Source organism: Falco peregrinus, chromosome 8, assembly GCF_023634155.1.
Source record: "Falco peregrinus isolate bFalPer1 chromosome 8, bFalPer1.pri, whole genome shotgun sequence".
Taxonomy (NCBI): domain Eukaryota; kingdom Metazoa; phylum Chordata; class Aves; order Falconiformes; family Falconidae; genus Falco; species Falco peregrinus.
In genome coordinates, this window is record NC_073728.1 from 55,440,514 (window position 1) to 55,924,254 (window position 483,741).

At 52.2% G+C, this 483,741-nt stretch overlaps 31 protein-coding genes and 1 long non-coding RNA gene across 88 annotated transcripts; 14 read left to right on the forward strand and 18 right to left on the reverse strand.

Annotated features, from left to right (window-relative positions):
* Positions 1–112,167: 112,167 nt before the first annotated feature.
* DRD1 (dopamine receptor D1) lies at positions 112,168–117,138 on the reverse strand. Of its 3 annotated transcripts, none has more exons than XM_027778783.2 (2): positions 116,041–117,138; positions 112,168–115,321 (listed from the first exon to the last, which is right to left on the reverse strand). In XM_027778783.2, exon 2 carries the CDS (start codon positions 115,311–115,313, stop codon positions 113,958–113,960), a length of 1,356 nt encoding a protein of 451 aa, XP_027634584.1. In that variant the 5' UTR covers positions 115,314–115,321; positions 116,041–117,138; the 3' UTR covers positions 112,168–113,957. The 3 variants fall into 3 exon arrangements, with proteins under 3 accessions (XP_027634584.1, XP_027634582.1, XP_027634583.1); XM_027778781.2 differs by having other exon boundaries at positions 112,168–115,932; XM_027778782.2 differs by having other exon boundaries at positions 115,624–117,138.
* Positions 117,139–117,142: 4 nt separating this feature from the next.
* SFXN1 (sideroflexin 1) lies at positions 117,143–164,455 on the forward strand. Of its 10 annotated transcripts, XR_008748448.1 has the most exons (13): positions 136,679–136,696; positions 141,989–142,163; positions 142,811–142,981; positions 145,622–145,720; positions 146,782–146,857; positions 147,963–148,048; positions 149,299–149,426; positions 149,946–149,995; positions 151,596–152,862; positions 154,700–154,840; positions 155,327–155,376; positions 156,252–156,299; positions 157,532–157,648. XR_008748448.1 is itself a non-coding variant. In XM_055812452.1 (11 exons), the coding sequence occupies exons 2-11, from the start codon at positions 142,000–142,002 to the stop codon at positions 157,626–157,628; spliced, it is 969 nt and encodes a 322-aa protein (XP_055668427.1). In that variant the 5' UTR covers positions 117,143–117,160; positions 141,989–141,999; the 3' UTR covers positions 157,629–157,648. The 10 variants fall into 10 exon arrangements, 7 of the variants coding, with proteins under 7 accessions (XP_055668427.1, XP_055668429.1, XP_055668428.1 ...); XR_003552056.2 differs by lacking the exon at positions 154,700–154,840; XR_008748449.1 differs by lacking the exon at positions 151,596–152,862 and having other exon boundaries at positions 153,295–154,840.
* Positions 157,597–168,054, reverse strand: KIF20A (kinesin family member 20A). Of its 3 annotated transcripts, XM_005231763.4 has the most exons (19): positions 167,966–168,054; positions 166,839–167,005; positions 166,295–166,384; positions 166,044–166,163; positions 164,870–165,008; positions 164,593–164,780; positions 164,364–164,508; positions 163,466–163,666; positions 163,108–163,219; positions 162,932–163,000; positions 162,207–162,350; positions 161,960–162,125; positions 161,546–161,713; positions 160,723–160,862; positions 160,528–160,630; positions 159,659–159,866; positions 159,191–159,282; positions 158,769–158,906; positions 157,597–158,249 (listed from the first exon to the last, which is right to left on the reverse strand). In XM_005231763.4, exons 2-19 carry the CDS (start codon positions 166,998–167,000, stop codon positions 157,986–157,988), a joined length of 2,649 nt encoding a protein of 882 aa, XP_005231820.1. In that variant the 5' UTR covers positions 167,001–167,005; positions 167,966–168,054; the 3' UTR covers positions 157,597–157,985. The 3 variants fall into 3 exon arrangements, with proteins under 3 accessions (XP_005231820.1, XP_027634580.1, XP_027634581.1); XM_027778779.2 differs by having other exon boundaries at positions 164,364–164,780; XM_027778780.2 differs by lacking the exon at positions 167,966–168,054 and having other exon boundaries at positions 164,364–164,780; positions 166,839–167,236.
* Positions 168,055–168,192: 138 nt separating this feature from the next.
* On the forward strand, positions 168,193–184,263 carry BRD8 (bromodomain containing 8). 9 transcript variants are annotated; one of them, XR_008748447.1, is made up of 23 exons: positions 168,193–168,306; positions 168,530–168,626; positions 169,236–169,305; positions 170,307–170,356; positions 171,539–171,661; positions 171,798–171,878; positions 172,351–172,415; positions 173,035–173,171; positions 173,606–173,821; positions 175,075–175,219; positions 176,359–176,568; positions 176,982–177,262; positions 177,733–178,188; positions 178,547–178,640; positions 178,849–178,895; positions 179,261–179,475; positions 179,784–179,876; positions 180,069–180,137; positions 180,899–181,076; positions 181,709–181,813; positions 182,661–182,705; positions 183,311–183,487; positions 183,851–183,988. XR_008748447.1 is itself a non-coding variant. In XM_055812440.1 (22 exons), exons 1-22 carry the CDS (start codon positions 168,288–168,290, stop codon positions 183,422–183,424), a joined length of 2,910 nt encoding a protein of 969 aa, XP_055668415.1. In that variant the 5' UTR covers positions 168,193–168,287; the 3' UTR covers positions 183,425–183,993. The 9 variants fall into 9 exon arrangements, 8 of the variants coding, with proteins under 8 accessions (XP_055668415.1, XP_055668418.1, XP_055668419.1 ...); XM_055812440.1 differs by having other exon boundaries at positions 183,311–183,993; XM_055812441.1 differs by lacking the exon at positions 183,311–183,487 and having other exon boundaries at positions 168,194–168,306; positions 183,851–184,263.
* A 100-nt stretch (positions 184,264–184,363) lies between these two features.
* On the forward strand, positions 184,364–193,265 carry LOC106112109 (bromodomain-containing protein 8-like). Of its 2 annotated transcripts, XM_055812455.1 has the most exons (7): positions 184,364–187,358; positions 188,450–188,731; positions 189,123–189,326; positions 190,643–190,788; positions 191,462–191,548; positions 191,986–192,054; positions 193,003–193,265. In XM_055812455.1, the coding sequence occupies exons 3-7, from the start codon at positions 189,132–189,134 to the stop codon at positions 193,235–193,237; spliced, it is 732 nt and encodes a 243-aa protein (XP_055668430.1). In that variant the 5' UTR covers positions 184,364–187,358; positions 188,450–188,731; positions 189,123–189,131; the 3' UTR covers positions 193,238–193,265. The 2 variants fall into 2 exon arrangements, with proteins under 2 accessions (XP_055668430.1, XP_013150144.2); XM_013294690.3 differs by lacking the exon at positions 184,364–187,358 and having other exon boundaries at positions 187,379–188,731.
* Positions 193,266–193,771: 506 nt separating this feature from the next.
* Positions 193,772–195,219, forward strand: NHP2 (NHP2 ribonucleoprotein). Of its 2 annotated transcripts, none has more exons than XM_055812457.1 (4): positions 193,772–193,952; positions 194,034–194,103; positions 194,180–194,285; positions 194,981–195,219. In XM_055812457.1, the coding sequence occupies exons 1-4, from the start codon at positions 193,802–193,804 to the stop codon at positions 195,095–195,097; spliced, it is 444 nt and encodes a 147-aa protein (XP_055668432.1). In that variant the 5' UTR covers positions 193,772–193,801; the 3' UTR covers positions 195,098–195,219. The 2 variants fall into 2 exon arrangements, with proteins under 2 accessions (XP_055668432.1, XP_013150143.2); XM_013294689.3 differs by having other exon boundaries at positions 193,774–193,952; positions 195,012–195,219.
* A 398-nt stretch (positions 195,220–195,617) lies between these two features.
* On the reverse strand, positions 195,618–200,854 carry N4BP3 (NEDD4 binding protein 3). Of its 2 annotated transcripts, none has more exons than XM_055813050.1 (5): positions 200,699–200,854; positions 198,509–198,952; positions 197,743–198,297; positions 197,252–197,509; positions 195,618–197,025 (listed from the first exon to the last, which is right to left on the reverse strand). In XM_055813050.1, the coding sequence occupies exons 2-5, from the start codon at positions 198,920–198,922 to the stop codon at positions 196,453–196,455; spliced, it is 1,800 nt and encodes a 599-aa protein (XP_055669025.1). In that variant the 5' UTR covers positions 198,923–198,952; positions 200,699–200,854; the 3' UTR covers positions 195,618–196,452. The 2 variants fall into 2 exon arrangements, with proteins under 2 accessions (XP_055669025.1, XP_055669026.1); XM_055813051.1 differs by having other exon boundaries at positions 198,509–198,955.
* A 4,547-nt stretch (positions 200,855–205,401) lies between these two features.
* B4GALT7 (beta-1,4-galactosyltransferase 7) lies at positions 205,402–208,109 on the reverse strand. The gene is made up of 6 exons (XM_055813091.1): positions 207,994–208,109; positions 207,547–207,906; positions 206,691–206,916; positions 206,339–206,422; positions 206,048–206,152; positions 205,402–205,867 (listed from the first exon to the last, which is right to left on the reverse strand). The coding sequence occupies exons 1-6, from the start codon at positions 208,038–208,040 to the stop codon at positions 205,712–205,714; spliced, it is 978 nt and encodes a 325-aa protein (XP_055669066.1). The 5' UTR covers positions 208,041–208,109; the 3' UTR covers positions 205,402–205,711.
* A 592-nt stretch (positions 208,110–208,701) lies between these two features.
* On the reverse strand, positions 208,702–212,394 carry LMAN2 (lectin, mannose binding 2). The gene is made up of 8 exons (XM_055812993.1): positions 212,226–212,394; positions 212,024–212,142; positions 211,781–211,898; positions 211,401–211,480; positions 210,127–210,288; positions 209,799–209,913; positions 209,355–209,474; positions 208,702–209,204 (listed from the first exon to the last, which is right to left on the reverse strand). The coding sequence occupies exons 1-8, from the start codon at positions 212,368–212,370 to the stop codon at positions 209,044–209,046; spliced, it is 1,020 nt and encodes a 339-aa protein (XP_055668968.1). The 5' UTR covers positions 212,371–212,394; the 3' UTR covers positions 208,702–209,043.
* A 350-nt stretch (positions 212,395–212,744) lies between these two features.
* LOC101912139 (ADP-ribosylation factor-like protein 3) lies at positions 212,745–216,004 on the reverse strand. 5 transcript variants are annotated; one of them, XM_027778773.2, is made up of 6 exons: positions 215,868–216,001; positions 215,370–215,537; positions 215,165–215,281; positions 214,946–214,996; positions 213,986–214,171; positions 212,745–213,888 (listed from the first exon to the last, which is right to left on the reverse strand). In XM_027778773.2, the coding sequence occupies exons 1-6, from the start codon at positions 215,883–215,885 to the stop codon at positions 213,841–213,843; spliced, it is 588 nt and encodes a 195-aa protein (XP_027634574.1). In that variant the 5' UTR covers positions 215,886–216,001; the 3' UTR covers positions 212,745–213,840. The 5 variants fall into 5 exon arrangements, with proteins under 5 accessions (XP_027634574.1, XP_005231815.1, XP_027634572.1 ...); XM_005231758.3 differs by having other exon boundaries at positions 215,370–215,513; positions 215,868–215,993; XM_027778771.2 differs by having other exon boundaries at positions 215,370–215,739; positions 215,868–215,987.
* Positions 216,005–217,930: 1,926 nt separating this feature from the next.
* RGS14 (regulator of G protein signaling 14) lies at positions 217,931–226,788 on the forward strand. The gene is made up of 15 exons (XM_055812915.1): positions 217,931–218,127; positions 220,020–220,041; positions 221,250–221,404; positions 221,511–221,603; positions 222,187–222,330; positions 222,496–222,645; positions 222,836–222,956; positions 223,045–223,169; positions 223,246–223,449; positions 223,554–223,630; positions 223,796–223,922; positions 224,291–224,372; positions 224,553–224,611; positions 224,828–224,942; positions 225,180–226,788. Exons 1-15 carry the CDS (start codon positions 218,083–218,085, stop codon positions 225,413–225,415), a joined length of 1,755 nt encoding a protein of 584 aa, XP_055668890.1. The 5' UTR covers positions 217,931–218,082; the 3' UTR covers positions 225,416–226,788.
* Positions 226,789–228,295: 1,507 nt separating this feature from the next.
* Positions 228,296–232,953, forward strand: SLC34A1 (solute carrier family 34 member 1). Its single transcript, XM_005231781.3, has 13 exons — positions 228,296–228,438; positions 228,651–228,767; positions 228,917–229,093; positions 229,554–229,682; positions 229,756–229,899; positions 229,994–230,105; positions 230,178–230,373; positions 230,700–230,795; positions 230,911–231,010; positions 231,258–231,425; positions 231,792–231,908; positions 232,075–232,199; positions 232,305–232,953. Exons 2-13 carry the CDS (start codon positions 228,665–228,667, stop codon positions 232,857–232,859), a joined length of 2,022 nt encoding a protein of 673 aa, XP_005231838.1. The 5' UTR covers positions 228,296–228,438; positions 228,651–228,664; the 3' UTR covers positions 232,860–232,953.
* Positions 232,954–233,554: 601 nt separating this feature from the next.
* LOC101915995 (alpha-2C adrenergic receptor-like) lies at positions 233,555–234,975 on the forward strand. Its single transcript, XM_005231780.4, has one exon. The coding sequence runs from the start codon at positions 233,823–233,825 to the stop codon at positions 234,849–234,851; it is 1,029 nt and encodes a 342-aa protein (XP_005231837.1). The 5' UTR covers positions 233,555–233,822; the 3' UTR covers positions 234,852–234,975.
* Positions 234,976–238,854: 3,879 nt separating this feature from the next.
* Positions 238,855–255,480, forward strand: GRK6 (G protein-coupled receptor kinase 6). Its single transcript, XM_055812810.1, is given in 22 exon segments — positions 238,855–238,982; positions 242,571–242,666; positions 245,520–245,632; positions 245,964–245,990; positions 245,992–246,042; positions 246,319–246,336; positions 246,339–246,421; positions 247,723–247,815; positions 248,135–248,159; positions 248,161–248,199; positions 248,853–248,966; positions 248,968–248,994; positions 249,699–249,725; positions 249,727–249,890; positions 250,694–250,731; positions 250,885–250,974; positions 251,068–251,276; positions 251,553–251,690; positions 251,941–251,982; positions 251,984–252,079; positions 252,240–252,374; positions 253,170–255,480. Coding segments are annotated over 22 exon segments (1,683 nt in total). The 5' UTR covers positions 238,855–238,930; the 3' UTR covers positions 253,176–255,480.
* A 2,590-nt stretch (positions 255,481–258,070) lies between these two features.
* Positions 258,071–261,586, forward strand: PRR7 (proline rich 7, synaptic). The gene is given in 4 exon segments (XM_055813049.1): positions 258,071–258,416; positions 260,176–260,712; positions 260,714–260,810; positions 260,944–261,586. Coding segments are annotated over 3 exon segments (687 nt in total). The 5' UTR covers positions 258,071–258,416; positions 260,176–260,511; the 3' UTR covers positions 261,333–261,586.
* Positions 261,587–261,703: 117 nt separating this feature from the next.
* DBN1 (drebrin 1) lies at positions 261,704–273,023 on the reverse strand. Of its 3 annotated transcripts, XM_055813046.1 has the most exons (15): positions 272,828–273,023; positions 268,594–268,649; positions 268,383–268,495; positions 268,121–268,195; positions 267,897–268,043; positions 267,646–267,723; positions 267,399–267,550; positions 267,180–267,243; positions 266,984–267,043; positions 266,714–266,828; positions 265,457–265,594; positions 264,346–264,477; positions 262,755–263,305; positions 262,556–262,658; positions 261,704–262,457 (listed from the first exon to the last, which is right to left on the reverse strand). In XM_055813046.1, the coding sequence occupies exons 1-15, from the start codon at positions 272,911–272,913 to the stop codon at positions 262,387–262,389; spliced, it is 1,941 nt and encodes a 646-aa protein (XP_055669021.1). In that variant the 5' UTR covers positions 272,914–273,023; the 3' UTR covers positions 261,704–262,386. The 3 variants fall into 3 exon arrangements, with proteins under 3 accessions (XP_055669021.1, XP_055669022.1, XP_055669023.1); XM_055813047.1 differs by lacking the exon at positions 265,457–265,594 and having other exon boundaries at positions 272,828–273,021; XM_055813048.1 differs by lacking the exons at positions 264,346–264,477; positions 265,457–265,594 and having other exon boundaries at positions 272,828–273,022.
* Positions 273,024–275,678: 2,655 nt separating this feature from the next.
* PDLIM7 (PDZ and LIM domain 7) lies at positions 275,679–291,579 on the reverse strand. The gene is given in 22 exon segments (XM_055811781.1): positions 275,679–276,654; positions 276,926–277,041; positions 277,525–277,645; positions 277,832–278,012; positions 278,090–278,324; positions 278,463–278,521; positions 279,580–279,616; positions 279,991–280,141; positions 280,264–280,306; positions 280,944–280,975; positions 281,071–281,074; positions 281,330–281,491; positions 281,614–281,652; positions 282,346–282,382; positions 282,747–282,888; positions 283,027–283,070; positions 283,758–283,793; positions 284,150–284,291; positions 284,937–284,957; positions 286,624–286,654; positions 286,968–287,119; positions 290,699–291,579. Coding segments are annotated over 22 exon segments (2,019 nt in total). The 5' UTR covers positions 290,846–291,579; the 3' UTR covers positions 275,679–276,567.
* Positions 291,580–292,419: 840 nt separating this feature from the next.
* On the reverse strand, positions 292,420–296,083 carry DOK3 (docking protein 3). Of its 2 annotated transcripts, none has more exons than XM_055811780.1 (5): positions 295,975–296,083; positions 293,737–294,027; positions 293,531–293,624; positions 293,273–293,445; positions 292,420–293,190 (listed from the first exon to the last, which is right to left on the reverse strand). In XM_055811780.1, the coding sequence occupies exons 1-5, from the start codon at positions 296,059–296,061 to the stop codon at positions 292,477–292,479; spliced, it is 1,359 nt and encodes a 452-aa protein (XP_055667755.1). In that variant the 5' UTR covers positions 296,062–296,083; the 3' UTR covers positions 292,420–292,476. The 2 variants fall into 2 exon arrangements, with proteins under 2 accessions (XP_055667755.1, XP_027634569.2); XM_027778768.2 differs by lacking the exon at positions 295,975–296,083 and adding an exon at positions 295,408–295,549.
* On the reverse strand, positions 295,123–301,655 carry DDX41 (DEAD-box helicase 41). Its single transcript, XM_055811779.1, has 17 exons — positions 301,491–301,655; positions 301,295–301,393; positions 301,046–301,205; positions 300,888–300,962; positions 300,472–300,532; positions 299,712–299,848; positions 299,385–299,457; positions 299,055–299,208; positions 298,805–298,941; positions 298,449–298,611; positions 298,217–298,348; positions 297,976–298,047; positions 297,626–297,722; positions 297,118–297,267; positions 296,896–296,967; positions 296,595–296,705; positions 295,123–296,351 (listed from the first exon to the last, which is right to left on the reverse strand). Exons 1-17 carry the CDS (start codon positions 301,512–301,514, stop codon positions 296,215–296,217), a joined length of 1,854 nt encoding a protein of 617 aa, XP_055667754.1. The 5' UTR covers positions 301,515–301,655; the 3' UTR covers positions 295,123–296,214.
* Positions 301,656–301,698: 43 nt separating this feature from the next.
* On the reverse strand, positions 301,699–310,309 carry FAM193B (family with sequence similarity 193 member B). The gene is given in 12 exon segments (XM_055811777.1): positions 301,699–302,082; positions 302,181–302,256; positions 302,392–303,418; positions 303,911–304,147; positions 304,554–304,749; positions 305,741–306,155; positions 306,452–306,661; positions 306,859–307,081; positions 307,804–308,043; positions 309,971–310,198; positions 310,200–310,262; positions 310,265–310,309. Coding segments are annotated over 12 exon segments (3,057 nt in total). The 3' UTR covers positions 301,699–301,985.
* Positions 310,310–312,403: 2,094 nt separating this feature from the next.
* On the forward strand, positions 312,404–316,599 carry LOC101915134 (lateral signaling target protein 2 homolog). Of its 2 annotated transcripts, none has more exons than XM_055813188.1 (13): positions 312,404–312,507; positions 313,169–313,309; positions 313,386–313,523; positions 313,656–313,891; positions 313,981–314,070; positions 314,179–314,268; positions 314,405–314,506; positions 314,599–314,847; positions 314,953–315,077; positions 315,156–315,269; positions 315,408–315,506; positions 315,769–315,881; positions 315,964–316,599. In XM_055813188.1, the coding sequence occupies exons 1-13, from the start codon at positions 312,466–312,468 to the stop codon at positions 316,093–316,095; spliced, it is 1,671 nt and encodes a 556-aa protein (XP_055669163.1). In that variant the 5' UTR covers positions 312,404–312,465; the 3' UTR covers positions 316,096–316,599. The 2 variants fall into 2 exon arrangements, with proteins under 2 accessions (XP_055669163.1, XP_055669164.1); XM_055813189.1 differs by having other exon boundaries at positions 313,689–313,891; positions 315,766–315,881.
* A 353-nt stretch (positions 316,600–316,952) lies between these two features.
* MXD3 (MAX dimerization protein 3) lies at positions 316,953–318,444 on the forward strand. Of its 2 annotated transcripts, XM_055812493.1 has the most exons (5): positions 316,956–317,173; positions 317,256–317,285; positions 317,393–317,507; positions 317,614–317,779; positions 317,856–318,444. In XM_055812493.1, the coding sequence occupies exons 1-5, from the start codon at positions 316,962–316,964 to the stop codon at positions 317,963–317,965; spliced, it is 633 nt and encodes a 210-aa protein (XP_055668468.1). In that variant the 5' UTR covers positions 316,956–316,961; the 3' UTR covers positions 317,966–318,444. The 2 variants fall into 2 exon arrangements, with proteins under 2 accessions (XP_055668469.1, XP_055668468.1); XM_055812494.1 differs by lacking the exon at positions 317,256–317,285 and having other exon boundaries at positions 316,953–317,173.
* A 102-nt stretch (positions 318,445–318,546) lies between these two features.
* On the reverse strand, positions 318,547–320,520 carry PRELID1 (PRELI domain containing 1). Its single transcript, XM_055812492.1, has 5 exons — positions 320,308–320,520; positions 319,793–320,018; positions 319,603–319,716; positions 319,265–319,343; positions 318,547–318,828 (listed from the first exon to the last, which is right to left on the reverse strand). Exons 1-5 carry the CDS (start codon positions 320,397–320,399, stop codon positions 318,692–318,694), a joined length of 648 nt encoding a protein of 215 aa, XP_055668467.1. The 5' UTR covers positions 320,400–320,520; the 3' UTR covers positions 318,547–318,691.
* Positions 320,521–320,546: 26 nt separating this feature from the next.
* RAB24 (RAB24, member RAS oncogene family) lies at positions 320,547–323,415 on the forward strand. Its single transcript, XM_055812491.1, has 8 exons — positions 320,547–320,730; positions 321,089–321,157; positions 321,275–321,353; positions 321,504–321,571; positions 321,722–321,821; positions 322,244–322,294; positions 322,401–322,463; positions 322,976–323,415. Exons 1-8 carry the CDS (start codon positions 320,614–320,616, stop codon positions 323,038–323,040), a joined length of 612 nt encoding a protein of 203 aa, XP_055668466.1. The 5' UTR covers positions 320,547–320,613; the 3' UTR covers positions 323,041–323,415.
* Positions 323,416–323,542: 127 nt separating this feature from the next.
* LOC106112111 (uncharacterized) lies at positions 323,543–324,695 on the reverse strand. The gene has a single exon (XM_013294698.3). The coding sequence runs from the start codon at positions 324,693–324,695 to the stop codon at positions 323,655–323,657; it is 1,041 nt and encodes a 346-aa protein (XP_013150152.1). The 3' UTR covers positions 323,543–323,654.
* On the reverse strand, positions 323,543–390,302 carry NSD1 (nuclear receptor binding SET domain protein 1). 6 transcript variants are annotated; one of them, XM_055812485.1, is made up of 23 exons: positions 390,281–390,302; positions 388,437–389,137; positions 372,107–372,242; positions 368,917–369,089; positions 363,899–366,479; positions 360,309–360,430; positions 359,896–360,178; positions 357,996–358,123; positions 356,856–356,925; positions 355,986–356,104; positions 351,030–351,173; positions 350,511–350,634; positions 349,725–349,925; positions 348,134–348,313; positions 347,646–347,802; positions 347,144–347,349; positions 346,434–346,546; positions 343,545–343,814; positions 342,115–342,231; positions 340,581–340,722; positions 340,040–340,146; positions 336,622–336,826; positions 323,543–332,517 (listed from the first exon to the last, which is right to left on the reverse strand). In XM_055812485.1, the coding sequence occupies exons 2-23, from the start codon at positions 389,115–389,117 to the stop codon at positions 330,188–330,190; spliced, it is 8,589 nt and encodes a 2,862-aa protein (XP_055668460.1). In that variant the 5' UTR covers positions 389,118–389,137; positions 390,281–390,302; the 3' UTR covers positions 323,543–330,187. The 6 variants fall into 6 exon arrangements, with proteins under 6 accessions (XP_055668460.1, XP_055668463.1, XP_055668462.1 ...); XM_055812488.1 differs by lacking the exon at positions 390,281–390,302 and adding an exon at positions 389,350–389,504 and having other exon boundaries at positions 364,538–366,479; XM_055812487.1 differs by lacking the exon at positions 390,281–390,302 and adding an exon at positions 389,350–389,504 and having other exon boundaries at positions 364,268–366,479.
* LOC129785033 (uncharacterized) lies at positions 352,820–355,250 on the reverse strand. Its single transcript, XR_008748453.1, has 2 exons — positions 354,155–355,250; positions 352,820–353,343 (listed from the first exon to the last, which is right to left on the reverse strand). It is a non-coding gene; the product is annotated as an uncharacterized LOC129785033 (long non-coding RNA).
* Positions 390,303–398,335: 8,033 nt separating the features above from the next.
* Positions 398,336–404,590, reverse strand: FGFR4 (fibroblast growth factor receptor 4). Its single transcript, XM_055812495.1, has 17 exons — positions 404,500–404,590; positions 403,264–403,533; positions 403,064–403,156; positions 402,750–402,916; positions 402,537–402,660; positions 402,064–402,254; positions 401,813–401,951; positions 401,535–401,728; positions 401,152–401,297; positions 400,771–400,892; positions 400,560–400,670; positions 400,223–400,413; positions 399,694–399,816; positions 399,544–399,614; positions 399,161–399,298; positions 398,983–399,088; positions 398,336–398,896 (listed from the first exon to the last, which is right to left on the reverse strand). The coding sequence occupies exons 1-17, from the start codon at positions 404,570–404,572 to the stop codon at positions 398,750–398,752; spliced, it is 2,406 nt and encodes an 801-aa protein (XP_055668470.1). The 5' UTR covers positions 404,573–404,590; the 3' UTR covers positions 398,336–398,749.
* Positions 404,591–410,147: 5,557 nt separating this feature from the next.
* ZNF346 (zinc finger protein 346) lies at positions 410,148–419,914 on the reverse strand. 4 transcript variants are annotated; one of them, XR_008748332.1, is made up of 8 exons: positions 419,821–419,914; positions 419,608–419,711; positions 419,423–419,518; positions 418,224–418,374; positions 416,456–416,695; positions 413,855–413,948; positions 411,546–412,546; positions 410,148–410,459 (listed from the first exon to the last, which is right to left on the reverse strand). XR_008748332.1 is itself a non-coding variant. In XM_055811640.1 (7 exons), the coding sequence occupies exons 1-7, from the start codon at positions 419,879–419,881 to the stop codon at positions 412,441–412,443; spliced, it is 852 nt and encodes a 283-aa protein (XP_055667615.1). In that variant the 5' UTR covers positions 419,882–419,914; the 3' UTR covers positions 410,148–412,440. The 4 variants fall into 4 exon arrangements, 1 of the variants encoding a protein (XP_055667615.1); XR_008748331.1 differs by having other exon boundaries at positions 410,148–410,542; XR_008748330.1 differs by having other exon boundaries at positions 410,148–410,547.
* A 117-nt stretch (positions 419,915–420,031) lies between these two features.
* Positions 420,032–459,524, forward strand: UIMC1 (ubiquitin interaction motif containing 1). Of its 15 annotated transcripts, XM_055811627.1 has the most exons (14): positions 420,425–420,589; positions 423,460–423,580; positions 424,730–424,887; positions 431,923–432,013; positions 437,216–437,340; positions 437,688–438,845; positions 442,378–442,442; positions 444,974–445,062; positions 445,984–446,063; positions 449,334–449,502; positions 455,028–455,106; positions 456,645–456,765; positions 458,516–458,579; positions 459,021–459,524. In XM_055811627.1, exons 3-14 carry the CDS (start codon positions 424,738–424,740, stop codon positions 459,275–459,277), a joined length of 2,448 nt encoding a protein of 815 aa, XP_055667602.1. In that variant the 5' UTR covers positions 420,425–420,589; positions 423,460–423,580; positions 424,730–424,737; the 3' UTR covers positions 459,278–459,524. The 15 variants fall into 15 exon arrangements, with proteins under 15 accessions (XP_055667603.1, XP_055667604.1, XP_055667602.1 ...); XM_055811628.1 differs by lacking the exons at positions 420,425–420,589; positions 423,460–423,580 and adding an exon at positions 420,032–420,168; XM_055811629.1 differs by lacking the exons at positions 420,425–420,589; positions 423,460–423,580 and adding an exon at positions 420,219–420,418.
* A 1,246-nt stretch (positions 459,525–460,770) lies between these two features.
* HK3 (hexokinase 3) lies at positions 460,771–465,709 on the forward strand. 2 transcript variants are annotated; one of them, XM_027778895.2, is made up of 17 exons: positions 460,771–460,839; positions 460,917–461,079; positions 461,406–461,554; positions 461,714–461,833; positions 461,951–462,046; positions 462,131–462,230; positions 462,316–462,499; positions 462,670–462,825; positions 462,942–463,175; positions 463,261–463,565; positions 463,643–463,782; positions 463,929–464,048; positions 464,136–464,231; positions 464,355–464,454; positions 464,589–464,772; positions 464,849–465,004; positions 465,177–465,496. In XM_027778895.2, the coding sequence occupies exons 2-17, from the start codon at positions 460,956–460,958 to the stop codon at positions 465,412–465,414; spliced, it is 2,502 nt and encodes an 833-aa protein (XP_027634696.2). In that variant the 5' UTR covers positions 460,771–460,839; positions 460,917–460,955; the 3' UTR covers positions 465,415–465,496. The 2 variants fall into 2 exon arrangements, with proteins under 2 accessions (XP_027634696.2, XP_055669018.1); XM_055813043.1 differs by lacking the exons at positions 460,771–460,839; positions 460,917–461,079; positions 461,406–461,554; ... (9 more) ...; positions 464,136–464,231; positions 464,355–464,454 and adding an exon at positions 465,531–465,709 and having other exon boundaries at positions 464,485–464,772; positions 465,177–465,410.
* A 68-nt stretch (positions 465,710–465,777) lies between these two features.
* Positions 465,778–479,448, reverse strand: UNC5A (unc-5 netrin receptor A). The gene is made up of 16 exons (XM_055813042.1): positions 479,149–479,448; positions 470,706–470,927; positions 470,421–470,564; positions 470,242–470,345; positions 469,934–470,114; positions 469,653–469,820; positions 469,297–469,461; positions 469,023–469,211; positions 468,116–468,415; positions 467,933–468,020; positions 467,687–467,855; positions 467,372–467,605; positions 467,112–467,261; positions 466,864–467,028; positions 466,600–466,778; positions 465,778–466,374 (listed from the first exon to the last, which is right to left on the reverse strand). The coding sequence occupies exons 1-16, from the start codon at positions 479,255–479,257 to the stop codon at positions 466,209–466,211; spliced, it is 2,733 nt and encodes a 910-aa protein (XP_055669017.1). The 5' UTR covers positions 479,258–479,448; the 3' UTR covers positions 465,778–466,208.
* Between the last annotated feature and the right edge of the window lie 4,293 nt (positions 479,449–483,741).

Sequence of the window (483,741 nt, forward strand, 5' to 3'; positions counted from 1 at the left end):
TGGTTGTTTGAAAAGAAAGATCAGTCCTTATCTCCTGTAATTATCTCCTCCCAGACAAGAGAGGAAGGTGTCTCCTTTGATGAAAAAAGTACACTCTGAGGGGCTGGGGAAAGAAACAGAGTTGTGTCACCAAGTGCTGCTCCTTAATATTGAAATGATGGAGCTCAAGCTTAAAAAAATATATAAATAAATAATAAAAGGAGCTTAAAACCCCAGTTTTTTTGTTTTAAAAAAATTTAGAAGTTGAAAGGAGGGATGAAAGTTTGCTCTAAGAATGTGTGCACACCTGTGGATATACACAGGTGAAAATGCACAAGAATGACACCTATTTTTGTTCAATTTCACTAGAAATCCTTACAGTTTTGCTAATACAACTTTGTGAGAAAATCTTGTGTTTGGATTTTGGGTCTTTTGACTTGAGTTTGAAATCAATTAAATTATTTGTAAAGCAATACTGTTGGATTAGATTTTCTATTCATTTGACTTTTCATATTTGTTTGTCTTAGTTATCTCTTTAGCTCAAGCTAGCTCATTTTCACATTCTCCTGCAGACAACCCATTAGCACAGAAGTCAAAATGAGCATGACAATCTCATAAAAAGCAGATGTAATATAAAACTAATTAATGTGTCTCCATAATAAACTGATAACACCACCAGAGAAAATAATGAGAGAAAAGGGAGCCCTGATGGTGCGGGTGGTGAGGAAAACACTTGCTGCACCTGGACCATTCTGAGATGGGAAACCAGCCCCATCCTCCTCAACACTCATTTTCTGCAGTGCTCACACAAATATGAAAAGTGAAAAAAGTTTCTGAAGACTGAAAAGCACTGTTTTAACTTGGTTTAAAATAAAGGGGCTGTGGGCTGCTTCTGCCCTAGAAGAAAATATCTTTCATGATTTAGACTTAAACAAAGTTTCTTGAACTCTAAATTTGAAACAGCACATTTAAAGGCAAGTGGGTGGATGGGTGTGGAGGTGGGAAAGCGAAAAGACAAAGGGAAGAGAGCAGGGGAGAGCTCTTGGGAATCTGTTCACGGAGAGCTCTCAGAAATTTTTGAAGTTGAGGAGATATTATGTTAATATAAGTTCTAATTGCTAGGCAATAAACAACACCCACCTGCTGACTAAATGTCAGGACCAAACTTATCTCCAGATCTGCTTTGAAACAATGTCAGTCAGCGCTATTATCACAAACAGATTGAACCCTTTCTTCCAGCGTTATAATAAAATAACCCAGGATTTTTAATTACCTGAAGTTAGAGACTTCAGGTATTAGAAAAAACAAACAAAACCCCAACCAATCTGGTGGTAGGAGGCGAGAGCTGCGGTTAGTTGTGACTGTTTGTGAGCCAATTAAATAAAAAAAACCAAACTGAGAACCACCTCTTGGCACTGGGAAGGGGTGCACGGCACTGCAGGGACCAGGTGAGACCAGCAGCACGCTGGGGTGGGTGACAAAATGGTGAGGTCTCCCCCGAACAGTATTTCCCACCCAGAAAGCAGGAGAGAGGAAGGGAGGTGCTGCTGGCAGCCCAGGCACCCTCCAGGTGGGCAGGAGTTTGCATCTCCATCCACAGGATGCCTGGTGCACGGGAAGTTTCGACCAGGCGGTAACTGCCTCCACATTTTGTGCAGCTCGGGCATTGCATGAAGCCTCCAGGATCTGGCAACTGCTAATATCGCTAATGCTGATACGCAAAACAGAATCGCACATTAATGGCAATATTTTAAAGGAATAATAGGGATAACCATTAGTAACATATCAGGCTGAAAAAGTTTTGAGGGGTTTTAAAGCGTCTTGCCTGCAAGCAGGACAGTCTCTACGCAAAAGAATATACTGCTAACCAAAATGCTCACAGTAACTATGGAAAGGTAAAGGGGAAAAAACCAAAATACACCACCAAAAAAACACCAACCAACAACTGTGGGGAAACCCCTCTTGATGTAGTCAGCCTTTGCCTTCCTCTGACAACTGGCCTGTGACAGGAAGGCTTTTACTCACATGTTTTATACACATTATGGACCCTAAGCCAGGAAACATTAAATCATAACCAAGACATGGAAGAAATTCTGAGCAGAAACAAGGTAAAGCAACCTTGGTTTCAAATAAAAGAGATTACTTGAGACTCACCTTTTCACTGCATTAAACCAGAAGTATTAAGAGAAGTCTTCAGAGTTTACAAAATGCAGTGGCATTTTGAAAATTCAGTTTGGTGAACTGACATTCAACCCCTACCCTCACCTTTGCTTAAGGGGCTGTCAGCCCTCTGGAAGATGCAGCAAAACAGGACACCTTTGCTCTAGAGATCAGATCCTGGACAGCAAGACGAAAAGAGTCTTGAACCCTCTGCTTGCTTAAAGTAAGGCAAATAGATAGATGAATCAACATATAATTACAACTCCATCTAATTCTAATTATCAGTGAAATGCTATAGAGTTTTGACTTCATCCATTATTGAGTTGGAAGGGCAGCGTTTAATCTCAATACGGGTTTTGGCAGTCAGTTTTATCTCTATTCAGAAAACAGACTTTGTGCCTTTATTTGAAGAATCCTCTTTCTATGCAAACACAACTCCTCTTAGAAGGAGAAAGCACAGGGAACAGAAGCTGATTTAAAACAGGCTGTTCAATATTTTCCTAAAACAGCAATCACAAAAAGTTGTTTAAATAAGATTCTCAAAGTTATTTAAAGTCCATGGGACATACGTACCCAAGTACATCAAACCTCTAAGAATCCAAATCAAAATACATCACTGAGCTTTTCTCTAACTTCACTGAATGAGAACATGAATTAATATAAACGTCAAAACCCCACGGCCAGTCACTGTCAGGAAATAACAACTTTAGAAGACCATCAGTGGTGTTGTGCAGCTGAGTCACACCTGTCTGGAGGATAAATGGAATTATGATTTAGCAGACAGGATTAGGAGCTACAGGCTTTTCACAGATAAAAGGATGACCCAGCAGTGACGAAGCCGTCTTTGGACTTGGGAAAATGGAACGCATCTCTCTGCTCTACTCCAGCCCTCTTGCAGAGCCTTGGGAAAGCCACCAAGAGATCCCCTTCCTCTTAGGAGTATAAATACATTATAAACCCAGAGGCACTCTAGTAGTGCTGCAGAGGGGACCAGAAAAGTACACATGTTCTTGCCGTTATGGAAAGGAGCTTGAAAAGCTATCTCTTACCTAATTCTCAACGTGGACAACATTTCACAGCAAGAATACATTTATGCACATTTTCTTAGCCAATTTTTGAAGTGGATTAAGTGAAACCTGCGTGCAGGATGACAGCATCCTCGTGGGAAGCTAATGTGAAATAGTCACTTAGCTTTAAATTCATTGTTCTAGCTTGCTGTGCAATAGCATTCCTGTGTAGAAAAACCATGAGAGAAAGAAATGGGCAATATCTATTAAGTAATTTTTGTAATAACCAGTTTAGCCATTATCCATCATCGAACTGGGAGTTACCTTTAAAAAGCCTGCATCCTATTAGGATAAACAAAAAGGAATCAGGTGGTTAAAATAATTACCACAAAAGGCAATCAATTGACAGATGGAGGGAAAACACACTTACAACAACGTATTTGAGAAAGATCATGGAAGTATACACTTCTGTCTCATTTTGGACAGCGAAGCGTAATCTATTTGGGCTCCCACCGGACACAAGTATCATCTAGCAGAAGGGCTAAAATGGGGTTTGTGGAGAAAAGTAGGTAGTCAGAGAAAGCAGATACTAAACTGAGATCTGGAATATTCTGAGCCACCAATCTAGTAGAGAAAGAAATATAACTCGTGGAAAATCATACAGCTGAAGCAGGAACAATTGAAAAAGCAATGACAATTATGTGCTCCCAGAGCAGCAGAAGGTAAAAGTACAAAAGTACTTGTGAAGCTATAAGCTAGTAATAGTAGTAAAGGTTGTTAGAAACAGCATGGTTATTTCCTTCAATTTCAGTCCCAGCTGAAGTTATTTTTCTATTTATAAGAGATACTTGGTTTGCTATAATGAGACATTTCTTGTGTTTATAGATCTCTCATTAGGAGCTGAAGAGTTTGAGGTTCTATGAGAAATGCATATAACCTTGGAGCCTTCAAGAAAACTGTCTTTATAATATATCCATTAGGGATGAACTTATGCACTTACAACCACTAGGTGCCTAAAGGTGCAGGCAGAGGTTTCCCGATTGCTCACATTGATTCTAATACACTAGGCAGCTGTCAGCAGTGTTGGCTACCTCATTGCTTGTATAAATTTGACCCAGCTACTTGGGATTGCTTTTTAAAACATGAAAGGCTCTTCTTATGCTGAAAATAATTCTCACTCAAAGAACTTGCTGCTTTTCTCAGCATGTAAGGGGAAGATTCCTTACCTCCTATGCCATTCTAGTTCTAAGAGACAGGAGCAGCATTATAAAAGGAATATTGCTGGAGTGTCTATCAAACAGCCGTGGAGCTGCTAATTCCAGCTGCGCAGTGGGACTTGAAAGCTGGCAGGGAGCATCTTTGACTTTCCAAAGCAGAATACATGTTTTCACACACACAGCAATGCAGTTACTCCTGCAAGCACAGCCCCAAGAGCTATGAACTTCCACTCTTTATCGTTAGACATGCCAAAAATATTAAAGACTTTCAATCTGAAAACTTTATTTGGATGCATATAGGCTTGTCCCTTACTGTACCTTTAGTTGTACCCTTACAAGTACCTGTCCTGCTGCTTGGTTAGTAGAGTATGCCATGATATTTATTGCAGGTGGACGACCAAGAGCTAGTTACACAACCAGAACACTCCACCTCTGTAGTCTGTTCCTGCTTCAGTCTACCTGATAACTTATTTCTGTATGCCATATGAAATGAACAGGTCAGGACTAGTTCCCAGAGTTTGCATAGCAGCCCCAGTTCACCTGCTGGAAACAACAAAGACCAGCTACTACTGGAAAAATACAAGTCGATGTCTTCGCTTGCTTGTGGTGGAGGTGCTGTGGAGCTACCACAGGGAGAGTTCATTAAGGAAATCAGTGCAGAAGCCCCAAAGCATTTGAAGTTTATAGATCTGAGCTCAAGCTAGCAGCATTCCCTGCTTCTCAAAGTGAGCGCATGAATCCTGGGACACGGAGCAAAGCCTCTGAGATTTGCTTGGCATGTTCCTTGTTAACAGACTAATGGGTCCACGGCTGCAAGATCAGGGAGCTGCTCTGGGATATTTCCAAGAGTACTTTCCAAATCATCTGTCAGGCACTTGTTAGAAATCTTCCCTTACATCACCCTTCCCCACCTCACACCTGTGCTTTCCAGCAGCCAGCTACAATCCGGCCCCTAAACACATCATTACCCCCAGGGTGGTCTCAAGGGCTGGATCCGAAGGACAGTTTGAAACGTTGCTTTTCAGCCTGTAAACTTCCTGTAATTAAACAGATTTCTTGTTCTTGTGCTGTTAGTCTTCCACAATCACTAACCACAAATTAGAAGACTAAAGTGGATGGAAGAAGAGAAGAGCATGTCGTCCATCGTAACATCAGGGACATTACAGCCATCTGCACTTGGGGGGGTGGGGGGGGCAGTCAGCAGGGGGGTGGCAGCTCCTCTTGCTCTCTCTGTGCTACACTGCTATGACACCTCAACTATTCCCATCTATACTGGGCAGAGATAAATAAATGGTAGTATCACATCACATCTAATTCAGAAGCCAGCACTTCTCCAAACATGAATCTTTCCTTTTTAAATAGTTTATTACTGTTCTCTTGTCTTCCCTCAGTTGCATGGGTTCATTTACTAGCCTTCCCGCAGATACATCAGAAGACTGAAAGAAAGTTTGCTGACACTTGATCAGCCACCTTCCTACCTAACTGTCATGTCCTCTGGCACAGTGATGACTTCAAAGTCAAAGCACAGCTGAGAACAGTGTGATGATCTACAGAGAGGAGTGCAAACAGTGTGCAGTCTTAGCTTCTTGAGTGAATAAAGTGTCCCACGTACACATCAGTTTACAGGACTGGACTTTTGTAAGGGGGTTGCATCAAGTTCTGTCTTGCAGATCTAATCCTCCCTGCTTCAGGGTTTTCTTCAAATCCTTTCCTTAAAATCTTGCTGCTGTTTTACATTAATTGAAAATACGAAGACTAGTGTCCTTAGCATACACTTGATATTTATTAAAGTCATTAAATGATGAGCAGGAAGGTACCAAAATGTCTAGCCAATCTATCTATTCTGTTTGCAGCATCTGCTATTTCAATATTATAAAATAATAACAGTAGAGGCATGTTTCAGCAATTGCTCTTTGGAACTCACAATTGCAAGCTGCTATGGAGGCACACAGCTTACTTAGGCTTAAAATAGGATGACACATTTCTATGACTAAGAATAGTACCATCAATCATAATAGCCAAGATTAAGATACAATGACTCTTGGTCCTCGCAGTCCAGTTCATCGGCTACTCCCTGAATGGGTAAAGGATTTTTTTTTCCTTATTTTTTTTTTTTTAACCATTAATACACACTCAAAATTCTGGCTAGTGTACCAAGCTGTAGCTTCTGGCTTCCATTAGACATAACTAGTCTCAGTGTTTATGCCATAATAGTTCAAAGTATATCTTTATGCCAATTTTCATCGCCAGCTCATTTTTACTTTCTTTTCAGCTACTCTGTGAAAAAGATGAAGATATTTTGTAATGAGAAAGCAGGATTTCAGAATATGAAGCTCCTGTACAGCCCAGCTTCAAAACAACCTCCCACCACAGTGCACCAGCAAGAAGCCCTCAGAGGCTCAGTTTGGGAATGCGGAGGGGGGGGGGAAATAAAATGTAGCGGGGAGCTGAAACCACACAAGCTTGTAGGAAGAAGTAAGTTCAGATCTATTTAGTAAGTCATTAGAAACAGGCTTTTCTGGTCCCAGTTAAACCAGAAGTCTGGAGTAACTCTACCAGTTTAGCATTGGCACCCTTTCAAACAGTGGAAAGGAACACAGGAGAAACAGAAGAAGGTTCAGAGCTATGTGAGCCGATACACAGGAACTGCTTTACACACCTTTCACACTCACATTTCCAAATTCTGATAGTTGTGACCAGGAATCCCTAAAACTGACTATTTCTCTTCCACTAACCTTTGCTGGAAGCATTAAGCACTTGCATTTCCAAGCTGATGCCTGTTTTTTTGTTATTATCATTAATTATGACTTGGCATGGAGCTTATGTTAATTTTTTTGATTGCAGATTTTTGCATTTACAGATTATCTAACTGTACTTGCATCATGGTGATTACCGGTTGGAAGAGGGCCCTGACTGTTCTCCCAGGGGCTGAAGCTGCCCCGCAGGCAAGTACTCCCTGCAATTTGTCCCTTAGGATGCTGCTGGGGTACACAGCTGCTCCCTCCCTGCCCATACCCCCCACATCCACCACAAGGCCACTTTTAATCCATATTATCTTAACTACAGCACTTTACTCTCAAGGTTAAAAAAAAATAAATAGTGATAACAAATGAAAAGGGAGTACATAAATAACCAACATTAAAATACTGGGGGGGGGGGGGGGGGGAATCTCAGTATATCTTGTTTTTTTTAACTTAACTCCCTTTTCTCCATTAAACACCAACCAACCAACACCACAGAAAAACCCCTCAATTTTTCCATATGCTTGTTCAAATGAGCTATTTTGTGTTTTAGTTTCTTCCCTATATTTCTTTCCTTCCCCACGTTATTTCGAGAAAACTTCTGGGAAGCATTTAAATCAAGGTTTTAACTGCTTACATGTGCCCATCGTTAATACTGTCTCCAGTAAACCTGCATTTCTTTAAAAGGTCTTAAAAAGACTGTACTAAAACCATTTAATGTAAATTACAGTCATTTTCTTGTTAAAATCCTGGGCTGAAGAGAGAAATTATTTTAGGAATCGAGAAAAGAAACAGGCAGCAAGAAAATGATAGACTATAATGCCATGCCTATTCTTTCCATCTTACTTTGCTTTATGTCTTCTGTTTACATTTGTATGGACAGGTAGACTAGTTGCAATGCTCAGAGCTAATAAGTTAAGGACCAATAGAGAAAATTAAAATACCCACTCTGAAATAACTCGAGTTTAGTATTAGAATACACAATTTAAGTGAACCAGAATCTCTCTACAGCAGGTCAGCTCATAGACTGCTGTGAATGCTTCTGCCTAGGTAGGAAGAGCAGCTTTCCTCATCTGTAAGAGCTCATACCTCAGAGAGCAGAGCCAAAGGCTTTCTATGATCACACCAAAATTAATAATTCCTTTCTCTTACCTCCAATAACACAAAACTAGTTAAGGCTTCAACCAAACCAACACTTCCAGATAGCTTCTGAGGTTTGACATTTGTTTGCTATTCAAGAAAAAAAAAGCACACGTGGGATATTTACTTGCAAGCAAACTGAAACGTTTAGAAAGAGGTTAGAGAAATGATTCAGGTTTATAACATAACTGACCTGATTAATGATCATCTCTCCTATACGCCCATCTCATTCAGCTTGCTGTTACTGCTCATTAGGCAATCGAGTTTCTGAAGCCAAAAAAAGTATATTCTTAAGTAAGAGCAAGCACAGAAATCACTTCTATACGCTTCAGAACACTGAATTTATTAGAGGAGAGGTCTCCTTTAAGTCCTCCTTCTTACAGACAGAGCTTTACTTTCACTTAGTGCCCAGGTGTTTTAATTATTAGGTAAGTAAAGACAGACAAAGCAAGTAGCCCAGCTGCGTTTAAAGACCCCTTCAGTTGTTAAACCACTTCTGCAGTGTGCCGGGGGTACGCAGCTTTGATGTTTTGACTGAATCTTGGGGCTGAATGCAATGCCTGTTAACTTCAAAGAGTCCTCTGTTGAAGAGTGGGAAAAAAAAAAAAAAAAAAAGAGTAAAAATGTTCCCAACTGATTTTATATTCCAAAAGTGTCTTTAATGGTTGGAAACGTGGGCTACGTGCATGAGGGAAGGTGTTGCAGGTTCTGTCAGTGCTCTCAGGTGCAGTGTCCAGCTTTGCCGGGTCAAAACGTGACAGCAACTGTATCAAGGTCACAACCATCTATGTTCTGTCAACCCAAGGCACAAATAGGCAAAGGAAGGCATTATGTGAAGAGGGGCCATTCCTACTCTGATCCTAGCTATCCTTTTAAAGAACATCAGTTGCACAGCAGGAAGCTGCAGGCTTGATTATGTGTGTGTTTGCTTGTCCCAGTGTATTGCATAAATATTTAGAAATGCTTTCTGACTGCTGTGTGCTGCTGTAAATTTTAGCTGGGCATGTGATGCAGTCCCAAAACAGCTCAATGAGTCCCTGAAATAGATTCTCCAGTAGAATCAACCGATATTGACCTGCCAGCATCACAGGGTTTTCAGCCCAGTGCTCACTAACACAATATCAGCATAATTAATTCTGAGCTTTGTAAAGGATGGCTGCAAACGTGAAAGACAGGCTGCAGGAGAGGGGAGAGCCAGTCTCCAGATCAACAGATGGAGACAGTTAATGAAAATGAAGTGAGCCTGATTATCATTAAGACTTAAGAAAATGATTCATGTAGAATCACTCTGTCCCCAAAACGAGCCTCTCCATGGGCAGGAAGGGTGTATTGTAGCTGGTGGCCACGACTGCATAGGATGTAATCTTGCAGCCATTTAAACAAAAAGCTGTGGGGCTTGGTTTATGATGGTTGAGCTCTGTTGGGCTGGTTGTTGTTGGGTTTTTTGGTCCAGTCTGTGGTCTGGCAGGAAGGAGAGTTTCTCACCTGGGCAGTTGCTCTGAAGAGAGTGCAGACTTGTTGCCCACGCGTTGGTCACCACGAAGGATGCGGTTTAGCCTTGTTCCTGGGCTGACTCTGCACAGTCCCCAGGAGCCACTTTACGTCCTTGTGCCTCAGTCATCACACTGTTTCAGAGTGATAATCACACAGACCTCTCCATAACACTCTTTGAGATTAAGTGAATGAGAAGTGATAAGTAGAAACCATTTATCGTTTATAACTCTACAGAGCAACCTGTTGTAAAAAGAAGTTTTATTTTCCTGTTTTCTCTTTAGTTTCATTAACTGCAAACTTAGTATCCCATGCTTACATCCTTTTCAAACCAAAAGCTGATTAATTTCTTTAGATCTGTCAGAACCGAGTTAAAAGAACAGGGCAGAGGTTGTTAGATGCTCTAAATTTGAAAATCAAGCCTCTGTATTGTTGCTTTCCAGGGAAATCCTAGGAAAACTAATTTCAGACAAATCTTAGGATTGTTTCCAAAATCTTGAAACCCTCCAGGGAAATAACTTTCACCCTGGAGTGTGTTGATGTTTCACTACCTTAATGTCCTTGTGAAATTCATGTTTTCAACACCTCATTTAGAAAAGCAAGCCTGTGAAATGCAAATGCGAAGTTGCTTCTTCATCCTCTTCAGTTACTGGTACTCAAATTCAAGCTACAATTTTTATTGAAGGCTGATCCTCTGGACTTTGTGCCTTGGAAAGCATCCTGATCACATCAGAGACATTCCTCTTACTTCATTCACTTGTCCTTTCCCTCTGTGACACAGTTCCTTTTAACGTCTATTGACCATGGACAAAAAGAAGGCAAATCCAGAAGTAAACCATACTCTAAACTTTGAGGACTGGGGGATTAATTCCTGGATTCAGACCTCATTCTGATGCCAAGCAAATGATCCATTCAGTTATTTCCCCCGTGCCTGAGCAGCCCAGGCAATCTCCAGTTCTCAGATGGGAACCTCAAGGATCCTGACAGGTTCCCTCTCAAGTTTGCCTGTTACTTTTCTGGGTTAGGTGGATCCTAAACAGGATTTCATAGCTTTGATAGATACACATTTGAGAAGTGAAGATAAAAAGGCAATAATAACAGACTCTATAAAGCACCTTGTGATGACTGAGTAAAAATGACACTTTCTATTATCTTATGTGACATTGCTAAGTAACCCAGAAATTCTCCAGTGCAAGTGTGTGATAGTTCAGCGTAATTCCTGCTGTCATTGAATTCAAATGCATTAAATTCCAGCTACAACAAGTAGATATTACAAGTAAACAGAAAATAGATTGTTTACACCTCTTGCTCAGTCCCTGGCTGTCAGCATCTGCTGTGCTTTCTATCCCAAGGAGCTCTGCAGCCTGACTGCAAACAAGGAAGGAGACAACTTTGTGCATCACCTTTCAGAGAACTTGATAGAAACAGTTTCCTAGCAGCTTCCTTAGGAAAAAGTTTAAAACTACAAGTCATAGCTGGCCATGTATGCTCCAAAATACTCACAGCTTGAGCTGAAGTTCATTCTGCTGATACATCAACTGCAGCTTTATCTGTTGATTGTGGGCAGGTGCAAGTGGTGGTTATTATATCCTGGTAAGTGGCAAGGGGACAGGAGAGAGCATAAATCTGCTGGCTAGGCTATAAAACAAATACCAACAGCAGTCAAGGAAAACGTGCTCCTTAGAGCTGTATAGAGACCAGGTTTTGGTAAGGAGCTGTGCCCTTCTTGTTGCTTTTATAAAGAACTGGGACTTCAGGGTTTATTCTTGAGTAAACAGGCAGAGACAAAGAAATAATCCACCAAAGTAAAGCTACTGCCAGGTGCAGCTCTGGGAGGAGAGGAGAAAGAGTTTGGGTTATAGCTTGCTGGAGATGGTTTTTAATGACTGGTTTTGCTAAACTGGAATGACCCTGCCTATCACCTGCTCTCATTGCAGGAAGATATTTATTGCATTTTCATTTCAGTCTTTTCTTTTAGCTGAGGCTTTTCTATCAGGCTCTCTAGACAGACACAGAACACATACTGCAAGCTTAGGCACGTATCATCTTTGTAAGGATGCAAAAATGTATTATGCAGTAGCGCGCTTGATATATCTGTCTAAGAATATCACAGCGCGGTGCTCCATCATTATGGTAGATGGAAAGAGACAAGAGTTGTAGTTTTTATGGATTGATACAGGAGCAAATTGTGGCACTTCCTCCTCCATTCATTTAGTCTGTATTCATCATCCCTACTTCTCGTTCCATGCTTTTCCCTGGTGCATCATTGCTGGGGAAATGTCATTAGTGAGGATATTGTTCAATGTAAGTCATTAAAAGAGGAAAAAAAAATGGAGAGAGACAACTGCAGCCTATACAAATCAGCCTCAGGGAAGTCTTTGGGGGGAAAACTGATACTGCTGAGTAGTTTAGAAAGTTAATGTTGTCATTCGGAATAAGATTTAACACTAAGGATCAAATATGAAAAAAATAATGAGGGAGAGTTGATGGAGGCAGCTAGGGAAATCTTAAATGGGGAGAAGGCCTATAAATTTTATTTACCTGACTATCAGTGTAGCTAAGCATGAATAACATTCCCTTCTCCTTTCACCTTCCTGCCAAGGTTAAGCAAACCTAAAATAATTTAAAAGGACAAATATAATTCTGCTTTTTCAGAAATAAACTCCACACTTGGGGCATTATGAAAATCTTTTTGTAATGTTAAACAAAGTACATCTTTTAAAACTTGTGTGAGGCGAATATGACATGAAAACCAAAGTGATGCCTGTGTCACTACTCTCTCGGAAACTGCTTGTTTCCAGTATTTTTGAAGAGACCTGTGGATGGCTGGTAAAAGACATTTATAGGGGCGTTTGCAGGAATATTGAAAGTTGTTGTCATGCTACTGGAATGAGTCCAGATGAGATTGGCTAGATAGGATTTTATAAAAATAAAACTACAAACTCATTTTTAAAAGACACCTGTGATTGGCACCTCTGAAGCCACAGGTTATTACAGCCAGAGGCCACCTCTAGGCATGTATCATAAAAATTGACATAGCACATCTTATGTATCTTTCCTTACAGACCTGCTCTTGTTCAACTTGTCCATAACTTCTCTGAATACCCCCCCTTCTCACCCCCCTCCAGGCTGACCAGAGATGTGCTGCTGAGGGGAAAGGAAAGCTGGGGCAGGGACAAACCTCAGAAATTCAACAACTGCGTTATCAGAAAACAACTGCCTGTATGCATTCACTTGCTAATCTAAATTGATGTCCATGTGTATGGATGTCTATGCACACATACATTAAGCGTATATATTATTTGCCTCCCGTTTCCAAAATCTTGAGTATCTTGTTAGGCTTAATGGGACTATTCGGCACATGTAAAGAAAAGCAGGGTGCAAGTCTTTGCAGGAGCCCAGTCAGAGGCTGTATGCTCTCTGGGGAATGGAGCACCGCACCACTGAACGGGTGTTTGTAAAGCACAAAATGAAAAGGTGCTCGTCTCCTGACTGAAGAGTGGGACATCTTTTACTAGAAATATAAATGATACAAATAGAATAACAATTTTAGTCCAAATCACCAGCTATCCAGAGATAAATTTCGCCCATCCACTGAGATAGAGAACTTATGCCAAGCTCACCAGAAGCTTACGCAGTATGTATGTGTAAGATACACATATACTCATACATGCTATATTCTTTACAGACAGATAGCAGTGATTCACTAGTAAACAAGACCCTTGACCTCCGTAAAGCCTGGAGATACTTAATCACTGCCAGCATCAACTGTGAAAAACTTATCTTCTGTGTGTTCCACGAACAAATGAGTTTTTCCAAGAGTTTTTCTTAAAGGTGGAACAACTTGTTCCAATAATAATCTTCCTTTTATTAGTTGAAAGCTTTTAACACCTGTACCAAATCCATAACTAAAACCAGGTAGTCACCAGACAAATTGTGAGGATTAAAACAGCAAACTGCTGCGAAGCTCCATCTCTCTTCAAAGAGACCAAGTTCATGAGCCAGCAGCAACAGCAAACCTTCAACATCAGCCAGACCCTGCTTGCCTGACTCACTAATCCAATTCCGTTCAATGTAAACTGAAAGTTAAATGCTCTTTTATGTTAAGAGTGAATATCCACCCCGGCACCCTCCCTTAGGCAGGGGAACTGTAATGATTTGGGAGTGGATCACTGCAGAGATGGGTGGTTTTCAGCTTCTCATCGCAGCATCAGTTCAGAGCTCCACCCGGGTACAAGGAAGATGACAAACACTGCATGCTGCCAGGCAGGGCCTTTTGCTTTTTTATACACCTCATCTCGATTGCAGGATGTGTGATCAACAAAGCAGGAGGTGTGACAGCCTGTGTTTTTAGGTCTGACATCTCCAGGCAAGTTAATAAACCGCACGTAAGGCAGCCGCTGCGCCCCTCGTGCAGGCTGCCTGCGAAGCAGCCCCTGACAGACCATCGCCAGCACCCAGGTTTTCCAGCACAGCACCCAAACTGCTTTTTCCTCCACATACCTCCTGCCTCTCATCACCCTGTGGCGAAAGTCAGCAATTTTCTATTTTTTACCATTGCACACAGTTATATTGGGAAGGATTTTTGCCAAGGTTTAAGCTGTTAAGAAGGCAAGATCAGCTTTACATAGCTGACAAAGATGACAAATACAGTAAGAGTTCTGAGTAATCTTGAGTGGTTTTAATAACCAGATATTTTAATGTGAATTTTTAATGGACAGACTGCTGCGGGAGTGGTTCTTTCTTTTGCTGTTCCAGTTCTTTAATTCCTAATTAAATTCCTTCAGGAAAACACATTTTCAGAGCTCTGAAGCACCAAGTAGTTTGTAGAGTCAGAAATTTCAGTGCTGTTTCATCAGTGCTGCCAGTAGCACAGATTAAAGCCCACTAAATTAGACTCTCAAAAACATTAATATCCTGGTTGTTACCTCTCAGATACTTTGCTTCATGTGTCAGATAATCAGCATATTATAAAACATAAAAGTCAGTCTATGTTTTCAAATGTGTTTTCCTCAGGTGACATTTTCCCCTGCACCCCCCTGCAGTGAAGCATCCATGATTTTCATGGAAGCTTCAGCCCTGATGTTATTTGAGGCATCAAGAATCTGACTCATTTTCTACAGTGCTGTTTTTAATTTCAATAAAAATTAAAGCTAAAATTTAATATAAACTATCTTCTGATGAAGCTCGAAGACTGTGTTTAAATTGTGTCCAGACATGGGGCCAACTTCATAAAGGAATGATCAAAGCAATGTGTTTGAAACTCATTCATCTTTCCAACGTTGCACAGTGACCATGTCCCATTCCAGTGTAAAATGTTGGGGAAACCCCCATCCCGATGGAGACAGGGGGCACATCCTAATGGCTGAGAAGAAATTAGAGGGAACCAGTGCTCTGAGATCAGACTGCATGAGTTTAAGGTCATTTGCAGGAGTAAGATAAATCCTGGGTACCACTTGCACCCCTGGGAATATCCCAAACACCCCCAGCCCTCCCAGCTCCCCTCCCACACCTCAGCCGTTCCCAAAACCCTCCCCTGGCCCTGCCTGGTGTTCATCCCCAATATCCTGAAGTTCTGTCCAGAGAGAAATGTGCATCAGCGTAAGAGAGTTTTGATAAAATAGTCACACTGGATGTTCAGGATTTTAGGTGGCAAGAAGAGGACAGCAAGTGTATGAAATGGGCCTTGGATGCACTTTTAAGAACAAAACATCTATTTTCGTTATCCCTGGGATGCAGAAGATGAGTGTGTTATGAGTCTGTTTTATATTCATACAGCTCTCTGTAGGACCAGTAATGGATGCACTTACTGTACCCTGGCATCAAAAATTGTTTTAGTACTGTTGGTGTTATTTTACATTTAGTCTCAGACGATAAATGAATTGAGATTGGCAGGAATCCTGATTTGCATGTTTAGAATAAGGTACAAGGCTGTCTGAAGTGTGATGACTGAGAGAACATGCTTGTAATGAGAAGTTATGCAAAAAGCAGTACTGCATTTTCTTACCCGAGATCTTAAAGCACCATATAACTTCAAATTCATTAGACCCAATTTATGTACACCCTTACTGAATTATAAAGAAATGATATCTCAGTCAGATATAGTTCCCTATAGTAAAAAAATCAGGCCTTCTATATATAAAATAAATACACATGAAGTCTTACCTGTATTTAGGTATAGTATTTATAATAAAGCATTCCAACAGGCTGCATATGTTAATTCTACAATGTCTGTAACACGGCATTTGTATTGGAAATGTGCTTTCCAGCATGTATAATATTGTAGGTTTCAGGCTACACATGATTTTTCAATATACTGCAAGTCAATGAGATAGCTGCTCTGTTAACAACAGAAGCCAGCAGCAGTGCTATTTGGCTTCACCTTTATTTTTGTCATCCTATTTCTTTTCATGAAAAAAGGATTGCTGGCATACCTAAATACTATCAGGCAGGAGGTACAGCAGGGAAGCTATAGAGGCAGGCTCCCTGCCCCATTACACACGCTATGTCTTGAAAGCACTTGTGAAAAATTTCTAAATTCTCTTGACCTAGTTCTTGAATCTTTTGCACGGGTATGACTGCATGTAAGTAAGCCGTGCTACTCTTGATCTGTAAGAGTACCTGGAAACCGCTTGGGCCTGAGATGTGTAGGGAGGCGAAACCAAAGAGAAAATTACATTTAGTCAACTCAACTTCTCCCATGTTTGTTGGAATAAAATAAAAGTATTTCTGTATCATTCAGTTGATCTAAGTGCAGTGACATACTCAGATGTAGACAACAACCTTAATAAAAATGTTGTTCTACTGATTTGTATTTTCTATGCTAACAAAATTTTAAATTATGAGGTTTAGAAATAATCATGACTGATGTCAAGACTTGCTGGATTTAATGTGCTTTAGATCTGGACTAAGTCGTAAGGACAAAGTCAAGATGTTTCTACAGTCAGTGAGGGGTCATATCAGACTAATTTATAAATTCTTCATAAACTGCCCCAACTGCTGCAGGCACCATTTAAATCTGCTTGCTTTAAGCAACTTGCCTGAATTCCTTTGAGCAAACAAAGATTTCTATCAGATGTTAACAACGGCAAGTTAGATGCACATCACAGAAACTGAGGAAAATATCAGTGAAGCATAACATACACATCATGTTAAGATAGCTACCAGAGAGACTACATCACAAAAATCATAGAAAAATCAGAGAAAAATAGGTCTGAAAGGATACAAAAGAGCTCATCTTGCTGTGCCAGAGTAGCGAGTACCCTCTTTACCGTTGATTATTTATATTTTATAAATGTAAGTATAAATATAAATGTATCAACCTTGATTCAGTTTATCACGTAAAAATATAAGGTATATATTTTTAAGGGTAAAATATTAATATGCAAGGAAGTATCAATATTTATATACTGAAATAGAGTAATCTCGGTATTTTTTGTAAAAACCTGTCTCCCAGGCAAACTTCACCATCCTTCTGTTTAGAAAGACTGTGTAATGCCTGTCCTTCGTCTTCCTTCCTGTGACATAAGCCCATTACTTCTTAAATCGCCTGCAGAAATTAAGGACTATAATTCATTCCACTCCTCCTTGTCTCATGTATAAAAGGTCTTACAATAGGTGATGGGAATGGCAAAGGCTGGGGGTAGAACAGCCAGAGACAGGGTCCTGGGGTCTCATTGTGCTGACAGAACCGACCCCAAATCTGCTACAACATGTTTTGGTCTTTCCTCCTGGGTCATGTCTTTTATTCACTCCATGTCATCTTTCCTGGATCCTCTCCAGTGGATGTGTATTAGTGAAACATCACGCCCCAAACTGAACACTCCACCTGTGCAGAATTACTTCAGTTCAAAGGTCTCAGGGTGGTGCTGAGCTTTTTTCACAGCCAAACAATATTATTCACTCCAGTCTAGCCTGTGATTAATACCCAAGATCCCTTTCTGAAGAACAGCCCTATAGATCACACACATCATTTTGCTGCTCATGCCTGTGTGTAGAGCCTTGCACTGCTCCCTCCTGAGTCGCATCCTGCTTTTTGCTGAGCGTCTCCCATTTAACGCAGTCTGTTTCAGTCCTAGGGCAATTGCTCTTCTATCTGCCATCCTCCCCAGCTCCAGTGTCAGTCCGAATCCCCAGGTTCACACACTTTTTTAAGAGCTGCTTTGGTTGATGGGCTTCTGGAAAGTAACTTCCCAGCAGGGTCAGACTGGGGCTGCCATCCGTGTGCTGTCGGGGGGCGGTGGGGAGGGATTTTGATCATGTGCACAAAAGTGGTGGCGATGATGAAATTTAAATAGACCAGCGCAGTCTATGGACAAAGAGAATAATCCAGAATGGCATGATCCGCGTTAGATCAGCTTGCACACGATTTGAATTTCTGTGGCTACAGCTCCCAACGATGACAATTTTTTTATAGTTTTTTGTACTGTTCAGCTGCAAAAGGCAAATACCATTTTCCCCCAGGACACTTGGGAGCGAGTATTTAACAGCATAATCCACTTAATCCATGTTGGTCAAAAGGCTGCAATTATCGACGACCGGACCCTGGGTAAAAACCCCATTAGCAAGTTCCACGCGTCGATGGGTGACCACCCCAGCTGAATGGGAGCTGGTAATGGCATTGTGTGTGCTCACAGGCTCATGTGTTTCAACAAAGGTCCTGGCTGTAAGGTTAGGGTAGAGTTCTGCATGTTGAAACACCCGATAATTGCATTGACATCGCGGATACCCTATTTTTAGATTAATCAGTGAGGTCTTCCAGCTCTAGAGTTATTGCCCTAGATAATGGCTGAGAGAGAATGAACAAGAGCTGTGTTGTGTAAAACACGGTGCACATACGTTACCCTACAATGGTGGACACTACCACTCTGACATTGCCTTTATTGGTACGACTGAATTTTTTAACCTTGCCATAGTTCATTAAAATACTTCAGTGAAAACAAATATTGAAAATACATGTAAGTAAATAAATATTGACAATACATGTAAATACACCACACAAAGCTAGCAGCAGCAGCACCAGTAGTCTCCAGCACTCCTCTTTTTCCTCTTCTTATTATAGTTTATACAGTGTCACAGCAGAGTCTTTGAATTTTGTGTGTAGAAGAGTGATACTTGGGTGAAATTTAGCTGATTAGTGTATCCTCTTTATTCCTATTAGATTACCAACAGGTTTGGCTTAGCCCAGCTCTCCGAATGCTGTGCGCTGAGGTAGCACAGGGCTCGTCATAAAACCTGCTGTATAGACTAGAGCTTAGGTACATCCCATAAATCACAGCTAACAAAAATGAGCTGCATTACATTTTTCTGTAATTTTATACTGACAGACTTTGTTGAGTGTTTTTGCATGATCTAGTTACTGAGATACTGGTTTTGTTTGTTTTTGTTTTGCTATGACTATTTTAAAAGAAGTAATATAAGAAAATAAAAATTTGAAGCACTGAAATATTAAATGTAATGTATGAAAATTTGAAATTGCATGGGATTAGTATATTAATATCCAGCCACAGTCTTAGGAGGCTGTTAGATGTCAGTTAGCATCACTAAACAGTGACAACTGGCCTCAAAAAGGAGCTCCAAGTTTGCCTGATCTGAAATGCTTTGTTCACTGGTGCTCCAAGTTAAAGCATCGGAGGGTGCTGCAGAGAAAATGTCTGAGTACTTGTGCAGCTGAGTAGGTAAAGCCCCTGTAAAACTGATATTTTTTTCAGTAATCTTTTTGAAATTTTTTATCATTTTGTTCTAGACCTTTATTACGATCCAGAAAATATTTGACATTCACAATGCTGCCTATTTCAAAGTGAGTTTATTTGAAAAATTATGAAGGTAGTCGCAACACAGTTTGTATTTTTATATACCATCTTTTGATTAAAATAATTATTAACAACTGAAATGGCTTTGTCCTCCTTAAGAATGGCATAATATAAGAAATAAACATAGAAAAAGCTACACAGAAGCCCTTGGAAACTGTGGTTACAGCTTCCTTCGGTGAAGATGCCGATATGTCGCTTGCTTTGGCCCTTTCACACTCTAGCTGGCATGAAACTGCCTTTCACATGTCCGCTGTTAAAGCAGGAAAAGAGTAGTTCTGAAATAAAGGTCATGGAAACAGTGCAAAAAGAATAAAACTAGAGAAAAAATTGCCTGTTCGGGCTGTGCATTTTTTCTGAGCCCAGGGCATAGCTCAGAGTACTTATGGTTTCCATACATATTGCAACAGATTTTGGCTGGGACTACAGGGTGAGCTGCTTCACACTCATCAGGATGAGGGGCAGGTTTTGAGAGAGCCGGAGAAGGAAAGGTGTTTTGCTTAAAATCCTTTGCTGCCTTCATTTTTCTCCAGGTCCCACCTCCCCCTCGGAGGATGCCCTCTAAGCAGTGTTGCCGGGCCACTGCACGCGGAGGAGCAGGCACAAAAAGCCGGTGGAAATCTCCTTAGTGGAAGCCAGGCTTGCACTACGTCTTTCTCCAACGTTGCATCCGATCCTGAACCCTGCACTAGCATTTAACTCAGATCCGTTTTTATCAGAGAAGAGATTTTTCAGCAAACATGAAGTGCATGGCCCCGGTGTAAAATTCTGTGCTGTGTCCATGTGCACACTGGAGATGATTTGATGAACATCATTTCCTTCTCTCCTGCCAATTTATTGCGCTGCTCAGTGAAATGAATTTCTCACTGATAGTTCTGTACAGATTAGGAAGCCCACTGCAAAGAAAAGTAAATATGAAGAATTACTCGTGTCTCCATATTTTATGGCAATATGGTTCTTGACCCTTGATGTATTTAAAAAAGGAAACCACAAATGGTGTATAATTAGGTATAGATTTTTTAAGATTTCAAATTCTGCAATTCTTTCTCAAGGGCTTTACCTGAATTAATCCTGCCAGCTCTCTGTCTAGAGATTAGGAGCAAGGTTCTGTTTAAAAGTACCAGTGCATACCTTGGGTCCCAAGCAGAAAAGAAGAAAATAAAATTGAATAGCTGCTAGACAGAAATACACAGAGGGAAAAAAATCTCTTTTTCCTTTTCCACTCTCCACTCTCCTAATTCTTTTACAAAAGTGCAAGTTCTGACATAGTTATACTTTTTTTAAAAAAACTAAGAAAAAAACATTGAACATTTATTAAAAATGATGAAAATTCCAGTCAATGATTTTTCTTGATGTTCCCTACTGATCCTACACCATTGCATCATAATGAATACAAATTATTCAAAGTCCATCCAGATCTTGAGGAGTATGAGTAAAGGAAGGGAATGAATAAATCTCCAGGAAAAAAATAATCAAGGTGCTATACCCATTAGACCTCTTAATTACTGCACAGCTTTATAACCAAAATTAATTCAAAGCAATATACCAATGTCAGAGTAGAAGCATTTATTCCAAGGTAAATATTACACAAAACCAGGTAAGTCTCTAACTGTGATGGATTTACTCTTTCTGGCTTGTAATCATTTGAGATTAAAACTCTGATTTACAGTGTTTCTGAGAGTTCCTTCATACTTTTAATGGAAGTTGCACAAGCTTCAGAGCTGAGATGCTGAAATGGCAAAGGTGTAAAGCAAACCGGGTAAATAAACTCATATGTAACTGGTACATGAAAACAGCTAGAATTTGTTTGCATCCAGGCTGAATAAATCCACAGCGGAGGAGTGCCGGGCTCGGTGCCCAAGCCGGAGCTCTCTGCCCCACAGGCAGAGCTGCAGATTCAGGGTAGTCACCGATAAGCCACTGAATCAGACCTTGCACTTACAGCTCAGCCTGCTCGGACACGAAGAGCTAACCCTGCTCCACGAGAGGCATCTGACAGCTCTGGTGCTCCTAATAGCCTAAGAGGAGGAGAGTGGCAGTCAGGGAAAAAAGATAAAAGCAGCCATCAGTGAGGAATTTCCCACTCAGCACTGAAGTACATGCCCATATATCATAAGCGCATGGGGAAGGTTCATGTCTCCCAGCACGGAAAGGTACAAGACAGAAATGTAAGCAGCCCCTTACCCCTTTTCTGTCTCTGCTTCATGAATCTGCAGGGTTAAGAGTTGTTTTTTTTTCTCATTGTAAATACATGTAATGGGCCAAATGCATCCTTTCTGTACATACAGCGGTCAACAGAGATACATTTGGGTCTCCACACCTTAAAAACAAGAACAGGATGGAGAAGACACACTTTGAAGTCTTTTGGTTGAGGAACAAATGAAATAAAATTGATGATGATGATATGGACCACTGCAGAGAAAAAAAATCTTCTCAAATTCTCTTGCAATCTCCCCCTCTTTCTTTCTCTTTTTATTTGTTACGGACACTCACTGGTTCCAGAAAGAGGCATTTGTACCTGTGCAGATTAAGAGTGTCACCCTGATACAAAGCCCCATTGGTTTGTATTGGAAAAATCTGCCTTCACGGGCAAAAGCGTGTGAGCAAGTAAAGCTGCACCCCCAGATTAAAAGAAAGTGACCTGTTGTTCCCACATTGTGGATCCAATAGAAGCTACAATGTGCTGCCTTAATTCCACCAGTCAGCTCCAGAAATTCCAAACGTGTGCAAGGTTTTCTCTAAGTCATAAGCCATTTCAGGAAAGGGGTATGGAAGCGGTTGAGGGGGAGGAGCAGAAACCGTTATAAATGGAAAAAACCTAACCCTTTCAAGAAACTCCAGAAGAGCATTTGACATTTGATGTCTATATCATGCAGGGGATCATGGTTGTCTCAGAAGTTAAAACCTCTAGCAGGGAGGAGCGTGCTTCAGAAAGGGGCATTTCTAGGGAAAAATAATTTCTAATTCTGTCTCCTCTAGATCTCAAGGTGGTTTGCTTCACTCAACAGCTTCTCCCTGGTATTTCTTCATATACTGTTCTTAATCTGTTCAACTCCTTTTCGGCTGGGATGTCTGCACAGTGCTGTAGAGATCAAATGAGTGTGGCCAGTTGTCAGAGACCTTCGTCACTGCCAGGGCAGCGGGTGCTTGTCTGAGAAAACAGCCTTCTCCACAGACTGCCACCTCCCATGGAGCAAGAGAGGGATGACATTAGTATTAGGGCATTTAAGCTGCTGATAACCAAACTCCCATCCTCTCTTTTTCAGGCAGTCCAGTAAATATTGTTTTAAAAAATAATAAAAATAATTAAAAAAATTGAGTTAGTCCTGAAAATGGGACATTCATTTGCATTAAGAGTATCTTGAACAAAGCAAAAAGAGGGGCTGAGACTTTTACCATGAGACTTCATCTAAGAGATGCTGGGGGGGGGGATACAACATATGATCCTGTAGCGCACATAAATGGGCCTAAATTGTCTCTGAAGTGCAAACAATACACGCTTTACATTTTAGACTAGTTTTTTTCCGTACCATTTTTTCTTAACTAAACCATTTGATTTTAGCAGTGTTATTGTTGCCACTACGGCACTAAGCAACAGAACAACCACTGTGATGATACTTCACTGTGCAACTCCTAGCTAAGGCAAGAAACTCTGGGAAAGCACCCAAAGCCATTAGTGTACAAGTAATGTCGCTACAGTTACCTGTAAAAATGATTTTTTAATCTTAATTTCTCAGCATTTCATTATACAAATGTCTACAAAGACAGAGAGTACATTGGTCTGAATCTGAGGATATGCAAAGCTAACTTTCAGCAACTGTGTTCGGAGTGAGTTAGCTGGTATCATTTAATTTCATCTCCATCTGCCTTCTGAACAGTTTGGCATGTGTTTCTGAATACCCATCTGTGTCTGTGGGCTGGGTCAAATGATTGTACTCACAGCCGTCATTTGGGATTCTTCTGGTTTGGGGCATTCATGGAAACCAGCGATGCATTGGCACAGCACTCTTTAGTCATTCTGGACTCTTCCCACATTGTGCTTGTCAGCTATGATGTTTCCCTTGCACCTTTGTCCCAGGCTGGTTTGTGCAGTTGTTCATGCTACTGAAAGTGTAAAGCCAGATCTCAGAATCATGGAACGTAGCCTTACACGGTCTGGCCAAAAAAAATATATTTACAACTGCAAATCTGATACAAAACATAAATCTGATTTCAGGTTGAAAGTCCAAGAGCTCCAAGGGTTTTTCCAGAGACCTATGCATACTGCCATAATTTTGTACTAATGACATAGATTGTGCGTACCTGTCAGTGCAGACTTCCAAAGTCCCAAGGAATACAAGGTGCATTTTAAGGATACTGTGGAGTAGGACAAGTTTGAAGAGAAGCTTTGGGGTTAGGAGACAATCCAGCTGTGCTGTCTGCTGGAATACATGGTTACATCTGTGCAAACAGCAGTGATCAAGTGAAATGCTACCCTGCAGATTCAAGCCAGGGTTTTGGCTGGCTGGCCAGGGAATGCTTCTCAAAATCATGGTGCCATTTTTATGTCATGGCGATTTTTATGGGACCTTCCAGGATGTCTCTGAGCACAGATTTATTGCCCTAGTGTTACAGACACTTACTGCACATTTCCCAGTATCAATCCCACTCGATCAACTAAAGGGAAAAAGGCTAAAATCATGCAGTCTTCTTCTTCCTGGTGGTTCGTGTCTATTCCTTTTTCGGTGAAGCTGACTATTGTTCCCTTAACTCAGAAAAGTTCAGGTCCAGCAGTAATTCCTAGAAGTTGCTAGGAAAGTGTCCTCCAAAAGTCCATCTTTGGGCATTTCAATGTGTACTGAGGCTGAGGGCAAATGCCGCGCTCTGTTCTCATGGGCCCCAATTTACAGGCTTTCACGGTCCATATTCCTGCATTCCTGAGCAAGTATTCCTAACTTGCTATGCTGTCATTTCTTCTTTTAAAGAAACCGGATCGCAAAGGGTGTTTTCTAACGGTAAAGCTGACAGTGCTGCTCAGCAGACATTGGGGCTTAGGGAGTGCTGGTTCCACGCTGAAAGGTAAAGCAAGGACTGGCTGAAAAAGCAACTTGCTGATTTAACTCTAGTGCACTGGAAAGTGAGCACTGCAGCCTGGCTTCTTTTCTTCCAGGTCTTTAGCATAAATTGGCTTGAAAACAAAAAGCTGCTGCAAAGAGTTCTGCTGCAAAAGCTTTCAGCCTTGCATTCTTTTTGTCAATATGCTAATAACTGGTGAGCAGATTTTTCATCCTCAGAGTGTGGTCATCCTAATCTTTGGCAAAAACAGAAATTTCACCTTATTTTGATGAAATGAAGAGATATAAAGATGGTGATAAATATCTTCCTTCCCCCATAATAATTAAGGCTTAATAGCTTCCTCTCGCCTTGAAAGAAAACCTTGTACCCTCTTCACCAAACCCTTAAGCAGAGGAGTGGCCAAGACCTCTTGCAGCACTATCTGCTTGGTGTCTTCACTGCCTCTCCCCCCGTGACAAGTGGCACAAGCTAATGCATGACTGCAGCACAGTTTAACCTCAGCACTGTCAGTCCCTGCTAACTCTTCTGTCTCGCCCCAGTGGTTCAAAACGCGAGTACAGCAGGTTGTTCTGCCATTTGCTGCTCAGACCACATGGCACCCGCAGAGCAGTGACCCACACAGAGCAATCCTCACGCCCAGTTTTCTCCTCCATTCGAGAACCTACATTTGGCATTCTTAGCAATGCATTTGGCTCAAAGCAGACCTCAGCTGCAAGGGTCTTTGCATTGGCTATTCTCGCAGCATCCTTTACCTAATGAACTTGCAAAGCAGTGAAGCATGGCTGCTCCAAGCTGCTCCGGAGGCCCCCCCGGGCTTGTTCGCCTTCGCAGTGGCAGCAAATAACTTCCTGCTTGCATCCACGCTCACCAAAATACATTCTGCTAACGCTCTACTGCAAAGTTTTTTTTGGTAGCCACACACAGTGCTGGCTTTGGGAGGATTTGCACTGCAGGCTCCAAAGCAGTTGGACTGCAGTTTTTCCTCCCTCCACCTCCCTCTTTTTTCCCAGCTCATTTTCCCTGACACTTTTTTTCGGAACACTGACTTTCCAGCTCCAGGCGAAACAGCCGCTGCTATTTTTCTCTTGATTTTCAAGGATCACCTCAAGTGAAACTTTGTGGCATTTTAAGAACAAGAGCATTTATCTGTGCTATTTATATAAACCTCCTCCATTAACCCCTGGATTTCTGTTTGGGTTAAAAACGAGATTGCCAAGAGTGTGAGGGTATCCGCATCTCACTCTCGCCTCCTCCTCCTGCTTTATAGCAAAAAGATGTTGCTTAGTCATGTTTGAATTACACTGTGGGAGCTTGCTTCAGAAAGGGTTATCACACTGTCTTTCAGGATGGATACAGCACCCTTTGTATACCGAATAACAGAATAACTACAAAACCCGATTTATAAATGCCTGGAGTGCAACTAAAAATATGTAAACAGTCTGTAATTACTTTACCAACTTTATGGATATATTTTCCTAAACACTTCTGAAAAATGTGAATCCCTTATTATAGTGTGAAATCTTACTCTTGTAAGCCACAGCATCCTGGACCTCTAAAGATGTGAAATCTGGCCCAGCAAATTTTAGTGTACAGCTTGTTTTCTTTACTTAATACTTCCTGATGTCCTAAAAGTAGTCCACAGACTCCCATGGGACTGCAAGCTGCCAGTTAAAAACCCTGTAATAAGCTAACCACATTTCACATTTAAGTAAGTCTAACAATTATTGTACTGTTCCTGGCACAATATAAATTATTACAACCTTAGCATCAGGTTTGCCTGTCAAGATGCTGTTTCAATACAACCTAAATGCTCCAACATATAAAGGATCACTTCAGTAACCAGCCAGGTTATTAAGAGGGAAAAACACACTTGTAGATCAACATAATCATTTTTTTCTTAATCATGCAAAGTAATTACTTCCTCTAGCTAGCCCTTGCTAGGAACATGGGCTTAAAACTTCCTTGGTTGTTTTTCTGTCATTCCAAACTGACGATACTGCCAGGAGGAGGGTTTACCATAAGCTCCTCATGGGTGACTGCTTCTCAGTTTAGGGCTTCCTACGTGCTCTAAATGCAAGGTGCTGCTGTTCTCTGCTGGTGCACTTCCCATGTGCAGACTGAACGGGGATGTTTGTAATGCTGCTGTGGGTCGGGCCGTGTGAGCAGTACCTACAGCCCTGGCGGGGCTGCCTGAAGCAGCGAGTCGCCATGGGATGCAGTTTCTCAGGCACGTCCTGATGAGGAGCTGAGCCCAGCTCGTGCCAGCCACGCACACCGAGGCACGCCGCCTCCAGAGTCACCCACCAGTCCAAACCATGCATCAGGCTAAAGTGACATTAAACCACTTCTTTTCTAGTTCGTTCTGGCCAAGCAGATTGGATTCGGCTAATACATTTCTGTAAACACTCCAGGGCCTGTGAAAATATTGTCTTCCACTAGCACAATGAGAATAAATTAGGACAAATTACAACAGCAATGAACAATAGAAACACACCAGACTTCCCAGTAATGTTTTCTGGAAAATATTTTTTTATCTGGGGACTCAATAAAATTATGTCCTCAGTGCACACGCTCATCAGCACAGGCCAAATTCATTTCATGCAGCAAAAGTCAGTGGGCGATTTTGGTCCAGTCACTTCAGAACATCCTGCACAGTGCTACAATATAAAGATGTCATTTAAAGTGATGCAGCAAATTAATTAGATTTTTTTTTTTCATCTTTAAATTTGTAGGAGTTCTTTGCAAAACATCTGTGCTCCCCTCCCAGCTAATTGCAAGCACATAGGAAAAAAAAATGCAAGCATGATGTCTGATGCCTCCTCCCAGAGACCTGTTTACACTCGTCAATGCAAACACAGCTTGCTGCAAAACTTGCCAACACTCTGGGCTTCTTACACCATCCGATTTCTGCTCGCTGGCCAGTAGAGAAACGTTGTGATTGAAACTGCCAGTCAAGTATGTATTAAAGCCCCGGATGCCTCATCAAGTAAATTGCATTGTTGTGACACAAACTGACAAACCAGTTGAGGCTTGTGCTCTTTCCTGAGCTCAAGAAAAAGAGATTTGAAAAGACCTGACTGCAGAGGGACGGCTGGAATGTCTGTCTTAATTTTGCAAACTGCTCAATGGTCTTGAGGTATGCAGTCGTCCTTTTACATTACCGAGTTCAGCTCTGCGTGGGGCTGTACGGGACCACTGCTCCTTCTGGTTTCAGATTTTCCTTGAACTACTGATCTAACCAGAAGGACCAAGTCCAACAGACACTGATCTTGAGACATGCTCGCAGCATGCTCTCTGCTGCAGGTGCAAATGAAGATGCTCCTAGCACGCAGAACAGTTATTTTACCTCAAATGCTTTGCCTCGGAGAGTAAACAGCACCAAAGCAGGGGGCTTTTGCCTATTTTGTGTGGGTTTTATCTAGCTGATGTTTGCGTAGTAGACTTTTAAAAGTCTTCTACATGTAGAGACGTAAAAAATAAAAATTCCTCACTTCTTGATAAAAGGGAAGAAGGGCAGATAAGTGCAGTGACCTTTGCAAGCTGTGGAGTTTCTCCTGACAAGAAGATAAAACTTCTCTGGCATGTTCATGGAGCTATTTATTTTAGTGATGTGAGAGGGCATCCTTTTTCAATGCATTGCCAAACGTGCATGGCAGTGACATTATCTGAGCAGGAAATAATGCTAATGAAAGAGGAAAAGCTGAGTCAAAGTGAGTGCAATAGAGAACAACACAAGTCTCAAAGGGAGAGATCTGCAGACCTCTTACAGGTGCTGAATGCTTTTGCAGAGCTGATGACTGGTATCGCTTGCTATTTACGTTGCTCCCACTGAACTCTTGGCAACTGCTATGCTGTTGTCTACGTAGATTCACTGATGTTTTTACGCACAATTTTTTCATCATTACAAAAAGGTACATCACCTCAAGTTCTTTGCCATTATTCATTGGCAGTTTTTTCCAACCCTTCTGCAAAAACCTACTCAATTAAAAGTCTGAATATCTATCTGGGAGGAGTTCTCCACAAAAGCACAGTCTTACATGAAAAAAAACCAAAACCAAAAGATTAGCCAAGGGGTATATGGGGCAAAACAAAGGAATGATTTGTTCAGCACCATGACCTATAAGAGGCCGTGTCTTGATTCTGTCAGCTTTCCAAGTATCTTGGAAAGAACAGAGAAGATATTTGAGTTCCCCTATTAGTTTCCTTTACTTTATAAGCAGACTGATAGATACTGCCCTTCTCCTTTGATAGCTCCATTAAAAACCAAAGCTGTCAGTCACCGGCGATCACGTATCACGATTTTAGTTGCTATTTCACACTATTATGGGAGCTATGAAATGAAATATTAGTACAGCCAGCCTTATTTACAGGCTGTAGTAATAATAAAGATTATTTGTAATAACATTTTGTAAGAATACAACCTTATTATAAAGTAGATCGTAAATAAAGCAAAAATTAAATGAAAGTCAGATTAATTTATATGCATTTATCCCTGGAGCTAAATGCCTGTGAGATGCCAGTAGCAAACCATACATCTGAGGGGCTTTGATTTCTGCAGCACTGTATGGCATTCCAGAAGAGAGACTTTGGATGAAGAGCTACCATTAACAGTGTGCAGGGTGACCATGCACAGGGCCTGGGACGGCTGACACTCTGGGAAGCTTTGCTTTGGGAACAATGGCAGAGAAAGGACAGGAGCCAGGGAGCAGGCATGTGCTGGGCTCGGTGCAGCAGAGGCTGTGATGGGGCATAGATGGCAGCTGAGCCACTGCCAGCCCTGGGTACCAGCCGCTCTCCTTCTCTGCCATCCTCCCCAGCTGCTTCCCTGCTGGGGTAGAAGCAGCATGTCCAGTCTCACCCCATCCCTCCTCCCTCTCCAGCACAGCCACAGTCCCAACTCCATCCCCTCCAACAGGAAGGGTTCCCTGCAGAAAGCCGTATCCATACATCCACCCACAGGGGTGTGGAAATGGTGTAAATAGTGCGATTTCAAGGCTGCCCATCTCTGAGCAACAGGCGAGCAGGGGCAGACCCTGGCTATACAAACAGCCCTGTTCAGCCCCAGGAGATGGCTGGGTAATGTGTCCTCCAACCTGTGAAGAATGAGACTGTTAGTACTAGGAGCAATCTCTCTATCAGTATTGATAATGCTGTATTTGTCAGCTCCCCAGCATTTGTTTTTGTTTTGCTATTATCATCCCCTATGTGCCATCTATCAACATTTCTCTAGCATAAGCTGCCTCAGGGGAAAAACAGAGATGAACAACAGCAAGAAATTACTCTCAATATTCAACAGAAAGGAAAAAAAAAAAAGTATATTTGAAAATAAAATATTTTAACTTTCCTTTGCAATAATTAGAATTTGTTCTTTCAGTGCAGTGGTCCTCTGCAATTACTTTTCAGACCTTCCATCATAGTGTGGGTGAGAAGCAGGAATATGAAAACGAGATGAGCTTAATTAAAACTGGTTAATTTCTCTCATTTCTTTTAAGGAGCAAAACAGCTACCCTGATTGAAAAAATTAAATACATAGCAGGCAGTTTTCCCATTCTATTAAACAGAAATATAGTTCTAGAAACCTTAATTTGAAATATAGTTCCAGAAATCTTCATTTTTTGCTTTGTTATCCTTTATTTTTAACAGTTCACTTTCTGCATGACAATTTCTGTGGTCAACCATAATAAAAAGAAAAAGCAGCCTTACAATCTAACCTGTGAAACAAAGAATTCATTATTAGTAAAGCAACTTTACTGAGCACTGAGATTTTTGGGTGGCACACATAGCTGGGAAACAAGTGAAAGTTTCAGAAATTATATGCCCTGAAACCAATTTAATTTTCCCTTCTTAAGGACCCCATCCAGTGGGGCTTAACTGGGAAAGAGAATTGTATTTTACGGTCTTATTAAAGTAGAGCTGTGTTACTTGGGAGTGTCAGTGTAGTTCTGGAATTGTTCCACTGAAGTCATGAGCATTATTTGAATGTCACAGCTGACGTGAGATGAGAATGAAGGTGATGATTAATGCCACGACTAAATTAAAATATTTATTATTATAATTAGGTATTATTAGCAAATCTGAAGAAAAATAAATTATACCAGAAATACTCAGTTGCATTTGTGTTCATCAGAGTTCTTCTTTTTTTTGCCTGTATGTGAATTAATCTGGAACCAGAACCAACTATTACCAACAATCACAGGTTTTTCTGCAGCTCATCTGGCAAATGTCACCTAATTAAAAAGAAGCAAATAAATTAAAATCTTAATGTCACTTGGTCTAACATAATAATCACAATGTGAAAATTACATTTGTGACAGATCCAGATGTCTGTCGATGTTCAGGCTTGATTCCGCAAACCCTTTCACAGGCAGGTAGCCCCAGAAAAAACTGGATTGCTTCCGTGAGCAACGTTACTCATGTGAGCAACAGCTTGTGGGCATTTAGTGCTGCATGTGATATACGCTACTGCATAAAAGTGACTTTGCTGCCACTGTGATTACTGATTCTATGTGTACAGTATTGTATTGCTGTTTCTTTTTTTCTTTTTTAATTATACTTGATTAGAGAAACCGCATCACAGCAGGAGACAGGCAGGATCAAATTTGCTTAACCCTTGCATACTTCTATTACGTGATTGTATGTTACTGAAAATATTTGAAGGTCATGCTGTTCCTCTACCAACTATTCCTTTTTTCAGGTGATAGAAAATTTAGGAAGGTGCAGTGCTGACAGCTGGAGAGTTATTATGAAACAAACTTTAGGGCAACTTTTAATTCCATCACTGACTTAATCAGAAATGCTGTAAATGTTATCCATTTGTCTGTTTGGGAGTTGTATATTTTAAACTGCCTGTGGCTGTCAACAGCAGTGCAGGCTGCTGCTCTAAAGCAGCCACCCAAGGTGTTCTCCATCCTTTATTCACAGTGTCTGAAGTCCTGTCCTGCCGACGCCGATGCCAATGATGTGCAGCCAACCCAGGGCTGGATGCAAAATGCATTCCTTGGGTCAACTGCGGGTTCCCCAGGGTGCTGGCAAGACAGAAACCCAGATGATGGGAAAGGGGAGCCCCAGCACAGCTGTATGAGCTGGATTGTGTCTAGTCAGCAGGTCCAGTGCCAAATATTGCTGTTCAGGAATATTTATGCTCTTCTACCTAAAGAACCTATTCAGCTTGATCCTCCTCTCCCAGCCTTTTATACAAGTGAACAGTGAAATGAACCTAGGTTACTAAGCAGTACTTTGGGAGATAAACTCAAGGACTTTTGCATAACTCAGTGACTACCAGCACAATTATGTCATGTAGCTAAAGGGAGAGATGAGATCTTTTGCCCCTTTTCCTCAGGTCATGTAGAAGTAAGTTTGATACTCCTGAAGGGAAAAAGTTCGACCTGCACTAGAGCAGGGTTTTGTCATAATATTTTTACAATTATATCAGAGTTTCAATGGAAACATGCTGCTGCATGTGCCATCTCAATGGGTACCCTGGAGCTGATAGGTATAAGCCATGGCAGAAGTACCATATATGTATATGTTATGCTATAAGTATTAAGGAAGTGTACTTCTAGACATACATATTCATATGTCATATTACACATACAGAAAAGAGACAGAGCTTTTGCATCCTTTTTTCTTAAGGAAAGGTTAGTTGATTGCTACAGTTCTCCAAAGTCTCCCCCAAGCAGTTCTGATTTACTTACCTATTATCACTAATGAAGAGGATAGGATGTGGGACTCGAGCATTCAAATACTGCAAAGTCTGTATATAGTACACATTTACATTGCGTAGCTATACAGTATAATGTTGAAGCTACATTTGTCAGTTTTGAAACTAATGATGCTTTCTTAATATACTGAAGAAGTTTTCTTGGTTTGGTATTAGGGAGTCAAAGGTAAAGCAGCTGAATTTCACAGTTCTTGTATGACTTGGGATCTCAGCATGAGTGATCAACATGCAGTTTCATCTGCTCTGATTTCACTTTCACATTGCCTTTATAAGCAGAATTGTGTGTAACAGGTTGCATTGGATAACACTGAATATTACTATGTGCTCAAACCGTCTCCCTACTCAGCCTGCTTGTATTTGGAGGCAGTTCTGCTCATACTGGTTTTAAATACTCCTGACTGAGAGTGTGATGGAAGAAGAAAGGCAAACTTCAATTTGAAACTCAACAAGACAGCATTTCTGACTACATTTCCTTGTGGAGTGAACAAAAAGCCTAAGCTGAAATCCTACAACCACGCAGGGAGGTTATTGAAGGTCTCATGGCTCCAGCTAATCTCTTATTAAAAAGTACATGAGGTTTTCGGAAGAGTTTTAAGTGCTGCAACACATACAGGACAGTAAACAACAGTAGCAATAAACAGTGGTAATATAAAATAGTTTATTAAAACAGAAGAAAACATTCCCTTTTTTTTTTTTTTGGCTTACAATGCAAAGCCAAATTGTTTGCATTTTAAGTAGTTTTTTTGTGCTATGTGCGGAGATGGATGGTAGTTTTAGGTTTTCCATAAGCTCATCTATTCAGAAACTCATAATTTGTGAGACATTCCTTTAGAAGTCAGTTCATGCAAAACTGCTTTCTTCTTACACCTTTTGTAACTTCTCTAGTGGAAAAATCTCTCTTCCCTTTGTGCAGATTCTTGAGTTTCTGGCTCGGAAAGACTGCTCTTATTTATGAGAGCATTTGCGGCTGCAACAACAAAGCACGGAAAACAGCAGGCTTTATATCCAGAGTTTTCAGAGAGGTAATGGGTCCTGAGAGCCAGAAGTGGCTACAGTAAGCAGCATCACCACGGACCAGAAATCAGAGTTGGACTGGGTCTAAGGGATCTGCTGCATGTGGATCTACCCAGTGTCTGAACTATGAGCCAGAGGTGTGCAACTGCAGCAAGGGTCAGACCCTTTACCCTGGCTGTAGTAGAAACAGGACAAAACGCTGCTCCCTTCTCTGAATGGATAACGGGCCCAGTTAAGGTGGTGCAAGGAGACGGTGAAGCCAATAGCCATCTGTGGGGCATACAGTCATTTTGGCAGCTAATTTAGTAAATTCTTTTAGAATATCCCAGCAACTGAAGGACTTTGAAACAGTGATGAAGTTGTGTAGAAGTTGGTGAACTCTTCCGAAGCATGAAGAGCCACATGGGAGGGAACAGGGAAGTACTTGACTGAAAATCTGATGTGATCTAGTGAGACAGACACTGCAGCCTGAGGGACAGCAGGAGCTGATTTCTGGTTGAAATGACAAATGAAAGACAAAGAGGGGATAAGAAATGTGAAAATGAAGGCAACTTACTCAAGACTGATACCAGTTAAGGGTGGTGGGATGTAAGAGAAGCAAAGCAGCAATCATCAAAACCATTGAAAGGAGTTCAGGGGGTTTCATTGTTTTGTCTGCTTAGTGCAACTAGTCAGAGATCTGCCTGTCAGAGCTTAGGTCCCCGAGCAAATGGTTGCATTTGAAAAATACTGAATGTTGAAGCGGAGTCATCCAGGTCCATGAGGTGCAGGTGCAACATGCTGGAGCCTCCCAGACTGTGGATGCCTGTGATTTTCTAGTTACCTAGTCAGGGTGCTCAGCAGCAGCATTGAAAGGGAGGTAGGTGGCTAACTCTGCTTTTGAACAAGAATGGAGACTTCCCAGTCACACCACGATCCCCACACCCAGAGCACTGTACCATGCACTTTCCTGCTGTGACAGATCCAGGGACCCCGGTGTCATTCATTCATCAGGAGTGAGGCAGGTACCTGCAGTAATAGTTCACTCTGTGTGGCATGTAAATCCTTCTTACAGCAGGAGCAATAAGGCTAAAGCATAAATTAAAGCCTGCCAAAATGAAAACGCTCTTCCAAAAAGTATTCATTTGTGTGAAGATCATGGCTGGCAATTTACATTGATTTTAGTTATGAAATTACCATAGCAACTTTGTTAGTACTATAGAGTCACCCTGGTGATTCTTAAATATACCTCTGTATAAAGACAAATGTTTATTCTTGCACCAGAAGGAAGATTTTTTTTGTGGTTAAGATGCTTGATTAAGGCCTTGGAGAGCCGGCTCCCAATTTTGATGCAGTCACTGTGTGGGACGTTGGGTTAGAGACTGATTTGAGCACTCTTTGCAGGATATTCAGAAGATGTAAGTTTAATGAACTTTTCAGCTTGCTGTGGTCAGGAAGAAACTAGATAGCTAGATACTGTCTGGTTATGGAGCTCCTGTAACAGGCTCTGCTCCAACAGTGTTTGGGTTGAGTGGATTATTGTTGGTTCAGGTGCCCCTACCCAGAAATTGCCCTATTCTGGAACAGTTTATGCAATTTAAATGTTGAGATTAAAAACCAAAACAACGGGAAAAAAAAGAAATTAAAAAAAAAAAAAAAAGGAAAAAGGAAAAAAGCAGCTAAGTAATTCAAAAGCAGAGTTACATGAAAGACTCCCTCTGCCCCATGATGCCTTCACCTTTCCCCATGACCTTCCCCTTCTCTCTCTGCCTGTCTTTTTCTGCCCTAGCAGCACGCCCACTCCTGTCACGATACACGACAAGCATTTGAATTTCCCCAAGCTGAGGAGTGCACCAACCTTCTGGGGAGCCCCATCTCCCATGTAAGTACTCCACTGTAGTACCTAGAACAGCGGCTCTGGAGTGCACACGTTCTTAAAAGAAAGCAGGGTCATAAAACACCAGGGTAGTTTTTTCTGAGAGATTATGGGTCTTTAAAGGACAGATTACACCATCACCTTTTTGAGATGGTGTATGTAAGCTTTGTCCTGCCATAATTTTTATTTTCCAAAGAGATGACCAAGAGGACCTGTTATTACATCCCTTTCAGCCTTCTTTTCCACTCTAACTACTTCTGTGAAGAGCCTGATCGTGTCAGTGTGTATGAGAAGCATTTATTGCATTAGACTGGGGGCCCCTACCTTGTCCCAGCTTCATGACCTCTGACTCCTTTAGTGAGGGCTAAATTTTTACTATTCCGTTCTAGAGACATGCACAAGGGGAAACACATGCATTTAGCTCAAAATGCACTTGTAATTCAAAAACTGGGCAACAAGTGACTTTGCATACCTTGGGGTTTATTATTCTCAAACAGATACTCTGATCAAACTTGTTTAGCTTTGAGAGGCTCTGAGTTTAACTTTCCATGATGACCTTATTTCTGATATTTCAGTGTAATAGCTAATCATAGACAACAAGACAGGGTGTCATACTATTTTTCTAGCTGCTGTTCAACCGATAACTCAGAATCTACTAAATTCCATCTTCACTGATCTAGTATTTGGCCAAACCTTGAATAATTAGATTACCTGTAGGCTTCCACTTCGGTTCATAGCATTTGCTGTGGCCTCTTTTATTGTCTTTCTGCATACAAACAAGAACCATATGACTTCATTAACAAGTGACTTTTCTTCCATCTTAATAGAAAAACTAGCATGAGAAAAACGAATCTCCCTGGGAGACAGAACAGTATGTCTCCTCCTTAACACTGCATTAGCTCCCACTCATACAAGCACCTAAAAGCACCTTCCCAGGGCTGTAGACATATGAAGGCAAAGGCAAGTCTGATTCCTGGTGAACATATGGGCCGTGTTCAAGTGTTGAATCTGGTCAAGATGCTTGACTTTGCTCCCAGTTATCCATTTGTGAAGTAGGGCCAATTCTCTCGCGTTTTCCCTGAACTCCTGTTGCTGTATATCGTTGAGGAGTGGAGCTGTCTTACCACTAATGTAGGTAATACTTTGCTCACCAGTCTCCCGGGCATGTTTGGGTTTGGTGAGGAGGTTACCCTGCTGCCCAGGAGCAGCAGACAGTACAACACACACCTTATCTCAGTTTTGCAAACCCGTTGCCTGTCTCCTCCATTTAAAGCTACATTCACTCAACTGCAAGCACTATGTATAATGATATTATTCTCGATGTAAAATAACCATAGACTGGTAACCCTCATAACCTTGGCCAAACCCTGCTTACAAAATGCACCCTTTCTTACAAAACAAGTCACTTTCAGCTAACAAGTCATCAAATACTCAGGTTTGGTGGTGGAGATTGCCTTTGTTTTTCTTTTCTCCATCTCCTCGTGAAGATGCGTAAGAAGCAGTTGACAAAGCACGGCTTTATTCTGGCTCAGGAACCTCTGCATGGCTGTATTCCCTGGGGCTGTCCCATTCACAACAGCGATGTGGTGCAGGAGGCGGCAGGCAAAGGCAGACCTGTTACCCCGAATTTCCAGAGCTCAGGCCTAAAATAGACTTGTCTGTCTGCATCTGTCTGTGTGGTCACTGGCTGCATGCTCCTCGCCTGCGTAATCGCAGGATGCTGCTTGCCTACCGCTATCTCGGCTGCGCGTGGGTGTTGTGATATATTTTGCTACGTTCACTTTGGGTTTTTCATTTCAGTCTTCTCTGATTACTCTCCCCTCAATCTTTCAGACCAAATAAGATGTTAATTAATGATGAGCTGTCAGTGACAAATCACTACCTTTTATTTCCAACAGTGCCTCTGTTTGTTAGGTTCACTTTCCAAAACCAACTAAATCAATGGAAAATAAAAATGTATATTTAGCAATACAAAGCCTTTTTTTTTTTTTTGGGGGGGGGGGGGTGGAATTTTGAAAAGAAAATAATTTGTTGCTTGTTAAAGCAAGCTTCATTCTCTCTCATGTAACTTCATATTTAGAAGCCACTTTTCCCAGTCTGGCTACTTTCTGCCATCCTAAAAAGATTTGTAACCACAGGAGCTCAGCTTGAGTGGATATAAACACCACGTTGTAAGGATGAACTGCCTTGATGAAAAGTAAAAGACTTAGATTAACAACAGGCAAGCAAAGAGAGATCTATATTGCAATGAAAAATATATCCGAATTGTACCAAAAGCCTAAGTGTTACCACCAAACACTATCAAAATGAAGGTCATCATCATAGTTGGCTTTTCAGTTCCTGAAGCATTTTCCTGTGATGGGTTCTTGAGGACACCTATTATCCATAATAATCTTTCCTATAGCTTTCTGAGAACACAGCATGTGTCAGAAAAGGAAGAAAAACTCATTCCCTAAATTATGTGAAAAGCTGGAAGCTAGGGAGAAAAAAATTCACTGCCATTAAAGTTGTATTGTACACCAAGGTGAGCAAAATAATCCTTTAAGATGCTATTTATAATGTTCAAGCTGCTTCCCTCCATCCCCCACCATTAATAAATACAGTAGAATTGTAGTAATGAAATGGGAGTCCCAAATTAAGATCACCTTCTTCCTAATCCTATGAACAGCACAGTATTAAGCCTTCAGGGAAAAATAATTCTGAAAGAGAAACTATTCATTAAAAACTTTAGGGATGAAAAAAAAAGGGAAAAAATATGAAAGGAAGGAGCAATAAACTGCGTGTCCATATGTATTACCGGGAAATAAAATGCCACAGCTGTATAATATTCCTGAGTGAAATTGCTGACAATTCATCTTTTGGCACCTAAGCAGTAGCCATGAAGGACTGTCATTGACACTGGGCTTGCACTAAAGTCGGTGAGAGACAGATTTTCCCTGGTCGCAGCCTGCCCAGCAGTGTGGGGAGCAAGTCGCGGCTCCTGGCTCCGCTAGCGTGCACCAGTGGGTCTCCTCAATGCTGCCCAGGCTTGGCACCCCTGGGGTGATGTGTCTGTAGTATCCACACTGCACATCGCTCGGAGCACATTATGGCTCAGCGTCCACGTGTCCTTTGTGTCTGTCCATGACCACACGACCAGGTCTGCAGCACCTGCTCTGTGCAAGGCACGTGGCCAGGCCAGCACAAGAGGAGCTGCCAACAATTCACATCAGCAACTTCATTTTAGTACCCGTTAAAATTATCCTGCTGCTTACGATGCTTTGACTGATTGTATCTGATAGACTTTTCCTTGCACTGTTGGAAACCCATCACCCATCCCAGTTTCCTCTCACGTGGTCAGACCTGGCAAACTGCCACCCTGGGTTACATGTTCCCAGGGAGGGTGGTGGGTGAAATTTTGCCTTTGATTTAGGTGAACGCTGCAGGACCTAGAATGTCCATAGCAAGGGCTATCCCACTGTTATACTCCCAAAAGTGAGAGAAGATTTTTAGGCTAGGATCCTGATGGGATCCTGCAGTGTGAGTAACTGGGATGAACACCAGTATATCCAGAATTTTCAGGTGGAGAGAGCCTGAGGGTGAGCAGTGTAAGTGCAAGGCAGAGGGTCACCTCTTGTGGAGTAATGGTCCTAAGCACCCATGCTGAGATATTTGAGCTTCTTCCATGCCTTCTGCTACAAAATAAACATTTTTCAGCTCACATTGACATGTGGGAGTGCTTGCGGAGACCCTGAAGCCCCTTCTCAGGTTGAGCTCCTAATTTTGCACTGTGAAAGTGCTGAAGTGTCACTGACCCAGAAACACATTTGCTCTGGTCACACACATGCTGCTTACAGAACTAACACCACCAAACCCTGCCAGTTAAATCTGTCTTTGGCTCATTGAGGATAAAAATTGAGTATTACTAAATATATTAATGACAGGACATATACATCCTAATATCACTCCTGGAGAGGAGAGGGGAGGGGAGAGGAGAAGGACACACTTGTGAGTTCCATGATGAATATAAAAATGTTGGTGTTGATGGCTTAAAAACAGAGATCTGAGAAAATGAATAGGGATTTATTAATGCAGTAAGTGCATAATTTTTGTGTTCTTTAAACCTAATGTCTCAAAATTGAGTCTACCCATCAAAGGTATTCAATAAGATACCCAAGCGTAAATATTCACAAGAAAATGCTGTGTTGATTTCAGCTGAAAGCTTGCAAAATGAAGTATGCTCTTACACGCAGAAAATAACCTGGAAGAAGAAGGTGGCCTACAGGAGGGGTTAAAAGAATTAATATTTGTGCATTTGGTAGGGTATTATTCTTCTATGGACACTGGTACAGTGATTTATGTCCTTCTTTTGTCACAGAGGGATGAAATCTCTGACAGCACTGCAGACTAAATTAAATTATCGTCTACTTATGGTAACAATGCATCCTAGTCAAAAATACTTAAACATTGACAAACACATGGAGAATCAGCATTCATGACCACATTGTATAGTATATAGAAATGTCTGAGCTGAGTGCACTGGTTTTGACATAAAGACAGGCTATTATGAAAATCAACATGGCAAAATAACCTTCTAAATCCTTTAGATCCCAAAGTACTTTACATATTTTTACCTAGAACAGAAATATATTATGTCAGTATGTCCTTCAGATAATACTAATGAATTAAACTTATTTGTAAACGTTTGGAGGAAACGCTTGCTTACCTGTACTGATGTGTTTACTTGTATATGAATTTTTTAATCTGTGTTAACAATCAAAACTAGTCACTCAGTGAGGGGCAACAAAAAATCCATCAGCTTCCCACTGCTCTACAGGTTGTGTATTGACTGAGCAGTGTTATTCCGCATAATAAATAACTCAGGAATGCATAAACTGAAATGTGTTTGCTTAGGGTTAGCGTAGTTGCAGCTAACAAACATCTTTATTGGTTTGCTGGGTTTTTTTCATAAATTCAACCTAGGAGGAAAAAAGGCCAAGCTTATTAGAGAATTATTCCTTATAAGAGTTTCAGGCAGATCTTAAATTATGTTCTGCACCGAAGCTATTTTTTGTGTGCAAAATTAGAGTTAAGATACTTTGAAATCTCTCATTCACCTCTTAGTCACCTCTCCTGAGATGTGTATCGAATAACAATGGAATAAAAGTCATTGTGCTTAGTATTTTTTTAGCCACTGACTTGAGCTTGCAAGTTCTGTATAATAACAGCAGAAGTATGTACAGCTGACAGACTGACAAGGGGCTATTTATGGATCAACCTCTGAAGGTTTTCATATTTTAAAAGTTCAGAAGGTAAAAGTTCCTGTGTTCCTTGCGTGTGTCAGTCTGTGAGGGTCTCTAGCACAGAAGCAGACCCTGCTTTTGCACAATGTTTTTTGTTTTCCCATTCCTACAAGAGCCTTGCTAAGGGAAGAGCTAGGGAGGTCAGTGAAGCTTGCTTTATGATAAGGCCTGACAACCAAATCTCTGGGTGAGTTGTCTGGAGTGCACAGGGCTGGGGCTAGGCAGAAGTGTCCATGGATGGGAAGGAAAATATATTGGGATATGGCTCTCCAGAAAGAGAACCCATCACAGGATGATTTACATTATGGGAAAGCTTAAAATAAGCTATGTCCTTTGTGATTTGCATAGCCCCTGAGCCAAAGCAGTGATGTTTTGGCATCTTTTCAGTGTTTGTCTAAAAATAATAATTCAGAGAAGCTGGTGTCGGCTGGCCCAGTTCCACAGAAGGCACTACTGGGTGAAGAAATCACCTATGTCTTGTGGTGCCCTGCAACTGTCCCTGCTCCAGACAATGCCCGCAGTCAGTGGTGCTTGAGGAAACTGTGTTCTTCAGAAACAAAACTCCCTCCCCTTTTTTATTCTCAAAGAGCTGCAGCTGAATTGAATCCAACGCTTCTCCTTCCTTTTGCTGCTGCAAGGTGTGAGCAGCTGAAAACTGTATGCAGGTACTATATATAGAACAAGGCATCTTCCAAGGGACTGGCTGTCAAAGAGCTGCAAGCATCTGCCTCTTCCCTCCCCCTCTGTTTCTGTCTGTGTCTGTGGAATGAAGAGGGCATTGGGCATGTTTACCACTCCAGACTGCTCAGTATGACGTAGCCTTTCCACATGAGTGGTAGCAGGACATTTCACAGATTACAAAAATGTAAAAACTCAAGCCCAGGAGATGTTCAGGATGGGAGCAAAGTACTGCTTGCACTGATGCAGCCCAGGTAGCATAAAGCTATCGAGCTTCATAGCTTTCATAGAAATCCTTCAATACATGACTGACAAATGGCTGGCTATCTGTTTGCTTCCTCGTTCGCAGCAGGAGCACATTCTCCTGCCATTACTGAATCCTCTCTCTTGGCTGCAAAGAATTGTCATGCCATTAGGGGTTATACTGCCAGAAAAACCTAGGATGTAAATATCATGTAGTTTGTGTTCCACTCCTTGAAATGTCACTGTTAATGCACGTTTCACCATAAAACTGTGAAACCACAGCACCACTGTTCATCATTTGTTGAACACACTGCGAGGTAAATGCTCTTTTTTCCTCATGCGCCTTGCACAAGGTGGATTTTATTTCCCTTTTGTTCCAAGTACCATCCAGGTACTCAGTGTTTGATATTTAAACTCAGATGGGCTCAAGCTGAGTAAATAAATTGTTCATATTCCTATTTCCTTTAATGGCAAAGAGAAAGGACTGCATGATGCCATTAAGCAGGGAGAAAGTTTGGACTTCTGGTTCAGGCACTAAATTCAGACTGGGAGAAGCCAGGATAAATTCCTGTATGATCTAACACAAGTCACAAGATCAGTTTGTGCTCAAACAAGCCATTTTAAAAGTGCTTTTATCTTTGGGCACCTTCCCCAACAGTCATGAAGAAAAATGAGAAAGAGAATGACTGTATCAACAATTAGCTGTGCCTGAGCTCTGTATAGAAATTTAAAAAAAAGTTATGCTTTCCTTTGCTACTCTAACATTCAGCATTTAGCCATGTCTTTGCAGCTGCAGATCTTGCAATCATTTTTAGATGACTGAATGCACTTGTATAATTCCCAGGTTCTCCTTGCCAGATAGTCTTCTTCACTTAACAAAAAAAACGCCAAAAAAAACCAAACCAACAAAGATAGAAATACAGGTTTTAAGAGTAGAAGTCACTATTATGACCATCTATTTCAAGTTTTTGCATAGCACAGGTAAAACATCTTTCCTGGTAATTTCAGCTTTTCACAATGAATTCTGATTCATCTAAGGCATAGTTTTATGAGGTGTTTTACATGAAGAGGATCTCTCTGTATCCCTGGCTACATTGTTCCAATGCTTTATTACTTTAAAGCATTCAACTATCGATTTTTCTCCTGCTAAATTAAAGTGTTATTTACTGTAAGAATTATCTTTCCCAAACAGGCTGTACAGTCATCTACTCCCTTTTTTGTCACCATCTGCATAACCGAGTAGATATGCCCTCAGTCTCTTACTACACGGTGCATTTCCCAGAGCTCCATATATTCCTTCTAAGCCCTCTTCTGTACTTTTTCATGTTTTCAGCCACAAACCCAGACCACAAAGCACTCCAAAGAGCTCTATAAACCTGTGCTCTCTCATCTTCTGTACTATCACACTCACCCCCATCCAGGCAAAAAAACATGAGTGAAACTCAACAGGTTACAAGAGCTGAAAGCCAGGAATGCTGAAGAACATTTCTACCAGGCTTTGCCCAGCTAGAACATCACAGCTTGTTCAGAGGCTTGTTCATATCAAATATCCTGCAGTTCAACGTTGTGCCCCTGGAAGAGGCTATATACTGTTAAATTTTGTTGCTGTGTTTGAACAGCTTCCAATGAAGGCATCTCTTCCCCTTTCCCACCCTACAAAGGGAGATTGACTCTTCCCACCCAGCCTGCATCATCAGCTAATATTGCCCCCACCCTGTTATATTTCAATTTTCGATTTGTATTGTTTTCCCACCAGCCAAAAGCAGACAGGAGACAGTGTTGCATCTGCCTGGATGTGAAGGCATCAGGAATTCATGGGTACACAGGCAAAGAGGGGTGTCATAAGGTCTGTCCTCTGGATCAGCACCGCTCAGCACTACAGCGAGGAACCAGTGCAAGAGGCCACCTGAGATGATCCCAGCAGGGAGGTTAAGGGTGCTGTGAAACACTGAGCTCTCACCCCCCAGGGAATCTGTTCAGGAGGGTATCTGGGTGTTTTAGGCACATTGTGAAATAGCCATTGCAGCTGCCGTCTTCCTGGGGTTCCTCTTCCTTGGAAAGAACAGAACTCTTTGAGCTATGGAAGCCTAAGAAGCTATTTGATCACTCAGGGGCATCTCTCCTCCAGTCAGAACAGATTTGTTTCATATATGAGTGTTTTTCTTTGAATTAAATGAGCTTTTCTGATATTACAGATGCAAGATTTTTTTTCATGGACAAATAATGTGCTTTTTATCTTCCCTCTCTTTAAACGTAATTTCTGCAAATCTACTTCCAAGGTGCTACGGGGTGTTTCCCCAGTGTTCTTAGTGCTATGCAAATTAAAAAATAGCTCCTGAAAGAAAGCATTCTTACTGAAATTCAAGCTTACCGTAAGTAAAATCACATTAGAAGTACATTTTTTTAAAAAATGTTAGTAAAATGTATGGGTAAATGTCTTTTACCAGTTGCACTCTACTGTCCAACCAACAGTCAAAATCATCCCTGACCAGGTTTGGCCAAACACCTAACCTATCACTATTCTTGGACAGGACTTTCCCTTTTGATTTCTTCACATTTCCATTAAAGACTGTGACCCTTTTGCAAGTCAGAAACCTTTCATGAGAAGGCTGTGAGAAGCCTCTCAATGCAGTGACTCGGTGGCCTTAATCTGCTGCAAGCAATCTTTTTGAGGGTAATGATTTTACTCTGTATTTTATCCAGATAATTACTCCACCCTATCAGACAATTTTTCATCAGCCTTTTTGCCATTGAGACCACTTTTCATTTGCAGCTTTGATACTCTTGACTCTTTCAATCCAAAACCTTCACTGACACAATTATAACTTTAGAAATATGGATTTCTAGTTCAAGGAAGCAGATGGAAATCTCCTTTTCTGAAAAGACTCTGATCTATCACTATTTTAATCCTGAGCAATGAGGTTTTGAATTCTTATAGAGGAAAAAAAAAATGGGAAAATAATAAGATACTCAATAACTGGAATTAAGATAGCCTTGGGAAAACACTGCCAAGTGCCATCAGTAATAGAGGCATTGCTTATTGTATAGGGGAGCTTCCACAAGATAAGCAACCCTAGGGAACTGCTTCTCCACCTTCTGTAAGAGCACCTGAAGATAAGGATTATACAGAGACCTCAGACACGGAGATCAATTTATTTTAAAAATCGTAAAACTCAGTGAATGTCCCTCATGCAGACAAATAAGTATCATAATTTATACTAATCCTACCTCTCTTTGCCATCCTTTGGCTTTTCCTTTACTTAAGATGTATCCTGTTACCACATTCTCTCAGTAAAATAACTGATGGGTGCATCTGTATGATTTTAGCCTTCAAAAGAGAATGAACTCTGCTCTGGGCAAAACACAATTCTTATTGTAGCCCTGAAACCTCAGATTCCATTACAAGCAAATACTTAGGAAAATAATTCTGATATATATATATAATAATTATTATATTATATTGTATTCCATTATCCTAGAAGAAGAGTTCTTCCCATCCTTTTTCCTTTTCTAACTTCTTTAATGAAATCTCTTAGACTCTGCTTCCAAAATTCCAGGGCGATCTCATCTGTTTCCCTTTGTTCATTTAACCTTTAGAGACTTAATTCATTGAATATCACTTACTTGGAAGATGGTGGAAAACCCCTGATGTCAACAGATCCGAAAAATTTAAAAATTTACTTTAATATCACTTAACAGTGTTCATTTTCATTTTTCATTGCTGCCCTTAATACAGCAATTTGCCTTTTATTTACCCTGCCAGAGTGATGGAATATTAAAAAATGCAGTAAGAGACTGTTCAGACTGGCTGCAGGTTCAGTTGGAGTCGACGAATTGCTTTCATAATTAATGACAGTAGGTGATCAGATTGCCGCATAATGCTATTGACACATGTATCCAAGCTGTTTCTGTTAGCTTTTAACAAAAATATGGTGGATATTTGAACATGATACTTAATCTAACAATATTGACATTATTTTGAGCAAAGCTACATTAAGAAGTGTTGTTTTCACAAGGTCTCAGATGCGTGGAAAACAAAACCGGCTTTTGGATACGCCTCTCCTCACCCTTAATTCTCAAGGTCCTGATGTCCTGAGGCTCTGAATGTGTTACAACACTAGCCTATGAACTAAAAATGTTCCAACCAGCTCCTTTAAAAATTAAAAGAACAAAAGAGAGAAATAGAAAATTGCTATGACTCAGAAGCCTGCAACTTCCTATTCAGAATCAGCTACACATAAAAGCAATGGTAAATGATCCTCTCCGGTAACTTCTGGTCCATTTGAAGAGGTAAGATTGGAGTTTTCCCAAAAGATGACAGTTTTCCTGAGTTTTCCAAGCCAATGAACCTAACCATTCCAAGGTAAATTAGGGAAAACTGCAAAACCAGATTCCATTAGACTATAATTCCAGTAGAATTACATTAGGTCGTGCCAAGGGAGGTTCTCCAGCACTTCCTTTGGTTTTGTTAGTACTGGTTTTCATTTTTTTAATCTCATCAGACAATGAAATCTACTCTTGCAGGATTAAAATTCCCTGGAATAATCTGTGTATTTTGGTGAGTGCCAGACTACTTTTAGTACATTCGTGACCTGGTTAACATGCATTCATGACCTGTGTCCATCATAAGAGTATGAAAAGTGTTTTATTGCTATCTTTATGTTGTAAAGCTGCCTGTAACCCTGGGGCTTCTTACAGTGTGTTGTTAAAGATACTTTGCAATCAGTAGGCTGCTTACAACATATTCATTGGTTGTAAACGCTGGCCTGGTTCTTGCTGGTTGGATTTTTTTCATCTGATCACTCATCATGAATCTTAGAGATTCAGAGAGGTGTTACCTGGACTTTCCTTAAATGGATTGCAGGTAGTTTAGTGTATATTGTACTCAATAATATAGATTGACATGAAAAAATATTTGGCTAAATTAACATGTACTTTTCCAACTCTGTTCTGAGATACAATAACTGACAGCCTGCAGGCATCCTATTGGCTATTATTATTATTATTATTACTATTAATATTACTATTACTAATTAGTATTAGTATTATTTAGTCTTGTTGTTTTCATTTGATGGATTATATTTTATCTTGTATCACTTGTTTTAACATCACTCACTTTCTTTTTAATGCTCAATATTCATGCCACTACCAAGTACAATTATATATCCCAGCCTCTGTATGCCCAGAGCCCTAGTAAATATTGATTGAGATTAATTTAATAAAAAGAATTTTAAAATAGTCTCTGTCCATTGTGCAAATGAGCAAAATCTAGACCAGAGGGTGGAAAACAACAAAATATTTAATTAAACCGTTACAAGATTTTGGCAGCAATTTTCAACCCTTTCAGGTGGTTTTTTTTTTTTTATCATGAAGGCGTTAGCTGTGCTTCCAACTGGGAGATAATATTTGTTTTTTACTATTATATGTGTGTAAAGCAAGAACTGGGACTGCTACATCATGCAGTTATTTTCTCACAGCCTTTCAGACAGCTGAGCAAGACAGCTTCGAGTACATCTGTCTAATATAAACTGTGGCTCTCTAGCAGTCACTTCAGATTATCTTTTTCAGACAAAGTATCATCAGCCACAAGTAAGTTCAGCTAAAAGGACCAGGCACACAGGAGAAGCAAATTTCTGCTTCAAATAAGTTTCTATATAAAAGAGAGATTTTATCTGGTTCTTACACTTACTGAATGTCTCCTCCTCTTTCGTGCTGTAGCTTCTCACATCCTCATCCTCACCTCAGTCCTACATCCTAAAAATGCCACTAGTCTTTTCACTTACAAAATCTAGCCCTGCCACAGTGCTTCTCATTCAGCAGCAATTTTGCAGATCACAATTTCATTCAGAAACCAAACAGAAATGAAAAATACTCCAAGAGCAGGGGAACCCCATTTTTTCCCATTTTGTTGCTGAAATAGATGAGAACTGAACTGCATGTGCTATTCTGCTCTAGCACAAAAGCATCTTTGTCTCTGCTTCCCCGATACAGTTCTGTCACTCGGCAAAAACAATGCTGTAAATTATTCCACGCTGATTTAATAAAGTGACCTGGCTTATAGCCCAGAAAGCAGATGGCATTAGAGATTATAGGCTAATGCTTTGAAGGAGACCCAATAAAGAAAGATCTTCAAAAAAGAATTCAAAAGAAGAAAAAAGGCTGCACCCACTGTCTGTAATACCTGTCGTAGCTGGCAGGGTTGATAGAGTCACAACAGAAAATGATTACATGTCTCAAACAGCAAAATATTAAATGCCATTGTAAAACACCTTGCACGCCAGGAGAATGTATTCCCCCAGGATGTAAAGCCTGAAGTTCCTGAGCCATTTCTGAAAGCAAGCAGTATCCCCATGGAGGAGGCAGCATGCTCACCATGGGGTGCTGGTCACAGCAGGGCAGCTGAGGCACGCTTCTGACCTCGCCGTGGGAGACACGGATTTAAGCTGCACAAGGAAAACCATCACGAGCATTTTATCTTGTAGGATCTTTGGGTCTGCAGGTTCTTTTCCCAACTGCACCAGGACCGAGTTTTTTTCCACTGTTTCATGGCTTAGTTCACTTGTGTTAGTAGCCTGGATTTATGACCATATTGATATTGCAAATAGGAATCTCATTGTCTACTGCTTTTGTGCACACCTCCTTAATCTGATGGCAGTATCTACCTTTTGCACTACTTTAAGAGATTCAAAACATGGAGGAAGAGTGCCATGTTGCTCGCTGACACCACAAGTGAGCTGTATTCTCACATCCTAACAAACAACAAGGGGCTGGAGGGTCTGTAGCTCCTCAAAGTGGGTCAGAACTTTGGTCCTACATCTCATCAGAAATCAGGAAGCACAAGCACTGAGCTGCTGTGACCTCTTAAGTGATTACAATCATAATCCATTGTGTACTTGTTTGTAACAGATCCATTTCTGTAAGCAGTTGAATTTAATTGGGCCGCAGCTGGTGTTGGCTAAGTACATGGGAAGCAGGGGGGTGAGGGGAATAGGTTTATTGACTCAACAGCTGTCTTTAAAGTGAGGTTTCCCTGTTTGATGATACCTGCCTTATTTCTTTTAGCTCATGAATGTTTACACAGGGCTGCTGGCCTTCAGAACAGGAATTACAGTGTGGGACTCATTATATATATATCTCCATGGCAGTCTGGGAAAAGTCACGTCTTCCCACCGCTGGGATTGGGGTTTCCAGTCCAACTATGTGGCCCTTTGGCACAAATCCTTGTACAGATCCCTCCCCAGCTTTGAACCACAAGTCTGTCGCTGCCTAATGGTTCTTCCCTAGCAAGTAACCCTATTTCAGGCTGTGTCTGTGCAGCTGGTTAAAAAACAGACCCCCTGCTTTTTTGGTGGTGGCTGAAGAAGTGATGGCATGTCTAGATTTTGTGATTAGGACCAGCTTCATCATCTTCTGCCTCCAAATCTGGACAGGGAAGACTCCACACAGACACACAATGTTCTTTGCAACCTCCATCCATGAACTTGAAAGAAGCACAGAGGGGCAGAGCCTGAAGTTTTCACAGCAGTTTATTCAAGGACTGTGGTAAACTGCTGATGACTTCAAAAATCTTTCAGTGGGGTTTTGTATTTTATTTTATGCTACCTGCCTGGTGCAGTTTGGTGTGGGAGTTTAACTGAGAGAGATACTGTCCCATCTAAGAGCTCAAAACCATCACCTCAGCAAAGGTAAGGACACTGAACAAGAGAGAAGTCAGGCTGCAATTTTTAACTGCTTCTCCTTCTTTTCTTCTTTCCCCTGTAATGTGATTATTTTCTGCTATCAACAGAAGCTAGACTTTATCCTTGGGTCTTTCCTTCCCTGCAGCTCATACATGTCGCTCTCAAGGTTCACAACTGCAACCACCAGTGCCCAAGAAGAGTCGGGGCGTGCACAATTGCACAGAAAACATCTATAAGGACATGTTCCTACCCCTCCATTCACATCCTTTGGCAAGGAAATTCTCAGCTGAACTCAAAGAAATTATACGCTATTGCAGCAAACATGCTACTTTATGTCTGTTGTCTCACAGGGTGTGCATGGGGACACGAGGAGGGGGAAGAAATGCTACATAAGCAGAAGGAAAAACCAGCAGAGAGCATGGCCCCATCCCCAATACGCTGTGATGAATTCCAGTCTTCATAATACCACTCTGTGAATTTGGTGTTGTTTCATTTCTGTGATATATTTTGGCAAAGCTTAGCCTGCAGATCAATCAGTATGAGCATCTTCATCACTGTTACACACTGAGCCTAAATTAGGGCTTATAGATCACAGTGAAGATCTCAATTATAGCTACATACATGGCTCCCCTCTGCAGCAATTCACTTGACAGTGATTTTTTGCCTTTTGTGGCTGATTTTCTGAGAAAGACTCTGCAGGTGGTGATTTCAGACCTCCTGTAGTGGCAAATCCTTTGCCATGCTGATTTTCAGCTGTGGATCGGGTGGGCAGTGTCTGCAGTGGTGGCAGCAGCGAGGGGAGCATACCTCCATAGCTCAGAAATGACCCTACAGAGGATGTCAGCAAGCCAAAGGTGTGGGAGATAGCTGCCTGCCAAGGTTTTATCTGATGATTCATTTGTCAGACACTAAAAATTGATCTGCTGAGGTAATAAAACCCCACAGCAAAAGCTTTTACATTGGTGATTGCTTGCTTACACGCAGGTGCCCATCAGGACCACTCATGTAGGTGCCTGACAGCCTTTGGTGTGCTCATAGGGTACCAAGTTAAAATCCAGGTATTTCTTCTCTCTCCCTGGTAAAGCTGGTTGATGAATATGAAAAACAATTTCTCTGACTTCTGCAGCTCTGAAGCACTTTTGGGAAAGTGCTGGCGATGGGAAGGGGGAAAGCAAGGGCCCCTTGCTTTGTAACAGCCTCCATCTGCCAGGACCAGGACCGATCCATGGCACTCAGCACCCTGTAAGCATCGGCAGCACATGGGTGTCTGACACCTTTGTGTATCCTTTGAAATCTCAGATGAGTCATCCAAGGAGATACAAAAGGTTATACATTCATTTTCAAGACAGAGAAACCAGGGCCTGAGGGACTCATCCTTGCCTTCAGCTTCAGACTGCCCCCCGCGCCACCCCCATGGCTGAGGAACCATCCAGCTTTGTGGAGCGCTCAGCCATGTTGCCAAAGGAACAGCCCACCCCAGGGTCATGGTAGGAACTGTTTGAAGAGGTAGAAAGAGGAGAATGTCTGTGTCTGACCCAGGAGAGGCAGGGGAGCCAGCCGCTGGCTGAACTGAGGACCGGGGTGAATCCCCCAGATTCGGGGCAGCAAAGCAGGGCTGCGTTTGGTGACTGGCCAGCCCAGAAATCCGCTGTGTGAGAGCCTCAGAGCAAGCTGTCACCCTCTCATAGCTCTGTATTAGGTAGGACAGCAAGAAAAATAATCTGAACTCTTCATAGTTTCAGTTAGCATCTCATGCAGCTACCACTTAAAATAAAAACTTTTTTTTTTTTTTCCTCCAGTGAAAGTCTGTTATAGTACTAAGATGCTGTGGAAATTGGAGACAATTTTGAATCTACCACTGGCTTAAATGCTCTGATTTCCAGCATCAGGAATGTCGTCGCAAGCACTTCATCTGCTGTTAAGGATGTGTGATACATCACTGCTGTAATGTAAACGGTGAGGAAATAAACATAGTTCAAGGGCTTACACTGGGAACAGTTAAATTATTAAAACATGCTAGAGCTATTATGCCACAAACAACCATTGATGTGTCTAAAGGAGACATCTTACTGGTGTGATCTGCGCTCAAGACTTCTGAAATAAATCTTATTTGGAGCATGTCATAATAGCAGCGGTTTGTAATACAACGTAGCGCTCTGTGTGTGCATGCCTGTATTCTCATTTCCTTAAGTGTCACTGTTGTACGTAAGGATAAAATTTATTTGTTAACACTTATGAATATTTATAAGAAAATTTTCTATGACTATTTCACAAAGGGAGAGTTGCTCATAGTCTCATTAATTAAGAAAAAGAATAATGTTGCTCTCTGAATGCTTTTTGAAAGTCAGTGCAGTGGGTTTAATTCTGCCCTTGCGTACAAAGCTGTGGGTGGAAAAAGTGAGTCCCATTGGGCCAAACAATTACTTAAATGATGTCATATCACATCCAATACAAATGAGTCAGATAATAAACCAAACTCAGATCTCACCGAAGGCAGTGGGAGCAAGGGGAGAGTAGTGAGACTCATATTAGTATTGCATTCAGTGGGTGTAACTGGGGAGGCGGGAGAAGAGAATCGACTCCCACTGTGTCTTTCACCTTAATTTATACCTTCCTGGTACTTCCTTTATTATGTGCTTCAGGAGGTCATTTTATAGAACATCTGAAAAAAAAAATCTTAGTTCTCCTATAATTAAATTACACAGTGGCTGCAGATGCTGGTCTCTCTTCTAGCAATGAAAAGAAAGCAGTTTTTACAAAATTTAATGATTTTGCATGGCTTAAAAGTATGCAAGAGATGAAAATTAATCTTGGTATTTTGAAGAAAGTTCAAGCAGTTATACACTCAAAACAAAGTCGGAGCGTAGGAATTATGTTGTTTCTCATTTTGTTTTAGCTTAGGCCAGGCTCCCGTAAGGTTCAGCACATGGGTCTCACACTTGCAGGAGGCAGGTTAGAGGGCACAGCGGGCCAGGTGCTGGAGGAAAGTGGACCCTTCCTTCAGTGACAGTGCTGCTTTTGTCCAGTTTAACCTAATCGAGAAAATCCCTGGGGAAATTATTTCTGATAGCTTATGAATAGTAGAAATGGAAGCAGTAATAAGAGTTCTCTCGGTTCTCTTAATCTTTCCTCATAGATGTCAAAGTAGTAGTAAAGAAGTTTCTTCCTGTGTTTTTCTATAGCTCCAGTGCATGCTGGAGTCCCCAGAGTCCTCTTGAATATTTTAGGCAGTTCAATAACAACGGGTAACACACCATGCCATTTTAATTAAACTTGATGTGCATTGACCTTGAAATTGGATCAGAATGTCTATTTACTGACACTGTTGTAGCTAAATTCAACAATTGATTTTCACTAGTTAAACTGGAAATGCCACTGAGCAACTCCATGTAATTTCAGTTGGTCGCTAGAGATAGTGGGACCCTTCAGGGAGCAATAAATGCACTTCTCTTAAGTGGGGAAAGATTTTCAAATATTTCTGTTTAACTAGCACAGGGAGGGAAAACTTTGGTATCATGATGTTGCATGCAGAGAATGTCAACAAAAAAAATCTATTTTTAGTGTCTATCATCTGGACATAAATCATTTCAAGGGTATTGAGTTTCTTGGTGGCAATGTGGCACTCACAAAAGTCTTATCTCCAGTTTACTCCTGGGAAAATTGAGGCACCAAGTAATCGCATAACTTGTCAAGATCAAATGGAAAGACTGTCATGTTGCAGAATATTGAAGGCTTTCAGTTTTTCTCTTTGACATGTCAGATAGGAGATTTTATGACCAAATAGTCCTCTCAGCCATTGTAAATACAGGTTAAGGCCATTGATATCTGTGAGAGTCATCAGTTTAAATCTTGGGCAAACGAGATCCCAGTCAACCTTTAATCTCTTGGTTCTTTAACATAATACAGAGTATATTTATGTAGTGTATCTTTTTCTTCATCTCATCTGGGATATTATAAAAAACAATAAGTGCTATTCCCTTTTCAAATGGACATTAGTTGTTTTGACTGAGTGATTTTATCTTACTCCTATTATATGTTATGCTACACTGCTTTCGGGAAGAACAGAAGGTAGAAAGAAGCAATTCTTCCTTGTTTCAATCCCATTTCAGAGTAAAAACTACCAGGAATAGAAATCCATAAACACTTCCTTTTTCTCCCAGTTAAGCTCTTCTTGCAGTAGTTGCACTGTTGTCAGTGGAGCTGCTCTTTGATGTACAGCAGTCTGAGCAGCAAGGAGCCCCAGCCCGGACATTAAAAGGCTATTTATTTAATATCTACTCATGGAGTGTTTCTCATATTCCTCTTCAGTTCTCAGCTGGGTCTTCACCTTTGCTGTAAGTACACCTCAGCAGCATTATAGCTTTATGGTATATGTGTGAGTGCTTCAGTTCAGGAAATAGAGCGATCTGGAGTTGCTATAAATCAGGTAGAAGGTTCATGGGCAGATCTCTGTGGGACAAGATATTATACAGAGTATGACAAATCAGTGCCTTACAGTGCTGTAAACTCAATTTGAGGCCCAATCTCCTTTGTTAGCATCAGGGGTCAGAGACTTTGATTTGACAGCATGTTATTCTTTTGCTGTTTACACATCTGTGATTCCTTTTATATTCACTATTTCTCACAATCTCTCTGGTATATTTCAGGAGGTGAAGGCCTTAATGATTCATCATCACCTAGAGAGAGACATTATGATAACACCTGTGCGTGACCATCCTGTCTTCTTTAGCCAGAAGTGACAAGAGACGAAGACCACGGTCTTGTAGCCACTGTTTAGGTAAATTAGTATTTTAAGCAGTTTTCATCTTTCACCTTCCCCCTGCAGATCACTCGCTTCTTTCACTTGTATTCTCTGGGGCAAGGAACTCTGTCTCTTCCCTATATTCTTGCTGGCCTGAGGAGGATAAATGTTGGGAAAGCAGAACTCACTTCCCAGCTGCTTGCTGTTTGGCCATACCTGATTAGCCTTTTGTATGGTAATAATGTTAAGGATCTGTAATAAAGAAAACAAAATAATAGGGGGGTGAACCTTGTCATTAATGAGTGCGTGCATTTTCAGCTGAGAATCTTAGGTTTTGCTGTGGGATTACTAACACAAACGCAGCTCCATTTCATCTATAAAGCTTTCCTTCTATGTGTCTGTTCAGCATGTCAACAAGAGATTCTGGCTTTGAGAATCAATAAATGCCAGCAATGAACAGGAAAAGAAGTTACAAGACCAAGCCAACAATGCTTTAAAACCGAATACAGTCTGATTTCATGAGGTTTGAACTAGATTTCATTTTTTCCCTTGAAAAAGTGATTTCTCTTCCTTTGTCTCCCCAGCGCATGTTTCCTGCAGCTGTGTTTCCTTACAGTTGCTGAGATGATGCTGCAGTTATGTCAGAACCAGGACAATTGCATAATCTATCAAATTGAATGTAAACTGTCCCTCCGTGACAGCTGCCCAGTAATAACATTTCCCTCAGAAGCCAGGAGAATAATCCAACCTTTATTATCAGTGGCAATAAGGAAAAGCATGGCTCAGCTCTGCAAGTCTGGGTCACCAAATTAGAAGGAAAGATTTCAAGCATCTCCCCAAAATAAAAATTCCCTGCTAATACAAGTGCAGAGACTGCAGTCCTTGTCATCCATTCACACCGGGGTTTTTTCACTTATGAAATAACTTTAACGCTCAATAGACTTGACCTGTGTGAACTGTGTTAAAAATTTCTGAAGTGCAGTGGAAGACAGGCATCCAGACTGAAAAACAGTTGTTCTTTTAAGCGGGATCTTCAGTGCACTTTATTGACTTTTAAGCCCCACACAACCTTACAACTTCCAAGATTCAATTACCTCCAGTATATACTCGTGTTAGTGATATATTTGGAAAGAAAAGCTAAGTTAAAACTAGTGCTATCTCTGTGCACCTCAGTTTTATGAAAATGTGCAATTATACAGACACAGTTCAATCCAGTGGATTTATAAATAATATTGGCCTGATTTGAAAAACACCGAAATCTTAGCTGCTTCCACTGCAGCTTCACCTAGTCATTTGGTTGTGGTAAAACTGGGGGTCATTGCTAGAGCCTTAGCATTCCTGAGAAAATGGGTAGATTTAACTGATGTAAACACACAGTTGTGGCACTGGATTCCGTAAATCTTGACCCAGCTTTGCACATACAAAGCAGTATTTGGCATAGAGGCACACTCAAGTTTCAGTAGCTTTAGCAAATCACTGCACGTGGGCTTAGTCACGGGAGTCATTTATGTGCAAGCTATTAGCCCCCAGCTACAGCAATCTGATCTGAGCTTATCCATCTTTCATTGCTAAACCAAATCAAACTGCCTCCCATTCACCGCAGGCTTTGAGCACAGATGACTCTGGGGTCAGCAGGCGGGTGGTAATGCATTAGGTGTGCAAGCCAGTAGATGTCTTCCCGTGTCTCTGCTGCAGCTGGGGTGAGGAACACGGCTCTCACACAGGTATGCCAGGATGGCTTCTCAGTGCAGGCTGCTCTCCATGCATTGATCCCCTTTGGCAACGCAAGGCGATTGCTCTCATGTTGGGGTGCACTTTTGCGATTAAATCTGTAATAGTTAGAGACCACAAGCCTTTTATTTTGCAGAAGTATTTTAATCAAGACATTTGCTCTGAAATAAAATGAGCACTTTGTGTTGCTCTGCATTCCCTTGCCACTGGCAAGGATGAAATTCTCTGTTTGACAATCACGCACTCGTCTGCATCGCCCTTGTCCCTGCGATGAAGACTTGAGCCAAGGAGAGCCAGGAACCCTGAGCCGCCGGGCAGCACCTTTCCAGGGAGCATCCCTCCCAGTTGATGCCAATACTGGCCTCAAGCTGCCCTCAGAAGTAGCTCCGAGTTTAAAGGGTCAAGCACATTTTTTAGCACAGTAGCCATGACCAGAGCTTCATGCTGCTTAGCACCAGCCATTCACACCAGGAAAAATTGTTCAAAAGAATATTCAGCATAGCTGGATGAGGCAGAAGAATAGGAAAAAAGCCAGCAGCCGGTAGTGGCAAAGAAAGGTGGAATGACTTGCCCAAGATCAAGCAGCAGATCAATAGCAGAGCTCAAAACAGAGCTCACATTTTCTGTTAATTTACAGCACAAGTACTCAATCTCTTGATTTCTAGGTGTACCTGTGTTCATGAGACAGACTGTAATCTTTAGCAAAATAAGCATGCAGGTGGTTAATTAAAAAGCTAATATCTTTCCCCTTACATTTTAGCATTTCTGTACTCTCACATCTTCATTATTGTGAGGTTAATTTAAAAGATTAAGTAGAGATTCTGAAGAAAAAAGCCCAATATTTGAACAAGATCAGAGGATAATTTTAAGAGTGCCTGTTTTCTCAACTTTTCATCTGACCTTCAGCATTTCTTCAGATCTTTAGAAACACAATCTTCTTTTTATATGTCTGTATTAAAGCCAGAGATGTTCCTTGAATCCAGCACACATGCAGGTATTTAATACCAGATCGCAGATAAACCTGCTCTCCAGACCTGTCTTGCTATTTATTAAAATGTTAGCTCAGTTACAATATCATTGAAATTTTGAAATTAAATCATTACAACTGTGTGAGCACCCTAATTAGGAACCCAACTTCAGTGCTGTTACTTGAAAACTACCAGTATTCAAAAAGAAGGGATTCCTTCTCCCAAGTCTTTGCACAGTGCGTGCTCTCACTTAGCATCCTCTCGACGTACTTCTTCCCTAGAGCCTCCATGCACTGTGAATATCACATAATATCACTTTTTCCCCTGTGCTGCTCCTCAAGCTACTGTCTTAGTTTCTATGCAGCAATAGGATTGTTTTCAATACATATTTGTTTTGCATAGCTTCTCTGGACCTGTTTCCACCAGCTTTCAATATGAGAATTAGCCTTATGCCCCACTGTATGCAGTCCCCAGAGCAAAGCTTAGCTGGCTTCATCAGAGACCAGAAGATTGCCAACAGCACAAGCTCAGTGTGTGGTATAACAAACAGATGGTTCCTTTCCAGCCTGGAGTCAGAAGACATCATGAGGATGCATTACTCCCGTGTCAGAAAACCTGCTGACTTCTTCACGGCAAAGACTAGGAGGACCAACACTGTGCTGCTCTTGCCTGTTCTCCCCCTTTACAGACAAAGCAGGGCTTTTGCAAGGGGAGAGGATGGAGGGCAGTAAGGACAAAGAGGTGCTTTCCTAGGTTCACAGCACTCCTGCAGGCTTTTAGCTACTTTTATCTGGTTATTAGTTGCAGTCGGTATTCAATAAAGTTTTGTCCTGTTTCTTCTGCTGATATGCAGAATGATCTGAAATGATATGCAGAATGATACTGGCCAGATCCAGTAAATAAATGTAGATGGTTTACTGCTTAAATGTTAGGTACCCTAGGGGTAATAGGCACATGGTGTATAGGGAATGTATGGTTCAACAACAAGCAGTCAGCATCAGCCTAGTGCTGTCAACAGGGAAATTCAAGGAACAGGGATTAATCTGAGATAATTTTCTTCCTTTCACAGGGACTGACTGAAATGCAGTCACTGCAGAACGAGAAGTTGACAGTAATCCTGCCTTACACAATACCCAGTGGCTAGAAGCAGCACCAAAGGAGTGGGGTGGTACACTCCATCCCTCCTCCATCAGCAGGAATTCCTCCTTGATGCAGACTGATACAAAATTCAGGACTTATTTTCTTAGCAAAGTGCCCTGGCCACCAGGCAGAGCACTGCTGTGAATCTTTAACTCTTTACACATGCAGTGCAGCTTTCCAGCACAGGTGGAAAACACCTTCCTCCTCCACTGCCTGCTCTCAAATGCACCTTGTCCTGAGTAACCCAGAGCCTGGAAATTGGGGGCTGGATTCAATTCCTTTGGGCAAAGGGAGGGCTGACCCTGCATCATTCCCTGAGAAGTTTTGGTTGCCTAAGATGCGTCTAACTCAAATGTCTCTTGTCCTCTGCTTTTCTGTGCCATGTCTCGCCTGTCTAGATGGAAAGCTCTCTAGGGCATTATCCCTCACCCTGTGCTTGTCTAATGACTAATGGTTTTCAGGCAGCAGTCTGTTTTAGAGTCTGACAAAGGAAATAATAAAAACAAAGTTTCTGTACTCTTTTAAATTTCCTCTGTCAGCATCTAGAGATCTGAAAGCTTTGAAAATTATCCACCCAATTTTTGGATCATTAGGCTAGACACTTTCAAAACAAAACAATTACATTTTTACCAGAAAAGTGTTTTGGAGATGTCCACATTTAAAGTTATTTCCCTTGCTTTGGCCCAATGCTAGGCAGAATGAAACTATTCTATAGAGATAGAATTTTCTGGAAAAAAACAGCTTTGAAAAGTACTTAAACAGTTTTACGTAGTGTATTACCAGTTTCTCGCACAGTGGAGAAATCAGTACATTCATCTGCATTTCACAAGTGGGAGATGCACCCCTCTGTATTTTAATCTTTTCATTTGAAACAGGAGATCTGTTCAAACAAGGATGTCATTCTATGTCACATAGAAAAATCCTGATCTTTAAATTATAAGCTCCCTGGAAGCCAAAAAGGAATTTAGAACAAATGCATCTACAAGTAGGAAAGTCAGAATTGCTAAAAAATAATCTTGTTTTCCCAAATAAGTATACATTAGACCACAAAAAAAGAGAGTTCAAAGAAATTGCATTTAATTATGTCTTGCATTGAAATAACCCACTTTATCTCAAAGAAGGTGACCTGTTTACGGTTTGCCCATCATCTTCAATATTCCTCCAATGCTCAACTGAACCTAATGAATGTGTCATTTGTTTGAACAGCACAGCGTGGAATACTGTCTGGGTAAAATGGAGAAAATCACCATTTGCATTTCTTTCTTGTATTTTGTCATGGAGAGAGAGATAACATGGGGATGACAGGAAAAGGCAAAAGGAGATAAATACAAAGATTAACACTGGGAACCAATTATTTATTTGAAAGAAGATAAGGCAATGAGTCCAAGTGAAAATTGAAGTATGGAGAATTTCTTAGGCAAAAAAAATTTCTAGCTGTAAGATGCGCTAATGTAACCATCCTTTATGGAAACTGAACAATAGAACAGGACAGAGAACCTGACACTTTCATAGTTCCTGCCCTATTGCTTTACTGAATGTCTTTATTCTCAGCAGATTTTTAAGAAAATCACTCTCTCTGTGCCATGGTTATGAGTTTACTGTCCAAACATGAACAGCACCAAATGCCTAGCAACAATTATTGTGGAGCCTTCAGATGTTTAAATCAAAGTCCGGTCAAACCTCATTAAGAAAAATCTTATGCCAAAAGAGTGAATTGAAATGAGCCAAGCAGCAGTGAGAAAAGCAATTTTCCAGCACTTGGAACTGTCTGATACTGCTTTTTATAGTTACATTTGAAAAGGTTTTATTCTCAGTGATATTTTGTTTACTTCCCTCCTGCATAAATCATCCAGGCATTTCATTGTCTGTTTGGATGCATTTCTGCGGTAAGTTGTCAGACAAGTGTGGGTGCAAAATGATGGCCCAGGAGAGAGGCTCTGCTTGGAAATGTCAAAGCCAGCCACACAAGGAGATGGTATTACTTGGCATTTCATTCATCAGAGTTGCTATGCATGGAGATTTCCAAATCCCAAATGTTAAGCAAGCATCTATTTGGAGGTGGAACTGGTGGTCCATCCTTAAACGGGTCAATCATGTTTTTTCAAATGATGTGTTTGTTATCGTTATGGTGATTCCAATGGTTCATGTGACTCAGATGTCCAATTAGCTCAGGAACATGCCGTGCTATCTTTGAAGAAGGGTTCAACTGCAGAAAAGATATTGTACTAAGCTGCAGTTTGGGAAGGAGGTAGGCAGCTCCCTCTCCACCTCCTTCTCTTACTCACCATTTGGGGAAACAACCTTCCACTGATTTCTTCAATGACTGCCAACTGCTTTGTTTTACACACCCTGCAGTGCCTAAAATGTGGCCAACGTGCTACTGTAGTCAACGACGAAATCAACAGTGGGACGGGAGTAAAAATTTCACTCTCATTCTCACTCTTTTTTATACACAGACATACAATTTGAATTCATTTCATCCAGTCTTCAGTCAGAATGTAGGGCCCGGGTGAGCAAAAGTGAATTTCAGTCGCATTTATTCCTCCTCGATCCCAGCCTGGCTTTAGGCCAGTCCAATCATATTCCAGTCGCTATTTTTAGGCTCTGCACCAGCTCCCGTCTTGAAGCGGTTGACATGATATGACAAACATTTTTAAGATCTATCAGTAGAAAGCTCCACACATCCTTTGCTAAGGAAGAGCATACAAACCCAACAGCCCAATAAAGGACTTTCAGAAAGTAATTTTCACAGTGTCTGTAGAGGGATTTGTGAAGGGGAGCTGGTAAAATTATAAGGACTGTTGACAGAATATGGATTTTTCTGCTCTGAACTGCTTGTCCTCATGTGAACATGCAAGCTGTGGCAGAACCAACATGTGTGGTTAGGCACTAGACAGTAAAAGATGTTAGTCTACTAATAAAAAATTAGATAAAACCACAGGGAAGCATTTTTTAATGAACTGTCAATAAGCTGCTATTGATCACAAGATGAGGGAACGACTACTGTTATTCGGCAGCCAGCAGGCATATTTGCAAGTAGTTTTATCTTTATGCTGTGTTTTGCATCTCATCCCCACAGACAGTAATTAATTCAAGGTTGTTTTGGGAAAGCGAAGCAAATCAACACTCTGGTACTTCTTCTCTCTGTACTACAGGAAGGCGCTACGAAGGAGCTGTGGAGGCACAGCTGGGTATCTCAAAATGCTGGTGTAAGTAGACGGACACAAACATGGAAGCTGAAGCTGTGTACAAACTCCCAGTCAGATGACTTCTGATGCCTCTCAAAACACAGACTCTGCTGAACACCACCTGCTGCCTTGCTAACTAAACAAAGGAATCTGGTTTTTTACCACTAAAAATCAGCTTCCCAGGGGCCAAGATCTCATTTATGTCACAGAAAAAAGCAAGGTGGAGATTTGATACATATGCTTCATAGCACACAGAAAGAGCTCAATGTACATTTCTAATCAGCATCCACTTTTCCCACTGAACTGAACATCTTCATCTGTTGTCAATGCCAGGTACCTCCTTCCCAGCATATCACTATCTCACATTATAAAGACACACTAGTTTTAATTCGCAGCACTTGCAAAAGAGCTCTCTGCCTGCCTTGGGGCAGCAGTGCTAATGTGTTAGGGTCTCACTAGGAAGCTGTCAGCTTGTCATCATCTTTGAAGATGACAGTTTATACAGCGTGTTGCAGAGATGAAGACCCCTTGCAGCTCTTGGAGAAGTCTTCTTCCAATCAGTAAAATCTGTGTGTATGAAAGAATCAAGGGCTTGAGTAACCTATGCAATTTTTTAGATAAAGCTTTTGGTTTAGGAAGGTGTTGAGGTATTGACTTCAGGTGTATGCAACCATTGCCTGTGATTTCTGATATGTGTAAAATTAGGCACAGTGCTACATCACCTTAGGAACTGGAGCTAGAACATATCTGACTGCTTTTCCAGAAGACAGAGAGAGTCGGGTGTTTCCAGTACAGAATTTTGCCACTGGCTCCCTGCTATATTAAGGCCAAGTTGATGGAAGCCCATGCATCAGAAGCCTCCTCCAACTGAGCCAGGCTTTCTGACAGCTAGCAAACGAAGCAAAATTATGCAGATTCAGAAGACTTCACAAAACCAAAAGGTGGGCACAAAAGCAGAGGGTGGACATCAAGACAGATACATTTTAGGTGATACATCTAGGATGAGGCTGAACACAAAACAGGCACAGACACCTATGGAAAGATAAATAATTATAAAGAGAACTTGGAGTCACCAGTGACAGTTCTCAGAAATCATCAGGACATTGTGCAGCAGGAGCCAAGACAGTATCATTTTGCAGCTATATAAAAGTTCATCATGCTCATGTCTGGGTACTGTGGATGTCCCAGTTTCCACAGCTCAAGAAGGAAGTAGTGGAGGCAGGGAAGAGAAAAAGGACAGTTAAAATGATCACAGGGAAGAAGTTGTTTATAGAAGATTACAATAAAATGTCTTCAGTTTTGAAAGAAGGCAACTGAGGCAGACAAAATTCATGAAGAGGGTGAGTAAAGCGAATACAGAGCTGCAGCACTAAATCAAAGGAGTTACACAGCAACAAACAACTTGAACTGGCTGCCACAGGCACTAAACACGACCTGCACTAGCAGGATGATAAAGGGGTAAGACAAATTCCTGCACAGCAAGTGTCTGAATGGATACCTGGAGGACTAGGTAGGGACATGCCCTACCCTAAATACAGCAACTGGGAGTGCCGGGGATACAGGGGGAATGGACCGGAGCATGTGGCCATTTTTCTGTGTTCCTCCAAAACAGCAGCTCCTGCTGCCTCTGACAGGTAGAAAGTCCTGGGCTATTGGTCTCGTCCAGCAGGACATTTCCTCCACTTCTTACACTATTGCTTGTATTTGGAAATGGGACATTCAGACCAATATGGCCACAAAAAATTTCAAATCATTAAATGACTGGCTGCACTTTTTCAATTCTTCAGATAAGTAATGGTACCAGAAGGAAACTGTTTCACTTAATGATTTGTTTATTCTTATGTACATCTGGCCAGTATTGTGACAGCTTTCAGTTCTATATTGCAGTTTCCATCTTATTCCTGACTGATTTATTCATCTTTGCCAGTATATAAAGAATAGATTTGCAAAGCTGCTCATTTTTTCCAGCTTGTCAGGTGTCAGTCCAGCACTAACAGTCTGATTCAAAGCACAGTGCAGTCAATTGACATTAGAAGCTAATTAATACTGCTGTAGTAGAGAAGCTGAAAATGTGAATTGCTGCTCTCAGCTTCTCTGTTCCAGCCTACAAACACTGTTAGGAGCAACACTTTGAAAAGCTGCTTTGCTTCCAAACTCCTTGCTCTCATCTTTTCCAGTATGATTTTTTCATTGGTTAGTCTGAACAAAACCTCACAGTCTTATCAGCAAAGTGGTGCCTCTGGCTATACCTGGAGTCCGGTGCTCAGAGTGCAAAGTCAGGGACCATAAGCAGCTTTTAGGTGGGCAGCTGCCTTCTAATCACCCGCAAAGCTGCATCAGGAGACAGTGCCTTCCACGGGGTAGGGCACTGCCAAGGGACAGCTGCCCAGTGACTGTCCCCACTGTCCGTGACTCACCCTGGGCTTTGGGGATGTGGCTGGCTGGCAAACCACAGCCCCACATGTGTGGCTGGCCAGCTGATGGCCTGGCCATGTGGCCGGCTGCTTTTAGCCCTCTGTTCAGTCCTTGCAGGAGCCCAGCAGGAGCCCTTTGGCACCATCTCACCCAGAAGAAAGAATCCAGCTTTCCTGCAGACAGTAAGGCACAGGGACTGCTGCGAACCTGCAGTGCTGTGGGAGCAGGAACACGTCGCTCAGCTGCTCAGTGAGATCTCCAAGCTCCCAGCTCCCCTGGGTTCAGAGCCCTGCTGCAATTATCTGCCTGCTTTAAGTACTCTCTGATTGTGATATTTTCTCATTCCAATTTTGCTTTTTATTAGTGTATGTGTTGTCTGCAGTGGCTTACCTAGAAGTGCAAACATTTAGTCTCAAACAACAGCAGGTTTCTAGGGCTATACATGAAAAACAGGGGCAGCTATTTTGATTGGCATGAATAAACAGCATTTGTATCATAGCTTCACATTAAGATTCATCAAGGCTTGAGCCAAAGATCTCTTCCTCTAGCACTCTTATTCTGATTTCTGATGCATCACATCTTTCTCACAATTTCTTTGAGTTGTTTTCATTCCATCGATGCTTCAGCTTGGCTTTCTTTAAGCAAGAAAAACCTGTGTGCTTTTCCAGGGATTTGTATAGGTTTTAATGGGTTTTCTAAACAAGACAAAAGCCATCCTCCAGGAGTATGAATCTCAATTAACTTCTGTTAAAATTTCTACATCTGGTTATTTACTCCTGGCAATGAGCTGTTACAACAGAGTTATATCTCTTAAGTCCAGTAAGCCCAGCTGCAGCAAAATTGCCTGAAGCACAGTGTCTGCAGTATAATTTTCTGGGATAAGAATGGGAGAACCATTGGATTTTCTATCCCAGAGGAGATAAGAGCCTGAAGCTCCTGAGGCTTCATGCCTGAGAGCCCAGAAAGTAGATGAGAAGTGCTGTCAGCTCTGCATTGCCACAGTTGTCTTTGAAAAATGAAGGCAACCCCAAAGCCCCAGTACACCCATCAGAAATACGTGTGTGCCAGTTCCCCTGTAACACAAAATCCAATTTGAGAGCTTTCTCATAACCACTCAGGCCATTATCCCAGCCTCACCTACCTTGTGCTGTCCTAGCAGCTGGAGAGCTATGTGGAAGAGCATTTTTTTGTGGACTGTTGGAGTTTGATAGTAAGTCACTGAATTTGTGTTACAAGACACACACATTTGTCAAGCATTTGTTGCTGTACAGTCACAGGCACTGTTGAGCAATTCCTCTACACTTGCTGGCTCCCAGACAGCAGGGGTCTACCATGTCAAGGAACAAAGGTCTTAAAATTAAGTCCTCAGCAGAGGTGAGGACAGCATGGACTGACACAGAACCAAACAGTTCTGACTCCATCCATGTGTGGTCTCATTTGTAGAGTAGTTGAAATGGATCATCGTTATTTCTCCTTCTCACAGACTTCTGTCGTGTTTGTTCCCATGACAAAAAATCTTTAAAAAATGATGTGGCAGATGTAGTCTGTCTGAGATTTGATAGCTCTTGAACACAAACGTATTCACGAATCTCCAGACAGGATTGCACTGAAGAGCTGCCTCAGAAAACTGTCCTTCTCAGTCTGTAATGAATTCACATCCAGTAATCCTCAGATTGTTATGAATTAATATTCTATAAATGATGCTGTTAGAAGATAAATCACAAGCCATCTGCCTGGCAAGGCAAACTAGAGGGCTATGATGTACAGATAAGTTCCCATCACACTCCAGAGAGGAACGGTCAGGCAACTGGTAATTCAACAGCCGCCAAGATTGGGACAGACTACTGCCAGAGGCTGAGCTGAGAGGTCTACTACACAAAGCCAGTGGCATGAGCTTTGCCTGAACCTAAGATCAATTGTAATTATCAGTATAGGAATAGCCTGGAAGGTAACTTTGATAGGCAGAGGAAGAGATCTGTTTTTTGGGATTCCCATGTTCACCAGGCAGAGCATCCTTTTTCTCTCACGTTCTCCTTCTTGCCCATTGTTTGTTTCTGACTCCTTAAGATTCCTGTGAAGCAACATGTCCCATATCAAACTGAAAGGTACTTTCTAAGAAACACATTCTTTAAATCCATGGTGAAATTTCCCCTATTCACTGCACAAAGACTCCTGCCTGTCATTTCAGTTCCTGGACAAAATACAGCGGCGTGCATGGAGCTGTTTATTGCAAGAGCCCAAACCTCTCACCATTTGTAATATCTCTTGGAAATACAACACTCAGATGGGGTGCAAAATCTGGCTAAACCCCATGCTGCAAAATAAACAGTGACTCAAAAAAACAAAAAATAATAATAAAAAAAACAACAACACCCAACAGCTAAATCCAGAAAGATGGAAATAGATTCTTACTCAGAGCTTTATTACAAGGCTATATGCTGCCATGCACAATGCATTCTTTGAAAAGGCAGGAGTCAGCAGCAAGATGCTTAGTGAACTATCCCATTCACCATATATGCTTTTTTCCAATTTTATATTTCTATCATTTTTGTAATGTGCATTTGCACAGCAAGGTCCCTCTCTTTCCAGATGGCATCTTGCCTGCTTCACTCTGGCTTCCATCTGGAAGAATTGTTTTGCACCTGCCTCCAAAACTACAGCCAACTCTGCTCCAGTTTTCAGTCAGTAACATGAAGCAGTGAGATAGTTCATGCCCTCTTAGATGAGAATCATTGTGATGACCTCCCAGCTTTCAAAAGGATTAGCCTTCAAGCTAAAAGCTCTGCTATCTCCTTTTCTTAACAGAGCTGCTTGGAGCAAACCACTGGCCTAGCTTTGCTGATATTCATGGACCAGAGCTCGATGGAACCAATGCAAGAAAAAGGTATTAACTGGATGTGTGACATTAAGGACTGGACTTTTGATTCCAGACACCTGGAACTAAAACCTGACAGAGTTAGGGTGTAAGTGATAGACAATATTGCAACGTGCTTCTACACCGAAGGATTCCTCTCAGCTAAGCTTGAAAAGGGAAGGTTTAATCAAAATTAGTCATCTAGTCAGAGAAGAGAGACAATTCTTATGGCTTATCTTACCTTAGGATGGGGTGAACCACTGACAATCATGCTAAACTGACTGTCAAGCCTGGCTAAAATCAGATTATATGAATCCCAGACCAAGATAGATCTTGATCACAATTCAAAGCAGGCTGAAGGAGTTAAAAGACTGATTTTCTAGACCTTAGAGTCCTTCTATGACAGTGCTGGAGACGACAGATGTCATCAAGGTGTGTTCACACCAACTACCCATTTTAGTTGAGGTATTACAAGAGTTTCAAATGCAAGTGTTCAGCTACCTGTTACAGAGTTAAAAGTTACAAAGTCGATATCTTCCATGGGATACATGAAAATAATTGTGTTAACCTTGTCCTTGGAATACCACAGGGAAAAGTCTCTCCTTGCAGTCATTTGTAGCCACCTCCTTAAAGCTCCCCTCCCACTCTTCTGACATGGATGATGGCATATCTAGAGGAAATCTTGCTGACATGTGTGGGACTACTGTCTGCTAAACACACTGGTTGTGTTCAGTGTAAGGATAAACTTTGACTAATTAAGGCTTGTAAACTATCAGCCACAGATGGTACCAGTTTTAATGTCTCTTTGCATGAGTCTGCATATGGCTGGGAGAACAGGAGCCAAACACCACCAGTAAACTTTCATTAACAATTAGCCAGGACCTAAAGCAGGTCTTTAGAAAAGGTTGAGTTTCATTCTGATTTTCTGAACTCCCCATGAATTTAAAAGATGGATCATCTGTAACTTTTTGGGTTCTGGCATTTCCTTTCCTGTTTATCACTTCTAAATAATCCCATAGCAAATCTTCTACATTAACACACAGGTAGGAAGTTAAATTTAGCCAGACTATTCCACTTTGATTTTGACCTACTGATAGCAGGTGACCCCCACTGATGTTCAGTTGTGGGTAGCTGTTTATCTTCTGCTTATACTTTGAAAAGTTTCTCTGTGCTCTTTATTTTTGCTGTCACAAATTATGAAGTATCATTTAATGTAGTCCTCAAGGCTTGTCTCAGTGGGAGTTTCTACTGTTCACCTCCATCCTAGCATCTCACCTCGCTGGTATGTATGGTTTTGAGTTGACATACAGGTACTAATTTAATAAGTGAAGGCAATCTGGTTTGGAGCATGACTGTGGCACAAAAAGTAAATGGCACAGCTTCCCCAGCAGAAGCACTTACTCTTTCTGCACAGCCTTTTCCCCGGGAGTAAAACGAGAGGCTCACAGCTTCCACAGGCAGGACAGAGAGGATCCATTTAAGCAGCCTCCAAAGCACACTGTGATTTTTGCGTGAGCTAAGCTATATTAACACCAACATTGTGTTCCTACTTCAGCATTTCTAATCGTGTCTGCCACCCAAAAGAGCCACGGGATATGAAATGGGACCAAAAACTGAGATCTCAAATAATAGCTTCAGCAAACAGAAACCTTCTGGGTCAGAAGTAACTCCTTTTTTGGTTCTTCAGTGGACTACTATCACTATCCTACAGTCTATGTCATTTGCTGACATACTAAGTATTTTGCAATCAAAAGGCTGACAAACAGAATAGTGAAATGGAAAAGAATGATAAAGGAATAGTCGTTGCTTCCTCAAAAGTTTATCCCACTTAAATAAAATGGGAACCATTTTTGCTTATGCATTCAATACAGTTGTAACCCCTACATTCATGTTACACTGGGCTTTTTCTAGGTGGTTATTGATGTCACCAGCAGAACCTTTCCATCTGGTTAACTGACAGTATTTCTTAGCTCTCAGTTTATTTGTCATGCTATTTTTGGTATCAACATCTTACCTGGTGATGCTTTTTACTCTTCCTGCAAGATACAAGTTGCCTTTTGCACTTAGGAAAAATGTTTGTACTGGATTAATCCTCAGGTACCAGTAAATAAGAAACTGGACCAAATTCTGCTAGGCTGCAAATGCAGATGCACAGTGAAAACACTGATTGTTAAAAAAATGGCAGAGGAGGAATCCTGCAAACTCACCTTAACAAAATCAATAAAGAGGAATTACAAAATATGCTTCTGTCCATAGTCCCATATTTATATCCATCCACTCTTTAACACAGTGATGCCTCAATAATATCTGTGTATTGGATTCCTGCCTCTGGTAGATATAAAGCACAGAACTGAGATATAGATAGGACTTATCTCCTCCAGGCAGCTGGAGTGGAATAAAAAAGCTTTTTCAGTTCTGTGCATGTCTGTACAGAAAACAGCCACATTTGAAATGACAGCATGATTGTATTTTAATGGGGCAAATTCAGGATTAACCAGCACTGAACAGGTGTCAACCCCAAAGTGCACTACAGTTGTCACAGCCTCTGAGCATTAATACAAACTGAGCGTTCGGCCTATTGCTGCAAGAATCTGGTCCATCAAAGCTGTCAGTCGTGAGCAAACTTTACCCAGTAAAACTAATGCTGTTACCCAGCAGCTGAGTTATCCACACTGGTGAGCAAGGGCAAACTTATGACCACACCAAAAGGATTCTGCCCCCACATCAGCACCATCCAACGTACCCTATGCTACAGCTCACACAAGAATTCAATGTCTGTGCTACCCCTCGGGTGCTCTCCTCTACCACCCAGCACCAGCAGAGTGTTCAGGACCTTGCTCTAAGCCAAAGGCAAAAGGCATGCCCCAAACCACAGCCCCCAGTTTTCCAGCCAGCCTCTGGTACAGCTTGGCAACACGCAGGAAATTAAACACAGCGGTGTAGCTCTCTTTCTGTAGTGCACAGCCACCTGCCGTAGCACAGTTTAGTTTGCACAGTAAATGTGCTACGGGAACGCTCACAAGAGTCCCCCGTGGAGAAGAGAGGTAGCTATTGCGGCTGGATGGATGGAGCAAGGAGACCACTTAAAGAGATGTGTAGAAAAAACATCCGTAAGATGCGAGGTTCACGTCACTTCACTTGGCTTCCTCTTTTCAACGATTCAATGTACTGAAAACATGTCTTCCTTCAACTTCAGGGAATTTTATATCATACCTTATGTTTTTTTCATCTGAAATGAATAAAATATAACATCTCTATTAATAACTGAACAACTTCAGCTTGTCTTCTTCCAAAACTTTTAGAGCATCAGTAATAGAGTAATAGCAGTGGCTGGTAACAGGCCTGCTCCACCCACTCCTCCTAAATAATGGAGTAATATTTTCAGTACAGTGCTTTAAAGCTGGATTTGCCAACAGAGATTGTTTCTCATCGTGTGCTACGGTTAGGATAGTGCAGCTTTGCATTTTCCTCTGGAGTTCTAGTCCTGAAGCCCAGCGGTAGGGAAGCTGCTGCATTAGCTATTGTCACCGCGCCAGGGAAATGGTTGTGACAGTGGTCCTTGCGAGTAGTACGGCAATCAGATGTAACCGGACATGAAGGAACGCTTGAAGCGTGCCACAGCTTATTTTTAACTCACTACCCTGCCCTACTTACTCATTATTTTTGATGCAAAGTACTTTTAATTCCATGTGAATAAATGAACAAAAGGAAGCAGGAGGCACAGCGTGTCCCCAAGTGAGCGTGAGACCAGTGGGCTCAGCCTCTGCAGAGGGGGATGCTCCAAGCGCCTGGGAAAGGGGGCTTCCAGAGCCCCCAGGGAAAGGCTGCCCGAGTCATGGCACATATCCACCAAAGGCAAGAAATGGGGCTGGACATAAAGAAGCCACTTTGTATTTTTGAAGGGATGTAAAGAAGCTGAAGGTACTTTCATCAGGCAGTGGTACCTGATGCGTCAAATTTCTGTTGATCCAGACATCAGTACAGTGGTGATTGTATCGAACAACATCATCAGCACAAGAATAGATCTGGACCCAAAATGGCAGGAAAATAAATGTGTGGGAATGAGAAGTCATAGTATCAAGGGAATAACACAGATTATCTGAATAACAGGGGGAATTCTGGAAGTTCTATCACCAAGCACAGTCTTCCTTAAGCAGAGACAACCAAAAGCAGAACTATTCAAAAGATGGCAATGTCCAGATTACACTCCAAAAAGCAGTCTTCTGCTCCTCATCACACTGTTATTTGCTTAACAGGAGACTGGTGATTCCCTGCAGCCAGAATTTCCATTGCTTTATCTCTGAGTGAATCCCATGGATGTTTGGAGACAGATGCTCAGTTATCCCCAGGCTCAAATCCTTACTGCAGGGAGGCTTCAGGGCAGCTCTGCTCTTCCACTGCTGCACTGGAGTTTCTCCATCCACATTACAGCTTTTCTACTAGAATTAGATGTTCGTTACCTTGATGAACTGTGTGGCCCTTGATGTCTGTAACTGGTGAACTGGAGCAACCTGATGTTTCCATTATAGAGACAAGATTTATTAAAACCCTAAAAAATTATTAAACTATATATTAGACACATTTTTATTTAACTTTACTAAAATTGCCTATTCTTTCTTATATTGGATTGCTTTTTTCAAACAAAAATTGTTCATTTCATTGTGTCATTCCATCACAGACACCACCACACTCTATGACATGCTGAATACCTCACCACTGAAATCCGGTACAGGTTTGATGGTTCTGAAATCACAAATACCAAAATCATTCGTTCATGAATACGGCCTTGTATTATCAGAGGACAGACCTAGCAATTATTTCTATAACTACATGTCTTCCTCCTCTTCCTTTTATTTATTGTATTTAACATACATAGTAAAAATATTCTAAAAATATTTAAACACTTACTCAAAGAGAAACAAATAGTACAATTCTATTTGTCAAGTAAACAGTGATTCTGGAGGCCAGAGAAGTCTGGCCATATGTGTGCTTTTTAAATTGATCTATGCTCTGTTCCCACTTTGATTATTTAGGCAGAGAAGCCTTGCTGGATTTTCCTTTCCATGTTATAAATTTTCACTGCATGAATTAAACTTACTGTGCTTTCATTCTCACTGCTCAACATTACATTCAACACGCTTACTGTTCATTGAATCTGTGCATATTGTACATAAACTGATAAATGAATTGAGGTCATTCATCCCATATATTTTCTCTGACCTCTCAGGTCTTTAATTAAAGTATTTCCTTCCAGCCTGCATGTACAATGCAAATAAATATTTTTATGCTCAAGCCATTCCTTTCTCATTAAAACAGCAAAGCTATTGGGTTGACCAGAGAGTGAACAAGCTTAGGGAGCTGGAAAAAAACTACTAAAGGGAGCAAAGGCAGGCATGTTAGCAGGACATCAAAGCTGCTCGGTCATCAAATAGCTGTTCGCAGCTCACAAGTGAAAGATCCACCAAGATCAGAAGCGGTACAAGATACATTTCCCACACTTTGATTCACCAACCCACTGAAATTCAAAATGTCATTGGAAAAATACCAATTAAACCTTTCCAATATTAGCTGAGCACAGAGATGGTTCACACACATCCAGCTTGGGACTGTTCAACACCAGCCAGTGCTCAAGCTCTCCGGACCAACCGGTGTGACTATGAACACATCTTCTCCATACCAGGTCCCACCTGGTGAACCAGACCCTCGACCACCAGGGTGCTGGGTGCTCCCTCTGAGCCATGTTAAGCCTTCGGTCCAGTTCAGGGTCAGCTGGTAGCAAGGCAGTGACAAGTCACCTCTGATATGGCTATGACTGCACCCTCAGTCTCAGCTGCTGGAGACCTTACTTCATTGTGATGCACGTTCTATGTCACAACAACATGAAGAAGAACAGAAATATATATAGAGATGATTCATGTCCTGAAACCCAGCACTCTGCCTCAGTGATACCTGGTCGGGGGTGTATCAACCACAGGAATCTCTGCTGCTCATCAGGCTGAGGGGGCTGATTTACTTCATGTCACTACAACCACAGAAGGCCATCAAGGCTGTGAAGAAAGAGGAGAAAAAGGAAAGAAAACTCTGACTAGCATGTTTTCAGCTTGAATAAGATCGCTTTAGCAGAATACTTTAGTGCCCTCACATCTTCACACAATCAATGCACAGAGCAAATCAAGGGCCCAGTGTTATCACCTTTGGAAAGCTTTCTGCTCATCAGTATAAACCCAATATAAACTTCAATATTTATAGAAAAAGAATGGCCCATAAGGCAGGTTACTGGTGTGTGAAAATTTGCTACCTAATGCAAGCCCACTTTACATTCAATACAGATGGAAATAGAGGGAGAGATTGACTTTAAAAAAAAAAAAATCCTGCTAGCTTCCTTAAATTCTAGTTCTATAAAATGTTTCACAGCTACCCAAATTGGAAAGTTGGAAACTTTACGGAAAGTTCAGGAAAAAACAGCTAATATGCCAGTTTTCAAATGAAACAATATTTGAGTTAATTTCCCTTTTTTAGAAAACAAGTCTTTTCTATTGAAAATATAGCCATTTTTGTAACTGAAAAATACATACTAAGCTTAGAAAAGAGAGAACAAAATGAAAGGTAAAAATATTGCTAAATCAAAAAAGTCAGTTTGCCAGCTCCTAGTATGGATATGTAGATTATCCACATGGAGGGACTAAAATGTCTGATTTGATTCTCCCATTAATTATCCGCAAAAGAGAGATTTACTGATGATAACCCCTGAGTTTAATCTAGTACACTGTAATCCACTCCTTCCTAGATGTCTTAGTCCTGACTTACACCCCACTGCAACAAAGACTGACACAGGAGATCTGCAGAATAAATCAACCAAGATCAGACCATCGTTAAAAAATACCCCACTGATCTCAACCTCCAGAAGAAGCAGAAACCTTAAAATGAATTATCTTGGCCTCATAACTGCCACGCTGTATTGGTGAAAACACACACGAGAAGACTCAGCCAGAGAAGCTGCTAGCTGAGAAGACCATTGGTTCCACAGATACTTTTTTTAAAATCTTGTGTTCAAACTCATTTGCTCCATTCCAAACCTCTGTCCAATAAAAAGAAGCAATTCCGAGTTGCCCACCCTCCTCATTCCCACTTCCTTCAGGAATCCCAGTACAATTCCCACAGCCTGGAAAGCCTGAGCACTGGGATACAAACTTTGCTGCCAACGCTTCAAGCCCAAGGTCCCTCAGCTCATTACAAATCCCCCAGACCTGCAGTTCACCCATCCAACTGGGATGGCCATCGATGGGACCGAAGTGTGCCAGCAGTTCCCCCGAGCCTTAAACCCAGATGTTTGCCTTCTGCCCTGGTTACCAACATCACCTTTTTGCAGGTCTCACCCCCACAGTACTGACATCTAATAGCTTCCTGCGGTGTCTTTGCCTCGTCAAGGTTAATTCAGAACACCAGTGGTTTGGACCATTCTTTCTCCAGGTGAGCCCCAGCTCAACTAAGCATCTGAAATGGGAAAGGTGTCAGGATCTGAAGATGTTCGACTGTGAAATTCTCTCTCTTCTTCATCCAGCAAACCAGATGAAGTTTGTTCTGTCTTTATGGTTGTTGCCTTCAAACCACAAAACAAGTAACTTCTTTGTAGTGGATCTATCATTAATTTTTAAATCTCCCACTAAAGCTGTATCTATTTGGTAAAATACCAGTATAAAAATCAGTCCTAAATATCATAAATGAATACAATCTCAAAACATCTGGGCACAAACACTTCTAGTGGTTCTGTAAGATGCAATAAAAACATCCATACTACATAAAAATGGTCCTACCTACTCTATTAGAACAACCCAAGTTTCTGGGGACGCTCAGCATGTGAAAACTGTGCAACTGGTTGGAGAATGTTTAAAACAGTTCTGATAAAAGGTGATTAAAAGGTTGTTTTCACATAAATTCTCCAGTGGGAGCATGTGCTTTCTGTAAAAATGACCATTTAATTAAAACAGGAAAAGCAAGAAACTTTTCAATTTAAAAAAAAAATAAGAAAAGGAAAAAAAAAAGAAAGAAAAGAAACCCAGAAAACAAACAAACCAGAATTGTAGTGAGTAATTCATAAATGTCCCTTCTCAGTCATGATAATCAGATATGTGCATGGTTTCTAGGAGGAAGATGAGCTTTTCCTGAAGATCAGAAGTGCTGTATTCATAATTACTGATAAACTGACTGATTAATTAAGTACTAGAGAGATATATTAATTCACCTAGTGCCTGATCCAATTCTCATTTAGAACTCCCATTAGTAACATTAATGTGAACTGCAATAGGTATCTCATCCATTTCACCCTTTTCAGCCATTATGCCCTGGCTGATTGAATGCTGCAAGGAGAGTGAGTGCATCTTGGCAAATATTAATTTGCTTTTTGAAATGAATTTACTGTGACTGTTCTAGTTTGCCAGCTGGAATACCCATCAGAACAGGGAATTTTAAGCAGAGATTGGACATCATTCAACAAAAGTAAAATTAGGATGGTATGATATTCCTTGGGAAAGCTTTTCTGCATGTTTATAAATCCATTCAAATAAGAAAAATATACTATATTACTATAATGTGCAATAAAAGGAGTAATGTTTTGCCACCTGATACCATACATCACTTAAGGATTATTAACTACTTATAGCATGTCACAAAGCAAGCACTATACACAGAAATCATTCGATTAGTGTAGTCAAAGAGCAAACACCCACAGATCTGGGGTGATCTGGTTGGCAGTTTGCAGCCACTAAAAGACAAAAATCACTGAAATACCTTTTCTTTTCAAAGACTCCTTAGATAACTTGAAAACCTCAGAGGAGACCCCCAGTATTCAGAATGAGGTAGAAAACAAGCTGTACATCAGCTGTCACGGTGGAAAAGGGTGGAGTAATCTCTCTGAATCAATTCACCTGCCTCATTCTAACACTGTAATAGCCCCAAAGCTGAACTATCACGTCAAAATTCCCACATCTTCCCTGTGGACCCAGGCTCACTGAAAAAATGGGAATAAATTTCTAAGAGAAAATTCCTTCTGTAGTCAGTGGTTGGAGAACAGGAGGAAAAGTTCCAAAACATTACAACATATTGGTTGACACCTGTCAACAGAAACATCCATGGGACATTCCCCATGATAAAGCAATTCACCTGTCAGCCTGCACACTCCTTTTGTTTAGCTCACTGTTCCCTAGTTTATCCCATAATAAAACACAAGGGCTAGTCAACTCCACGTCTTTGTTTCAGTCTTCTGAGCACATGTAAACAGTTTCACCCGCTCAATATTATTCAACAATTGCATTGTATAAAAGAGATGCTCAGCTGACTGGAAGCAACATTGATTGTATTTCTATATATCTCTAAGCCAGGACTAAGAACTAAGTATGGTTAGGGGCACTGCATTCGTAACTCAGTTTCCCAATGGAAAGCAAAGCGGATGTGTTTGCACAGCAGGGTATCCTTAAGGATAAAGGAAAATTTTCTAGACATGATAAAAGGCTGGATTTTCATCTACATTTTTGGAAACCTGGAAAATAGGGATCTGAGAGGGACCTCTAATAAGCGTGGCAAGACTTTGCTGCTGTGCCTGCAGGCACACACGCTTCTACTGCCTGGCTCTGCCTTGCTCTATAGAGGCTTTTAGCTCTCCAGTGCAATTAATTGTTTTCTAACCAGAAATATGTGAAGCAATGCTAAGAATCGCTGAGGACTCCTACATCCCTGTCATCCCTGCGGGAACAGCGGTTTTGCTGCAGCAATGGTAGGGGTCAGACAGGGAGAGGACTTCACAGCAGCTGAACTGCTACATGGACAGAAGAAAAAGGGACATCAATAATTTTCATCTTCATGTCCTACAGTGCCCAGTTCCTGTTCTCTTAAAACACAGTGAAATAAACACGTTAAAACGATATTTTAGCAAATCTTCGAGCTCAAACTCAGCTGGGTGGCATAACCCAGTGTGCTAAGGGCCAGGACCAGTAATTAACTGATCAGTTGGGAAACACCGGGAAATGGTAGAGCTGCCTGTTACAAAGATGACATTCACTCTGGAGAACTGAAAGTAAGAGTGTGCAAACAACAAACACAGCTCAACTTATTGACATACGAATCATGGGCAAAGTTTAAAAAAATGAGAATATAAAACCCAATTCATGGTATTTAAAGACTCAGAACACTGCACATTTAAATGCTTTTTATACAGAGCAGCTAGCAAATAGCTTAATGTTTCTTTTAAAGTCTTCTATTTTCTGCTTCTCAAATTTTGGACACCTCCAGACTCAGGAGAGCAAAGATGGAATTTACATGAAAATTAAAAAGCATTTTACATGTTCGATCCATGTCACTTTTTAAAAGTTACTTTCATGAGGGTGGAGGATGCTGGATTGACAGCTCTGGAGACTGACGTCTCTATTTATAGCCAAGGAGCAAGGAGAGCAAGGGCAGGAGCAGGGCAGGCTCCTGCCCAGGTGCCCTCTTGTTTCCTTCATGCACTGCCCCCTCTCTGTCTTGCCTGCCTGGCATCCCTCGGGGACCCGCGGACGTTGGGTCTCCTGCTCTCCCTGCAGAGATGCCCAGAAGAGGTGATGACGGCTGCCAGCCACCAGCCAAACTGGGGCAGATGCCATCACCCTGCACGTTTGGGTGCTTGCAACCCAAGGGTGATCAACCAACGAGCAGCCAACAATATGAAGAGGGTGGGGAATGTAACGGAGAGGCTCAGGACTATTTTTCCAGCATAACACCCATCAAAACAGTCTGGGTTGGGCTGTCTCCAGGCTAGAAGTAGAAAGGTGTAGAAATCAGGTTACTGCCATTTAATGCACAGGACTGGAGAGTGAGGGTGCAACAGTAGTACAATTAATGATAAAGCAATTAGCGTGGGGCAGGAGTACTATGTAACAGAGCAACAGGTTTGTCGTCAATTCACTTGAAGCCAGGGATCAAGGGGAAATATTCAGGTAAGACTGAAAAGTTTCTCAAGCCTGGACCAGCACAGCCTACATAGACCTGCGATTTCATCTCTACAGCAACATTTATGGGAGAAGAACTTTGCATGCTTGCAAGACCGTGAACAGTTGATTCAATTGTCAGCTCTGAATATCTTACATCTCATTTTGGAGAGGCTTTTGCTTTGTTTTTAAAATATTTTTACATTTCAAGAGCAGACAAATTGAGACAAGGCTGTCCTTTAATTTACAAATTGAAGCGAGGTAACAAATGGAAAAGGCCTGGGGCAGTGGCTAACATAAGTTGGTTAAAGACCAACAGTGGTTGTTAGATCAGAGATTATTCATGCAGGACATCTGAAGGATCTTGAAAAGGAGTTAATAACAATGTCAATAAAAATGCTGAAACTGAAAACTTGTACTTGAGATCTGGAGCCTTCTTCTGAAGGGCAAGGCTTTGATTACAGAAATTTTTAAGTAATGATTTTGACTTAGTTTAAATGGAAATTGATTGAAAATACAAAAAGATAAAATAATAGAACTAGGAAAAAAACACAATGAGTTACGAACAAAACTGAATAGCTATTTACAGGAGAACATTTCCTGTTCAATTCAGTGATGTTACCTGGTTAATGAATAAAAGGAAAAAAATAGATGATAGAGTTCATCTGTGGTTTCCTTGAAGAAGGTCCACCAAAAAACACTATTAATGAAGTATTTCTAGATGCAAGGTGATAGTATTATCATGGTTGAAAACAGTTGAAGAACCCAGTTCTAAAACCACTGAAGTGAAAGAAGTCACCTCAGCAAACCTGGAATCAGACTTGAAAGAAGGCAGAAAGCCAAGATCAGTAATTCATCTCTCCTGCATAACCATGATTTTAGCTGAAGCACCTTGAAAACCTGCAGGCTTAAATTTAAAGTTGGAAAAGTGAATGGACATTGGTTTCACAAACCTCCAAACGTAGCTGGAGATCAGCCACAAAATCCTGGGAAAGCCACGCAACCCTTTACCCAAAGAGTTGGTCATACTTTCCCGTGCTTTGCACACTTCGACTGGTTCATGCTTTATTCCCAAGCAGGGTCACTGTACCCACCTTTAAAGATGTGGTTTTGACAGTGTTTTATCCTGATCCAACACCGGTAGGAAATCTCTCATGGCTTTGGGATTTGCTTTTGGGTCTTTTTAAAGCAACCTGTTTAAGAGAGGGGAAAAGAGGCAAACTGCCACGCGGAAACCTCTCCATTCGGCTGTTCCACAGTGCTTGCACAAGGCTGCAGAGGAACCGGAGGAACAGGAGGAAGGAAAACGCTTACAACTTGCCCAGTGGCAACCAGACCCCATGTTAGGATGGGGGGAGCTCCTCCCTAGGCTTGAAGCAGAGGTGCTGTCTCAACACTAGCCTTGCTCCCTAGGCAGATGGCTTCCTAAGGAGACAAGATAAATAAAAGGTGATCTGTCAGACTGTGCTTTCTCCCCAAAGATTTGAAAGGAAGCCTTTTAAAGTTGTGCTGAAGGAAGCGACTCCACCACTTGGTGAGTAAGATGTGTAACATCAGCGTGAAAACTGAAGCCGCAGAGGGGAACAGGAAAGAGAACGTGAATGAGTCAGAACAGTGATTGCGGGGGTGTATCCCCAGGCTTCAACTGACTCTTATCTAATGGCACAAAATAGGTTTTTATTTTTTTTTTTAGCACTAATCAGGAAATCTGTCTGACAACAATGAGAGCCTGTTGATTCAAACCTTGTGCTCTGCAGAGCTGCACCAGGCTCTGAAGTTTATTCCCTGATAACTCTGTGCTATTGCCTGTATATGCCAAAACAGAAACGTTTGCTAACAGCTTCCTTAAAAGCCAAATCACTTTGCTTTTTCAGCCTACAATGACTTGCTTGGATTTTACCTAATCTGCTATCCTGCAATTAAGGCAAAAGAAATAATGAAATTAGCTAGATTAATAAAACATTTGTTTTCCAGATCCCAATAGCTCTTTCAATTTCATAGTTGAAAGAATCGGAGTTCGCTGAATCTGTTGCTAAGCAATTGAAGCCATCAAAGTTTAAAACTTGAATTGTTACCCTTTATGGTCTGAAAATACGATGCAAGAGAATGACTCAAAATGTGAGCTGACATGTTCTAGTTCAACTCCCAAGGGCTTCTCCCAGTCAAATTTCCCCATGATCCATGTGGCATAGGAGTAAGCTTGTTTTTAAAAGAGCCAAATTTTCTTCTTGTTAAGCTATCCCTTCCAAAATAGCATTTGTTAAAGAGATTTTTGAGGGCATGGAAGCAACTTTGAATTATGAAATGTATAAATGTATCATCAAGAACATTAAATGCTTATAACGCAGCACTTAGCTTACAGGGAGGCACTTTAAAGAGTGGAGAAAACAGCACTTAATGGAACAGTCAGTTTCTCACATCCAACAATTATCTTGTCCCGCAAATGAACGTCTTTTGCTTACAACAGCTCATGATATACTGTGCTCTGGTTGTGTTCAGAGTTGTGCTTTGTTTCCTAAATACTTATAATTCTGTTTATTACCCACAGACATTTAATCACCCCTGGCTTAACTTTCAAAGCACATTATCATCACTCGTTCACTTAATCGCTTGTTTCAGACTGGGTTTTCAGCAGGAAATTGTCCTCAGGCAGAATGGTAAGTTTGGATAGCTGCTGATGGAAGCCAGTTTGGGAATTATTGATTGCTGATATTTTCACACTGTGCATACTTTTATTTCAGGTTGGGAGGGATGTGGGATTCTGTGTTCTCTCGTGTGGTCTGAAAAGATTTCTACTGATAAGAATTACTATTATTGGAAAAAGCAAAGTTAACAGGAACAGCACTCTGTATCATGTTTCTGCTTTGATCTAGGTACTGGCTTTTCAAATGTAGTTCTTGATTATAGAGATACTTATGATAAATAAATTTGGAGTTTATTTTTGTTTCCTTTTAATGCTTCTGATGATTTCAGATAGTTATGTAAAAATCTTTAATGTCACATATAAAAAATATACAGCATGAGACACATAGTTCTTTATTCTTGCAAAATCTTGCGGTGTTATAAAATAATTGTTCAGTGGAAGATACAGGTACAGTATAAGGTATAGAATATATCCTGGAAAAGATTCATGCCAACCTTTGGGTTTTTAAAATGGGATAAACCTCTGTGTTTGGATACCCTGGGACAGCTGCAGGAAGCTGATGTTTCTACACTTAAGTGAAACCATCCTGGAAAAGGCTGAGAATTTGGCCTTGCATGAATTCATATATCTTGGGCTTTTGCAGATACATGAGACCAACAGAGTATTAAAAACTGTCCCATTAATCAGTTACGAATGTGTGCACAGTAACGGTCATTCCCAAGAGCTATCAAGGAAGTAACGTGATACAAATGAATTTTCTCTACTAGCTACATTTTCCATCTGTTCATCCAGCAAGGGACAGGACTCCTTTTCCTATAGAAATTTTCTCTTTTAGACTTAGGGTAAATACTCCAGTGATGTGACAGCCTCTTATTCTTCCTTTCTGTCCATTCACTGGCAACACATCAGGGTCCCAAACCCTTCAGAGCAGCAAAAGGTGAGATTAAACACAGGTTCAGAAGTTAGTTTCTTCTCACTTATAGATCAAGGGAATTTGTGTTTATTGCTGATGCGCAAAAGATAAGGAACTGGGCAACTCAGGAAATATCTTATAAACAAAAGCTGTAGGTCACAAACATAAAAATAAAAAATCCACCAAAGACTGCATCTTTTTAACAGAGATTTTTCTCTGTTCAGTATTTCATAAAGTACGCACACACAGCTGGGAGAGCAGCGTTTCCTTCCAGCACAATGCTGGGCACATCAATTCATGAAGGCCAAGATAAGCACCTTTAGGACTGTCTCCCCTGACATCCTCGTAGGCAAGCTCAGGAAGCACGGGTTGGACAAACGGACAGTGAGGTGGATGGAGAACTGGCAGAATGGCAGGGCTTGGAGGCTGTGATCAGCAGCACGGAGCCTGGCTGGGGGTCCGTAGCTCGCGATGCTCCCCAAGGGTCAGTACTGGGTCCAGACCTGTTCAACTCATTCATCAATGTCCTGGATGAAGGCACTGCACATCCCCTCAGCACATCTGCAGATGATACAAACTGGGAGGAGCAGCTGATACCCCAGGAGGCTGTGCTGCCATTCAGCGAGACCTGGGCAGGGTGGGGAGTTGGGTGGAGAAGGATCTAATGAAATTTAGTAAGGGCAAGTGTAGGGTCCTGCGCCCAGGGAGGAACAGCCCCAGGCACCAGCACAGACTGGTGACCTGCTGGGGGGCAGCTCTGCGGAGAAGGACCTGGGAGGTCTGGTGGGCAGCCAGTTGCCCGTGAGCCAGCCATGTGCCTGGGTGGCCAAGGCCAGTGGTGTCCCGGGGTCGTTAGGAGCAGCGAGGCCGGCAGGGGCAGGGAGGTGATCCTCCCCCTCTGCTCTGCCCTGGTGAGGCCATGTCTGGAGTGCTGTGTCCAGTGCTGGGCTCCCCAGTTCCAGAGACAGGGAACTGCTGGAGAGGGGCCAGCAGAGGCTACAAGGATGATCAGGGGACTGGAGCATCTCCCTTGTGGGGAAAGGCTGGGAGAGCTGGGCCTGTGTAGCCTGGAGTAGAGAAGACCAAGAGGGGACCTTATCAATGCATGCAAATACCTTAAGGGCAAGTGTCAAGAGGATGGGGACAGACTCTTTTCAGTGGTGCCCAGTGACAGGACCAGGGGCAATGGGCACAAACTGAAACACAAGAAGTTCCATCTGAATGTGAGAAAGAACTTCTTTACCTTGAGGGTGACAGAGCACAGGAACAGGCTGCCCAGGGAGGCTGTGGGGTCGTCTTCTCCGGAGACATTCAAAACCCACCTGGACACAACCCTGTGCAGCCTGCCCTAGGTGACCCTGCTTGAGCAGGGGGTTGGACTGGATGACCTCCAGAGGTCCTTTCCAACCCCAACCAGTCTGTGATACTGTGACTGTTTCAGGAAACTGTTGTTTCTCTTCCCCTTCTGACAACTCTTCTCTCTGGCTCTCTGGCTGGTTTTAGCCCTTCCACCCTCTGACCCACATGATGCATGGTGGTACCTCTGTAGGTCTGCACATGCTGCTGGCAGTCCCCCCCTCTGTCCATAACCACCCATCAGGAGAGGGCAGCACACTCTGATGTGGCTCGTGGGAACTGGTTCTTGTTGAATTGACCAAAAGTATGGTAGGAGTCACCTAAATGCAGATATGATTAAATACTTCTTTAAAAATTGACTGTTCAGTGTGAAAGCATTGCTGGGTTGAATCCAGCTGATCAGATGTATCAATCGATAGCAATGCTGCCTGTCAGAACGACGAGGCACCACTCTAATTACCATCGCTGCGTAGGTACAGGCTGCCTACCTACTCACTGCAATAACATTTCTCAACAGGACCCTTATTTAAAAAAAAAAACAATTAAAAAATTGAGGCTTTTCTGTGGAGGCATTCTCATACATTCCTATAATAATAGTATACATAATACATGTGCTCTGTTGCTTCATTTTCTTTCCTTTTACTTTTGATAAGGTAGATTTACTAAAATCTGAAATTTAAATATTTATACTGTAGGCTTTTTGATTAGCATATTTTGAAGCTAATCATAATAGGGCTTAGATCACTTAGTAGATGTGTCAGTAAAATGAATAATGAATTCAGTGACAGGGATGAAGAGGAAAGAATGAAAAAGAAATAATTTGAAACTGTGAAAAGAATAATTCCTGTTACATGGGGACAGACCTACTCAGAAGGGTAAAAAGGAGATTGCTCCTGCTCCCTAACTCAAGGAACAATCTTTCAGAGAATACATTTTTTGAATGTTAAATGTCTTAATCAAAAGTTAAAAACTTCCACTAAATTAGTTTCCAAAGCTTCCCTTAACTTTAATGGGAAAGGATATATACTCTTTGAATATATGGTACAAAGCTGATCACCAAAAGCACTTAAATCATGGTTTGAAACTTTACAAATGGACACCATTGTTGAGAGGTCTAATACCAGCCTTCTGCAAGTCCAAAACAGATCAATAGAATTGTACTGTTATCATCTATACATATATATTTTATATTTATATGATCCTGATCTTTTGGACGTCTTGTTTGTTTATTCTATGCAGCCATGAAGGTCAGAGTATTATTAGGAAGCCAAAACTGATCCATTCACATGATTGAAAGTACTGAGCTGTGAAAGAAATGCCTGGCATCATGTAATTTGTCACCAAAAAAAAAAAAAAAAGGTGATAAAATTGACAACCAAAATCTAAAATCATGCAGCACTTTTGCTACTGTGTTTAAGAAAAAGATAATAATATTTGGGAAAGTGCAGTAGATGTTGTGGACCTCAGTATCATTTTGGAGATAGCGTGATGATGTTGGACCTTGAGCTTGCTACAGCATGAAGTGAAAAATTTCAGGCATGTTCTGTAGCGTGACTGGCATTCACTACAGCCTGCTTGGACTTACGCCCCTTGCAGGTACCAGGAAAAGCCAAGGCCATGTATGAACTATATTTAGTTCATATATCAGCAGTTAATGGGAGGTGGTCAAGCTTGGGGACACCGTAAATGTTTCACTGCCATACAAGATCCTTGGCTTTCCACTTTGCAGGATTTAATATGTGGCTTCTGTCAAGTCATTCTGGCACAGACAAATAAACCTTTAGAGTTTGGTTTCTCAGTGAAGTATCTTTTTCATTAAAAATATTGAAGTAGGTCTTGGGTTCCCTCTCATTTTTCCTTTATTCCATCACTTATTTGCTGTCCAAATGAAGTTTAAAATTCTGCTAGCACAAATTCAAAGTCCTTTATGCTTCTTAGGTGGGGTTACAACAAAAGTTGACTTGCAAAGACTTTCCAAATTACCTCAAAACTTACTAGTGTTCTTTAGAGGAAATTACATGTGGGAACTTGGAAGGTGAAAGTATGTACTAATGAACTAGTAACTAATGGCCTAACCCAGCAGATGAAGACCACGTTGTGCAAGATTTGCGCTCAGCATTACAGCAAGTCAAAGAAAAAATCCACCATTTACATCAACCAAAACCATTCGAAAGTATGACAGGCAAACTCATTTACTTGGTTTGGCTAAGAAAGCCAGAAACAGAAATTTTAAAACTAGGGAAATAAATGTTTCTGACATTTTCCTAATGAAAATCCCAGAGGTTTTTTTCTGTGAAAAACATTGCATTTAGAGATTAACTTAAACACATTTTTAAAGGAAGGAATCATCCCGAAATGAAGCAAATGCATGAGTGCATTGTTAAAGGGTCAAAAGGAATGCAATTTTTCAATCCAAACCTAATTTTTATTTGGCTTTTCTTCCATCCAAATCGTATTTGTAACATAATTAATGAATGAATTTAACCAGGCTGATGAGCCAGCACAGTGGCAAGCTCCATTCGGAAAGCCAGTTCATTTCTTTTGGCAAGTTCAGGCTCAGGAGCAAACTGTAGGCATGATTCTGCCAATTTTATGCCTATACAAGAACAGATTTTTGTATTGGTGTGATGACCTGACCTGTGGTTGGCTTTCACCAGATCCATTGCTTGTCATCACCCTTCTTGCAGAACTTGCTTTTTTACCAGCTGGTTGCCCACATGTCATTCCCTCACCTATTTCGCAAGCCAAGCAGCTCAGATCTATGTTGGACCCTGGACCCACTGCAGCCCCTCTGCATTTCAGCTGAGCTTCAGGTCCGTTGAGAAATCCTGGACAAACGTAAAAATCCATAAATTCTTCCTAAACAGAATTTGCAGTCAGGAACAGAGGCGGTGTTGCCCTGCCATGTTTCATGAAGCCCTTCACTGGAAACCAGAAGTACAATTGATCTTCCCAATGAGGAGGAAATCAAATGATCCTGTATTCTTAAGAGATGCAAAACATTAATTTCTAAACACTTCTTTCTGTAACAATATTCAGAACATAGCTTGGATCTACTTAGGAGACCAAGGTGATGAGATGATTATGAAGTTTAATGGAATCTGGGCACCTAATTCCCTGAGGCTTCTTTGACAACTGCATTCCAAGTCATTTCCCAAAGAGATGATCTTTTTAAAGCACTTTATCTAGTCTATACTCTGTATCTTTCTTCTTTCCTTTTTTTGAGGTGGTTGTTATAAATATTCAGTGATTGTTATGAGTCTCAGCAGACCAAAAATGATCTTCAAAGAACTAGCTTAGATGTATTCATATATTTAAAAAACCCTAGGACTTTCTTTAAAAGAAATATTATATGTATTTCTGAATGTCTGTAGCTAGTGAAAATAAATGTTTTACAGCAAATAGTACTTCCACTGAAGAACAAAGGAGCAGAAGAAAGGATGGGGAGACTGAAGTAGTGATATATGTTCAAAGAAATCTTATTATGGAACTCTTAAGAAATACTTGTCTATCCCAACACAAAATGTTATTAAACTAGATTTGTTCAAGGGTTGATTGTGCAAGATAATGAGAGAACTAAGACTCCACTGAGACAAATCAGAGGCTGGGTGTTCTCTATCCTATCTATCATATGTCATCAATAAAGGGAAAAGCCAAGCAGAACTGTTACAACAACCCTGAAACATTGTGGTTGTACTCACACCTCCGAAGGTGAATTATCTGATGGGCATTTCGCTTAGTGCATTTCCAGCCTGCTGAAAGCAGGAGAAAAAAAAGCTCTTTAAAAAATGGCAGGTGTCAAATGGAACGATTCCAGGACAAAGTCAGAAGTGTAGGAGACAAAATCAAAGTATGGGTTTAGCTATAACAAAAAAAAAAAACACCAAACCAAAAAACACACATTATAAGATTATCCTTCCTGTATTTTGTGTGTGCTTATCATCAGAACTGTCGCCACACAGAACCTGGGTTATCCTGATCCACACACTGCCCATCACCAGCAAAAGCCAACACAAAGGTCCCAAGACAAAGACCTTCCCCATTACAGGGTCACCAGCAGCAACAGCTTTTCCAGACCCCTCAAGGAACAGCTCAAATATTTTCTGGTATCTTTTCCATATCCTTCGTGTGTGCAAAGACAAACATTTCTCTCCTGAAGCATAGGAATCCTAGCATGTATTTCAGTCTGGCTTTTCAACCTATCACTTGCACAACTGTTGTGAAATGCATGCAAGAAGTAACTTCGACAGTATGTGGTGTGTACATTTCAAATCAGAAACACAAGAGTTAATAGTTCTACTGCAAAACTGTCAGGAGTTCTCAAACTCTTCAATCTGAAAAAGCATAGATTTAGAAACCACTGTGTGCAGCTCAGCGTGCTGTGTTAGCGAGGAAGACCAAGTGGGTGCTGAACTCTGTCTTAAGTCTGTATAATAACGATCGGTTTACTCAGTTTTGCCTCATGGTAGGAAAAAAGTGGAACACGCCACTTGAGCAATACCCACAGGGTAATCAATCACTGTAGGAGAAGATTGAAAACAATCTGGCCTCCCACAGTAGGTTCAAAGCCACCAGCACTGTTTATGGCACATTTTATGCATCTGCTATTCCATAGTGGGAAGCCATTCAACAGATGGTTTCATTTTCACTTACATTAGGTATATCATCAAGCTGTGGGCTTGTTTGTAACAAGCAATAATCAAGTTTCAGCTATAAAAAAAAAAAAAGTGTATTTATGCCACCCAAGTTTTCATTACAAGTTTGCTGCTACTTTAATGAGATATAAGGTTTCAAATATGCAAGGACCCGTGCTGGTAGGGACACAGGAGGATCCACCCTCCAAGCCAAGGCCAGGACTCCAGTTCCTTGTGGTTTAGCTCTGGTGACAGTAAAAGCAGGCTGGGATGCCCAGAGTACCTCCTGATCCAATATTTCAAGTATTTCCAGAAGCTTACTGTTAATTTTTTTTCTCCTGGTTATTCACCAGGGTCAGTTAGAACACTTAGGAGGTGTAGCGACTGGAAGTGAGGACCATCACCTGTGAGTGTAAGTGGAGAAAGTGTTCAGCATATCTTAATTGTGTTTATTTAGTGTTTGAAAAAATTATTTCAAAATTATTTGAGAATTGAAGGAATTAAAAATGCTTCCACTAGGTATTCAAGGAGATGGTATAAACACTAAAATGTCATCATTATGGACAGTTTGGATTAGTATTGTGTTTCATGCTGGATTTGTAAGGTCACGTTAACAATGTTAACACTTCTTCATGTCATACTTCGTCACTGAAACAGTGGGAACAATGTAATGAGACCAATACAAAAATAGAGAACTACAGACAACTCTAACCAGACCTGAAGCACAATTCTTGAACAAAAAATGTTTACAGAACACACTTTTCATATTTTCTGTTTATCCCCCCACCAAAAAAAAAATTGTTTTCATTCCAAAGTGCACAATAACACACCACAAAATTTCAGCACTTCTTTTCTTCAGGACATTTTGCATTTTAGCCAGCCCTGTCTCCATGGTACAGTTTGCCCTTGCTCTTCCTCTGTCCCTTTATTATTTGAGGCACATCCCAGTGTTATTTGAGGAGTGCTTGGGTCCTTAATTCTTCCTCAGCGAGAGACAGAAGTAGATTGACAGCAGAAAATTGAGTGTGAGAATTTAAACCTATGAATGAGCTTTAGGGATAATGCTAATAATTTTTTCCCTTTTCATAATGAGACAGAAGATCCATCCTTCTTCTTCAAGATGGCAACATCACAGACACAGGAGGGCAAGGTCTCACGCACCTCCCTAGCAACTCTACCTCTGTGTTTCTGTTTTGGGGACAATAAAGTTCCATCTCCACAACCTGCCCAGCAGATCCCCTTCTCACCCGAGCTACCAGCTGGGTGGGCAGCTATGGAGCAGGTTTCCTTCCACATCCAGATGTGACCACTGAGGACAGAAATGAAAGCGCTGATCTACTGAAGTGACCGTTAATCAGCAATTTAAACAAAAAGGGCTTTCAGACAGCACTTACCTGGGTTTAGTGTCAATTTATGACTAAGGCAGTGGCTTAGTATTTGAGAACCATTAGCTAGGTCATAAGCAATTAAATGCATACAGCTGAACAACTTTACCAAAATTCTAATTATAATCATTAATGAAAACGGAATATTCTTGGTATTCCTATAAACCCCAAATTCCTTTGGAATTCTTGCCAAAATTCTTGTTCTCGATGACAGTTGCTTAAGGGAATCTTTTGGGAAATTATTCCCTACTGCCAGCAGCTTCCCACCTACAGCATCCCTCTGTTCACGTAGCACGACACACTGAGAAGTTTCCAATCCACTGCTCACTGATCAGGTGTTGCTTGGTTCCTTTCCATCATGTTAATTTCTTCCCAAAATAAAGAATCCATATATAAATTCCGGGAAAAGAGTTCTAACTCTGATGAAAAAAAGTTATTTTATGTTAACATTTTAAGCAAGTAAATGATTTGCACATAATAGACGAGATGACAGAGCTGAGCTGAAGCAGTTTCTGAATGCAGATGTTTCAAAAGCGAATGTAAAATAATCTTGGAGTGAATTTGTGGTGGCTTTGGGGAAAAAAGTGAAACATTTCTGACAGTGATGGTGTCAGTATTTTTCCTGCATTGTTTTCTCTTTTTCTTCTTGCCATTAGCAAGTTTCACCCAAGGTAATGATTTTCACTGCCTGAAGAAACTGACAGATAGGCACTAGCGAAAAAACGTGAAAGATGCACAGATATGGGGACATGGCATTAAAAGGGACCTCCAGAGTGGTGGAGCCCAGCTGCTGCTGCAGGCAGAAGCATCATGCAGCCACTTCCAGGACCTGATAGAGCTGCTGAGATGCACTCAGAGCTCTCATGTGCATCTCACCCACATCACACCTCAGGAGCAGATGAGCTCTCCCAGAGCCACACCATCCTGAGGGTGAGACCTGTAATGTCCTGCTGAACTTCTCACATCCATGACCTCTGTGTACCAGCTTCTTCATGAGCTGCTCTTTTCAAATAAACTGCTTCCCCCCCTACCCCCTCTCCAGGTTAATGCATCCCTTAATGCGTGTGTAGACATCTATCCCACCTCCCCTCAGCACTCATGGGGGAGTGGAAGCACACTGGCTTTCAGCAGGCTTGCTCTTCTCTCTTGACCAACCTGGTGGACCTTCTCTGCACCTCTCCCAGCTGGCCTCCCACCCCCTCAAACCATCTCACCTGACAGTTTTCACTGGGTCAAGAATTCTCCCTTTGGAGCAAGTCACTCTGGTAAGCTTCCCGGCATGTTGGGTTTGGGAGATTTTTTGGCAACGTTGCCTGAAATGTTCAGTTCTGTTGGAAAAACTGTTGGTGTTCTTCTATGATGTTTCCTGGGCTGCTTGCCTGGAAGGCTCTTCTCAATCTCACACTCTGCCGGTGGGGAAGGAGGGGAGCTGACAAGCCCTGGGGAGGCAGAGGAGCTGGCAGCGGGAGCAGGGTGGGTGGAGGAATGCTGCAGCGGGGTGCGAGGGAGGAGGAGGAGGGTCTGCCATCAGCCCCCAGCAGCCAGCCTCGTAGGCGCCTGCCAGCCTCACCAGGAGCAAAGGCCTTTATGAAAACCTTCTAACCACTTGGCTGGCATGTCAAAGGAGAAGAAATAGGCAAAGAAACCTATTTTGGTGTCTCCAAAGCAGTCAGAGACTCACTCAGTACTGCTGATGCAGAAGATGACAGCTTTTTTATCTGGAGCAATCTTCCACTAGACATTTTCCTCCATCTCCAACCAAAACTCATTGCATCAATGCCCTCTTCCCTCTCCTCACATTTCACCACTCTCCATTTCCTCATCTCATCTTCATGTTCTCATCTTGTACTAAAACACCTCTCCTCTCTTGCCTGCTGGTAAAGCAGGTTATTTTTATTTCTCCCAAAGGTGCACATCATAGGAAATCACAGTCCAAAGCATCCTTTCTCCTGCCTTGTTGGCTTCTCCAACCACAGTTCAAGCAGCTCTAGGGGAACAGCCTCCAGACCCCGCAGTCTGACCTGTGCTGTTACCTGAGTGTATCCTCCGGATTTATTGCTCATGGACACACTGTAAGCACCTTCTGCTGTCTCAGGCAATGCTTCCATATCACTGACAGCACATTTCTGTGCTGCTGGATCACCCAGCCATGTAACATGCTTTGGATGAGACAGGGACATCCAAATGCTTTGGACAAGGTGCTAAGTTTCTCAAAGCCCAGGAAATCACATTTTCCCAGTCTTGTAGCTGTGTGCTTTCTCTGCATCTCTCTTTCCTCTCTCCTTCACAGGGCCAGATTTTAAAAATAGTGGTTTGATTTGCATTTTTTTTCTTGCCAAGAACATTGTCACTGAGACAAGGGCTGGAGATTTCCTTCTTCCTGGCTATAAACTGACTAACATGTTTCAGGACCAACACATTTCTAACCTGTGCTTTCTCACAGATTTCTGTAGCCATCTCTTCCAGCCGTATGTGCAGAAGGAAAAGCTGCACTTAAGAGAAACTATGCATTTGGAAAACAACTTGCATTATTCCCTGCTTCTTGGCTCAGGATCCAAGGGCTTGGCTCATCACTGCACTGGCTGCAGGGTCAAGGAGGGGACCGAGCAGCCTGTGACAATAACAGCAGGGCAACACCCCCAGCTAGGGATGCAGCCCCCCAGTACCTGGGCAAGAGCTGAGCGGGTCCAAGCGGCCACAGCCAGGGTCAGCCACAGTCCAGAGCCCCGGGCAAGTGCATAGTGATGGGGCAACTGCAAATCAAGCCATAAAGTCAAGGGACAGGTTTGGGTATAAGACCCCTGCAGCACAGCACAGGCAAAGACCGAGGGGCTGAGCCAAAACGAGCTCTGTGGCCAGCACAGGGCATGTGGATGGGGGCCCAGCTGGGGCTGCCCAGGGCACCAGCGCCTGCTGGCATCCTCATGGCCCTGGCTGGAAGGGACTGTAGAGCAACATGATGATTCCCTTGTCCTGCAGCCCACAGCACCCTGACTGCACTGTTGAGCATCACCACGAGCACTTACCCCAGAGCAGCTCCCAGGAGCTGCTTTGCCCCAGCCAGCTGGATCCTTTGTAGCAGAAACATTTCATTCTTGAAACATTTTTGGCTACACTTTGCCTTAAAAATAAAATGTACAAAATCAATCTGTGTTGCAATATTGAAATCTGACAGCATCCCTCCGCACAGGGCAGCCTGGTTATTAACACAACCACTTATGGCAATTATACCACCTATCTCTAGAAGCAGTGCCATAGCCATCGATACAAGGTGAGATAAAGGAACACGAGCAAGTTTTCTCCTTAATTCATGTGGGACACATGGTAAGCAAGTTTCTGCAAAGAAATGGGTGCACTCAATGCCTTTGCAAATACATCTTCTGTGGAGCTGCAGGTAGTGAGTATGAGGCCCCCTCTGTCAGCTAATGTTAGAAGAGGTATGCAAAGCAAAAGATTTCTGTTTCAGGGCAAGGAAATCATTAGCAGACTTCCAGCGACACAGTGGTATAAAGCAGAGGTGAATCAACCTTGCAATATAAATTCAGAGAATGACCAAGCATGTCAGGCTAGTAACAGGAAAGTGGCAATTCATGACTATCTGGGCAGTCCTGTGTAGCCAAGATGCCTTCAGCGTGTGGACCACTGCCTGGGGATGAGGCACACCAGTCATCCATCTCATGGCTCTGTCACAAGTGTGCTGTTGGCAATCATCAGACACGAAATGCTTATGGGATGGCGTCGTTCTACATGATGACTCTGTTACTGAACTGTTATTTCCCTGCAAAGCACCTGTCCCGACATGCCTGTTGACATATTAATTCATGGTTTCATTTGTGTGTTGACCTAGGAGAACTTTCTGAGAAATGACATCCTGAAAGACTTCACAGGAAGAGCTAGGGGACTGCAGGCAAGAGAGTACATGTTATTTTATTTAGTGGAAAAAATAAAATATGCATCAAAGCAACTTCATGAAAGTTGTTAGGATGCAGCTTAGCTTTAATTTGTATGTGTAAGATCGCAGGACGCATTTCTACACTGTCACTTCAGTCACATCATTCCATCATTGTCATCACTCATTATTGGCAGCTTTGAATATTTGATTACAACCTCACACATACATGTAGGCCTACCAGCAGGCTCTGATGTCTTGGTATTGTCACAGCTTAAGCAAGATCCTTCTCGACCTGTCATGGATCCTAGACCTTTAAAGAAAACTCATGTAGTTGCAGTTTGAAAAGGGTAAATTGTCTGCTGTCAGCTCACTGCTTAAATCAGTGGCAATCATGTACTTTATCTTAGTGGCAAATTTTGTTAGGTTTCTTTATATAAGCAAAATAGAAAAGCAAAGATCCGGCTCTCATTGCTTAGCAAAGATCCAATTAGTATGGAGGATTTCTCCCGTTCTGCTGAATTTCTGTATGAGCAGTTAACTGCCTTCTACCTCAAATTCTCCTTCAAAGGTAACAGATACAGAATATTTTCTCCTTTTTCTTGCCTTAAGCTGGTTTGCACTGAATGATGTACATTGTAAAAAGACTGTTATTTCAGCCCAGGAGGGGCTGAGGGGAGCTGGTGGATGAAAGGATAAATTTTTAGACATTTCCTTAGAAAACTGTGCTGAAAAGGACAATAAAAAAGGTATGTTACAAAGAAATTTGTCCTCAAGATGTTCTGAGTTCTGATAAAAACTAGGTTTTGCGTATGTTGTTGTTCAGTTAAAATGGACAAAATCGCACTCGATATATTCAGGAATCACTGCAACTGATTTTTGTTAGAAATGAATTAGCCCTGACAGGGCTGTATCTTGCCCAGATTTTAGTGATCTATGCTGCTAAAAGCCCTGTTCTTTGTCTGAGCTGAATCGTCCTCAACAAATACTTTAATCAACCTGGGAATATAAACCAAGAAGTGATGGGGATGTGACTGGATGCTGTTCTGTATCCTCACTGAACCGAGCAGCCCATCACACTGTTCTGGCCACTCTATGGGCTTGGTAACATGATTAAAGCAAAACCTGGGCATTAATTTAGTGGGTGATATCGGTGTGTGGGGAGAGGTCAGAGATGCATGCACGCTGAGCCCAGCTGCTGCAGAGGACCCCGAGTTCAACAGCAGCTGCTCAGTCCCAGAGAGGGAGTGATCCTCTGTGATAGCTACAGCTGACAACGGGAATTTCCAGGGCAAATGTCAGGGCAAACTGCCCCTGTTAGCACGCTGAGCACAACAGCAGAGCTGCCTTGTGGTAACGGAACATACAGATGTTTTAAGTCTCCGTTGCAGGGGAGGGGGGAGGAGGGGGGGAGCTCCGTGCATGCACAGCAGAGGAAGAGCAGCTGATGAGGAACAGAGCTTTGGGGAGAGAAAAGCAAAGGTGGTCTTTGCAAGCTCTGTGGACCCTCCTTCATCTGGCTGATAAACCTTGATGCAGTCGGGCAACATAAGCAAAGGAGCTGAACTGGGGAAATGCTGTTAGTCAGGACCGGACTGAACAAAACCCTCACTAACAAGCCTTCAGGTTACCTCTAAAATAGCCCACTTTTCATATCTGATGTATTCATAACGTAGATATTACCTAAAGTGATAGCTCACTTTAATCTTATGTTACTCTGAAACTGCAAAATTTTCTTTCTTTTACTTTTCAATTTTGGCTCTTTCCCTTTATTTTTAAATATATATTAAATTTATGGAGGTTTTACTTTTGCTTGATACAGCTTTGAATTTGCACTTGGGGCAAATAACGATGCTGACACTTAAACAGGTCAGAAAATGTCCTGTGAAAACATTGTTTGGAGAATATCACCTTCCAGCTGAACATCTCAGAAAACCAGCCCCACTCTATATTTTCAGGGACATTCAAAAATACTCAGATTTCAGGTATTTTGTATTTTGCTGCATGCATTCCACATGTTTTCCATGACACACTTAAAAGATACTCCTGAACCTTTTGAATGAGTTAATGCTCTGTCTTCTTTTTGTGAGAGACCTTCATTTTGTAAGACAAAAGGTTTTAAAATTCTCTTTTCTATTTCAGGACAATAGTCACACTAAATAAGAACTCGTGCTTTTATAACCAAATGATTTATCTTTGTATTTTCTGTGGGAGGAGAACTTCTTCATCCAGACTCAGAGCCTGGAATCTCATAAAAATTTCCAAAGAAGTAAGGGCAGCATACATAGGAAATGATGCTTTTTATGGTGGTTTTGCATGTATAGGAGGAAAAACGTCAATGGCTGAGACCACCCCTAGCCCATCCAGCTGTGTTTAATGCATCCTTATTAGAGGGGACTTTGACAGAAGGAAGGAGCAGATGTGGAAGGAGCAGAAAATGCTTCAACTCCTACAGCACTAGGGGTTTGGGGTTCAGAGCCCAAGAGAGAGCACCTATCGCTATTAGTAGCCTAGATTTCAGGGCCACATCTACTTCCCAGCCCAGGGATCGCCTGATTCAGAGCCACCTCTACCCAGCCCCAGCTCACCAGCATAGCTTTGCCTGGTGGCTTTTAATATTTGAAAAAATAGCAGGAGTTATGTAACATAGCATATTCTCTTTGAAACACTCAGAGAAAAGAACAAAACAAAAACAAAAAAGAGAAAAAGAGGGGGAAACTTTTACTTTAAAAGGCCTTTGATACTGGGGGGGAATTTTGAAAGGGGTTAGGGTTGAAGCATTTGCTTCACGTTAACAAGTCTTCTCTGTGGGTCGGGGTTAAGATGGCGGTGATTTTGCTTGGACCTAATGCCTCTGGAGAAGGGGAAGAGCAAGTTGCTGCCCTCAGCAGTGCGGCTGGACCTCTTGTGGGCCGGCAAGCACAGAACCTGCCAGGGCTTCCCTGGACCACCAGCACTGAGCTCCCGGAGCAAAGGGTAGGCTGGGACAGAGACCTTCATTTCATTTAAAGCCCTTGCAGAGTTCTCTCTGTTCAGCCTCCCAGTATGGGAGGTCTAATACAGCCAGGGAGAGAGGCACGTTCCCTGCTGCACCCCGGTGCACTGCGTTAAAGACTTTGTCCCCTCGAAATAGCAGGGGACATTTCTAAACCTTCCTGGGGAGCCACAGGCCTGGCTCCTTACCGCTGGAGCCCTCCTTGTAACCCCGTCCCCATGTGCGCAGAGAGGTGTCCGGCCTGCTGGGAGGTGAAGGCTGCGAGAGCCTTGCTGCCGCTGCCCCGGGATGCTGCTCGGGAAATTTCTCCCGTTGTGTCACCTCACAGCCAGTCCCTCCTGCCTGGAGCGCAGGATTGTGACATCCCCAGTGCCAAATCTGAACAAGCCACAAAGTAAATCAGCTCTGAAGTCAATGTAAAAGATCCGGAGCAAAGCTAGCATGGGTCAAGTAATAAAAGAATACAAGAATGCTCTGGGTTTTTTTATTTACAAGCTAGACTAAATTACACTGTAGTAAGGCCAGAGCAACCAGCCTTACATCTGGATGAGAATTTTATCTCAGCCCTCCTAATGAGAACATGGTGGGGGCTGGAGCAGTTAGAAATCTACCCTCAGGCACCCCTCCACACTCCCCCTGGCTAGCAGCCCTGGGCTGAGGACTCCGGTGCTCCACACAGCCGCCCAGCTCGCCTGCTGGCTCTCTTCTCCCGCTGCAAATTTTCCAGTTCCTCTCTGGAATGAGCATCATCAAATGTCTGTTTGCCTGACTCATTCCCGCCTGGAGAGGATGACTGAAAATCTGAGCTCACTTTCTACCTCTCGGGCTTGCAACTGAGTTCCTGTGACTCACGCGTTACAGTCTCGGTCTCCTTTGCATTCAGGACACTTCCTAATTTCTCTCCACAATACTGTAAAGATACACTGTCCATGACCCTTTTTTGAAAATGCATTTATATTTTTGTCTTAATCCACTTCTCTCTTTCTGCTGAATGCCTTCACTGTATGTTGCTCTTTCCTGCACCTTAAGCACACAGTCTGAGCCCCATCATACGTCTACATACGTGAAAGGCATCTCTCAGGTATTATTTAAGCTTTCCTCTCTTTTAGCCTGCTTTCCAGGATAAAGTGGACTTCACTGCAAATAGTAAATCATTCCAGGGACAAATTGCTGCTTTTGTTGGGCATATTTTCCAGCAGACATCCTATTTAGCTTTTCAAGCTCTTGGTCCTGTCTGAAGACAGTCATCCGTCAGACGTGCCTGCCTCACCAGCTGAGGAAAAGGCTTCAGAAGAGAGTGTCCTGTGAAAAAATAAGCCCATGGCCCTGCCTGAGCTCCTCATCTCCTGGCAGGCTGTGTTAAATACATCTTAGAGTAGAGATCCTGGACTATCCCATGTTGGAATATTCCTTTCTGTGGTTATTTGAGCATTCAGCCAATGCCTTACCCAACCCCCAGGTTGAATTACAGTGTATGTGAAGGGCAGAAGTGCATCAGAGGAAATAGGATGCTAAACTTGAAATTTGTTTTATTGCTTGTGCTTAACCACAAACTGCTCACCTTTTTCTTTAGATGTTTACCATAGTCTACTTATGCTACAATCACATTTATATTTCAAATCTGAATTTTCTTGAAGAAAACAAACAACAAGCAACAGATTCCAATCAGACAATTTGTTTTTCTTCATTTTTTTTAAAGCTTCTGAAGGGTTATCTATTGCTATCTGGATAAACATGGTAAGGTGAAAGATAGTTCAAACTAAATTCAGAGGTGCACACAACATCTTGTTAGGCAAGCTTAGGGAACTTGGGCATGCAAAAGTATAACAAGGAAAGTGAAAAAGAGAGACTGAAATTCTGAATACAGTGCTGCCCATGCAACCTTGCTGGAGTAAGCGAGAACAACCCTTCACATTACCTTCTCCCTGAAAACAAGTGCAGAGAGAGGTGCTGCTTCATGCTGGAAGCAAGATACTGAGCACAGACAGGCATTAGACAACCACTCATGACCCTGCAGGATGAAACCTGTTCTCTCCCTGATGGTCTGATATTCCTCCTGAGCATCCCCTGGGCCAGGGCAGAAACAGGAGAGCAGCAGAGCTATGGCAGCTCCTGCACAGAGGTAGCAGAGCCAGTTTCTGAGATCTAAGCTGGCACCTTCTCCTCATTTGCACCACACGCTGTAGCAATGCTGTTAAAAGGATAAAAGACAATAAAATCAGATGATGGATAATACAATATGGAAGAGAAGATAACGCTGTCTGGGCAATGGAGCAAGCCCTCGGCAGATCTTCCCTTTTTTAGGAAAATAAGTGAAGAGTGACAGGAGATGTGGTAGCAGGCCAATATTCATGGGCCTCAGCAAAAAGTTTCAATTTTGCAAGTTCTCAATAGTCATACCCATCATTCATTCCGAAGAGTTCCAGTATGAGGTGCTAGTTGTAAGTGCAGTGCTATTAAAGCTGGTGGAGCTGTGACAATTTATACTTAATTCACTGTGACTGTACAAAACACTGGTGAAAAATGGGCATGCAGTATGCACTAATAAATTCTGCTTTTGCAACTATTATTTCAAGGGGGTACTTGCTTTTCATGTTCATTTCTTCCTTCACTGGAGCCTGACATTAAACTGAAATTATTTCCTCTCATTTAGAGAGCAATGTATCTGGACACAGTAAAATGCACATCAGCTTTATTATTATCTCACAGAGAAAACAGTGGTTAACTGACAGCAGAATGAAGAGGGATAAAACAATGACATTAGTGTCTGCTTGACAGACGGGGTGGTGCTATATAACCACGAGTCCATTATAGGGGATTTCTCAGATGCTAAGAAGGCTAAATGGCTGAATGACTTACCCAAAAGTGATTGCTTTTCTGATCCCAGGTCCCTCATGTTACAGCAGCATTATCTTATTACTTTCAAAATCACTCATGTGGCTTTTTTTAATTATAATTTGACTCTTCTGTAAGGTACCATGCCAACCATCTGGAGCCTGTCAGCTCTGCCCGAGGTATGTAAAGTCGCATGCACCAACACAGGGAGGACAGGAAGGCACAAACAACCCCAACGCTGTGCCCACTGAGGCAGGGACCAGGGAGAGGCTGAAGGTTTTGTGTTTTACCCATGTCACCCAGAAGCAGAATCTTCTGTAGCTGTCACAGCCTTGCTCAGCTGCCCGCAGGTCAGGCTGGGACTTGGCCATTCACTCAAGCTGATGGGAAATGCTGTTTTTGATTAAGTATGAGGCCACCCATACGTAAATGAACGCATCCCATTGCTCCCTGCAGGAAACGGCCAGGGCTCTGCTTGCTCTGGCTGACAGGGAATATTCCCGGTCTGTATTAGGGAACCAGGTGAGTGGGTGGTTCAGAGCAGAAAGAAATAATGTAGGTGCTGAAAATGAGTGAGGGGATGAGACCTGGAGGAAAATGAAGGCTGTTTTTGTCCTCTCCCTCCTTTTCCTCTCTCCCTTTGAGACTGCAGCTTTTCCATCAGCCTAGATGGTTTCTTTCTCTTTGCCCAAGCTTTCCATGAGCTTTAGGGGAAAACAAGCAAACCAACACTAGCCATTAGCCCAGGCAAGGAGGAGCTGGTTGCTGCAGTTGTTAGTAGTGGGCTGGGGGAGTAGTCTTGGAGCCCAGCACCAAGGAATGCTTTCTGAGTGCCTAAAGAAGAAATAATGTATGGGGTGGTGGGACCATTATGCGAGGTCACCCTGTGACATGTGGCAGTGGAGATTTTTCAGGCTTTCTCCCCTCTAGAAATCTTCAAACACTGGAGAAACTGGTCTGGAAAACAGTGAGGATGTCAATGAAATAAAATAAATACTTTTAGGAGCTAGAGACAAAAGCATTGAGATGTCCGGCCCACCTGAGATGCTCCAGAAAATGAAAACTGTAGCTTGATTCATTGCTGAATTCTTTCAGACAAACTCAGATCCTCTATCTAAGCAATTCTTGTCCTGCTCCCTTCCAATCAGAAGACCTGGATACTTGAAATGGAAATAAATCATGCAAAGGAACTCTGGATTTATCCTTCAGTTCTGGTAATAAAAATCTTCCTTTGATCCTGTAAGTATCCCGTAAGATGTCACACTCGTTGCCTGAGCGTGTCAGTAAAACCAAATTACGGACCCGCCATGTTCTTGCTGCCTCTCAATTCCCATGAAGCAAGAATTGTGAGGGATTCTGCTTCTTTAGGCTCAGATAAATATCAGCCATTTAGTTGCTTTTCTTAAGCTTGTGTTCAGAAAGTTGGTGGGAGCACCAAGAAAACAGGGTCATTAAGTAGTTTTTTCAGTCAGCTAAGAAAAAAAGTAACTATGATGCCTATAGGCATAAAAATTAAAATTTAAACAATTATTCCCCCTCTCTGGACTCATTTTAATACCTCAAAAAGGCCACATTTGGAACACAAAGCCAGAATGCAGCTTGCTTTTATTTCAGACCACTTCATACACTCCTTAGCATCAAAACTTCTGTTCAGAGAGACTAGTAACATACAGAGGATGGGGGCTTTTTAATATCATAGATTATTTTAAATGTACAACATTTTGCAAGCAAATGCAACCCTGCAAAGCTGCTGCAAGCAATTCCTGCTTCGAAGATGTGATGCCTGAAGCCAGACCACAGAAACTCTCTGCATGGTGGGCTGCAAACACCAATTGGATATGTTGTTAGTATAAGGCAAAATTGGTGTGAATTCCTGCAATGCAGGCTGACAGCCTTGTCAGGCTGTTTCCCCCAAAGCTTCTGCCCAAAGAAGCCTTCTGGAGTTAGGTTTGGGCATCACGGCTGGGAGCAGCGACTCGCAAGCACTGATCTTTGCTGCCAGCAGCATGTGAGTGGGACACTACTCCTCTTTCTCAGATTCACCAAATCTTTCAAGTTTCTCTACCATCTTTTGCCTCAATGTGAATGGAAGCTCCAGACGTTCATTTTCCTTTTTAGTTTTGTTTTTTAAGTCCTCTCAAGCTGTGTCAGCTTTAATAGGAAAGACTTTTGCTGGTTTCATTTCCTGGATGGCGATGCTGGAACCACCCTGGGCACACAACACACGCATAGAAGCGAGAGATCAGCAGTATCTTCCCATTCTGACACTCTGTTGTATCCTTTTATTAAAGACAAAAAAAAATGCAAATAAAACCTCTCCCTCTTTGTTCTTGTTTAATAACAGATCCTTAATATTGGAGGGGAAAACCCAGCTTTGCAGCCAACACAGTGGGGCTGGAAGTGGAGGGTCCTGGATTCCCAGCTTCCACCCTCACCACTGGTCCCCACCTGCCTGTAGCTTTTCTGTACCATTCACCAGGAGGTCCCTTGTCTAGTTGAACAGCCTCCCCTGGGCAGGGAGCCTTCTTAGCCCTGTTCTTCCACCTTTTTCTGGTAACAACTGAAAAACACCTTAACTCATTTCTGTTAAACTACTCATGCAGCAAGGTGATGCTGCTGCAGGAGCAGCACTTTTCGTCTCTCATGTTTAAACTGAAATGTCTCAGATCAGCAGGTGCAGACCTCCCTGGGAGCATCAAAATGGTTTTTTGAAGGCACAGGATGGACACTGCTGCTCCTCTCACCTGTGATACCACCATAGTCAAGGCAGGGAAAATCCTCTGCCTCTGCAGGCCTTGTCTTAGGTCATGTTCAAAACCTCGGTGGAGGTGAGCCCAGTTCCAGGGGCAAGGAGGAGGAGCGTGCTTGGTGGGGATGTATCATCAGAGGTGCTCAACACACTCCCAAGCGCAGCAAAGTTAGGTGGTTCCAGAAACACCTAAACTGCTGAAGTTCAGGTGTATTTTTCCTGGGTAGAATAGCAGAATCCAGCAGAAGGTGCTGCCAGCACCAGCCACCCGCAGAACTGTCTGCCCTCGCTCCAAAGCACAGCAGCCTTTGAGCTTCTCCTCACAACAGCCATAAATTTTCATGTGGGAAATGCAGCTTTCTGTTTCCCCTATTCTCTTATGCTGTATTGACTTCACTGTTGTGACTGACACTTTAAAGTTTGTAGATTTGCCTGAGGCACGTATCCAGCATAGAAAAATCTCTATCCAAACGGCTGAGGCTCAGCAAAGGGATAAGCAACAACTGAGAAAGGGTCTTCTGAGGGAAACATCAGGCAGTCTTAAGGTGGTCTGGAATTCCATCGGAATCGCATTGTGCTAATCAACAGGGGACCTGTGCATGCAGAACTTTGTGATCTCATATATGCCAGGATAAATCTAATGCAAATCCCAGGGAATAAATTATATCACTGTGATTTCATTCAGCCGTAATAGATAAACATTTGTCCATGAGTGACTCCAGCATTTCTTCCCTGTGTGTTGAAGTCTCTTCCCTGCTAATGCATCCCCACAGGAGGGAACGTTTCTTCCGCTAAGCAGGAAACAGAGCAAGAAACCAATCGCATTTTGCTCGATGGGAGAATTTAAAGTACACAGCTGCTCTAAGACAGGGCCTCCTGTGCCAAATGACTGCAGATATGTAACCATGCCCCCACATGGAAAAAAGCGATAAACTCAAGATTCTGAAGATCTGAAACAGAAATTCCTCAAAGCTCAAGAGGATTTATACCTCTGCATATCTCTCCTGAAAACACCTTTCACATTAATCCAGAAAGAGACCAGTTGTCCAGTTCCTTGTAAGCACGTACCCTGCTTTCTGCGTGCTTTAGGATGCATCAGATATTAAGTAGCTGCTCATCTGGCACCGTCTCTTTCCCTAAACGTGCTGATTAGAAAGTGCTCCCAGGCAGAGCGGGGATTGCCTGAGCCTTGTTTCTAATCTTGTTCCAAATGACACAGATAGTCAAGTTAACCAGATGCACTCCGCACGGATCCCACACGGCAGAGCTGCTCCCAGCCCTCGCAGTGAAACAGGAGCGAGATAACAGCTTCAGTGCACGTGGTGACACTGACACGAGGGGTCTGGCTCCCTCCTGCTGCACTTGGCTGAAGAGAACAGCAGGAGCAATACAGTGAACACTTGATCGCTCAGATTTTGCTTAACTCATTGTTTTCCAGTAAACATCATCATATGTGACTGTAGTTCAGGTGACTCGCGAATTCCTTGCAATGACTCAACTTTCTGCGTGTTGGCCAGGTAGCTTTTGCAATTGGAAAATCTGTGGGTCAGGAAACCTTTCTCACCAGGGTGACTTGGTGAGAAACTGCCACCCAGACTGAGTGCAAAGCAGCAGGCTGCACCGGGAGCTGCTGACCAGGACCTAACATCACCACCACGTTTTTGCTCTCCCTTCTCATGCAAACACCCCACCACCTTTGATCCCTGCTCCCAGTTCATGCAGAGAAAGCAAAGGTAAGTAAAACACTCCACACGCTTCCTAATGACTCTGCATAAGGGTTGGCAACTGCCCATAACCCAGAAAGGTTTATTTTGTGGGGTAACCCAAGGCAAGAATTTCTCTCCCATCTAGAGCACAGTGGATATTCCTGCAGGAAAATCATCTTTAATCCTCTTTTGCAACTTTTTTTCAATTATTCTTTTATCTTCATAGGGATGACTGAAAGGAATCACAGATGCCCAAGAATGAAATGTGATTCTTTCCACCACACAGCAAGTTCTTTATTCATGGGGAGGATGTTTGGGATTTTTTTGGGGGTAGTTTTCAGTATTAAATCTGTTCTGCCCAGATGAGAATTCAGATTCATGAAGCCTACTCATTTAATCAAAAATCTTTTCTGCAATTAGGCAGAAGTTCACAGCATGACCAGGATGAAAGAAAAAAGAAAAATTATTCTAAATGTTTCTCAACTTTAGCTGAAGGTTGGTGCCCGTGTCGAGACACATACATTTTCCTGCAGTAGTAAACATCGGGTTTGATTTTTTGCTCCAGTTCTAGCTTCACAAGATAGAATTACTACTTGGGAGCTGAGATCGGAGAAAGGTCAGAGGCTGGCCAGTTAAAAGTAATATTTTTAAGTTTTAATGAAAAAATATTATTTGTTGTATTTTTCTCTGTCCTCCTTGGAAGCAAATGTTGTTTTACTGCAAGGCACTAACGGAATTTGTGCATCACATGGGAGTCCAATGGTAGAGAACAGCACTTACAGCATTAAAAATGCATTCTCCACGTATCAAACCAAAAAAGTGTGCCTCTTGGCAGCACTGGTGGCCTAATTTTGGCTGCAGAATGAATAAAATCAAGGCTTCCACTGGAATTCCAGCATCAGCTCCTGCTGTAGCTCCCGTGCTGCAGACAGGGAGATAACACAGGGAGGCAACCTAAGCAGCCTTTGGGGAGCCCGGGCTGCAGGTGTCCCCTCCATCATCCACACGGAACACACCGTGCTTCACCAGCACTTGCTGAGCATCCCAAGGGCTCCATGTCCTGTTGCAGTGAGTCTGAGGGATTGGATCAGTAAACATTTGTCTCCTGAAATTGCCATGTTTTTCTAAAGCAAAACCACCCCAGCCAGCCCAGGCTGTCTCCGCCTGCCAGAGAAGCACTTGCTTTCCTGGGTAGCCCCAATAACGCAGCAGCAGCGGTCACAGCAGTGATTTCTTGCCAATGATGGAAAGATGCCCCTTGAGCTCCGCTGATGGCAGGCACCCCAGGACCACAGAGCAGTTGCTTTGGTAGCACCCACACTGTCAGTCATCACGTGCCAGCTGCATGGGTGGGGATGTCTCCATCTCCTTGAAATGGAGCGTTCGGAGTTAGCTGACCCTGCCCCCAAAAACTGCTTGTTAAGGGACTGTACAGGTGATTCTTTTTTTTTTTTTTTTCATGGGAGAGGCTGATGTCAAAAAGGAACAGAGGAAGCGCAAGTCCTTTGGGATGCCAGCATGGGGCACAATGTGACAGCTGTAATGTCACGGAGCATTACAACAATGCCCTTGTAGCAAATCTAACAGCAGCGTCCCCCGAACCCCCACGCTCAAGACTGCATTGGTAACAGGAGCAACGGTTCCTCCAAGACTGACAAAGGATAATGACACAAAAGTAGCACTAAAACCTCCTCCTGCATGTTTCTCCCATCTCAGCTTCCCACTGAGACAGAAGTGATGGATTGGAACAAGCTGGAATTAAAGTATGGAATGGCGTTACACCCTGAGCCTGTGGTAACAAACAGTAAATGTGTCGTCCCTGACATCCAAAGTGAAAGATGATATATTCATCACAGGATGCTGGCTTGAGTAACAGCCACAGAAATCATAATAGTTAAATGTCTTAGTACTGCGAATATCCCCAGATATGTGGTGAACAGGCCTGTGCACCACGTGGCCTAATAATTTGTCCATTTTTCCTGTACAGTTTTTCCATGCACTGTGCAAACAAGTGACAGCCCATGCTGTGACGGTGCATCATTGCAGACTGTAGCTCACATGCCTGAGAGAGAACTTCAAGATTGAGAAACTACTTGGCAGCGTTACATGTCATTCCTTTATTTTCCCTAAGGAATGCAAATATAAGGGGCATTTTGATTGACTTTGTTGAAACAATTGCAGTCTGTTTAGTGCGCCTGGGTTATGGACACAACTAAACATCAGCTTGCTGCTATCAAAAGAAGCAACATTACGAGACAATGCTAAATTTCCCAGTTCCAGCTGGTTGAGTATGGAGGGGGAAAACCCAGCTATATGCTGCAAATAAGGGATTCCTTCACAATAAATGAGTCCTTCAGCCCAAGGAAGGGATATTCTCACTTCAGACGCCAGAAAGCGCTTATCGGCAAGGAAGGTCCTCCTTCCTACCAGCACCCTCCTCTTCAGCTCAGTGTCTCCAGGTTTGTTCATGGCATTTCTAGGACACCATTTCTGGACCACCTGGAGCAGAGCATAACAAGCAAGCTGATGCCTTTGTTACAGGTTTAAAATATTACATAAAGCGCATGGGAAAGTAGCATTCAGGAACGATTTTCTGCCAGTCATGGGCAAGGGAAAGAGGTAAAATAAAATAAATAGAATAAAATAGCACAGAAGCCCTTCCATTTTAAGGAAGAGTGTGTTTTCTCCTCAGCCATCCCACCCCACACATCCCCCTCTGCAGCAGTGCGGCTGTTCTATAAACCCCAGAGGCTTTTACCGATGAATCTTCCCTACGTTGAATTTTGAGCATGGCGAGCAAATAGGGGTGGAGAGGAATCACCAGTCCTTTTGCAAAAAGAAAGTGACTGAAATATTGAACACCCCATTGATTGCAGCCGGTGACATGTAAAGCGTTTCCTTTATTGTGTTGGTTTGGGAGGGGAAATGCACGGGGACCATGGACCAGACCGCAGCACCCTCGCAGGGTGGGACCCCACTCAGGCTCCTTGCAGGCACCGTGTCAGGTCGGCACAGTTTTGATGCGGTTGCCCTGATTTACACCCATGTCAAGGGTGGGGAAAAAACCACCCTTCGCTGATGGGTGTTTTTTCCTGGGTGTCAGGATTGATAGCTATACTTTATATTCTATTTGCTTTTATCGGGCAGCTGGGTCTTTACTTAAATTACATGTAGGAGATAGGTGTGTTTGCGCATTAGAGCTGAGTAAATACTGCAAAATAAGATCAGTCGCTGAAAATGTTTTTTGAGATGAGAAGGGCAGATGCTTGGCAACACTGGAAGAGCACTGTTTCAGGGGTTCAGTGTACTGTCCTGACAAAAGGGTATGAGCTCATTGATTTTTTATCCTTTCTTTGAGAATGCCTCAGTCAATACGCTGACTGGGACTCTCCCCTTCCCACTTCGTGATGTGCATCACTCACCTCAGGGCTGTGAGCGTGGAGATCCTGACAACCAGGCTCCCTGGGACACTGCATCTGTGCATGTGCGTGTGTGCAGGGGATGTCAAAAGGATCAGGATAAATAAAGCTTAGACCATGGCTGCCTTACACCAGGACTGGCTGAGTCACAGACAGGATCTTGTGCTGTTATAGTAAAAAAATGTTTACCGTATCCGTTCAAATCACATTCCTACAATTTACTTTATCCTAACAAGTAAAGGAAAAAGAGTCACAATGGAGAGAACATGCATAAAAGATGGGGAAGAGAGAAGAAGAGGTTTGCTTCTGCCGAAAGGCAGCAAGATGGACACAGAGAGCAGGAATTCATATGCTACAGCCCAAGCATGAAAATGCCACATAGAGAGGTAAAAATCCCTTTAAGTCCAGGCCAGGACTCCATCCTTGCATGGTCTACTGAAAGTCCCAGCAAAAGGCCAATTAATGATGCTTATTGTGATGGAAGTTACCTTCACATACTTTTTTTTTTGTTTAAATATAATCAATATTGTACAATGAGGGGGATTAAATAGCACAAGTGGAATTACTAAATGTCGAAATGTTCCTGTTTACACTTGGCTAGGAAATGTTTTCGCTAATGCTACATGCTATCACCAAGCTACCCCTATCCCAATATTCCATCCTTTCAAGCAAGAGAGAAATATGACTGGAAGTTTCTGCATTAAACTATTCTCATCAGAACCTGATATTTTTATTTTGAAGAATGTTACAGGTGAACAAAATGCATTGAAAATGCTCTACCTTATAAGGATTGTAATGTTACTTAATCAAAATATTTCTGAAATGTTAATGTTAATATCTTTCTCACTTAGAAAGTACTGGTGCTCTCTAAGATGCAAGTCTTGCTTTTTAGAAAATTAGCTCAAACTGTTTGCAAATAAACCATGAAAAATATGAAATTGGATTAGGTTTAGGACCTACAAAATAGACACCAAGTTGAAAAGTGAATTTTTTGCTCAAAAATAATTTCCCACTGTTCAAAAGTAGCCATTTCCAGGGGCTCCTTTTGCTGTTGTCCCACATCCCAATGGACCTGGTGGGATCCAGGGTTTCAGCAGGCATCAGCAGGACAGAGGAGCTGCTGGAGCAGAGTTTGTTCAGCTGAAAACACAAATCAATATCAAAGTCTAATACAACTACAGAAGAGCAAAGAGGATTAAATTAGATGGTGCCATTTACAACTTCACAATTATGGAAATAGTTACAAAAGCCTTAGAAAACTAGAAAGTGAAATGGAACATAACAGCATCATTAAGTCTTTTTTTTTTTTTTTCCTAATTTAACACACCTTTTACAGAGTAATTTCAAAGTGTATGTTTTAACAGTTTCCCAAACATTTCATCTCCTGGGCACACACATGCTCCTGAACAGGCAGAGCACGACCAGCTCCACCTGCACATCACGAAGTGCCGACTCCCAGCCTCAGCCCGGTCCCAGTGCCGTGTGGCTGAAACGTGCTTCCAAGCACAAGGTCACGCACAAAGGACTGCTGGCAGTAACGATCGATGAGTCCTGACAGGTCTGTCCTTTTAACACAGGCGATACAGGCCTGCTTCATCTCCTGTGGTCTGCTTCTGTAGCAAAGAAATATATTAATTTAAATTCACTTCTCATCACTTCCACACACTCTGTGAATCTGCTAATTGAGAGCTGTATATGTGTACCTGCATGCACATGGAAGAAAAATTATTGTTACTGGCACAGAATGGCATCCAAATGATTAGGAAAAGTAGCACCATCAGAAACTCCTTTATTAACAGAGAAACAAAATAAAAACAATCTGTAATTCTTTCTCTGAAATTAAGAAACTTTGCAATGGTAGTTTAGTTCAGTGAAACCTTTGGCTTCTCACATCAGTGGAACGAAAATCTAGGAAGCAAATATTTCTCTCATTCTGTGTCTACTTTCAAGATTTCAAAACATCTCCTTGTCTTAGAAAAATGTGAAAATAATAATTTAATCATCTGAAAATCAAGGGATGGGAGCAGGTAAAAGTTTAGAACAATCAAATTGTTTAATGGAAGCCACATTAAACTATTTCATTTTATTTTTAATATTTAACTTCTTTGTCAGTATTTTCAAACCAGAGATCTGATCTGAGTTTTAAAAATCTAACACTGCAAACTGACAACTTAAGTAAATTAAAAATACAGAAATTAATTCTGAAAATACCAGAACATCCTCCAATGATATATTCAAACAACACTGTTTTATTTTGTTTTGTTATTTGAAATATCCCACAATCAGTTTTTGTTCTGTTGGGTGGAAACTATTCAAACAGGAAAAAATCCAACTGATTTAAAGGGAAACTACTGACATAACAAATACAGGACATCCAAGAAAAACAAACATATGAGTTACCTGGAGCAAAGCAAAGTGTAAGTTAGCTGTACAAATCCCCTACTGCATAATTACAGTAATACATAATTACAAATTTAATTTCTTTCTGAGTCAAATCACAGCCTGAAGCCAGACCTGATCCCGGACTAGATCCTCTGCTGAGCATCCCACAGCGGTACTGAGCACCCCATGGCAGTACCGAGCATCCCACCACAATGCTGAGCATCCCACCAGAGTGCTGTGCATCCCCCCACAGTGCTGAGCATCCCACAGCAGTGCCAAGCATCCCACCGCAGCGCTGAGCGCTCTCAGGCTGGACTGAGCCCAGCTGGCGTCGGGGCAGTGCAGGCTGTACCCACCTGGCCCCAAAGCAAAGCCACATTCCCCGCGGAGCCAGCCCCGTGGTGATGCAGGGACTGGCAGGTGGTTTGCTCCTTGGGGCTGGCTGGGACAGAGCTGGACCTGGGACAGAGCTGGACCTGAGCCTTTCCTTCACCCATGCCCTCCGGCTGCCTGGGATCGCGGCGCAGGAACTGGAGCACAGGGTTCCCCCCAGTGCCATCATCCCCAGAACTGCTCCCCTGCAGCCAGCCCTGGAGCCCTTTGCCACTTGCTCTTTTGTGCCTCTTGTACTCCAAATCATCCATCCCACCATATCCACAGGGCGATGATGAACAAGGGCCAGGATATCCCTCTAATCCCCATGTTGCCTTCCTGGGTGAAACCAGCCCATCCAGAGGGACAGAAACTAAAGCAATTCTGTTGACACAAATCCTGTTATTTCAGTGCAGAACCTGGAGCCTGGGTCTGTTGTTGCTGCTCCTCGTGACTGGTAACAGGATTTGCACCACGCTGCCAGCACCATCCATCACCACTGCCCACACAGGCCTGAGGAAACTCCTTCACCAAAGAACAGCCATGAACGTCCCTCCTGGAAAGGGGAAGGAACAGCCTGGTGGGACCGAAAGGGAAACGCAGTCAAATTAGAAAAGCAATGGCCACCAGCACAGCAAGGCCAACAGCCTTCTCCTGTATCATTGTCCAGAGTTTTTTTATAGAAATAGAATAAAAACAGGCATGACAGCAAATTGTCATTTCATTCCGACCATAACTGTAAAGACAGCTCACATGAAAATAGCCATCGTATACTCAATTTACATGTTCAGCCTCAAAACTGCATGTGTAGAAACATGCTTCCAACGGTGCTCTGGAAAAACCTGTGCCTGGCTGGGGAGGTGGGAGCTCACAAGCGCATCCCCAGCTTTGGGATCTGGGGCTGGAAAGGTCAGCACCGTGCAAACCCCGCAGCCGGCCACGGGCTCCAGGAGGCAGTCGGACAGCCCGGACCCACTCGCAAAGGGGCATCACCACCCACCTGATCCGAGGCTCATGGCTGGAGCCCAAAGCTCAGCTCAGCGCACAGCCCACCTGTACTGCAACAGCACACTGCAAGAACATTTTGGCTATGTGTTTCAGTCTTTTAAAAGCTGCAAAATAGGTAGCACTGTTTTCCTTATTCTTTCAGTCACATTCATTGTGTGGCTACATAAGTGGTATCACTACAACTTATTCTACTATCATTATATCAAAACCCAAAAATATTTACTGGAATAATCTGTCTCTCAAGGTACTAATCAAAGCAGGTTTTTGAGATTTCAGTCAGATTTGGGTGCTTCTGAAAACTATTGATTTCAAAATATCCAGGACTGGCTCCCAATAACTGTTATTAAAACTACATCAGCAAAAAGCATTTCCTCTTTCATCTTCTATCTTTTGTCCGCTTTGTTAAGTTAGAAACCCAAATCAGCATAAAATGCTTGCCAAGAGAAGGGAGAAATACATTCAGATTTAATCTAGTGATTATGGTTCATTTGTTGCAAACAGCTCCTTCAACAAGGCCATCAGGTGAATGATTAAACTCTTCCATCCACAAACAGAAGAATACCTTCAGTCACAAGGAAGCAATGCAGAAAAAAAGGTTTCCAGGTTTCCCAGGTTATTTGCAGGCACATCAGAAAGGTACACAGCAGGACTCACTCTGCAGGAGAAAATACTGCTGGGGCTGGGGGGGGGGGGGGGGGGGGGGGGGAAGGCAGGGAGAAAAGCACCTGATGCTCATGGGGTAGACAAGGTGGCCATCCTGGTGGGAGCAGTGACAGTGACATCCTGGTGTCCTGGCACCTCCCTGCTTCTCGGTGGCTCTGCTTCTGCCCAGCCACATATTGCAACACATGGTGGGAAAAATATTCCTGGGGAAGCATTTCACTTAAGTGGCTGTTATCCCAAAGGTGACGTTATTGCAAATGAACTTCTGCTGCTCTGTCCTCCAGAACAGCAGAGGCTGCGGCTGCCTGCTAGCAGGGAACAGTAAGCCCTCCTCACAGGCTGCTCGCAGGGTTACTATGGCCAAACCGTATCTGTTAATTCCCTACTATCAGCTCTGGCATGTCTCCAGCCCCTGGGGTGCACTGTGACATTGGTGTGACCAGCAGTTTCCGCAGACCACTGGTTTCAAGCAGCTGGGCAGCAGGCACAGAACAGGTAATACAGCTCCCGAGCAATTAACTCAGCACATAAATAGAGTAGCAGTTAGCAGGTACATGCTGTTGTCCCTTCTAGTCGCCCCTGACACTGGTCTCCAGGCTCTGCAACAGGTAAGAGAGGCATTTCTGGGTGCAGGCTGGGACTCTTGGCTATGCTGGAGGGTAGGATTTTAATTTGGACTTTCTCTCAAGCAAAGGGTTACTGGGGCTGATAAAGCCAAACAGGGTGACAGAATGGCTCTGGCAGCGGTGGGAGGAAAGGAGGAGAGGTAAAGAAACCCACATTGGGAAGGCTGGAAAATAAAGGGGTAAATGGGGTACGTTGGTAAATGCGGATCAAGGCGAATTCATGGTATTCTAAGATGAATGTAAGGGAAAGGGGTAGAAGCAAAAAACAGTTTAAATAGGACAAGAGATAAAACAATTAAATCAACTCGGCAGATGGACTCCCCTGCCCTGCCTTTAGCAGGGCGCCTGTCCCCCCACAGGGAAGCACCCAGCAGCAGGAACAGGTCGCACTTCTCCACTGACCTCTGCAGAGCCCCTCAGAAACTCCAGTCCATCCACAAGGAGGGAGGTCCTGGGATGGCTCCTGGTCACACTAGAGCAACCGTTTGTTTCAGAACACAAATCATCCCCATATAAATTAGTACAAAAACAGCATCTTGCTTTACATGATCTCCTTCAATGGTATTTTGTATTTTGCTATTATATCAGACTGCTGGGAGTTTTGAGAATAAAAGCTTTTGAAGGCACATGTATTTAACTAAGCAACCACAGAACTTCATCTTTGGCCTGTATAATTTTTAAGAATTCCTCAAAAGTAAAAAAAAAAAAAAAAAAAAAAATTTTGGCATCAGCACCCATGCCAGGAAATTTTACCCAAGGAGCTAAGGAAGCCTGGGGGCAGGCGTGCCTCCCTGCTGCCGTCAGTGCCCCAGGGAAGCCGGCACCAAGGGGAGCTGGACACCTCCACAGCTCCTACGCCAGCTCAGATCCCAGCTGCTGAACGCATGGGTCACTCCAGTAATCCTTGAGGCAGAAGTGACCATGGTTGTTCGTTTCTTCATTTCAAAACGAATCTGCTGACAGAGGCAGAAACAAAGTCGAGGGCTGCCACGACCAGAGGGACAGTGCTGTGCTTCAGCTGTACCCACCACCACCTCGCTCCTGAAATGACTCTTCTTGTTCCAAAACACAGACGCTAGCAGCAGGGCTGTACCAGGCTCTGAAAAGCAGTGCCCAACTTGGGGGGAAAAAAAAAGCAGAAAAAAAAAAAGCAACAATAAAAGCATGCAATAAACCAAACTCACTACTCATACACCAAGGCAAAAAAAAAAGAAAAATCATTTAAGTAAGAGTTACCAGCAGATTGAGCTTTACACATTTTAACTAGTTACATTAAAACAGAATGTGGTTGTTTCCAAACCGTGTTTACTGCTTTCAGATCCTAGTTTAGAGCAAAGGTTCAGAGGTCTCTCAGCAGAGAGGGCTTTCTCCTGCTTGTAATAAAAATTCCCATCTGCCTCACAGGTGTGATCCCAAATGAGGGCAAATGGAAAAAGAGGAAACGTCCTCGCCTTTAACACACGATACAACTGCCAAAACCCAGCGTGTATTTAATAAATGCAATGTAGATTGCTTCATTTGACCTCCTGTTCACAAAATAATTTTATTATATGTATGAAAGCAGCATACAGGCAATAAAATTATGAAAACATTCACAATACATAAATACACAGACCTGATGCAGGATGTATATAGTTCATAAGACTTTAAAATTTTTTTCCTCTCAGTTCTCTTTTCCTGACAACACATTTTGTTGATATACGTTATGAAAAAAGTTGCTCCAAAGGGTATTTTCTGCCGTTCAGAAAACAAAAAGCTTTCTTTGAATGCTGCTGAGTATCAACACCCAATGTTCCTGTTGCTAATGTTCACTGATTGCTTTAGCATGACAAAGGGAAAGCAGCAGGGAAGGACAACGGAAAAGTAGCAGGTTTTTTTAATTAAACATTGGCAACTTTTTTTGGAGCTCACAGGAAGTTTCTGATGTGGGGGCTGCAGTTCCATCCATATTTAGAAATGTCTTAATCCAAAATGGTAATGAGGCACTATTCCTTATTTGAATGGACTATCGACATGGCAATTACTAAAATGTAACATCCTCCCAGTTTCCAAAGTAAAGCACTAGGTACCTCACTTTTTAATTCTGACTGTGATACAGCAGCAGACATACAGCATGATCCTGGTGGTACTGCAATAATACAGACGGTAACGAGGTTTGGCATGTTTACTACCATTATAACCAATTGTGTTTGTTCAGAAAAGATATCCAAGACTTGAAATAAGAAAAGTCTGAGAAAGCTGTTTATCTTACATAAATACAAAACGTTATCTACTAAGAATTGTTATCTAAGAAGCTTTTCTTCTCAAATTGGAGTCTTCTTAAGGTTGTAGTCATATTTAAGGTATTTACAGACCCACAAACTTGACATTCTAGCAAAGTCTTTGTAACATGAAACTTTTTAAAAATAAATAGCAGCAATTTCTTTTATTTCTATAAGGGAAGATAATTCACAACTCAGTCAACGCTGGTCCTATCTTTTGAAAGAAATCCCACTTTAAAAAAAAAAAAAGCCCACAAGCAAATGAACTCCACACAGCATCAGGTTTGTAGATTCCTTCATTTCTTGCTGAGCTTCTTAACATTCCTTCACTCCCCTCACCAGCTCTCCAGACTATCAGAGCTTGTAATAAAGTGCTGACTGGTTGACTGGTCAAAATGCAGTTATGACACTCCAAAAATATCCCATTATTTAAACATCTTAAATAATATAAATAAAGCTAGATCTGTTATAACATATGAAAAATATCAATTTAAAACAATAAAGAAATAAAACCAGTATCAACATATTACCTCCCAAAGCTTTAAAAATAACCATTCTCATTATAAGGCTCAATTATTTGTCAGAAATAATTTTAAGAAGGCATCTACCTACCTTTACAATCCCTCAGTCTTTAATTAGGACCTGTTAACACCCACTACCACAAGACACAGCAATCTTTTAACTTCTAGTAAACATTAATCTTTAAATACTTAACATTTATCTTTTGCCTCATTTTCAGCTAGAAATTGGTTTCTCTGTGTAAAGAAGCAGTATTTTGTCACTGCACTGTATCTAAATTTGTATATTTTCCTCAGTATGAACAGTACAGTTTAATATCCTTTTTTTTAACCAATTTTCAGTATCTTTTCTGTTTATTGTTTAAAATATTAAATTTGCTTTGAATGCCAGGAAAATTAATTCTGGGCTTGGTGTAAATGTGTATTTCTCCCTAGAGCTTAGTTTCTTACCAAAAAAAAAATCTTGTGTATCTTTTTTTTTTTTTTAAAGACTATTACAATACACACTATTGGGTCTTGCTGAGTAAACCTTACTGTTCAGGTTTTATGCTGCCCATTTTGTGTAATGGGGTTGATCTTTTCCAAAGAAACATCAGCTTCATAATCCAAGATACCCGACAGTGCTGGAGACATTTTCTCCAAGGTCTTAGATAGCTCCCCCTCTTCTTCCTTTTTGAGAGGTTCTTCTTCTGGACAGATAATTGCATGTGGAATCAGATAAACCAGATTAGACTCTTTGGGGCTGGACCCTTTGGGCTCATGTTGGCTCGAAAAAACAACTGCTCCGTTATTGTTAATACTAACAGTCTCTATAGCATTGCCGGACATAGGGCAGAGCCTGTAGCATCCCAGCAGGGTTGAAAATGCCTTGCGGAAATCAGCATTGAAGGCATAAATGATGGGGTTGAGGGAAGAATTAGCCCATCCAAACCAAACAAAAACATCAAAGGTGGTGGAATTAATGCAGAAAGCTTCTGCTCCCTTGGATGGCTGGGTAGGCTCGCAAAAGGGAATCATGCAGTTCAATACAAAAAATGGCAACCAGCAGCACACAAACACCCCCATGATCACCGACAAAGTCTTTAAAACCTTCGTTTCCCTCTTGAAGGACATTTTGAAGTTGCTCTCTGGTTGCTGGCAGTCCATACTGCTTCTGTTGCCACTCGTGTTCTGGCAGTTCTTGGCATGCACTGCTGCTCTCTCCAAAGCTGAGATGCGTCGTATTTGCTTCTGAGCAATCCGGTATATCCTCGTGTAAGTTACTATCATGATGGCCACAGGTATATAGAAGCTAATTAGAGAAGAGGAGATGGCATACATCCTGTTTAGGCTAGAATCACAGTTGTCCATGCTTATACCTTGTAAACTGGCATTTAGGTCCAAAAAGCTTGTGGTTGTAGCCTTGTGCCAGTTCAGCTGCACAGGGATGAAGGAAATCAACACAGACAAAGTCCACGCCACGCTGATCATGATGAAGGCTGCCTTTGGGGTCATCTTCCTCTCATACCTAAACGGGCTGGAGATGGCCCAGTATCTGTCCACACTAATGACGCAGAGGTTTAGGATGGAAGCTGTTGAGCACATAATATCAAAGGCCACCCAGATGTTGCAAAATGAACCAAAAGGCCAGAAACCAGCGATCTCAGCCACGGCTTTCCAAGGCATGACCAAAACTGCCACTAAGAGATCTGACACGGCCAAGGAGATGACAAAGAAGTTGGTCACCTTGGACCTGAGGTGGCGAAACCTAATGACAGCTGCACAGACCAGCGTGTTTCCCAGCAGCGTGGAAAGGATGAGGAGCGAGAGGAAGCAGCCTGTGAGGATCCGAAAGGAAGAGTCCCTTTCCACCAGCAACCCTTCCCCATCCATAGTGGTGTCGTTCCAAGTCATAGTTTCTCCTGAGGGAAAATCATATCATGATTTTCATGATGACATCAGCTCCTTTCCTTGCAGAGATCACAGACATCAGACGTCCATTAATTACTCATCACCAAATAGACCAAAAGGTCCTTTCTTACAGTCCCTTCGCCCCCAGAAGGACTTCACCAACTTTGAATCATCCTGAACAACACTGAAAGCTCTACAAGCAAGAACTGAAAATGCACTAATCCAGTCTACCCTACAGACTGTTTTTTAAGCAATCCCTTCAGAAACACACTGCACCACCCCAGCATGAAGTAGCCTAATTCAGACAGCTCACCTGCAAATGTTCTGCTGCTGTCCTCTGCAAATATACCCCACAGACAGGGAAGCAATCACTTTTCCATGCTTGCATATATTCCCACTTAAATAGGCTATTGATCGAGTGTTTCCAGCGTCCACTGCACTAGCCCTTCATATTTACTGAAGCATGCTATACGAGGGGCTTTTCCTCTAGTTTCCTAAATGTCTCACTGATGAAACACTCCATCCTTCCTCCTCGGTACACTCCTGTTACAAAATGCATCAGTTCTCTGTTTCCGGGCAGCGTCAGAAAGCAAATCTTCACTTCGTTTCAAACTGATTTACACTTCCAAGACAAAGAAAATACACATACAGTAAGTGTGTTTTAAAGGTTTTCAGTAAGAAGTAGCTCAGGTTATTTAGCTTTATTTAAATGAGAAATGCTGGCTCCTACCTTTCACCTCTGATTCTCTGTTTGCTCTGGGATGCAGGGCCGTCTCTCCTCCTCTTTTAGTTTTGGAATTGCATAGCAAATCTTACATACAAAACCAACACTGAAACACTGCATTGCATCAGGTGTGTGTGTGTTTTCCCTGAAAGTGCAAATTGGCAGGGGAGAAGTAAAAACCAGGAGAGTTTGACCATCAGGAATTAGTTTTCAGGGGAGCAGCAGATCGGTGCTGTCGGCCTGCATGTGACGGACCCCACCGGCGTGTGCCCAGCTGCCTCCATCCCACAGCCCCTGCCCGTCATTCCACAAACTTTGTTGGCCGGAGCAGTCCCAGCCGCGCTTTGTACATCCCGTCGAAACGGCACATCAGGGTAGGTCATCCCAGTCAAAAGGCACGGTATTCCCAACACTGGCAAGAGCCGAGCACCGGTTCTTTCTTCTGTCGTTCACTCTTAGGAGAAAGAGGGGCGAGAGGAGGAGGAGGGGGGGGGATGCTGAGCCACCCCACCTCGGCCAGGGCGCGGCTGCGGTGCCCGCGGCGGGTTCCTCGTCCAGCGGGGCCAAGTCGCTTTAACGCTGCGCTGCCAGGTTATAGCTCCTCATAACTGCCCCGGAATAATCCCACCTCCCGCTCAGCGGGGCTGCGCTCCAGGGATCGGGCCCAGCTTTCACCATGCTTTTTCCCTCTCAGGAAAGCGCCGGCGGAGGCAGCTCCTCACGCTCTCCCGCAGCCCGCCCCGGGCCGCGCATCTCCGGTGCCGGGGGGTCCCGGCGGCGAGGGCTTCCTCCTGCCCGGGGCAGGGCTCGGCAGCATCGCCCCTCCAGGAAAGCTCTGCCTGCTCGGCGTCTCCTTCCTAAAGGATTAAGACAAGGGAAAGACAGGCATGGAGGCACGCAGCAGGCAAAAAGCAACCCCTCTTCGCCTCCTCTAACATCTTCGGTCGGGCGCAGCTTCTTCTGGGCAGCCTCTCCCCGGTTTTAACGCCTTCCTGGGGAATGACGGCCCGGCAGGCTGCCGGGGCGAGCGGCAAAGCCGGGCTCCTGGAGCGGCGAAATTACTTTGCCCCGTCCCGAGCTGCGGCCGCCCGGGGTGCCGGCTGAGCGCGATGAACTGGTGCGGAAAGTAAGTACCGGCGCCCGGCTCGGGGCTGGCGACGCTGCGGAGGCACCCGCGGCTCCCCCGACCGCCGGCGGAGGGGGGCGGGCGGCCGGGACGCCCTCCCGACACAGCGGGGCCGGGGCGGCAAGCGCGGCGGTACCCAGCGGCCGGGCCGGCGGCGGGCGGCACCGGGTCACCGCTCGGCTCCGCGCCGCCTCCGCCGCCTGGCGCAGCCCCTCGCCCCCGCCGCTCCCGGCGCAGCCGCGGCCGCCGGGCTCCCTCTCCTGGGCGGCCGCGGCCCCGCGCCCAGCCGCGCCGCCCCGCGGAGGCGGCCGCCAGCCCAGCCGGGCCTCAGGGCAGCCCCGAGGGGCCGGGCTGCTCCGCGCCCCCCCGCCCCGGCCAGCCCCAGCCGCCGGCGGGCGAGCGCCAGCCCTGGGCAAGTAAGGCGGGCGAAGGGCATCGCTGTCCCTGCGCGGGGGCGGGACACCCCCAGCCCGGGTTCCAGGGGCGTGCGGCTGCCCGAGGACCCGCTCCCGACCACCCCCTCCGAGGTGAGGCAGGGGACGGCGGCGCCACACGGGGCTGCGGCTCTCGGCCCCCCCGCGCCGCAGAGCGGCCCCCCCCGACGGCAGATGCGGAGCTCGTGTCCGCAAAGAGAGCCGGTGCCGTGAGCTGCCGTCCTGCCGCGCTCTTCACACCGTGTTTTCTCCTTTGCAAAAAATCCCTCCGGCTCGGCAGAGAGCACCAAAACACGGCAGTTATGTCTCAAACCCCTTCTTGCTTCCAAAAGGATTTTTCCTTTCTTACCTTAGCCGCAACAGCCAGCGGAAGATGAACATGCTGATTTGCAAGTTGCTACCTTTGCACAGGAACCTAAGTCCAAAAAAAATCGGAGAACGAAGATAAAAGGCATCCCAGGGAGGTTAAACCCCCCCTAGAAGAACAAGTAAGCGCACTAAGTTGTCAAGATAAATTTTGTGGGGTACAGTATTAGCGAAGTTGCTTTTGTGCCAGCTGTAATTTTTCATCATGTCAGTTAAAGCAGATACAGTGCTAAGCTGACCTTGACAAGCTAACTAAACACTTGTTTTCCTTTCCCCCTCTCTTTTTTTCTCTTATAACTGCTTCTCAGCAAGTTCTCATTCCCCCTTCTTACTATCTTGCCCTTTAATCATCATTCATCCTCAGAGGAGGATGAAAAAAGACAAAAAAATTAATCCTGTGCTGTTTGGTAATAGAGATCTCTAATGAAACTCACTGTGAGTTTTCTTTTTTCAAGATTGTTTTCCTTTTTTTCTCCTGTTCTTAGAGCACAACACAGGTGAGGTTTACTGCGTGATACCTATTTTCTGAAAACGTTTTTCAGTAGAAACCCTAGGCTGAGGGAAACTTTGCGTGCACTGAGCACATTTGGTTTTATTTGTAACAACTTCCAGAGGCTCCCCCAGGATGGCTTTCTACCACAGCTGTCCTGGATTATTCCAGGAGAAATCACAACTCCAAAGTATACAAACAGCACAATTTTCAAGGCACACTGGAGAAAAATGCTGAGGTACATGCTGCACAGGAGGGAGCAGTCTGCTCTTGATCATTTCCTTACCAGCTCATCAAGCAAACTCTTCAGTTCATTTTTGCTAGGGAGCAGCCTTTTCTGGGGAAGAGGCTGAATTCAGCGTTGGAAGACCCTAACGCTGTTCATATGAGTGAGGGTTTACAACTTTCATTTTAACCTGACATTAAAAAACTAGCCTTTTTGCTTCCTACTCAGCAGCCTATAAGAACCTCACGGTCCTTACTTGTTTGGCAATTCAACATCTGTTGCAGAAGTCCGAGCCTCCCTCCTGCCGGGTGTCGGTGTGACCAGCTCAGGGACAGATACGGGGTCTGGCTCAGCCAAGCCTGTACAAACGCAGTGAAGCCCCTTCGGTGCCTACGCAGGTTTCAAACAACAGCATTTCACGCAGGGCACCCTGCTGTACTCATTCGTCTTTTCAGCTAATTTGTAAGCTTTTTAAAACTTTCGTGACTTAGTAGTCATACCCAGGTGAGGAGCAGAAGTGAAATCCATTAAACCGCTTTATTATTTAGGTAAATTTAGTGGTGGGATTAGGCAGCCAATTGACAGGACTCTGGGAGCCAGTTTAAAGTGTGGGGTGAATTTTCCTTTTGCTGCTCCCTGCCTAACCTGCTTCCAGCCAGCGCAAGAAGGATCAGCTCTTATCCAGGTCAGGAGTTGCCTAAAACTGCCAGCAACAGAACAACAGTGCAGGTGTTTCTCGGAAATTCAGAAACAAGCACACAGCCTGTTTAATTTTCCCTGGGTACCCACATAAAACAGCCACTTAATTTTATTTAATGCTTTTCAATCACTACTGACTGATGCTAGAATCAAAGCAATGCCCAGCAAAGGAAAGCTTTTGTATCTGTTACCACCCTGTGAGGCACCTGCTTCTCCCAGAAGACTGTGGTTGGAGAAAGTCCTATTTGGTCCATATGAAGATATAAAAAATATAAATACTGAGTAGCACCTTGATCCAAATAATCTTCATCCAAACAGTAATTAGCTACTGGAAGACCAAGTCAGACTTGAACAAAGTCCAGCTTTTGCATTCAGAGATAAACATGCTTTCATCTGCAAAACAGCGCACATGCTAGAGCTGGAGAAAGGCAGCTTAATTTACAAAATAATACTACGGTATGTGGAAACACATTGTACTCACATCACTCTGAGGATGACTTTTTGAGTCTGCATGCATGGGATTTATGAAACATGAAATCAGCTGAGGCATGTTAGCAGAAACAATGTCCAAAGGAACTGTCAGGTCTCTAAATGAATGGGTTATACTAATAAGCCAAGATAACTTTAGCCTCAATGTAACCTTCTCAGAAAAATCAAGGGTTCCTAGAAATCGAACAGCAGCTATGAACTCTCTTAAAGATCAGTGAAGCACACTGGTTAAATTGATATTATCGTGTTGGGCATTCCACAGGGAAAACCACAGTAGTGAGTACAAAAGCACAGAGCGAAGAGTAGCAGCAGAAAAAACCCATTACTTTGCTGCTATAAAAAAATATAACTGTCTCCAAGGATCTCGAGCTCATTCTTGAATGACAAAGATCCACCAGCAGGGAGAAAGGATCAGCAAGAGAAATGATTTCTAGCCCTCAAACACCGACGACGAGGCTTAAATATTCAGTATTGAGTATAGACTTTTTTTTTTTTTTTTTTTTTTTTTTTACTGTAGATTATAGGCAAGGCTGCACCTTGGAGTCTGGGGGATTCAGTAGGACTGATCTCAAAAAGCACATCAGTGCCCTTGTGAATGTTGGCTTTTGAACTATTTCCAGTGGCAACCAGCGCACAAACCATCCCTGGGTACCAGGTCACTGGTGAAGTATGTGCAAAAGTCCGGACACTGACAGGGAAAAGGAAAATGAAAAAAGCCCAAGCAGAAACACCCTGTGTGGAAATCTGGATTTAAATGACTTGTTGAGACAGCTAATCCAGGCAGTGGCAGAGCTGGACGCAAGGGGTGATGCAAGGAGGGTATAAATGGGAAGGATTTGTTGGGCAGTGCTACTGGTTCCAGGGATCTGGAGCTCATGCACCAGACTCTCAAAAAGCAGCCTTGAGTCTGCAGGGCTCTGCACACGTGAGCTTTAGGAGTGGTGGAAAACTATAATCTGGTCGTTTGTAAAGGGAAAGGAGTGGTGTTCCCCTCCCGTCCCTGCTCCTACTCCGAGCCCGTTCCAGCTCTGCTCCCCTTTCTCTCCCTCCCCGGTAATCCCTCCCTACATTTGCAGTGCAAGCCCAGAGCAAAGCTGGTTGGTTTCAGCTGTAACACCCCAGATTTTATAACAAAACCTCTCTTTTTGGAAAGAGGTGGAAGACAAAGAAAGAAAGAGAAATATAAACCCGCGACCAGGGATCTGAGCAGAAGCTGTCATCTAAACAGTCCCCAGCCTCCTGCCACGCAGGAGCCACGTGTAATTTAAGCTCAGTGCGATGCTGCCAATAACGGTGTTATTTAATCAGCAGAGCTTATGCAGTGACTTTTTATGGGTTTTTTCCAGTTCCACCCACTCACTCCCACAGGACCAGAGACAGAAATGTTTTCTACAATGAACACTTGGAGTGACCATTCCTCTCGCAATTTGACTGGCTCCATCAAACCAAAGGCCATTACTGGATCTTCAATCACCCTGGAAATGGCTCAAACAGGGAAGCCTAATATTTCCCCCCTTCTCATTCTGGGATTTCCATCTGCCACAGATACGGGTAGGAGAGGGATTACTGCCCTGCCAACACTTCTCTCCGGAGTGGGTAGAGAGCCAAACTGCAGAGGATGCTGAGAATAAATTATAGCTGAGAGAAGAGGAGAGGAGAGCTCTAAGGAAAGAAAAATGCTTCCTCTGGCTGCCTGGGCCCTGCAGCAAGGCAGGACAGTGCCAGGAAATCCACAGCAAACCACTAAGACCCCTTCTTCAAAACCTAATCTAAACCAACAAACACAAAATATCTCAAAATTCCTGACCATTTCACCAGTGAATATAGACACTTGATGTACTGCTGAATTTTATATTCTCATCCATGCATATAAAACCCCTACACAGCTGATTGCTGAGGACCTGCTATAGGAAGTACCATGTAAACTAGTAAGAAGTACAAAAATACAGACTGGGCCATTGACTCCCAATTTATTCTTTATTTGCATATTCATATTTCTTCCAATACTGTATAGCTTGCATTTTTTCTTTCACTCCACACTGGACAGACATTTTAGGCTCTCAGAAAAATTGAAGTTGAATATATGAATCAAAAGAAATGTCACAGAAAAAATGACAGCACTTTTAATGTTAAAGATGGCTTTGACATATTAATTAGTATTTCAGAAATTGAATAAAGCCAGTGATACAGAATGATTCATTAGAATGAAATTAATCTGAGAAATAATTAATTCTGACTGGATCGATAAAAAGAATATAAATAGATATATTAGCAGCAAAACTCTTCACAAATGAGTGTGACAGTGATTTCTAGCAGCAGTGGATGAGACTGCAGATAATACAATTCTCTTAGCAGATGGCTTGGTAGGTGGCACTCTCCCCTCCTAAACTGGTGATACAGATTTAGTCTTGAGCTTTGCACTAGCTTAAAATGGATCCTTCCCCACGTTCCAGCTCAGTCCCTGACTGGATGGAGAAGAACTGTTTAAGTTCTACCAGCACACTGTTGTGGTTTTCTGGTGCAGGACGTGTGATGACGAAGAATGTGCTTGGGACCTACAGGAGCCCATTGCCTCTAAAGGTTAGTGGAGCAATAATAGGAGTGTAGTGCAATAGTTTTCACTGCAGTTGATAATTAAGTCCACATTATTGCACATCCAGTATGGTCAGGCTCCACAGCCCTTTCCATTGGCAGGCTACAAATCTATGAATTAAAGATAATTAAACTAATACTTACCGAAAAAAAATAGGAGCCAATACTGCACAGAGCATCACTTCTTGCTCGCAGTGAAGACCAAGAGAAGCATTTTGCACCTGCACCACAGGGAGTGGCAGGAGGAGGCAGCTCCTGCCAGGGACACCCAGCCAGGGCTCTTTGCTAGGAGGGCAGCCCCACCGTGCCCACACAGGAGAGCGGCAGGTCCAGCTGCAGCAGACAGGGTCAATCAGCAGCCCAGCAATGACCAGACCACCCCAAATGTCCCAGTCCTGGAGCTCTGATGTCTCAGACAGCATTTTCCGTTCTGCAGCCCCCCAGACAATGCTGCTGTTGTTGCGATGTTGCAGCTGCACCAACCCAGGGTCCCACCTTCAGATTCTGGGATTAAATTGTTCTTGGAGGCAAGATGTTGGTTGTCAAAGTCCTTACCAAATCACACAGTCTGGGCTTGATGGCAGTCAGAAAAGTTCCACCAAGTTCAATAAAACATTAGAATAATATTCCAAACAAGAATCCACACAAAGGTCTAAACTTTGGGCTGCTTCACTCCTCCTACCATAATCTTCATTCAAACTCTTGAAAAACCAGTGACCTGACTGGATTGCCTCAGCTATAAAATAACCCCAAATCCACTTTTACCCTAGCTCATCTGGATCTGTTTTTCTGTTCCAGCCTTTGTGCCTGTCCCACCACATCAGGCAGGACCGTTTCATCCCAGCAATACAGGCGATGTCTCCCTCTTTGCAGCATGCCTCAATGCCCTTGGCTTTTCCCTGCCCTGTGTTGCAAAAAGTTGTTGCTATGACAGTCTTTAACAGACAGTACTTTCCCAGGCTGGACATGTTCCCCGAGTTTCATCATTCATTTGTCAAAATCTGTCTCGAGGTCAGGGGCCTTCCAAGTCAGTAAGATGCCCCTGCTCCCCTCCCCCCGCAGAGGTCAGCCGCTCAGGGCTGGCCTTAGCACATGTTAGGGCTCAGCTCCACCAGCACCACCATTCTATGTCCCTTCTTCAGCCCATCAAACCAGTCCTCTCCACTCAAAAGAGGTTAAAATAGGGATGTCTTCTAGGTTACATTTCAGGAAAGGCGATGGGATCTAATCATCTAATCCTATCTACTTTCTGGTTTCACTTTTTTCCCCACTCTTTACAGGGTTTGATTTTCTTCTGGGCTTTTCTCAGCATCACTTTCTGAGAGTTTCCCCCAGGTCTTTAGGAACTACAGGATGTACAGGCTGGCCATGATTTTTCCATTGCTTTCCTGCATTTTTCTGCATCCAGCACTGGCAGGATCAGCAGCGGAGCACTCCAGCGCAGTGCACAGGGGGCTTCCCAAACTGGGGGAACCTCCAGCAGAGCTTTCCAGCTGTTTTCAAGAAATCCCTAATGCTTTTCTAGAAATTTCCCTGATGCTTTCTAGTAGTTGTGGACTATTTTTTAGAAATTCCTTTCTGCTTTCCAGGAGTTCCCTTCTGCTCTTTAGAAATTTCCCACAGCTTTCCAGGAACTGTGCCTTGCTTTCTAGGGTTCCTCCATTACTTTATAGCAATTCTTCTGTACTTCATAAGAAATTCCTTCTAGCTTTCTAGGAATTTGTAGCCAACTTTCTCGGAATTCACATTTTGCTTTCCTGGAGTCGGTCCCCCCCCCCCAGCTTTCTAGGAATTCAGATCTGCTTTCTAAGAATTCTCCATAATTTTCCAGGCGTTCCCTGTAGCTTTTTAGGAATTTCCCATAGTTTTCTATACCTTTTCCATAACTTCCTAGGAATTTCCTGCTGCTATGAATCTCTCACTGCTCTCTAGGCATTTCTATCAGCTTTCCAGGTATATCTATCATACTGTGGCATGGTGTCAAGTGTTGTTCCACACTGTTTGTGCTGTTGCGTGCTATTTCATGCTGTGACATGTTGTATGCTATTCTGAGTTGTCCTGTGGTGTCTTATTTTGTCATATGTTGTGCTGCCACGTCTTGTTCTCACCAGTTTGCTCATGTTGCTGCCTGCCTTCCCATGTTGCTGTGGCATGTTCTTGTGTGTCATCTGCTTCTGTGTGCTGTCAGAGGTTATCGAGTGCCATCCTATGTTGCTACAGGAATAAACATTTGAGAGTGCATATTTTTAATTGCTGTTTTCGAAAGCCATTGGAAAGACTCAGGAAGTGAAAGTATTAGGAATCAGCAATATCTGGTCCCTAGAGGATGATGAAAAAAATTTGTCAGGCCTGGCTGAAGCAGTTGTGAGATCCTGTGGATGTTCCCTGTGCCCTACGGGATGGTGCTGCACCTCCTCTTGTTCCCATACTGCATCCACAGCTGCATATTGACATCCCAGACCAGCCTGCCTGGCCAAGTGTCTTGTTGCTGACAGCAGCTGGCATAGATGCTTCACAGTCTGAACAATTCCAGAAGAGATGTTTTTAAAATAGCCACGTCATGGAGGATATAGCTTCCTAATTCCCTTGAAAGAATGGTTTATCCCTTTAAACGTAGCTCTGTGTCCCCTCTAAACACAGATTGGCTTTTCCTCCTCATTCCCTTCCCATCTTATCTGACATAACAATGCATCTAGATAAATAGGAAACTTGGGTATGCATCAGTTTAGCTTGGCACAGTATAGCGTGAGTAACCTAAAACTGGGTTCTAATATTGCAGATACGAGCCAAAACCTTTAACTGATTTTGTAAGTAATCCTTTATCAGCTTATGTAAGGGTTTCATTACAATTTGTACTGCCAAAAAGTGTAGCATTACTTGTCTGTTTGACCAGATTTCCCTAGATAATAGTTTATTCATTATCAGCTCAGTCTGGGAAAACAGGATGGTGGGTTTTGATACACTAGCACAGACTCACAGAAACCCCTAGCTCATTTACAGAAACAGTCTTTGAATTTATCGGCACTCAGACTGCACTGACGTACCTTCCACTCTGGGGTTTGGATTTTTTACATAAAATTAAAGTACAGTAAGTCAGTAGACCATAGGAAAAGCTGTATATCTGTGGTTCATCTGGCCCGGTGTTCCACTCCTGGTAGCAAACCCCAGTGCAAAGCCTTCACAGGCACCTGCCATCAAGTGCTAATTAATAGTTCCCAGAAACGTTGCTAGTTTCTTCTGGCAAAGGCCTGATAACAGCCAGCTTGGTGCCAAGGCCAGTTCCTAACACCATCTTCCAGCACCAGCAGCTGAACACACTCCATCCAGCTCCTTGCACTGTCACCGCACATCATTCCCCACCTGCTCCACAGCCGCTTTTTTCATGGAGCAGAAAAGTCTTGCCGTATCCCACGCTTGCCTTTACACTCGTTGACAGCACTGCGGTGAGCCAGGGCTGCAGAAAACCTTGTCCTGCAGTGCCACTTACTGGGTATCCACGTTAACAAAAGCGATGTGCGGCAGCTCCCTGTTTTTCTCAGCTGATTTGAAATGGGAAAAAGCACCAAAATCTAATGCCCAATGTAAATATTATAAATACAGGAAAGCTTGAGGAAAGCAAATACAATGAAGCTTATTTTTTAGATGAGGCAGTAAGTGTAGAGGAACAGAAATCGTCCTTTTCTGCTCAGCATAGGGAAGAATTTGTCCTGTAATAGTCCAGGAATTCTTCCAGATGGAAACACACAGGGTTAAATTCATCCCTAGTTCAACAAATGCAAAGGACTGAATATACCTCTGGAGGTTTGTAGGAGTCTTATTAATATATTCCTTGAGAAAGGAATTTCAACTGAAAGGAATGTTTCAACAGGAGCTGAGGTAGGGCTTACTTAATTAATCAGGTTGTTGTCTCTAGGCATATGCTTTCTGTATGTACCCTTAGTATTTCCACTGTAATTTAACCAGCAAGATACTACACTCTTGCATGAACCTGTAAGAAAACACACGCTTGAGCTTACAAATGGGGCACTGACCAAGCTACATGGACTGATCGCATGGGACTGTCTGTGGAGGAGTCTTTTCGAGGGACCAGGACTTTTGAAGCACAAATCTGCAATATTCAGCTGCAGATCAATATGCTCAAAGCCACGTTCTGGGGTCAGTCTCTCCCGATCCTCCAAGGCAGAAAGTTGGCTGGAAACCATGGCAGCCCCTCCAGCCCACCCCCCTGACCTTCCTGCTCACAGATGGCACCGACGGGATCGGTACACCAGGTCCCTCAGAATGGAAGCAGGATCAGGCCAAAACACACATCGGGATCTGGGAGCTGGCACATCCTCCTGGATCCTGCATTTTTGTAATACGGCCAAAAACATTTCAATAAGAAAGTTAGCGCAGACAAAGAAACACATGTAGCCAGGGGCTAGATGTTCTTTGTGACTACCCATATTTGCCCATTGGCCTTCCAGTTTTGTGGCTCATGAGCAATTGTTGTTGGTTAGGCAGAGCCATCTCAAGACTCTTCAGGATTCACAGCAAAAAATCAGATTTGTTTCTCAGCAATGGGAGAAATGACTAGTCTAGTGAAAGAGAAGTTAAGTAGCTGTTCAAAACCATCTGCACCGAGTATAGAGCAAATGATTAACTTGAGGAATGAATGTAGCTTTCCATGTAGTGACTCACAGAAAGAATTTAGGTATTTACATTAAAGAGTCTGCAAGCAGAGTTTCTATTATGCAGAAAAGACCATGTGTGGTTTTTAAGCAGACTAGTTAGCATCTTTTGCATGTAAGAAAATTATTGGAAGCAGGCATTAGTCCTCAGAATGCAAACCATATACCCCAGTATAACTAATTTCTTTCTCTGCACGACATCCAGCTGTCTCCATTTTCTGAATGAGACGTCTTTCCTGCTTAGTCATTGCAATGGGTTTAGCAACAAGTGATAGGGCCAGGTGCCATGAAAGATATATTCAGTGTTGAATTTGTCAGTGGTTATGGAGACTGGGATCTGCCTGACAAGATTAGAAAGAACTAAAGACACTAATAACGTACATAAATTGTGAACAAATTTTGTTGCACAAGAAAAATGCAACGCAGGAGTATCAGTTCCAGTTTTTACTCTTTCATGATGGAATCTCACCTGGTATATTTACACTTGCAACTGTCACACACACATATATGTATATACACATATATATATGTAAGACCTAAGTTGTGGAGCCACAGGGGAAACAGATAGGTGAACATCTGAGATTTGGTGTGTCTGTGTCAGAATGAAAGTTGAATCGTAACTTTTCCTTGAAAATCATAAACTGAGTAGGCTAGGTAAAAGCTGAAAACAAACGCCAGCCTACTCATTTATGTTTTTTGGGGGAGGGATCCAATTTTTAATAGAAGTTGAGTCTTAACAGTGAAGATTTCACCAGTAAGTGTTTCCTCACAAATTTAATACCTGGGGAGAGTTCTGGCCTTTTAATATAAAATTGCCATTTAGCATCCTGCAACAAGCAGTGATAGGGAGGTCAAAGCTCACCAGCCCCATATTCAAAGTGTTTTATTAATAAGAGCATGCCGCCCCTTCAGGGGGGAGACCTGTGGGCAGAGCGGTGTTGTTATAAAGGGAATTTTAACAGAAGACCTTCGAGGAGCTGGGCTGGATATATATTTATATACACAATGGTAATTGCAATTGGCCTCTGTGTGTTGGCTTGTTATTCTGGTCCACAAAAGAGATAAACTGGGACTGTCCGCAGGCTGTAAATGGGATGCAGTACTGCCATATCCGGACATGTTTTCCCCCATTCCCAGATGATTCAGCATCAGTTATGGGATAAGAGCAGCTCGTGTGCGGCTGCCTTGTAACACTACCCAGGCTTAGACATTAAGGTGCTGACTCTGGAACCTGCAGGGATCTGCTGGGCTGCAGAAAGAATAGAAACAGTGCCACTGACGACCCATACTATTTTTATTAAATCTCAAATGACTGCACAAGTAATCCCAAACGCAGAAGCTATTGGATGCTCTAACACGTGGGTTGGCCATAATTACTAGAAGGAAGGAAATGCTCCGAAAGCAAGCCGTTCGCAGCCTTCCAACAACAAGGACCCGTGTTTATTTGACATTTTTAAAGGCACCGTGCACAAGCAAGTTCTCCTTAGCTGGAAAGGACTTCAGAGGAATGCATCGCTTTATTACTTTTATTCCCTTTTCAGGATTAGGTCCTAAGAGTCGGTTATTTTTCTAAGGGCCCTTTCCCTGTGGTTTCCCAGGGACGGCCGCCGGCTGTCCCTGCCCTGGGGGGGGCGGCGGGGGCGGTAACGGGGGAGCCAGCAGCGACCCCGCCCGGGCTGCCGGGGCCGCTCCCCCGCCCGCTGCCCCCAGCCCCAGCCCCCCCCCCCCCCCCCCCCGACCCGGGGATCTTCCCGACAGATTTTCTTCCATTAACTAGAAAAGTAATTCCAGGGCTCGAACTGCGCCCGCGCTGCCCGGGGCGCTCGGCGCAGGCACCGCCGCGCCGGGGCGGGGAGAGGGCCCGGGCTGTGGGGCTGCCGGGTCACACCGGGCGCCCTTCAGGGCCTCGGGGGGCCGGGGGGCGGCAGGCGGCCCCCGGCCGGCTCCAGCGGCACCGCGGCCCCCCGCTGGGCGGCCCGGCCCTGCCCCGCCGGGGCGGAGCGAAGCGGAGCGGGGCGGCCCGAGCGCCTGCCCCGGCCCCTCGCCCGCGGCGCCGAGCGAGCCTCTTCCGGGCAGCGGGGCCAGGGGCGGCGGAGCCGGCGGCGCGGTGAGTACCGGGGTCGCGGCCGGGGTCCCCGCGGGGCTGGGGAGCGGGCGGGGGAGCCAGCTCCCGTGTCACCGCCGGCGCCGTAGCGGCCTAGCCCCGCGGGTCACCTCCCGCCGACCCCCGCAGGCCCGCCCCGCGGGTCACCCCGGCCCCTCGGCAGGGGCCCGCAGCCCTCTGCCACCTGTCCCCCCGCAGAGGCCCTGACCCGCGTGTCCCCCGGCCCCTCCGCGGCGCCCCAGCCCCTGTGTCTCCCCAGCTCCCAGCGGGTGTCCCCTCGCCCGGCCACCGGCAGTGCCAGGCCCCGCCGCCCAGCCCCGGGGGGAGCACCCCGGGTGCCGCGGGGGCAGGCACCTGGTAGCCAGAGGCAGGGGTTTGGAATTGTTGTGAGTGTTGATTATTGATTTTAATTCATCGCATTGCGAATGATTTATTGTGATTGCAATGGGTGTTAGGAGAGCGGGTGAGGGGGCGGAAGGCTGGCTTTGTACCGATGTGCAATTAAAAAATCACCGGTATGCATCCTGTCAGGAAAAGATATAGGGAATACTGAGAAACTACAGAGGAGGGCCATGGACATGCCTGGGAAGAGCCAGATACTTCAGTTTACCAAGGGAGAGTTAAAAAATAAGGAGCAGAGACAAGCTTGCAGCAGTCAGGACTGAAATAAAACATGGGCGCGCACTAACCCTTTTTAGCAAAGTGGCTTTATTTTCCTAATGAAGGGACAAAGTGAACAGGTGACGTGTGTCTGTGATATACACCTCGTGCGATGGGACAAGAGGTGGTGGTGGGAAGGTGACATGGCTGAGCTGGCTGCAGCAACCTTGAACATCTGGAGGTAGCGAACATCTGGAGGTAGCGTTGGTGGGGAATGGTGAAATCCCTGGCCAAGTGACACGCCAAAGATGGCTGCGGTGCTGAGGAGAGAGCCCCAGCAGCAGGCTCTATCCCTTGGACACAGACTGCTGCTGTTGTTGCTAGGCTACAAGTGGGACGTACATTTATAAGCAAAAAAAAAAAAAAAAGTATCATGTATATCATGTAGTGTTGCCACGATTTGCCTTTTCCAGCATTCAGTTTCTTTTTATGATTGCATATAGAAAAATCATAGTGCAGACAAAGATTATTTTTTTCTTTGTGATTTAAATAGATATTTGCTGGTAGAAGCTGCTTTTGGGAAAGAAAACTTGGCAGTGGCTTCGTTAACATTTGCTACGTTGCATCATACTTCTCCCAGTCATCAGCTGGGCTGCTTCTTTCAAACTGTGATAGCAAATGTAGTGCAGATAGAGGAATACCATTGCTTACTGACCCCGGTGGGTCTGATATGTGCTCTTCTGCCATCACACAAAAATGCTTTCTTCCTGTAAAAAACTATCAGTGCTTCTCATTTGAATTAATTATACTGCCATGATTGACATCCCTGAAGTATTGTGTTCTTGTCTTTGCCAGAGCAATTAAAATATGGGTAGTTGCTGGCTTCGCCTTTCTGTTCTTGCTTTGCCAACATGTTGTAATTATAAAGTACAATAGGTAACCTTTTACTAATCAGAGCATAATTGATTTCCTGTCTTTTCTCCTAAGCCAGCAGAGCAGCTGCTGTCGTGGGCATTGCTTGTGGAAAAGAAAAATCTGAGTTCGTTCAGGCAAAGGAGCTCCAAAAAGGGCCAGTGTGTTATTTGAGAATAAAGAGACCTACCAGGATCCCTAAGCATGTCTCTTTCAAAGCAGCTTGGGAAGTGCTTCAAAAGAACTCAGCTCTGTAAAAACAAATAAGTAGCCTTGGTTTATAAACATGTCAGAGGAAGAAGAGAAACTGTTCTTCTCCCCCGTCTTAAAGCAGCAGGTACTTTTCCCAGCCTCAGGATTTTCCAGCCTGCATCTCTCTTTTCCCAGAACAGGGCACTGACAGCTGGACATCAGGCTGTTAGGGGGCTGCTGTGAAGAATGGAGATCTGGGGCCCAGGTGTGTCAAATCTTTTTTCTCTCTCCCAGTGGATCTGCACATGAAAGGTTCTCAGCAGCACCTGGCTCTAACTTTTGAACTATTCCTATTCTTAGGATTCTGGTAAGAAAGAGGTACTGCTGTTACCTTCTATTTTTGCTGGGCTTTCAGAGGAAAGGCTTGCTCTCATTTTTCAAAAAAGTAACTTTTAGTTGTCTCTAGGAGATTTTGTGAATCATGATCTGACCTGAGCACCTTTACATCACCTGAAGTTGGGGATCTAAGCTCTGGTAAAAGACACTGTACAGGTTACACCTTTCTTTGAGCATTTTAGAGCTCCTGTATGCAGGCTGATTTGAATTCCCTCTTAACCTTGAGTACCCAGTGTGGCCCATGCTTTGTCACGGAGGACTGGAGGTTGTGGTTTGGAAATTGGGCGCCAAGAAGTGAGGTGTTGTAATGTTCATTATCACAATTATGTCTGCACTGCTTTTGAACATGGACTGCTCTTCAGACTTCTCCCTCCCCCAGCTCAGTTCTTGCTGACCTTCTGAAATTGCATGCAAGAGAGGTGAAAGGTTGCTTCTCATTAATAGAGTCCACTTTGGTAGGGGAAGGTGCAAGAGGCTATAATCTGGCCTCCAGCCCCTATAAAACCAAAAAGCAACAGAAAATTCTGTATAGAGGGTTAGGCGATACCCTATCTGGCACCCAGTCTAAGGAAGTTTGCCGAAGGATCCTCACTCCAGAGAACTTAGGTGTTTGTATCTGTTGAGGAAAGCCTGCTTCTCAGGGAGTTCTCAGCCAAATTTCTTTCACAAATACTTTCTCTGATAATGTCTCACTCCTGGCAACCTAAATATCTCTTGAGGAAATGGACGCTTTGCCATTTGGGGTGCTTCTTGATGCGGAACAGTGACTAGCTTTAAACATGTGTATTGAGATCAGACATAGAGGATTGGGTTCACAATTAACACCATCAAGAAATTTCTTTTTCTGTTGCTTTGTTCCCAGTTTTAGCTTAAGATACTGGGAAAATTAATGACATACCTGATTAAGTTTCTTAGTGGTGGGGTGGATTTTTTTCAAGACCTGGGTTAAAACATAAGTTGTCAGTAACGTAAGAAAATATAAATGGTTCCAAGGAAGGTAGCAAAGCTGCTTTTCATCATTCGTGCACTGTGGCATGGGTTTAAGTTGCCCAGGATTTCCCAGATCATGTGCTTATCTGGATAATTCAGTCATGCAACAGCATTTAAAATAAGTGATCTGGGTTGTTCAAAATTGCATGGTACATTACTGTCTGAAATAAATTAAACAGTCATTGCCGCTCTTTTGGCTACTGCTTTGGTTTGAAAAGTGGTTATATGACCTTCAATGTGATGTTTAAAACATGAACTTTGAAAAGAAACAGCAGAGTTGAACTCCTGACAACTCCTGAATCTGCATTTTGTAGAATTGCTGCAACTGCTGTTGTTGACCTTTGAACAAGGTTTAAGGTCTTCTGCTATTGCTGATTCTATGGCAAATCTAAAGGTAGCCTTTGCACTAAAACTGTTGATCAGACTTTGTGCTGGTTTTTATGTAGCTATTTTCTAAGAGGCCACTCTTGCTTGTTCTTAAGCCCTCTTTTTTCCTTCCAGTTAATGTTAGTATTAAAGACTAGAGGTCATGGACTGGCAGATGATTCCATCTTATCAGAGAGGGCAAGAAATTTCAGTGTGCTTGGTACTGGGGCTTCCAGCTGAGTTCGATATCACTTTTGGACTGAAAGTACACAAGATGAAAAAGTTAGTCAAAGAATTACGGATTTAAAATAAAAACTTTTGTAGGTGGTTATTAAAAATTGGGAGTTGAGAGTTTTTCTTCAGATAAACAAAGACCTTAGTGAGTTCTGCCTTGCTTTTTAGTTTGTTATTTTCTGATGGCTAGGGCTGGGAGGGCACTGGGGAGAGAGATGTGGAGGCAGCAGCAGGGGGATTTGGTGAGAGAGCGGTAGAGGAGGGGCTGGCGGTGAGATTTGCTTTAAAGCACTTGGGAAGTGCAGTTTGACACAGCGGTGTCCACTCTTGTGATCTGCCATCTGTATCATCACATCTAATTGCCTCCGGTCTACACAACCATGTCTGCAGCTCAACTTTTGGTGCCAAGTACATGGCAAGCCATGGCCATTTCTTTTTAGCTTGACGGTCATATGTTTATGAAAAACTTTATGAACACATGATCGCAGTTATGGTTCTGAAAATATGCCTTGGTACATAGGAAGAGCCACAGTGTGAAACACATGGATAGTCAAACCTCTGTGTCAGTGCTGAGGAGCTAAACAAATGGCAAAATATGTTCCCAGTCACAGGAACGCAGTCCCCCGTATTGTGAACTTGCTGGAGCGCAGCATGGAGCGGTTTTGCGCAGGACAGCTGATGCTTACCCAGACAATCTGGCAGCACAAGGGAGGATTTAGCTACCGTTCTCCATGGGCGGTTTGGACACAGCCGCGCTAGTCTGGAAGCTGAAAGGGTTTGATAATATGAATGTGCCAGAGAGCATAGTCCCTTCTGTATTGCTGGTTTAATTTACTAGTGTGGACTGTTACCAGCTTCAGGGTTTGCAGGTACAAGTGGTTCTATTAAATACCTTTCTAACTGATCTGTTGTTTGAAACACCAAATATTTATACTATTTCCTTCCTTACTGCATATTTTCCGTGATAGATGTTAGCTGTTTGACTGTGTTATGATGTTGTCTCTTATCCTTCACGTTACTGCCGAGCCTCCCATGTGAACATGACCTCAAAGTGACATTTCAGTGTGGATTATTACAGTAACTTAAGGCTCTCTAAAATTAATGTTGTTTCCCAAATGCTCTGTTAATGGAGTTGTTTGGGGAAGGGAGCTATTTCAGGATCAGATAGGGTAGTTTTGCTGCTTCCCTTTCCACCTAAAAATTTTAGGTGCTGTTGATTCAAAGGTTTGTCCTATTTCACTGATGGTCTCCCCTCTGTTGGTACTTACTGAATAGCAACAGGTGTGGGAACAATAAATTTGGATGTTTGATAAATAGGCAATTAAGTGTTAGGTAGTTGTTGAAGTTTGCCTTCATTAGTTGACTGTAACAAAGCAAATATTCTTATCTTTGTTCGAGAGGATTTGTGCATTTACTTTCCAGTCCCTTTGCAAACTTTCTACTTATCTCAGGGTTCAGGTGAATTTATTTTTTATTTGATTTAACTCAAATTTTATGATTGATTTAACTTTATTTTTTGTTTACACAGTTCTATTGTGGATAATGACAAATTAAATGTTGGGCATGCTTAATGTATATCGAGATTTGTATCACTGAAGGTGCAGAATCAGAGTAGTTTGGGTTGGAAAGGACTTTTAAAGGTCATCAGGTCCAGCCCCCTGCAATCAACAGAGACATGTTCAACTAGATGAGGTTGCTCAGAGCCCCGTCCAACCTGATCTTGAATGTGAGAAAGCATTGTAGTTAAAAATAATAATGAAATCTTAAATAGCTTTATTACAGTGCTTTTGTTAATGAGTATTTGAATGGATTATGTGAACAGCAACACCCCTCTGAAATTGTATCTGAAAATTCAGGTGACAGCTAGGTAAAATACTGTTGCAGCAAGTTAAATTGTGAGGGTGTTGTACCTGTTTCTTGCAGTTTACAGTCTCACTGCTTAAATCAAAATAATATTTTTAAAAAGCTGTACCGTTTATGATGATGACTGCATGGCTGTTGGATAAAATATTGATGAAACTGATTTTGTGCACAGTCACCATTTTTACTTTATAGTTGGGCATTTTGTTTTATAAGAGGATCCCTTTGAAGTACATAGGCATTTTATTGGCTTATGTTTTTGCTTTATGGGATTTATTTCCCTTTTCAGCACTTACTAATAGGGCTGGTAAGTCATGAGTAGCATCATACAGTCTCTTTAATACAAGAGGTGGGGCTTTTATTTAAACTTGTAAGTTTTCAAGATAGAAATTCACTGGTTCCCTTAGACAGGCACTACAGGAAGACATCGACGGCTCAGAGTCCCAAGACTGGCAAACTCAGCATCCTTTTTTACTTCACTGCAAGTCTGATTTTTTTTTTTATTTATTCCAGCATCTGAACTCTCTTGTTTGTATGACATCTGTTCCTTCTCTAGGGGCATTAGTGGTCTATCCCTGCCCACAGTCTTTTTGGTTTTGATTTTAAACTTACTTAGAACAGCATTGTTCCTATGTATATTCTTAAAGTGCAAGTCAATTATGTCAGTTGCATTGTTTAGAAGAAAATGTTTTTGTGTACTTAAATAGCTGTCACCTAAAGTTTTAATCCTTTTTTGCATGAGATCTAATCTTTTGCAGGGTGGACACCTGTCCCACCCACCCACCCTATGCAGGATTGGAGGCTGTATACTGTCCTTTATTTAAAGATTAGTAATATTGAAGTCAATGTTTTCTGTTGCTGTATTTCTAAACACAATTATTTCAAGCATGAAATAATTTAATCGAAGCACGTGCCAAGGATCCTCCATTAATGTATGTTTTCCATTTTCCTGCTAGGTTGCTTTTTGCTGCTAAAGCACTAACCCTTTTTTGGTAGATTTACAAGGAGGAAGAGACCAAAGCATGTGCTGACATGGTTCTGCTGGCTTGGCCTGGCTAGCATGGGTAACAGCAGCGAGAAAGGCATGGAAACAGGAGTGTTACCTTGTGCTGGCAACCAGAGTGGTTCTGTGTTGCTTTGGGGGTACTTTTACTCTGCTAGCATGTGTGACAGCCACCCAGGCTACTCTTACCCCTACTACTTAGATCATACTGGCTCATCCTACCATCATACCTTTTTTTCGCTATGTAGACACACAAGGACTGGGAGTTTTTCCAGTTTACAACAAGTTAGGTCTCTCTTGCACCCACCTTGCAGTTTTCTTTGTCTGTAATGCAAACCTTCAGTCTCATGACTCTGGCAAGGTGAAACATTTAAAATTATCTGTGCTTTATGTTTCTTGTTTGTTGTCTTCCCTACAGATACAAGGCTAGGCATCAAGATTTGCATTACACCTGGCTCCTCCTGCACCTGCAGATCCTGAACTTGAGTGAAATGGTAACCCAAGGTGGTCACTGGTTAGTCTGTTGAAGGAGCACAGCAGTGCAGACTTTTTATGCTCCCAGACCTTCGGCTGTGCCTGTTCAACATACTAATCCAGGAGACTGAGCTGGCCTCTCTTTTCTTTCTGCTGCATTAGTTTTCTGCTAGGGTAGTAAGTTTTATCAGCACACATGGTTCAAGGAGCATCAGAGCAGACACAGACACAGTAGATCAAGTGGAGAGGGGATAAAGGTAGGATGTGAAAGTGGTAAGTCTTCGGTTTCCTGTAGATCCACCTTTGCCAGGGTAGGCTAAATGAAATGAAGTAAAATGATCCTGAATTGAACCATGAACCATCTGCAATGAAGGCAGATCCTTGATGTTTAGATGTCATATTGCTAAAGAACTTGGTTTTGTGGACAGAGCTATCATAAGTATGTAAAAACAATTCACAGCCAACCCAGTAGTATATATGCTGATCAGAGTGAAAAGAAAGAAACGAGCTTCTATTTATGGTCTACTTTGTTAAGCATTCATTATACAGCTTTAAACAGATTAACATAAACTATCCTAACCAGTTTTTTAATCTTCCTTAATGAAACCAAAAATTTAATTGTAAAAATACTTAAACTTAGACTTTCCTACAAATAATATACCAATGGGGAAGCATTCATAGAACAACTTAACAGCTCTAATGTACAGATCTATTTTTTTTTTTAGTGGAAAATATTTTTTTAGTGAGTTCACCCTGCTTTCATAGGGTACTGCTATGCAAAACCAGCAGTTACCATTTTAGACCAGAAGATGTTTTTTTCACACTATATCCCTGTTCATGGGAGGGTTTCTTTAATGGTATAGTACTAAGAAAGGGAAAAGAAACCTAAGGAGCATCTTCTGTTCAGACACTCTGCATGAGAACTCTGTTCTCCAAATCTGTCCAGAGTCCGTCTTTATTTCCATGATTGTGTTCATTCTGCAGCATGGCTGGTTGAGAAATGTGTCACTTGAAAATAATCCTACTAATCCACAGGAGTCTCCACATTGTGGTGTTTTAAACTTTCATAACTGTGGAAGTACTTACAGCAAACAGGAACATGGAATAGAAAGACAGGAATGTTTAGCTGGAACCAAGGGATGAATACTCTGCTTTTTACCCAGCACCTTTCCATCTCTCAACATTACTTTTGTGAAATAATAACTTGCATCTTGCCGTATCAGCAGTACCTAGAGCACAGGGCAGGAGGTCTAAGTTCTGCTGTCATTTGTGATTTGACCTGTGGTCTCAAGCCAAGTAAAACTATTTATTTAATTGTCTGTTTCTTTTATCTGTATGTGGGGAGAAGGATGCTCTTAGCAGTTCTGAAAAGCTGGTAACACCTCTAATTGTCTTTGAAATAAGCTGCAAAAAGAAGTAGAGTTAGATTTTACTGGTCAAATGTCAGTTATTTATAATTCTGATACAAAAGCCTTCATGCTTCAAGGTTATCTTAGTAAATGAAATATTGCTATGGCACCTTATTTTCTTGGAAGTTTTTAAGATTTATTGTTTCACTGTAGGGAAATCCTGTCTCAGCATATAATAAAGACCTTAATAGAAAGTGCTGTACAATAACAAACTTAACAGTGAGAGAAATGGGAGTGGTAGGAGCAGGAAAATATTATTTTCCCCTACTGTACTACATTTATTACCCTTCTAGTATTCTGGGTAAGCCTTAGGACCTTCCCTAACTTGATGGTGAAACTTTAAGATCTGAGGATGGTTGAATCATGACTAGATTTACGGTAAGTTGGAGCAGCAGGTGCTGATGCTCCTTATGTACTTGCTTTATGCTTACTTACTTGAGACAATGACTGCAAATTTTAATACATGAACAGGCCTTTGGAACAGTATGTTTTTCTTGACATCTCTTGTACCAAAGAAAAACTGAGGGCCACTAGGGAAAAATGATGTAATGAAAGAGCAAGAAAGTGTATTCAGTGGGTCGGATCTAATCATATTAAACAAATCTATCAATGTTCATTGTAATCATTGAAGCACACATTTGGCAGCTATTTCTATGCAGTAGTGGGTCGCCTCCTTAACAGGTAAACCACTACAGAGCTAATAGCTTTTAAATATTCATAACATTCACCAAATACAATCAGCATATTCTTCTGTGGCACCTCATGGTACCATTTTAATGTATTAAGCCAAAATTAGGCAATAACTTCACTGCAGCACATAGCTCATATCCCATGTGGTACATACCTGATGGGAGAGAAGATGCCGCGCTATGGGAGCCTTCCTTGCACCTGGGGGTTCAGAGCTGCTGGTTGGGGTCAGTGCCAAGTGAACAGTTTTTTAACTCGTGAGAAAAGGGTAAATCCAGCTCGGTGTGCATAGTTCTCGGTAAGATTGGTGCTGGTCATAAAATTCCTTCGTTTTTGTTAGTGGAAGCTGGCTTTGTGCTGTCATTTGTTCTGAATTCACATATTAATACAGAAAGAACGCTGCATTGGATGGAGAGAGGTACAGAAAACCCTGGCCTTGTTATTTCAGATGATCACATGTTTTTAACAGTGCCTTTTCTGGGGGTGCTTCAGTATATTTTCCTTTATCCAAGCATTCAAATGATTTATGCTTTTTTCAAATAGCTGGTGGGTATTAACTGCAATAAAAGCTGTGAGAGTTTATACTGATTTAGGAGTCTTTGAAACGACCTTGCACGTGATGACTTGGAGTAGAAACTGGGAATTTAAAATTTGTCTGGAAAGGATTAATTGAGCATTTAAGCTCTTAATACAGTTTATCAGGAAAAAGCAAAAGCAATCCTACTAGTATCCTGCCTGCAGCCTGTGCTGTCAGTTCATAATTATCCAGAATTCAGCAGTATCTGTAGAAACACAGCTTGGTTTTATGCTATTGCCCTCTACACTGCAAACAGCTTATCTTTGCCAGTGCACCTCTGAGTTTCTCCTGATGTTAGGAAGTTTTAGAGAGCAGGACAAAGAAATAACTGTGTAGTTATAATTCTTGTGCGATTTTTTTACCAAATTGACTTAGCTTGTGTAAAATGCAATAATCTGTTCTGTAGAATTGAAGATTATTTGTTCAAGCTTGAGTCTGGTGGAAAGCAAAGATCTTTCTTATTTAATGCTTTTGTTCTTTCACTATTCTATCATAAATAATACAAGCTAAGCATAAAAATAATACATAAACTTCCTAAATGCTTTGCTTTTGGTTTTTCATTTGATGAAAACAAACTCCTTGGGGTTTTAATAGAAGCTGATTTAACTTAAAGAAACTTTAGTTACCAGTGAATGTACAAAAGGACATTTTTATTGAGTGGTACCAAATTAGGGTTTTCTAATAAGTTTTAACAAACTTATTTAATAATACTAGCTGAAATATGACATTGTGATAATTCAGCTGTTAATCGTGCTGTGTTTGTGAAGGACAAGCTTTCATTATTATTTAATCCATTCTGGGTTCTCAAAATTTGGTGTCCTTGCAGTAGGTTACTGTTCTTTTTTCATTACCACATGTGGGACTTTGCCACGAACATTCAGCAGTGCTGAGTAGAATGTACTTGCCAAATCCTCTTTAAACATTGCTTATCTTCATGTATAGTGCAGTTACTCTGCGTTTTTGCAACCGTATTTTTGCAGCTTTACAGCTGTGTCTGGTGCTCAGTGCCATCATGCTTATGCCTGCACAATTTCTGTTGACTTCACGAGCACATGTAACATTGGGAAGAATTTGAGCTGAATGTTATTGGCGGTTCTTCCTGGCAGATGATATATCAGAAAATCAAATATTTCCTGTAAGGTTTGTACGGTACACCATAATATAGTACGTGGCCACTAGGTTTTCACTGTCTTAAAGTAACAAAAACCACAGGCATCCTAAATAAGACTCATGCTTGTGCTATTACCTAAGCATAAAAATACTAAGTCTGGTTAAATGCAGGGAAGACAGTCTTTTCACTGAATAATTCCCATTCTAAGAGCAGTTCTGACTAATAAGTGGTTTGAGGCAGAATAATTTTTATGGAGTCCTCAACTGGTTAAGAAATTGACTTCATGTGAGAGATGTTACAAAGATATATAATCTTGTACAACTATGAGCTGATTTAGCTTATTTTCAAGAACAGACTTTGGTGGGGTTTGGGACATAGGGGGTTTTTTACTAGAAATGCCTTTTAAATATTTATTAGTGTCTTTTAAATATTTATTAGTTTCCTTCTCCTTCCTGTTGCTTAGGATTGGTTATTATAGATGGGAAAACTTACGCATTTATTTCTGTAGAAGTTTACTTTTCCAAAGACTTCTAAGTTTTTGGACTTGAGGTAGAGAAGGATCATAATTACATTTGAGAGAGGGGCAATAGCTTCTTCAGATTTCATGAATGATCTCTCCTTTTTTTCCCCATGAAGGTCACTTTTTTTTTTTTTTTTTTATGATGGGACACTTTACACAATTAGTTATTTTCTTTTTGTCATTTTTGTTTTCCTGTTCTACATCATGTAAGTTTCATTAAACTGACCAAAATGTCAAAAAACACTTTATGGTGTTCTTGAGTTAGGATGAAAATACACTTCAGCGGCAACTTACACCATCATGTATCAGTTGTCCTCATAATGATGATGTTTTTCCTATTAAAACGGATGAAATGCTATTACCTAAGCATAGAAATGCTATTACCTAAGCATATAAAAAATATAATCTGTGTTTTTATAGATCAAATTTATTTCAGCCATTTGAATTATAAACATTATTTGGAGGGCGGCTTTTTTTTTTTAATTAACTGGCTATTGAATATGTTGCAGAAATTTCTCTTAAAGTTAAAGTTCATATAGCTCGTGCTATGCGGAGACTGTCCTTCTGTCATTAGATGTTGAAGTAAACTTAGTTATCCTGAAGTAATTACTAATTTTCTGGGCTTTAAGCCCCATAAATGTTAGTTCAGTGCCCTTCATTGTAGTTCTTGAACCACCTTTGAAGTATCATTAGGAGATCTGGTTGTATGTTCATAATGTAGGAAATTGTTGTATTATATAATCTCTGTTTTGTTAAAACATGGATTTAGAGAAACAACATTTATAAAAATAAATTGTCGGGTTTGTTTTCCTAATTTTTGTTTTGTTTTGCTATGCCAGAGAATTTAACTGTTTTTTATTAAATACGTCTTCTGTCACTGCACTTTATAGCAGCTCTTCAGGCATCTCTTGAAATATTTAATTTCTCCTTCCCTTCAAGACAATATTTTCAGCAAATACTAATTCATCACTGAAATAAAGCACACTTCTGATTAGTATATTGGTTTTTACTACAGCTATTTATTAATAAATTTCTATACTTCCTTCACATCTGCTTCATCCTCAGATATTTGTACATGTATGTGATGTACCACTGCCTCAGAATCAGATGCTCATACTCTTACAAAAATGAAATATATAAATGTCTTGGAGAAACAGGCACAGAAACATTTCAATAAACATTTAACTAATAGGTTCTTGCTTTATTACTTCTATCGATAACAACCTCATTAAAACCCACGATGGTATCTGACATTGTCTGCTTCCTGGATGTATACTTGCCCCTTTAAACCTCCATTCTGCAAGTTGTTTGGTGTTTGTTCTCTGGTTTTTTACTCTTAAGTATAATTGCTTTTCATCTTGCAGGTTATAGATACATCATGAAATAAATGGAATTCTGAATTGCAAATTTTCATGTTTTCTTTGCAGAGGTTTTGAAGATGTCAGCAGATATACCATTAAACATTAATATCAAGGAGCCCCGATGGGATCAAAGCACTTTTGTTGGACGAGCCAGTCACTTCTTTACTGTAACAGACCCCCGGAATATTTTGTTATCTGATGCCCAGCTGGAAAATGCAAGAAAAATAGTGCACGATTACAGGTATGGCATTGATCACTTCCACTGCTGGCCCCAAAAAGTCCATTCAATGATGAGTCCATGCTTATATATTTAAAAGGAAATATTTAAAACTCTCTATTCATTGCACCACTCTTTCTTCTTATTACGGAGCTTGAAACACTTTTTTTAAAAAAAACAAACAAATTTGCTAATGAATGGGGAAATTATGTCATCTGAGAACGCCTATTAAGTATTCTGAAATACAGAATTGTCTAATTCTGAAAATAGGTAATAATGACAATAGAGTTTAAAACTGCCTCTTAGGTGTTATGTTTTTGGGAGAAAAAAAGTTTCTTAAATACTTGCAAAGTAAATTTTCAAAGTTTCATGCTAATGACTCCAGAGATTTTAGCTCTACATTTTAGGTGTAAAATCTGGTACAGGTTTGAGTAAGTGTGGTGCTGGATATATTGACTCAGCCACTATAACCACTGCCAGGAGTTTTGATTCCTTTTATTTCACCAGTCCATTTAAAAGCTGAAAATCCACAAGCTTATTATGAAGCTAGATTAACTTAGTATGAACATCCCAAAATCCTCTGATGCCATATGTGTCACTGGAGGTTGCAGTGTTTTATAACAGTTGTGTTTTTTGCTGTTGTCTTGTTTTGTTTTTTAACTTGTCCCAAGACAAGGTATTGTGGCACCTGGCTTGACAGAAGATGACTTGTGGAGAGCAAAATATATCTATGATTCAGCCTTTCACCCAGACACTGGTGAAAAAATGGTCTTGATTGGCCGAATGTCAGCTCAGGTACCCATGAACATGACTATCACAGGTTGTATGATGACCTTTTATAGGTAAGTGATGGCAGTATAACACATAAAACATTTGTCTACAAATTAGATAAGTGAAAATCAATGTTACTGTCCAAAGAGCATTTTAGAAGATTTATAATAATTATTTTTAAATGTAAAATTTTGCTTCCTTTTCTCTTTTCTCTCTGCATTCTCTCACACTATTAATGGTTTCCTCTAGAAGTAGTTGTGAGATAAGCCCTTAGCCCCTCTCCATCACCATCCCACTTTTCCTCAAACTGGGAAGGTTGAACGTTCCAAAATCCCATCTGTGTAGGAGTGCTGTGTGGAGGACAAAGAGGAGGAGATACCTGGGAATTTCTAACCTTAAAGATCTGGCATGTAGGATGTTCTGTCTGCCAAGTGAGTACTCAATATGCTTCAGTCCATCAGTCATCAAGTTTCTCCAGCTCCTGTTTGATCTTTCCATTTCTTGTATAGTTCTTGAATCACCAGTCCAGGGAAGTCCACAGCAGAATCCAGTATCATCTGTTAGTAGACTCCACATTAGAAATATTTTCCTGACACAATATTTTGTTAGCAAGAAGTGGTGGGAGGTTCAGAGGAAACAACAATAGTGGTTTTGATGCTGAGATGTTACAAATTCTTGACTCGCGCTCCAGAAGGGCACAGCTATTTTGAATGGTGCATATATACATGTGTGTTTTAAAAAACAGTCAAGAATATGAATAAAACCATCGGTACAGCTGCCCGTTCACAAGCACTTCTTACTCTTTTATGCATGTCCTGTTATTATCTATAATACTTAGGGCACATTTGCATTATTGGTAGTCACACAACCTAGGTTGTTTATTAGCCTTGAAGATGTTGGTTTCTTTGGACCAAACCCTCAGCAGTGCAGACAGGATTGTGTAGATGTCCTTAGATGATGCACTGTAGCTTCCATCTTACTGCACATCACTGTGTTCTGGTTATTGCTGGACACTGGAAGAAGCAAATTCCTTGTCATACCTGTGAGGGCTCTGGGGTGTGCAGTAAGGCAGTGTGAGTCATGCCTAAGCTTTATAGCAGGCCTAACATCCTCTGCACACTGGTAGCAAGGGAACAGGAGATGAGTCAGGAGAAGAGTTGTACGTGCACAGGAAGAAAGGAGGAGGAAGAACAGCAATAGTGACAGAAAAAAATCCCGCCAGTTTATCACTGTTACTTTGGCATCTAATTCAGATACTGGAAACCAGAGGGAGTAAGGACACGCTTTCAAATCAATTTTTTGCAATTTTGCAAAGAAATAATGTATCTTCCCATATCAGTACCAAAGCCTCATGATAGACACCCACCTTCTGCTCTAGCATCTCCTCTTTGCCTTCATTGGTACAACTACCGTTTCTTCTTTAGCGCTTTTAGTTTCCATCTCAGCCCTCCAGTGAGAACCACATTCCTGTTACAGTTACTGCTTGTGTTACTAAATAATTTGTTGCTGTCTGTGTTATTTAATAATTGACTTAAGTATAAGCATTAAAGTCCTATGGAAAGTTATTTTACTTAGCGGGAAATAGTTTTCAGTAGCAGCTGTTATTTTGGGGGGCATGGTTCCCCTGACTGAAATTCTGGAGGAGCAGAATCTTCAGCGGTGTTTGCACTGGGGGCAGTTTGTGGTCCGAGTACACAAACACTTTTTCCCTGGTACATTCTCCTAGCCTCCAAGTATTTGTGGATCAGGAGCTTTCTGATCCAGAGGTAGGGTTTTATTTAATAGTCCTTTGTGGATTTCTTTTTCATAAGTTCATCCCCTTATTTAGATACACTACTAGTTTGAGAGAAAAAGCATTCATCTCTCCACAGGACAGCCCTGTACACTGTGAAACAAATTGACTGGCATTTGTTACTTACCAGCATAGCCATTTGTAAAATTATTATGATTATATATTGACAGGGACCACATTAGCTTGTTAAATGGGAACTCTGCAACTTGAGCAGAATATATTTTTTCGCTGCCCACCACCCATGCTTACAAGTTAGTACCTCTTTGTCCTAAAGACAAAATGTCTGCATACTGGCCATGGCATAATTTATGAGGATTCCTTGGAGCTCTCTTTTTTTTTTTTTTTTTTTTTTTTTTTTTTTTTAAATTGATGACTGATCATATGGTTCATGCTGTACTGAACCAGATTAACTTCTGTGCTGTACATGTGCTTGTTAAACATACAGATGTTTTCATGAAAATAATTTTTCATTTTGTAATTAATTGTCTTTTAATAGAGTTCTACACATGACTGAATGTTTTAATGTCACAGGGATTTATTAAAGCAATGGCATCATATTAGCTTTCTGAAGACTGAGAGGATAAACCCTGTCTCCTAAAATCTGCCTCTCAGTCACTTATGGAGCTTCCAAAGAGAACTAGCAGACTGTAAAGCTATAATAACCCTGGAAATATATTCTAGAAATTAGTGTTTCATATTTCTCTGTGTGTTTTTTAGAGAGGCTTGCCCTAATGCTTTTGTTATTACAACAACCCTTCACCCCAAGTGAACTTTGCTTTTGAATTACATGCTTTTGAGTTCTATTCTTAAGAGTACTTTCATTATCAAGACACGATAACTGCTTGCACTGGCTTTTCTTCATTTGCCATCATTTTCAACTGTGTTTCTAAAAATAATAATAATAGTTTCTCTTTTCAAGAACGACACCAGCGGTGGTTTTCTGGCAGTGGATTAACCAGTCCTTCAATGCCATAGTCAATTACACAAACAGGAGCGGTGATGCCCCGATTACTGTAAGGTCAGACACTGAACCACTTCTGATGACTTTATAAGTTGTTCTCTGATGTACTGGAACATGGTTGGGCTTTAAAGTTGGAGATGGTAGAGGGATAAGTTTTTTCATCTATGCTAATTATTTGATATGCACAGATGAGAAGCCTGGGAATGATAGAGGCGAGAACTCCATTTCTGTCATTAAAGATAAGCCTAAGCACCTTGATCATAAGCGTAGGATTTAATAGGAGTCTGTGTTGCATGGCTCAGTCAACCATTTGAAAGTACCTCAGAGGTTTGGTGTTATACCTGGATATTTCTAAGCTGATATTTCATGTGGACCTTCAGGTGTCTCTGTGCCATCCTATCCGTGCCCTGCAGTACAGCCCACCACACTCTGTGCTTATTTACAAAAAAGAGGACCGACCCTTCAAGGAACTGATCTGCACAGTATTCAGTTCTACTTGAAGGCAAAGAGAGAGTCTAAATAGGTGCAGAAAGCTGGAAATCATGACTAGGAAAATGTGATTGCAGTGCTTGACTTTCTGGTTTTGAAGCTGACTTGCTTATAGATGTCTGGGAGAAAATAGTGGATTCAAGGATATACAGGCGCATCCTAGCTGGGAAGTATGTGAAGTATGTTTCAGGGCAGATTGGGTTGGATTTGGGTGTTTGCAGCATAGCTGGTCTGCCTGTGTGCGTTTTGGTACAGTTGATTGTAGACATGGCCTTAGAAATCCAAACTGATTTTATTAGTTTAAGCAATTAAGAAATTAAATACAGAACTAAATCCTCAAGGTGCTCAGTCAGACACATGAGAAAACGCTGAACAGATAGCAATGCAGAACCAGCACAACCTGATTCAACGTTAAGATGTTGCTTGCATGTGATTTTTACTGCTGTGAAAGAAAAGTGTTTAATTTAGTGTCCCATTTGAATCTTCCATCCACATGTTATTGCAGTATCACAGAAAGGTCTACTTCTTAATTTCTTGGGGGGGCATAACTACATGTGTAAAACATAAGTTTTTTTGAAAGTGAGATAAATGTAGTTGTGCATGCACAAACGTTTTTATTTTTGTTTCAGCCAGCTGGGAACAGCCTATGTTTCTGCTACCACAGGTGCTGTCGCCACAGCTTTAGGACTTAATGCACTGACAAAGGTATCGCTGATTATTTTTTTTTCCATTCTTAACTAGACTTCGGTGTTCTGTCGAGATGCTAACAGCTCACTTCTTCTGTGTATCTTGTGTCATGTTGTGCACAGCTCCTAGCATGGAGTTGCAATGGCCCTGTGCAGCTCCCTTCTTTAGATCTCAACCTTATTTTTGCCCCATGTAGATGGTTTTAAATGTATTTCAAGCAGCCTATCCTCCTCATATATGTATCAAACAGCCTTGTGTTTTGTTAATACAAACTGCAACTAATAAGGTACCTTTTTTGCAGTTTCTTTTTTATATGTCAAAGTATCTAATAGTATTTGAAAGTTAATTGGGGTGGGTATGTAATTAGAGCAACATAGACTCATTATCCCGTGAACTGTATAGGTGTGTTTTTGAGGTGCAGTATCGCTTCTGCAAACGTGGACATTACACTGGCTGAAGAACTCGTAAAGAGGTGTCTCTCTCTACACGCGGAAAACTCAAATTATTTAAACAAGTGCACAACACAGTCAAGAAAAAAAAGACCAACAAGAACGTGTTTTGTACCCCACTGCTTCGGCTTTAGCCTACTGGGAATGGTATAGCATTGAGAAGTTATTTGAGAGACTATTCTAAGCAGAGTAATTCAGACTATACAAGCCACTAGATGCATAGCCTCCATAGTCAGTGCCTGTAGATGCAAAGCAGCTGGTATGGATGTTGCTGGCTGTGACCTTGCCAGCAGAGACAGTAAAGTTGAGGCTTGTTTAATGTTGCTGTTGGGCTGACGGGCATGATCAGGAGGTGGCACTTCTCTGCAGTGATGCTACTAAATTAAGATTGTTTTTTCCGGTCTCCTGCCACTGCTCACTCTGAGAGAAGTATTTATGACTTTTGTCTTGTTTGTTTGTTGTTTTACCTCTGCCCCACCAGTGAGTTTGCACTGAATTTTAATTTAAAGGAATTTAATTAATTCTGCATTAATTAAATTTAATTTAATTTAAAGGAAATAAGTCATGTCTATCATTAGCACAAGAAGCATTTTAATACGACCATTAGGAAAGAAAATGATTGTGTAAATTTTTTTCTTTTTTCTTTTTTTTTCCCCTCTCTTTGTGTTTTACAGCATGTCTCACCTCTTATAGGGCGGTTTGTTCCTTTTGCTGCTGTTGCTGCTGCTAACTGCATTAATATTCCACTAATGAGACAAAGGTAGGTAAAAGAACAAAGATCACTCATTCTAGAAGAAAGGATGTTACTGAGTTTTTAGATCAGCATGTTACTAAACAATGCACATTATATATCTTTAGCTTGTGTCAGGACATTGGAAAAACCTCATGCATGATCTTGTTTTGATTGGTTGATTAATTGATTGTGACAGGTATAAAATAGAACATCCTCATTCTCTTCAGATAAATATCCATAGAATTCTTCAGTCTCAGATCTCAGAAACTTGATCACATGGACCCTTTAGTACAAACTCCGCTTTGGAAAAATACAGCCGTTTCAAAAATGCAGCTTCAGATCCCACATGCAGAAGGTAGTCATAGAAGTCAGGCTGCGCGGTTCTGTGAAATCATCTGAGATTACAAAAATACGCACTTTCTGAAAAACAAGATTCCATGTGTATTCTGCTTTGACTAGGACTAAGAATAGAAGTGGAGAAAAACAAATGGAAAGCATCCCCTTATAAACACAAGGTTATGGGCAGAAAAGGGAATATTTAAAGTTTGTATTAACAATAAAATTCAAGCCATAGTAGTATTTTACCTCTTATAAAAGATGATGAGAAGAATAAAGGCAGTCCTCAGTATATCTGCCTTTCTGTCTGCTTCTCTTTCCCCTAGAAGTTTTCCCTAGTATGTGAGTGTAACACCTAACCCTGCACTTCAGCAAAGGATCTAATAGAAAGTAATAGTTACAGAAATTTAGTTTGTTTTCTGTGTCCATTTATACTTTCAAATATGTTCTTAGTGGTTGCAATGAAAACTCAAACTGGAATGCCAGAGGGGAATTTCCACAAAGGTTTCTGGTTCAGTTCAGTGAAACTAGTCTTCCCGTATTCCCTGTGGTGTTGTCTGTCAGAAAGGACAAACTACTTCCCAAGAAGTCCAGAAAATTCCTCTTTTCTGAATTGCTTTTTGAAGGAACCTCTCTCTTCTGTGAACTACAGAAATAACGCATCTCCTTTCTTCCTGCTTGGAATGCACATGACCAGGCTTAAACAGCAATTGCTGTTACAGATACTCAGCTGTTTGCTTTTCAGAGTATTTTACCCCAGATCTTTTCTCTGCCCTTTGAAATTTTTGTGCCAAGGAGTGTTACAAACAAGCTACCTTGGGAAATAAAAGAAAACCCATAATTCTTATAATTGAGAATTTTAAGGAGACAAAGATGAGGTGACAGGAAAGGTGAATAAATGCATGTCAGTCACTGATTTATTTTTGCCCCCTGTTCAACAGGGAACTCAAGTTTGGAATCCCCATCACGGATGAGAATGGAAACAGACTGGGTGAATCAACAAAAGCAGCTCAGCAGGCAATTACCCAGGTGGTTATATCAAGGATTCTTATGGCTGCTCCTGGCATGGGTAAGAATAGCTGCTGTCATGTGCAGCTCCTGATTATCAGTTTGTAATGTGAGGGAGAGATTAAATTCTGTATAAGTGATTTTTCTCAGAGGCCAAATTGTCTTACAGTTATGCAGGCAGCTTTTACGTTTCTGTTAAGAAGTTCCACAGAGAAATGTACATTTCTTACTGTGAAAACATCCACAGTGTTACACTGAGGTGCAGCAGAAAAGCACCTGGGATGCTTTTGCAGAAAAGATACAGGTAGCAAAGGAATGGTAGCAAATTCTGCTTGAGTGGCATTGTTTTAGTGAAGAGTAGGTGCCTTAACCAGTGCCAGGGTACTGAGCTCAGGTTTAGTTACATGTGAAATTGGGAGAGTTTAGCTCTGTAAATACCAATCCAGTATCTTGAATTGGCAATGTGAAAGGAAAGCTCAGTGAATGAGAAAAGGATGTGAAAATTGTATTGGTAAATTTTAACAGAAAATTAAAACAAAGTGTCTTTTCCTCCAAGGTTAATTTTTTTTCTCATTTGCAGCAATTCCTCCCTTCATAATGAATACATTGGAAAAGAGAGCCTTTTTAAAGGTTAGTCTTAGATAATCTTTGTATATGTATTTAATATACTCAGTTAGTATTTTCATGAATTTGAAATACTTTGAGTCTTCATATTTGGCTCCCAAACACTCTTAGGAAGACGTCACTGCAGAGCGTGATTCATAGCTGTTGCTTTCTTTATGCCTTTCTTAGAGAGGGATAGCTTGGTTCTTTATATCACAGTGTAAAATAACTTTAAGAAAATATAAACTTTTTTGTTATTTTTATAATTGTTCTTAAAATGCAGAAGTCCTCCTAGTAAATAAACCTTCCTTGTACTGAGACTTGGAATACAGTTGATAAGAAAAAAATATTGAAAATTTTAATTATTTTTTTTCAAGATAGCAATAAGGAGGCTTTGCTTAGCTGCTGTAGTAGCAGTTTGACTTTGGAAACAATAATGATAGTAAAAATCTCTTTTGAAAATGGTCCTTTAAAATTTACTGGATGAGCAAGTGCAGAGTAGGCATAGAATGAGCATACTTTGTCAAAGATTACTTATGTCGCGTATTCTGTTGATGCTAATGTAGTGTGAAGTCAAACACCTGGTGTTAGTAAATATATAAACTAAATCGACATTATGCACTGTGTGCACATGAGAGGGTAAAGAACAATAATGAGATTAATTATAGGGTTGTCTAACACAAGAGAAATAATATTGAGATGAGGAAGTCTATAATTCTTTACCAGTAAAGGGAGTTTCATCTTCACCAGCTGGTATCACTGATTTACTTACCAAGTAGCTCCGGGCAGTCTCAGCCTGGGGTTCCCACGGGTACCCGGAGGCAGTCTGTCTCCTTCCTCATAGAAAAACCTAGCCAAAAGAAAACATGGTCTGAGTCTCCAGACCCTCCCTTGGAGAAGTGGTTTGGGTAGGGACTGGGAGGGCAAGCAAGGGAGGTTGCCTGAATTTGTTTGCCTAAGATAAAGTTTTCTAAAATATTAAGATTCTATTTCTTATTATTTCTGCCTTTCTTTTTTCTTGTGCAGAGTTAATTACCCAGTTACATACACCATTTGAAAGTGCTTCTGTATATATAAATGAGGCATTGGGAAGAGGTCCCAAGTGTCTTCCAATTTTAAAAACTGTTTTTCCGTGAAATGCTTCGCTTCTCCCTTGTTAACAAAAAACACTAGTGCTCAGAATATAAAAACAGGAAATGCTGGACTTTTGGAGGGAAAGTCAGTGTGTGCTGCTTTTATCTCCTGAAAGAAATGAGACTGCAGCACATCCAAACACACTATTTGTCTGCAGCATAACGAGTCCTATGCTGATTTGGCTAATTCTTAATTGCTTATTTCTTTTGACCCATACCCTGTTTGCAGAGTAGCTTTAAGCAGCTTGTGATACTGTTATGTTCATGAGAATGTGTTACCCAGAACATTATCCGTTGTTTACAAAAAAAAAAATCATAAATTTCAAGCAAAAATTAAATGTATTTGACATGAGAGAAATATCACAAACACTATCAGATCAACTGGCAGATTCATGACATTTGTGAAGAAATTGCAGCAATCCTCAGGGTCTGGAGATAAATATCTATTGTTTTTGTGTGGTGTAATCAACATAAGGGTGTTGTGAATTTTTCAGATCAGCAAAAATGAGCGATTTCTTCAGTGACTACTCAGTGGTCTTTGGTACCATCATGACCATTTATGCTCACCTGTTCTTCCCCCTCAGCCTCAAAGACTGTGAGTTCAGGTGAAACACTGCTCTGCAGGTAGTCAGTGGTAACACTTGGTAGAGAATAGTATTAAAACCAATAAGCTGCATTTTTAACAAGCAGCTTCTGCATGTCTTCTTGAGGTTTCAGAAGCACCATCCCATTTGAACTACTCCAACACCATCCACATCTTTACTAACTCATTATTCTTAGCCTTTGCTTCGCATACCATCACTCTTGAAAATAATTCTTGTATGCTTGTCAAAGCCTATTAACACACAAGGCCAGAAAACGGGCAAATGGTTATGAAATAATGAAGAAAATAAAATGGTGTTCTGCAGTAAGAGAGAAAGAAATGCTTCTGGAATGCTGGTCTCAGTGATAGCAGGTTATCATGTTCTGATATTTGAAATAAGATGTAGGTTATGTATTAGTAATGTATTCATCCTCCATATTCCAATATTGTTTTCCACAAGGACATTTTGATGGTAACATTTAGTATGAATTAACAATATTCCCAAAAGTTACTGCTAGAAAATGACTCGAGGTTTTTTTTAAAACACAAGCACATGCCTGAAAAAGAGTATTTCTTGACTTGAAAAAATATTTTTTATATATATGTGCTCCTGCTATAGGCTTTAGCAGTGGCTTTGGCTGCCATTTATGCGATTATGCAGTGTAGAAGTTCTTCATTAGGCTGTATAATGTCTGTGTTCATTATCCCTTCCAACATACACTTGACTAGCTCTTCACACAACCAAGTTACTTCATCTGCTGCAGCAGGATCCATAAACAACCTTGCTCTGAGGCACAGCATTTTATAATTTATTTTAATTACAGGTAACCTTTCTCCTAAGGAAAGAAATTATTTTTTCATAGAAACTTCTGAAAATTCTCATCAACACTGAAGTTTTAATTTATATTACTACTCTTACAGGTTCAGCTACTGTTTCTCTCCTGTTCTACACACTGTATTAACATTCAGGTTGATTACAGAGATTTCCTTATATATCCTTAAAACAACCTCCTTGGAGACAAGTATCTGTTGGTTTTGTGTGGTGTAATCAACATAAGGGTGTTGTGAATTTTTCAGATCAGCAAAAATGAGCGATTTCTTCAGTGACTACTCAGTGGTCTTTGGTACCATCATGACCATTCATGCTCACCTGTTCCTCCCCCTCAGCCTCAAAGACTGTGACCTTGGGGTCTCTTAGTCTGCAACTAAAATCTGTATTCAAAACTAGAACAGAGAGCCTTTTTTTTTTTTGTAAGCATCATTCTTGAATGTCTGATGCCTTAGAGTCCTCCTTGCATTCCTAATTTAACTGTCATTTCAGTTATTCTGTTTGTTTGTTTTTTTTTTAAAGCAGGCATAGCTAGCCTAGGAAAACTGACAGATTTTGAGTTCCAACAATGAAAGGAAGCAGTTAGAAAAAATACGGATTTTGTTTGCTTATCGTTTCTCTATTTTCTCTCTTTGCGGTAACCACTAAAGATGCCATAAAGACATCTGGAAATTAAATCCTAATTCATTGGGAACTGCCTTCTTCCAGAGTGAAATGATAGTTCTCTAACACAGTAAATTCTTCTGCTGTCTTGTACTTTCTCCATTTTCTCTCTTTGTAGGGATGTACAGCCTGCATCTGAGTTTTGCTTTATTGTTTTACATTGTTTCCTGGACAACTCCAATTCTTAATATTGACCTCCCACTGTTAGAAGTTTACCTCATCATCTTTCTTGATTAATTCAGTGTGGTAACATTCTTAAAAAATAAAGGCTGTAACTCAGATCAAGTACCTCCTTGGCAAAAAATGTTCCAGCACATGAAATAGATGTTGTTTGTATTGTCTTTACTAGTAAACACCTCTCACTCTCTCTCAGATTAATGACACACTCTGATAAAGGCATGAAAACATCTATTACTCTTATGATAACCTCTAACAGTCTCTTCAGTTACAAAATCATGTTTGGAAGTATCTTGGGTCCCACACTCATACTGCAACATGCAACAACCCTCTCCCTTAAATCTCCTCAGAGACTGAAATCATTTGCAGTACGGAGTTTGACGTGTTCCCAGATACATGTAATATTCAACCAGTGCCACAGTCCTACATCCCTTTCACTGTCAGTCACACCGTCTCTTGTCATGAGCTCTCCCAGCATATAAAATATAAAGTACTTTGAATGAATTTATCTCATCTGAGAGTCAAATGAAAGTGTGTTTAGTGGAATGCCAGAACAGCAGAGCACTGCTGCATTCACCCTTTATCCTTCTTGCTGTTGCTGTCTTTTTCCATTTATCTGTTGTTGCAGGTTATTGCTGAATTGCACGGTTCTTCCTGCACTCATTTCTGGATTACAGGTTGACTCGGGGCAGGGTGGGGGGGAGAAAAAAAAAGATAAACAATCTTCTACATAATTTCTTCTCCCTCAGGTTCTGTAGAAAATTCAATCCACACAGGCTTGTTTTCCATGCCTCTTACACTGCTGTGACCTTCCTTAGAACGAAGATTTGTCCTGCTGAGCTTCCTGAATTTCTTTTTTCTGTTTCTAGTCTCAAATAGAACCACCTTTTTTTCACCAGTTTCCCCTCTAACTCCTATATCTTGAGAAATGCTTCTTGCAGAAAAAAAACACCATCTTTGTTGAAAGCATAATCTACTTTAACATGTGATTTTTAACTCATTAGGTGTTTTGTTTTCAAATCAACTTCCTGTTATCACAGCAGTTGTGTATGTCCTACTTACTGCAGACACTGATTTTATTGCAGCAACAGAAGGCCGTTGCAGCAGTGTTATTTAAACAGGTCTGGGTTTATTTTTAGTAATTAATTACAACTAAAATTCTAACATGGGAAGGAAGTGGATTCCTAAATCATTTAAAGGCCTACAAGAAAATTTACCATATTTCTTGCCATATGTTCAAGTTCTGCAAAAGTTGCAGTAATGAGGAATATGTTAAAAATGCATTTGTAGGTTATGCGTTGCTTCCTCAGGTGTTTCCCCAGTTCTTCTCCCCTTTTTTCCTTTAGCGAAAGGTGAACTCTTGCAGAGCTGGAGCGTGTCAGACTGTGCTACAGGGGCAAGTTCCTGCATGTCAGAGCAACTCATAAGACAGGAAAATGGGCTAAGTGAGGCAGACTTACGTGTTCCCTTTACACCTCTCATTTATGGTTAGTGGCTGCACATGCTGTTGCTCACAAAGTAAATCTCCAGCTGGAAGTTAAAACCATTTCATGTAGCCAAATAGACAGTTGGAGCTGTAACCAGATCTTGCTCTTGCAAAAGTCACTGTGCCCTTAGAAGTGTGACAGCATCTTGCACTTGCAGCACCGCTCCAACCTTTGCCTGTGTTGGTAGCTACCGTGGGCTTGTGTGACTCAAAGAAATGGCCCATGTACTCAGGATCAGGTTGTAAGTAAATCAGTCAACAACCTAGTGTAGTGTTTAAGGGACACTTACTCAGGATAACATTGAGATCACTGGGAATTATTACTTTTCAAAGAGCTTGAGCTCTCAGATTGGAGCTCAGCATTAAGGTGTGCTGGTAATTGTTTTGCCTTCATCATGTCCAGGAATCTTTAGGTGCAATCTCTCTTACAATACAAGCAGTAAAGAAAAGACACCATGCTCACTGTCGTGTGGTTTGTTTTCAACAGAGGTTTCCTTGGATGAGTGCTCCTATTCAAGTTGGATTAGTTGGATTCTGGTAAGTGACTTCTTTGGCTTGTGCATGCTATTAAGAGAGACTTGTAGGGTTTTTTTGGAGAAAGTAACAATATTTCTGATTTGTTCAAAGACTAAAAAGTTGAGAGACTGGATGAGGATACTGATATGGAGGTAATTGATGATACATGTAAAAAAAGTCATTAGTAATGAAGAAGCAGCCAAGAAAACACAGAGGGAGGGAGAAAGAAAGGGAATGGTAAAAAGGCATGTAGCAGCTCGATTCGAAAAGATGCTTTGGCTGTTACCTCCTGTAGAGGCTGCATTCTTGAAACATTTGGTTAATGGAAAGTTTTCATTTGCTGTTGTCTAGCATAAAGTTGGCATACACACAAATGCAAAACAGTGGAAGGACATCAAATCATCGGGTTTTTTGTTACTGTAGTAAGTTGTCAGTAGTCTTACTACTGTAGTCAGTAAGTACTTGTCACACCTTGCCCCAGCACAGCCACCAGTCCCCCACAAGGTTTCAAAGGTTCATCTACTGTTCATGCTGTTTCTTCATCCTCTTCAGGCCAGTCCACCCTGCTTCTTACCTCTGCTGCATCCTTCTCCTTATCTCTCCTACATCCAGGGCAGCTGCTCCTCCTCCTCCCTCTGCTTCTTCCAGGTCTTTCATTGGCTGCTCCTCTTCTATACCCCTTAGAGCTATTTAACTACTTAGCAGGAACCAGCCCCAGCTGCACCTTATGCACATCAGCCAACCCACGGCCCCTGGAAGCCAGCCGACAGCTGTATATTGTTAATTAACCCAGCTTCATTCCTCTACAGCTTTCTGCCTAGAAGACCAGTCTTAAGGGTTTTGAATTCTCTTTTAGCACCCTAAATATTGTAAACCCATTTTTTTGTCTCCTGCAGTCTTGTGTTTGCAACACCCCTGTGTTGTGCGCTATTTCCTCAAAAAAGGTATGTATTCTTGATACATTATTCTTACTTTACTGTTATACTTCCAGATGCAATGTACTGCAGAGACAGAAACAAGTGGTCATTGCCTCCTAGAGCATACAGTCTTAATTCCCATATAACAAGTGTGATAAACATGAGAATATTCAGAAAAATAACTGTGTTACTCATCAGTAATATATAAAGGTTGAATTAAGCTTGAGATGCAGCTACCAATAATAGTGAATGAGAGGTTTGGGTGAGTAATTTAACCATACTATTTCAAGCTGAGAAGTTTGAGCTTAATAATACAAAGTTAAGAATCGCTGAAATGATTCATAAAAAAGGCTAATGTGGCCCAAACAATGCATTCATGTTCTGTAAGGTTATGGCTTCCTTAAATATAGTCAGAGCCCATTTTGTTTTCAGCTGGGAACTCCTCTGGTTATACAGAGCAGCACTTGACTATACATGCTTATTTGTAATTGGATTAATATTTTCCCAGAAAGGCTTTTTCATGAATACACAAATAGCTCAGTACTGAAATACTGTCTTAGAAACAATAGTCATCATAGCTGAAATCATAATGAAACCTGAATGGGTTACCCACAAATAATGTAATTGGCCATATGTAATACGAATAGGGTCTTGAATTCAGCCAAGCCATCCCTCTCCTACCATTAGTGGCTGCCTAAACTTGACAAGCTGCCAAATGTAGCTTAAACAATGCAAGCTGCAGTCAAATCTGTTAAAATATTGAGCAACTAAAGTAGCTTTTGACTTCCAGAAACTTCTCCTCTGATGTAATTGAGTATAACAAAGCTGTCTGATAGGATGTTTCCCTGCCTGGCATAGCAGAGTTGTGGTAGTTAAGCATCACTTGGCTTCCTGGAGATGCCTTTAAAAAACAAGCATAGCAAGTGTGGTACACTTCTTAATTTTAACCAGAGCATTCCATTTCAGAGGAAGATCAGACCTTAAACTATATTTAAGAAGTCACAGCTGTTATAGATGACCCAGCAAGTTTATTCACTTTACTATGAGATTTATTTTTATAAAAATAAACCTTTTATTCAGTTGAATAAAAACAGACAGTTAAATATGCAAATACATTGTATTTAATAATAACAACAATAGAAACTTACTTTCCTAAAGCTAGCAACAAACCTCAAGCAACTAGGTAGATTACTATCCTTACAGTATTTTACATTCAGGTGTTTATCATATATAACCATTTTACTGTTTCTTTTGCATAGTTCTATGTCTGTAACACGCTTGGAGCCAGAATTGCAAGCCAAGATCCAAGAGAACAACCCTGAACTAGAACGTGTGTACTTTAATAAAGGATTATAATTCAAGGAAGGGAAAATATATTTCAAGGAGGATCTTGTGAACTTATTTTTTAATTATGTACCAACAAAGTTGAAGATAAGAACTCACTTTTAACTTGTCTTTTTGTTAAAAAACTTTGGTCATCCACATTCTTTTATATTTAAAAGACTTTCCTTGTTGTAGTGTTTAAATTGCAGAAGGCCATTTTGTCCACTTTGGTATTGATTAAAAGTTTATAAACATACATATCTAAAAATGTTTACATAAACTGAAGAAGCTACAATAACAATAAACAAGTACAGACAAAAAAAAGATGCTATTATATTGGATTTGCCACCTGTGCCAGTAATAGCAGGGCAGGGATCCCTTTGTGAAAAGTCATTGAGCAACTGAACGAAGTTGCCACCCTCTGCCAGCAACAGGACTAGTAGCTGAACGTGACATAAGGTTGTAGAGGAAGGGCTTTTTGGTAGGAGGTTGTAGGTTTTCCCTGTTGGTACAGAAACGTTTCTTTATGCTAGATGGTGTAGGAGCCTGGAGCTTCTGCACAGTGTGGTACTGTTCAGCAATGCAAGTTGTTTTCTTCCGCAGGTCTAGTTTTACCAGCATCATGTTGTTGTGCAGTTCTGCCAGTGTCTGGTCCTGAGAAATGGAAGGCAGGATATGTAAAGATATGACAAATTGCCTAGCTTTCTGGTTACTATGAACTGAAGAGGATAATTTTCTATTTTTTTTTTGCCAAAACTCATTAACTGGAGTGCTAAATAAGGCCATGCATAAAGCTTCTGCTGTCAACAGTGTAGCAGTTCAGTAACAAAATACGGGCAGTAAGGCTAGGAAAAAGCCAAATCCATCCTGCTGCAACATGCTGCCGTAGCAACTGTGACAGAGTGAAGTGGATACAGAAGTGAGAACTCTGAATTCTCTTAAGTGCAGGCTGCCCATTAACTGAACAGGAACAATTTGGGTCTCCTTTGGAGAGTCAACTATACAGTCTGACTTGGCCATTGAAAAAATTAGTAATAGAGCTTGTACTTAATGTAATAGTGTCTAGAGAATAAGTTATTTTTATCTGCTGCAAGAACTTTATTCTGTTGATGACGGCAAAGTGCATAGACTAAATCCCACCCCATGCAAGCCACAATAAAACAGACACGTTACCTGTTTAGCCAGAATGTCATCACACATACAAAGGGCTTCTCGAAGTTTCCCTGCACTTGTAGTGTGGCAGCATGCTCTCCCTGCAGACTGAAGACACACTCCAAGTTTTTGTAATTCTGAACGCAGCAGTCTGATGTTCTGCAGAAGAAAGATTTAATACAATAGCTAACTTTGACATTGCTCTGCAAGCAAAGCTGCTTCAGCGTAATTCAGACACAGAACACTGAGGGAAGATCCTGTCTGAGTGAGGTACACTGGGATCACAGATACCACAGCCTTCCACATCTCAAGGGTTTGTTTTCAACAGACCCAGTTCACCTTCAACTATTTGTTTAAAAACCTGAAAATGGCAACTCCAAACACAGTTTAAACTGGCAACCACCTTGCCTCCAAGCATTCTTTTCTGTAACACAGAGAGTTACCTTCTGTCCATCCTCCAGCTTCCTGTCTACATCCACGGTAATGGGTCTGGCAGAGGGAGGTGGCTGCATTAATTTCTGGTACTTGCACAACTCTATAAACAGAAAAAGTAGTGAGCAACAGTACATTCATAAGCTTTCAGTTTTTCTGAAGTCAAGACTTCCCTTGAGATAAGCTACCACAGGCAAGCTGAGAAAAGCTTTGTATTTGTGCAGACATTCCAGACTTCTCCCTTTCAATTACACAAGGGACTTTAGAATTTGAACAGGGAGCTGAAAATGGACTTTAAGGGAGGATCATGTCAAAAAGTGAAACCTTGTCCATCCAGTGCATTATTCCCATCATGTACAACTCAGATTGGATTCAGACATCCTGAAACCACTAATGTACCCTACTCAAAAAAGTATCTGTAACCTTCTACAAGGATTGCTCAGGCATAGTTCAGAACCAGTGCAGCATCACTGCCTTACCTGCTCTTACAGCATTTAACTCCATTTGGCATTGCTCGTGTCTAGCCTTAGTATCTTCCAGCTCCTGTTGCAGAGCGCATGAGGTAGCCACTCGCTTTGATCGACGCAAGCCTTGCCCCGAGTTCTTTTGCTTAGTATTCAAGCTTTCCAATTTTTGTTTTGCCTCCTGCAGAGCAGCTTGGAGCTCCTCAATCGTCTCATCACGTTCCTTAGGAAGCAAGTTTGTTCAAACATTTAGCAAGATTTTCTTGACACAGCTTCTATGAAGCTTTCAATGTCTGTCTTCCAAGGGACTCTCTCAATCACACACACTTCACATGTTGGACCCAGCCTTTAATGTCCTTTAAGTGAAAACAGTGAACCCATTTCCTGGGAGTTTAAGCCCCTTTTTTACAGCCTCTGAAGGTACTTTTTGAGAGTTGGCATCTCCAGAGATGTCTGCAGCAAGACCCAGAGGCCACTCAAATGCCATGGCATGAAAAATACAGACAGGCCCATACTCATCATCACAGCTAGGAATAAGAAGAAAACTAACTAACTTGTGTTAACCTGAAAAGTGCAAGTAAACCACTAGCAAAAAGAATAAGGGAGGAGAGCTCTGCTCACGAACAAATAGAGGAGTCAGAATGGTTACCCCTTAGCTTCCAGATTAAAGGCTGAAAATTAGAAAACCTAGCGAGCTACATAAAGTAGTATATAAAAAGCAAAAATTGTGTATAAAGCTATCAAATAATATCACAAAAAATGCCTCAAAAACCAAAATCTTTCCTTTCAGGTTTGCCTAAGTCACCATACTGGACTCAAATACCTCTAGTCCCCTCTCAACCCACTGCCACTTTCCTGATGTCATTTCACTGCCCTGAACAAACCTGGATCTTCTCCTGGTAATAGTCACTCAGCGACTCCTTCAGGGTACTCAGTTTATCCTCATACAGTTCCTCCAGCAGCTCAATCTGAGTATCCATATGTTCGCTACAAAGAGAACAAACAACATGTCAGGGTCTGGCAATTCTTAGTACTGTAGCACACCTTGAACAAAGGGAGGGAGACAGCATAAGCTGTACCTCCACCATTGCTCCTTCTTTTGCATGCGCTCCAGCATCTCATCGCAGATCTCCTCACGGAGGCGCGCTTCTAGTTGCAGCTTCTCGTACCGCTCTTGCACCAGCAGTAATCGTACAGCTTCTGCTACATGCAACAAGTGCTGCAAGAACGACACAAACTCCATTGCCCACACTGCACAACACAATTAAGACCTTATATAGATTAGGTGATCCCCTATCTGTAGGCTGGAGCGATCTAGGTTTAAGATTCTTTTAGTCACTTGGGAAGAGAGGTTACCAGGTTTGCTCTTCATTCCTCTCCCATGAGATGGCTTAAACACCGCACTGCAGGTGGAGCAATCTCCACAGCAGCTTCCCCTACAGCACCACCCAGGGCTGCACCTGCATTTGCTACCTTGACACGCTACAACCCAAGTCTCTGTAGGTACACGACTTCCATCTTGATCTTTCAGCTATTCCAGCTGCCTGCTTTGATTATTGAGGAAGTTTGATAATTTTTCCTCAGTTTAGCCATCTGTTTTGCATGTTTTTTGATCTCTAGATTTCCCTTGCAGAGCAGGGATTGTAGGTCAGCAACTGAGCTCTTACTGTCCCTATTCCATAGCTGACAAAGCATTTCCAGATTAACCATGGGCTTCAGATTTAGACCAACTGTGGAATGTTTTCCTCATTGATTCCCAGTTTCCTGCATCCTATATCCTTCTGAGGTTCTCTGACATGTTTTGGTGTAGGGCCAAGCTTCAGCCCTACCTCCCAGGCCAAAGCTAACAGTCATGTTCTTGCTCCTCTATCCATAAAGGCTGTAAAACAAATCACAACTCACCTCTTTGTCATACATGGAGGCATCTGCTTCATCATCACTGCCTCCTTCTGATACCACTTCTGCTGCTGCTGCTGTTGCCTCTGAACCCTGGCTGGTTCGCCTCTTGTGCTCTTTCATGATTGACTGGATGGATGGAATGCCCAGCTTCGTGGGAGGTGTCTGAACAAGCTGAAGGGGAAGAGGCCATTATTACTAGTCCATAAAGCCTGGAAGCTTTATAGTCTTTAAACATGGCATTTGTCTGCAACCCTTTGCATTTAGCAAAGTCTGGAAATACTATAAAGGTAGTAATCCACTGGAGAAGCACAGGGAAGACTTGCAAGCGTTGCCCCTGCCTTGTGGTAGAAAGGAGCCCATTCCCACAGAAGCAGGCTGTATCCTGACCATGCCGTGATGCTGGTGCATGCTACTTACCTGGCTGGCAATGGCTGAGAACTTGGCTACATGGAGCGTTTCATCATATGTAGATGCACACTGATTAATGTTAACAATCATACAAGAGTGCCCACGTCCAGTGAAGAAACCTTGGAACACACGGGTTAGCTTGCTGTCCCGGAAGGGAACCACGGTGTGCTTCATTCTGTGGGGAGAGAAAAGAGTGAGCCCATGGGAAAGCAGAACAGCCTCCCCATAGTCTCCCTCTGGAGTTCGGGATACTCACTTGGACTGCTGGTTCTGGCGGAGGGCAGCAATGCAGCGACCCAGCGTGTGGAGGGAGGTATTGATGTTGTTTGCCTCTTTCATTCGGTCCCCGCTTTTCAGGTCTTTGCAGCGTTCTGACCCCGCAAGGTCACACAAGGATAACCTGAAGAAAACACAGGCGATATTCACGCGACTTACTAGGTTTGTCCTATTCTGTGCTGGTTTAGAATTGAGACCTCCTGCGATCACCTACCCTGCTCACCTTCGCCATAAGGGCACAGAAAGCTCTTTTGGGATGTACGGGCTATTGCTGGACCGAAACCCCCAAGTGTAGGGGTTGCACAAGGTAACAGCAACATGAGCCTTACAGCATCAAGTTCAAAGACCCTTTGCCAGTTCTCAGGACAGCCACTTCCCAGGTACTGCGACAACCCATTTCCAGATAACTACATCCCAGAACAGGCATCAAGCAGCACTCTGGTCAGCCCCTGCTGCAAGACCAAGGTTACTCACATTTACCTACATTCAGAAAGCCTGAGAATTACCTCAAGTTGCACTTTGCAGTACTCCTCACAAACTCTTCAGTCAGTTCCAAGTCTTAAGAGTGGGAACATTTACTCCTTCTAAGTACTTTCACCAAGACCTTCCTCAAGATACTTCCCATACCCCAGATCCATAACAAGAGACACAGAGAAGTTGAGTCTCCAGGGAACACCCCCAGATCCTAGAGAGTATGAAACTTACTCGCTGATTTTAACAATTCCAGTGCCACCTCTTTGCAAGTGTAGAATCCGAATGGAGAAGACACTGTGACTGCAAAGAAACATGCAGATTTTTAGAAAGGAAATGCAACCTTTAGAAGCCCATATAGAAATACAAAATTGTATTTCTACCTAAATGACCTCCCTCTCCCTTCAGACCTGCGACTGGAGTTGTGGTTCATGTGGGTGCTAGCAAAACTCTGGTTTTTCCGACCCAGTTTCAGGAGCTTCCAGGCCTCATCAGCATCCTGGACATTGATCCAGTTCAGATCTGGAAAAGCAGGCATGCATTGGGCAAGCCAGTTAGGAGACTTACAGAAAACTTAATTATCTCAGCCCCAACTTCACCATTGCATCTCCTCGACATTAACAAACTTAACAGTTCCATAATCCAAAAGCAGAGAGCTCTGAGGGGCCGCAGATGACATTGTGCTCCCAACACATCATTGCTAAGCCACCCAATCAGTCCTCAAGTCTCCCTAGCAGGCCAATAAAAATATCTTTCAGGTAAATCTACCTTTCACATAGGGGCTGCCAGTCTGGTCTTCACAGAGCCGCAGTGTCTGCCTCTTGCGGGTCCGGCTAGGTAAAGCCGGTTCTAACAAGTCATAGATTAACTCATTGTAAATCTCAAAAAAGGAGACCCAGATGGAGAACTGCACATCTCCTGCGTCGGTGAGTGAAACACAATCCGAGTCAGCCCAGCGAGGGCCTGGTTCTGGGGAGGGGAGGAAAATAAAAAATCATGACCACGTTTTTTTCACAGGTCCGACCTAAACTGTTTAGCTAGAGTGAGATATCTTTCTTCAGCAGAAACTACCCCACAAATTATTCTATATACCTCCTCCTATTTGGATCTACTTTAATGCCTGTCCCCGGTGAGACAGCCTAAAGTGTCCTCCATTCTGTGTAAGGACTTTTTATATCCTTGATCTTGACGCCAGAAGGATAGGACATTTCAAACATAACACTTCCCAGTATACGTCAAGTTTTATTCTTTGTTACCTCAATCACTCCATGCTTCTGGACACCATACCAGCTAGTAGTTCCTCCTCAAAAGTCTGAGCACAAGTGCTCAGTGCAACATGTCACTTTAGCACCCTACTTTCTGGCTATCCCCATAATCTTGCATTCAGCTGCTTAATAACCAACAATATTCCCTGAATGAAGTGTCTCTCCAGTAACTTCAAATCACAAGGCTTGGTTATTACGCAGTGGTGAATTCACATGCTGGCAAGATGCACATACAAAGTTCTTCAGCCCTGACGTCCTTATTTTTCAAAAGGGAGAATTTGTGAAACTACAGCACCTTTGCTCCATTAGCCACAACAGAGCATCCAAATAACCATCACCTTTTCTTCCTCCATTCTCCAACAACAAGTAGCAGGTAGTATGCAACAGGCTTCCAGACATACCTTCTTGCTGGCTGGTGTCCGAATGGTTGGCGAGTTGGCTAGATGAAGAGAGGCCAGCAACTCCACTGTCAAAACTGCAACCAGTGGTGGCCTGGAGCCGAGATTCAGTAGTGGGACGCCTCTTCTGTGACATTAACAGCTCCTCCTGGAAGGAAACAGAGAACATGAGCACGTATGTTGTGTGACACCATCCTTTCCCTGTTAAACCTCCTAGAAGCCACACACTTACCTCACGCAGACCCCCCCGCAGCACGGTCTGCTTCTTGTTCTCCTCCTGCCGCACCTGCGTGCTGTTCAGCAAGATCACCTCATTGGAGAGGGAAGGCTTCACATCCATGGCTTGGTACAGCTGGTCCCCCACACTGTTGAAGATGACCGCTAAGGAGCGAGGCAGAATCCCCCCATCTTTGTTGGTGCCTGAAGCAAGAACAGCAGCAAGCTGAGGATTCACATGTAGCAGCAGACAACTCCCTCAACAGGCTACTAATACCTGGTGTTTTCCTTACCCTGAATAGTGTGAGTCTTCCCTGAATTGGTGATGCCATAGGTGTAAACCAGCCAGTTCTGCCCATTCAGGACATCCTTTATGATCTGCTTCATTGTCGCATCAAAGAACAATTTCTGCCCCACATCTGGTCCAAAGATCTGCGAACAAAACATATGAAAAATGGCTTCATGTAGATCTGTCCAATCTTTTGACTGCTGATGGTTGTTCAAGTGATTTTACGTAGTCCCTTGTTCCCTCCACTAACCCCACATCATGAGCAACAGACCCACCAGTAATTCCAGTCCAAGCCCCCTACATAAATAAACTGATCACTTGCTTAATCCAGGAACATCTAATATCACTACAGCCTCATGAACAAGAGTTCAGCATTTGCTGCCAAAAAAGTTGTCAGGATCAGCTTAAAAAGAGAAAAACTAAAGCAGCAGCAACAGAAACAAACTTAAGTAGAGGCGTGTTGTGGTTTAACCCCAGCCAGCAACCAAGCACCACACAGCCAATTGCTCACTCCCCCCTACCTGGAGGGATGGGGGGCAGAATCAGAAAGAAATGTAAAACTTGAGAGTTGAGATACAAACAATTTAATAATTTAAACAGAATAAAGAGGTAAGAACATCAATAATAATAATTATGATGGAAAGGTGGGGAAAAAGGATAAAATCTGAAGGAAAAGGAAAAACAAGTGATGCACATACAACTGCTCACCACCTGCTGACTGATGCCCAGCCAGTCCCTGAGCAACGAACCGCCTCAGCTAACCCTCCAAGTTTATATACCAAGCATGACATCCCATAGTATGGGATACCTCTTCAGCTGGTTCAAGTCAGCTGACCTGGCTGTGTCCCTTCCCAGTCTTTTGTGCCCCTCCAGCCCCCTGGCTGGCAGGGCCCAAGAAACCAAAAAGTCATTGACTTCGTATAAACAGTACCCAGCAACAACATCAGTGCTGTTATCAACATTGTTCTCACATCATAGCCAAAACACAGCACCGTGCTAGCTACTAGGAAGAAAGTGAACTCATCCCAGCTGAAACCAGGACAAGACATTTGTATAAGACTGCATAGTTCACACGGTGCATTGGATGCAGTAGCATTAGTAAGCCAGCTTTTCAAGTGGTAAGGTGGGTTTAAGCTCAAAAAAACCTTCCAGATGAATTGTTTGTCCCAATTACCTACCTTGGTGAAAGAGAATCTGTGCATCGCTTGTCCTATTCCACGTTCTGTGCTCCGCATGTTGAAGGAGTCTTTAGGGGCTTTTAGAAGAAGTGTCTCCGAATTCTCAATGCAGACACAGCCCTAAAGAACACATAAACCTCCGTCATCACAACAGCTTACAAGAGGCCACAGCATAGACAGCAAAGGATAATATCATCTCCCAGCAGGCACACGGGCAACCAGCTCAGAGATTGCTTCACCCAGTGTCTCACCTGGTCTTCTCTTTTTTCCACCTCTATAGGTTTCAGAGGTCGAACTCTCAGATAGACCTTTAATTTTTCATTACTGTCTTCTGTTACAGCCTGCAAAAGTCAGCAGATTAAACATGGTAGCCAGAGAGGCAATACACAACCATCCATCAGAACACTAACAGAAGCCACAGCATGGAACACGTGTGGCTACCCCAACTAGTACTCAGTAGCTAATGGAGACTTCTTTGGTCCCAAAACCCCCAGCAAGGCCAGAACCTTTCTTAGGCATTTCCAGGCACAGCGTCCTTTTTTTTCTTTTTTTTTTGTTTTTATTTTGTTTATCTAGTAATTCAGACCAAACACCACACTAAGAGCCATTGTGTTTAAAGAACACTTGCTGGCTGTACCGTTCATAAGAGGAACTGCCCCCTGCAATACAACATTTTGGTCTAGCCCTTTCTGAAGGGTCTCTGTTAGCCCTGCACCACCAACGCCTTTGTACAGAGATGCAGCAGCTACAAGTCAAAACACTGCCCTGTTTGTAACAACAGAGCTCCAGCCTCACCTGCTGGGAACCCTCCAGATTTGGCGAGATGGCAGAGAACTCCGACAGCAGGTTCCTGTGCACATCAGTCGCAAACCCTGTCGCTGTAGATTCAAGAACAGGGGAGGCTGCAACACCGTCATCATCAGAAAACAGCCGAGGGGAGGCAGCTGATTGCTCCATCGCTCCTGGAGAAAAAGGGGCACAGGGAGGGTATAAGGTGATGTTGCAGCAGCCTTCTGGGAGCCCAGCGTTCGCTCCCTGCAGGTACACCCCGCTACAAGGTAATGTCCCACCACTGCCGCATCCACCCACTCCCCACAACCACAGCTACCGCACAGAACCCTCCCTCGGCACGGACACACGGTGCTGCGCCCGGTCACCAGGCAGGGCCCGGGACAGGGCTCACCGGGCCCCCCACCCCCGTCGCCCGCAACCGCGGCCCCCCACCCCCGTCGCCCGCAACCGCGGCCCCCCACCCCCGTCGCCCGCAACCGCGGCCCCCCACCCCCGTCGCCCGCAACCGCGGCCCCCCACCCCCGTCGCCCGCAACCGCGGCCCCCCACCCCCGTCGCCCGCAACCGCGGCCCCCCACCCCCGTCGCCCGCAACCGCGGCCCCCCACCCCCGTCGCCCGCAACCGCGGCCCCCCACCCCCGTCGCCCGCAACCGCGGCCCCCCACCCCCGTCGCCCGCAACCGCGGCCCCCCACCCCCGTCGCCCGCAACCGCGGCCCCCCACCCCCGTCGCCCGCAACCGCGGCCCCCCACCCCCGTCGCCCGCAACCGCGGCCCCCCACCCCCGTCGCCCGCAACCGCGGCCCCCCACCCCCGTCGCCCGCAACCGCGGCCCCCCCACCCCCGTCGCCCGCAACCGCGGCCCCCCACCCCCGTCGCCCGCAACCGCGGCCCCCCACCCCCGTCGCCCGCAACCGCGGCCCCCCACCCCCGTCGCCCGCAACCGCGGCCCCCCACCCCCGTCGCCCGCAACCGCGGCCCCCCACCCCCGTCGCCCGCAACCGCGGCCCCCCACCCCCGTCGCCCGCAACCGCGGCCCCCCACCCCCGTCGCCCGCAACCGCGGCCACCCACCCCCGTCGCCCGCAACCGCGGCCCCCCACCCCCGTCGCCCGCCCCGCACCGGCGCCCACCTCTCACGCCGACGCCGCCTCTCCCGAGCGCACCTCACCGCCCAACTCCAGCTCCGGTTTTGGCGTTGCTACTCGACGGCCGCGCGCACCTACTGTTGGGTTTCAAACGTCGCCCCCTCTCCCTCAGCCAATGGGGACCCGCGTCCGCGCGGCCACCAATCAGCGCCCGCCGTGGGGCAGCGGGGGCGGGAATAGAAGGCTGGGCTGCACGTGCCCGCGGTGGACGGCGGTTGGGGTGGTGCGGTGCGCGTGCGCCTGCCTCCCTCCCGGCGGGCTTTGCGCGTGGCTCCGCCCCCCCTCTCCCTCGGGCCTGGCGGGGAAGATGGCGGCGGGGACGGGCAGTGAGTGCGGGGCCTGTTGGGAGCGGCGGCGGACGGGGGAGGCGGCGGTGGCCCACGGGTGGCGGGGCTGGCGTGGGATAGCGGTGGGGGAAAGGCCCGGGGAGAATCGAGCGGTTCTGAAGGGCGGGCGTGGTGTGAGGGGGGCGGGCCCAGCGGGCCGGGGCGGGGTGGGGCCGGGGCTGGGCCCGGGCGGCGCCGCGCACTCCTTCCTCTGTGCCTGCAGAGCACAAGCTGCTGAGCGCCGGCCCTACGGAGCCGTGGTCCATTCGCGAGAAGCTCTGCCTGGCCTCGTCCGTCATGCGGAGCGGAGACCAGAACTGGTAAGGGAGCGGGCCGGGCCTCTCTGTCCTTCAGGCACCGGCTGCCCTGCGGCTGTGCGTGGCCTGGGGTACGGCCTTCTGCCGTGCCACTTGTGCAGCAGCTAGGCGTCAACCCTTCAGCTTTTTGTTCAAAACGAAGATGGAGGTGTTAAAGGTCTTTTTGTTTGTTTTGGAACTGCTGTGTAAAAACAGAAGCGTGTTAATCAGATCAAAGAATGACACGTTGGTGAATGGGAAGGGGTGCGTTGTGGTGAGGAAAGGTGTTTGATAACAGATTGCTGTGCGCTGCTTCTGAACTTGAGTCTGTTTTGCTCCCTTTTTCCTCTCACCAAATTAGAGCTTTTGTGGAAATGTAATGGTGTCATCAGAAGCTAGAAATTTGGTTTTCAAATCAACGGAGTAAAGCTGTTGTGTGTGAGAAGCAGACAAATATTTTTGAGGTCAAAGGCTGTATTTGAGTAATTTCCAAACATAAGAACTCCTTGGCAAGTTCGTTGTGTTCATGGGGGCTATTCAGGGCTGAACTTCGAGACAGATCAGCACCTTTTCTCTGCATGTGGGTTGTGGAAGGGAGTAAGTTGGCAGTGACTTCCCATTTCTCTCCTGTAGGGTCTCAGTCAGCAGAGCTATCAAACCTTTTGCAGAGCCGGGACGCCCACCTGACTGGTTTTCCCAAAAGGTGAGATACTGATACTTGAATCTTGGAAAAAATGAGTTCTGTGTGGTATATGTAAGACAGCTGCCTAAAAGAATTTATTTCTTGATTTTTAAAATGATAGCAACATTTATTTTTTAAAAATCAATTTTATTTAAGCCAGATATAATTCTTCCTGTTTCTGAAATTAAATGTGAGCTTACAGTGCAGTTGGATAAAGTTATGGAAAAGACAAGAACGATAAAAGACATGTAACAGCTTACTTGTAAGGGACGGCTAAGTCAGGTAAAACCCATAACATAAAGAAGAGATAACAGGAATACAACAGATGTCAGCACGGTTGAGGATGAATAAGGATTAATTGTTCATTGCTTTGTCCAGTACAACGTTTAGAGGCTATTAAGTAAGACTAACAGGAGGCAAGTTCAAAGCAAACTAAAGAGATTGTTCCTCACCAGGCATGTAATTGAGCTGTGGAATTCCTTACCCCAGGAATTTGTGGTTGCCCCTGTATTTTTTATGTCCTACTGTTTGGGCAGGCACCTGAGATTTTTGTTGCATAAGGGACAGAAAGAGATTAAGATAATTAAAGGAGGAGAAGTTGAGGGGTTTATGTTGCTTTGCTCTTTCTGTTCAGCTACAAAACTGCCCTTCATATAATGCTATTTTGCATTCTCCATTGAAATATTTTTGGTTCATGTTCACAGGCAGAGACGTTACAGCTACAGTTTTCCTAATAATGCTTGCTTACTTTGATTTCTGAATGGTTAGTTGAGAGTGTCTGTTATTTAGCTTTGTTTTGAAGATCAGCCTAGGCTGTGCTGTAGTAAAAAAGTTAATATGGCTCCTTGCTTTGAGTTACACTAAATTACAGCCATGGGGAAAACTGGAGAAGACTGTCAGATATGTTCATGAAGTGTTAAGACCTCTGAAAAAGTAGGAGTAAGTGCCCTGTAAGCTTTGTTGATAGGTGTTTGCCAAAGCTGACTCTTTGGTGTGCTCTGACTTTCTTTGTTTCTTCTTAGCACTGTGCTTCTCAGTATTCGGAGCTCCTGGAGACTACAGAGACTCCTAAGTGAGTACAAAGTCAGACGCGAGTGCAGTCTGCAGCAGTTTGGGGTGGATTTGTCAGTTCTTACAGTGAAGCATTTGATAGTGCTCCTCCCAGAAGGAGCATACTGGAATGAGGAAATTCAGTTGTGATAGCTGGCGTGAGTGGACAGAGACATCGGGGTATGGCAGGTGGGGGAGACTGGCAAGCCCAAGGTATAACTTAGAACATGCTTCCCATATTTCTTGTTCTTGTCTCCTTTTTTTTTTTTTTTTCAGAAGACTGAAGTATTTTGGTATTACATGGTTTGAAAACTGGTCATTGATTGTGTACTTGTAGTGTTTTCCATATGCCCCTACTGTTGTTACAATACATGGCAGGGTAGGTGGTGCCTCCTTGCCACAGCTCCATTTGTAAGAGTTGCAGCGTGCATTTGGAGACTTAATGCAGCAAAAAGAAACATATTTGGCTGGAATAAAACACCACATGTTAGTATTACTAATCAGAAGCTTTACACATAAAATTATGATTCAGAATAGGGGTAGAAAAGACAGCAGAAGTGAGAACGGGAAACGTTTTTATATTTTTCTCTATTTTGCAGTGGTTTCTTACTGTTTTCGTATCAATGCTATTGCTACAGCTTTGTGGTCTCGGATATTTCTCACTCCTAACTCCAAGCAGTTTGTTTTGGGACTTCACATCCCATTAAATTGGGGGTTAAATTAAAAATTAATTTTTTAATTAAACATTAAATTGGGGGTTAAAAAAATTAAATTAAAGGCAGGATGTTGAAAAGTATTTGTTTGTGATAGTGCTAAATGATCTTCAGCTCTAGAGTTGCAAAGACAGAAGACTTAGTAAAGTTACTGAGGGGAAAAAAATAGATGTTTATTCTTGGATGGTAAGAATCTTCTCTGAAGTGGAATGACTGATTTTTCTCAGGGTGAGAATTTGCAGTGGGCTTGCATCTTTGATCTACTCCTGAAGTCTTTAACACTGGATGCATTTAAGAATTTAATAAATTTTTCAGAAGAGATTGTTTGAACGTTGTTCTGTCCAATATCATTTAAGGGAAATTGGAAGAGGTTGATTTGTTGGGGGGCATGTGTGTGTCAGGAATGATAGACGGCAGCCATATGTGAGAGAAGAACAGGGGTTTTCTGCATTTTATGTCTGAACTGGTTTTGGTTCTCTCTTATTCTATAGGAGAAAACGTGGTGAGAAGGGAGAAGTTGTGGAAACTGTGGAAGATGTTATTGTGCGGAAACTGACTGCAGAACGAGTTGAGGAGTTGAAGAAAATTATTAAAGAAACGCAGGAAAAATACAGGTATATAGCAGAGCTATTAAGCTGTAGTGCACCTGAGAACTCTGTCTTGGAAAAGTCAGCTAAGTGGGATAGTGCTTGGGGTGAAAATGCTACTTAGGGTGTATTGTTCAGTGATAAGAAGATTTTCTGATTACAGGCAACTCAAGAAGGATGTGGAGCTGATCCAGGCTGGACACATGGATAACAGACTGGAGGAGCTGTGCAATGAGATTATGATGTGGGTTATTTCACTTCATTATATCCATGTCATGCTTGCTTCTGCGATTGTAGTTCCCTGACACTCAGTGTTTGTCAGACATCTCTTGCTCCATGTACAGGGATAAGAAAAATGAGGCAGCTAGACAGATGCTTTGGCCTCTGAGGGTGGACTAAGTTTAGGTTGGTGGACACCAGTTTGTGTGCAGCATTGTTTAGAGTTTCTCAGTAAAGAGCTTCGTGATGGCTCGCAATATCATGCTTGTGTCATGCGTTTTGATAATCATCTGGAAGTGAAATTTCCTGCGAAGTGTGTTGTTCTCTGACTGGCTTCTGGCTTTGCTTCCCTCCTCTGAGGTATTGAGCCTGCGTCTGCAAAGGCAGTTAATTGTTGACTGGAGATAATGGGCTTTGGGGTCAGTAAACTGATTGTGGAGGAGGAACTAAGAGGAAGTGGGACATTCTGTGACAGTAGGTTTTGGTTCTGTATACAGAAAGAAAAAAATGGAGGAGGAGGAGGCAGAAGTCAAGAGGAAGGCTACAGATGCTGCTTATCAGGGTAAGCTGGAAATGAGTTTCCTTACTTGTCCCTGTAGAGAGGGGCATATATTAAGAACATATAATAAGAACATTTGGAAAATATGTAAGTCTTCTTAACACCTACCTGTTCAGGAGGAATTCCTTGACCCTAGAGTTGGAGAGAATGGTTGTATTCTCTTTGCAGCACTATATTTGTAACTGGGCAAAATGCAAAGACTTCTGAGAAAGGAGCAAATTCTGTAGAAAAGATATATCTAAGAGGAAGCAGGATTAGCAAGGAGCTCTATTAGAATGTCACCACTTTAGTTTTCCCTATAGTTTTACTATTGTCTGAAGATACAAGGGAGAGAGACTTGTTCTGAATGTTTCATTAATTTATAATTCTTGGGGCAATTCAGTGAACTAACCTGTCAGTGGTCATAGGTTATGAATAGCCAGCTGCTTGGGAAATCTGCAATTAAAGTGCGTTACCCAATGCTAGTAGTATTTGTGAACTTAGCCTAGTGTGGTCCAGGAAATTCCTACAATTTAAATTGTTTTCTTATGGTTCTTTAGGGTAAAAGTCAGAGGTGACTCTCAGGGACTGTTGAAGATGGAGTCATAGAATCTCCCCTTTTTTTTTCCCTGTTTTCTTCCAGCTCGTCAGGCCATTAAGAATCCACCACGACGATTAACGGGTGTGATGGTTCGCTCCCCTGCAGGCTCAACCTCCCCAGGGGGAGACTATGCTCTGGGAGATCTGTCTCAGCCTGCTGTGGATGAGGCCAGTCCAGGGGTAAGGATCCTTCTCATGGTAAGAGGAAAGGACCAGCCTGGGACATGGGGCTCTGCGTCCATCATGGAAAAGGAGCCTGGGGAGAAGCCCTTGCCTTGTTTTGCAGACTTTTTGCTGTGGTAGTGTTGTAGTGTGGTTGATGTACAGTGCTGCTCAAGATACATGTCCTCTTCCATGTCTGTGGTGATCAGGTGCCTGGATCAAAGGCTACGTAGGGGCATCAGTGGGTTGGCCAGGCAGTCTGCTGTGTGTGCCTGGGAAGTGGCACTACAGGACAGGGAAAGGATGAAAGCATATGCCTGGAGTAGGTGTAGCGAGTGAATGGAGTAGGTGTCTGTGGTGTGCTGGATCAGTGCTCTTGGGGGAAGGAGCAAGTGGGGCTAGTCCGTGTGGTGGAGTGTGGCTTTGAACAGTGTGGTTTTTCTCTTTCTCAGGTCACTCCAGGGACATTGCCCAGCACCCCAGTTGCCTCCTTCATTGGAATCCCTGACACCCCTCCAGGCTCTGCTCCCCTGGATGCCCCCATGACCCCAGTCACTGATGATTCACCCCAGAAAAAGATGCTAGGACAAAAAGCAACTCCGCCTCCTTCCCCTCTGCTCTCAGAGCTGCTGAAGAAGGGCAGTCTCCTGCCCACAAGCCCCAGGCTGGTATGGAGCTCTCTGCTCATATATGCAAGCACACAAACAATTTGCTCCAGACTCCCCACTGAAAAAGGGGGAGCTGCAAAAGCTTTTTAAAAATGTAGTTTTTGTGCGAGTCCCAACAGAAGTAATTCTGAGAGATGTAATTACCCCTGTGAGGCACAGAGGTGGGACCTTTTCCTGGCAGTACTGTGGGTGCAGGACTGCAGGAATCATTCAGGCCCGTAGGACTGGCTATCTCCTCTCAGTCGTTAAGGAGTTGGAGTTGCAGGCTTACTAGAGAAAATAGTTTTCCCCAGGGGAAGGGAGTGTGCTAGTCAGCACCATCCCAGTCAGCCTCTGTGGAGCTGTTCCTGATGACTTCTACTTTGGGCTCACAGTTTTTTACATCTTGGCAGGAAGTCGAGTTTCAATCTGTAATGGATCTTAGCTAGTCCTTTATGAGCAGTATTGAAGTGCTTCAGTTTTCCATTAATTATAGACAGACAGTAAGATCACTGTGATGACAGCCCACTTCTGGTGTTGGTGACTCTGGAAGTCTGAGGAGGGCGACTGTTGCTGACACTGTTCAGAGCCCAGTCTGAACATAGTAGCTGTAAGCCTGCATATGGCACAGATTCCCTGTGTTAGGGCTTGTGTGATGGAGCAGGTGTATTGCTGTTGACTTTCTTTTTTTTTAGTTGTTAGATTTGGGGTCTTTTCTATTTGTTAGCTTGTGTAAATGTCCCACAGGGTCTGTTTGCAGGATGCAGTGTAACATAGGGTGGAGAAAGGAAGGGTAATGGCAGTGGAAGACTGGGTTTTCTTAGTATCAATAGGGCTGTTCTACATCAGCGTCAAGGTCCGTCTTAGGTTTACTGTGTGACCTTGATAAGAGTTACTTTCCATCTTGGTGCTTCAGTTTGCGTCAACTCAAAATTGGGGATAATTCCATGCCATCTTGGGGTAGAGAGACTGGTATCTGTAAATGATTGTGAGGTCCTTGAACAGAGGAAGTAAAGTGGAGCAAATGATTTATTTGGCCTGACTTCAAAGGAAGGTGGCACTGCAGCTGTATTGTAGCTGAAGAACAAGTACTTTCTAACTGTCATGTTGTGCACTTGTGTAAGGGGCCTCAGGCAGGGACTAGACTGGACAAAAAGTGCAGAAGAAATGCTGAGACAGAAAACAATTGACATATTCATGGAGGTGCATATCTGGCAAAAAACCACTGATGTCATGGTATCTCCAGGAACTTCAGTTGTGTCCCCCTTCGGCAGGTTGGTGAAAACGAAATGGCAGTGGCTTCTGGTCACATGAACAGCTCAGGAGTCCTGCTGGAGGTAGGAAGCGTCCTTCCAGTGCTGCACAGTGGGGAAATGCAGTCGGCACCTGGTGCTGTCCCTGCATCTCCTGCTGCCTCAGGTAACTTGGGATTCTCCCTATACAGTTCTCCTTTCAGATGCACCTTCAGACTGTTCTGTGAATTCTTTTTGGAAATGAAGGGCATTTAGCCTGGCTGGTTTGGGGGCTTCTTTATGAGTTGTTTTCCTATTTCTGTACCCCTGTCCCTCTCATCCTTACCTTTTTTAAGACTGATCCTTACAGAAAAAAGGAGTGCCTTGGTCTAAAGTGACTGAAACAATTAGACTTGATTCAATCCTGGTCCATGCAGTCTAGGTCACTAGACACTGGCTAATACCAGGCATTTCAGTGTAGAAAGAAAGGGTTAGTTGACAGGGAGTTGGGGGGAAAAAATGGTCTAGTATCTGATTGCCGATGTGTCAAACTGCAGCTCACTGTGAATCTGGAAGCTTAGAGGTCTGTTGAGGATTAGCCCACAGCGGTCTGTGAGCTCCAGAGCAATTTTGACAGAGGGGGGGGGTGAGAGGGACAGTGCAATTCTTTGCATTGGCCCTTTTCAGAACAACCTGCTTAAAGTGAAGTTTCTTCTTAGCTCGTGATAACCAGTGGCTTAATCACACTGTCTGCAACTGAGGATTTATGCCATTCTTTCATATATAGTTCCATATGAATAATCTCACTTTCCTTATCTACATCTGTTCTTTAAGACCTGTTAATTTGGTCCAGATAATTCAGTAAATTCAAACTGGAAGTTACAGATAGTATGAGTAACAACCTTTGATAGAAGAGGAATTCTTCAGGAAAGACCTGCAAAGAGATCCCCTCTGCTCCCTTCCAGCTCCTGTGATGACTGTCTTGGCTTACCTTGTGTGGCGCTCAGCACTGTTTTTCAGATTTCCTGTAATTGTATTGGTATGTGGAAGGGCATCTCTCTGCTTGTGTGGCTTAGCCTGTCAGCCCTTACATTGATCACAGTATCCCATAGTCTGCATGATCCTGTTTCAGACTGCACACACACAGAATAGTCGTGCATTTTTGGTGCAGGTTCTCCATACAGCTTTTGGGACTGTTTGTAGGTACCTCGCAGTGTCTTTTTCCCAGAAGAAGCCACCAGACAGTGAAGACCCCAGTGGTGGCTTTGTGGACTTCAGTGGTGGCTGCTTCTTGCTCATGTGCTTTTCCCTTCTACTCTCTGTTAGGTGCTCCTACGCTTTCCCGGCTTCTAGAAGCTGGTCCTGCACAGTTCACCTCACCTCTTGCTTCCTTCTCCGCTGTTGCCAGTGAACCTCCAGCTAAGCTCCTGCCAACCCCCGTAGAGCCTGTGTCCCAGGCAACCATTGTCATGATGCCCACGCTGTCAGCACCATCCGTTGTGCCACCAGCTGCAGCTCCAGAAAGTGTAGCCACAGGTGCGTTCCTGAACTACACAGTCGTAGGTCATGCACTGCTGGAAAGCAGAACTTCCTTCGGGATCAGCACCCAGCAAGCTCTCAGCTGGCTTTCTATCACCTCAGACTCGCCATCCTTGCTGAAAGGATGGTGATGGCTGAGTTCTGGAATAAAACGTGGTTTTAAACATGGTTTACTGGGTGGGGGTGCTAATGGTCTGTTGCTGGATTGTGGTTCAAGGGCTGGAATCTCACTTTGTCTTTACTGTGGGAAACCAAACCTACATTTGTCCTTTATTTTTCAAAGTTGTGCTCTTGTGGGTGGACCTGGGGATACTTGTGGTTGGTGCTTGGTCTTACCCACTGCGGTAGTTATTTATGTGGGCTTGACTTCTCCGGATTGGTCTCTGATTGTCGCTCTCATCCTTGCGCAGTGAGCCAGCCAGAAGCCTGTGTTTCCATGGAGGCAGTGTCCGATTCCCATACTGTGACAGTGTCCATGGACAGCAGTGAAATATCCATGATCATTGATTCCATCAAGAAAGAGTGCCTGGGTTCTGGGGCTGGCAGCGCTGCAGGGTCTTCCAAAGATCACTGCATGGATGGGAAAGAAGACCTGGATTTGGCTGAGAAAATGGATATCGCAGTGTCCTATACGGGGGAAGAGCTGGACTTCGATACTGTTGGAAATATTATAGCCATCATTGAGGATAAGGTAAATGGGCAAAGCAGAGTACCAATGCCTTTTGCTCCACATCCAGTCAGGTTAATCTCAAATGATTGCTGACTATTCCAAAATGCACATTCTCACCATCATTGTCCAGACCAATAGGAAATGGCCTCATGACACCACTGCGGCTAGTCTGCCACGTTTAGCCTGGTGCTCCTCTTCAGAGTGCAGAAAGAAATTTCTTTCTTCCTTGTGTTGGGTAGGGTTTGGGTCACACCTCTAGCCAGCAAATGAGCGCTGCTTGGAGCATGCTTTCAAGGAATGCTGTATTTCTGAAATTGAAGCTCTATGGGAGACTGCAGGGAGTGATACAGGTCTGGCTGTGAAAGGCAACTTTGTAAACCCAGTACACCAGGTTTTCCACAATTGTCTCATTACCAAATAACATGAACTTCTCTTTAATCCCTCTTTCTGACCTTGGCCTGCACTGCTGTGTGTTTGTTTTGGCAATAAAGGTAGATGACCACCCTGAAGTCCTGGATGCAGCAGTTGTTGAAGCTGCTCTGTCTTCTTTCTGCGAAGATACTGATGACCCTCAGACCCTGCCTGGCCCATGGGAACACTCAATTCGTCAGGAGCATGAGAAACAGGCCCAGATACCCCAAGTGTCTGTGACTGTAAAGCAGGAGAGACTGGAGTGTGAAGAACCAGAGGCAAAGGGAATTCGAGACCTAATGGGCATTGGTGAGCTGGGATCAGAAATAAAGACAGAACCTGCAGAGCAGGAGCAGAATCCGCTGGGCCCTGAGGAAACCATACCAGTAACTGCAAGGGTGACGGAAACACCAGAGCTCAGAAGTCAAGAGATAGAAGAGGATCAAAGAGCAACTGTAACAGCAGGAGAAACTTCTGAAATCGAGATAGAATCGGCCAAGGGAGAAGACACAGTGCACAATACAGTGAAGACAGAGGTATGTGAGCAGAGAGACTATCTGGAACTGGTGTGGGGAAGGAAAGGAGCAGTTGTGGCAGGTAGGAGAGAAGTTTAGAGGAAGGATGACTGCTGGGTTGAAGGTGACCCTTCAATGAATGTGATTGACTGTTTTCTTAGTAGTCACACTGCTGATCTGTTAGATCTGCAGAGAAGCTCTCTGCTTTAGGCAGTACCTTTGTGTTACCTCCCCCAGCCCATGTGCAGAATTGCTGTCGGGAAGGTGCTCAGTGAACTTCATTGCCTTGAGTTAGGTTAGGGTGAGTGAGATGTGCCCACACCTTCACTGAAGTAAGCTGACACAAACATCTAGATTTGTGCATTTCTCTTCCCTCCAGACCCCACCTGATGATGATTCATCCCCTCCACAAGTCCCAAATGTGAGTGAAGACTCCTCACAGGCTGATGTTCAGCACAAATTTGAGCTGTCAGGTAACTTAATTCAGCTAGGAAATCTTTTACGTGCAACATTATTAGCTGGATAGTTGTCAGTGATCTGGTTCAGGTTTTTTGGGGAGGAGGGAGAAAAGATACGTGTAGGAACAGTCGTAATTACTGCAGGGCAGTAGGCATTGGTGCAGGAGCTTTTGCAGGAAAGACTGCTTTGGAGAATCAACCTTTCTGCTTTTCTTTTTCGCAGAGTCAATGAAGGAGGAGGCCCAAGCCCTGTTTAGGAGTCAGATGAAGGTAATTCTCAGTTAGTTGTAGTCATCTTGAGTTTATTAGTAACATCTCGCTGCTGCTGCTTCCTGGCTCCCACCTGCTGAGGAGCAAAGCTTGCACTCGGCTTTCTGCACTGAGAAGTGGGCAGCCCACAGTCAGAGCTAAAGGGGAGATTGCTTCAGGCACTGTAAAGCTGTGTATGTCTGTATGTTTCTGTGTCTGCAGGGGGAGGCAGGGCAGGATAGAGTGACTGGAATTTTGTGAAAGTGCCTGTACAGTTGTCAGCAGTGTGGCAAGAAAATTGCCTTGCTTGCTGAACCGTAGTTGCTTTGGAGGCTCTGATGTGCTGCTCTAGCTGGCTGCGCGGACTCACAAACTCTGTGTTTCAGGATGGGCAGGGGGAAGAGGATGATGAGGATGGTGCCAGTGAGGCTGCCAGTTTGGAGGAACCCAAAGAAGAAGATCAGGGTGAGGGATATCTATCAGAGATGGATAACGAACCCCCCGTTAGCGAGAGCGATGATGGCTTCAGTGTCCATAATGCACCTTTACAGTCTCACACACTAGCTGACTCCATTCCCAGCAGCCCAGCCTCCTCACAGTTGTGAGTATCAGTGAAACTCTTGGGCATGGGGGTGCAAATCCATGTTATTTTGTGGAGGGAGTGTAGGATTCTCATTTCTGTTTTGCTGACTGAGTGGGTCCAAAGTGGGAATTTGTTGATGATTTGTCTGGTTCCCCTTGCTTACGAGTGCACATGCGCAGATAGCGCCATAGTACCAGGTCCCATTTTTTTCTTACTGTCTTTGGCATGGATTAGCATAGGCATGTCAAAGGCAAAATAAACCATAAAGTTTCTGCTCTGAGGCAGTATGCAGGCTCCTGAAGGAAGTCCCACTCTTTTCTTCCCAGCTCAGTGTGCAGTGAGGATCAGGAAGCAATACAGGCTCAGAAGATCTGGAAGAAAGCCATCATGCTAGTTTGGAGAGCAGCAGCTAATCACCGGTGAGTTTGGTTTCTTGAGAAGTGACTAATCCTAGAGAAGTCTCCGCTGTCCCATCTCAGAGGCTCATCTGCCTTGGTACTGGGAGGTGATGAATCATACTGTTACTGGTAGCAGACAAATAAACGTGAGAGCATGATACAAAATATTTACCAGCAAGGACGGGACACTAAGTGGACTCTTTCTTTCTGCAGGTATGCTAATGTCTTCCTCCAGCCTGTAACTGATGATATAGCACCAGGCTACCACAGTATTGTGCAGAGGTGAGTCTCGGCAGTCTTCTGTCATTAGAGCTCTGTATAATTTGCACATTGGTGTAGGGATTTCTGGCAGGAACAGTGTAGTTTTTGGCTACCATGCAGACTGCAAAACTTGGAAAATTATTTTTTTTTTCTGCCATGATTCAGTCAGAAACAGGTTTCTCCAAGAAAAGGATTGTCTTCAGTAATAGATATATGTCCTTACACAGCCCTGTCTTTGAATGAAGTATGCTGACTTATACAGAACACTTTTTTTTTTATCAATAAGGTGGTATGTGACTGATCTGCTTCTCCCAGTTTCTGTCCAAGCGTAGGGTGTAATCTTTGACATTCCAAAGACCTGTCGTCTTCAGTCAGCATCTTTTACTGTCCCAGATGGTGGACTCTTCTGGAAAAACTACCAGAATCCCCTGCTAGCCCCCAAAATCTCTCCTAAACAGTGCAGTGGCTGCAGGTCTAGCTCTTTATTGTCTCCTTCAGTGATGCCTGGAAAAGACAAATTCTTCTTCTGAGGCATCTGTCATGCCACTGGTACCATTCATGGTAACTGCATGGTAACATGCTTTACCATAACATGGTAAAAAGCTTGTGTCTTCCAGCCTGCGGCCTTGGTACTAGGGGCACAGCCTGTGGGGGGGAGAGCCTATTGGGCTAAATGAAATAGGTGGTCTAACTAGATATGTTACAGACCCAGGGCTGTATGCAAAAGAGTGGAGAAAGAATTGAATATTTCTGTTGCTATTTTGACCGCACTTCTTTCATAGGCCAATGGATTTATCTACCATCAAAAAGAACATTGAGAATGGGCTGATACGAACCACAGCTGAGTTCCAGCGTGATATTATGCTGATGTTTCAAAATGCAGTTATGTACAACAGCTCTGACCATGATGTGTACCACATGGCTGTGGAGATGCAGCGAGATGTCCTGGAGCAGATCCAGGTAAAGTACTGAGCTGAGGCCAGTGCAGGACAGAGCATCTGCCTTGGTCCATGGCTATGGGAAAGACAACAGTTTCATTCACAGTGTCTTTGAATGAAGCAGTTCCACCTTTCCCTGCGTCTCTCTTGTACTAGCTCAGGTGTTTGTGGTGAATTAGATTGTGGATAAGTTAAAACCAACACAGGAAAAAAATTCTTAGGTTCAGCCCAGACCAATTTCAAATTTAATTTCCTTCAGGGAAATGCTTAGGCCAGCAAGAACCAGGGTGTGGTTCAGGAGCAGAAACAAGCAACAAGCATGTTGAATGACATGGGACGCAGTTGCTTATTTTGGTGGCTCTGCTGGTTTATGCTCGTATAAATTGTACGTGAAACTGTGTCCTGTGAACATTTAAAATGTCATGTGAATATCCCAACTGGCAGGTCTAACAGAGTTTGAACTGGGGTTTTACAGTTCCTCAGGACTTGTGGCTTCTGAGGTAAAATGTGGGAACTTATTCTGAGCAGCAGACAAGGAACTGAAACTGCCTCTGACCCAATCATTCCCAACCTGTGGTTTGTGATAGTTAACTGACACATACTAATTGGGCTTGTTTTGCATGAGAATCTTAACAGAGTGTGGTTTTCTTGCAGCAATTTCTGGCCACACAACTGATCATGCAAACATCAGAGTCAGGGATCAGTGCAAAGAGCCTGCGTGGGCGAGACTCCACTCGCAAGCAAGATGCTTCGGAGAAGGTGAGAATGCTGCACCCTGTGGAAGGGCACTTCATACCTTTTGAAGAATCCCAGATATTGCATGAAGTTCTCAGATCAAAAAGATATTTTTTTTTCACGTTGCAAGGGCTCCAGCATCTTCATGTGAACAATTTTTTCTTTAAATGTATCTATTGATTAAATGTCAGCTCTGGAGCTGTACATCATCCCAGAGGCAGGTCTTCTGAGTGTTTGCTGTAATCCCAATTGTTCTATTCCCTGTTTTTAAAAACAGGTGATGAAAAATGTAGGAAAATGAAGAGAGTATTAGAAGAGGCATGATGTGGCAGGAAGGTGAAGGTGTAGAGAATTGGAAGACTAGCCCCTGCTGTGTGTCCTTCACTTCCTAGTCACATTTTTAGAACCAGGGCATCACTCCAGTCTGGTCTGCTGTGTAAAACACACCAGAGAACCTTTGACTTCTGCACTCATTACACTAATAGCAGTGTAGGTTTGCTTGGGGGTTTTGTTCTGTAAAAACACATCCAGACTTGATTGTGGTCTCAAGTGTTCTCAGCTGATGCACACAACATTGTGACAGCAAGGACTGCCTGCTTAGTTCTGGTGGCAACTGCACAGTGCAGAAATTGTTTGGTAGAACAGACCTTGCCATGGCTGAGGAGAGAGTATCGCTTTCCTAGCATTCTGACTCTCGCAGTATCCCTCTTTTGTCCGTTTTTATGTTCCTGCTGCGTAAGACTGATGCCACGCGGGAAGGGGAGTGGGGCACATGTTTCTCTATGCTCGTGTGTGGACTCAGTGCTTCTGTGTGGTGTGTGCATTTCCGTATCTGATACCTGATAAGTCCTTCTGTTTGGCCTTTTAACAGGACAGTGTCCCAATGGGCTCTCCTGCCTTCCTTCTCTCTCTCTTTGTAAGTATTGAAAGGCTCCAGCCGGTACTGCAGTACTGCTGGCAGTGTGCTCTGCCTCTTGTCTGGGTGATCACTGCACTGTCACAGCATCCTCAGCATTGCAGTGGTGTGTGTTTAACTTAGGGGCTATGCAACAATGATCATTAGAGAAGAAACATCTCAGTCCCTTATTCTCAGTGTGGGTGAGTGGGAGGGGCTTCAGTCTTTTCTTCTGGTTCCAAGTGTTCTCATTTTGTCATCTGCCTTTGCTTTTTTCCACAACTTCTCTCCTGCTTTCTTTCCATGTAAGTGGGAAGACAGACCAAGCGGTGCAGTGCTGTAGTTCGTACATCTTATCCTACATGCTTATACAGCTGCCCCTTGCACACGTTCAAGACAGTTCAAAAAGGTCTTGGGAAAGTGAGGAGTCAGCTGTGTGCTCCTTTATCACTCATGGTCCAGAAAGCAAATAAGATACTCCGCAGAAATATCTTGCTCTGTGCCTGTGTTGATCTGAAAGTGTTTGGAAAAATATTCCCTCTGGGAAACCGCAAGTCTCTGAGTTGTGGGGAGGAGAGAGGGGAGGAAGATGGAGAGTTGTTTTTTTCTCTCACATATATCTAAAGACAGAGGAGTACTCCGGGAGAGTCAGCATGTCAGCCAGAGGGAGAGGGCAGCGGATCAAAGGAAACTCTCAGCTCGCCTTCTGCTCATGGAAAGGAGCTGTGCGGAGAAACTAGGGAGCTAGTGCCAGGGTCACTCAACTGGAGGAGCACTTCCCGTAGGGATCAGCAGCTGATAAGGTAGGTTAGTCAGCAGTTTCCTCTTCCCATCTTAAGAGCCGAGCTAGAATCTGCCGCTTAGGAAAAGCCTGCCCTGTCAGGCTCCAGAAGCATCTGCCTGGGCGAGAGCCTTGTTGCCTCTCTCTGCCCTGGCTGCCAGCAGTGTGCAGAGATGCTGCAAATCCCAGCACCTGTGCTGTGCCCAGAGTGAATTTTAGGTAGGTCTGCAGGCCTTCCCAAGCCTTTGTAGGGCACCTTCCCTTTCTCCTGTTTGGAAGGCAGGAAAAGTTGTTACCAGATGCACAACTCCTCACCTCCGAGTGCTGGAGGAAGCATTTTGTGTTCAGGGTTGCGTAACTCCCTTTCTGTTTGCCTTGCGACTAGGATGGAGGCACCAGAGGGCGTCGCTGTGCCATCGAGGCGGACATGAAGATGAAGAAATGATGCTGCAGGCAGAAAGAAAATCCCAGCACCTAGCATCCAGAGCTGGAGCGTGAGCAAGATGCTGTTAACCGCTGTTGGAGGAGGAAGAAAAGGTGCAGGTCCATTTCTGGGACTGGCCCACCTTCTCCGCTTGCCCTTCCAGAAAGCAGTGTCTTGTTGGAATGTGTAACCCAAAGAAACTTCCTCGGAGGGGAAGACTAGCCCCCCTGCCTGTTTTAGGGCAGTCGTCTTGGGCTTCATCAGTGTTCTGGTGTTAGCTAGCAACTGGTGGCTTGTATGTACTGTAATGTGAAGTGTACAGATTTTTACTAGTGATGTGTAAATGTGTATGTATATTAAAGTCTGGGAAGAAATCCAGCGTACAGTGTGCAGTGTCCTGAGCATCACAGCTCTCGGCAGTGAGGAACCCTGGTTTTGCACAGGTGTGCACACCTGCCTTGAATATCTGCAAATATAACTCTCTTCCAGTCATCAATAGAGCAGGCAAGCATCGCAGAACTTTGACATTAGAGATAATCGATTAATCGTGGGAATGTTGCCTGGTGCTTGGATGGAGGGGAAGATGCCCTGCTTGAGCGTGTGAGATTGTGGCACTGTTGTGATGAAACAGGAGATCTAATTGTGAGAAGTTAAATATTATCGTCTTGTTGGAGCTTTTCCTAAGACACCGATGTATTGAAATGTACTTTACATTCTTTCCCCAGAGATTTGTCAAGGGTACAGTAGTCTGAGTGAAAATCTGTGATTCCAGCAGCTGTAAGGCATGCCAGTACCTGGTGTCACATCTGAGCTTGTGAACTGTTTCTCTGCTGGAAATTACAGGTCTTTTCCTGAGCAACATGGATGCTTAACTGAGGTGTAAGTTGTCTGTAACAATTTTCAAGGCACCTTATTTTCTGCTCAGATGACCTGTGAGATGAAACTTGCATTATCTTCTGCCCCTATGACCTTCCAGGGAAAAAAAAAAAAAACAACCAAACCCACTGTCCTTCCTGATGCTTGTAGTAGCTGGGAGTGGTTTGCACTTCTGTGCAGCCGGTACAGGGTGCAGCTTTCTGACACACAAATTGCAGGAGACTGAGTCACTGGGATTAAGACCAGAGGGATTAAGACCAGAACTCCTGATTTTCACAAGCTTTGTGTTGAAGCTGGTTGTGCCTGCTGTTGAGTCCCATGTATGGCTGGGGTGTATTTCCACCAAGAGTCACTCTACTGATGCTAGAAATGTAGAATCCTTTGGTTTGCTTGCTGATTAACTGTCCTTCACTACTAAAACCAGGAACAGATTCCTGATTTGAATTTTGATGTCCTCAAGGTTCCAGAGATGACATGTTGTTAATTTCATCCTTCAGAAAGTTCTTTGGCTTTCATGTATTTTATGGAATAATTTAAGTTGGGGATAAACTTTTTAGTAGGGCCTGTTGTGATAGGACAAGGGATGATTGTTCTAAGCTAAAAGAGGGTAGGGTAGATTCAGACTAGATATAGGGAAGACATTTTTACTATGAGGGTGGTGAAACAATGGAACAGGTTGCCCAGAGAGGTGGTAGATGCCCCATCCCTGGAAACATCCAAGATTAGGTGCGACAGGGCTCTGAGCAACTGGTCTACTTAAAGATGTCCCTGCTTATTGCAGGGGGGTTGGACTAGATGACCTTCAAAGGTCCCTTCCAACCCAAATCATTCTGTGATTCTATGACTCAGTTGTCCGTTCATCTAGTCCAACCTGCTGCTCAAAGCAGAGCCAGCTTCCAAAGTAGACTGGGTTGCTGGGAGCCTTATCTAGTCAAGTTTTGAAAAATCTCCAAGGATGGAGATTCCCTAACACCTCTGGACAACTTGTTTCAGTGCTTACCTACCCTCATGGAGTGAACATATACCCGTCTGAATTTCATTTGGTGTAACTTGTCATCACTGCCCCTTCTCCTTTCACTGTTGGCCTCTGAGAAGAGTCTGGCTCTGTCTCCTCTGCCCTGTCTTTGTTCATGTTGAATAACCAACATTGCAGCACGTGGGAAGACCTTTATTATGCCCACTAGTAACTTCCTTTCATTATGGAAAGCATCGCTGTTTGTTGCTACCCTTGGTTTTTTCTCTTAACCAGGTATTTTTCTCTAAATGAGCCTTTCCTCTTGTCCCATGACACTTTAATAGCCTTTAATGATGTTTAAGATCTTTAAAAATCTAAGCTACAGTTTTCTCTACAGAGCTCCGTTGACTCTTTCCCAGGTCATCAGCTTATGCTCTGACTACTAATTCTGTTCTTCCTAGTACTTTGTTTTAATCTGTCTAGTACAGAGCTAAGGCTTAGTGTGCTGCATCTCCTGACATCCCTTCTTTTATAACAATCGCCTCTTGCTGTGCTTGTGCTGTGGCTAACTCAAATGACAGGTTACACAGCCTAGGTTTGGTCACATTATATGTAAGATTATTTAGGATTCAGTAGTGAATCCCAACGGGTTCTAAGGTTTGCTCCCTCTCTCAAACTGGTGTAAAACCTTCCCTGTTGACATTTTAATTAGAAACAGTCTCAGACCCATCCCAAGAGAAAGTCTCGTGTGATTTCTGTGGCAACTGCTGATAATGATGATTAATTTGGTTTTCCAACTGGCCCTATTTTCCACTGAAATGTTTGGCACTGATCGTGCGTCATCCCCACTGATCATCTGGCAGCTCTCTGATGTTTTTGATGAGGTTTGTTGTTGTTATTTGCTTTTATGTCTTTAGCAAATTGTTCTCTATTTTTCCTTCTTTTTTTTTTTTTCTGCCTACTTTATTGCAGATTCTACATTTCATTTACTAGAGTTCAGGCTTTTATCATTTTTCTTGTTTTGACATGTAAGTTCCTTTTAAAGGCTGTCTTTTTTATTTCTAACAGCTTTTTCTGGTACCTGCAAGGGTTGCGCAGTGTCTGATCTCTGCAAAGTGAACTAAAACTTTCTAATTTGATAATGATTCCTTGCTGGTGACTTATGGAGCCAACATAATTAAGAACTGTCAGGCAGTTCTTAATTAAAAGTTGAAGTCTGTATAATTTTGTCCTTTATTTTTTGTACAGATTTGGTGTGGAACTAAGCAGTCTAATTTCACTCATCCCACTTGTCTTGCGCTAATGCAGCTGTTCTGCTCTCCGGCATCTTGAGTCTTCCAAGATTTAATAAAACCGAACATAAGGCCGAAGATCTTTTTAATCGATGCTTATGCCCAAGTTCCCTGGGCTTCCTGATTTTAAAATGCTTATCCCTCTCAACTGGAGTACAGAAAGATGATCACAAGTAATTGGATTACTCTAGGCTACGGCTTCTCTGGTCTTCAGCTGAGCTGTGGTGGCTGGTTCTGCATCTGCAGCCAGCTCTGCTGATGGTGCAGGAAAGCGCGTATGGCATGGGGTTACTCTGCAGATGAAATCACAGTTTGCCCAGCTCCTTCAGCTGGAAGCTGAGAGCAGGTAATGTTACCCTTTACCTCATCAAATTTTACCTGTTTTGAAAGAGGTTTCAGAAGGACAGCCTTTCGAATCCTAGCTCTGCTTGTAAGTTCATAAAATAAGCAAACAAGCTTTCTCACCCCAAACCCAATGGATTCATTATTTCTCCCAGTTATGCACCATAAGCTGTATTTGTAGCTGTGCTAGCAGTCCTGAGAATGCAAAAGGAGATCAGTGAGAAAGGTCCTTGTTCAAACCTTTGGAAAAATTAGGTTGTACATAATTAACTGAGAACTCTAAAGACACTGCTAACTAATGCATAGAATTCTCCATAGGTACAGCATCCAGGTAGCTGAGTTCAGTGGCAAGATACAGATTTTTCTAACAGCCTTTACTGTTGTTGCTGTGGCTCTGCAAGCAATTCCCCAGACTTGGAGAAATCATAGTGGACTTGTGCAGTAGAAGACACTTAGGCATGGACTAATGAACAGAGATTAATTGAATGGTTTCTTCCTTCTTACAAGAATGCTAACTTACATTTTCTGAAGTATGGAGAACTGTCCCCTGTCAGTGTGTGACTGTGTGTGGTTATACAGCCAGCTAAATCACATCTGTCACTTTCAAAACAAAATGTCTGTAAGGTTTGTAGTAAGTTACAGTATAAAAAGTTCTCAGGGGGCAGCAAAGGGAATTGCAGTGACTTGTCCTTGGAGTCACTCATGCATAACTGTCAGCAGCTCAGGAGTCCCAGCATGACTTGGTTTGAGCTCGCTGCTGGATGCCTTTGGCTCCTTAAACATGTAGCAGCTGGCAAAGCCACATGCTCCTACCAGCTCTGCACCCCCTAAGCACAGTAACCAACCAACCCCTGTGCAAGGGGAGAGCACAGCAAAAGCACCAGAAAACCTGAAATTCAGTTGCTCTGAAATGGCAGTTTGTGTTGCAAAGCTGCAGCCCTGCCACACACTGTGTGGGCTCAGGTGTAGGCTGCTCACCTCACAGAGTCTTCCCGTGTTTTTGCTCTCTGAGCATGTCAGGAAGCAAGCTGAGCTTTGCAGTCCTGGATCAGGGTACAAAGAAACTTCTGTCTCTCTCTTTATGTTTATTTGCAGGTGGACCGTGCCTCTGTGTGGTGGGAGCCTGAGACGGAGTCTCCCAGCAAGTCAGAGAACAGTGACTTCCAGTCTCTTCTCAGCTGGAATTCAAGCTTGGATCTGGATCTGGGGAGCTGGAGGAATACTGAAGAGGTGGCCCTGGGGAACCTAGAGGAGAGCGGCCAAGAAGCAGACTGTGAGCTGGAGTTCAATGAGCCTCTTTGGGAGGATGATAGTGAAGACTACCAAAAGGAAGAGAGGCCATGTGAAGACAACAGTCTGCTCCAGTTCTTCTCAGAGGTAGGGCTGTTTGGATGACAGGAAGGTGGGTGGCATAGGTCAGGCCCTCCCGAAACATTAGGTTTTCAGGGCCTCCACCATCCCTACACACACACAGTCTGGGGGAGGAGCAGATGCCTTGAGTTCATTTGCTCCCTGTCCCAAGCCTAGTCCTTCCTCCCATTTAAAGCTGGCATTGCAATCTGGCAGCTGCTTTGCCAAAACACAGCTCACCCTAAAGCACAGAGATGTCAGTGTACTGACACTGTAATAATAACACAGGGCTTCATCAGAAGATTTTGCAGGGATTCCTAAAAATGGAAAGGCATTCGTGAGTGAATGCAAAAATAGCATCTGTGCTGTTTATTTCTGCTCCCTTCACAGTCCGAAGCAATAAATCTCTGTGTTGCAGGTAACCCAAATGATGGAACCTCTCCGCATCAGCAGCACAGAGTCACCACAAACTCCGCGAGATTATTGTGGCTCTGTGAAGCGGGGTGATGGGGAAGATGTGAGGTGCCAGGAAAAGACCACAGGAATATCAGCCACAGGAGCAAAAGCAAGTCAACTACACATCCTGGCAAAAGATGAGAAAGAACACTTCCTGGAAAGAGAGGTAGGGGAGAGGTGGTCATAAGAGAGCCTCTGGTCTGGGATGAGAGACAAGAGAATGCAGAAAATCTGATCTAGGAGAGATGGGGAAATCCCAGGTTCTGAGTGGGGAGACAGGGACATGGAGGAGACAGCTGGGAGGGGAATGCAAAAGAAATGTATGAGGCAAAGGATGTTTTTTTAATGTATGGATATGTATCTTTATGAACAGGAAGCTGGTTACAGATCAAACCCTCAGTTGTGAGTTGGAGGAATTGCTCCTTGGCAGTGTAAAGGTGACTCATGAGAGCTGGCAGTCTGCTCTCAGGTTTAAGGCAAGACTGGAATACTTGCCTTGTTCTAATTGCTGTGTTATACAGCACGCAGCTTGGCTGGTTTCAGGCCCACGTGGCTGTGATAGCAATAACCATCTGCCCTAGAGACCATCACGTCTTGGAAGCAGGCACTGTCTAGCCTGGTTTGCATCAGTTCTGTGTCTAGGGGGCTGTGGGTTCCCACCAGCCTGCAAGGTGTTGCTGGAGCAGGTAACACAGCAGTGGAAGAACAGTGCCATTTTTCCACACTCACATTTGTTCCCTTGCAAACTTAGACGCTGGAGACAGAAATAACTTTAAGGGTTCTTGCATTTCCCCAGTTCAGCCAGGATGGTGTTATTCTCAGCAGTTCCCTTGCGGTTCTCCGAGTGGTCAAAGCCAAGACACAGCACAGTGTCCACTTTCTTCCGGAGTCTGCTCCATGCTTCAGATCTGTTGAGGATTCTCAGGTGCCTCTGCACATAATCCCACTTCTGGACTCCAGAAAGCCTCTCTCCCTGCACCTGTCACTCTGCATTTTATTAGCAAATCACTACAACAATAGCAACACTCTCCTTCCTGGCTGAGTATGTTCTCTGTCATAATCATGTGGGAGTTTGTAAGGAAACAACCTTGTTGCACTCTAGGGAATACCACTATCTGTGTCTTGAGCTTTAACAAGCCTGAGGCAGTCTTATCTCAGCTCCTCAGAGCCCTCTCTACATCCATGGCTTTTCCCAGAAAAGCAGACACAACACTGGGCACCAGCCAGCTCCACAGTGTCTGTATTAGCCAGAGGTGGTTATGATCCAAAAGATCAGAGCCAGCTGCTACCGAAGTGATGGGCAGCACAGCAAAGGTCTGAATATGGTCAGACAACATCCTTCAGAATAACAAGAGAGCGAGCTAGCTCCCAGCTGAGACTGGATGCAGTGAAGGGATGTGCAGCAAGCTGGCTTCTACATAAAGGATTCAGGCAATGGGCTGCCATTTTAGACAAATCTTCCTTTTCCTCTGTGTTCTTCAGGACAAGACTCAGGAGACTCCCAGAGAACAAGCTTTAGGTGAGCTGCATCCACAGGAGATGAGTAATCAGGCCCATGGTCAAGATGACAGTGATAGCACCTCTGCAGCCCCCGTGCAGGCCTCTCCAAGCCCTGCCAACATGCAGCTGTAAGTAGTTCCTTCTACTCTCTTGCAGGCACAGCAGAACAAAGTTGTTGCCCTTGTCTCACATGAGAACGAGTGTATGGCACAAGTCACTTCCAGGAAGGTGAGATAGGCAAGGAGATCAGGAGAGGGGGAGGTAATTTGTGCTATTTCTGTGAATCTGCCAGCATTTTTGGGCATTGATCCTAGTAAGTGAGAAGAGTAGAGATTAAATAGAAAATACATGTTTCCTCAAGGCAGCTAGGCCTTGTGTGAGCTGGGCATCGTGCTTTGTCAAGCTATGTCCAGTCCAGCTCCTAGGAGAGGCATTACCAGCCCCCTTTAGGCAGATGCAAACATGTCAATCACACGCAGCCTCTGCCATATGTGTGATCACCTGGGCTGCCTCCCAAAGGAAAACTGTGGGGGTTTGGAATGAGAAACTGAATAAAAACCACCTTAGTAAAGTTCTAAACTTCAGAGTAGCGTGAGTTTTTCTATCCAATTTGATCCAGCCCTTTAGAGCTGCTCAGCTCTTGTTTCTACCTATTGCCCTGCATCTTCCTGCATTCTGGATGTTTAGTTGTGCATTCAGATGCAGAAAGCTTCCACCATCCCAGCATTGCTGCATCCCAGCAGCACTGCCACCTCCACTTTGTCTCATGTGTGATGATCTGGCAATATATTCCCTCCACAGGGTGCAGCTGAATTGGGATAACCCTGTGCAGCATTTGCTCTTCAAAAGAACTTTCCTGTCCATTTGGAAGATGATAGCCAGTCACAGGTATATGGGGGCAAAGTGTTGGATTGACATGGCTCCTGAACACATTGCCCCGAGTTCCAGCTCCTGTGTCACGAGGCCTTGTCCTCCCCTCCACAACAGCTGCCACAAGCTGGCTTGTCTCTCCATGGCTTTGCTTCTGGCTGTCCTTGCAGCAAGAACAGCTGCACGCTGCAGAGCTGGAGAGAATACTGCATATTTATTTCCTCTGCTTAACATGGCAGAGCCCAAGTGTTGCTTCCTACACAGCCGGTACAGCCAGCTTCAGTGAGGGGCTCAGCCCCCTCCCATGCTGAGTCACGCCAGCCACCAAATACTGGCTGTTGCTAATCAGCCGTGGCCCTCTCAGCGAGCGGGGAGAGGTAGGCACTGCTCCATGTTGCAGTGCTGGCTTTGGTGGAGAGGTGGACAGATGTCATTCCTTGTGCTTGTTCCTGTAGGTACAGTGGCCCATTCCTGAAGGCAGTATCAGAGAAACAGGCCCCTGGATACAGGGATGTGGTAAAGAGGTGAGTTTGTGGAGGAAGCACTCGCTAGCTGATGTCTCTCCATTTTTTCTGTCTTCCCTGGTTTCCAAAGGACCAGTGGGATGGTTTCCTCGTTCCTTTTCCCAAGTCTGGCTGTCACCAGCATCTCCCGTTGATGTGTTAAAACTCCCTTCCAGGTGATTAGAACCTGGAAGCTTGCACTGACTCTGGAGCTGATGGGAATTGTGCCTGCCCTTAGCCAGCATTGTATGGCTGACTTTCTCCAGGCACAGCTGTAAGGCCTGTCTGAGCAGCGGATTCAGCTTCTGCAGCTGAACAGCCTCTTCTCCCCATCTTGGAAGCGTGTGCCTAAGTCGATACCCTCTCCTCATCCACCGCTTGCTGCCCAAATGTTTTACTCTCAGTGGAGAAGTGGGTCATATTTCCCAGAGAGATTAAGGGCATTTTTGAGAGCTGAATCATACTCTATTCTGGTCACAGTTGTGCTCTCTGCAGCCATTCATTTTCTCATTCTGTCAAAATAAGGGAAGTAATATTTATTGTCCGTCATGTTCCCCTTATCAGCACTGCTATTTTTGCTAGTGGCACCATTTGATTTTAAGGGGTTTTAATAGATACCTATTTTAGTAACTTTTCTTTCTCCACTAAGACCTGGACTGTCTTCATGAATAACTAGAACTGCTCTGCTTGCCTTCTCTGGAGCTCAACATCAGATTTCTTTTAGAGGTGACTGCTAATGACCTGCCAAGTTGATTGGATAGCAAGTGCTGCATTGGCTAAACTTACTTTTGTCTGACTTAGAATAAAAACATTTCTCACTCCCCTTCTTTGTCCTGAACAATAAAATTGATTGAAAATAGCTATGCTTTCAGGGCCATGCTGGAACAAGTGTAAGCACATTCCTGCAGAGCCTGAAGAATGCCTGGCCCTGGGTTGCAATTTGATTCTCCTCCTTTCCATCTTTTTTAGACCCATGGATTTAACCAGCATAAAGAGAAGACTGTCAAAGGGACACATTAAGTCTGTGATCCAGTTCCAGCGTGACCTCATGCTCATGTTCCAGAACGCGATGATGTACAACAGCTTCAACCACCACGTGCACCACATGGCCGTGGAGATGCAGCAAGATGTCTTGGAGCAGCTGCAGATGTTGTGTGAAGCCCTCCTGTGCTCCAGGGGCAGGCTGGGGCTGGGGAGGAGATAATACACCACACCTGAGGCCTGGCTCTTTCGGAGCAGTGTTGTCTCCCTGGCTCAGGCGCCTGCTGGGGCGCAGGGGGTGTGCGGGCAGTGCAGCCATGGCCCTTGGCAGAGCTGGTTGTCCGTCGGTGGTGCCTGCTAGGCGGATGGGATGAGGAACACAGCGGTTCCTGGGAGGGCCACCAGGAGAGAAACCTCCTCGCTTCCCTGGGAAGGCCGCGGCGCAGCCCTGACGTGCGGGAAGGCCCTTGGGATGAAGGAAAGGGGTTAACGCCGCCGTCTGTGACCAGCTGGGGCGAGCCGGAGCCCGGCTGTGCGCACCCAGGCTGCGGCTGACCCCGCTGCCGGCCCCGCAGCGACGGCCCCTGCTGGCTCCTTGTCCCACGTGTGTGACGGTGGCCGGAGGGGGCGGGGGCGGTCCGAGGGCTGGGGTGTGCTGCTCGCTATTGGCCGGCGCCGGGGGCCGGCAGCGCCCGGGGCGTTGCCGATTGGCTGGCGAAGAGCCGGGAGCTGTCAGTCCCGCCTGGCGGGCTGCACATGTCCCGGAAACGGAAGTGGCGGCGCGGCCATGGCGCGGGAGAAGCACCCAGAGGCGGCAGCGGAGGCGGAGAGAACGCCTGAGCGTTCGTACCAGGAGCAGCTGGATTTCCTGAACCCCATCGCCCGGCCGCTCGCCTCCCGCAAGCTGACGCGCAAGCTCTACAAGTGTATCAGGAAAGGTGTGGCCGGTAGCGGGACCGGGGCATGGCGGGGGCTGGGCCGCGGCGGAGCAGCCCCCTCACAGTGTGGTTCTCTTGCAGCGGCCAAGCACAAGAAGATCCGCCGCGGTGTGAAGGAGGTCCAGAAGTTCATCAACAAGGGCGAGAAGGGGTAAGCGCTGCCCTGGCCCCACTGCCCCAGCTCAGCCCGGCCTGGCCCTGCTGCTGACACGGGCTTTCCCCTTCAGGATCACAGTGCTGGCCGGCGACACGCTGCCTATCGATGTGTACTGCCACATCCCCATCATGTGCGAGGACAGGAGCATCCCCTACGCATACGTCCCTTCCAAATCGGTAAGGGGCTGCGGCTGCACAGCCGGGAGGAGCCAGCCCCAGTGAGTGGGAGCCCGGTGGCAGCGCCCGGTCCAGGCAGTGCCTGGAGCCTTCCTGGGGAGGTGCAAATCCAGTGCCTGAGCAAAGCACCCGGTGCTTGTCTGTGGCCAGGGCCCGAGAGAGATAAACGGTCATGGCACAGATGTAGGAGTGTTGCACTATGGGACCACAGAACTGTTTGCTGTAATCGAGTCCCAGCCACACCTGGGGATGGGAGCTCTGTGGGACAGAACCAAAGTGTGGTTCCCCCCCCTTGGTTCTGCATTGGGACCTGGCTGCTTGCAGCAATGAGACACTGGCCAAAGTGTGGGGTTGGTGGGGCATACTCCCCTTTCATAGACTGGAAGTTGGGGGTAGGGATGTGTCTTTGGGACTAAACCCCAGACACGGGTGGCTCTGCAGAGCCTGGCTGCCCACTCTGAGGAAGGAGAATGGTGTGTGAGACTAGCGCCAGCCCCTCCTGGCATGTGCCACCCCAGCACTTTGCTTCTGGGATGTAGGAGCTGAGCTGGGAGAACGGTTCTTAAATCCGGCATAAATCTGGAGGGCTTGGGTTTGAAGGGCTGGCAGTCATCTTACCTGCATGAGGCCAGGGCATGAAGTGTGTTGGCTGAGTGTCCAGCTTCTCACCTCGGGGGGGATATGGCATCCCCCAGCCTCCCCCATGGCCTTGGACTGTTCCCACAGGACCTGGGAGCCGCAGCTGGCTCGAAGCGCCCAACCTGTGTTATCATGATCAAGCCCCACGAGGAGTACCAGGAGACCTACGATGAGTGCCTGGAGGAGGTGGAGGCCCTTCCCCTGCCACTGTGAAGAGCCGGGAACGGGCCGTGCCCCGCGGGACGATGGCGGGGGGCGCTGTGGGGCGAATAAAGGCGTTTGTGGGGGTTGAAAACGCGGTCCCGGTGCTGTGTGGTGGGGGGGACGTCGCGCCGCCAGGGGGCGCTGCGCCGCGGGGGGGTGCCGGGAGAGACCACTCCCGCCGCGGGGGGGTGCCGGGAGAGACCACTCCCGCCGCGGGGGGGTGCACAGACGGGGCTGGGCGGACCACGCGCGGCGGGGGGTGGTGTCTCCCGTGGTGAAACCATGGCGGGGGGGCCACGGCCCATCCCGACGGCAGCGCCCCAGGAGCCGGTCCGTCCGCCCCCGCGGGGCCCGGCCCTGCCGTGACTCAGCCCGCTGCAACGCCCCAGCCGGTTGTTCCGCCGGGCCGGGCCCGCACACCCGCCTGGCCTGGCTGGGGGCCGCCGGCACCCCCCGCCCGCTGGAGGAAAGCGAAGGCTGAGGCCGGAAGAACGAAATGCAGGTTTATTGCAGGAAAGGCCGCGGAGAGCCGGGCCGGGCCTCCCTCCTAGGAGAGGGCATGTGGGGATACCCCAGCCCCTGCCCAGACTGGGGAGCATCCCTGCCTGCATGCCCCCACCTCACCCCTCCCCCGCAGGCCTCCCAGCATGGCAGGGCACCAGGTTCCCGTCCCTCACACAAGGCACTCACCCCCCACTCGCTCCCCCCAGGGAAGCTGCGTTAACCGCCCTCTGCTGCAGCACAGCCCCAGCGCTGGTGGGTGACACAGAAAGCCACCAGAGGTGCTGGGACAGCTGCTCCCCTCAGCAGTCCCAGCACTTGCCAGGCTTTCCTCCTCTGCCTTCCCAGTGGCACCAACACGAACCAGTGCAGGCACAGGGCACTGCAGGTCCGGGACCCTGCTGGCACTGCGGCAGCTGGAAGCTCCCCAGCAAGGCAGTGGGGCTGGGGACAGGGCTTGGGCCTCTCCTTAGCAAGACACTAAGTTACTGGTTGTAGGGAACAGGGCGGCAGAGCAGGAGGGACAGGGAATGTCTGACAGGGCGCTTGGTTTCTGCCCCTAAGGGAGAAGGAATCACAGGGCAAACACTCCTGGAGTCAGAGCACAGGGCACATGCAAGACCCCGACCCTGGCACGGATGACCCTCCCCCTCGGACACTCTTCCCCCCCCCAGAAGGGCCTGAAACACTGCAAGAAGGAAAAGCTCCCTTGTCGCAACCAGTCCCTCACCCCAGGGCAGCGCCGAGCGGCCGGTCCTTGTGCAGACCCTGAGATCGTCCTGTTGCAGCAGCAAGAGACCTTCCCCCTTCACACTCCCACCGGTCAGATCTTTGAGGATTCCACCCGCTCGATCCATGGCGAGTCGGCCCCGACATCCCTGGGCTCCGATCGCAGCTGCCGCAGCTCCCGCTCCAGCGCCTGGCTCCTGTGGTACATCTCCATGTAGCTGGCCTGGAGCTCCCGCTGATACCGCAGCACCTTCTCCTTCTCCTCCTGCCAGGTTTTCCTCTCCAGCTCAAAGTTCACAGCCTGCAGCTGGCCCTGGCGCCGCTCCCGCAGCAGCTCTGCCCACAGCCACTCCACCTGCCGTTCCAGGGGCTCTGCCGTGTCGCTGTGAAGGCCCCGGCACTTGGAGTCATCAGTTTCGCAGCCGGGGAAATCCTGGCATGCCGGCATGGGGTCATCGCCCAGTGGCAGCGAGGCACCAGGCTCCGGGGGACTCTGGAAGGAGTCTGCCAGTTGTGCCAGCTGGGAGTCCCTGGCCTGGACCTCCGCCTTGGCCTCCCGCAGCTGCGTCTTCAGGCTGAAGATCTCACTCAGCTTCTGAGCCATCTCCTCCTGGGTGTCCCGGAGCTGCTGCTTCAGCAGGGAGATCTCCGCTGCCTTCTGGCACACCTGCAGGGCACAGGCAAGCACTGAGGAAGGGCTGGGGGAACAGGACCCCAGGGGTGGCAGCACCCCAGAAGGTCACCACAGCACCCCGGGGAAACCATGAGCATCACACCTGGGTCACCCCTGCCTGTCCTCTGGCCACAAGTGACACCAGAGCAGGGAACCGCTGCCCCGGTCCTGGCTTCATGGCCAGGAGGGTGGCAACAGGGAGGGCAGGAAGGGGACTCACCTCCCATTTGGTGTCCTCCAACTTGGGGCTGACACGCTCACCCTGGGGCTGCCGGAGCTTGGGATCCTCACACTGGCACTGCTGCATGCTCAGCTCCTCCTGCAGCCGCTTCTTCTCCTGCTGCGCCTTGTAGAGCTGCAGCTGCAGTGCCCGCTGCCCACGCTGCGCCTGCTGCGTCACCTGCTGCAGCCGGGCCATGTACATCTGCTTCAGATCCTCCAGCTCATCCAGCCATAGCCGCTGCTTGTCCTCAAACGCCTGCCAGCACAGGTGAACGCTGGTGAGGGTCTGTAGCCTGCCTCTGTACGGGGCAGCCCCAGGGAGGGATCCCAAAAGGTCTCATGATGTTGAGTCCTTCTACACTTGGACATTCCCAGCCCACCACCCACCATAGCAGGACACCACCTCCTTCGTTGCTCCTTCCACCCAGGCGCCGCTGCCCTACACCCCTTGCCTGAGGCACCCAGCAGAGCTCCAGCCCCACAGCTCACCTGTGTGAAGGGGTCTTCGGTCTCGCTAAGGCTCCTCTTGAGCTGCCGCAGCTCTCCTCCCGTCTCCTGCAGCCGGTCCTCCAGCTGCTTCACCGCATCCTCCAGTGAGTAGGTGAACTCGTAGGGTGGCGGTGGCTCACCGGGGCTCTGCAGCCGGCTCAGCGTGGCCATGCTTTTGCAGGACAGGGGCACCTTCTCTGGGGCCAGGGTGTCCCTGGGGCTCCGGGAAACCCTATCCAAGGAGCCCCCAATGTGGTTGATGTGGCCCATAGAGGCGCTGAACTGACTCTGGGCAGGCTTGAGGCGGGAGCCATAGGAAGGGAAGCTCTGGATGGAGTTGTGGCTGGAGTCGGAGGCCTCATCCAGGCTGATGGCATGGAGCAGGTGGGTGCGCAGTGGGCCATGCTGCGAAGCTGCTGTGCTGCTCTGTGACAGCAGCGTGTGCAGGCTCCCATTGCTCTTGGACAGCTTCTGCCCCTTGGAGGAGGACAGGCCCTGCATGGAGACCAGCCCCTTCCCAGCCACTGCCTTGAAGGCTGAAGGCCTGATGCGGCACTGAAAAGAGCAGGGTCAGGATGAGCTCAACAGCCCCACCAGCACACACCAGCACCTGGAGCCAGGGAGAACCCACTTGCTCCCAGCCCCATACCCCTGGGCATCCTCAAATCCCCACATCCCATCCCAGGCCACAGACTGTTACGCTCTAGCTCCACCCTCTCACAGAGCGGGATGTATATCAGGGCCGGCATGGAGCCCACAGCCTCACCTTGTCGAAGCGGCCCCTCTCGGGCAGAGAGCTCTTGGAGAAGTCGGCCCCGCGGTGATGCTCCCGGGAGCAGCGCTCAGGGGACCGGTTCTCACGGTCACTCTCATAGTCCCGCTTGTAGCAGGCACCCGACGCCTGGTGCTTCCGCTCCGACCGCGTCTCCTTCTTGGCCCCATGCAGGTAGCCAAAGAGCTCCCGCTGGCTCGGCCCCTTGCGCAGCAAACCGTCAGGCTGCCGAAGCCCCCGCGAGCCCCCCAGCGGGGCCCGCAGCTCCAGGGGGGACAGATCCTGCTTCTCCACCAGGCTGCCCACGCTGCCCATGCTGCCAACAACGCCGATGGGCTCTGAGGAGAGGTAGGTGCTGAGGATGCGGGTGTCAGGCTCACAGGTCACAGGACCCTGTGCTGCTGCCATGGAGGATTAGAGAAAAGCCCAGTACCAGCACTGCTGAAGGAGAGACAAAGTCAGCGACGCCAGGCAGCCGGGACTTCGAGCACCCCAGCACCCCCTTTCCCAGCCAGCCCCGAAGGCTGACCTGGGCTCGTGGCGCCGGGAGAGACCTGCCAGGTCCCAGGCAGCCGCCCAGGGGATTTGGGAGCAAAGCGAGCCGGGGCTCCCCCCTGCCACCCCCCCCCATGGCAGAGCTCCCTCCCACACCCAGCCCCACCTCCCGCCCGCGGCCGGGGCCGCCACCACCGAAACAGGCACCTGCCGCCCGGCTGGGCGAGTTCGGGAGCCGGCAGCACCTGCCCAGGCCTGGCGCCAGCCCCGGCCCAGCAGCACGGAGCCACCCCGCCGGGACCTCGGGCTCCGGGCACCCTCTGGAAACCTCCCCAAAGCGACCCTGGGGGTGCCCAGCGCCAGGCTCATCGGTTCGGCCTCCCCAGGGTGCGCAGGGGCCAGGCACCCCTCCAGCCCCACGGGGACGCTTCCCGCATGGCACAGGCTCCCACCCCACGCAGGGTGAGCTCCCCAGCCCCCCTCACGGTCCCGCTCCCTCTGCGGGCGCTCCCAGCCCGGCACCAGGCAGGGACGAGGCGGCCGCAGCCCCTCCACTGTGTGCGTGCGGGGGATGCTGTCACCGGACATGGCTGGAAGGGGCAGGATGCGGACGGGACAATGCAGCTTCCTGCGCAGGTGGCCGCGGGAGGAAGGACGTGTGAGGATGGATGCCTTCGGCCTCAGCTCCGGCCCAGAGCTGGGGAAGGGGACAATGACCTTCAGAGGCCGCTCCGGCGGAGGGGACAGGGCGAGCGTGGCAGGGGGGAGGTAGAGCCCCCGCTGCGGCTCCCGGCCCGGGTTACACCCAGGAAGCTGCCCTGGTTCTCAGCACCACGCACCGGGTAAACAAACACCCGCTTTTAATTGCTGCCACGCACAAACCTGTCTGACAGCTCCCGGCCTGCGCTGTCACCTCCCTCCGCAAGCCCAGCACCTGCTCCAGGCATCGGCACCCCGCGAAGGGCAGCAGGGATGGACCCTCTGGGAGGGTGCGGGCTGCCTGAGGTGCCACCGGGCGCGCGCGGGGATGGGGGACACGGGTTCCCCATAGGGGGAAGCTCACGGCATCCAGCCCCCGGTACCGGGGCGTCCGCCGGGAGCAGCTCGGCCGAGCCCCGCAGCGGCTCCTCCCGGCGCTGGCGGCCGAGGAAGTAGGTCAGGCTGGGGGAGGTCTGGGAAACGCCGCGGGAGCCCGGAGGTGTCCTGCCTGCGGCGGGGAGGTGTCACCCCCGCGGCGGCAAAACACCGGTCTGGCCAGCCCGGCTCCTTCCCGGGGTGGCGGCCGCGATCTGGTCCCAGCCCCGGCCGTGCCCCCTCCGAGCCCTGCCCGGCCAGGACACGGCCACAGACCCAGCCCCGTCCCCCCGGGCGCGAACCGGGGGGCGGCGGTCGCGGGGGACCCGCCTGCACCCCCTGCGCACCCCACCGAGCCCGGCCGGAATTTCCGGCGCGGAGCGGGCGGAGGGGGAGGTCGGTCGCCGGGGCCGGGCCCGGCCGAGCGCGCTGCAGCCCGGGACAAAGCACCGCGCGGCGGAGAGCACCGGGGGCGGGGAGGGGAGGGAAGTGCTGCACCGGGGCGCACCGGGAGGCGCATCGGAGTTCCCCGGGAGGCGCAGCGGGAAGCGCAGCGGGAAGCGCACCGGGAAACGCACCGGGGCTCCCCGGGAGGCGCACCGGGCCCGCACTCACCATGCCGGCGGCGCTGCGCTCCCGCTCGGCTCCTCTCCCCGCTCCTTCCCTCGCCGTGTTTGAACGCGCCCCTCGGCCGCGGCGGCGCGGGCAGCGGGCGGAGCCGGCACCGGCAAATCGCGGCGCGGAGGCGGGCGGCGGCGGCGGCGCGGGGAGGGCGGGGCGGGGCGGGGGGAGGAGCAGGAAGGGGGCGGCCCGGCCGTGCCCCCCGGCGGGGCGGGGCGGGGCCCGGGGCGGGCCGGGTGCGCGCAGCGCCGAGCGCCCCTTGCGCAAATCCCCAGCGCGGAGGAGATACCCCCCTGCGCCCGCAATCCCCTGGGCTACGGCCCCGGGACCGCCGCCGGCGGCTCCAGCCGGCCCCCGGTGGCCGTCATGGTGGCGGGGGTCTGGTGGCAGCGGGCCACACCGCCCACCCCCGGCCCGGGGCAGGAGATGCGTTTTGCTCAGCCTCGTCGGCTGCACCAGCCCCCTGCAGGGGGGGGCGCGGGGTTTCGGCTCCGTGGGACACTCTGCGCCCTCCTCCGGCGGTTCAGCCCCGCGTGTCCCCCGCCCCAGCACCCACGGGTGGGCAGGAGCCGCCCGTGCTGTCACAGCTCACCCCACGGGCCGTGGCACACCGCGGGGGCATGGCGTACCCCCGTGGGGCTGCCGCCTGGCCTGGCACCGGTGAGACACGACACACTTCGTCCCTCTGAACCAGCCCAGCCGTGTCCTGGCCGGGAGCCGGTTTTGTCCCTCGCCACCCCTGCAGTGTGCCAGACATGGGGAGTGGGGATCCCGGCACAGGGCAGACCCGGTCGGTCACCGGGCATCCCGGCCTCCTCGGGGAGCAGGATGCCTGCAGCGGCCCAGCTCCATCCCTGCAGCCAGCACATGGTGCCTGTCCCCGGATCGTGCCCGCGCCATCCCCAGCCTGGGCTCGGGGACACACGCATCCGGCGTGCTTGCACAGCGGGGCCCTGCTCGCTGCCAGCTCCCCCCGCCGCGCACCAGTCCTCAAGCTGTGCTGCCAGTGCTCACCCACACACACACACTGTCCCCGGTTCCTGCTTGCCAGGCTCGCCTGTTCGCAACATCCTCAGCGTGCTGCCAAGGCACACAACCGCTCCCTTCATCCCCGGCCTCCCTGTTCCCTTGCAGCTCCTTTTCACCGTCCAGCAGCAGGACGTGTGGCCTCTGAACAGGGGACCCATCGTAACGGTGCCATTTCCCATCCGGCTGGCACCAGGGATGCGTCCGTGATGCCCCAGCCCCCCGTCGGCTCAGCACAAGTGGGGCACCCCCAGCACCCCATGGGGGCAGGCGCATGCCCACAGAGGCAGGCAGTAACAGCATCCTGCCGGGGCCCTGGACCAGGCGGGTTGTGGTGATGCCACGCTGACTTCAATGGATGCTGGTCACAGCTGCACCCCTCCGCCCCGTCTGCCCTGTTTCCTGCTGCCACATCTCCACCATGGGCTGCGCCCCCCCCGAGCACATCTCCCTGGGGTGCCAGCCTCTGCAGTGCCCCAGAGCTCAGACCTGCCCCTGCCTCCCCTCGGTTTTCCCCAGCCCTGTCTCTCTGCTCACCTCATCCCCCCAGTCCCCCCCACATCACGATGCTACAGCAATTTCATGTGGTCACCAGCACACCGTGCTGGGAGCCACCTGGTTTAAAACAACCCAGCGCTAAAAGCCAGCCGATCGCTGCTCCCGCAGCAGCCCCCGCACAGCCTTGCTGACAGCAATTTGGGCCCCAGAAGGGGGGTACACAGAGGGGCAGGGCTGGGACCCCATGGGCTCTCTCTGCCCTCAAGCATCCCGATCCCCTCCTCAGGGTTGCTGTGAGCACGGGAACGCTGGGAGGCCTCCAGCTTGGCTCCACAGGGCTCCTGGGACAGCAGGCACGGTGTTATCCATCTGCAGAAAGGCGATGGGGGAAAAACCTCATCCCCTCCCGCTGGGCCATTGCTAATAACGAAGTGCGTGGGGGCAGAACGGAGCTGAGCGACCTCCGAGTTACATTCAGGGCTATAAAAGGAAGCTGGGTCTCCAGCACGGCGCCTCTTCCACAAAAGCAACCAGAGGATGAGGGGGCTGCGAGCAGAGCTGAGAAATAGCTGCCAGGCAGCGGGAGAGGAGCCTTTAGCGCTGAGCGAAGTGCGAGGTGCACATATGCTCTCTGTTTCTGCACATCTACGTCTTCATGAAACCTGCCCAAAACTGTGTCATCTATTTTGAACAGCGCAGAGCAATACTTTGATCTCCCTCCGCCAGCCCTGGCTGCGGTTCGGGCACCGGTAAGTGGCTGGCGTACAGGTGGCTGATCCCAAAACCTGTGCAATGGAGATGGGAGCGGGGCTGCTGGGCCAAAATGTCCCTCCAGCCGACCACAGCAAGGGATGCGATGGGTCCTGGGAACACCTCTGGAGTAGTGCGCCATGTATCCAAGCCCCCCTGCAATCTTCATGCCAGACAGCAGTGCTGCTTCGGGGCCGCTGGGCTGGGGAGGCCACTGGGAGCTCTGGGGCATTGCACCCCCATGTTGCCCTGGGGTGAGGACAGCCCCCCGCAGCTGGCCTTCCTGTGTCAAAATGATGCAAAGCGGCATGGCCTGATCCTCACTGCCCCGCACCACCACCTCAACCCCTTCCTCAGGAGGCAGCCCCCCTCACATACCAATCCGCAGGGCTCTGGACTCCTCACCCAGCTCCAGAGCAGCAGAGAGAAGATGGCATCAGTTCTCTCCAGACATCCTATCCTGCTGCCCCTACACATTACACAGCCTCCACACTTGGCTCTGATGCTTTTGCCTCCCTCACGCTCCTCCCCGGAGGTGCCACATCGTCAGGGCTGCTCGTCTTCCCGAGGTGGGGACAGCTTCTGTCTGGGAACGTCTGCAGGCACCCAGCAAAATGACCGCTCTGGGAAACAGCAGGCAGGGGACAGGGACAGAAGGGGGCCAGGAAACGCAAAGGGCCTGCTGTCAGCACTGGTGACAGGGCTGAACAGAGGGGTACCGGCTGCTCGGCTGGGTCTGCCCAGCTTGAGGAGGCAGCAGCACCCAAAACGCATGCCAAGACTCCAGAGCCAGCGCAGTGCAGCCCCACGCATGGCACAACCTGTGAGCCAGCCCAAGCACCCCCTGCTCCAGAGCAGCACTGCACCAGTTCACCCAGCAGGCCAAGTGGGCAAAGGAGCCTGGCACTGGCACAGGTGTCCCTTGAAAGCTGGTGGGCATTTCTGCCACCCACCCCTTGGCAGATGAGGGTGAGCGACGGCATCCCGGAGGTCACAGCGCCTGTTCGCCCCACACACAGGCAGACATGGACCAGGCACTGCTCCTGCCTGGGTCCGGAGCTGGGTCCGGAGCAGGGCATGCAACACCCCTGCCCCTCCGGCCCAGCTCTACACATCCCACTTCCCAGCAAAAGGTGCTGATGTGGCCGATGCCTACCAAATCCAAACAACCGGCAGTGCCCAGTGTCCTTCCTCATCCGCTGGGACCTTCCCAGCTTCCCCCACCTCCTTGCTCCAGCACTGCAGAGCACCCAGGCACGTTCCCAGTAGCCAGACGTCATTCACCTCCTCCTTGCTGTCTCCTGACCACACAGCATCAGTGCTCCTGCCACCACCCATCGGCTGCTCTTGCTCTGACAGCAGCAGGTCCCTCAGTCACCGCACGGGCTGGGCTGCTGGGGACCCAGCGTTTGCAGGGTGTGCCTGCCCTGGTACCTCCTGGTCACCAGCACCCCAAGGCTGAGAGCGCCACTTGCCTGGGCACCTTTCCCAAGCCGTTTACTGACCCAGACAAGCCACATCCGCAGTGGGGGGGTTGAGCCCACAGCAGAGCCCTCGCAGGCCCGGCCAGCGGTGGGGGACCGGCACTGTGATACCCTCAGCAAGTAAATACCCACCTGCCCTGCTGGAAGGGGCAGCCTGGACACTTGTCCCATCACAATATGGGAGAAACCAGCCTGGTGACGAGGCAGGGCCAGGCAGCTAGAGCGAGCGGGTGAGGTCTGCAGCCTGGGTCCCACACAGCCGTGCCTCTCCCTCACCAACCCAGCCCCCCCTCCCCGTTCCCACCTCTGAGGGCAGCATCCCAGCCCCTGTCTCACCCAGGGAAGCTCATGTTCCTCTCGGCTCAGGTGGGTTAGGGGCAACCATCCTAATTCCTGCACTTCTCCACACTATCACCCTGGCTCCAACAACACCGCGGTACGGCCAGTCCTTCCCAGATCACCTCATACAAGGCCAGAGCAGATCCCAGTTCCCCTCAGCACTTCTAGGGGAACATCAGGTTCTCCAACCCCCCCCAAAAAAGGCCGAGGCAGCACGTGCCATGGAAGGCAGCCAAGGGAGGGAGCAGCTCAGCCAGAACTCTACACCTTACTGCACAGAGAGAAGTCCTGGGCTACCTCAGCTGCTGACATCCAGCAGAGCTGCTGATGCTGGGCCTCGGGGCACAGCTCAACCACAACCACTTCCCGCAATGAAGCAACCACAGCACAGCCCTGGGGGTACCTGGCAGCTGAAACACAGGCACCATCTCACTCAGAGCCCGTTTCAGACTGGCTTGGCCTCCGAACCAGAGCAGCTCGCCAGTCCAGACAGAGCGTAGCCAGGACCAAGCCAGAAACGGGTGCACTGAAGTCAGTAAGGTGAAGGGAGCAGGATAAAGGAGTGGCACAGTGCAGCCCACAGAATTCACGACTCACAGGTGCCCTGATAGTTCTTTATTGTCCTCTGAGCTGAGTGGCAGCTCAGTCATGTCCAGCGCAGGAAAACTGCCTCCTGCACCTGCCCTGGGAGGCAGCACCAGCATCTGCAGCGACGCCACCAAGTCCCACTCTCAGCCTCTTCTGTTGGTCCCAGCAAAACCTGGTTCTTGGCCTTTTCTATTCCTCTGCATCTCACCAGAACTGCCATGCTCGTCCGCTGCAAAAATCCTGCCTGCTCCAAGCAGCCCGGTGGCAGCCCCAGTGTCTCAGCACAAGCACAGCGCACACGACTGGCACATGGGAGATGGGCTCAGCCAAACGTGCACCACGGGGTCTCACTTGTGTCACAGTCCAGCAAGATATTAAGGACGGTGCAAGGGGCTCCTGCCACACTCAGAGTTGTCTGTGACTCGATTCGGTACCTCACGTTGTTCAGACCTCCCTCCCGATCCACCTTAAACTGTTCCTGAGGAAAAGAAAGACCATGCAGCCCACGCTGGCTTCCAGCGGAGGGGGAAGCACCCACACAGTGCGCGGGGAGGGAACGCAGAGGTGGCAGGGGAGGACAGAGGCAAGGACAGCTCAGAGCATGTGGTGATCACAACCTGAATCTCCTGTGGTTCCCTTGACCAGACAGAGGTCTCACCTGCTTCTGTGCAGCGATGCGCTTCTGGTCTCTCTTTCTCCAGGCTGGGTCGTGCAGGTGCTGGAAAGTCTCATATCCAGTTGTGATTCCAGAGGGACGGCGAACCTGGAAGGAGAGCAAAGCTTCTGTTAAAGCTACTGGAAAACTTGTTGCACCTGGTGCTGGAGTGGGGAGCACAGAAGGGCTGCCTTCCCCAGGTCCCAGCCTGGGCAGCTACAGCCCGGGACCAGGCAGGGAGACAAGGAGAAGGGCAATTCCAACCTAGGAGGCCATGGAGCATCCCTTCCTTACCTGGAGACCGGCTCCTTTGATACGTCGATAAAACTCATCGTCCTCCCGTCCCCAGCCCCAGAAGCGGTTGGACATGCCGTTGCACTGGAATGAGAGGGGCACCGTACCGGCTGAGGTCCGGTCCAACACAACTCCACACACCTCAGAGGAGCAGACCAGCATCACAAGCCCTGAGCACCAGCACAGCCTTCCCTCTCCCACCTCCCACCAGCTCCCACCACAGGCTCTGTCCCCAAACCATTTTGGTTCCTTTCCCCTCTTCCCAAGCATGGAGCACAAAATGTCCAACAAGTCACCAAGACGTCATAGCCCCTGTCCCAAACTGGCCAGGCCATCCCATCCACACGCTCACCATCTCATAGTGCTGCTTGGTGAGCAGCAGGATGCCACCCACATAGGTCTTATAGTGATAGAGCGGGTGCAGCTCCGGAGACGCCACGTGGAAGGGCCCTGCCTCTGGGAAGCCATAGTCCAGCTGCTCATTGAGGGGCAGGAGATCGACGTCGTGCATTGCAATGTAGTCGGTGTCGTTGCCGCTTTCCAGAAAGCCCACATTGATCAGGGATGCCCTGTTAAACCTGCCGCGGGACCAAGGACTCAGCACCCCACGCAGCTGCCACCATCCCTTCACGTCCCTCCCCCGTGGTCCTCAGGGCTAAATGTTTGACCGGTCCCCAGATAGGGACACACAGACATGGCATCCCCTGCCACCACAGCGCGGGGTGCCACAGCTGTCCATCCTGAACCTGCACCCCGGCTTCTCCCTACACAGGCAGCACACGCTGAGCTGGAGGGCGCCACGCAGGGGCTCGGCCGCTGCAGACCCCCAGGGGCTCCCAGCTCCCCGAGGCCGGCTGGGGACCCTGCAGTGCCTGCCGGGCTGCAGGCAGGTGCCGGACAGCGAGCAAGGGGGGAAGCGACAGCATTTCCAAACCCCCCATGGAATTTCTTTGGATTTCAGCGTCACCAGATGTTTGCTGCCACAGACCTGCAACACTGGGGACAAAGCTGAAATATGTGAGTTTTCTCGCTCAGGAAGAGAAGCGAAACACCACTTTGTCCTTCTGTAAGCGCTAGAATTGGGTAAATCCGGGGGGAGCATTGCGCCCCAGCCCTGACCCTCGGCTGCCCAGTGCTGACACCAGGAACCGGGTCTTGGGCACGGGCCCCCGGGTCCCCTCGCTTGCCGTGGCGAGGGGAGACGCTACCTGAAGTGGTCCACCTGGTTGAGGATGAAGATGCGATGGCGGATCCTCTTCTTGCTCAGGAAGCGGTGCATGTAGGGCACGAAGGCCAGCAGCTCCTCGAAGCGCTCGCGGAAGGGGACGAGCAGCGCCAGGCGGTGGGGACCCCACGACGGCTCGTCCTCCGGCGGCGGGGCGGGGGGGGGCTGGGGCGGGCAGGGCTGGCGGGGGGACCCCCGGCTCTGCCCCTCGCCGGGCAGCGGCCCCTCGCCCGAGCAGCTGAGCTGGAGCCAGAGCAGCGAGGCGAAGCCCAGGAGCAGCGCCAGGAAGAAGAGCGGGAAGACGGAGCCCCGGCCGGGCAGCAGGCCCAGCAGCGGCGGGGACCTGCGGCACAGCGCGGGGGTCAGCGGGGCGACACCGGCACCGGCACCCCCACCCCCACCCGCGCCGGGACCCCCCCGCCCCGCTCACCCGCCGCCGCGCAGGCGGAGCGCGGCCCTGCGGCGGGCCGGGCCCATGGCCGCGCTCCGCCGGCCCCGCCGCCGCCGGGGACACGCTGGCTGCGCCCCGCCGCTGCCCCCCGCCCCGGAAACGGCCGGTCCGCCCCGCTGCCTTCCGCCGGGGGGGGGGGGGGGGGCGGGCCGGGGGCGGGCCCGGCACACAATGCACGGCCGCGGCCCCCCGCCCCAGCTCCGCCGGCGGCCCCCGGACAGCCCTCCCGGACACCCCCCCCGCCGGGGGGGGGGCGGGGGGGCGCAACACCCCACACACACACCGCCCGACAGCCCCCGCCAAGCTGCGACCTGCCCGGGGGCAACCCCCCCAGGTCTCTCAGACACACACCCCACCCCCTCCCGGTCTCTCAGCGCCCCCCTCCCGGGGCGTCCTACCTCCATCACCACCCCCCAGCTCTCTCAGCCCCCCTCCCGGGGCATCCTCAGCCCCCCACGCCCCCAACACCACCCCCCTCCCGGGGCATCCTCAGTCCCGCCCCCCCCCCCAACCCCCCCCCTCCCGGGACATCCTCCGCAACCCCCCCAGCTCTCTCTCAGCCCCCGCCTCCTAGGGCGTCCCCCGCCCCAGCTCTCTCTCACCCCCCCCCCCCCCCCCCGCTCTCTCTCAGCCCCCCCTCCCGGGCCGTCCTAACCCCCCTCCCACAAACACAGCCAGAGCCGCAGGTGGTGTCAGTCCTTTAATGCCCCGCTCGCAGCCCCCTCCCGGTCACAGCCGCCGCTTCTCACCCCCCGCAGGTCCTGTCTGGCAGGGGGAGCGCTGGAAAAAGAGGGGAGCAACCTCCAGACACCTTTGCCACAGCCCTGGGGGGGGGGGGGCGCGCCCAGGGGGCATCACCCACCTCAGTCCAACCTACCGGACACCAAGGACCGGGCAGGGGTTACAGCCAAACAGACAGATAAGAAAATACTTCTGATATTTCTCAGAAACAGCTTTTAGAAACCACAGTTTTTACAGCTCCCCATAGAAAAGATGGGTTTGGGCACAGGGCACAGCCCAGGTCTTCCACTAGTAGAAACGTTTGTTCCGCTCCTGGCGTTTCTGGAAGACCACAGCTCCCACCACGGCGCAGACAATGATGCCCAGCAGCGCGCAGAGCAGGAGCAGAAACACCTTCCAGCCTGTCAGAGGCCCACTTCGGAAATTCCCCGTTGGGTCATCCACGTTGTCTGCAAGGAAAAGAACAGCTACAGAGACCAACCCAGCCTCAGTTCCTGCAGTCTCACAGGGTGTCTGACACCTTTCAGCGGGCCTTTAAGAGGGCAGCCCTGACATCCCAATTCTCCACACCAAAAGGTTTCCAAGGCCCAGAGACTCACCTTTGGGCGATTTAAGGAGGCTGACACTAGGCTCAATCTTGGTCCAGTCAACGGTCTCATCTTCTAGAGGGTGCTCTACCATGAGCTGGAATAGCTTCATCGAGATAATGTCGTGATTGTCTAGGAAACAACCATCAGCACCAAGCACCATCAGAAGCTCAGAGAGATGTCCAGGCACTCGGAGCACGTCTAGGACTGTGCTCTGCCAGGTCTAGGTCTCCCTCCCTCTCAAGCCACCCTCACACCCCAGGTATCAACCTGCAATTTGAGATGTTAGCTTTTCAGGTGCCTCCTTTCCCAGGCCACAGGTCCCTACCCAAGAGGGTTTCAAGAGCCTGGTGTACAATTTGGCAAAAGGAAGCCATCAAAGCCATCCAGTGCATCCACAGTGTTACAGTCCAGGCTCAAGCAGCATGTGTTCCTGTAAGCAAAGCCCCCTCTCACCAGACAAATCTCCAGTGCCAGCAGAAGCACCAAAGAAGTAGCCGGTTGGCAGCTGCACCCCTGCAATGTCAATGCAGTTCTTCCATTCGTTCTTGTCTTCCACATCAGTCATCACCTGCAAGACCAGGGGAGCGTCACGCCAGGAACCCATGCCACTACCTGCTCACCTGCAGCTCTTTTGGAGCCAGACATGCAGGAGGGGCAGGTGGTCAAGCCTGGAAAACCATCTCCAGGTCACCTACTGACTGATACAGCAACACCCACCCCTCAGCACTGCCCCATCTAACGTGCATGAGAGATCCTGCAGAAGGTGTCCACCATATCTCACCGTCAGGCGACCTCGGGAGTACCGAATTGCCAGGAAAGTGTCATGGTTCTGGTTCCGAAGGTCAGCGGTGCACCCCGCCAGCTCCGTCCAGCGCCCATCCTTACTGTGGTCGTACGTCAGGGAGCCATTATTAACCATTGCAGAGATATACGGGAACACATGCTGCAGTGAGGAAAGCGCTGTTGCTTTCAGGCTGCAGGCGCCTTTGAGCTGCAGACCAAGAGCCACCTTCCCCTGCCTGGTCAGAAATCTCAGCAAGAACAGTATCTCAGCAAGGCATGAAAACAGAGCCACATGCTTTGCTGCACGCTCAGGGATGGAGGGCAGAACAGCAAAATCGAAGCTCCTTTTCTACATAAAGCTGCTTCTAAACTGAGCAAGACCTTGCTCTGGCTAAAGCAGAGCAACCACTTCTGACCTTCTGTATCAATCCCCCTTCATAAGCCCAGGCAAGTAAGTGCAAGAACAGAGCACAAGACCCAGAACAGGAAGAAATCTCAATTAAGCCAGAAGAAAATTAACCCTATCCCAGACAAAACCACGACAGCAGCATAACCACACTCAGGGCTTTGTAGTCAGTAGATTATGTACACCAGGAGAGGCCAACTGGGAGGCAAGAATTCACCTCCCAGTCAGCATCAAGACAACAGGGAGATGGGTCATGTCCAGGTGCTTTATGACTTAAGCGTCAAGTTTCTCATGCAGTAGATCTCACTAGAAGTTTGCTGACTGTGCCATAATGAGATCCACAAACACAGAGGAGGACAGAAGAAAACGACCACCAGCCCCCATGGGACTGATCTGTATTTTGGCCACAGGGAATTCTGGAACAAAAAGCCAGCCCAGGAGTTTCTCTTCTAGAGACCCCCAGATTGCAAAGATAATAAGGCCAGAAGCAACATGGGAAGAGCAACCAAAACACAGAGAAGCTCAGGAAATGACACTCAGGATGCATATACTCTTAGGCTGATTCCTCTAACTTTACTTCATAGATGGTGCACACTTTACACCAGGCCTGTGCCACCCTCTTAAGCAGCAGGGAAGAGGCCCGGGAAACATCTGCGTAGTCAGCAACAGCAGAAGATGGAGCACGGACATTCTATCTCCATTAATGCACATACAAACTCTTCCCTTTACCACCTCCAACGACAGGAAGAGCAGTGCACTCCCATGTAAAGAGAGACTTTTCCTTGGTTTGAGTGTGAAGCCCTTGGAGTGTGAAGCCGTGAAGAAACACCCTTCTCGGCACCGAATGAGCTCCCTGAACTACTCACCTCTGCTGCTTCATCATTGGGATATGTATCCAGGAAAATAGCCAGTCCATGAAAATTGTCCTTGCTGCCAAAGACAGGACCTGGAACAGGGCAGAACATTGGAAACAGAAGGTTCTCTGACAGAATTTGTGCTCAGAGACTTCTATTGAAAAGAGCTGTAAGAGACGTTTATTGCCAGGCAGATGACTGAGGGACACCTGTTCCTTGGGACGAACAAGCAGGACACACCACCCCAGTCCAGTGAAACCAGCAGAGGCAAGATCAAACGCCCTCCCTGGCGAGAAACCAGGACAGGGGCAACTCCCTGGGCTGCCCCAGGGCACCTGTGAGTGCTGACAAGGCCTCAGCCCGGCCAGGCGGCCCCTGGCTGCGCACCGTACCTGGCACCAGGCGCTCCTGCGTGTACCATAGCGCCAGGCCGTCCCCGTGCAGGTTCTTCTTGCCGGCTCCGTGGATCTTGAAGTGGACGTGGAGCTCCCAGTCCTTGAGGAAGCAGGGCTGTGTGGAGAGACGGCCCAGCAGCGTCAGGGCAAGAGCCGAGAGAGGCACTGGGGCCGCCCCGGGCCCCCGGCGGTCTCCCCCCGTGCCCCCGCCGCTCCGCTGGCCTCTGCCCAGGCTCTCACCACGCGGTTCCAGATGGAGCCCTCGCGGCTGCGCTCGTCGGGCGTCAGGCGGACGTACTGGCTGGTGACCATGGTGCTGCCCTGGAAGTCCCACAGCGGCATCGCGGCGGAGCCCGCGCCTGAGAAGGGGCAGGGAGAGCGCGGTTCAACCCCGGCCGCTGCGGGACGGCCGGCCCGCCCGCCCGCCCGGCCCCGCGCTTACCCTGATACGGCTTCATCAGCGAGTGCTCCCGTTTCAGATGTTCACTGTTGCCATCTGTGAGCTCGGCGGGGGCCGGGCGCGGCCCGGCCACCGCCAACAGCAGCAGCGCCGCGGCCACCAGCAGCCCGCCCGCACCCGCCGCCATCCTCCGCTTCCGCCTTCCGGCGCACCGCCCCCGCCCCTGGCCCCGCCCAGGAACGGCCGCCCGCAGCGCCAATCAGAAACCCCCACACCTCCGCGTTCCCGCCTCCGCGAGCGCTCGTCACCCCTGCCCGCCTATGGCAGGGGAGGGGGCGGGGCCGGGGCGGTGCGCATCTCCCGCCGTGCTTTGAGCGGGCGGGTGGGAGGGAGGAGGTGCGGCAGAGCGCCTCCCGGCATGCTGCGTGTCGCGCGCCTGCGCAGTGCACGCCGGGAGCTGTAGTCCGCTTTCCCGCCCCGTGCCGGTCACGTGCGCGACGCGGCGGCGTCCACGGGGCACGTGACCCGCGTCGGCAGCCCGTCGCCATGGCAACGCTACGCAAGATGGCGCCAGGCGCTGGGGTCGGGGCACGGCCGCGGTCCCCGCAGGCCTCGCCGGGCCGCAGCGCGGCGAGACAGAGGGCAGCGCCGTCCCAGCGCCGCGGGAAGGACTGGCCGAGGCAGCGTGGAGGTCATGGGCGGCTTTATTGTGGGCCGCAGGGCTGCCTGTCTGCGGGCAGTGCGGCCTACGGGCAGGCAGGGCTGCGGCTTGGGGCCTGGCCCAGCAGAAGGTCCCCCGCCCCGCTCTGGCTTGTCTCCCACCCATCCCCAGCGGCGCGGGCACCTGGCACCGCAGTTGTGGTGGCCAGGGAGCTGCATCTTCCAGCCCTCGGAAGGGCCATCTTCAGCAGGGCAATAGGAGCGCCAGCCCCGGTGCATGTGGGCCACACACTTCCCAGCAGCTCTTGCAGATCAGCCCCTCTCAGAGGCATGTGCATGTGGCTGCAGCCAGGGCTGGCACCAGGCAGTGAAACCCCTTGATTGGCGACTGCCCAGCTGGGTCCTCTCTGTGTCTTTGTGCTTGTTCGGGTCCTGTGCACACGTGGGAGCTCCTCTGGCCAGCGGAAGATGCTGAGCTGAGGCTTTCCTGAGCCATCTGCCATGACTGGGGCAGCACCAGTCACATCATACATGAGCGAAGGGGAACACACACCATTCAGTGGGCTGTATGTGCCGTGTCTGAGGGTGTAGCTGGTGCTTGTGGTGGGGAGCTCAGCGTGCCCTGGGCAGTGTGTTTGTTGCAGCAGCCTCTGCAGGGTGTATCAGCATGGATGAGTCCCATGCGGGGTGGATGGATGAGTCCCAAGCAGGTTCTCATTTTGGAGATGTGCAAGCCCTAGACACAGTGGGACATGTGCTTCCCTCCAACAATACCGGGACTGCAGGAGGGTCAGGGGGTGTGAGGAGCCCATGGAAGCCCAGGAGGCAGGGAGAGGGGAAGCTGACTGATTAGCGAAAGACTGGGTGGGAAGCCCACCTGAGCATGGCAGTCTGAGTCTCAAGGCCTAGCCGAGCCTTTTGGGGGAGTCTAGGGACCAGGGGGGTTGGCCATGGCTCAGGGACCTGCAGCTCAGTCCTGTCTGGCACTTTGCAGCTCTCACTTCTTCCTGTTCATGATCTGGCTGGAAATCCAGTTCATCCCATCCTGGAGGGAAAGGAGATACGTGAGCATAGCCCCAAGAACATGACAGATCCCTAGCTCCTCTCCCACCTCTGCAGAGCCTGCAGGCCCCCATCTCTACCTGCACTCCTTCCCCAGACAAGGCTGAGCAGGCCTGGATCTGCCATTCCCGGTCCCGGTAGGTGTGGAGGCTCAGCCCTTCTGCGATTTCAGCTGCAGGTGCTGCAGTCACTAGGTCCTGCTTGTTGGCAAACACCAGCAGCGGGACCCCCATGAGGGACTCATCCTCGGTGAGCTCTGCCAGCTCCTGCCAAGAGAAAGCCATCTCCCAGTGCTGCTGCTCACTGCTGCGCTCCTCCATCAAGCTGCTGGGCCACTTGCCTGAGCTGACCGGGGCAGGCTGGTGCACCTCTGTCCCCCAAAGCACCTCACTTTCCTCTCTCTGGTGCTCTTACTGTAGCCAAAGCGGCTGTGAGGTCTCAACATCCTGAGACACAGACATGCACCCCTGAAGCTACATGTGCCCTGAAGAGAGCCTGGGAGCCACACGCAGGACTACCTGAGGGCTGAAGTGCTCCCAGCACTGAAAGCCTTGGGCAAAGGGCAGCTACAGGAGGCTGCTGCTAGCCCTGTGCTGTCTGGCGCACCCACACCGCCGTCTGGTGCCGGTACAGCTGCCGAGACTGGCACTCGGAGTCTCACTTTCCCCTCTTCAGCTTCATTCCTAGGGTTTATAACTCTGATTTCACTACTTGCAAACCTTAGCTTGGTCATATTGCAAACCTGGTGCTGACGAGGTGGCAGGAGGGCTGGCTGCTGAGGGGTCGCTCTCACCACGACAGTCGCCCCTGTGCTGGGTACCCCTGGTGCTTGGCACCCGGCTTGGGGAGAGCTGCTGGGCACTGATTGCTATAGAGGGGGGTGACTCTGCGTGCCAAGACTCTGATCATGAGCCCTTCCCACATAGCTCCGGGGACAGCTTGGCCTGCACAGCAGCATTGCTCCCTATCCTCAAAGAACTGGTGCCAGATGGACCCAAGCCCCAGGACCCCACAGCCACCCTCCACTGGCCCCCTCATACCTGCCCTGTCTCCTCAAAACGCTTCTGGTCTGCGCTGTCAATGACATAAATCTGCCATGGGGACAAAAGGGACAGTCAGCAGCTCCTCCTCGCCTGGCTGCACAGCCCCCTGCCTTCTGCAGGGGCCGCATGCGTCCGCTGGGGTACAGGGCCCCGCACAAAGAGCACAGCTTTCCGCACATGGGGCTGAGGGGGGCTGGGGGCAGCTGCCCCACTCACCAGCAGATCTGTGCTGCCCAGATACTTCCTCCAGTATGGGCGGATGGAGCGTTGCCCCCCAATGTCCCAGACGTTTAGCTTGAAGCCATGTGAATGAACGCTCTTTATATTGAAGCCCTGTGCAGGGACACAAACACCAGCATCACCCAAGGGAAGGGTAGGACCTGCCGCCCTCCCACTGCCCGTGGCCCCCAGCAGCACCTACCTGGGTGGGCGTGATGGTGCTGACCTCCTCAGACGCCAGGCGTTTCAGCAGCGTGGTCTTCCCCGCATTGTCCAGCCCCAACAGGACGATGCGGAGCTCCTGCTCCGGGGAACCCTTCAACTTCTGGATGACGGAGAGCAGCCCCTGGGGGTGCGGGGTGCTGGGGTGCTGCCGAGCACCATCGTTTTGGGGAGGAGAGCTGGGTGCACTGTCGGCCATGGGTACCCTGTGCCTATGGCCTGAGCGAGCGCCAGGGCTTGGTTCCCAAGGTGTCCAGGGTCGGGGTGACCCACGGCCGATCCGCCCAGCCCCAATCTCCGCCCCAGGTGTGCTGTCCCTGCCCTGGGAGCCCTGCCAGCTCCTGGGCGCTCTGTGGGGACATGCCCAGGGTAAAGCCCTGGTCCTGCTCTGCCAGCCCGCCCAGCACCACAGCTTGGGAGCTGGTGCTGGCACACCACCCATCCTGGCACAGGCAAAATGTCACCAGACCCCACTTACCTTCTGCACATCACCCATGGTCTGGGGAGTCACTCCAGCCTGCGGCGCACCTGGGGAGCTGCCAGGGGCTTGTCCCCAGGGCCTGCCGGCGGCTGCGTGACTGGCACACTCCCCATCCCCGGGGGAGGAAGAGGATTACGGGCTCCAGAATTAGCTGCTGTTTCTCCATTTACCCACAGCATTAAATAATGCCCTCGGCAAATCCCCCAGCCAGCTGTCACCCCACTGTCACCCCGCCATCGCCTACCCCCAGGATAAACCGGGTTCCACCTGGCTGGGGCACTGGGGCACAGGGCATCGCTCTCCCCATGGGGCCAGGATCCGGCCCGGGGATGGCAGTACTGCAGGAGGTTGCGGTACCCGGGCACCACTGGCATCATGGCAGGCACAGCGTGGCAGTGGGCTGGAGCCCTGCAGCCAGCGTGTGATCCCGGGAGAGGCACTGCAGCCTCCAAAGGGGGACGCTGCACGCTGCCCAGGCAGTGGAGGCAGGCCAAGGCATGGCTGTGTCCTGGTGTACAGGGCTGACACAGCCTCCGGAGCAAGAGGTCATGCCTCTGCACATCCCCACATCCTGCCCAAGCAGGGTGAGGCAACGCCAGCACCCACCAGCTGCCCCCTCGGAGGGTGGCAGGAGGTAACGCTGAGGCTGGAGCAGCTCGAGGCCACGTCAGCCACTGCCACAGCTCCCTGCTGCCATCCGAGGGAAACCACCCAGCCCTGGAGCAGGTCAAGGACTGGGCCATCAGCAGCCAGGGGTTGGGGATGGCATAGGACAGGGGTCCAGAAGGGCACAGGCACCTTCCCCAGAAGCCCACTCCAGCCCAGGTGGGGTGAGGGATTCATCTGTTCACCATTTGGATTAAATATATTAATTAAGCAATCTTTGATTCTTGCATGCAGCAGTTCAGTCCTTGGATCAGGTTTCCTAGCAGAGAGGTTATCCTTGTGGTGAGGACCATGAGTCACGCACTCTTGGTGAGACATTTTTATTTATAACTCCTGTTGCAAAGCCAAGCCAAACAACACAGCTATGCTCTGACAAAGGGAAGGGGAGAAGCACGATTGCCCCCCGCTCCACTGCTGCTCCGTGCTGCAGTGGGGGGCAGAGGGGCAGCAGCGGGAGCCACCCTCCACTACCCCCTGCCCTGAGACCCTGCCAGGGCTGCTAATGCCACACCGCTTTTGTGCATGTTCACGGTGGGAACACTTCATTTTTCTCTGCATAGATCTGCACCCAACTTAATGTTAGGGTTCTGCTTTTGATAGGTTAATCACCCACCTTACGTCCCAGTTATTAGCATTTCCATGAGTGGGTTGCCATGGTGCTGTGCGGTTTATCCTGTAACTGTTAGTTACTTACATTTCCTAACAAATATCCTAAAATATCCTCAACTGGTTTGTGGTTGCTGATCAAGATGGAACCCCAACCTTAGGAAATGGGCAAAACTGCTTAGGCATCAGTTTGGTGACTCCAAGCTGCACGTCCACCGCTCCTCCCTGCCAGGCTCCGCCGGCATCTGTGGCAGCTCCCCCCAAACGCCTGGGGCACCCCCAGACCCACTGCGTGGCGCAGGGCTGGGGGGCAGCTGCGCGCCCGGCCGGGTGTGACTAGGGCAAGCAGCACCAGGCTGGTGGCAGGGTGTGTTGGGGGGTGTTGATGCCCACCTGCCCCTGCATCCCACCTCCCCGGGGTGATGTGACGCCCAGGAGGAGCCCCTCTGGGCTGCCCGGGCTGCCGGGAGCCGTGGTGATGGTGCGGTGACCCCGAGGTGGCACAGGCCGTGCTGGATGGGCGCTGAGGGGGATGGGGTTGGGGATTCGGAGGGGGATGTAGCTGCGGATGGGAACGGGGATGCCGATGGGGATGGGGTCACGGATGCAGATGCAGATGGAGACAAAGACCGGGATGGGGACCGGGGTGCAGCGGGGCCGCGGCGCCTCCTGGCCCGGAGCTGGAGCCAGTGCCCAGCGGGGCGGTGCCGGGGCCGGTGGCGGTGGCGGCAGCGGCAGCGGGGCGGGAGGGCGGCTCCGCTCCCCCCGCTGCGGTCTCGGTTGCCATGGCGACACTTCCTGTGGCAGCCGAAAGCGGTAGTGCCGGGGAGCGCCGGGCCGGGCCGGGCCGGGCCGGGGAGAGCCGCGCCGCGCCGCCGGCCGGGGATGCTGCGGGGCCGCGGGCCGCGCCGGTAGCGCGCTCGGCCGGGCGGTGCCAGGCATGCAGGGCAAGGCCAAGCTGCTGCTGGTCCACAACGGCCGCATGGTGAGTCCCGGCCCGGGGCGCCGGTCTCCATCCCTCGGGGATGCCCCGCCCGGCGGCACGGCGCGAGGCCGGGTACCGGGCAGGCAGGGGCTTTGGGCTGGGTACCGGGCAGGCAGGGGATGTGGAGGGGATAACGGGCAGGCAGAGGGATGTATGGGGCCGGGTACCGGGCAGGCAGGGGATGTGGAGGGGATAACGGGCAGGCAGAGGGATATATGGGGCTGGGTACCTTGCAGGCAGGGGCTGTGGGATTGGGTAGCAGGCAGTCAGGAGCTGTGTGGGGCCAGGTACTGGGCAGGCAGGGGGTTGTGGAAGGGATAACAGGCAGGCAGAGGGATGTATGGGGCTGGGTACCAGGCAGGTAGGGGCTGTGTGGGGCCGGGTACTGGGCAGGCAGGGGCTGTGGGGCTGGGTAGCAGGCAGGCGGGGGGTTGTGGAGGGGGCAATGGGCAGGCAGAGGGATGTATGGGGCCAGGTACCAAGCAGGCAGAGGGATGTGGAGAGGATAACAGGCAGGCAGGAGGTGTGGGGCTGGATTACAGGCAGGCAGGGTGCTGTGCATCTGGGTCCTGGGCAGGCAGAGGGGTGTGGGGTATATAACAGGCAGGCAGGGGCTGTGGGGCTGAGTATTGGGCAGGCAGGGAAGAGTGGGGCTTGGGTATCCAAAGCAGGCAGACATGTAGAGGGGTGTTAGGGATGGCAGCAGTATATGGGGCTCGGTAGCAGGCAGGCAAGGACGTATGGGGCTGGGGTAACAAGCAGGCAGGGGTTTATGAGGCTGAGACAGTGATATAAGTGGGGATGTATGGCACTGGGGTAATGGCCAAGCAGTGACATATGGGGATGGGATAACAGGGGTCAGCAGTGCTGGTATGTGTGAGGCTGAGTGGCACAGGCAGGGCAGAGCTATGTGGGTGTGGGCAGCAGGGATGGATGGGGAAGAGCAAAGAGCTGGCAGGATAGCTGTATGTGGGGCTGGGGTAATGGGCAGGCAGGGCTGGGATGTGTGGGGCTGGGGTAAGGGGCATGGCAGTGGCCTGTGGGGTGGGGTAGCAGAGACAGGCAGGGGTGGGATAGTGGGACTGGGGTATGTGGGGCTGGGATGGGGACAGGCTGGAGCTGTGCAGAGTACTCTGGGGTGTGTGGGGCTGGCATGGTGGGGGCATTGGCTGGCCAGGTCAAGGACACCACTTCTGTGTGGCCCCAGGCAGGCAATGAGAAGCAGTGCCACGCAGGGTGTGCTTGGCTGGGCTTTGACTGTGAAGGCTCTGCCCATCTCACTGCTTTCTGTGGGTCCTGGAGTACCACATCCCTGCAGCTGGCATCTGGGGCAGCCCAGCAGGTGCTGCAGGGCACCTTGTCCTGCTGCACCCTGGGCTGGCAGCACCCAGTCCCTGGCTTTGGGCATCTGTCCTCCAGTAGCCCCAGGCCCCGAGGAAGAAGGGAGCAGGCAGCTTGCCTGCCTAGGGCTGTGGTTGTCCTTCCTTCCCTCCCCTTCTCCCCTCCTCTTCCTGTGCTGTGGAGGCTGCTTCTCTCCTCCCCGGGCAGCAGGCAGCAAGCAGTGGCGGGGTTACATCTGATAGCATCTGCCCTTTCCCAATAGCTGGCCTGGCCACAGGGTAGTAGATGCATGGGAGGTGAGAGGAAAGCTGCACACCCCGTGTAACACCCCAGCCCTACTCACTGCCCACAGTTGGGAGCCCTGTGTTCCGCTTCTGCCATGGGGCAGTGGTCCTGGTTGCAGCTAACACCAGAGGGGTGTTTGCTGGCAGTCCCTTGCTCCTGGGCTCAGACTGGGCTTGCCTTGATGCTGCCAGCTCCCCGGGTACTGCTCTACCGGGCTGGCAGATGCCGTGTGGCCCCTCTCACCTCTCTTCTCTCCACCCCCACAGGGCCCAGCTGTGTCAGATGGAGGTAAGGCTGCTCTTTGCTCTGGGATGGGAGGCTGGCATCATTTCCAGGGGAGGGGGAAGCCCACAGCCAGCCTGGTGCCAGGGGCAAGGAGCCAGCAGAGAGCCAGATCCTGTGTGAGCACAGTCTGTGACATCGGCGGGTGCATGGCTGGGCCCCCGCGATGCCAGGCTGAGCCCTCTGCCAGGGACTTGCCGTACTCCCCCATCCCTCCCACACGGCCTCATTGTGCCTGTCCCTCCCTTCTGCTGCTCAGCTGGCAGCCTTGGGTGCTGGGGCCTGAGGGGGTTCCCAGGGCAGGTAGAACCTGGGTACCAGCCAGCCCTGGGTTCCCTGAGGGAGTCTGCCTGCCTGTATGTCTCTTACTGTGCACTGAATATCTCGGGTGCCCACTCACCTCTCTCAGCCCTGCTGCAGGATCCTTCCAGCGCAGGGTGCCAGTGGCTGGTGTTCCCACCTGCACACATGGTGGGTGCAGTTACCCCGTGTTTTGGGCAGGAGGAGGAGGGTGGGGAGCCTGGCAAAGCAGCCGCCTGCTGCCTCCACTGTGCCTGCCAGCTTTGATGGGAGAGCCCTACTTCCATACCCTTACCTCCTCTTGCAAATGACCCTCTGCTCCCAGCTGCTCACCAGCCAAACCAGTTCAAAAGCTGGGGTTGCCCCTGGGAAATTCCACCTTTTAGAGGAGGGAATCCATTTGAATGCACGGTCACCTTGGGTTTCCCTGGAGGAGGGGATGAGACTTTCTGTGCCCTGTTCTCACCGAGTTTGTTCTTTGCCATGGCCAGAGGAATGGAGGAGGTAAGTTCAGGCACGCCTACCCATCCTCCAAGCTTCCTTCCATGCTGTGAGAGCCCTGTGTCCCCTTCCGCCCCGCTTTCCCTCCCTGTCTGGGTGCCTTCCCCACTCATCAGCTTTGTTCCTCTGGGAGATGAGTCACAGGTGGAGTCACAGTGACACCCTGGGGAGGGAAGGACAGCCAGTGCTGGCAGGGAGGGCTGTCATGCCAGAAAGTGCCAGCTGTGGCATCATGACACTCAATCCACCGAGGATGCCACTGTGATGCCCCTCATGTTCCCTACCTGAGGGCTCACCAGCTCCGGTCAGAATGGGGTGGATGAACTTGCTGCAGATACAGAGCACTGCTGGTGACAGGGAGTGACACTGGGGGACACCCAGGCAGCGTCCCTCTGACTGTTTTTCTCTCTCAGAGTTAAATGCCTCCAGGGCCCGTGGCAGCAACCACAGTGTGAACAGCCTGCCAGGACCACCGGCCACCTGCGGCTCCACACAGGGGTCTGTGGTCAGCTGGGCCGAATCCTTTGAGACGCTGCTGCAGGACCGCGTGGCCGTCACCTACTTCACTGTGAGCGCTGCCACCCAGACCTTGGTCCCTGCTCCCATCCGCCACTGGCAACCAGCTGTCCCACAGTGCAGCGCCAGCCAGGCCAACAGCTCTCTCTGCCCCACAGGAGTTCCTCAAGAAGGAGTTCAGTGCCGAAAATGTCTACTTCTGGCAGGCATGCGAGCGCTTCCAGCAGATCCCGGCCAGCGACACGCAGCAGGTACTGTCCACTGCACAGCCACAGCGCAGCTGATCCTGGGCCACAGAGCTGCTGGGAGGGAGATGGGCACAGGTAGAGACAGCTGTCGTGCATGCATGTCCCAGGGTCCCAGCAGACCCCTGCTCTGGGAGTCTGAGCTGGCTGGCTGGAGGCTCTTGCTGGGAGGAATAAGGAGATGGATGTGATATGCATCTGAAAAGCCACAGCCAGGACCGCCCACCCCACAGAGCAAGCATGCTTTTCCAGCCCAAGGCGTCCATTGGGTGGAGAATGCTGCTGGGAAGACAAAAGAGACCAAGGGCAGAGAACTAGACTGGGAAGGACAGAGCCATACAGCTGGGGGGGTCGGTTCCTACCTCAGGCTGTACCTCTGTGGAGAAACCAGCATATTGCACCCAGAGTCTGGCGCTGAGTGGGGGTGGCCAGCTCCAGTGCCCACCCTGAAGCCCCAGTACTGAGCTGATCCCAGGGGCGACTTGGCCCCTCAGGGCTCAAGTGGCTCCACGGGGTGAGCCAGGGGCTTCCTGCAGGGTGGTAGTGAGGAGGGGGCTCCTGGTCTCAGCCTGACCCCTTGCTCCCCTAGCTGGCCCAGGAAGCGCGGCGGATCTATGATGAGTTCCTCTCCAGCCACTCGGTCAGTCCCGTGAACATCGACAAGCAGGCCTGGATTGGGGAGGATGTGCTGGCCACCCCATCCCCAGACATGTTTCGCATCCAGCAGCTCCAGGTATGAGCAGCACCTGTGCTCCACCCCACCTGCAAATGGGGTCCACAGGACCACCCCACACATCACCCAGCATCGCTGCTGTTGCCATGGGGCCATGCCATGGGACAGTGGCCGGAGCAATCTAGGTGGGCAGGGGTCCTAAGCACTCGCTCTCTCCCTTTGCAGATCTTTAACCTGATGAAATTTGACAGCTACACGCGCTTCGTGAAATCCCCGCTCTACCAGGCCTGCCTGCGGGCAGAGAGCCAGGGGCAGCCCCTGCCCGACCTGCGGCCCCACTCCCGCAGCAGCAGCCCCCCACCTGACCTCAGCAAGGTGAGCAAGGTGGGAAGGAGGGGCTGGGGACCTGTCCATTTGCCTGAGAAAATGGTGCTGTGTCCCTTCCCCTGCTGCTTGGAGCAAACCCAGCCCCAGGCTGAGGATAGACAAGCAGCCAGGGGACCAGGGAAAGGGAAGGGGCAGCCTCAGATGTCCCCATGCTGAGATGCTTCTCCATTTGCCCCAGAAGTCGAAGCTGAAGCTGGGCAAGTCCCTGCCTGTGGGTGTGGAGATGGCAGGCAGTGGTGCCAACCGCAGCCCCCGCCGGTCCTTCAGGAAGGGAGAGCGGCGGGAGCCCTCCTGGGCAGGTAGGTGCTGTGCTGAGTCGGGCAGAGGGACCATCCCACCCCTGAAGTTTGCCCGTCATCCCCACCACCATCCCCCTGTCTGTCCCAGAGGGGGGAGAAGGCGGTGGAAGTGCCACGCTATGGCGGGAGTCCCAGGGCTCACTCAACTCTTCGGCCAGCCTGGACCTGGGCTTTCTGTCCTCTGCCAGCACAGCTGCCAGCCCCTGGACGGAGGTGAGTCATCTCTGCACTGGCCCCACAGCATCACGCTGCCACTGGCCAGGCTCATCCTGCTGCATCTCTCCCGCAGAGCCATCGGAAGAGCCTGGGAGGCAGTGAGGCGGAGCTGCCGGCCAAGCCCATGAAGTACTGCTGCGTGTACCTGCCCGATGGCACAGCCTCGCTGGCCTCTGTCCGGCCCGGCCACTCCATCCGTGACATGCTGGCGGGGATATGCGAGAAGCGCGGCTTCAGCCTCCCCGACATCAAGGTCTACCTGGTGGGGAACGAGCAGGTAGGGCAGCAGGGGGGAGAGGGGGCTCCTGCCAGCCGGACTGTCTCTGGTCTGGGACAACATGCCGCTCCGCCTGCTCTCTCCTGATGGTTCGGCTCTTGCAGAAAGCACTGGTGCTGGACCAGGAGTGCTCTGTGTTGGCGGACCAGGAGGTGAAGCTGGAGAACAGGATAAGCTTTGAGTGAGTGGGAGCTTTGGGACTGATGCTGTTGCCCACAATGTCTAGCCTACATCGCGCTTGGCCACCCACCCAAGACCCCAGGCAGTCCTGAACACCCCAGCTCTGCCCCTGCTTGTCCTGCCTGTCCGAGTTTGCCTGCTGACAGCCTCTTCTCCCCCTCCACAGCCTGGAAATCTCCTCCCTCAATAAGACCATCCGCATCACAGCGAAGTCAACCAAGCGCATCCGGGAAGCGCTGCAGCCTGTGCTGGGGAAGTACGGCGTGAGCATGGAGCTGGCGCTGCTGCGGCGGGTGGGTGAGGCCCTAGCCTCTGCGGGCACGACCCCAGTTCTCCTGCATCTGCGATGCTGTGGTGGGGTGGGGCCTGGGTTTGGGGCTCGGTGGGTGGGTGTCCCTGGGTTTGGGGCTCGGGCCCAGGGCTGCTGGCAGTGACCAGGTGGTGGGGAGCAGCAGTCCATGCTGGGGGCAGCCTGTGGGCTTGTGGAGGGTCACCGGTATTTGAGGTGGGCTGTGGCACCCCACTGTGGGCTGTGAGGGGCTGGTGGGTGTGCTCCATGCTGTGCAGCCCATGACCTGGCAGGATTGGGCCAGGGAGCTCAGCCTGGCTGCCTTTGCCGTGCTGCAGCAAGCCTGACACCAGATGGCTCTTCCCGTTACAGCCAGGCGAGCCAGCTGCCCTGGACCTGGAGAAGCTGGTCAGCACTGTGGCTGCTCAGAAGCTTGTCCTGGAAACACCAGCAGGTAGAGTGTCCTCCTCCCTGAGCTGTGCTCCCCCCCCCCCCCCCCAAGCCATGTGGCCCCACAGAGCGCTCACAGGGCCAGGCTGCTTTCTGCTGGCCTTGGCAGCTGCTACCTGGGGTGGGCTCCATCCTGTCACCAGCTGGGCCAGGGCCAGGGCGCTGAGCATCCCTTACCTTGCAGACATGCGAGTGACAGACGGTGCTGAGGCTGCAGCTGCCCCCTCCCCACTCCGGAGCGAGGTGAGCTCAAGATCCCACCGTCCCAGTCAGAGATGTCCCCACGGCTGCTGCCATGGTCCCTGGGGAAGGTGTGACCTGCTGCGACCCCAGCACATGCCACAAGGCTGGGCAGTGGGTGCCAAGGCAGGAGCCAGGCTGTGGGAGGGCGATGGGGACACGGTCTGAGGGAGCGCTGCCTCCTTGCCCCATCACTGATGCCTGGGCTGCTCATGACAGGAGGGAAGCCCAACAGGAGCAGAGCCCGGCACGCTGTGGGAGATGTCCTCCTCCTTCTCACGGCCCCGGTCTTCAGCTGCCACAAACCTGAACCGTCGCACGTATGACCTGGAAGGTGAGACTTGGCATGTCTGAAACCTGAGGGGCTGGGGCCAAACGGGTGAGGGATGCAGGGCCCCTAGTCTGCTGGGGATAGGTGCAGTGTCCCATAGGTGCTGGCGTGGAGCACGAGGGAGGTGCAAGTGCTGTGCCTGGGACACACTCAGGGTGACGTCAGCTGGAGAGGGCAGCCGAGGTATAAGTACAGGAGCATGAGTGCCAGGCTCAGGTGCATGACCTGCATTTCCCCCAGGGCTGGTGGAGCTGCTGAACCGTGCCCAGAGTTGTCGGGCCAATGACCAGCGTGGGCTGCTCTCCAAGGAGGACCTGGTCCTGCCTGACTTTCTCCAGCTGCCTGGACAGGATGACAGTGCCTGCAAGCAGTCGGATCAGCCCCAAACCTCTTACCCAGGCTCTGAAGGAAGCGGCCATCCTCAGCCTGCAGAGCCCACGCCGGCTCAGCCTCCGGTTGACCATGAGCGCCGATGAGTCCTGCTGCACGTCTGCACCCGGTGCGTGGTACCCCTGGGCCACGCCGGGGTTCAACGTGGGGCTGACCAGCCCCTGCCTTGCACCACTGACACTGCCTGGACCGCAGATTCATCCACCTCCTGTCCTGAACTGTTGTGTCGTGTCGCTGTGAGTGATTGAGCAGCTGCCATGCCCCTTGGTGGGGTCGCATCCTGGTGCACATTAAGGGAGTCCTGTACGTAGTTTGAACACCTGTTGCAAAGCAATTTGCAACAGCCCACACATTCCTGGCACTGTCCTGCTCAGTGCCTCTGCCTGCTCTGCCTGTGGCAGAGCTGCCCATCCAGCAAATCCTGCCTGTGCCATGCTGGCACAGCCCTGCTGACTGTTCAGGTGGGGAAAGCACCCTTCCAGCTGAAGGGTGTGCAGGATAGAGGGGTGAGTGGGGTGGCAAGGCAGGCTCCAGCTCTGAACCCCGGTGCTGTGGGCTGGCAGGGTCAGGGGAACACGTGTCCGGAGCTGAGGGCTGGATCTGGTCCCTGACCCTGCTGGAACAGGGCTTCCCTCGTTGTTGATGTGCAGGTCTACCCTTCCCAGGGAGGGTGAGCATGGCCCTGCCGGCCGGTGTCCGGGGCAGGTTGTTACTGTCTGCCTTGTGTGAGCATGGCTGGGTCTGATCCTGCCACGATAGCACTGCTGTTGTGGAGCAGGGCACCTGGTTCCTGCCCCAAGCAGAGGCAGAGTCAGCAGGTTGTGCCAAAGAAGCTTTCCTCCTGCCTGCAGGGAGACCCTGCGTGGGCAGCTGCTGAAGCGACCCGCAGGAGCAAATCACTGTAGGTCCCCTGCCCTGGCCTGGCTTGGGCTGCTGGTGCATGGCCCTTGGGGCAGACCTGCCTGGTGCCAGAGGAATGCAGCACCCCTGGGTGCTGAGCATCTCAGCCTGGTGTGTGGGTACCCAGCATGTGCCCAGCCTGTCACCTCTGCAGGCAGCTGTACTGGGTGGTAACCTTGAGCCTGGCTCTGCCAGACGTGGCTGTGCCCGGTGGGTCCCCATCCTCAGCAGCTCCATGTCCCCAGAGGTCCCAGACACAGTAGTCTGAAATGGACACAGCCCCCTGACAGCAGCCAGGAGACCTCTGCTTTGCCCGTGCATGCTGGGGTCCTTCCTGGCTGTGTCCTCGGTCACCACTCTGTCACCACTGCCTGCCAGAGGCAGAGGGGTGGCCCAGGGCAGCCCCAGGGCTCACCCAGGGACGGGGGCATGGCTACCCAGCCCCACGCTGCTGCAGCCAGCTGCAGCCCCACAGCCTCAGAGTCCCCCCGTGTCTCCGTGGTGCTGCTCAGTACCGTCTGTGGTGTGAAACTGGGGAAAATAAAGAGCATTGCCTGGACATGCATCCCTCTCCTTCCTCCGCCACTGAGGCCAGACCGTGCTTTTGCTGGCAGTAGTGTCCCCCAGCTCCCCTATACCCCATGCAGCCCCCCCGGCCAGGGCAGGGCTGGAGCCAGCCCTCAGGTCTGGTGCCACCCTGCCCGGCAGCAAGGGGCAGTGAGAGGAGCTTGTTTTCCCAGCACTGCTGATGGTGTAGGGGAAGCTGTGGGGCCATCATGACCAAGGACTTCAGCCCCAACCCTGTAAATGAGTGACAGCTGGAGCTGCCAGGGCCTCACTGGGTTAATGATTGTGGGGGCAGCTGGCCAAGAGCCCCTGGGCATGGGACAAGCAGAGACACTGGTCTCCTGCCTGCCGCAGCCTGGCACAGGGCTCTGCAGGTGCCACTGTCTGCTCCCCCCAGCCAGAAGCATCTCCAGGCCCTGCAGAGGCAGGACATGTCTGCTGCTGTGGCACCTCTTGCACATTCAGCTCCATCAGTTTGTGATTTGGTGGAGGCTTGGTGATGCTCCAGCAGCGGCAGGGATGTCCCCAGGCTGCCCCTAAGTACCCTGGGGTATCCGAGGGATCTCCCCTTGCTTCCCCCATACAATCGCAGCTGGTGTGTCCATGGTGATGGGTCCTGGGAATGCCCGATCCTGGAGGAACAGGGATGTAGCAGCTGTGCAGCCCCTCTGTGCCCGCTCCCCACAGGCACCAAGGCTGGAAAGGCCTTTGCCCCCTGGCTCTCCCCCAGGCAGACGTGGACACGAGCGGTGTGGGTGCCTTGTGGGTGGATGGAAACTTGGCAGGAGGTGCGTAAACAGCAGGTAATGATAAATGGCACCAAGGAGGTGGTGACAGCAATGCTGACATAGCTCTGCTCCTGCCCACCCTAGCATTGTGTCTGCTGGGAAGATGCAGGCTCTGCCCCACACAGCCCTCACAGTGCTGCCAGCTGCTCCGTACTGAGCCACCAGCACGGGTTGAGCAAGGCTATGTGCCACTGTCACCACCAGTGACAGGACACGGGGACCACACTGGTGCTGATGTAACCCACCGCCAATGCCCTGGCGGCAAGGACAGTGTGTGCCCGGGGCAGAGCGGGATCCATTGTGACTGATGCTCAGATGGGTCCAAGGATGGTGGATATGTATGTGGCCCCACCTCTGGTTTGGGACACACCAACAGCATGAACACCGAGCCCTTCTCCTCCTCCTCCTCCTCCTCCACTCATGCAGGGGATGAAGCATCTGGCACCAAGTGATGGAGAGCTGAGGCTGTTCCAACATCGCTCCTCAGGCACTGGGCTCCAGCACTGCCCCAGCTTCACTTCCCACAGCACTGGCTGCCACTCACCCCGGGGTGATGGCAAGCCTGGGCCAGGTGAGGCGGGGTGTGCCGGTAACGCGGTACCCCGGGGGCGAGTGCCCCATCCCACCCTGGCACTGCAGCTGACGCGGGATGCTGTAGGGTTACCCATTAACTGAAGGAATTTCTGGGGAGGAGGTGAGCAGCAAGCAGAGGCGAGGGGCAACATGGGGCTACTTAGACTTTGCTCTTGGCGTGGATATAAAGGGTTGTGGTGCCCCATGGGCCACTTGACTGGAGGAACGCGCGGATGTGGCATGTGGACATGGTGCTGCCGTGAGTGCCTGGCCAGCCCCAGGTGAGCAGGGCCCTGGGCAGGAGGGGTCCCCTCTCTGTGTCCCCTGCCTGCCCTTGCAGGAGCTCGCTGGGGTGGCACAGCAGTAGCCAGTGGCCAGGGGACCACCGGGTAATGGGATGGTGCTCCTCAGCGGTGCCAGCACCGCAGGGATTTGGGGGCTGGTGGCAGCTGGTGTGGGACAGCTGTAGTGACACATGGCCACCTCTGCTCAGCCTCAGCAGAAGTGATGCTGCCCTACCGGAGGGAGAGCCCGGCCCTGCCCCGCTGCCCGGTGCGGGGAGGACGGGTGATGCACGGGCCCCAGTTCGCCTACTGCCCCAGCCCCCAAGGTAGGTGCCCCCAGCCCTCCAGCTCCTCCTCTTCCTCACCCTGCTGGGCTCAGCAGGGCCAGCTCACCAGCCCAGGCGGTGCCCAGCTCCCCTCTGCAGAGGGGTCCCCACGATGCTGGGGCCATAACGTGGGTGCCCCCTCTCCCCAGCTCTGCACCGGCTGCCGGGTGCCCACACCTGCCCCTTCGCTGTCGGTGCTTGCCCTGACCATGGCTTCCCCTGCCCTGGCTCCCCGGGGCGCCTGGGCGAGGGCAGGGAGCGGTACGAGCTGGATGCGCTGCCCTGGCAGGGGACCCGGCTGGGCTTGGATGAGCTACAGAAGCCAGGTGAGACCCCTGGGCGGTGGGCACACTGTACCCGGGTTGGGAAGCACCCCAGCGACCTGCTAGAGGCACCCAGGGGGGCCTCAGGGTGCCAGGATTGTGGGGTGCTGGCAGAGGCTCAGCTTTGTCCCTGGGACTAGCAGCAATTCCTCCCTGCTGCCCCGCGGTGCCAGTCCTCGTGCTGGCACCCCAGCCAGACCCTCAGTGTGGCAGGCTGCCTGCCAGCCAGGGAGACCCTCAGCTCCCCGGGGTGCTGGGGGCAGAGCTGAGGGGCAACAGGGGCGGCTGGCACAGGGCACTCCAGAGTGGGAGGAGATGGAGGGAGCCCCGGGAGTGGTGGCCCAGAGGGGGACGTGAGCCCCATCCCACTGGCGGCATGGGAGGACAGTGTAGGGCTGTGGAAGTCCAGGGAGCCGGGGCGGTGCCATGACTGGCATTTAACACTCTCTCTTGTCTTGCGCAGAGCTGGGGTGCTGGGCCAGGGTCCAGTCCATCTGTGTCTCCCTTCTCAAGGTGCCCTTGATGTTCGGGTTCCTGTACCTCTTCGTGTGCTCCCTAGACGTGCTCAGCTCTGCCTTCCAGTTGGCTGGAGGTAAGGTGGTGGGGACACCTGGGTGGCTGGTGGCACCCACCATGCCGGCACCCTGCCACTCACTCTCTTGCAGGCAAGGTGGCCGGGGACATCTTCAAGGACAATGCTATCCTCTCCAACCCAGTGGCTGGGCTGGTGGTGGGCATCCTGGTGACCGTGCTGGTACAGAGCTCCTCCACCTCCACCTCCATCATTGTCAGCATGGTCTCCTCGGGGTGTGAGTGTGCCCGTGGGGCTCCTGGGGACAGGGTGGCTGGATGTGGTCACCCTGAGCTGGGCCATGCGGGGCTGACAGGTCTCTCTGTCCTCAGTGCTGGAGGTGCGCTCTGCCATCCCTATCATCATGGGCTCCAACATCGGCACCTCTGTCACCAACACCATTGTGGCCCTCATGCAGGCTGGAGACCGCAGTGAGTTCAAACGGTGAGAGCTTGTCAGGACAGAGAGGACTTGGGTGTTGGGGGCCACACCATGCCAACGGGCTCCTCCACACAGGGCCTTCGCTGGTGCCACGGTGCACGACTGCTTCAACTGGCTTTCAGTGCTGGTCCTGCTGCCACTGGAGGTGGTGAGCGGGTACTTGCACCACATCACCCGCCTGGTCGTGGCCACCTTCAACATCCGCAGTGGGAAGGATGCTCCTGACCTGCTGAAGATCATCACAGAGCCCTTTACCAAGCTCATCATCCAGGTCTTATCAGCCGTGGTGTCCCCAGGCTGGTGGTGGTCTCCCAGCACTGGTGTCCCCCATGCTGGTGGTGATGTCCCCAGTGCTGGTGTTCCTTTGGTGGTGGTCATACCCACGTGTCTCTAGGCTGGCAGTGGTGTCACCAGACTGGTGGTTGTCCCCCAGCATTGCTGTCCCAGTGCTGGTCCCCAGCACTGTTGTCCCTTCAGTGGTGGTTATATGCAAGTGTCCCCAGGCTGGCAGTGATGTCCCCATCCCAGTGAAGATGTCTCCAAGCTGTGGGTGCTGTCAGTCCCCAAGGGCCCTCTCCAATATGTGTGTTTTTGCAGCTGGACAAGTCGGTGATCACAGGCATTGCAATGGGGGACGAGAGCCTGCGCAATCGGAGCCTCATCCGCGTCTGGTGTGGCCCTGCACCCCCACAGGTGAGGGGCCCGTGGCCTTTCTGGGGACATCAAACAATCCCACCAAGGGTGGGTGGTGGGCAGAGGCTGGCTGAGGATGCTGTGGAACCAGCTGCAGCCCACCTTCTCCCTGCAGATGGCTGCTGTGGGGCTTGGCCCCCCTCTGAACTGCACAGCCCCCAGCCACTGCAGCACTAAGGGCATTGAAAGCCTCCACAATGTCACCAGGCAGAAGTGTGAGTGGGTACAGGGGGCTTGGTCAGGGCTGGGGGGTATGGGGCGTAGGGCTGGAGAGGTGCAGGTGGGGCTGGGGGAGCTGTATGTGGGATGGAGAGGTTCTGGGCATGGGGCTGGAGTCATGATGTGGGGCAGGGCTGGAAGATATTGGGGCTGGGGTCCAGGTGTGGGGCTGTCTTGGGGGAGCAGGTTTGTGAGTGGGGCTGGGCTGGCCCCAGCCCCTTGCCCAGCCGTGCTGTGGGGCAGGTGAGCACCTCTTCACCGACACGCCGCTGCCCGACCTGGCCGTGGGGCTGGTGCTGCTTGCCGGGTCCCTTGTTGTGCTCTGCACCTGCCTCATCCTCCTGGTCAAACTCCTCAACTCCCTGCTCAAGGGGCAGGTGGCCAAAGCCATCCAGAAGGTCATCAACACTGGTGAGTGGGACGGAGACAGCTATGGGGTGAGTGGGATGGGACCCTGTCTGCCCTAGTCACCCATACCCACCTGCCATCCTCAGACCCATCCCTAGCTGCCCCTAACCCCCATCCCTGCCTGCCCCTGATCCCCACTTTGCTTATGGCTCTCATGGCCTCCTAGTGTCCACGTCCTCTTTGCCCAGCCATCCTGGCCACCAGGCTGGCCCCATACCCACAGCCTGAGCCCATACCCAGAGCCTGGCCCCACAGCTCCCCCCCCGCTCCCCAGCACCATATAGGAGTTCCAGGCCACTCCTGGCTGATGTGTCCATGCCCATGTCCATGCTTGTGTCCGTGCCTGTGCTCATGGCCATGCTGTGGCAGACCTCCCACACCCGCTTAGCTGGCTCACCGGGTACTTCGCCATGGTGGTGGGTGCTGGGATGACCTTCGTGGTGCAGAGCAGCTCTGTCTTCACCTCGGCCATCACACCCCTGATCGGTGAGTCCCAGCCATGCCTGGTCCCCTGCCACGTGGTGGTCTCCCCCACAATGGCCCATGGGTGCTAGAGTGCTCAGAGGGACAGGAGGAGCCATGCCTCCTTGGGAGAGCATGGGAATGTCACTGGCGAGGAGCGATGGGATGGGATAGGGTGCCTCTTCTGCAGGCCTAGGGGTGATCAGCATTGAGCGTGCCTACCCGCTGACCCTGGGCTCCAACATCGGCACCACCACCACTGCCATCCTGGCCGCCCTGGCTAGCCCGGGGGACAAGCTGGCCAGTTCCTTCCAGGTATGGGCAGCCTGGGCCCATGGTTGGGTGGGCAGGGGCCACCAGGCAAGGCGGAGGCTGGGGGAAGCCTGCGTGCCCGGCCCGACAGGGATGCTGTCCCTGCAGATTGCCCTTTGCCACTTCTTCTTCAACATCTCCGGCATCCTGCTGTGGTACCCGCTGCCCTTCACCCGCCTGCCCATCCGCATGGCCAAGGCGCTGGGCGAGCGCACGGCCAAGTACCGCTGGTTTGCTGTGCTGTACCTCATCATCTGCTTCCTCCTGCTGCCCTCCCTCATCTTTGGCATCTCCATGGCGGGCTGGCGGGCGCTGGTGGGGGTGGGCACACCTTTCCTCGGCCTCCTCTTCTTTGTGGGGCTGGTGAATGCGCTGCAGGCACACAGCCCTGGCCGCCTGCCCAAATGGCTGCAGACCTGGGACTTCCTTCCCGCCTGGATGCACTCGCTGCAGCCCCTGGACCGACTCATCACCCGGGCCACCCTCTGCTGCACCGATCGCTGCCGCAGCCCCGAGGGCTGGGATGAGCGTGAGGGCCCTCCCCGTGACAAGGTCCGGCTGGGGCTGGACAACCCCGTGCTCTCCTACCCCGAGGAGGTTCCCAACCCTGCCGTTCGGGTGGGCTCACCCCGACCACTCCCGCACGGTGCTACCCGGCTCTAGCCAGCACCAGACACCCTGGCCGCTGCTCCCATGGCTGCCCAGTTTCTGCTGTTCCTGCTCAGCTGGTGTCTAATAAACACTGAGCACCTGCGCACTGGGTGTGTGTTTCTTGGTCTCCTGCCTCTGCAAACCCTGCCAGAGCTGCCAGACACCCACTGCCCTCCCCGTGTCCGTACACCACCACTGCACAGCCCAGCCCAGCCCTGTACGGGTACCCTGTGCTGGGGATGCAGCAAACGCACGGCTGGTGCCATGGGAGCACGCACTGATGATGCTGCAGCTAAACCCTGCACCTGCAGTTTGCAGCCAGCTCGTACCAAGGTGTTGCGGGCAGCAGCTTCTTCCACCTGCCTCTTCCCCACAGGGCTGAGCTGGCAGGGTCTGCGCTGCACGACCGTGTGCCACAGCAGCGTGTCAGTGAGCAGGGAACAGCATGGGGCAGCCGGCGGGGTGCTGCTGTGCTGCCAGGCTGTGGCTCATGGATGTCAACTCAGCACAGCTAGCCAGTGCCCCTGGCCCACTGGGCACCCTGACACCCATGGCAGGAGCCCACCCACCATGGTGACCCTGGCAGGAGCCCTATAAGTGTTGGGAAGAACTGCTTCTCCAACTGCCCACAGATGCTTGGGCTCCTGCCAGCGATATCAGCCTGTCCCTCCCTCCCTCCTTCCTGCCCACCCTCCTCCTGGGCTGGGACCAGCAGAGCCAGCAGGCTGTGGGAGCCGTGGCGGGGTTCCCAGCGCCGCCACCGCCCTGTGTGCCTGGCTGGGCGACCACTGGGACAGGACGAGCTCTGCCTTGCCACCGGACTGGGTCAGTATGGGAGCGGTGGTGGCCAGGACACCCCCCTGGGACTCAGCAGAGCTGGGGCTGTGCCAGGAGATGCAACGAGGCCGGTGAGCGGGGCGCGTGCGGCGGGGGGCAGCCCCATGGGGCTTTGTCCGCCTGAGGTGCCAGGCCAGCATGGAGCCAGCCAGCGCCTTCCCCAATGCCTCTGGTAACAGCAGCGACACCAGCAGTGCCCCGCACTCGCCTGCAGCCACAGGGCTCATCCTGCTGGCTGCCCTGGCCATCCTGCTGGCCACGCTGGTGGGCAACGCGCTGGTGGTGGTGGCCATCTCCACCAGCCGGGCTCTGCGGGCTCCGCAGAACCTTTTCCTGGTGTCCCTGGCCTCGGCGGACATCCTGGTGGCTGTCCTTGTCCTGCCCTTCTCGCTGGCCAACGAGGTGATGGGCTACTGGTACTTTGGTGGCCTGTGGTGCAGCCTGTACCTGGCGCTGGACGTGCTGCTCTGCACCGCTTCCATCGGGCACCTCTGCGCCATCAGCCTCGACCGCTACTGGGCTGTCACCCGGGCAGCCCGGCTTAACCTGCGCCGCAGCCCCGGGCGGGTGAAGGGGATGATTGGGGCAGTCTGGGCAGCAGCAGCCCTGGTGGCATTGCCACCGCTCCTGCAGGCCCGGCCGGTGGGCCAGAAATGCCAGCTGAGCCAGGAGACATGGTACGTGCTGGCCTCCTGCGCCGCCTCCTTCTTCGCCCCCTGCCTTGTTATGGTCACCGTCTACTGCCGCATCTACCACCTGACCGCCCGGCGGACGGCAGCCCTCCTTGCCCCCCATTCCCCACGCCCCGCTGGCACCGGCAAGAAGGGAACAGGGCTCAGGATGCCGGGCTGGCGGCGCCAGAGCCAGCACCAGAGCGTGTTGCTGTGCCGCCGGCGGCTGGTGCAGGCACAGGAGCGGCGCTTCACCGTCGTGCTGGCCGTGGTGATGGGGACCTTTGTGCTGTGCTGGTTCCCCTTCTTCTTCACCTACAGCCTGGGCGCTGTCTGTGGGGAGGGCTGCCGTGTCTCCAAGCCTCTCTTCAGCTTCTTCTTCTGGATCGGTTACTGCAACAGCAGCCTCAACCCCCTCATCTACACCCTCTTCAACCGGGACTTCCGCGCTGCTTTCCGCCGGCTTCTGGCTGTCCCCCGCTGGCACCGCACCTAGGGCCCCACTGTGACACTGGGGACATGGCCCCCAGCCTGGCATGGACCCTGGACTGCAGTGCCAGTGTGCATCTTGAGGTACTTTTGGAAACATGGGGTTGAATAAAATGAGGCCAAAGCCTGCACCCCGGGCTGGCGTCTGCCTCTGGGGAGCCCAGCAAGCAGCACCCATCGCCAGCACCCTCACAATATGGGTGATTTGCTGGTGGTGACAACTCACCGTGGCAGTTCCAGCAAGCACCAGTCCTCCCTGCTGCCAGGCAGACCTCAGCATCTCCTTGTGTGGGGGACAGAGCCCACAGCTGCTGTGGGGGTGACAAAGCCCCCCATGTGGCAGCATTACCGGCACTGGGCTGAGCTGACCATGCCCCTGTAACAGCCCAGTCTGAGCCCTGTGCCCCTCTCCTGGGGCTGGCCCCTATGGCTGCCCACCAGCACATAGCTGTGCCACGCCACGGGGGCTCTGAGGGGGCATGTGCACACCCCATGGAGGGGTACAAGGGGTGCTGGGCTAGGGTGGGATACCCCATGTCCTGCTCTGGGGCTCCACCAGGATCTTGTTGCAGGAGGGAAAGGAGGAATGGCATCCCGGTGCTGGAAAGGCTGTTCTCCCCTGTGAGAGTGTGGGGGATGGGACCTCACGGGACCAGGCTCCAGCACAGCCTGAGGTGCGAGGGGCCACAGGGGCAACCGTGGGGTGAAGTCCCAGGGGCAACCACATCCCTCCGAGGGCAGCAGCTGCCCTGTACCCGCCCTGCCCGCCTCCCTGCCCGGCTCTGCACAGACACCCAAGGGTCAGGGGCTGCTCCACTTCTCCAGCTTTGCTTCTCAAAATAGAAAATCTCAAAACATCGGACTTTCACTTGGCTAAAAACAGCCGCCGGCGCCTGGGAGCTGGAGCCCAAGGAATGCTGTGCTCCGCTGTCCCTCAGCAGCCCCTTCCAGGGTGGGTGCAGCTTGGCCATAGGGGCAGGGGGCTGTAAGGGATTCGGGTACTCACAGTGGTGAGGGTCCCCAGGCCGACCCCACACCTGCTGGCCCTGTGCTTGGACGCTCATGGCATGAGCTTCGGGGCCAGCAGAGGCTCCCAGTGGAATTCTGCCAGGACAGGGACCTGGTGCTCACCCCCCCGGAGGCAGCTGATCTGGCAGCTAGAGCCACCCTGGCACCATCTGCGGAAGGAGCTGCCCTATCGCTGCTGCCTGGCTTCCTCTCCCACGGCTGCTTTTCTCCTTTTCACCATTAAACAGCACTTTGCTCCTAAAAATACCCAGGGAGATGAGGGCACCCGATGGGGACTCAGCCAGGGAGAGGAGCTCTCCCCGAGGGGCTGGTGCCCCTTGGGGACCTGCAGTGCCCTGGCTCACACACCCTGCCCTCACCCTTGCCCAGCACGGCTGGAGCCGACCTGGGGATCAGGCACCATCCCTCCTCCTGAGCATGAGTGTGCAGCTCCAGGATGCTGCAGGGCAGGAGGGGCCAGGAACCAGCTGGAGTCAGGGCATGCAGGGACCCTCCTGCTTGGGCAAGTAGCTGTCGATGCATCCAGTCTGTGCTGGCATTAGGGCAACATCTGAACCACCAAAGGGAGCTTCAGGCTGATGTCCAAAACATCAAATCCCAAGGGCTGGACAGAGTCTGAGAGCACTCTTTGCCACAGGCACTACTGGGGGGCTGTGGTGCTCCAGGGAGAGCTCCCCCACCGAGCACCTCCTGCTGCATCGCTATCCAGCACATCGCCCTTTCCACAGTAGATGGGTCGAGCAGGTCACTCCATATCTCCACAGCAGCCATTTCCATTCCAAGTTTGTACAAAGTCTGTTTTATCTGCCACAGCGTTATCCTTATTCCTGCCCTGCTTGCGAGCAGCTGTGACTGCAGTACCACCGGGAAAGCAGCTCCCCTTGAAGTGATTACTCCTGCCCAATTGCAGCACCTGCGCCTGTCTGCCTGGAATTGCATCCTGCATTTTCAGGCCGTTTCTTCAATTTCTCAACATTATTTTGATTTATTCCCCTGATAGGCTTGGGTTTGGAGCCCTCTCCAGCCATGTTCCCCCTGCAGACCTAAAAATCAGAGTGCAAGTTCCACCCACCGGGGTGCCACCAGCTCCGTTGGGGATGCCAGTACCCCCCCGGACACTTGTGCTGCTCTGGTAGCCCCTTGTGGCCAATGGCTTGCTGGTGGTGGGAATGGTGCTACAAAACATCAGCTGGGAGAAAACAGAAAGTAGCAACCTAAGGGTTAAATGTGCAAATGCACGGAAACAAAGTCATTGCATTTGAAGCTTAAAATAAACATGTGCCACCTTTAAAAGGAAAGCAGGTCTAAAAGAAGAAAGCTGACAGTGTGAGCTCATGCCTCATGGCAAAGTGACACGGGAGATCACCTCTGAGGTATGGCAGGGCAAAGCATCCTCCTCCGTATTATCACTGTGGATTTGTAACCAGAAGACACAACACCTGATCTCCAGCAGATGCTGAAGGGCACAGCAGACAACAGCCAGTACCACATGCATGGACAATGAGTGCCTGAAATAATTTGTGTTATTACCAGCATCGCTACAGCCTGAGGACATGAGGCCCTCCCCTCCTGCTCACTAGTACAGCTCAGCCAAGGAGTGCTTGGGGGCTCAGGATGGTCCTCACTGACAGAGGCTGGTGGAGGGACCTGCCCATCACCACATGCTCCTCCATGCCCTGGCCACCACCAGCCTCACACCCAGGGCAGCTCACTGCCAGTAGCCACCACACACGAGGGAGGCATCACCCGTGGGCTGGGACGAGAGATGGAAGCCATCAGTAGGCAGAGGCTACACCCACGTCCAAAAGCCACAAGGAGCAGAAAGCAGGGCAGGCACAACTTGCTGACAGGTAAGAGGGTTAATGACTGATTTCACACACAGAAGCATTAAGCCAGGCAGGTCATTGGCAGGGCTGATAAATCAAGGGATGCTTGAGAGCTCTGCAGAGAAATCAACGACTGACTTGCTGCAGAGCAGGCAGGGAGAGGTTCCTACACCACAGCCTGTCTTCAGACAGGGTAAGGGCATGGCTAATTAAGAGTATCGGTAAAAAAAGGAGCAAATTATCAGAGGGAAGAAGCCTGCGGGACCATCAGCACTCACTCAAGAGCTCAAATACCCAAACAGCACATGAGCAGCCACCAGGCTCAGCCCCAGAGAAGGACAAGGCTGGTGGCGCTGCACGCCCCTGCCAAGGGCACCAGGGGATGAGGAAGCCTCAAACCTCCATGGCAGCAGTGACCAGGGAGCCTGGGCACAGCACCAGAGCTTGCATCACCCACCCTGCAACACAGGGATTGACCAACACCGGACACGCCAGTGCTTGGAAGATTTTACTGAGGCCATCACGAACACAGGGCCAGGCTACAACGAGGGGGAAATACCCCCCCGAAATATATAAACGCTGCTAACGAGAGCACGACAGCGCCGAGACGCCGCCCGCCCTCGCCCAACCACTACCCATCCCCCCTGTCCCCCCTCCACCGCTACCCGCCCCCGCACTCTAAAGCATCCCCGCGCAAGCGCTCCATTATAAAGAGCGGCTCGGCCCGCCCCCTGTGGAACGTCCCTATCACGACCCACTGTGCAGCGGAGTGGCAGCTTTTTACCCAATCACATGCTAAAGGAGGCGGGACTCTTCCTGCCTTAGGCACCGTAGATGCTCGCCCAATCTGGTCCCGGTGAGGTGTGTGCTCTCTCTGAGAGTGACATCTCGTCCTCCAATCAGCACCTACTCCCTCTTCCCGGCAGGGCTTCGCCAATGACCGCCGAATGACGCGCGCTTCTCGCTGCCCGCCCCGCCCTCCCACACCCCCGCCCGCCTCGGGGCCAACGGGAGGGCAGCGGCGCGGCGGAGGGGGCGAGGCTTCCTAGGGGGCTGAGCCAATAGGAGGGCGGCGCGGGAGGAGCGTGGGCAGGCATTGGCGGGCTGGGCGCGGGTGGGCGAGGCGCGGCGGCGGCGGGGGGCGGTGGCGGCGGCGGCGGCGGCGGGGCGCGAGCTGAGCGGCGGGGAGCGGCGCGGAGCCGGGCGGGAGGCGGCCGCGCCGCCGGGGCCCATGGAGCTGGAGAACATTGTCGCCAACACCGTCCTCCTCAAGGCCCGCGAAGGTGAGCGGCAGCGCTGGGCGGCCGCCGGTGGCCGGAGCTGGGCGGGGGGCCGCGGGGAGGCGGCAGGCCCGGGGCGGCGGTGGGGCGGGCGGGCCCGGGGCGGGCCGGCCGGCCGCGGAGTGAGCCCAGGGCCCGGGACGTGCCGGCCGGCCGGTGGCCTGAGCCGGGAGCCCGCCGAGCCGCCTCTGGGAGCGGTGCCCGCCTCCCCGGGCTGCAGGCTGCAGGCTCCGGCTGTGCCTGGCCCCGGGACTCGGCCTCGGGCTCTCTCTCCTGGCGGGTCTCGGCGTCGGCCGCCCGCGGCGCCCTGGGCGCGGGGTAACGGCGCGGGCTGGGCACATGCCGCCCGAAGCGCTGGGCTCTGCATGCAGCCCCGGCGCTGGGCGCTGCTGCGGGCGGCCGGGGCAGCTCCGCACCCGCCGTGTGCCGCCCCCGGCGGGGGAGAGCCCGCCCGCCGCCCCACCGGCTGCCAACGCCCGGTAGCCCCCGCCTGCTCCCCCAGCGCTGGCGCCCTTCACCCTTCGGGGGGCGGCTCTCGCCCCTCGGCCGAGGGGAGAGGCCCGTCCGGTGTCCTGGGAGAAAAAAGCTGCTTTCAGGCTCGTAAAACGCTGCTTCCCACCCAGGCCTGATCCCAAAACTGTGGTGGTGAGCCCCCGGCCCTCTGTCACCCCCACACCGACCCTCTGTCACCCCCACACCGACCCTGCCCCGCTGCCACCAGCCGTGCAGTGGGCCACAACCCTCCCGCTGCTTCAGGGGTCGCAGCTGGATTCCAGGGTCTCCGGGTGGGATGCAGCCGGCCGGCAGCGGGGCTGCCATGGAAGCACAGAGCAGTTTGGGTTGGGAGGAACCTTAAAGATCATCCAGCTCCAACCCCTTGCCACGGGCAGGGACACCTTCCACCAGGACAGGGTGCTCCGAGCCTCATCCAGCCTGGCCTTGGAAGGACAGGGCAGCTGTGCAGAGAAGCCTCAGGATGGCTTAAGGAGAGAGCTGGGAAGTCTGCCACGCAGGAGCCTGGTCCTTTGTAGAGAAGGAAGTTCCAGCCAGGAATTGGGGAATTCATTAGATCATGTAAAGTGGCGGAGAAGTACAGTCCCTCCTGGCCCATGGTGTGCTGCTGGCCAGGCCAAGTCATTCTGGAGCCTGAGGGGCTCACTGAAATCCAGTTAGAGGGCTTTGGAGATTAGATTTGTGGGAGGGAAGAGCAGCGAAATTAAATTTACATGGGCAGAAACATTTTAGCTTGAAAATCAGGCTTACTGTAGGTACTTCAGGCACGGTGACCATGGTGGACCATGACATGATGGTTCATAGTGGCAAGGTCTGGATTTGCCAAATCCAGACAAAACCGAACCTCTAGACACGAGACCCTGCTTCATCCGGAGTGAGTTGACCAAGGAGATTGGCTCCTGGTGGGCCTTCGGCAGAGCGGAGCTTGGTCGCAATGCAGAGCAAGGCATCGGATGGCTGCTGCAGTAGTTGCCGTGCTCCTCCGGTGCCTCTCCCTCTGCAGGCGTTGGGCAGTTTGGCTGCAGGCGGACACGATCCACTGGCACGCTTGTGTCAAACGGTTCCTGGCCTGCGAGAGCTGTGGGTGGCAGTGCTGCCTGTCCGTGGCTCTCCCACCCATGGCTGGGTGGCTGTGGTAGCTGCTTGGGCAGCCTGTGTGACAGGACAGAGCTGCTTTGCTGCCCAGGTCTGGCAGCACGGGGTGCTTTGCCCCAGACCAGCCTTTTTGGGAGCCTTCTGGTCTGGTGTGAGAGTGCAGGGCTGAGATCGCCCTGGATGTGGGGGAGGTTTGCTGACCGTTATCTTTAGTCACTGCATACGGTGGCCATGCTCTCAGTTTCCTTCAAACTCTTCTGGGAGGGTTTGGCCCTGGGAAGGACAAGGATCCTTCCCCCATTGTCCCACTTGCCTGCTGGCCTCTGGCAGAGGTACAACAGACCGGCTCTGGGCTATCAGCAAGCCTGGAAGCTCCCCTCTGGTGAGCTCTGGGTGAAGGTGGCCCACCCTATGCCCCATCCCCAAAATGGGGGTGCTGAGAGGTTCATGTGCAGGAGGCCAGTTCCCTGCAGGGCTGTTTGATGCGGCACTGGGAGTGCGGGGGGAGAACCGTGCATGAAGGGTGCTGGAGCTTCCTTTCAAAGCAATCAACTCGAGGAAACGCAAGCTGCCAGTCCTCATCCTGCAGGTGCTGTGGGGCATTGCTCTGCCTTTCCTTGAGCACTCTTTGGGTGAGGATGGCTTGTCCTCCCGTGCCCTCACTTAGTTGTCCCCATCCATTTCATTGCCGCAAGCTGTGGCTGACAAGGTGGTGTGTGTGCTGCTGGTTTCTTCCACCCCTGCTTACCCTTGAGTCACTTCCTTCCTGAGTTTGTACAATCGTGCAGCCCAGCTGCTGGTGCGGGGCAGATGTAGCACAGCGACCTGCAGCACGCCAGGGGCTCAGACCCGGGGCTGCCTCTGTGGAAGGTGGCTGTGATGGCCCTGTCCCACCCGCCTGTCCAACCAGGCCCTCCTGCAGTGTGGGGAGCTGGATGCTCAGCGACTGTGTCTAGAATTTGGGGCTGAATTGTGTCCGCAATGGAGGAAAGTGTTATGAAAGTGTTTCTCAAGAGCTGATAAATGCGTTTTCAGCCTCCCCTGATTTCAGAAGGTCGTGCCTTTGGCCCAGCTCGGCAGGGTGGTTAATGTATTTTCCAAGGGAGGTGGGAGATTGTGTGTGTTGGCACCAGGCAGGGGAAAGGCAGTCCCTAAAGGCTGGCTGATCCCAGCCATCAGTATTTCAGTACTTAATACTTGCTATGATGTAAATTTTTTGGTCTATCTAGAAGTTTTCCCACCCAGTCCTACAGCACTGGGCATTTACTCGAGCAACTGAAGTTGGAATAATATCTGATTCTTGAATCTCACTTTTCTGAGGCCGGCTTATCTCTGGAGAAAGGTGGGAGTGTCCCCACTTCACAGGTGGGAAACTGAAGTGATGAGCCCCAGGCAATGCAGTGAGTTGTCTGTGGAGCTGGGATTAGAGCAGGAATTCCTGTCTCCCAGCTTCATGTCCTCCCTCTGAGAGCCCCTCCCTGGAGTAAAGCAATCAGTCTGGAATGAGTAGGTGGCAGGAACATCATTACTACAGCAGGAAGAGCTACACACCGGGCAAGGCTTGGCCTCCAGAGGTGCATTAGTTATGCAGAGGTCCTGAGGACTGGCCTGGGAGCCAAGAACTCTTGTGCAGGCATAGAGTAGCCTGTGGCTTTGGGCACTCCTGTTCCTGCTGTGATCCTCCTACCATATAAATACGAGTCACTGAGATGTCCAGGTGAAAGGTCTTTGTGTTCTTGGTCGGGACCTTTGTTCAGCAGCCAGAGTGGTTGGTCCGTCTGCTTCCTCTGGCAGTCAGATGCTCTAACACTTTTGTTCTAGCAGCCAGGAGACGGTGGTACCACTTCGGTCTTGTTTTCCTTGCCTGGGCTTGCTTGTGTAAATGGACAGAGGGTGTCTCCTCTCTCGGCTCCTGGCAAGGCTAGGCTGCAATTGGATGTCCTTGCTTCATAACTCATGGTATCAATTTTGTGTGCCCTGCAGGTGGTGGTGGAAACCGGAAAGGCAAGAGTAAGAAATGGCGCCAGATGCTGCAGTTCCCCCACATCAGCCTCTGCGAGGACCTTCGACAAACCCTTGGTGAGATGCAGCGGCTGGCGGGACTGAGCAGCACCCAGGCTCCGCTCCAGGGTGGTGCTGGTGGGTGAGTGTGTGTGTGTGTGTTGTGCACCCAAAGCTGAATCCCGTGAGGGTCAGGGACATGTAACAGGGCATGTATTGGCCAAATCCCAGCCAGGATCACTTGGAGCTCAGGATGTAAGGAAGAAACAATGGGTAGGTAAGTCACAACTGCACGGCGCTTGCTGGATAGTACCTGTTGATGTATCCACACACCTTCAGTAGAGGTACACCACCTTCTATGTGCAAATAGACATGCTCAGTGTTGCAGAGTTCTGGAGTGTTGCTCTGGGGTCCCTTTGCATAAATAAAAAAGGTCCTGCTAACATCCTCTGGACTCCCTGGTTGGGATTCAGCCCTCTCTGCAGACCTCAGCTTCTAACGCTAATGCAGCACCGTTCCTCAGGCAAAACTGGGTTCTTGCTGTGTGGTATGGATGAGAATTGTAGAGTTGGGTAGGGCTTGGCCTGTAATTTTAATACTGCACTTTGTACTCCTCATGGTTCTAACGTTGTTTGTCCAGTAGGCTTGGTCCTGAGGTCATGTGCAATTGTTTTGGGGCACAGAGAGTGGGAGCGCTCTGCTTGCTGGGAAGGGGAGAGCTTGTTTAAGTTGTCACTCCAGATTCAACTGCCAGCTGGAGAGTGGCACAGCACTGGCCTTGTTTCAGAGTAGGTGTCACTGGGCTGAGTGGGTTTGGGAGCAATTCCAGTCCCCAGTTCCAGGTTTTCCAGGTCCTGGCAGCACCAAGGAGAAGGGTGGCTCCCTTTGAGGGCACATGGGACTATAGCACTTGGATTAACTCAACCTCCGTCATCCACACTGTAACCTCCAAGCTCACAACAGCCCAGTGCACACCGTGCACCACCTCCCTGCTGCTGTGCACACCATGTGCAACCTCCTGGGGCCAGCTTTGCAGCTGAGTGTAGTCAAATGGAGACTCTCACCTTGGTTTTGCTGCAGACCGCTTCTCTGGAGCAAGTTTTGAGCACTGAACAGAGCTCTGGCCTGGGCTGCTCTTGCAGCTCCCATCTTGGCCATCCAAACCCCTGTCTGCTTCCTTGACTTGTGTGCCCTCGACAGAGCTTCCCCTCAGCTCATGTTAGTCCTCTGCCTGCAGCCACCCTTCCTGTGGGTGTCACGACACATTTTCCAGCACTGAACTTCATCTTTGTTGTGCTGCCCATTTGCCAGTGGTGAGTGCTGGTGCTCTGTCTGTCTCTGCTGTCCCACTGTCCGGGACAGTGACCTTGTGAAGCTTTGGGAGGCAAGTCCCTCCCAGCCACTGGCTGTCACCACCTGTGTCCCCACTTCTCCCTGGGGAGGCATGCGAGAAGTGCTTCTGGCCCAGGTGACAGCTGCCTGGCTTAGTTTCCCTGTGGGAGTGATGACCCTGTTCCACTTTTTGGCTGGAGTGGCTTCGTTTTCCCCTCGCAGGCTGCTCAGAAAGCATTTTATTTCCTATTCCAGAAGCTTGGCAGGACCATGGGCACAGTGGGCTGGTTGCCCGCTGCAGAATTAAGCTTTGTATGCCCTGACCACAGGGGGTAACCTTGTGTGAGCCTGGGCAGCGGTGAGGGCAGCCAAAAGCTTCTGATCTCGCAGGCAGTGAACTCGTCCACCCCAGCTGAAGGGAACTCCTTCCCCTGCAGCCACAAGGAAACCGCCCGTGCAGCAGAGCGGGCGAGGTGGCCTCCTCCCCCACCACAGCCCCGCCATCCCTGCGCTCTTGTGCACCCTCAGGAAGCTGCAGCTTCCTCGGGAGAAACTGCTGTGCGGGGAGGGGAAGGCTGGCAGTACCCAGCGCTGGGGAGTGCTGGAAGATCCCCTGTGCACCAGTGGGAAGCTGCACGTCTGCACCCCAGGCAGCCCGCAGCCCTCAGTGGCAATGGCTGTGACACAAATTTGTGCTGGCCCATGATCAGACAGTGTCTTCTGAGTGGAAGGGGAGGAAGAAAAGCAGAGAACTGGAAGTGCTCTGGATAGTCGAAGGGGTTTGTGCCTGGACTGCCAGACTTCAGAGAGGCGTAGGAGGAATCAGCAGGGAAGCCAAGCTCCCATCTTGCAGCTCCCATCTTGCAGCTCCCATCTTGGCCATCCAAACCCCTGTCTGCTTCCTTGACTTGTGTGCCCTCGACAGAGCTTTCCCTCAGCTCATGTTAGTCCTCTGCCTGCAGCCACCCTTCCTGTGGGTGTCACGACACGTTTTCCAGCACTGAACTTCATCTTTGTTGTGCAGTTGTACTTTGTTGGCAGTAGGAGTTGATGTACAAGTCAGTGGCTGTCCCGTGGAGCGTGTGCCGCGTTAACAGGGCATCTGTGGAAATAGTGCCTTCCGTTTTGATGATTCTGCTTCCAGCCGGGCCTTTGGGAATATGAGTGGTTTGTAGGAGTCATCAGAGCAACTCTTGGCATGGAAGATCTGCCTCGAAATAAGCCCAGTGTGTTCCTCATGTTCCAAGGAAAGTTGTGTGTCTGGAGTAGTCAGTCGATCTCCTTGAGAAGAGGATTGGGAAAAGAACCTCTAGGCAAACAGGAGATTTGCTGGAGTCCCTTACTAGAAGGCAGGCTGTACAGAACAGCAGGTCAAACCTCTTTCAGGAAGAAGATCTTCCGTAGGGGAACATAAAAGCTCAGTCATGCCTCTCGTCCCTGTTGGGTACGTTGCGCTCTCCTGGGAGTCTCAGGCTGGTGGGACCTGTGCGCAGCCAGCTGATGAGTGGCAGGCCCCTCCACCGCTGCCTGTGGCCAGGGCAGTGGGCTGTGGCTGCTCCTTTGGGGCTTGGCAGTGAATGATCTTCTCCGCATTTGCAGAGCGGGACTACCACAGCCTGTGCGAGAAGCAGCCCATTGGGCACATGCTCTTTCGGCAGTTCTGCGAGACACGACCTGAGCTGTCGCGCTGCGTCAAGTTCCTGGATGCCGTGGTAAGAGCAAAGAGCAAAGCCCATCAGGCTTCACTGGGGGAGGCAGGGATGTTCTTGGCACCCCTGGGCATGGACCAATTGGCCCTGGGTGCTCTGGCAGTTGCCAGGTACTTCTGGGTACGGAGGTTTCCTGAAGGAAAAACCTGTGTGTTGCCGTTTCCCCAAGACAGGGCTGGGCCCTTTGCTTAGGGAGCTGTTTGCTGGAGATCTGGTTTTCCAGGAAAGCATGGGAAACCTTGGGCAGAGGGTGTTGCTGCTCTGCAGCTGTTGGCTGGTAGCAAGGCTTGGTTCCTGGCTGGACCTGCTCCTCACACTGTTTGGCTCTGTGCAGGCAGGGTATGAAGTGGCTCCAGATGAAGAAGCGGAAGGAATGCGGGCAGCACCTGATTGAAAAGTACTTGAAGCCAAACGTGAGTAAGAGGGTTGTGTTTGCTGTCCTGCAACAGTAGAGCAGTTGGAAGGCTGGCAGTTGTCATTACCCATGTCCTGCCACAGCAAATGTGCTGGGCAGGACAGCGAGGGCAGAGTACAGAGCCCACCCTGCCCACCTCACAAGCAAGTGTGCTGCTTTTCCCACTGGCCCTAAAGTTAGACAGGCACCTGTGTGCTGTTCCTGGGCTTCTCCTTCCTGGCAGGACCCTTGGGCCTCTGTCTCCTATTGTCTGACTCCATCCTTTTGTCCCCAGAGTGAGGACCATGTGCCCTGAAGTTTCCGTCGCAGCTGGTGGATGCCTGTTGTGAGAGGCTGGAGCAGGAACCTTCCAAGGAGCTTTTCAAGGAATCCACTAAGTTAAGTTGGAGGGCAGGTCGCATCATGGCACAGGGTTGACGCTGCAGCTAACTCATCTCGTCCGTCGTGTTCCCATCCTCCAGGAGAGCGAGGGCTGGTGCTAAGGCTGGCGCCTGGGGAATTTCGGGCTAGCAGTTTGCAGCACAGCTACAGGAAAGCAAGTGCAAGGAGCTCCCGTGCGCTGTGGGAGCCACAAGCTGCTGCAGAAACCTCCTGTTGCTTGTCTCAGTCTCCTCTGGATCTGAGTTGCTGTTTGGAAAGACCCTGTTTCAGTGAGCCTCAGCATCTGGCCATGCTGTTCCTAGTCTTGTGCCAGGCACTTGTAGACACCTGTAAAGCGTGCTGCCAGCTGCCAGTCCCAGTGCCACCTGTCCTCTCCCCGCTGGCTGCAGGTGTGGGCCGCTGTGGTTAGATTATGCTGGCTGTTGCTGCAGGGGATCTAAGGTCCACCACTGTTCCCATCGCAGAAGCAGTGGCTGAGGTCCTGGCTCTGGGTGCAAAGCGGAAGCCGTTAGGCAAAACCGGGCTTACCCCTCACCCCCCCCCCCCCCCCCCCCGAACAGTAGCTGGAGCACATTGCTTAATTGGGTGCAGGGCTGTGGCAATGGATTTGCTGCAGTCTTCTGGGGAGCGTTAGCTCTGTGTGTGGTAACGAGTGTCGCTGTCTGAATGCAGAGCCTCCGGGCTGGGCCCTGCCTGCTCTTGGCAAGCTCTGAAAGGGGAAGAGCCCATTCCGTTTCTCCTTGATGCATGTCTCCAGTCTAGACACGATGTCTAAGGCTCTTTACTCTGCTGGGGAGCCCTGGCACTGGTCTCCGAGGCAGTTAGCTCTCTTGAGCAGGATCTCCTGTGGCCTTTTGTACTGGGTATTCATCTGAAAAGCGAACAACTCAACGCCTGGTGCTGAACATTGCTAGCAGCTTTCGGCAGCTGATTACAGCCTTGTGTGCACATTTGCCTGTGAGCAGAGGGGGTAATTGCAAAGAGCCCCCATTGTCCCCGTTTGTCCCACAGCCCGGGCTGGTGCTGAGAGGCCCACAATTAGCAGTGCTAGCCTGGTCCTAGGGTGCTGTGTTCATCACAGTGGCACCTCCAACGCACCTTCCTTTTGCATCAGGCCTAGCTTGGAGGGGGGCTTTCTGAGCCAGGGCTACGTGGGTGATTCTGCACCAGGCTGGGTGAGGGGATGGCAATGTAAACGGGCTCTCAGGGCTGCTCAGCTCCTCTTTCCTTGAACCCCTGGCTTTTTCCACAGCTCTCATCAGTTCTCAGGAACCTTGCTGGCTCTGCTCTCTCCTAGGCTTATCCATGACTACCTGAGTGTGGCTCCCTTTGCCGACTACCTCGACAGCTTGTACTTCAACCGCTTCCTGCAGTGGAAATGGCTGGAACGGTAACGCTTCCCGGCATCCTGTGGGAGACCTGCACCCTCCTCACACAGACGGCCTGAGGGGTCCCTCAGGCTCCTTCCCATGCTGGCCACTGGCAGGAGCCAAGGGCCTGGCCTGTGTCTGCTCTTGTTCTCCTTCAGGGCCCTTTTATTGGCACCATCAGCAGCCCCAGCCTTGCTTGCCTCGCAGGGAAGCAAGGTCTGCTTGAGCAGGGGTTTTGGGGTGAGCCACAGTCTCAGGCCAGAGCATGGGGGTGGTTTTGGGCTTCAGTCCCTGCTCTCTCCCAGCTCCCATCTCACTCCAGTTTCCTTTCCCTCACAGGCAGCCGGTGACCAAAAACACTTTCCCGCCAGTACCGTGTGCTGGGCAAGGGCGGTTTTGGGGAGGTGAGTGACCACCATTTCCTCTGTATTCAGGGTAACGGGCAGCTACCGTTGCCAGTTGCCCAGGTGCAGGTCTGGGTTGGCCATCGGGGCACCACAAGCTGCTCTAGGTGCTGGTGGCTGGGTGGGCACTGGGAGCACTGCGGTGGGCACCGGGAGCACTGTGGTGGGCACTGCTGCGCTCTGGGCACTGCGTGATCTGTCCGTTCCCCTCTGAGGGCAGGAGCTCACCTCTCACCAGGCACTGGAGGTGTGGGTGTTGCACAGGGTAGGTAGCACATGCCCTGTGCAGTGTACTGCCACCTGGGCAGAGAGTCAGGTTTGTTCCCAGTATCTTGGCAGGGAGACACTGACTCCTGAAAACTGTCACTGTCAAGCTTCTTTCTGTTTCTGGAGTGGCCTTCTATCTTCCCAGGCACCAGCCGTGGTGCTGCTACAGGTAGCAGGGGCATCGCAGCTCTCTGTTGCTTATCTGTGACATCTGGAGATGTCACTGCTCCCTGTGTCCTTGCTTTGACAATGGGCTTTTCACTGACCTCGGACTGAGATGGGGACAGGGACACCTTTGCCTTCCCGTGCCTCTTTCTGAGAGCAGAACCTAGAACCCCACCCTGGAAACGGCAGCAGGAGGGTGCTGAGCCACGTCCCCCCTCCAGGTTTGTGCCTGCCAAGTGCGTGCCACAGGGAAGATGTACGCCTGCAAGAAGCTGGAGAAGAAACGGATCAAAAAGCGGAAGGGAGAGGCCATGGCCTTGAATGAGAAACAGATTCCTGGAAAAAGTGAACAGTAGGTTTGTAGTAAGTACATAGGAGTTGCTCTCACTTTGCTGCGGTGCTTGATTCTTCCTCCAATCAGCAAGCCCAGCACCTCTGGTGCTCCTCACCTGGTGTGGCCCTGCCCATTGGGTAGGGTCCTGGTGGCTGTAGATCTCTCACGAGGCTGGGGTCTGGCAGGAGCTTCCCTAACTGGTGGCTCCACAAGATGCTGTAAATGCCCCCAAAGTCAGGCCTGAACACCAATCTGATCCCACTGGCACCTTCTTAACCTCTGGGGCACATGAAAGCAGCGATAACTGTCTCTCCAGGCACACTGCCTCTCCAGACAGCCAAGTGGGCAGAAGCCTAGCCCTGAGCTGTGTGATGGGGAACTCTTTCTCTGGCTGCACTGAGGTGTGGACAGCTTGAAACCTCCCTTTATGGAGGATTCGTCAGATGCTGCCCCAGGGTTGCTGTCAGGTGCTGCTTGCCCCCCAGATGGAAGCAGTTCTGGCTCAGGGAAATAGTGTCCTCCCTGTCTAAGGAAAGCTGGGGTGTGCTGGGACTGCTGGGCACTTCGGTGTCCTCCCTGGGTTTGCACAGTTCCCCCTCTGCCTCCTGTGCTGGCAAAGGCGCAGTCCTGCTGCCCGTGAGTTGGCTGCTTGGGTGACAAAGTGCCCGTCAGTGTAGGGCATCTCCCTCTTTCAGCTGTGTCTTCTAACAGCCTTTTCTGCCCTGAATTGCAGGTGAGCTTAGCCTATGCATATGAAACCTAAAGATGCTCTCTGCCTAGTGCTGACCCTCATGAATGGAGGGGACCTCAAGTTCCATATCTACCACATGGGAGAGGCTGGCTTTGAGGAGCCCCGGGCAGCTTTCTACGCTGCCGAGATCTGCTGTGGCCTTGAGGACTTGCACCAGGAGAGGATAGTGTACAGGTGCGTGCTGCCTGGTCCCTGCTGGGAGACCTTGTATGGGCTGTAGAAGCAAGTGGTTCCTGCTGCTCTTACTAGCCCAGTGGGTCTGTCTGCTCAGGAAAATAAGCACAGGTTTGAAAGCAGCACAGAGCTGAGTGAGAGGGGATTAGGAAACAGAAAGCTGATATCGTAGGAGAAATGGAAGAGTTTAGCTTGGCTTCCTCGTGCTGGTAAATGATCGCCAAGAACAGGATGTGATCATGCTCCGAATACCTCGGGGCAGTCACTTGGGCGCTTAACTCGTGGCAGTATTGACACTAGAACAAACGAGGCTAGGCTGCCCCAGTGCGCTCAAGACTGAGAGCTGGGCAGGAGGCAGAGCAAGCTGATTGTATGACTGTACTCATCGGGTTGTGTGATGCAGTGTTAGGGATAGCGTGGCTAAACACAGGGCTGGAAAGTCCCTTCTGGTCCTACCCTGTGCCTTGCCCTGGGGCAGGACAAGCAGAAGGAGCCTCTAGTCCTTTTCTCTTGCATGACCTGCCCCATAATGAGTTCTGCATCTGCAAAGAAGGAATCAGCCACAGGCACACTGCTTCCTTCTGGAGGGTTGAAGGTTCTCATATCCTGCCTCTCTGCCCAGGAGGGGAGAGCTTGCAGAGCTAACTCTGGGCTAGAGGGTGAGGGGAAGGTTATCTGTGTGACCAAGGCAGGAGTGTTGCATCCCTCAGCTGCTTATCTGTTTCTTCTTGAGATGTCACTGTTGCTTTTGTCCCTTTGCCTTGACAGCAGGGTTCATGCTAATCAAGTCCCTTCCTTCCTAGGGACCTGAAGCCAGAAAACATATTGCTGGATGACCACGGTGAGTGCAGAGTCAAGAGGAGCCCTGAGCCCGAGTAGCCCTGAGCCCGAGTCCTCTCTTCCTCTGCTTGAATCAGGGTTACTCTGTGTTCTTGGTAGCTTCAAACGTTGCCCCTTGATGTTGTCCTGTTAACTTGACCCCTCCTCTGTGCAGGTCACATCCGTATCTCAGACCTGGGGCTAGCTGTGCATGTGCCAGAGGGCCAAACAATCAAGGGCCGGGTGGGGACAGTTGGCTACATGGGTAAGTGGTCCTGGTATAATCAAAAAGTGGTCTCTTGACTGCACGTGTGCTCTCCCTACCCATTACATGTCCCTCACTCCTGCTCCTATGTAGCTCCAGAGGTGGTGAAAAACGAGCGCTACACATTCAGCCCAGACTGGTGGGCTCTGGGCTGCCTGGTATACGAGATGATCGAGGGACAGTCCCCCTTCCAGCAGCGCAAGAAGAAGATCAAGCGGGAGGAGGTGGAGCGGTTGGTGAAGGAAGTGCAGGAGGAGTACTCGGAGAAGTTCTCACCCTGCGCCCGCTCTCTCTGTACCATGGTACGAGTGTGCATCCCTGTCCCTTTGCCCCCCACTGCCTCTGCATGCAGCAGCAGAACATGGAGGCTGCTCACCTGCAGAGGTGCTGGTGGCAGCCAGGTTCCCTTGTCTGTGATAAGGCAGTGCGGGGGGGGGTCCAGAGCGGGTGCCGTAATCCCTCACTCTCCAAGCTGCCTGTGCTGTCCCTAGTGACCTACTGCAGGAGCCCAGCTGACCTCAGGGATGCTCCTGCCCGAAGCGCCCTCCACCTGCGGCACTGATTTCCTTGTGTTGCAGCTCCTGTGCAAAGACCCTCTGGAGCGCCTGGGGTGCCGAGGAGCTGGGGCCAAGGAAGTGAAAGAGCACCCTCTCTTCAAGCACCTCAACTTTAGGAGGCTGGAAGCAGGCATGCTGGACCCCCCCTTCAAGCCAGATGTAAGTACCCATCTGTATGCTGACCTTTTCAGTCACTGGTGCCATCAAGGGAAACAAGAGCCCTGGGGGGGCTCACCTAAAGAGATGGGGCCCATCCCCATCCCTCTTGTTTCTGAAGCCTGGTAGAACAGGGGTCAAGCAAGCTCTGGGCTGCCGGGAGAGGGTGCCTGGGCTTGGCCAGGAGCCAGGGTTGTTGGAGGTGGTGTTGTCATTGTGGAGCTGGCATTAGAGCAATCTTTGTCCTGTTTAGCCCCAGGCCATCTACTGCAAGGATGTTCTGGACATTGAACAGTTTCTCCACAGTGAAAGGGGTGGAGCTGGAGCCCACGGACAATGACTTCTACCAGAAGTTTGCTACGGGAAGTGTGCCCATTCCTTGGCAGAATGAGGTAGGTTTGGAGGACAGATCTTTCCTCCTGCTTGTGCCTGCCATGGCCAAGTGCAGTGTCCCACAGGGTTTGCGCTGTCCCTGCTGCTTTTGCGCTCTGCTGGGCTCTCGGTGGCAGGCTTTGTGCGGCACTTGCTGCAGCCATCTTTGCCCTCTTCCAGATGATTGAGACAGAGTGTTTTAAGGAGCTGAATGTCTTTAACACAGACGGCACAGTGCCCCCAGACCTGGACTGGAAAGGGCAGCCTTCTCCACAGCCCAAAAAAGGGTTACTCCAACGCTTATTCAGCAGACAGGTAAGAGTGTTTGCGCAGCGTTTCCTCCCCAGTGAGTCCTCTGGCAGCAATGAGCCTGCTCCTGCCTGTGCCAGGCAGGTCTGGCAGGGAGGTGGGTGCAAGAGGGAAGCAGGCAGAGCCTCCCCTACCGCTGGGTGGTGGGACCCCAGGGCTCTCGGGGACACCCGTGCAAGGCTGCAGGGAGCCAGCCCTCGCCTGGCTGGCACTCTCCGTGCCGAGGTAGTCGAGGGGGCTGGGATGGATCATCCTGGCTAAACGTGCTGGAGTCACACAGGCAGAGAGGTATCAAAGGCACTAAAATAGCAAGTCTTCTCCCTTCCTACACAAAGAATACATTCCCTGAAGAAGACCTTGCTCTTGGAATGGGTTGTCTGGGCTCCCCAGACCATTTCTGCCAGACCTTGAGCCAGGCAGCGAGAGCAGCTCTTTTGAGGGATGAGGGGAACAGAAATGTCTTGCAGCTGCTGTGGACTTGCTTGCCTGCCTGTCTCCTCTGCCCTGAACAGTCTTTGCCTTCTTTCCAGGACTGGCAAAGTCAGGGCTCTCAACAGCTGCTTGCAGCTGTGGCACTCAAGCGTGGTTGGCTCTGGACCCACTCTCAGCCACCCAGTGCTGACTCCTTTTTCCCCACTGAGCTCCAAGTTGTGCTTCACTGTTCAGTGGGCTGCCCTAGCCAGAGCCAGCTCTGGGCTGGAATACCCAGCCCTTCCCGAGGCAGGCAGGACCTGCCAGAGGATGGGCATCTGCCTGTAGCAGGGGTTGAGCTGTGACTTGCCACGTGTTTTCTCTTTCCAGAGGTGAGCAGTCTCTCCTGGCTGCTCTGCTCAGGGAAATACCTGGTGGCCCGCGGACATGGCAAGATCTGGGAAAGAGTGTTGTCCTTCAGTGCCTATTCCCTTCCCCCAGCAGAGCACAAGCTGCTTGTTGTTCTAACTGTCCCCTGAGCCACTAATCTCGCTTCCCTGCTCTCGCTGCCTTCATGGGGGAGGCCTTGCCCTCAGCTTGAGCCGGAGCTGCCCCTGCACAGCCGCTGCTGGGAGCTCTGCTCCCAGGGGGCTGTGGGAAGCTCCCTTCAATCCTCTCTTCGGATGTCCAGGACACATAGAAGGGTTGAGAAACCATGAAGGGTTTGGCATTGCCCCATGCTCAGACTTTCGTTCCAGCAAAAAGGGCTTCAGCTGCTTCTGCGGCCAGAGCCCCAAGCGGGGCACATCGTCTGTGCTGGCACCGAGCTGTCTCCCTGGGTGGCTGTAGCCCATGGAGCCCGTCTTCCTCCCAGCTTCTGAGCTAGTCAGCCACGTGCTCACCAGTCTTGTCTGCCAGGAGCTGAACCCCAGATGCAGCCTGACTGTTTCTCTGCCGACTGGCGGTGCCCTCCAGCCCCTTGCCTCCATGTAGCTCTCCCATGCACAGGCCAGAGGGGGCCTGGCCCTTCCTTGCCAGAGGGCAGCTGTAAGCTGGGTTGTGTGACCGTGCTCACCCTCTGCTTGCTGTGCTCCTCTCTCTCCCTCCTCCCTCTCCTTGCCCTTGACTTCAGGACTGTTGTGGAAACTGCAGCGACAGTGAGGAAGAGCCCACCCGGCTGTAGAGCACAGCTTGTTCTCCAGCCCCTGGGACCCCCTTGCCTCTCCAGGTGCCCAGCAGAACAACAGCCCAGCCTGAAGGACAAGGTAGCAGCAGTCCTGCAAAGTGGATTTGTTTACAGCTTTACACATCTGTCTGAAGACTCTGAGGATGGCTCCAGGGCTGGCAGCAGCATGCAGCTCAGGCTGAGGTGCCTCTGACTGTGGGCCAGCCCTCATCCCTGAGATAGACCTGGACGCTTCTGAATCTGCTGCTTGGGATTGTGCTGCTGCCACCCACCAGCTGCCGCTCCCCTCCCTGGCCCAGGGTGGGAGGGAGGGATTGCGCCGGCGTGGGCCAAGGCCAGACTGGAGCAGCTCTGCTGACACATTCCACGGTGCTGAAGCAGCACTGCAGGTTTGGTGTATATTTATATATGTTAGTCTGTACATATCACATGTCGGTTTTTAATCTATAGGTGGGGGCCTGCACTGCCCTCACCCTGTCATAGGCACAAATGTCCTCCTATGGGGGGAGTGACAGCCCCAGCTTTGTACCAGGGAGTCCTGGGCAGAGGCTTTCTGTGCCTTGAGGTGTCTAAAGCATCTTTCCTGGACCTTTCTGGCAGTGCTGAGGCATCCCTGGCTCCAGCGGAGTCCATTGCTCAGCCCTGAGGCGCAGGAAAGCACTGTGCCAAAGCGTCTGCCATTGCATCCTGGCAGCAGAGCGTCACTGCCTCATCCTCGCTTCCCTGTCTGCCGGAGCCTGCTTCCTCCTGCCTCGTCTTGCACATGCTGCCAGCTCCCACGAGCTGATCCCGGCCCCCCTCTCCAGACCGCTGGCAGGCTGCCTGCAGCACAGCGGGACACAGCCGCTCCCATGGCACCTGCTCAGGTGGTAGCTGCTGTTGGGTCCCAAAAGTCGGTGTGATCCCTGGCATGGTGCAGGATGGCCCTAGCGCAGTTCCACCAGCTCTGGACCAGCCATCTGTGCATGCTGGGGGTGCTGCAGTCCCCAGGCCCAGCTTGTTGGAGGAGGGGGCACGTAAGGGACTCTGCTCTCAGGGAACAAAGCCATGGTAAAGAGAATGTTCCTTCCTGGGGTCATCCTGTGAGCTGTGCCCCAAAGAGTGAGCGGGGCCGGGACCAGCCTGCCCACCTTACCAGCCTAGTGTGCGTCCCTGGGGGTCCTGGGGAGTCAGCACAGCTCCTGTGCCCAAGGGCACGGTGGGGGGCTGGAGCCTCAGCGTGTCCCTGGAGAGCAGCATGGGGCTCAGCCCACCTCTTCATCCTGCTTGTCCTGTCCCGTCTTGTGCACACTTGTCCCAGCTGTGTCCTGAGCAATAATTTGTCGTCTGTGTCTGTGTCTGTGTGTGCACACATATGTGTGCGTGCGTGCACGGGTGCGTGCTGCTGCCTCGTGCTCATTCTGAGCCAGGCCCCCCGGGGGGGCTGACCACCAACTTGGTCCTGTGGTATCATTTGCTTGCCTTGCACTAAAGTTGGACAGTATTTAAATTTTTAACCTTTTGTTAAGCATAAGATTTGCTGTGCCTTGTATCACTGTCATAAGGGGGGCCTGCTCTGGGCCATACAGGGTTGGTGACTCTAAGGAGAGGAGCCAGGACCCCAGTTCCTGGGCTGCCATGGGCTCTGCTGGCACTCCTGTCCTGCAGGGAAGGGCTGGGACTGAAGCCCAGGGACCATGGGAGGCCCTTGGTGGCTTCTGCTGGGTGGTTTGGGTCAGTGTAGGGGCATGACAAGTACAAGGCCTTGGGCTGTTGGGGTGTTCATGTCTCCTGTGGTCCCCTTCAGGGCATGTCCCCTCACTCCCCTGCCTGCCCTTGGCACAGCCCCTCGGGCTGTCAGGGGGTGTGCTGTGGGGCCAGGGGCAGAGTCCTGCTTCCCTTTGGGTGCTGTGCATTGCTGCTTCAGGGGGGTGGACAACCGTGCAGAGGGGGACCATGTGCCAGCACAGAGCACTGCCTCCTTAGCCCAAGGGACAGCCCCTGGAAGCAGGGGCACGGTGTGAGCAGGGTTAGGATCATGACAGTCGCCTTGGGGGAGCGTGCAAGGGGGCAGCCTGGCCAGGGTGGGTGCTGGGTGGGTTTGGGGTCGGGGGGCCGGCGGCAGCACCAGCAGCCTTGTGCGCAGCGCAGGGGGGCCCGCACACAGCTGCACAGGGATGAGAATAGCAAGTGCGGCTGGGTAGCTAGGGAACAGTTGCTATGGGAGCAGGCCGAGGAGGAGTTCTCACACTCAGAGGGGGCATCTTGGGGTAAAATCCAGGAATTTTCTGCAGCCATGCAAGGAAGGCAGGGTGGGGGGATGGGGACTGCCTGGGGATTGCTGCTCCCATCACACGGGCCAGGAATGCTTGTGCCGCCCTGTCGGCGCTACCTGGGCTGTGCCACCCTGGCATCGAGGTCCTGGGGTCACCAGCGTGTTGGTGGTGCCTGGTACACCATCAGCCAGGCTGACCGTGGCTCTGCAGGCAGGGCGCGAGTGCGGGGCAGCCCATGGCTGAGCCCTGAGCAGGGCATGGAGGGGGCTCTGCCAGTCCCCAGCTGCCCCCTGCCCAGCAGTGCCCCAGCCCTGGCATTTGGGGGGGTGCCTCGTCCCCATCCATGCCCTTGGGGGGGAGCAGCGTGACCGGGTGCTGCTGTATGGCCAGAGTGGGAACCAGCCGACGGGTCTGGGACCCACGGACATGGCAGGCCCTGGGAGAGTTCTGGTTGGGCCCTGGGGTGCTGGGGATCCTGCCCTGAGCTGTGGGGCTGTGGTGGCAGCGCCAGCACACGATTTTCAGGGGTGAAAGATGCTCTCAGCTGTTGCCTGGGCAACGGCTCCTCCTCCAGCCCACCATGTGGCTCGGGGGAGCGCTCCCCCGCCTGCCTCCCCCCCCCCCCCGCCGCCGTGGGGAAGGGGAAGGCAGCTCCCGGCCCCCAGCACTGGCGGGGCCGGAGGCCTGGCTCCCCCCGTCCACCCTCACCCTGGCCTGATGATGCCTGTGGGCCCTGCCATACCCCCAGCCTCTGCCTTACCCCTGCCCCGAGGGAGCACCCCATCCCCCCTGCATGGCCGCAGCCCCCTGCCCACCGCGGGTGCTGCTCGGGCACCCCCACACCCCTCAAGCCGGCACTGCTGGGCGGCCGCGGCCACGCTGTGAGGTCCAAGCGCAGGAGACCAGTTTCAGCAAGGTGAGTCGGGGCCAGAGCCGAGGGGGCTGGGGGAGGCACGGCCACCATGGCCCTGCTCCGGGGCAAGGTGGCAGGGCTTGGCTGGCTGCCGGGGGGTGCTCTGCGGGGCCGTGGCAGGAGTGGGCAGCTTCACGGGGTCATTCCCTGGCCAAGAGGGAGGAAATCCTTCCGGCCAGGCCCGGCAGAACAATGTGCTGTGTGTGCGGCTGCGGTGGGTGCCCACCACCCTGCCCACGGGGAGGAAGTGGCAGCGGGGTCACGGCCTGTGAGGGGCACCCGCCACTGGGCAGCCCCCCAGCCTCTGGCCCTGGCACAGGGCTGGCCCGTGCCTTGTAACCAGGCTCCTGGCACAGCCCCAGGGTGTGGCAAAGGGACAGCGGGTGCCCCCATGCTGGGTACTGTCCCAAGGACCCTGGAGGGGTCTCCCACGATGGCCATGACCACCGGCCTCGGGCACAGCAGAGCAGAGCTGGTGATGGCCCCCCCCCCGACGGCAAAACAGCTGGGGAGCACTAGCACAGGGGGACAAGTGCCTGGCCAGGCCAGCGAGGTGTCCGTGGGGCCACCTCTGTCCCTCGGCGCCAGGCTGCCATCCCTGCCCTTAGCCACGCATCCCGCGGCCGTGCCCGGCGGGCCGGGGCCGTTAGGGTCTCGCTCGGGCTGAGCTGCCGCCCTGCCGCCGTCTTAGTGCTGCGCTGGTGGGGGGAGCCCGTGGCTGCCCCCCCCTCCGCCAAGGAGGCTGCGACTGGCCCCCCCTCGACGCCCCCCCGGGCGAGTGCAAGGCTACCGAACGGGGGAGCCCGTGGCATCACCCCACCGGGGCCGCGGGGCCATCACCCGAGGATCCCGGGTCCTCGCCCCGTGGGGCTCCCGCGGCCACCCCCGGGGATGCCACGGCCCTCATGCCACCGGCATCCCGCGGCCGTTCCCCGGAAGGGGCGGGGGGAGGGGGGGATTCCCGGGGCAGCGCCGGTTCCCCCCGCCCCGTGCGGAGCCGCGCCGGTAGCCCCCGCTCCGCGGCGGCTCCCGGGGTGGGGGGTGCGGGGGGGCCCGCGGCTCCCGGGTCCCTCCCCGAGCCGAGGGCGGGGCGGAGCGGCGGGGCGGGAGCCCGGGCGGGGCGGCGCGCGGCGGCGGCGCGGGAGCGCTCACCGGAGACAAAGGCAGCGCCGGGAGGCGGCGGCGCCGCGCACCGGGCGCGCACCGGGCCCCCCCTCCCCCCCGCCGCCGCCGCCCTATGGAGCCGCCGCCCGCCGTCTGAGCCACGTGCGCTGCCGCCGCCGGTAACGGGAGCCGCGGAGGGAGAGGGCGCGGCGCCTCCGCCTGTTGCGCGGCGCGGGGGCAGCGGGGCCGGGGAGGGGGCGCGCGGGGGCCGCCGCCACCGACAGCCGGGGGCCGGAGCGGAGGCGCGCGGCGCGGACCGGGGCGCGCGCGTGTCCGGTCCGTCGCCGGCGGGCGCGCGCCCCTGGAGAGGAGGAGGAGGGAGGAGGAGGAGAGGGCTGGCCGCGCTCGGCACCGGGAGCCGGGACGTCCCCGCCGGAGGCATCGGGCGGGGATGCGACGCGGACAGCGGGGCCCAGGCCGCGGCCGGGGGCAGCCCAGGGGCACCGGCGGGCCCCGGCTCGGCGGCTCGCTCCCGGCCCGGCGGCCGGTCCGTACCCCGCCCGGCGTGGGTGTCTCCCAGCCCGGCCCCGCGCCTCCCCCAGCCCGCACGTCCCCGGTCCCGGCAGCCCCGCGTCCCCCGCCCGCCCCAGCTGCAAACGCCCCCGGTCCCCAGGCGCCGCCAGCCCGCCCTGCCCGGGTTCCCGTTGTCCCCCCGGCCGTTACCCCCGGTGCTCGATCCGCGGCCCTCCCCGCACGGGCCCCCCCGGGGATACCCAGGCTGCTGGCGGGGACCCTGTTGCAGTCGCGGCCGGCGAGCTGCACCCGCACCGAGCTGGCCTCGGCCGGACAGCGGCGGCGGCGTGGGGCGCCCTGGGGAGGGACACCCCCGCCACAAGGACCCACGGCCCGGCGCTGCCCCTGCCTCCGCTTTTGTCTGCGTGATGGAGCGGCCCCCGCTGTCCGCCCGCCGGAGCGTGACCGGGGCTCCCCGGCCCCTTCCTTCCCCCATCCCGCTTTCCTTCCGACTGGGCTCGGCCCCGCTGCTCCCCCAGCTCCCCGGGCACCCGGTGGCCCGGCCGTGGTCCCCTCGCCAGCAGCGTGGCCCTGCCCCGCGGGGTGGCCAGGGACCCCGCACCCCTTTGCCTGGCAGAGGCAACATGGGAGCGATGGTCGCGCAGACCTCGGCCACTCCGGTGCTTGCCCTCTCCCCCGCCAGCCGGCCCCTGCTCTCCCACAGTGCGATAATAATGATCCTGACAGGTCCTTACACGCCTGCCTGCCAGCACCCATGGGTGCTGCTCCTCGCTCGCTGATGCGCACAGCTGCCCCCCCAGCACACACCATCCCCACCCGGCGCTTGGCTGGATGTGACCGAGCTGTCACCCTGCCTAAAGGCAGGCACCTGGCAGGGGTGATGTTCCCATCACGGCCATCCCCTTGCCCTGCGTTGCCGGGTCGGGGTGCCACCGTCCCCTGAGCCCCCTCAGTGGCTGCGAGGCCAGCGGCAGCCACGGCGCACGTGCTCCCATGAGCGCAACATGCCGCAGGCAGCTGGCGGCTCCACACGTCCCTCCTCGTCCCGGGGCTCCCTGCTGTGGGACAGTGAGGGGGGGCAAGCTGCCAGGGCTCTGTGGCCGATTTGGGGTGTGCCGGGTGGGCGGCAGGCAGAGATGCCCACGGATGCCCCGTGATCTCAAAGGTGTCAATGGCGTGGGGCTGCAGCATCTGCCTCCTGGCCTGGGGTGCACAGCAGTGCCACGGCGGGGTGCTGGGGTGGGGTGCAGGTTTGCAGCAGGGTGGGGGGTGGGGGGGGGTGTCGTGTGGGGCCAGTATGGCTACCCCCCCCAGCTGCGGTGCCGCTGCGCATGTGGAGCGAGTCACCATGGGAACGGGCTGCCGCGTCCTGCCACGCTCACGCTCACGTCTGTCTCGTTGCAGGACCCCCTCCCCGGCGGCCCCCTCCCAGCGATGGGCAGCGGGACCCCACCAGCCCCCCGCCGCCCGCCCTGCCGGCCCCCAGCCCCGCCGCCCGCCCAGTGCACCCAGGCCTGACCCACCCGCTCCAGCCCCCCCCGGCTCCATGGCGAGGACGGACCCCTGACGGCGGGCACCCACGGGCCAGAGGAGACACCACCGGGCACAGCCCGGGGAGATGCCCTCAGCGGTCCCGACAGCATCGGGTCCTGCCCTGGCCCTGCTGCCGCCCTGAGCATCCCGTCCCCCACCGCGAGGGCAGGGAGAGGCAGGGGCCTCCCCCCAGGGCCGGCAGCCAAGATGGTGATGTCCCAGGGCACCTACACTTTCCTCACCTGCTTCGCGGGCTTCTGGCTCATCTGGGGGCTCATCGTGCTGCTGTGCTGCTTCTGCAGCTACCTGCGGCGGCGGGTGAAGCGGCAGCAGGAGGAGCGGCTGCGGGAGCAGAGCCTGCGTGCGCTGGAGCTGGAGCCGCTGCACTACGAGGGTTACGGGGGCAGCCCCCCCTGGCATCGCCATTCCCCACCGCCTCCGCCTCGATCCCCACCATCATCACCCCCACCATGTCCCACCCCCACGGCCCTGGAGCTGCCGGCACGGTAAGGAGCAGGGAGGGGCTCCCGGCATCCTCGGAGCACGCGCCTCCCCCTTTTTTTGGGGGGACACAGCACGAGAGCCAGGGCGCAGCGCTGACGGCAGCGGGGGGTCCGGGGGGGGGGCTTTGCCTTGCAGAGTCAGACTTGTCGAAGCCGCCGTGTTACGAGGAGGCGCTGCTGATGGCAGAGCCCCCCCCGCCATACAGCGAGGTGCTGATGGACACGCGGGGGCTCTACCGCAAAATCAACGCCCCCTTCCTGAGCCACGAGCGGCTGGAGAAGCAGGAGCAGCCCCCCAGCTACAAACCCCTTTTCCTGGATGCCGGCTACGGTTCGGCACTGCACCTGCCCCGCTCAGCCAGCCCCGGCCCTGCCTGCCCGGACCTCTACCTGCAGGCAGAGTGCTCCCCCCGCATGTTTCCCAGCTGGACGGACTCGGAGCTCAGCAGCAGGGACACCTACGAGCCGGGACCCTGGCACCTCCCGGTCTCCATGCCCCTCTTTGGCAGGACTACCGCTGTCTAACAGCGGCCCCGGGGGACCCCCGGGCCTTGCCACGGGTGCCCCTCCGGTGGGGATGGGGGGGTGGGTTCGGTTGCCCGTGTCACCCTGGGGACACCCGCCCCGGCGCGGGCCATCACCGCCGGCGTGGAAGGGGCTGGTTCCCCATCTGGCCCCCGCTGGCCCCCCCATGGCTGGGGGCGCTGGGGACCTGGACTTTGCTCTGTTTCTTAAATTTTTTGTTTGTTACAGTTTAAGAATAAAAGTTTGTGGCTCGGGTTTGCCTCCCGGCAGGCTGGCATCATGAAACCCTCCGCCCAGCAGCCCCCTGCCCCAGACCTCCCTGCCCCCAACCCCCCCGCAGCAGGCTACAGCCCCTGTGGGAGTCGCTTTATTTATTAACAGACATGAGCACACCTCCGGTACAGAACTTGTGCTTTCCAAAAACAGTTACCGTAGAGGGGGGGAAGAGGGGCCAAGCGGGGGCCAAGCGGGGGGGATGGGACGGGACTCCCGGCGAGGAAGGAGTTGGGGGAGAGTAAAAACCCCACACCAGCTCCCTGCCGGGATTGGGGGGGGGAGGGGGGGGGCGCCGCCGGCCGCAGCCTTGCCTCGGTTGGGTCACTTTATTGCCATATTCATTTATTATTATTATTATTATTATCCTTTTTCTTTTTTTTGAAATCGTGCAAAGTACTGGGGGGCTCCTGGAGGGGGGGGGGGGGGGGGGGCACGAAAAGAATGAGGACCCTGTCCCACAGCCAGGCAGGGGATGCGAGCATGTGTCATCCCCCCCCGCGAAGGGGCGCTGGGGCAGCAGGGAGGGACTGCTAAGGGGGGGCTGGGGGACTGACACAGCTCCTACCGACAACTTAAAAAAGAGAGGAGATGGGGGGGGGGGGCGGCGGGGCTGTAAAAGGTGCCCCGGGGCAGGGGCACAGCGAGGTGGCCCCCACCCAGAGGCCTCATCCTGCGGGGCCCCGGCGGGGTGAGGGGGGGGGCCCGGCCCCCAGCTGCAGCCCCCTCATGCCCCGCGCCGGCCGGGGCGGGCTGCCTGTGCCGGCAGCAGGGCCCGGGCTTACAGGGCCCCCCCAAAGCTCTCCTCCTCATCGGGCAGGGGGTCAGCATCCCAGCACGTGATGTCGATCTCTGTGGGGTGGGGGTATTCATGTCAGGGGGGTGCGGGTGCCCCACAGAGAGTCACACCATAAGCCCCCCCCCCGCCCCCCGTCACTGTCCCCACTCACCTGGGGGCTTGTTGTAGAAGATGGGCTGGGGGGCTTTGGCTGACAGCTCCTCTGGGGGGGGCACCTCCTCCTCCTGGGACTGGCTGAAGTAGCCCTCACTGGCCTGGGTCAAGCAGCAGGGGGGGCAAAGCAGGCAGTCAGGACCCCTCCCCAGCCACCCCATCACCCTCCCCCCCCCCCCCACCCCAGCAATGCTCACCTGCTCCCCACGACCCGGCGTCCCGTCCTTGGGGGCCATCTCCCCATTGGTGATGGGGGGTGTCTCTCGGCCGGGGGTGTCCTCCTGGGGGGCTCGCTGGCAGTCGAGCCCCTGGGGCTGGGAGTCCCCCTCGCCGACCGGTTCCTCTTCCTGCTCTGCATCGCAGAAGGTGGCGGGGGGCTCGGGCAGCTCGTCCAGGCTCAGCAGGGCCCCCTCGTCAGGCAGCGTGGCTGGGGGACCCTCGGGGACAGGGGCAGCAGGCAGGGGCCAGGCAGCCGGGGGACTCGCCTCGTCGCTCTGCCACAGGTCGATGAGGCTCTCGGGGTTGGGGGTCCCCCCGGGCTGGGGCTCAGCAGCCACGGGTGGCAGGGAGGGCTCGGTGGGCTCCAGGGTCACCAGGTCCCCCAGGGCTTCATCCCCCGCTGTCCACACTGGCCGGGGGCTGGGCTCGTCCCCAGGGGGCTCGGTGGCCTTGTCCTCAGGCCCCAGGAAGGGCCAGTGCTGCTCGGGGGTGGCTGGCCTGGCCTCCTGGGTGCTGGGGCTGGGGGAATCTGCAAGGGGGGGGATGACAGCAGTCAGTGGGGACAGCCCCCCCCATCGTCCAGGGCTGGGGGACACCCAAGGTGAGGGCTGCAGCTGGGCGCAGCTGGGCACAGCAGGGAGATGCTGCAGGGATGGGTGGGAGTGGCTGGGCAGGAAGGGGACCGATGGCACGGTCCTGGCACGCACCAGGGGACTGGGCACCACGGGGACGTGGTGGGAGAGGATGTGGGGCAAGGTGATCCCCTCGTGGGTGTCTGGGCCCTGCTGGGGTGGGGGAAGAGTAGCTGGCAGGCACAGGGATGTGGAGGGGATGGGGAGAGGTGCACTGGGAAGATGCAGAAGCGCAAGCTGGGATGCACCAGAGGATGCAAAGGGCCCAGTAGGGACACAGTGAGGACACATGGGGATGGCAACAGAGCTGGCTGCGCTGCACTGGGGATGCAGCAGGACAGTGGGGCTGCGTGGGGGGAGGCAGCAACGCTGGCAAGGACATACTGGGGGATGGCGCAAATAAGGCAGAGTTGCATCAGGGGATGCAGCAGAGACAGCAGGGCTGCATTGGGGTGATGCTGCAGAGATGGCAGGCGCATACAGAGCCGGGGGAACGCACTGGTGATGGTGGAGGTGCACCGGCTGGGGCAATGTGCTGGAGATGGCTGGGGGATGCATGGTGGAGGGTGCAGCAGAGACAGCAGGGATGCACTGTTAGAAAATGCACTGGCAACGGCAGGGATGCAGCAATGACAGTGGAGCTGCACTGGGGGAATGCAGCAGACGGCGGGGATGCACCGGCACGGAGCAGTGGGTACGGCGGGGACGTGCTAGGGGACACAGCAAGAGACGGCGGGGGATATACCGAGAGATGCAGACGGGACAGCATGGATGCACTGAGCGATGCAAGGGAGGATGGCAGGGTTGCAGCACCGGGGCTGCAGTGGGGGATGCAGAGGAGTCAAGGGGGCTGCAGCAGGGGGCATGCTGTGGGGAACCACGGGGGTATGCCCAGGCAGCTGCATGCAGGGGCAGGCAGCACCAGCCCTGCGCCCACCTTTGGGCGTTGCTGGCGTCTCGTCACCCGACGCACGGGTGCCTGGCTCGCCCAGCGGCGTGGCAGCCGGGCTGGACTCGCAGGGGCTGCAGCCCACTGCCGAGGACTTGCGGTAGGCGTCCGACTGGCTGCCTGTGGACAAGGGAGACGGGGGTGATGTGGGGGGGCTGCCCACAATGGGGGAGACCAGTACCCCAGCGCTGCCCCTGCTCCTGCCCCACGCCAACCTGGCCATGAGCTGTCAAATGCAAGTCACCATGTACCTGCTACTGCGTCGCCCCCTCCTGCAACGGCAGGGCAGAGGCACCCATGGGTGCAGCAACCACCGTGACCCGCTCCAGGCACCCCCACTGCAGCTGCAGCATCTGCCAAGTCTGGGGACAGGCAGCCCCATACCTGCCATGGTGCATGCTGGCCCTGGCCACACATTGCCCAGCTGGGCCCTGGCACAGCCTTGCCTCTGCAGGCACAGCTGTGCTCTGCTACCCCTAACCAGGGAGAGGCACAGCCCCACATGGCCCCAGGCACCATCTGGCCCCTTCTGCCCCATGGGCACAGCCCCACACAATCCTGGGCACAACCTTTTCCATCTCACGCTGCCCTATGGGCACAGTCCTTCATGGTCAAGGGCACAGCCTGCCCCGGTTCCTCCTGCCCCATGGGCACAGCCTGCCCCATCTGCCTCTGCCCTGCGAGCAGAGCCTGCCTGGTGCCCCCTCTATCCCATGGGCACAGCCTGCTCCATCCCATGGCAGAGCATCACCTCCCCGGGCACAGCTCTGCGCCATCCCCAACTGTCCCATAGGCGCAGCCTGGCCAGCACTCCATCCTTGTACCGCAGGCACAACCTGCCCCATGGGCACAGGCTGCCGCATCCCCCCGCCCCAGGGGCACAGCACCCACTGTGGGGCCAGCCCCAGCTGAGGCATGCAGGGTGCCCATGGGTGTGGGTGCAGCCCCTGCTGGGGTACCCGTCCCCCTCGGGGTGCCCGTGGAGGGGCGCTGCCTCTGTTGTCGGTCCGCTGTGCCGTGGGGCTGGGGTGGGCTGTGGGGCAGCTGCCCGTGGCTCAGCCCCCCGGAGCTGTGCACCCAGGGGCTCCCAGCTACCTACATGGGAAGAAAGAGGAGAGATTTGGGGTGCGGTGGCAGGTGATATAGGGGAAGGGGGTCCGTGGGGGGGAGGAGGAGGAGGAGGAGGAAGAAGGTGGCCCACTGTCAGCTGTCTTTATGAAAGGACAGTGCAGACGACCTGCCAAGAGAAAGACAGACAGACGGACGGAAGAGAGAGAGAGAGAGAGAGAGAGAGAGAGCAAAGAGATGGGTCAGTCCCTGCTCAGCGCAGCCACGGTGGGGCCGGGGCACCAGGGCACCAGGATGGGAGGATGGCAGGGAGGGAAGCAGCACTGACATTGGGGTGGGTGGATGGCAGGAGAAGAGGATGGAAAGACAGCAGCACAGAAGGATGGGAGGCAGTGCTGCATGGCCAGGTGGGGAGAGAGGCCAGGACATAGCCATGGGACCAGTTATCTGCTCAGGCACAGCACGGCCCCCACAGCACGAACCCACGGCACGGCCACAACACACAGCCCACAGCACGACCCATGGCACAGCCCCACAGCACAGCCCCACGGCACAGCCCATGGCATGGTCCCACAGCAAGAACAGACATCACAGGCTCCCCCCTGCACAGCCCCTACAGCACAGCACCCCAGGACGACCCCCACACAGCCCCATGGCCAGAGGCACCCACCAGGACAGCCAGCCCCTGCCCTAGAGCCAAAAAGAGTCCCAGGGCTGGACTCCAGACTGTGGGGCTGCCCACGGGGCATCCCCTGCCAGCCAGGAGCACGCCAGGTACCCCACGCCTGCCCCACACACTCCTGCCCCTTTTAGCTGCCCCCGTGGGATGAGTTTCCTTGCCAAGCCCCCCCAGACCTCCAGCTACACAACCGTGCCGCACCAACCACACTGCCAACCTGTCTGCCAGTGTGGTGCCATGACAGGTGAGGGGACAACACCCAGCAAGGAGCAATCCTGCTGAAGTCACCCTGGCATCCAGCCCCGCCAAGCTGCCCCAGCCGCAGGGGCCACGTGAGGTACGATGGCAGCGACAGTGATGGTGGCGCAGCAGAGCAGGACAACTCCCTGCTGTCCTTGTGCCCCCAGCACCCACAGCCGTGACGATGGGGATGGCAGAGAGGACACCTCCTCCTGACTTTACATCCCTGGTCCTCCCAGATCCTGCCATGACCCACTGAGCTGCAGGGAGCCCCAGTGGTACCACACTCACCTGCTCCGCAGCCCACAGCCTCCCCTGGCATCTCTGTGCCCCCCCATCCTGGTGCCCGCAGCCACCCCAGCCCCTCACCTGTCCTGTGGCTGCCCGGTGAGATGGCGTCACTGCTGCCCGAGGCCACCCGCTCCTGCTGCTTGAAGAAGTCCCGGGGGTTGTCAGGCCGCTGAGCAATGATGGCAGCAGCCTCCTGTGGGGACAGAGGAGGTTAAGACGCACCGCCCCAGTGGCATGGGGCTGCAGGACCACCCCCCATGCACCCTCCGGCCGGGTCCCCTTCCAGCCATGGGCACCGCTGGCTGGACAGCGAGGACTGGCACTGGGCATGGCTGCCACCACACTAACCTCCACCTCTGACTCAGATTTCCTGAGCTGCTGCCTGTCGTCCTCGTCTTGTTGGTCCACCTGGGAAGAGACACAGTGTGACCCCGCAGCTCTGGGATGCCCTGGGGACCTGGCTGGGAAAAGCCCTCGCCCGGGGGCAATACCAGGCTCTGATGCTGGCCCCATGCCTGCCACTCACGCCTGCCACGGCACTTACAAAGATGGACTGCTCCTTCAGGCGCTGCCGGGCCTCCTCCGCCTCCATGCTCTGTTGCTTCCGCCTAAAATGGGGTACGGGAGAGAAGCTGGACACCGGCTCCTGCCAGTCCCTGCCCCAACCCCACCCCATGAATGAACACCCATGTGCCCACCCAGACGCTCACAGCACGTGCACAGCCATCCCCTCCATGCACATCCTCCCTGGCCCCTGCCGTGCCTGTGCTCCTCGATCTGCTCCTCACGCTCCCGGTAACGCCGCTCCCGCTCCTCCTGCTCCAGCCGCTCCTGCTCCATCCGCTCCTGCTCAAACCGCAGCCGGGCATCCAGGGCCTTTTTCCGCTCCTCCTCCTTACGCAATTCCTCCTCTTTCTGGTGTCAGGGGGATGAAGGACAGGGCTGCCCATCAGCCCACCAGTGGCTCATCCCGCTGCCCAGGGGCTACCACCTGCCCCCCCGTACCCCACCTTGGCCTGTTCCCAGAACTGCTCCCGGTTGAGCCGCTTCATCTCCACGGTGGCATCGGTTTTCTGGTAAGTGGTGCCCTGGGACGGAGGAGAGGCAGGGGGGGCGGAGGGGCTGGGATCAGTGAGGGGGAATAACAGTAAGTGGCACACGGGGTGACGGGCTGTGGCAGACAGGAGCCCCGAGCGGGAGGGATGCCCCGCACCCGCTGCCATCGCCGTCATCATCGCCATCACCACCACGGGGACATTACCACGGGCTCAGCGTTCTCGTCCTCCCGCAGCCGCAGGCGGTGCAGCACGGGGCTGGAGACACGGGCCAGCCCGTTGGAGAGCCGCTGCCCGATGGCCCCCGGGTCAATGTCCTCCACACTGCTGGCGTTGACAATGACGTCCACACCCTGTGAGGGGGCAAGCAGCCGTCAGGGACTGGGGTCAGTGCCCTGGCAGCATCCTCACCTGCCCCGACATCACCCACCTGGAAGAACTCAGCGATCTTGGCCACATGGCTGGCACAGGCGCATTTGCGGGCATCCGGCACATCCTCACCTACCTATGGCAGCCGGGAAGGGGTTGAGCCGGAGAGGGGTGGCAGGGTGACCCCCACCCAGCTGACCACCACGGGGCAGCAGGACCCACACGCCCTCAGCCACCACAGGCTCCTCCCTCGCACCCAGCCGTGCCCCTGAGAACACCGGGGGCACAGTACAGTCCCCCCAGGCACAGCCCCCCCCACTCACCCAGTTGACGAGGACATATTTGGGGAGCACTGCCTGGGGGTCCTTGACGCTGCAGAAGCCGTACATCACCTTCTGGATCTCAAAGTGGCCAGAGAGCTCCAGCAAACCTCCACCTGGCACGGCACCGTCAGCCGACATCCACCCAGCACCAGGATGGGTGCCAGGGATAACGCTGGCAGAGCTGAGCCAGCTGTGGGGACAGAGGACTTACCTCCTGATGCTGCCAGCTTCAGGTCATCGGAGCCATCCTCATATGTGTAGAGGGCCCTGGGGAGACAGCGTGGGTGAGCAATAGCCAGGGGGAGCATGGGACAGGCCCCCCCCATCCTGCTAACATTGTCAGGGCAGCTCCTGGGGGACTGGCCAGGTGTCCCCAAGCTGCCACACAGCCACTCTCAGACCCTTGTCCATCACCATCACGAAGGGCCGGACTGCCAGTCAGGGCATGTGGGACTTTGGACAGGACCTATTCGCCCACCCTGCTGGCTGGCAGCCGTGGGGCAGGGTCCCAAGGTCTGGGACAGAAAGGTCACCTGGGCACAGGGACCAGCTGGCTGCTGTGCCATGCCACAAGCCATGCTACCACAGCTTCTTGTACACTGTCCCTATCTCCCCCAACCCTGGCAGTTACTGACCAGCTTTGGGGACAGCCCCAGGCACCGGCAGGGGACTCGGGGCCGCTCACGTGCCAAGCTGCGTGAGCCGCCGGCCCGGCAGGCACCAGGCCGGGGGAGGATGCCAGAGCACCAGCAGCAGCAAATCAATGTGCCGCCGGGGTGTGATGGGGCCGTCATGGAGACTGTTCCTTGGAAACCGTTCCCAGCGGATGGGAAACCCCCTCTCGCTCCCACCGCGCCCCAGCCAGCCCCCTCGGGGCTCCGTGGGGACCCCCACCAGCCCGCACCTACTCAGGGGTGTGCAGCCAGCTGAGGGGGGGAAGGACGCATACCAAATCAGTCCAGGGCAGGTGGGCGAGGGGATGGATGTTGCTAGGCAACCAGCATCCTCCATCGCCATGGCAACACCCCCCCCCCCATCCCAGCTGGGATGCAGCTCGCCCTGATGACGAGGTGATTAGTGGAGGGGAGCGGGGGAGGCAGGCAGGCAGCAGGGACCTGCCAGGGCCTGGCAGGCACCCAAACCTGCCTGCCACCGTCACGCGCTGCACCCGGAAAGCCGGGGCCGCCCGTGCTGGACTCCCCCCCCCTCAGTCCCTGCACTGGGGCGGGCACGCAGCTCTGCCGATCGGCATTCGGTTGGCGGCGCCCGTGCGGTGCTCGCTGGAGAGCCAAAATCCCCGCGGTGCCAGGCAGAGCCATTCTCGCCCGAGCCCACAGCTTCCAGCCAGAGCCTGGGGGACAGGAATCGGGGGGGGGTCCCTACAAGCAGAGCCACCCCCAAACCAAGGCCACAGCTGGACCCCCAGAGCTGAAAAACAAGGGGGAGGCAGGCGGGTGCCTAACACAGAGGGGGCCTCCCTCCAACCCCTGGCACCCCCCACCCCCTGAGCCCCTGGCAGCGAGCCGCAGATAATTGCACCAACAAGATTGACTTTAATCCGCACCTCCCGATCCCGCTAATCGGCTGCCCCAGCCGTCACCAGCTCCCGGCCTGAAGCCGGCAAAGCAGCTGCAAAGCGCTGTCTGCGATGCCTGCGCCAGGAAGGGCAGCAAACGCAGCCCCCGCCTGCAACCGCAGCCCCGGCCCAGGAAACCTGCTGTGATCCCCCAGGAATGGGGGGAGGACAGCAGCAGTTTGGGGGAGCCCAGGACCACAAGCAGGGGCTGGGGGATCATAGCGTGGGACACAGCTGGCTGCATAGGGCAGAGACACAGCATCACTGCCTCAGGAGCCCTGTGGGTGCTGGGGGCACCCACTGCCTGCCCTCCCTCCAGGACCCCACCATGCAGGCTGTATCTGGATGCAGGATGCAGGGCAGCTGGGGGTTGCCACAGAAACAGAGCCCTGCCCCAAGCTCGGCCCAACATGACCTGACCCCAAGACAGGATGGAGGATCCAGAGGTTTCCAGTCCAGAGGCCAGCAGCATTCCCAGGGGTGCCCCCAGGGACCCCAACAGCATTACCACGAGCCCTGACAGCAGGGACCAGCAGTGCCACAGCGGGTGCAGGCAGCGTCATGCATCGCTTTACCTGCTTCCATGGGCTTTAATCCTTCTACCCAACAAATACAGCCCCTTCCCACTCCCTGGGCTCTGGGCATGTGTGTCACCCGTGGGTGGAGGTGCCCTGTGCAGCCCAGGGAGGAGGGCTGCCCACAGCCGGAGGACTCCAGCGAGGATCCCCCATCACCCCACCGAGGGGACAGTGGCCCAGCTGCCCTCACATGGCCCCACTGCTCACCAGAGCAGGCGGAGCAGTGCCCGTGGGTGCCAGCATCCGGGTCACCCACAGCTGCCTGGCCCCCACATCATGGCCAGGGAGGGGGAGCATTGCAGCCCACCCGCCCCAGCCTGGGCACATGTGTTTCCAATGTGGCTGGGAGCTCCAGGGAGTCGGCGTGCTCAGAAAGCAGCACCAAATTCCTTTCTGATCGAGTAATGGGCCCCAGCAGCCTCTGCGGGGCCGGGCAGGGGGAGGGGATGCTCCGACCCTCCAGGACCGGGTTGAAGTGGGGGGGGCCCGGGGCGGTGGGAATCCCAGACTAAACACAGGGATCCCGGCTGGGCAAGAGCACGGCATCCCCTGGCACCAGCCCAGGGCTGGGCTCTGGCGCAGTGTCCTTACAGCCCCTGGCTCCCCCAGGCCAGGCCACCACTGGGGGTTGGTCCCCATCACCCTGCACAATGGAGCCCCCCCAGCATCACCCCTCATCCTGCACCCAGGCCCTGGGCCCTGCAGCGATGATGCTGTTTCCACTGGCACCAAGTGGTGGGCATCCCCGATGACTATGAGATGGAGGGGCTGGGGATGATGGGGTGACCTCAGCCCCGAGGATGGGTATGGTGGGGGCTTGCTGCCTGGCTGGGGGCTCAGTGCTGGAGGTAGCGGGGGGGGAGCAGCCCCAGCACTCACCTTCCCGGGAACCGTTTCTGCTGCTCTCAGCAGCTTTGGCAGGGAAGGCTCCTTTGCAGCGGATGCCGGGAAGTGAGATGTACCCAGGGCTGACAGCTGCCTCCTGGCCGGCAACATGCACCGCGCTCGCCCACGGCACCCTCGGGCTGGCAGCGGGACCGCGGGGCTCCTGGGAGAGCCAGGGCTGGCAGGGACGGGGACCTGCCCAGGCCCACACAGCCCAGGGGGCTCCCAGCCCTGTCCCATGAGCAGGGACCCAGCTAGAGTGGGGTAGCCCCCGGCTGGGTGCTGGGTGCTCCCCGGCTGGGCGCTGGGTGCACAGCAGGCACCCCTGCCAGAGAGCAGCATGCACAAGCATGTACCCAGCACCAAACGCTGCCCAGCACCCCAGCTCTGGCCCAGCGACCTGCACCCCAGGGTGCCAGCAGCACCCCCCACACGCGTGGCGCAGGCACCCAGGGGGGCAAGGAGGGGGTCCCGGAGCAGACGGCCCCAGCCAGCCCCCCAGCATCCAGGCGGGGCTGGGAGATGCGGGTGGGCACTGGGGAGATGCTCCCTGCGGGATGCTGCGCCGGCTGCAGCGGGGCCTGGACCGGGCCGAGCCCCGGCGGCCGCAGCCCCGGCTGCCCCGCACTGGGGGCGCAGGCAGGGACGGGCAGCCCGGGGGGTCCCGCCGGGGGAGGCCACCCCCCGCCCCGAGCCCGCGGCACCCCCAGCCCGGCGGGGCGGGCCCAGACCAACACACCGCGGCCCCCCGGGGATGGGGCACCCCATAAGCCCGGGGGGCTGCGGACAGCGGGGCCGGGGTGAAGGGGGGATGCCCGGTGCCCCCGCGGCCGCAGGCCTCGCTCCGCGGGGCAGAAGGGCCGGCCGGGAGCGGGGCGGGCTGGGGGTGCCCCCATTCGCCTCCCCCCACCACACACACACACACCGGGGCGCCCCTGCCCGCGGCTCCGGCTCCAGACAATGGCGAGGGACCCGGGGCCGGGCCCAGCACTGGGGGGACCCCCCAGGCCCTCCCCGCCGTGCGCGAACCCCCCGCTCCCCGCGCTCGCTGCCCAGCAGGGGGGGTCGGGCCGTGCCGGGGGCTCCCGGGGGCGGCGGGTTCCCGGAGCTCGCACGTGCCGGCCCGGCGCAGACAAAGCGGGGACCGCGCCCCGGCCCGGTGCGGCGGCGGCGGGCAGGTGCGGGCACCGGCGACGGCGGCCCGGGCACACACACGCACCCCCCTGCCGCCCCGCCCGCCTTTGTGTGCCGGGGCTCCCGGCACCGCGGGCCCGGGGCGGCGGGAGGCGCAGCGCGGGGCGCGGCCGGTGTTACCGGGCGGCTCCGTGCACAAAGGGCGGCGGCGGCGGCGGCGGCGGCGGCGGCGGGGACAAAGGGGCGGCGGCGGCGGCGGCGGGCGCGCTCACCAGTCGGTGGGGCTGTCCTCGCCGATCACGTCCTGGTAGGAGGCGAGCAGCTCCAGGCGGTGCGCCGCGAAGCCGACGCCAGCCATGGCGGGGCCGGGATGCTGCCGGGGGGACCGGAGGGACCGGCCGCCTGCCCGCCTCCGAGACACTGCCGCAGCGGCCGGGCGGAGGGGCGAGCGGCGGGGAGGCTCCGCCCGCCGCCGCGCCCGGTCCTAGCGCCGCGAACGGCGGCCCCCCCCCCCCCCCTCCGCCCCCCAGCCCGGCCCCCGCCCCCGCCGCGCCCCCGGGGCGCCCCCGGGGCACCCCGCCGGCAGCACCCGGCCGGGCCCCCTGGGGTGCGGGCAGCACCGCCCCGCCCCGGGCTGCCCCCGCATACGGCCCGCACACGGCTCGCCCCCGGGATCCTGCAGCCTGGAGACCCGCACCCCGGGCTGGGCTCCGGCCCCGCACCCCAAGCCACCTCCCGCCCCGGGGATCCCGAACCCCGGGAACCTGCAGCCCAGCTTAGCTCCCTCCTGGGAACCTGCACCCCGAGCGGTCCTGCGCTCTGGGCTCACCTCGGTCCCAGGGACCGGTGTGCTGTGCTACCCCCTCCCGGGGACTCTGCGCCCTGGGGACCTCGTGTGCTGGGTGCTGCTCTGCGTGCCACATCCCACCCTGCCCCATGTCCCCTCCACCCTGGGGACATGGCACGTCGGGAATCCTGTGCCCCCAGCTCCCCGAGTGGGTGCAGCCTTTGTGGGGGCCCCTTTGCTGCCCACCTGCTCCTCCAGCCCTGCCACTCCCAACCTCCCCCCCCCCCCGGTGCCCTCGGGACCTTGCCAGGCTCTGCCCAATGGTGCCTTTTCCAGGAGGTTTTGCCTCCATGTGAACACACAGTTGCTTTTGCACTGACCCGCACAGGGCTCTGCCAGGGGTCCCGGCTGGGTCCGCACACTCCTGCCAGGGCAGGCAGCATCTCCCTGTCCCCCCGACCCCCGGCACAGCCCACAGCCCCCACCAGAACCACGCTGAGGGGGTCTCCATGCCAGAGCGGCAGTGGGGAGCATACAGGGACTGAGCCCCACAAGTTGGGGCTGATGCTGGCATGGCCCTTCCCAAAGAAAGCCCTTTGGAGCAGCCTGCAGATGAGACCTCCAAGCTCAGTGGGACAGGGACAGGGTGCTGCCAGCCCTGCCCGTGCTGCCCACTCCCCCACGCCTGCACGTGCCCCTTGCACCAGCATCTCCGAGCCAGGCCAGGCCAGAGCCGCCCTAAGAGGCTGCAAGAGTTTGCGAGCAGCTGCAGAGCAGCTGCCAGGGCCGGCGCGGGGGCCAGGGCTGCGGCAGGCGCCCCGCAAGCAGCTCAGCTGCCTTTGGGAGTGGATGTGGTGGGACCCCGCTCGGGGACACGGTGGGAGCCCCGAGCCTGCTGCTGCCAGGCTTTGTTCTCAGAGCAGCGCAGCCACAGCCCCTCCCCCAGCTCCACCTCCGCAGCCCACCCGAGACCCTCCTTCCGCTGCCTGTGCACAAGCTCCTCGCATGGTGCAGGAGCTGCCGGGCGACAGCTGCTCTCAGCAAAGCATGGAGGCATCTTGGGTGGTAGAGGCGTTGTCAGTAGGGGCCAGAGGCAACAGGGTGCCAACCAGAAGGGGCTGAGCCCCCGGTGGGTGCGGGGGGCGCAGGCTTTGCAAGCGGCAGGCTGGCTGCGGCACCGCGGCTCTGCCCTGGCCCTGAGCCAAGGCCGGGTACCCCGGGGCTGAGCAGGCCCAAGCAGGCTCTGTCCCGCATGGCTGCCTCCTCCTGCCCCTTCCCTGCCCTCCGCTCATGCGTTGCTGTCCCGGCTGAGCCAGGGCTGGCTCGGTGGCTGCTCGCATGCGGCCGGTCAACTCACCTTCGCCTGCGCTTTCCCTGACCTTGGCTGCACAGCTGGGACTCAGCTTGGGCACGTACCACATCCTGCTCATCCTGGCCCTGCCAGGCAGGCGCCGGCTGTTTCTGTCCCTTTTCACAGCCACATCCTGCTGCTTCTCTGTGTGACCATCCCACCGCCCACATGTGCCCCAGCCTGAGCACCCAGCCTGGTCCTAGCCCACCTCCATCACTCCCACTTTCCGCCTTTGATGGGGTTTTTCCCTCCCGCAGCTGGTACCAGGGAGATGTGGCACCGCAGCCACAAGCTGGTTCTGGGTGATGCCAAGAGGCATTTGGCTTCCCGCAGCCAGCTCCTGCCCAGAACCTTCTAGTAGATTAGCAAGACAATTTTCCTTACAATTGCTCATCGTGGCAAGAGCTGCAATTATTAATGACCATTCCAGCTGCCAGAGCAGAGTGGGAGGAGCAGCTCTTCCCCACACCCGCTGCCCCTGAGCCTGTTCCAGCCAGAGGTCCCGGCCCAGCCTCGCTCCCGGCCTTGGGGACAGCAGCTGCATCACATGAGCGAGCACTTGGCTGCTCCATGCCGGAGCACGCCCAGAGCTGGTGCACGTGGCCCACGCGTGCCCCACGCCTTCCCATTCGCTGTGCAGGACTCGGGGCCAGGGCACAGCAGGGAGCAGGGGACACCACAGGGTAAGCGGGGACCCCCTTGCAGGGTCCAACACCTCCCCCTCTCCCCTTGCTGCAGCTTTGCCCCCCAGATTAATTACCACCTCCATTAGCAGTCCTGCCTGCTATGAGGCCAGAGGAGCAACGCAGGTATATGATGGGTCCAGCCCTGGCCGACACAAGCAGAGGAGAAATTCAAGGCAAAGATTTTCCCTGGAAAGCTGGAAGGAGCTGAGTCAGGCCCCGGGGGGAGCAGGGCAAGGACTGAGCATGACCTTCCCAGCCAGCCGCACCTCGCTCTGCAAAACCTCAGGCCTGGAGACAGCTGGCACTTGCAGAGAAGTGTTTATTAAAGGCACTAAAAGCACCGTGGCTACATCAGCAGCAGCCAAACCGGAGAGTGTGGGTTTGGGGGAGGAATTTACAGGCCCGGGATGGCAGTGGCAGAGCGCTCTTTGGGAGGAAGCCGTGCCTGAGCCTTGCAGGAGCCCACCAGCCGGCCGGCCACCAACACACACTGTCAGCCCACGGCTGGGGTGGCCTTGGCACACTGCCCTGCTCCCTGGCACAGCTGGGTTGGGGGTGATCCTGCACATCAGCCCCAAGGGAGCAGCAGGCCAGCTGGGGGGGGGGGGGCGGGGAACAGGACATGAGACACAGACCACCCACCCCGGCATGTGGCCAGGGTAGGAAGCCACCACAACAGTTTGCGGGGCAGCCAGTGGGTTGCTGCAGGGAGGGCCCTGGCCCAGGAGGAGAGCCAGGTCTCCAGCCCCACAAACTAAGCACACAGCAGGGAAAGTGGGGGAGAGCTTGGCAAGGGGCTGGGGGGCTGGTCCTCACCCACTCGGTGATGTGCTAGGAGCATCCCTGCCCTGGCACTGCGCTGCCAGGCAGCTGGGCCCCAGCCAGGCAAGGGAGCAGCCCTGCTGTACCAGATCCTCCCCCACTCCAGCCTCAGCGTGGCCGCAGCCACCACACTGCATGGCTTGGGGGCAGCATCCCCATGCAGCATCCCCTTCCTGGGGCTCCTAGGGCCAGTCGTGGGGCACAGACCAGCTATAAGGCTGGAGCCAGGCCAGGAGCTGTCAGGAGAGAGGCAGGAGCAAGGGGATGGGGTGAGGGCCCAGCCTGGCTCCCTGGGGGCAGCAGGCGCTGGGGGAGAGGAGCATGCAGGGCCAGGGGCATGCGTGGGCACAGCTGAACTCCTGTCCCTCACACGTGGGAGAAAGCGTGGCTCTTGCAGAGCGGCTTGTCCTTCTTGGAGTAGAACGTCTTCCCTTCCAGGTTGGTCTGGCAGATCTGGGGAGGAGAGCGCCGGACAGTCAGGTCAGGGGTGCTGAGTCAGCCCCCGGGTCTCCCCGCTACAGCCCAGGGCCCAGCACTGGTGTTGCACAGATGCCAGGGAGCAGGAAGCTCAGAGCAGGGTCCCAAGCCACCAGCACAGAGCCAGGTGGGGAACACCTCGCGGCAGCAGGGACCCCCTGTGCTGCTGGTGTACCCCACACAGGGCACAACTGCCAGGGAGAGCCACGGGCCCCACCAGCAGCCGAGAGGGAGGCACACGGCTCACCGCACAGACGAAGCAAGTGTCATGCCAGCTGAAACCCAGTGCCTCCAGGAACCGGTCCCCAGCATCGATCTTGAAGTCGCAGCCGCGGCACTTGGTGCCAAACATCTTCTCGTAGTCTGCGAGGAGAGGCAGAGCCTAGGTCAGTGTTGACTCACACAGCCCCTCATCCCAGGGGAGCAGGGCTGCAGCTCAGCCAGGATTCCACAGGCACAGCCTGGGGACAGCTCACTGCCAGCCCTGGGGGGACAATGCCCAAGGCACCTGGGTGAGATGCCTGTGCCTGCAGGGTGGCCCCAGCCACCACCAGGCTGCAGAAAGGAGGTAAACCTCATCTCCCAGGGTGCAGCACTCGCCGTTGATGTACGTTCTCCATCATCGCCATGGCAACCCAGGAGCGATGGCACTACCCAGCAGCCAGGAAGGACTGGGATGGAGGGCTCAGGACTGCAGGAGCAGGGTCCCTATGTTCCCCATGGCCCAGGGGGAGCCCTGCAGGGCAGGGCAGCTCACCCCCCACCCCTGTGAGCAGCTGCTGAGTCCCAATGATGCCTGGTGCCCCAAGGCCATGCAGGGTGACACATGGGATCTCTGGGTCCTACCTCGCTCACAGTAGGGCTGTCCCTCCTCCATGTAGAAGGCACGGTTGCGGATGGGAGTTTTACAGGCGGCACATGTGAAGCACTGCACATGCCAGGTCATCTTCAGTGCGTGCATGACCTCCTGGAGAGGAGCTGCTGTCAGCTGGGGTGGCAGGACCACCCTATGCCACAGGGAAGCCCCATCCAGGGCAGAAAGGGACAAGGGATCCCATGGGGTGGGATCAGGACAGGAAGGGACGGAGCCAGGCGATCACAGGTGAGTGGGGAGCAAAGACAGGAGGTGTGGGGCAGGCTGAGGAACACTCACCCCAGTGATCTTCTTCTTGCACTTGGCGCAGCTGGGTGCATAGCGCGTGTCGTAGCACTTCGGGCAGAAAATGGAGCCTTTCTCCTCAAAGAAGCCCCCCTCATCCAGCACCTTCCTGCACTGGCAGCAGGTGAACTCCTCGGGATGGTAGTAATGTCCCAGTGCCACCAGGTAGCGTCCCCTGCAGCAGGACAGAGCCACGTCAGCCACGCCAGGGCCCAGGACACTGGTGTGGTGCCGACGGTGGCCAGGGCTCACCTGATGACCTTGTTGCACTTGTAGCAGAGGGGCGTGCGGCCGGGCCCTTCGGGGGCTTGCTGAGCTGCCTGCATGATGGAGCTGCGGTTCTGCATGGGGGTTGGCGTGGCCGGCTGGCTGTGCTTGCTCACCACTGTGCTTGTCTTGTCTGGAGCATAGCGCTCAGCGAAGGAGGGGTCCACAGCCCAGGGTGGGCGGCTGGCAGGGCCAGGGGTCGCAGCAGGAGCCCTGGGGGCTGCATGCACACACACATCTCCAGGACAGTGCTCCCAATCCCTTGGCAGCCCTCTCCCAGCACTAGTGGCTGGGCAAGTAGCATCCCCCAGCACTGCTGCCCCTCCCCACCTGAGCCCAGAGGCAACGTTTTACTCACCCAGTCCGGGGTCAGTCTTCATCGCTGCTCCTGGGGATGGGTCCAGCACGGAGACCTGGCTACAGAACACACAGTTAATCCAGCCTGCCCTGCTCACCCTTGCTGGGCCTGTGCGTGCGGGCTCACCCTCCCCCCTGACAAGCAGGCGGGAGCTGGCCAAGCCCCTGTGCCCAGCCGGTAGCTGGTTTGGTGATGGGGTACCAAGCAAAGTGCCTTCAGCCCTGCAAAGACACAGCATCTCCGGGGTCTCTGGCAACCATTGCGGTGGTCTGGGGAGCAGTGGGAGGGAGCACAGGTCTGCTGGGGTCTGCTGCAGCAGCTCTGGGCTACTCCAGACTGACCAGGGACCCTGGGGACCACAGATCCTGGCTGCCTGCCCACATGCGATGGCTGTCCCCAGCCTCACTGGGGTGTGGAGGGGCTTGAACCTGACCCAGCGCAGGGAGTCCCAGGGTCCAGCTCTGGCAGAGCTGTGGACAGGCAGGGCCAGGCTGGTCCTGGGAGGGTCAAGGTCTGTGTCCCCCAGCAGGCTGCCAGCACTGTGCCTAGAAGCAGGCAGGGCAAGCCAGAGCCAGAGAATCATGGCCCACCTGAGAAAGGGGACAGGGACAGAGGGAGAGCTGGCGGCTCTGCATCTCTCCAGGGCAAAGACAAGGAGACAGCTACAAAACCAGGAGCATTTATTTGTGCCAGAGCCGGGACCCAACAGTCCCACGATGCCCAACAGAGGCATTACGGAGAGATACTGGCAAAAAAAGGGGTGCTGTGCACCACCTGTGCCCATCTGCACAGGGCAAGGAACAAGACCCCCCACCTCAGGCCCAGCTCCCTTCCCTGTCCCCACACAGGGAGAAGCTAGTGGCACTCACTCAGCTCTGCCCGGCTGTCACAGAGCCCCACACCAGGCTCACAGGACATCATGCCCCCCCATCCAGGTGCTGCCCAAACATGACCACACTGCCAGCAAGGTTTTGCCAGTGCCACCAGCCACCCCGACCCGCTGTGTCTGTGACACCACGGCATCCCCAGCTCGGTGCCAGCAACACGCAACGGGTCCTGCCCGGGACATGCAGCCCCACGGCTCCTGCTGCCACCCTGGTGCACACACTCCCCTTACCTGGGCTTTTTAACAAACACATCGTCATGACCTTCCACTGAGAGCAGCAGGAGAGAAAGGAGGAGACAGAGTCAGTCTGCAGCAACTAAGGTCCAGGGACAGCAGGAAGGGAAAGCCAGGAAAACCAGCCTCTCCTCCCATTGTCTTCCCGCCCCAGCGCACAGCCCTGCCCGGCCGTGGGGCAGGACATGGCCCCGGCTCTGCAGCTTGACCACGAGCCCACGTACCACCTGTGCCATGCACAGTCCTGGGCAGCTGTCATCGACTCACGCTCCCCAGAGGGTCTGCGCGGGGTCAAAACCAATGCCCCTCCTGCCACGTCACCCCACAGCCTCTGCCGGGCACAGGTGGCCCTGGCAAAGCTGGGCACCGCTGGGCAGCCAAGCAGCACTGGGCTCTGTGGGAACTTACAGCTGTCTGTGCCCACCAGCTGGGCCAGTTTATGGAATGAGCGGGACTGGGAGGTCCCGGTGCGGGGCTGCCAGTCCTCAGCATCCTCTATCAGCCGCAACTTCCCGGGGTCGCATGTGGGGGTGCTGGGGGGCTCCAGCGGCTGCGGGGGCTGCCTGCGAGTGACAGAGGGCAGGTGCTCAGCCAGCACCACACATGAACCCTGCTTCAGCACGGGGCAGCACTCCCAAAAGCGCCCTCACACATGCTGACCCCCTCACCAGACCCTGACACTCATTGCTGCTCCTCCATGCCCCAGCCAGACCCACGGGCATCCCTGTGGCATTGAAAAAAAACAGCGGCACAACAGGCAGCGGTTGAGGCATGGCTCAGTGCATCCCCCTGCACACACAGCCAGCCCTGCAGACAGGGCCCTCATGAATATGCCAACACTCACACCCGACCAGCCCTGCAGCTGCTCCACTGCCCCATGGGACTTCCGTGCCCCAGGTCCAGGCACTGCCCAGCACCTCCCAACGCCCCCAGCAAAGTGTTGCCAGTGCCACCAGCTACCCCTACCCAGTGTGGCCAGGACACCATGCTGCAGCTTGGCCTCCTCAGCTCGGTGCCAGCAGGGCCCAGTGGGTCCTGCCTGGGGCACACCCAGCACAGGGACAGCCCAGCGTGGTGACAGCCTGCCTGGGGACACCCTGCCTGGCTGCTGGGTGCCCAGGCAGGACCCTCCCCAGGTGAGGGTCAGAGCAGTGGCTGAGCGCTGGCAGTGCCCGTCGTGCAGCTCTGCCAACAGCTTGGCTCTAGGGAGAAGAGGGAAGAGGAGGAAAGAGAGAAACAGCAACAGGGCAAAGAGCTTCCCCAGAGCCACTGCAAGCAGCGAATGCAAACCAGCCAGGTGGGCTGAGCCCGGGGCGGGCACCCCGCGGCTCCTGCTGCCGCCTGGCACACGCTGCTCTTACCTGGGCTTTTTAACAAGCTCATCCTCACGATCCTCCACTGAACGCAGCAGGAGAGAGGAGGACACAGAGTCAGTCTGTGGCAACCAAGGCCCAGGGACAGCAGGAAGGGAAAGCCAAGAAAACCGACCTCCCTGCCCACCAACCCCTGCCCCAGCGCACAGCCCTGCCCGGCCGTGGGGCAGAGCATGGCCCCGGCCCAGCGGCATCACCACGAGCCCACGCACAGCCCGGGCAGCTCCCGCTGACTCAGTCGCCCCAGAGGGGTCACACCAGGCCAAAACCAATGCTCTGGTGCCATGAGGCACCACAGCCTTTACCCAGCTGCTGTGGTCCCGGCAAAGCGGGAAACCTCCGGGCAGCCAAGCAGCACTTGGCCCTGCAGGAACTTCCTACCGTCTGTGCCCACCAGCTGGGCCAGTTTACGGAAGGAGCGGGACTGCTGGGAGGTCCCGGTGCGGGGCTGCCAGTCCTCAGCATCCTCTATCAGCCGCAACTTCTCAGGGTCGCATGTGGGGGTGCTGGGGGGCTCCAGCGGCTGCGGGGGCTGCCTGCGAGTGACAGAGGGCAGGTGCTCAGCCAGCTCCGCACATGGACCCTGCTTCAGCATGGGGCAGCACTCTCAAAGGTGCCCTCACACATGCTGACCCCCTCACCAGATCTCAGCACTCACCGCTGCTCCCCTGTGCCCCAGCCGGACCCGTGGGCATCCCTGTGACATTGGTAAAAACGGCGGCACAACAGTCAGCGATTGACTCATAGCTCCGTGCATCCCTCCCGTATGCAGCCGTGGCCCCACAGAGGCACGAGCCCCACAGATGCCAGCAACATTCACTCCTGACCAGCCCTGCAGCCGCCCCACAGGACATCATGCCCCAGGTCCAGGTGCAACCCACTGTAAGGACACCCTGTTTGGGGACAGCTGGGGCAGGACCCTTCCAAGGTGACAGTTGTGGCAGTGGCTGAGCAATGGCAGTGCCTGTCGCGGGGTGAGCGCAGGGTGGGCTCTGTGGCTCCGCAAACAGCTTGGCTTTGGGGAGAGAACAGGAGGACAGAGGATGAAGAGAAGAAACGGTGGTAGGGCAAAGAGCTTCCCTGGAGTCACTGCAAGCAGCAAGCATGAGGGCCAGCCAGTGGCACTCACCCAGCGCTGCCCGGCCACCCTGCCGGCCCCACCAGGCTCATGGCCCCTTGCACCCGAGGTCCAGGTGCTGCCCAGTACCTCCCAACACGCCTAAGCCAAGCCTGCCAGTGTTTCCAGCCTCCTCCAGAACGTGTTTGCCCAAGAGGCCGTGGTTCAGCTCAGCCTCCCCGGCTCAGCGCCAGCCATGCCCAGAGTCCTGCCCGGGACACGCAGCCCTGTACGCCGCGGCTCCTGCTGCCGCCTGGCACACGCTGCTCTTACCTGGGCTTTTTAACAAGCTCATCCTCACGATCCTCCACTGAACGCAGCAGGAGAGAGGAGGACACAGAGTCAGTCTGTGGCAACCAAGGCCCAGGGACAGCAGGAAGGGAAAGCCAAGAAAACCGACCTCCCTGCCCACCAACCCCTGCCGCAGCGCACAGCCCTGCCCGGCCGTGGGGCAGAGCACGGCCCCGGCCCAGCGGCATCACCACGAGCCCACGCACAGCCCGGGCAGCCCCTGCTGACTCAGCCACCATGAAGAGTTGACTTGGGGCTGAAATCAAGACCCTAGGGCCACAATCAAGCCCCCAGTGCCACATCACCCCACAGCCTCTGCCAGGTTCTGGCTACTCAGCAGAGTCCAGCACCACCAGGCAGCACCGAGCCCTGTGGGAACTCACTGCTGTCTGTGCCCGTCAGCTGGGCCAGTTTGCGGAAGGAGCGGGACTGGGAGATCCCGGTGTGGGGCTGCCAGTTCTCAGCATCCTCTATCAGCCGCAACTTCCTGGGATCACATGTGGGGGTGCTGGGGGGCTCCAGCAGCTGTGGGGGCTGCCTGCGAGTGACAGAGGGCAGGCGCTCAGCTGGCACCATGCACGGACTCTGCCCGGCACTGCAGCACAGGGCAGCACTTCCAAAGATGCCCTCACACACACCAACTTCCTCGCCAGACCCTGACACTTGCCACTGCTCCTCCATGCCCCAGCCAGACCCACAGACACCCCAGCGGCATCAGAAAACGGGCGGCACAACAGCCAGTGGTTGGCCCGTGGCTCAGTGCATCCCCCTGTACACAACCCCAGCCCCACGGAAGCTGGCAGCGTTCGCTCCAGCCCAGCCTCCCGGCCACCCCCCGGCCCCATGAAAAAGCTGGTGACACTGACCCAGCTCTGCTCGGCCACTCCACACCAGCATTACAGGACATCGTGCCCCAGGTCCAGGCACTGCCCAGCACCTCCCAACACCCCCAGCAAGGTGTTGCCAGTGCCACCAGTCTCCTGCAGATCCCATTTGCTCAAGAAGCAACGGTGCAGCTTGGCCTCCTCAGCTCGGTGCCAGCAGGGCCCAGGAGGTCCTGCCAGGCATGCCCAGCGTGGGGACACCCTGCCTGGGGACAGCCTGCCTGGCTGCTGGGTGCCCAGGCAGGACCCTCCCGAGGTGAGGGTCAGCGCAGTGGCTGAGCGCTGGCAGTGCCTGTTGCAGGGCAAGTGCAGGGCAGGCTCTGTGGCTCCACCAACAGCTCAGCTTTGGGGAGAGGGAAAGAGGAGGAGGAGCAGAGAAAAGGAACAGCAACAGGGCAAAGAGCTTCCCCAGAGCCACTGCAAGCAGCGAATGCAAACCAGCCAGGTGGGCTGAGCCCGGGGCGGGCACCCCGCGGCTCCTGCTGCCGCCTGGCACACGCTGCTCTTACCTGGGCTTTTTAACAAGCTCATCCTCACGATCCTCCACTGAGCGCAGCAGGAGAGAGGAGGACACAGAGTCAGTCTGTGGCAACCAAGGCCCAGGGACAGCAGGAAGGGAAAGCCAAGAAAACCGACCTCCCTGCCCACCAACCCCTGCCGCAGCGCACAGCCCTGCCCGGCCATGGGGCAGAGCACGGCCCCGGCCCAGCGGCATCACCACGAGCCCACGCACAGCCCGGGCAGCTCCCGCTGACTCAGTCGCCCCAGAGGGGTCACACCAGGCCAAAACCAATGCTCTGGTGCCATGAGGCACCACAGCCTTTACCCAGCTGCTGTGGTCCCGGCAAAGCGGGAAACCTCCGGGCAGCCAAGCAGCACTTGGCCCTGCAGGAACTTCCTACCGTCTGTGCCCATCAGCTGGGCCAGTTTACGGAAGGAGCGGGACTGCTGGGAGGTCCCGGTGCGGGGCTGCCAGTCCTCAGCATCCTCTATCAGCCGCAACTTCGCAGGGTCGTATGTGGGGGTGCTGGGGGGCTCCAGCGGCTGCGGGGGCTGCCTGCGAGTGACATTGTTGTCTGTCAAATCTGGCAGATCCCCACACCATCACTTCCCTGGGGCTCCTGCACGCTTCCCCCAGCACAGAACCATAGCACACCAGTACCTGAGATTCCGCATGTTGCCTTACTCCCCACACCCCCTACTCCTCCTCCGTGCAGGACAGGCCCATTAAGGACCGACTGAGGACTGACCGCCATTCTAGCAGTCCCGAGACTGGCCCCAAGGGCCAGGAGGGGAAAGGACAGGGCAAGAATAAGCCAAGGTCAAAAAAATCACCAGCAGAGGAGCTGTATGAGAGCCCAGTGCACACCTGTTGTGCCCATGGCAGTACTGCCTGCCTGCCTGGCCCTGGGCAGGGTGCCCAGCACAGCCCAGCAGCCCTCGCCCAGCCAAGACATGTCTCAAAGAAGGAAGGGACCACACGTGAGGACACTGCAGGGCCGCAGCAGCTGGCAGGGACAGGCAGCACTCGCCCTTCAGGCTAGGGACAGCTCACTGCCAGGAGTGACCCACCCACACGGGCAGAGCAGCACATGCTGCCCATCCCTGGGCTGGTCCTGCCCCAGAGAACAGGGCACTAGCAGGGGAGAGGCATGCAGGGAGGACAGAGAGAGCAGGCCAAAGGCTTACTGACTTGTCAAGGCTCAGCACCTGTAGGAGAGAGGGAAAGAGAAAGGGAGGAGAGAAAGAAAGAGAAAGGAAGGTGAAATTAGACCCACAGCACCCAAGAAACTTCCAGAGCTCACCTACAGCCTGCACTAGTCCCCCTGCCCCTGACACTCATGCCTAGCTTGCCCAGGGCCGGGAGCACACTGGGACACTGGGACAGACACCAATGGACCAGACCATGCCTCCCACAGCCCCCCAGACCAGACCTAGCTGCCCAGGGCAGCCAGGGCTGCGCGTCCCCGATTGCCTGGTTTCAGGGCATCATGGCAGCTCTTGGCAGGAGGTGCAGGGACCAGCAGCTGCCGGACACACTGCAGCCAGGTGGGCAGCCTGCAGAGGCACAAGCTCCTTCCCTGCAAGTGGGGCGAAGACAGTGCTGCACAGGGCTCAAAGGCTTCACTCTGCCCAGCCCGTTCCAGCAGCCTGGGGACCAGCAGGACATCCCCAGGCAGCACTGGCTGGTGGCCACAACGCAGTCATTGCCTTCCTGCTACTGCAGATGCCAGCGAGTGTCCTGCTGTGACCACTGTGTCACACACTGCAGGACTCCTCACGGGCTGACATGTCCCGGAGCGAGGGACCAGCACGTGCGTGGCTGTGTCCCCACACACTGACAGTCCTGTTGTACCACCTCAGCACCAGCTGTGGGGGACCCCAGCATGGCCACCGTCACCCGCTCCCACCCACGGGTGCCTGGCATGCAAGGCGCAGCAGGGCTGGGCAGCAGGCTCCCCCCAGTCCTCGGGGAGCAGGATGGACAGCAACATACCCATTGTGCTGGGGGGTGCAGGTGGGCGCCAGGGGTGCATACGTCACGGGTTTCGTCACCAGCCCAGGCCGTGGGTTCGGAGGCGAGCCGGCCCCGAAGGGCCGAGCTGTTTTGTTGAGGGCGGTGCTGGGAGCGAAGTTATATTTCAGGGGTTCAGAGCAGGGGAGTGAGTCCTGAGCGAGACAAAACACACAGACACAGGCTCACATGTCAAGCAGCATGCAAGGGGCAGCCCCGGGCCAGGCAGCACAGCAGGCAGCTAGGCAGGAAAGCTGGATAGCACGTGCACCTCAGATACTGGGCTCTGCCAGGCTGGCACTTCTCTCCACGGGGCCCAGTGACAGCAGGTCACAAACCCGGCCCAAGGGTCACTGGAAGATTAGCACGTGCCCCAGACGCTTGCTGCTGCCCAAGGTGGGGTGGTGCATGCACACACTGATCACAACCATTCTGTGGCATGAAGCTGAACGCGTGCAGGTGGCTTCCAGCCAGGAGCCACCAGTCACCAGCCCCAGCCTTGCCTCTCTGCATCCGGGCGCTCCCCAGCACTAGCAAACACGGGGCCCTGAGGCCGTGCTGCAGCTGCCCGGCCTCCTCCCCTGCACCCCTGCCCGCACCCAGCACCAGCGCGGGCACAGACAGGCAGCGGCCAGGACCCAGGCACCCTCTGGGCAGACCCCGCTCCCTCCAATCTGCCATAGTGCAGGGGGCAGAGCTGCTCCTCCAGTGGGGAGTTTTCCAGCCCTCCAAACACATCCCAGTCTCTCAGAAGCCTGCGGGCCCCAGGAGCGAAGGTCCAATCTGTCCATCTATGCTCAGAGATTCCCCTCCCCTGAGACAAGGCTGAACTGCTGCCGCAGCACCAGGAGCAACACGTACCTTCTGCGGCTTCCCCAGGTGGTTCTGGGCTCTGCAAGAGAGAAGACAGCCAGGGAGGTGCTGGAACCAGCCCAGCCATCACCGGGACGCTGGTACCCCAGGGATGTAGCACCTGCCCGTGAGGAGCCACGGCTGGCTGGCACTGCCCCATGGCTCGCAGGTGAGGGCCAGCAGCCAGGCTAAGCCTCATCCAGCCAAACCTTGGGCCCAGCCAGGGGCTGCCAGGCTCTGAGCAAGAAGTGATGCTGAGAGACGGTGGTACCAAGGGATGGCACTGGGCAGTGGGCCCTGGCTCTGCTCCAGCCACACCAGGACCCCAGGTTTGCAGGACCTGTGAATCCTACCTGCTCAAGGTGAGGCAGAGCCTGTCCCCACAGGCGCGGATCCTGTTCTGGGCCTCAATGTGCGTCATGGAGCTGGTGCTCTCCCCGTCGATGTATAGCACCCAGTCGCCCACTCCCACGCCAGCCTGGGCCGCCTTCCCACCTGGTGTCAGCTGCAGGACAGACAGAGTCAGGGAGAGACAGGCCAGCTGAGCAGCAGCGTTGGGAGCGGAGGAACACCCTCATCCTCAGGAGAACTGGGCTCTACTGTAGCCCAGGCTCCCCTGTGCAAGGCTCAGCCCAGCCTAGGACACCCATACAGGCCTGACCCAGGGGGAGGAAGGGACCCATGGATCACTCCCCCATTTTTCAGTGCATCAGCCCAGAACAGCCTCTTCCCCTCTGCAGCAGCAGGGCACCCAGCACTGCCCAGTCCCTACCCTCTGGCAATGCTCGGGGCTATGCCAGCATCCTGGGGTCCCGTCCCATCCCAGTGACACCAAACAGCGGAGATGGCACCAGCTTAGCCTTAGCAGTAGGCCCAGCTGCCCCTCGGAGCCACCCCTGTGGTCCTGGGGCGGGACAGGAGCGCAGTGAGTCAGGGCCCACCGGCCAGCCCACGTCTTGCTGCAAACCACAGGCATGTCCAGCCCTTTGCCTGGGGTGAGTGGGGCACAGGGGAGGCACCCTCCAGGCGTTGCCCTCAGCCGCCTGTGCTCCCATCCCAGTCCCATTCCCCTCCTGGTGCCGGCAAGGGCAGACATTACCTCATTCCCGCAGAGGAGCAGGAGTCCCCCGGGGCAGGGAGACACCCGCCCCCACCCACGCTGCTCCCCCAGACCTCACCCCGCCGGGGCAGCCGGGAGCATGGCCACAGGTTCCCCTGCCCAGCCACAGTGCCAAAGATGCACCTTGCCCTCAGCACGGCTCTACATCAGCCCTATGCTGGGAAGCAAAGGCTGCCCTCCCCTCCCACCAGGGACGCACAGCCAAAGGCAAAGAGGGCCCCGAGCACCACACACAGCTCCCAGGCACTGACAGACAGACAGACGTGGGCAGGCTGCAGCCATTCCTGCTCCTCCAGCACGGAAGAACTCGAGGCGCTTGGACGTGAACCAAGTATTTCCTCAAGTCCTGCTCAACATGAACATAAAAGGAGCGAGCCAGATTCCCAGCACTGTCAGAGGGCTGAAAAAACCCTGCCGCCGAGCCCCTGCCCCCACCGCCCGTGTGCAGGGTCTGGCTCACCCCAGAGATGTGCTCCCTTTCCCCACACCAGCACCGGCTCTCCATGTGAGGCCAAACCCCACACATGGGCTGGATGTGACCCGGCTCCATCTGCATCCCGCTGCCATCCCCAGAGTAACACGGGTACCCCCACACCACCCAGCGCCCACTCCTGCCCGGCATGGGAGGGTGCCCTGGGCAGCCAGTGGTGCTGGCCGGCTCCTGGTCGCGCTGCTGCAGGCCCCAGCTTGCTGCCCTTGAGGGCTGGGAAAGGTGTGGAGCGCCTGCGTGGGTTTGGAAGCAGGAGCGGGAGCTGGGAGAGGTTTTCACACAGATGCCCGGGAAGGGGAGAGCACAGTAGGCTGCGTCACACAGCCGCACCCAGCCCCGCCACGCTCCCCTTCCCCCTCTGCGCCGGCACACCAAGAAACCCCCTCGGCAGGTGCCAGCTCAGCTGGGAGCCATGGCAGTGCCAGCACTCCCACTTTCCACCCAGCTCCGCTAACCAGGGCTTCCTTCCTGCCCTCTCCACCCAGCCAGTCCTTTGTTCCCCATGCCTCTGTCACTGCACCCAGCAAGGTGCTCACCGGGTGCCCCAGACATGGCCTCGGCCAGCATGGAGGGGAGTGGGGCACCTGCACAAGGGCCCAGGCAGCATTTTCCAGTGCCTTCCCACCTGTAGCGCTGAGGGTCTCTCCTCTTTCCCAGCTAGCAGATGCCAGGACATGCCACACACCATCCCACTCCCCAGATGCCAGCCTGGCTCCAGCACAAGCAGCTCAGGACCACGGTCTCGCTGCCTGCCTAGCCAAGGTGTCAGGACCCTGGCAGAGCTCCTTACCACGAGAGCCACATGCACAGAGGCCCAGGGCAGCACCTCTTTTGTTTGACCGCTGAGCTAAAGCGGCCTTGCAGCTCACCCAGTAGTGTCACAGTGATGGATGCAGCCAAGAGCTGAAGCACACTCGGTGCTGCTTTCCCCCTGTGCTCCCCCAGCCCACCGAGCAGGGCCCCGCCGCAGCCCTCAAAGCCAGGGCAGGACACTTCCTTGCAGCCTGCTCCGGCAGCCCCAGGCCTGGCAGGACAGCCTGCCCTGCCAGCAACACCCTTGCTCAAGGGAAGCAGTGGCCAAGAACAGCAGGATGCTCTGGGCAGCAGAGCCGGCAGAGAGTGAGCGAGGTGGTGTGCTCTGGGCTGGGGATGCCTCCAGGATGCAAAACAGTGCAGGGTCATCCCTTCCCATCAAACAAGGCCAACTGTTACGCCACACAGCCCAGCCTCACCAGAGAGCCCCCAAAAGCTGGCTACATCCCCTGGGATGTCCTCGCTGCTCCTGCCTGCCCTGCCAAAGCAGCGCTGCCCAAGCCCTGAGGGTAGCACTGGCCTCCTCATACAGCGGGGCTGTTGCTTTATGAGGCCCCTGCCCTAGGAGGCTCCTCCATCCGACCAGACCCTTTGTTAAGTGCTGGCTCACAGCCAAGAGAAACATTTTTTAGACAACAAACTCGCTGAAGCCGTCTCTGCGTGCTCGGCAGAGATCGACAGGCCCCAGGGCAGCAGTGCTGGCAACACCAGCCCTGCACGGTGCCCTCAGGGTCTGTGCTCTGAGCCGGGGTGCTGCAGACCCACGCTCTCCAGGGCAGGCATGCGGTACCAGGCTCCTGCTGAGGATAAGCCCTGCACGCAGCGCTCGGTGTCACGAGCAAAGTTATCCTTTGAGAAGCAGCCTCAGTGCCAGCTGCCAGAGCGTCAGCAGCATGGACAACACAGTCACATTCCAAGGCTTATAAGGCAATTGTGTGGCAAGAGCCATGGCCAGCACCCACCCAGGGGGACCTGGCCACCGGGGAACAGGGACCCACACACACATAGGGGCCAGACCTGATCTGGGTGAGCATCGCACCAGGAGCAGCTTGCACCAGGTGCCTCAATCGCAACCAGCCAGCGGCACAACTCTCATTTATGCTGGAGAAAAGAGATGATTTTGTGGAGGAAGCCACATCCCAGTGCAGGCAGCAGCACAGACTTCCTCCCCTCCCTGCCCATTTTGGGGGCCAGCTCGGGTGCAGAACTAACTGCCATACAGCGGGAGGGAGGGCAAACAGACACAAGCCAGGTCCTGGGATGCTGAGCCCAGTGTCAGGGTGCAGACTGGGAGGCCAGCCCCACAGCTTGGAGATGGAGAGAGCAGACTGCCTCCCCCTGTGGTGGGCATGCTCCGGAAGGGGCCTCCCCTACCCCCCCCAGCAGCCAGAATGACTCTGCAGAGTCTGTACAACATTTCACATCCCTGCTGCGGTCCTCTGCCCGGAACACCCCCGTGCTGGAGAACAGCTGCAGCTGATAAGGCACCAAGGAGGCTGTGTGGAGCCAGGCAGGGCAGGACACAGCACTCCTGGGGTCCTGGCTCATCTGCATCCCCCATACAGCTCTGCCTCAGCCACCTGGACACAGCCACTGTGGCCTCGCATCCACAGAGGCAGGAGGAACGATGGATGGATGTCACCAGTCTCAGCTTCTCTTACCCTGGAGATCGAGAGTGGCATGCTGAAATCCTTTCCTCCTTGCAGCCTGAAGCCCCAGGGCGCTGGCCCATTCAGCATCACCTTGTAGGATTCCATATCACCCATCTCTGCAAGGGAAGAGGGGGTGATCCTGATGTCAGAGTACATAGGAACAACACAGAGAGAGCAGGTGAGGAGGGGGCCTGGGGCCTGGCAGGATGGGACAGGAGAAGATAGGTCGTGTTTCCAGCAGTAACTCCACCCCAGCCATCCTACACTATGGTTAGAGATGCACCCCAAGTCTATCAGTATCTCCTCCAGCAGCGTCAGAGTAGAGGGGCCCAGGGTAATGTTGACTAGCACCAGAGAGCCGTGCACAGCCCCACTGACACCTGCAGTGGAGCATCCGTGGGCTCCGCTCTCCTCCTCCCAAACCCAAGATGTGCTCTCCCTTACAGCACTCACACTGCTGAAAGTCAAGACCGTTTCAAACCATGGGGAAGCAACAGCAGGTCCGTAAGGATGGGAACCAGAAGCGTTTTTGCTGGGTGAATTAGCAGCAGCAGCACAGGAGCTGCATGATGCCACCCGAGGCACCTGGCAGAGCAGCCAGCCTGGCGCTCCAGCAGCCGGCCGAGCAGATGCTACCTGGGAGCGAGCCCATCTCCGCGCACGGAGCCAGGCACTGGGAATCCCGGCGCTCCGCTGCCTGCCAGGGCTGCGCTGACAGCTGTCAGCCGGCCAAGCCTCCGGGCAGGCGGGCCAGCCCCGGCCTCCCGGCCACCCCGCACCTGGAAGGAGTCGCCAGACCCCCGCGAAGCCCCCCAAGGACCTTCCTCCTGCCGCTGCCAGGCGGAGGGAAAAGGCCAGCTCCGGAGGCCCGGGCTCCCCCCCGCGCCCCGCAGGGATGCGGGCTGCCGGCGGGGAGGCGGCAGGGCCGGGGGCCGGAGTGCCCCCGCGCTCCCGGCCCGGTGCGGGCTATATAAGGCGTGTAAGACGACACCAGCCCGCTCCCCGCTCGGGAGCGCCGGGGAAGGCTGCGTGTCAGGCATTCCCGCCGCCCAAGCCCCGCCGCGGCGCCGGAACCGGGGCGGCCTGGAGCAGGCAGCCCCCCCGCCCCACCGCGGGGCTGGGGTCCCCAGCAGCCCCAGGGCGGGCAGCCCTCCTGCTGCTGAGGAGCCGCCGGGCCCGGCCGCCAGCCCTGCCCCACCGGGGCCCCAGGCCCCGCTGCTCACCCCGCCCCACACGGCCTCGCTTCCCCAGGCTCGGGGACCCCAGGCCCAGCCCTGCTCCACAGAGTCCCCGGCCTCGCCTCATACGGGCCCGACCCCGACCAGCCGCCCCACCCCCGCTTCCAGGCCTCAGCCCTGCACCCCTCATGCACCCACACCTCCAGCAGAGAACGAAGGCCCCAGCCCTGCCGCGGCCCGCCTCCCCCCCGACTCACCCGCGGCCGGCCGGGTCCCCGGCGGAGCGGGGCCGAGCGGGCGGCGGCGCCGCAGCGGGGAGCTGAGCCGAGCAGGCGGCCACAAGGCTCGAACTCGGGCACCGCCCCCGTCCCGGTCCCGCCTTATATAGGACCGAGAGGGGGCGGAGCCGGCGGGCGGCTCGGCCAATCAACACGTGCGCCTACCTACCGGGGTGGGCACAGCGGCGCCCCCTGGCGGCAGACGCGGGCTGCCCCCGCCAGGCCCGGTAGCACTGGCCCCGCGACCCACCCCCGCAGCACCGGCAGAGCCGAGTCCGGCCCAGGCTGTTTATTCACGGCACCGCATCACCGAAGGGCGCTCAGCCCCGGCTCAGGCCCAGTCCCGCGGGCCGGACGTCTCCCGGCTGAGCAGCCGCACGAGCTTGGCCCGGAGATTGCGCTGGGGCTTGTGCCCACGGGGCCCTGGCAGCGCCTCCTGCCCTCCACGGCCCCAGCGCTGCTCCGGAGGCTGGGGGCTGCCCCGGGGGAGCTGACCCAGGGCAGCCCGGTTGTCGTAGAGGGGGCCTGCCTCACTGCTGTGGCCCTCGGGGGCTTGGCGGCATCCCAGCTCCCACTGCCCCTGCCCTTCCTCCTCCTCCTCCTCCCTGGCTGGACCCAGCTCCGCCGTGAAGATGTTCTCATAGAGATGCTCAGGGGGTGGCTTCCCCGCGGCCCAGGGCTCGCTGGTGCCTGGCTGCCCCAGCACAAAGAGGGGCTGCTGGCTCCGGGCGATGGAGGCATAGATGATGGGGCCTGTGCCCTCTGGCTCGGGTGAGGGGAAGCAGAGGAGGCTGGCAGGGGGGTGGGAAGCAGGTTCTGCACCCCCCAGGGGTGGGCTGGGCTGGGGCTCATCAGCCTTAGCGCCCCAGGGCTGGGGCTCAAGACCCTGTGCAGAGAGCTGGGGGTCTGGAGTGTCCTTGCCCTGCTGCTGGCAGGCAATGGCGGCGGTCACAGCCCGACAGAGCTCTGGGGCCCGTGGGGTGCTGAAGGTGAAGGTGCCCTCGCCGGAGTCACTGCGGCGGCCGGCCTCAAAGGAGAACACCATCTGCAAGACCAGAGGGCAGGGTGAGATGCTGGCACTGGCCCTTGGCAGTGAGCAGCCCCAAGGAGGGAGGGGGGGCACCCACCTGATCCTGGCCAAACTTGCGGAGGAAGGGGTAGGGCCAGGTGAGCAGGGGCTGGCGGGACTGCAGGTCCTTCAGCGTCAGGCTCTGCGGAAGGGCTGAGAGCAGGTAGTGCCCGTGCAAGCCGCAGCGGGCAGCTGCATCCGTCTGCACCACCAGCACCAGGAATTCAGTCACTACAGGAGCAGAGCAAAGCGGGGGTCAGCACTGCAGCACTGAGCGGGAGCCCACCCCAGCCCTATCCACTGTCCCTCCACGTACGGTCTTGCCAGGAAGAGTATAGGGAATTCTCCTCCATGGGGACAGCAGGGCTAGGCTGGGTCCTGGCAGCACTCTGCACCATGTCCTTTGTATCCTGAAACAGAGGGATGTGAGTGTGGTCCCCGGCGCAGGGGAGCACGAGCTCCCCTACCTGCCCATGCGCCCTGGAGCCCGCCGGCTCACCTGGGGCAGGAGCAGCACAGTACCTGGAAGGCCAGCTGGCACAACTGGGTGATCCACTCGTCCCGCTGCTCAGCTGCCAGCACGTAGCTCTTTTCCGTCGTGGTGAGGTAGAAGGCAGCGGTGGCTTTGGGGCAGCTCTCTATGCCTGCTGGGCCCACAGAAACACAGTCCGAGAGACGGATCACCCGGCGGGTGCTCCGCTGCAAGGTCTTCTCCAACGTCATGCCATCATCCCGCACGTCAAAATTCTCCATGCGGGCCACTCCAGAGGGGCTGGCGGCAAAGAGCTGGGCTCGCATCTTCCTCCAGGACCTCTGGGGCATGGGAAGGGCACAGACAGGAGAAAAAAGGTCAGCAAAGAGATGCCTGCTGTGTCCTGACAGCGCTGCCCTCCATGTCTACGTGTGCATGGGCCAGCAGTGCTCAGGAAGAGCTGTATGGGGCAGCAGGGGGGCACAAGGGGGTCCCAACCTGCACCCACCGGGTGCTACGGAAGGGCACAGAGAGCTGGGGCCAGCACGGACCCCCAGAGCTGTGGGCTGGAGTAGTCCCAAAGCTGAGTTGAGGGGGGGCCTTGCCCTGAGCGAGCTCTGCGTGGCTCTCTGCGTGAGTCATGCTCACTCCCAGCTCGCCGAGCACCAGGTCCTGCTCTTTGTTCCCTGCTGCAAGTGCCAGCCTGCCGCCGCTGCAGCTGAGCTCTCGAGCTGTTCTCAGGATAGACCCTGATGCAAATTAAAGCCATTTTGAGCTGCTGAGGCTTCTGCTGGCAGCCTCACAGCTGTCGAGCACGGCCAGAGCCTGCAGCTAGCCGCCCGCTTCCTCCCAAGGGAGGCTCTGCAGCACCAACATCTTCCCAGCCTGTCATGGGATAGAGGGGGCGCGTGCCCCCACACACCTCAGAGGCGCAGAGAGCCTCCACCCTGCAGAAACCAGATTCAGCCAAGCACCCAAAATACACACCACCGCCAGCCTGCCTGCCTCCTACGCAGCAGGGCACTGGTGCTATGCACGCGGGGCCTGCCCGTCTTGCTTCCAGGACCTGGCTCTCACTCAGCGGGGAGGTTGGGGCTGATTGCAGCCCCCTGCGTGGCCACGGCTGCCCCACTGTCGTAGAGGGGATGCCACTAAGGCATGGCCAGCGTGCCAGCCGGACCCGCTTCCCCAATACCCATCCCACAGCTCACTGGTGCTCGCTCAACTCTGCGGGGACTCCCACCTTGCCGCCCATACGATGCCCAGAGGGCTGCAGCACTCTGTGCCCACCCCGAGGGCTCAAGGCAGCAGGCCAAGGCACCGGGGGGTGCCCCACAGATGGCGCTGACCCCCCAGGGCCAGGCTGATGGAGACTGGGCCCAGAGACACATCCCACACGCTGCCCCGGTGCCCCTCTCCCACACATATGCTAGAGCTGCACCTCATCGACACGTTTATTGTCTCATTGTGAATCACATGGTGACCAAGCGAGAAGAGGGACCCTGCGCGCAGGGGTGAGCCTGAGCAGGTGCCTGCATGGATGAGTCCCCTCAGCCACAGGGAGAGCCCCGTTTTTGGGACTGCAGAGCCCAGGGCCCCCCTCGGGGCAGCTCCGAGGGGTCTGGCTCCAGTCCCCCCTCAGCAGGCTGCTGTGGGCCCAGCCCCAGGCATCAAGACAGATCAGGGCAAACCCTGTACCCAGCCCCAAATCCACCCTTTACCTTTCCAAATTTGCAGTGCTGCACATAGAGGATCCCATCCTTCACGGGTCTCTCCATGAGCCCAGTGCCCCCCTGACAGCCAGCACAAGGATCGGGGACTCAGGCTAGCAGCAGGGGAGAAAATGTGACTGCTGCAGCCGAAGCAATTGCATGGGGCAGACTTCCTTCTCTCAACGACTTCCCCTTTTTAGTGTGTGGGATGAGGGGCAGAGGCTGGGCCACGGGAGGTGTCTGTCCATCCACCCTCCCCCTCACACAAGGGCAGTGGGGCAGAACACACGCAGGCGGAGCACAGGAAGCACCTAGGGGACCGCCCGACAGGAGCACAGCACACTCCACCTCGCCCCGGCTGCATCAGAGCGTGTTTGGGGGACACAGGAAGGGCCAGCAGCTGAGGATACACAAAACCAGGTAACGCAAACAGTTCTAGAGGAATTGAGGGGCTTGGGAGAGGAGTGATGTAAGCCCCTGGCCCCACCACTGCAGGGGGCTGGCAGGAGCAGCAGGCAGCTGGCCACAGGCCAGTTGCCCCACCTCGGGCTTCTTCCTCCCCTCAGGCACTGCTACCTGCTTGCCGCTTGCCCAACACACTGCTGACATTAAAGGCTGTTGCGGCACAGCTCCACACGTTTCCTCCCGGCGCAGAAGCTTCATCAGGCTGAGCTGGCAACAGCCCTGCTGGTCAAATGCCTGGAAAAGGGGCCACAGCAGTGCAGGACAGGCCCCCGGGCTTGGGAAAGGCAGTGCCCCGTCAGAAAGGGAACTCGGGCCTGTGCAGGGGGAGCGCTGGGCAGCCCACTCCCCAAGCTAGAAGTCCATAGAGCTGTGGGCCAGGTAGTCCTTGCGGCCGATGTTGCTGACTTGCTTGGTCTGCATCGCCTCCAGCTTGGGGCAGTCGGTGATACGATGGCCCAGGCCGCCGCAGAAGGCACAGCCCCGCTCGCCTGCAACAGGAGGGATGAGGTCAAGGAGAGCTGTGCCACACCAGGGAAGTGCCACCCCCCCCAGCCCCCCCAGAAGCAGAGGGGCTACAACAGCATCTCCTCTGCTGCTGCAGCACCGAGCCGGCCTCACGGACCACGGACGGGCAGCACCAGCCCCGAGGCAGGCAGGAACTGCCCCAGGGGCTGGGGGTTTGGCCTCAGCAGTCCTGAGGGAGGTCCCTGTGCCAGCCCATGGTCTCTCACCTCCAATGTCCAGCATGGTCTCGTCCCCACAGTGCAGCACCTGGAGCACCGGCGGCACCTTCTGCTTTGCCTCCAGCAGCAGGGCCTTCAGGTCCATCAGCACCGACTCATCTGGGGGCAGAGAGGGATCAGACACAGCCCAAACAGGGGTGGGGAGCACTCACACCACCACCTGTCCCCCACAAGCCATCAGAACTTGTCCCTGCTTGCTCAGGAACAGCCCCCTTGCTGAGGCAGAGGCAGCTCCATCACCCAGCTGCCTCCTCCATTGGCAGCCCCCAGCCCCACAACTGTTTCTCACCACAGGCCTTGTTGATGAAGGTGGTGGCAATGCCAGTGTTGCCTGAGCGGCCTGTACGCCCGATACGGTGAACTGTGGAGAAAAAGACAAGATCAGGCCTGGGTGAATGCAACGTGACAGACCATCCTGCCCCCAGCCACTGCAGACAAGCACAAACACAGAGCCTCACAGGCCTCCCACCCCTCCATGCCCATGTTGGTCCCCCCAGGACCCAGTCCCTACCATAGTTCTCAATCTCCTCTGGCATGTCATAGTTGATGACGTGCTGGATGGCTGGGAAGTCCAGGCCCTTAGAAGCGACATCGGTGGCAACCAAGACATCCTTCTTCCCATCACGGAAAGCCTCGATGGCTTTTGTCCGTTCCTCCTGATCTGCAAAGGCCCAGCAGAGAAGATCAGGAAGGACAGAGCTTCCAGTCCTACTCACTGCAGCAAGCCCTATGGCCTCGGAGCCAAGCATTGCTCAGCCGGGGCTCCCCCAGCAAGAGCATCTATGCAGCCCTTCCCCAAATAAATGGACAGAGGGACCTCTAGGTCCCATAGGGACCTCCACTGTGTTTATGCCTGCTACATACAACATGGCATTTGCTCCCGACACTGACTCAGCCCCTCCTCATACCATCACAAATTGCTGCACGCTGGGACCTTCTGCGGCTACACACAACCCTGGCAGGAGTGGGGTCAGGCAGGGCCACATCGCAGCTTAGGCCTCCCCAACACCCTCACTGACCTTTCCCTCCATGGATGGCCACAGCCTCCACACCCTTGAGCAGCAGGTACTCATGGATCGCATCAACATCCGCCTTCTTCTCTGCAAAGATCAGCACCTGCGGCAGCACAGACATCATGGAAGAGCCGCCTTTCTGTGGGCTGGCACCAGCACAACCCCTGGGAAACCCATTCCCTCTTGCTGAGCAGAACACGCAACAGCTCTGAGCCCAGGACCCGCTCATATGTGGAGACCGACTCACAGGCCTACACATCATCACAGCCCCATCCCCGCTGCCAGCTCCACCCATGCCCCGGGGCTGTGACATGCCCACGCTGCCCCCAGCCATGCTGCCAGAGTGCATTACTCACAGGTGGCGGGGTCTTCTGCAGGCACTCGAGGAGGTACACCATTTTGGCCTCCTCTTTCACATACTCCACCTCCTAGGAACAAGTACAGGGAAGGATCAGGCAGTGGAGGAACTGCCCTTGCTTGGTATCCCTTAACCTGTTGGGAAGGAGGGCCAGCCTCCTAGCAGGGGGAGGCATCAAGTGCCCTCGTGAATGGTGCTGACCTCCCACACAGGCATGGGGGAGCACCCAGCTACTTCACCTGCACAACATCCAGGCTGGCAGCACCTGCTCGTCCAACGTTAATGGTGATGGGCTTCACCAGGGCACTCTTGGCAAAGTTCTGGATCTTCTTAGGCATTGTGGCACTGAAGAGAAGGGTTTGCCGCTGGCCCTGCACAGGAAACACAGTGCAAGCAAGGATTTAGCACTCACTCAACCAGCTAGGTGCAGCAATTGAGCTTCAGGGTGCTCATACTGTGCCAGCTCAGTACCTTGAAGTAGGAAAAGATGGTACGGATGTCCCCCTCAAAGCCCATATCAATCATCCTGTCAGCCTCATCCAAGGCCAAGTAACGGCAGATGTCCAGGCTCACCATCTTCTTCTGCAGCAGGTCCATCAAGCGGCCAGGGGTTGCCACCATCATGTGTACACCACTGTGGGCCAAGAGAAGGCCACTGTCAGGCACACCCATGCAGGACACATAGGAAAAGTCACACCCGCTTGGCACATCGCCTTCATCCCCACACTTTCCTGAAGCCATCTAGCCAGGGTGCCACCCTACCAGAAAACAGAGCACAGCTCCAGCCCCACATACATCCCCACCCTCACCCTCCCCGAAGGTCTTACTGTTTGATTGTCTCCATCTGCTCCTTAACAGACATGCCCCCGATGCAGAGGGCGCAGCGCAGTGGGGGCAGGCCGTCCTCCTGCAGCAGGCGGCAGTAGTATTCAATGATGCCGTGGGTCTGCCGGGCCAGCTCCCGCTACAGAGACAAAACTCACTCATTCCCACATTTCCGTGTAGGGAGGATCTGGGATTGCCACTACATATCAATCAAAGCTTCCTCCTGTGGGTCACCACTCCCCCAACACTCACCGAGGGACAGATGATGAGTCCATAGGGTCCCTCTCGCTTGGAAAACGGCAGCCTCTTCTCTTGCTCCAGGCAGAACATGATCACCGGAAGGGTGAACACCAAGGTCTTCCCAGAGCCAGTGAATGCAATGCCAATCATGTCCCTTCCAGAGAGGCTGGCAGAGAAATGGGGCCAATGGTGAGGAGGAGCATCACAGAACGGCTCAAACCTCCAGGGATGAGCAAGGTGACGTGGTGCATCTGTCACCAGGGAAGAGCGCCTGGTTCACACTGCTGGGTGGGCTGTCGGGAGCAACTGCTCCCCACTCTGGGATGGGGACAGAGCACTCACATTGTGGGGATGCCTTGGATCTGTATGGGTGTTGGCTGCTGGATTCCTTTTTTCTTCAGACCCCTCAGGATAGCTGTGAGGAGAAAAAGGGACACACACATTCGTGACCTGAAGTCTTCCCCCTCTTTCCCTCCTACTCATGTCCCAGCCACAGTTCTTCCACCAGTGACAAACACCCCTCAGGCCAACAACTAAGAGATACAGTCACTGTTAGAAATTTAAGCTGTGAGCCCACTAAGCGTTAAAGATTCAACAGCTTCACTCGCTGACACGCATTTCCCAGAAGAACACTGCCTGCCGCCCTGCCAAGCTCCTCTCCTGGCCCACCTGCTGGGAACTTCATCTCCTTGAAGCTCTTGATGGGAGGCGGGATGCCTTCCCCCTCCACCAGGATGTGGTACTTCTTGCGCACACGATCGTGCCGTGCCTCCGACATGCCCAGGATGTAACGAGGTGCTCTCCAGCTGCAAAGGCAACAGAGGAAGGTCATGGTGCAGAATGAGGCTGGGGCTCCAGAACAGCAAGCACCCCAGAGACCCAGAGGAACTCCCTGCTGGGGTCCAGTATCCCACCAGGGAAAAGAGATAACCCCAAAGGGCTTCATAGCGTGAGCACAGGAACAGATTCAAGCCAGATCCATGCACTAAATATTTCTCCAAAGTCTCAGTAAGTCCCAAGCTAACAGCTGAGAACAGTCTATGGATGGAGGATGGAACATGCCAAAACCTTTTGGACACATCTCTATCATCTCTCTGACACTGCCCTGAGCAACTTTGGCTCTGTGTGCTTACATATGTATGTCTGTCTCTTTCTTTAGTTTAGTTACCTCCAAGACTTAAAGATCCACCTCAAGTCTTCTAGTTTAACATGAATTTACTCTAGCAAACCTTACTGTATATAAAACAATATCCAAGGTGACTCAACAGCCTCCGACCTTACATACAGTGGTTACAACAACAGAAAGTGGAGTAAATGACAAGCCAGTGGCCACAGAGCAGTGCTCCTCTTACAAGTATGGCCCCTAGTTCCCTTCAGCCATGGAGAAGCGATGTTTTCAGGAAGACCACCTCTGTACCATGAAACGTACCTAGTTTTAATTGGATCATCGTAGGTGATGCCCTTTGCCATCTCCTTCACTGACATCAAAGCTGCAAGAACAAAACCAACGAGGTCAGTGCAAACTCTACATCTCCCGATGTACTTAACCTCAGCACAGAACTACTCGGGCAAACAGTTTGGGAGATCATGTCCAAGACAGAGGAGGGAAAGCAGTATCCCTGACAGACCCTCGGGGTACAGCAATACCAAGTGCTGCAGCCTACCATGCCCTAGGGCCTGCCACAGCAAAGTCTTAGCTAAACCAGGCAGTCAGATGCCAGCCGAGGGATCCCCTTGTGACCTCCTGTCCCATCCCTGGGTGTGAACATCCCTGCATGTTGCAAGGCCAATGATACCCCTACTGCTGCCCTGACAGCTCTGAGACACAGCGGTCCTGCCACTCACCTCGGCCCTCTGCCACACTCTCCAGGATCTTCTCTTCCTCCTTCAGCTGCTTCTCCTTGGCTGACTCCTTCCGAGCTGGAGGAAGAGTCAGGGAAACAGTGAGAAGGTTTCATTGCCACCTCAGAGCCACCCAACCCTACCGCCAGCCGCTCCCCCACCTTCCGCCTTCTCTTTGAGGTGCTGGTGCTGGTCCAAGAGGCTAATATTGGACTGGGGCCCCAAGGGGATGTCATCCTCATCACCCCGCTGCTCGCTCCCGCTGTCCCGCTGCTCCTCCTCTGACACCACCTTCCGCCGCATCTGCAGCAGCTTCTGCAGCTGGAAGAAAGCAGGTCGAGGCGGAGTGAGAGGCCCCGTGTCGGGAGGGACGCTCGGAGCCCTCCCCGTGCAACGCCGGGCCCCGTTACCATCTGCTGCTTGCGCTGCTTGACGGGCACGTAGGGCACGTAGTCTTCATCCTCCTCCACGGACAGGTCGGACGTCTCCGCCGCCTCCTCCCGCTGCCTCTGTGGGGAGACGCAAGATGAGGCGGGCCCGGGACGGTACCAACTCCGCCCGGCCCGCCGGGGCTCCCGGTACCGGCTCGGCCGGGTCCGGCCCTACCTTCCGCTCAGCCCCGGGCTCCATGGCGGCGTCTCCACGCAACAGCCGCGCCGCCCCGGAAGAGAATCCCGCGCGCCGGAAGTGACGTCTCCGAGGCCGGGCGCCGTTGCCCAGCAACGCGGCGGAGCGCGCCCCTAGCGGGCCGTGGCGGGAGCGCCGCCCCGGGCTCCCCGCGCGCGGCAGAAAGCAGTAGGCAGCGGGGTTTAAATAAAATAAAAAATTAAAAAGTTCTTTATTGGGTCCAGCACGGTCCTTCCCCGCGGCACGGGAAGTCGGACGCCCGCGGAGAGGGGGGTGGGACGGCCGGGGTCACCCCGCGGGGGGGGGGCAGGAGGAGGATGGGGGGGACCCCGGGGGTCCCCGCGGGGCAGGAGAGCACCGGGGACCCCCCCCGCGGAGGAGGGGACCCCACCGAGGCGAGGCGGGGGCCGGCGGGGCGGGGGGGGCACAGTGAGGAGAGGCGAGCGGCCGTGGGTGGGGGGCGGCAGCCGCCCCTCACTGGGCCGCACTGGAAGTGGTTTTCTTCAGGGTGAAGTTGGTCCAGTTCACCGCCACCTTCTGCCGCGTCTGCTTGGCCGAGTCCAGGCAGAACCTGGCAGGGAGAGCAGAGCCCCGTCAGCCACCAGCCCCTCCGCCAGCACCCCCAGCCCCCCGGCAGCGTTTGCCCCCCCCCTAGGGCTGCCCCCTCACCTCTTGAAATACTCCACTTCTCTGTCAGTCTCGTCCATCTCTGCCCCGTCCAGGTCCTTGGGCAGGAACACGTCATCTGGCAAAGCAGAGGAGCAGAGAGTCAGCACTGCTGGACCGGCAGAGGATGGGCAGGGGGCTGGCAGCTGGCAGGGCAGGTGGGGAAGGGGCCACTGCCAAGATGGTGGCGCTGAGCAGTGCTTCCAGCACTCACCGATTGAGGTATTGGATTTCTCCACCTTGTTTCGGCTCTTCCTGCTCTTGCCCTTGGGCTGGGGGGAGCCCCCCAGGGCAGCAGGGGCAGGCAGTTGCCGGTCCCCTGCAGCCAGGGCAGGCAGCTGCTGCTGTGCCAGCTCCGGCAGCTCCGCTTTCCCCTCTCCCCTCCGGCCTTTCCACTCGCCGCTTCTCTCCTTCTCCTGCCTGCTGCTGATGCAGCCCCAGGGCTGCCCCTTGCCGTTCTCCCCCGGCTCGGTGCAGTCGCCCACCCGCTGTGGCTCCAGGGCGCCAGCCTTGGAAGGGTGCTTGGCTCCCAGCACCTGCCCCTTCGCACCAGGGCTCTCCAGCCGGGCCTGGCCGCCATGCGCAATGGCAGCACCCTCCCCTTTCTTCGTCTGCCCGCTCTGCCGCTTGCTCTTCCGCTGCCGGCTCCCCACGGGCACCATCTCCAGCGGCTCCAGCCCCTTGGGCTGCTGTCCCTCCTTGGGCTCCAGGCTCAGCCCGCTGCTGTCCACGGCAGAGTCCGCAGCCTTGGACTGCACCCAGATCATGCGGGAGAGGCTGGGCACAGCGCTGAGGCGCTTCACCACGCCGTTCTCGCCCGCTGGGGCCAGCGGCGGCTCCCCGGGCCCCTCACCCCATCGGGGGTTCAGCTCACTCCGCAGCAGCGCATGGCTCTTGGCGGGGCCCAGGCTGAGTGGGGCCAGGGCCAGGTCTATATCCTGCAGGTCAGAGGAGCCATTGAGGTTGGAGAGCAGGTTCTTCTGCTCTAGGACAGCTGCCTTCTTGGGGAAGTCATTGACATCCAGATTGAGGTCATAGACACTGAAGCTGGCCCGGATAGAGTCCTTGATGGTGTTCTTGATCTCCTGCAGCCGGCTGCTGAGGAAGCTGTTCACCCGCTCCAGCTCCAGCTCCGGCCACTCCAGCAGCTTCTCCTCAGCCAGCTCCCTGGCCTGGCTGGCTGCAGGAGCACGCTCTGCCCGCTTCTGGGCCTCTGCCTCCAGCTGGGCTTTCTCCTTCTCCTGCAACACAGGTGCCATGAGGAGCGGGTGGCCTGAGCTGCTGAGCCCCAGGCGCAGGACTAGCCATGCACCAGCTTTGTCAGACAGCAAACCCAAGGGCCAGCGCTCCGCACAGCCACCCCACGTCTTCCACAGCCCCCAAACTGTGACATGTCCCGTGTGGGCACTGCAACAGCTACCACGCTGCACAGCAGGCACTGCTCTGGGCATGAGACACCATTGCAGCACTGCCTTTCCTTGCCACAGATGCATGGCGTTTATCAGAGATGTGGCATGGAGCAGTTCAGACAGCACAGACCAAAGCACCCAGGAGGACTGGGCCACCCTCTGCAGGAACAGAGGCAGGAGAAGCCCTGCGCAGAGCTGGGCACCACCGTCGCCTCGGGGAAAGGGCAAAGGATACAGAGTTCAAGAAACCAAATGAATGTGAGGGAGAGAAGGCAAAGCCCTGCAAGGGACACAATCTCGCCCTGACCCTCTGCACAGCCTCACCTTCTTCTTCTGCTTGTGCCGTGCCCGCTTGGCTGCCTTGGCACTGTTCAAGGGCTTGGGCTCTGTGCTGTTGATGTAGTCCAATAGCTCATCCACATTGCGGTGGTCCACAGCAGGCTCTCCCGAGCTACTGTTGTGCCCTAGTTTCTGCGGCAGCTCCTCTTTCCTCTTGGTGAGGCGTGAACGCAGCTTCTCCCGGATCTCAGCATAGTTGCGGCTCGTGGGAGCGGCCGGGGGCTGCGGAAGGCGAGCGCTGTCAGTCAGACAGGCACGCGAAGCCAGCACAGCCCTGGCTCCCCCACCAGTCCCCCACCGACCTCCCCAGCTGCTCCCCTCCCCGAGGTCTCAGCGAGACAAGTCGGCACAGCCCCCACTGAACTTTTTTCCACCGCAAAGCCACAGGGTTTGGCTGGCTGCACCAAGCCCCAGGGCTGGGCAGGTGGCTGCAAGTCAGGAGCAAGGGGACCAGCAGGCCGATGAGGCAGGATGGAAACGAAGGGAGGGGGAGATGCACAATGCCAGCAGGGAACAGCCACGGCCAGACCTGCCCACCTCCGCGCTCTCAGCACGCGAGCTGTGTAATATCTCACCGCAGAGCGGAGTGCAAGGACCGGGGGTGGCTGCAGACCAGCCCCTCACTCACCGCGTTGTGGCCGAAGAACTCACAGTAGCAGCAGTCGCAGAACTTCCCGTCTTTCTGGTTGGTGGAGGAGGAGGTGCAGGAACTGCGCTCCGAGCTGCTGTCTTCATCCTCCCCGAGCCCCTCATCTGCCTCGCATGGCTGTGGCGGGTGGCAGCTGGTACCGTTTGGGAATTTGTGCCCTTTGCAAGAGGGGTCCCTGAGGAGAAGGGGAGAACGGCGAGAGGTGAGCGGGAGCCAGGGGGCCTCAAAAACTCCCACACTACCTGTGCAGGAACACCCCTCCCAGGGCAGCCTGTGCCCGAGCAGAAGGATTTGCAGGGCAGTCAAACCCCCTTCCCTGCATCTTCCTCCTCCGGGAGAGATGCCAGAGGAGCCCATGGCAGAAGACATCTGTAGCTCCTCGCCCCCCAGGGCCTTTGGCAGGCAGGAGGCTGGCACACTAGAGCTCCAGAAAGCAGTGTCCCTCTGCCAGGCCACAAGCTGATTCCAGGGCAGGGAGCGGTACTCACTGGGGGCGGCAGGTAGCACAGGTGAGAAACGCTGGAACTGCATGCAGCTGCCAGACATCCCCATGTGCAGGCAGGCCCGGCTCCCACAGGCACAGACTACCCAGCTCAGAGACAGGGAGGCCAGGGCACGGCCCTCAGCACCACTCCTCGAGCTCCAGCTCGGGACCTGGCTGGCCCTCCGCAGGGAGCGCTAATCAGCGGAGAGGAACCAGCGCCCGCGACACAGCGTGCTCTCTTCCAGGGCACAGGCAGCCCAGAGAGGGCCAGGGGAGCAGGCGAGCAGAACAAGTCCACAGGCTTCATCTTCTCGAGGACCTTTGCTCAGTGCCACAGCTGCCCGACGGGTCTCACTGACAAAGGTCCTGTTGGCCAACAGCAGGTTGACCGGGCGGTTCCTTTGGGTCTTTTAGCTGGAGGAGGAGCAAGCACAGTCTCTTCTGCACCACAGTACTAAAGGACAACCGCAGGGAGAAGACATGTGGGGAGAGAAAGAGCTCAACCCTCAGAGACCAGGGGTCTGCAGCAGTGGAACTGGCCCAAAGACAGCTGCTCTCCGCACCACCACACCAGGGCAGCCGGTCCCTCCACAGGGAAAAGAGCATCCACGGGCAGGGGTGGGAGAAAGGGCACATTGCCCAGCAAGGAGAGGCCGGAAGCAGGCAGGGCTCCTCTACTCACCTGTTCGTACTGGGCAGCTGGTGGGAGGTGGGAGGAGGGATGAGTGAAGTACTGCAGTGCCCATTGCAGGGATGAGTGCAGCCCGACAGCGGAGGCGGCATCTTCAGCAGCGGCACGTTGGCAGGGGGCAGGTGAGGGCTCTTACACGACCCTGGGCTGTGCGAGACCGTGCCAGCGGGAGGTGACTCAGACACCGGCTTCAGGGCTGCTGCCTGTGTGCTGGGTGCAGGGAAGAGTGTAGCCTGTGGGGAGGTGCCCAGTGGGACGTGGGGTGGGGAGCCAAAGGGCCCCGGATGGGCAGGCGTCTGCTTGGAAGGGATCAGCGCTGGTGGCTGGGAGGGGAGGCCGGTGGGACTGTTGGGAGGAGCAGTGAGGTCGGAGTGCTGATGATGCTCTGAGGAGTGGAAGGCCTCACCTGCAGAGGAGCAAGATAGGAGAGAGTCAGACACCAGCTGTCCCGCGCGGGCCAGGGCCATGCTCAAAGCCACCCAGCACCTCTGCGCAGGCCAACTCTCCATGGGACAAACCCTGCCTCCCCCTGGCAGCAGGGCACTTAGGCTAGAAGCCATCCTTGCTCGCAAGGTTGGTACCTCATCTCCCCCACAGGATTCAGCCCTGCCCCATGGCGAGCAGAGCAAGGGGAAAGGTGCTGCCACAGCAGGGGCTGCAAGGGCTGGGAGGATAAGGCTGGCCCTGCCCCTGGGCACCCACCTGGCGGGGTGGCCCTCCGGCACATGCTTTTGAACTGCTTTGGCAGCGTCTTGCAGAAGTCGAGTGAGGTAGGCAGAAGCGAGCCCGGGGCGGTGCTGCTGGAGGTGGGAGAGGCCGCGTGGCTGTAGGGACAGGCCTTGAGCCCTGGCGCCATGGCAGACGCCTGGCTGGTGCACTCCGGAGAGAGAGAGAGGCCAGGGTGCTTGTCACCTGGAAGAAAAGCAGAGCTAGGGCCAGCTCCCAGCACCCTCTGCCTCTGCAAAGGGACCCAGGCATCCTGCTAGCAGTGGCATTCAGAGGCCCAGCCTGCCTACCCCTGGCCACCAGCTGGGTGCCCACAAGGAAACCACCTAAACCAAGGACTGGGCAGAAAGCTCAGCTCAACCCCACAGCTGGCTTCAACTCACCTAGTGCAGCAGGGGGGGCCCCGAGGGGGCTACCCTGCACGGCCCCGTTGGTGTGCTGCGAGTTCCAGAGGCCCGAGAGCTTGTGAGCAGACAAGAAAGAGCTGGGGTCCCAGTCCCCTGAGTTTCCGTGGCACAAGGAGGAAGAAGAGGAGGAGGAGGAGGAAGAGGAGTGGGAGCCACCCCCACAAGACTGCGACTTGCAGGATGTGTGGGATAACGAGACCTGGCAAGGAAAACACAGAGTGAAGCAGCAGCGGGCTGCGAGGGGAGGCCCTCAGCCCCATGACATTGCCATCAAGACCCCCTCCACTGCCCTGAGGCAGGGGCTCAGCACATGGGATCTGCTCCCGTTACTGTCTCAGGGGTGGCAAACAGCCCATCTGCCAAACAGCAACACAGCCCGGCTCCCAGGGCCCCTGCCAGCATGGCCAGACCGTGCCAAGGGGCACACGCCTGCTCTGGTCCCGCTCAAACCAGGCCACAGTTAAAGAAAGCCAAGCAGAAGGGGGCTCCTCTTCCCCTGAGCTCCATGCACGGGCAGGCACTTGCCCTGGCATACGCCGCCACTCCAGAGAGACCTGCCTAACGGCAGAGAGCAGCCTCGGGGCTTGAGGGGACACAGCGCAACACAGAGTGGAGCGGGGCTGGCAGAGCAGCAGTGGCACTGCTGGCCTCACCAAGCAGGCAGCTCCAACCCAACACAAACTGCCAGATAAGCCTCCATGGTGCTGTACTCTGCTCCACCGTGGTCTCTCCCTGAGGAGCCAGCAGTGGCCCTCGGGAGGGCAGCGTGGCTGCAGGGAGTAGGGAGCTGGGATGTCTAAGGTGCTCAGCTCTGAGTGAGGAGGAGCCCCGTACCCCCAGCCAGTGCCATAGGGTGGTCAGCACTGCAGTCCCAGGAGCTACTGCCCCAACCTTTCCAACCTCAGCTCCATAACCGCTTACCGCCAGGGCCTGCTCCTGCACTGCCCGCCGCTCTTCCTCCTCCACGCTCTTCCGGCAACTCTGGCAGATCCACAGTGGCATCTCTCCCAGGAGGTTCTGCACAAGCGTTGGCACGAAGTCCGGTGGCAGCCTCTCGCCCGGGGAAACCAGCCCATTGTGGGACGGCCCTCCCCAGTCCTTGCGCTCCCGGTGACAGAGCAGGCAGCACGTCTGCACTGACTGGTTGGCGGTGGGCAGCACCTGCAGAAGGACACACAGACCATGAGTCACCCCAGGTGTGATCCACCACATGGCAGGGCCCCAGGCTGGAGCAGGTGTGGGGCAGATGAGACAGCAAACAAGACCTCAGCACGCCGACACCAAACCGGAGAATTTCTTGTAGGCTATATGTGGGACTGCACCTTCTCACACTGGAGGAGAGCAGCCTCGGGCTGCCCAGCTGCTGCCGGCCTGCCATGTGCCAGAGCATTTTGCACCCTTGGGAAGATCACACTGTGCTGAAGAGCCAGTCCCACCACCAAGCAAGGCTGGGAAGCCACCAGCGGCTCCCACTATCACCTCTGGTACAGCAGGACCAAGGGGACCCACAGGGCAAAGAAAGACCCATAGAAATCACCACACAGGGATACAAAGCAGGGTCTCACAGCCACAACCCTCCCTCCTCGCCCATCTCAGACCCCCCACTGCACTACCCGAGAGCCCCAGGCCCTCCCACCCGCCTCTTTGTTCTGTGCAGCCGGCAGCGCAGATGCGCTGGGGTGGGGTGCAGCCCCCGGCACTGCTTCGCACTCTCCCTGCACGGGGCAGCCAGGTCGGGGCTTCGCACCCGGTGCTGTGGCTGGAGCCGGGCTGCAGCCCACAGGCTCGATGGAAGCCTGACAGCCGTGACGAGCCCAGCGTGGCGCGGGTGAGGGGGCCCCCATTGTCTGCCGCCGCAGCGGGGCTCCGCGACAATGAAGCGCACATTAAACTGCTGCTGCGAAACAGATGGCGTCTCCCAGGCTCAAGGTGAAGCAAAGGTCAGAGGCCAAGGAGAGCGGGGGGGGGGGGGGGGGGGGGGCGCACCTCCCCTGCCCACCCGCCCAGCCAGCCACAGGGAGGAGGGGGCTTCCAGGCCACCCCACGTCTCAGCAGGGGCAGACAGGGACACTGCCGCACACAGCGGGTGAGAGGATGGCCCTCCCCAACCTGCCCAGCACATCCAGACCTGGGGCCACCCCCGGGCTCCCTGCCCATGACCCGGAGCAGGCAGCAGCAGCCAGGCGCAGAGGGATGTCAGGCAGCAAGAGGTGCGGGAGCCGGCCCGCAGCCTGTCAGCAGATGCTGGAGCCACCTGCCATCCCCCCATGGCAGGCCGGGACCATCCCGCAAGAAGGAGCTGCGGGAACACCCCCTGAAGCACACCACGGCATGCGTGTCTGCCCCGCAGCCCGGGGCTCTGCCCCCCAAAGCGCACACAGGTCTCCTGGACAGACCTGCCAGGCTTCCCTGCACGCGCGGACGGGGTAAGGGATGCACGGGCCCTGGGGCTGGGACAGCCCTTTGCTCTCACGCCGCTGTGCGCGGCTGGTCATGCCAGGGGCAGCAGCATGTGACGGCGGGGGACAGGCTCGCTGGCCGATTCACTCCGCTCTGGAAAGGCAGGGATCTGCCTCCCCTGACCGCGGCGAGAGATGGGCCCCCAGGATGCCACACACCCGTGGGAGTCCCCGACATCCCGGCCACCTGCCGGAGGCGTCCCAAAGGCCCTCCGCAGCTCAGCGCACCCGCAGTCCAAGGCCACCAGCCGGCTGCGCCACCCAGCCCGGCAGAGCCAAGGTCAGGCGCTGCCCGCGCGCCCAACCCGGCCCCACGCCCGCCCCCGGTACCGGGAGCAGCGCCCCCGGCCCCCGGCAGCCGGCGCCCCCGGAGAGGGGCTTGGGCTTCACCCCCCTTCCCCGCTCGCCCCAGCGCGTCCCCCCAGCACCCCCGAAGGCGCAGTGGACCCTCCAACGCCGGGAGGAGGGAGATGGGGGACGCCAGAGCCCCAAGGGCGGGGCGCCTCAGGGATGCTCCGGGGCCGGGGAGGGGACGGGAAGGGGGGGGCGCCGGTCGCTGCCCCATCCCCGCACCGACCGAGGTCCCCTCCGGGCCAGCCCCTTCCCCGCCGCAGGGCCTAACGCGGTACCTGAGCGGTGGCTCTGCCCGGCTCCCCGCTGCTGCCCGCCGCCACCACCTCAGACGGGGCGGGCGGTTCCGGTGGCGGCGGCGGAGGAGGGGGAGGAGGAGGACCAGCGTCGGAACCCCCCACCCTCTCACGGCGAGGCCCGGAGGCGCCACCCGCCGCCGCCGTCGTTGTTGCTGCTGCTGCCGCCGCCTTGTTCCGCCTGCGAGTCATGGCGAACGCGGCCCGCCGCCCGCCGCAGCCAGGACAACAGCCAATATGGCGGCACGGCCCGTCCGGCCCCTGCCCGGGGGGAAGGAGGGAGGGAGGAAAGGCCCGGCGAGGTGAAGCCGCCGCCGCCATTTTGTGAGAGGGCAGCGCCGCGCCGCAGCGCCACCTGGCGGCACGGTGGTGGCGCCGTCGCGACCCGCGGCTCCTCCCCCCTTCCCGCTCCCCCGGGTCCTAAAAAGCGCCGCTGCCTTCGGGGCGTCCGGGCCCCCGACACCGGCTCCCCGCACCCCGCCAGCCCCACCGAGGATGAGCAGCACGCTGCCTGTGCTGCCCCGGCCTTCCCGGTGGTGCGGTGCCCCGCAAGGCACGTGTGGGTTCCAGTCGCCCATCCTGACTTAACAGAGCTCCCCTGGTCCCCCGGGTGCATCCCGGCTGCGCAGCATCATGCTCAGCACCACAGCATCTGCAGCACAGCGTGACACCAGATACACAGCTCTGGGCCCACGCACGGGTTGCAGCTCCCCTGGACTCCATTCCTGACACACGGATACCCCCGGTGCGGTGTGGATGAGCAGCACGCTCGTTGCCCACTGCCCCAGCCTTCCCACTGGTGGGAGACAGTGCTTGTGCGAGCCTCCAGCCCCTCTGCACCCCATCCCCCTGGTGCCGTGCTCTCCCAGTACCCTGGGTGCCTCCTGGCCGTGCAGCACTGGGCTCAGCACCACAGCATTCTTGGAGCTGTACAACCCTGCCCAGGCAGGACAAACCCTGCGTGCTGCACCCTGTGCCCAGGTCCCAGCGCGGGGCTCCCCATGGCCCCCGTGCAGCACAGCACAGCCGCTGCCTTTCCCACTGCTGCCTGACCCCAGGCTGCCCACGGGGGTCTGCTGCCCCGCTGTGCAGTCCCAGCACACCAGGTCCCTCAGGTCTAGGTTACCCCAAGGGTGCTCTCCTAAAAGAGCTGGGGGCTGGCTCAGCCCCTCGGCTCCCTGCCAGCCTTGGTGCCACATGTCACACTAAACCCCCCACCATGGCACTGGTCTGCACGACGCCAGGCCTTCTCCGTACTGCACCTCATGTCACCGGAGCTACCCTCCTGCAGTGGAGCAGAGCGCAGTGCTGGTGACACAGGGACACATGGAACACTTGGCTGCCAAGGAAAGCCCACTGCATCCCAAAAAATGCTGCAGCAGCACTGCAGGCAGCTGTGAGACAGGCAGGGCTCTGGCTCACTGCACACAGAGACCCCCAGCCATGGGGCACAGGACACGCTGCCCGGCTGAAACCAGCGCCAGGGCCCTGTGGGGACACGAGGAGCCCCAGCCAGCGCCAGGGCCAGCCCCACACCAGCACCCGGCTGGCTCAGCCCAGGCGCTGTGGGGCTGTCATGACTCAGGGACTTCCTCAAGCCAAGGTGGTGCCGCCGTGTTTATTTAATCATCCTGGGTGGATTTTTTACCTGTGAATCCACCCCATTAGGCTTCCAGCCACCTGAATTATCAGCGCCCACATCCTGTGGCCAGCGGTGCCAGGCCTGGCCGGGCACAGAGGCAGCCACCTCCTTGGCATGGCCGGGGTGGTTTGCTGTGCCCAGTGGCCGGAGCACCTCTGGGGACTCCTCCTTGGCCACTTGGCCCCTCCTGCTCCCACCGAGGGGCTTTTTTGCCCCCCTCCAACTGCAGCACCCCACTCTGCGCTCCACACCCTGCACCTGCCAGCAGAGAGCAGGCGGGTGCCTGCCGGTGCCCCCCCTCGGTGTCCCCCCACCAGCCCAGGGATGCTCAGGCCAAGGGGGCTGGCAGGGCTGGGCCTCTGGGGGGGTCCCCGTTCCTGGAAGGTTGGGCCTCGGGCGCTGCGGGGAGAGGGGAACCGGGAGGGAAGAGCCAGGGAGCCGGGAGGGGAGGGCCAGGGAACTGGGAGGGGAGAACCGGGAACCCCGCGAGTGCAGCCGGGAACTGGAGCCAGGAACCGAGAGCGGGACGCGGCACCGGGAGGGGGGACCGGGGCGGCCGGCAGAGACACTCTGCCCGCCCCCGGGGGACCCGCTCCGCAGAGGGAACCGGCCCGTCGAGCGGCTGCCGCCTCCCGCCGCCCGGCAGCGGGAGAGCCCCGGGTCCCGCCGCGGGCCGAGCGGGGCGGAGCGGAGGCCGGTCCACCGGGTCGTCCCGGTGCCGGGGCTGGGCGGACACCGCCCCGGTCCGCCCCCGGGCGGTGCGCGGTGCCGGCCCGCCCCGTCGGCGAGCGGCGGGCGCGGGGAGCCGGGCGGCGGCAGAGCCGTGGGTCGCGCCATGCTGCCCGCCGCGCTCCGCCGCTGGCTGCGCCGGCCCAAGGTGAGCGAGGGGGGCCGCGCCGCGCCCCGTCGGGGCTGCCCGGGGGCTCCGCCGGCACCGGGCGCGGGGGTCGGCGGGGGTCCCCGGGGCGGAACGCGAGGCGGTGCCCGGCCCCGCGGCTGGGGGCGCGGGCGGCAGCGGGCAGGACCGGACCGCTCGGAGCCCGTCCCGGCGCCGCCCGCTCCCGGGGCGAGGAGATTCCCCCTCCCCCCCGGCCACCGGCCGTCTGGGGGCGCGGGGCGGGGCGGACCTGCGGGCTGCCGGCTCCCCGCGGACCTTTCACCTGAGCCGGTGTTTACAGCCGCGCAGGGATCCGTGCCCACGCCGCCGGGAGGCGGCCGAGCTTGTTCATCCTGCTCTGCCCCTGGGGAAACTGAGGCACGGGTGGGTGGGGACGGCGGCGCTCCCCGGGAGGGCTCGGCCGGGGGCCGCCTGCCTCCCCGCCCGCCCCCGGCACAGCTCGGCCGAGCCGGAGCCGCTGGGGGGGTCCCACGCACCTGCCCGAGTGAGTGGGGCTGCCCCACAGGGCCCGGCCACCGGGGAGCAAACCCCAGCAGCGCCCACGCTGCCGGGCTGCGGGCAGAGGAGCCTTGGGGTCCCCCTGTCCCAGCACCCGGAGCCGCGGGGCGCTCCCACCATCACCCCTCTGCTCTCCCCACAGCGCTCCGACCCCCGCCTGCTCTCCCAGTTCTTCTTTGCTGACGAGAGGGTGACGCAGGTGGTAGCCGAGATCAACGGGCTGGATGCTGAGCTGGACCCGCAGCAGTACCTGGTGCTCCTTAACCAGCTCCACCTCAGCCAGGTGAGGGGGCTGCCCGGGCCCCGGTGTGACCCTGGTCTCTCCAGGTGGCCACGGGTGACATCCCTGCCCTCCCCAGGCTCACCTGCTGGCCGTCCTGGAGCAGATCATGGAGGAGTGCATCCCCACACAGCGACACAGCCGTGACTACCTGGTGAAGTTCCCTGAGGAGCTCTTGGTGGACAACCTGGGCAACCACATGCTGTTCGCTGCCGAGGTGAGCCCGGGGGTGCTGTCCCGGGGTGGGTGATGGGGTCCAGCTTCTCCAGGCTGGGAGAGGCGATGGGCACCACCCAGGATGGTGCACCCCATCACGGGCTAGCCCTGGGGTGCACCCCTGCTGCCCCAGGTGCTGGCTCCTGATGGCCTCGGGTCCCAGCAGTGTCTCTTGGCCGGGACCTTCCTGGAGGTGGAGGAGGCGGACAGGGCCCAGCTGCGGCCCCAGGCCAGGAAGCTGCTATGCAGCCTGGAGCTGGTGCGGACGGTGCTGCGGGAGCAGAGCCTGAGCCAGCCTGGCTCCTACCCCGAGCCTGTCCAGGCTGCACTCATCCAGTTCGACCAGCTCTTCGCGGAGTTCGAGCTGAGGTGGGGGCCAGGATTAGGGTGCTGGGGGGTGGGGTTGGGGGGGGCTGTGCCAGGGCCAGAGGAGCCTCACAATTCCCCCATCTCTCCAGCTATGTGTCCTCACTAGTGGCAGTGAAGTCACCCGAGGAGATCTACAGGCAGCAGGAGATCATCGTGCTCTTCTGTGAGACGGTGGAGAGGTGAGGGACGCCGCCTGCCAGGGGTGGGGTGGCAGGGACCCCAGCCCCGGGGATAGGGCAGCATCCTGGGGCTCTGCCCCACTGTAAGGGTTTGTGCTCCCCCCCCAGAGCTCTGCGCCTGGGCTACCTGACTCAGGAGATGATTGATGGCTACGAACCGCTGCTCATGTTCACCATCCCTCGCCTGGCCATTATCAGGTGGGTGCAGCCTCCTGGAGAAGGGGGTGACCAGGGGCAGCTGGGTGTTCCCTGCCCTGTAGCACCCCCTTCTCCTCCTGAGTTGTTGGGGTCCCGGGCAATCCTCTGACATGAGCTGGGCTCTGTCCTCTCGCAGTGGCCTCCTCATCTACCCTGAGGGTCCCCTCAGCCTGGAGCAGAGCCCTGAGCAGATGTCCCGGGTCTTCAGCCCCTTTTACAACCTTCTGAAGAAGATCAGGTATGCAGCAAGGGGCAATGGGCACCCATGGGTGGGGCAGTAGGGCAGCAGCGGGGCCGTGACGTGGGGCTGATGCCCTCCCCTTGCTGCAGGGACCTGCTGCGGGTGCTGTCGGTGGAGGAGCTCTGCCTGCTGGAGAGGAGCCTGTGCACAGCTGAACCAGAGGATCACTGCGGTCCAACCACCCCCCCAGCCTGGGGGGCAGCTGTGCCCAGAGCAGACCCCACTGCTCCCTGGGGTCTCCTGGAGGTCCCCTGCACCCCCCCACCCCCCCACACCTGCACGACGCGGCTAGGACCCCCCGGCTCAGTGGACGACCCAGGCACCGATTGGCGGTGGGGGTATATGGTGGGGAGGGAGCAGGGGTGAGATGGCAGATCCCTGCCCACTGGGATGGGGACTTTCTGTGCCACCCCAGGGGTAACCGTCACCTCCCCTCTGTGCAGCCCCCAGCCCCCCGGGAGCAGCCCAGGGACAGAGCTCAATGCCACGGGTGCCCACTGCTCAGAGCTGCGCTCTCACTACAGCAGCACCAAGGACATGTTGCACACCCTCTTCGTCTGCATCTCGGGTAAGTGACCCCCTTGCCACCCCCCCTTAGCACCCTGACCACTCCCCAGCACCCTGACCCCCCTTTTCCCTGGTGCAGGCGTGGCTGATCAGCTCCAGACCAACTTTGCCAGCGACCTGCGGAGCATCTTGAAAACCGTCTTCAAGATCGTTACCTCACAGGCAGAGCCCTCGGAGGAGCCGAGTGCCAGCCGTGAGTACCCCCAGGGACATGAGGGATGGCCCCTCTGCCCTGCCCATCGCCCGGCACTGGTGACACAAGGCCACAGCACCGGGCATGGGGACAACGTGGCCTGCTCTGGCTGGACCACCACAGCCCTTGTTCCCGCAGAGGAAGAGAACGGTGACCCATGTGTGACAGATGCTCCCCGTGTGGCTGACTGCCCCCTGTGCTCCAGCCCTGCGGAGGCTGCTGGACTATGGAGGGCAGGTAAGGGGCTGCAGGGGTGGCATGGCTCTGGGGCAGGGGGCAAGGCTGGGGCTGATCCTGCCCCCGTCCTGCCTGGGGGGGGGTGTCCAGCTGCCCTGGGCAGCCCCCAGGCACACAGGGACAGTTGCTGTGTCCTGCTTGGGGCTGGCTCAGTGGAGCAGCCCCAGGACACCCAGGAGCAATGGGCTGGGACCGATCCTGGGGCTGTGGCTATGATGGGGGCTGGGGTGGGGGGCTTTTACCAATGTGTTTTGGCCAGCAGGTGCCCGCCGCCTGCCCGAGTGGGTGCCGGACAGCACGTGCAGCCAGTGCTCTGCCTGCAGCTCACCCTTCACCCTGCTGCGCCGCAGGCACCACTGCCGCAGCTGCGGGAAGGTAGGAGGGGGCCGGAGCGGGGTCTGTGGGGACCGCTGGGGGCCCGGCTCCACTCAGCCCTGTTCTGGCCCTCTCCTGGCAGATCTTCTGTGCCCGCTGCTCGCCGCACACCGCAGCACTGCCGCACTACGGCCAGCCAAAACCCGTGCGTGTCTGCACCCACTGCTATGCCACACACCTCCCACCCGTCCCCCGGCGTGACCGGAGCCGGTGAGGGCCCCTGTGCCCGACACACGGCCACAAACCGCGGGGGGAAAAGGGCTGCGCTGGGGCTGCTGGGCAGCTCCGTGACCCCACGAGTCCCCTTGGGGCTGGGTAGCACAGCGGTGGGACCCCCCGCCATGGATGGCGGCCCACGCCAGCGGGGCCATGGCCGCAGTGGGCACAGGACCGCCTCACCCGATGCACCGCGGCCGTGCCCGGCTCTCGGCGAGCTGCATCCCGCTGCTGTGCACCGGCCCCCCGGCTGGGAACGCGCGTGGTGCCGGTGGTTTCTTTTCCAGATGAACTTTGGTTGCTGTTGGGGCCGGGGCAGAGTCTCCCCCCGCGGCCTGGCCTGAGACGGTGCAAACAGCCCTCACATGACGGCGGGTGCCGCGGGGCCGTGCCTTGCCATGCGGTGGCCCCCGACCCAGGGCGGCTGGCCCTCGCCCCCGGGGCCCGGTACCCCCCTCCCCACCACCCCTGCCCGATGGATTTTAATAAAGAGAGAAACCCGCCCGGGTGGGCGCTGTGATGCGGCGGTTCTGGGGGGCTGGGGTGGGGCAGGCGGCCGGGGGACACGCGTGGGTTGCGGGGGGGGGGGGGAGGGTGCGCTGCCCGCCTGACTCACGTGGACGCACACGCGCGTTCCGTGCCACACGCGTGACCGCGCACACGCGCGCCCCCGCCCCACCCCGGGCGAGCACGGACACCGGCGCACCCTCGGGGCGTGGCCTAGAGGTGGAGGCGTGGCCTATTGGGGGTGCGCCGTGCCGTGCCCCGCCCCTCCCGCCGATTCAAATTTGAAGCACGCGCTTTCCCGCCCGAATTTGTTTCCCCGCCGAGCCGACGTCAGCGCCGCGGGGCGGTCAGCAGCCAATGAGCGCTCGGCCCGCGCCCCCCGCCATCGCCCCCCCAGCCATGGAGCCGGCGGCCACCAGCATCCAGGTGCTGCTGCGGGCGGCCGAGTTCCTGGAGCGGCGGGAGCGCGGGGCGGGCGCCGCCCGGTACCCGCCGTGCCTGGCCGAGGCCGAGCACCGATACGCCTCGCTGTGCCCCGCGCGGGCCCGCCGGGCCGTGGCCAGCGTCAGGTGAGTGGGCGGGGGAGGGGGGGGGGCGGCCGGTCCCGCCGGTCCTGATCTCCGGTTCTGATCACCGGGGGCTCTCCCGCAGGTCGGTGCACAACGCGCTGGAGAAGCACAGGTACCGGGCCGGAGGGGAGGGGGGAAGCAGCGGGGCAGAGGGTGACCACGCCCGTGCACACCGCCCCCCCGGGGCTGACCGCAGTGTCCCCTCCGGCCCGGCTGCAGGAGAGCCAAGCTCCGGTGCTGCCTGGAGCGGCTGAAGCAGCAGGTGCCGGTGGGCGCAGGGCCGGACCGTCCTACCACGCTGACCCTTCTGCACCGTGCCCGGCTTCACATTCAGGTGAGGGTGGTGGCCCTGGTGCCACTGGGGCGCCAGCCGGAGGGGCCCCAGGCAGCGATGGGGCTGCCCCTCGGAGCCCTGCTCACAGCTCACCGGATCCCCGCAGAGACTGGAGAAACAGGAGCTGAGCGCACAGCGGGCCAAGGACCGGCTGCGTAACCAGCAGCGGAGCCTGCAGCAGCGGCTGCAACGGCTGCTCTCACCTGCCAGCGGGGAACGGGCACGGGCTGACAGCTTGGACTCATCCCAGCTCTCGGAGCCCTCTGAGGGAGGTGAGCAAAGGGAAGGAGGGTGGGCAGGGAAGGAAAGGCCGCCAGGGGCCTGACACGGCCTCCCCCTGGTACCCAGAGGATGCTGAGATAGAGGTGGATGGCATGGTGTTCAGCGGGGACCCCCTGCCCGGCTTCAGCACTGGGAGGGACCACAGCTACTCCAGCCCCCACAGTCCCGAATCCTGACAGCACGTACTGCCTTCCTTGCGCTGCCTGCCTGCCTCCTCCCTGTCTGCCACTGCCACCAGCACAGCCTCTGCCGGCCTCATCATGGCTGCCTGGGTAAGGGGGCTGCAGGTGGGGACAAGTGTCCAGCTTGAGCCCCTGCAGCCGGGTTGCTGAGTGGCAGCGGCCGTGGCGCTGGGTGCCTGGAGCTGGCACCGCACTGTGGCACCCACTGTGCACTGCAATGCACTGCAAGAGGTGCCGAGGGCCCGGCTGCCATGGGGACACCCTCCTGCCTCCCCCTGCCGTTCGCTCTCGGGTAGGCTGGGGGCTGCCTGGGCCGCGCCACCCCCAGCAGACACAGCTACTGGGGAGCTCTTCTGCCCCTGGAGAGCCAGGAAGAGGAAACTAGTGCATTAAGCAACTTGCCTTCACGCTCCTGCTCCGCCCTCTTGTACGTACCCGACACTATTTTAGTAAAGGCACTTGGTGAAACCCTGGCCTGCGTCTCCCCTGTGAGCCCAGCTCCCTGGCAGAGAGCTGGATCCCCAGAGTGGAGGGCAGCACTGGGCTCTGCTCTAACCAGGCCAGCCTCAACCAAATCAGAGGTGGGAGTTGATTCTTTAATGATAATTACATCTCGGAAAGGGTCTAACAGCAGCTGATTGTCAGACTTGTACAGTTTTTTAAAAAATATAAAATCTAAGGAGGCTCCTATCTGTTCTGGTGCAGCCGGTGCCCGGCCCCTCACACGTACTGCTTCTTCTTGGTGGCAGCCTTGCTTGCCAGGTCCTTGGCTTTCTCTGTAGCAGCCAGAGCTGTCTCCTTGGCTTTCTCAGTTGCTTCCTTGGCTGTTTCCACCAGTGTTTTGGACGGAGCTTCTCCTGTAACATGGAAGTCGTTAACCCAGCCCCAGTGGGCCCCTGCCCTGCCCCAGCACAGGAGTGCCGACTGATGCAAGCTAGACTGGCCCAGTCACCTTGGTATGGAGGCGACCTCCCCACGCACAGGGGAATACAAGCCCGGCACTCCTAGCCTGCGTGCGTCACAGCATGTTGCAAAGGGGAACTGCAGGCACGTGACTGCTGCCACGTTACGTTCCCCTCCTGCCTGCACACCATCCCTGCCCATCCCTGCAAGTGCTGCCTGGCTGCTCGAAGAGCAGGTTGTGCCAAGACACAGGGGCATAGGCAAGGGGTGAGGATTTCACACTCGGATTACTTCAAGCCACAACCTGCTCATCAACTGGAGTGTTCCCAGTGTGACCTGTAACTCCAACAGACCCATCCTGTCAGCCCCAGCCTGCCCTTGGGTGCTCACCTTGCATTCTTGCTAGCACGTATTCAAATCCCTTAGTGCTCTTGGTCACGTTGCTTTTGAACCTGGCCAGACCAAACTCCTGCAAGGGAAAAATCAGTGAAGGTGCAAGCCCAGCTCCCTGATCACATGCAGTCCCTGTGGCTTTGTCCAGCTTGAATAGTCCCAAAGACCCAGCAATGGTGGTTCTGGGCACCCCAAGAACACATGAAGATGGGGGGATGAGGGGAAAGGGGTGGAAAAACCAGAACGGGGAAGGTGTGGATGGGGGGGAGCAGCAGCTTTAAGGCCTGTCCAAAGACGGGGTACGCAGTGCTGCTCGAGCAGCTGGCAGTGCTCACCTGGACAGCCCGCGAGACGCCAAACAGGCTGGAAGAGACCCAGGCTTCCCGCTTGACCTCGGTCCAGTTGCTGTTCTCCGGGTTCACCTGGTACACGCAGCGCTCCTCCACCACCTGCACGAGGCACAGCCTGGCTGTGGGCACCGGCCGGCGCTGCCACCCGGCCGCACGCCCACCCACCAGCACCTACCATGAGACGCGCATGGTTGATGTTCCAGGTGAAGGTGGTCATGGTTCGGTTCTTGGGGTCCACAATAGAGTCCTCCAGGATGTAGACTGAGTGGGCGACGTTGGCCGGGAAGAAGCGCTCAGCCCAGCGGGGCATCCGGTTGGTCTTGGTCAGGAGCCGCCGGGAGAGCAGCTTGTGGTCCGCTGTCACCTCCCGGTGCACGATGTCTTCAGTCAGGACATGTTTGCTAAACCGGGGAGGGGGAAGAGAGCGTCAGGCCCCGCTCCCGGGCAACCCTCCCGGGGCTGGGAACCACCGGGGCTGCGGTGCCAAGGACGAGGGGGGGAACCAGCTGGAGACTGCTGGCACGGGGGACCCCGGAGCGGGGGGCCTGCCCCCGTGGGGCGCCAGGGGAAAGGGCTGGGAGAGGGGGGGACGCCACCCTGCGGGGGCCTGGGTGGCAGAGGCCCGGGTGGCGGAGGCCCCGGAGCGGGGCCCAGGGCCCCGGCGAGCCCCGAGGCGCAGGCCCGGCGCACCTGTAGGGGTTGGGGTAGCGCTGCCAGAAGGCGGCGAAGACCTGGTCCCAGGGCCCCTTGAGGACGCCCAGGCTGGCGCAGTACTTCCCCATGGGCCGCCGCCGCCGCTCAGGCCCGCGCCGCCCTGCCCGCTCCGGCCCGCGCCTGCTCGGCGGCCGCCATGCGGCCTCCGCCCGCCCCGCCCCGCCAGGCCCCGCCGCGCGCTTCCGCCGGGCCGCCGCGCGCTTCCGCCGCCCGCGCGCTTCCGCCGCGCCGGCCCCGCCCCGCCCGGTTGTGGCCCCGCCCCGCGGCGGCGGCGGCGCCAGGATGAGCGGGCGGCGGGTGGACGCCAAAGTGGTGCTGCTGGGGCAGGAGGGGGTCGGCAAGAGCAGCCTGGTGGAGCGCTGCGCCCACCGCCGCTTCCGGCCCGGGCCCTACCAGAACGTGAGTGACCGGCCGGGCCCCGGCACGGCGCCGCCGCGCCGGGCCCCTCCTGGTCCGGGCCCCGTCCCCGAGGTGGTGCCCCCCCCGCGCCCCTCCAGCGCCCCCGGGCCCGACCCTTGTTAGCCCCCTCCGTGTGGCCGAGCCGCTTTCCCCGAGCCGGTCCCCCTGTTAACCGCCGCCGCCGTGTCCCCGAGCCGGTCCTCCCTTTAACCCCCCAAGCTCTCAGGCCGGTCCTCCCCAGGCCGGTGCCCCCGTTAACCCCTGAGCCCCCGGGCCGGTCCTTCCCAGGCTGGTGCCCCCGTTAAGCCCCGGGCCCGCCGCATCCCGGCCTGTGCCAGCGCTCCCGCTTCCCTTGCAGACGATCGGGGCCGCCTTCGTGGCCAAGGTGATGTCCGTGGGGGAGCAGACGGTGACCCTGGGCATCTGGGTAAGTGCGGGGTCAGGGCTGTGCCAGCGCCCTGCTGCCACCCCCGGCACGGGGACCCTCGGGACAGCCCCCACCCCCCTCCCCCCAGCCTGCTGAGTGCCCCCCTGTCACCCCCAGGACACGGCCGGCTCGGAGCGCTATGAGGCCATGAGCCGCATCTACTACCGTGGGGCACGAGCTGCCGTCGTCTGCTACGGTAAGGGCCCGGTGCCGCGGGATGGGGAAGGAGCCGGTGGCTGTGGAGGTCCCAGGGTGGCGGTGGCACCAGTGGGTCAGGGGCTGCAGCAGGGGGGTGGGGGATGAGGTGGTGGTGGGGGGGGGGCAGACCCTGACCCCTCTCCCCCAGATCTCACCGACAGCAGCAGTTTCCAGCGAGCCAAGTTCTGGGTGAACGAGCTGCAGAACTGCGAGGAGGTACGGCTGGGCTGGGGGGCCGGAGGGTGCCGAGCCTCGCCGGGGGGGAAGGGGAGCTGGTGGCGGGGGGCTGCGGAGCCTGGCCGGAGGGGAAGGGGAGCCGGTGGTGGGCCCACGGGCACATCCCTCCCACCCCTCTGCCTGCTGCAGGGCTGCCGGATCTACCTGTGCGGCACCAAGAGCGACCTGCTGGAGGAGGACAGGAGGAAGCGGGGTGTCGACTTCCACGATGTGCAGGATTACGCTGATGGTACGGTGGGGCACTTCGTGGGGCCGTGGCGCTGGTGGTGGGCAATGCCGGCCCTTCCCGGGCTCCTGCAGCACCAAGCGGCTGGGGTGGGCAGGATGGAGCTCCTGCATCCAGGTGTGCCTGGGAGGCGCAGGGGGCTCTGCCCTCGCCCTGGCTCCACGGCAGATCTGGGGGCTCCAGGCGCCAGGGCTCCCTGCGTGGTGAGGCTCCGGCTCTGCCAGGGACCTCCCTGGGCATGGCGTGTCCTGACAGGGGCAGGCAGGTGGCCAGCTGGGCCGAGGGGACGGGAACGCAGAACCCTGCCCTGGGCTGCTGCCAGCCTGCTGTCGGCAGCTGTGCCTGGGGGGTGGCTCTGGGGGAGCCCAGCCCGCGGGGCCATATCCTGCTCCCGCCGCAGGCACTGACCTGGGCCCTCGTTGCAGAGATCAAGGCAGAGCTCTTCGAGACCTCCAGTAAGACAGGCCAGTGCGTGGGTGAGTAGCCCCCTTGCTGCCGGCCATGCCCCCACCCAAGCCGGGCCAGGGGCGCTCTGCCCAGCAGGGGGGCTGCCCACACCCACCCTGCCCACTCTCCCCTCAGACGAGCTGTTTCAGAAGGTGGCTGAGGACTACGTCCACTTCACTGCCTTCCAGGTGATGACAGGTGAGCAGGCAGGATTTGTCCCACCCCAAGCACCCTCTGCCATGGTGGGGGGCGCAGGTGCCCCTGGGTAGGGTGTGGAGGATGAGCGCTGTGGGGTCTGGCAGGGCCCTTCCTCACCCCCACCCTCCCTGGGGCCACTGCGGCTCCGTGCTGGGGCTGTCCTGCAGAGCTTGGGTCCCATCACAGTGTCCTCATCCCACTCAGACCAGGCTCCGCGTGCCCACCCAACTGGGCCACAGGTGGCCCTTGGCGAGCAGGCAGCCAGGAGCCTTGCCTGGCTGTGGGACTGGTGCTGCGCTCTGCGCCAGGCCTGTCGCAGCGTGCTCAGCCCAGCTACGCCTCCTGCCCTGGGCCACGCCACGGCTGTGAGCCTGGCCGCTTCTCTGCGGGGCCACCAAACCCCTCCCCAAGGGACCTGCCAGGGCCCAGACCTGGGACCGGCAGCTGTTGGGCTCCCATGTGGCATCGTGGTGCGGACGTGCCAGCAGCCTGCTGCCCCTGCTCTCTTCCAGAGGAGAAGGGTGTTGACCTGGGCCAGAGGAGCGGTGCCTACTTCTACAGCTGCTGCCACCACTGAGACTTCCTGCCAAAAGGGAATCGCTGCTGCCGGCCGGGCAGCCAGCACATGCCAGACTCCTCTGGGTTTTTACCTGCTGTGTTTTAGCTGTACGGGCCCCTCGGCAGTGCGGCAGCGGCGCACAGCCCCGCAGGCTGCTCTCCTGGCATGTGGAGTGGCAGAGCTGCCGTGCGGTGCCGGGAGCTGCGGACGTTCACCCCTGGGGACCCTCTCCCTGCCCCCCGGCATTTGCAGGGGCTGCTTCCCTGAGTCACTGCTGTGGCCCAGAGGTGGCCGTTAACTCACTCTCGGAGATGCTGCCCCGTTCTTTGCAGATTTATTTAAGTGTCTTCTCTCTCGAGGTGTACAATGTAAATAAACCGCATTGTGGTCTGAGCTGTCGCCCTGCCTGCGCCGCTGCCATGAGGCTGTCAGGGCTCTCCCATCCCTGCCCTGGGTGTCTGGATGCAGCCGGGCTCCCCCCACCACCCCCCTGCTCGGCAAGACAAACCACAAGAGGACATCGAGAGTAAAGTTAAACTTTACTTTACAGTAATTTTTCTTCTATATACAAAGAATTACAGTACATGTTCTGGGAGCACCTGGGCAGGGCAACCCTCTTTTCATTATAAGTTTCACATACACAGCCAACAGTCTAAGGGGAGCAAAATGAAAGTAATCAATGGTCCAAGACTCTCCCCTCTCCCTCTTCTAAAAATAATATACATGCTGGAAATATGTAGGTTTCTCTCACCCGCTCTGGCATCCCTGCTTAGAACTGACAGATGAGTCCCAGCCAGGACCAAGCACCCATGCATCCCCCACGCAGTGCTCACCCCGGCCACCGGCCCAGCGCCCACCCGCACCAACCTCCGGCTGTCCCTGCCTCCGCTGGGCACCTGCCTCCCGCTGCATTTCCCTCCAGCACCCTGCGGGCAGCGGGCCTCGGTGGAGGAGGAACGCAGCACGGGGCTGCTCACACCAAGGCTGCCTGCCCTCCGAGCAGGTTTGCTCGTGGCTTCAGCGCAACTTACGCTGCTGCCAGGGGTGGTCCCCCATGTCCCTCCTCCCCGTCCCCAAGCAGTGAGCAAGGGGGAGCAGGCAGCTAGGGCCACCCTCCCCGGGACCCCCAGCCTAGCCGGCAGCCAGGACCCCAGCCGAAAGCACATGGCACTGGAGGGTGGCCGGGGACATTCAGAGCCAGGCGCGTGGTATCCGACAGATTTGGTGTCTGGGAGGTGAGCAGGCTGGCGGGGCAGTGAACTCGGCACTGCAGTTAAGCAGGGCTGGGAGCGCTGCTGCTGAAAGGCTTCTCCTGCCCGTCGCAGAAGGAGCCGCTCCCTGCGCCAGCTGCTGCCGGCACATCTGCCCTCCTCCCACCCATGTCGGCTGGGGCCGCCCTCAGCTCCAGCCACACGCCACCTTGAGCCTCCCGGTGCTGCTGCTTTTCCTTTTAACAAGTTCCCAGTGTCTAAAAAAATACACAAAACCCAGTTCCTTGAAGTCAACAACTCGGAAACATCAGAAAAAAAAACAAAAACTGAAACCAGCTCAGTACCAAACGGACACAAAGAACATGCAGTTAGCGGACGCCTGCCTTGCTTCACGTGGCTCCACTGCTCCCTACACCCACGGGGCCCCACTGGCACACTGGTTTGAGTCTCAAGAACCATCATAAATTGAAGGAACCGAGTCACGCCTCATCCTGTTTCCATCAGACGTGCCAAAGCCCAGCCCCAGCTATCAGGGGATGGGATTCAGCCTGCAAAGAAACCTCCAGCCCATGGGCTAGGAGCCGTGAGTTCAGCCCTACTGTGCTAAGCTGCCAAACGGTTTACAATAGCACCACAATAGCCCAAGTGCTTCGCCAAGGGCAAACCGATTAAAACTTTACCTTGAAATAGGACATAGCAACACCCATTTCTCAGATTTCCCTAGGAGGTAGATTCAGTGCTGTAGGGACTGTCCATCACTGCCACTTCTCCAGCCCAAGCTCACACACGCTGTCCCCCTGCACTGGACTTTGCTTAGATCGCTTTCGGAGGACCTGGAGCAGAAACCTTGCCTTTTCCCACCTCCTGCTAGGCGAGGGCACTGCCACCCTGCAGGTGAGATTCCTGCTGAAGCCAGGCAAGCGGCAGAGCAGTCCCCAAGCTCCAGCATCCCATCTCCCAGGCCCTGGGAGCCCGGAGCACCCATCAGCCCAGCCGCGCTGCTGGGAGAGGCTGTAAATGCTGCCACTGGCGTGATCACTATCACAGGGGAGTAACTAGAGCAGACAAAGCCCGGGCGACCAAACACAGCGTGAGCCCTTGCTGGCCCCCTCTGTACTTTCAGAGTAGCTGCACAGTTTGCCACTTTGCTTTAACACTCACTGGCTGGCAAAGGCGAAAAGCCTCATCAGTAATTTAGGGCAAAGCACATTACAAGCAGGTTACAATTATGGTTATTCCAAACATCAAGCAAAATCAGAAGTTAAGGCTGAAATAAAAAATAAACGGAAGGTGTTGAAGGTCTGAGGTTTCTCAAACGCCCCCTGCCCTGTCACAACGTTGGCTGTGGCATCCAGGTAGGAGCAGCACACACCCACAGCGTGCTCAGGTAAAACCACTGCCCAGATGCATCAGGGTTAGGGCTGCTTTTTCTTCCTTTTGTTCTGCCAAACTTGAGCTGAAGCTCTTCTAGCACCCTCCCAATCCATACTGCCTCAGCTTAATCAGTTACCATCCTTTGGTTCAACCAGCCCTCCTATCTCCTGAATTTTAACAGCCACACCTTCAAAGCAAAGCCTGTCTGGAGGGGGTTTCACCCGGAATTACAAAGCATGCTCCCACAGTACCACCTGGATACTTTGTGCATTGAAGTGAATCTGGTTCTTGTGGGGTTTTTTGTTAAAGAGGAAGTCTGCACCAAGATTTAACTTGAGAAGAGCAATAAAGCAAGCTACCATGAGCTAGTTAGTATCTGAACATGTGCAATAGGGGATTATTCCTTACAGCGGTCACTTTTCTGCTAGATTTACCAAAGCCCTGGCTGACATCGGGTGCCAGCCCAGCAAGCTGGAGCAGACGGAACGAGCCATGCAGGCCAGTGGCCTGTGCCCACTCCCCTCCTGCCCACACACCCCCACAGGCCCTGCACTGGCCCCTCTGCAACCCTCCTCACCTGCCTGGGCAGGCAGCCCATGCCCACGGGAGTCCCTGACCATGCCACCACCTCACCAGAGCTCCTTCATCACCAAAGACCAACTGTGGCTCTCCTGTCCACTGTCGAAATCCACCACTAAAGTGGGTCCTGCCATGGGACAGAGGCCACAGCAGGTGACCCCAGCCCACTGCTCTGAGCAGGGGGAGCCAGGCCGTCCTGACAGCAAGGATGTTGACCAGCAAAGCATCTGCATGGGAGCAAACCCTCCATCACCCTTCAGAACTAGGAAGGAAGAGCCACTCCTACAAGTGGGAACGGGCTTGTGAGCTTGGAAAGTTTCCGTGAGCCTCCCACGGACAGCAAAGAAAGGGACACAGCTCTGAGCAGAAATAATTACACCCTTGATTCTGCTTCAGCAACTCTCCACACGAGGGAATCAACACAACACAACAGTCACCTCTTACCCACCTTGGGTGCAATTACCCAAGGCTGGCAGCTGCCAGGTGACCAGATCCCTCCACCGCACTGTGGCCTTGGCCATGGAGTTGCAGCAAAGCTGGCCAAGCCCAGTACAAGGACTTGGGGAGGCTGGACCAGAGCTGCAGCAGTCTCTCTCCTGCAGGAGCGGTCTGCCAGGGCTACGTGCTATCTGCTGCTTTCCTCTACCCCCGGCTGAACTCTGAAGGCAACAATGAACTGCAGAAAATTAACCCAACTACTCTGGTACAGACAGCTCCCTTTCATCCTCTCCAAGGCAGTGCTACCAGCTGCCACCAACAGCAAGAGTCACCTCAAGTGCTGAAGAAGCCCACAAATCCTTTGCCAGGGTTTTATTGCCCAGAGCTGTTCCTCAGCTCATGCTCCCTGCCAATGAAGGCAGGCTGGGCAGGGCAGGGCTGCCATGACCCATCTCCACGCCTGGTCAGGCCTCGCCTGTCTTGTTGAGGTGACCCAGCACAGCCAGCCATTCCTAACAGCACCACTACCCTCTCTGCAAGCCCCCCAATACGCTTGACAAGCCCTCCTGATCTGACAGTATCGCTCAGGGGCCCAAAAAGGGCAAGAAGGGAAGAGCAGCTTGCTGGATTCCTTGACATTTCCAAATGCCAATTTTACTGAGCAGCCTCCCAGCTATGCTAAAATCAACTTTCCAACAGTAGCTGGAAAGGTAGCAAGCCAGAAACCTGGATCCTTATGGAAAAGGCATGAAGGGAGACAAGAAGAGGTGGGGTATGATCAGATGCAAGGAATAAGGCTATGGGTTTGAAATGCCATGCAACAGTTCAATCCACGTTCACTGTTCAAAAAAAAAAGCTTTTGGCTAAAAGCCTGCTGCATGAAAGGCTGCTGCTGCCGTGAACCTCACCCTACTACATGAGCACACGATTTATAGAAGTGATTTTTTCAAACCTGCACTTATGAGAATTCATTGAGAACTTCTCCATTATACAGATTTAAAAAAGCCTGCACCAAAAATATTCACAGTTTATTTTTCATGAAACAAGTAACTAGTTAACACGTGACAATGCGAAGCAGAGGTGGACAGAGCAGTGCAGACACCTTTCTGGTTACAGCTGTAGCTGGCTGGGTGGCTGGCACGGAGGTAACCCTACTTACACAATCTACATGACTAAGTCCAGCTCATGGGAAGGCCTATAAATGCAAATTCAAGATTTATTTTCCTTCTCACACACGATAAATACTTAATATACTGAACGTCATTACCATTATTTTTTTTAATTTGTTTAAAAAAGTTAATGAATGCCCTTAGATTATCTTCTCTCTCAATGGCTCTGAGGAGTTGTCCTGATTCCCTTTGTGCAGGAGTCACGCAGAAACACAAGCTGCTTGCATTTCCCCAGTTTCAGCAGCAAGCAGGAACTGACCTGCCAGTCTTTCCGGAAAAAAAAACAATATTAAACAGTAAGTTTCCATAAGCCATAAAGCTTTTCGAAGTTGCTAGCTATTCTACAAAGGATCTGAAATGATTCGGACTAGAGAAGAGATGCACCGTAGCACTGGTAATGTCCTCTCGTGCCCAGCACACCCGGCCTTTACAGCAGGATGTTGCCTTGGGGTGCGTACATCAGGAAAGAAGAATGGGTTGGGATTTGTCTCGGTACAAGTGTCTGCCTCCCTTCATAGAAATCCGCAAAGATCAATGACCGTCTGCTCTGGGAGCAGCAGGCACTTGCAAGCCAGGTGGGAACAAGGACCTGCTCCCAAACTAGAGGGAGAGGGTCAGCCTGGAACTGAATGCTCCCTTTCCAGGGAGGGACCTTCAGATCTGCCTGTAAGGAGAAGGATACACTGGAGCTGGCAATGGTCTGGTGGCAGGCATGGAGAGCCAAGACTGCGGCACCCAGATCGGCAGAGCTCAGGCAAACCACAGAGGTAATGTGTTGTGAGAGCGGGAGAGCGTGCTGGTCAGCAGTGCTTCCTTGGCAGGATATCGACCCCATCCAGCCTGAGCAGTGCTGCCCAGGGGCCCATCCTCCTCCTGCCTGCCAGGGTGCCAGTGGTCCCAAGATGCCACTCTGTAGGTCCCTGGGACTCTACCGCTTGTCCCACGAGTACCAAGGCTAAGCAAACTTCTGCCTCGATGCTTGAGTAAACAGCTTGCAGAAGGCCTAGTCTGGACACCAGCCTGATGACCACCAAGTACTAAACATCTCCTTAACTGGAAAAGGGAGAAGAAGAAAAAAGAAAGCCAGCCAGCTGCTGGAGCCCACAGTGTTCCAGTGTGAGAACTACTATTCAGTTGGAAGGACACACATGCGCACACACACACACGCACACCAACACAGTCCAGTTAATTCAAGTCTCCTTTGGTTGTAGAAAAGTTAAGCCAGAAGCTACCCAAGGGGAAGGTGTTGAGATGGGTCCCGATACAGCTACGGCACCCTTGCCTCTCTGCTGTCTAGCGAACGGTACAGGCTTCACTTGCAGCTCGGCAGCGTCCTGCTGCTGGGAAGACCAGGTATGATGCAAACACGTCCTGAACATGTCTGAGGCAAGGGGAGAAAAGACTGCTCAGTCTGCTGGCTCACGGTGACTGACAGAAGTCAAGAAGAGACTGGATGCAAATTTGGAAGGGAGCACCACCACCCTGCCAGGGCAGCGCTCAGCACCTTGGGGAAACCCACTCTGCCCTACTCTGCTATTGCTGATTTATAGGTCACACTGTTTTCAAGTGCAGGAAACACTCCGTGTGTCCTGTGTTAAAAGATTAAGACACAAGAATGAAAAAACTGCCAGATGGCTTCTTCCAAGATCTGTCTTTTCCCTGACCTCTTTCAGATCCCCTGTTTCTCAGGCCTGGATACTTGCAGCTTCGCACAAAGGAGCCTGAACGGATCTTGTGTATTGCTGGAGAAAACTGCACGGAGCGAGTACAGCGGGCTCCTCTCCCAGCTCAGCTGGAGACGATACCTGTCCTTCAGTGAACTACGCATGCAGCACGTCCCAGCGAATGTACGGACAAACCTCACAAAGCAACACCCTGCAGGGACAGAGACCTGGGCAGACGACAGATAAACCCCTTCCCTGCTTCTACAGAGTCTGGCAAGGGCGTATACCTGACTGCTCACTGCCTGGTCCCTGAAACACCTCCAGTCCCAGGGCCACCTGACTCACCTGCTTCCTCTAAATACAGTAAAAAAGCAAGGCCCCTAGCTTGTACCTGGGAACCTGCCTACGAATCAGACCTGGAGCTCGAACACGCTGGATCAGTAATGTGACCATTTCAATGGAATTGCAGTTTTTTACCCAGAGTGGACTCTTTATTTCAGCTTTACCATTTGTAAAAGGAAGAAGAACAGGTCATCGATGCTCTCTCCCTTCAGCTGGGCCACACTCAGACTTAAGAGAATGTCCTTGCTCATGTCACAAGAGAATATGGATGGGATGTGCATGGGTTAGGGGCTGGGCTCAGGGAAGTGAATAAAAAAAAAAAACCAAACAAAGATTCCCCCTCCCTAAACATTAAAAGACTGAAACCTGCCTCCCATATTCACCAACCTCACTTTGGCTCTGAGTCGGCCAACTCATGACAGACAGAATCCTGGTTACGGGCTAGCGCTGTGTTTTGTTCAGGCAAAGGGTCCTGCCCCCGAGGAGTCTGTACTTTTCCACTCAGCCAAGAAATCTGTTCAATTGTCTGAACGTTCGTGATAAGCCACTGCATCTGCTCTGGGGGCACCGGTGCTTCTCTGCCTGGCCGAGGGGTCTGCTCAAATGCACGCAATCTCTCTGATGTCCAAGGGGTTTGCTCTGCGGGGACCGAGGCCACTTCCCAGCTGGGTTGAAGGGTTGGCTCTGGTAGTTTCTCTGCTGTCCGGGGAGGCTGCTCTGCAGGTGTCAGGGCTTTTGCAGTGGGCCAGTGGGTTTGCTCATGCGTCTGTAGTTTCTCCGAAGGCCAATGCACCTGTCCGACATGCGTCACCACCTTCCCAGCAGACCAAGAGATTTGCTCACCAGCTAACATGGTCCTCTCTTTCTGCTGGGGACTCAGGTCCATAGCCGGGGCTCCCCTCTCCTTCAGCTGAGCGTTCTGATCGACGGGCCGCAGCGCCTTCTCCGACAGCAACAGCCTTGGAGCCGATGCAGCCAGAGGCTTGTCCAAGGCTTGAGGCCGAGGAGCCACGGCAGCAGCCAGCTTGTCTGACGCCTGAGGCCACGGGGCTGTAAGAGTGAGAGGCCTCTCCAAGAGCTGAGGCCAAGCCACCCCAGAGCCGAGAGCCTTCTCCGGAGGCAGGACCCGCAGGGTCCCAGCATCGGCAGCCTTCTCCGGAGGCACGGGCCGCAGAACCCCAGGGGTGAGCGCCTTCTGCGTGAGCGGGATCCGCAGGGCCCCCGACCCAAGAGCCTTCTCCATGGGCAAGATGTGTGGTGACCGGGAGCCAGGGGCTTTCTCCAGAGGCAGGGGCCACGGCACCCCTAAGCTGGGAGCCTTCTCTGTGGGCACGATCCGCGGCATACCCGAGGCAGGAGCCTTCTCCAGAGGCAGGGGACGGGGTGCCCCAGAGCTGGGAGCCTTCTCTGTGGCTGGGACCCGCACTGCCCCGGAGAAAGAAGCCTTCTCTGGAGGCAGGGGCCGTGGCACAGCCAATCCAGGAACCTTCTCCGTGGGCAGGATCCGGGAGACCGGGGAGCTGGGAACTTTTTCCATGGGCAGAGGCCACAGCACCCCAGGACCAGGAGTCATCTCTGGTGCTGGGACCTGCGGCACCACGGAGCTGGGAGCCTTTTCCACAGGCTGAGGCTGCAGACTCTGGGTAGAGGCTTTGTCCAGTGGCTGAAGCTGATCGGCCCCAGGAGGCTCATCCACCAGCTGGGACTGCAGGGTCCCCGCCGTGGCGAGAAGTCTGTCCGACAGTTGAGGATGCAGGCATTTCATTGGGAACTCATCCAGCAGCTCAGGCTGCTGGGTCCTGGTGTCAATGAGAGACTTGTCTGATAACCCCAAAACCCCGGGGGCAGCAGGAGGCTCGTCCGACAGCTGGAGCTGCAAGGCACCAGCAGTAACAAGCGACTCGTCTGATGACAGTGGAGTTCCCGGAGATTTGCTTGGCAAGTGAGGCTGTGAGGCATCACTGGAGGACTCGTCCAGTGGCCAGAGCACCGCGTTGGTGGGAGGTTTGTCGGGCTGCTGAGGCCTCAGCGCTACAATGATGGGTTGCTTCTCTGACTGCAGCCTTAGGGACAGGGCAGCTTGGGGCCTGTCCGATGGCTGCAAGCGGAGCGACAGGGTGGTGGGAGGTTTGTCCGAAGGCTGCAGCCGGAGTGAGAGGGTGGTGGGGGGTTTGTTGGATGGCTTCAGCCTCAGTGACAAGGTGGTGGGGGGTTTATTTGACGGTGGCAGTCTCAGCGCCAGGGTGGCCGGTGGTTTGTCTGGTGAAGGCAGCCTGAGGGCCAGGGTAGTGGGGGGCTTGTTTGACGGCTGCAACCTCAGGGCTAGGGTGGTGGGGGGCTTGTCCGATGGTGGCAGCCTCAGTGCTAGGGTAGCTGGGGGCTTTTCTGGTGACTGCAGTCTGAGTGCCACAGACTGAGGTACGCTGTCCAGAGGCTGAATGCTCAGGTCTGTGTCTGCAGGTGGCTGCTCCGGTGGCTGGGTGTCCTCACCGTTAGCCAGGGCTCCTATGGGAGGCACATACTCACGAATTTCTCCTGGCTCTAGAGGGTTAGGCCCACAGGGATCGTGCTCTGTGCAGCACAGACGTCCATCCAGCTTGGAGATGAAGAGCATGCCTTCCCGGTGCTGCTTGCAGAAGGACCTGGGGCACATCTCACAGAAGGAAGCTGCTTCCTTACCACATATATCACACTGATGCCATGGGCACTCCCATTTTCCTGCAGCACAGACACAGGAGAAAAGACATACCTTAGGAGTGGTACAAGGGGAAGAGAAAAGGCCTGCTGCAAAGGAGCTCCAGGGAGAGCAGGAACACCTCTGTAATACTCCCACACAATTCTACATGTTCTCCTCAGTTTCTGCCATAGTACCCAGGCTTGACGGGCAGTTAATAGGAACCTGCATCCTCAGAAACAACAAGGGCAATGATAATCATGACAAACGCAAAGCCATGCCAGGTCAGACCAAAAGCCCATCTGGCTCCAGCACAACGCTAACTGGTATGGGCACCTAGAGAGGAGCAGACATCCCCAGCTCGCACACCTCTGTGGCTCTGATTTACACAGACAACAACAGTGTTATCTCTGTATAATGCACACAGCAGACTTTTTTAGTAGATTTCAGTCAGGTTCTTCTAAGTCTTTGTTAATCCTGGGCCAATAACCTCCCTTCCTGTTTATCAGAAAGAAGAAGTGAGAGGGCAGTGATCACAAGGGAGTAAGTTTCTGTTGTCTCTGTACACAAAGGTACCTACCTCACCCTCTGTGTATGGCCATGATAAAAACACTGCTTAAAGCAAAGCCAAGCTGCTCCCTGAGGAGCTCCACACCGAATCTGTTCACCATCAGTATCAACACCAACATAGAGGGGAAAAATAGACTTCAGAGATTGCTGCTTTTTTCACTTGTAGATGACCTCACTGGTTCAGCCCCCTGCTCTCCCAGTCAAGGCTGCTGCTGTCTCTTACCAAACACTTCTCAGCAGTTCATGTACACAAGGAACAGTTCATGTACACATGTACACTTGCACCCAGGGTACACGATACTGAGTTCCTGACCTCTCACCATAGGACCAGCACGGCTGCCTTTCCAAATATGCCTCCTGCCTCCACGCTCCACCAGTACCCCATGGCCCCCCCAACTCCCTGCCTTGCTGTGAAGGGCAGCTCCCTGCAGAGCAGCCCTCGCACAGGCCAGCCTGCACTCAGAGCACAAGTGGTGATGGAGGGCAGCCGGGGACACCCGCCGGGCCAGTGTCCTTCCTAGCCTGACTGAACCAAGCTCACACGTCTGTGGCTTTGGCTACTAGCTCTTTTCCAGGGAGGCTGGAAGAGAGCACGACTGCAGCACGGCACTAAGCAACTGTGGGCATTTCTTGATGCAGCTGTGCAACTTTCCACTCTCCTATATCACACTGCTTTTCCCCTGGGGTTGAAGGTAACACATAACATGCTTTTCCCCTCCTCTGAAGCCAGTCCAAGGCTCCTGTTCCAGTCTCAAAATATGTACGCAGCCTTTCTGTGTCTTTTCCAATTTTTCAGCATCCTTTTCAGAGTGGGGATGTTTACCACTGCATGTGGTTTTCCCCCTTCCCCGTTCAGTGCTGCAGGCACAGGCTGTTGTTGCTCTCCCCGCACCACAAGCAACACAGAGAGCCACGCTCAACACTCACTTTGGCCACTGGAAAGACTCTGGGACTATTATTATAGAGGTCATTTGTACAGATGGAAAATAAAGTAAGTCAAAACCTGCCAGTATGTTGCAGGAAGGATAAATCCTATCAAACCACTCTAATGGTCTTTGACAGGATAAAAGGCCTAATGAATAAGCAGCCTCTCCAGAGACAGCCTGGAGCTCTCGGAAGTAAGATCACACAATTAGTAACATGCAAACAAGCAGGAAATTTCAATTACTCAACAGCAATGCCCATGGCAGAGGAAACATTTGAAGTAAAAAGTGCTGAACCTTTCATGTTCTGCATGATACTCAAAGGAGGGGGCTATGAAAATAACAGCCTAGATGTAAGAAGAGTAAAATGGCTACAGCTGACAGAAAATAATTCTCAAAAACAGCTATTAATGTTCTTCTGGCAAACTGAGGAGGCACTTCCAATGACATCATTCAGAAGTCTGTATTAGTCTGTATTTTAATTTAAATTTCTGGAAACAGAACAGCAAATACTCTTACAGAAATGGGTAGACAACAACAAAGCTGTGAGGGACTGCAAAAATACGGTTAGACAGGCTCAGAGTTTAAACTGGACAGATGCTCCTGCACCAAGAAGGTGCAATTAAATAAAGACCAGTGCAAAGCAGGTCAGCAGGAGGAAGAAATAAAACAGATATGTGAAAAAGATCAAGATGAGGACTCAAGGATGATAGGGCAAATTATGAAAGTCATATAAATATAGAAGTTATTTTTGAAAAACAAATGAAATCTCATTTCCCGCAAAATTTTCAGTGAAACACAAAATTTAATTATTCTCTTGTTGGTGTTATCAAGGCCTCAGCTGCAATACTGTTCAAATACTTTTGTTACCACAGTTTTAAAAAGGTGTAGGCAAGCGGCACACAGAGCAGACCCAGAACAGTAGTTTTAGAAAGTAAGAGCTGCAAGAAGAGACTGTGTCTACTTAAGCCAGAAAAGGACTAAGGAGACAGTCTCCCGGTATGTAAAAAAATGGATAGCAAAGAGATAGCAATCCTTTTTTATTTTTCCAAGTCAGACTGTTAGGAGAAACTTCTTAAATGGAAAGCGGGGGAACAGGCTAAAGGCTGGATTTTCCTTTATTGGAGACTTTCAAGCATGGGACAACCTGCCAGGGTGTTACTTACAGCACCTTGTCTTGGCACAAAAAAATGGACAGAAAGGTGATATTCAGGACTCCCTCACCCTGAATGATGATGTTCATAGGAATGACCTGCACTCCCCTTGGCTTTCACATTGCTCTCTTACAGCATTTGTTCAATGAACAACCCCAAGCTCTTCTATACAAATGCCTTATTGTCTCTATTCACTATATATACATAGTGAATATTAGGACATACATAAAAATGCCCTATATTCTATTCAATATATAGAATTCCCTATTCACACAAACACCACTATGCCTGTCAACTATGAAATATGCTACTAGCCCTTCTACACCTTCTGCCAAATTGCAGCTAGAGGTGCTGAACACCCGTTTCTGGCTCCCTGCTGGAGCGCCGACAGAAACATTCTGTCGCAGTGACTCCTGGCAGTTACTTTCAGAGACCACTTGATTCCATGTTTCTCAGCCTGCCTCCGATGTGTTCAGAAAATACTGTACAGAGCTGAACAGAGAATTTCTAACTATGATAATGCTTTCAGTATTAAATCAAAAGATTTACAGCCCCCTAAACAAATTAATTCAATGTCTTTGCTTCTACGACCCAAATCTATTATCTTAGCAAAAAACCTAAATTAGGTTTGAAGAGCTGTTTTACCCAAAAACTTGTTATCTAGTATTGTTTATATTCTTACCGTTTAATTCTTTAGGCACTTGATCCCGTATCAGCTTTTCTATCCTGCTGGCCTTGGCAGACATCGGGCTAAGCAGCCTACTAAGACCCAAGTCAGACTTCTTCCTGTTCTGAGCACTGGTTAAACCTGAACACTCATTAAAGGGCGTAGGAATTCCTTTAGCAACCAACACAAATGGAAACAACAAAGGGGAACCAGCTTCCTTACAACTTTTAAATGCAACTTAAATCTTTCCCTGTAACAGATGTTACTTTACACCTCCTGAGCTACTAATGAACTCAAAGCTGTTTTATTACTCACACAAGGAGCCTATTTCTTTCTCTGCACCCAACTTTTTGAATATTTTCTACTTCTAATTTTTGGCCTGATTTCATCACAAACTAGGCTATGTTTTGATACTGTTCCCTTCCTTAACTATGAACTCATGGCTATTCAGCCATCTAACACATTCTTCTGTAATTCCAACTTTCCCTCAGTGCTTTTCCTCACCATTCCACTCACTCAACTGTCTTCAACTTTGGGAGAACAGTCAATCTAAGGAATCAATACTTCAACTATTGTTGGGACTGTCCCCTGCCATGCCCCAAGGATGGGGTCAGCTCACAAGAACCTCTTTCTCAGGCCAGGACCAGCTCTCCCTTCAGCAATTAATTCACTTTTTTTCAGTCACAGTAGGGTGCAAACCAGGGTTGTGTCGCGTGGGCCACGAGGTCTATTCAAGTGAGCAAGTTTTCTCTAAATTTTAAGATGCTGTGAAGTCAGTGCAAGGTGATGAGCAGCGCCTGGGACACTTCGAGCCCAGCTGTGCAGAGCACTGACCTGCAGGTCTCTTGGTCAGGTTGAGGCAGTCTGCGTGGTACACCTTGGGGCAGCCTGGCTTCTTACATGAAACTAGCTGCCCTCCATCCCCACAGCTGAAACACTCGTCCTCTCGCTCCTTCATCACCTCCGCTTGCGACCTGCGCTTCATCTGCGGCCGTCTCTTTAGCTTCTTGGACTTTTCCTCGGTGAGGCTGGGTTGACTCTGCGGGTGAGACAACGTCTGTTAATGCAGGTCTCTGCCCCTTCCATCTGTTCCCTTCCTGCTACAGTGGAGATAACTGCAAACCCTGCAAATAAAAATCCCACTGCCAGCCATACCTGAGACATATCTGAAGCATCTCTACAGTGCTTCTAAATATTTGGCAACCAATTTACTACAGCAAACAGTTCTTTTTGGTTTTGTTTTGTTGTTTTTGTTTTGTTTTTTTTTTTTTAAAAAAAGAGCCTGGGAGCCCTGCCCCAAAGCCTGATTAAACACAGGATATGTACAGTTAGCAACAGCAGAACGAGGTGCCAGGGCCTGCCTGGAGTCACTGAGCTAGTGTCACCTCTCACGGACTCTTCAGGTCCTCAGTCAAAGCAGCTGTGTCTCCTTGCACCTATGACTCATAAGGAGTCTCTCCCAGGCCTTCCAGCACTTTTTGGTGTTCCGACTCATCTCTCCATTTTCAGTCTGAATTTATCTGTGATCAGTTTAGACCCATTTATTCTCGTGTCAATGCTGCTCTTTTCTGGTGGAAGTTTCTCTCTCTCTCTGAAGTAACCATTGGGGACACTCTCCTTCTCACAGACCACTTTCACAGTCTGCAGCCTCAATCTTCCTACTGGCTTTTCTCTGCCCCTATTGAGTTTATTTCTCCCAAACATGATTTACAGAATTATACATGCAACTTCAGATGACACCTAACAGGCCGAGCACAAGGATGCCAACACTTCTCCAAAAGAACAGGAAGTCCCTCCTGAACTCCCACCCGCATTTGCCTTTTTTTGCAGCTGTGTTGCAACAGCAGCTGAGTTCTGCGGCTGCTGAATGGCACAACAGCCCACCTCCACCACGACTGCTCATCGATGACCATTTCATGGCAGATTTTTTTCTGCTACTACCCTCAGCGTGTACTCTGGCATACTACATCTCTGACCTCCAGTCCATTCCCAGTTACACTCCCATTATTCCTTTGCAACTGCCCCATCCTCTCCCTCTCCCACATCGTAAAACCAGTTAAATTATCATGCTTTCAACAGCTGTGTTACAGGCAGTAATGAAACAACTGATCCAGAGATTGGCATCTAAATGTTTTAAGCACTCTCTTCTCTGGCCTAAGGCTTCGTCCAACGCCATCCCCCCTTCCCTGCCCCCCCTCCCTTTGCATAAGGTCTCAGACCACTCCTGATCCCCAGCGCCCATCCTCTCCAGGCTAAGCCTGGCATTGCACCAAACACCCAACTACACAAAGATGATGCTATCTGTCCCCAGTCAGTGACTTTATTAAGGCACTATCAGTTTAGTTTAGATAAACAGAAATGAGCTACATTTTATGCTGTTTTTCCACGTATCTTCATGTCCTTTTTCACACAGAACATCTCCGTGTGCTGAGACAATGCCTAGGCAATTTTTGCATCCTTTATTCTGCATAAATGTGGGGCACTATTTTCATCACTCTCAAGATTAAAACCAAAACCACCAAAACATTTAAAAACATTTGTTTCCAGACCTACAATTTCAGAATTCCACAGCGGTGGTTATCCAGCTGTTCCACCACCAGGGAGTTACATCTCGATTGTTTCCTTCCCCTTCACATGTGGATATTTCTGTTTTCATTCCATCACCCCCACTGACAATGGAGAGAAGTCAGGCCTTTCTTATCATTGAAAATGCAGGCAGTGAAATCGCTCCACCTAAACTATTCCACCTATCGAAGCGCTTAGCACCTCAGCCATCTAATTACAAAGAGAACAAGAAAAACCTTTCACAGCTAATTTGAATGTCTAAACCAGGTCTATCAGCTGAGCTAAGCCATTCCCACTTGCTCACTGCAGTACAATTGACTCCCAAGCATTCTTCCACATTTCCAGTTAGAAAGGTCACTTTTAAGAGTGAACTTGTGTATAATCAGTTTTGTCTTGCTGTATCTTCAGGAAGCTTAAAAATGCATCTATTGTGGAATGAATTTGAAAAAAAGAAAACCCAAGGTACTGTTTTCTTGGGTATTGTTTCTTATCCCATCTCATCAAGATGGAATGAGTCGCCTCAGGCATCACAATGGAACATTAATGCCAACTAAAGGGCACGTTTCTCCGATTTCCATCATGGAACCTGCAATTTCAGGGCAAAAATGACAGTCAAGCCATGTATAACATAAGAGCAGCACAAAATCAATTGAACTTTAAATCACAACCCAAAAAAAGGACTAAATACATTAGACGTGTAATTCACCTCATCTGTCAACTTCTGAAGACATCAATTTGGTGTGGGTTTTTTTTATTGTAAGTTAATTTTCCTGCAGAACTAAGCTCTTTGGAGAATTCATAAAACCTTCCCTATATATTGACAGGGCTTAACAACTGTGCTGCTGGAGCTTTTAACCCTTAACTCTGGGTAAGCTGCCAGTATCCACATGCCAGGGCACAGGGATTATAGACTTGATTTGGTGAAGCTCTTGAAACAAACCAACAGCTGAGACATAGATTTAGCTGGTGACAGCTGGGAACTCGGCCAACTGCTCCTGTTATTTCCTTTTCCCAGTGAGAATCAGCTCACACAAGGAGGTAATTGAAATCAATTCCTGTTACTCAACATTACAGTTAAAAACCGAAGCTCTCAAAAGTCAGGGAATTCTAAAAGCTAGTGCTTTTTCTACTACAGATATGGCAAATTTCTTATTCCTGTCTGATCTGTAAACTCAGGTTGCTTAATTAAAAGAAGGAAAAAAAACCAGTAACTTTTCTTATTACAGCAAAGATGGTGATGTAGAAGCCTTCTGGCTCTAAAGAAATTCCAGTCTGGAGGAATGCGAGTTTGCTGGCTTTCCATGCATGCTCACAATTTACTCAGGCCTTTACTTTGGCAAATGGGCTGAGCTGTGGTTTCTTGGTTATCCGATGTTAGGTCTTTCCCATGCCTGTCCTTTGCTCCTCTAGTGCAATGGAAATTGCCATGATAATAAGCAGAAAATTCTGAAAAAAAATCTTTTATTTACTCTTTTGGTGTAAGATACAATTTCCTGTCATTATTTATAGAAACTCTTAACAACTGAGGTCTAAGATCTGCTCTCTTAGAATGAAAACTTGAATATTCAACTCATTTCAAGTGTTCTCATGGCCAGACCAAAAGCAGATTGCCCTTCCTGCAACAAGTGATACATATCTATGCAAAGAGGTGATTTTGAAAAACAAAAGCTTAAAGGAGGCATCATACCTTTGGCCGTACTCCTAGGAAGCCACTGCAGTTTGGGGCACCACATTTACAAACGGTCTTTCCATTTCCCAAACACTCCAGATTGTAGTTGAAAGTCAGCTCAGTCCCTGGCACAAGCAGATCAAAACCAAGCAAGTTGTAATGAACTATGGGGCAGAACCTTACTGCTAAAGTAAAAAGTACTTTTGAAATACAATGCCACAAGTGACTGTCACAACTACAACAATGTTACCAACTATTTATCTCCCCATAGATCTGTGTGGACTGAAAACTCAGTGCAACTCCATGTTCCTACCACATACAACAGCTAAAACGTGTTTAATTCCATTTCTTGGCCCTGTAAATCAGAACTATAATGAAATTTCATTTATAACATGGATGTACATGTTTCGTTATGTAAAATGCTGGTGTTAAGTCTCATGAATGCCTCTATGAAAACAAAAATTAGGTATCTTCCCAGGGAGCTACAAACCATCCCCTTTCCTTAGACAAACACTCCCACACTTTTAACTGCAGGTACTGACAGAGTGGGGCTCCTTACCAGCTTTGATATTTACAATTGCGAAGAGCCCGACCCGAGTATCGCCATTCACACACCATTTCTGAGTCTCACAGTTTGGCTGGCAGCAATGGTTCATGAACCGAGCGTAATTGCCCTTTGGCCCAGCGTCAATGATTCGATCCTGCAATTGAGAAAAACAAAACAGAAAAACATATTTAACAAACTGTTGTCTCCTGCTCAAGCCACTGCAGCCCAGGTACCAGTATACCAAGAAAGCATTGATCAGTACTGAAAAGTATGACAGCAGAGGCATCTGGTGATGCTTGCAAAGCACCTGAGTTCCAACATGTGTTTTAGCCGAGCGTCAGTGACAGGTGATGCTGTGTTGCCTGGGCAATCAACAGACACTCAGCCAGCTTCACACACTGATGTCTGGTCGGGGCTGGCAGATCATACAGCAATACAGCCTCCTGCACAACATCATCTTCCTCTTCAAAGGCACACGGGTCCTGAACAGCCAGGGAAGTGCTGCTGCTGCTTTCTGGGAAGTTACTTCTCCCTGCGGTGTCAGTACTGGATAAACACTACACCAGCACACTTCCAAGGCAGCACTGGCGGTTCCAGACCCCAACTTCTGCTTCAAAGAAAAGTATCGGTTCCTATTCCTTGTACAGCAGTGTACAGAAGGAAAATAGGAACAGTATGTAATGTGTGAGGTACGCTTCTGTGCAGCACACTACATTTGTTAGACCATGCTGGAGAGAAGAGGGCAGCTGCAACTTAAGATTTGGTTTTATAATAATGAGGGAGATATTAACACTTGCTTTTGACCCTGCTCCTGCCGATCAGTCAGACAAGGAGAAAAAGATATGGTCAGTGTGATTTCCAGCAAGAACAGGGGACAGCCGGAAAGCAATCATATTGCTATCCTGTCCCACACTTGACGGCTTCTTCCCATGCCTGCTTTCATGGTTTCTTTCTAATTATTCTAAGGCTGAGCGACAAAGTGTGAAAAACAGCTGACAAAACTACTTACCTCTGAAAGCCAGGACCTCATACCAACAGCCTGGCCTCCAGGACTCACTGAGGAGCCTGTGGGTGTAACAAATTCCACCCCTTTACTTAGATCAGCAAGACACGGGATCTCAACTTAAATGAAGGTCTCACTGTGCCTGACACTTGTACATCTGAAGGCCAATGCCTTCTCTGGCACACATCAGTCCACTTCTGGACTCTCCAGGGTTCAGCTGCTGGGAGGGATCCCGAGGTTGCCAAATTCACGCTGTTACGCCAAAGCAGGATCTACAATACTCGGACAACTGCCCGACCTGTTCTGAATGAACTCCAAAGTTGTTGGTTCAGACTTTCCCCCTAAATCCTAACATCCAGCCTGAAGCTCCTCTAACTGCATGTTACGTCCGTTCTTTTAGTCTCCTCTTCAATGGAAATGCAGGCCAGCTCATCAGCAACTCTTAGTACCTTTTTACTTCCTGGAGAAGACCGCTATCATGCCCTGCTTGCAATCATTTTACTTTTGTCTAGGATCCTGGCAAGAGAAATGCATTCCACATACCTTATCCAGTGTCAACATGTAGAAATTGGTGATGTCATGCTCCTGAGCATAGCGGATTCGGGCTCGGCACTCTTCTTCATCAATTAGCTCCCCAACATACTCATTAACAAATTCACCCTGCCACAGAGAAAACAACAAGCTGATACCCACCTCTGTGCTAAAACTTAACTCCTATTTCCTTTGTGGAAACCTTTTCATAAAAATCTTCTGTGCTTTGCAGCCAGTTTGACCTATAATCTTCAGTGAATCATACATCCATTTCACACGCTCAACAAATAACTTGAAATAAATTAAGCAACAACAGCTATCAGATTATTCTTCGTGCTACAGAAAGAATATTCAAGGACAGCATAAAAGCAAACCAGAAGAACAGCTCTTTGCTGCAAAGCTCAAAGCACTGTGTAACTGCATTCCAGCTGGAAACAGTACCCCTTCGAGGACCAACCACACCGAGCAGCGAGCAGCGTGATGCACCTAGGGCACCTGCTCCTGCAGTGAATCCGTGGAGTTCCCCTGCAGTGAAGTACCGCAGAGACCGTACTTCTACGGTCAAAGGGAATGCCAGCTCTGCTGCAGTGGGGCTAATATGCGCCTCCATTTAACTGAGTTTTGCAGTTTCCAGGCTGTCTGCTGAAAATGAAACATAACAGGCACGTTATGCGTGAATAGCAGAGAGATTCTTTCACCTGTGTCACAGCAGGCAGCAAAGCCTAAACAGGACGGACTCACATTTTTCCTTCTGCTATCAAGCCCTCTCCCACAGCATGGTGTCCCTAGGCCTTTTTCAGACATTCTTCTCCTACTACGCTAATTATCCTCTGTTTCACTTCTCCTCTTTTTTAGCTTTGGGGTTCTTTTTGCTTTTAACATTCTTCCTTCTTTATTCAGCACAGACGTGTGTCCACAGAATTACTATTCTCTGGATTTGAAAAAACATATATATAGAAGTGTTTTAGCTGGAGATAACCGTTTCAGCAATAATAACAGCCATCTCCAGGATATTAACCTTTTGTAAGGCCCAAGCCCTGGTTTCAGTTTCTGATACAAGATTCCCATGCTGGAAAAGCTTGGCTATTCAAGAATGGGGGGGAGGTATAATCATTGTTCCCCATCCGGAAATCCTGAGCACTGTTTTTAGGTCAGTGTTCTGGTGTACTCAAAGCTCATGATCCATACAAGCAGACAGAGCAATCATCTTTCTCACCCTGTGGGACATCAACATGCGAACAATTTTCTTGGTTAGTTGAACCAAAACATTCTTGTCAGGACTGGAAAAGCTAAATTCACCCATTTCTTTCCTAAACAGCATTCTATGGCAAGAAGTCGTCTCCAAATTAGGGAAGTTAGCCGTTACTTCAAATCTGTCAAAACCAATGTTGAGCAAGGGAGAAGTGGCAAGAGAAAATTACGCACAGCAACAGAGCATGTACCTTTCTGATGTCTGTTTTGGCTTGCAAGCCCCAGCCTCGAGCCAGTGTGCGGAAAATTTGTACCTCCGGATACTGCCGCTTGGAGAAGCACTGGTTCTGGCAGCGCTCCCCGGCAGGGCAGACCATGGGGTGGCATTCATAGAGCAACATGCGATTGATGCATTCGGAGTCCAGACCGCACGGGTTTTCATCTGTTGGTTTGCAGTTGCAACGTGGTATCTCAGACAGGTCTGCAGTGAAGATCTGCACCTTACCCACCGGCCGGTTCACCTTGAATGCACATGAAGGACGTTAGCTCTTAAGAACAACACAGTTTATCCCGCTAGTCACTTCTATACTCAATCCTTGCCTACGAGCTGACAGGTTGCAGTGCTAGTTAATTACAGCAAGGGGCTGAAGGACACAGTACAGGGAACACTATATATACAGTTAGAGGGAAGATCTAAGGAGGATGCAGGGCCCCATAGGCACTACCTGGTGCAGTGTGTCTTCTATGACCCTAAAGCGGGGAGAGGCTGCCAAATGTCCCCTTGCCAACACCACTGTGCCTACATCCAGCCCACGTGACCTCTTGTTGGGTGCACACCATACCTGTGACCGACACCAAACCGTCTTCTCTGTGAAACAACACCTTCTCCAGTCTCTTTAAGTGTCAGGTGCTTTTCTAAGGAAAAAGCTACGGGTTTTCCTTACAGCCCTGTTTTTTTGAATCTGTTACCTTCAAGCTGGTTTGTGCGCCCAGCTGTCACTATGAGAACCAGGCTGGCATTCCCATGACAGAGTACAGAGGGTCTACCTAGGCACCAGGCCACTCAACTGTCCTGCAGATGTAAATCAAAGAAAAAACAGAAAAAACAGAGTAGGCTGGGGTTGGAAGGCCCAAAAAGGACCTCAGATTTAAGCCAAGGAGCTCTCTAAAAACCACTCCAGAAGGAAGCAGAGCGTAGCACCAGGTGAAGAAGTGACTGGCATGTCTGTGGCATGAGCAAGGTCCTTTGGTTTTGGTTAAAGGCAGCAAACGCTGAAAGGCAGTCAACAGAGAATCAGGACTTTGAAGAGAGACACTGAAGAAAAGCTCCTCACTGTTCTTTGCCCAGGTGAGCAACACCATCGGCTCCCTTTCCTCTCCCAGAACATGAAAGGAGGGGATCACTTAGCAAAACTATTCCAGCCTGCACATAATTTATCTAGATCCACCCACAGAGCAAAGCTGCCATGCTGGCAGCCTGCCTGAGGCTGCCCTAGCCCTGATCCTCCATTTTTTGTTCAAAAGCAAACTCTGCAGAAACCCCTGATTAATCTCTTCAACACAGCCTCTCCTTCATCCTAATACTGCCTCCCACCTTCAACCTTCCTCGTCACTCTTCTGTTCTCTGCTGCTTCCCATCTCTTACTCAGGCTGTTAGTTCATCACCTCATTAAGAGTGATGAGACTCACACGATTAGGTCAGCCCACCGCCAGGCAGACAGAGGTGCCCTTGCTGGCTCTGGCACTGCCACTCCAAGCGACCACAGTGTCTGAGCACGCACACGTGTCCTGCAAGCCTTCCCTACTCTCTGAGGCACTGCTAGTACAAAACCAGCTCCAAAACAGGGCGATGCTTGGACTAGCCACAATCCTGATGTGACGAAGGATCCCAAGTGTATTTTACAGCAGCCTTTCATGTTGGTGCTCCTTGGGATGGACCCCCAGGGTGCTGATCTCCTTCGGCCAGCATGGGAGCGGACACAGCCAGCTCTGGCCATTCCACCCTGAAGTCTTCTCCAGTTCACCGTATGCTCCTGCAAACTGCTCTGCTTTCACAGAGACAAACAACTTGCATACAGACCTCAGAAGAGCTGCCATAGCTAACAACCATGGCCATTATTATTTATATTAAAAGGGTATTTCAAAGGCTCCAAACTGCTTCCAAAGTTCCTTCACGTTGCAGCCAGAGACAGGCTTAAAAATATCTATAATGAGAAACTGTGTTTCCTCCACTGAAGCAGCCTGGCCCACACTGCTGCCACAGCATTCAGTTGTGGTTTTTACACTGTACATATAGTATCTCATGCAGGATATACCTGCCTGCCTAGAAATTCTAGCCAGAAACAAAAAGTGCCAGAAATCATTTAAGCTTTCATAGTTTGCCACATGAAAAAGGGAAGGAGCAGACAGATGCAATGAAAAAAAGAACAGTCCCCGAGTCCCTGGTTTCTGATCAGTCTGGAGCCACATCTCAAGCATATGCACCCACTTGGCCCTAGCTCCCCTCTCAAGTCACCTCCATCCTGTAGAACTTCTACTGTTGCCCCAATTCTACCTCAAAACACAGCCCTAAACATGAAGCGTTCCCCAAGACTCTGCAAAAGGGCTGATATTCCAGCTCATCCATCTGCTTTAGTATTTCTGTCCAGTCACCAACTGATACAGATAAAGATATAAAACAATAGCAGAGATGAAACAAGATACTTCACGCAGCTCTGCTCCACTGCACCCTGACCATCCTCTATCTTGCAGCACCTGGGACACCCACCTTGCCATCAGTAGCATACGGTACACGAGCATACTGTACGCTAGCACTAGCTAGCATACTAGCACTCTCCCCTAAGTTCTCAAGGTGGAGAGACACTTCCTTCAGACCACAAAACTGGCAATGAACAGCACTGAGATGTCCAGAGCTGTTCCAGTAAATCAGAGTACCTCCATTACTGGTGTTCAGCTTCCATACAGCTCTGTGCATACAGGAATCCTGTGGAGGATGACTGAAGACGCCAAGAGGACGAAAGTGACTTTCAAATGCAGCAAGATGCCCAACCAGTAGAAATGTTTCTATCTACTTGTAAATCACGTGCACCGAGAGCTCAAGACTTCTGTTCTGCACCTGTCCCCCCACTACCTGCCCTCACCTTGATGTGTTTGTAGGGAGGAGGTTTCTTGTCATTCTTTTTGTCTTCCTGAAGCTGTCTTAGTTCCTTCTGTGCCTTCAACTCTTCAAATCTTACTGCAGCCTCCTGTAGAGCTAAGTGAGAGAACAGGCTGTGTTATGAGGAACTCTCTCTGCTCAGACAGAGCCGGGCTGCCAATGTCCACCCAGTGCTCCCAGTCCTACAAGCAAACCTCCCTGGCCACGTACTTCAGTGGCAGAGAAGTTCACTGTCGGGGGTGAAGAAAAGGCCAATGCAGCAGGACAGTCACAGGAGTTACGGTAAGGGGCCTGCCCATGGGTGATAAAGCATCCAAACTGTCAGCTAGCTTTGCCTGCTTTTGGGAAGAGGTGTCGGGCAGCTGCATTCACAGCTCTCAAGTGCATTTTTCTATACAGATAATGGCTTTATTAGACACATGGAAACTGACAAAGCAGCAACTCACTTGGATTTAGAGCCGCTACATCAGAGCTGGAGAAGCATTCAAGATCTGCACACCCTTCTCCCTCTCTAGGAGTCAGACCAATGAAAATTCTGAGTGCACTGGATGACAGAGAAGCAGCAGCTCATTCTATAAATTTAATTTCACTTTAGCTCTAAGACGACATTTTTCTCTGTTACAAGAATGCTACTTCTCCAAGTGGGAACGAAGAGAAAAAGAACATATACCTCCCTGGATGAAGACAAGTTACCTTTCTTGTATATGCCATCAACGCCCTTCCCCATCTTGTCTTTGCTGCTGACATCACCTTCCATGTAAGGGAACACACGGGCCTGGTGGGTCCAGAGGTAATCCTTGGAGCCAAAGAACAGCACAGGGAACTCACCGATGTCATGTTTCATCTTCTGGATGTTGACAGGAATTGTCCTAGGATGGCAAATCTCAGCTGGCCACCACCTGCAACGCAGGCAAGGACAGGTGAAACCTCTGGCTTCCCCACTTGCAACCACCTGAGAAGTATGCTACTGTATGGAGACACGGGGAAAAAGTGTGTGAGGTCTATCAGCAAGGCTGGTGGGGAGACCAGAGGCTACTGGAGGATGAAAGAACCCATTTTACCAACTACTACATGCATGCAAAAAAGCCACAGGCTGCTGCACTGTACCCTGCAGAGAGGAGCAGCTTCTCACCTCAATCACCATGAGCACTGCATGAAGAAGACATGGGGGTAAGTCTGTTCTACCTTCACCTACCTGTATCGCCCAACTTTCACCCAGACTACTTCCTTGTAGTGTGGCTTTTTGCCTGCCTTGCAATCATTACAATACCAGCTTCCCTCTGGCATCTCAATGTTTAGACACTCACGGTGAAACGCAGCCGGGCATGACTCACAGCATAAAAGGCTGCCCCCTGCAAAGAAAAGGAGGAGGAATTTATCAGTCACTGTGCAGAAGCCCTGGACTCCACACTTCCAGACAGACACAGCTGGGAAAAGGGCATGATGCTCTTCTGCAAACCCTTTTCAAATGTTGTGCCCTACTCATGCTGCAAAAAGAACCATTCTAAGGATCCAGAAAAAGTCCTAGCCTGAAACTGGACTCAGATGGGGATGAACACGAAGACAGTTTGTTCTCTGCAGTTGTCACTGGCACATTCTGGACAGGCAAAGCTTCTGCCTGCTCTAATGACTTTCTATCAAGGCATTCCTTGGTGACAGGGGACCTAGCACAGACTGTCTCACCTTCCGAGCAGACAAAGCACCAGCTGACGTTGACGTGCTCGTGGTTGCGACAGCCCCTCCGTGCAGTGAAGTGGTTGGGGCAGATGATGCTGTTGGAGGCGAGGACCACGGACCCAGCAGCGAGGCAGAAGTCATTGGAGTGGTATGCAACTGGACACCGCACACAGCGCATCAAGCGACCTAGCACCACAAGATGTCAGGAACAGAGTGAACCTCTAAAGGAGGGTGATTTTTTTTGTTTCCTGCCAAAACTAGCCTAAGCTTAAAATGAGCAAAACAGGTGATATTTGGGAAAGGGTGATTTTTATAGACCGTCCATGACATCACTCACTAGATTCCTATTACATTGTTTAATATACATTAAAAATATATAAAATTATAAATATATTTTATATATGTTTGTATATAACACATACATTTTTATTATTTAGAAGTGAAAAACCTCCTGCATGCTGTGCAGAAAACAGTTCAAGAGTTCACAGACTGGAAATGCTTCCTATCATACACAAATAATTAGTAAATTAGCTCTGACAGTAATCGCAGAGGGTGTGTTCTGAGTGCTTAGCTGCACATAACAAAACCAATCCATGTAGCTTCTGAAAACACCGACACTTGCCTCTTCACTTCATCAAATTTTCCCCTGAAATTCTTGAACAGAGAACTCAGAATTGCCTACAGGCTTAATCTATCCAAGATTTTTGAAAGCTGTTTTCAGCTCCTCACAAGAGACTGTAATAGGGAGAAGAGGTGTGAGGAAAGGGGTAAATTTGACCACCAAGAAGCAGCAGTCAGAGGAACACAACGCTGAGGTTCAGTGGGGAAGCAGTCAGCTAGGGGCTTTAGGCCTGACTGTTGTCCTTACACCAAATATTGATATGGGGCAGGGGGGGAAAGACAACTTTAACACAGTTCCTGAGTATAAAATAGAGCTGGTCCCATCGTCACTCATCTTAAGACACCAAAGACTTAAAGAAAGGCAGCTTCAGAACCAAACATGCAAGGCAATCACATGAAAGTTTTAAGCTTAATCATATGAGATAAAGGTCAAGGTATTGCTGCAAACAGCTCAAACAAATGTTTGCCTGAGAAGCTCAACCCAAGGGTGTCACTACTACAAGACGAGAATCTGCATTACAAAAACCCAGAGAATTTTAATAATATCATAGTTTTCACTATGCTGCTCTCTATGTTGTTGCCTTGATAGCCAGTGCTGCTAAGCAGACACCATCTGCAGCACTGCCACAGTGAAACGTAGGTAGGAAAAACATGAGGGAGTCTGTACAGCTCCAGAGACTTAATTCAAAAACCCAGAGAGGCATGTGGCATCGTTGGACGTGCAGGCGTCTAAGCATCTGGCCAGAGGAGAACATTTTAGCTGCTATGCCTGACCATCGGGAGTGCTGACAAGCAGCAGCCTCACATACTCACGCACCGACACCACCCTCCACTCCCCTGAGAGAAGCTGCTCCTCGGCAAATGCTACAGCAAGCCCTGTGGCAAGGACGGGAACCAACAGGAAGATCTAGTGGGCTAGGTAACTGCACAGTGGATGTGAAACAAAATAACTACATCCCCTAGATGATTTCGATACCTTTAGATGCAGAGATGTTTGCTGGGTTAGCAGCATGACAAGTCATGCATATGTGCAGGGAGCATCGGAAGCCCTTGTTCTGCATGACCGTGGGCGGATACTTTTGTATGCATGCTTCGTGGTAATACTTCCCACAGAGGGGCAGCAAACACCGTTTTACATCTTCCCCGCAGCTCTTGCACACAAAGCAGGTATGGACCCCTGGAGAAAGAGCAACAGACATAACACCAGGCACATAAAAGGGCTAAATGAAGACCTGAGCTTCCACTAGGCTGCATATTAGCAGAGCACAACTTCCCAGCCTGCTGTACCTATCCCAAAGCACAGGTCTCTGCAGCAGGCTGTTCTTGCCTGCAGTTGCCATAAAAGTACAAATCAAAAAACCCAACATTATTACAGCTGTGATTTCAGGCTGGGGAAAAATAAGACAGACAAAAATCAACAATCCCACTTAGACATTTCACCCTTTCCAGCCTACTCCAGACTCATCTGTCCCACTATCTCTCTCTCCCTATTCCTAGATACAAAATTTCTCCTTCTCTTTCCCACCAGATCCTGGACGTTCACTTCTTCACATCCCACATGCCCGAATCAACAGTAAGACCAATTAGAATCAACAGCAAGACCAATTAATTAGAAAGTCGTTATCAAACATCAAACCAATAATCAGAGGACTGAGAGCTAGTTAACAGCCCTACTGCAGGCACACTGCTCCAGCAAAAGAAGCGCCAGGTAAGCATGCAGCAAGCAACTCTTGTCCTTCTGCACTCACAAAAGCTGCCGTACCTGTGGAACACTCATTGCAGATGAATTTGCCCTTTGGCATCTCGGAGAGCCCAAGGCACTGCAGGTGGAAAGCACCACAGCACTGCGCCTCACACAGCAATAATTCCCCTGGCTTTTCGCAGATCTACAGGGAAAGAAGCACAATGTCAACTCTGAGTGAACTCCTTTCCCAACTCATCCCAGACAAACAGCAGACACCCCTGTGGAAAACCACTTGTTTTCCTTTTGTCAGTTAATGCAGGCGGTTTGTGCATCATCACTGCCTTTTGCCATCCAGTGCCTGCTACCATGCATCAGCCAAAATGAATTCTGCATTGGTTACATCATCCTAACATCTGTGAACTTTAGCAGGAGGAGAAACAATCACAGAGGAAAGATTCAATTCAGAGCACAAGGGGGTTAATCTACAATAAGCACCTTGAGGCTACCTAGGGTAGTCGGGGCACCAGCATGTCCCAGAAGTTACACAAAAATGCTTTATAGTGGTACGGTTTCAAAGAGATCCTTCAAGAACATTACCTGACACACGTTCTCCTTGAGAGCTGCTCCTCCTCCACGCTCCCCCTGCATTTTTTTGGACGAAGGCACTCCATGGTCGTTCTCCGACCCCTCTTCATTACCCTCTTTGGGACTTGCAGCAGTTCCGTGAACCGATGTCTCCCCCTTTTTAAAAAAAAAATCCAGAATCAGGGCTGTCAGTAGTTCCTCTCCTGACTTGGAAACTACAAATTCAGCCATTGAGCATGTAACAGGTTTCATAATTGGTCTGTGTGTGTTACCCACCCTGGAAAGAACATCCCCCATACAGTTTCACCAAAAGACTTACAAGAAAGGAAAGAGCTCTTAGTTTACTAGATGATTAAAAAATACACAGTACTGAACACAACTATTTCCCTGCGCATAACTCCTCGCTAAGAGTCATGGCTGAGGAAGGAAGGTATGGCCCTGCATAGAAACAAATCAGGTAGGCTGGAATAGTCTGAAGCATCCTGATGTCTGCTTGCACTGGAAATGCAAATGAAAAACTTCACATTATCTTTATTGCAACTGTCACCCAGCAAACGAGCCAGGCTTTTCCCCATGCATTTCTCGGCTTGTCATGACCCATGTTAAATACAGGCAGGTACTCAAGGCCTGTGTTAGTATGAACTAACTGGCCGACACCAAAGCGAACAGTGCAGCAGGGCATTTACACCACCACCCTGCTGGGGCCGGTGAGTCTTTCACAAGCATCTGTCCTGTACAGGTATCACAGCACTGACTGTAACATCTACTGGTGAAAGAGCATCCTGCTGAGATGGGGTTCTGTAACATCTACTGGTGAAAGAGCATCCTGCTGAGATGGGGTTTAAATGATAACGGTGCAACTGCACCCTCACGGGCCAAGTCAGGGGCCCTGCCATGAGGTTTCCCAAGGTGGAAGGACACCTTCCGATGTTTCCATGGAACCTGCCCAGACACTGTTAGAGGGAAGGAGAGCAGCAGATACCCTAGAGACACTTGTTTCTACAAGATAGTGCTGTCCTGGAGTTGCACGTGGCCCTCACTTTTGTCAGGACAGGCAACTAAAAGCTAAGGACGCCATCCTGCCACCACCAGGCTCTCAGGTACAGTCTAGGCAACACTTCAATAGTCTCACCAGCCCCAGATGCCACTCCAGAGTGGTTTAACCTTAAGGGCCATTAATGAATACTGCACCGAACTGATGCCCTTAGCTAAGTGCTTTGAGGAAGAACATTTAAAGACTCTGCTGTTTTTTAATATCACAGCCCACTGCAGCTGGTTGAGTGCTCTCAGTGTGCAGCTGCCAGTTCCTCCTTGGGTAACCAAGCCATACCCAGTGTATGCCCAGACACAAACTGTACAACTGAAACACCTTGTGAGGAATTCAAACTGCTGGCAGGGACAGCAGCCACCACTCTCATATCCTTAGGCCTGCTTGGCACCAAGTGTCCAGCTAAAGATCACGAGAGGGAGCTTCAAACCACTTTGTGTATGGGAGGAGTGTCAGTCCAAGTTGTGGTGCTTGTAAAGCTTGTAACCTCAAACATTTATTAGTCTGGGCAAACAGACATAAAGATCTCCCAAAGTTTAAAAAAAAACCTGGAGCTGGTATTCTGGTCAGATAAAGAAAAAGGCAAAGGAAGCATCGTTATTATTTTTTTATTCCCTCCCCCCATCCCCAAATGCAGCAGTATGCTGCTTTTATTTGGGGACATTTTAAAGCCTATATTTCAAAAACATTTGAGTTCTGTGGAGCAATGACACACAGGTGCACTGACAGTGTATTAAAGCACACAATACAAAGATGAATAGTATAAATTGCCTTTATTGAGCACAAAAAAAAAATTCAGTCCCAGCTACAAACTACTGCCAGTCCAACACACTATATGGTGTACAGCCTTAGACTATGATCACAATCTCACTAGAAGGCTGGCAGTGATGCAGCCTGCAGGAATACTGATAAGGAGCACATAAACTGCTGCCACCCTACTACACAGCCCTGGCAGAGGGAAGAGAAAGGTCTCTACAGCACTGGTAAAAAAATCATCCAAGAAGACAACGGCCACCTTTGCCTCCATACACAATAGCATCTATTCAAGCTAAGTGCTATGCTATTTCAGCTCCTACAGCTGTATTTCTGCTAGGAATTACGTAGTCTGCTGCAAGGCAGCCCTCTGGCCCAAATACTTGTTTTGGCTCCTGGAATGCTCCAGAAGCAGCACCGGCGACCGGTGCTCCAAGGACTGGTTACAGCTCAGGTCCTCCTATTCCTACATAGGTGCTCCCTCTTCTGCTCAGCTCAGCAGTGACCTCAGGGTTGCAGGGGTCACTGTAACGAAGAACAAGAGCAGGGTTAATCAGCTACTGGTATGGGCAAACAACATCAGCTATTAGCTTCTGCTTCTGCTGGGGCCCCAGTGTTACAGGCACAAAATGAGCTCAGCCCCTCTTATGGTCACTGAGGTCCCTGTCAGGAGGGGCAGGGTGCTGGTGAACAAGCACCACCCATCCTGTCAGTAGTGGCACTAGCTTCCTGCTGTAGCTAAGGTTTCAAGATAGTGTTTTCAAAGCGGGGCGGGGGGGGACGGGACATACGCAGATTTGCTGCAAACAGAGGTATGAGGGATTTAGAACTGATTCATCTTTCCATCCTTCTGGCTGCTGTCTACTAGGACTCCTTGGTTTGCATCCTGATGGCCGTGTTTCACGTGTTAATAGAATGGGAGACTCAAATGAAGCCAGGAGTCATATAACATTAAGCAGCAACTCCCTCTTCAGATCTGAAAGCATTTGCTAGCATCATTGCTACCTTAACAACCGGGCCCACACCGCCCAGTGTGGCACAGCATGCTCAAGCCTTGCTTTTTCAGCCTAAACCCATCCTATTTGGTTCCACAAAGAGCTGGCCAATCTGCACATGTCACAGGCCAGGATCTTAGCCTTATTTTAATCAATGCTCCCAGAACATCATAGGGAAGGGAATGTCAGAGCTAGGCAGGATGGGCAAAGCCAGATACTTGTGCTTTGTGAAAAGGGAGAAGAGAATCAACGTTCAAGGCCATCACTCAAAAGAACCTGTCACACCATTCCCCCTCCTTTCCCTACCCAGCATGTAGCATGAGCACTGCAAAACTACATACCTCCTACTGAGGGCAGGTCTCTCATCTTGGGTCTTCTTCCAGAGCTATCTCTGCTGCTGTACCTGGCACATCCTCAAAAGCCTGGCCTGTTCTTTGGCACAGCCTGCCCTTGGCTCACAACCCTGCCTTGACAATGATTTCAACAGTATTTTCCATCCCCTTCTCTCAGTCTCTTGCTACCCTGATGTTGTAAACTTGCGTTCCTCACTCCACAGACAGGCAAGAACAGAGAAAGCTGCTTAGTTCAGCCCAGGCAGACCAGCTTTCCTCTGCTGCCTTTTCCTCTGAAAGCAGCTGGATCCAAGGCTTCACTGCGCTGTATCATCAGACTGTCTATTTCTTCTAGCACCATTCAGCACAAAGTGGAGATCCTTGCAAGGTGTATGGAAAGTCACTTAGGGACCAGCATGGTTCACATTCCACATGAAAGCACAATTGCACCTCCACAGCACCCAATACTCACCAGTACCCATACGCTCACCTAAGCCAAAGGGTGAACGCTCTCACCACAGCGGCTCAAGAGACACAATCACAGAGAAATGGGATGCTGGCAAAAGGTGCCAAACATCGCAATTTTTGGCATGGTTTACATACACCTAACCAGGTACTAAACTCAGATGTCTAAAGGCTGGAGGCAGTTAAGACTCCCTGGGCCTCCTCTGCAGGGAATGCTGGACGCAGGATTCAGAGCCATGGCCTAGCTACTTCGCTGCTCTGAATTGCCCCCTCTTCCTTCTAAAAGACTGACAGAGAGTTTGCTGGCTCAGAGCTGAGCCAGTCTCTTAGCGGGTACCTAACAGCAGACAGTGTTAACTTCCCCCCACCCAGCATTGGCAAAGGTATTTGTACAGCCTTCTATGAAACATGAGTCCAGGTGAGCACACTTCAGAAAGAGCACTAACACATCACAGGAAGGCTTGCATGGCCCAGGGGTATTACCCCACTTAACCACCCCCATCAGAAACGCCCTTTTCAAAAAGCAGTAGCAGTAGGGTGGCTGGCACTGCTCAGACAAAGCAGTGTGAGGTTTGTGCTCTCCTGGAAGCTGTGTAACAACAAATAATACAACAATATATGTTTATAATTGGCTCCTGAAATACATACTGACTATCCTGACAGAACAGCCTGCTGCTGAACCTGGGCCACTGGAAGTGAGAGGCGATGGTGAGAGGCCCAGGTGTCCCGCCTCTCCCAGGAAAAGTCTTGCTTCCCCTACACTTGGTGATACCTGGCTCATTCCTAAAAGGCAAAATGTGCTTGTCAGAGATATTTTTATGCCGACTCTACTGGGATGCAGTAGAAGGGAGTTGCCCCAATTATCCCTTTCTGCTGGAGGCTCCTGTGAGCAGTCACAGACAGTCCCCCCCATCCCCTCCAACATGGTGCTTGCTCACCCTGGCGTGCAGGTGCAAGTGGAAGAAGGGTTTGAAGTCCACAGTCTAGTGCTTGTGCTTCGTACTGGTGCGTGAAAGGGCAAGAGACTCCCACCACCACCAGAGAAGACTTTTTACAGCAGTTAGACCTTCTGAGGTGCAAAGCAAGATGCCAGGCAAAACCTTGTTCCATCAGATCAGAACAGCCTCTCTCCAAGAGAATTAGCTGGGTAGCAGCTTAAAAACTGAGCCGGAGTTAAGCAGTCATCACGAAATAGCTACTACATCAAGGTGGTATTTTAAGCTTCAACCCCAGCTCATGCAACTACATCAGTGGGACAAACTCCCAACTGACACGCCAGCCAGCCAAAGAGGACCTGGTCCAGGCTCTGCAAAGTACCTTGGGAAACAGCAGACAGGTTACAGGGATGACAGCAGGTAGGAAGACCCAACAGTACCTCAGAGTGTGGAGTCTCCCCCAGCCCTTCCTCATTTCTCTCCTTCTTGGAATGCATTGCAGCAGAGGGATGGCGCTGTCTTTTCCGCTTCCGCTGCTTCTCCAAGAGTTTTTCAGAAGCTGGGATGCAACAGAAAGACCAGTCAAGGAAAATGCAGAAATAATTCCCTTGTTACCAGTGCCACCAGCAAGTTCTACACCCTTTTTGAGAGTTTCAGGCTGGGTGCCACTGTCTTTCAGGGCACAATGGCTGGGGTAATACCAGTCTCCAAGCAGTCTGCCCTCTGTCCTGCAGCTATCAGAAGACCACTGATTCATACTGGTTTAAGCTTCTTTTGCTAGGCTGCTGAACAGTATCACTGACTTTCCTGAGACAGATCCAGCAGAAAAGAAGAAATGCTATCAACACAAAGCTTACATTGCTAATCGAATGCTGACAACTACCTCCTGCCACCACACTGCAACAAAAACTTCCTCATGTCGATCCCAATGCAACAGGAAGGCAGACAGGGAGGGACTACAATGCAGAATCATCCATGGGACAGGGCAGCCACCACTGAGCCTGGTCACAGCATGTCAGCAGGCAAAAGACAGCATATTGGTACAGGACTCGTGCTGGTAAGTTTCCTTCAAGCACCCAGACTATGAATGAGAAGCAAACATCATCTCATGGAAATATGAGCCCACCATCTCCACTTTCCACAGGGAAATCAAAGGCGTAACAGGACCATGGGTAAACAATCTCGGTACCCATTTCTTGCGCCACTGCCTCAGCTGAGGCAAGCACCCTCTGTAGGCCCTCACACACGCACAGCCACAAGCACTGATCCAAACATCAGCAGTCTACCCCCACAGCCCTGCCTTCACTTACCTTCTCCCAGGTCCGAGAAGTGAGCTGGTGAGTAGAGCTCAGAGCTGTCACTCTCCGAAGGGCCAGTACCCTACAAATACACAACAGAGTCAAGTCACCAGATGGAAACCAGAAATGCACGTTCCACAGCCACTCAGAGCCTTTACAAATGACTGCAGTGTGTAACTTACAGATCAGGTAATGAATTCATCGGTGATTAGAGACTTTACAAGAAAATATTTGGGAGGTGTGTGTGACATATCCCATGTGGAAAAATCAGTCTCTGGGCAGGGAGGAATGCTGAGTCTGCTGTGTCTTATGCTCACCAGCATCATTCCACTGTTTTCTGAGCTCTCCCAAAAAGGCTGCTAGCACCCTGTAAGGTGCTGGGAAGAGCGACTCTTCTGGCATCACACTTTTTGGAGCTTAAGACTGAAATACACTGGCCTCTGCACTACTGCAACCATGATAACTGCATTAAGACTGTGCCACACAGAGATAAAAAGGAAAGGATGAAAACTGTTACTAATCAACCTTAGAAACAGTGGCAACAGGTCCAGCACAGGTACCTGAAATAATTCTTTACAAGTTGTTTTTTTTCCCTAACCCTGTCGCTGAATATCGAGTATTTAGTGGAGAAGAGCAGCGTTTTCTTTAAAAATCTGCACCAAGCACTGTATATTACATGTGATACAACTCAAGCCTCCATCCTGCTACAAGCTCTGCACTTAGGTACCATTTGCCAGCTCACTTGGGAAGGTAACAAAGGAAACTACTCAGAGTAAATCTGACAGAAAAGGACAAAGCCTAGGTTCAAGCTCAAGCTACACTGCAGCATAACAGTGACAGAAAGCCTCTGCACAGAATATTTCTACTCACACCTTCCTAGACAGCATCCAGCTGACTCCTTTTCCATATAAATCAATGAAGAGAAGAGATTTTACAGCCAAAACTACCCAATCCCCATTAGAAGTCGGGAGGGGCAGGGAACACATCTGTATTCAGTAGATTTCTTCATCATAACACAGCAACCAGCACCTTTGGGAAGGGTGGACCTTTGCTGGGCCACAGCCAACAAAAAACCACAGCCCATTGTACCGCGTCTCATACAGCAGGGTCTGCTGTCTAGGCTGGCTTTCAAAAGAGCTAGAAGGGAAATACCTTCTTTTGGGGAGTCCAATCCTTCTTTGGCATAAAGGCAGCATCCAAATCATTGGATTCCAAGAGCTTTTTAGTGGGCTTCCTTTGACGCTTGCTTTCAAAGTTTCCTGCAATGAAACAGGGGTTTTCTTCTCTTCAGTCAGACTAACACCGTTCAGCAAATGTCAGACAACTGTTCAAAACGATCCACTTCACCTTGGTCTTTGGGATGATAAGCTCTTTGGCCAAAGACCCCCATTCGTGTTTCTGTACAACTTCCACAAAAACAGACCTGTCTGCCATGACCTTCAGGCATACCTCTAAGTAATACAAAAATCCACCCACAGAAGAGAAACTATGAAGTCAATGCCAGCAGGTAACATCCTGGCAGTGCAATTCAGATCATAATTTCCCAGCCACTTTGATCTGGCATAGGCCAGTCCTACCACTGACAAATACAGCCCTGCCTCCACTCCCACGTCACTCCCACCAGCACTCATGCTGCACATAATAAACAGGCTAAAGGATACGCTCCCAGTTAAAACTACCAGGGAAAAGACACTCCAGACTAGCTGTAACCTGCACCATTTCCTACTCAAGCTTTTTGCTGGCACTCAGGGAAGTAACAAACTGCTAGACGTAGATGCATCCACATTAATTTTGGCAACAGTATCTACTTAGAAAGACCTGGAAATGATGATGCCATGAGTGCAAGACACTCCACAGAAACAGCCTGCTACCCATCCTACCCTGTTCATTTGCCTGCTTTATCAGCCTCAGCTGTGTCCTTCCTGTGACACACCTCTGCCCGCACTGCTTACACATCAGACACCTTATGCAGGGACAACTCAGCAGCATTCTCAAGGCAAGCCTGTACCCACAGCTTAGGCTCCCTGTGCTTCAGCAAGAAGCAGGTTTTCTCAGGAGGGGGAAGAGCTAAGCAATCTCTGCATGCTGGATGTTTGCTTCTACTACTGCACCCTGTACTATTCTCCTGCATCTCCAACCTCAAGTTCACATCCTCTGTTTTTCCTCCTTTAATCGTCTCAAACTTTCCATTTCCATCTGACATCCACAAGCCCCCAAAGGCAATCCCTCCGCTCTCACACATAACTCGCTAACTGACCTCCAAGTGACCATACCTCTCGCTCTACTTGGTTTAATTTTTTCACCATAGCCTCCTTACTAGAGGAACAGTGCTACCAGGACTTTCACCTTGGAAATGGCTTTAGACACTACCAGAGAATGAATGTGTTGCAAATTTGTAGACCCTGACACTGACTGCTGGAAAGGGGGAAGGTCCATGAGACCACATTTGTTCTTTGTACACTGTGCCTTACCAAAAGCTAAGGCCCTGGCTTGCTGCTAGTACAAGTCTCTGACAATTTCTACAGATGCTTAGAACCTCTACGGAAAAAAAAAAAAGTGTTTCCGGAGGGATTTCTGTGCTACAATTCTCCGAGCTCACCAAGAAGCAAAAAGACACCCCACAAGCTATGCAGATTAGACTCTGCATACCAACCTCAGCACAGCAATATTCATCTGAAGGGTTTTAACAGTAGCAAGAGACCTTCAAGCTAAAGGAATGCCCCTGCTTGCAGGCACAGAAGGCCAGGACTCTGAGAAGAAGCTATGACTTCCTTCGTTTGGACAAAGGGGCATTCTGTGCCAGGACACAAGGAGGACCATCACACGCTACAGAAAGCTAATAGTTAAGTGTAATCATCCAGCTCACTGGATCACCCACTGCACCTGCCCTGTCTCCCTTCCCAGCACCAGTAAAGGTCACTGAACGAAGCAAAGCAAAAACCACACTAACACATCAACAGCTACTAACCTTTTCACGCTGGTTGAAGCAACAATTTCTGCTGAACTTGACACATCACTTATGGGAACAGAATCACACAGCCTCCCAATTTACCTGATTTCAGGAATCTCTCTTCTGCATCTGGAGAAGCAGAAACTTCAGAAACATCTGAAGATGACAGCACCAGCTCTGGAAAATCTGTAGTTTCTTCTAGAAGCTGATCAGTGGAGTGGGATCCTAGTTCTGAGAAGGAGCACTCTGCTTCAAGGATGGGAGGGGACCCTTTGGTTGAAGATGGAGTTGAAATCAAAGAACCTGGCCCCTGCTGGGTACCTCTGTCAGGACTACATCGTGCAGGAAGACCTCCTTCAAATTCAGACCTCGCCACAGAATTCACCTAGCATAGTGAAACATGTTGGTGAAAACATTCATCCTGCATGGCACTGCACACAGCAAGAAGTCATCAAAAGCATGCAGACCAGAGCCCCAGAGTAATAACCATGAAGAGCACATTAGTGTTCACCTACCTTCTGCAGTTGCTCCTGGCCCTTCTTTGATTTTTTCTTGGGTGCAAATAAGTGATCATATTCTTCTGCATATTCCAGAAGCCGTTTACTTGGCTTCCTAAGGCGTTTCCTCTCTGAATGTACTAAGAAAAAGGAAAGCAGCTTCAAGACTGTGTTTTCGAGATGGTCACAAGACAAAATTCTCCTCATGATCTTTAGATAATAGCTGTTCCTGCCTTCCCTTCCAGAAGCTCCATGTGGAAAGAGCCCTGATACGTTTTTCTCTTTGATACAGCCTCATAATTTTTGAGCTTCCTATTTTCACAATATCCTGACGTGGCAGGTGGGATTTTTAAGGACCAAAGAGACTTCAAGCAGTTCAGACAAGAAATCAAAAAAACATTAAATATCTGAGAGAATCCTGGAATTTCACCCAATGTCTCCCTAGATAAACTACATCTAAGCTTCCTGCAGTACTTTTACCAAAATCTAAGACTGTTAGCAACTCGGGCTCATCTTGCTACCTTTGCTGTTAACACAAACTCCTTTGGTTTTAGGGCAGGGGCTCAGGAAAAGAATTTTCCCATAATACCTAGTTCACTAGTACAACATAAGCCTAACTCCTTCCCTTTCCCTCCTCCCTGACATATTTTTACATACACTACAACTGCTACTGCAAGCCCATTTACTGCTTTGCTTCCTGACAATAGATTTCACAATGAGATCAGGGAGTGAACAGTTCTCGCCAGCAACTGCAAGCTCTTCAGGGCTCCTATGTCTGTGTTTGCACAATGCTGCATCATTGCAAGGGAACCACAGTAACAGGTATTTCCTCAACACAAACCTAACCACCCATGCTACTCCACAATGCGCTGCAAACTCAAAAAAAACCCAAAAAACCCCAAAAAAAACACAAAAAAACCCAACAAAAATCTACCCACCAAAAAGAGCACCCTGACACTCTACACCATCTCTACCCAGCAAGCCACAAAAGCAAGATGATGGAAGCTTTTCTCACTTCCCAGAATACCTGACTCTTCCCCTTTTTTAGTTTTCAAAATTATCAAATAATATTGCCAAAAGATTTCTCCTAGTCACAAAAACTTTTGCCGTCTCCTGGAAGTTTAGGAACAAACAGTAAATATTCTCTTTGCTTCTTTTCATGTGTAGGAGGTGGCTTTTTCTTCTTTAAAACAAACATTTTTCTAACAAAGCATTCCAGTGCAACACTTCAGAACAGGGATGCTGGACAAGATTGCTACGCTTTATTGTGGCTTTGTGGTTAAACAAGCACAAAAGCATCAAACTTAGCCGAAAGAAGAAAGGAACAACTTTCTCAAACAACGATTTTCAGCCTCTATTACTGCTCCACACAGGTGTCTGGATAAAATACACATTTCAGCACATAACCAGTTATAGGATGAGTATCCTCACCAGGCAACTATTTGGGGCCCCAAAGTCATGCAGAGCCCACAGCCCTGTGCCAGAAGGACTGACCTAATTGCACATTTTTCCCAAAGTGAATCCCAAATGCAGTCAGATTGGCACTGGCACATCAAAAACCTGATGAAACTATTACTTATAAAAACATTGTACATCAGCAAATTCCACCAATCTTCACTTCTGCCTTACTTGCTCTAAATTGCACCCCAAAGTTTATAGCGAAAATATGCCCAAAGTTGCCATTCAACTATGAAGACTTTATATAGCTTGAGCTCTGTGGAAATCGCACAGTTGTGACTGCAATCTGTTACCATCTCTGATGCTGATACTCTGCCTGCTGCAGACAAGGATTAGCCACACCTTCTCAGAGCACTGGCAAACAGAAGAAACAACTCCTCCTGTGTAAACTGCAGTTACAACAACCTTCCAGTACCATTCTCTCTACTTTCTAAGTAATTGGCTTTGCCCGATACAAAAAGACTGGTTTCCATGAACGGGTTTCACAGCACTAGAGGTTTACTCACTACCACCAGCACACTGGGGATGTTACAGCAGTCCAAACAGCTTGTCACTCACATAGGCTCCAGTGCCTTCCTAACACACCTGTACAGAGGAGCTTCAGGTGTGATTCAAGGCTTATATGCTATTTAGGACAAGGGAGTTAAGATCACGCTGCAGTTGCCGATCTGTCACTTTTGCAATCAAATCCAAGGCTCTCACTGCATCCCTTTGTGCAGCACCAGGACAGCTCTGTGCTCCTCTCCAACACCACTCTGCCCAGGAGCCTGCTGCATTCCTCTGCTGCTTCTCTCCTAATATTACTACCTGTTACCAGCTCTTCTCTAGCTCTCTCTGTAGACTTGCATCTTCATCTCATGTAGCAACATACTGAGGGCACTTCAATTGCAAAACCACCATGAGGTTAGTTGCATCTTGGTGCAAATGAGGAACTCACTCCCTCCAGCGGGCTGTGACACTCCTGCAGCAGAGCCCTGACAGCCCCAGAAAAATACACGTCCTCTCGCCTGTTCTGTGAAGACTTAAAGTCCTCAAAAACACGCAGCCACAGCCAGCAGTCAGTGAATGATTAAGCTGGTTATGATTTCAAACCAGAACTTTTACCCCATGCATTACACCCTATGGGCTTGTTTTCTGTGCCTGCTGTGACTTGCCTTGGGCAGGTCCTACAAGTAAGCAAGGAGCTGCCTTTTCCACACTAAAAAACAGAGGTGTAGGCACCCTCCAGCAACCAGTAGCAGCAAAATACACAAAGATATGCACTGGGGGAACATGTTAAGTGTATACACGTTCAAAATTCTCTCAAGTTATATTAATTTATGATATTGCAAATAGATCAGAGCAATTTAGTTTGGTGAAATTATGTAAAAACCTAATTCTGTTGTTTTCATTAAGATCTGCTTCCCCAGATTCTTTGCAGAAGCTTGAGCACGGTATGTGTTGAACAGTTTTGGGGGACCTATTCCCTACACACACACACACTTTTTGGTTTTTTGTGGGTTTGGGGTTTTTTTTTTGGTCTTTCTCCAGCCCAGCCTCCCTAGCAGCTTCCCCCTCTTCTGCTCTCCCCTTAACCCCTCAGCCACACTAGAGCTGTAAATTAAGAAATCTGTGGTGTTCCCCAATTCATTATTAGCAGCTAATAAAATTCCATACTAAAATGCCAGAAGAACCCCCAGCACAGACCTCGATGAAATCCTATAGAACAAGCCAAAGACAGACACCATGTCAAACAGCACCAGAAAAAAAACAATTGAGGCTCAGTTTCCCACAATTTTCTAGCACTGATCGATCCAGCTAACACCAAGCAGGTCACTCTAAGGAACATATTACAAAGGTAGAAGTTTTTTTTTTTAAAATAATTCCAGGCTTGCAAGGATGCTTATTTTACCTTTCACTGTGGAGGAACAAATGATTTGTAATGTATTTGAACTTTCTGACAAAAAAGTTAAGCAAAATCCCATCTCGACTCTGCTTTCTTTGCTCTCCATGCTTACAGAGAACCCAAAACCAACGTATCACACTTTCTTCAGCTCAGATGTGTACATCCAATGTTGTCAAACAGCCCCAAGTTCCGTAACTTATGCTTTAAATGAAAAAGTATAAAATGTATACAAATACACACTCTGGCGCAAGTCCAGCTCCCTTACCTTGTGCAGAGAATTCAGACTGGGGAGCAAAGTTGCCAAGCTCTGTTTCTGAGTCCATCACACTGTTGTTTGGCTTACCACATACATTCAAACGTTTCTCAACTAAGTCTAAATGATTCTTATAGTCCTGATCTGTCAGGTCTCCCTCACGCACCTTTGAATGAGGGGAATGCCTACGTCCCAAGCACTCATTTCCCTTCAGTGAAAAGCCACGAGAATTCAGGCCAAAGGCACTCTCCAAGTTTCCTTGTTCCCTAGATCTACTGATGTGCTTATTAGATCTAGCACTGCTTTGGTTAAAACGCTGCCATCTCTTTTTGGGTGCTACGTGATTTATAACATTAGACTCATCACCAAGAGAGCTCTCACTATTTGCCTCTGAATCCAAGTCTGGACTCTCCCCATTTTCAGCAGAAATGCAGCTCTCAATATTTCTACCAGCTTCAGGTCTCCTTCCAATACGATCTAAATTGTCATCAGATAAACAGGCAGAGTCTTCATCAGTTGAATGTTCTGTTAAATCAACAGACTCTTTCCTCTCAGTATCTTCTGCTTCATTACCTAGAGGACTGGTAACCGAACCATGAACGCGGAATGCATGTTCTCCTGAATCTCTGGATAACCGACTTAGCAACTTACTTGGCCCTCCTGGTTTTAAGTCCTTTCTGTTTGAAACTGTTTTATCTCCAAGCTTTGATGACTGCTTAGATTTTGAACAGTTGCGTTTGGACACACAACTTGTGCCGTTTGTCCCAGAAACAGCAGTACTCGCGGGCTCTCTTTTACTAGTACCAATCCCTGTCAACTTGGTTGGAGGATTGCGTGAAAAAGAGTTGCTGCTTATAGTGGAGTTTGGATTTACTGTTTCCTGGGCACAATCTCCATTTTTTTCTATTTTATATGGGGGACCTATGAGAGACAAGGATTTCAGACCACTTGCAGAATTGCTTCCAGAACCATCAGCTGTGCTGGTATTTCGAAATGGGACTATATTTTGACCAGTCATCAGTTGCTGCTCTTTTGTCTTACTGTCATGCATATCCTTCAACATCATTAACAAGGTGCTGAATTTGTAATCTGGCTCAATAGGCAAACAACCATGACCAGAGGCAGAAGAGAAAAGTAAAGGTACTGTGGCCTTTGGAGTGCCAGAGTCGTTAGCATCATCATTTATGGACCGATAAGATAGCTCCTTCAGCTCTGACAAGACATGCTTCACCACCGCCGTTTCTATTTCTGTAGAATCCCTGGGTTTCTCATGCATGTTGTTTAACAGTTTCTGACCATCAACTTTTCCACTTCTCTGAAGAGAATCTCTCTGAAGGCCAGAGAAACCTTTGGTATCAGAAGAGCAGCGATTCACACCACCCTCCTCTTCTGCAAGAGAAGGCTCCAACCCAGCAACTTTTTCTTTATGCTTGCATTTTATACTCCTGATGCGGGGCAGTTTCATACTTTTCGGTTTTAAGATTGCTTGATTTGCAACAGCAGGCCAGGAGCTGTCCTTGGAAACACTTTGGGGAGTAGTGTGCTTGTTTGCTAGGGAAAGATTGTCATTTCTCACATCTGAGGAGCACTCAAGAGCCGTCAATGACATCTCAGCATCAGAGAAGCCTACTTCAAGCTCCCCATCTGCAAATTCAGCATCAAGTCTGCTGGTTACTGAACCTCCCAGAGGTTTGCGATCCCTGTATGACTTCTTCCTGGCTCTTCTGTTGCTCTTCTGAGAAAGATACATGGAAAGCTTAATGTTTCCACTTGACGTCATAGGAAACTCCCTCTCCACTTTATCTGAAGAATCACTAACTTCAAGAGCGCTAGAGGCTCTCTCTGAACTTTGGTCCATGGTATCTACGTCACTGTTCCCGCCATCTGAGAGGGAAGAGGATGAATCCGATTCAGCTTGCTTTTTCTCAATACCAGCATCAGATGTGGAATAGTGTATTTGTAATTTGGAACTGCACAAAATGCCCAGGGAGCTCTTTTCTCTCTCCAAAGATGCACTGGAAAACAAATCCCCTTGGAGAGTGTTCTTCAGAGCATCACTTTTACGATTCTCATAGTCTGGTTTCAAAGATGTCATTTCAAAACGTCTTTCTCCAAAGGAGGAAAGCAAATGGTTTTCCCTGGTGCTACTGGATGCTGTTAAGCTGCTGGCAATCCGGCGAAGTTCATGAGAGGCATGTTTATCTGGTAGGTCCCCAACAATCATGTTTCTAACTACGCGCTCTGGCATTTTTGCTTTGATTTCTCTCCTAGATGCTTCCCCTCTTGCACCACTCTTTTTTACTCTAGTCCTTTTTCTGCTGTCAGAGCTTTTTTTCACGTGTGGCTTAATGTGCAATTTTCCTTTTTCACTGGCTCGGTATCTGGAGTCAAATGCCAAGGATTTAAAACAGCCATTCAGCCGCCTGTCCCTTTCTGCTCCAGGGCCATTGGCATAGTATTCCGACTGTGCTTCCTTCTCACTGTCCAGCTCGCTGGAGTTCTGGCTGCACTTTTGATCCTCTGGCCCCCCAAGAAGAATGTCTTCTGCCTGTCCAACACTGACTTCCCATTTAGCCATAAATCTTTGAGGAACCTTAAAATTAGAGGAGACAAAAAAAAAAAAAAAAAAAAAAAAAAGAAAGAAAAAATTTGAGTGGATAACCAACAAGACTAAAGTGAGATTGAGATACACATGGCACAGAACAGTGACAGTCCTACATTTTGTGTCTTTAAGACAACCACATAAATTCCCAGAGACTGTGTCTAGTGGACACAGAAAATACTGCTCTGGGTAAGTATCCTGCACACCTGCTGAACCTAATAAAAATCCCTGTGCATTCCCAGAACAACAAAAAGGTCCCTGCAAGCACAGGCCTCCCAGGAACCAGATGTCCCGGCATCCCAGCACACCCTGAACACAACAGCCTGTAAAGGGGAATGCATATGGCATGGATCTCTGGCACAGAAATGCAAAGCAACAGCCAACAAAAGCCTCTCAAGGCAAATGCAGCATCATTTTCTTCAAAACATTTGAGCAGACACATTTGCTTTGCTCATTCTTGATTCTTCCTGTATCCCTTGAACTCTGAGTATGATTCAAGTCCTCCCTCTCCATCAATCCACCTTGGTACAAACGTGACATATACACACACATCTAAAATGTACTCTAGCAAATTCAAGATGTCCATTACCAAGAAGTCTCCCAGCTTTAATCTGTACCTTTAATACAAAAAGCACCCTGCATACTGGACAGGAACCTCTGCTAGCATCTAAAATCAGCAAGAAACTTATTTCTTACCTGTGTGCAGTTTTTGGCTGCACAACAGCAAACCGAAGGTTTCACAAACACTCCTAAAATGAAAACCAATTCCAAGACAGGAGGGACAACTCAAATTTCTTACACTTTTCCTTAAAAAAAAACCTCAAAACCCACACCAATAAAATCTCACCTCAGCAGATTAAAAAGTTTGATGGAACCCGATAGCAAACCAGCCAAATACCCTCAGTTTTGCATCAGATCTTGGCTTCCACAAATGCAAACCCAGAAATTTATGCAAGCAGCGAACATTTGATTCCCTCTCCTGCAGCTACACTGGCACTTCCATTTACATATAGGATGACATTTTAGCCATGCAGCACTTCCAGGACCAGAAAAGTTACTTGGGAGTGTGCAACTAGTTGTTAGGGGGCTGGGAACACAAGGAGAGAAGTCCTTAGGGCCAATACTGAACATGACCTTGGAAAAGGAAAACCAAATGAGAGCAGTAAACCCAGGGGCTCACATCTGCAAGAGCACATATAATGTAATGGTTCTGCACTAACATAGGTTGAGTACACAACTGCTAATAAACCTCTTGGAAAAAGAAAAAAAACAGACACCATTACCTAGCATTACTATCTGCTCTCTTACAGTAACACAGCAGCCTCTGTACTTCTTCACTTCAGCAATTCTAAAAAGTTAATTTCACCAGTCACCTTCCTAAAGGCTTAGACCAGACCCCTGTGTATTGGTTACAACTGCTCAGGGCTGTTACAGAATTGCAGAATCATTTAGGTTGGAGAAGACCTATAAGATCATCAAGCCCAACCGTTAACCCAGCACTGCCAAGTCCACTACTAAACCATGTCCCTAAACACCACATCTACAAGTATTCTAGATGCCTCCAGGGATGATGACTCAACCACTTCCCTGGGCAGCCCGTTCTAGTGCTTGGCTACCGTTTCAGTGAAGAATTTTTTCCTAATATCCAATGTAAACCTCTCCTGGCACAACATAAGGATGCTTCCTCTTATACTCTTAAGTTTTTGCCTGGGAAAAGAGACTGAACCCCACCTTGCCACAACCTCCTTTCAGGCAGCTGTAGAGCATGACAAGGTCTTCCCTGATCCTCCTTTCCTCCAGGCTAAACAACCCCAGTTCCCTCAGCCACTCCCGGTTAAGACCTGTGCTCTAGACCCCTCACCAGCTTCGCTGCCCTTCTTTGGCCGTGCTCCAGCACCTCGATGTCTTTGATGCAACAAGCCACAAAACTCATTCCCATAGGCTCACTGACAAAGCATTTTCCAAGTCAAATTATAAGTCCTAACAGGTTTCTACAAAGAAAATTACTGAAGCAGGACTAAAAACCCCGCTGCTTTATCTGAGTCAGTGACCTAGTGAAGCGTGCAGCTCCACCTCTGCTTCAGATCAGCCAAAGGAGGCTGCCAGAGAGCACAGAAGTTATTTAGATGCGTGCTGTAATAGACATCAGGAGAGGGCTGTGCTGCTCCACAGCGCACACCAACAGACCTGACTCCTCTCTGAGCTGTCTAGGGCAGTAAAAGCTTCAGGCCACACCCTGACATAAAAAAAGAGAACTTAGAAACTCCTGGCAGCTTATAAACTACGCTCATTGCAAGTCCCTGGCCACGTTGCTGCAGTCACTGCCACAGAAGAAAGCTGTCAAAGTGTAATTCCAGGCATAAAGGAATACTCTGTGCTGTGCAGATTCAAAGGATCAAAAACATATTAGAGAAAACAGATCTTTCACCTTATGTTTGTAACCTTTTTCCTTTTGCTTTCCTCTTCTCCGAAGAACAGGCAGCTCTTCAAACTGATGTCTTCCTTCAAAGAGGACAATAGCTTTCCCAGCAACCCAGGTTTTCTCTGAAGGTTCTCCTAAGGCATCCACATAGTACTCCCGGTAAGGTCTCCGATTGGAAACTATTTTGATAAATTAAAAAGAATTAACCCCTTGCATATAACAGAATAAAGACACACAAAGAATCACAAAGCGGTAACAACCTGACAGTTAATTTCAACTACTTTTTGCTTAATAATACTCCCACACAAACGCCTGTTCTAGGGATTTCTACCCAGAACTAAGGCAGACCCCCTTTGATCTCTGCTATGTTCTGTCTTGGTACTCTCCATTTTTATGTTGTTGGGGTTTTTTCTTACAAACAATTAACAGGTCTAAAATGGGTCATCTCCCTAGAGAGCAAAGACTACTGCTTGGCTGCAAAAGAAATTTGCAAAAATATCCAGTTGTTTTTTTTTTTTTTTTTCCCTTGAGACACGCAACATACTAGGCAGGACATTTAATTTTTGCAACTCCCTGATTAATGATTAAACAGCCCAGTCCACTTGACCGTTGGGAAAACACAACAGTGTGCTGGCAACACCCAGAATTACATCCTTCTGGACAGGATTTACTCATACAGGTTGAGCCTCTCCCACCACGATATACCACATCTTGTTCAATGCTTTGTTACCAAACAAGCTCTTATTTAGGACATAAAACATTAATAACATTATTTAAGTACACACATGCACACAAACTCTACAAGGACTACGTGAAACATGACAAAACGTTAGTTGCAATGAGCATCTCCATACTTTGGGCACGAATGTGCAGAGCAAGAGAAGAAACTCAATCATAATGGCACAACCAAAGATTTTTCAAAAGCTGCTTTCTGTGTGAGAATGATGAACAGACATGGTACAATTAAGAACTGAACTAGTACTGGAGGTGCTGGTGAAAAAGGACAGGTTAAAAGCATTAGAACAGAGCAAACAAGGCTTGAAACAAGAGATCTAAACTTCTCCCTGCATCTTGCTGCAATGTGTGCTTCACGTGCTCCTGGCAACACCTTCACCCTCTGAACCAGGAACCTAGAATTCACAGCCCATTTGGTTTGTGCTGCCTCTTCCAGGAGTGTCAGCACAATGGGGCACCCTGGCCTTTATGAAGATGGTGACATTGAGATTCTGACCAAGACCACTGGGAGGTTGACAAGTAATGACCAGGGCAACATCAAACCAAGGGCAAAGATGACAGACTTCATCTGTCCCATTCACAGTACTGGGACTCAAGCCACTGAGCCTCAATCTTCCAGCTCCAAAAATTCTTCCAAGTCGAGAGCTTGCTAAGAAAAGGCAAACTGCTTGAAACAAAACGCCATGCCTCAAACCCAAGAAAAGAGGCTTTTGCACAAGTGATGAGTTTGAAGCGACCTGCCTTGTTTTGAAGGGCTCGTTCCCTTGGCAACAGGAGAGCCAAGGCAGGAGGACCGAGCTTTCTGTGGTGCACACAGAGCCCGGCAGCTCCCCCTGCCCAAAAGCACCAGCATTCAGACCCACCCAATTCTGCCACCTCAGCATCAGGGAAGGATGACTAGGAGGTTACATAAAGCCACAACTGGAAAATGCAATTTTCCCCAGAGCTCTATTGGTTTGAACATGGATAAAACATGATGGGAGAGTCTATCATGTAGCTGGAGATCAGACCTTGCTGGAATGTGTTAATAGCATGTTTCCTCCCTGCAGAATTCCTTTATTAGAAATCCTCATACACAGGCTGAGAGGGGATTACTGGACAGCTATATACATTAAATCCTGTCCAAAACTTCATGGGGAGGGATGCAGGGGGAGAGTATGTCTGGCATACCTTCTGGCAACATATTTGACAGGAATTTGAGCGCTCGAGAGGGACTATTTAAAACAGCACATCCAGTATTATCTAGAATCAGGATGAATGCCTCCCAAAGGATGAAGGGGAAGAAATAGCAAGTAAGACTACTACAGCAACCAGACTTCGGGATGACATGAGCACAATGTAGAAAAAGCTACTTCACGTCTCTAGAGAAATACTAGAGGGCTCTGAGCTGATGGCAGCTCAGGGGGGATTAAAAAAAAAAAAATAGCCTACTCTCTCTCAGCACTTAGTTCTTAGGCTGGCGAGGGCCACAAAAACTGGAGAGAAATACATTGGTGAGTGGCAACCTCACCAGTCTACAGAGCTGTCAGTGGCAGATGGTACCAGTTCAAGTGGTTTCCAGTTGCCCACAAAACAAAAAAGAAAACAGAAGGGGAAACCAGGAGCAAATAAACAAGCCTCTTTCCATTTGTGACAGTCTCCCCATGGCAGCCAGTATGATCCTAAAAGCAAACCAATCACCTCCCCTCTGTTGTCTCTATCACTCACCTACATTTCTCTGCCTTCAGCTTGTAAAACTCTCTTCCTTCTTGGCTCTCCCCTTCATTCATGCAAGCACAGCTCTGTTATTTCCCCAATCTCTTTCCCTCACACTCAGCTGGCTCTTGGTCTCACTGACACACTATGCCCTAAACTTTCACATATGTGGCTCCATCTCCAGGTTTTTCCAATATTTCCCCATAAACAGCCCCTTGCTTCCTTGTGCCAAACAAGACCAAAAAAAAATTCGCTTCCTCACACACTCCCATCACACCTTCAGTCACTTAGCAGCTACACTGCACTGCCCCACACCTCACTTCTCAGCCTTTCCAGACCCCCATTCTCCAGGCCTGGCCGATTCTCCGTGTCCACACACACTCCGAGCTTCCCAGCTCTGCTTGGCTACCCACTGCATGTCTCTGTCCTCACCTCTCTGATCCACCTCCTTTTTTGCTGTATCTTCTTTTTGAGAGGCTGCTTGCTCTTGTGCACTGCCCTGAGCTCAGTCTAGCTACTCATCCTTCCTGTACTCTCAGAAGAAAAGCTTACATGTCCAACAGCTATCTGTGCCACTTCCATCAGCCTCAACCCCATCTTCCTCCTGTCACCTCCCTGATCTACACCTGCTTTATAGATCCAGGTCTTCTAAAGTACAGTCTATTTCTTCATTCCTTTCAAGGGCCAGAAATGTTTTTTAAATTAAAAACTGCAGCACCCTGTCATACACAACACCTCCACTTTGTGGTCTGAGTAGATATAGTACCTTTCATTTTTGAGTGACAGTCCAGCACTGGATCATGACAAATTGTGCATGGCCACCATGGGCGTCTGTTGAACTTGGCCCAAACAAGATCCCCAACTTCATACTTCACTGGAGTGGGTTTCTTCTTGGCTCGGATCTTTAGGAAAAAACAGAACACAAGAAATCACTAAAGCTCCAGATGCTTTTAAAGAGATTTGCCTCCCCCCTTCGTGCATCTGGCCACCAGAGACATTTACATTAAAAAGCAAGTCCTGATTTTACTTAGTGGCTCCTACACCTTCAAAGAACACTATGGTTCTCCTCATCCTTCTGAAAGAACAAAACAATAAACCAGGGTTTGAGACCTTTTTTTTGTGTGTGTGATTTTGTAGCAAGGAGCATGACCTCTGGTATGTGACTACACTCAAACATCACACATTTGAGCAGGTAAATATTTAGAGTCACTACTAGCCTCCATTACTTCACTAACACAGATTTGTTCATTTCAAACATACCAAAAAAAAGTAGTAGTAAGAGGCAATGACACACTCCTAACTGGAAGAATGTGATGAGAACAGCAAATTAAGTGTTTATCAATTGCAAAAAGAAACAGTTGATATGTACGAACTAATAACCTCCCTGCTTCTCAGATGTGCTCAGGAAAAAGCTTCACCATAAAGTACTTGAAATCAAAAGCAGGCACAATCAGAAAAAAACCCCTTAAATCCTAATTTTTAGTTTATATGCACAGAGCTGCCATTGCTCTGCCCCAAAACTAGAAAACAGGAGAAAATGAGCACAAGAGCAGTCATCCCCCCTCTAGGAGACACACACACACACACACACAGACTTTGCCTGTTTCCAAAAACTGCTCACAAGTATCAGCAGTGTACAAACAGTCACCCAAACCCCCTCTGCTTCCCACGGCTGTGCAGTGATCACAAGAACGTCAAAATATTTCAATACACAAAAAAAAATTCTAATGCTGCTTAATGGCATTTCTGTCTTGCTATTGAAGGGCAGAGAGCAGGTCCTGTGCTGTTTGCTAAGCACACGTGCTCTCTGCCTGGATGCTGCACTACGAGCAGAGCCTCTGCCAAAAAGAGGATCCAGGAGCTTACCAGTGGTGTGACTAATGGAGACAAGACGAGGTACCATAGGTTTTCACAGGACACTGGAGTCCCCATGCCCAGCTGCAGGGTATCCTGCCTGTTTACCAGCACCACCAGCCAACGCACATCCCAAGTGGGTTCAGCATTTTAAGAGCTCTAAAGTGCTGCAGGTATCCTTGCCAGTAAATAGCGGCAATATACTCCTCATTAAAGCTGTCACAGCACAAATACACACCTTCTCACTTCACTTCTCTGTCCTGCTCACCAGCCTTCCCAAGGTAGTTTCTTGCAATTCACAGTTTAACATCCTAGCAACTAAAACACAACAGGCCTCTCTAATAAAAGGTATATTCTGCATCAGGTTGAATTTTATGGGTTTTCTTCATGTGGTTAAAGACAATACAAAAGGATAAACCCCTCTGTTACATGAAAAAAGCAGGTAATGATGTTACAGACTACATTGCTGAAATTCTCGCTCGGCCATCAAAAACCACGCAGTAACTTATCACTGAGCAGGAGCTCAGGAACATGGAATGAAGACACCATACAGAGGGCTGCAGACCCTCATTCTGTCACTGCCTGCTGCAGCCTCCACACCTCCACCACGACACAAACACAGGCTTTCTGGAACAAAAATACGCACCTGTGAGCACAGGAGCAGAGGTGCTAGCTACCTTTACCGGTGCTTTTAAAAAGCAGATGCACTTTTAGATGCAAATTCCATCACCACCACCCCAGCCTTTTTTTTTCTCTCCATTTCCAGCTTCTGTTCTTCCTGTAAACGTGACTTTTGCAACACATCTTCCAACCCTAGGCTTTAAGGAGCATACGTATATCATAACTGATCATCTCAAACGCAGTGCACAGTACAATGTATGTGCATCTTACTGACAACTGTAACCTGAGCACAGTCAGCTCGACAGAACAGTAAAACTATGCTGGGGATCTGCCAAAGCCATTCACACTGATCCACCTGAGGGACACCCACACCCCCTGCCTAGAGGCAAGTCTGCATTTAAATCAACTTTGTCACCCTCTAATACCCCACTCAGCCTCTCTTGAAAATGTGGCTTTCAAGGAACTATTCAGACAATGCTTAAACAGTTACCTCTCTTTCCGAGCAGCCAGCAACCATTCTCATTCCTCTGTTTGCTCTCTCCCTTCTAAGGCATTAGTAGTCAGACACTGGCCTCAAGGTTGCCCACCAAAGGCTCCACCAGTGGGTCGAGAGGCAGATCAGAAGAGCCATGTTCCAGCGTCCCTGAGAAAAAGCCTTGTAACAGGACACACTGCAGCAGGCTGCAGTCCTCTACTATTTCCCTGTCTACTCTCCCTACATCCCACCACCTGGCCAGAGATCCCTTTACATATCCATAGAAAAAAAAGTTCTGCTAAGGAGTTTTAAGGTTTATAACATTAAAAAAAAGAAACTAGTAGAGGAGTGAAAGCAGCAGTTATTACCATTTCTAGGTACAGCAAGACTCTTCCTTTAAACTCTGCTGCATGATGCCAGAATTACAGCCCCCAAATTTCTTGGGTAAGAATACAACAAATTTCATTCCTATTACAGTTAACATTTACTATGCCCAGATCAAACTGCTAATATTGGCCATCAGGCTAAAGTTCAGCCCTGCAGTAACCGTGATTTTTCTGTGAGCTAGGGAAAGCGCAAGTTGTTTTTTTAAAAACAATGAACTTCAGATGTAGTCCCTACACATGGTCAGAGAGCATTGTTTACCTACAGAGCATGGAGACGTTCAAGCATTTAAATAAAAAAAACTTGTGAGCCATTGCATACCAGGTAGGTACCATGTTGTAACTCCAGTGTTGATACACTGAAGAAGTTCAAAGCAGGGAAGAGACTGAGTTAGCAAGAAAAGGAAGGACAGTGCCTTGCTCTGTCAGTGAGCAACACCACAGGCTTTGTATCTATTTAGACATTCTCCTGAAGGGAGCTGGTATGTTTGGCATTAATTTGCTGTTCAGATGGGACAAGCTACAGCCTACACTCTAGACAATACGCAGTTATTTCAGATCACCTTGTGCTATTTTTGGTGAGGACATGGATTTATCTTTCCAATGTTTTTCAAGCTCTCTCCACCCATGCAAGACCCCAAATGACCACTAATCACTGAGGAAGGGGTCACAAGCCAAGGTTCAGCAGCAGGATGACACAAACATTTCTATCTTGAAAGTCAGCTCCTGAATTTGTACTATGCTAAACACACCAGTCTGCAATTCACCAAGTGAAATATCGAAAGTCTGTGCTCAGCTTCATGAGAAAGGAGGCTTTCTAATAGAAAGCAAGCATCTCTGCCCTCCTAAAATTCTCACCATAAGGCAAATAGGAAACATACCAAGAAATAAAGCTTACTTTTCTAAGTGGTTTTATTATTGCACACAAACTATCAGTCCTCAACTGTCTCTCACCAATCTTCTGCCCTTTAAAATAACCACATCGTTAAAAAGTGACAAAGTTAAAAAGTGACAAAAATAACACTTATCTGTTCTTTGTTACATCACTTGAAGTTCCTGTTCAATCCATTAATCTTGAGGGAAGAAGTGTCGCAAAGCACAAGTCCACAAACACATGCATATGCTGACAGCCATGGGGTGCAACTTTCCTGCAGCGCTGGAGCAGTACTGTCACCTCCACCGCAGTGTGGCACAGCAGCAGGCAAGCCACGTGCCCAACAGTGAGACAGGGGATGCAACCAGCTTGGCAGAGCCACAGTAAGACCAAACAAACTGCGTGCAAAGGGGCAGATATACATCTACTGTCACAAGCCAACATTTTTGATATTGTATATCCAAAAAGCCCAGCTGTCCAGAGACCAGACACTGAGCTGCAACCATCATAGCCCTGCACACTTGAAACTCAGACCTGATTTGGAAAGACGTGACAGAAATGCTTAGCCAAAACAGCCCTATTAGAGTTTATTCCCGACTTAAATTATAAACATGATATTATTCAATGAAGCAGCGGACAGAACATGCTTTTGGAGAAAGGCTGGGGCAGCAAAAGAGACTGTGCGTGAGGATGGAGAAAAGCAAGAAGGAAGCCACTGACCTCCAAGAATAATGAAGGAAGATCCTGCCAAGCCTGTTTCAGGCACAAAGTGGACAGAATCAAAGCCAAGGAAGAAAATAAAAGGAGGCAGCCAAATCCAAATGATAATTGAACAATATAGTATAAACAATGACACTAATAGCCTTTTCCGCTGCAGCCGATACCTGCCCAGGGCCCTGCAGCAGGAGCACAGGATATCTCATGAGCAGATCTCACCACACTAGTAGCTGCCAGGTAAGTCACACCCCATGCACCAGCCAGCGCATACATCTGCGCCAGGGGCAGAAGGCAGCAACAACTCTGCCCCGTAAGCTTCCAGTGCTCTCTTCAAACCTTCTCATTCCAGCATCAGGTTGCCCCTCCCTGCAGCCCGTCTACCCCCAGGATTACAAACAGGCTGTTCCCAGTATCTACTCCTTACTAGTTAGAACTGGAACCCTGGTGATGGTCAGTCCACCATCTCCCTCGTGACCACCTTCTTTTCCTTAAAAGTTCAATGATCATTAGTTTTCTCCTGAACAGGATGAGATGGCAAGGAGTTCACCTAATTCCTACAACCCACCCCCAGATACGGCTGAACTGGCTGAAGATCAACAGCTCTTCGTACTAGCACAAAAAAAAAATATCTAACAAAGCAAATTTGAGGCAGAGATGACATCTGAAGACACTTGGACTAGCCTGGGCAAAACAGTCTGCTTAAAGCAGGATCTACTAACAATCTAATCACATGGTTGGTGTCACCAGTGTGCCATGCCTAGGACATGCCACTCCCAACTCCTGCCATTTCACCATCATACAACAGGTCATTTACCCTCTGCCCTTGCAAAGGAGGGGCAGCAACTGGGGCAAATTCTATTAAAAGCACTCCCAGAACCAGTCTGGAAGGGCATTGCTAAAAGTATCCTAAAAGCACTTCCCTGCAGCTAAAGTTCAACCTCATTTTTCCAAATTTTCCAAAAATATTTTGAAATTTTTTTTATTACTTTCAAAAAATAAATTCCAAAATTACAGTTTAAGACAAAGCAGAGCAGCTTCAACCTCAGCCCTCTGAGCTCAGGCTTATCCTTCTGTCCTGAGCCCATACAGCTCCTCTCACGAGCAGGGGGCCCAGAGCCTTTAACTCCAGTCACAGAATCAAGCAGCGATGGCTGCAACTCTCATACAGTAACTGCTGCTGACAGTCGGAGATAGTTAACAATTCCTACGACCATCCTGCTCCTAAGGGTGGGGAGGTTGGAAAGAAGTCTAAGTGATCCACTGTTCATTATTTCATTCTGCTCCAACACTCATGCACTGGGAAATGAACAAATACAGATAAAGGAAAAAAGACAGCAATTGGGGAAATAATTTTTACTGGTGAATGTTGCACGTAAAAGATAAAAAGGAGATGAGATTAAGAACAACACTGAAGCAAAGTCAAGAACTGAAATTAGTAACTGCTTGTGATGAAAGCCAAAAAATAAATTCTCATTTGCAAAGATCCCGGTTTTAAGTAAGTTTTTCTGAAATCAAAACCAAATTGGCTGAAAAAAACATAAAATGGAAAGAATATTAAATTATATGTACTTCGTAGCTTAGTAAGTATTCGAAGCCAAGCAAAAACGTCATCAAAGTTTCCTCCACGCAAAGTATCATTACCGAGCGTATGAGCTTTCAGCCCTTATAGAGAGAGGGTCCAATCCTGAACCTGCACTCATGCAGGCAGAGCAGGAGCCCTCTGTGCTCCACTGTGAAAAAACTTACAGGAATAAATCCCTGCACAGGGAGAGGGTAAGCCCAACGGGAGTAAGTTATGTACAAAAACCACCCAAACCACAACACCTGCATGGTGTATCTGCTGAAGCCATCACCTCCCTCACCACAGTAATCATCACACTGACACTTCAAGTCAAACGCAGAAGTCGAAGAAGCCTGCTGGAAACCCACAGGCAGCCTGCACTGCTGGGGACCAGGGGACATGCCCTTTGTCCCCTGCACTGCTCCAGTCTTCCTTCAGATTCAGCACTGCAGCAAAAAGCAAACAGGCATCTGACCTACATTCACATCTGAAAAAGTATACTACCTCTTATCTGGGACCATTATCACGCAGAAGTGTTAAATACTCACCAATTAAATATTCACTAGCAAAAAATACAGCAGAGATTATGATACAAGCCAAACTTCTGTTATCTACATGCCTACGGATATTTGTTGTCTTTGGCAAGTTTTTAGTACGTTTTCCAGGCTGCTGCAGCCTATAAACGCAAAGGGTGCTACGTACATATGAACTACCATGAAAGGCTAAATTAAAGAGATCTGACTGTACTACATTTGGTAATTCATATATCCTGAAGCTTTTCTATTAAGCTCAAGAGTTACAAACATCTGGATTTTAAATAAAGAATGTACTGATGGGAGAATACCAAGTCTCGGACACCAAGGTAACTGGTTAACAGCATCCCTGTTTCACTTTCTTAATGGAGATCTTTTTCCTTATGGACTGGATAGAACAGCAGTACAATAGAAAGCTTTAGCACTTCAGCATCCTAATAATCAGAAGCACACCGGACAGCAAGGTTTGAGGAAGGCAGAAAGAAGCAGGAAAGAAGTGGTACGATCTCACCAGATCCCTGGTGGAGAGAAATCCACAGACACACAAACATACAAAAGATTTCAAGCCACTGCCAGGAGCCTGAAACAGGAAAGACTCTTTTAACACTTGATTATCCGCATACATTTCAAGTGATAAACCAAGTTCTCTTTAAATCTGGCTTTTCTAACCAGCACTAAATGTTTCAAGCAAGAGGAACTGCAGGCATTACCAAAACTCAGCTATGTCTCACACACAAGTACCTTATGTCAGAGAACTGGCATAAAAACCTAAACTGAAACCAGGTCATCAGATCTGCCCCCTTTTTTCAGCCTTACTTTTGTGCTCCTCTGTATATTATCAAACAAATTGTGAACAAGCAAGACATCTGATAAACACAATGTTCGTCTTCAGACAGGAAGTTTCTAAACCCTTGAAATGAAAAACTGATTCAAACTGTGCAAAATAAAACTTGGTTATTCTAATTTATATATGTAAATTGTATCCATTACAGCTTAATCTGTAATGCTTAATTCTGCTTACTAGAGAACACATACATGCAACACAAAGTGAATATTGCATTAGAACCTCAACGGTTAAAAACTGGGAGTTTGGGTTGAATTAAATGTGTAACTACTAACACTTGCTTGTTCATTCTTTTGGTTTGTTTGTTGGTTTGGGGGTTTTTTGGGTTTTTGTTGAGTTTTTTTTTATTCCATTTTAAATGCTTCTTTAAAAGCAACAAACATTTAACATGGGTTTGCAAATTTAATCTTCTGCAGAAATTATGGATCGTGCACAGAAGGTGAAGGTACAATCCCACTTTGTTAGCCCAAATGCAAAGATGCCACTTACAAAAGACCATAACCTCCTCAAAATGAGGTGGTATTCAGCATGCACATTCTCCCTGTCCAACTGAACCATTTTTCCAACACAAAAAATTGCACATGTTCTGTTCACATAAAATTAAGTTTTAATTTGCATTTAAGATTTCAGCTGCTTTTGATGAATCCCTACCAAAAATGCAATCTGAAGTTCTGAACACTAGCAGTGCAATATACTTACCTTGTACTTATTTATTTGTTTGTATCTATTCACACTTAGAGCCATGCCCTGAGGGAGGTTCATGCTTCTACCATCAGGTCCTGCAAACTTATGCTTCAGAGAGGCTTCCTAATCTTTATGCTGCACATCCAGCTTCCTAAACATACCCCCACATATACTGTGAGAGGACAGCCAACTAAAATTAAAAAGAATCGGACTTGTTTCACTGCTATTTAGAAATCTGTGGGAGACTGCCACATTAGCCAAAATAGTAAGAAGTCTGAATAGGTGCTTGGGAAAAATCGAACAACAAAGTAACATCAGGGTGAACAGAGAAACTACTAAAGGTGAGATAACCACCCTGCTCCTTGCCCTTCTTGCATGAGGCAACAGCCAGGTTTCTATCTTTCCACCAACAGTGGGAGGAAAAGTCACAAACACACTCCTCCCAGACTGGAGGAACGTGGAACCTTCGAGCAGGGCCCAGGGCAAGAGCCTCGTGGCATGCTCAGCACCAGAGGCCCTACAGGAGCTGAAAAAAGCTGGAGGAATCCAGTGTGCTGAGATACTACTGTGCAAGATATTATCTGTTCACTTTTTCCTGAAAAATAGCAAACCAAAAGGCACCCCATCCTTTGGCTAGTATGCGATACTGTTGGATTGCTCTATCCAACTCAACACTTCTGGTTTCTCACACTCTGAAGTGAATTTCTGCATGTCCAGAAATAAATTAAAAAAAAGTCCCCAATGCATTAGTTGTGATGAGTGTCTAGAAAGTTCTTATGAGTTACACTGGTATTTTATTACCTATAAAACTTTTTCCTGAAGACCACAGCAGCGTGAATGTGACATCTCCCACAGCAATCGCAGCTATCCCATACTGGATGTAACCCATGGAACAAGCTCCCTATCGAGAACTTGCACAAAGCTTTGCTTAGCAACCCTGCTGCTCCCTACCACAGCACTTCACCCACCTACCCCACCCCCCGAGGAAGAGGATGGAGAGGGACAGGGGGAAGCCTGCAGGACTGGAGATGCGTTGCCCTTTCCCTGTGGCTCAGTCACTAACGGCACTCCCGGCCCCGCTCCCTTTCCCACATCACTAGTGCTGCCCCTTCCACCCGCCGCTTCACGCAGAGCCACAGCAGCAGCTCAGCACCCAAGCCGATGCCGCTGACTGTCAGACAAACCATCCATTTACAGCTTGTGCAGCTCCCTCACAGCTGAGGCTACCACCAAACCCGGCAACGAGCTGAGTGGGTCAGCTCAGTACAAACCTGCTGCTCTGGCTGTGCTAGAGACAGAACCAGCCATGGCCAGACCTACCCTCATGAGTGCTGGGAAAGACAGATGATACACAAGGACTTTTCTCTCAATTTCTTTTTCCCATTTTTCCAAAGACCCAGATGAGATAAATCTTGATGCAATCTTAATGGTAACCACAGAAAGCCAACATGTCAACTTTAACGAGTGCTTCTCCATCCTTCAATAGAGGCAAAGCAACACTGCTGAAATTCCTCCTAGCTTCATCAGTGCTTCTGGACACAAGAGATGGATGTGCACCAAGTCAATCTTTATCGCTATTGCACATTTAATCACTGCTGCAAAGCTACTGTGAGCAGCCACACCGAAACCAGATTTCTCATTTAACAAGAACAGAGAACTTCAGCTGGCACCTGCCAGCAGTGTCAGCCTCTGCCTCCAATCCACAGCAGCATCCTCCCCTCCCCTGGGTGCTGCAGCCAGGAGCATCCACTCAGGTCAGGCAAAGCAACACCCATGCTCCTACCCAGGACTGTACCAGTGAGACACCCAACTCTCCACTTTCCAGTCTGTCTCTGCACAGCACCACAACTCTGCAGGCATGCCGAACTCCTTGGTGCTACCATTCCACTCCCTTGCTGCAGCTACTCGCTGAGAGGAGCCCAAACACACATCTGTGTGCTGCATGTGGCCTTGCTAATGCTCCCCGCTGGCACCCCAATCCTGCACCACCGAGAAACCCTGCACACTTAGCAAGAAGGCCCCTATAATCCCCAGGCACAACTGCAAGGACTATGCTCAAGCATCTCCAAACCCAGAAACTACCTGTGCCTGACTGACCTCCCCACAGGCTAAACCATGAATTGCTCTTTGCAGCCCTTCCCAGAGCACTGGTAGAGCAACTCCAGTGCCCAGGCACAATCCTGTCCCACCGCACACTGAGAAGCCCTAAACCCTTTTACTAGTGCCAAACCATTTCTTTGATGTCACCACCACACCTTGCAGTTTCCCACACCAGCTTGACCTTAACTGGTAACACTGCACTCACCCCAATGTAACACAACTTCCAGCAACTATTTCAGCAAAGCAAACTGCAACTTTTATCACCCCTTCTCCCAACACAGGACAGCCAGTCAGGCAGGAGATGGCAGCCCTGCCTGCTCCAGAAGCGACCCACAGCACAAATGCAACATTACACTTGACTCAACACAAAATTCACGCAGGTCAAACACTGCAACTAACATGAGCAACGTGTTCTGTAACTCAGTGGTCTGCAAACTTTCAGCTGCAAAAAAATACTCTGATGCCATGAAATTATATGAAAGCAAGCAAGGCTATTGTTGATAGGTCTAAATTCACTAGACAAGAGTCTGCACCTGGGAAGTGTTTAGGGGTCCACAAATCAATAGAGGTTGAAAACTGCTGCTCTAATTCAAAGCAGACTCTCTTACAGACCTTTTCCACCCATTAACTTGGAAATCCTGGCAATGTCTTACCCAACATAAAGGATTTAACTCCCATTTTACCGAGCAAAAACTGCATTGCACAGCACAGATGGCTCTGTGCAGACAGAACAAAACATGGGTCATATTTTTCTGGTATTAAAAATGGCATTAACTTTATTATTATTATTTTTTTAAAAATTCACAGGGAAAGCCCCCCTGCTAGGATTGAGTTTGTTTCTTCAGGTGCTTCTATTCCCTGTGCCTGTCTAAACGCCAGAGCAAATAACTGGAAAAAAACAATCAAAATTACTACATACAAGAAGCTATCAGTCACAGGCAAGAAAAACAAGAGGCATATTCTAAGCAACTAGACAAAATTGATCATCACCCATAACACTGGTTTTTAAGTTAAGAATGTCTTTTTAGGAAATACTGTCCCAATTATAACTTGAAACATACTACTGGGGGGGGGGGCTCAAGTAGCTTGTTAATCATTTTCAGAGTTGAAGAAACCTCTTCAGTGAGCTACAGATTTGTTCACTTAACATGAGGAAATTAAAAAAAATATGATACAACCTAGTAATTGTTACACATCACACAGTTTAACCCCACTTCTGGGAACCGGGTGCAATGAGGTGCAACAAGAAGCTGCTACACTGCAAGAGGCAACCAACAAATCCCCGACTTCACGCAAAACAGAAGTGTGTTGCCCTGAAGACAAACACTACTGCTACAGCAAACTGAGCCGCTACCATTGATTTTAACAAGGGCTTAGAAGAAGCTGCAACAGCAGAACTAGAATCACTGTACCCTCATCAATGTAAGATTTCTTGGAAAAAAAAGGTTCAAGTCCTGGGAAACGCACTTTTCCAAAAGGTATCACACCAGCCAGTAAATACAAAGACAGTCAGAACAGGTCACAGGCCTCGAGAGGCAGCATACATCCTAAAAAAAGCACCTGTAAAAGCCAGTTTTGTTGCTACTGTTGGCCATTTTTGCCTGTAACAGTAGCAGGTGACATACTAAGCGTGCCACGCTGTACAGAGTAGAACTGCACTGCTTAATAGCCCAGTGAAGTCTACACTCCTCTAGTCTTCACTAGAGACGTGAAAGTATTTATGACTGCAGAGAGTAGGTTAACCAGGACATTGCTTGAATGAAGTCTCTCTTACCCTAGCTTTAAAAGTAAGTTTAAATAGAGAAAGCAGAAGCGACATACAGGTTTATACCATTACATTCAGCAAAACCTTGCCTTCAAGACTGTCCAAACTGCAAGAAACACCTCTGGTTTTGCGATTTCAGACAGGTATGTTCACCTTGAGAGCTGTATGGCCCCACACGAACTGCAAAGGCATCAATCACTCAAATTTCACATGGCATGACAGGTAGCCAGCACATACATACTTTCATAGACCCAATCCGCTGTGCAGAAGAGCTCTAGATCCTACAAACTGTTCAAAAAATTGCCATCACTCAAAGCGAGCTGCTCCTTACACCTAGGGTACACAGTCCTGCTGGGGCAGCATGTTAACACCCGCTCACACCACCACGGCAGAGGCAATGCAGTACTGTCACATCATGAAAGCACCAAAAGTCATTAAGGACCTCAAAAATTTACGGCTGAGCAGTAACACAGCCTAGGACACTGCCCTAACTGTGGAAATATCCACTGCTCTGGATGCCTACCACAGCTGAAGTCCCTTGCAGGTAAGTTTAGAACTATTCAAGACACAGATGTCCTTCAGTACAGGGGCCCAGTGCATGCCAGCAGACTGCACAACCAGGTAAGATCCAGCTATGTGCTCTTTTCCGAGAAAAAAAATAACATCTTCCAAACAGTGTAAACCTTAGTGGCAAAGAAGGGAGTGCACAAGATCAGACACACAGCGACAGCAGTACACCCAAAGCCTGTTCTTACCAGGTGCACGCAGAGGGAGACCATGCCTGCTGGAAGCACAGACTGCCACAGAATTAATCTTCTCACCAGGAAGATGTCAACTGGCTGAGGAAATTTATGTTCCCTGCTCAAACAAGCCACCGCCATGCCTATTGTATCTCAGGGATATAACGTTACCAGTAGTTAGTTACACCTCAAATCAACAGTCTGTAGTAGGAGATTCTTTCAGAAATATTTACAGGACTAGCAAGTATCACGTGGCATTGGTTCCCTTATTTTATTTTTAGCAAAGAGAGAAATGGCACTAGACATGTCAGTTAATAAACGAAAGCCCAGAGTAACTCTCACATAGGGACACAAACATTTTATAATGAGAGTTGTTTCCCAGAGCTGCAGATTGCAATGGAACTCAAGTTCATCACGGATTAATTCTAGGCTTAAAAGAGAGGACTTCGCTGCCCTCAGTACTTTTAACATGTAAAATATGGTGTAGTTCTGGTAAAGCAAAAACCTTTCAGGAGCTCTATACACACGCCCTACTCATTCCTTACACCCAGCCACTGGAAGTAGCCATCCTTAGCGCTGAAAGATCTGGCTCTGGATTCCCCTGTGCTTCACTTCCTCACTGCCGTTACCCAACCATCACACTCTACAGTGCGGAGCTAGACAACAAGGAAATAGTACGAGAAGAACAAAAAGCAACACTGAGCAAATGCCTCACGCAAGCTCAGCACGTCCCGCAGCCTGAAGCCATTAGGGCCCTGTAGAAAAAACTGCTTGTGCATGCGTAACCCAGGGTCCTACAGCTACAGCGTGTAACATACAAGCACAAAAAGTGGCACAGATATACTTGAAACCAAGAACTCTCTGCTTCCCGGTGCCCAACTTGGCAAACCAAATGACTCTAACATACTGTGCGGGTAGCAATTAAAAACCAACAAAATGGCAAAGTGAAAACCAAGTTACATGGCACCAAAAGATACACAAAAGAAGCAAAAATTTCAGCATGAGAGTTCTGCCAGGAACAAGTCCACCTGCTCCAATTCCTCAGCAACCGAGTTCAAGCAAGAACTACAGTACTCAGACCTTACATGGCTGCACCCACCCTCCCCAGTGCTGGAGCCTGGGCCCATGCTCCCTCCAGCTCCACAAAATGCTGTCCAGGAGCTCTACAACAGCGCTAAAGACAAGCTCATGTCAAGATGGTAAAGAATAAACAGATTAAAAAATTACTTCCCGTTTCAATTTAAGTGGTAATAACCCAACGTGTGAACAAGGAAATAAGCCAGCAGTCACTGCATTGTCAGTTCTGGAGCAGAAACAAGACCCAAGAACCACTGCTATAATTTCCTTGTCTCCAACACAGAATCTGTCAGTAGCTGTTTGGAGTATGTAGAACTTCAGTCAACCTTAATTAAGATTAACTTGACACTTAAAATAACTTCACTTCCGAATATGCACATCCCTCTTTACAACTGAATGCTACCTGAGCAACCTCTGGCCCGTTTGGGGCCCTGTCTGAGTGCAACAGATGACAGGGCCATTAACAAATCCCCATGCAAAACAATACCTGCCACCATCCCTCCTACCTAGAGGCATTACTTAAATGCTGGACTTTGCATTCCACTAAAGACTAAACCAAATGCTGGCCCTTCTGCTGGAAGCACTCTGGACATTTTGGAAATCAGCCTTTTCAAAGCCAATTTCCAATGATCTAGTGAAAAATTCTAAACTTACAAGGGGCAGATACGGAGGTCTGAGATACACACTTTCCCCTTGTCACACTTCCCTCTTATCGAGACACAGGCTGTTTGAGCAGCAGTGGGCATACTCAAAGTCCTGAGTTTCAAAAATTAAAGGCTCTGAGAAAGTCTTGCTCTAAGGTGGAAGAGCCCCATCATCAGGTTGAGTAAAGGTGATATCTGAAAAATTAGTGCAGCCATGACAAGCCACGTTGAAAATAACAGTGCAGACTCCTGGGCATTGGTGATTGTTGATTTGGGGTGGGTTTTTGTTTTAAGTTTTAGCAGTCTCTCAAAAAAAGTGAATTCCGGTTACTCAAATACAAACGAGACTAGAATTAAACGCCTGCATGAATACATGATCTGAGGAGCAAGCCTGGTTATTTCTAGCTACTATGTCATGTTCAACAATTAAAAGATTCTAACTGCCTCAATGGTAACTTGGCACAGAGACAAATCCCTATCTCTTCCCATCCCACAAACAGCAGGGCTAAAATGAAGGACCGCCTGGACAACCCACACTTCCTAAGGGAAGAATGCAAGACTCAAAAACGATCCAAGGCTGCCTAAAAAAATACTTTTCTTCTTTGCATTTTTTTTTTTCTGAACACAGCTATGCTTTTAAGTCACCAAAACAATTCAGCAAGGCTAACCTTGTACTACAGCAGACAGGAAGGCAATGCTAGTGAAGTCAACCCCTCGTTGCATATTCAAATAACAGCCTCAAACACCCAAGACAGTTTTGTCATCATACAAGCTGCAGTTCTGTGCAGCACATAGTAAAGCCACTGATAGCAAAGGCAAATGTTGTGAAAGTACCTCTGCTAGCTTCTGTTTACAAAGTGAGACCCTCCCACAACCGCATCACCGAGCACATGTCTGCTGAGAGATCCCCGCTTTGCTCTGCAAAACAAAGCTAAGTAGATGCACAAACCTCAGACCCACAGCAGCGTCTTAACCCCCAAAGACTAAAGACCGAGTATCCACAAGGAGACGGATTCTTCCCAAAGAACACTCAAGATGATCAGCTACCCAGAGCCAGAGCTGAGCCTAACTGCACCACAAGCAAATTAAGCAGCTACCAGCATCTTCCTGAAATGATTCCGTCCATGGGCACTCCGTGACAACTGCTCCCGGGGCACACAGCAGGAACATGGCATGTTCCCAAATGAACACCGGAGAAAGCAAGTGTTTCTCCCCAGGTGCTGCATGCACCAGCAGCATCTGTCGGGCATCAGTGGCTCTACTGAAAGTAAAGAAAGTGAGATGGTTTCGGTGTCAGTGCTGTCACCAGTTAATTTTCACACCCTGCATCGAGTAATACTTAAAACCCCGAGCATCCCGCAGTAAGAAACCTGAAGTTTGCAAAAACATATTTAAGAAATGCACATTAAAACTACCGAACTGCAAGAAATAAACATGTGTGTGCAAACAGTCAAGCTGCAAAGCATCCAAAAAATTATGCCTCCATTCAAAAGAACTTTATGTAAAAAAGCTGAACGCATCTAACTCAGAAGTCTGAAAGTTCAAGCCGCTCTGCTTCTTATTAAGCGTATTAGAAAGCAAAGTAAAGGAATTTTGAGTGTAGAGAAATTAGAAAGGAAAAAAAAAAAAGCCAGCCCGCATGAGAGGCACGGTTTCCTGCCCGTGAGGTGTGTCAGGCCGTGACACAGCCCCTCCCTGGCCATCGCCGAGGTATCACGGCTTGGGCACCTCAAGCCGGGCCAGACAAAGGGCCGTCTGACAGCGTTAAACCCGTGCAGGCAGGAGAAGGGAAAGCTCTCCTCCTGCCTGCGTCAGCCCCAGCACGCTCAAAAAACAAAACAAAACAAAACCCCAAAAAAACACAGAACCCCACGCCTGTAACGGGGTGGGGGACGGGACACGGACAGCCCACTCCACGCAACTTCGCCGCGATCGGCTGCCCGCGGGCGGAGGGCCGGTGCCTGTCCCTCCCGGGAGCCGCGGCGGGCACAGGTGCGCGGCACAGCCCGCTGACAGCCCGCGGCCCCGGGGCCGCCCGCCCCCCCCCCGCGCCTCGGCAGGGTCCCCTCGGCAAGATGGCTGCCCGCCCTCGAGGGTGCCGGCTGCGAGGGCGCCCGGGCCGGCCCCGCCGGCCTCCGCCGCAAAATGGCAGCGGCCGCGGCCCTCCGCCCGGCGCGCCCCCCCACCCCACCCCGCCGCCCGCCCGCGCCCCCCCGGTGCTTACGAGCTGCAGGGCGGCCGCCGCGCCGGTGGCGGACGGCTCCAGCTTCTCCCCGGGGCCGCCGTCCGGCGCCGCCGTCGGCATCAGCTCAGCCGGCTGCAAGCGGGGCGGCAGCGGGCTGGCGGGGCCCTGCTGCGGCCCAGGGCGGCCGCGGCCCCGCGAGCCGGGCTCGGCCGCCGCCTCCTCCTCCCCGTCCGCCGCCGCCTCCTCCTCCTCCTCCTCCTCGTCGTCCTCGTCGTCGTCGTCGTCCTCCTCCTCCTCCTCCGGCGTCTCGGCGCCCTCCTCCGCCTCCTCTCCGCCGTCCCGCAGGAGCAAGGGGAACGCCAGGGCCCCTCGGGGCGCGTCGGCCGCCGGGCCGGGTCCGTCGGCGCCGGCCGCCGGGTCCTGCGCTGCGGGGAGGCGGGGGGACGGCGAGCCGGGGTCGGGCAAGGCCTCAGCCCCGTCGGCGGCGCCGCCGAGGTACTCAGCGTTGATCATAGAGGCCAGGTCCTGCAGCCGGCGCAGCGGGATGTAGCAGGACGAGGGGTCCTGGCCGTAGACGGGCTTGGCGGCGGCCAGCTGCATGGCGGGCGGCTCGGCGCCGCGGCCCTCGCCGAAGGGGCCGCCCTTGGCCTCGGCGGCCGCCAGCGAGGTGCCGAAGGGGACGAGGCAGCTGCGCCGGCTCACTTCGCAGGCCTGCTCCATGCCGGGCCGCGGGCATCCACCTGCGGGCACAGCACAATGGGGTCAGCCCGGCCGCCGCCGCAAAATGGCAGCCGCGCCCGGGGGCCCGCTCCGCTCCGCCGGCCCCGCGCGGGCCGACGCTGCCGTCGCCGCCGCGCTAGGCCCAGGCCGCGGCCCGTCGCCCGACACTAGCCCGCCGGGCCGCGGGCCGCCCGTCTCGCCCGACGACGACGCCCCGCGGGGCGCCGCTCACCTGCGGCCGCCGCGGCCGGCTCGCCGCCTGCCCCCGGTACGGGCCGAGAAGGAGACGCGCCGACCTGGCCCGGCCAGGCCCCGCCAGCGCTCCTCCGCCGCCTCCCTCCTCCCTCCCCCGCATGCGCGCGCCCGCCGCCGCCATCCCGCCGGCGCGCGCCCCGCGCCTGCGCGCGCGCCCCCCGCGGCCGCTCTTGGGGTTCGGCGGCGGCCAATCAGCGCGCGCCCGCGCGGGGGCCCCCCCACCCCGCCCCCCCCACACACAGCGGGCCCCCCCCCCCTCCTCCCCCGCGCGCTGCCCGCCTGGGGGGGGGTGGGGGAGGGGGCGCTCACTGCTGCCCCCCCCCCGGCGCACCCCGACGCCACCGGCCGCCCCAAGGCCCGGCCTTGCCCCGCCGCGGCCCCGCTCCCCGCCGCGGCCCGGCCCGGCCCGGTCGGCCCCGCGCCCTCGGGCCCGCCGCCCCCACCTCCATCTTAGGCGGGGGCGGGGGGGGGCATCGGGCGGCCCCGCCACGACGGGACGGGGCGGGACGGGGCGGCCCGGCCGCGCCTCACCTGCGGGTCCCCGCGCCCCGGCCGGCCGCCGCCGCCGCCTTCCCCCCTCCTCCCCCGGCCTAGTCGGCCGCGGGGCCGGCGGGCAGGCCGCGGGCCTGCGAGCGGCGGCTGAGCGGGCGCCAACAAAATGGAGTCGGCCGGGCCCTGCGCCCCGGCGGGGCACCAGGCGGGCGGCGCCTCCTGCCCGGCGGTGCGGGCCACCCGCCCCGCCTCGGCCCTGGCCCCGGCCCCTGTCCCAGCGGGCGGTCAGCGGGGTGGGGGGCGCGGGCTGCCGCCCGCCCCCGCCGGGCTCGGGTTACCCCCTGCCATTGTCCGCCGCGCCCCGCGGGCTGGGCCCGGCGCCCCGGCCGCGCTCCCCCCGGCGCCCTCCCGCGCACCGGCGTGCCGGGCCGTCGCCGTCCGCGGGGCTCGCCGTGCCGTGCCGTGCCTCGCCTCGCCTCGGCTCGCCTCGCCCGCCGGGGAGCGGCGCCCGGGTGCCCACGGCCTGGCTGTCCTCGCCGGGCTCCGCCGCTCCCGGACAGCGAGCGCCGCGCTCCCCGCCCGCCCTCCCGCCGCCGAGCGGCGCGCAGCCGGCCCCGCTCTCGCCCGCTCCTCCGGGCCGGGCCGCCATCAGCGCCCCGCCACCCCACCTCGGCCGGCCAGGGGCCCCCGCAGCGGGTGGCAGCGGCTTCGTCGCTACCTCCAGATGGGGGCCGGGGTCTCCGCCGCCAGCCGCGCACGGGTCCGGGCGCCGCGCCACGCCGCCGCCGCACCGGCACGGCTGGGCAGGCACGGGGCGGGGGGCGGCCGTGCGGGGGGCAGCGGCCGGGGCAGCGCGGGGATGTGGCACCGGGGCGGTGCTGCCCAGGCCGCGCGGGGGGCAGGGCCCGGCCACCCCCCGGGGTGCCGGGCGGGGAGCTGGGTGCCGCGGCGGGACTTGGCGCGGAGCTGCCCGGGCGGACCCGCGCCCCCCGCCTGCCGCTGCCCTTTGTTTGCACCCCCACTCACACACACACACACACACATACACCCGCCTCCCCGGCCCAGCCGTGCGGGAGCCCCTGGCCGTGCTGGCGCCGGACTGCCCCCCCTCCACCCCCGCCCCCCACGCCGGGCAGGGGCCCCCGAGCAGCCTCTCTGCACACTCAGGCAGGCGGCAGCGCCCGCTGCCTGGCCCTTGCTGCCCGGCCAGGGTGCAGCCTTCTCCCGCTGAAAACACCGTCCTGGGGCGGCTATGGGCTGGCATCTCGGCAGAGCAGTGGCACCAGGCCTGCAGGCAGCCCTGCACCCTGCCTCCTCCCTGCCTACGTGTGCTGGCAGCTCCTCCGAGGGTTCCCGGTCTCCTCCACTGCCCCTTTGGCCCTGCCCGGGCAATCCCTCCTGCCCTGTCTGCAGCTAGCCATGAGGCAGCCATTCCTTTCCCAGCATCTGCCCCAGAGGAGCCACACCGAGGTCGCCAACCCCTTGTTCCCCCCACAGGTGTGCTGCCACCGTGGAGAGACTGCCATGTTCAGTCTCAGGCCGCTCCAGCACACCCACGGAGGGTGGGGTAACTTGGCAGGAAGCGCCACAGTCAGAGGTTCTGCTTGTGACATGTTTGTCCCTCTGAGGTCCTAGCCCGCGGCTCGGCTGATGGCACCCAACCCAACGCAGGCCATCGTGCCCGGTGCCCATATGCTGTGGCAACACATGGGAGCTGGGACTGTGCTGTGCCAGTGCCGTGCAAGCCAGGCGCTGAGGCCTGGCGTCCATGCGGTCCTCCAGAGATGGGGCAGCACCTGCCATAGCTGGGGCCGTGGCTGGGGTCCCTCTTTTACACCTAAATGGGGAAACACCTCCAGCACAGCCCGTCTCCCTGGGATCGACTCCAGCAGCAGCAGCCGCACCCAGGCACACCCAGGCCAAGGCCTGGCAGCCAACCTGCCTCCTTTCTCTTTGGAGCAACCTGCCATGCACGTTTCCGCCACGTTCCCAAAATAAAGCTAATGGTTTATTTATAACCCCCTGGGGGCGGGCAGGGCCCTGTGCCGTGTCTCTCCATAGCCTGGTGTCCAAGACCCAGCAAGCGAGACCCAGCAGGCGAGGGCTGGCCCGGGGAGAGGTTTAGGACTGTCCCCAAGCAGAGGAGCTGCACACTGGACGCTGGTCATCACCAGCTGCCCTCACACTGCTCGTTTGCCCTCTCCTGGGCTGGCAGAGCAGGGAGAGACAGGGCCACCGGCAGGGCATGTCCCAGCCTGGGCCCAGTAGCCGACCTGCTGCCACCTCTGGCTTGAGCCCTCCGCTCCTAGGAATGTGGCACCGCACAATCCCACAGGACGCTGGTGGGCTGGAACTGTACCCTCCGGCGGGACCCTGCGGCCATCCCGGTGCCGCTCCCCGCAGCCCTGTGGTTACCGGTGCAGGGAGGTACGGGGCAGGATGCCCTCAGACGCACTCCCCACCTGCTGTGTCACCTCTCCCCGTGCCATTGCCAGTGCCCGCAGGAAGGTCCCTGCCCCCAGCGCCCGCTCTTGGGGGCAGGGAGTGGGCACATGGCAGCCGGGCCACCGCGGCCCTGCCCGGGCATGCGGCACAGGGCAGCACAGCCCGACCCCGCCGCTGCCCGGGGCTTTGTCTGCGGGCGGGCAGCGGGCGGCGGGCGGCGGGCAGCGGGCGCAGCGGGGTGGGCTCCGCGCTGCCAGCTCAGCCTGCGAGCCCCCCGCTCCCGGCCCGGCTCCCCAGCGCACGCCGCGGCCTCCACAGCCGGTCAGGCCCGGAGCCGGCCAGGCCCGCGGCCGCGGAGCCGCACGGCGCTGCGGGCTCCCTCTGGAGGCCCCGGTCCTCATGCACAGCCCGGCGCCGTGCCCCCTCGCCGGGCCAGCCGAGGCGCAGCACTGCCATGGCCGCTCCCCGCCGCCGCGGTGCAGCAGGGAGCGCGGCTCCGCACCGGGGGCTCCCGCTCGCTCTCCCCGGGCGGGGGGAGCCGGGTGGTCACGGCCGGCCGGCGGGGAGCCCCAGACCCCCTGCGGAGGGAGCTGCGGCTCCCACGGGAGCCGTGGGCGGGCTGAGTGCGGTGCGAGCGGCCCCCGGCAGGGACCTGGGCGCTGCGGGGGTCGCGGGGTGCGGGGGGAGTGGGGAGCCCCCTTCCCCGGGGAGCAGCGCCGGGGCCCCGCACAAAGGGCCGGGAGGACGGCTGGGAGCCGTGGCCGCGGGGCTGGCGCACGGCCGGGAGCGTGGGCGAAAGGGTTAAGGAGGTGCGGCGGGCAGGGGGAGGGCTGGCCCGGCCGGGGGAGAGGAAGGAAGCAGAGGAGGAGAGGAGAGCATCCTGCCCGGAGGGCTGGCCGGGGGCCCCTTTCCCCCAGGAAGCGGTTTGCGGGGCTGGAAACCGCTGGGGCGGGAGCGGCGGAGAACCGGGGCAGCCGGCGGGGCTCAGCCCGGCTCGGTGCCGGCAGCGCCGTGCCCGCACTCGGCGCTTTGCAGGCAGGGCTGCCCGCGGCTGTGCCGGGGTGACCCCGGCTGCCCAGGGCCTCGCAGCCCCCCTGCCCTGCCGCTCCCGTGGCCCCTTCGAAACCTTGGGGTGGGCAGCCCCCAGGACGGGCAAGGCAGGAGCAAGCCCCGGGACACACCAGGACAGTGGGCAGGGGGCAGGACCTCTGCCACAGGCTGCTGGGGACAGGAGCCATCACTGCTGAGCTCCACTGTCCTCCATGGAAGCCCTGTCGCTGGGCCGGGGTCACCTGGAGACCTGTACGCATGCCAGCCACATGCAGCATGGGGATAGTCCCTGAGGGACCAAGGTCCAGGGTGCCTGGCTGGGTGCTGCAGCTGCTGTCGAGGACCTCCCTGCTCCCCCAGCCCTCAGGCAGACGTGCTGCCCCCCACCCCCAGCGGAGGGGCTGTACAGGGCCCCCACGCTGGGCAGCAAGGCTGAGCTCTCGCTGGGCTTTGCTACATCTGCCCAAGGTAGAGCCAGGTCCACCAGGCTCCCGTGCCCATGGGGTGGGAGCCGTTCTCACCCTGGTCCCCATCACCCAGAGCGGGTACAAGCGGGATCCACATCAGGACACGGAGCAGCTCTGCAGCCTGAGCCTCCTGCCCTGCCCCACTCCCAGCCCCATCCATCTGGGAGGGTGATGGCATGGAGAGCGGAGCCAGGATACCTTCCTACACCACAGACCGTTTTTTACAGCTGAATTTGTCACTTCTCCAACACAGTCCCGGGGCTGGCCTGCCGCGAAAGCCACTGTCACCACCCGAAAAGCCGTGGGTGTGCGGCGGGGGCCACCCAGCCACGCGGCCCCATTTCTGCACGCCCCGTGCAGCGCTGCTCCCGCTGGCCAGGAGAGGGGGCTCGCAGCCCGGCATCGCCCGCCGCAGCCACGGCCCGGCCTGCGCAGCGGCTGCGGGGGGGAGAGGGGCCGCCGCGGGGCAGCCCCGCACCCGCCAGCCCCCCCACCCGCCCTCGCTGGGACCCCCAGCTTGGCCTGGCCGGCTGGAGCACGGGACCCGCTGCCGGCGCTGAGGCTGGCGGCTCAGCTCTGCCCGGTGCGGCGAGAGCCGAGGGGTGCGTGTGTGTGCGTGGGGAGGTGTGCACTGTGTGTGTGTGTCTGCGTGGAGGTGTGTGCATTATGTGCGTGCACATGGAGGTGTGTGTGTGTGTCTGCATGGAGGTGTGTGCATTATGTGCGTGCACATGGAGGTGTGCAGTGTGTGTGCATGAAAGTGTGTGCATTTAGAGTGTGTGTGCATTGAGTGTGTGTGTGCATTGTGTGTGCGTGCATGAAGGTGCGTGCATTGTGTGTGTGCATGAAAGTGTGTGCATTGAGTGTGTGTGTGCATTGTGTGTGCATGCATGAAGGTGCGTGCATTGTGTGTGCGTGCATGAAGGTGTGTGCATTGTGTGTGTGCGTGAGTGTGCATTGAGTGTGTGTGCACTGTGTGTGCGTGCATGCATGAAGGTGTGTGTGTTGCATGTGTGTGCATGTATACTCATGGAGGTGTGTGCATGGAGGTTTGTGCACTGCGTGTGTGTGCATTGGCTGTGTGCATTGGTGTGAGGTGAATGAAGGTGTGTACATGGGTGTGCATGGCTCTGTGTGTGTGAACGGGTGTGTAGGGGGTGGGGGGCAGTGTACATGTGCATGGGGACGTGTGCACAGAAGGGGGGGGTGTATGTGTGTGCATGAGGGTTGTGCGTGGGGTGTGCTTGGCTGGGAGGGTGGATGCATGCGTAGGGTGGGGGAGTGTGTTTCGATGCCTGGGGGGAAGTGCCTGAGGGGGGTGCGTGGGTGTGTGTGCACGGGAGGGTGTGTGTGCAGGGCCTTGTGCATGGATGGGAGTGTGTGCAGGAGTTGGGGGGGGTGGGGGGGGGTGGTGATGCATGCCTGCATCTGTGGGCGTGCATATCTCTGTTTGCAGCACCCAGGGATGTGGCAAATGCTGGTGTTGGGATTCCTCGGCCGGAGAGGGCAGGAGGCCCCTGCCTCAGGGAAGCAGCACGAGGTGCCCCCACGTGTGGGTGCCCGTGGGCCCCCTTTTCCTGCTCGCTTGCCCATGGGTACCTTTCCCTCCTCTTCACTGCCTGGGCACCGGTGGCACACATGTGGCACAGGCATGGGACAAGGAGGCGGCAAGCAGGGTGTAGTGGGATATGGCAGGCAGGAGCAGGCAGAGGGGCAGTGCCAGGTGTGGGAGGCAGGAGCCTGGTGCCTTTCACCCCCCCAGCCTCATCCCTCCCTGCCCGGGGGCAGAGGCTTTCTACAGCTCACAAAAGCCAGATTCTCCCCGGAGATAAAATTCTGTCGCCTTTGTTTTGGGGAGAAAAGACAACAGCAGCTCCGGGCCCTACAACAGAGTCGTTAAGCAAAGGCATCTCATCCCCCAGCGTGGGGCTGGGAGCCACATCCCCGAGCTGGAATGAGGAATCAGCCAGTGTCCTGGCCCCTGGGGTGCTGTGTCTCTCCAAGGACTCAGCATCCCCCCCAAGGACCAGAGGCATATTCATCAGGACTCAGTATGCCCCCAAGGACTATAGCATCCCCCCCCACCCCGGGCCAATGTCATCTCCCCTGGGGCTCAGCATTCCCCCAGGACTCAGCATCTCCCCCAGGACCACAGCATCTTCCCAGGGACCACAGCATCCTCACAGGACCAGCAGTGCAGGGGGGGAGGGGGCGGCCTGGGAAGCTCCTCAGCCTTGCTGACAGCCCACATCCCACGGAGACCCACAGATACACCCCAGCAACATGCAGGGGGAACCCCGGCTGGGGGAGACAGGCGGCCCCCGGGTGGGCAGGTTCTGGTCAGGCAGCAGGTACCAGGCCCTGGGGCTGGGGCAGGCAGGGTGCCCCCGGGCACGGCTGGGCTGGGGAGCGATGCCAGGGCCTGGGGGCTGGGGGGCAGGCAGAGGGGGTGTGGGGGTGTGGGAACGCTGCCTCAGGAAACCAGCGGGATTTACTGGGCTACACGCTAAATCCCCCTCACAAAAGGGGCCTGTTCGTGCGGACAGGATGCTGGTGGCTCAGCCACACTTGTTTGGCCAGCAGAGCCTGGCGGATTAAGGACAATTGGTTCAGCCCTGACAGAAAATACCAGGAATGTTAAACAATAAAAACCGCCTCCAGTTGTCGTGGGTCTGCAGGGCGCCCCAGGCTGCCTCCCTGCCCGGCCATGGCCCTGGCTGCCCTTGCACCCAGCGGAACTGGTTCTGGCACAGCCCGCTGGCACCCACTGCTGCAGCTCTGGGGATGCACTGGTGCCTGGGGATGGGGTGAGGGCCAGCCCCCTGTGCCAGGGCAGGTGGATGGGCACCGTGCTGGGCACTGCTAAGACCCTGAAAGCATCTCTGGGCCGAGCTGGGGTGGGTTGTGCTGTGGGGATAAGGCACTGCCTGCACCCACAGGCACTGCCTGCACCCACAGCATGCTTGCAAAGTGAGCGGGGATGAAATGAGGCTATGGCAGGGGGTGGCAGGTCACCACTCAAGATGTCCCCTTGTGCCCCCCCCCCCGCCCCGACCTGGCACTACAGATTAACAAACCCACCCTCACCTCACCCTTTGAAATTGGCTGTGCCCCCATTTTCCAGGGGAAGGGCAGTGTCCAGCAAGCAAGAACCATGCAAACCGTACCGGGTACCAGGCACTGCCTACCCCCTGTGCTGCCCCCCAGCACAGAGACCCCAATCTGGAGTGAGGTGGGGACAAGCTGGGCACAACCCCCTCCCCATGCACCCGTTTGTGTTCACCCCTGGTCCTGGCCAGGAGCAGGGCAGCCCCTGTGGGCAGCCTGGGCAGTCTGCCCTCCAGCATGTGAATGTCCCATTCAGGGCTGTGGGAAATGCATTGGTTCTGGCACATTAGCGGACAGCTGGGATCCTTCCTGGGCAGGCAGGCTGCTGGGACCGACAGGTTTCACACCTGCCAGTGGGCTGTCTGCCTCCGCCTGCCATGCCGGAGCTGGGGGCTCATTCCAGCAGAGAGGGGAGCAGGGCTGGGGATGGAGGCTCCCCCCAGCAGCCCTGCGAGGGGCTGCGATGAGGAGGGGACCCCAGGATGGCTCTGCAAGCTGCTGGGCTCCCACGGCTGCACCCATGGCTGAGCCTTGCCTCACACAAGGGCAGCCACAAGCTGCATCCCTCAGGAGCCTGGACCCCAGCACCATCGCAGCAGTGGGCAGGACAGAGGAAGCCTCTTTCCAGCTGCCCCAGGTCCTGCCCCACGATACCTGCCAGCCCCCTCCTCCTCAGGCTGTGCCAGAGAGCCAGCTTCCAGGCTGGGGGGCTGAGAGTGCAGCTAGGAGCTGGAGGAGGAAACAAGATCCTGGGGCTAATGGCCAGCAAAGCCTGGCCCTATATGAAACCCTAGACCCAGGGAGCAGGCTGGCAGGAGGGGGTGAGACAGCTGCAGTCCTCCCTGCCCACACTCCGGCAGAGCTGGGCACTGCGGGGCAAGCAAAGAGGGGAGGGGGGGGGGCGGGCAAAGCAGGCACTGGAAAGCAGGGCCTGGAGCCCCCCAACTTGTGCTCCCGAGGCATGGGGGCTCCAGGGAGGCACTGTAGAGCCCTTAACTCCCTTTTCTCTGTAGGCCCAGGGCTGGCCCCAGCAGGGGGGAGGGTGGGGGGGGTCCCCAGTGTGCAGGGCTGGGCCCCAGAGCACTTTCCCAGCCTGGGAGCCCACAGCAGTTGGGGGATCAGTTTCAGCGTGATGCTGGTAGCGGAGTTCACGGTGGCTTAGTGCAGCAGTGGCTAATGGGGAACAGATGCAAGGGTGCTTTGTGCTGGAGCGGGCCTGGAGGCACGGGAGTGGGGACATCGTTTCCTGCACCTGTGGCACTGCCTCCGTGTCCCCCGGGAGCACTCGCAGGCCCCTGTGCTGGCTGGGGCAAGGAGGCAGCGAGGAGGCAGCCCCTGACCCACCTTCCCAGCTCAGCTGTGCCCTTCGCCCCCAGAAGCAGCCCAGTAACTGCACTGGGGTCTATTCCAAAAAAATAATTTATCAGGTTGATATTTCATGTACATAAATATTCATCTCTGTGGCTATGTACAGATGCAGCAGGAGCCCGGCAGGCAGCAGGGCTCCTACCCAGAGACACTTCCACTGAAGCACTGGCCAAAGCCCAGCTCCCGGGGCAATGCCATGGGCATCCCAGGCAGTTCCCACCCTGGAGAGGCTCTGGCTCCCACTGCCCTGCAATGCCAGGCAGGTCTCAGCCACGACTGAAGGCATTGAAACGGAGGCCAGAGAGAGGGACACCCTGCCCCAGCACTGTGGCTCAGCACCCTGCCCGCCCACTGCTCACACCTGGCAAAGCAGGGAACCTGCGGGAACCCAGACCTGCTCCCCACGAGGGCAGAGGTGGCCTCAGCATCACCCTTCCCTGCCCACCCTTAAGTCCTCACACTGGGGTATGAAAAGAGGCGGGGAGCCAGCAGCAGCGGGTCGTGGGTGAAGACAGAGTCATCGGAGGAGCAGGAGCTGGCACTGTCCTCACAGGAGGGCGAGTACTGCTCAAAGGGCATGGAGAGGTCCAGGTACTGCAGGGAGAGATGGTGCCGTCAGCACCGGTGCTCTCAGCGCCCGTGTCACCTGCCCACCATCCACCGGACCCCCCACCACTCACCTCCTCTGAAACAGCCGCCAGGATCTTGTCCAACCCCTCCACAAGCTGCTTGAAGGTGGGGCGCTGCGAGGGCACGGCATGCCAGCACTCCCGCATCAGCATGTACCTGGGGGGGGCAAAGGGGTGTCAGCGAGGTGTCACCGTGCCCTCTGCCCACCCCACCTGGCTGGTTACTCACAGCTCATGGGTGCAGTTGGATGGCCGGTCCATGCGGTGCCCCTCCTTCAGCAGCTTGAAGAGCTCCTCCACAGGGATGCCAGGGTAGGGGGAGCCACCCAGCGTGAAGATCTCCCACATCAGGATCCCAAAGGACCACCTGGGATCACACATAGCAAAAGGTGGTCAACCATGTCCTAGGAACCTCCCCGTGCAGGTGAGAGGGTGGCATCACTCGTGGGAAAGATGTGCCCCACTGCTGCAGTCCCCATGGAGTACCCCGTCCTACTCATGGGGACCCTCCAGTACGTGCATAACCCCAGGGGTGCTGCCTCGTCCCAGACCGATGGAACCCTCATTCCACACCTGAGAGCACCTTTAGCCCCCAGCAGCCCCAGGACTCACACATCACTCTGGTGGGTGTAGACACGGTCAAACAGGGCCTCAGGTGCCATCCACTTCACTGGCAGGCGACCCTACGGGAGCAAACCCCCTTCTCAGCCCTGGTTGGGGTTCCTTGTTACCCCCCAACCCTCTCCCAGGGCCCCCACTCACGTTGCTGGTTTTTTTGTAGTAGTCGATGTCGTGGACGTCCCTGGCCAAGCCAAAGTCTGCTATCTTCATCACGCTCTCTGCTGTGACCAGCACGTTGCGGGCAGCCAGGTCACGGTGGATGCACTGCCAGGGGAGCGCGTCATCCGCAGGGAGTGTGAGATGGCAGCTGCAGCTCCCCGTGTCCCCTCCCCACACCCAGAGCTGCTGCTCCCCTCCCACACAACCCCCTGGCACTGCTGGCCCCCCTTCCCCACATCTCTGGTGGCAACCCAGCTGGCTGCAGTGACAGGTGCAGTGACGGGGGACACCCAGGAGGTGGGTCAGGCTTTAAACCCCATGGTTTTGGGGAGGTGCTGCCCAGAGCTTTGCTGGATGTGGCTGGGAAGTTCTGGACAGACAGGGGGAAGGGGCTGGGCTCCCTCTCCACAGGGACACTAGGTTCACCAGGGACACACAGCTTCCCCGTCACCACCATGCCCCTCCAGCTGTGCTGAGCACAGGCAGCCGGTGCGGGCTGTGCCAGCCCTACCCGTTTGGACTCCAGGTACTCCATGCCACGGGCCACCTGGTAGACGCATGAGACCAGGTCCTTGAAGGAGAGCTGCTCCTCGGGCATTGCCGCGATGTCAAAAGCGTAGTCAGGTGTTGGGGGGCGGCGGGCACGGAGGTACTCGCGCAGGTTGCCCTTTGCGGCAAACTCCACAATCACGTACAGTGGCCCTGGGAAGGGTGTCCACTCCACTCAGCCCCTGCCCTGCCCTCTCCCTCCCCAGCGTCCTGCATGCCACTGTCCTCAACAGCCCGCACTCCCTGCTCCCACTCCATGCCCATGCCCTGCCCAAACCGTGCCCGCACAGCCCCCTCACCATCCTGCGTGCAGACTCCCAGGAGGTTGATGATGTTCTTGTGCTTGTCCATGAGCTTCATCATCTCCATCTCGGATATGAGGTCAGCCAGGTCCTTGTCAGTGGCATTGTCTGGGGAAGGAGGGCTGTGTCACCGTGCCAGCTGGGGTGGCACTGCAGCCTGGTACTGATGCCACCTCTGTGCCTGGGACACTGGCAGGAGAGCCATTACCTTTCAGCATTTTGACAGCCACGGTGACAGCCCTGTCCGGCCGGTCTCTGTCAATGCCGTAAGCCTCTGCCCGCACCACCTGGCCAAAGCAGCCTTCCCCCAGGGGCTTGCCCAGCACCAGCCTGGCAGGGACAGGTAGAATGCTGAGGGACCACAGGGACGGCCCCGCTCCCCACCACCACGTGGCTGAACCCCCAGGGGCAGAGGCAGCATGGCTGCCCCCCTCCTTCCCAGCTGAGTCCCAGTGCCCTGGGCTATGGCAGTGCTGAGGTGTCTGGTGACACCCGGAGACCTCCCCGTATGTCACCCATGTGTTGCTGCCCCAGGGGCAGCTGGGGAGAGCAGTCCCCAGACCCAGACCTGCCCTGCGTGGCACCGTACTTGTCTCGCGGGAACTCCCACTTGGTGTCGAGGGGCAGGTCCAGCTCCATGACCCCGGCCAGCATCGGGGCGCAGCTGGAGGAGAGACGAGTGACGCGCATCAGGGATGTGCTGGACTTCCCAGAGGAGCTGGAGTCCAGGGAGAACTGCGGAGAGAGCCCAGGGGACCTCAGCCATCCTGCCCCGTGCTCCAGGGCCAGAGACCAAACAGTGCTTAGAGACCCTCGCTCAGAGCAATGGGGTGAGGGAGCTGCAGGAGGCAGTGGGGAGGGCAGCCCCAAGACTGGTGGCAGGGCAAGGTGTGACGGGCACAAGTGGCACTCACGGAGCCAGTCGGTCACTAAGGTCCCCCTGCGCTGCCAGGGCTCCAGCTCGGCACCCACCTGTCGGATGAGTGGGAATTTGGAGAGCTTGTGGACCGCCATGGGCTCCAGGGGCTGCTTGCTCGACTGAGTCTGCATCCGGCACAGCACCACGATGATGATGGCCATGGCAACGGCCAGTGAGCCCGAGGTGTAGATGATGATGTCCGTGTACTTGGCCTCAGGGGCTTCAGCTTCCCGCACCAGCTCTTCTTCTGGAGGCAGTGAATGAGTTGGCCTGAGCCATGGCCCCTGTGTGCCAGGGGTCCCAGCTCCCACACCTGGACCACTACCCTTACCTGGCAGGACAGTGAGCCAGGCAGACTGGTAGGAGAGGCCGATGGAGTTCCCCGCCAGGCAGGTGTACTCGCCAGCATCCTCCACGGAGACATTGCGCAGGTACAGCACCTCCACCTCGGAGCTGTTGATGTCTGCAGTCTGTCAGGGAGCAGGATGAATGGTCAGCATCTCTCCTCCTCAGGGAATGTGCACCTCCCGTCACCACTTTAGGGTGGGTATCTGGGACCTGGGTGCTTCCAGCCCTTGTTACCTTGAGCACTTGCACGTATGGGACCCCATCGGGACCGTAGCTGCTGCCGTTCACCTCGATGTGCTTCAGCCACTGGATGTGGGGCTGGGCATCACTGTAGACCTTACAGAAGAACTCCACATCGCTGCCCACCAGGGCTGTGGTGTTGGCGGGCAGCCCAGCCTGCAAGATGGGCCTGTGTGGGGACCTCTCTGCACAGTAGAGAGCAGAGCAATGTCACCAACACTGGGGCCCAGAGCAGAGGCTCCTTCCTCCCTCCATCTCCACCTGCTGTGTACCATGGAGAGCCCTTCCCTGACCCTAACCAGTGCAACCCCAGCCTGGCCTCCATCCCCGTGTCCCTTGGGTGCAAGGCACAGATGGGCTGTTCCAGCAGAGAGGACACCAACAGAGGCTCCTCCACCCCCTTCCCCATGCCCCCAGGCACAGGGGGAGTGGGGAGCCAGGCCAGCACTGCACCAAGGAGCCCTCACCCAGCACATCCAGGAGGTAGCTGTAGCGGATGCTGCCAAACCTGTTCTCCACCAGGCAAGTGTAGTTGCCGCGGTCAGAGGGCACCACGCTCTCCATCACCAGGCTCCAGTGCTGGTGCCGGAGCTGCAGAGGCGGGAGGTAAGGGGATGAGACGTGACTGGGGAGCGGAATCCCACGAGGGGAGGCTGCAGTGGGGGGGACCTGGCCCTTACCCGGATGCCCCCGATGCGGTGCTCCCCCCGGAATTCATGTCCGTTCTTGAACCAGCGGATGCTGGGGCTGGGGCTGCCCGAGGCTGGGCAGCGAAACTTTACTGTGTTCCCCGCGGGGACTGCATACAGCTTCTTGTCCATCCGGTGCGGGTGAGTCCAGTATGGAGCTGGGGAATTGCGGGATGTACAGTGGGAGGGGGCCGCAGGGCAGCACGGAGGCTGCCGGAGCTGCTCGTGCTGCTCACAGGAGGCAGCAGTGCCCCATGCTCCTGGACCTGCCCCAGCAGCCCTCTCCTGCCTGGGGTGGCACTGACCTCTGTGCATGTAGACAGGCTCCTCATTTCGGTCTCCGTGGGGACTGTCCCCATCGCTGTCTTCATCATCATCACCTGATGCCAGTGATGCATCTGCAAAGGAAAATGGATTAAGAAGGACAACCCTGCCTGCCGGGCTGGGTGGGCAGCGGCTGCCTTGGTGCCCCCAGGGGGGAGCTGGGTGCTGCCGGGGCTCCTACCCACGACAGAAATGGTGAAGTTGCGTAGGATCTCCCCAGTGCCCCGCACCCGGCACACGTAGAACCCTGAATCCTCGTAGGCGACCTCCGAGATCTCCAGCAGGCTCTGCTGGAGATGGATGCGACCCCCCGGGACAAGCAGCCGGGACTCCTTGTACCAGACTATGCTGGCACCACTCTGATTGGCGTCACAGTACAGCTTCAATGCATTGCCTGGGTCCAGCAGGAGATGTTCCTCTTCTGACTCCAGCAACGGGCTCTCAAATAGCTCTGGAGAGACCCTGTGAGCACCCACCCCAGTGCTCACCCCGCCCAGACAGCAGGACCCTACCATGCACCCACCCCAGCGTGGGGAGCATGTGGTGTGAGACAGCCTGGTGCCTAGCTCTGCCACTCTGTGGGCAGGCAGAGGGCTGGACTCTGCCCTGGGGCACAGGGACACGAAGCAGTGTCCCCATCCAAGGCCACACATGCCACAGTCCTTCTGCAGGAGCAGTGGCGCAGGGTGCTCAAGCCTGTTCTGCCTCACTAAATGAGGGCAGCAAACCCTCCTGGCTATGTGCCACCAGACCTCCACATGCCTCAAGCACAGCTGGGACCCCCACAACACCCGGGCTGGGCAGCGGTGCCCTGCCTGCCAATGGCCAGCAGCTGGCACGTGCACATGGAGGGCAGAAACAGCCCAACTGCCAGGACAGCCATACCCACCCCAGCCCAACCACCCGCACGTGGGGACCTGGGGGGACACAAGTGTGTCCCAGCCCTCTGTGTGGCCATCACAGGGGGGATGTGGGGTAGATAGGGCTCTGGTCCCCTGGGACATGCCCTTCCCCTGCAACCACCACTGAGAGGCACGGACCGAGCCACACACAACAGCCACAGCCCATATAGCGTTTACACCGTCCAACCCTGCAGCGCCTGTCTGCCGAGCGAGCTGAGCCCCCATAACGCAGGGACCGTGTCTGGAGCCACCCTGCTCCTTCCAGCCTCCACACCCCCATGCCTGGTGATGGAGACACTGGCCCCCCGTGCCGTGCCCCTGCCAGCCAGGTGCCCCCAGCTCCCCCCCCCCCAGCCCCGAGGTCAGAGCTGTGGGGCTGTGTGCCCAGGGCGAGCAGCCAGCGCCTCCAGCCCCAGGGGCTCCCTGCCCAGCTGGGGGTCGGGGAAAGCATCCAGAGAGCACGACCCCCATCCCACCCCGCCCCATCCTCAAGCCCCCCGCCCCCGCAGCCGTACCTGGCTCCATCGTCCTGCGCTGAGCAGCAGCCGCCAGCAGCAGCCCCAGCAGGACTTGCAAGAGGGGTCGCATCTTCCAGGCCCCTCCGGCGCGGCGGCCCCCGCCCTGCGAGACAGGCAGGGCCGGGATGAGCGGGGCCGGGCAGGCGGGGGCTGGTCCCCGGGGCACGGCGGGTCCCCCGGGCAGGCACGCCGAGGGGGGGTGCGCATGGAGGGCAGACAGAGCACTGGGGTCCCTGGGCAGGGTGAGACCCCTTTCCAGCGCCCCGTCTCAGGGCCGGGGAGGGGGGGTGGGCACAGGAGGCAGGGACGGCCGGACGGACACGGCACCCCGGGTTGGGTGCGGGGAACGCGGCCCCTCCAGCCAGCCGCTGCCCGGCCAGGGCGCTGGGAGAGGTTAACCAGGCACGGGGGGGGGGGGCGCGGCTGCAGGGGCTGGAGGGGTCCGGGGTGTCCCGAGCGCGGGGGTCGCGGGCGGCGGCGTTACCAGCGGTGACGGGCTCCCTCGGCGGAGCCGCCCGCGCAGCGCGGACAGGGCCCGGGCAAAGTCCGCGGGCCGGCGGGCTCAGCGCCGCCGCGCCCCGCACAGCGGCCCCATGGCGGGCAGGGCTGGGGACGGCTGGGGACGGCTCCGGACCCGCTCCGGGCTGCGGACGGCTCCGCTCCAGCTCCCGGTCCCGGTCCCGCGCCGGGCTGGCTCCGTCCCCCTCTGCCGGCGCGGCGGCGGGCGCGGGCACTTTGTAGGCGCGCTCGGGTTACAGCGGCGCCGCCCGCCCCGCCCGGGGCGCCGGGGGGGGGGAGCGGGGGGGGACCGGCCCCGCTCCGCCGGCCGCCAGGTCCTTCGCAAACCCACCCGCCATCGAGCGGGAGGGGGGGGGGGGGGGGGCGGGACCGGCCCCCCCCAGCAGCGAGAGGCGGCCCCTGGGTACCCCCCCAGCACGGCCCCGGCGCCGCAGCATCGCCCCGCGGGTGGGGAACGCGTGGGGCTGCGAAGCACCCGGGGCTGCACCCCCGCCCCGACCCCAGGCAGAGCCCACATGTCGAGCCGCCAGGCCGGGAGCCGCACATCGGCCGGGGGGCGGGGGGCAAAGCCGCCTCTGCCCCCGCTTACCCCCGTGGCACCCCGGGAGCAGGGAGGCCCCGGGCCCGGGGATGCCGAGGGCTCCACGGCGGCAGCGCCCACCTCGGCGGGTGGCCCTGGGCGCCGCGCGTTGCTGGGTGCCCGGCAGCCCGCTCACTAATTGTGCTGCAATTAGTTGCAGCGTTATCGCTTGCGGTGCCATAAAGCGGCTGTGACCCTCATTAGGAGCCCATAATGGAGCGTCGTAAAACACCGCGAGGCTGCGAGCCAGGGCTGGAGTGACCCTAATCCGACCCATAAACACTTTGCCTTCGCTTTCCCTGCGCTCCTGCCTGCACTGGGTCGGGCAGACCCTGCCTGCCCACGCAGGACCCCTGGGCACAGGGGGAAGCCCGGCCTCCAAGCCAGCATGGTCCCCAGGCACACCTTCCCCTGAGCATCCTGATACCGGTAAGTGGGGACAGAGGCTGCCCCCAGCACATGGTCAGGATCCAGCCCCAGAGCTGCTCTGCCTCGCTGCGTCGCTGTCTGCTTTGCCATTTCAGCTTTCCAGCAAGACCTGCCAAGGCCATGGTGAGCCCCACACGCAGCTGTGCCTATGCTTAGCACGGATCCTGAGGTCAAGTGAGTGCAGCACGGCTGTCACTGTCACCTCCCACCCCACAGGACCATGCTGCCAGAGCCAGGGCACAACCTTGTCCATGCTGCACTGGGGTGCAAAACCGGCAACTCCCAGCACGACGTGGTTTCACTGCAGGGGCAGGTTGGTGCTACAACCTCCCATAGCACCACCCACCCACCGCTGCTCCCCACTTAGGGCACTGGTCCCCACCCTGGGGTGCTGGTCCCCCCCACAGGGCACAGGGGCACATGGAGCAGTCCCAGGGGCTGGCAGCCCCCGGCAGCTGTTCATTCCTGCCGGCGCGTGAAGCGGACGAGAACATCAATTTCACGGAGCAGCGGCCGCCCCTGCAGAGCTTACCGTGTGCTGGAAGCACAGAAAAATGTTGGGTTCAGCTTAATTCGAACTGAAACCAAATTAAAACAGGAGAAAAGAGGTTGTTCCCAGCACTGGGAACAACAGGGGAGAGCTGAAACTTGGGGAGCCCATGGGAGCCACAGCCTGGGATGGGCACGGACAGATTTCCCATACCCTGGCCAGGTCCCGCAGTGCCGAGTATGGCGCTGGGTGGGAGCAGGGTGAAGGGACCAGTGCCCACACCTCGCCCTGCATCACACCAAGCATCCCTGCTCGGCCAGGGTGATACTGGGTGTGGGCTGGGGCACGATGGGGCTGTGCTGCGGGTGGCTGGGAACCAGTCACCTCCCTGTTGTGGGGCAGCGCTGGGCCTGGGTCGGGCTGCCTGGCTTGATTTATAACAGCAACTGATGGCAAACAAAAAACCCTTCACGGCAGCGCAGCCCAACTGCCTGCCACCCACTGCCAGCAGCACCGCCATGGCCTCTGCCACACCAGTAGCTCAACAAGGGGGGATTGTGCCAGTGCTGGCACCCCACACTGCAGGTGCACCCCTGCCTCAGCACCCTCCTTTGCTGTCCCCGTCCTCCCAGCCACGTGGGTTGCTCCCATCAGCTGTGGCACCACAAGGGACATGTGCCGCTCCGGCCACTGAGCCACAGAGGGTGGGAGCTCAGATGCAGCAGGGTGCCCAGGGAGGGAGTGTGTCCCTAAGGCCCCACAGATGGGTGGGCACGGTGCAGATGGGGCAGGGAGACCCGCTCCCCTCCATGCCCACCTGAGGAGAGATGACCCCCTGGCCAGACCCTCGGCCTCACTTGCGTGCACAGAGTTCCACTGCAGTGAGCACGCACAAGAGGCTGGGTGCCGGGGCAAGCACGCTGGGGCTCCATCCTCCCACCCCTGCCCCTTCCCCCAGGCAGTAAATCATCCCCACTCCCCTCATGAAAGGCCCGTGTATGCGCTGCCGGCGCAGGGAGCCTGCCTGGTGCCAACAATATTGCTCTTGGAAGGCAGCCGGGGCTGCGGGAACACAGCCGCCCCTTGTGCCTGGCCCCAGTGCTCGACGCCACTCCCGCTGCGGTGGCACCTGTGGCCAGCATGAGTGCATGCAGCACCGGTGGCTTGTGGGGGGGGCAGAGCCTGGGGGGCTCTTTCCTCCTGGAAGTTTCTCTTGGCCTTCCCTGAACGGCTGTTGTTTGGGGCGCAGGGTCCCCGGCTCCCTCTACCCTGTATGTGCATGGGGTCCAGGGGCTGAGGCTGAGCAAGCTGATGCCACGTGCCAGGGTGATGCGAATGCCCCAGCACTGAGGGGATGGGCCAGCCCTGAGCACAAGGGCTCCCGGCTCCATCCAGCCCCACCAGCCTCGACACACGGCACCTCTCATCCTTGGCCACGACCTGCTGCCCTTTTATCAGTGGGGACCTGCTGAGGCGGGCAGGGACTGCGCCGGAGGGGCAGGCAGCCCACCCCAGGCTGGATGCCCGGCAGGGGCCAGGTCCTGCGGCAGAGGTGACCAGCTAGGCTCAGGGCAGCGCTGCCCACCAGCCCCTGGTCTCACCTGCTCGTCCTTATCTCTGGCAGGGAGGGACCGATGGAGCAACCTGGCCCAGTTAAGGTTTAACCAGGCAGAACTTGGCAAACATGAGCCTGCTGCTCCCTCCGAGGAGCCAAGAACGTGGGGCCCGGCCCAGGGACTGCAGGACAGGGACACCGGGGCCCCGGGCTTTGGCCAAGCCCCCAGCGCAGCGCAGGAGCACCCACAGATTTGGGCACAGAGGGCTGAGCTGGGAGCACATGGGGCTGGGGCTGGCTGGGTGGCCCGGCCACCCCGTCCCGTCCCGGCTGTGCTGGGTAGCACTGGGGCTGCAGCTGGCACAGGGAATGGGGCACAAGGGGCCAGGACAGATGTTGCTCCCCTTGGGGACATGGCACATGCCATGCACTGGGCTGGGCACCGCAGTGCCCATCTGGGGGTCGAACCTGCAGGAGCTTTGCCTGTCAGCTCTGTCCCCCACGGGGCATGGTGGGTTGCTCCTGGGAGCAGTATGGCCGTGGCAGGGGGCTGCAAGGCAGGAACGGGGCCACCCTGATGCTCCCAGCCCCTAATTGCAAGCAGGCGCCTGGCCCTGCCTTCACATCTGCACCTGATTTACTCGCTGGAGCCAGCGGGGCCACGAGGGATGGCAGCGGTTGGGGCTGCGGCCAGCGCTGAGCTCCCCTCGGCTGAGGGGGGGGTCCCAGGGCCCAGCTCCACGCGGTGCCGGAGGAGCAGTTGGCTCCATGGAACTGGCTGCGGCATGGGCAGGGGACAGCAGTGCTTCCGCGGGGGACGTGGCTGGCGGGTGGCTCCATGCCCCGCGCTGTGCCTGCCAGCACGGAAGGCGCTGGGGCTCCGCGTGGCGCAGGCAGCCGGAGCCCTGGGCTGGCACGGTGCTGCCTGCAGAGGCCTCGGCAGGGCAGAGCCGCACCGGGCAGCTCCGGCTGCAGCCCAGCAGGGGCACTGGGCCGGCAGCACCAGCACTGGGGTGCAGCCTCGGGGACAAGGGCCATGCTCCGTCCTCAGCCGCCCCCGGTATGTGTGGCTCTGGCCCCACGGCTGAGCTCCAGCTCCATCACACCCAGGGATGCCCACAGGCGCTGGGCCCCCTAAGAGCAGTCCAGCAGTGGGACGGGCACCGGTGAGTTTTGCTTGGAGCAGAAGGACAGGGCTGGCACAGACCTGCCGTAGGCACTGCAGCCTGCAGCATGGCTGGCAGGGCCACCTGGTTGTGGCTGTCCTGGCAGAGCTGCTGCCAGCCATCCTGCCACTGGGGAAGAGATGGGGCAGGGGTACAGACAGCCCTGCGGCCACCGTCTCCTCCCCTGCACCTGTCCCGGGGACTGCCTGCACCCACAGACGGGCGGGACCTGCCAGACGTGCCACAGCCCTGCCACAAGGAGGGGAAAGGGTCAGCAAGGGACAGGCTGGCAGCAGCAGCCACACTGTTCCAGCAGAGCCATGCACCGTGGGAGGTGGATGTAGCCTGTCCCTCCTAGCACTACCCACGTGGCTGATGGCAGTGCTACCCTCAGTGCCAGCACAAGGCCCAGCACCGCACCCAGGGACACCCATCCCCTGTGCTCTGCCACAGCCCTGCCCGTGGAGGAGCAAGACAGCCAGACATAAGCACCTGAGCCTGCCCCAGCGAGTGAGCTGCCCTCGGACAGACAGCAGCAGCCATCACGCTGCTCCTGTGCCACCACGGCAGTGCCAGGGAACAGCCTGGCGTCTTGCGGCAGTCACGGATGTTTTTGGCACCTTGCAGAAGTGCCAGCAGCCTCCCAGCCCAGACTGTCCTGTCTTGCCCTTGGTGACTGTGGCGTGCCCAAGGCCTCGCTGACTTGCCAGAGCAGAGGAAAGCACTTACCCGCTTTGTCTGGACCTCAGGGTGCCATGGGATGACAGCACGGCCTCGAGGAGGGCAGATGGGAACACAAACCTCCTACCCCTTCCAAATATTTCAGAGGTGTCTGCATCCTTTGCTTTGCTTTGAAGCATGGCAAAATCCCAGGAAGTGCTCTAGCAGAGAGACAGCACCCAAAACTAGTAATAAACACTCTATTTGGAGAGCTTCACCTTAGGGAAACAGCAGATACATAAACACTGTGTACAGGGGAAGGCAAAACTCTCAGTACACAGACAGGAGTGACACACTGGACTGGGCAGTGCTGGAAATGGATCCCTCTTGGTGTTGACGCGTAGCACATCTAGCGGGCACCTGCCCTGGTACAACAGGGTGAGAGCTAAGCAGCAGAGATCGGAGTTGGAGGCCATCCAGGGCTATCAGGCGCACAATACTTCCTTCATCGCGGTTTTCTGCTCATTGATCAGCTCGCAAGGTTTAAAAGGACTCCCTCTGTAGCAGGAGACTAAGGTCAGACCTCAGCAGTGGAGCAAGACTGGAAAACATTAGGAAGGCGAACCCAGACCAGCAGGAGCCTGTCCTACGGGAAGATGGCAGATTATGTGCAGGGTGAAGAAAAACAAAGCTCATGCACAGCCTGGAGTGGGGAAGGGAAGGCACTCACTCCAAGCACCAGGATTAGCAACCAACTCCCTCTCTCCTTGCTTAACCTGACCAGCGTGCACGCTGGATTTTGGAAGTGCCTCTACAGCATGGCTTTCAGCCCTGCGAAGGCGTCAGCTGCTCCCCTGGCACACATCGCTGGGAGCCAAGGGCCCCACAGCACCCTCCAGCAGCTGCTGGGGCTGCACAACAGGAGGCAGCAGCTTGACTCAGCCCACCCTGGCAGTGCAGCGTGCCTGCAGCCCTCACCCGTGCTCCTGCCAGCCCCACCGCCCAGGGGAGTCCTCAGGGGGGCCACATCCGCAGCCTTCTGCCCCGTGGAAGAAAAAGCAGGACATTTGCCACAGACTAGCAAAGCCTCAGCTCCACGGAGGCACTGATGCCGGGACAAAGCCACGGGGCGCCTGACTCAGAGCACTGGCACTGAACATGAGGCCAGCCCAACGCACATGGCTCTGGCGGTGGGCTAGCAGAGAACGGGCAATGCCTTAGCTTCAGGCAAAGCATCTAAAGAGCTTGTCCAACACACAGAGCAGTCTCAGATGCCTGCCCTTCCTTCTGGGGCCTTTTCTAACAGATCTAGTACATTAGCACCATGAAGAGACCATCAGTCTTAATTTCCAGGTTTGAAATACAGAACATCCTTTTCCAGGATGGTACAAATGTGTAAGAACTTTGAAGAGAGGGGCTGGGCAAGTAGTGTCTAATGAAGAACTAATGAAGGCAGGTTTCCAAGGGTTTTGTAGCTTTCCAGTCACCTAAAGATTTGACCAACTTACACTACAGTTTTCTGCTGCATCTAGATTTATTCTCTCTCTTTTCCCTTAAAATTCTCCTTCCCCAGAGTATTTTGGTGGCAGTAGGGAAAACGCTGCAATTCCATGCAGACCCCGAGAGAATTAGAGATGAACTCACCCTGCTCCACCTTCCTCTGCTGATTGCATTCAGATCTTGGAGATCTCCACCGCTGCCAAGTTTGGCTGAGATTGGTTTAAATCATAGGGGGTAAAGACACACATGGTGAATGATCACATACACCTGTTTCCATAGGAAACCAGGCTAAACAGTTACTTCCTTCCACGTGGAAATCCTCAGAGCAGAGGGCTGAGGAAAGCCAGGAGTGCTAACCCCTCTTGCAGCTCTCCACTCCCACCAGCAGCAGTTTGCACACCGCAAGTTGTAACTACTTGTCAGACAGACCCAAACAACCCAGCTCCAGAACCAGTAGCTGCGGTACTGTGAAAGGCTCTGATGGTAATCAGTGGCTCATGAAATTCTGCACACAAACCTGACTGGAGGAGGCATGGAAAGAGATGCTATGCTGGGTACTTCCTATTTTAGGCCTGTACAAAGCCAGGCAACCTGCACTGTGTCCCATCCACGCTGCATAAGCATTGCACTCTATGGTCTAGGAGCTCTCCTCCAGCAAAAGCTACCTCTGAGCACGGGACGCTGGCCCTCCAGGTGCAGGAATCCATTATTTGCTCTGGTGAGGGAGGAGGTGGCCACTACCAGCCTGTTGCCAAACCCTCCTTATACCAGATACACAATTCCTCTCACACCGCACCCACCTTCACAGGAAGCAATTACACAATGAAAACTACTCTAAGGGAGTGAAGTATTTGCTGTCTAGCAAGTCTCTTCCAGCTGGATCCTTTTTCTGACAGATTCAGTCCCCGTTCTGCTCAACGGGTGCATACAGGAGGGTAGGGCTTTGCTTATCCAGAGGGATAATGAAACCATTGTGGGCTGGCAAAGGATGTGTGTTCTTGGGCCACCAACAACTCCAAGAACAGTGCTGCAACTTGCTCTAGAAGTCTTGGCTGAAATAACTGTAGCCTCCTGGGGCAGTTGACTCTTCCCGGACGTACTGCTGTGGCGGGAACGGTCCAACAACTGGCACTGCTCCTGGCATCCTGGATATTGAAGGGAACAAGAGGAAGAGAAGGAAAAAAAGGAAACAATGTCAGAAGTGCTCTGAAATCTGCCAGCTGCAATCACTGCTCAGCAGGCACGGCTGCCAGTGGAGCAACAGCCTACTGCAGCCAAGTCAACAACTTGCCAGAAAAGCTTCCAAGTGCATCCTTGCCTTCCATGCCTGTGTGTAAACAGACACCTTAGCATGGTAGAATTAGCTCAAGAATTGCACAGCTCAAGGACTGTTAAAGAGCTTCCATTACATAGCAAGTATCTTGCCTCTCTTCAGACTGCAGAAGCTGGCCTGGAACAGGACTCAGTGACTGAATCCAGAAGCAGCTTTCTGAAAGGGAGTTGTGTGGCTGAAAAAACTTGGACAATGTCCATGTCCTTAAAGGGAACATTTACGCATGTGTGTTTGGAACATCCTCAATGTTATCTATCTAGAATGGGACACTTGCTATTCACTGAGCCAGCTGTGCTGCTCAAGAGCTGCAATGTTCCTGGGGTGACAGATGGAGCACGTGTATTCCGATCAAGTACTCCAGAGAGCCAAGGGACCATGGGGCTGTTACTCCACAGATGGGCAACAAGAGATCCCAGTTTTCCTCCTGTCCTCTCTGGGAAATTTGGCTAAGAGTCTGTCCTTGCTTCAGGTAGGGTTTTCCGATACCTGTTTCTTCTAAGCAGCCCTCTAGTCAACCCATGATCATTACTGAGCCTCTTTTAGTGAAGGCTTTGAAATTAGAGATCGGAACTTTCACAGTGTCCAGAATAAGTATTTTTTTGTGTTAATCATCTGGCAGCCTAATTTTTTTCTATTTTTTTCAGATTAATCACATGTGCTGGGGATGCCATTATTTAACTTGCCAGCTGTGAGAGCAAGTTCAGGAATATAGCCTAGGTTTCTGGAGCATGCTAACTACATGTCAAATTTTAAGACAAGCAATCCCAAAAGAGATTAGAATGACAAGCAGATCTCCACTGAGCCAGCCTTTAATTAAATTAAAGTCTCAGTTGTTAAGAGAAACCAGCTCAATGCTGGACGCCCTCACTGCAAAGGTCCACATCACGAACCAAAAGCAACTGCAGGGCACTTGTACTTCAGCAGCATCCCAGAGCTGTGTGCAGAGGGAGCTGCCGAAGTGAACCACCTTCGGGATAAACAGAGCAAGCTTGCACAAACCCTCTTGTTCTGCTTGCAAGGGAGCTGGAAATATGCATCGAAAACTACATTTCAAGTTTTATTTAAGCCATCGATTTGAACAGCGAGGCTGGGAACATGCTTAGACAAGAACGTTACTTACTGATTCTTGTGTTTGAAGCCACTGATGTGAGCTTGGTACTGCTCTATGGAGTTCAGTACTATGTTACATGTGCTGCAGGGGTACCCCTTCCCAGCTGAAACAGACATCAATGTTAGCACAGACAGCTAGCCAACAACTTGGTGCCTGAGTTAGAAACAAGTGAGATAATCAATCATTGGATGTGTTAAAAAACTGCTAAAGACAGACAAATACCAAGTCAATAGCCTGAGCAGGGGGAGATCACAGAATCCCACTACCCCACCAGGTATCAGTCGGTCACTGGAAGGGAATCACTATGAAAAGCTTTCCTGGTTTGCTCATCTATAAAAACAAAGACACATTTCCTATAAACAGTTCACAGTATCAGACACAGTAGGAGTGTCAGCATTAGGACACCAAACCTCACGCTATACTGCCTTTGCAACTCCACTTCTCTCCCAAATTCCCACGTCTCCTGATGTATACATCTCGTAACAGAAAATGAGGGAGATACCTAATTTGTAAGGTTTCAATAAAAAAGACTAGCCAGAGGAGATTACATGCAATGTCCAGTTCCACAACACAGCATTCTGCTCATTCTGCTAAGCCTTGCTGAGGTGCCAACTGAGAATATTAAGCTCTATCCTCAAGCAGTTTGGTTACAGTCTGTGTATCAGTTAACTGCCAAAAAAAAAAAAAAAAAAAGGTTTCCAACAATAGCTGTACTAGACAGATCAATGGTTTTGTGTAACATGACAACTCCAGCTGGAATGAAAGTTCGGGAGGTCACAGATACCAGGAAGGCGAGCAGCAAGCAGGGCAGCACAGCTCAGCACAGGAGTCTCTAACAGGGGAAAATCCTGGCAGTTGTCCTCAAGATATTAAGTGCTCCTGAATTTTGACTTGCTGGGGAAGGGCTCTGCCGGCGAGTCTCACAAAGAAAATATTTCCTTAAGGTGAAAGGGGAGACTCACCCGAGGGGTGCAGAGCAGCATAATCACTGAGCGAGAAGCACAACATGTGATGTAGCAGACATTTCCCCACCCAGGTACTGCACCTCAGAGACTTCAGATTCTAGTGGGACATTCAACTCTCGAAACAGAGCTGGACCTGGGTGGGAGAGGCCAGAGGAGCTGCCACAGCCCTCAGGTCTGCCTCCCTGCACAGTCAAGGTCAAGATCTCTCTGTTGCAAATCCAGCAAACAGGTGTGTATGCAAAGTTGTTTAAACCGCGCTCCTGCATTCCAGCTGGGTGGTTTCTAGAGGAACTTCAAGCACACAAGCACCTCAGTGTTGCACTGCAAAAAACACATCTTTACCTGCTGCCAGCCAGATCCCAGCAGAGAAAAGTTTAGGGACAGGCATGGCTGTTAGCACATAAAAATGGGCAAAGAGAGCAGGAGAAGGCATCCCTGACTGCAGCCCGTCATATCTAAGCAATCGGACTACAGCCCAGGCTCTGGAACCTCGCCTGAACAGCTGAAGTGCCATGAAGATGTGTCTTTAGGTACTCTGGTTCTGCCAGCACTTCACGGGAGACATCACTCATACAGGAAAGGGCACTGTCCACCTACCCAGCCTGCCTGGGCTGGGGCTTCTGCCACTGTCAGGGCCTGAGTCACAGTGAAGTGGAACCATTCATCAGACCCCACTAATTAGGTAAAGAGCAGATGGGTAACACTAGATACCAAGCACCTTTTCCATCTCCCACGCGACTATGCAATGTGGGAGAGAATATTACTTAGATAATTGAGCCTCATTTCTCCTAAGTGCTACCGGTATCTAAAGGTGGCCTGCAAAGAATGAGAATAATTAATCTTCTGCTTGTGTGGGTTTTTATGACACAGAAAGAAGCCCTTGAAGAAGATTTTAAGATGATTTGCCTGCTTATTATTTACCTCAAGCATCCAGTAGGTACTAGACTTCCTGGTCCAACAAGGGGCTGCTGGGAGGAACAAGGGAGTCTACCATGAACTCTTAATGCTTGCACTGGGCTCCAAGGGCTCTCATCATGCAGAAGGGCTTACAAGCAGCAGATCATAAGCCAAATGAGTTTTAACTGTCTGCCTAAAGTTCCTCCTTAATAGCGCTTTTTTTTTCTTCTTCCACATTCCTGCTTGCTCCAGAGAGAGTTGCATTAGTTCATCAGATGGAAGTGCCCACACAGAAGCAAAAAGGCATTCAGGGAGAAATCTCTCTGGCTTTCATGTGCTTTGAAGCAGCAGGTGTAGTTAAAACCTATTTCTTCCATCTTTGGCTACTCTCCTCCAAAGATGTTTTTTAAGCATCAAATGTAACTTTTATCTTTCCATTTTGGATGTAATCACCCAGCTAGAGACAGTACCGGCCAAAATCCCTAGATCATCCACACCGAGAATAAAAAGGACATGCTCCTGATTGGACAACATTGCAAAACACAACCCAAAGACCATCATGAGCAGTCACTGCCTGAAACCCCTCTTACTGCCAGGGGGTTATAACATTGACCGAATCAATCTTACTGTGTATAATCAAGATCCTCATCACAAGAAATTCTCCCCTGCTCCCTCTGCATGGACTTGTCAGACACATACTGTTGCTCTCCCACCCTGCTATTTATTAGCCTGCCTGCTGAGAACTCACCCATGAAGGACGATGCTGGTGCATCAGGGGTTCGGCCATAGTGTGCCATCAGCTTGTGTTTGGTCTCTTGCTTTCTGTGCTTCTTGCCTACATAATGTTGTTTTGCCATAAGGGGGTTGTTGAAAGTGGCATGGCAGAGGCTACAGAACTTGTCTGGGTCAGTAATGTCCTTGTTCTCTTCGTTAGAAGACACGGTAGAGGTGGGGAGGGTAGCAGTATGCTTCTGTGAGGGCACTGCTTCTGTAGGGTGAATTCAAGCTCTTGGTCAGTCACAGAACTCAGAGGTAAAAAACAGTCACTTTATTTCCCCAAAACCTGCATTAAAAAAAATAACCCACTACACCTAACACCCAAAACCTATACAAAGAACATTAGACATCTAGATAAATTCACATTGCTCCTACCTCTTCCCTTAACACTGCAGAATTGAAAGGCATGCGGTAAGATAAGTCAGAATAGGCCAGAAAAACTTTCAGAGTTAAAAAAACCCAATAGATTTGCATGTTTCTCCTTAACATAAGCATGGCCGTATTCAAGAAACACTGGACATGAATGAGCTTCCACCTACTACTGTCATCACCCAGATAAAACACGGGTACAAGCCCATGTCAGCAAAGGAGGGTAGGTTTCTGGAAACACTGTGCAGGTGCAGGACATGATCCTGAATCGAAGTCATGAGGAGCCCTGCCTGAGAAATAGCATGAACAGGACTAGGTCTGACGCAGTGAATCCACACAGAGAAACGGCTCTCCTGTCTGATGGAGAAACCTGCACCCTCTCATTATGGGGTACAAAAGACCAGAGCAAGGAAGGAACCTTCTAATGACCAGAGAGCTCCTCTCATGCTGAAACAGAAGGTACACATCAGACTGCTCATATGTACATCCACCCTTTCCTGAAGGCTCCTCTCACACCCAAAAGCAAGGGCTTTGAAAACAAAAACATCCCATGGGTCACTCTGACCCCAGAGGTGGCTTCCCTGTGTGCACACAACCTAGCAAAGGCACCCTGGGACAGACACTTTCTGCTTGGAAGATCCCAGCTCGGAGCTAGCACAAGCTACCACCCTTAGGTGCATGCAAAGGCTGCGCTTTCCCTCTGTCCTGACTGGCCATGGCACCCCAGGCTCTCCTTCCCCACCCACCAGGCCTTTCCATCTGCTCACAAACGGATGGGACACACAGGCAGCCACACCGGGTCAGACCTAAGGTCTGCCTGGACTGTAGCCCATCATGAGAGCACTCAACGACAGGTGCCATGGAAAAAGCACAAGGTCTGCACAAGCACATACTGATGCTTCCCAGCTATACTCTGCCAGGCCCCAGCTATCTGCAGCTCACAACTCCCTGAAACTCAGAGGCTGCATTTTTGTAGTTGAGCAGCCCTGACAAATTTGCTGTATTGGAGTTTCACCAGTCACTTCACTCCCTGTAAGCTGAGCATTGTATCTTGTGATGGGCGTTTCTACAGCTTAAAATCCTGAAGAGCGGCACTCTTCCAGTCCCTGCATGCAGGGATGGGTACAATGCCGCTGCAAGTTGCATTTCTCCTTAACAAGCAAAACAAAAAAACCATGCCGCTTTTTCCCAATGCCAGTCCACCAAGCAGGCTGCTAAGAGAGGCCATGTCTCTGGACGTACGCTGCTGGCTTACTCTGTTTCACAGAATATGCACATGCAAGAGCTTACACTTGGGGTCCAATGAACCTCTCAACTTTTTCATTGCTTGAACAGCCCCTTGGTACAACACGAAGGTGCTGCAGTCATACCTTCCACTTTGGGGGACTGCTGCTTCATGTTCTTGGCATGAGTCTTGCCCAAGTAGTGAGATGTTGCCACAGCCGGAGAGGAAAAGGTCATGTTGCAGATGGGACAACACTTGTTCCTGTCTTCCCCATTGCTGCCTTCCTGCTTGCTGTCCTGTGCATACAGAATCACAGTGGCTGAGGTTGGGAGGGATGTCTGCAGGTCACCTCATCCAACCTTTGTATTACAAGAAGAAACACCAAGGTTTGGGGGACGAAGAAAACGAGGTAATTAGAGACATTAGGGCATTAGATTGAAGAAGTGTGACTGAGCAAGACTTTCATGATGCAGCATTCATCCTCTCCCTCACTGGAGAGCGTTCTTGCACCAGATTACTTTTTTTTAACCCATTACTGAGCCACTCCAGGCAGAGGGGCAGCCCTGGTCAGTATGAATTAAGGACAAGGTTAAGTGTGTGGCTGTCAGAATTGGAACAGGCAGCCTTTTACTCTGCAAGGTGTGAAATGAGCAACATAAACATCGCTATCAGCTCAGTCATCTGCAACACAATCCCAGTGGAGCAGGCAGCAGCAGTCATTTCTAAGCCTAACACTATGTGCGAAGGCATCTGCCTTTATCCCCCACCTCCCCGCTGCAAATGCTGGAGCGTTAGGGATTAAAGCTGAAGGAATCATAAGAGTAGAATCTGTTTCCCAAATGAGTCATGGGGCAGACAGATGGCCGAGTGGAACATGGTGCCTTTACTGACCAACAGGCTCCAGCTACTGGCCGAAGAAACCTGAATAAGTAAAAAAAGGATCACTCTGGAAAGAGAATACCAGTAGATGGTCAACCCTATGTGCTTTCTGTGACGGGAAAGGTCAGGCAATGATACTCCTGACAAGCTGCTGCTCCTGTTCACTTCTCCCTGTCCTTTCAAGCAAGACTATCACTAAATGGCAATGTGTGTTTGTTTAAACAGGGAAGCCATACTCACAGAGGCTGTTTGAATGGGAAGGGCAGCAGGCACCGTGCTTGCCGAGACAAGGCCTGGTGGCACAGCTGGCACCAAGCTCTCACCTTCAGCTCCCACTGTGCCCCTTCCGAGAGCATCTTCAAGAGGGTCTTCTTCGATTATTCAATGCAGGTGCCCAGGCCATGCAACCGCCTGGTCCCGCTCGACGGTGTTTAGGCCCCAAAGGGCTCCATGGCCTCCCCTCACCTGCTTGGCGTCCAGCCGCATCTTCTTCCCGTGGGCGAGCTCCTCGGCGCCGTGGATGGACAGGTACCGCCGCACCTTGTTGGCGTGCTTCTTGCTCTGGAGAAAGCAGAGAGAAACCCGCCCGCCCCGCCGCTCAGCACCCCGCGGCGCCCGGCGGCGGGCGGCGGCGGCTCCCCGCTCCCTACCTGGTAGTGGGCCAGCCTCTGGGACTCGGAGATGAGCAGGGCGCTGCACACCTTGCACTGGGCCTCCGTGAAGATGTGCCCGTTCTCCCGGATCAGCCGGTCCACTGCAGGGCGGGGGAAGGGGGGGGGGGCACAACCGGGGCGTTAGCGGCGTTAGCGGCCCTGCCCGCCCCGTCCGGCCGCCCCCCTCCCCCCCGCTGCCCGCCGCCTCACCTGCCTCTTTGCCCACCGGCAGCCCCGCGGCGTCCCCGTTGCTACCCGCCCCGTCCGCCATCGCCGCCGCCAGCCCCGCCCCCCCCTCCGCCCGCACCGCCGCTCTCGCGAGAACCGTCCGCGCGCGCCCCCGAGCCCCCGCCCCTAGCAAAGGCGGGGCGGACTCCCGCGAGAGTGGTGCGCGTCCTCGCGTTGCCCGCGAAGGGAGGCGGCGGCGGCCATGTCGGTTGTGGGCAGGGAGGTGCGGGCCGCCGTCCGCCGTCTTTGTGGGCGTTTGAGCGGCACAGTGGGTGCTGCGGAGGCGGTGTTAAGCGCAGGGGTAACTTTTGAGACGCGGACGCTTCGCAGGTAGGGGGCTGATGGTGCCCCCCTTCCCTCTCCGTGCTAACCTCCTCATAGGGAACCGGCGCCCGCTGCTCCTCCTGCAGCGCCCGGCACCGGGCCGAGAAAACTGCGCCAGCGCCTCCGGCTGCGCTTCAGGACGAGGCGCCGGGGCGCACAGGCCACTCCATGCCGGGCCCGCCCGCGACATGGCGCCTCCCGCTTCAGCGCGTCGACGGCCGCGTGACGCGCCGCGAAGCTGCCGCCGCCATCTTGGGTGAGGGCAATGAGGCCTCCGCCGCCAACTTGAGTGCGGTGAGAGACCCGCCGACCGGGGCCGTCGCGGCGGGGCGGCCCGGTGGGGAGGCAGCGGCGCCGCCGCCTGTGGCCGCGCAACGGGGCGGCCCGGCGGGGTGCGCGGCGCCGGCCCGTGGGAGGCCCGGGCCCGGTGAGTACCTGTGCCTTGCGGGGCCTGCCGCACCGCGCCGGGCCCGCCGCCCCGGGGCTCGCCCCCGGCCGCCGCGGGGTTCCTGGGCCCGGCCGCCGCATCCCCCTGCCCGGGGCCGTCGGTCCTCCATGGGCAGAGCCCGGGACCGACCCCTGAGGCCGCTCCAGGGCTGAACCCCACGGGGCGCCTAGCGGCCCCTTGTCCCCTGGGTGCCCCTTCCCCCTCAAGGGCTGTGCCCCAGTTTCTTGCCCTGGAGGGGACCCCGGCGCTGTGCCCCTTGCCCAGGGGGCACCCTGCAACTCCGCTCCTGGGGCTGTCCCCTGGGGAGGCTACCCCAAAACCAACCCCAGAGCTCTGCCCTGGCCTCACCCCCTGAGGCACTCCCGGTCGGGCCCGGGGCCAGCCGCTGCCCCTCCTGTTCCCCCTGCTGGGTCTGGCTCCCTCCCCTTCTCCTGGGGCAGCCCCAGCATGCTTCCCCCCCCTCGCTTAACCCCTCCTGGGGCTGATCCCCTTCTTCCTGAGCTCACCCCTGTCCCGCCTGGGAACCCCTGTGCTTCACCCAGGGTGGTGCTTGTGGAGTAGCTCTTTGACCCCGGCCTGGTCGGTGTGGCTGCAGGGCCCTGGCAGGGGGGCGGCCTGGTCGGTGTGGCTGCAGGGCCCTGGCAGGGGGTCAGGAGGGTCTCAGGTGGGTGCTGGGGAGGGAGAGGTGCTGTGTGTTGGACTTGCTTGGGTTGGTCTAGAGGGCAGGTGAGGAGTTGGCATCTCCTGCGGAACTCAGCGGCATTTACAGATGTGCAGCGCTTGGGCATGTGTGGCCTCTGTGGTCCCCGTGTCCCTTCTTGTGAAGAGCCAGCTCCATCAACGGATAAATCCTGTAAACAGTTCCTCTCTCCCCGGGGCATCATGAGCCCTCATGTCCTGCTGGCGCAGAGCATCAGCTGGGCCCTGTGTGCTGGGTCGAGCTGGAGGTCCAGGGATGATATTTCCAGGGAGGTGTGCAGTGCTGACCTGCCTGAACATGGAGCCACTTCGCGATGCTGCCGGGGAGCGTCGTGCCTCTTCTTCCTGAGGTGGGGGGAGTTGTTTACAAAGCGACAGCCTGTGTCTCAAATGGCTCAGAAACTCATCCGGGGATGAGAGTCATTCATTTTTGGCTTCATTTTCAAGCATTTTTCAAGCTGTCACAGCTTGGCAGGTCTGTAGCTGCAGTGTCAAGATTTAGAATTATTCTGTCGGTAATTGCTTTCTGATTCATCAAAATGATAGATGAGAGGGAAAATGACAAATAATCACAAGTTGGGGATCTTCAAGGATATCCCTAAAAATGTGACTGGAGAAGCGTGGCATGTGTGAGTCCCTTGTCAGGAGGTCACCTTTGCTGTCAAGAGCATTTACAAATAAATTCTCTTAAATTCAGAGTTGGATAAAAACCTGGACAACTGGAAAACAACTCTGTGAGCCAAACTGCAAAGATAGTTTTGGATAATTCAGACTTTGGCCTTTTTTGCTGAGCATGAAGGCAGGTATTGCCATCTCAGGTATTGGCAACTGTCCTTTCTAAGAGTGCTAAAAGGAAAATATAGCTTCTGTGCTTAACTTCCGTACCCGAGGAGTAGGTAAAACACGTGCTGTGATGCGTGTTTTCTTCCTTCAGTTATACCAGCTTGTCTAATAAAAGCCATTACTGCTCTCCTACTCATAGCCTCAGACTAGCACAGCTATGAGCGATCTCTTACTTGTCTTGTTCCCTTAGTTACATTTACAGAGATTTTTCTTTGCCACCAGTCCCTTCATTTTCAGAAGCGTTGTGGGAGTTGTGTGGTTACATATCTTACATATTTTTTTATTTTTTTTCTTTCCTTTAAATGTTGAAGGTAAGTGACTCATCATAACTCCAGCTGATATTTCTCAGTGAGCTCTTATTTAGCATAGTGCATCAAGCAGAAGATGTGTCACAGAGTCAGAGGAGAGCTGGTGATAGCAGCGTGGATTTAAAGAAAAGAAGACAGCATGGCAGTTGCTTGTTGCTGTTTGTTTTTGTTTTGGTGGTAAAAAGCTTTACAGGCTGTCTCTCCAAAACCAGAGTGGCCCTGTGTAGGCTCGTGTACTGGAGGTGCAGGCCTCGCCAGTGCTCCCCTCCTCATTGCCCTGCCAAAATGCCTATCTATGTAAGTGGTTTTCTTCTGATAAGGGACTGTTCCCCACGGTGACAGATACCCTTTGTGGGGTGGTTCTCAGCAGCTGGGTGTGAGGCTTGGCTCATCTCTTTGAGCAGAGGGCAAAGAGACCGTCAGGAGCAAAAGATAAAAAATGGGGAAGGTATGATGGGAATATTCTAACAAGACCACAGAGTTCAGCCCAGCTGGAGCAGAACAGCTTTGTTTTGCAGGAGCCAGTGGTTTTCAAAAAGCAGCCCTTTCTTTTATTTCCCCTTCCTGAACAGACAAACATTTGTGGACTGCAGTCACTTCTGGAGCTGTGCGTGCCATTTGTACAATATTCTGCCTTCAGAGAGGTCAGCAAACCTTCGGTGCAAATATGACTCACCGGGATAATCATCTTTTGTCTCTAGGCATGTGTGTACATGTATTTGCAGAGGAAGGGAAGCAGAGGGGCTAAGGGAGCTTTGGAAGGCTGCATATAGCAGGGAGGGAAAGTATGTATTCCGCTCAGCCTCACCTTGCTGCCTCGGACTGTAGATGGAGCAGTGCACTGCTGTTCTCAGCGCTGATAGGGATTTTTAACTTCTGGCTCTTTCGTGTTTCTACACACAGCAGCTGTTTGCAATTTTGTGGTGTTACAGAGAAGGGTTTGGCTCTATATTGGGTAATGTAGGGTCTTTCTTGCATCTTCTCTTACTCTTATTTTAGATCTAAGCAGCACATTTGAGCTATTTCAGTGATCTTGAAAGAAGGCAGAATGATCCTGTGGAAGGACACTGGTCTGGGATCTGGCCAACTTGACTTGTGTTTCCAGCTCTGCCATTCTCTGGTGTGTAACGAGGGGCTTGTTGCTTAACTGCTCTGCACATGTTTAATTCTAACTTAAACAGAGCTGATCATGCTCAGCCTGCTTTTGTAAGGCTCTTTTACATCACAGTTTGGGAAGCATCAAATGTTGTTATTTGGTGAACAGCAAACATAGACAGGAAGGGGTGGTTTAACTCTGTGTGCCGTTGTGCTGCACTTGTTCACTGAGATCTCTTCCTGATCCTCTTGTCAGAGTCCTTTTTTATCAAAGTGGCTAATGCTTGCTGTGCATCTCCCTCTGACAGTCTGTGTGCTGGCAGGGAAAGGAGATGCTGAAGTACTAGCTTGCATTGTGTGGGCACCTGCCCTCAATTGTGCTGTTCATAGAGCACTCAGGTTTGCACTAATAATGCTCAGCAGGTTCCTCCCTGCTTGTCAAGTGCCTTCTTTAATACGAATGGTTCAGGCATGTCTGCACAGAGGACTTCCGAAGGCTGATGCTCATTGAGAAATCCAGGCTGTGAGATAAACCTGTTGTCTTGTTTCCAAACTGCCTACTGCTATCGCCTGCATTTTACCTTTTTGTAGTGCTGGTGCAGCCTTCCGCTGAGCTACTGTGCTGAGAGCAAAACAGCATCCTTTGAGGAACATGCCTTTCCTCCTTGTTTTGTTGAATATAAAAGCTGACAAATGGCTGTGTTGTGGTGGCTTCTCATTCTGGCATGCAAGTTTCAGCTTGATCTGCTGCCACAGCCTGGTTTGTTCTGCACCAAGACAGTGAAGGAGTGTGCTCCACAGCTGAGGAGGGGAAGTTCGGGTTTGTGTTGGAGGGTGGGACGCCTGCTGTGAAGTGATGCTTTGGAGGAGTTTGCTCGTGAGCTTTAAGAGGAAAGCCTCAATGCTTTAGAGCAAAGGGCATTCGGAGTGGCTTTGGTCTGCATTGCTTTTCCCCTGAAACCCTTTTTAGCAATCAGCTATAATAAAGTATTCTTAGCTAGATGAGTAGTGACTAGTACGTGTGGCTCCCAGTAACGCTAAATCCACCATGCTTTGTAATAAGGTTCTAATGCCTGGGGTATTTTGCTTTAAAATACCCAAAAAAGGATGGCTGTTAGGAGAAATCTTAAATCGGAAGGAAACAAATGGCTTTTAATCTTTCCCTCTGTTCCAGAGTGAAGGATGCCGAGGAAGAAGAAGCCCACAGAGGGCCTGGACTCTCGAGGTCAGGATGGGGAGGAAGAGGAGGAAGAGAAGAGGAACCCAGCCAATACCAAGAAGAAGCGCAGTTTTGTGGATGCGTTTATTGTTATATCTGACAGCGATGGAGAGGTCAGTGGTCAGCCTGTGGTGTCCAGAGCTTGTGCAGGGCCCTGCTGTCGCAGGAGAGTGCCCAAGCATCCCGCGCTGTACATGCTGGGGTCAGGCTTTGTGCAGAGGGTATTGTGCTGTTCCTTTCCTTACATAGGAGATGAATCAAATCCTATTTGACTAGGAAATGAATGGTGTGCTTCATGAGGGTGAGTTATGAGTCTGGGATTTGATAACCAAATCCTCTCAGAACTGAATTTGAAACGTAATTTAAAAGTAACCTTTCCTCAATCCCTTTACAAATCTTTTTTTTCATAATTTTTATTTGATTGATTTCCAGCTAAACCTTAGAAACATGATTCTGTATTATGTGCAAATAGATAAGAAAATGATTCGGAACACAGGCTTGTGAGTAGCTCAGACACAGCTGGTGTCTGGTAAACTGATCCTGAATTATAGAAGCCTGAGTTTTTAACTCACTTCCATAGGGTGTAAAGATGAACCACAGTGTGGATGTGCCTAGCTAAGACATAAAGGCTCAGATCTGTAGCATCATCTTACAAACATCAACCTTACCCTTAAGAGATTGAAATGTCTGTGTCTGTTACATTGGTGTTTGGATGAGGAGCTCCTCCCGCCTGGGGGAAACCCAGGGTCCTGAGAATCTGTCCTCAACTGAGTGAGGTACACGAGAGGAAATTATTAGAACCATTTTTTTATGTGTGACTGTTAAAGCTTTACTCTGTCTTGCTGGTGATTGGAGATCCTAAGCTGCTTTTTGTAATTCCACCATTTTCAAAAGCATTTTGGTTCACTCTCAAGCTGTAGATCTTGAATCAAGTCCCTTTCACTCCCACATCTGCAGCATGCTTCTGTACAATAAGGCGATTATCATGTGAAGAGGGGAAAAGCACTAGAAATAAACAGTAAGAAGCTGTAGGGCAAATGATATTGGATGTTTTTTCTTCACATTGTCTGAGTTCTTTCCCATTGGGAAAGTCCCTGAAAGAAATGGAACATATGGCAGTAATAGTTCGGTGGGGTTAAACCCTTAGCTCTGCAATATGCTAAGTTAACTTCAGATGTCTGCTGCATCACTGGCCTTTATTGTGAAACCTATAAGGAAAAAAGAAATCAGCAGCTATAAGAGCTGCTGCAGTACATAAAAGATCAGGACCTGTTATTGTCTGCAATTATTCATCTCAATGTGCACGTATCTGAAAAAGAGGAAACAAACGTCTCTTAAAACACATCTATAAAAAGGTTAGGCTCCCTGACTGTTCTGTAAGTTTGTCTATAAACAATAAATTCTGATGGCATAATCGGTCATATTACAGAAAAGGATATGCTCAGAGAGGCTGTTAAAGAGCCAATTAGGTTCTGTTTAAGTGACAACAGTTCAGTCAGTTGAATGAGTGGATTTATTCAGTTCAGTCTCTTTCTGTGAGTCATCAGCTTCCAGATCCAGTGCCACAGTCTCTTGCCGTGTTGTTTTCTGCAAAATCAAACCCAAAAATGTGATTTACTTGGAATCTCAAAAAAATAACTGTCTGGCTTCTGTAACTGTCTCAGCTCTTCAGTGTATATCAAGTTGAATTTCAATTTTGAACCTTGTAACTGTTGTTCTTGCTCTAGTAAGACCTTGTTATGTGTTCAAGAAGAGGTGTGGGAAGCTTCGATCAATAGCAATTTTAGAGAACAATACATTCTCAATTAATCTTGCATCTGTTAGGACATGGTTCCTTATGAATCAAAAGCTACAAGGACAATTTGGGCATCATCGATTCAATGGCTTTCTTCCTTGGCAGTCTCTTGGCAGGTATCTATAGAACAAGTCTCTAGTTCTGCTTCCAGACCAGCAGATCTTGTAGCAGCTGCACCTGGAAAGCCTCCAGCTTCTCACTTTTGATGATCTTTGGCAGACTGCCTCTCCCAGGAATTTTTCAGTCATGCTGGATTATCAAGCTCATCCATGTTATTTTGCCAAGTTTTCTTTCTTTGCTCATGTCTGTGCTGTGACATCTGCAATGCTGCATCAGAAGGAAGTTTTCTGGATATGGGGCTTTCTGATATCTACTGTGTATAATTGTTGGATTCAGGTAACGCCTTTCTTTTTTTGGGAAGGGTCAGACAAAACAAGGACAGTCTCTCTGGCTTTGTGGAAACAAGAGGAGATGACCTTCTTTGTGCGGACTGTATCTTTTAAAAATGCAGACATGACAAATGAGCAAAGTGGTTCCTGTCTCCCCTGACTGTTTAAGTCCTGCAGGGAATTGTTTGCCCATGCCAGAGGATGGGTGGTCATTCACAAAACCACAGTATTTCAAATAGTGCCCGACAATGCTCTGTCCAAGCATAGCAATTCCTGGTCTGTCTCATGAGCATCCTGCTTGAATCGGGCTGTTGGTAAAGACTCTTTGACCCCCAAGATTTTCTGAAGCCATGTCTGAAAGGTGATTGTCACCCAGCAGGATGCCTAACCAAGCATGAACATTGAACACAGCCAGAGGCCCAGTAGTTGTGCTAAGCTATTTGACTGATCTGCAGCCTTCAGTGAAATTGATCCCACAGCAGCTCAGCAGCTTTTTGGGACCTTTTGAAAGGGTCTGTTTTTCCTGGGTAGATCCTTTGGGAGCTTTGAGCGTACCTGCCTCCACTTGTAGAGTTTGCATGAAGTCTCATAGGCTCTTTCTGCCAGGTTGATCAGCTCTGCCAGCCCTTGGGGGGGACATAGACAAGACTCGAGGGTGATGGTGCCATCTGTTTCTGCATGGCATCCATGGCCCGTCTTCCCTTTGGTGTGGAACATGCCTTTGCCTGAGTATTCCTGTGTTTGGAGATAGTCACAGTCTGGGTAAATAGCAGTATGTGTCGGTATTGCAGATTAGGTACTGGTTTTGATAGAAACAGGGAGCTGTGTTTGGGCTTTGGCCGGAATACCCAGCCACAACCCTGTCCTGTTCCCCAACTGTGGCTGTGGGCACTCACCTTGGGACCAGGCACGGCTTGAGGGATATCTTGCTGTGGAAAGGATGGCGTTGGAAGCATCACAGCCAGGATGGCAGTGCCCACCTCACACTACTGACCATCCGAGGGAAGCAGAGCCACGTGGGAATATTGCTGCACCACTCTGCTGTCCCCATGGGCTCTGCAGTGGTACCAGGGGATCCGGTGCCTCCAGTTCCCAGAGGAGAACACAGTGTGAATACGCTCTCAAGGAGGCTTCGTGGTTCTGCTGCACTTGCTCCTTGGAGATCAGATTGGTCTGAATCCAGGTGCCTCACAGCCTGGTAAAAGCCCTTTTCTCTGCAGAGGCCTCCCTCCTGTGTGTAAGGAACTACGTGTCTGGCACAAGCCCCCATTGTGTCTTGTTGTTTGAGTCTCCACTTCCAGCAGGTTTGTTCTAATGAGCTGAAAGACAGAGCAGAGCTGAAACAGATTCTGAACTGAAGTCAGAGACTAATAAAGTAGGGTGTGATATTAATTTCACCAGCAGCCTTGGCTAGAGCCGAACGTAGCACTTCCAACATCTAATTGGCTTTTAAAAATAAATTAGTCTGGTTTTCAGCTGCATATTTCCCATGCAGGACGTGTGGTGTTTGGCTGTGCCCTATTGTTAGATGGTCCCAACTGCTGTTGGGCGGTAAAATTACCCAGACCTTTTGACTTTGCAGTCTGCACTGTTAGCTATGGAGACATTCTTCCGTTGCCTTTCCTTCCCTGAGTCAGTAGAAGCTGATTTCTGTGGTTTATGGTGTGGATTCAAGGGAGCAGGATGTGGGAGGCTGGCTACTGGCTTCCATTTACGGGCTTTTAGAAGCAAGTGGAGCTGTATCTGTTTCTGCTGGCAGAGTCAGGTTCTCTTAAGTATGTGCAAAAGCATTTTTAAAATGGGAATTTGATTTCCTGCTGTCTGGTGAAACCAAGCAGGTGAAAAAAAAGCAAGGAAGAAGAATAGTGTCTGCCTTCCACTAAATGTGTAGGGAACTTTGGAAATCTGTCTTTTTCTTGATCTGTGTACAATGCTGACAGTGAAATTGCTCATAAGAGAGCATCATAAATTAAACTGCAGAGCCTGACACACAGGAAGAGAATTTGGATTCCTTCTGGCCATTATGCTTTAAATTGACGGCAAAGGAGAGGGAGATGCTATCCAGGCTGGCACTGAGCAGAGGTGCACAGCTCCCACCTCGTCTCTGCTGTAATAATTAGTTTCCCCTGGAAGTTGTGTGTTGGAGATGACCTTGTAACTAGGAGTATTGGCTGCAGTTTGGGAATATTTTAATTGATTAAGATTATTTTTGGACTAGTGATCTTATTAGAAAGGCAGTTGGTTGAGTGCCCCCTTGAGTTCCTATTATCCTTGTAGACAGATGAGCATTAAAAGGTTGGGTCAGAAGGAGCAAGGCCTGTTGTCTTCCCTGAATTTTCTTGGCCCCTTCTGTTTCTACCATCCATGCCTGCATTTATGCAGAGCACTCCAGGGCCTGTGAGGCTCTTTCCCAGCAGAGGTACAAACAGCCATAAATCCTAATTAAAAGGTGTGTTTTATTTTCTGGGTTTAAAAATAAAGAAGATTTAAGAATTCTTGGAATTGAGATGTGTGTGTATATTTTGGCCCATCAGGATTAATTGGATTTGCTTCAGCAGTTTGCTGTACTGTGGCTGTTTGGTAGAATGCTGCTAAGCAATTTAAACATCTTTCTCAAATGTATGAGGTTCGTACAACACGTGTCCTGCAATAATTTTACTCCTGCCGCTGTTGTAAATGTTGAGATTCTTCAGGACCCAGCATGGGGAACCAAGGCACGTACTCAGCTGTGCGGTGAAACTGGGCAGCCTGCTTGGCACTGGGCACACTGTTCCCCTCCAAAGCCCCAGAGGTGTTTGAGCCCTGTCTTGTCCCGTGATGAGCATACTGTAAACGTGTGTCTCTGTGCACAGAGCAGGCACTGGCAGCCGTGTAAAGTTTGGTGTGCTCATAAATCACATCCATGTCCTGGAAGAGAGCTGCAGATGAGAGTGTCAGGGTTGACCTTCCGGCAAGTGCAAGAGTGATGAGGGGAAGATTGATGCCTGGAGAGAAGAGCTGGGGATTTACAGGGCCTGCTAGGATTAAATTGCCCCTGTCTTAAGCTGGAGTAGGTTTAGCACTGTTAGACACGGCTTCTGGGGAGAGTGGGAGAGCTGTTGCTTAACCTCCTCCAGCGTATAATCCTAGCTTGATCCTGGTGTGATCCCATAGACGTCTCCCCACTCCCTTAGGTGTGGGCTGCCCGCAAGGTTAGCATGGGGCTGCTGCAGACCAAGGCAAGGAAGTTTGGAGTAGGAGAACCTGTGGCCTGTGGAAAACTGGAGAGGGGTGACATGCCAGGGCCTTGGAAGAGAGAGGATTTCACCTGCTGAGTGTGAGCTAGGCATCCAGCTTCTGGCAAGAGAGAACCTGGCTGTGAGGCAGCCTTTTGGAGACCCAGCAGCAGACCTTGGAAACAGGGCATGAAAACCAGGCTGGGTGGGGAAGAGGAGTCAGTCAAAGGAAAAAACCCTTAGGTGTGAGCATGGGTGTGTGTATGCACTTGCCGAGCATGATTGCTGCCTTGTTGTGAGCTGATTCTTAAATCAGTGGAAGTGAGGAATGCGTAGGTATTAGGGCATGTAAAAGCTGTAATGTATTAGGGTTTCAGGAAACCACTTAATAGTACGTCTTGCAAAATCTTAGTTGGATAAATAATTCAATTTGGTCTAGATAGTAACATTCCTGGATTGAAATCCTGCTAAAAGACTGTCGGCAAAAGCTGGTGATGGACAGAAGAGAGGCTCGTTTGGGAGAGATGTAAAGCTGAGGCCAAAAGGATCAATATTAGGTCTCTGTGTGTTTTAACATCCTCATTAATGATCTGTAAGAGGGAGCAAGTGGTGTATATACACTAATAAAATCTACAGATAACACTTAAAGCTGGAGATGTCTTGAATAAAACTCAGCATAGAGGTACAGTCCAAAGGACTTTACAGGTTCGGAAACACAGGCAACAGACAGCAGAAATTGATCACACTTGAAAATAAGCAGCATATCTGTTAGCATTAAAGTAGCCCAAGCCACATGCCCTGCCTTGAAGCCCCCCTCCTAGCACAAGAGGTAAGAGGCAGAGGCGTGTGGCCAGTTTGTGAGTCTCGTGAACAGCCAAAACAACTGCAGCTGCAGGCAGAGCCATAGGAAGCCCTGTCCCCGTCAGGCTTGGGTCTCTGCCTGAAACACTGGGTTTGATCCTAATCCTACCTGACTTAGAGAGACAAATTGGAAGTGGTCCAGTGCCAGCCTTCAGTAATGTGTACGCCCTCACTTAAGCCGTTAGGACAGCAACTTGCATAAATGTGTGCCAATTAAGCCTGTGACCATTCTGGTTGCAGACCGTGTGCTTAAAGCAGCATGCACTTTGCTTGTTTGTCTGGGTGTTATTCTGGGAGGCCTTGAGACGACAAACTTCTGAAGTATTCAAGCTTCAAAAATTAAACACTTGTGGCAATATGAGATAATAGCATGAGGAGTAAATAACAGCTGGCTCTCCTGCCCTCGGGGTGTATTAGCCTGAGTCCCCAGAAATGGCTAGGATTCTAGTTTTGGTCACCTGAAATTGTCTGGGCAGAGTACTAGAAGCTGCATGGCAGGAAACAGTCCTGGCTTACAGGGGTGTGATGTTCAGTTATAAAAAGGTTTTGTTTTTCTGAGTGCTTACAAATACCAACGTTTTAGGAAGGCCAAACAAATTATCTCTAAAATCATGGGCAGCAGGTGCAGTGCATGGTAGTGACTGGCATGAAGTCTATTGTCTCTACTACTTCTCTGTTTATGTCAGTCTGTAATTCTTTTTGCTCATTATGCTTATCACACAGCTTTTAATAGTTACAGAATGTGTTTGAATTATGTTTGAAATTCAAATTTCACACAAATAGATGCTTGTTCTTGAACCAGTGTTTGTGTCTGAGTAGCGGAGAGGAGGGGGGCTGGTAGTATTTCTTACATATTGTATGTGTTCACCGTATTTTTTTCCATTACAGCAGGAGTCAAAGGAAGAGAGCAGATTGCAAAAGAAGAGAACAAAACAGCAGCTGGATAGAACGAAGTTTGCTGCTAAAAGAAAAATTGCACGTACGTCTTGAGTGTGGGGCTGGGTGCTGGAGACTGGTGCTGAGCAGCTTCTGCTGTTTGTGTTAGAGATTATTTCCCTTGCAGAAAGGCTGTGATGTGGCTCGGGGATGCACAGCTCTCGGAGAAGACCCTTCTCAGGGGTAAAATTTGCCTTTGTGAATAGGCACTCTGTCACTTGTTTTCTCCCCAGGCAGTGTGTGTGCAGACTGGTATGCTTCCAAAATAAGTGTGCGAGGGTGTTGGTACCTCACTGGGTTTCAAGATTGGTTGAAGCTGATTTGAAAGCACTGTCAGTCACAAACTGCTTTTCTGTTCAGGCCCCTCTGCTGCTGTCTTTCCCTGAAACGTTGTGATGCTCTGACCCGGCAGGCGCAGCTCAGGAAAGATCTGAGTTGCAGCTGACAGTTCTCTGAAATTATTGGCTTGTAGCATGGGGGCAGCTGGAGAAGCCAGCAACGTTGGGCATCATAGGGAAGGATGTTAAGAACAAGAGATCTGTTTTATGTCATTTTGCTGTTATATAAAGTGTTGGTGCACCCACATCAGCACTGTGTTCAGTTCTGGTCTCTGCATCTCAAGGACACTATGGTACCTCCGGAGGAGGGCAACCCAAGCCATGAAGGGGATGGAGCAGCTGCCTTATGAGGACAGACTAGAAAGCCTGGGGCGGCTCTGTTTGGGGAGGAAGGTGGGATCAAAGTTCACATCAGGAAGGCAGTGCCTCGGCTGAACGCAGAGCTGTTGTTTACTAGCTCCTACAGCCAGGGTGCAGTTGGTGGAAGTAGCAGGAGATATGTTTAAAATGGGTGAAGGAACGTAATGCTTCACACAGCATGTTGTGGATTCCTGGAAATTTTTGTCACAGGAGGTTGTGGAGGGGTCAGTATCAGCAGCTCTAATAAGGGATTAAATGAATTCATGGATAATAGGTCTATAAACAGATGCTAAAGGGAACAGGCTGGCATGTTTCCACTCATATTCTGCAAGCAGCATTTCTGAAGACCGGGGATGTTCAAGCAGAAGGGACTGCTGAGTGTGGCAAGGCTTCCCTGTACTCCCCGTACAGCACCACTTGTTACAGCAGCCGGGCGGGCCGACTGTTTCTCTGCCCCAGCGGATCTGCACTCACGTTCTTGTGCTCTGCAAGGCAGGAGTCCATCTAGCATGTTAAATTCAGAACGTTTTAAAATGGGAGAGATGTTGTCTCCTGCAAAACCCAAAGCGATCACTGAGCAAAATGGAGCACACCAGTGCTCTGCAAGCAGCAGCAGTTGGGCTTGTCAGTCCTCACAGGGCTTGTGTGAATTAAATTGTTTTTAATAGAGGCCTAAGGCCATAGCATGAAACATCCTGGCTCTTTGTGGGAGTTGAAACCCACTGTGCATGTCCTGTGTTGAACAAGTAAGATAGCAAAGTCAGAAATGGGGAAGAGTTCCTTCTATTTTATTTTTTTCTTCTTTTTCTTCTGTTTCTCCCAGAAGAAATAGAACACCAGATAAAAGCTGAAACCCCACCTTGGAGATTCCGTAAAAATGTGGCCAAACATACGGTGCTAAGAACAGGGAGTTGCTGGAGTTGGATGTCCTCATTACATTGTTGAGCGTGCTGGGTTTTGGGAGCTGGTGCTGTGTGAAAGGTGTTCGGCATGCTCCAGAAAATCCGCAGGAGACAGGGTTGGCTCTCTATCCGTTGTATAATGGAAGAGTTCTGCTGTGTGTCTAGATGTTGAAATTACTGATAATAGTTTTTCTCCTCCTGGGGCAAAAGCTACCTTTTTTTTCCCTTTTTTTTTTTTTTTTTTGTGTGTGTGTGTGTGTACATGTCTGCCTCCTTGAAGTGCAGGAGGTTGGGGGTGCCTAGCACTGCTCGGTCAGAGAGCAGTTGCTTGTTTAAGCATATGTGATGGTGGGTCTGTTCTCTCATTTATAGGAAGCTATAATTAGGCTTTAGGTGTTTGCTTTTAGGCAAATTAGGATTTGAAGTAGTAATTATTTTTCTCAGTGTCTTTAAATAAATTCTTTGAATTGTGAGGCAAATTGTCTTTTGTAAAGATTCGGTGCTTCTGGGTAGAGCAAGTTCTTTCTCCTCAAAACTGGAAAATTTCAGATATTTGTAGGCTCTGGTTATAAAGCGTATCCTCCCATTTTTGCTTTGTTGTGGTTTTATTCATTTTAACCTAAAGCCATAACTAAAATATATCTGTGACGTTTCATCCTGACAGGATAAATGGAAATGCAAAACCTAAAGAAATCTCTTTCTCTTTTTCCGGAGGAAGTCAGTGCTTTAAAGCACATTTGAATGTTTTTACTGTAATTGCACTTTGGATATGTAGAAATACTGAGATTCCGTTTCTGTTATTTTTGAGTAAATCTCTTGCTACTAAGTAGAACTACAACTAGTGGGGTTTTGCATCTAATTCACTTTGCAAATGTCAAAATGGAACATAAATCGCTTAGCAAATTGCCATATTAGCATTTAAAAAGGCTCTGAAATGGTTTAATTTGTTTAGGGCTGCAATGTCTTAAAAACGGTTTCTCCCTGACCCCTCCTTCCCATCTGTGGGTTTCTTGGATACCCTGGTCCCTGGAGAGGCACTGGGATTTCATGCTGTGTTGGGATGGATGCGAGGCGAGTGGATTTTAGTGTGAGACACAGTTCCCAGCCGGAGGTGCGGGCGCTTCCCCACCTGGCAGCGGGAATGGGCTTCTGTGAGGTGTGCCATGTGTGTGAGCTGGGCGGAACAGAGCATGTCTGTCCAGACAGAGAGGGGCCATTCCTCCCCTGCCCCACCGGTGTGCTCCTGGAGTGTGGCTCGCCTCCGCTGCACGCTCAGTGCTTGCGCCTGGAGCGCTCCAGAGGTCTGTTTGCACACACCGGTTGGGGGCTAATGCAGCTCTCTGGATTTCTAATCATTGTAAATTATGACCGGTGCAATCAACATCAAGTTTAATAAAACACACGATGCTGAGATCAGATGTGGAGCACAAAATACCGTCAGCTCTGGACCGCTCAGCTTAAAGCAGGTCAGGTCTCCTGGAAGGCATGAGCAGAACTGCTCTTTTCTCTCCCCACCGTAATGCCAGGTGGATTTAAACTCGAGATTTCCCCATCTCAGGAGCACCTACTCAACTGGAACATACACTAAGTGCATCTTGTTTGTCGCTGGTTTCTTTGCCAGAGGCAGCATTTGTCTGGCACATTCCCTGTCCCCAGAGGGGAAATTGCTGTGCCAGAGAGGGAGAAGAAAACAAAATGTACAGTAGTAACTCGCCAAAAAATGTTTCTTTTTATTAAGCTTCATGGATGTTGATAGCCTGAACTGGTGAACGCTTAGGCCCCCGTTTTAATTTAAGCACGTGGAAAGTCTTGTGTTGTGGGGCGCTGATCACGTGCGCTGCTTTTCTTGCACGTGTCAGAGTTTGCAGGATCTGGCATGATTGCTGTTATGGTTTGGGCAGGGAAACAAATCAGCACACGCTTATTGAATGCTTGGGAGGTGTTAGGTATTGTGGAAGTACTGTGTGTTACTGCTTTTCTTGGGGATGGGAGCCTTCTTCATACACTGGACTGTCGTGTGCTTTCCATTAAAGGATGCATTATTTTTTTTTCCCCTGGTCCCTGCTGGCTGTAACATAGAGTGACTTTGTCCAAGGACAAAAGATCCCTGAGTGCACTGCAGTCTGCCTTCGCTTCAACCTCTTTCTTAATTTTTAAAGAAATTAAAAAAAAAAAAAAAAAGAAAGAAACAAAACTAAACCCCCGACCTGAATCTAAGTGCTGATTTAGTAGGACATGTAAAGGCATCTACGGCTGGTAATCAGAACAGTCCAAAAATGCTTCAAATCCTGCTTGGGTGGGGGAGAACCAGCCTGCCATTAGCAACGAGCTGGGGGAAGGGCAAAGCAAAGCCTGCTGCTGTATGGATGCACCTCAATGCAGCAGTGCCGTGATGCACGGTCTGTGCTAAGACCAGTGCAATCCCAGGCTGCTTCAAGGGAGGCTGCGCTGCTGTATTTTGGTGGCGGCTGGTGGGAAGAGGAAAAGGGGAGCCTGCAACTTTTGAATACATCTTTATCCAGGAAACTGTCTGTTTCCGAAAGTGGCTGCAGTGAAGGCATGTTTTGTGCTTGGGCAGCCTTCCCATTCAAATTGCGTGCCTTAAAGATGTTTTAGCCCATCAGAGAGCAAGCCTTTTGGTTCATGCATGAGATGGCGCATGCAGGATTCTGCCTGAAGGAAGGAGCGGGTTTTGAAGGAAATCTGTCAATTTGTTTCAAGTGAGAAGATGTATTTTTTCAGCTCCTGAGAGTGCTGTTGAGTTGTTTTTCAAGCTGCACTCTATTCTGCAGGCATTGTATATTTTAAGCGTGGTGAAAGTGTTGAATCGAATCTAAGTAAATAAGTGTTTTCCAAAGTAACTAACTGCTTAGTTTCTAAATAGCCAGTCTTGGCTTCTGGTTTGCTCTGAGTGAGGAATATTTCAGGAAGATGTTTTCTGCTGAAATAGCAGTTAGAACTGTAGAAAACCTGTTTCCCATGCATGACTGACTTAGTGATGCAGTGGAGTGGTGATGTGAGAAGAAGGGGGATGTATGCATGTGAAAGATCCTCCATGATACCAGTGAGCAAGTAACATTATCCTTCACAGAGCTTTCCACCTGCGGCTCGGGGTGGGTGAACAAGACGTAGTGCTCTTTCTCTTAGGTAGGTCTTCTGTGGTATTGCAGGTATCTGTGTGTCAGAAGGTAGTGAGGTGTGCTATTTGGCTAGTAAAAAAGTGTATTAAGATGGGTTCTGTATCTTGCCTTACTGCTGAGCCTATCTGATATAAAAATGAGCACACTTCGGAGATCTGTCCTTTTCCCCTCTCCTTGAACATGTGTTTTGCAGCTGTAGGGTGTGTTGTTTGATGAGGGCAAATGAAAAGTCCTGTTGCTATTAATATACCCAGGGAGTCAGAGTTTAGATTGCTGTAGAAACCCTAACTGAAGTTCCTGACTTGGGTTATCTTTTTCACTTAGTCTTGCCTGCTCTGGTTTTGGTGGCACATTTTTGGGAAAGCTGAAGTTTAGGTGTTTTACTCTGCATTCCTCCTGGGCAGGCGGCACCCTTGGACGTTTCTCCCAACATGATGGGTATAGCTTGGGTGTTTACATACACCTGCAGCTGTGACTTGACATTATCCTATTTCTTCTGCTGTAGAGATGACTGAAGAGGAACAGTTTGCACTGGCCCTGAAAATGAGTGAGCAAGAAGCTAGACAAGTGAACTGTCAAGAAGAGGAAGAGGAGGAGCTCTTGAGGAAGGCCATTGCTGAGAGCCTTAATGTAAGTGTGCTTCTGTGAAGAGGCTTACTGGGGTTCTTCAGCAGCATTGCATTCTGTGCTTGCTTTGCCACACTGCACAAAAGAAGGTTTTACTGGGGGCCTAGCTATTTCCAGCATGAGCTGGAACTACAGCAGTTGCAGAGTAGTTGTTTTGTACCATTCCTAGTGAGAGGGGCGTATGAAGTCTTAACTCCAGCTGTCATCTGTTTTGGGGTACACAGTTCTGATCAGGGTTGTGCCTGTGTGTCTAGAGTCCAGGTGACGGCTGCTAGTGTGCTGGGGGAGCCCTTGGTATGCTCTGCTGGTAGACAACATGCCTCTTGGAGAATCAACCTTTTGTTTTTCAGAGCTGTCAGCCCTCGGATTCCTCTGATGCAACCCCTCAGTTGTCTGCAGAAGCACTGGGCGCACAAGGCCAAAGCCAGCCTGCTGAGAAAGAAGGCTCTGAGATCCTGGGAGATCTGGCGCTTTGCCCTGACACCCCTCGCTCTGAGTGCAGCTCCCACTCACAGAGCACTAGAGCTGATGGGAATGGACAGATGGATGTCGCCCGGAGCCCCCTGGTAGTGTTGAGGAGGTTAAGCCAGGAAATTGTCGAAAGCTCACTAGTATCCAGCATAATCGTGTCTCCGGGGAAGGGCCAGCCTGTGACAAGGTCAAGTGAGAAGCCTTCCTCATCAGAAAAAAGTGATTCTAGTAACATGTTACCCAGGACTCTCAGAGAGGACCTCATCTCTTTGAGTCCCACCTTTGGCAGGGTGACTTCAGGCTCCTGGCGACTGACACCTCGGAGACTGTTCACAAGCCCCTCCGGCTCTTCCAAAGCAACAGGCCATGAACCAAAAGAGCAGTGCCTGTCCTGCACTCGCCATTCTGCAGGAGAAGGTGGTGCCGGGAGCTCAGCCACACCTAGGAAGAGCTGGACCGCAGAACAGTGTGGCAGCCCCAGGAGGAGTGGTGGAGGAGCAGGTACCAAACACACCTCACAGCCTGGGCACGCCACCAAAGTCGATGTTTCCACAGAGCAAGCGGAGCAGAACGAGGTGCCTGACTGTACCCCTGAGCTTTGCGTACTGAATCCGGCGGAGGAGAAGCACAAGCAGGAGGAGACCAGAGACACAGTGCACTATTACTGGGGCATCCCCTTCTGCCCCAAAGGGGTGGACCCCAACCAGTACACCAAAGTCATCTTGTGTCAGCTGGAGGTTTACCAGAAGAGCCTGAAGCAGGCTCAGAGGCAGCTATTGCATAAGAAGGAGTTTGGTAACCCAGTTGTGCCCAGTTCTTCCTTGAGCCAAAATGAGCTTGGGAAAGGAGAGCAGATGAGTAGGGAGAATGGGGTTGCTGATGGTACAGAAGATGGAGACCCAGATGGGCAGAAGGAGTCTGAGAGCATCACTTGGCTCCTTCCTTCAAAGAGGAGGGAGGCAGAGAGTCCAGGGCATAGCACTGAAGAAGAGAAGAACTCCACTTCTGATGATGAACCTACCACCAGCTACTGCCAGGTAAGAGCTTCGCCACTGAGCAGATGTTGAGCAGTCCTGCTCTTCTGCCCATTTTAGGGTTCAGTCCCTTCTGCAAACCAGGCATTGCTGTTTAAAGCTCCTCTTAAAATTTAGGGTCTTCCTCCCCTAGCCCCGCAGTTTACAGTGAAAGGGAGAGGCAAAGCATACAGGCTGATACCCAGCTCACAAACGGTAGGGGCCATCATGCAGCCTGGCAGTCGTCCATTAATGCACCACTGAGAAAAAGACTTCCAGCTGACTGGCCTTCTCGAGAGGGTGTAGCCTGGCAGTGTGTCAAGGTAGCGAGCACAGAGCTGATGCTGACCACCGCCAGCTCTGGCAAACCAGCTTATAAACCCATGGCAACGTGGAGAGCTCTGTGTTTTCCTTTGCGAACAGACATGTGGCTTTTGTCCTTGCAGTGTAGCCTTTCCTTTTTACACCTACATGCTCATCTGTGTCTGCGCGTGCTTCACCCTTGCAAGTGCTCTTTTCCCTAGTGGTCCTGCAGTTTTGGCCGGGAGAGGCTCTGCGTGCTCACAGGCGTCTTCTGCCTGTCATGGGTGATCTGTCATCACGGCAATGCTCGTCGTCCTTGTTCTGGTGGTTGGGCACCTCTCTGGCTTGCTTGTTGGGTCTGCTAGACGCTAGGTGTCAGCCTCTGTCTCCGTCAGGACTCTCTTGTTGGAGCGGAAGGCAGCTTTCTGTCACTGCTAAGTTTAAACAGATTGCTAGTCAGATGAAGTATTTATTACTGCTGTATTTTAGGTTTGTGTCAGCCTTTTCCAACCCTCATTTTTCATAATGACTTCACTCCCGGATCATTGTATAACTTTATCTTCTCTATGACTGAAGCCTCAGCTCTGTTGTTCCTGTTTTCAAGTGTATTTGATCATTTACCCTGGTGTTAGAAAGATACTTAACTTGTTTTGTGATATTTATATTCTGTCTTGTAATATTGAACACTTAGGAAAAACGTCATGTCTGCATTTTCTGGTTGCAGAAAAAGAGCAGAGCAGCCTGTGCTGAAATGTGACTTTTCATGACAGTGCTTCGGCTTGGGTTTAGCAGATATGGATTTAAACAAGCCTTAGAGGTGACCTGCAGAGGAAAGAAACCGACTTGTGCCCTTTTTCATTTCTTTAGGATAGATACAAAAGACCTGAAAGGTTCTTAAGGCAAACTGCTTTTTTTTCGTCTCTGTCTTTTTCTGTTGAAGGGGAGGTCTTCATCTGGAGGACTGGGGTGACTGCAGGTCTCTGGAGGTGTGCTCTAAAACCCTTGGAAAGCTACAGCAGCTGGGAAGGGTGTGAAGTTTTAATCAGTATTGAAAATTGTGGGGTATTTTTTATTATCTGTTTAATACCTAATTAATTCTTCAGAGAAAAGAGGTTTTAGTGGTGCTGAGTGGGAACTTGCAATGTACTCATCCTGACCACAAGTGCTCTCTCAAAGAGCTATAATGTGTATGTAATGTAGTCTTTCTGATATTTTTAAGGTGAAAAAATAAGGAAGTGGGAGGGGGAGCAGACTTTAGAATTTCAACCCTAGCCCAAAATTTTCCAGTCTTTTATTTACTTGAGAGAAAATGATTTCTAAATGCCCTTTCATCTGCTTTATCACACATGGCTTGAGAGGTTGCTCCCTTCTCCTGCCTCTCTGTGCAGCCGCATGCTGAGGCCAGCGCAAGTGATTTACTTGCAAGATCGATATGTTGGATGTTTGCTGGTGCCTTGTCTCCATTTTTTTCCTTCTATCAAATACAATTCTACTGGCAGTGACAAAGCAAGGGCCCAGAGTGGTTGTGTCCCTAATGCGCTGCATCGCTTGGAGACCCCTGTTGCCTGTACTGCCCTGGGGCTCCCCCAGTGCCACCAGGACTGCTTTGCTAGTGGGGCTGGTGGCAGGTTTTAGGCTGTGCCAATGCTAGAAACCATACATGGGGACTCAAAGCTGTCCTTGAAAAAGCCTTGTGTGCTGTGTATTGTACCAGTGAAATGCAGGTGCAAATGATGTGCTTGAGGGAGCTTGCCTCTACCCCTGCTCCAAAACCCTCACCTGGAGCAGGCAGAGTTCTGCCCTGGCAGTGGCCAACTGCTGCAACTGTCGCCTGCAGCCAAGGGGTGTTTGCACAGAGCAAATCCTGGTTGTCAGGAATCATCATAGCCTGTGAACCTGCACTAACAAACTTCAGTGCTAATAGAATCAATTCCTTCATAGCCTTTCAAATAAGGTTAGGGGACTCTTGGTCTTTAAAAGATTCAGAGGGAATAGACCCAATTCTGGAGAGTTAGAGTCTGGTGACCTGAATTAGTGCCATACTTTATAACGTATGTACTAGGAAAAACAGAAATGTGGCCCAGCATTCCTGACCAGGGTAGAGGTGGTGTTAAGATATGCACAGTTCAGGAAAAAGAGAAATTTAAAGGAGGAGGTGTGATATTTTATGTTGATGATGTAAGGAACAGCACAGATAAAACAGAATATTTGGGGGTTGGAGTCACTTTAGGGAAATCTTGACAGGAGGCTTTGTTTTGGGCTTGCTGGGGAAGTACATCAGCCATCCAGGAGTGGAGCTGATCAAAGTTGAAACCTATGGTGGAAATCAGACTTTGAGAGTTTAATAGACTTGAGAAAGGGGGAGGAAAACCCCTTGGCTTTCTTTGAGAAGTAGCATGAGAAATCGCAGGCCTGACAGCAAGGACTGCCAATAAACCGTTGTAATTCCACCTGATTAGAGAACGGCAAGTGTAACGTACACTGAAGAAGAAGAAAGGGATCTGGGTAATGACTGGCATGTTAGCCTGACCTTGGCAGTGTATAAGGCTTTTGAACAAATTTTAAAGGAAAGAATAAGTGGAGTCATAGAGCTAAATGAAAAATGGGATAAAATGCACACGGATTTGCCAGCTGTAGATTGCACAGGTTAATCTGTTCCCTCTCTTTGATGGGACAGCTGATTTCCCAGTCAAGAAAAATGCAACAGATCTTACCCACAAAGAATTTCAGAAAAGTACCTCTCATGGTCAAACATCAGCTGTACCAGTTGATCAGGTCATCCTGGCTCAGGCAAATAGATTTTAAACTGGAGTAGGTGAAGGCTGCTGGGGTGTGTGAGGAGGTGTAAGGTGACACTAAAATCATTGGATTGTTTAGTTTTGCACAAATGGAGATGGAGAAGAGCTACAATTGCTGCTTACAAGTGTGTCAGGCTAGATGCTGGGAACAGGCAGAGGGTGTGGAGGGTGATAGAGAAGGATGACATGAATGAATGGGCATGGACTGTCCAGGAACATGGCTTGGCAGCAAGGTAACAAAACGTACTGCCAGGCATTGTTGAAGGAGCTGCTGAAACACCTTACCAGGGTGATGGAGGGGAAAAACCAGACTAGTTCGGGATGGGTACTTAGCCATTTTCAGAAAAATATGCATAGCAGACTGGGTGCAATGTCATGGACAGAATCTGATGACCCAGCAGATCTTAGTTAACTGTGTACGTTGTTTTATATGATATCAGAATTTTCCTTTCCAGGCCTCCCAGGTGCTGCCTGCAGAGGATGTACGTGAAGATGGGGAGCCCATGCAAATTGCACAGGGGTGAGTAGGGTGACTTCAGACCGTGGGACTCATGGGCTCACTCCAGTGATGTGGGCTCTTCCTTTCTCCCTGGAGTATTTGGGGTGCAGTCTCGCTGGGGCTTGCTGCAGGACCTGGCAGCAGGGCTTGCTGGAAAGGCTGGCTGTAGTAGCTGCTGTTAGTTAGCCCTGGAAATAGGGAAAGAGGTGGGACACAAATGGGGAGATCAGTTACACTTGTTACTTTATAAAATGTGCAAGGTGCCTTCTAGTACAAGATGAGGACTTGATCCTTGCCCTCTGAAGCTAATGTGACATGGTGCAGTAAAGCTGTGGAGATGGGTAGGTGAGCTGAAGGTGAGTTACAGCCATGCAGTCACATGGTCTGTCTGGGAAGGCACATAGGCAGCATGGTGGAGGGTTTACTGGATTTCTGTGTGTATTTTTATGTTCTTGCCTTACTGCTGAAGAGGAAAGAAGGGAGGAGGAAGCCAGACGGCACTGCCTATCAGCCAAAGATAGAGTGCAGTGCTCCAGAAAAGCCACTTCAGCAGATGACAGGTGTGGGACAAGTCAACATGATTTTCTTCGGATTTAAGCCTACTCCTCTTTTCCTTTTTTTTTCTTCCCCTTCCTGTGGGATGCAATTCTGCAGCAAAGGCTGTGGGAGAAAAAGGGCAAATGGGAGAGGATTCAAGGAGCAAGTTACAAGAGAGGCCAGATAATGCCATGTTTTTAATTTGCTGGATTTTATAATTTAAACCTGCTTTGGAACAAAACTGCCAACTTTCCTCTGATCTAACGGCATTTGTCCTGAGCAGTTAATATCAATATGCAGAGTACGAAAATCCCTCTTGCTTGCACCTTTCTAACAAGCTTAAAGCTTGCCTTGGGGAGCAGAAGGAACCTGCAGCTACCGTTGCTGCTGAGGCTGATGAGTCTGTGACAGCCGAGGTCTGAGCCTGTGTGCTTGTGTAGAAGGCACCGAGGTGTGCGCTCCGCAGTGCTGGCCTCCCGCCTGCTTAAGACAGAAGAGGCCAGGGCTGAACATGAAGAGAGGGACCTCTTTCATTTGGTGCAGCTGGTGGCGTTAGTTTGGGATGTTCCCCAAGCCGCCCAGGAGCCCCTGGCTTGCCCACCTTGGGGCCAGGATGCACCTGGGTGCTGCGGCCCCTCCTTGAGCAGCTGGCACATCTGCAGCAAGGCAAGAAATGGCTGCAGTCTTTGCAGTTTTGTGCACATTAAGTGTTGCCATCTGGCTCCTGGTAATTTGCCAGCACAGCCCTCTCTCGGGTAAGGCTCAGGCACCCCGACCGGCTGGCCTCAGCAGTACTTAATAGGAAAACACAGCTCGGAGCTGTCTGGAGGTAGTGAAGCAGTTTAGGAAGCAGCAGCAGCGAGAATAGGCTGCTTTGTTTTCTGCGGGCCACTCTGCCTGATTGTTTTACACTTTGTGCAGAGCATGGTAGATTGGGGTTTTAATAAATGATTATAGGCTTTGTTACCAGGAGATAGTTGGTGTAGCAAGAAATGTGGTTTGACTTCAAATTGATTAGCCCATTTTATAAATGTCATAGCAAGTTGTTTTGTGTGAGTTCTTTTGAAGTGAGCCCTGATGTTAGACACAGAGTAAAACATGCTCAGCCTGGATTCATAACAAATGCTTTGAGATGCTTTATTTAGAGAGAAAAGCCACTTGTGATTTCCTATCACAATTTTGTTATTTATCATAAATCAGCAGTGGCTGTTCTCTCCTCTCTAAGGCCTGTGGTTGAGCTTAATAAATCTTCTATTTGTCAGTATGGGGATTCATGTTTTAAAGTGTGTTCTTGCATACTTGATCAGACTAATCAGAAAGCCATGCAAAGCGCTGAGTGTGTCAGCATGGGTGCCAGACTTACTCAGCAATGCTTGCCTGTTTCGGAAAGACACTGTGAGTGTGGGGGTAGGAAGAAAAAGGAGGAATCCGAAGGTCAAAACGGGAGGAGTGATACCCGGTGCTGCCTGGAGGAACAGCCGTGCTAATGCTGTTAGGACTTTGCTGCAGGGAAGCCTTGCCTGGTGTTGCATCCATGCTGCTTCTGACTGCTGTGCAGAGCGATAAGGAAGCAAATTAGCAGTGTGAGGAGGGAGGGGGGAATGCAGGATAAATCAAGTCTGTGTCTTTCCTGTTTGAGGGTTTTCTCCCCCAGACAGAAAGAGGCACGGTGCTGGTACCTGCACAACTCCCAAATCTTCTAAGAGTAGAAAGAATCAAGAGTGTCCCACACTTGCGAGCAGGTATTTTTACTCCCCTGACATGAAACAGGGACCCTTTGAGCCTTTTTGTCAAGGGCTTCTAGAAGAAAAAATGTTCCCTTTGGAATTTCTGTTTAGGACAGCATTTTAGACCCATATTTTGCTGTTATCCTCGTCATTTCTGGCTATTAGATATTGACCATTTGGAAATTACAGCATAGTCTGCTGTTCTGAACTGTGTGAGACAGGTGGGTGTGACACAGGCTGTCACACCTACTGGATTGGAGATTTATATTATATTTATATTTTGAACAGCATCTCTGTGTTGACCCCACTTGGTGGTAAAAGGAGCCCAGATACTGGCACAGAAAATTCTGCTGATGAAGAGATATCTGTTTGCCCAGGTAAGAGGTGCTTGAGAATTTTGCACCAAAAGTTGCACACTTAGAAAATTCAGAGAAAAGAAGAGAATTTTCAAGTAACTTGAACAAACCGAGATTTCTTTCCCAGCTGTGTTTGTCAGGGCTGAAATGATCCAGATAAATTAGTTTGATTCTCTGTTTTTGGACCCACTTCCTCTAAGACAGTTCAGTGACCAGAGATTGCTGAGGACTTTCTGCTGAAGAGACACTAGGATGTACATTGCTGTGGAGGAGTCACTCAAAACAAGGTGTTAGGAGTGGTCTCTTCAAGAGGTGCAATCAAGAAATTTTCAGATTTTTCAGTGCCAAGATACGTGTACAGTGTGAGAGCTGAAATAACTTTTGTCTTGCATTAATTAAACATGTTTGGGATCAATGTGTTTTTCTTCCTTGGTCTCTCCTACTACATTTGAGATTTTCCAGTCCAGGGTTTTAAGTGAGAAAAATTGATGAAGAGACTGCTCCTGTTCACAAGCAGCTGTAGAGAGAGAGGTCATGGTGGTGCTTGGAGGCATATTTTGTTGCTAGGGAAGATGTGGAGGTCTAAAGATGGTGCATCTGCAAGACAGACCGCAGAACAGGAGCTCTGTTTGTCTGGAAGTGAGAGAGCACTCTATTCTTGCTTTGTCTCTATCCCAGCAAGTGTGCCAGGCACTTTCCTTTTGTCTAGTCTCACTCCCCATGAAGCCACAAAGCTTCGGTGGCTTTGTCCTCACACTGCTGTGCTGTGACTTTAACCCCTCATCCGGCTGTGTTGTTGCACATTGTCTGAAACATTTGTGGCAAGTCTAAAAAATGTTTTGAAACTGTGATAAGACTGTTAAGAAATGGACCAATTTACATCAACAAGTGAGGAGATTGGGGGCTGCAAACCTGTGCTGACGTGGAGGTGTTTTTCTGCAGAGATCCAGCCGAGTCCACTGGAAGCTATTGAAGTGGAGAGAGAAGAGCTCTGCTCGGGCAGCGGGGATGAACCTATGCAGGTAAAAGAGCTTGAAGTTGGGGAAGGGTCCTGTTTCCTCTCCTGCCTTCTAGACCGTGGTTCAGCTGAGCTGTGCTGGCGTTTCCCCTTGGGTAGCTGGGAGCTTGGGCTGCTGCCGCTGGGATCCTCACAAACTGTTCCCTCTTCACTTTTCTCCACTGCTTCGTAACGCTAGTCCCTTTTGGCTGGGGACTGTGTGCAGCTGCTTCTAGAGCCTTTCAGTCCTGTAGCTGGAGAGTTGTTACCAATTCCAGCTTTTTCTTTTATCCCACACGCACTGCTGCACTGGAGGATGCCATCAGTGTGGACGGCAGTGCTGTTGCCCATGTTAGTGATGCAGAAGGGGCCCCAGGAGCTGTGAGGGGAGTCCTAGTAAACCTCAGTCACTCGTGTTGTGACATGCTTTTCCACAGTCCTTTGAACTTCGGTATTTGTTCTCCACAGACCATCTCCAAGAGGCTAAGAGGAGAGGTTCACCCAGAGGCTGGGCTGGGTTAAAGATGACATGGAAGTGTTGAGGGCTGGCGGTGGTTTGCAGTCCAAGCAGAGTGACCTGAGCCTGGGAACTTTGATTTCAGTGCAGTAGTAGTTAATAGCTATAGTAAGTCAGTGGTGGGGCCATCATCTTACCTCCTGATGCAGATGTGCGCTGTTGTGTGGCTCCTTTCCCCCTGTTGTCACACCTGCACAGCAATTGCTTTGCAGCTGTCACTGTACCAACATCTGACTTCAGTTCCTGCTTCTGATAGAACTCCCTTTGTCTATTAATTTAGAGAGTGATATCAAAGGGGTTGCCAAGTGCTCCTCTGGCAGGGTACATGAATACAGAATCATACAGCTCTTGACAAGAGGATTCATTTGTGGAAAGCTCATTCTGGGAGTCTGCAGCTTGTACAGTGCGTCTGCAGCTCCGACGTCTCATTGTCACAGGCCTCTTAATAAACCAGCTTCTGCTGTTGTGTGCCTTTCATTCTGCAGGTATCTCAAAGCACTGCTCAGTCAATTAGAGACTGCAGCAGGGAGAGGCGGTGGTCCTGTGCTGAGCTGGGTAGCTGCAGCCACTGAAGCACGTTCATGACCCATTTTGCTGCGGCCAGGACGCTGCCCTGTCCCTTGTGCTTTGCAGAGGGTGCCCCAGGTCTCACACCTCTGCCTAGATGGGACAAGGTGATCAGCACAATGTTCAGGAGTGGTGAGGTGGGGCTTCCTAGGGATTGTTTGACAACATTATCGTTGGCAGCAGGTACCACTGCGGAGCCTGCAGCCCTCCAAGACAGCAGGAACAGCTACCATGTGCATCAGCAGTTAGCATAAAGCTAGTGTAGACCGCTGGGACTGACTTCTTCCTGGCAGATGTAGAGCCAGGACACAGGAGTCTTGTTGTTGAGCTCAGCCTCTAGCATTGCTCTTGGCTGGCTGTTGGCTGCAAGTACTATGTCTTGTAGACAATTTCCTCTGCTAAAGAGGAGAGGCAACAGTCTCTGCCTCTGACAGGGGTGATTGGTTGCTTCCGCAGTTGAGGTTTTCCAGGCTGTTACAGCAAGATTTTGTACAAGCAGTTTTGGGACCGTGGTGTCTTTTGTTACAGAATGTTGCATTTCCATTTAAAATTAGTAGTTTACTGCTGAATGTAGGCAAACAGGGTGTGCAGAATTGGTGATCTCCTAAGATTGCTTTAAAAATGGCAGCTAGAAGGAGCAGTGCTGGCTGCTTTTCCCATTTTCCTGTGTGTTTGACTAGGATAACGCAGGTTTCATCTGACCATTCATATTTGACACATCTTGTTTTTTAATGGCTCCTCTGTGTGACGCCCCACAGTGAGGATTTCACAAGATGTAGTGGCACTGAGATGTGAGAGCGAGGTACAAGTGCTAATGCTGTAAGTGATGTACTTCAGCAGCCTGTGTTCAGCTGGAGGAACTCTTGTGGCAACTCCTCCACAAAAATCCAGGGCGGAGAGCCTCCTTGGAAATGAGAAGTGTTCCTGGGGCTCAGTGCTGTAGCCTTCGAGCCAGCGTCTGTGAGAAATGCGTTTTGTGAGTTGGATTCTTGATGTAAGGTCCAGTCCTGCAATTTTTTGCATAGCTCCTCTGAGTCAACAAAGCACCCCCCTCTTTAGGACATAAAAGTCAGGATCTGACCCTCATTTGGAAAAGCACGTAATAAACCAAGTAATACGACAAAGTGCTCCAGTGGCACTGAATGTCTTGGCTGACCCCAATTACTGCTTCCCTGAAATAATACCATTGGAGGGAAGCAGATGGCAGTTTTGCTGTATAATGTATATGTGTCACTCCTTAGCCTTAAGAACATAAAACTCTCTCCTGTATTATTTTCTTACAAGTTTCTTCTAAGTGGTTAATATTTAAAGAACTTTTTTTTTTATCATTTCGAGGAAGGAAAGGTTCTTAAATGTGGAGAAATCTTGTAGCAAGCCTGGCTAGGCAGAGTTCTAGTTACGAGTGAGATGGCAGCAGTCTGCTGTGTCTTGAGAGCATCAGTAGCATAGGGAGCAGGCTGTGTCTCTGCGGGTGGGTAGCGGAGCACCTTTGCAGCTGTGTAACTAATGCAAAAAGGGTATTGCTAAGTGGTAATGGCACCTGGAGAACGAACATGGGCTCTTGACTTTTTGCCCTGGTGAAAAGCCACTGCTAGTAATTTTGTGTGACATGGATTTTTAAAGGTGTTGCCTCTCTCCTTGATCTGTGTCCCCTCTGATGACTGCTCCAGTCACCTCCTCTAGAGAGGAGGAGCCTCTCGGTGATCTCTCCGGACTCCCTAAGAGCACAGCAGCCTCCTTTCATCCTGGGGGAAGCTGTGTTCCCAGACAGTGCTGCCTGTGTAGCGTGGATCATGTCCAGAAACTGATGAGCACAAGTCAGGTGTTGAACTCTTGCTTTGCCCCATGAATTTTCCATCAGTTCCGCTTCTGAGCTTTCCTGATTAATGGAAGCTTTGCCATTTTTCTGCGGTAGTACAAGTGATGTTTGCCTTAAACGGTGTGCACGGCTGTGCAGGGAGGTTTCACCATGATTCAGAAGGACATGTTGCCTTTGGAAGAAGAATTAGTTATTAGTGCTGCACAGTTTACTCAGCCAGTGGTGTTATTTCTGACCAGTATGTGATGAAGGGAGAATGAAACTTTCCAAGAAAAACTGAGTCTGTGGGAGGGTGAGTAGCTACCAGACAGCATGGAGCTCTGCACCTAGCAAAAAAAAGAGAAATGACACAATTAAGTGTCTGGCTAATTTTTTCTTCTTCTTCTTCCTAGGCTGGTGGAGATGGTGATGTTGGCAGGGCTGTGTCTGAGTGCAGTCCTACAGCTGCTGACCGTGTGTCCTGCCCGCTATGTGACCAGGGTTTTCCAGCTACTGAGATCGAGCTGCATGCCATGTACTGCAACGGCATTGGGGGAGAGGAGGCTGGTGAGGACAGACCAGGTCTGCCAAGCACTGTTTCTGTGTTCTTGCTCTTTGTGCTCATCTCCCTTTCCTGTTACTTGTGGCCAGGTGCTGCAGTCTTGTCGTTCTTTGGATACTTGATGCATAGAGTGGTGTGTATGGAGGTTTATTCACTCTGCCTTGTTCCATCTCCAAGCTGGCCAGGAGAGTGTTATTGGAGGCTCCTGTGTTTCCAGAATCTCCTGCACAGACATCTTTCTGACTTCATAATTCATCATGTTATTAGTTCTTTGGAAAGTATATAAGCTAACTTTTGCCCCAAGATCTAGCCCTGGATGCTTCAAGCAGTACTCATAAGACATGTCTATTGTGTGTTTTGTGGAGGAGCTGCAGAGAATCTGCCAGTGTTAGAAAATGGCAGGCTCTTGAGCCATGCAGGTGAGCATCCTTCAGGGCTCTCAAGAAGAGAGAATGTTCTGTAGCACTCCAAGCATGACCTGTGCTCTGCAATGAGTCTGACGTTTGTATGTGTAAAAATGGCTCGTTCAGCTGCGAGAGATTGCAGAAAAAATTCCCTCTTGTTCCTCCAAAATTGCAGAGTTATAGCTATCAATCTGGGAGCTTGGATTTTTCTCCTTCCTGTGAAGAGTGAGGCACAGAAGCATGGTCAGAATGCCCGTATTAATCCTCTTTGCAGTCTTCTCTGTATCAGTTTTCCATAGCCAACCTTTGTAGAGCTTAAGTGAACAAATACACGGGTTGGTTATCAACATATTCAATAAGTTATGTTTTAGCTGCTGTTTGAAATGTAAAGTCTGTGTTAGCACAATGTCAGGTAATATCAAAGTAGTAGCTTGTAATAAGATTAACTTTTCAGGTTGTGAATATATAATTTTCAGTTACATACTGGGTTATTAAACGCAACCTAAATCTATGATGTTTAAGCAATTTGAGCAAATCGGAGGTAGTAAAAGAACTGCAACTTCTGCATTCCTCAGCAGGAGGAAGTTTCACCATGTAACAGTGCAGAGTTGGTGTAGTTTTAGAATACAAGATCCCCTGCTATACTAAATCTTTCGGAGTATGACATGGGTCCTGTCAACCTAACAGGAGCCAGAGTAGGTGCTGATACTTCTTGGTGCTTAATTTTGGTGGGGAGTTCTCTCTGCAGGCACAAACCAGCTACTAATGCAAAGTGTTCAGCTCAGGCAAATTGCAAATTATCAGTTCCTTTCCCATCCTCCACACTGATAAAGGTCTTACCCACCCTACAAAATGGAGCAGAATTTTTAGTGTGCCTTTCAGCAGGAATGTATTTGGCCCTGTGGTAATCGGGTCCCTGGTGTGGCTGGACTGTGAGTATATCCATTGATCCTGGGGAATCCTGACTGTGATCAGGAAAAGGCTTTGAATTCTTTGGCAGTGTGAGGGAATTTGTTCTTTCCTTTGGTGTTGGCTTTCAGCAGGACAGAGTTCAAGGCTGGCCTCTCCACTCTGCTTCCAGACTGGTCTCCTTGGGGATCTTTGTAAGAGTAGTTATTTTGGAATTGCTACTCTGCTGTTCGGGCTTGTTCAGAACAATCCCCCCCCATAAGAATACTAGCCTGGAATAAAAGGGATTTTGGTCTACAATAATGGCTCTAAGCAGAGCGATGGTTTTGGGACAATATCATGGTAATTTGGGGTTGCTATTGCCAGTCATTCTAGTGTTTTCCCTGTAGAGACCAGACTTTACTGGCCATAACAGTCTGTGATGCCTGTGTTGTTTGTATCAAGACCCTTTGCAGGATCACAGGTTTCCTGGACTTAGAGAAGCACGTAATGCGGGGCAGAATCCTGCCTGCCTGCTGGGGCTCCGGCTTGCGGGGCACCGTGCTCCAATTCCCAGCAGCTGTAGAATGTCAACAGCCACCCGGAGAGGATTCACCTGATGGGTTGGTCAGTGGGATTTGGGTTGAATAGGCAGGGGTGATGTTTAGCTCTGAGCAGAGGCCAGACAGTAGCCTGGCACAGCTGTGCAGGTACAAAAGGACTCTGTTTCCAGGGCTGTTACCTTGGCATTCATCACTAGCACAAAATTCATAGGTAAAGCTAATGCATGGGGAGAAAAAAGAGGTGGGAGAATTGTCTTCTGAAGCAAATGTCAGCTCCTGTGTGAGTCCAGAAGCTGTTCTCTACTGCTGCAGCACTGTGTGCTCTTGGCTGGCTGCTGGCTTCCTCGAGAGCATAGCAACAGCCTTGTGTGAGAGAAAAATCAAAGTTCTGCCCTCTAACCCATGCCCTGATCTGTTAAGACGGCTTCTGTTTTCCTTCGGTGCACTAGGTCAGGGGTTCCTGGTCTGTCTTTGGACTTATTAATTGGATTTGCTCCTGATGTCTCTAGAATTGCAGATTATGCAGTCCTGCAGACTATAGCTGTCAGTGTTTTTCATTTTAAAATTACAAAAGGAGGGGTTCTTGGTGGTGGTACTTCTTTCCTCTTCTAATCATGCACCAAAGTCTTTCAGTGTTATATATCAGGAGGCCAACTCAGTCTGGCTGGTATTTAAGGACAGGTCTTCAAATGAGTTAGCCTGGGTGAGAGGAGTTACAGTTGCTTCCCCTGTGTGTACATGGTTGCCCTGGCTGGATGCCCAGACCACCACATACCTGGGCAGTATGAAAATCTGATCATGAAAATTTCCATTTTCCTGTGGTCTGAGTAAATAAAAACGAAGAGCCTGCTGTTGCGTTAGCTACTGTACCAGGCTGGGGAAGGTTCAGGTCCTGAGTTTCCAGCTCAGTGACTGGTGTTAGTTCCAAGTGAACAAGTGGAGCTATGGAAGTGCTGTGCCAGCTCCCTCTTCCTTCATGCACTCGGCTGAAGGGCTCACTTGTGTGAGAGGGGTGTTCTGCTAGAGTCACTGCATCCATCGCCGCCTGCTGCTGCCAATGCAGGAATCAACTGGTCTCAGCTTGGAAGCGAGTCTTGGCCGCTGCTGAGTACAGAAAATAGTCTGGAGCTTTGTGACATACTCTGTTCCTCTTGGCCTCCATCCACATGCTCCCAGCCTCTCAGTTCCCAAGTGAGCCCAGGAAAATGAGGATTTCGTATATCCCTTCCTCCCAAAGCCTCAAATGCAACCTGATGCAGCTGTCAGTCTTCAGCAGCAGCAATGGTGCTGTTAAAAAGCTTGTGACATCAGCAGAAGTGGCACTGATACAGCAGAAAGAGTAGCAGAATGGGTGCAGAGGAAAGTTTCATCACTTCTGAGAAAGGACAAGGTGCTGGCAAGCCTGCTGCTAGTAGCATCCTGCACAAAAAGTGGTACGGCTGGTACTGAGAATGGGGAGGAAGCTGGTGGGTCAAACCACAGGTGGGTCATGCAGCAAGGCAAGGAGCTTGGTGACTATGGCCTCGGAGCTCTGCACCCTGACCCGACCTGGCAGCCCCAGGAGGTGCCTGGGGTGGGCCTGCTGACAGTAGGGGTGTGCTGGGGAGGGTTTGCTCCTCTTCCCCAGGGTGCGAGCTGGAGCCAAGCAGGCTAAGGATGACTTGTCAACCAGAAGAAATGCTGAGCTACGGAAAAGGTTGTTCTTGGGCTACAGAGTGTGACCCAGTGAAGCGCACTGCATCTGGGAGAGTTACGAGGCTCCTGTCGCACAGTGGGTCAGCACTGCTCTGTGGTGGGGATTTTCCCTATGGCAAGTCTTTTCCCATGTTCTGAACCCCCTTCCTGTGGGCAGCCGGTGTGTTTTGGCAGGGGTTGTGCCTCACCAGCTGGCCCTGTTCTCTCTCCTGTGCCTCTGCTTCCAGCAGCACAGCTGAGGGTCTTCCCCTGGGCAGCTGCAGAGCTGGTCCCAGACATCTCTAATGGGCCCATTATGCCAGATGTGTTCACTGCTTTTGGAAGAAAATAGAACTGATTAACACCTAAGCTGGTGCACAAGGCTCCCGAGACAGTGTTAAAGGAATATTAACAAGTGCACGCTGATTTGGAGAGCAGCTTTCACCACCATGTCAAATGCATGTGTTAGTTGGGTTGTTGGGAGGCTGGATGGCCTGGGGGGTGGCCATGGTTATCAGTCCTCCTAGTCAGGCTGCCACTTCGAATCTGGGCCAGGCTAAGTTAAAGAGAGACATCCACTTCAGTGCCTGTGAGAAATGAGCTGTTGGTACCAGTCATCGCCTACGAGACAATACCCACGTCCTAGGAAATGCTCAAGCTTGTTTCTTCAGCATGGATGTCAGCCCCAACAGCTCCTGAGCATCTCACAGTGCATTTGCTGGTTGTGGCTGCAGATCAGTGTTTGCTACTAAGGGAAAGGCTGTGTTGTATCGGCATCGTGGATAGATACCGGGGTGTCTAACACTCTGGAAATGGGGTTTTGCTAAAATTCTGAAGGATTCTTTGTTCCACACAAAATTTTGTCTGTCCCTTTATCACAAGATAGGCCAACAATAACAGGTTTGTCATACCTATACCTTGGATTCAGACCTTTCTCCTAATGAGTGTATGGGAAGCGATGTTACCAGGCTGTAAAATCGCTCCATGCGTTGTCCCTTTAGCCAGCTTGCCCAGGAGTGTTTACTGCAACATCTGTTTTGGAGCTGGAGTCTTGAACATCCCTGGTGAAGCAAGTGAAGCTATCTGATATGTTCCCTAAGGATCTTTGCTGGTGGCATGTCAACAGGAATAGGCTGAGAGGAATTTGACTGAAAGAGACAACGCTCCAACGTGTTCCCTGCAGATGCCTGGAGAGCAGGTTTGGAAAGGCTGCTTGGGTGTGCTGAAGGAACAGAAATTGTTGGACCTGTCATCAGCATGCTGGTCAGACAGGATCTCACTAGCTACCCACGTGTGTTGGAGCTGGCTCTTCCCTGCCGTCGCTGGAGAGCAGCACCGCCGATGCTTAGCCCTGGTAGAGATCTTCATCCCGAGGCCTCGCAGAGCTGTATGCAGATAATAGTACAGATCGTCCCTGGTTCACATGGATGGTGGGAAAAGCAATGAGTGTAGGCTGATTGTTGTAACCTGCCCTTTCCAGCGTGAGCTGTATCCCTCCCTGGCGAGGCTCGCTCTTCCTGCCACATCTGCAGAAGGGCTGGTGCCTCCGCACAGCCCCCGCCTGAGCTCTCCTTCCCCCCCGAGCTCACAGTTACCATGCTCCCTCCCCTGCAGTAGGCACGGGTGCTTAGTTTGGCGGGGAGCGGTGCTGTGCTGCTGGAGCAGCTGCGTTAACTCTTCTCCCAGGCTATTGTGCTGCTGTGCATCAGCTTTAAAATTACTGTAAAGTGCATACTGTTGATCCAGCTGTTTCTGGCAGAAGACAAGTTACAGTGTGAAATGGCTAGCTGGCTCTGAGCCTGGGGAAGGTAACTTCTTCAGTATCTCCCCAGAAAAAAGAAAAAACCTCTTCTGCATGGAGGAAGACCTTGCTCGTCCCAGTCTAGTATTTCTTTGCCTCTGCCATCGCTTCTGCTGCAGCCTTGAGTGGAAGCGATTGAAACTTGTTGCATTTGGATACGGTTTAGGTATGGTTTTTGGGTGGATGACAGGTAACCCTTTCTGGTTTTCCTCTAGTGCTCACCCAGCATCAGAGGGAGGCAAGAAGTAGAGCTGCCAGGGGTGAAAGCGGCCCAACGTCCTTAGATACTGACAAGTAAGTAGGTATGCTTGCTTCTCCGAGATTGTTTCTGTGCTTCCGTTCTAGCTTGCCTGTGGATGTCTTTGTTCCTGTATAAATGCTGGCTGTTGGCCTTATAGCAATATTTCCCTAAGAAATTGCCTTCCCTCAGTGCCTCTTGTTGCAGTGCTGGCTATATTTAAACTGAAGCAAGAGGAATTTGCTGTTCTCAGATCGTTTATTTTTGCACTGATTTCCTTTCAGCCCAATCTATGGTGGGTCAGGGCTGCGTGGTCTCTGGCCGCTGTGGGGGGAGCTGTAGCTAAAATGGTGCTAACTCAGCCAGCTTCTAATGGGAGATTTGAGCTTGGTAACCCTGGGAAAAGAAGAGGCTAGGACAGGGAGGCTGTCAACATGGCACCTGTAGTGATATTCTTAATTAAATTAGACTTTCAGAATAGCAGTGGCTTTGTTTAATCTCTTCCCATGCAGCCCCTCCTCCTGCCACCCACACAAAGCATCATAAGAGTGGATCTGACAGTAAAATCCCTGCTATGGAAGCAATTTTGCTGTTACAAACAGTGGATGGCAACATCACTAATGGAATTAGGCTAATTATAGAGAGGACAGCTTCTGTTTAGACACATTATCTGGGTAATCAGCACTGACTGGAAAGAAAATAGGGGAAAAGTACTGCATAGTTTTGCTCGATGGGGGCTCTCCGTACGCATTTTAGAGCCTGGGGTGAGTTTTACTAGGGGAGTACTGCTTATCAAACTGAACACAATGCTGCTGGGGCTGGTCCCTGGGGGCTCGTCTCTTCTTGGAGATGGTGAGTCCTGAGCAGCTTCCTGGGTGGATACTCCCATCCTGAAGAATCCGTGCCCTCTTCTGCATGGTTCAGTCCCCACCGAGAGCTGGTATGGAAGTGAGTGTAGCTGTGTAAATCCACACCTGACCTTCATCTCCTTTCACCCACGATGATTTTCTTCCCAAGCATACTCAGTCGTCCTGCATGAGCCTGGGCGTCTTCTACACAAATGAAGGGTTTTGAGGAACATGCTGTGCCAGCCCCCCAGCAGGAGCTCTGCTCTGCATTCCTCTCCCAACATGGCATGATGTAAAATGGAGACAGTGCAGAGTAAGACTTGATTTACTAGTCAGACAAGTTCATCCAGCCCTGGTAAAATGTCTCTCTGATTTAACACACTTGGTTTGCTTTTCAGGCAGAATTTAACTCCCCTTTGCAAAGCCCTCGCACTTCATTTCTGTGAATTTTGACAGGGTGCTTTATGTCTGGGGAGAAATCAGTGGTGGTTGAGATAGTTAGTTAGATGAGCAGATTTGATTACCGTCCTGCTGCTGCAGCAGCAGGATACAGAGGAACAGGCAGGGAAAACTGATAATCACTCAGTCTTTGCGATTGGTGCTGGCCTGACCCCACTGGGTGAGACCTGATCTGGTGACATGTCTTCTCCGTGGTGTGGCCTGGAGAAGGAAAGTCACTGCTGGTGGCTGGGAGCCCAGTGCAGGGCGAATCCTAATGCGGTGCTCTGTCCTTTGCTGCCTGGCAGGTGTGAGAAGTGCTACCTCTGTAAGTCACTGGTGCCACTGCTGCAGTATCAGAGGCATGTGGACAGCTGCCTTCAGGCTGCTAGGCAAGCTCAGGGAACCAGGAGGCTGCGAAGCACCAAGGTGAGGGGTGACCTTGCAGACCATCTCCTTTGCTTTGCGCTGGGTTTGGGGCTGGGTTGGCAGCAGGAGCTGTTTCCCTGGTTGATGGGATGAGCTAACCTGGTGTAGGATTGCCTGTCCCTGTGGGCTGCCATGGCCAGAGAACTCATTGCCCTCCTTCCCACGACGCTCTGCGAGAGTATGGACTGGTCCCAGGGGTGAGCTAATCCAGCATTGCTGCCAGTAACCTCTCCAGCAGGCAGGCAGCCAGGGCTGTCCCACTGCCAGACAGTGCGCCTCAGTCCTGCAGGCTTCCTTGGCTGAATATAGATGGAGTGGAGGGCAGTGTCAGGTTGACAAGCATATCTGACTCTGTCCACAAGCCTTTTCCCACGGGGAAGGCTTCAGAGCCGGAGCAGGGGGAACCACTCGGTGCTGGGAGCAAACTGCAGTATCTGGGGAGAAATGTGGGGGAGCAAGTGTGGTGGAGGTGTGCCGGGTGTGGGGAGCCGGCCTTGCTAGAGGAGGTGGGAGGCAGGAGTGTGGGTGGCAGCTGGCTCAGTCACTTGCCAGGTGTTGACCCCCACCGTGCTTTTTCCTGCTGGTGGCGGTACTGGGGGAGTGCAGAGAGGGTCCTTCCAGGCCTTCCCGCTGATTCCTACAGGCAAAGCTCTAGTGCCGCAGCTTTGCCTGCGCTCAGAAATGTGATTCTCAGCATGAAGATGCAACATGATGTCTTGGTTTCCTATAATCCCTTAAATCCATCACAGGCCTCAGCCCTTTGGGGATTCAGATGCAAATGATGAGATTTCTGGTTGATGATTTTGGCTGGGATACAGCCAAGTGCTGTGTGGTTCAGCGTACTGCAGGGCACGGGCTGCTCCTGCATGTGACCAGCTCTGTGGGGGCTGTTTGACTCTGTCCCTGTGCCCCACAGCCAGCTGGTATGTGGGGTCCTGCATGCAGGCGTGGGGACAGGGCATTGGGAGAAAGGTACTGGAGCCAGGCAGCCCTTTGGGGCCCCTCTGTGTTTGCTCTGGCGCTGCCTTGTGCCGGGGTGACAGCTCACTGGGGGAGCAGATCATGCCTGGCTGTGGGCTGGATCATTGCAAAGCTTCCTGGTGGCACTGTTGGGCTTGCAGGTTCCTGCTGTGGCCCATTTTGGGGATGCTTTGCAGCTCCAACTTCACAGCTGGGATGCCAATGCCTTCCAGAACAGTTCTGGGGGCAGGGAGCAAGCCGGGACAGGGACTTTGCTGGGCCAGCAAGGCTCAAAGCAGGCAGGCCAAGTGGTCTTCCCTTAGCCTGTGCGACCAGCGCAGCTGCACCTTTCCAGGGATTGAGAGGAGGCACAGATTGTGTTCCTCCTCTGGCTGTGTCCTGGAGGACAGCCCTTCCCTCCAGCATGAAGCCCCTGTCCCCTCGGACAGAACGAGATGGAGCCAGCCCTCAGAGGCACGGTGCTGGGGAATGTGCCCAAGCTGTGGCAGAGCACCTGGTGCCCACGTTTCTCTGTTACAGCCCCCGTACTCACCGGCTGGGCTAGGGGGGGTGGCTTCCTGGCCTCCCGCTGTACCGGGCTGTGCTCTACTAACTGCTCTCGGCTGCCTCTGCTTGGACACTGGTTGGGCTGGGCCTGGGGCAGTGCCTTTGCTGTTGGCAGTTCCCTCTTGTGCCCAGCCTGGCCCCATGGGCTGGGGGAACGGGGCCACCCTGGCTACAGGGTTCCCTCCTGGCAGCACTGTGACGGCGGTTCTCCTCTCCTTGGCAGGATGTCGGAAGGCAGGAGAAGGGACTCCTCAGAATGCTGGAGCTCTCGGAGAGCAAGTCTGCAGGTGGGAAGCTGCTTTCTGTGCCTGTCTGGATGGGTCAGGGCTGCCCTTTCCCAGCTCTCTCCCCTTTTGGTCCTGGCTCAGCCTGGGCTGTGCTGGGACAGCAAATTCCCCTTGAAGGGTTCGGTTCCTCCCGAGCAGAGCAGGAGGCTGTGGTTTTAGCTGGCTGCACACATCCCTGCCTCTGCCTGTGGGAGCTGTGTCAGTGCTCAGAGCCCTCGCTGGGGGTAGGGGTGTGTGCTGAGCCCATTGACCAAGAGATGCCCAGCTTCCTGGGGGGTGGCAGGGTGCTGCTGTCCCTGCCTGCATGCTGGCGCTTCCCTCCACGGATCCGAGGGCTGGAGGAGACAAGTGGGGAGAAATGCACGCAGCAGCACCCTCCTCCCCTTGGCCATGGCTTGCACGGGAGGGTGGCCAGGCAGGGCTGACGTGCTCTTGTTGCAGGTGCTGATGCGGGGGGACCCCTCCCTGGACTAGGAGACCAACAGTCCCCTCCCACGCTCTCAGCCAGAGCCGGGGGGCCGCTGGCAGACCACCCCAGCTCCCTTCGGCACGCACCTTTCGACATCTCCCCTGAAAAACCCAGCGTCTCCTTCTCAGAAGCCATGGACTGCATTGTGGACAAGAAGCCACACGCGGCTCTTCACTTGGGCAGCCAGCAGCAGACCAAAGGCTGCCGCCGGAGAAAGCACAAGTTCTGAGGCCAGCGGTGCAGCAGGCCCCCCCGCAGCTCCCTGCACCCTGGTGAGGGTCTGCGTGGCACCGTACCCCTGCCTCACCCACAGCCTATCTCTCCGACCCCCCTTTTTTATGTTTTATATGACCTGTGCGGGGAGTGCTGGGTGGAGAAGTGACTGTGTGTTTTACAGGTGCCTGTGCAGCTTTGCTCTCTGTTAAAGAAATGGAAATATATTTATGTATGTTTTTATGAAACTGCAGCAACACGGAGGAGCTGTGCTGGCTTTCTCTGGGGAAGGGGAGGTGCTGGAGGGAGAAGAGGAGGAACGGTGTGTGGGGTGCCCAAAATCACACTTCCCGAGGCTGGTCCTCAGGCTCTGGGCAGGGGGTGAGCTCGGGCCCCTCCGGGCAGGGGGCTGCAGTGCTCTGTGCAGCATCACATCCATGCCTTTCCCAGCTGAGAGCCGCGGAGGGCACCTTGGTGCCGGCGGACAGCCGCAGTCGGCGGACGCAGAGACCAGCGGAGCCACGACCGCGGTGTCCCCCTGTCCTTGGTGCCTTCCCTCGGCCGCGAGTGGCCGATCTCCGGGGCGGGGAAACTTCAAGGGCAGGACGCTCCCCCGCCTCCCGGGAGCATCCCTGCCCTGCTACAGAGCCCCTTACCGGGAGCGGAGCGTGGGGGGCTCCTGACCGCGCTGCTGGGTTAACGGGACGGCCGGCTGCACAGCGAATGAGGCTCGGGCCGCCGTGGGGCGGGGGGCGGTGCTGCCCGGCCGGGGGCCGCGGCCCCTCCCACGGGGCGCCCCGGGGCGGCGCTTGCGGGGCCGCCCATTGGCCAGCTGCGCGGCGGGGCGGCCAATGGCGGGGCGGGGCGCCGGCGGGCGCCGTGTCTGTTGCCAGCGCGACGGCAGCGGCGTTAGCAACGGTCGCCCCACCGCCATGGCCGCCCCCCAGCGCCGCCGCCCCCCGCCGCGGCCCGGCCGGCACGGCACGGCGGGGGCTTCCCGGGAGCACGGCCCCGCCGCCCCCAGCCCGGGCGGCCTCCCCCGGCGGGGTCTGCGCCCGGAGGAGCGGGGCCGCGCGGCCCTGAGCCGGTGAGGGGGCTGCGGCCCGGCGGCGGCCGAGCGCGGCCGCGAATGGGGAGGCCCGGCCGGGCCGGAATGGGGCTGAGCACCCTCCCCGCGACCCCCGGGGGGCACCTCGCCGTGCCCGGGCAGGGGACGCACCGACCTCCAGCCCTTTGCAGGGGACAGGAGGGGCAGGCAGGGCAAGGCAGGGGCAGCCCCTGTCTCCCACAGCCCCCGGGGGCGGCCCGCAGTGGGGCACAGCTGCCCCCCAGCCCCAGCAGTGACCCTCCAGGGCCGTGCTGAGCCCGCGGCCCCGTGGGGCAGGGGCGCAGAGGGGAGGCGGGAGGCAGAGCCGGGGACGTACCCCCCAGCCCCGCTTGTGTACCTGGCACGGGCAGGTGTGCGTCCTGCCCTCCTTGCGGGCCAGAGCTCCGTGGGTGACGCGCCACCTCCCTCCACGCAGGTCCTCAGTGAGCCATCAGCTGGGCCACCGCAATGATGGTCCCCCTTGCACACAGGTAAGGCCCATCCCTGCCCCATGCCCAGCAAGAGACATCCCCTGCCCTTCAGAGCTGTTCTAACAAGCCTTCTCCAGGTACAACGAGCCCTGCTGGCACTCACCATCCCTCTGGAGATGCTGCAGGTGGTGAAGGGCCGCATGCTGCAGGCCATGCACAAGGGGCTGAGCCGCCAGACGCACGCACAGGCCAACGTGCGGATGCTGCCCACTTATATCTGCTCCACACCCGATGGCACCGGTAAGGCAGCCCAGCCTGGGGACAGGCTGCTCTGCTACCTGCAGTCCCACACACCTCGCTGGACGTGGCCCTAGGGGTGCTGGGGTTGTGTGCACCCGTCTCTGGTCAGTTACGGGGTCCATGAGCTGCCCTTACGCTGCCTCTGCCAGTCCCCAGTGCAGAGGCAGATGCCAGGAGGTAGCTCTCTTGGCCCCTGCAGTGGTCTCAAGCTGTCAAGAGCCTCCCCCATAGGGGAGTGACTGTCCCTGGGACAGGGCGAGGAGCAGATTTTAGGGAATCTGCCACAAGGAAGGTCTCTGCCTGACACCACCTCCACTCCCCCCTAGAGAAAGGCGACTTGCTGGTGGTGGAGCTGTGCCAGAGCCACGTCCGGACCATGTGGGTGACCCTCTTGGGCGACGGGAACCAGAGCCCCCAAGTGATGTACAAGATCTTCAGCATGCCAGGGGACATCATGCAGGGCAAGGGGGAAGCGGTACGAAGAGGCCATGGCAGAGAGTGGCCAGTGCTGGGCTGCCCAGCATCATGGAGGCTTGTCTGGGCTCCGCGTCAGTGCTGGGGCTCCAGGCTGCCTCCCACCGCCTGGGTGCTGGATAAGGGGAGCAGCTGGTCACCCCCAGCCATGCCTTTGCAGCTCTTTGACTTCATTGCACAATGTGTGCGTCAGTTCCTGGCTGGCATCAGCAGCCCGCAGCATCGCCTTCCCTTGGGCTTTGTCTTCCCCTTCAGCTGCAGGCACACACGGCTGGACAAGGTGAGGGGGACAGCCCCGTCCTGGGGCTGTGGCTGCAGCCACCAGCACATCAGTGGTGGGGGAAGAGGAGCTGGCCTGGTGCCGGAGGCCAATGGCTTGGCCACGTGCTCTCTGCAGGCAGAGCTCATCTCCTGGTCCAAGGGCTTCAGCTGCAGTGATGTGGAGGGGAAGGACATTGTGCAGTTGCTGCAGTCGGCCATCAACAAGCAGGAGGTGGGGGGCTGTGGGGTGGGGGGGCCTGGCTGGGGGCTGCCCCTGTGGAGGGGCTGACGATGCTCTTGCTTTGCTCCTGGCCAGCTCTACCACGTGGACGTTGTTGCCCTGATGAATGACACTGTGGGCACCATGATGACCTGCAGCATGGCAGGGAAACCCTGTGAGGTCGCCTTGGTTGTGGGTGAGTGGTGGGCACCCTGCATGCCTGAGCTGGGGGTGCTGGCAGGGGAGGCTGCGCTGGTGCTCACCCCCGTTGCCCCTCGCAGGCACAGGCACCAACAGCTGCTTCATGGCCATGGCACAGCAGGTGGAGATGGCAGAGGAGACTAGCGGGCAGATGTGTGTCAGCACCGAGTGGGGCTGCTTTGGGGATGATGGCACCCTAAGTGACATCCTGACCCCCTATGACCAGTGTGTGGACGAGGAATCTTCCAACCCCGGGGAGAAGAGGTGCTCTTACCCCCCAGCGAGGGCAGGGTCCCTGGGGCTCCCTGTCCATCCCTGAGCGTGTCAGGCTCCACCAACAGGAGCACATGGCTCCCTGCAATGCTCCTGGGTGCTCTCAAAGGGTCGAGGGGTGCCAGGGGAGGACAACTGACCCCCCTGTGGGCTGCACACAGATTTGAGAAGCTGGTGAGTAGCCTGTACCTAGGGGAGATCGTCCGGCATGTGCTGACTGCCCTGGCTGCTGAGAAAGCGCTCTTCATTGGGAGCAACGTTGCTGTCCTGAGGACCAAGGGTGTGCTCAAGATACAGCAGGTCCTAGAGATCATTGAGTAAGTGTCTGGGGACCAGGAGCTGCTGTGGGTGGGAGGGTGGGGGGGGTAATGGGTGAGTGCCCCCAGCCATGAGCTGGTGGCGCCATAAGCTGGTGCTCTGCTCTCCCTTGCAGCAATGAGGAAGGCATGGCTGAGGCTAGGAGGGCTCTGGAGGCTCTGGGGCTACGGCCGAGCGAGCGGGATTGCTGCCGGGTGCAGCAGATCTGCCAGGCGGTGGTGAGCCGTGCCGCCACGCTCTGCGCCGCCGGGCTGGCTGCCATCCTCAGCCACATGTGCCAGAGCCAGGAGCTGAAGCGGCTGGTGGTCAACGTGGGGGTGGACAGTGAATTGTACCGGGGCCACACCAGGTGAGGAGGGCCAACAGGCTCCCGAAAGGTATCCCAGTGGGATGCCTCATGCCCAGCCCTTGCCATCTTCTTCTTCCTTTGGCAGATTTGGGGAGATCCTGCAGAGCGTGACAGAGCTGCTGGCTCCTGAGTGCATGGCCACTCTTCTGCCCTCAATCGATGGGACTGGGTGGGGGGCAGCCATGGTGACAGCAGTGGCTTTGCGCCTGGCAGCCCAGCGCCATGAGGTGGACCAGGTACTGGCCCCGCTGCGGCTCAGCCGTGCTGACCTGCAGCGTGTCCAGGCACTGATGAGGCAAGAGATGGAGCTGGGGCTGGGCTGGGAGAGCAACGCCAATGCCTCTGTCCGCATGCTGCCCACCTACGTCTGCGGCACACCCAATGGCACCGGTGAGAGCCAGGGGCTTAGGGAAGGGGGTGCCGAGGAGGTCCTGGCCCTGCTGATGCCCCGTGCTGGCTTCCTGCAGAGCAAGGTGAATTCCTGGTGTTGGACCTGGGGGGGACCAATTTCCGAGTGCTGCTGGTGCGCATGGCGAAGGATGGCGTCCACATGGCCAGCAAGATCTACGTCATCCCAACCACCATCACGCAGGGCACTGGCGAGGTGGTGAGCTGAGCAGCCACGGCCAAGGGTTGGGCAAGGGGGTGGGAATTGCCTCCCTCCTCGCGGCCCACCGGCCTGGGATGCAGCTGGGAGAGCCCCTGTGGCTTCACCCCAGCCTGGGCACTGCTGACCACAGCCGCTCTCCGCAGCTCTTCGACCACATCATCGAGTGCATCATGGACTTCCAGCTGAAGCACAACCTGACAGAGCAGGTCCTGCCACTTGGCTTTACCTTCTCCTTCCCCTGCCAGCAGCTGGGCCTGGATAAGGTGAGGGGGCAGCTCCAGCCCCAGAGGAGGGGGAGGACCCTGGGGTGTGAGGCAGCCGCCCAGCCCCAGCTCCTGCGTCTCTTGCAGGCAGTGCTACTGAGCTGGACCAAAGGTTTCAGCGCCTCGGGCTGCGTGGGGCAGGATGTGGTCCAGCTGCTGCAGGAGGCTGCTCAGCGCAAACAGGTAGGGAAGGGCTGGGGGCCCATCCCCTCTCCCCAGGGTGCCACCCTGCACCCAGGTGGTGCCAGCCCCAGGAGCCAGCTGGGTGCCACTAAGCCGCATGTGTCCCCGTCTCCGGTTTGGCAGCACTTAGGGCTGAAGGTGGTAGCTGTGGTCAACGACACGGTGGGAACCATGATGTCCTGTGGCTATGATGACCCCAAATGTGAAATTGGCCTCATCGTGGGTGAGGAGCACCTCTGCACCCACGGGGTCTCCCATCCCCTCACCCACCACCCCAGCCCACGTGGCATGGCCACGGCGTGTCCTGCAGCTCCGCCAGGGCTTGCGGTGGGCGTGACACCAGCGCGGGGCCTGCAGGGACAGGGACCAACGCCTGTTACATGGAGGAGATGCAGAACGTGGGCGCAGTGGAGGGGGAGCAGGGCCGCATGTGCATCAACATGGAGTGGGGGGCCTTTGGGGACAATGGCTGCCTGGATGACATCTTCACTGACTTCGACCGGCTGGTGGATGAGAAAACCATCAACGCAGGCAAGCAGAGGTGGGTGAGGGCCGCAGGGCAGGGCTGGGGCTGGCTGCAGCGTGGTTGTGCCCAGCTAAGGCTCTGCCTGCGATAGGTTCGAGAAGCTCATCAGTGGCATGTACCTGGGCGAGATCGTGCGCCACATCCTGCTGGCACTGGTGGAGAAACAGCTCCTGTTCCGTGGCAAGCCCTGCCCCAAGCTCCAGATCAAGGGCATCTTCCAGACCAAGTTCCTCTCTGCCATCGAGATGTGAGTGCTGGGCTGTGGTGGGTTTCCTGAGCTTGGGGTGGGGGGTGGGAAGCCAGACCCCCAGGAGAGGGGCCACACTACAACAGTGGGGCACCTGCAGGGTGATGCCATTCGCAGCCCATGGGATGGGGCTGGGGACAGCAGTGCTAACAGTGCCGCTGGTCTGGGGCAGCGATGGGCTGGCCCTGCGGCAGGTACGGGCCATCCTGCAGGACCTGGAACTCCAGGCCAGCTTGGAGGACAGCGTGCTGGTGCGGGAGGTGTGCCAGACAGTGTCCCTGCGGGCAGCCCAGCTCTGTGCTGCTGGCCTGGCTGCCGTGGTGGAGAAGATGCGGGAGAACCGGGGCCTGGCCCAGCTGGCTGTCACCGTGGGGGTGGATGGCACCTTGTACAAGATGCACCCGTGGTGAGTGGGGCCAGGCACCCACTGGGGACCCTTGTCCTACGGCAGGGGTCCGGAGGGGGGTGCAGAGGGTGTGTGGGGTGAGAGGCACCAGCCCTCGCTCTCCCCTCCTGTGCCCCCCAGCTTCTCCCAGCACCTCCAGCAGATGCTGCGGGACCTGGCGCCCAACTGCACCGTCACCTTCCTGCAGTCAGAGGACGGCTCAGGGAAAGGGGCCGCGCTCGTGGCGGCTGTGGCCTGCCGTGGGGCCGAGCCCTGGGGACAGCCCCTGCTGCCACCCCAATAAAGCACTTTGCTCTGCACCTCTCGAGTCCTGCTGGGGGGGGGGGGCACGGTGGGGGGGCAGCGCACGGCCGGGCACAGCCCCACGTAGCAATATATATCGAATTTATTTACATTCACGTCCGGTAGACCCCCCGCCCGCGGCACCGCTATGTACATAAGGCCAAGTGTAAATACTTGAATGCACTTAATACAGAATTAAAAAAACGGTCTTTACACAACACGGCACGGGGCCTGGGGGCAGCTGGCCCCACACGCAGACAGCACGACGGCACCGCACGCACGACGCACACCCAGTGCCCCCCGGCGCCCACCACGGGGTCCCCGGGGCCAGGCTGAACCCCGCCACCACAGTGCTGGGGGCCTGGCTGCCGTGGGGCACGGGCGTCCCTCTCTGCGAGGGGGCCGGGCAGCCCTCCCTGTGGGCTGTGGGGCAGTGGGGGCCCGGGGGCCGGCCAGGGACCCCTCCTGCCCCATGGCGGTGGTCCCCTGGGAGTAGGGTTGGGGCCCCTGCCGCACTCAGCACTCAGCCTCAGAGACGGCGAAGAGGGCACCGTCCTGCTTGCCCACCTCGGCCACGGCGGCGGCCAGCTGTGAGAGGTTGCCGTTGGGGAAGTGCCGCGCTTCCCACAGGTTGAGGATCATGGCCGTAGGGCTGGGCTTCGAGGCGAAGAAGCTGAGATGGCTGCAGGGGGGGGACGGGGACAGAGGGACCACATCAGAGCACAGGGATGGCTCCACACCCCAGGACAAGCCCAGTGCTGGCCTCACTTCTGGCACCATCCCACTCCCAGGGTCCCACAGCATTCCAGCATCCCTCCAGAGGTGCAGGATGAAGCCAGAAGCCCCCTGTCCCTATCCACCACGCCACCTTGTCCCCCTCCCCAGCACTGTCCCCATCCTGAGCTACCTGTCAAGGTTGAGCTTCTGGGCCAGTGTCCTCCAGTCGGCTCCCCGGGTGCCTGGTGGGTCCAGGCTGCTGATGATCTTCTGGCGGATGAGGAAGGGGATCTTGAAGGCACTGGGGCCCACCAGGGCTGGAGCGCCCACCTCACTGTCAGGGACCAGCCAGTCTGAAAACCTCGCATCCTAGGGGAGAGTGCCAGGATGGGGGGTGGGGATGTGAGCCCAGCCCGGGGTCACCCCCAGGAGCGTCTCCCAGCCCTGCCCTCACCTTGGCGATGTTGAAGTTGACGGTGAAGCTCTGCCCGTCACCCTCCACCTGCCAGACCCAGATCTTGCAGGCCAGCTCACAGGTGCTGGGGCTCAGGCGCTCCAGGGTGAAGGTGCAGTGCAGGAAGGGCTGCAGCCCGCTCCAGATGTGGTAGAAGGGGATTTCCTGCGGGGGGTGGTGGGGGTGGTGGGGTCAGAGCGGCAGGGACACCCTCCCTGTCCCCTCCCCCTCCCAGCTGGGCTCCTCACCTGGTAGCTGGCAAGGAGTTTGCTCTTCCAGAGGGAGCTGGGCATGTCGTGGATGGAGAGGCGCAGGTTGTGGTAGCTGTCCTTGAAGTGCAGCACACGGGGGGCTCCGATCAGCTGCCCCCCCAGCTGCTTCTCCAGCTGGATCACCTCCTGGCAGCACAGACAGCAGTCAGGCAGGAGATGCTGCAGCCTGGAAGCCCAGCCCTGCCTGCACATCACTCCAAGCCGGGATGGGGGGATTGCCTGGGGACCCCCGGTACCTTGAGGACATCCTGGGTGTCACTGAGGCAGTAGACACGGATGTTGTACTCGAGCGACGGGCAGGCGGCCGGTGCAAACAGGACGAGCTTGAGGCGCTTGGAGGCCGCCATGCTGAGGGACTCCCCCACCAGGGCGAAGCGCCCCAGCTGCTCCGTGAAGATGTAGCAAGCCTGCGCTTCCAGCTGGCAGTAGTACAGCTCCGTGCATGGCTCAGCACCCAGCTGCAACACGTCCTGCGGCACCCAGGTGGAGATGCACCCCGGGCATGGGCATCCCCCTGAACCCCGATCCCCTTGCCCCCTGCCAGCGCTCACCTCCCACGTGCCCTCGCATGACTGCTTCTTCAGCCGGATGCTCCAGTTCTCAGCGCTGGCCTCCACGCAGTGACCCATGGCCAGGATGGCAGGGCGGGTGAGGAGGACCCCGGGGGGGCCACAGCTGACGATGGGGCTCAGCAGCGTCTGGCAGCCGGCCAGGGGCAGCCTGGGGCAGCAACGGGAGCAGCTGAGCAAGGATGGCTACCCCCAGCAGCCCCTTGCCCCTGCAGTCCTGGCACCTACCTCACCTCCTCCTGCTTGTGCAGGGTCAGGTAGACCTCGTAGATCTTCCCCCGTGGGATGGCATCGGGTGGGATGAGCAGGCTGATCCCTGGGTGGGGGGGTGCAGGTGTGGGGGGCTGAGCCCCATAGGGACCCACCCACACTGGGCGATGCTCCAGCACCCTGTGCCCCCCCACACCGTACCTGTGTTAGGGATCATCAGCCGCCCCCCCAAGAAGTTGAAGGTGCCATAGGCCATGTTGTTGGTGCCACGGGGCAGGGAGCGAAAGTAGCTCTGGGTGGAGAGCCGGGCCACGAAGTCGGCACCCTCGGCGGCGGGCGAGCTGTGGTGCAGCGTGTGCCGCCCGGTGCCCAGCGGGCTCAGCAGGTGCCCGTTGGGCAGCTGGAGCTTGGCTGGGCCGTCCTGGCGTGGGCAGAGCGAGCCCTGGTAGGTCATGGTGGCGGTGCTGAGGTCGGGCTGGATGGTGAGCAGGCTGGGGTTGTCTGTGGCACAGAGCAGGGGACCATGGTGCGAGGGCATGGAGGGGTCTGGGGAGTCCCCGCCGGCAATGCAGTGGCACAGCTGCCCCGGGGGACATGGGGCACAACAGCCCCCACTTCATGGTAAGGGCTCTGTGGGGCACAGCCATCCCTGGGGGGTCCAAAAGTCATCAAGCCCCTGCCCCATGGCACAGACCCTCGGGGCACTGTCACCCCTGGGGTCCCCGGAGTACACAGCACCGAGCCAGGGCATAAGCTCTATAGTGACCAAGGACCCTACAGGACAGAGAGCCTCCACCCACAGCCAGGGACCCTACATGGCACAAAGCACTGACCCTGCACTCGGGGACCCTTTAAGACACAGCGTCCCTGTCCCGAGGTCAGGGATCCCCTAGGGCACGGAGCCCCCACCCAGGGCTAGGGAGCTCAGGGGGCACACAGCCCCTTCGCAGGGACTCCACAGAGCACAGAGCCCCCAGCCAGGGCCAGGGACACCCTGGGGAAGACAGCCCCTGCCCAGAGCCGCCTGGGGGCACGGCCACCTCCAGGTCCCGAGGGACACCATGTCCCAGCGTGGGCGCACAGGCCCGTCCCCGCAGCCCTCACTCACCGGCCTTGCTGGGTTTGATGCTGACGGGCTGGAAGCCAGCAGTGAGGATGGAAGAGTCGGCTACATCAGCGTCCAGGCCCCCCTTCTTGCGGCAGTACACCAGCACCCCCACCAGCAGCAGCAGCACCAGGCACACGGCCACGGCCACCAGCCCCACATACAGCGCCACGTCCTCCGCGCCGGGGGTGGCTGCACGGGGCAGGGCGTCAGCACGCACGGTCACCCCCAGTCCTCCAGTGACAGGGCACAACCCCACCGTCCCTGCCGTGCTCACCGTGGCTGCAGAGCTCAGAGGTGCAGTTGCGGGTGTCCAGCTCAGGTCCGTGGCAGTCCTGGCCCCCGTTGCGCGGCGCTGGCTCCGAGCACTCCCGGCTCCGCCAGTGGGTGCACTCAGCCCCACACACTGACCACTTGCTCCACTCCGACCAGGCACCATCCACTGTGGGCACAGCCAGGGGTCAGCGCCCCACTGCCACCCGCCTCCCCTGCCCCAGGGCCGGCAGAGATGGACACACGGGGGGGGGTGGGAAGACGAGACACCCCGGGGGGACAGGGACTGCGATGGGTGCAGTGGGGAGTGCAGCATCGGCACAGCAGGGGTGGCGGCAGTGCCCTGGGCAGGGTGGGTACCTGGGCAGAGGGTGGTGCAGGCGGTTTTCTGCACATTTTGGCCCTCACAGAAAGCCCCCCCGTTGAGGGGCGTGGGGTTGGTGCACGTCCGGCTCCGCTTCTGCCAGCCCCGTCCACAGCTGGTGCTGCAGCCCGACCACTGCGTCCACGTCGACCAGCCGCCGTTCACTGGGTGGAGAGGGACCCGTCAGCGCCCCGCAGGACAGGGGGTGTGGGGAGGGACAGGACGGGGAGGAAGACACCAGGGCAGCATGGTGGGGACAAGCGTGGCAGGACTGTACCGTAGACAGTGATGGCAGCGGAAGCACTGCGGCGACGCGCCACGATGTTTTTGGCCACGCAGGTGTAGTTGGCAGTGTCGGCCAGGCGAGCCTGCCGCAGCACAAGGCTGTGCTCCGGTGTCACGTAGACGTTGGCATCCAACGCTGGGTCCACCAGCTCCTCGTTGCGCAGCCACTCCACCTGCGTGGGGCATGGGGACGTCACTGGGTGCCCAGACAGGCCACCCCCTCGGGCAGCACACATGGCATCCCCATGGGCAAGGGGCACCCTCGGCTGCGTCCTGCCCTGCTGGCCCACAGGGACTCACCTCGGCGGGGGGGATGCCCTCGGGAGGGCGGCATGGCAGCACAATGCCCTGCTCGATGGAGACCTCCCTGGCTGTCGGCTCTTGCTCGAAGTTCTTGCGCAGATCTGGGGAGGCGCAGGGGTGAGGGGGGGGCCAGGGCCAGCGCCCCGCGTGCCATCCGGGCACCCGCAGACACTCACAGGCGATGCGCACGAAGGCTTTCTGGCTCTTGGTGGTGCCAGAGGAGCTCCAGGCCACGCACTGGCACCAGTACTCCTCCAGCCCAAAGATCTTCTCCACTTGCTGACGGGTGACCTCGATACGCACCTCCATCACCGGCAGCCCTGCCACCAGCGGGCAGCACGTCAGCACCAGCACACGGGGAGCAGTCCTCGCAGCCCCGGCGCCATGCAACCCTCCACCAAGAGCACTGCACATGGCTCCCGGTGACGGGGGCCAGCGCCATCCCTCCCACCAGTGCTCACCGGTGCTGCGGTCAGTGCTGTGCTGTGTGACATGATCGCCCTGGTGCACCCACTCGCCGTTGCACTTGAAGTAGATCTGGGTGGCAGGAGTAGCGCGGCAGGCCAGGCTCACCGCCTTGTTCTTCACGATGTAGACGTCCTCCGGCTCCAGCTGGAAGTGTGGCAGCAGGTCCGGGGACGCGCCGGATACCGGGTTGGCCACAGTCGCGCTTTGCTGAGCACCTGTGGGGAGAGGGGGCTCGGCCACCTCCAGCGTGCCCGGGCTGGGTGATCGCCTGGGCTAGCGTGGCCCCATGCCGGTGGCCCCGTGCCTCATCACCGTCCCCCCTGGCCAGCAATGCGACAGCCCCCTCCTCACGCCGCCATCCATCAGGGAGAGCAGCCGCGTGGCGGCTGCGCCCACTGAACCCGCACCGATCCCTCATGTCCACACTTAGCACTAATGAAAAGGAAATGTAGTGTGACCAACAAGGGCCATCGCTCATGCCTCCCCGGGTGCCCGCTGGCCCCCCTCCCCAGCATGCTGCCAGGCGCCGCCTGGGGGCCACATCCTGCCCCACCATGCCCTGGAGGGGCACAGGGATGCAGGGTGAGTGCTGGGGTGTGTATCCCGTGCCCTGGGGACACGGCAGGGTGGCACAGCAGTGTGCCCCATCCTGTGCCAGGCCCACCCACCCAGGAATGGGCACAGGCATGGCACATGGGGGCTGTCTGTCTGCAGTGTCCCCAGAGTGGTGAGGGTGGCTTGGGGCTGCACACACATCTCTTGGGCGGTCGGGCATCCCCCAGCTTTGCTTGCAGGCTGTGGGTGCCATGCACAAGGGCAGGGTCCTTGGGACAGCAGTGATGGGCCGTGGCATGTAGGACGGTCCCATGGTGCCCATGTCCCCCAGCCCGAACATGGCCAGGTGCCCATGCCCCTCCCACCCCCCCAGCACCTGCTGCAGAAAGAGTTAATAAACCAGGGCCCTAAATAAGCATTTGATTAACAAACGATAAAATAGCGATTGTGTCACTGAATGAAGCTGTAATTGCTGCTGCTAATTGGCTGGTTAGGATTTAATAAGCAATTAAATGGGATGGAATGCGCAGTAATTAAGTGCCTTGGTTTGGCAACCACTCGCCGCTCCCCATGCGCCCGTGAGACCCCCCACTGCCCACGGGACCCCCACTGCCCGTGCCCACCCTGGCTGGCTCCCGCCTGGCACAGCCACCTGTGTGACAGGGACATTGGGGACACAGGGGTCCCTTGGGCCCTGGCTGAGTTCCCCCGGGGGGCTCTGAGTCCCGCTGCTCCCCCCAGCTGGATCAGGCCCCTCCAAGTGAGGGAGTGGGCGCTGAGTGAGCCCGCTGCGACGCCCGCTGGGACGGGCAAGGTGCAGCAGCTAATTTACGCGGGGAAGATAAACGGCAACCATAACGTGCTGGCTATTACCCCATCAGCACTTTTACAATGTCGCTGGCAATTAATTTAATTAAAACCCCTGTCGGGGATATATAGGCATTTCATATTTCACTGGTTTAACGACCCCCCCCAGCCGCAGCCTGGGGCCAGCCTGGGGGGTCACGGCGCGGACAGGCGCTGCGGTCCCCAGCCCGTGCTGGGCTGTTGTCCCCAGTGCCAGCTGCAGCATGGCTCGCCGCAGCACCCATGCCTCTGCCGCGCCACCCGCTCAGGTACCCCTGGGTGCCTGCGCTGCACTTCCCATGCTGGCACGCAGGGCTCCATGCTGCTCCAGCCAGGGAGCTGAGATAGGCAGAAAGGCAACCCGATTTATTTATTACATACCAGCTTTGCCGCTGCACAGCACCGCCGCTGCCTCCTGCCTGGGTGGCTGCGGCAGGCACGTCGGGTGAACAGGGGAGCGGTGCTGCGGGGACCAGCCTTTTAATCACACATGAAATGAGTACAGCAGTTGCCAAGCTGCCTGTCTATCCATCACGGCTGAGCAGAGGGGTGCGGGAAGCCTGGGGCCAGCAGCAATGGGTGTGGGAGGCAGGATGGGCACTGAGCCCCCTCACCCCAACTGGGGTGCCAGGTGCCTTGGGGGCCGGGTGGGACCACGGGCACAAACAAAGCTGGGGACATGCAGCAAGCGGCAGAGCCAGGGGGCTACCAGGCACCCCACAGAGCCCTCCAGCCCGATGCTGTCCTGCTGGGCACCGTGCCCGGCACTGGTGGGGCTCTGCGCGGTGGTGCAGCCATGGACGGAGCCATGGCACGGCTGGGAGACTGGAGCTGGCCTGGGGCCCTGGTGCGGGAACACAAGGGGCTGTGGTTTGGGTGCCCCCTGCACCACAGGCACCCCGTCCATGATGGGCACCCCATGCACCATGAGCACTGCATGCACTCTGGGCACCCCACGCAGCACGGCTGTGCCAAACACCACGTGTATCTTGTGCACCATGGGCCCCCCCATGTCCCAGGAGCCCCCACATTCCGCAGACACCGCATACAGCACGGGCACCTCTCACACCACAGACACCCCACACAGCGTGGGCACCCCCAGCCCGTGGGTGCAGCGTGGGCACCCCGTGGGCAGCGGCCCCCCACGCGGTGCTGTGCCGGCTCCGCATCGGCCTCGCTGCTCACCTGCCGCTGCGTTGTCATGGAAACAGGCGAGATGCTTATGTCACCTTGGCAAAGGGAACCGGAGAACTTCGGCGAGGATGGGGAATGGGAACCAGGGGGACAGTGGGGCGCTGGGTCCCACTCACCCCTAGGACTCCCCCCGCCGTGGCAGAGGCACAGCCCCGGCCAGCCGCTCTCCCAGTGGCCAAAGGGGTAATTGGGAGCGCGGTTTGCTACAGCACCAATAAATCACGGCTGGTAAAGCCAGTGCATTAAGCAGGGCTTTATTATCAATTATCCCCCACCCACGTGGGCTAACGAGTGTGCAGGCAGGCCTGATGAAGTGGGAGGGGGCTGGGGGCTGAGCTGGGGTGCAGGGCTGCAGCACCCACCTTGGGGTGCAGAGGGGATGGGGACACCCTCGCTATGGGCTCCAAGCACCCACCTTCACCCCACCATTGCCAGACCCCAACAGCTCCCGGCCCCCTCCCCATGTACAGAGCCCCCCTAGCTCCCTGTGCCCCACAGCCGCTGCCACCCTGGGTGGCCACACAGCCCCTCGTCCTAGTGCCTGGGCCCCCCCGGCATCAGAAACACCAGGTGTACTAGTCACTGAGTAGAGAGGGACTGCAGTACACTGCATTGCCCAGCGGGGAGGGGGTCCTGCCAGGACCCACCAGGCACCAGCAGGTGCACCCCCAGCCTGATCCCTCCGGTCCCCAAGGGCCCAATCCTGACCTAGTGCTGGTGCCACGCTCCCCGCCGGTGCCAACAGCAGCATGCCAGGCGCCTTGGTGCCTACTGCAGGGAGACGCCGGGAAGGTCAGTGTGTTCTTGGCGAGGAAAAGGCTGCCCGGCGGTGGCTGCGGCAGCGCCAGCCCCAGCACCGGCGCACCAGCATGTGGGTTCGGCACAGCTGCCCCTGGGAGAGATCAGGCAGCTGCCTGCAGTGGGAGAGTGCTCCAAAGGCACGGGTCCACCCCGAATGCTGCCACCCAGCCGGGCCCAGTGTAACGGCTGTCCCCAGCCGTCCCCAGCAGCCCCAGCCTCCCTCTGCCCCCATGCCCTGTCTGCACCCCTGCCTGCTGCCCTGGGGGTCCCTGCAGCGGAGTGGGGACCTTGACGGCGGCACCTCCTCTACTGCCCTGCTGTGCCCCCCTCCAGGGACCTCCCCAAATCCCGTGGGCTTTGCAGCCAGCATATTCCATCCCAGCTGGCACCCCATCCATCGTGCCCGCGCCAGGCCTGGCACACAAATCACACAAGATTTCTTCGCACTTTGCCGGCACCCAGCCTGCACCCCAGCAGCAGGTAATCAAAGCAATAATTGTTGCTGATTGCACCAGCCTAAACGAGTGAAGAGTGGGCATCAAGGGGAGGGCAGAGGGTGCCCACATGTGTCCAGAGGAACCTGGGGGTGCCAGCCCTGCTCACCATCCTGCACACAGGGGTCCCTGCTGACAGCACTTTGCTCTCTGCAGGGCACAGAGGAGGGGAGCTGGCACAACTCACCAAAAACCTTGTCTGAGGCTTTGAACAGGGCACCATCCTACCAGGAGCGACTGGCTCTGAGCCACAATGAGCTGGTGCTGCCTCCAAGAGACCTCCAGACAGGGGCTGTGGCATCACCTGGCACTGCCCAGCTGCCCACGGCTGCTCCAACACTCACGTGGAGCATCTGGGCATCAGCAAATGCTCCCCTTGCACCCACCTTCCCACCCACACAGCCCCCATGGTGATGCCAGGTGGATGCTGATGCCAGCCGCAGCTGGGCAGGGAGCCAGCAGGGTCAGATGCCAACACCCGGCAGCATAGCCTGGCTCCCGGCCAGTCTGGTGCATGGCGAGCACTGGGGACAATGCAATGACGGGCACAGAGTGCCAACACGTCCCCTGTGCTCTAATGCGCACAGTGACCCCGGGGGTGCCCCTGCCTGCCCCAGGACTGCGTCCCCAGTTTCCCCGTGCATCCCCATGAGCCAGTCACTGTCCTGGCCCCCCAGGCATGTGCCCCACATATGTCAGCCCCACGGCCGCGGGAGAGGCTGGTGGAGGTGGCGGGGTCCAGAGGGTGCCTGTCTCCTGGCGAGCGCATGGCAGTGTCTGGGTGCTGATTAAGCGAGTGCTAGTTATGAATGAATTAGTCAGGCGGGTTTGCATGACAATAGAGCTGCCTAATTACGGATTTGAGCTGATAACACTCTCCCCATTACATGCAATTAGCATGTGCCAGGGTGGGCAGAGCTCCCGGTGGGCTGCACCCTTGCCCCACTCCAGCACCTACCAAGGGGGCTGCATGGCCCCAGCCATGTCCAAGCCTGGCCCATGGTGCCCCGTGCCCAGGGTCTGGGGACAGTGGTGCCAGAAAAGGCAGCCAGGGGTGGCAGCCCCTCCCCAGGGACCACCTCTGACTGCCTGGGGGCTACCAGCCCTGGCACCCAGTGCTGGGCACCATTCCCTGGGCACCCATAGAGGCGGTCCCCTCTTGGCCACATGGCATACACAGAACCCTGTTCCCTGCCAGCCCCGGGTGCCCACTGAGCCCCACAGCCCCCACAGCATGCCCACAGGACCCGTACCAATCTGTGCCAGCCCCTGTCACCAGCACTGCACAGGGAGACAGTCCCACCTGGCCCCAGCTTGGTGAAGGGTGGAGGGCTCCTCCAGCCCAGCCTGGCACTGGGATGGATGGGTCACGACTGGCCCAGACCCACATGCTGGGGCTGTCACTGGGGTCCTGAGCCTGGGGACCTGAGCAGCTTTCTCCTTCAACTGACAGTGAAGAGCAAACACTCCCGCTGAGCCCTGGCCCTGCTGGGAAGAGTGTCAAGGTCACCCTCAGCCCCGCGTCCCTGCCGGAGTGGGGAGGGAAGGTGGGGGGGGAGCCGGGCAGTGCTCCCAGGTCCAGCCCCGCAGCCTCTTCCCCTTCCCACCCGTGGGTGGCACACGCTGGTGACGGCACCTGCAGCACCCTACAACCCTGTGGCAGCAAAGGCTGGCCAGAGGGGGCTGGGACACAAGACCCCCATCCTATAGGCAGGAGCCTGGGCAGGACAGGGTTCTGGGGGGGCAGGGTGAGCTGTAACCTACTTGACACCTGGAAGAAACACCCAGAGAGCAGGCAGGTAGCAGGGCCAAGGGGTACTGGGCAACTACTGGGCCTGACTGGACAAGGACAGAATACCAGTGTGCCCAGTCCATTGCCTGCCCACCCCAGCCTGCCTGCAGGCAGGCACGCACATGGCGCACAGAGCACTGCTGGCACCAAGGGTGCACCCCTGGGTGCAGGGTAGGACATGGTGAGACATGAACGGCATGCAGTCCCCGTGACATCATCCCTCAGGCACTGGCACCACTGCCAGGGTGGTCCTGCGTGCTGCCAGCCAGTCAGGTGGGACAGGTGCTCAGCTGTACCCATGGCTGTGAGGTGTGCACGGTGGCTCCAGGGATGCCAAGGCCCTGGCAGCACTGCCAGTGCCCCGGTTCCCTCCCGCAAGCACCTGCCAGGCGCTGCACAGTTTGATGTAGTGCCATCCCCGTGTGGCACTGAGCCAGAACAAACAGCCCTGGGCAGGCTGCGTCTGCCGCACGCTCGCACTGACAGCCGGCATGGCAGCTTCCCGGCTGCCCGACGTGCACCAGCCCTGCCCGCTGCCCTGCCCTCCTGCCTGCCCCGTGGAGGCACCCGTGCCCAGGTGGGTGCAGGTTGTGGGGCACTGATGGGATGCAGTGACCTGTGATGCCAGGCTGTGGGGCACCTGAGGGTCCCAAGGAGCCTGGTGAAGCTGGCAGCACCATGTGGCTCATGCATGGTGACAGCAGAGCCCACAGCCCTGGCCAGAGGAGCTGAGGCAGGCGCCGACGTGGGGCAATGGCCAGCCTGGGGGCAGGAGATGCACAAGGACCTGGCACCAGCTGCCACAGATGCCAAGGGGAAGGGCCCACCAGAGCACTGGGCAGGGGTAGCTCTGGGGAAGGACCCTGCCCCTGTGCCCTTACCCACCGGACAGCACAGCAGTCGAGCAGGGGCAGTCCCCACGCCTGGGGTCCTTGTCCCTCACTGCTGCCTGCCGGTGAGCCCCAGCCCCTGCTGCTGCTCTCCCCCTTTCCCGGCGGGCACTGGCAGCAGAGCAGGCAGCTGGCACAGCACCAGGGATGCTGCTCCACGGCAGCAGGCAGGGGCCCTTTGCCTGGATACCCGGATTCCCCCATCCCTAACTTGTGGCTCTGTGTCCCCGGGGAAGAGGTGCCCCTGCCCTGCCATGCTGTGCCACGCCACGCTGGGCTGGAGCAGCACCCGGTGCACAGAGGCCCGGCCTCGCCACATCTGTGTCGAGTGGCAGCCGCGCAGGTGGCTGGGCTCCGTCGCGCCGTGGCCGCTGTGAGCTGCCTGCCAAGCGAGTGGCAGGGGACAAGCTCCCGCACCGCACTGCCCTGAGCCGGTGCTGGCACTGCCGGGCCCCCCCACACCTCCTGCCACACAGCCGACATGGGGTGGCCCGGTGCACCCCCTGTCCCACTGCCCCCTCTGTCCCACTGCCCCCCACTTCCATCCATCCACCCCACGGATGCCGCGGGGACAGCAGTACTCCATGCGCTGCTGGGGGCCGGTCCCCACAGCCCCCTGCATATGGGGTCCCCTGCACCCGAGGGGTGCCCACCCACCGCGCCAGTTCTGCAGTGACCCCCACAGACGGGGCCACGCTGGGAGCACTGGGCGCGGGGTCCCTGGGGGTGCCCGGCTGGGAGAGATGGGTGCGGAGAGCGCGGGGGGCTGCCTCCTCCCGGGTGCCCGCTGTGCCCGCCCGGTACACCGAGCCGGAGCTAACGGACGTCTCCGGTGGCCGCAGGAGGGTCGGTGGGCCGGGACCCTCGGGCGCGGAGGGGTTCCTCCCCCCCAGACCCCCCGCAGAGCGCACGTCCAGCCCCGCGCAGCTCCCCGCCCCCAGCCCGGTCCTTTGTCTGCAGCCGCCACTTCCAGACTGCCGTGACACCTGCCAGCCGCCGCCAGCCGCGGGCACCCGCCGCACCCCCCGGCCCCCCGACCCCCGGCCCGGCAGCCGGTGCCGCTCAGCCCCGGGGGTCCGGCCCAGGCCGCTGCCCTCCCCCCGCCGGCTCCTGCTCGGGGCGGGGGGCAGCGCCGGGGGCCGCCGGGCTCCGGACCGTTCGCGTTTGCGGCGACACCGCTGCAGCCCCGCACACCCCCCGTGCCACGGCCACCCCCGTGCACCCCCGCGGCGTGCCAGCACCCATGCGGGCTACCCCGTCACCACGGTCCCCCGTGTCCCGGCCAGGTGATGGAGACGGCAGGGACCCCGTGTCGCCGCAGGGATCCCGTGTGGCGGCAGGGACCCCGTGCCGAGGGTAGGGATGCTGTGCGTGGGGCAGAGGCGCCGTGCGTGGGGCAGGGACCCCGTGCGTGGGGCAGATGCGCTGCGGACACGCGTGGCGGTGCTGGCGGGGCCCCGTGGGGGCAGAGCCGTGCCGGCGAGGCGACGAGCGCCAGCCACCCGATCCGGGGCAGCGCCGGCTGGGCACGCGTGTGCGGCCGTGCGTGGGCACGGGGCGGGGGCGGCGGCAGTGCCTGCCGTGGGGCCGGGGGCGTGCGCCCTGCCCGGGAGGGCATCTCGCGGACCCCCCGGTACCGCACAGCCGCTCGGACACCCCGCACAGAGACCGGTCCCCGGTCCCCGCTTCCCGCCGCGCCCCGTCCCCGGGAGGGCACTCGGCTCCCCGCAGCACTCCCGCCCGCCGCCGCTCCCCGGGTGACCTTGCCCAGCGCCCGGTGACGGCTCCCCGCCGCGCGTGTCCGTGTCCCGTCCCCCCCCCACCCCCGGAACCCGGTGCCCGCGGGGGGCGCGCGGTGACTCACCGGCGGCGGCGAGGAGGGCAGCGGCGAGCAGGGCACCGAGCGGCCCCGGCGCGGCGGCGGCGGGGGCGGCGGCGGCGGGGGCCCGGCGGCGGCGCGGCCGCGCACCCATGGCGCGCCCCGCGGAGCGCTGCGCGGCGCGGCGCGGGGCGAGGGAGCAGGGCGGGCCGCGCTCCGCGGCGCCCTCAGCGGGCCATGGCGCCACCGGCCCCGCCACCGCCACCGGCCCGGCCCCGCCGCTGCTGCCGCCCGCCGCCGCGCCGCTCCGCTCCGCCCGGGCGCCGCCAATGCGGGGCGGCGAGCGCGGACCCGCCCGCGGAAGGGGACGGCGCAACAGCTGGGCGCGCCCCCGCCGCCGCCCCCCCGCCCCGCGCCCCGCTCCGCACCACCGGCACCACGCTCCCCCCCGGCTGCATCTCCCCTCTGCATCCCGCCCCGCCCCGGGCCGGCGCGGGGGGCCCGCCACCGTCCCCCGTGCGCGGCAGCCCCCGGCGCGGCACCCCTGCGTTGCCTCCCCGCCGGGCATGGTGCAACCCCCTTCCCAGCGCGGCGTCGCCCCCCTCCCCCCCCCCCCCGACATCCCCCCTGGCACGGCACCCGCCCCGCAGCCCGCTCTGCCCCAAGCCCCTGCTGCAGACCTGGGCCAGGCGATGTCCCCAAGCCCAGCCTGGCACCCCACGGCGGGGGCAGGGGGGGCACAAACCCAGGAGAAGAGGGTCCTGCCGGTACCTTCCTCTGCAGCATCAAGCCACCACAGGTCCGGCAGGTGGGTGCAGTGCCTTAAGCTGGAAAATGTCACAGTAGCAGGGCCACCATCTTGGTGGGAACATGTACCACTCGTGGGACCCCACCTCACTGCCATTCGCGGTACCCCACACTCAGCCAGGGGATTTGGTTCTGCCCTGGCTGCAGGATGTGGCCCCTTCCCTCCCCGTTGCCATCCATCCACCCAGCTGATGTGCCTGGCAAGCAGCACTGCTGTCACCAGCGGGCAGACTGCAGGGTGGGTAAGGGATGGGGGGCAGAGGGGGGTGAGGCTGCATTGAGGTGCCCTGAACCACATGAGAGCCAGAGCCTGTGCCTGCGGTGCCAATCAGCCCCTGTCCCCAGCGGTGGGGGCCAGGCAGTGGCTCCCAGCGCCATGCAGCAATAATTTCATTAACAGCTCCAGGAACAATTAACAACTGCTCTGATGCCTTCAAGAGCTGAAGCAGGTGCGAAGCCAGCATGGCTCTCCCAGGCATCACCGGCTGTGCCTTGGCCTCCATCTGCCCCAGCCCAGCGCTGGTGGTGTTGAGCAGAGCCGAGGCCACCACCGGCACAGCCCCAGAGTGAGGCCAGAGCCACCTCCCACCAGCACACACCTTGCCAGGCACCTCCAGTGCCAACATGGTTGTGTACTGGCCACGAGTGCAGGCTGGGCAGCACATGCAGGGTGGCATCCAAAGGGTGCCCACTCCCATCCCACTGTGCTGTCCCAGGCAGTGCCCTGAGCCCCAGCACATCTCGCACAGGCACTGGTGGGGGCCAGCTGGCAAAGGAGATTCCTGCCCATCCCGGCGGGCAGAGCCCCAGCACATCCATCGATAACCACCCTCCTTCAGGCTGGTTCATTATTACTGATGGCATTTGCATGGAAACAGGATGTTTTTACTCCTTGCGGCTCCATCTGCTTCTGCTGAAGTCACCGTGCTTCACATGAGCTCCCTGGGGGGCTGCCATGGGAACCGGGGCTGACTCCCCTGCAGTGCCGGGTACCCCAGCCTGGGCTCCTGCAGTGGCCAGACCCCCCAGCCAGGCAGTGGGGCAGAGCTGGGGGGGGTGGGGTACACAGCAAGGCGCTGCCCTGGGGGACCTTGGCAGGGAGGCGGCTTGGGGCCCCGCGTGCGGTGCCAGCCCCATCTGCTCCTTGTGCCACTCTCCCGGGACAACTTCCAGCTACCTCTGCTGGTGCCACATTGGCAGTGCCAGCAACAATGCTCCTACCACCCAGGTGCCCACCACACCCACCCTGTCCTACCGCTCACCCAGGGGTACCAGTGGTGCCCAGTCCTGCCTTGGCTTCACCCAGTTCCTTCACCATGTGCTTGTGACACACGGTGCCACGTGGGTGCCGTGCCGAGGCTACATGGTCTCACCCTGTCCTGTGGCGCAGGCTGGCATGGCCAGGACATCAGTGGGGAAGTAGCAGGACGCACTGATGAATTAATAGACACTAATTAATACAGATTGGGGACATCACTTTCAATTCCACTTGCTCTCCCTCTTGCCAAGGAGGAGCTGAGGGGGCAGGTGAGCCAGATCCTACTCCACAGCCAGAGCCCTGAGCCCTGCTGCCAAAGGGCCATGCCAGCCTGACATGAGGTCTGTGGGGGCGCCTGGGACCCCTGACCACCTGTCAGCGTGTCATGAGGGGCTGCAGCACATGGGGAGCTGTGGGCTTCAAGGAGAGAAGCCTGGTGCTCAGCCAGCCCAGTGCCCCCAGCACAGCATGCTCAGCGCCTGGGCGTCCCATGATGGCCGCAGCCCCAAGGGGATGCTGGAAGTGCCAGCCCCACTGGATGCTGTAAATGGATTATTACTCGGAGTAATTAAGATGGAATTAAAAATTAATTCTCCTCTCCAGCACACCACGGTCATGGCTCAGCCGCGTGCTACAGCCGTTGTGTCAGGGCTTTCTCCTGAAAGAAACTGGATTGGGGTGGAGGTAGAGGGAGGGCATCACCTGGTAAGCGATGGTACCCGTGCTCCGCAACTGCAGCTGCCACCTCCCTGGGAGTGTCACCATGCTGGCACCGCTCCCCCTCACCACATGCCCCAGGCCACGTGTCCAGCAGGCCAGCCCAGGCGAGGCAGCTCCCACCCACTGCTGGGTGCAGCAGAGCCCCTGCCCATGCCGTGTCCGACCTCCTGCCTGGCCCCAGCAGGTGTGGGCAAGGCCAGCCATGAGATTTTCTAAACTCCCATCAAATATTTAAATAGGTATTTGAGCTCATGTATAATGGATTGCCTGCACACTGCCTCCCTATCCATTTGTGGTATTTAAGGAAGTCGAATATTAAACACCATTGTATTAGCAAAACCGCCGTCTGCCTAATTGAGTTACAAACGGGGAAGGTGCTGATGAATAAACAATGCATAATGCATGGCCCTATGAGCAGGATGCGGCCAGGCCCTCGGTGCTGGGCAGGGACCAGGCTGTGTACGGTGCTGGGGCCAGGAGGGTGCTCGGGCAGGGAGTGGTCACAGGTACTGGTGATGTTGATGGCAGAGCTGAAGGTGGGAGGAACACAAGTGCCATGCGAGGGACATGTGCCAGAGCATGGCACAGCATGGCATGGGAAGGCACGGCATGGCATTGGATATCCTGGGCCTCATCCTACACAGGGATGCTCAGAAACGGAGCCAATGAGAGCAACCCCAGCCGTGCAAGGAACAGAAAGATTATGAAAATGAAAAGTAAATAAATATGGATGTTGAGGACCTAATTCTGATAAGAGGATTTTCAAAATTAGCCATTTGCAAGAGTAGATTAATGGCACACAGTGCCGGGGGCGGGAAAAGCTCCATTAAGATGTGTGGCAAAGCCCATCCCAACACAGCCTGCTCCTCGCAGCCCCCAGCGCTTGAAGAGCTGCTCCCTGCTTTTTAAGGAGATGGATTTGCTGCTGCCAAGAGAGAAAACAGGGTGGCTGGAGGGGCTCGGGCACAGCGCAGTGCCACCCTGCATACACAGGTCCTGTGGCCACAGTGCCATGGCACCAGGACCTCACTGGAGAGCACTGGGGCCAGCAGTGCTGGGTGTCTGTGCTTGGGCAGACAGCAGGGTGGGCACGGTAGTGGCACATAGGCTGGGGTCCTCAGGGCTGTGCCTGGCACCCCCAGCCTGGGCGTAGGGTGGCTGCACCAGCGGCAGTGTGGGGCTGGGAAAGGGGGAGTGGGGTGAACAGGTAGTGAAGGCACTGGCCTGTCACCCCATGGGTGCCCCGTGCCAGCCAGTTCAGTGGGTGCTCCCGGCCAGAGCTGGTGCTGATGCCCCCCGTGGCAGTAGTGTGGGTGCTGGGGCAGGGACATCTCCATACGCGCTGGGCTGCGCAGGGGCAGGAGGCTGCGGGGACTCAGAGGGGCTCTTTGCATCCTCTGGCTGGGATTTTCTATCCAAGCAGCCAAGCAGAAAACTCATTACAGCCTGGCACAAAGGCAGCATCACTGTCCCCATCCCTGTCCCCATGCCTGGCTGGGGGCTGGCATGGCTGCGAGCAGCAGGAGGGTGTCCTGGACAGGGGCAGCCGGAGGGGCTGGAAGTGGCCATATGCTGTCCCCTACCACTGTCAGTCCCTTGTGCCCCTCACCCCAGCCCAGGGCTTACAAGTCCCCTCCCCAGCCTGACACAGATCCCCTGCTCTTTGGCACAGGTGGGTCAGGTGTGGGTCTGAGGTGGGTGCCAGCATCTGCAGGGCCTCCAAGGCCATGTGTGGGGCAGGGCAGGGTGCAAGCAGCCCAGGCACCCTGAGTCCCTGGCGCTCCCGCAGCAGCAGTAGCAGCAGACAATTAATTAGCAGGGCAGTGGGAGAGCAGCCGGCGGAGCTGCGTGGG

Coding starts and splice junctions, on each gene's coding strand:
- DRD1 (XM_027778783.2), bottom strand. CDS start 115,313: ATGACTTGGAACGACACCACTATGGATGGGGAAGGGTTGCTGGTGGAA.
- SFXN1 (XM_055812452.1), top strand. CDS start 142,000: ATGTCAGCAGATATACCATTAAACATTAATATCAAGGAGCCCCGATGG. Junction 149,996..155,326: donor AAAAGAGAGCCTTTTTAAAG/GTTAGTCTTAGA, acceptor TGTTTTCAACAG/AGGTTTCCTTGGATGAGTGC. Junction 155,377..156,251: donor GTTGGATTAGTTGGATTCTG/GTAAGTGACTTC, acceptor TGTCTCCTGCAG/TCTTGTGTTTGCAACACCCC.
- KIF20A (XM_027778779.2), bottom strand. CDS start 167,000: ATGGAGCAATCAGCTGCCTCCCCTCGGCTGTTTTCTGATGATGACGGT. Junction 163,667..164,363: donor GGACACCAGCCAGCAAGAAG/GTATGTCTGGAA, acceptor TCCCCTCCCCAG/AACCAGGCCCTCGCTGGGCT. Junction 160,631..160,722: donor AAGAAGGAGCAATGGTGGAG/GTACAGCTTATG, acceptor TTCTCTTTGTAG/CGAACATATGGATACTCAGA.
- BRD8 (XM_055812440.1), top strand. Junction 178,641..178,848: donor GCACAAATTTGAGCTGTCAG/GTAACTTAATTC, acceptor TCTTTTTCGCAG/AGTCAATGAAGGAGGAGGCC. Junction 181,814..182,660: donor AGCAAGATGCTTCGGAGAAG/GTGAGAATGCTG, acceptor GCCTTTTAACAG/GACAGTGTCCCAATGGGCTC.
- LOC106112109 (XM_055812455.1), top strand. CDS start 189,132: ATGATGGAACCTCTCCGCATCAGCAGCACAGAGTCACCACAAACTCCG. Junction 191,549..191,985: donor AAGATGATAGCCAGTCACAG/GTATATGGGGGC, acceptor TTGTTCCTGTAG/GTACAGTGGCCCATTCCTGA. Junction 192,055..193,002: donor TACAGGGATGTGGTAAAGAG/GTGAGTTTGTGG, acceptor CATCTTTTTTAG/ACCCATGGATTTAACCAGCA.
- NHP2 (XM_013294689.3), top strand. CDS start 193,802: ATGGCGCGGGAGAAGCACCCAGAGGCGGCAGCGGAGGCGGAGAGAACG. Junction 193,953..194,033: donor CTACAAGTGTATCAGGAAAG/GTGTGGCCGGTA, acceptor GTTCTCTTGCAG/CGGCCAAGCACAAGAAGATC. Junction 194,104..194,179: donor ATCAACAAGGGCGAGAAGGG/GTAAGCGCTGCC, acceptor TTTCCCCTTCAG/GATCACAGTGCTGGCCGGCG.
- N4BP3 (XM_055813050.1), bottom strand. CDS start 198,922: ATGGCAGCAGCACAGGGTCCTGTGACCTGTGAGCCTGACACCCGCATC. Junction 197,510..197,742: donor CCGAAGACCCCTTCACACAG/GTGAGCTGTGGG, acceptor CTGTGCTGGCAG/GCGTTTGAGGACAAGCAGCG. Junction 197,026..197,251: donor TGGAGGACACCAAATGGGAG/GTGAGTCCCCTT, acceptor TGTGCCCTGCAG/GTGTGCCAGAAGGCAGCGGA.
- B4GALT7 (XM_055813091.1), bottom strand. CDS start 208,040: ATGGGCCCGGCCCGCCGCAGGGCCGCGCTCCGCCTGCGCGGCGGCGG. Junction 206,917..207,546: donor AACCAGGTGGACCACTTCAG/GTAGCGTCTCCC, acceptor GTCCCGCGGCAG/GTTTAACAGGGCATCCCTGA. Junction 206,423..206,690: donor CCAAGCAGCACTATGAGATG/GTGAGCGTGTGG, acceptor CTCTCATTCCAG/TGCAACGGCATGTCCAACCG.
- LMAN2 (XM_055812993.1), bottom strand. CDS start 212,370: ATGGCGGCGGGTGCGGGCGGGCTGCTGGTGGCCGCGGCGCTGCTGCTG. Junction 211,481..211,780: donor GCAGGAGCGCCTGGTGCCAG/GTACGGTGCGCA, acceptor GCCCTGTTCCAG/GTCCTGTCTTTGGCAGCAAG. Junction 209,914..210,126: donor ACTCCCGAGGTCGCCTGACG/GTGAGATATGGT, acceptor CTGGTCTTGCAG/GTGATGACTGATGTGGAAGA.
- LOC101912139 (XM_005231757.3), bottom strand. CDS start 215,831: ATGGGTGGTGTGCCAGCACCAGCTCCCAAGCTGTGGTGCTGGGCGGGC. Junction 214,997..215,164: donor TGGGCAGCACAGATCTGCTG/GTGAGTGGGGCA, acceptor TCCCCATGGCAG/ATTTATGTCATTGACAGCGC. Junction 213,889..213,985: donor TGTCTGGGGAAGGAGTGCAG/GTAGAGATGGGG, acceptor CTTTCCCTCCAG/GATGGGATGAACTGGATTTC.
- RGS14 (XM_055812915.1), top strand. CDS start 218,083: ATGCAGGGCAAGGCCAAGCTGCTGCTGGTCCACAACGGCCGCATG. Junction 220,042..221,249: donor CCCAGCTGTGTCAGATGGAG/GTAAGGCTGCTC, acceptor TTTCTCTCTCAG/AGTTAAATGCCTCCAGGGCC. Junction 223,450..223,553: donor ACCTGGTGGGGAACGAGCAG/GTAGGGCAGCAG, acceptor CGGCTCTTGCAG/AAAGCACTGGTGCTGGACCA.
- SLC34A1 (XM_005231781.3), top strand. CDS start 228,665: ATGCTGCCCTACCGGAGGGAGAGCCCGGCCCTGCCCCGCTGCCCGGTG. Junction 229,683..229,755: donor TGCCTTCCAGTTGGCTGGAG/GTAAGGTGGTGG, acceptor ACTCTCTTGCAG/GCAAGGTGGCCGGGGACATC. Junction 230,106..230,177: donor GACCGCAGTGAGTTCAAACG/GTGAGAGCTTGT, acceptor TCCTCCACACAG/GGCCTTCGCTGGTGCCACGG.
- LOC101915995 (XM_005231780.4), top strand. CDS start 233,823: ATGGAGCCAGCCAGCGCCTTCCCCAATGCCTCTGGTAACAGCAGCGAC.
- DBN1 (XM_055813046.1), bottom strand. CDS start 272,913: ATGGCTGGCGTCGGCTTCGCGGCGCACCGCCTGGAGCTGCTCGCCTCC. Junction 268,650..272,827: donor GAGGACAGCCCCACCGACTG/GTGAGCGCGCCC, acceptor CTGTCTCCCCAG/GGCCCTCTACACATATGAGG. Junction 267,551..267,645: donor AGTTCTGGGAACAGGCCAAG/GTGGGGTACGGG, acceptor CCCTGACACCAG/AAAGAGGAGGAATTGCGTAA.
- DOK3 (XM_055811780.1), bottom strand. CDS start 296,061: ATGAAGCTTCTGCGCCGGGAGGAAACGTGTGGAGCTGTGCCGCAACAG. Junction 293,625..293,736: donor TGTGCCAGCTGGCCTTCCAG/GTACTGTGCTGC, acceptor CCTCTGTTTCAG/GATACAAAGGACATGGTGCA. Junction 293,191..293,272: donor GCAAGTTTGGCCAGGATCAG/GTGGGTGCCCCC, acceptor CTGGTCTTGCAG/ATGGTGTTCTCCTTTGAGGC.
- DDX41 (XM_055811779.1), bottom strand. CDS start 301,514: ATGGAGCCCGGGGCTGAGCGGAAG. Junction 301,394..301,490: donor AGCCCGGGGCTGAGCGGAAG/GTAGGGCCGGAC, acceptor GTCTCCCCACAG/AGGCAGCGGGAGGAGGCGGC. Junction 301,206..301,294: donor AGCAGCGCAAGCAGCAGATG/GTAACGGGGCCC, acceptor GCTTTCTTCCAG/CTGCAGAAGCTGCTGCAGAT.
- LOC101915134 (XM_055813188.1), top strand. CDS start 312,466: ATGCTGCCCGCCGCGCTCCGCCGCTGGCTGCGCCGGCCCAAG. Junction 313,892..313,980: donor TTCGCGGAGTTCGAGCTGAG/GTGGGGGCCAGG, acceptor CCATCTCTCCAG/CTATGTGTCCTCACTAGTGG. Junction 315,882..315,963: donor ACTGCCGCAGCTGCGGGAAG/GTAGGAGGGGGC, acceptor CTCTCCTGGCAG/ATCTTCTGTGCCCGCTGCTC.
- MXD3 (XM_055812493.1), top strand. CDS start 316,962: ATGAGCGCTCGGCCCGCGCCCCCCGCCATCGCCCCCCCAGCCATGGAG. Junction 317,174..317,255: donor CGGGCCGTGGCCAGCGTCAG/GTGAGTGGGCGG, acceptor GCTCTCCCGCAG/GTCGGTGCACAACGCGCTGG. Junction 317,508..317,613: donor GTGCCCGGCTTCACATTCAG/GTGAGGGTGGTG, acceptor GGATCCCCGCAG/AGACTGGAGAAACAGGAGCT.
- PRELID1 (XM_055812492.1), bottom strand. CDS start 320,399: ATGGGGAAGTACTGCGCCAGCCTGGGCGTCCTCAAGGGGCCCTGGGAC. Junction 320,019..320,307: donor CGCTACCCCAACCCCTACAG/GTGCGCCGGGCC, acceptor TCCCCGGTTTAG/CAAACATGTCCTGACTGAAG. Junction 319,717..319,792: donor TCAACCATGCGCGTCTCATG/GTAGGTGCTGGT, acceptor TGCCTCGTGCAG/GTGGTGGAGGAGCGCTGCGT.
- RAB24 (XM_055812491.1), top strand. CDS start 320,614: ATGAGCGGGCGGCGGGTGGACGCCAAAGTGGTGCTGCTGGGGCAGGAG. Junction 321,158..321,274: donor CGGTGACCCTGGGCATCTGG/GTAAGTGCGGGG, acceptor TGTCACCCCCAG/GACACGGCCGGCTCGGAGCG. Junction 322,464..322,975: donor TGCCTTCCAGGTGATGACAG/GTGAGCAGGCAG, acceptor GCTCTCTTCCAG/AGGAGAAGGGTGTTGACCTG.
- LOC106112111 (XM_013294698.3), bottom strand. CDS start 324,695: ATGATGGTTCTTGAGACTCAAACCAGTGTGCCAGTGGGGCCCCGTGGG.
- NSD1 (XM_055812485.1), bottom strand. CDS start 389,117: ATGGAGCAGGCCTGCGAAGTGAGCCGGCGCAGCTGCCTCGTCCCCTTC. Junction 347,803..348,133: donor GTGCTTTGTCTGCTCGGAAG/GTGAGACAGTCT, acceptor TTTTCTTTGCAG/GGGGCAGCCTTTTATGCTGT. Junction 347,350..347,645: donor GTGAAAGTTGGGCGATACAG/GTAGGTGAAGGT, acceptor CCTGCGTTGCAG/GTGGTGGCCAGCTGAGATTT.
- FGFR4 (XM_055812495.1), bottom strand. CDS start 404,572: ATGCGACCCCTCTTGCAAGTCCTGCTGGGGCTGCTGCTGGCGGCTGCT. Junction 400,671..400,770: donor GGCTGTCAAAATGCTGAAAG/GTAATGGCTCTC, acceptor CTCCTTCCCCAG/ACAATGCCACTGACAAGGAC. Junction 399,817..400,222: donor AGTACCTGGAGTCCAAACGG/GTAGGGCTGGCA, acceptor CTCCCCTGGCAG/TGCATCCACCGTGACCTGGC.
- ZNF346 (XM_055811640.1), bottom strand. CDS start 419,881: ATGGCGGACGGGGCGGGTAGCAACGGGGACGCCGCGGGGCTGCCGGTG. Junction 419,712..419,820: donor GCCGGTGGGCAAAGAGGCAG/GTGAGGCGGCGG, acceptor CCCGCCCTGCAG/TGGACCGGCTGATCCGGGAG. Junction 413,949..416,455: donor ACCAGCATCGTCCTTCATGG/GTGAGTTCTCAG, acceptor TGTCTGTTTCAG/CTGGGAAGGGGTACCCCTGC.
- UIMC1 (XM_055811628.1), top strand. CDS start 424,738: ATGCCGAGGAAGAAGAAGCCCACAGAGGGCCTGGACTCTCGAGGTCAG. Junction 446,064..449,333: donor GCGGGGATGAACCTATGCAG/GTAAAAGAGCTT, acceptor TCTTCTTCCTAG/GCTGGTGGAGATGGTGATGT. Junction 449,503..455,027: donor GGCTGGTGAGGACAGACCAG/GTCTGCCAAGCA, acceptor GTTTTCCTCTAG/TGCTCACCCAGCATCAGAGG.
- HK3 (XM_027778895.2), top strand. CDS start 460,956: ATGCTGCAGGTGGTGAAGGGCCGCATGCTGCAGGCCATGCACAAGGGG. Junction 464,232..464,354: donor AGGCTGCTCAGCGCAAACAG/GTAGGGAAGGGC, acceptor CCGGTTTGGCAG/CACTTAGGGCTGAAGGTGGT. Junction 465,005..465,176: donor TTCCTCTCTGCCATCGAGAT/GTGAGTGCTGGG, acceptor GGTCTGGGGCAG/CGATGGGCTGGCCCTGCGGC.
- UNC5A (XM_055813042.1), bottom strand. CDS start 479,257: ATGGGTGCGCGGCCGCGCCGCCGCCGGGCCCCCGCCGCCGCCGCCCCC. Junction 470,928..479,148: donor TGCCCTCCTCGCCGCCGCCG/GTGAGTCACCGC, acceptor CTCTCCCCACAG/GTGCTCAGCAAAGCGCGACT. Junction 469,821..469,933: donor CGCTGCCATCACTGTCTACG/GTACAGTCCTGC, acceptor CTCTCCACCCAG/TGAACGGCGGCTGGTCGACG.